A 576,716-nucleotide genomic window follows, 5' to 3' on the forward strand; every position below is an offset into this window, starting at 1 on the left:
AAATCCCTGCTGGTAAATGTTGTCTGTGATCAACATCCTTGGGAGTTCGTGTTTTGCAAAAGATACTTGAACCTTTTCAATCATTGTACCAATGTTTGATGAGTGAATTCAATGCACGTCCAACCACTTTGAATGCTTGTCCTCAATGACTAATAATGTAGTACCCATGAAAGGACCGATATAATTGATGTGTCACCAAGTCAAGAGTTTATCCAGCCATTTGCATGAATGTGGGGGAGCTGCTAGCAGTAATTTTTGTCTTTGTTGGCATTCTGGGCACCACCCTACCAATGCAACTATGTCCGCATCCAATCCTGGCCACTAGGCATAAGTTCTTGGCAACATCTTCATTTTGGAAACCCCCTGGATGACCCTGGTGGAGTTCTGCCAGTGTTTGCTGGCAAACTGTGCTTGGGATAAACACTCTTACTCCCCATAATGGTATGCCATCCTCTGCAGTGATCTAATCTCACTGGGTCCAGAAAGGTTTCAATTCCAGTTGTGATGATCCTTTTGTTTCCCCAATCACTACCAGCTGTTTTAGTTTTGCAAGGACTAGATCCTTTTGTGTCCACAGTCTGATATTGTTGGCATTGACAGGAAGTGTGTCCAGAAAGTTTAAAACCTGAATGGCTTCCTCCAGTGGCAGTACCATTGGTGGTGTATCCACCAGTGGGAGGCAGCTCAAGGCATCTGCAGTTGCTACTTGGCTTTACAAACAGGGTTCAAACTTGTTCAGCCTACCACTAGATTTGACGTGAAGCTACGGCAGCATGACCCTGTTCGTTTTGAGTAGACCAAGCAGATATTTATGGTCAGTTACCATAACAAATTTATGTCTGCAAAGGTATTGGTGGAACTTAGTCACACCAAAAATATCGTCAAACCTTCCTTCTCTGTCTGGGTATAATCGCAGAGTGCATCAGCCAAAGTCCAGGAAGCCCACACGATTGAGCGTTCCTGTCTATTGGCCAAATGTGAGCCAATACTACCCTGATATTGTACAGGGAGTCTACAACACACATTTTTCCTTTCGAAGGTATATCCTTGTCATGGAGAAATGTTTAAGTACTATGTTCATGTTCCCTAAATGCTCATTATTTGTCTTCCTGGTTATTAGCAAATCATCCAGATAAATTGCGATTTCTGTCTGTACTTTTGCTTACAAAGCAAAAAGCACTGGAATGTCTTTGCAGAATCGTGGAGTTGCTTCTTGGTCAATATGCAAGGTGGCCTTGGCGCCTTTGATAGTCTCTAGATCTTCCTGAAAATCCTGCAGCTATTCAATTAGAACTACACTCAGACAGCTATTTTCTAATCAAAAAATGCTGAGCCAATCAAATTGATTCTATCTCAATCAATTTTGCGCCATCAGGGTTGGGCCCAAGGCTTTTACTGCAATCAGTTGTAACTGAACTGGCTGCTTCTCATATGAGATCAGAACCAAAGTTGTACCCTTAATCTGAAGGGGTAGCCCCTGTATAGGTTCTCAGCCTGACTAAGGACTTATGCAAACTTAACAATTGGAGTCCACAGCGAATTTTGGTAAATACTGGCTCCCAATCACTGATACAGCCACGCTGGTATCATGGTCCATGAGAACTGGATAAACATTTAACCAGATATTTATTTTGATTGAGTTTACGGGTGTGAGGCTGGAAAAGTACAGAAAGTCAGACCCATCATCAGGGCTGACAAAGCATTTCAGCCTGAAATGTTGACTTCCCTGCTCCTAGGATGCTGCCTAACTTGCTGTTCTTTTCTAGTCTCACAGCCACAGATGCTTGTTTCCAGCAACTGCAGTCCTTATTGTCTCTGAGTTTATTTTGATTGGCTCTGATTTGGGTGTTGCTAAGTAATTTTACTGTTCCAAGCTGAATGTAGGTGGACTTTCCAAGGCGTGCACTCTGCTGGATACCAGCCTATGAGAGATAGTAGGAACTGCAGATGCTGGAGAATCTGAGATAACAAGGTGTAGAGCTGGATGAACACAGCAAGCCAAGCAGTATCAGAGGAGCAGGAAGGCTGATGTTTTGGGCCTAGACCCTTCTTCAGAAATGGTCCGAAACGTCAGCATTCCTGCTCCTCTGATGCTGCTTGGCCTGCAGTGTTCATCCAGCTCTGCACCTTGTTATACCAGCCAGTGAGTTCTGTTACTCATTTCAGGCCTAGTGGGACTTTTTGCAGTCTCAAGTCCACATACTGGCAGCAGCCACAGTATACAGCTACAGCTTGGCAAGCACATATTTGCAGTGTGACTAAAAACACCGATTTCTACTTATATAATACATCTCCCTATCTAGACTAATATATTGCTGAACTGCTCATCCATGCCTTTGCTATCTCTAGACTTTATGCTCTCCTGGATGATATCCTGTATGCAACAGTTTGTAAACTTGAGGTCATTTCATCTAAAGTCCTGATGTCTATGACTTAGCTTGATTCAAGACCCATTCACTTCATTCATATTCCTGTGTTTGCAGATCTGCAATGGATTGCAATCAAGCAACAACTTGATTTCAAAATTTGGATCTTTGTTCTCAGGTCACTTTATGGTTTCACTCTTGAGTACCTCCCTGTCTCTATTAGTCTCCTCCAATCTTACACCCAACCAAGGTGCCTATGCTTTTCTAATGCTCAGTTCTGATTACAATCACTCCACAATTGACGGCCACACACCTTCAGATGTCCAAACCTCAAGCTGGGGAATTCCCTCCAACATCTCTCTCCTTCTCTACCTTGCTTTCATCTTTTAAGACATTCTTTAGAACTCATGACTTTGACCAAACATTTGGTCACCTGAGCTCAACTCCATGTGGGCTGGTGTTATTCATTTGTTATATGATTATTCTGTGAAGTGCTTTGGGACAAGTTGTTGTTATAGTGTATATCAGTGAAACATTTGTTGACTTTGCACTACCATTCAAAAGATTCAAGTTCAGATCTTGACCCAGATTAATGTAATTACTGTTGATATGCTATTAATCTTTGGTTGCTAACTAAGCAGAGTTGCAATGATGGAATTAGACATCAGCATGTAAATTGGACACATCCCAATAAAAAAGATCAATATTGAACAAGCTTTCTGGCAACAGTTGGAAATATAAAGCTGAAAATGAGGAAAGGAGATTTTCTCCTCAATTTGACCCTTTACACAATACATATGTGATTATTTCAAGTCATGACATCAATCTTATTCCCTACGCAGAATCTTAAAAACTATTTTCTTAATTCTCATGAAAAATTGTCAGACCACACTTATTAACTATCCTACCGGAGAAAGAAATGAAGAAGCTCCAGTGTAGACCAGGGATTAATTACTAAACTGGAAAAACAAGACAATCAATAATTAAGTCAATAATCACTGAGTCAATGTTGATGCTTGGCAACAGCTAACCGAACTTGGGCTTAATTTACATCTCCCTGTCTCTTTCCGAACTCTGCCTGTTCTGTGCGGCCGTTGCCTGACCGTCCCGTGCGAGAAAAAGACACCCTGAAGAATGAGATTCGTGATCGGATTATCAGGCCACGTCCCCCACCTCTCCAGAGCTGTTATTGTTAAAGGACTGTGGAGCAGGAGGGAGCTTGCTCGGTGTGGGAACAGTACCACTCCCAGCACTGAGTTACAGCCCCCTACTGCACTCGGATCCCTCAGGTCGGTAAGCCACCTCCCGCATATAACAAGGTGTGGAGCTGGATGAACGCAGCAGGTTAAGCAGCATCGTAAGAGCAGGAAAGCTGACGTTTCGGGCCTAGACCCCTCATCCGAAATGTCAGCTTTCCTGCTTTTAAGATGCTGCTTGGCCTGCTGTGTTCATCCAGCTCCACACCTTATTATCTCGGATTCTCCAGCATCTGCACTTCCCATTATCTCTCGGCCAGCTCCCTCCGGATCTCCTTCCAGGCGCCCCTGGGGTCCCTGAACCCAGCCTGACTTATTTCCCTTTGACCTGCGCCCCCTGACCGACCTATGCCCCCTTGCCAGTCCCAGATCTGCCGCTCCCCCGATTCTGAGCTTGCGGCTTCTTTTCAGTTTCTTCAATACCTGAAGCCAAACTTGACACCTTGGTTTTATTTTATTATTTCAGTTGTCAGTATCAGTTTGTCCTTGTCTATCTTTTTGTGAAATCTCACTAAATTGGTAATTCGGTGAAACATGTTTCTTTCTTACATGTGACATGCAGGTTAGAGGGTATTCAATCCGTTGAAACTCGCTAATAAGTATGCAAGTATTTATATTTATTTCGTAATTTGCCCTGGTCGACTTCCTGCACCTGTTGTTTCTTTCCTACATTATTCATATTTTCGCTTTCCTGTCACATTATTTTCTTCTACGACACCAGTGAATCTTGATTGGGGATGAACTTTTTTCAGTGTCGAATGGGTTAAGCAAGTGTCAGCATTTCAAGGAAGTTAAGCATAATAGACTTTCTGCTTTTCTGGAAGTTGAGGTGCAGAAATGCACGAATTTGATCTTAAGTTGACTGAATGTTTACTCTGAATATCATATTTCATTTGTATGAAAATGGAAATACCTTGATGATTGGTTGAAAATATATCTCCTGTAGATGGGATATTTCGCAAAAAAGACATTTACTGGCATGTATATTACTCAGACAACTGCAGGTATACGCACTCTGATTGGATTAACTAGAACTCTTGTTCCGCCTCTAGTTGATGGCAATGCAGTATTACACTTTACTTCTGGGCAGAGATAACAGAATTTACAACTGCATAGATTGCAAACACACCAATTGCTTTGTCAGAAAAACTAATTCGTAGTTTCCAGTCAATTGACAGATGTGGAATGTAGTATACTGAAACGTCCAGAATAGGAAAATTATATAAAAGAACTATTTATGTGGAAAGACTTTAGGTTATACAGTTTGTTCACTGTCCTCAAACTGCTTTTTTAACTGCTGGACACTATTGTTTTGACACAATTAACAAAATGGACCAAGGAGTGGATAATCCTGCATTCATCACTGATGACACCCGCAATGTAGGACAAAACTCAAAACAAGAAAATATTGCAACAGTGGAAATATCGAAGCAAGAGATTGAGGAAGGGCCATGTGGCTGGGGAAGATTTACACCAAGTTGGATTCAGCACTGCAACAATCCAAAAGGATACTTGGTCTTTTACAGTCTGCTAGGTGTCATTCAAGGTAATTTTTACAAATAATTTTCTTTTTTGTCTTGTGTTAGATTTTTGATGAATCTAGTATGTCATTGAAAGGAAAACAAGTAGATAGATATTTTACTTCTCTCAAGCCAGTGCGTATAAATATCTGAAAATAGGGTCATAAAGTCATACAGTCAGCACATGCTATCTTTTGCAACTCTGTTTGGGCCGACAGGAGAGTTTGGATTATACATATTTCTACAACTGTGATGGATGATATTGCATAATTTAAGCAGAATGTATCGAAATAATTTAGTTTTCTTCACAATCATACTTACTTAACCAACTGAAAATATTGAAGTAACTTTAACCTGAATTTCCTTTTATTTAGCATGAATTAAGTAGGAGCCAACAGGTTAAATAAATTTGAGTGTAAAATTGGTTTTATGTTTCAATTATAGTCTGTTTATTACTACTTTTCATACAAATGGGCGGATTTTAAATATGAAACAAGGAGATAAAGACATTTGTTTTGGAAAGGTGTCATTCCTTCCCTCTGGCACTTGTTGTTGCAAATTAATCTCTGGAGACCATTTTAACATGGTTGCAAGTCTCACCGCAACCCCCAACCAGCCAGCTTCGAACCGTCCCACAAGTCAGTAGGATTGTACTGTCAACAGCATACAAGTTCATAGAACAGCAACTGTGTACACTCTTTCTGCAATACTGCTGGTCAGAATGTGTGGGTGATTGTACTTGGGACTATGGCTAGTTTCCACATATGTAAGAGCTTCGACTGCCTGCTGGGTCAAGAATTTCACAGGCTCACTACCCTCTGAGTTTAAAAAAAGTTTCTCAGCTTAGTCCTAAATAGTTTGTCTCTTAACTTCAGTGTATTCCTTAGTTTTAGACTTCTAACCAGGTGAATCATCCTTTCTACTGAACTTGAGCGTTATCAGCACAGTGTCCTCAATGTCTCCACATGGGACAGACACATGATCACAGGAATTAGCTGTTTACCTATTTCCTTTCTCAGGTAGGGCGAGCAAAACTGCACAGAATGGTCGGAATAAAGTCCGCCAAGCTTCTGTGTAATTCAAGAGAGATATCTTTACTCCTAGACTCAAATGGTCTTGTGATAAAGGTCATCGTACCAATTATTTTCTGAATTGCTACTTCCACTTGCCTGTTAGCTTTCAGAGACTTTTGGACATTAATACTTCCCAATCACTTACCACTTTAAAAATACTTTCCACTTCATTAGGAGAAATAGATGTTATAACCTCACTTATATCCACATCATATTTTATTTGGCATATTTTTACCCATTCACTCAGCCTGTCAAAATCCCCTTGAAATTTCTTTACATCTAAAATGTCCTATTGATTCCTCTTATTAACTAATCTTCAAACTATGCCGATATATTACTTTTCTATCACATAGTCTAGTTTGGTTTATTAACCTTCTGTGTGCGTCTTTATTGACAGCCTTCTGAAAATCCAAATACACTGTATCGGCTAGCTTCCCCTTAACTACTCTGCATCGTCAAAAAACTCTTAACTGGTTTGTCAAATCTCATTTCCTGTTCATAAATCCATATTGCCTCTGCAGAATTAGATCATTATTTTCTAATTGCTCAGCTTTTACATCCTTTGCAATTGACTTTTATTATAATGTATAACAGAAATGATAGCTTGATGTCAGTAGTAGCAAAAATACTAACAGGCCAGTAGTTCTGAGTTCTTCTGTCTCTCCATTGTTAAGTGATGGGGTTGCATGGTAACCTTCCAATTTGGAGACATCGTTCTATAATCTCTCGAATTTTGGAAGATGACCAACCAGTGGGTCCACTATAATAGCTACTTCTTTCAGCATCCTAGGGCGTGGGTCATTAGATGTGTCTCATAGATCTTTCAACACATAGATCATTGATTTCTCCAAACCACATTTTTCCTTACACTAATTTCTTTCAGTTCCTCATTCTCATCAGTTCCTTGGATTTGTATTACTTTTGGGAAATCTCCTCTGCCTTCCTCCATGCAACATGAGAGAAAATAGTTGTATAACACTTCTGCCATTTCCTTATCTCATTATAAATTCTCATGTATCTGCCTATAATGGACCCACATTTGTCAGACATAATTTCCCTTTCATGAAGCTCTACTGACTCTGCTTAATAAGAATATGCTTCTGAAAATGTTCTGCTATTACTTCCTCAATAATTAATTCTATTACTTTTCCAACAATATATGTTAGGGTGATTGGCCTCAGTTACCCAACTTTTTGATTCCCTCCCCTTTTGAATAGGGGTGTCAAAAGGGCAGTTTTCCAATCTTCTGATACTTAAGCAAAATCCAAAGATTTTTGGAAAATTACAACTCATGCATCCAGTATCTCTGTTGCTGCATCTTTTAGGATCCTAGCAACAGACCATCAGGGTTAGAGGACTTATTTGCCTTTAGCCCCACTGGTTTATCTAATACTGCTTCTGTAGTGAAGGTTATGGTACTTAATTCTCCCCTATATTCTTTCATATTAATGGGATATTTGAAGTATCTTCCAACATGATTTTTCACTTAAACACAAGGAATTAAGGCTGCAGGTTTGGCTTCAACAATAAAACAGAAATTTATTACACAGGCAAATTAACACATGGTTTGCCTAATTGAACTAAATGAATATAAACTTCTTTCTACTGAATATTGGGAATGCCAATATCAATATCATTGCATTTGTTCACCACCACAATCTACATTCCCAAAGCATCAGCTTCATCCCTTTTCTTTGCAATGGTGACGCTGAAACAGATCGTTCACAACCTTGGTGTCATTTGGTCCCAAGATGAGTCTTTAACCTCACTAAAATCATCTGTGTTCACCTAGACCCTCAGTGAAGTTAGGCAGTTCTAGCAATTTGGCACAGCTCCAGATGTCCACGTGGAATTAGGAATAATTGTGTGTAGACATGAATGTTCAGGAAATGCTCGGAGTCTTCCACATCCCTTGCTGCTTCTCTACTCCTTTTAGTCTTTTGCAGAACCACCAGTTCTTTTCTATATTTTATCATTAGAACTGTATTCCAAGCATTCAGAGCAGTTCTGAGAAGATTCATTTCACTAACCCCTGTGCTCCTGCTCCTATTTGTCTTGCTTCACCTGCTGATGAAACCCTTGTCCATGCTTTGCTGAACTCAATATTTGGCTTTCCGTGTCAGTCTTCTGACATTTACTATTTAAAAATTCAAGGAATTCCAATCCTTAGCAATTCCCTCGGTAAGGATATGGTGGGTCAAACTACAGCACGTGGACTACGGTGATTCAAAAAGGCAGCTCACTGCCACCTTCTCAAGGGCAACTACTCAAGGGCAACTAAAGATGGCAATAAGTGTTAGCCAGCCAGTGGTGCCCACATCTAATGAGCGAATGAAAGAAAGGCCATCTAAAACTGGTCTGTCTGTATCTTAAAGTACACCAAGTCACTCAGGATTACAGTTTGAATTGTTGGGAGTGCGGGTGCTGCTGGAATATTGTTGTTGTCAAGGGGTGTAAAGTAACACTATGACAACTTAACATCAGCTGTTACATTGCAAATGCTGTCGTAATAATAATGGAAACAAGTTGACAGGAAAATTTATATTTCAGAACACCTGACTTAGAAAGGTTGATTTATTGCAGTGCGTGTGCATTGTTGCAAACTGGGAGAAAAAATTCAATGAAGCTTAGGTTAAAGCCTGAGCCATTTCAAATCCTGACCTCATTTGAAAGCAGGACAATCTCTTACCAGAAGCTAGTGAATGTGACATTAGCATCAAAAGATTGAACTAAAGAAACTGGGGATGCCAGAGAATCATCTCCAGTGTGGTTAATGTTGGCCTCGAGTGAGAGCAGCAGCAGCCTTACCCATTTCTGTCTTTATGAGTTAAATCTCAGTTAAGTATGTAATGCAACCTTCACTTCCCATTGTGTAGCTGCCTCCTCTTACCTACCAGAGTTCACAGTGGGAATCTGTGTGACACTGGCAAAACTGCAGTCTGCTTACAAAATGCCAAATAACTACCTCATGAAATGGCTTAGCTCTCAGCCTGCCAATCCAGGTGCACTACTGTTGCCACTGCAATGGCACGTCCAGATAGAGCATGTGGCAGCAGGAACACAACAGCGAGCCATTATGACATTTTAATTTCTCAATCTCCAACCCAGCTTTTAAAGGTCTCCATAGGGATAGGAAAATGTCATTTATTCAGACATTTTTGGGAAGTGACGAGTTGTTAAAATACACACTTGAGGAAATGGCAACCTGCAGGTTGAGCACGGGCAGTCAGCAGCCATCTATCATGTTAGGAACATGAAGCAGGGACTGCCTGAGAGTGTTGAATAGTTAGAGGCATTGAATTATATGTAAATTTGACAGAAACAACTCAAAGAAGAACAAGAGAAACACAGTAGTAATGGAGGATTCTTTAGTTAAGAATAGATCAGCAATTTACAATGCAATTATAAGCCCAGACTGGTGTGCTACTTCAGTGCCAGGATAAGGATTTATCGTAGACTAGGTAGAAAATTTTCGACAGAGACATGAAAGATGTAGTTCCAGTTACAACTGATGACATTGGAAGAAATCGAGTTAAAAGTTTTGCATCTTGGGTCTCAGCAATTTGGAGTCAGGTCAAAAGGCGGGGATTTTAGACTCAGAAATAAGAACCATTTTTGGAGCCATGTGTCAGTGTAACAACAATAAGGTAAGTAACTGGAGAAATTATGTCAGAGGTATTGGTTCATAATATCACCTATATATATTTCCTACTGTTTGGATTCCACTATAGCTCCAAAAATATACTTGCCATTGTGATTTTAAACAAAGGTAGCTGGAGTGCATAATGTCTACAAAGTCACAAAATATTATAACAGGGAGATCTGTGACTTGTATTCAAATCAAACATAATTTGTTAACCAAAACTTGCAAAACCAGTCATTTCATTGGTTTTATGTAATCCTTCTTAACATGCCCAAAAACAAGTATTCTGTTACAGAGTTTCCAAACTCTATTTTTTCCAAAAAGAGTCTTAAAATAAATACCTTCTGGAAAGCAGAGAGAACCTTTCTATTGGCGACTCTCTTTTGTATTACGAAGGTTGAATATTTCTGAAACAAACACAGAGAATGCAAGAAAAACAAAGTTACATTTCAAGCCCAGTGTAACTCTTCTTTGGAACTGAGTTCTGTTTCTCTCTCCACAGAAGCTGTCAAACTGGCTAAGTTTTCCAGCATTTTCTGTGTTTGTTTCAGACTTGCAAAAACTGCAATATTTTGCTTTTATTTGATGTTTTTCCTGAGTTCCTGACCATTCCTTGACTGGATAGGCACAGCTCCAATAAAATTCAAGAAGCTCAACTGCATCTAAGTCAAAGCAGCCTGCTTAATTGACGCCACATTCACAACCAGCCACCCCCTCCACCTCTGATGCTCACTAGCATCAGTGTAAACCATCTAAGTGATGCCCTGCAGAAATTCACCAAAGGTCTGTAGATACAAAGAACAAAGAAACCTACAGCACAGGATCAGGCCCTTCGGCCCTCCAAGCCTGCACCGATCAAGATCCTCTTCCTAACCTGTCATCTATTTTCTAACGGTCTGTGTCCATTTGCTCCCTGCCCATCCATGTACCTGTCCAAATATATCTTAAAAGACGCTAACGTGTCTGCGTCTACCACCTCCGCTGGCACCCACCACCCTCTGTGTAAAGAGCTTTCCATGCATATCTCCCTTAAACTTTCCTCCTCTCACTTTGAACTCATGACCCCTAGTAATTGAGTACCCCACTCTGGGATAAAGCTTTTTGCTATCCACCCTGTCTATACCCCTCATGATTTTGTAGACCTCAATCAGGTCGCCCCTCAATCTCCGTCTTTCTAATGAAAATAATCCTAATCTACTCAACCTCTCATCATAGCTAGCACTCTCCATACCAGGCAACATCCTGGTGAACCTCCTCTGCACTCTCTCCAAAGCATCCACATCCTTTTGGTAATGTGGCGACCAGAACTGTACACAGTACTCCAAATGTGGCCTAACCAAAGTCCTATTCAACTGCAACATGACCTGCCAACTCTTGTACTCAATACCCTGCCCAATGAAGGAAAGCATGCCATATGCCTTTTCGACCACCCTATTGACCTGCATTGCCACCTTCAGGGAACAATGGACCTGAACACCCAGATCTCTCTGTTTATCAATTTTCCCTAGGACTTTTCCATTTACTGTATAGTTCGCCCTTGAATTTGATCTTCCAAAATGCATCACCTTGCATTTGCCCGGATTGAACTCCATCTGCCATTTATCTGCTGTAATCTCTGACAGTCCCCTTCACTATCAGCTGCTCCACCAATCTTAGTGTCATCAGCAAACTTGCTGATCAGACCACCTACACCTTCCTCCAGATCATTTGCATATATCACAAACAACAGTGATCCCAGCAGAGATCCCTGTGGAACACCACTGGTCACAAGTCTCCAATTTGAGAAACTCCCTTCTACTACTACCCTCTGTCTCCTGTTGCCTAGCCAGTTTTTTATCCATCTAGCTAGCACACCCTGGACCCTATGTGACTTCATTTTCTCCATCAGCCTGCCATGGGGAACCTTATCAAACACCTTACTGAAGTCCATGTTTATGACATCTACAGCCTTTCCCTCATCAATCAACTTTGTCACGTCCTCAAAGAATTCTATTAAGTTGGTAAGACATGACCTTCCCTGCACAAAACCATGTCACCTATCACTGATAAGCCCTTTTTCTTCCAAATGGGAATAGATCCTATCCCTCAGTATCTTCTCCAGTAGCTTCCCTACCACTGACGTCAGACTCACTGCTCGATAATTACCTGGATTATCCTTGCTACCCTTCTTAAACAAGGGGACAACATTAGCAAGTCTCCAGTCCTCCGGGACCTCACCTATGTCTAAGGACGCTGCAAAGATATCTGTTAAGGCCCCTCGCTTCCCTCAGAACCTGGGATAGATCCCATCCGGACCTGGGGACTTGTCTACCTTAACGTCTTTTAGGATACCTAACACTTCCTCCTTCCTTATGTCAAATGGACTTAGAGTAAGCAAACGTCTATCCCTAACCTCAACATCCGTCATGCCCCTCTCCTTGGTGAATACCAATGCAAAGTACTCGTTAAGAATGTCACCCATTTTCTCTGAATCAGCGCATAACTTACCTTCTTTGTCCTTAAGTGGGCCAATCCTTTCTCTAGTTACCCCCTTGCTCTTTATATATGAATAAAAGGCTTTGGGATTTTCCTTAACCATGTTTGCCAGCAATATCTCATGTCCTCTCTTAGCCCTCTTAATCCCTCGTTTCAGATTCGCTCTACATTCCCAATATTCTTGTAAAGCTTCATCTGTCTTTAGTCGCCTAGACCTCATGTATGCTTCCTTTTTTCTCTTGGCTAGTCTCACAATTTCACCTGCCATCCATGGTTCCCTAATCTTGCCAGTTCTATTCCTCGTTTTCACAGGAACATGTCTCTCCTGCACACTAATCAACTGCTCCTTAAAAGCCACCCACATATCAAATAGTACCTTCCAAACCCATGACCATTTCCAACTTGAACGACGAGGGCAGCAGATATATGGGAACGCCATCAAATACAAGCTCGTCTCCAAGCTACTGACCATCCTGACTCGGAAACATATCATCATTCCTTCAGTACCGTTATGTCAAAATCATGGAATTCCCTTCTAAAGGCATTATGGGTCAATATGCAAAGCATGGACTGCAGCTGTTCAAGAAGGCAGCTTATCACCACTTTCTCAAGGGCAGCTAGTGATATGTAATGAATGCTGGCCAGCCAGCAACACCCAAATCCCACAAGTGGAAAAAAAAGCCCTTATCATGGAGGTGGATCTCGAGCAGTGACCTAAAGGAAGAAAGAGAGATAGAAAGGCACTGAGATTCAGGGTGGAAATTTGGCTGCTACTGCCATGAACACTGTCAGATCTCGCTGAGTTTTTCATGATTTTATTTCATTCTTCTATCAGTTTTGTATTACAACCTGAAAGTAACAGATGGACTTTGGACAGCTCGGTTTGAAAAGAAAAGAACAGACGAGGCAAGCATTCTTTGTTTGTGAGGCCAGCCCTGGAGGCTAGTTGCAAGTTAAGCATTGATGGAAACAGATGTTGGCTATTAATAAAGTCAGTACTGGTAGCTTGTTCCAGCAGGTCTAAAGGAACTCCTATGTTCAAATGGATGACTGTGTTGAAAACGACTCTGGCCTCAGGGAGAGTCAGATTAATCTGTCAGGGCAAAGCGGAATTGTAGTTTTTTTGAACCATGTTTTCTGAGAGATGGTTCTGGAATGCTGCTGGGATGGCAGAAAGATTTGAAAACGTTCCACCTAATCAATATACCAGCTTCCAGAAACCAAAAGAAAGGAAATCTGAGTTAGAAGTATAGATGCCTTTGCCTGGGTGAGCAGAGAAGGTGATCCTGATCAACATTTCAGGAAAAATGGCTAAGCCTGTGAACAGTGAATTGTGAAGATCGTTTAAGTAATCTGGCCAGTCTTGTTTGTTTCTTTTATTAATTCCTTAACTGTATTTATTTGTCTATCTGCCTACAGAGTCATACAGCGTGGAAACAGACCGTAAAGTCCAACTTGTCTGCGCTGACCAGACATCCCAATGTGCCTTAGTCCTATTTGCCAGCATTTATGCAGTCATAGAGATGTACAGCATGGAAATAGACCCTTTGATCCAACTTGTCCATGCCAACTAGATATTCTACATTAATCTAGTCCTATTTGTCAGCATTTGGCCCATATCCATCCGAATCTTCCTATTCATGTACCCTTCCAGATGCTTTTTAAATGTTGTAATTGTACCAGCCTCCATCACTTCCAGTGGCAGCTCATTCCATGCACACACTACCCTCTGCATGAAAAAGTTGCCTCTTGGGTCCCTTTAAATCATTCCCCTCTCACCTTAAACATATGCCCTCTAGGTTTGGTCTCTACCACCCTGGGATAAAAACCTTGACTATCGATCCTATCCATGCACCCCCATGATTCTGTAGGGACACCCCTCAGCCTCCAGTGGTCCAAGAAAAATAGTCTATTCAGCCTCTCCTTATAGCTCAAGCCCTCCAACCCTGGCAAGATCCTTGTAAATCTTTTCTGAACCCTTTCTAGCTTCACAGTATCCTTTCTGTAGCAGGGAGACCAGAACTGCATACTGTATTCCAAAAGTGACCTAACCAATGTCCTGTACAGTGGCAACATGACCTCCCAATTCATATACTCCACCACTTCCTCTGGCAGCTCATTCCATACGTGGATCACCCACTGCACGAAAAAGTTAACGTTCAGGTCCTTTTCAAATCTTTGCCCTCTCACCTTAAATGTATGTACCCTAGCTTTGGACTGCAAGGAAAAAGACCTTAGTTATTCACTTCCCTCATGATTCTATAAATCTCTATAAGGTTCCCCTTACGACACACCAGTGGAAAAAAGCACCAGTCTATTTAGCCTCTCCCTGTAACTCAAACCGTCCAATCCTGGCAACATCCTGTAAATCTGTCCTGCAAGCTATCAAATTTAACAACATCCTTCCAAAAGGAAAGTTACCAGAATTGTGAATAAAAACCAAAAGAAGTGTGGATTCTGTAAATCAGAAACAAAAAACAGAACTTGCTGGAAAAGCTCAGCATGTCCAGCAGCATCTGTGGAGAGAAATCAGATTTAACACTTTGGGTAGATTTCTGAAGAAAGATCACTTGACCCAAAATGTAAACTCTGTGTTCTCTCCCAATACTGCCAGACCTGCTGAGCTTTTCCAACAATTTCTGTTTTTGTTTGTGGACCAGAATTGTATGCAGTATTCTAAAAGGGACTGGGAAAATATGCAGAAAATAGGGAGGTGTATGGGGTAGGGAGTAAACGATAGGATAGAGCTCAAAGAGAGAGGAAGACAGTTGGACAGATGAAGGAGTTGCTACCAATCAGGCTGCGAGGGTGAATAGTTGTTCATGGGGACTGTTAGTGACTAACAACAGGGGGTGTGTAGTGGCAGGCTATGTGCTAACAAGGCCTGGTGTGTGGGGTGGGGGGCTGGGACATGGGAGAGTTTAGGCCCTAAAATTATTGAACTCAGTATTGAGTCCAGAGGGCTGTAGGGTCCCCAAGTGGAAAATGAGGCATTGCTCTTCCAGCTTGCGTTGGGATTCACTGGAACACTGTAGCAAGCCGGACACAGAGATGTTGGCCAGGGAGCAAGGCGGTGCATTGAAGTAGCAGGCAACAGGTAGTTCAGGGTCTTTTTTGCGAGCGGAACGTAGATATTCGGTGAAGCGGTCGCCAAGTCTACGCTTCGTTTCCTCAATGTAGAGGAGATCACATTGTGAGCAGTGAATGCAGTAGACTAAATTCTTGGAAGTGTGGGTGAAGTGTTGCTTCACCTGGAAGGTATGTTTGGGCCCTTGGGTACTGGGGAGGAAGGATGTAAACGGCCAGGTGTTGCACCTTCGGTTAGGGAAAGGTGCCGTAGGGCTGTGGGGAAGTGTTGGGGGTGAAGGAAGTGTGGACCAGGGTGTCCCGGAGGGAATGGTCCCTGCGGAAGGCGGACAAGGGAGGGGAGAAGAATATGTGTCTGGTGGTGCCATCTTGCTGGAGGTGGTGGAAATGGTGTCTGTGATCAATCTCTTGAAAAAGGTGTTTGGAATGCTTGTCTTTATTGGTCAGTGCATTGAGTATAGCAGTTACAATGTCATGTTGTGCTGTACAGGATATTAGTTAGGCCACTTTTGGAATACTGCATTTAATTCTGGTTTCTTATTTGAAGGGGTGGCATGGCACAGTGGCTCAGTGGCTAGCATTGCTGCCTCACAGCACTAGGGACCCAGATTCAATTCCAGCCTTGGGCCACTGCTGATGTGGAGTTTGCACATTTTCCCTGCGTCTGTGGGGGTTTCCTCTGGGCACACCAGTTTCCTCCCACAGTCCAAAGATATGTAGGGTAGATGGATTGGCCCATTTTAAATTGCCCATAGTGCCCACGGATATTTAAGTTAGGTGGATTAGACATGGGGAAATGCAAGGATAGGGGAGTGGTCTGGGTGGAATACTCTTCAGAAGGGCAGTGTGGACTTGTTGACACAAATGGCCTGTTTCCACACTGTAAGGATTCTGTGATTCTCTGTGCTGAAAGAAGGAGATTGTTAAACTTGAAAGGGTTCTGAAAAGATTTAGAATGATCTTTGAGGAAATAAGGAAGGGCTGAATAGGCTAGGGCTCTTTTTCTCTAGAGCGTCATAGGCTGAGGGCTGACCTTTTAGAGGTTTATAAAATTATGAGGGGCATGGATAGGGTGAATAGCCAAGATCTTTCTCCCAGGATAGGGAGGCACATGGGATTAAGATGAGAGAGCAAAGATTTAAAAGGGACCTAAGGAGGCAATGTTTTCACGCAGACGGTGGTGCGTGCATAGGGGTGCCAGAGGAGGTACTGCTGGTACAGTTACAATGTTTAAAAGTCATCTGGATGGGCCCAGAACATTAACTCTAGCAGTGCCGGTGAAGGAGAAAATAGAGTTCATGTTTTGGGTCCGGTGACCCTTCCTCACAAGTTCTGAGGAAGGGTCACCGGACTCAAAACATTAACTCTGTTTTCTCCTTCATAGATGCTGCAGACCTGCTGAGGTTTCCCAGCAACTTTGTTTTAGATTAATGAGGATATCTGATTGGCATGGATGAGTTGGACTGAAGGGTCTGTTTCCATGCTGTACATCTGTGTGACTCTATGATCATCTACTTAATGCTTCACAACATTGCCCAGTAAAGGGAAGTGACCTTAGAAGTTACAAAGAGATGAAATGAGGTGAAAAATATAATCTCTGAGAGGATGAGGCAGTGGATGTGGGAGACGAGCTTTTTAGTGTTTCTGGATGACCATGGTGGTGGTCAGGTCCTGGTGTAATAAGTTTGGATCAGGAACCCAGTAGAATGAAGCATAAACCAACCCATCAAAAGTCCAGCTTTTAGACGAGACACTCTACTACCCTCACCTCCACCATCACACAAAATATGCTTGGTCTGTTCAAAAGCAGTGTGTACCTAAGATGGTGGCCTCACTGTCACCAACTTGCTCCTGCTGTGTGACCCTCGTTAATTGCCCTGATGGGTCTCAAACATTTATGTTCCAACTCTAGTCATCTCCTGGACCCTGTACATCCATTTCAGTTCGGTATTTAGAGAAAGGCAGCTCCTCCATTTGTATGGGGGCAGCATATTGGCATCATCACCTGTTCCCATAAGCACTGAGCTGCCAGAATTCTCTGAAGGTCATTTTAGTATTCTGTGTACACACTCCTCTAGGGGTGAGCAACCATATGTTTCCTATGACCCCTCAGCTTCAGAGCGTGTGGCAGAATATATTGCCAAGGGCCTATGGCAACCTCTTGGAAGTCGGCCTCAATCTCCTCTGTGACACTGACTGTATAAGTAATGCCAATCTATAGCCCTCACCATTGCAGGCAGTGAATTTCAATACTCACCAACCTTTACATAAGACACTTACCTTCATATCTCCTTGAATTCTTCAGCCTGTATCGTTAAATTTTTCCGCTTATTAATTGACCTCTCAGTTTGGCAACTGTAGCTTTTTCAAGAACAATGATGATTTCAGGCATCAGGTCTAACAATCTTTGTAAGATTTTCTGTTGACTAAACCATTCACATCAGCGTGGGGATAGGTTCATTGTAGACAGCATTGAATACCAGAGGGATCTTACTTGAAGCAAGTTTGGATTCTTAACAACAACATTCATTACAGGAGAAAAGTCCATAACTTTGCCGAATAATACTTGTTGGTGAATTATACATTGGTGTTTAAACAGAAGAGGGGAAATCAGGATTATTTCTGTAAAATGCAACAAATCCTGCATCTGCGCTAAGCATGACTAGTGTGCCATCAGTTGTGGTGGAAACCAATTTCTTAATTGGAATGGTTTTTTTCTCAAAGACAAATGATCTAAATTTCTTGTAGATTTCCTCAACTCTTGTTCTCTTTTTAAGAGGCAAAAGAGTGAGAAGGTCATCTTTAATGTTATATCCTGAAATGTAATCTGTACAAAAACAATCAGCTGAGCTGTGTTACGGATAATGGCAACTGCAGAAGCTGGAGAATCAGAGATAACAAAGTGTGAAGCTGGATGAATACAGCAGGCCAAGCAGCATCTTCGGAGCACAAAAGCTGATGTTTCGGGCCTAGACCCTTCATCAGAAAACTGTCTAGGCCCAAAACGTCAGCTTTTGTGCTCCTAAGATGCTGCTTGGCCTGCTGTGTTCATCCAGCTCCACACTTTATTACAGCTGAACTGTGTTAGCCATGTTGCTGGATTCATCAAACTGCAGTGAGAATTGCTCACAGTCCTTCAGGTCCTGCTGTAACTGCTGAAAGATGTTTTTGCACATAGATTCCATTGGTATTGCTATTGTGGAAACACCACGAGGCAGTGGATTGCTGTTATTATTTCTTCTTTGTTTTTGAAGTCTTTGAATAGAGAGTCAATCACCACTGTCCTTTCTTTACCAGCTTTGAATGATATTTTGTATTTTGCAAGAAGATGGCAAATGGGAAATAATGCTTCAGTGCCAGCCTTACCTTTTCTGCTTATTTAGATAAAAATGCCTTTCAAAATGGCATTCAGCTCATCAACTTTTTTTGTCTGAGGCATGCTGTTGAATGACTAACTAGCTTTGAATTTACTGTGCATGATTGTGTGGTCTAGTTCCAAATCCCCCCCTTTACTTGGCGAGGTAGTTTGCTGACATACAAGGGAAATTCTCTTATCAGTAATTTTTGTCTTATTTCCCGTTATTTAATTTACAGCTGAGAACAGAAATTCATTTTTCTCATTCTGTATTGAAGTTGTACATTTTTTGGTCTCTTTTATGTGGTATGGTTTCATCACTCATCATTATTGTGTCATCTTGTAGTTCATGGTATCACTCTGCCCCTGGTGATGCTGCGGGTCAGCCTCTGGAGCCATGTCTCTGGAACTTCTAAAATGTTGGTGGAGGCAAGGGGGCTCAGTTCTGTGGTTGCGATTTGTTTACACAGCTTCTTGTTGGCTTGCATAGCTCAGGTATTGAATACGGGACATGGCAGTGATCCCTAGAATTTTTCTTCATGCTGCAAGTACCTTTTCCTACTCACTCATGGGATAGAGATGTCATTGGCTAGGCCAGCATTTATTGTCCATCCGTAATTACCCAGAGAGGAGTTAAGAGTCAACTACAGTGCAGCCTACTTACTATTTGATCCATGGCCCTCTGGAACAGACGTGATGCCAAAAGGCAGTCACTTATAGAGGAAAAGTCTCCTTTGTGTCACTATCCTCAGCAGTAGCTATGACTTCTTTGTGACCCCACCTGCAAGTAGGCCTACGACAGATCCATTTTTGAAAAATCTTTTCCAGGGTGACTTTCTTTCCAAGCCAGGCAGCAACTTTGAACCTGGTAAGGACAAGTGTTGTGTCCACCTCTGCTGGTCCTGAGGAAGAGGTCTTCCTACCTCTGCATTACCTTGTCTACATGACCCCAAGATCCTTGACTGCAAAGTGAGACAGCAAATTTCACTCGTCAATGCTTGTCTGGCTGCACATTAGTAGTGTAGACTTAGTTCTACTAAGGCAATTTGATGAATGGGGCTAGAATCAAGTGAGACAGATCAGACTGCTACCATAGGATTGAATTTGATCAGTTGTAATGAGAATTCTCTCTAGTCCTCGTGGAGAAAAACCAACCATGAAACGACAAAACTGACAATTAGCCAAAAATAAGTAAGGTTCAGCCAACAGTCCCATATGATAGCAATCCTATAAACCAAACCACATAGACCCAAAATAAAACTGTCTGATAAACCACACACTTGTGAAATCTCCCCCGAAAGAGAATTAAAACTTGGCACTGTTCTATAAACGCAATCCAAAATATACCAACTTACACAGCCTTCTTTATACTTTAAGAACTAGCATATAATTAATTTGTTACATTTGTACAAGTATATTCTCCCCAAATGATGGTACATTGTCCATTCAATAGTGCATCTTAGCAGTATTATAAAGTTTTAGTATATGATTTCAATACATGTCATAATCAGTTTTTAAAATTTTCTTGCAATGATTCTTAATTTGTTTTCCTGTCAAATGACAGAGAAGTGGTTTTGTTCATAAATCCCTAGTCATGACAATTATAGTCTATTTTAATTCCATATTCTTGGTTAGAAGGTCGCAAATTTCATTCAATCTGGAAGCCTCTGTCCAGAACAATATTATTGACTTCTGATGTTTTTTTCTGATTTTTGCATTCTGGTAGTTGTAAATGTCAACTCAGAAGAAGTTTTCCATCAGAATGTCTTTAACCTGCTGGATTCAGTATTTCCTTTGTTTCTTCTTTAAAATTAGGTTTTCCATTGTCATTAGACTGTTGACTTTTTAACTCCATCTGTTCAGATTTTATCTTATGATCTCCATTCCCCTTCATAATTGTAAATTTTTTAATGTGAACGTCACAAAAGTAAGTTTCAGCCAAACAAATATCCAATTCATCTTTCTACAGTTAAATATGGGATTATGATCTTTCCTCTGAAGTTTCACTTTGTTTACAAAAACTTCAATTTGCCATTGCAGTTCGAAAATACAACATTTCCTTCAAACAAGTCCTTTTGCTACAAAGCATTGTCTTTCTTTGTTTGTTCATTAACCTGGAATTCTGTTGCTGCTTTCTTTTGACCTGTTTTGAGTTAACATTCACAGGCAAGTTCAAAGCAGATAGAATAAGTTTGTTTGCATTGAATTTTTGACTCTCAGAACAAATCTTCTATCGAAGCAGTCCTTTCTACGTCAGGAGTGCACCTAATCTCTGATTCTTTGAGTACACCCACCAATTTCAATTGATATGCTTCCGATTTTAAAAGAGGACAAAATTGTCTTCCCAGTGAACTCTTTTCCTAGTAATGAAATCAACATTTTGAATAGACAATAGATAGACCACTCCAAGAACAGACCGTTTAACTAAAGAATAGTTTAAATTCAAGTTTATACTTTGTAACGTATACACTGTTTCCATTAATGTCACATCAACTTTTTAAAACAAAAGAACTGCAGGTGTTGTAAATCAGAAACAAAAATAGAAGTTCCTGGAAAAATGCAGCAGATCTAGCAGCATCTGTGAAGAGAAATCAGAGTTAATGTTTTGTGTCTGGTTCTGAGGAAGGGTCACTGGACCCGAGCTGTTAACTCTGATTTCTCTTCACAGACGCTGCCAGACCTGCTGAGCTTTTCCAGGAACTTTTGTTTTTGTTTCAACGTTTTTTTGTCAAGCAATATCTCATTGAGAAAAATTTCTGGATTTTGCCTTGAAACGTAGAGTCAAATTTATGTCCCCAGTGTTGGGGCTGTCATCAGCTGGTAGGGATAGGGCCCATTTAACCCCTTCACCTACCAGCCAAGATAGTCATCTTTCAATGTTCCTCAGGCAGAAATGATTCAATTCACCCTCCAATGCGAAGTCCTCATTCTATTTAATCCATTGAAAATATGTTACAAGATATTGGTTTGTCACTAGTTCCTTCTACTGGTACATTTTCTGAAGCAACACCAGGCACATTTACTGATACGATCACTTTTAGTTTTAACCTCCAACAATCTAACCTGATGCTTCTAAATTTAATCACCAATATTTTCCATCCCTAGTTGCCCTCGAGAAGGTGATGATGAACTGCATTCTTTAACCACTAGTCCATTTGGTGTAGATACACTCACAATGGCATTAGGCAGGGTGCTCCAGCACTTCAATCTAGTGACACTAAAGGGGTAGCATGTATTTCGACGCCTGGATGATGAGGGATTTGACTTGCAGTTGTTGGTTTTCTGATGTACCTGCTAACTTTGTCCTTCAAAATAGTTGTGGATTTGGAAGGTGCTGAGTAAGGAACCTTAATGAATTTCTGAAGTATACCTTGTGAGTGCTGCACATTGGTAGTGGAGGGACTGAAGGTATGTTGATGGGGTCCAATCAAGCAGGTTGCTTGATCCTGGATGGTGTCAAGGTTCTTGAGTGTTGTAGGAGCAGCAGTCAGCGAAGCGAGTGGGGGATATTCCATCACACTCCTGACTTGTGTCTTGTGGATGGTGGACAATGTTCAGGAGTCAGGAGTTATTTACTCACTGCAAGATTCCTACCGTCCGACCTACTCTTGTAGCCACACTATTCATATGACTAGTCCAGTTCAGTTTCTGGTCAATGGTAACCCCCAGCATATTGGTAATGTGGGATTTGGTGATGATAATACCATTGAATGGAAAGGAGTGATATTTAGATTCTCTCTTGTTGGAAATGTTCATTGTCTGGTGCTTGTGTGGTATCACTATTGCATGGTACTACTTGCCACTTATCAGCCTAAGCCTGGATAAATTGCAGGCCTTGGGGCATTTGTTCATGGGAGCATTCAATACATGAGGACTAACAAATGGTCCTAAACATTGTGTAGTCATTAGCGTACATCCCCACGTCTGATGTACACTCGGTCAAACGCGACCCTGATGTCAAGGCAGCCACTCTCACCTCATCTCTGGAATTCAGCTCTTTTGTTCATCTTTGTCCTGATGACAGTAAGATCACTTTGGTTTGCAATTGAAATATTTTCACATAGGAAAACAGACTACTTTGAGGAGTATCAGTCTTTTCAGTTGTGTTACCCTCCTTCATTGTACTTAATATAATATTCACTATCTTTTTGCTTCTGTGTCCAACTCCTGTGTTGATGTGATCTGCAGTTTGCTGCCACCTTTTGTGTCTTTGGGTTAAATTGTAAAAATCAACCAAAGCAGCTGCTTTCCCTTTCAATTGGATGCTCTTCTTGACTACATCAAATAACTATGCATGATTCATCCTGCTCATCAAATCTTTTTATTTTGACCAGAATAATTTTTTGCTGAGCATTATAAAACATCTACTTAAGTATCTGCCTCTGCTCATCTACTGACCTTTCCCTTTGTTCTGTTTCCCAGCCTACTTCAGATAACTCTTTCTTCACCTTTCATCCTTGTAATTGCCCTATTTAAGTTGAGGACCCTGATTTCAGACATGATTGCTCTTCCTCAAATTGAATTTTAAACTCTAGCACGTTGCGATTACTAACTAGTAGAATATTTCTTAAGTATGAGATCTCTAATTAATTTAATAATTATACAACTATTATTTTCCAGCAAGATGGCAGCAGGGTAAGTCAGTCTATTTGCAGCTCCACTCTGCCAGCCAGTTCCCTTTCTCTGTCTTTGTTTACCCTTCCAAAATGCCCTCCTTTCTTCTCTCTGCCTCTGTAGTAATTCTAATTCCCCACTCCACCCCTTTTAATTACCTACCTAAGGAGTTGGGAAGGAGCTGGGTTGCAACTGGGAACCACGTGGCGGGAGCTAATCACGCGGGTTGTGACCTGCAGTGACAGCAGTTCAAGGGTGGGCCAGGGGGACGGTGGCAGATCAAGAATGAGACTGGGGCAGTGAGGCAACCTCGCATGGGACACTGGCTGTGGTGTAGCATGGGCTGGAAAGCCTAGAGACAGACTGTGGAGGAGGCATGGTAAGGGCTGGAAAGCCTGGAGTGGGCCTGCGGCAGTGGAAAGGAAAGGTAGTCTCTCTCAAGTTTTTTTTTCTTATCTTGTTCTAAGTTTAATGTGGATAGCACCATGTATGAATGATGAAGGTACACACTTTTCACTGTACTTTAACATTGAATACACGTGACAATAAATGCTTAATTCAATAATTCTACCTCATTACTCGATCAAAAACATCACATGCCCAGATAAGTTGTGCAACGTACTGCTCTGAGAAAAGGATCCTTGATACACTCTAAATATTTGTCTTCCTTTTTATCCTTGCTGACCTGATTTGTCCACTCAATATTCAGATTAAAATCATTCATTGTAATTATAGTGCTCTTCTTACAAACCTCCACTATTTCCAGATGTATACTTTCTCTTAAAGTGAGACAACTCTTTGAGTCCCCGAGATGACTTCCATCCTTGACCTCCCCTTGCTATTAATTATCTTCACCCAAACCAATTCCACATCACGACTAACAGCAGCTATATCACTACTCACCACTGCACTCATGTTTCCTTTGTTAACAGTGCTACCCCCATCTCCTTGTCATCTTGGCCAATTTCTGTGTAAGATCAAATGCACTTGAATGTTGAGTACCCAATCCTGGTCACTCTGAAAACATGTCAGTTATTTATTGTCAAGTCAAATTCATTTGGAGTCATACCTGACACATAGGAAGATGGTTGTGGTTGTGAGAGGTCAATTATCTCAGCTCCAGGACATCTCTGCAGGAGTTCTTAAGGGTAGTGTCCTAGGCCTAACCATCTTCAGCTGCTACATCAATGACCTTCCCTCCATCATAAGGTCAGAAGTGGGGATGTTTGCCAATGATTACACAATGTTCAGCACCATTCTTGACTCCTCAGACACTGAAGCAGTTCATATTCACATGTAACAAGATCTGGACAATATCCAGGCTTGGGCTCACAAGTGGCAAGTGACATTTGCACCACACAAATGCCAGGCTATGACCATCACCAAAAAGAGACAATCTAACCACCAACCCTTGACATTCAGTGGTGTTACCATCACTGAATCCCGCATTATCAGCATCTTGGGTGTTATCGTTGACCAGAAACTCAGCTGGACTCACCACATTAACAGAGTGGCCACAAGACCAGGCCAGAAGCTGGGAATACTGCGGCGAGTAGCTCATCTCCTGACTCCTCAAAACCTATCCACCATCTACAAGACACAAGTCAGGAGTGCAATGGAATACTCCCCACTTGCCTGGATTAGTGCAGCCCCAACAACACATTTAAAATGAGAGAAGAATGGTATCAAAGATAGCTGATTAGTAATTCTGCCTTGATGCAAGGCTAATAAATTTCATGTTGACATGGGGAAGAGTACGGGCAAAACCATTTTTGGATCCGGTTACAGGCTTCCGTATTATAAAAGAAGAATCTAGGCATATCAATTAGTACAAGCATCAATAGTTTGTTTGATGTGGCCTGCAGCCACCTGAAATACAAAAAGGAGAGAAAATGCTGACTTTATCGTCCAGCACATAGAACACAAATTAGAGTTTATGCTTAGAACAAAAACACCAAATTCCTGAGGAATTTAAGGCTGGAAATGTGCCTGGCTGTAGTAAAGGTAAGGGATCTCCAGTGTAAGTGTCACAATGAAAGCTAGTTCTGGGTACAGAAGTTACCCAGTTGGGCAAGTGAAAGGAAAGCAAGCCATTGATTTGATTTGATTTTGTTGTAGTCACATGTATCTAAGTGAAAAGTTTTGTTTTGCGAGCAGCACAGGCAGATCATATCAAACAAGGGCGTACAGATTGTAGAGTGCCTGGATAGAGCGAGGCATACAAGGTTAAGGCTGCATAGGAGCTGGCAAAGCAAGATCAACATTATTTGAGGTTAGAGGTGTCCATTCAGCTGTCCAATAACAGCAGGGAAAGAGCTGTTCTTGATTCTGTTAGTGTGTGTTCAAGTTTCTGTCGCTTCTGTCTGATGGAAGAGAGCATTACTGGGGTAATCGTCACAAATTGGAACTTGATGTTGTCTACTTCCTCAACCTCAGCTCCTTTGATGTAGATAAGGACATGTTGTCCTTCTTTCTTTCTGCAGTCATTGATTAGTTCTTTTGTTTTGCCAACATTGAGAGAGAGATTGTCACTGATAACAATTTTAGGCACCTGGAGGATAAAGTTCCCACCTAATGGAAAATGGAACATAATTTTCAATTTTACTAAAAGTTAAAGAAGAATCTGTAAAGTCTACTTTCATGCATAATTTCTGTGTATAAAGAAAACGATACTTACACAACAAAACTTTATAATAATTTTGTTATAGAATTGTTTCAACACATAAAATCATTCTTTCAGCTAATAACTGGAAGTGTGAATTCTTTTTAAAAGACAATCCGGCCTCTGCAGAGATTGTAACACAGCAATATCAAAAATTACTTGATTCGGGAAATTATAACCACAGTTCCACTGTTAGGCTAAGAGAAAGGGCATGGAACTGGGTCACGACACGGCTATGATTATAGGAGCTGCACTAAAATTTGAAAGATGAATTTACGAATTTACCAATCCGTTGCATGTATTCAACTGTTTATGTGCTGGTTGTACTGGATTATCCTAACAGATTTTCTTGAGTTTTTAACATGGTTCTGGAACATTAAAAAGTTAATAACTCCCAAAACAGAACACATGCATTTGAAATACACTCACATAGTTGCATATCTTGAAAGAGGTAAAATTGGCTAAAAACTAAGTCATAAAAAAGTAGTTTTAAGAATCAGCTGATATAATGGGAACTGCAGATGCTGGAGATTCCAAGATAATAAAATGTGAGGCTGGATGAACACAGCAGGCCAAGCAGCATCTCAGGAGCACAAAAGCTGACGTTTCGGGCCTAGACCCTTCATCAGAGAGGGGGATGGGGGGAGGGAACTGGAATAAATAGGGAGAGAGGGGGAGGCGGACCGAAGATGGAGAGTAAAGAAGATAGGTGGAGAGGGTGTAGGTGGGGAGGTAGGGAGGGGATAGGTCAGTCCAGGGAAGACGGACAGGTCAAGGAGGTGGGATGAGGTTAGTAGGTAGCTGGGGGTGCGGCTTGGGGTGGGAGGAAGGGATGGGTGAGAGGAAGAACCGGTTAGGGAGGCAGAGACAGGTTGGACTGGTTTTGGGATGCAGTGGGTGGGGGGGGAAGAGCTGGGCTGGTTGTGTGGTGCAGTGGGGGGAGGGGATGAACTGGGCTGGTTTAGGGATGCAGTGGGGGAAGGGGAGATTTTGAAACTGGTGAAGTCCACATTGATACCATATGGCTGCAGGGTTCTCAGGCGGAATATGAGTTGCTGTTCCTGCAACCTTCGGGTGGCATCATTGTGGCAGTGCAGGAGGCCCATGATGGACATGTCATCAAGAGAATGGGAGGGGGAGTGGAAATGGTTTGCGACTGGGAGGTGCAGTTGTTTGTTACGAACTGAGCGGAGGTGTTCTGCAAAGCGGTCCCCAAGCCTCCGCTTGGTTTCCCCAATGTAGAGGAAGCCGCACCGGGTACCAGGCCCTCCGCTTCTTCCTGTCCCGCAGGCCCGACCAGGCCCCCTCCACCGACACTCTCATCCGCCTAGCAGAACTCGTCCTCACACTCAACAACTTCTCTTTTGACTCCTCCCACTTCCTACAGACTAAGGGGGTGGCCATGGGCACCCGCATGGGCCCCAGCTATGCCTGCCTCTTTGTAGGTTACGTGGAACAGTCCATCTTCCGCACCTACACAGGCCCCAAACCCCACCTCTTCCTCCGGTACATTGATGACTGTATCGGCGCCGCCTCTTGCTCCCCAGAGGAGCTCGAACAGTTCATCCACTTCACCAACACCTTCCACCCCAACCTTCAGTTCACCTGGGCCATCTCCAGCACATCCCTCACCTTCCTGGACCTCTCAGTCTCCATCTCAGGCAACCAGCTTGTAACTGATGTCCATTTCAAGCCCACCGACTCCCACAGCTACCTAGAATACACCTCCTCCCACCCACCCTCCTGCAAAAATTCCATCCCCTATTCCCAATTCCTCCGCCTCCGCCGCATCTGCTCCCAGGATGAGGCATTCCACTCCCGCACATCCCAGATGTCCAAGTTCTTTAAGGACCGCAACTTTCCCCCCACGGTGATTGAGAACGCCCTTGACCGCGTCTCCCGCATCTCCCACGACACATCCCTCACACCCCGCCCCCGCCACAACCGCCCCAAGAGGATCCCCCTCGTTCTCACACACCACCCTACCAACCTCCGGATACAACGCATTATCCTCCGACACTTCCGCCATTTACAATCCGACCCCACCACCCAAGACATTTTTCCATCCCCTCCCCTGTCTGCTTTCCGGAGAGACCACTCTCTCCGTGACTCCCTTGTTCGCTCCACACTGCCCTCCAACCCCACCATACCCGGCACCTTCCCCTGCAACCGCAGGAAATGCTACACTTGTCCCCACACCTCCTCCCTCACCCCCATCCCAGGCCCCAAGATGACATTCCACATTAAGCAGAGGTTCACCTGCACATCTGCCAATGTGGTATACTGCATCCACTGTACCCGGTGCGGCTTCCTCTACATTGGGGAAACCAAGCGGAGGCTTGGGGACCGCTTTGCAGAACACCTCCGCTCAGTTCGTAACAAACAACTGCACCTCCCAGTCGCAAACCATTTCCACTCCCCCTCCCATTCTCTTGATGACATGTCCATCATGGGCCTCCTGCACTGCCACAATGATGCCACCCGAAGGTTGCAGGAACAGCAACTCATATTCCGCCTGGGAACCCTGCAGCCATATGGTATCAATGTGGACTTCACCAGTTTCAAAATCTCCCCTTCCCCCACTGCATCCCTAAACCAGCCCAGTTCATCCCCTCCCCCCACTGCACCACACAACCAGCCCAGCTCTTCCCCCCCCACCCACTGCATCCCAAAACCAGTCCAACCTGTCTCTGCCTCCCTAACCGGTTCTTCCTCTCACCCATCCCTTCCTCCCACCCCAAGCCGCACCCCCAGCTACCTACTAACCTCATCCCACCTCCTTGACCTGTCCGTCTTCCCTGGACTGACCTATCCCCTCCCTACCTCCCCACCTACACCCTCTCCACCTATCTTCTTTACTCTCCATCTTCGGTCCGCCTCCCCCTCTCTCCCTATTTATTCCAGTTCCCTCCCCCCATCCCCCTCTCTGATGAAGGGTCTAGGCCCGAAACGTCAGCTTTTGTGCTCCTGAGATGCTGCTTGGCCTGCTGTGTTCATCCAGCCTCACATTTTATTATCTTAAGAATCAGCTGATGTCTTGTTCCAGTTGTAGTTCATTCAGGACATGTGGATTTTGCTGGCAGCTTTTATTGCTCACCTGTGCTGGACCTGGAGGAGATGGTGGTCAGATGCTTTCTTGAATCACTGCAGCCGACTTAGTGAAGGTACACCCACAGCAAAATATTTCCAAGTCAGGCTGGTGAGTGGCTTGGAGGGGAATTGGTAGTTGGCGGTGTTCCCATGTATCTCCTGCCCTTGTTCTTCTAGATGGTAGTGTTCGTGGGTTTTAGTGTGCTTTTTGAGGAACCTTTGTGAATTTCTTGATGCTGATATTTTTATCATTCTCAATGGTATTATTGTTGGGACATATTTCTTATTTTATAATAAATGTTCTTTATGTTGCAGGTACTTTAGTGAATGGTCTGGTGAACATCATCATAACTACAATTGAGAAACGATATGACTTGAACAGTTTCACAACAGGACTGATTTCTACAGGCTACGATATGTCCTTCTGTGTTTTATGCCTTTTTGTCTCTTACTATGGACAAAAGGGGCACAAGCCACGATGGCTGGCTTTCTCATCTTTTATGCTGGGATTGGGATCCCTTGTGTTTTGTCTTCCTCATTTCACCAGTGACCTGTATAATTATGGTGCACAAATAAGAGGTATGTTTGTTTATACAGTACTGTGTTATTTAGTACTTGTTGAATACAGCTGTATGGTATTTTCAAAAAGATAATGTGACCTGATCTTAAACTTGGATCTAAGAGGAAAAAAGGGAAATCTTCTAACTTGTGCGATTTGACTTTAGAATATTATGCCAATTACCCTTATCATTACATCCTTAATAATTCAGTGGGTGAACATATCACATGCTGTGGTACTGAACTGTACAAATCAAGGTCTTCAGGATTTGATCCTGGGCAAATATTGGCCAAAACTTGTATAGAATAAACCAGACAACTTCTGATGACTTTCATTGTGTGATTAAATGCTGAATACACAACATCTTAGTTCCCATTGCTCTCCAGCACCTTTGCTCACAGAATATCATTGTGCATTCAAAGCTGAGTTTTGCAAAAGGGTGTGAAATCGGTGTGCTTATCCAATAATTAACTACTAAAAACACCATTTAGGTGTATGTGAAATTTTAGGGCGTGATTAGTTTTAAGTTTAGCCAACCAACCACTCTGGCACTGAAAATTATCTTTTAAAAGTGCATTCATTCCTTCAGCCTTTAACTATTGCTGGAGATTATTAAAATTTTATTTTCAATCTTTTTCCTGTCTCATTAATTCATCGTTATTAATCATGTATTTTCTTTCCCTTTTTCACTTTCCGTGAATGATTTGGTATTGATTAGCTGTTCTGATTTCTTGGTTTGGACCGCATAACTCACTCAGAATTTTTTAATTGAATAAAATAAGTACCCAGTCATTTATTCTGGTTACACAATTAGCAGAAGCTGTAGAGAAAACATTGATCAGAGAGAATGGGAACTGCAGATGCTGGAGAATCCAAGATAGCAAAGTGTGGAGCTGGATGAACAGCAGGCCAAGCAGCACCTTAGGAGCACAAAAGCTGAGGTTTTGGGCCTAGATCCTTTATCAGAAAAGGTTTTTCCGATGAAGGGTCTAGGCCCGAAATGTCAGCTTTTGTGCTGCTAAGGTGCTGCTTGACCTGCTGTGTCCATCCAGCTCCACACTTTGTTATCTCGAGAAAACATTGAAATTGATTTTGTGTCATAACAATTCCTCTGCAAAGCAGTATAGTCCATCTATTGGCAAGTGTGATTTACTAAACAGCAAGTACAGTCCATTGACAGTTCAATGAAAAATGTAATCATTTGACCAAAAGAGGTAGGAGCAGAAGTAGACCATTCAGCTAATTAAATCTGCTCTGCATTCAGTGATATTGTGGCTGATCTGATAAACCTCAACACACTTTCTTACCTTTTTCCTATAACCATTGATTCGCTTACTGATGAAAAATATGCCTATCTCAGTCTTGAATATACTTAATGACCTAGCCTTGACATCCCTCTGCAGTAAATAATTTCACAGATTCACTACCATTCAAGGGAAAAAGATTTGCTCCTCATTTAAATATTGTTGTAAGTAAACTGACCATAAGTTACCTTTAATTCGGCCACTTATTAAGAGAGCTCACAGACAATCAACAGTAAAACGATGATTTAAATTTTACTGCATGCAGCAACCAAAATTAGACCCTCAAGTAAGCAAGCTAAGCCTCAATCTAATTTGGCTTTTACCCATTGGATGGTGGAATCTAGCCAAGATTCCAACCAATGGTGGTCTGTATGTGGGAGTATCCAGGGTTCAATCCTTCTACAGTATTGTTCTTCACTGTTCTCCTAGGGGTGGAGTTCTGGTTTTTGAGTCTTGTACAGATTTTTGTCCATCAGGTTATTATTAGTGATTCCTATAAAGCCCTGTCAGCCAAGTTACTGCTAGCCAGCAGCTTGCCTTCTTACCAGAAGTACCTTTTTTGTTTTTTGTTCTTTGTTCCATTTGGCGTTAACTGTCTGTTGAAGACACAGCTGTCCTGTAGTTAACAACTTAAATTCTTCTGTAGGGCAATCCTTGTCCTTCATGGCAGTAATGCATCCAGTCCATTGAACAGGGGTCAAAGTATTTTTGCCTATGAAATCTTGACTCCCTCCTTTCCAAGGCATGGCTAATTGCTTTTATACCCGTGTAGGGTTGTCCTTGTCATAGAATCATACAATCCCTACAGCAGGCCATTCAGCCCATCAAGTCCACACAGACTGTCTGAAGAGTATCCCGACCAGACCCACCCGCCTACACTGTCCCTGTATCCCTGCATTTCCTGTGGCAAATCTACCTAGCCTGCACATCCCTGGATACTATGATCAATTTGGCATGGCCAATCCACTAACCAGCACATCTTTGGACTGTAGGAGGAATGCAGATCACCCAGAGTAAACCCACGCAGACATGGGAAGAATATACAAACTCAGTGCTAACCTCTGAGCCACCATGCCGCCTTTAATAGTTTATTCCAGGTAGAGTCATTACCGATTATTTCTCTACATTGATTTTTACAATCGACAAGCAGTTCTGAAGTTTTTAATTTCACAATATGCAACATGGTATTCTGAGATTATGCCCTCTGGTCCTCGACTCTGTCACAAGGGGAAGCAATCTCTCTGTATCTACCCTGCCAAGGTCCCAGGAATCTTGTATGTTTCAGTAAAGTCGCCACGAATTCTTCAAAAATCCAATAGGTACATGCCTAATCTACTGAACCTCTTCTCATAACACAGTCACTCCATACCCATGGTCAAATTAGTGAACCTTCTCTGGACTGTCTCCAATGCCATTATGTCTTTCCTCAGAAAATATGAAATGTCAAGTTGTCCATTTTGGAAAGGAGAAAGAAAGAACAACGTTTTATGTAAATTGAGGAAAAACTGCTGAAAGCTACAACACAAGACGGCTTGTGGATACTTGTGTGCAAAACACGGAAAGCTAGCACATAGATGTAGTAGGTAACTAGGAAGGTTAATGGAATATTGGCTTATTTAAGGGTTGGAGTATAAGGGTCTGGAAATCTTACTGCAACAGTTCAAGCTGATGGTGAAACCACAGCTGGAGTACTGAGAGTAGTTTTAGTCCTCTTATTTAAGGAAAGATATTGTTTAATTAAAGGAAGTTCACCAGGATGACCTCTGGTATGAAGGGATTGTCTTATAAGCAAAAACTGAATAGGTTGGAACTCTACTCACTTTCCTCACCCAAGTCTTTAATACATATTGCAAATAATTGTAGATCCAGCTCTGATCTCTGTGACACTCCAATAGTTACAGATTGCCATTCTAAAAATTCTTTATCTCATCTTTATTCCAACTATCTGCTTTCTATTAGTTAGCCAATCCTCTATGTATACTAGTATATTACATCCAGTACCATGGGCTGTTATCTTATTAAGTAGCCTAATATGTAGTACTATATCAATCAACTTCTGAAAATTAAAATATCTGTTGCCTCCACTTTATCTATCATTTTTTTTACCTCCGCAAAGAATCACGATAAATTTATGAGGCATGATTTCTCCTTTATGAAGCTATGATGATCCTTTTTGATTATATTATACACTTGTAAATGCTGTGCCATTATTTCCTTTATACTGGATTCCAGGATTTTCTCCATAACAGTTAACTGATTTATCGTTTACTTGCCTCCTTCCCATTTTAAATAATGGTGTTACATTCTGGGATTTTTCAAGAATCTAATGATTCTTGGAGGAATATTACCTGTTCTTCCACTACATCCCCTAATATCCTAACATGCATCCCATATTGTTCAGACGAAGTATTGGTTTTAAGCTCCATAAGTTTCCCTCAAGTTTTCTCCAGTGATAGTTATTATATCCATTTCCTCTCCTTGATTATGTAGTGCCTTTGGTATATGATTAACATCTTCTACTGTGAAGTCTGATGCAAAGTATACATTTAGCTCCTCTTCCATTTCCTGATTTCCTATTACTTTTTCCACACCTCATTCTTTAAGAAAACTGTGTTCACTTTGACCTGTCTGTTTTTTTATATATTTAAACAAACTCATCTTGATGTTACTTGTACGTTTACACTCAAAGTTTGTCTTCTCCCTCTTCATTTTTTTTTGGTCTTTTGTTGGTTTTAAAACTTTCTCAGTCTTCTATTTCACTGCTAATCTTGGCCACAATGTATGTTTTATTCTTTCACTTTGATCTTATCCTAACTTATCTTGTTAACCATGGTTTCTTTATCCCTTTCCTAGAATCCTCGTATCTCATTGGAGTATATACCTTGTTCTGAGTCATGAACTATTTTCTTAAAATGTTTCTTATTGTACCTCAACTGACTTTGCAGCTAAACTCCTTTCCTAGTCCACTACAGCTAGCTCTGTCCACAGTCCTTTGTAATTACCCTTATTTAACTTTGGCACAGTTTCTGACCGAGTTTCTCTTTCAAACTGAATGCTGAAATATAGCATGTTATCGTCACTATTTCTGAGGACATCTTTTATTCTGACATCCTGTACTATTATCTCCCACTCATATTTTGAGCTGGAAGTAAATTTTAGTTAAACCACTCCATTGCACTGAATGCTCACTTTAAACCAAATTTCCAGCACTTTGCTTGTTGAGCCTTTGTGTCACTCAGGCGAAGTCTCCATTCATGTTGACCATGCTCCTTGCTGACTGTATGGTGCAGAAATCCCTTAGTTAATACAGATTTGGTTTGAGTCATTTATTAGCTACAGTGATCAACATCCCATTTAGACAAAGGAATTTGCATACTTGAATTCTATTGCTACAATCAGGCAGCTGTCTCTTTTAATGCTATTGAACCGACTTAAAGACTATTGTCGGAATCTGACTTTAACTCTAAACTGAAGTTGGAAAGGATATACTAGTTAAATTCACACTTTGAAGTTGGTTTCCAGCAGTATACTCGCTCAATCTTTGTCCCACACTGTTGAAGTCTCCATGCTTCTTACTAATTTTTGATTTTAAAAACATCTCAGTTGGAATAATGTCGACACTGGTACAATTGGCATGAACATTTATGAGCTTTTAAAGCAGAAAATCACATAGCATTCCTTCTCCCACTCATTTTGTTGTATTTGAAAGACTCAGTGCATACTCTCATACAAAAAATGGAGTGAATTAATGGCTACCTCGTCAAACCCATAGAACGTGATGCCAGAATAAGTCAATGCCTTCATAAGAGCTGAAAGAATTGTGGATGCTGTAAGTCAGAAAAAGCTCAGCAGGACTGGCAGCATCTTTGAAGAGAAATCAGAACTTGTCCTGAGGAAGGGTCACCAGACCTGAAATGTTAACTGTAGTTTCTCTTCTTTGGTGTTGCCAGACCTGTTAAGCCTTTCCAGCAATTTCTGTTGTTGTGCCTTCATATGAGGAGTCAGAAGTAGGATTTAAATAGAACTTTAATAACTCCCACCCAATTGAAAATCTTTGGGGAAAATTCTTTATTGAAGCCTCCTCTCATTTGTATCATATTAGATATTTATACTAGGAGTTTTCTTTATGGACTTAAAGTGACAACCTGAGGATATTAGCATAATTTTATTTGAATGTCAATTTGAATATCTTCAGACCACACATATGCTTGTGCCTAAATAGCTAAACTTAAGTTGACCTTTCACAATTTCCAGTCACTGATTTCTTCAAATACTAATATTTGTGTTATTGCATGGTAATCTGTATTTGCTGTAAGAAAAATAGCATTATTTTGTTCTTAAAAAAAGTCCAAAGAAAGCCTGGAATAACTGAAAGCTGTATCTACTAACATAGAAACTAGGAGCAGGAGTAGAGTGTTTCCCGTTAAAGCCTGCTTTGCCATTCAATATGATCACGAATGATTCTTTGGCACAATGCCATGTACCTGCTTTCTTTCCATAACTTTTAGTGCCATTAAAATCTAAAAATTTATTAATTTTTCACTCGAATATACCCATCGATCCAGCCTCCCCAGCTGTCTGAGATAGCAAATTCCAGTTTGGCCACCTTATGAATGAAGAAATATTTCCTCATCTCAGTCCTAAATGCTCTATCCATATCCTTAGATTCCATGTCCCCTGGTTCTAGTCTCCCCAGTCAGGCGAAGCATCTTCCCTGAATCCAGTCTGTTCAGCCCCGTTCGAATTTTATACTTTTTAAATCAGATTCCCCCTCATTCCTGTATACTCTCCTGACTGCATGCTGAGTTGAACCAATCTCTTCTCATACAACATTCCCATCATCCCCAGTGTCAGTCAAGTGAACCTTCACTACACTTCCTCAATGGCAAGTATACCCTCTCATAAGTAGAGACCAAAACTGCACACAACACTGCGCTAAGACATCCCTCTTGTAATGAAAGCAAATGTACCATTTACCATCCTAATTGCTTGTTACACTTTCCCGTTTTCTTTCATTGACTGGTGACACCCAGATTCCATATCCACATTTCCAAATACATCACGATGGATATCAAGCACTATCTCCCTGTATTTCACATTATTGTGTACAAACTTCCATTTTACTTATTATTCTGCACCTGTAAATATTTCAAGTATATTGTTAAAGATGAGATTGAGAAGCCAGAAATTATTGTACACGTTGGTGGGAAAGACATTTTTAGGTAAACGATTAAAGCAGTTCAAAGTGAATTTAAGAGGTTAGGTAGAAGATCAACAAATGGAACCTTGAAAGTAGTAATTTCTGATTTACTCCCAATGCCAGACTCAAACAAGGAAAGTGGATGAAGAGCTGGTGTCTTGTTCAGGGATTCAGGTTTTTGGACATTTGGAATGTCTTTTGGGATAGTAAAAAAGGATGGGCCTAACCTAAATTGGAAAGGGACCAATATCTTAGCAGGGACACTTGCTCATTCCATTAAGGGATACTTATACTGATAGAGAGGGGGAATGGAGGAATTTTAAGTCGCAGTGTAAACAGAAAGATTGATGGAAAAGGTTCTGAATGTGAGGAAAGCACGTCAATTAGAAAAGAAAGACGAGAGATTCAGAGTATGTAGTAACTCTGAAGAACTAAATTGCATTTATTTCAATGCAAGGGGTCTTACAGGGCATGGTTTAAAACATGGGAATAGCATGTCACAGCTATTACAGAAAGTTTTCTGAGAGATAGACAAGACTGGCAGCGCAATGTTCTGGGTTTGAGATGCAATGAGAAGGATAGAAAAGGAGTCAAAAAAGAAGGGTGATGCAGAGTGGGTGGCATTTTTGATTAAGGAATATATTACTGCTTTATTTTGGGAAGTTATTTTTGAAAAATAGTCCAGAAAAAAATATACGGGGAGAAATTACAATAAAGAAACAAAAAATCACTGACAGGATTGTATTGTAGGTCCCCCAATAGTAAAAGAGAAATTGAGAAACAAACACATAGGGAGATATCAGATTTATGTGAGCGTAAAATTAAATCATGTAATCATGAGGAATTTTAATTTCCAAATATTGATTGGAGCTACCATAGTGTTAAATTTGTCACCTTGCAAATCTTTATCAAATGTGTTCAAGAAAATTTTCTTTATCAATATGTAGATGCCCCTGCTAGAACAGGAGCAAAGCTAGATCTTCCTTTGGGCAGTAAGGCAGGGCATGGTCTGAAGTAAAAGAGGGGAAATACTTTGGGTCTAGTGATTCTATTAGTTTCAAAATGGTTATGGAAAAGGATAAGCCTTCCATAAAAGTTGAAGGTTTTAATTGGAGTAAGGCAAATTTTAATAGTATGAGACAAGAACTTCAAGAAGTTAATTGGAGTAGACTATTCACAGGTAAAAGGACGCCTGACAAGTGGTAGGCTTTCAAGAGTGTGATGGCGAGAGTTCAGGGGTATTTTGTATCTGTTAGAGGGAAGGGTGAGGCTGGTAAGATTACGGAATAATAGATCAAGAAAGATATTGAGGCAGTAGTCAAGGATAAAAGAGAAACAACTTGGTTCAGTTGAATCTCTTAATCAATATAAGGAGTGTAGGGGCATTCATGAGAGAGAAATCAGAAAGGCAGATAAGGTTAAGGATAATCTAAAGAAAATCCACAAATACATTAAGAGCAAGCTTGTGTCTAGAGAGAGGGTAGGACCTCTTAAAGATCAAGGCGGTTGCCTTTGTGTTGAACCCCAGGAGATGGGAGAGATACTAAATGAATATTTTTCTTCAGTTTATACGACTGAGCAAGAATTAGATTCTAGAGAATGCAGAGGAATAAACTTTGATGTTTTAAAACAGTTCACATTACAGGAGAGGAAGTTGGGGAGGTCTTACAGAATATAAAGGTGGATAAATCTCTGAGACCTGATCTGATGTATCCCAGAATATTGTGGGAAGTTAGGGAGGAAATTACGAGACCTCTTGCAGCAATATTTACATTATCTATAATTAAGGGGTGAGTTGCTTGATGATTAGAGGGTAGCTAATGTTGTTCCTTTGTTTAAAAAAGGTTGTAAGGAGAAACCGCGGAACTACAAGCTTATGAGTCTGACTTTGGTAATGAGTGAATTGTTGGAGGTGATTATAAAAAACAGCATTTTTGGACATTTAGAGAGGCAAAAATTGATTAGAGATAGGCATGGTTTCGTGCAAGGAAAATCATGTCGCACAAACTTGGCCTACTCCTGCACCTATTGTCTATTGATTGAGTTTTTTGAAGAAGTTGCCAAGAAGGTGGATGATGGCAGAACAATAGACATTGTTTATTTGGATTTTAGTAAAGCCTTTGACAAGGTTCCACATGGTAGATCAATTAGTAAACTTAGATCACATGGGATTCAGGGTGAGTTTGCCAACTGGACTCATAATTGGCTTAATTGCACGAGACAGTGAATAATAGTGGAGATTTATTTTTCGGATTGGAGGCCTGTGTCCAGCAGTGTTCCACAGGCATCGGTATCTGGGTCCTCTTTTGCTTGTTATTTATATGAATGAATTTGGATGAGAACATAGAAAGCGTGGTTGGTAAGTTTGCAGATGACACCAAAATTGATGGCATAGTAGCCGGTGAGGGAGGTTTTCTAAAATTACAAAGAGATTTTGCTCAATTGGGTCAATGGGCTGAAAAATGGCAGATGGAGTTCAATCTGGATAAATGGGAGGTATTGCATTTTGGTACAACAAACAAGGGTAGTGCTTAGACAATTAATGGTAGGGCCTTGGGTAGTGTTGTAGAACAGACGTACCTGGGGTGCACGTATATATTTCTTAGAAGTTTGTGTCACACATAGACGGGGTGGTTTAAAAGGCGTTTGGCACGCTTTCCTTCATCACCCAGTTCTTTGAGTATAGGAGGTGGGAAGTCATGTTGAGGTTGTGTAGGACATTGGTGAGGCTTCTTCTGGAATACTGTGTCCAGTTCTGTTCGCACAGTTATAGGACGGTTATTAACAAGTTCGAGTTCAGAAGAGAGACATTTACCGGTAAGTGGCTGGATATGGAAGGTTTGAGCTATGATGAAAGGCTGAATAGGCTGGGATGTTTTTCACTGGAGCGTAGGAGTTTGAGAAATGACCTGATAGAAGTTTACAAAATAATGAGACGTATAGATAGAGTTAATGGTAGTTGTTTTTTCTGTGTTTGGGGGATTTCAAGACCAGGGGACACATTTGTAAGATGAGAGGAGAGAGTTTTAAAAAAGATATGAGACAGTTTGTTTATACAGAGGATGGTTTGCACATGGAATGAAATTTCTGATGAGGTTGTGGATGTGGGTACAATTACAATATTTAAGAGACATTTGGATAGATACATAAAGTTTGGAGGAATATCGGCCAGGAGCAGGCAAGTGTGACAAGTTTATTTGAGATTGCATTCAGCATGGACTAGTTGGACCGGAGAGTCTGTTTCTGGGCTTTATAACTCTAGACTTTAAGTCCTAAGTGTCTAGATCACTTTGAAGTCACAATTCCACTTCGTTTTTTTTGTCATCAGCGAATGTGGAAATATTATAACAGTCCTTCAACTATTTTATTGATATGGCGTGAATAGCTCGGGCCTAAGCACTGATCGTTGCCGTATGCCTCTAGTCACAACTTGCTATCTAAAAAAGACCCACTCTATAAAGTAGCATAATTTTCATGGAAAATTGCAACTTTTATCCAATTTTAGGACTTGGCTAGTTATTGTATCTATGTTAAAAATACTCCACCAGAAGCAGGGGGAGACAGATCTGACATGTAAGTGGTCAGCAAACAGCTCCAGCAGACTGGTTTTTAGGACTTATTTCATATATCCATTCTTGTAAGTTTATAGTATTTAAGTTCTTTATTGAGATATGCTATGGATGCCAAGCTAAATACTAAATTGGTATTATAATTCCAAAGGTTTTGATGGTTTTTTTTCAATGTTATGTAACATCTTCAGAGCTAGTTTACTGGCAGTAATCTGAAGCATCAATGTTTGGTGTTTGTACTAATTTGACTTGATTCATTGAAAATGAGAAAGCAGTGTAAGTGGTGAACTGTGCAAAATATCAAGGTTCATGTCGATAAGAGATTACAACGTACAGCTCAGCACACGACTAAGACTGCAAATCAAATGGACTGGCAAGAAACTAGAAGAGGTAATGTAAGGTTGGAGAAATGGAAGACAGAACACCAATTTATTTTTTTGGAAGTGAATCAAATGTTATCATCTATGAAATCTATATATGTGTGTATAAATGCCTCTGAGACAGCAACTGTTGAGTTATCTTAAAGTGTTATCTTAAAGGAGTGATAAATTGGAACAGTTATTGCATTTTGAGTGCAAGACAAGTAAGATTTCAGCTGACAATGACAAGAATATGATAATGCCAGGTTACAAGCTGGTACGCTTACCTGTTCCATGAATAAATGAGTTTTCAAAAATATAATCACAAGGACAAAGAGGTGCAATAAAACTGGGCTTATGAGCACTATAATGTTGGTAATCAGCAAATTTAGCGCTTTAATGTCATAGTAACTTGTTTTAACTAATAATTTCAAAAAAAAGCAAAACTAAAAGCTTCACAGTCAATTTATTTAAACAGATCTTACCTGTGTAAAGCCATAAGACAAGAAGCAGAAGTACGCAATTCAACCAATTAAATCCACTCAGCCATTCAGTGATGTCATGGCTGATCTCACGATCTTGAACTCCGTTTTTCAGTGGTGACTGAAAGGGTGTCGAGAAAGTTTACAACCAGAACAGACTGCCCTAGTGGTGTCATGATCAGTGATGAATCCACCAATGGGGAGGTGGCTCAAAGCATCTGCGTTTGCCTTTTGACCTCCAAGACTGTGTTCAGGCTTGTAATTGTATGCAGTTATAATGAGAGGTCACCACTGAATTCAACCTGAAGCGCTGGACAGCATGGCCTTGTCCACTTTGAGTCAACCTAGCAAGAGTTCGTGATCTATTGCTATTACAAATTTATATCCATAAAGGTATCAGTGGAGCATTCTCATCCCAAAGATTACCGCCAAACTTTCCTTCACTATCTGGGCGTGTTTGCACTCTGCATCAACATCCATTGGGCCATCTGTGAGCCAATACTGCCGTGATATTGTACGGGGATGCATTATGTGTTAGCACCACATCTTGCTTGGAATCATAGTGGACCAGGACCAGCACCTTAGATGATGATAGCTGCTTCTTCACTTCTCTAAACTCTATATCTTGGCTACAATACCAGTTTCAAGGCTAACCGTTTTTCTGTAGCAGATGTAATGGTGCCAGGATGGAAGGCCAAGTTACAAGTGAACTTTCTGTAATAATTCACCAACCCAAGGAAGGACCTAAGTTCAGGTACAGGAGAGACAGGGAACCTTTGATCTCCCTCACTTTATCATAGAATTATAGCTCATAGAATCCCTACAGTGTGGAAACAGGCCCCTCGGCCCAACAGGTCCATTCCAATCCCCAAAGCTTCCCACCCAGATCCCATCCCCTAATCCACACATCCCTGAACACTACGGGCAATTTAGCATGCCTAATCCACCTAGCCGGCACATCTTTGGACTGTGGGAGGAAACTGGAGCACCCCGAGGAAACCCATGCAGACACGGGGAGAATGTACAAACTCCACACAGACAGTTGCCTGAGGCTGGAATCGAACCTGGGTCTCTGGCACTGTGAGGCTGCAGTGGTAACCACTGATCCACTGTGCTGCCCCAACCCGTTATCTTCTAATGAGTGTAATCCAATCTTGTTGATTCTGTAGTCTTAGCAGGTCACCTGGGGTGCCTGCAACACACGTTTTTCTCTTCTAATGGGTAAGCTCACTATGGAGAAACATCTAAGGACTATGTCCAAGGTTGCTAAATGTTCTTGATTGGTCTCCCCTGTTATTAGCATGTCACCCAGATAAATGGGGACTAGGGTTGACTTTGTAAAACGTTGTCCAGTATCCAGTATAAAATAACACAGCTTGATGACACCCGAAGTGGCAGTCTTGTGTAACGGTACAAGCCTTTAAGGGCATTAATTGTAGCATACCTGTGAGAATCCTCATCTAACCGTAGCTGCAGGTAAGCGTGGCTCCTGGCCAGCTTTATGAAAGTATCACTACCACTGCACCCCGTCACCAGCTTTGCATATAAGTCCTCTATGTGAGGGACTAGATATTTATCCAGAAGTGGTTTACTGTTTGTTTAAAATCCACACAAAGGCGAAACTTTGCGCTTCACAAACAGTACAATTGATTGCCCATCTCTATTTGTCCTTGAGGAGGGGAGGTGAGCTGCAATCTTGAACTGCTGTTGTTGATGATGATGACAGCAATGGGGGGTTTGAATTATAAGGAGAGGCTAGAAAGACTGGCACATTTTTTCACGGGAGTGGATGAGATTGAGAGCCTTTTCCCTAGGGTGGAAGATTTATGACAAGGGGGCAAGGAGGAGAAAGCTTTAAAAAAGACACGAGGAGGAACATTTTTACAAGGAGTGGTTCGTGTGTGGAATGAACTTCCAGAAGAAGTGGTGGATGTGGGTATAGTTACAATGTTGAAAAATATCTAGATAAGTACATGAATAAGAAATGTTTGGAGGGATAAGAGCGAGGTGCAGGCAGGTGGAACTAATTTATTTTGGGATTATTTTTAGTGTGGATTGGTTGGACTGAAGGATGTCTTTCTATACTATATGATTCTATGCTGAAGTCCATTAGCTATAGCAAAGTCTCAATGAAAATGGTGAGGGAGTTCCAGGAATTTCGACGTCCAGTCCCTATACACCTGCATTCCACATGCAGATGGCCTAAAGGCCCTCCGCTTCTTCCTATCCCACAGGCCCGACCAGTTCCCCCTCCACTGATGCCCTCATCTGCCTAGCCGAACTCGTCCTCACCCTCAACAACTTCTCTTTCAATTCCTCCCACTTCCTACAGACAAAGTGGGTGACCATCGGTACCAGCATGTACCCAAGCTATGCCTGCCTCTGTGTCGGTTATGTGGAACAATCCCTCTCCCGCACCTACACTGGCCCTAAACCCCACCTCTTCCTCTGTTACATTGAGCCGCCTTGTGCTCCCACGAGGAGTTCGAACAGTTCATCCATTTCACCAACACCTTCTGCCCAAACCTCAAGTTCACCTGGACTATCTCTAACACATCCCTCGCCTTCCTGGACCTCTCTGTCTCCATCTCAGGCAACGACCTAGAAACCGATATCCATTTTAAGCGCACTGACTCCCACAGCTACAAGAATACACCTCCGCCCACCCATCTTCCTGTAAAAATGCCATCCCAGATTCCCAATTCCTTTGCCTCTGCTGCATCTGCTCCCAGGATGAGGCATTCCACTCCCGTACATCTCAGATGTCCTCGATTTTTCAAGGACCGCAACATTTCCACCCCCCCCCCCCCCCCCTCCGCAGTGGTCAAGAATGCCCTCGACTGTGTCTCCCGCATTTCCCGCAACTCATCCCTCACACCCCATCCCTGCAGTAACCGTAAAAGAGAATCCCGCTCATTCTTATGTACCACCCCACCAACCTCCGGATCCAATGCATCATCCTCTGACATTTCCACCATTTGCAATCCAACCCTACCACCAAAGACATTTTTCCCTCCGCACACTTGTCTGCTTTCCGGAGGGACCACTCTCTCCGTGACTGTCTTGTCAGCTCCACACTCCCCTCCAACCCCACCACACCTGACACTTTCCCTTGCAACTGCAGGAAGTGCTACACCTGCCCCATACCACCTCCCTCACCCCCATCCCAGACCCCAAGATGACTTTCCACATCAAGCAGATGTTCACTTGCAAATCTGCCAATGTGGTATACTGTATCCACTGTACCCATTGTGGCCTCACATACATTGGGGAAACCAAGTGGAGGCTTGGGGACCACTTTGCAGAACACCTATGCTCGCTTTGCAATAAACAACTGCACCTCCCAGTCGCGAATCATTTCAACTCCCCCTCCCATTCCTTAGATGGCATGTCCATCCTGGGCCTCCTGCAGTGGCATGACGATGCCACCCGAAGGTAGCAGGAACAGCAACTCATATTCCGCTTGGGAACCCTAAAGCCCAATGGTATCCATATGGATTTCACAAGCTTCAAAATCTCCCCTCCCCCAACTGCATCTCAAAACCAACCAGCTCGACCGCACCTCCCTAACCTGTTCTTCCTCTCACCTATCCCCTCCTCCCACCTCAAGCCGCACTTCCATTTCCTTCCTACTAACCTCATCCCGCCCCCTTGACCTGTCCATCCTCCCTGGACTGACCTATCCCCTCCCTACCTCCTCATCTCTACTGGCTCCATTGCCACCTCTTTAACCTGTCTGTCTCCACTCCATCTATCTTCTCCTCTATCCAGCTGCTATCCACCTCCCCCTCTCTCCCTCTTTATTTCAGAACCCTCTTCCCCCCCTCCTTTTCTGATGAAGGGTCTAGGCCCAAGATGTCAGCTTTTGTGCTCCTAAGATGCTGCTTGGCCTGCTGTGTTCATCCAGCTCTTCACTTTGTTATCCAGGAATTTAGCCCAGTGATACTGAAGGAACAGTAATATGCTAAATTCGGATGATGAATAGCTTGGAGGGGAACATTCAGGTGATGCTGTTCCCACATGGCTGTTGCACTCGTTCCTCAACATTTTTATCTGTTCAGCAACTTGCCCAGTCCACTTCAACTGACTCTGTCCTTCTCCCAATGTAAGTGTCCTTATTACGTTTGCACAGTTTCTCCAAACCAAATTTAAGTTAAACTGAATGCTAAATTCTATCAAGTTGTGATTATAGTTTTTTCAGGGATCTTTTAGCCTGATATCGTAGTATTCTCAGAAACTGACAAGAATACATCTGTGATTTCCTCCTCCTGGTTACTTTTGTCAATTGATTTTCCCCATTTTTGTGAAGATTAACGTCACCCAACCATCCATTTTTATATAAGCTTTCATTAACGCCTGATTTATTCTCTGTCCTATAAACCAAGTACTGTTAGGCAGCATACATAGTCCCACCGGCATTTTCTCCCATTTGTCATTTCTTACCCCGACCTGTATGGATTCTACATCTTCTGATCCAAGACCATTTCTTGCTATTGTACTTACTTCACCTCATGTTAACAAAGCTACCCCACCACCCTTTCCTTCCTTCCTTCCTGTCCTTCTGAAAATTCGCATACCCATGAGCATTTAGTTCCCAGCTTTGATCCCATTGTATCCATGACTCTGTAATGGACATATGATCATACCCATTAACTTCTATTTGTTTATTTTCTTCTGCTTACTATACAGGTCTAAGTAAAGAGCCATTAATGTTGGCTTTTTCCCATTGTTTTCCCCTTTGACCCTATTCGCAGATGTTTTTACAGATGCTTATACAATCTGTATCCTCTATCCCACTCCCAGTATAGTATTTAAACACCCGCCCTGCAATGCTGAAATATTTTATTCTAAGCTTCTCCCAAACCCTTCCCCTTCCTATATTTACTTTAAACCCTTCTCTATAGCCCTAGTTTATTGACTTGCTAGGATATTGGTCCAAGCCAATATTCTCTGTTGTTTCTCTGATGTCTATCCAAGACGGCAGCTTCTGGAGGAGGAAGCCCATTCATCAGCACACCGGTTGAAAGGCATAGAAGTTTCTCGTGGCTACATGACCCAGAAGAACTGTTGCATCCCAGCACACTCAAGTGAAGCCTATGCCACTAGAAAAGCCTGTTCTACCTTACTACTCTTCTACTGGTACTGGCACCCCTTGACCAAAACCCATTCTTCCACACCAATTGTTGAGCCTTTAACTCATTGACTTTATCCGTCCTGTCAGTTTCCCCATGGCACAATTAGTTATCCTGAAATTATTATTTGGATATTCTGCCTTTTAGTTTAGCTCCTACCTTTTTAAAATCTTTCAGTAGAACCTCTTTTTCTATTCCTGTATCTGGTGTTGGTATCAAAGTGGACAATGACAAGTGGATGCCTGCTCTTCCTTTCCCGATTCCCTCCATAGCACCAAGGAGGTGTCTTTAACCCTGGCAACAGGCAGGCAAAGTAGTGTCCAGAACTTGTGTTTAGGGCTACAGGGACCAGAATGTATAACCACTAATTATACTGTCCCCCTGTCACTACAATGTTCAGATGTTGTCTCCCCACTTAAATTGCTTTCTGTACCATGGTCTTATGACCGTTTCATTTATTCTGCCCGTAGTCCCTAATCCTGTCCATGCCGCTTTCAAGAATGCTCAAAACTGCCTGATGATTGTAGGGACTGAGGCTCATGGAGAACTGTCCTTTCAGCCACGGACCCTGCCTCACCTGTAATCACATCCTCTTGTCCTTGGCCACACACCAAATTTAAACGACCTAATCTAATGGCGTTGCATATAGTGTTTTTGGCCTTTGTTAACAGGGGGGTCGAGTTTAAGAGCCACGAGGTTATGCTGCAGCTCTACAAAACCTTGGTGAGACCACACTTGGAATATTGTGTCCAATTCTGGTCGCCCTATTGTAGGAAAGATGTCAAGGCTTTGGAGAGGGTGGAAAAGAGGTTTACCAGGATGCTGTCTGGACTGGAGGGCTTGTCTTATGAGGAGAGGTTGACTGAGCTCGGACTTTTCCCTCTGGAGAGAAGGAGGAAGAGAGGTGACCTGATCGAGGTGTACAAGGTAATGAGAAACATGGATAGAGTCGATAGCCAGAGACTTTTCCCCAGGGCAGGATTGACTGCCACAAGGGGGCATAGTTTTAAGGCGTTAGGAGGAAGGTACAGAGGAGATGTCAGAGGGAGATTCTTGACCCAGAGAATTGTGAGCGCATGGAATAGTTTGCCAGTGGAAGTCGTGGAAGCGGAGTCATTAGTGACATTTAAGCGACTGCTGGACATGCACATGGACAGCAGTGAATTGAGGGGAATGTAGGTTAGGTTACTTTATTTTTGGATTAGGATTATTCCACGGCACAACATTGTGGACCGAAGGGCCTGTACTGTGCTGTAGTCTTCTATGTTCTGTGTTCTATGTTCTAAGCGGTCTGATTGCCTCCTAGGTCAAAGTGTCCAGGTAATTTTACTGATCACTGTGCAATGTTTGTAGCCTGGACTCTAGCTCCTCAACTCCGATCCAAAGTTGCTCCAGCTGTAAACACTTGCTACAGATATGTTCACTGTGGATAATCTTGGTGTCTAGCAGTCCCACATTTTGCAGCTGTAACAGATCACTCAACCTGCCATCTCTATTGCATTTTATTTAAGTTATTTTTTAAACACTCTGGTATCTTTACTTGTTACACCTGAAGTATCCCCACTGTTTACACTTCATATGTATTTTGTTTTAATGACAAAATCAATGTTATACCTAACAAGAGTCTTTTTAAAAAAATAATAAAAAAAACTAGGGACAAATTTGGGATTATGGTTAGCATGGACTGAATGGACTACAAACATGAAGACCTTACTATCCTCAAAATACTAGAAAAACCCACCAATCCTATTCATGAATCAGCTGCTTTCTTTATTCAAAACCAACTAAATACCTTTCTCTTCACCTGCTGAACTCCTTACGGTGATCAACTACACTAACCACAGAGTCATACAGCACAGAACCCCTTGAAAATAAACATGCTCAAATCTTGTAACTGTAGAATTTAAACTTCCGATTTCATTTTAATGCCAGCTCCAAACTGAATTAGACTAAATTAGGTTTGTACACATTAAGGATTTAGACACTACCTTACCCAACAAATGCTCGCAGTCAATCCACACTCAGTTTGCTGTGTTCCTACAGATTTGTTCTCTTGATGTCTAGGTTCAAACCAAATCTTCCAAAATGTTTTGTTTCTGAACAATGTAAACCATGACGAAGGGGAAGCAGATTCTTTGATTGAGTCCTATATCTTATTCCTTCACCCCACCCCTTATTTCTGCCCTGGGATAGAAAATCTGTGCCAGTATCACTTTTTTCTTTTCCATGAGTCGATCTTCTACAGCAATTACCTTCTTATGATGTTTTTAAAATCAATTTACAGATGTTAAGGAATTTGGCAAAAGATGCAAACAAGATAGCATAACAGATCACACTGATCATAATAATTCAAAATATAAGGTGAAGTAGGTGGCATAATGGCAATATTAGCTGAAAGATTTTAGATTCAAAACTCTCCTTTAATCCTTTTTGTAATTTGTAGTTTCTTCTGTTCATGGAAATGAAGGTCCTCTGTGGTGCTGATTGCTTCCTGGAATCTTTGATATTCTTTGTTCATAAATTAATTGTAGCTGGTTAAAGTGATTAGCCTAGTGTCTGCATGCACACATCTTTGACTCACAACATACGTGTCAGTGCATGTGCAATTCCTTTGAACACTGACGTTATTGATATGCTTTTATCAAAAGTTACCAGTCGTTGCCTTCTCCTGTGTGGTACCCTCAGTACATACCTGTAATTTTCCACTGATCCCTCAAACTCTTCACCCTCAGCGCCTGGATAACATTGTCTTTGTCACTACTTCTGCCTTGAACTGCCTGCTGCTCAAGGAGCTTCACCATTTTGGGTTTGTTCCTTTCCAGCTGCAGTGGGTGGACACAGTGATATTCAGTCAGTTGGAAGTGACCTGGGGCATCCGGCAGCTTTGTCTCAGGACTCTGAGTAGTCTTATGTTTTTGGGTAAATGAGGGAGAAGCTATTTGGGAGCAAGATGAGGAGAAAGCATTTTAACTCAGAGGTGTGATTCTTTGGAATTCTTTGGAAGCTCAGTTATTTAGTGTTGCTGGGAACATTGGTTTAAATCCCATATGATAGCTGGTGAAATTTAAAATCAATTAGTTAATTAAAACCTTGAATGAAAAGAAACCTTAGAATTGAAAGCGTGTCTCAGTCACGGTGACCTTTAACCTATTATCAATTGTTGGAAAATTCAGTCTGGTTCATAATGATCCTTTATGATCTATCATCCCTACATGGTGTGGCCCGCATTCAACTACTTACTCAAAACAATGTGTCTAATTCTTAACTGCTAACAAAAGCAATTAAAGGTGACAACCAATGCTAGACTTAACAACAATGTGTGAAAGAATAACAAAAGCCCTCATCACTATTTGCATTTTTTTTCAAATCATCTGCAGCCTGAGAGGAAAGATTTATTTAGGCCAGTATTGACCTCCTTTCTTATGTTCTTATCCCCACGATTAAAGTTTCATTTGTGCTGACTTCTTGACCATGGTATTGTTCCACAGGTACATAGTTAATGGGGTGAAGTGAGAACTAATGGCAATATTAATTATATAGTACCATTTGTATTGGAATGGACAGGCCCTAAACAAAAATTGGTTAGACAGGTAAGGAATTTCTCCAGATACAGAGCTTTCAAGCTATTATGGTAGTTATACTATTTCTTTTTCTTTCAGATACTTGTGCAACCCTTCACAGTAATGCCAGCAGATTAACTTGCGACCCCTCCACGGCATCTAAGTCCTCCAATTTTCTATTTGTGTTTCTTCTGGGTCAACTGCTACATGGGGTGGGAGGAACCCCTTTGTACACACTGGGAACGGCCCACATTGATGACTCTGTCTCTACTGAAAAAAGTTCCCTTTATATTGGTATGTTTACCTATGGTTTGTCATTTTATGTGAAATTGTGTAAAGTTTTATTATCTAAGTTACTAGATTTTTAGAAAATTGTAATATTTGATAGGAAAATAGTTTTGACATTGTACTTAATATAAATTTTTCAATGACAAGGCGTAGATACATGGATTTGTCTTAGTCTGGTCAGCAAGGGGTACTTATCATCACATTCACAAGTAATACGATGGTGCATTGGTGTTTCTGTTCTGGTTAAAGGAATTTTTTTTCCATGTTGGAGAGAGATTTTAAAGAGGAGTCTGAGTTCCTTGTTCAGCTGCACAAATTGATCTTTATATGGACCTTGTTACCAACAGAGCCTGGGAGAGGTCACTTGGAACAGATTCCAAGACACTCCTTCCCCGTCCTTCAGCCCCCTCAGTAAAGTACTGGATATTTATATATTCCACATTACAATGACTACATGCAGCATTGACATCAGCACCTGCCACCTCCCCTCTGACAGTTATGACCCTCCCGAGACATTTGCCAACAGCATCATTCTGAGTAGGTGCTGTTCATTACTTTGTGAAGCTGCGATTGTCTATTTTCCCAATGTCTCAATAACTAGTTAATGTTTTTTCAATTGTTCCTTTACTTTGCTATCTGTTTTCTGGTGTCCTTTCATGAGGTTATCTGTTTATACCCTTTCTTATATGTTATTCAGTTCTTGGTGTTTCTACCCATCTGTCCTTCAATCTCACCGGCTGATGGGATGGGGGCTTCTTTCTACTATCTGCAGCCACTTGTCTAAAGAAATTTAGCTAAATTCCTTGACGTTAGTTTATTAGTTGCACGTATAATTTCGGTAAGCCTATTTGTACAATATGTAATGGCAATTACTCAAAAAGCTTAGATTATGGTGAGATCAGACTTTTATTCTTACACTTTACTAAATAAGAAGTTTTCTCCTTCCCACTAAGATTTCCATGAGACAATTCATTATCTTGTCTGGTAGCCATAAGCATGAAGGCTACGATTCTGGCTGCGAAAATTGCTGCCTCAATTAACACGTCTCTTCACCCATGGGCAACTCCAACAATACTCCATTTAGGCCCTTGGCCTGGGTGCCAAGCTGGCCTAAATCCTGCAGTTCTGATCTAGGCCACAATGCCTGTTTTCGAAAACTTTGCTGCCTAATTTTCCACTTTGTTTCAACTGCTGATTGTCACGTGAACTAACCTTTAATGATTAATGCTTAATAGTATGCTTTAAAGTTATTATTTTTGAAGTGTGTACATGATGTTCAATAATAGCAAGCTGATTATATATACTACAGAGTTTAAAATCGGCTCATGCTCAATTGGCAACAAGTTACACATGGATTTAAAAGTTCTCCAGCTCTTTCTTCATTTTTACCCATGTTCTGCATATTTCTTCAGTATTTTTCATCCTCTTTGTCTCCAATTGTAATTTTTACCTCCTCCTCACCAATACCAAAAGTCAGTTTCTGTATAGATTATGTGTCAGTGCCATAACATTTAAACTGTGTTTTTGTACTCTTCCAGGCCAGTGCTCTGAGATAACCTTCTTCATTATCCACTGCAGCACCAATTTTGGTGTCATCAGCAAACTCAGTAGCCTTGCCTCCTATATTCACATCTAAATCATTTATACTGGTAATCATTTTTACCTTGCTCCTTTTACCAATTTCCACAGCCATTTATTTTCTTTATCCAACTGTAAGCACAACGGACACAAATGGACAGTATGGACAGGTTAATTCAGCTGTTCCTTTCATAAGCTCTTTCAAAAGTCGATCAAGGACATGTTTATAATTTCCTGCCCATTTTTCTACAATTTCCAATTAAGCTCCCAGTGCCGATGATCCTAATTTTTCCATTAAACTATCAACAAGTTGCATTTTTGAATGTATCAGTGACATGATAACTGCAATTAAAGACTGCTGCTTCTAACAGCTTCCCAAACATAAAGCCAATTAAACAGTTACTATTGTGATATGTTAGCTAGGTAGATAAAGAAATTATACAACTGTGACCAATAGGAATGGTTCACTGATACAAGAGGTTAAACAGGCTGTTGGCATGGAATGTTTCGGTCTTGTTAAAGTGGCAGGGCAGCATCCTGCTCTCCAGCCAAGGTATTAAGGAATTTGTCCCTTGCTCTTCCTCCTCTCCTTTTTACTTCTTGAACATTTTACTTAGACACTGCTTCTGACTCATTAACTAGCTTTGGGGTAGTGTTTTGGGAGACTGCACTCTCCCCATCCACTGTGGGGCTCTTTACCATCCCCGGGGTGAACTAGGGTCACTGTCCTGCTGTAGGCTTTTTCCTGTATCCAGTGGTTTTACTCAATTTTACTGTCCCTGTTCAACTGTGGGCCTCTTTACTGTCTCTGGGATGAACTAGGGCCCAATCATTGTCTGCCTCACACGGCACAACTTTCTTAGTGATCTTAGTACCACAACTTACAGCTGGGACCAACTGTAGGGTTTGTAAAGACTGGTAATATTAAATGTACTCACCCAATTAGGACCCACATAGTCGGTCGTGAACCGGTGTGGTACCCTGCTCGCAACGACAATTGCTGGAGAGAGATTGAAAAGAGGAGTCTGCGCCCCGTGTTCAGCTGCACGTATTGAACTTTATTCGGAGTTCCTTACCAACGCAGCCTGGGAGAAGTCACTGACGGCAGACTGCAAATCACTCAACCCCCTCCCAATAAAGTACAGGATATTTATACATTCCACATTACACTGATTACGTGCAAAATTGACATCAGCGCTTATCACCTTCACTCCCCAGACATTTGCCAGCAGCATCATTCTGAGTGAGTGCTGTTTGTTATCTTGTGAAGCTGCATTTGTTTATTTTCCCGACATCATAATTACTACATAATATTTTGCAATTGCCCCTTGCAATGCTAACTTTTCTGGTTTTTGGTAATCTATTTATGCGCTTCATAGTACCTCATTCAGCTTTAGGTTTTTCTACCATTTGTCCTTCAATCCCCCATGCTGATGGGATGGAAACTTCTCTCTATTGCCTACAGCCATTTGTCTAAAGGAATTCAGCTCAGCTCCTCAAGTTTAGTTTGTTAGTTCTTATAATTTCATATTCCTGTATGCATATAATGTAATGGCAATTACTTAAAAAGCCTTTGATTATAGTGAGATCAAACTTTATTTTTGACACAATACTAAATAATTTTTATTTCTTTCCTACTGAAATTTCAATTAAGCACTTCATTATCTTACCTGGTTGCGATGTGTATGAAGGGCATAATTCTGACTGTGTAAACAACTGCCTGAACTACCATTTCTCTTCAGCCATGGGCACCTCTAACAGCCAAAATAACAAGTGGCAAAAAAAATTGTTTGCAAAGTATAGGACAAGTGTAATTGCAGTTAAAGAAATTACAGATGTTTCACATCAGACAGAAGAAGATTTCTTCAATGGTTAACCATTTATATATACTATACATTTAAATATGCAAAAATACTATTATCTGTCTGACAAATCATTCATTGGTAGTGAAGAGCAGTGATATATAAAAGCAAGTATGAGGTCTTTGTATTTCTTCCATGAAGCTTTAGCCATTTGTTTCCCTTTCTCCATTTGCTTGATTGGCACCAATCCACCATCTTGAATATCCAATCCTTTAACCACCAATTTATAGTGGAGTCAGCGTGTACCATCCACAATATACACTACTGCCAAGCTCTTTCACTGCACCTTCCAAACTAGCAACCTCTATCACCATGAAGGACAAGAACAGCAGATGCATGGGAACATTAGTATACAAAAAATAGCAGCAGGAGTAGGTTGTTTAGACCCTCAAGCCTGCCCCACCATTCTACAAAGTCATGACTGATCTGCCCCAGGCTTCATCTTCCCTTTTGAGTCAACTCCTAATAGCTCTGAACTCTTTAATATTTCAAAAGGCTATCTACCTTCAACATTTATCCTCTTAAACCCCTGAGAACTTTGTATATTTGAACAAGATCACCACTCATTCTCCAATGAACAGAATCAAAATTGAATCTATTCTCAATGAATCAACCCTTTCACTCCAGGAATCAGCCAAATGAATGTCTTTCGAACTGCCTCCAGTGCCAAAATATCTTTTCTTAAATAAAGGGACCAGAACTGCACACAATACACCAGATGTGGCTTCACCAACACTGTACACTTGTAACAAGACTTCTATTTTTAAAGTCTATTTGTCTTCTAAATTACTTGCTGCATCAACATACAGTATTCTTGGTTTCATTAATGAGGGCATAGAGTACAAGAACAAAGAGGCAGTATGAACCTGCACAAGTCACTTGTTTGACCTCAATTGGCATATTGTGTACAGTTGTGGGTGGCACATTATAAGGAAGATGCAAATATATCGAAGAGAATGCCGAAGCAATTTACAAGAATGATTCCAGCAATGAGAAACTTCAATTATGAAGATAGATTGAAGAAGTTGAGACTCTTCTCTTTGCAAAGAAGAAGGCTGAGAGGAGATTTGATAGAGGTTTTCAAAACCATGTTCAAGACAGGCATTGGCCTAACCAGTGATGCCCAAACTCCCTTGAACAAATAATAAAGAAGGGATAATGAGGGGACCTGGTAGCAAAAACAACATATTTACATCTAAAATTTTGGCATTGCTCATTTGCAAATTGTAGTCCACTGTCTGACACTACAATGCCTGGAATCTTAAGTAAGGAGTAAATTCTTTTAATAAATTAGATAACTATATTTGCGGCGATACTAGGCAAATGTTTAAATTCCATCCATTGTGAATATCAGTCAATAACTATAAGAAAGAATTTCATTTATGGAAAAGAAATCCATGCCCTGATGCTTGCATCGTTTGATAGAAAAGAAGACGTGCGATTATTTTTATTCTTGGCTATTTACAGCACACTTAATGCAGTTAACAATAATTTCTATACAGTGAGTTATCCAAAAATTTGAAGTCTTGAAAGAAAGCAAAGTCAAAGTGCTGTCCTTGAAATTAATCTCTTTTTGAAGATTATTAAGTCATCAATAACCGTGAGGTGGTTGTGCTGTTTAAAGAACTGACATAATATTAGATGTTTAGGTACATAGTTTGGCCATTCATCCAGACAATATTTTTAATCTCAAATACATTCTTTATCGCTTTTCTGGTATGTGTTAACTCCTGCAACTTTCTTTGAACAGTTATTAAGTTCCGAGTGATTGAGAATATGCAGGCTTCAATCCACTTGAGTAACTGTTCATTTCCAGTTGATGGTATCCTTGAGAGTGCATTTGCTATGGTTTGATACTTGCCTTGTACGTATTCGGTAATTGAACCATACTTCATAATCTGAACTGTTGAATTCTGAGTGTCACGTTGGCAATTTCTTTCATGTTCACTGCAGTGACCAGTGGTTTATGGTCAGTTTCAATTTTGAACTATAATCTGATAACATAATAAAAATCTTTTCACACGCTCATTTGACTGTTAAAACTTCTTTATCTATCATTATGTAATGCTGTTCTGTCTCTGTTAATAATCTAGATGCATAATAAAATTGATCTATACTTGCCATCTTCCTGTAGTTGAAACAATGCTGCCTCCTGCAGACAATACATTTGCCAACACTTTAATCAGTAATTCACAGAGTGCTAAGATTTCTGAAAATTCTAAAACTTGTTTAATCTTTTCAAAATTTTTTTCTGGTTCGTATTCTGGCACCTTCTTTCATCTTGATGCCTTTAGGGTCCAGAAATCATTTACTTCTTTCTTAAATATCTGCACTGATTTGGCTTCCACTCTGTTACTTGGTAAAGAGTTCCACTGGTTCACCATACTTGCAAGTAGTCTGTCCAGCTCTATCAGAATTGTATACATTTCAATGCGATCCTCACTCATTTTTCTAAACTTCAGTGAATACAGGCCCAGAGCCAGTCTCTCCTCATTTGACAAACTTGCCATTCTTAGAATCAAGCTGAGGACCCTTCATTATATTTCCTCCATGAGAAGTACATCTTCGGTAAGGAGACTAAAACTGCACATAGTACTTCAGATGCAATGACATTAAAAACATCAAGACATCCTTGTAGAAGCCTTCTTACAATTAGACCAACTTACCAGCTGCCTTCCAAACTGCTCACTGTGTTGCATGTTTGCCTTCACCACTGTACAAATACACCCACGTCCTTTTGTACATCATCATGTTTTAATTTACCACTATTTCATTAATATTTAACCATTCTATTTTATGTAAGTTCACATTTATCCACATAATACTGCGTCGACCATGCATTTACCAACTCACTCAATTTGTCTGAATCACCCTGAAGGAATTTCATCCATAAGCCCATTGGGTTGTTTTCGTAATCCACTGCTTTGTTTAATTGAGTTAAACCCATGCAGGCTACTAAGGAGATGTTTGAATTTAGAATCATAACCAGACCCAAACATCATCTTGTTGGTATGGTAACTGATGAAATTACTCCTTTTTAATGCATCTTTTCTATTTCAGCTTAACTTTGTTCAGAAATATACAGATAGGGAGTTGTCTTGGTATGAGTAAGCAAATTGGTTAGCAACATCTCACGGGGTAGTGTGACACGTGACCAATAGTTTTATCAACCCTGAGGACCATTTTGGAAATTTGCTTTGAAATTAATGCACTTGTCCAGGATCAGGCATCTCATCAAATCAATCTCAGTTTTAAGTATAGCTTTTTACTTAGTAATGGATGTTCTTGATTCTGATTTCTTGGTCATCATTTCTGAGTAGGCCATAGGACATAGGAGCAGAATTAGGCTGTCTGCTCTGCCATTCGATTATGACTGGTATGTTTCTCAATCCCATTCTCCCGCCTTTTCCTTGGAACCCACGATCCACTTATCAGTCAAGAACATATCTATCTCCGTCTTAAATACATGTAATAACTTGGCCTTCACAACTTCAGCGGCAATGAATTCTACAGATTAACTGTTTGAAAAAAAATCCTCATCATCTCTGTTCTAAAGGACCATGCCTTCACTCTGTGGCTGTGCCCTTGGGTCTCCTCCTTAAACTTACTCAGACATGCCCTGCACTCTGAACTAGTGAATTCCATTGATTCATGACCCTTTGAGAGTGACAATTCCTTCTCATCTCTAAAGTATAGCGCTTAATACTGGATGAATTAGGATTAATAGACTGGATGTGTTATTAACCATATGTTGGTCATGCCACTGTAGACCACAACTGCTGAGTATTTACCCCTCCCCCCAGAGTGCTCTGTAGCTATTCAGTGAAGACCTTGACCCTGGTACTAGAGAGACAGTAATCATTTTGACTTATTCATGCAGCTGCAGTAACATCTGTCTATTTGCCTTACTATCAAAACCACTCTTCACAGTAGGTTTGAGAATGGGATTCATTCAGGGTTTTCTGTACTAGATGCCTCCTCCTCTGATTTTTCATTAGTCAGTCATTCTCTCTCAACTGCATTCTCCCAAGTTGAGGGGTTATTCTATCAATAAAGCTTTCAATCACAAATTTACTATAGTGACACCAGCTCTTAATCACGCTACCAAAGTCAGAGTTCAAGTTGCTGCTCTTTTTCACAGATGGCTATTCAGGTCCTGCAAATCCCTCATTGCTCATGATGCCCACGTGTAAGGTTCGAAAATCCAGCCATTTCTTTATTTATGTACAATCTTTTCTGTTGTTCATAAGTCTTACTAATACTCATAAACCCTATGCTGTTAAGAACCTTTACCACTAGATCATTATAATACTTAACGCACTTTACTCATATTATTAAACTTATTCAGAATTTTAAGGTGAAAGGTAATACCCAGCAGTTACTCACTTGTTATTTCTTATCGTTACTGAATCTTTTCAGTTTCAATCTGCCTGCTGTTTAGATTGGACCTCCACCCTTTATGCATCAAATTTTGTTATTCACTCGAATTCCCAAGTTCATACAGAATGTGTTGTTACACTCAGTGACGAGCTGTTCTCTTTCTACTTAGTGACTTGGTATGCTTAGTAACACCTGTATTTATTCTAGCCGAAATTCAACTGCCATCCATCGATATTGCTGGCTAGAAAAATCTAGTTCAAACTAGCAACCTAATTAACTAATGTGACTGAAAGGAAATTGTAGTTAACAGCTACATATGCTAGATCAGATCTTAGAAAAAGATGAACACTTAAAAGTTTCCTTACTCAGAAAATTCTCAAGTTCACATAGTGTGTCTGGCTGTACTCTGACAAGTTGTTCTCTTCATGCTTCTAACTATAATAACAATTTGCCTTTTTATAGCGCCTTTAACATTATAAAAGGTTATGATGGTTCATAGAAGCTTATCAAATATGGAACCACATAGGGCAGATTTCTAGAAATTTTCAAGGTGTGTCGAACAGCAGTAGAGTACAATAATGAACAGAGGGCCTTGGGAAACAAATTCTAGAGCATATGGCCCAAGCAATTGAAGACACAGTTAATAGTGGTGGTGCAATTGAAATCTCAACAAAATTAGGTATTTTCAAATTATTATTGTGTTTATAACTTTATAATAAAACATACTTTCTGTCACAATCTACAGGCATTGGAACGGGTATGTCAGTTCTGGGCCCTGCATTTGGATATATCTTAGGTGGTCAGTTGCTGGACATTTACATTGATGTCAATAGAATTTCCAAGTAAGTGGATTTTTATTTTCTTGGATTTTTATGTTCTCTGCTTAATTGCTGATAATCAGAAGGTTGACAGGTTCGTGCTTAATAAGATAAATCTGCAGCCAAACCATTTCATGTGATATTGTTACAGGTATTCTTACAGGAGCTCTTTTGAAGTGAATTTTTTTTTGTGATATTTAGCAAAAAAAAATTTCCATTTCACTGTGCACCATAATGAAGCCTCTACTTGTCTCCCACTCTTGAATCCATTGTCTTCCTCTTGTTGTCTTCTATTTTATCATGTCCACCTTTTGCTTTGCCTTGGCTAGAGTTTTCAACTGTTTAGGGATGACAAAGTTAAAAATTTATCCTTCTTTCTTCATGTCTCTCTCACACATGAATTTCTCTTGTTATTATCTCTGCATTTCTTTTTCGGTTCCTTTCATCTGTTGTTTTTGCTTTCTTTTAATCTCCATTTCTGCATCTCTTCCATTTGTTATGTGTCCTCAAACATGTATTCTTTTAATAATAATCTTAATTTATAACCCTTCCTGCTTTCAAAATTGGCTCATGCATATAACCTGACCTCAAGCAAAACTGGGTTGGAGCTTGGTGCTGACACAAGCAGGAGGGAAGCATATTTTTGTTGTATAATTAATATCATTTATTTGTTATACTGATAGCTGATACAGGTTATATAAAATATTATATGTTATGCATTTTTTATGTAAGTAATGTGATTTTATTATTCTGAGTTCTGACGAAAGGTCACCGGACCCAAAACGTTGACTGATTTTTCTTTGCAGATGCTGCCAGACCTGGTGAGCTTATCCAGCAACTTCTGTTTTTGTTCCTGATTTTCATTATTAGTTGATTGAGTCAGTTCAGCAGAATTTATCTTTAATCTTCATGTTTTACATACATTCAATTTGATGTATAAAGTGAATATATGCATGCATTTAAAAATATATTGCTGGTAATTTGTTAATTAGATATTGATTGTGCATTTCTGAAAAAGATCTATTTTGTCAAAGCTTTTTGTCTTTCACTCATCAGCTCAGATAAAATGTACTATCAAGAAGGGTGAGGTGATGCCTGTTGGCCAAAGCAATATGAAGTGTTGGTGCAGCCCTGAAGGATGTATGGGAAATGTGTGGGAATAAAGGGATCTGCGCATGCATGTTATCAATTTTGAAGGTGGCAGGAAATATTTGGAAGATGATTAGCAAAATACATAGGATCTTATGTTTCATAAATAGAAACCGTGAGTACAAAAACAACGAAGATATATAGTGTTTATAAAACTCAAGTACGGCGCCAATTCTTATATCGTTGTTGATTTGTGGAAACCAGACTTAAGAAAGGATACGAGAGTCATTAAGAGTGTGCAGAGAAGATTGACTACAATGGTATGAGAATGGAGAGATTTTGTAACAACATTAGATTGAAAAAACTGGGATTGCTCTTCTCAAAGCAGAGGAGATTGAGTGGAAACTTTTCGAAGGCGTGTAGGATTTCAACAGGTTTGGATAAGGTAGACAAAGAACAATTGTTCTCATTGGCTGATAGCACAAGGACTAGGATTTCAAGGTTTTGGGCAAGAGGTGTAAGGGGATGTGAGGAGGAACTCTCTTATATAATGAGCATAATAACCTTGAATTTGCCAAATGGCGATAGTGATATCAATCCATGATTTCAAATTGGAGTTGGATGAGCATTTGAATGAAATTAACCTGCAAGGCTACAGGGATAGCAGGAGAAGTCGGATTAACTAGATTATTTCAAAGACAGCCAGCATAAAATCAACAGGCTGGATTGGCTCCTCCTATTACAACACTAACTCCAAAGGGATGATTTTACACCAGCAAATCGGATGCAATGTCCTCTGCACTCTTGGGTAAAATTTGGCAGATGATGTTAGGTCAGCAGTTTGATGTCGCGATTCCACTCTCCTACAACACAGATGGTGTGTGGATGCTGGATTTGGGATTGTACCTGTTTTTTATTAAACTAAAGATCACTGGAGCTTGTTAACTACTAACTGACTAATTTTAGGTTTATCACTAAAGTTTTTGTTAAGGAAAATATTGGAAGTGAGTCTCATCAGGTAAGAAGAGGTGGTTAAATCATCACGGTGGTTAAACTGTTGCACATTCAGCCATGGAATCTATTGGTGAAAGTGGCATCTTAATGTCTGTTTTTATTTTTGAATAAATGAAGTGATGCTTTCAGCCTGAGAAGGAAGAGTGGGGTGTCTCTGTATAGAGACATAGTAAAGTTTAATGACTCCTGTATTTCAATTGGAGCTCTTGGCCCCTCATCAGGTCTATGGTTTCTGGAAGAAGCTGTTCCTCCACTGTGAAGAAAAGAAGGAGAAAAGGAAAAGGAGACAGTGGAGAGCAGCTGTCCAGGGATGTTTGTAGCATGTAGCCCAGCAGGTGAGGGTCCGGTTGCTGCACATAAGCCAATAGAACACAGGCCACAACAGCAGGTTGGCAAAAATAGGGAGAAAATGCTATATTTGCCTGAACTCTATCTGGATAAGGGTGGCCTACCTTCAGCTGTCAGAACATTAGAACCTTCCCAGACTAGGTTTCTCCAGGAAGTCAGTGACATCCCTCTGTGAAATACTTGTTGGGGAGATTAATTTAAATTGCATTTGTGGCCTTTCTCTATTGCTGCTGCTGTCAAAATAACAATTCCCTTGAATTTTGATGCACCACATTGATTACAAGAAAAGAGAGCCCTTTGCAGAATTCTCAAAATACGGCAGATGATTGCATCAAGGTGGTGACAATTCCATTAATCATAGACACAGATCAGTGATCCTTATGTTCTTTAGCCTGGGATGATGTTGGCAGATGTCCTCTGATTGTGAGGTCCTTGCCAAAGTGGGGTGTCTCATCTGCTACAGTACACTGAGGCATTTGTGTTATTTACAGGAAAGTGGAGGAGATGTCCATTTCAGGATTGCCCCAAGAGTGCTCCATGATTGAGATAGCTGCTGCTCATTCAGGATCCTAAGGTTCATTTCACACTCACTCTGTAAGGATTTGAGTGTGAACTCTTTTGAGGTTCCCTCCTTCTCCTCAGAACTTAAAGTTGGTCCCTTAGGCTGGAGCCTGCAGTTCTGAGGTTTCTATTTTTTTAAATTCATTTATGGGATGTGGGCTCACTAGACAGGCATCCCAATTGCACTGGAGAAGGTGGTGATGAGTTATCTTCATGAGCTGTTGCAGTCCATGTGGCCTAGGGACATCACAGTGCTGTTAGAAAGTGAGTTCAAATATTTTGACCTAGTGATATGAAGGATAATTCATATATTTCCTCGTCAGGTTAGTGTTTGGTTTGGAAAGGAGGGCGCAGGTGATGTTCCAATGTATCCAATGCCTTTGTCCTTCTGGGTGGGAAAGGCACTGTCAGAGGACATTGGTGTGGAACTTGAGTTTATCTTATGGTGGTACGTACTGTGCCACTGTGTTCGTTGTTGAAGGCAGTGAATTTTGAAGACGGTGATGTGGTGCCAGTCAAGTGGCCTGCTTTGCCCTGGATGGTGTCAATCATTTTCAGTGTTGTTGGGGCTGTGCTCATCATGGCACGTGAGATTCCTAACCTGTGCCTTGTAGATAGTTGGTAGCCATTTGGATACAGGCGGTGAGCAATTTATTACCTTGATGGGCATTTGGAGACAAGCGGTAAGTTATTTATTGCCTGGATAGGCATTTGGAGACAGGTGGTGAGTTATTTATTACAAAATCCTTGGTCTCTGACCTGTTCTTGTACCCACAGTATTAATACAGATGGTTCAATTCAATTTCTGATCAATGGTACATGCCAACATGTTACATTTAATGTTAGAACTGCTAAATTGGGAATTTACTGATGGTAATGCTGTCGAATATCATGGGAAGATATTTAGGTTTTTGCTTGTTGGGGGATGGTCATTATCTGTTATTTGCCACTCATCAACGTAAGTCTGGATGTTGTCCAGGACTTGTTGCATAAAGATTCAAATAGTTTCAATATCTGAGGAGTCACGAATGGTGCGTAAACATGATATAATCATCAGCAAGCATCCCACTTCTGACCTTTTGATGAAAATGAGGTTATTGAAGCAGCTGAAGAATGAAGAAGTCTAGGACATTAGCCTGAGGAACTCTTGCAGCGATTTCCTGAGGCAGATGATTGGCCTCCAATAGCCGCAGCCATATTGCTTTGTTCCAAGCGTGACTCCAACCAGGGAGAGTTTTCTCCCTGATTCTTGTTAACTCTAAACAAAATAAAAATTGTAGATGGTTGAAATCAGAAACAAAAACAGAAATTGCAGAAATAATTTGCAGGTCTAGCATCTGTGGAGAGAAAGCAGAGTTAATGTTTCAAGTCCAGTATCTCTTCAGAACTTATGGTAACTAGGATAAAGTTGGCCAATATGCTGAAGATAGCAGGCAACCCAGATCTGGTTGTCTGCCACTTCAACACACCATTGGGTTCCCTGGCCAACATCTCTCTCTCAGGCTTGCTGCACTTCTCCAACAAATACAGACTCATTACAGAGCTCAATCATTTTGGGACCTGAATGCCTTCTCCCATGTCCTCACGCCAACACTGATGAATCACATCTTGACATCGCCATGGCTGTTGCCACAACCAACCCATTGTCAGCTACTAATAGTCCCCATTAGCAGCTATTGACTCTCCTAGGCTGACCATTACCCATTCTTTTGACTGACCAACCACTGTTCTCTTTCTCTGGCCTCCATCCTTACCTATTGTTTACTCCAATCCCTCCCACCACCCATCCTACCTTCAGCATATATATCTTTTCCTAGCTATAATCCTTCTTTATTTTCAACTAGAAAGTTAATTTTTATTTTTATCATCTACATATTTCTTAATCATACCCTTGCAGTCAAATTAAAATCATTACAAATGCCACAAAAACCAAGAGACAAAACTCTCCAGAAGCCTATAGATTGATTGATTTATTGATTGATTGATTTACTGTCGCATGTATTTTATTACAAACACAGTGAAAAGTGTTGTATAGTGTTGCCACTCTTCAGTGCCGTCATAAAACACAGAAAATAAACCAGAACACAAATATAAAGGAAATAAGAGCAGTAAAGTTCAACTTTACATTTTCTTCTTGTTAAACAGCATTCCAATCACAAAAGCATCCATCAGTTATCTGAACCATGTACATTCTTTCTCAAATAAGGCCAGAACTGTACATGGTTTTGGAGGTTGCTGTCGAAGGCTCCTTGGTAAGTTGCTTGGATTGTACCCAGGGTCCCCTATTGTAGACTCCTATTAATGAAATGCAACTTGTCAAATCGCGTTGAGTTGCAAATGGATGAACAAGTTATAATGAGGCTCTGCTGTCAACGTCTTCAGGATATCTACATCTATTGAGTGACACAACTGCAATTTGCTGCATTCTCCCTGCCTGCTGCTTCTTGCCAGTATCTTTTGTTTTCATTTCAATAACATATTGCTAAAGTAATTAAGTATTATAATGAAGGAAAGATTTAGTACCATGTTGTAATCTGATATGATGAGAAGGCCTTGATTGAATATTGCCACCAAACCTTTTTGCGTTCATCTAAGAGCTCCCTATAGACTGTGGTAAAGGATGAATCACAAATAGGTCTCAGCAGAAGAGGCTCATGTCCTTCACAATAGGATGCAGTTTACTCCATCTCAAAATATTGTCACGTTGACATATTAACTATTATGAACAGGAAGCAGGCAAGACATGTGAGTCTCCATGAGGAGATTTCAACTGCAGTCTACATGACCTGCCTAAGAGTATCCAAACTGTGCTGAATCCAAACTGGCTGATGCTGTACACAGTGCCTGTGTGATACATCAAACCAGATGGAGATTATTCAGATTAACCCTTTCATATTCATTCCTTTATACAACATGCCACACCTTTAAAATAGCCTTATGAGGATTCTGTGTTGAAAAAATTAAAATCCTGGCATTACATTTTAAATGAAAATTGCATACAGGTAGCTGGGAAAGATAGCCGGGCACATGTGGAGCAATGGTAGCTTACCTGCCTCTGAGTCAGGAGGCCTGACTTCAAATCCTACTTCCTGCAGAGGTGGATAATAACATCTCTGAACAGATTGATCAGGAAAATGTCTATAATTGATTGAGTGAACAAATGAGATAGCCAACAGAAGGAAAAAAGAACTCCCATTACACAGAACAAATGACATGCTGCATGCTGTCAGAGGGTCACCAGAGTGCTGGAAAATAGCAAGATTGAGAGCAATGATGCAATCACGTGGGGCAGCACGGTGGCTCAGTGGTAAGCACTGCTGCCTCACACCGCCAGGGACCCGGGTTCGATTCCAGCCTCAGGCGTCTGTCTGTGTGGAGTTTGCACATTCTCCCCGTGTCTGCGTGGGTTTCCTCCGGGTGCTCCGGTTTCCTCCCATAGTCCAAAGATGTGCAGGCTAAGTGGATTGGCCAAGCTAAATTGCCCATAGTGTTCAGGGGTGTGCGGGTTGTAGGGGGATGGGTCTGGTTAGGTTGCTCCAAGGGGTGGTGTGGACTTGTTGGGCCAAAGGGCCTGCTTCCACACTGTAGGGAATCTAATCTAATCTAATTATTCTCCCTGTGCCTGCGTGGGTTTCCTCTGGGTGCTCCGGTTTCCTCCCACAGCCCAAAGATGTACAGGCTCAGTGGATTGGCTGTGTTAAAATGCCCATAGTGTTCAGGTATGTGTAGATTAGGTGGGTTACAGGGGGATAGGTCTGGGTGGGATGCTTCAAGGGTCATTGTGGACTTGTTGGGCCGATGGGCCTGTTTCCACACTGTAGGGAATCTGAAAAAAAGTTAGGAGAAAATCAAAAGAAAAATAAAGCGTCACTGAATGAAATGAATGGACTGCATGTATTGCCAGTCTTAACTATTATGGTCCTGAAATAGCCATTGTTTGCCCAAAGGAAGGGGTCTACTGACTCTTACTTTGGAATCTCCAACATATGAAAGAACTATTATTTTTCTTCTCTTTTTCTGATCATATCTTCAAACACCACTCCTCTCTGAATCTGTAAAAATCACTCTCCACGAGCACAGTAGTAATCATTTCAATCAAAATTTGGATGTCCTTTTGATGATGCTACCCATTACAGTTTTTGAGAAGATTTGTAGCTTGGATTGTTTTTGCGGTTGCTCACTTGCTCACCAAGCTGATAAGCTTGTTTGCAAATATTTCACCATGCCGGGTAACATCATCAGTGCGCCTCCAGTGATGTGTCGGTGTTTTGTTCCTCGTGTTATTTAGGTGTCTTGGTTTGTTGGGGTGGGTGGTATCACTTCTAGATTTGTTTCTTAGTGGTTGGTATATGGGGTTCAACCCTACATGTTTGTCAATGGAGTTCTGGTTTGAGTGCCAGGCCTCCAGGAATTCTCATGCGTGTCTTTGCTTGGCTTGTCCTAGGATCGCTACGATAACAAAGTGTGAAGCTGGATGAACACAGCAGGCCAAGCAGCATCTCAGGAGCACAAAAGCTGATGTGTAGGCCCGAAACGTCAGCTTTTGTGCTCCTGAGATGCTGCTTGGCCTGCTGTGTTCATCCAGCTCCACACTTTGTTATCTTGGATTCTCCAGCATCTGCAGTTCCCATTATCTAAGATGGCTATGTTGTCCCAGTAGAATTGGTGTCTGTCTTTGTCCACGTGTATTGACACTAAGCCAAGGCCCCGTGTCCACAGCACTAAGTAAAACCTGGCAACCTTGTTGGCCACTTTTTGTTGTCACTTATTGTTGCCTCTTATTCAGGGCCCTGATTGCCCAATAGATGTTATCGGCCTTCCTGCATCTTCACTCAACTTTTCCTGTGATGAACTTGCCCTTTTCAATGGGCCCTGCAGGCCAGGGCCAGGCAAGATCCTGAACATGCCTTTAAGTCAGAGTTGATGGTTTTTCTTTTCAGAGACCCAGAGTGACTGCTATTCCCAATTACTCAGACTGGAGATGCAACACTGATTTGATTGGGGTGGAGTCTGAGAGGCTATACATCAGTCAGGTAGCAGGGACTGTGTCACCATGAAGGATTCAGGAATGAAATCCCTCAGCAGAACAAAAGAAAGAACCAACAGAATTGTTCAAAATTGATGAGAATTGAGCATTACGTTATATAATTCTTGTTTTATATGCTTCTATAATGTAAAATTGGGACATTATCAAAACATTCTGATGATAAAAGATTGAATTTAATTTTTAGAGTTCCTTTGATGCCAGATGACCCTCGATGGCTTGGTGCTTGGTGGATTGGGTTTCTTCTCTGCTGGATATTGGCATGGTGCCTAGTTCTACCTCTGACTTGTTTCCCAAAGCACTTACCAGGTAAATCTCATAATTAATTGATTTCAAGCACAAAAAATACCTGTTCATTGCAAGACAAAACTGTCTGAAACCAATCGTGAAGTGCTGCCCACCTATTCATTATTATGAAGTGTGCTTTAGATCGGGCATTGAAAAATATGGTAGAAAATGATGGGAAGAGTGAACAAACGGACTTGGATAACTGAATTTAAAGCCATATTATTCATTTATATTTCTGTTTGTGTAGATTCAGTTTATACAATTCAATGATGAAGGTTACCTCAGAGTACAATGGGACCTTGATCAGATGGTCCAATGAGCCAAGGAGTGGCAGATAGAGTTTAGATAACTATGAGGTGCTGCACTTCGGTAAGGCAAATTGGGGCAGGACCTATACACTTAATGGTAAGATCCTGGGAAATATTGCTGAATTAAGAGACCTTGGAGTGCAGGTTCATAGTTCCTTGAAAGTGGAGTCACAGGTAGTCAGGGTAGTAAAGAAGGCATGTTGTATGCTTGCCTTTATTGGTCATTACATTGAGTTATAGGAGTTGGGAGGTCATGCTATGGCTGTACAGGGCATTGGTTAGGCCACTTTTGGAATACTGTGTTCAATTCTAGGTTCCCTGCTATAGGAAAGATGTTGTCAAACTTAAAAGTGTTCAGAAATGATTTAGAATGACTTTGCCAGGGTTGGAGGGTTTGAGAAATAGGGAAAGGCTGAATAGGCAGGGGCTATTTTCCTTGGAGCATTGGAAGCTGAGGGGTGATGTTATAGAGGTTCATAAAACCATGGGCGGTATGGATAGGGCGAATGGTCAAGGTCTTTTTCTGAGGGCGATGGGGATCAAACCTAGAGGGCATAGTTTTAAGATGAGAGGGGAAAGATTTAAAAGGGATCTGGGGGTAACTTTCTCATGCAGAAGTGATGCGTGTATAGAATGAGCTGCTGGTGGGATTGGTGGAGGCTGGTATAATTACAACATTTTAAAAGGCATCTGGATGGGTATATGAATATGAAGGAGTTAGAAGGATATGGGCCAAATGCTGGCAAGTGGGACTAGATTACTGTAAAATATCTGGTCAGCATGGACAAGTTGGACCAAAGGGACTATGTACTTTGTCCAATAGGAAAATGACCTGTAATGATCCAATTGACTTCAAATTTTCCTGGGCTCCTTGATGTAAGTGATTATATTTTGGTGATGTGATCTGCATGGTTAAATTGTTGAAGCACATTCCAACTGTGATGTGTGGTGTTAGACGATCAGTTAAACAATTTGAATGAGAGAAGTAGGTTATAATTGACAAGGATTTTCAATAGATTAGTGATGGAGATGTAATGAAGTTATTAGTGGGTGAGACTATTACTACACCTGGTAGAAAGATATTTAATGATGAACTCTGACTTTGCTAACTCATGTGGATTATTCAGCCTCCTTCTACATTGCATTCAGGTTTTCCCGGCTGGCATTGACTTCTAATGATATCTCTTTAACATGTATCAGCAATTCCTCCTACGATCTGATGGTACAAGATGTCTTTCCTTTGCTTTAGTCTCCCACAAGACCTCTAGTGCAACATGAAGAAACTTGGTGCTAACTCTTTATCATGGTCAGGCTTTGTTGAATCTTCCACAGCACACTTGAAAAAACAGCCGCAAATTAACTCCTCTTTAAGGGTAGCAGAGTGACTTTAAACAACACTAGGCAATCATGCTAATAGGACTGTTGCTGACGCATGCAATCAATGAACAGTGCGCAAGGTATCAGTTGCTTGCAGCAATCAACTTCCTACACTGCAAACATCAAGCGCAGATTAATTGCACATGTTGGTCACTGTGCCTATTATCCCATTTAGCCCTCACTATCCTAAGTATGTGTTCAGCTTTCATTTTCTAAACTTGACCTTATCCTCTGCTGATTAGATAATTATTTCATCTAATATCTGCAATTGCTTATTACAATCACCCCAAAATATTTTTGTAACTGTGCTGTTGGGTAAATACAAGGCTCATCTTACATGCTAATTTAGTTACTTTACTGGCTGCCATGTTATAAGGAAGGATATTATTAAATTGGACAGAGTTTCAAAAAGATTTACCAGGTTGTTGCCAGGAATGAGGGTATGAGTTGTAAATTTAAGCTGAATGGATTGGACTTCTTTCACTGAAGCGTAGAAGGTTGAGGGTGACCTTATAGAGGTTTATAAAATCATGAGAGGCATAGATAAGGCAAATAGCAAGGGCCGTTAGCCTAGGATAGGGAGTTCAAAACTAGAGGATGTATTTTCAGGTGCGAGGAGAAATTGTTAAAAAGGACATGAGGGGCAACTTTTTTTTACACACAGAGAGTGGTTTGTGTGTGAAATGTACTACCAGAGGAAGTGGTAGATGCAGGTAGTTACGACGTCTAAAAGATTTGCAGGAATATGGGACAAATGGAGGCAAGTGGGACTAGTTTAGTGTGGGAACATGGTCACTGTGGACTAGTTGGACCGAAAAGCCTGTTTTCAGCCTAAGTCCATCCCTCATTGGATCTTTACATTAATAATGACGAATTGTATCCCTAATATTAATAATACATGACATTATGAAAGGTATTATAACAAAAATGCCTCAGGTGATATGAGAAATAAAATTTCTTCGGAGGATAATTATGTTTAAGTACTTGCTGTCTTGAACTTAACTAAACTTAACGCTTACATATTTAGCAGGGATATCAAGAATTGATTTCAAATTCACAATTAAACAGTTTAACATTAAGAGAACGATTGCTTAAAAAGGTAGGGTTTTGTGTGTAACTTATGAGCATATGTCTCAGTAACCAGAAATAAATGTAGCAGAGAGGATGCAATCTAACCAAACTACCATACAGTTGCATTATGACTTATTTCAATTATTGTTCTGTTTGTTTTGATTATTTAGTTAAGCGTTCTGCAGCCAATATGCAGCCTCATGGCTCAGCATATCTCACACTTTACCATTACCGCAAAGCCAGAGGATCTATCCTGGTTCAAAAAGCAGTCCAGGAGACCAGGCCAGATATGGTACCAGGTTTACCCATAAGTCATCCTGATGAAGCTACAAAACAAGACTACTTGCTTCCCAAACAGCATAAGCAGCAAGTGATAGGCAGGGCTAAGTGATTTCACAATCAACTGATCAGATCTAAGCTCTGCAGACCTGCCACATCTAGTTGTAAGTAGAGACGGGCAATTAAACAACTTGCTGGATGAGGAAGCACCACAGATAACCCCATAACCAAAGATGGTAACGTCCCATTCATCAATGGAAAAGGCAGAAGCATTCGTAACAATCAGCAGCTAGAAGGGCTGAGTGGATGATCTATCTTGGCCTCCTCCAGAGGCCCCCAGCATTACTATTCTTCATCCAATTCAATTCATTCCAAATGATATCCAGAAGTTCCTGGAATCTCAAGATTTGGCTACATTTCAACAATTGTACATAAGATGTGTGTTCCAGAATGTGCTGCATCCTTAGCCAAATTCCTCCAGTACTGCTATAACACTGACTGCTGACGGAGTGGACAATAGCCAGATATTCCATAAAGACAGAAAGCAGGATAAATTAAACCCAACCAATTACCATCCCATCAGTCTTCTCTCAATCATCAGTAAAATGATGGACGATATCATCAAGAAGCACTTGCTCAGCAATAATCTAGTCAGTGGCACTCACATTGGTTCCACCAGGACCACTCAGTTCCCGACTTCGTTACAGATTTGATTGAAACCTGGACAAAAAATGTTGAATTAAAGAGATAAGGTGACATTTGACTGTGATTGGTAACAAGGAGCCTGAGCAAAACTAGAGTCAATGGGACCTGGGAAGAAAACTCTGAACTGGGTGGAGTCATACCTAGCAGGAGGATGGGTATGGTTGTTGTACATCAGTTATCACAGCTGTAGAACATTTGTGCAGGAATTCATCAGTGTTGTGTTTTAGGTTCTACCATCTTCACTTGCTTCACCAATGACTTCCCCCCCATAAGGTCACAGCTGGGGATATCACTAATAATTACACAACACTTAGCCATTTGTTTCCTCTCAGGTACTGAGGCAATGCATGTCAAAATGTAGCAAGACCTGGTCAGTATCCCGGCTTGAGTTGAAAAATGAGAAGTGACTAAAGTGCCACATAAGTGCCAGACAATAACCATCTCCACCAAGAGAGAATCTAAACTTTCCTCCTTGATACTCAATAGTATTACCATCTCTTAATCCTCCAACATCAATATCTTTAAGTTTACCATTGCTCAGAAACGAACTGGACTAACCATATAAATATAGTGCATACAACAATAGTTCAGAGTGAGTAATTCACCTTCTCAAAGCTTATTCATCATCAATAAAGGACAAGTCAGGACTCTGATAGCATACTCGCTACTTGCCAACGGAGTGCAGCTCCAACAATACTGAAGGCATTTAACATCATCCAGGACAAAGAAGCCTGCTTGATTGGCACTAAATCCACAGACATTTACTCTCTTCACCACTGACACTCAGTAGCAGCAGTATTTTCCATCTACTAGATGCAAAGATTTTCTAAGGCTCCTTAGCACCTTCTAAACCCCAAACCACTACCATCCAGAAGAGCAAGAGTTTCAGATACATGGGAACATTGCAACTTGCAAGTTCCTCCAAGCCAGTCTCCATTCTCAAATTATATTATCTTCCTTCATTGTTCCTGGCTGAAAATCCTGGAACTCCCTTCCTAACAGCATTGTGGATCTACCTACAGCGCATGGACTGTAGTGATTCGAGAAGGCAGCTCACCACCCAAGTTCTCAAGGGATCAAGATTGGGCAATAAATCAAGCCAAGACAGCAATACCCATATCTAGTGAATGAATAACAAAATAAAGTTATGATGGCCTTGACAATCACTATACAGATTAGGCAAGCATATTGATTGTTAAAATCCGAAAGAACTGTGGATGCTGTGAATCAGGAACAAAAACAGAAGTTGCTGGAAACTCAGCAGGCCTGGCAGCATCTGCAAAGAGAGTAGTCAGAGTTAACATTTTGGGTCTGGTGACCCTTCCTCAGAGCTTGATTGTTAAATCTACTTTAGGAGCATCTTTCAGCTTTGTCCTCATCTATTTTCCATTCGCCCTCAACTGTGCTACTGTGTATAAAAAGAAGTATTTGCCACATGGCAACATATTAAAGTCTGTTTCAGTTATAGAGTCATAGAGTTATACAGCACAGAAACAGACGCTTCAATTCAACCCGTCCATGCCGACCAGATATCTTAAACTGATCTGGTCCCATTTGCCAGCATTTGGCCCACATCCCTCTTAGCCCTTCCTATTCATCTACCCTTCCAGGTGCCTTTTAAATGCTGAAATTGTACCCACCCTCTACCACCACCTCTGGCAGCGTGCTCCCTAAACACACCACCATCTGGTGAAAAGATTGCCCCTCAGGTCCCCTTTAAATCTCACCCTTAAACTATGCCCTCTAGTTTGGGATTCACGTACTCTGGGAAAAACTTAGGTTACTCACCCTGTTCATGTCCCTCATGATTTTATATATCTCTATGAGGTCTCCCCTCAGCCTCCCAAAATGTCAGGGAAAAAAGTCCCAGCCTATCCTTATAACTCAAACCCCTCAGTCACAGCACCATTTTCTTTCTGAACCTGAATCATCATTGCCTTCAAACCTGACTGCCCTATTGTCTCTGCCTGCTCCTGCCCCACTGAACTCCTCTCCACTTGCCTTGACTCTGTTTTCTCCCCCGGGTCCAGGAACTCCCCACCTACGTCCAGGACACCATCCATTCCTTCCACCTCCTCCAAGACATGCAATTCACTCGCACTGGTACACTTTTATCTCTCATTCAGATGGCCTAAAAGCCTTCCACTTCATCCTCTCCTTCAGGCCCAACCAATCCCCCTCCATTGACACCCTCATCGACTTGACAGAACTCATCCTTACCCTTAATAATGACTTCTGTAACTCCTCCCACTTCCTACAGATTAAGGGGGTGGCCCTGGGTACCCACATGGGCCCAAGCTATGCCAGCGTCATCACATACGTGGAACAGTCCCTCTTCCGCAGCTATACTGGTCCCATTCCCCACCTCTTCCTCCGCTACATCAGTAACTGTATCGGCGCTGCCTCGTGCTCCCACCAGGAGCTTGAACAGTTCATCAATTCTACAAACACCTTTCACCCCAACCTCAGATTCACCTGGACCATCTCCAATACCTCTGTCTCCTTCCTGGACCTCTCTATCTCCATCTCTTGTGACCGCCTCAAAACCGACATCTATTTCAAGCCCACCGATTCCCACAGCTACCTGGACTACACCTCCTCTCACCTGTCCTCCTATAAGAACGCGATCCCCTACTCCCAATTCTTCTGACTCCACCGCGTCTGCTCTCAAGATGGGGTGTTCCACTCCTGCAAATCCCAGATGTCCTCTTATTTCAAGGACCGTAAATTTTCCCCCTTCTCATGACTGAAAATGCCCTCAACTGCATCTCTTGCATTTCCCTCACTTCTGCCTTCACATCCCCTCCCCCCAACAAAAATAAAAGACAGAATCCCCTGTTCTGCTTTTTCTTTTATAAGTCTAGTGCTAATTACATCCAGAAGAAATGCACGTTAATGATGACAGTTGGGGTTTGCTTACACCGATATGTATTAACCAGAACTTTGTGTTAAGCTAGGGAAGAGTTTACTGGGCCCCTTGTTGAGATATTTGCATCATCAACAGCCACGGGTGAGGTGCTGGAAGACTGAAGTGTAGGTAATGTGGTGCCATTATTTAAGAAAGGTGATAAGGAAACGTCAGGGAACTATAGACTGGTGTGCCTGACATCAGTGGAGGCTAAGTTGTTTGAGGGGATTCTCAGGGACAGGATTTATATGCATTTGAATTTGAATTGATTTTGAATTAGTTTTGTTGTCACATGAGTAAGTGAAATGTTATAAGTTGCCACTTACAATGCCATCCTAGGTGCAGCATACTGAGGTACAATCCTTAGTTATAGCAAAGAGAAATGAAAAATAAAAAAGTTATGTTATAGCTATGCGCAGTACAACCATAGGTCAGAAAAATAAGAAGCAAAGTTAGAAAGACAGGCATCACAGTCTTTCTCCAAGGCCTCTCTGCAACAGACCAGTGCAGGTCTGAATGCTGGCTGCCATCTTGCACCACACTGGGTCGCTGCTGCTACACTCCACATTAGGTCACTGCCGCCACGCTCCTCACTGGGTTACTTTTCGCATGCTGAGTCCTGGGCTGCTGCTGCCACGCTCTACACTTGGCCATTGCCCCCACTTCGCACTGGGCTGCTGGCTGCTGGCCACTGGCATCCCTGCTCTAGATCACTGGTTGCTGGCACCCTGGCTTCGGCCCGTGAACCCTGCTTTGGATACCAGGAACTGGGGGCTGGGGCCAGGTGTCCAAGGCCAAGAGAAAGGTGAGAAGGGTGGAAAGAGGGAGAGAAAAGAAAAAGAATGGGTGGAAAGGCAACAACTGATTAGGGATAGTCAACGTGGCTTTGTCTGTGGAAAATCATGTCTCACTAACTTGATTGAGTTTTTTGAAGAGGTGAGAAAGAAGATTGATGAAAGCAGAGTGAAAGATGTTGTGTATATGGATTTCAGCGAGGCATTGGACAAAGTTCCGTATGTTAGACTGGATGGCAAGATTAGATCGCATGGAATCCAGGGAGAGCTAGGCAAGTGGATATGAAATTGGCTTGGTGGTAGGAGATAGAGGGTGATGATAGAGGGTTGTTTTTTGGACTGGAGGCCTGTGACCAGCAGTGTGCTGCAAGGATCGGTGGGTCCACTGCTTTTTGTCGTTTATATAAATGATTTGGATGTGAACATAGGAGGTACGGTTAGTAAGTTTGCAGATGACACCAAAATTGGCGGTGTAGTGGATAGTGAGGATAGTCAGAGAACAATGGGCCCTTGATCATACGGGAAAGTAGGCTGAAGAGTGGCAGATGGATTTTAATTTAGATAAATGTGAGGCATTGCATTCTGGTAAGGCAAACCAGGACAGGACTTACACAGTTAATGATAGGGCCCTGGGGAGTGTTTCCAAACATTTAGGGTGGCACGGTGGCTTAGTGGTTAGCACTGCAGTCTCACACCGCCAGGGACCCGGGTTCGATTCCTGCCTTGGGTAACTGTCTGTGTGGAGTTTGCACATTCTCCCTGTGTCTGTGTGGGTTTCCTCCGGGTGCCCCGGTTTCCTCCCACAGTCCAAAAATGTGCAGGTTAGGTGGATTGGCCACGCTAAATTGCCTGTAGTGTTCAGGAGTGTGTGGGTTATAGGGGGATGGGTCTGGGTGGGATGCTTCGAAAGTGGCAGGGTGGACATGTTGGGCCGAAGGGCCTGTTTCCACACTGTAGGGAATATAATCTAATCTAATCTTGTCAATTTCACATAGGGACCTTGGGATGCAGGTGCACAGCTCCTTAAAAGTGGAGTTACAGGTATACAGAGTTGTGAAGAAGGCATTTGGCGTGCATGCCTTTACTGGTCAGTGCTTTGAGTACAGGAGTTGGATGTCATGTTGTGGCTGTATAGGGCATTAATTTTTTAAATTCATTTTGAGATGTGGGCGTTCTCAGCTGGCCAGCATTTGTTGCCTGTCCCTCATTGCCTTTGAGAAGGTAGTGGTGAGCTATCTTCTTGAACCACTGCAGTTGACCTGTTGTCGGTTGACTTACAGTGGTGAAGCCACTTTTAGAATACTGTGTTCAATTCTGGTCTCCCTACTAATAGGAAATATGTCGTTAAATTTGAAAGGTTTCAGAAAGATTTACAAGGATGTTGCCAGGATTGGAGGGTTTGATCTGTAGCAAGAGGCTGAATACAGCCTGCAGAGAGCTACCAGTACATTATGTGCAGTTGAAGGCTGACCATGCAAAGTACATCAGATTGGTGAATTCCTGCTATCTTAGCAAGATGCATTTTAACGACTTCATACTGAGGCCATTTGCTGTTCCACCATCTTTGCGTCTGCAAGAAGAAATTGAAGGTGACACTCGGGAGCAAAGGTTACCCTTGTATATATGACTTGATGCCCTCTGCATGAGAACAACAGGTATGTAATAAGAGCCATCAAACTACTAGGAACATCAACTATAGTTTGTTGAAACAATCCTTTGGATACCTGGATGGGTTCATGGGAGCCCTTTAGGGCACATCAGAGCATGCTTCCAAAGTCACAATGATCTGCTGCATCCTCCAGAGTACTGTTGTCATGAGTGTATGGCTGTTGTCAACAGAGATCCAGAATCTGCCTAAATGAAGGAACAACAGACAAGGAGGAGGGGATATTTCACTAGAGATGATCTACACAAGAGTGCTCACTCAGACTCTTTGTCCCAGGAAGACAATTTCCCTTTACCATTATGACTTCACTATCCCCGACATTTGCATCAACATGACATTTTATTCAAATATAACCTGGTCAACATCCAGCGATGAATGTCACCTGTAAAAAATTTCTATTAATATCTTTATCCAAAAACTGATCCAGTTATCTATTTTACAAATATAACTACTTAACCATTCGTAAACCCTTGCTGCCTGTTGAGTAGATGTCATTGCCCGCCCTTGTGTTCCTGTACTGTGCAACCCCAGTGGCTGCAGCATGAAGCCGGAAGGCTGCTCACTTTCACTGCGGATACTGAAGGTGGTTTTGTAGGATGTCTTTGAATAACTCTGGACCCTGAGGGCTCTGCTTCCAACTTCACTGTCTTGCCATGTGTCGAAAGAATTTATATCAACTGACTAAAAGAGAACATCAAGGACACTGACAGTTTGGCACTGGCTGGAGTATGAATGTTGTCGTGCTGAGAGAAGATATAGGCTCATGCTCCACGGTGTCACTGCCACTTTCACAGGGTGGCACCTTAGCAATCCTAGTATTATGTTTGCTGGACTGAGATGAGGGGCTACAAGCTCCTTTGAGCATTGAGATCTGCAGCCACGATGCCAGCAGTCTGAAAATGAATGCCAGCAAGCTCATGTCTCGTGATCTCTGTTTGATCTCCCACTGCATGAATGTTGGTTGGTTCTGAGTGTTGGTTAGCTTTTGCCTGCACTGCAGTTGAAGATAATACAGCAGGTACCTTTTGCTGCCTCAAAGCCGTTAGTGCTTTGATGTAGATACAACATTTAAAAGGTATCAGGATGGGTACACGAAATAGAAGGGTTTAGACGGATATGACCAAATGCTGGCAAATGGAACTGAATCACTTTAGGATATCTGACTGGCATGAACAATTTAGACCGAAGGATCTGCTTCCGTGCTCTATAACTGTATGACAGTATGAGTCTATGACTACCACATTCTGGAAAATAGGATCTTCATGCTCTGAGTGATGCTCTGTGCCCTATTGAAATAGATTCTTCCATGCTCTTTCAGATCAACTAGAGATGATCTGGAACATCTGCCAGTGCTAAGATATTTCAGTTTACATCCTCATCAGCCTTCTCCTGTAAATTGCCACATTAAACTCCTCATCTGAGTCCCTTGTAGTAAACCTATGCAACATTGCTTTGCAATGAACTGACACATAAACTATCATATCTTCATGGCCTGACTGCAATACATCCAAATGCTTTGACTTACCATTGCAGAATCAACTCTGTGCCATTCTGTAAAGATTACAGAATGTCAACATTTGTGTTGGTATTATGTGCCTCAGTTACTTGCTAAGTGATCAGAGTGGACTCGAGTGACTTATCCTTTGATTTGTGTTTTACACCTGATGACTTCCGTGGTCTTTAACTACCATTTACAATCTAAGAAATAAATTTGAAATATCGCTAATCTCTGAGTTTGAGTAGAGATAAAGGAGCTGTCTGATTTAATATCAAAAAGCATGATACTTGATCAATCTCACTGTACGTAAACTATTTAGAATGGGTGAAAGCACAACTGGAAAGACTACAGAAGTTCAAACGGCAAATTTCTTCACATTCTTATCAAGACAATTTAAAGCATTCTGTTATGAAGTTAAGTCCAAATTTAACTCATGCTAAATTTGTGTACATCTGAACAGTTACTTGCATGACTAAATATAGGAAAATCACTGTCATACTATTTCTCCCCACATAAGAAATTGTGGAAAACAAAGTATTTTAGCTAGTTAGCATCCTTCACCACCTAGAGACTTGAGCTCTTGAGACAGTGTTTTTATAAGAAAGTTGGTATCCAAGACATGGTAGCTGTGGCTGGTCTATTATATCCAAGTTAGGATGCTAGGATGAAAATAACAACGCAGCATTTATCAGCCTGTTCTCACTGACACCATTTTCAGCCAGTAATGGAAATTGGTGTCTTCCCTATATTTTTCAGATGGAGACTGCTTTTAATTTTGTAATCAAAGCTTGAAGCCATTTGTAGAATTGCAATATAATTTTATATTTCTTTTATCTGTTGATTGTGGAATCACTTTGCATTATATGTGGCATATTTCTTCTGCTGTTTAACAAGCACATTGCCCTGTGTTGTGGTTTCATCAAATTGGCACCTCATTTTCAAGAGCACCTCACATTGCTTTCAGCATGTTTTTCTATTCTCTCCTTTCAACTAGTTAATCAAATGGCTTGGTGGCGATGGAGGAGTGAGAGATATGCCAGGCATTAAAACAACAAGTTACAGTGATTTAAAATTCTTTTGTTTCAGAAAGGCCATAGCAATTCATGGAGTTGCAGCTTTAACCTGCTAGATAAGTCCTAAAACTGTTTCATGTATGGTACACAGTGTTAACATCATAACACATGGATGAGAGTATTCTCAGTGTGAAGACAAAATGATCTCCACAAGGACAGTGTCATGGCTATTGCCACCAACACTATTATGGACTAACAAATCAATGATAGTGGACTGGCGAAGACAAGGTCAAGCAGTTTAGTACTTTGTGTTTCTTTTTCTCCAAATGTCCCAAGCCCTGCATTATCACAATATCCAATCTCAGTTTTTCTCCATGATCAAGCATTCAGAGCTCAGGAAAGTAACAATGTAAAGACATGATATTCGAAAATGTCATTAGTTTTGTAAGGCAACTTACTGCTTACTCAGTTCTGATGAAGAGTAACCGAGACCCAAAACTTTAGCTTGCTCTCTTTCCATTGATACTGTCTATCCTGCTGTGATCTCCAGCATGTGTTTTCATTACTTGGCTTTTACTGTGTTTCTTGATTATATTAATGGCTTTTCAAAAATAATGATTGGACAAGAACTGTACCTCTCAGTACAGCCAAACATGACTTCAGAAATCAAGAGTCAGATTTTTCAAGCGGTGACAATCTCACACAAATTGCTACTTCCCCCTTTATGTTTTATGAAAGGAGGGAGCTCAATATTTTTGAGAGGAGATGGTGATCAGGGCACCATCGGGAATGCAGAATTGTGCTTCCATCTGGCAGTTCTTTCATCGTGCAGAACTATCAGGGAAGGTAGACCACTTCACTTTTACACAGCAGTAAGCTGCCATATTCTAAGTTTTAAACATCCAGACAGAAATTGAAAGAGGCTGTCAAACTCTACATTCATAAGGATAGGGTGCGCTGAGTTTAGGGTGCCAAGTAAGTGGGATGCCAGTTGGGTAGGTGATAAGGTGTCAGGCATTCAGATGCCAGAGTATAGACTGCTATTAAGTAAGGTGCCAGATCAATAGGGACTAGGGTCCTGGAGATAGTGTGCCAGGTAAGTAGGATGCCAGTTGCATTGGTGGGGGACAGGGTGCCAGGGGATAGGGTATAGAGTGGATAGGATACCAAGGTGCAAATTGGCAAGGAGACCAGATAAGGATCCTGTGCAGGGCAGGTCAGGGTTGGTGGGAGAAATTAGGTGTGGCTGTGGGGTGGGGTATCACATGCGGAGCAGGAGAAGGGAGAAGCAGACCCAGCAGTAGAGGAAGGGGCAAGTGCGGAGTAGGAGAAGGATGGAGTTCATCCAGCCTTCAGGAAAGGGATGTTGAGGAATAGGTTAGAGTGTCCAGAAGTAAGGAGTTTGGTTGTGAACTGGAGGAGGGAAGAAAGGGGTCATTTGAGGAGCAGCTGAAAGGCAACGTGTATCCAGCAATTATGGAAGGTCAGTCGGGTGCAGAATAGGGGAAGAGGGAGAGCGTTGAGCACTGAGAGGAAGTGTAATTGAGTCCAGAACATGGAAAGGGGCTGAGTGTGTTTAGGAGCAGGGTAAGGGAATCCAGTTTGGGGAAAATGGGTTGAGCATCAAGCGAAGAGAGGAGTGTGCCGAGAGATGGGGCGAAAAAAGTTGCATCCAGAGCAGCTGATAGGAAGAGTGTGTCCAGCAGTGGGGGAGGGGAGTGGAGGGTGTGTGTGTATGAAGTGGAGTGGGTGGGTAATGGTGTTGGGTGATGGTTGAGGACAGGTGAAAGGGAGAGCCTGTCCAATGCTTGGGAGAAGGCAGTTGAGTGCAGAATCGGGGGCTGAATGGAGTACATCCAGTCTCTGGGAGAAACATGGTTTGGTGTGGAATGGCCGAAGCGGAAGATTGCTAATCATAAAGGTCAGGATGCTGAGTGCAGAACAAAGGGAAAAGAGTGTCAGGGTCTGACATTTTGATTTGTCTGGAGGATGTGTAATGGGACTTCTGTCAGGTAATTAAGGGGTCTCTTTAATCGTCACTCAGAATTGAGACAATGTATTTCTTAATCTAACTTTTACTGAGCACCTAGTTTACTCAATTTCTTTGGAACCTTCTGAATTCTCTGGTTTAAATGGAAACTTTTTCAGCGTTTCAAGAGTAGAATCTTCAATTTTCCTGGCAATTTCTTTGGAATCTGCTGAAATGGAGATTCCTCAGGATACCATGTACTATTCCTATTTATGCTGGGATAACGACTGACTAGCCATCGGAAAATCCAGCTGAATACTTCAACTACATTCAGTTTCATACTGCACAAACTCTCCTCTGCAGGTACCACAAAAATCAAACTTGAAAAGATTTCTCAGGCCCACAGTGGTGAAGCTTCAAAAGCCTTCGCACAGGCTAATTTTGGACACAGCTTTAAGGATTTCTTTGCAGTACTACAGGTAAGATTTTTGATTTTTTTTTGTTGGAGATGTCATCTGAAACAATGTGCTACCAGACATTGAGTCATTCAGCAAGGGAAAAGATCCTTTGGTCCAACTAGTCCATGCCAAAAATAATACACAAACTAAATCAGTCCCACCTGCCCGGTTCTGGCCCATATCCCTCCGAACCTTTCATATTCATGTATCTATCCAAATGGCTTTTAAACATGTCATGTAATTGCACCCACATCCACTAAATCACCTGGAAGTTCATTAAACACCCAAACTACCCTGTGTGTAAAACATTTGCCTCTCATGTCTTTTCTAAATCTCTCTCTTCTCACGTTAAAAATGTGCCTGCTGATCTTGAAATTCCCCAAACTAGGGGGGAGAAAAAACCACCATTAACTCTACCAATACCTCATTGTTTTATAAACTTCTATAACATCGCCTCTCAACTCCCTACACTTTCTTGATTTCAATCTCTGTAAAATGGTGTTTTTAGGAGATACATTGAAAACTTTGTTTTACTGTGAGTTTTAAGATTTTTCTAACTGTGTCCAATATTTAAAGAGCTTGGTTTTCATTTATTTCTTCTTTTGTGTTATTAACTTCTGTTCCACTGCGAAGGAAGCTCTGTAGCCACGTGTGACTGTGTTTCAGTGACTGAGTACCATTGTCCACCCATGGAGACGTATTTAAAATTTGCCTTAGGCTAAATTTCAGGGAAGCAAATTCTCTTACCTTGGAGCATCCTGTCAGTGAGGACATACCTCATCAATGATGAAATTCAGCAACATCTCCAGTGTTCCAGCACAGCTTTGACCTTCTGAAGAAGAGTGTTTGATGACATAGACCTCAAACCTGGTCCCAATCTCACGGTCTACCGGGCAGTTATGTTACATAACTGGAGAGGAGGACAATATACAGCAGATGCTTCAGATCCCTCAAGAAAACACCACCAAGGGATGCTTTTGCAAAATCCTTGAAATCTAATGGCAGAATAGATGCCCTAATGTTAGTATCCTCTCTCATGCCAACATCCTCAACATAGAGGCACTGATTACAGTTAATCACCTGTGCTGGGTAGGGCATATTGTCTGTATGCTTGACACAAGAGCTCCAAAGCAAATTTTCAACTCTGAGCTATGTCATGGAAAGCTGTAACATGGAGGGAAGATAAAATGTTTAAGATCCTCCCGGGAACAATGCAACATCCTCACTGTCTCATGGGATTCTCTCACTTAACATCGCCCAAACTGGAGAAAAAGTATTTGTGAGGGTGTTATCCATTTTGAGCATCTCCAACCAGCCCAGGTGGAGCCCAAGTTCAAACAGCAGAAGGACTGTGCGCAAATTCAAGCATCCAAGTCACCCACGTCATCAAACACTGCATGTCCCACCTATGACAGAGTGTGCGGATCATTTGTCTGTTTAGTCACCTCAGGATCCATAATTTTGGGGTGGGAGAAAGTCATCCTCAGTCTTGAATGATTGCCTAAGAAGGGGAAGACCATTTATAGTTAAAATGCCAGAAGTTCATGGCAAAATTCCACGGCTCCAACAAAAATATAATATGAAGTCTGAAAACCATTTACCATCCTTGACTTGTTGTAAAATGATGTTTCAGCCTGTGAGTTCCATTTCTGTTTTTGGCCTTGAAGACAGAAAACCAAAATATTCTGTCTATTTTGTCCTTCTACCATCTGTGTCTTCCTGTTTTGCTTCTTAATGCAGCCTTACAAATTGTATTAGTCAGTTATTTGATTTAAATTTCACATGTTATTCCTTCTCCTCATCCTCCTCCTCCTCCTCCTCCTGATGAGTCATTTCTTTTGCCAGTCCAGTCCCTTTAAGACAGTGAAATGATATGGTGCTATTGGGAAAAATGAGGCAAATGAAAGTCAGATTAATTTTGTAATAGTAGTTTCATTTTACCCATCTCCATTAATCTGGAAATTTAAAAGGCAAATAAGTTAAATATACATTGATAAGAGAAAACAGTGATAAATGAACAAAATATTAAAACTGTTTTTATATCAGATAATCCTGATGGTTCAGAAGCAAATGCATGGCCATATGTGGCACTGAACAGTCTGTGATTTTATTCTTTTCATGTGCTATGTTAGGTGATTTCACTTGAGCTAACAGCGGAGGCATTGCCCTGTGCACAAGAAGTAGGGGAAACAATCAGTCAGAGTTCCTGCTCACAATAAAATCTGTACTGGAACTTTTAAGTGCAGCATACATACTGTGAGGATAGGATAGAGCTCAGCTTTCAGTCTGCTAATGCTCACTATCAAGATTCAACACATGCAAACTTTGTCTTTTGAAATTATAACTTGGTTAGAGTTCGTACTTCCAGGAAAGGACTGAAAGATGAAGTTAAGTGAGTAGTTGAGAGAAAAAATTCTATATACTTCAGACCACGTAACAGGACAGGTTGTTTACTGGGAAAAAAAATTAACTTTTCATTCAGGATACCAATCAACACTAATTAGTAACAACATATTAGCTATTCTACACAGCAGTAGCAAAATTGAACAGGAACAAAGTGCAACGTTAAGAGAAAGACAGCTGATGTTGGCTTAACCCAAGAGTCACAATGCTTCAGGCAATGGGAGAAGTTGAGTCCTTCATGGTAACCTCAACTGGTGTAGGAATTGAACCCTCATTGTTGGCATTTCTCTACATCACAAACCAGCTTTCTAGGCAACTGAACTAACCACGAACTAAGGGGATAAATCAAATGGACAAGTGTGAATTGTGTCATATTTTTTGGAGGGATTCTTGCTGCAAGGTTAAGTGAAAAGTCTCCCCATATCTTTCTAAATTCACCTCATTTAATACCTAACCTGCCCATTAGGTGTCCCCTATATTAGATTCCATACCCATCTTACCATGTTTTGTCGCTGAAACAACTTGCCACAAATCAGAGATCTGCCAAAAGACCAGACTGTGTAGTGCCTTGCAAGTCTTACCAGCATGTCGTTCTCAGAGAAATAGGCTGCTCTTCCAGAAGTCACCTCTTCAACCTTGAGGTCAAGAGTATTGTGGAAAGCATCGGCCAGGCTGTCTTCTGAACCCCCGGACCAGCTCGGTTACCAACATTTCAGTGGGAACGTTAGCGTTAGAAAATGTGGAAGCATAATCTAGTGTGCACCTCACTGTGAGAGCTGCACAGCTGCCTGACGTAGACCAGCATTCAGAGGACAGCCAGAGACCAGGCACCTGCTCAGTTCCAGCAGGAGTGGACCCAGTGGTGCAGACAATAAGGAACTTTGCCTGAATGCACAGTGAGAACTGAAATGACTGGTATGTGGGAAGCAGTGTTCCTCATTGCCAAGAAGTTGCAGCAATCCAGCGACTCATGATCATCTGTCTATATCCATGGTTCGTAGCTACCATGGGGAGCCATGTCCAGTACACTCAGGACCCATTAGAGAGGCTCACACACCTGGACCCTAGTGCCTGTCCTCCCCCTCTTCCTCCTCCTCCTCCTCCATGCTGACTTCCATCTGTCACCCTTGGACATTGAAGCTGAGGAGGGTTCACTTGATTCTGGCAAGAAGTCCCTTGTCATGTCTGGGCTGTCCAGACTCAAACAGCTTTGAGAATGCCTGCCCAAATCTCTTGGACCAATGGGTCCACTGCTAAGCAGGTTTCCTCCAACCCAGCTGCGGAACCAGGGAGGATCCTAAGATTTACTAGGAGGAATAACGTGAAGAAAGCCTATTGAGAGCATGTTGATGGTATGGTGACAATGTAGTCTGCATGAATTTGCACATTTGTATCTATTTTGCAGTTTCACCTCGACATCTGTTTGTTTCAGTCTCTCTGTAGCCCTAAATACAACTGTGCCAGCATGGTGATGAGCTTCCACGATGTACCATGAATCGCTGTCAGTGTCAAGAGCTTGCTGCAGTATGTGAAAGCAAGATGAGCAAAGCATGTACAGGGCAATAGGTCCTACTGACACCTTTGTCCCTTTACCTACAACATGTCAATGAGGTTGTTCACAATGTCTGGTGTAGGGAGGTACAGGGCAAACAGAGAGCTAATGCTATAGAATGGAAGGGATTGGGGACCCCACAGTTTGTGTCCTGTATATGGCATGGGTCTGTGTGCACAGTTGTTTCCCCTAAAGGGCCTCACATCAGTGTATCCTGAAGATCCCTCCCTCACAGGTTGAGTCACTTACCTGCCCAATTCTTTTATGGTTACAGACATTTTATTTTCTATTGCATATTTTCAATTTTCAGCACGGTGGAAGGCAACAGTGACCGCTGTTTGGCCAGTGACTTCCACACTCTGATTCAACATGTTGGTGAGGCCCTGAACATCCAGATTCTCTTCCTAGTAGCCCTGCCTGTGGAATCCATAGGCTTTGCAGCTCCCCAGGATCCCACACGACATGTCTGCATGAGCCTGTGCCTGTTCACCATACCTTCCTAGCCCCTCGCACTTGAGGTGCAATGCTTGGACACTGTACTAACTGTCCCCCACCATTCTGAAGCCAGGGTGCTCCTGGGTTGGCCTGCTAAATTGCTCAAACCGTCTAGGGAAGTGCACGCAAGGTCTGTTAGCCATGGGAAATGCAGGGTTGCAGGGATAGGGTAGTGGGGTGGATCTGGATGGGATGCACTTCAGAGGGTCAGTGTGGACCCAGTTGGCTCAATGGCCTGCTTCCACGCTGTAGGGATTCTATAATTCTTAACATGTTCTATAATATCAACATACCCCTCCCTTATCTTACCAGAACTCTGAGGAAGGGTCACCAGACCTGGAATGTTAACTCTGATTTCTCTCCATTGGTGCTGCCAGACCTGCTGAGCTTTTCCAGCAATTTCTGTTTTTGTTTCTAAGTTACAGAATCTGCAGTTTTTTTAGTTTTTAATTAAGAGTTTGAGGGTTCTTCCACCCATATCATAGCCTTTGAGCCAGAATAAACCTTTCAATAAAAAATACTGATATTATAATGTATTCTTTTTTGTTTTGATCACTTTATACTGAATCATGCATTTCTTTTCTTAGCTTAGCAACCCCTCCACCCACACTTCTCTTCACACTTTCAGAATATGAAGGGATGCAGATGCACAGCCATCAACTGTCTTTCAGTCCCTTATCCAAATTGACTTTTCTCTTTGGTAAAACCAGACAATAAAAGTTCTGATGAAGAGTCACCAGGTTCGAAACATTAATTCTGTTTTCTGTCCAACCTATTCTGCTAGGCCCCTGCAGGAGCAGCATGGTGCTGGTAGAATGCAAACTTATTGAGTACATTAATGCTGAGCATTTGCCATTTGATAGCATCATTGACAACCTCTTCCATCATTAAGCTCAATTCTGTCCCTGCCTAAAGTCCATACAACACAATGACCAGCTGTATCAGATTTAGAATTTGGAATTCAGGCGAAGAGTTCACCCTCTCTAGCAAAAGACAACACCAATTGTAACGTTTCTAATAGCTAAGACTCTGGTTGAACTAGAGACGCATAGTTCGCTCTACATTGAAAATTATGTTAATCTATTGAACCATTAGAAGCCTGCTCTCACTAATTGCTAAGTATTTCCTTTCTTGCAGATGTTGTTGAAGAACCCTGTTTTCATGTCCTTAGTTATAGCAGGCACGACTGAAGCAATGGTCATCACTGGATTTGTCACATTTATGCCAAAATTCATTGAAAATCAATTTGGCCTAACTGCGAGCCTAGCAGCAATTCTGGGAGGTAAGCAGTTTCATTTATTTCCTTAACAGATAATATTTCAGTAATTTGTTAAAAGGGATAATTGATCAGAAGTTGCTGAAAATATATCGGCTGATGAATGACTGACGGACCCTCTTATTTATATGCAAATTGGCCAGTAGCTTCTCAAGAAAATGAGATACGCCAGAATTGTGTTAGTGATAATGGGAACTGCAGATGCTGAGAATCCGAGATAATAAAATGTGAGGCTGGATGAACACAGCAGGCCCAGCAGCATCTCAGGAGCACAAAAGCTGACGTTTCGGGCCTAGACCCTTCATCAGAAAGGGGAATGGGGTGAGGGTTCTGGAATAAATAGGGAGAGAGGGGGAGGCGGACCGAAGATGGAGAGTAAAGAAGATAGGTGGAGAGGAGAGTATAGGTGGGGAGGTAGGGAGGAGATAGGTCAGTCCAGGGAAGATGGACAGGTCAAGGAGGTGGGATGAGGTTAGTAGGTAGGAGATGGAGGTGCGGCTTGGGGTGGGAGGAAGGGATGGGTGAGAGGAAGAACAGGTTAGGGAGGCAGAGGCAGGTTGGACTGGTTTTGGGATGCAGTGGGTGGAGGGGAAGAGCTGGGCTGGTTGTGTGGTGCGGTGGGGGGAGGGAACGAACTGGGCTGGTTTTGGGATGCGGTGGGGGAAGGGGAGATTTTGAAGCTGGTGAAGTCCACATTGATACCATTGGGCTGCAGGGTTCCCAAGCGGAATATGAGTTGCTGTTCCTGCAACCTTCGGGTGGCGTCATTGTGGCACTGCAGGAGGTCCATGATGGACATGTCATCTAAAGAATGGGAGGGGGAGGGGAAATGGTTTGCGACTGGGAGGTGCAGTTGTTTATTGCAAACCGAGCGGAGGTGTTCTGCAAAGCGTCCCCAAGCCTCCACTTGGTTTCCCCAATGTAGAGGAAGCCACACCGGGTACAATGGATGCAGTATACCACATTGGCAGATGTGCAGGTGAACCTCTGCTTAATATGGAAAGTCATCTTGGGGCCTGGGATAGGCGTGAGGGAGAAGGTGTGGGGGCAAGTGTAGCATTTCCTGCGGTTGCAGGGGAAGGTGCCGGGTGTGTGGGGTTGGAGGGCAGTGTGGAGCGAACAAGGGAGTCACGGAGAGAGTGTTCTCTCCGGAAAGCAGACAAGGGTGGGGATGGAAAAATGTCTTGGGTGGTGGGGTCGGATTGTAGATGGCGGAAGTGTCGGAGGATGATGCGTTGTATCCAGAGGTTGGTGGGGTGGTGTGTAAGAACGAGGGGAATCCTCTTTGGACGGTTGCAGCGGGGGCGGGGTGTGAGGGATGTGTTGCGGGAAATGGGGGAGACGCGGTCAAGGGTGTTCTCGACCACTGTGGGGGAAAGTTGCGGTCCTTGAAGAACTTGGACATCTGGGATGTGCGGGAGTGGAATGCCTCATCCTGGGAGCAGATGCGGCGGAGGCGGAGGAATTGGGAATAGGGGATGGAATTTTTGCAGGAGGGTGGGTAGGAGGAGGTGTATTCTAGGTAGTTGTGGGAGTCGGTGGGCTTGAAATGGACATCAGTTACAAGCTGGTTGCCTGAGATGGAGACTGAGAGATCCAGGAAGGTGAGGGATGTGCTGGAGATGGCCCAGGTGAACTGAAGGTTGGGGTGGAAGGTGTTGGTGAAGTGGATGAACTGTTCGAGCTCCTCTGGGGAGCAAGAGGCGGCGCCGATACAGTCATCAATGTAACAGAGGAAGAGGTGGGGTTTGGGGCCTGTGTAGGTGCGGAAGAGGGACTGTTCCACGTAACCTACAAAGAGGCAGGCATAGCTGGGGCCCATGCGTGTGCCCATGGCCACCCCCTTAGTCTGTAGGAAGTGGGAAGAATCGAAAGAGAAGTTGTTGAGGGTGAGGACGAGTTCGGCTAGGCGGATAAGGGTGTCGGTGGAGGGGGACTGATCGGGCCTGCGGGACAGGAAGAAGCGGAGGGCCTTGAGGCCATCTGCATGCGGAATACAAGTGTATAGGGACTGCACGTCCATGGTGAAAATGAGGTGTTGGGGGCCGGGGAATTGGAAGTCCTGGAGGAGGTGGAGGGCGTGGGTGGTGTCACGGACGTAGGTAGGGAGTTCCTGGACCAAAGGGGAGAAAATGGAGTCCAGATAGCTGGAGATGAGTTCGGTGGGGCAGGAACAGGCTGAGACAATGGGTCAACCAGGGCAGACAGGTTTGTGGATTTTGGGAAGGAGATAGAAACGGGCCGTGCGTGTTTGGGGAACAATGAGGTTGGAGGCTGTGGGTGGGAGGTCCCCTGAGGTGATGAGGTCATGAATGGTGTTGGAGATGATGGTTTGGTGCTCGGGTGTGGGGTCATGATCGAGGGGGCAGTAGGAGGTGGTGTCGGAGAGTTTGCGTTTGGCCTTGGCGATGTAGAGGTCAGTGTGCCATACTACCACTGCGCCGCCCTTGTCTGCGGGTTTTTTCTCACATACCACCCCACCAACCTCTGGATACAACGCATCATCCAACGACACTTCTGCCATCTACAATTCGACCCCACCACCCAAGACATTTTTCCATCCCCACCCTTGTCTGCTTTCCGGAGAGACCACTCTCTCCGTGACTCCCTTGTTCGCTCCACACTGCCCTCCAACCCCACCACACCCGGCACCTTCCCCTGCAACCGCAGGAAATGCTACACTTGCCCCCACACCTCCTCCCTCACGCCTATCCCAGGCCCCAAGATGACTTTCCATATTAAGCAGAGGTTCACCTGCATATCTGCTAATGTGGTATACTGCATCCATTGTACCCGGTGTGGCTTCCTCTACATTGGGGAAACCAAGCAGAGGTTTGGGGACCGCTTTGCAGAACACCTCTGCTCGGTTTGCAATAAACAACTGCACCTCCCAGTCGCAAACCATTTCCCCTCCCCCTCTCATTCTTTAGATGACATGTCCATCTTGGGCCTCCTGCAGTGCCACAATGACGCCACCCGAAGGTTGCAGGAACAGCAACTCATATTCCGCTTGGGAACCCTGCAGCCATATGGTATCAATGTGGACTTCACCAGCTTCAAAATCTCCCCTTCCCCCACCGCATCCCAAAACCAGCCCAGTTCGCCCCCTCCCCCCACTGCACCACACAACCAGCCCAGCTCTTCCCCTCCACCCACTGCATCCCAAAACCAGTCCAACCTGTCTCTCCCTCCCTAACCTGTTCCTCCTCTCACCCATCACTTCCTCCCACGCCAAGCCGCACCTCCATTTCCTACCTACTAACCTCATCCCACCTCCTTGACCTGTCCGTCTTCCCTGGACTGACCTATCCCCTCCCTACCTCCCCACCTATACTCTCCTCTCCACCTATCTTCTTTTCTCTCCATCTTCGGTCCGCCTCCCCCTCTCTCCCTATTTATTCCAGAACCCTCACCCCATCCCCCTCTCTGATGAAGGGTCTAGGCCCGAAACATCAGCTTTTGTGCTCCTGAGATGCTGCTGGGCCTGCTGTGTTCATCCAACCTCACATTTTATTATTACGCCAGAATTGTAATTCACCAGAAGTTGTTGGTCAGATTTCACCAATAGCTTTGTGACTATTACCCTTAATTTTCATGAAATTACTTCTGAATTTTCAAAAGGCCTACAATAAGGTACCGCATTACTAATTAATCACAACTAATTTCAGAACAAGTGCAGTCTGGAGACGATTAACAAAATAGATAAACTGGCTACAAAAAAAAAAGTCGATGAGTTAAAGTGAGAGAAAGAGACAGAGAAAAGTTGGAAAGTGATATTCCTCAAGATACCATTCTGAACCCACTGTGTCCCATTTTAGAAAATGATTTGAACTGAAGGATCAGAGGATAAATAATAGGGAAAGGAGCAGGAATCTGCCATAAGGTTTTTGATTCAGCTGCACCATTCAGTACGATCACGGCGATTTTTGGCCTGAACTTCACGCATTCCCATTATCCCTTGATCATAAGTGTGTCCTTTTTTTTACCATCTGTCTTGGCTTTAAGTATAACTCTCTGGGCTAGAAATTTCTCCTCATGTCAATCCCAGATGATCAGCCGCATATACCGAATGTGGGGCCCGTGTTCTAGATACGTCCATGGGGGAAGTAACTCTGTGTCTAACTGCTCAAGCTCCTTCAGCATCTGATATTTTAAAAATTAGATACCTTTTCATTTTTCTGAACTCCAGAGAATATATAATTCAGTCAGTTTTTCATTGCCTGGATCAATCAAGTGCTAAATTTATGTTGCACTGCTTCCAGTGTGAGTAAATCCTGCAGTAAATGTGGAAATAAAAACTGCATATAGTGCTCCAAATGTGGTTTTGCTAAAGCCCTGTATAACTTTGGTAATGCTTTCTTATTCTTGAACTAAAGCCGCTTGAACTAAAGGCCAAAACGCCTTTTGGTTTCCTAGTTGTTTGCTTTATCTGCACACTAAATCTAGCGTTCCTTTTATATGTGCCCCAATGCTGCTTAGAATGAACACATTTAAAAGCTTCCTGCCTTTAAAAATATTCTGCTCTTCTGTTCTTACTGTCAATATGAATAACTTCAGACTTACACTTGTTATGCATTATCTACACCTTGTTATCCATTCACTTAATCTGTTTCTTTCTGTTTGTAGTGACCTCCTCACAATTAGCATTCCTATCTAACTTTGCATTATCAACAAACTTCTGTACATTGCATTTGATGTCTTAGAGAGCATCATTAACACTGATTGCAAGTAGCTGAAGCCCCACCCCTAACCCATGTGGCACAGCCTGACAACTTGAAAATGTTCCTTTCATTCTTCCTGTTTGTTTTCTGTCCATTAAGCAATCCTCTAACCATGCTAATTTATTACCTCCAGCTTCCAGATGAACCTTCTGTGTGGTGCCTTTTCAGATGCCTTTTGGAGATCCAAGTGCACTGCATCTAAAGGTTCCCCTTTTTCTAGCTGACTAGTTATATCCTCAAACAACTCTAATAAACTTGTCAAATATACTATTCTTTTTGGAAAACCATGTTGAATTGTCAGACCGCATTATGAATTTCCAAATGTGTTGTTAATACTTCCTTAGTAATAGATTTCAGCATCTTCTAGGATTTCAGAAATTGGAAGAATGAGTTAATATAGTGGAAGACTGACAAAATACAAGAAAACATTAATGTATTTGAAGAATGGATATATGATTGATAAATGAACTTCAGTAGAGGTAGGTATAGGATGCTAAATATTGGAGGAAGATTAAGAAGGCTACAAACTCCTTGGAAATTAAGCTTGTAACTTAACATAGGTGACATTGGAGAATGAGTGATGATTTGCAATCATATTTCTGTCGCAGATCTGAAGCTATTTAATTCCACATCAGGCACTTAACTGTTCAGTGCTAGGCCTAGAATTTATCCTTAAGTGTGATAGAAATCCCTTTCCTGGGAGCTGTCTGCACATTAGAGACCTACAGTTCTTCATTACCCAAAGCACCACTGGGTACAATGGCATTGGAAGGAGGATTTGGAAGGAAGTGGGATGGTTTTCTATGGCGGCAGCCCTGTATTTTGAAATAGTGCTACTAATGAGAGATAAGTAGCTGGTAATCTTGGTGCCATGTACACTGTCACCTTGCCCTAAAGAGGTATTACTGTCTGTTTTATGTACCTAAGGCTTCCTTTTTCAATTTGATTAATCCAATCAATATGAAGATTAAAACCATCATCGATTATTGCCATACCTTTCTTACAAGTCCACATTTTAATGTATACTCTGTCCTACAGGGTAGCAATTTTTAAAGGAATTGTGAATTATTTGCACAGGTGCTGCCTTCACTTGCTATTTCTTATCCTCAGTCAAACTGATTTTTACATCTTCCAGCACCAAATCAAATTCATTTCTTGCTTCTGTAATGGTCTCATCCTTATTGAACACAGCTTCTCCCCCATCTTCTTCCTTTCTAAACACTCTATTTTCTTAGTTAACCCTCAACTGTTCATTCTCCCATAGCAGACACAATTTCTTGACCCTACCTAAGTCATTATGTGGATTGTAGCAACTGGATCTTTCTCCTCTGAGTCCCATTTCCTATCCAGCCCCAAGATCATGTCTTTAATCCTGACACCAGGAAACTTCAAAACCTTCGTATATTCTCAATTGCAGAGAACAGTTTCCTGTACAGGGTGGCACGGTGGCTCAGTGGTTAGCACTGCAGCCTCACAGCGCCAGGGACCTGGGTTCAATTCCAGCCTCGGGCGACTGTGTGGAGTTTGCACATTCTCCTTTTGTCTGCGTGGGTTTCCTCCAGGTGCCCTGGCTTCTTCCCACAGTCCAAAGATGTGCAGGCTAGGTGGATCGGCCATGTTAAATTGCCCATAGTGTTCAGGGGTGTGTGGGTTATAAAAGGATGGATCTGGGTGGGATGCTCCAAGGGGTGGTGTGGACTTGTTTGTCCAAAGGGCCTATTTCTGCACTGTAGGGAATCTAATCTAATAACTGAAAACTTTAGTTGAAAGTAAAAATTTGTGGAAGAAATTAGAGGTCTTTGATCACCTAACTAAACAGTGCTCTATTCCTGTTAAATTTTTTAGATACTGTGCACATTTGGTGTGCTTACTGAAGGATGGATGTATTCACCTTGAAGATGATACAGCAAATGTGCACTAGATTGTTTCTTAATATAAATCTATAAAACCCCGAATCTACATGTGACCCTCCTCTTAACTGCATCTAATTTAAATGTATCCCTCCTAAAATAAGGAATATTTGGAGTCTAGAGAATTGTGGATGCTTCATTGTTGAGTTTATTTAAGGCTGAGCTACATGGAACTAATTTTAGACATAAAAGAGGATCAAGAAATGGACTATTTATGTAAGAGTAATCTTCAATCAATATCGATGTATAACAAAGCAAAATTATATATAATTGATAGAATAGGAAAACACATTAAATTGTATTGATCATCCAAAAATAATAAATAAGGTACTGTAATGTAACATTGACAGTAAAGCTATGTGTTTTATACACAGCCTTTTATGTGAACCAAATCACAAGCATCATGTGAAAAGAAGTACAAACAGGTATTTTTCAAATAAAGAAGGTAGTATAATCAGACTGTTTCCACTCATCTAAATTATTCAGTCCATACATATAAAAAAAATCCAAGAATCTGACATGCTTGTTATTTATACTAGGACTTTGAGACAAGAACATAACAAATATACCCTAAAAATATCAGAGATAAAGTAAAATCTAGAAGCTTAGAATTTTGGTCAGAGACAATGGGGACTGCAGATGCGGGAGAATCTGAGATAACAAAGTGTGGAGCTGGATGAACGTAGCAGGCCAAGCAGCATCTTAGGAGCACAAAAGCTGACATTTCAGGCCTAGATCCTTTAGGCCCTAAATGTCAACTTTTGTGCTCCTAAGATGCTGCTCGGCCTGCTGCGTTCATCCAGCTCCACACTTTGTTATCTTGGAATATGGATTAAGTATAAACTCCAAAAAGGCTGAAAACACTAGTAGTTAGAGGGAATACATCAGAAGATATCAGAGTGGATGGTGTCACATTGGAGATAGTACATAGAACATAGAAAATTACAGCACAGTACAGGCCCTTCGGCCCTCGATGTTGTGCCGACCTGTCATACCGATCTGAAGCCCATCTAACCTACACTATTCCATATACGCCCATATGCTTGTCCAATGATGACTTAAATGTACTTAAAGTTGGCGAATCTACTACCGTTGCAGGCAAAGCATTCCATTCCCTTACTACTCTCTGAGTAAAGAAACTACCTCTGACATCTGCTCTATATCTTTCACCCCTCAATTTAAAACTATGCCCCCTCGTGCTCGCCGTCACCATCCTAGGAAAAAGGCTCTCCCTATCTACCCTATCTAACCCTCTGATTATTTTATATGTCTTAATTAAGTCACCTCTCAACCTTCTTCTCTCTAATGAAAACAGCCTCAGTCCCTCAGTCTTTCGTCGTAAGGCCTTCCCTCCATACCAGGCAACATCCTAGTAAATCTCCTCTGCACCCTTTCAAAGCTTCCACATCCTTCTTATAATGCGGTGACCAGAACTGTACGCAATACTCCAAGTGCGGCCGCACCAGAGTTTTGTACAGCTGCAGCATAACCTCTTGGTTTTGGAACTCGATCCCTCTATTAATAAAAGCTAAAACACTGTATGCCTTCTGAACAGCCCTGTCAACCTGGGTGGCAACTTTCAAGGATCTGTGTACATGGACACCGAGATCTCTCTGCTCATCTACATAGAGATGTAGATATATTTTTCTGTTTAGCATGAATGATAACAGAAAATGGCAGATGTGTTGCAGGAGTTAGAAGGATGGAGTGGGCAAAATATAGTGTGGTGACGATGAAGGTTGTGTTAACGTTAACAAGGGAACATTCTATGGCGACATTCTGTTTTCATGTATAACTCAGAACTTTGGTTGACAGTAAAAATTTGTGGAAGAAAATAGAGGCCTTTGAAATTTGGTTGCTAAAAATTCTATATAATGGCTATAAATCAAACAAGGAGGCACTAGAAATTGCAAGACCAAAAATAACTCTTAATAATGTCATTCAGGAAAAGAACTATTAGTGTTTTGATCACTTGATCAGATCTGAAAAGCTACAGAGATATCTTCTAGAGGGCAAAGTAAATGACAACAATAAGATGGGTCAATTTAGGCATAGTTGGATGACAGAAATTAGAGTGTTTTCAAAAGAACAAAGGAGAAGTATGTTAAAGGAACAGGCCCCCCGGCCTTCCAAGTTTGTGCCGATCATCATGCACTGACTAAACTAAAAAACAAACCTTCTGCCCTTATTCGGTCCGTATCCCATTATTCCCTCCCTGTTCATGTAACCATTCAGACGCCTCTTAAATGTCGCCAACCTGCCTGCTTTCACCACATCCACTGGCAGTGCATTCCAGGCTCCTACCACCTTCTGCGTGAAAAACATTCCTCGCACATCTCCCTTAAATTTTTAATCGAGCTCTGAGGAAGGGTCACCAGACCGAAATGTTAACTTTGATTGTTTTCTTCACAGCTGCTGCCAGACCTGCTGAGCTTTTCCAGCAACGTCTGTTTTCATCTCTTAAACATGTGCCCTCCCACCTGGAACCTGTACCCCTTGTAACTGAGACTTCAACTCTGGGGAAAAAGCCTCTGGCTATTCACCCTGTGTATGACTCTCAAAATTTCGTAGGCCTCTATCAGGTTTCCTATCAGCCACTGCCTTTCAAGTGAAAACAATCTTAGTCTTTTTAACCTTTCCTTCTAGCCAATGCCCTTGAGATCAGGCAATATTCTGATGAACCTTCTTTGCACTGTCTCCAAAGCTTCCACATCCTCCTGGTAGTGTGGTGACCAAAATTGAACACAATACTCCAAATGCAGCCTAACAAGGGTTTTAAATAGCTGCGACATATTTTACCAACCCTTGTGCTCCATGCCCTGACTGACGAAGGCAAGCATGCCATATGCCTTCCTAATCACTTTTGGTCACCTGAGTTGCCACTTTTTGAGAACTGTGGACCTGCGCACCCAGATCCATCTGTATGTTAATGTTCCTAAAGATTCTGCCATTAACAATATAGTTCACATCCAAATTTGATCCTCCAAATGCATCTTCTCGCATTTGTCTAGATTAAATTCCATCTGCCATTTCTGTGCCCAAGTCACCAATCTATCTACATCCTGTTGTATCGTTTCACAATCGTTGACACTATCAGCAACTCTACCAATCTTCATGTTATCTGCAAACTTACTAATCAGACTATCCACATTTTCCTTGAGATCATTTATATATACTACAAACAACAGAGAACCTAAGCCTGACCCCTCTGGAACATCACTAGTTACCAGTCTCCATTCTGAGAATACACCCTTCCACCACTACCTTCTGTCTTCTATGACCAAGCCAGTTTTGTAGCCATCTAGCTAGCCCACCCCAAATCCCATGTGATTTTAAATGATGAGCCATGTTTTTAAATGATGATTTCAGATGAGCTATAGTCAATGTGCGAGATAAATGTTGGACCTGGACATTAGTGGCTGGTCAGCATTTACTACCAGTCCCTTGTTGCCCTTAAGGTGCCAGTGAGCTGACTTTTTGAACTGCTGCGGTGCACCTCCTGTAGTTTGGGAAGGACTTCCAGGATTTTGACCCAGCAACAATGAAGGAATTGTGATATGAAGAGTAGCTTGGAGAAGAATGTGCACTTGGTGCTGTTTCCGGGTATCTGTCCTTCTAGGTGGAAGCGGTCATGCATTTTCAAGATGCTGTCTAATTATCTTTGGTGAATTTCTACAGTGCATCTTGTAGATAGCACAGAATGCTGCTATTGAGCATTGGTGGTGGAGGGGATGGATGTGGTGCCAATCAAGTGGGCTGTTTTGTCCTGGATGGTATCAAACTTCTTGAGTCTTGTTTGAGCAGCACTCATCCAGGCATGTGGGGACTTTTCCATCATACACCTGACTTTGCCTTTTGATGGTGGTCAGGCTATGGGGAGCCAGAAGGAAAGTTACTCACCACAGTAGTCCCAGCCACTGACCTGATCTTGTAGCCACTGTTTTTATATGGTGAGCCCATTTGAGTTTCTGATGAACGGTAAATCCAAGGATGTTGATAGTGGTGGATTCTGTGATGGTAACATTATTGAATGTCAACAGGCGGTAGTTAGATAGTTTCTTGTTGGAGATAGTCATTGTCTGGCATTTGTGTAGCGTGAATGATACATGCTCCCTGTCAGGCCAAGCCTGAATTTTGTCCAGATCTTGTTGTGAATGTGGTATATCATGGCAGCAGATCTTCCAGTAGGAATAACTAAGAGCAACAATTGCATTTGGATATTTCATCTGTCAGGAAATTAGGGGAGATGGGGAGTGAGAAGCATGATGCAACTGAGTTTGAAGATCAGCTATAATCATCGTGAATGACTGACCAGGCTGAAGGAATCTACTCCTGCTGCTGTTGTAGGTTCTTATTTAACAAAAGCATGATTGATGATTTTAACAGCATATAATCTGTGGCATGGCTGAAGTCAGGTGATGTTAGAGATGTTGAAATTGACAGCCTTAGGAATGTCACAGATATGTATTTGGAAGCTCATCTCAGGGTCTAATTTGACCTCTGTTCCAATTAGTTCTGATGAAAGGTCACAATCATTAAATTAACATTAACAAAGTTAACCTTGTTTCTCCCTTCACAGATGCTACCAGCCCTGCTAAATATTTCTATCATTTTTGTGTCTGTTGAAAATAGTCTGCCTTGGTCTCAGATTGTCACGGGAGACAAATGGAGTCAGCAGTTAGAGAGCAGAATTTGGAGCAATGACTGAGGACAATGGCTGACAAATTTAGTTTCATAATTTAGCCATTGTGGTGGAATTGAAAGAGTTGGTGAGGTAGAGATGGGTGTTGTCAGTATTTCTGTGCTGTTCAATATTGTCACAGAGAGGCACCTGGTAGATGGGAGATAGTAGAGGGTCAAGTGGAGATCCTAGGGAGATACCAAAGATGTTGGTTTGAAAATGTAAGGAGAAGCCTTCAAGAACAATACTCAGATACGATTTAATAAATAAGAATAGAACCAGGGCGAGTGCAGTCTCACCCACCTAGTGACAGCAGAGTGGCATTACAAGAGTTTGATACAGTCAACTGTGTGAAAATACAGGGATCGAGTTGGAGATATGTCATTTGTGGCTTTGATAAGAATTGGTCATGTACTATGACAGAGTTTCAAATCTAATTTAAGAGATTCACATGTGAAGTTTGAGGAAAAAACAGGCATGGAATTGAGAGGCGATTATGTTCAAGGACTGAAAGTAAAGAGAGATTGGAGATGTGATGGTAATTTGCCAGGACAGTGCCTGTACTGCATGTAGACAAGCTTTTCACTGTATTTTGGTACATGTGACAATAAATCAATCAATCAGTGAGGCGAAGGGTTGGTTTATTAAGGGAAGTGGGAGTGGCACCAGATTTTAAGGTCAGAGTAACAACCACTCCTCAAAAAAAAGAGCAATGTTACCAAATGTGAAGACCTTGAAGAGAATTTGGATGATCAGCATTGCAGTGCGAATTAAGTTGTGGGGACAGGAGGAGGATCTCGTGCACAAAATGTGCTTTGAGAAGGCATGATGGGAGCTAGGATGGAAACTGTACAGTAATGTACAGAGACTTTTGCCCTGTTGAGCTAGGCCCTCATACTTATTGCCAGAAACAATCATACTTAAAACCTATGGTGGTTCCTGTTACGACTCCAAAATTTTGAATTAGATTACTTTTGGTGTGCACTCCTGACCACCTGTGGTCTTGCCCCATTCCATGAGTAGAATGTCTGACAGGGACTGACTTAATTTAGATCTTGTTGAGCTGAACATCCCTTACAACCAGTTTACGACTGCATCTGCCACTACAACTGTACTGGAGATTTGGAGAATTATCCAGATTGAATTAGGGTTAATGAAGATTCTAATTGATTAATCATTCAGAATGTTATTCTTTGCTTTCATCGTTGCAGAAATAATTTTACATTATCTGGTGATAGAAAAGACAAGGCACACTTAAGCATATAAATATTTCAAAGTGAAAAATTCTTTCTTTTAAATTCACAGCATCCTAATGCTTGTATGTAACAATTAATGTGACTTTTATTTAGAAATTGTTGATGTTGTACAGGGCAGCATGGTGGCTCAGTGGTTAGCACTGCAGCCTCACAGCACCAGGGACCTGGGTTCGATTCCAGCCTCGGGTAACTGTCTGTGCGGAGTTTGCACATTCTCCCCGTGTCTGCGAGGGTTTCCTCCAGGTGCCCTGGTTTCTTCCCACAGTCCAAAGATGTGCAGGCGAGGTGGATTGGCCATGTTAAGTTGCATATAGTGTTTAGGGGTGTGTGGGTTATAGGGGGATGGGTCTGGGTGGGATGCTCCGATGGGCGGTGTGGACTTGTTGGGCCGAAGGGCCTGTTTCCACACTGTAGAGAATCTAATCTAATCTAATCTAATCTATTTACCAAACTGATGTGAGCCAGACACACCATGAATGGCTTTGTGAACAAAGTTGTATCACTGTTATTAAGAGATATTTGTGGCAGTAGCAGATAAGTATTTCTGCAGAAAATACATAGGTATTTCCAGTGAACCATGTGGCCTGACAATGACATAATTATTTCTAATTTTTTTACTTTTAAGGAGCAGTACTTATCCCCGGAGCTTTTATTGGTCAAATTATTGGTGGGCTCATCATTACCAAACTGAAACTTCAGTGTCGAAATGTGATAAGAATGAGTGCAGCCACATGCATATTATCACTGCTTTGTGCTTTAGTTTTTGTTTTTGCTCAATGTTCGAATCAGCCATTTGCTGGAGCCAACCAGGACTATAATTTGTAAGTAAATATGAAATTATTTTAATTTTTCCATATTTACTATATGAAACGTCTTTTAAATCACCTATGTGATTATCACAATGTGTAAACTTCTGGTGCAAGTTGTGGGACTGGTTAATATTTTCATCATTTAATAGAAATAATTTAACAACTTGATCTTCCGTGGTCTTGCACATAATCAGGATCAGGCATAATGTTCGGGTGAAACATAACTGGAGAGGAATAACTGAATCATGATGCACAGAGATTTCTAGCATGGAAATTGGGGAGGGACAACTAATTGTGCACCCACTAAAAACAGCAACAGGGATTGACAGACGTATTTCAGTTATGCCCATTGCTTGCAATGCAGGCAGTACACCAACTTTGAGCTGACTAGATATTTGAATGAACTCTGCTGCCAAAGGTTACTGTCTGCATTGTTCATTGGCTAGATTCATCAGCAGAGGGCCACCATCATGAGTAACTAGCATCACTTTAAGGCTAGCCTGCAATTGTGAAATAGGATGTGCAGTGTAACAATCACAATAAGGCAGGTCAAAGAGAATCTGACCTGGGTAAAAGTAAAGAATGGCACAACAGGGATGAGCACAAGCTCCAAGGTTTTTAGACACTACACGTCTTGATGAAGGAGGTGCAAAGAATGATAGAAGTCCTGTTTACACAGTTGAGATGAAGACCAATTAGACAGATGGTCACAAACCAACAGGAACAGGTAGCTGTGGAGCTCAATGCCAGGTATCAAGTCCTTGGAGCCCCAGTGCTGTGCTTCAAGAAAACCAATGGCCTTAAATGAATAGTCACTGTTGGTGAAGGCATCTTCAAATTCAGTAATTCCTTATGTAAGGATGATGGTACATTTCATTATAATATCACAAATGCAACAGAGAACATCTCAAGAACACCTTGCACTTGTGATTTAGTAGTTCCAAGGTCTCCTGATCATTTCCATTAAACCAGTTCCTGTATTGGAAACTAAACCCAAAGGAACAAAAGCAGATTGATGGACACATGAAGGCTGAGGTCCAACAAGTAAGTTTCCTGAAAAGTAGATGGTGGACAGAAAGAGTGCATGAAATACATCGACTTGCCATGCATTCTTCAGCACCTTTAAGACCATTTATGACTAAGCAGCCTAACCCACTGAAAGCTAAGATTGGACTGGCTTTCATCAAAAGTGTAGATGCAGTGAGTGCTTTTCAGAAGGAGGATTTCACGAATCTCCTCAAAACGGAAACTCCGTCATCAACGTGAGTGCCTTTAACCAAATTACAGTATGCCACTTGCCAATATCACAGCATAATCCCAGCCCATCACGAAGAGGAAAGTCTACTCACCGGCTCAGAACCAACAGGACCGCTGATCATAGAAATAAAGAATCCCTACAGTGCAGAAAGGCCATTCGGCCCACTGAATCTGAAGCAACCTTCCAAAGAGCATCCCACCTAGCCTCGGCCCACCCCCTTAATGTTGTATGGCATTTTCACCATGGCTAATCCACCTAACCTGCACATCCTTGGATGTTACAGGGAAATTTTTAGCATGGCCAATCCACCTAACCTGCGCATCTTTGGACTGTGGGAGGAAACTGGAGCACCCAGAGGTGAGGCAGATGGAATCCCTGCTGAAATAATAAAATGGAGTTGAAAAGTACACTTGGCTCATGTACATGCCCTTATCTCTCCTTTGGATGGAGGAGAGATTTCCAGAGCATCTCCAAGATGCTGTTTTGTGATCACCCTCAACAATGGAGATAAAACAGGATACAGTAATCACAGAGAGATATTCTCTGCTATCAGCCACAGGGAAGATCACTGCACAAATCCTCCTCAGTTGTTCCCTCCCAGTGGCTGAAGATCTTCTGCCAGAGTCACAATATGTATTCTGTCCATCAAGAGGTATAGTGGTCATGGTCTCCATGCCAAAACAAGCCCAAGAAAAGTTCATAGAGCAGCAGCAATCTACACAAATGGCTTTTTTTATTCTCACAAAGACTTTTGACTCTGGGAGGGACTTGGAGTGTTCTGTCCAAATTTCTGTCCAAGTGTCTGTAGAAGTCCATTGACCATTTGTGCCTGCTACACAATGGATCCACCACAGATGCAATACATGTGCAAACTGAGGCCAAGTAAGATTCTGTCATTGTACCAGTCGTCGTCTTTTTTTTTGTGACACTCACCCCTTAACTATGAAGCCTCTTGCTGATATCAAGCTAATTTAGAGGATGAGTAGGAAACTATTCAAACTGTGTTGCCTCCAGTCCCAAACAAAGTTCGCCCCAGCCTCTATCATCATGTTGTAATATGCAAACTGCACTTGTCTGTACACATTCAAAAGACCAAGCTTCAAACTATCATTGATGCATTTACTGAGGCATATGAAGGAATGGACTTTGAACTGAACATGTGGAAGACAAAGGTCCTGTATTAGCCAGCTCCTGCTATCGCAACACTACCCAACAAATATCCAGAGTCACAGTCAGCCATTGAACAAAGTGAATCAATTCCCATACTTTGTGAGCTTCCTCTCAGCAAGGACAGATATCAAGTTCATCTCACAACATCGGAGTAGAAGAAAGTTTTCCTCCATATCAAGGGACAGTCTAAGAAGGTAGAAAGGGAACATGTACTCCTTTAACATGCTGGCATTATCTGTAGCATCAGTTGCCAATTAGTTGTAAATCTAATGTTGACGTCAGGCCCACTCTTAATCACTGAATTCAATAAAGACTGGGCCTTATATCAAAGGGATATTAAAGTACCATATTTAAAATACAAATTATCATCAGTGAAAAAATGTAGTCAATTGACTTAATATATTCAGTCTGCAATAAGACACAGAAACTTTTCCCAAAACAGACTGAAAAGGGTAACCACAGTCCCCAAGTCCAGCAGTAAATCTCACTTGAACCGGCAACAAATAACAATTTCAGCTGAGTTTCAATCACTAATTGTTCTACACATTTCAGCACTTTATCTTTGTGAATTATTCTTGCTTTGTGTACTCTATCTCTCTCACTCGCTCATACTGACTCGAAACATTAACTCTGTTCCTCTCCAGAGATGTTGCCGGAACTGCTAACTATTTCCTGCATTTTCTATATTTGTGTCGGTAAACAGGTCCTGATTAACGTTTTTGGGTCCAGAACTGTACTGAGGAAAGGTCACCAGACCTGAAATATTAACTCTGTTTTCTCCTCCACAGATGCTGCCAGACCTGCTGAGTCTTTCCAGCAGCTTTGTTTTTGTTAGCAACAACTTACATTTCAGCTGCCAATTTACTTTTTTCTGATCATTGCTCCATGAATACATCAATGATAGCTTGAAGCTCGGTCTCTCCAGTGTCTACATATACAAGCATCATTTGCATGCCACAAATCGACAACAGTGGTTGGACTGGACTTGGTTTGAGACAGCAGTCAACACAGTTTGCATAGTTCCCTACTCATTCTCTAAATTAGCTTGATATGAGCAGGAGGCCTCACGGTTATGGGGTGGATTGTTGCAACCAGGAAGAAAAAGAATACTGTTCTAAAGTATTTTGTTCTTTCTAAAGTTGCTTAAACTTTGCAAAATTCTACAGGGATTGCTTCAACAGATTCTGTAAGACTTTTAGCTGATTCTTACAGAAAACACTTCTCACCGACATGGGTATTCTATTTGGCAATTCCCCAGAAATACAGCATGACATGGAGAATGAATGGCGCATGACAGGTTGTTGAGAGAAGAAAGACCAAGAGTGGAGGAGTAGCGAGGCTGCAGGACCCACACCTAACAATCCAGGCAGTCACTGCAAAAAAAAACAATATGATTAGGTTTAGTGAGACATAAATAAACAAGAAATATGAAAGTGCAACTCGAGCAGCTGGCACAGAAGCCCTCTGCAGACTATTTTTAAAAATTTTCCTGTACCAATATGGTATTCAGTGCATACATCAATAGACATTTCCGTCATCACAATCTCTTCATCTCATCTGTGTGTTTCGGTTCTGAAATTCTGGTTATTCCCCGAATCTTTATCTGGCTTTCCAACCCCAAAATCGATCTTCCTCTCTCCTACGATACATATTTGTTTGCTCCTCCAGTCATTTGTTTTTGTAACCCTAGTGTTTGGCTACTCTAATGCTTTGATCTTCTGTTTGTTTCATAACCTCCCTTGTTCCATAACTTCCTCTTCCATGTTCCCTGATTTTTGTCTGATCCCATTGTGCTTATATTTCTGTGTTTCTATTGTAGCATTTTCTGGCCCATAGTAAGTTGATTGTCTTTCATTGACCTATGCTTCTAAACAGCTTGGAGCTCATAAAACATCACTGGTCAAACTATTGTTCACTTAAAAACATGGAGATTCTGGGACAGCTGGAGGCGACAAAACAGCACAACAACAAGTTGAGGGAAGACTAAACAGGGATGTTAGGGGTCGGGGTGATGATGAAACAGCTTTCATGGAGGAGGATACCCGGGCGAGTAGCCCAAGAACAGCATGTGCATTAGTGGACTGATGCTATATACAAAAAATACTAAGAAGCATTAATAGAAACAGTAGAATGAAGAAATGAAGGGTGAAGCAAGCTGGAGAAAGAAAACAAAGAATGTCTAAAGGTGCATTTAAGAATGTAATGAATGTAACTGTAAACCAATTCCTCAACAGCTTATAGCCGAGAAAACTGAAAACCAATATTTCTGCAAATTCTTTGCTTTAAAAATTCAACAGGAGCATCCAGTGACCACTCTCTGAACTGCAAACAGAATGAAAGCAGGTTTTTTAATCATTTGTTCACTATAAATTATAGCTATTATGTGGATCCAGCCATGCTTTGGAGCTGTAATGCCATTAGCATTGAAAAATATTGTTTACAACATTGTTTACATGCATAAGAGACATTGCAGTCAATTTAAAATATGACAGGCTATTAGTCATAGAATCATAAAGTCTTTAAATCACAAATGGAGGTCATTCAGCCAAATTAGTTCATACTGGTTCTCGAGAGAAAATGAAGGAGGGCCATTTTTCTGTTGTGTTATCATAACCCTTCAAATTTATTTGTTTTTTTTTAAATCATTAATCATCTCCACTTCCACCAACTTTACAGCTGGTGAGTTCCAGACATTACCATTTGCTGTGGAAGAAAATTGTTCGTCATATCCTCTTCAGCTTCAGTGTTCTCTTGTCTTTGAACCATCAGCTAAAAGAACATTTCATTGCTTTTCATTGTATTTGTTGTCTACACCTGTCATGGCTGTGTCTTCTTCTTCTTTGGTAGTCCCTTAGGGTTGAAGATGCCTTGCTTCCACTCTGGGGTGGAGGCTTGGAGGCTTTCAGTGGATTCTGCAGTGGCTGAATATTCTAATCTGGGAGCTGCACGTTTTGCCGCAGATGGGGGAGATTGTGTTTCAGGAGGGGCTGTGTGGGATACTCTGGATTCCATGTGTTCTTTCTGTTGCTTGTGCTTGGCCTCTAGGTACTCCACTCATTGACATTCAAAATAGTTAGTGCCTTTGCAGATGCTGTTTCTCCAGTTTGTGCATTCAAAGGCAAGCAATTCCTACATGTGGGTGGGGATGTTGATTTGTTTAGGGAGGATTTCGGGATGTCCTGGTAGCATTTCCTCTGCTCTCCCAATGATCTCTTACCATTACGGAATTCAGAGTCCTGCGTTGTGAATACGGACATTTCAGCCAGCCCATCGCAACCAATCATGTCACACATGATTGTACATCAATACTGGGGATATTGGCCTGGGAATGTTGTACACGTTAGGATACCTATCCTGCCAGTCAATTTGCTGGATTTTGTGAAGGCAGCCCTGATGATGATAACTTTTCTGGGATTTAAGGTGTCTGCTATGCATTGTCCATGTTTCTGATGCACACAAGAAAGTAGGGACTGTAGTGCTCTGCAAATCATGAGATTGGTGCTGGGTTTGAAGTCTTGGATTTCGAACACTGTGTTGCTCTGGCAGCACTGGCACATTGGAGTCCGTGTTGGATCTCATTGTCAATTTTTGTTTGCACTGAAAGGACACTCCCAGGGTATGGGGAATGATTCACCTTTTCCAGGGGCTTGCCATGGATTTTGAAGTTGGCGGCAGGTGTGGGCTGGTAGAGACCATTTGTTTTTCCCGATATTTAATCTGAGGCCCATCCTCTCATATGCCTCAGTGAATACGTTGACAATGGTTTGTAGTTCGGCCTTTGAGTGTGCGTACATGCGGACATTGTCTATATACTGCAGCTCGATAACAGGTTTGTGGGGCTCTTGGTTCTAAGCCTAGAGATAATGAAGGCTGAACAGTTTCTCTGCTTGACCTGAAGATGAGCTCTACTCCAGCAAGAAGCTTCATGGAGATGAGGTGGAGTGATGTGGTGCGGAAAACGGAGAGTAACATTGGTGCAGTGACACAGCCTGCTTGACCCCAGTTTGCACTCGTATTGGGTCTGTGGTGGATCCATTGGTGAGGATCATGGCTTGTATGTCATCGTGAAGCACCTCTATCAAATCTGCCCTCAATTTCTATTGTTTCAAACTGAACAATCCCCATTTCTCCAACCTAATCTTGTGGTTGAAGATCGTGATTCCTGGAACCATTCTGGTACATTGTCTCTTCTTATGCATCAGCTTACACTTACCTGTTAAATTCCATTTATTTCTTGCCCCATTCTGCTCACCCATAAATGTCATTTACTTGTTTGGTATCATCCTCAATGTCTTATTTCAAAATTTTTGCTCTGTACTGACTGTTGAAAAACACCATTATCTACCATCCTTCAGTCTGAGAAACAAACATTGACTACAATCTGCTAATATTTTTCTTCCTTATGCTAATTTTTATCCAGAATGACACTGACTCTCCTATTCCACAGTCTCATTGTTTTGAACAAACTTTAATATAGTATATTGTCAAACACTTCCTCAACATCCATAGGTAGCATTTCTTCCATCAACTTTTGTGACTTCATCAAGAATTTTACTTGGATAAGCCTAGCGCAAATTGATTTTTGGTCCTCTATGTTTTATGCAGATAATTAAATTCACAGAATAGTAATTTTCAAGTCCTTTTCTTAATTTTTTGTTACAGGTGGACCAGGAAAGGGGATTTTCTTACATGTGCTCAAGGATAATTTTGAATCATCTCACACAAAAATAAGACAGATGTTTATTGTTATTTAGGAGCAACCTATTAATCCTAAGCAATATTAATTGTTCATTTGGGTGCCATGCTTAAATTAATAGCAAAACCAACACCAATGGCATCCCAAAGACAATGGTTCTTATACAAAAGCCATCGCTGAAGGAACAGGACTTCATCCTTCAATGTTAATCTGTAACTTTATGTGAACTATGAAAAACATTATTTTTTTTTCTCCCCATATTGTCCCACAGAAACAGCACTGCAGAAAATATCGATTTGGTGGCACCTTGCAATAAGGACTGTAATTGCATTCGTTCTTACTTCAATCCTGTATGTGGTGCAAATCATGTCCAGTACTTTTCTGCTTGCTATGCAGGTTGTTCAAATGCATCAATAACAGATGGCATTCTGGTATGTTTTCTAATTTTAAGATAATTTACCAGTAATTCTGATTAGCTATTTTAACAAAGTTAAAATGTATCATGATTATATAAATGATCCATTGAAAAATACAGAGTGGTGAAATAATTATAGGAACTTTGATTTCTGCTCTTGAGCAATATTAGCTCGATGTGATGCCTTTGCTGTCTGGGCAAGGAGAGTTAACTTGCTTTCTGCTTTTGTGCAGTAGTTCACTTCTTATTTTCAGCCCTCACCACTGGCTACCAGCACTATGTAAAAGAGCGTACAACATTGGATGCTCCCTGACAACATGGAAAATTGCCCAAGAATGTCTTTTACACAAAAGCAGGACAGATCCAGTCGTGCCACTTACTACCACATTAGTCTTCACTTAAACATCAGGAAAGTGATGGACATTCTCATTGACAGTACTACCAAGCAGCCCTTGCACAGCAATACCTACTTACCAGTGCTCAACATGCCTTCATCTCCTGGCTTCATTAAACTTTATTCTAAACATAGGCAAAAAAAAAGCTGAACAAAAGACATGAAATTAAAGTGGTTGACATCAAGGCAGAATTAGACTCAGTCAGGCTAGAAGCCTCTGGCAAAATTGAAGTCAATAAAAATCACCAGGAACATTATTTAGCGATTGGAGTCACATCCAGCATTAAGGAAAATGGTTTTGCTTATTGGCGTCAATCCTCTCAACTCTGGACATTGCTGCAGAAGTTCGTTGGGGCAGTATCCCACCATCATCAGTTGCTTCATCACTGATCTTCCCAGAGATTGCAGGGCTCTGAGACGCAGAGAGATTGATGTATTTTGGTACATGAGTTGTTGAAGGTTATGTAGGTTAGGCAAGTAATTAGGGAAGCTAACAGTATGTTGGCATGTATCATAATAGGAATCGTGTACAAAAATAGGGAGTTTATGCTTCAGTTATTTCATGCACTGACCAAATCTGGAACACTGTGCACTATACCTGTTATCTTATTTGACAAAGGATATCAATATGTAGGAGTCAGTTCAGAGAAGTACGACAGTAGTATGGAATGAGTGGTTTGTCTTGTGAGGAAAGATTGGACAAGCTCAGTTTTTATCTGCTGGAATCATAGAATCATACAGTACAGAACAGGCCTTTGACCCACTGAATCTGCACTAAGAACAAACTTGTTCTGAATTTACAGTACTTTGCAGCACTTGGCCTATAACCTTGAATGTTATGAATTATAATGCTCAAGCAAATACTTTTTTTAAGTTTTGCGATGTTTCTCACCTCAGTTCTCCTCCCAGGCAGTGTATTCTAGATTTCCACCACCCTCTGAGTAAAAATGTTTTCCTGAAATCCCCTCTGCACCCCTTGCTGTTAACCTTAAAATTACATCCCCTTTGTTAGTTGAAGGTCAACAAGGTGAGCAGTTACTGTCTTGCCACCCTGCCCTGCATAATCATACACACCCCAATCGGGTCCACTCTCGGCTTGCTGGGCCTACTCTAAAGAAAACAACTTGAGTTTTTTCAGCCTCTCCTCTTATCTAAATGGCTGCATCTCAGACAATATCCTAATAAATACCCTCTGCACTCACTCTAGTGCAAATACATCCTTCTTACAATGCAGTGACCAGAACTGTATACAGTGCTCCACCTGTGGTTTAACCGAAGTCCTGCACAGCTCCAACATAGCCTCCATGCTTTTATAATCATGAGATTAGAAGAGTAAAATGGAACTTGATTGAAGCAGATAAGATCTGCTGCCTATTAACAGGGTCAATGTGGAGAGAATGTTTCCTTTTATGGTACAATCTCGAACTAGGTGTCACTTTAAAAATCAAAGATGACCCATTTAAAACAGATGAGGTGATTTTTTTTTCTCTTGAGTGCCATGAGTCTTTGTTCCTTAAAAGATGTTTGCAGCGGAGTTCTCGAGTATTTTTAAGGCAGAGGTGGATAAATCCTTGTTTAGCAAGGAAGGAAAGGTTATCTGTGGTATTTGGAAACATAGCTTTGACTTTGCAATCATTTCACTCTGCTGAGTGTTTGAGTTGCCTCATGTGTGTTCCTCTCATCATGATGTCAGACGTGGACGTTTGCTGGTGGTTGCATAGTATGCAGTCCCATTGACAACTCAAATAAAAGCAAACTACTGTAGATGTTGGCAATCTGAAATAAAAAGAGTAAATGCTGGAAAGAATACTCGCTGGTCTGGCAGCATCTGTGGAGAGAGAGACAAAGTTAGCATTTGAATGGAATATGACTACTTTCAGAATTGAAAGGGGGAGGAAAATGGGTTTTTTTGGTGTTGACAGAGAGGCAGGAGGATCAAGTGGAACAGGTGGTGAAAGTGTCCACAGTACCTGTACCACCCAGAGATGCAACAATATTACCACTTGCATTTTTCTAGCAAGCCCCGTACTGTTCTAACTTGGAACGATATCATCCTTTTTTCATGGTTGTTAGACCAAAAACCAGTAACCTCCTGTCTAACAGTTCTGTGATGTATCCTACACTAGATAGGCAGCAACACCTCAAGAATATGGCTTTCTGCCACTATTTCAAGACCGATCAATGATGGACAACAAACAAATGCCGTCTTTACCAGCACCACCTTTCCAGCGTGCCCTTTAAAGAACAAAAATTAAGTAATTACAACAAATACATTGCCGTAGTTTTGTCCTTAAATACATCATATCTTGTGATACTAAGCTGTACAGACCAGGTTATGTGAATACTCCCTTAAGGTGAGTTGGTATTTATCTCGTGAGGAATTCGATGATCTTTTCTGGCGCAGCTAGAACAACCTCTAGACTCTAAAAATGCATCATTGAACTTGGGAGAGAAAAATCAACCAAACATCCTGTTGATAATTGTTATCCGTGAGCTTCCTCTGAAAATGAAAGGGATCGATTGGACTCAAAATGTTGGGCTGAATCTTACTTTATTTTGCTAAATCCGAGCTGCATTGAGTTTTTTTTGTAGAGTTTTTCACTGTCAGTTTTTTTGCCCTGTCTTGCCAAACACACCTCATAAATTACCTACTGCACCTGATCACTTCTAATTACTGTTGCATCCTACCAAATACCATTCCAACAACAGCTCAGTAGATATCTGCTTAAACACCAGCATTGTTGTGCGCAATTTTTAAAAGCCTGTTGTGCTGCCAGCTATACTTTAAGTCGATATCTGCCCTGCATAGTTCCTAACATGTACACCAGACATAATAGATGGGAAAAATTGTTGCTTCACTTTGCAGGCAGGGTCCTGGAGCACCTACTGGATGGTGGTGCCGATGTGGGATGTTCCCCTCTCACAGAAGCAGCAGTGGAGGCCACTACACCATACCGTGCCAGTCCGATCTGAGGTTGCCCCTGATTAAAGCAGTCTCAGCCATCAGGAAGAATGGCTTGTAATGTAGGAAGAAGGCCTATGTACTTCTCCAGTCTTCCAGGGCAATCTTTTCTCTGCTACCTTAAACTCACTCTATCTCTGTTGCAGTAATCACCTCCCACCAAGGCTCATGCCCCAGCACTCATTATTACCTGCAACATTTTCTCCATGTGCTGTCACCAACCCAACCGCTGCCCTCTGTACTGCCTACTGAGCTGCTTGGGAGACCTCCCCACCTGTACCAACAATATTAGCTGTGCCACTGATGTTCTTCTCCCATAATAGCAGCCTGTGTTTCATTCCAGGGGGAGAACAGCTTACAATTGAGCAGCAAGAGTCAAGATGTGTGCTGCCCATCATTCATCTCCTCATTTCTTATGAGGAGAGAATCTTAATTATGACTTGCCCAATCAAGGCCCAGACTGGTATCTGAATGCTACCCTTGACTCACAGTGGCAGGATCCCCTGAGCAAAGGCTATGCCCCTTGACCTGATAGAGATCTGCTGATAACTATGACAAGCTTCCTGGCTTTGTGTCTAACCAGCTCTGCAGGACGGTGGCAATGAAATTGATATATCTGGGTGAGGAAGCAAAGCGCAAAATGGCTAAGTAAGGCAATGCAAAACGGGATGCTGAAAGGATCCAGTTATGTTCAGAGTGAGCACCATAAGAGCAAGCAAAGGAGACACAGCCTGGACCAGCCCATGAGCTGGGTGCACGTTCCTGAGCACATAGCATGACGATGACATTTGCCAGTACAGCACTGAGCTGCAGAAACATGTGTAAGTGGATTGGAGGTATATCATGAGGGCTGTTAGAGGCTGGCACATCTTAAATAACGATGTCCGTGTATGTAGGCATGTGTGCCTGTGGCCATGGAGTGTACCCTGAGACATTGGTGCCCAGTTTTCAATATGAAAATTGTTAAGAGAAAATGGTGAGCTAAATCCATCTGTATATACTCTGGTTTCCTTTCCGTCCTTTCCTGACATTGTTCACGTTTGATGAGTTTGGTAAGATAGGAGGCTAATAATTTATAATGGCAAATTGTGTCATTACTAATGTGTTTAATAAGCAACAAAGCCTTTTCAATTGGCAAGCAAGAATATTGCACACCATTTGTGAAAGCATAAAAGATGGAGCAGTTGATCTCAACATGATCCTAATTGAACTTGTCACCCAGCTCTGCCACACTTCACACCATGTCAGTCAGATCCCACAGGATTCCATGCATTACTTCTGTTTGTTTCTCCACATATGCTATCAGACCTGCTGAGTTTCTTCAGAAATTTCTTTTACTTCAGATCTCTAGCATCACAGTACTTCACTTTTATTCCAGTAACATCTTGATATATAAATATATCTGTATGACATGATACTGGAAGATGGGAATCAGGTGGTCATGCTGTTCTTATTACAGTAATTCTTTCCCAAATATCAACTTGCTGTTGCAATTGTGCTGTCAAGAAAGAGGAGGCATGGTGTGGTTTGATATTCTTTCACTGCTGTAGTTTAAAATGCACAGTAATGACACTATTATCACACATAAGGAGACAGATGGGATGAGTATATGATGTGGGATGGGATGGAGCGCAGACATCTGACATTGGAAAATTACAAATAAATGAGGATGAAGTAATAAAAATTACCATTCAGATTAAATGTTAAGGGCACTACTCAAATTGTTAAACTTGTTTTTCTCTCTCAAACAAGAACAAAGAAAATTACAGCACAGGAACAGGCCCTTCGGCCCTCCAAGCCTGTGCCAATCCAGATCCTCTAAACCTGTCACCTGTTTTCGAAGGATCTGTATCCCTCTGTTCCCTGCCCACTCATGTATCTGTTTAGATACATCTTAAATGACGCTATCGTGCCCACCTCTACCACCTCCGCTGGCAACGCATTCCAGGCACCCACCATCCTCTGTGTGAAGAACTTTACACACATATCTCCCTGAAACGTTTCCCCTCTCATCTTAAAATCATGACCCCTAGTAATTGAGTCTCCCGTTCTGGGAAAAAGCTTCTTGCTATTCACCCTGTCTATACCTCTCATGACTTTGTAGACCTCAGTCAGGTCCCCCCTCAACCTCCATCTTTCTAATGTAAATAATCCTAATCTACTCAACCTTGCTTTATAGCTAACACCCTTCATACTGGGCAACATCCTAGTTAACCTCCTCCGCACCCTGTCCAAAGCATCCACATCCTTTTGGTAATGTGGGGGCCAGAACTGTACGCAATATTCCAAATGTGGTCAAACCAAAATCCTGTACAACTGTAACATGACCTGCCAACCCTTGTTCTGAATACCCCATCCAGTGAATGAAAGCATGCCGTATGCCTTCTTGACCACTATATCGACCTGCTTTGCTACTTCAGGGTACAATGGATCTGAACACCCAGATCTCTCTGCGCGTCAATTGTCCCCAGGGCTTTTCCATTTACCGTATAGTTCGCTCTTGAATTGGATCTTCCAAAATGCATCACCTCACATTTGTCTGAATTGAACTCCATCTGCCATTTCTCTGCCCAACTTTCCAATTTATCTATATTCTGCTGCATTCTCTGACAGTCCCCTTCGAAATCTGCTACTCCACCAATCTTAGTGTCATCTGCAAACTTGCTAATCAGACCATCTATACCTTCTTCCAGATCATTTACATATGTCGCAAACAACAGTGGTCCCAACATGGGTCCCTGTGGAACACCACCGGTCACAGCTCTCCATTTTGCGGAACTCCCTTCCACTACAACACTCTGTCTCCTGTTGCCCAGGCAGTTCTCTATCCATCTAGCTAGTACACCCTGGACTCCATGCAACTTCACTTTCTCCATCAGCCTACCATGGGGAACCTTCTCAAAAGCCTTACTGAAGTCCACGTATATGACATCTACAGCCGTTCCCTCATCTATCAACTTTGTGACTTCCTCAAAGAATTCTATCAAGTTGGTAAGACATGACCTTCTCTGCACAAAACCATGCTTCCTATCACTAATAAGCCCATTTTCTTCCAAATGTAAATAGGTTCTATCCCTCAGTATTTTCTCCAGCAGCTTCCCCACCACTGACATCAGGCTCACTGGTTTATAATTATCTGGATTATCCTTGCTATCCTTCTTAAACAAGGGACAACATTAGCAATTTTCCAGGACCTCACCTGTGCTCAAGGATGCTGCAAAGATATCTGTTAAGGCCCCAGCTATTTCGTCTCTCATTTCCCTCAGAAACCTGGGATAGATCCCATCTGGACCTGGGAACTTGTCCACCCCAATGTCTTTTAGAATACCTAACACTTACCCCCCACCCCTTACACCGATTTGACCTAAAGTAATCAAACATCTATCCCTAACCTCAACATCCGTCATGTCCCTCTCCTCAGTGAATACTGATGCAAAGTACTCATTAGGAATCTCACTCGTTTTCTCTGACTCCTTGCATAACTTCCCTCCTTTGTCCTTGAGTGGGCCAACCCTTTCTCTTGTTACCCTCTTGCTCCTTATGTATGAATAAAAGGCTTTGGGATTTTCCTTAAACCTGTTTGCTAAAGATATTTCATGACCCCTTTTAGCCCTCTTAATTCCTAATTTCAGATTGGTCCTACTTTCCCAATATTCTTCCAAAGCTTCACCTATTTTCAGTCACCTAGACCTTATGTGTCCTTACTTTTTCCTCTTTGCTAGTCTCACAATTTCACCTGTCATCCATGATTCACTAATCTTGCCCTTTCTATCCCTCATTTTCGCAGGGACATGTCTGTCCTGTACTGTAATCAACCTCTCTTTAAAAGCCTCCCACATATCAAATGTGGATTTACCCTCAAATAGCTGCTCCCAATCCACATTCCATAGCTTCTGCCAAATTTTGCTATAGTTGGCCTTCCCCCAATTTAGCACTCTTCCTTTAGGACCACTCTTGTCTTTGCCCATCAGTATTCTAAAACTTACGGAATTGTGATGACTATTCCCAAAGTAATCCCCTACTGAAACGCCAACCACCTGGCTGGGCTCATTCCCCAACACCACGTCCAGTATGGCCCCTTCCCGAGTTGGACTATTTACATACTGCTCCATAAAACCCTCCTGGATGCTCCTTACAAATCCCGCTCCATCTAAACCCTTAACACTAAGTGAATCCCAGTCAATGTTGGGAAAATTAAATCTTCCGTCACCACCATTCTGTGCTCCTACATCTTTCCATAATCTATTTACATATTTGTACCTCTATCTCACGCTCGCCGTTAGGAGGCCTGTAGTACAGCCCCAACATTGTTCTTGCACCCTTCCTATTTCTGAGCTCTGACCATATTGCCTCACTGCTTGAGTCCTCCATAGTACCCTCCTTCAGCACAGCCGTGATATCCTCTTTGACCAGTAAATCAACTGCTCCACCCCTTTTACCTCCCTCTCTATCCTTCCTGAAGCATCTATATCCTGGGATATTTAGTTGACAATCTTGCCCTTCCCTCAAGAAAGTCTCAGTAATAACAATAACATCACACTCCCAGGTACTAATCCAAGCCCTAAGTTCATCTGCCTTACCTACTACACTTCTCACATTAAAACAAATGCACCTCAAACCACCTGTCCCTTTGCGTTCAATATCTGCTCTCTGTCTACTCTTCCCCTTAGTCACACTGACTTCATTATCTTGTTCCTTGCAGGCTTTAGTTACTTCCTCCTTACTGTCCACTAACCTCCTCATTTGGTTCCCATACCCCTGCTACATTAGTTTAAACCCTCCCCAACTGCGTTAGCAAAAGCACCCTCTAGGACATTGGTTCTAGTCTAGCCCAGGTGTAGACTGTCCGATTTGTAATAGTCTCACCTCCCCCAGAACTGGTCCCAATGTCCCAAAAATCTGAACTCCTCCCCCCTGCACCATCTCTCAAGCCACTCATTTATCCTGCCTATTCTTTCATTTCTACTCTGACTAGCATGTGGCACTGGTAGTGATCCTGAGATTACTACCTTTGAGGTCCTACTTTTTAACTTGGCTCCTAACTCCCTACATTCTGCTTCTAGGACCTCATCCCATTTTTTTTAACTATATCATTGGTGCCTATATGCACCACTACAGCTGGCTGTTCACCCTCCCCCTTCAGAATGTTCTGCAGTTGATCAGAGACATCCCTGACCTGTGCACCTGGGAAGCAACATACCATTCGGGAGTCTCGTTTTCAACCACAGAACTGCCTATCTCTTCCCCTTATAATCAAATTCCCATGACTATAACCCTGAACCCAAACACTGCTGACTATTTTCAGCTTTTGATTTTATTGTAGTGCAGACCATTGCTGTTTTCAAGACCTTTAGTTTCAGTCCAGAGTTGCAAATTTGGCTCCCAGATCTGTTCCATGAAAATGACCTTCCAGTTGTTCACAGCCCAAAAACAAGCTCTTCAAGAAATTAATAAGCAGTTCATTTCATTCTTTCATCAAATGCGTGCACTGCGTAAGGGAAGGGTCAGCATTGTTGCCCTTCCTAGTTACCCTTGTGAAAGCGAAAGGAACCTCCTGCTTGAACCAGTGAAATGCATTTAATATACAGATGTCCTTCATGTTGAACTTTACGGAAAATGAGGAAGTTGTTAGACCTCCCTTCCACACTTAGATATTTACAACATGTTTTGAAGCTGTCAAGATTGGTAAACCATATGACAAACTTGAGAATTCATTCCAAACCAGATGCACATTTTGGAATTTACCAGTATATGTGATATTGTCTTATCCCTGTTTTTGAAATGGTCATTTGATTGTCTCATGTGCTGAAATGTATTTAGTAACAATGTGAAAATATAACTGTCAGACATGTAGCAAAGTGTTACCGTATGGAGATATGAACCAAAAAGTATCAGTGTGACTTCATTGGGAATTGTGTTGCAAAAAGATTTTTGTTCAGCACCTCCATCAGAGTCGGAGCAGCCATGTGGGAACAGCTCTGATGAAAATTCTGGGCGCTTTAATTGTGTTTCCCTTTTGTAATATAGGTTTATCCAAACTGTTCATGTATCCAGCAAGATGGAAGTACTTTTGCTGCACAAGAAGGAAAATGTGGCTCTTCATGTGACAAGATGCCTTTATTTATGGGATTTTTTCTGGCTGCTGTCATTTTCACATTCATGACCAGCACACCAATTACAACATCTGTTCTCAGGTATGCTGTATATGCAATATCCAAAAAAAAAGCACCTATTTTGATAAGCTAATTATTTTTGCCAAACTTCAGGAAATACAATGGGATAAGGTATTTTTAAAAGTGTAAATATAATTTAAATATTTCACGATCTCTATATTTCTGATTATTCTAATCTGAATTGAACACACAGCAGTGCATAAAAGAACAGTTTACAATTTGATACTTTGCATGAACATATTTGGCCAATATTATGAGGCCTTTTAATGTATGATGTTATTAGTGAGCATTTTATTTGTCTTTGGTGTGTCCTCACTAATTACTTGGACATCTTCCAAATTTCTCAGTTTGTTCTATCCAAACTTGCCCAGCCTGTGAAATGTTTGGTGTCCTGTTTGATGTCAGTCTACTTGCATGTACTACTCTTGAAAACAAACTGGCAAGCTCTCCTTCTGCAATCACTTTTGCAGCTGAGTTGATTACATTGAGAGGGACCCTAAATTTTGTACAACTCAGTTGTATCATCTGAAGCTTGAAATGATCCAACATTGTGCTACCCAGATCTCCTCTTACTGAGCTACTTGGCTACAGCTGAAATGCCTGATGGTATTGTGGATCCATCCCTGGGGTTCATGTGCACACAGGTGGTTCTGTCGTTAGTTTCAGCCCTGCCACTTGCCCACCCAAATCCCTGCACTGAATAGCAGCAGATTTGCCCTTCACATAATAATAATCCATTACTGAACTGCCAGTTGTATTTTGAACTACACACCACTGCCTTTGGGGTGAATGTGAGAATTCAGTCCATTGGTATTGGCAGTAATCACTTTACTAAATGTCTCATGCATTCTGAGCTTCATAGATTTTTAAATTTTTCTTTCTGAGAGAGCAACAGTGATTGACCTTGTGATCTGCTTCACGACATCTGAAATACCTGGGCTCATTGCAGTCTGACTTTTGCCCATGTCTTATCTGTTCCTTTTGGTTTTGTCCTGGGAAAATTGGATTGTTGGCTTTCAAAATAGTTCATCTGTGAAATGTTCTGAGGCAGTAACTGCATAAAATGAGAGCATAAGTGCTGGGTAGCTCAAGAGTTTCAGTTCTGAGGAAGGGTCATTGGACCCAAAATATTAACTCTGACTTTCTTCTCCACAGATGTGCCAGACCTGCTGAGCTTTTCCAGCAACTTCTGTTTTTGTTCCTGATTTACACCATCCACAGTTCTTTCAGTTTTTATTCAAGAGTTTCCATTTCTGGTAAAGCATTTGAATTTGTAAATGATCTAGGACTATTGACAGAAATATAGGCCAGCAATTACTGTCCATCCCTATCATTGATGGTTGGCCTTCTTGAAATGTTGTAGTCCATTTGATGTACACCCACCATGCTGTTAAGGATGGAGTTTCAGAATTTTGACCCAGCCGCACTGAAGTAATGGCAATGTTCTTCCATGGCAGGATAGTGAGCAGCTTGGAGGGGATTTATGTCTGATGATGTTCACATGTACCTGTTGCCTTTGTCCTACTGGATTTAATGGTCATGGGTTTGGAGAATGCTGTTTAAGAAGCCTTGGTGAACTTTTGTAGTGCATGTTGTTGATAATACACATGCTGTTTCTGGACATCAATGGTGGAAGAAGTGGATGTTTGTGAATGTGGTGCCAATTAAATAGGCTGCTTTGTCTTGGATAGTGACAAACTTCTTGATTGTTGTTGGAGCGGCACTCTATCAGGCTAGTGGAGGGGGTGCGATCTTGATTCTGACTTAAATCTTGTCATATGGAATACTTGTAGTATTCCTAGCTCTGACCTGCTCTTCTGTCTTCAGTATCTATATGGCTGGTCCAGTTCAGATTATGGTCCATGATAATCTGCCCTCAGGATGTAGACAACGAGGGATTCAGTGATGGTAATGGCCATTGAATACCAAGAGGAGATGGCAGTATTCTGTTTTCTTGGAAATGGTCATTGCCTGGGGTTTTTGTAACATGCATTTTACTTGCTACTTGTTAGCTCAACCTGAATATTATCCAGGCTTTGCTACATTTGGAAGTGAACTGTTTTAGCATGTGAGGAGTCATGAATGGTGCTGAACATAGTGAAAACATTCTCAGTTCTAACTTTTTGATACAGCAGCTGAAGATCATTGGGCCAAGATTACTACCTTGAGGAACAGAGATGTCCTGGAACTGACCTTTAACAGTCACAACCATCTTCCTTTGCGCCACGTATGACTCCAGCTACGAGAGAGTTTTATCCTCTGATTCCTGTTCAATCTAGTTTTGCTCAGACTTCTTGATTCTAAACTCAGTCAATTGCTGCCTTCTGTCAAGACAGTCACTCTCACCTTACCTCTGGAATTCAACTATTCTGTCCATGTTTCAACAAAGGCTGACAAAGAGGTCAGAAGTAGAGTGGACCTGGCAGTATCTGAACTGAACATCAGTGAGAAGGTTATTGCTAAGCAAGTGCAACCTGATAGCACCTTCCATCACTTTACTGATGATTGAGAGTAGACTGATGGGTCAGTAATTGTTGGGTTGGGTTTGACCCAATTTTTGGATAACTTTCCACATTGTTGTGTAAATGCCAGTATTTTAGCTTCACTGGAACAGCTTAGCTGGGGGTCTGGCGAGTTCTGGAGCACCCTTATTCAATTATATTGTTTGAATGTTGTCAGGGCCCATAGCCTTTGCAGTATCCAGTGCCTCCAAGTTGTTTCTTAATTTCACATGGCGTGAATTGGATCGGTTGAACATCGGCATCTGTGATGCTAAGGTCCTCTAGAGGAGGCCAAGATGGATCATACAGTTGGCACTTCTGGTTGAAGGCTGTTGCAATAGCTTCCACCTTGTGTTTTTCACTGATGAGCAAGGCGCCCCCATCATTAAGAATGGGAATATTTGTACAGCCTCCTCCTCCAACGAGTTGTTTAATTTTCCACGACTATTAATGAAGGGATGTGCAGGACTGCAGAGTTGTAATCTGATCTATTGGTTGTGGAGTCCATTAGCCCAGTTTATCACTCGCTGCTTATGTTTGACACACAGTAAATCCTGTTTTGTAGCTGGTAATACGTTTTTATGTTTCCCTGCTGCTGGATCTGATACTTGCATTATCCAATTAACAGAACAGAGGTAGAAATCTAGCTGTTAAAATTATTCTCCTTTAAAATTTGGAAACTTACCTTGATTTAATAGAATTGTGATTTTGATTTATAAAACCCTGTTTACCAGACTTGCTGCTAAAATGTTGTTCTCAGTTTCAAGTTGAGTTCAGTTTGAACAAATATGATCTCAAACACTTTGAACCTAAGGACCATAAGTTTATGTGTATTTTCTGAGTGGTAGGGGACTAAGAACTGTCAAAGGTTAAAGATTTTTGGGAATGCGTAAACTATTTTTTGCTAAATGGCAGGTACTGAAGTAATAGATGGGCTGTTGTAAAATTAACCTTTAATGAAAGAAGGTTAGACTACAAAGGTCAGAGAATTTTACATCTTTTATATAGAGCTTTTGTTATCTCTCAGTAGTTTTTCTTTTATATTAAAATTCTGGATGTTTTTGGTCAAAATTGACATCCATCCCCTCTACCCAAGATAGGAGCCTTCTCGGCTACACTGACAATGAATCCCTGCTGATTTTGACAAATTTAGCTTTCATTATGTGGTGTTGAGCTCCTTCTCTGCCTGGACTTACTCAGGGTACACAGAGGTACATAACAAGTGGGCTAATTAGGTTGAAATTGTATCAATGATAATGGGAACTGCAGATGTTGGAGAATCCAAGATAACAAAGTGTGGAGCTGGATGAACACAGCAGGCCAAGCAGCATCCCAGGAGCACAAAAGCTGACATTTCGGGCCTAGACCCTTCATCAGAGAGGGAGATGGGGAGAGGGAATAAATAGAGAGAGAGGGGGAGGCGGACCGAAGATGGAGTCAAAACAAGATAGGTAGCGAGGAGAGTATAGGTGAGGAGGTAGGGAAGGGATAGGTCAGTCCAGGGAAGATGGACAGGTCAAGGAGCCGGGATGAGGTGGTAGGTAGGAAATGGAGGTGCGGCTTGTGGTGGGAGGAAGGGATGGGTGAGAGGAAGAACAGATTAGGGAAGCAGAGACAGGCTGGGCTGGTTTTGGGATGCAGTAGGGAAAGGGGAGATTTTGAAGCTTGTGAAGTCCACATTGATACCATTGGGCTGCAGGGTTCCCGAGCGGAATATGAGTTGCTGTTCCTGCAACCTTCAGGTGGCATCATTGTGGCACTGCAGGAGGCCCATGATGGACATGTCATCTGAGGAATGGGAGGGGGAAGTTGAAATATTTCGCAACTGGGAGGTGCAGTTGTTTGTTGCAAACCGAGCGGAGGTGTTCTGCAAAGCGGTCCCCAAGCCTCCGCTTGGTTTCCCAATGTAGAGGTAGCCACACTGGGTGCAATGGATACAATATATCACATTGGCAGATGTGGAGGTGAACATCAGCTTGATATGGAAGGTCATCTTGGGGCCTGGGATGGGGGTGAGGGAGGAGGTGTGGGGGCAAATGTAGCACTTCTTGCGGTTGCAGGGGAAGGTGCCGGGTGTGGTGGGGTTGGAGGGGAGTGTGGAGTGAACACGGGAGTCGCGGAGAGAGTGGGCGGCTAATTAGGTTGCTTTGCTGAGTTTTGCTATTCATTGCAGATATACTCTCAAGACCAGTGACTAGCCTTCCCAGGGGCAAAGGTCCATCCCTTGGTGGGTAGTCCACTGAAAAAGGCCTCTTTATGACTTCAATAGCTGACCAGACCACTCCTCCCTGATGATTGCATTACTTTCTTTTGCCTCTGAAATATTTTATACAAACACTTTGATCAGTTTATTCCTCCTAAAACAACTGCTCTTACTGTGTGAGACAGACTGAGGTTCAAACTTAATTTTATTCAGACACCTGCAAGTTAAAGAAAACAACTCTTAGACAAACTAAATTAACTTTTCCTAAAACTATGCTGACTGCCTGAAAAACACATATACTATCCACTCTGGTGAACTTGATTGGGCTGCTGCATTCAATTCACTGAGCTCCATCAATAGGCGATCTCAGGGTCTTCTTAGCCTGAAGGTGGATTTCACACAGTCTTCACTGGCTGCTTCTTATCCAGTCATCTCACCCCTTGAGCTCAGCTCTTTTAACACATGTTTGAACCAAGGCTCTGATGAGGTCAGGCGCTAAGTGGCCCGTGTGGGATCCGAAATATTGAATGAATGGCTGGGAATTTCTCAAAGGTGCTCCCACTCCATATCCACAAAGTTGGTGTGAGTGCACCACAGAACACAATATACCACAACTTACCACACAGTAATTTCACCAAACTGTTGTAAAAAGAAGATAAAATAACAAATTAACCAGTTATCTCATGTTCTTCCAACCAGTCAATGAAAGGGTGCTTACCTTCCTGAGCTGGGGAATAATCTTTAACATAGATTACTGTGTATGAAAGAAGAAAATGAATGACAATAAATATTCCTTACTATAACCTTATTTTTTGTTTTCATATTATTATTCAGGTTGCATAATTTTAACTAGATTTTTTTAAAATTACTTACAGGTGTGTTCCTGATAACCAACGCTCATTTTCATTGGGCATTCAGTGGCTTTTTGTAAGGATCCTAGGTAAGAAGCTAAAATGAAACCATTGGTATTGTAAATTATCAACCAAATGAGATACAAAATAAAAGACTGCAGATGCTGGAAATCTGAAATAGAAACAAGAAATTCTGGATACATTCAGCAGATCAAGCAGCGTATGCAGAATGGAGCAAATGACTTTTCATGTGATCACACATCAGAATAAAATGAAGGTTGAATGAAAATCCCATTTACAAATAAAGGAATGTCACACAGGTCCACAGATAGAATGACATTCATGTATTCAATTGGAACTAAGCACGTGGCAAAATGGCCACATGTGGCCTGGATTTCTGTTGGACTGAGACTGTTGTTCAAGTGGAATCCATCGTAAAGCAGCAGGGACTCAATTTCAAGCTCAAATTCAGAAATTGCTGGAGAAACCATGAGGTCTGCTGTATCTGCGTAGAGAAAACAGTGACCAGAAAACACAAGTCCAGTGACCCTTCTTCAGAACTGATAGCATCTAGAAAAGCTTGGTATTTATCCTGCTGGTGCAGCAGAGGGGGAAAAGGAAGAGTGGATAGGTGGAGGTTGAACCCAGAGAGCAAGAGAGGAGAAAAAGCTTCAGTTTCAGGCTGTCTCTTACATGGCTTAATGATAACAAGGATTGGAACTGTTGTCTTGGAGCAAGATTGACTCCTTTCTTATAACTTGCGATATTCCCAGTTTGTCCTCAAGGGCAATTAGGGACGGGCAATAAATGCTAGCCCGCCAGCAATGCCGGCATCTGCAAATTAATAAATAAATAAATAAACAAACCTGGCCTGGTTTGAAACTGAAAAGAAATTCATTGACCTCCATATGGTTACATCCAGACTAGACCAAGGAGACAACCTGAAGCTCTAGCTCTGCTGAATATTAAGTATTCTTGATCTCAGTACTGACACAGCTTGAGTTCGGGTTTCTCTCATGTCTAAGTCATACACCAACCCTTTTCCCCAAACAGAGAAAATAGAATCTGTTAAAAATGGGGTTGGGATTTCCTGCTGTGGGTTCTGCCCACTATTTTTAAAAGTATTCTGAGTCTCTGAAACTCTGTGGAAAGCTAGGACGAGAAATCTTCACAGTATGTTTTGGCAGGCTTTATTCAGTTTACAGTGAATATCAACAAAATTGGCCAGACTCAGTGCCAGCATCACATTTTAGCAATCACAGTAGCTGGCATTAGAAATGGAAAATGTTACGCAGATGGAGATAAGTCTAAAGCTGAGATTCATTGTTCTGACAAAAAAAGTAAAAGACTATTCTGGGAGTGCTTAGTGATTGAAGTCAACAACAAAAATATGGAAGAGTAGAGTGAGAAGGAAGAGTAAGTGAACAGACAAAATGTTTGAAGAAATATTACAGCTCACTGATCAGAGTCAATGTTAAAACAAAAACATTTTTTTTGAGTTCTTTGGCAGCCAGCAGGTATGGAAGAAATCCAGGCTCTGATTAGCCATTTTTTAAAAAAAAGTTTCCAATTGTACAATGTGTAACCAAAACTGACAGTGCAACAATTAAAATTTTCAAAGGTTGAGACTGACTTTAACTATTAATCCAGTTCTGTTGAGATAATTTTTTAAAACAATAAAAATTAAAACATTAATTTATTTGCCTTGTCCCATTCTCTGTTTCCTATTTCCTTTCACTTCTGTTACATTCTTTGATTTTTTTTAACTTCTAATATACTCTAGCAATAAATCTAAAGCAAGTTCACTTCCTTTTCCTCCAGCCTGTAACTTGCTATTTATTTTGTAGTGGCAGCAAATATTGGATTATTTATTTTTATTGTTGAATTATAGCTTAAAGATTATTTTGAATTAAATATAAAGAAAATGTACATTGTTACTGAATAAATTAGTTATGGCAAAAACCTCTAATTAATCCATTTTTAAACACAAAACCATGATAGAAGGTGGACATAGGATAGTATACAAGACAAAAAATGTCAATTTTGACGGAAAATATAATCAACTATTCAGTAGTATTCCTAGAACTGAAAAAAAAAGACATGCAAAGCAATTGCATTGCAGTCAGAGGACTAGCTGAGATGCTGCACTGATATTAAAACTATAGATTACTACCCAATAGCACAGTGGGTTAAGATTGTCAGCAGTTCTGCTATTTTGATTACAGAGATCCAAAGCTCTATATATGGACTAGGATACACTCAGTATACTCGCTAGGATAGTTGTGAGGTTGCTGCAAAAGACTTCAGTGTCTGGGTTAGACAAAGGCCAGGTGTCCATATTTGTGGGCATCTGATGCTGACAAAATAGGGCTGAGTTGTTTGGACAATCTATACATATTTTCTAATCAATCTATTCAGGGATGAAATGACACTCCTCTGGAGCAATTGGGACCTGAATCTGGGCCCCTTAGTCAAGAGGTATGGACACTACCACAAGACTGCAAGAGCCTTATTTTAGACGATCTGCACAGAAATAAGGACATATGTTACCAGCTGAACAGATTGTTTTTGTTTTCTTTCATTTGTTTCTCGAAAACCTAACAGTACTCCTAAAGTTCGATTTTTAACTTTTCATTTTCTGGCTTACAGGCACTATTCCAGGACCAATTCTGTTTGGTACAGTGATTGATATGTCTTGCATCCTGTGGAATAAGAATGAGTGTGGTGTTCAAGGTGCATGCTGGACATATGATAACCCAAAAATGGCCCATTTAATTACAGCCATTGGTAAGTTTTCCATTCAGTTTCATTGAAGAGAATATGAATATATGTAAATGAATTCTAACTTGAAAAGTAAACACATTCCTTAATGGCTCATTGAATTAAAGTGCTGGCATACTATGAGGAAGCTTCCAATATAATTCAGCTGAGGAGCAGCTGGAATTGTTACTCTGAACTTAGAGCGAATGCTAATTTCAGTTGTTTCAAATGATCAAGTGTGCCTGCAGACATCAGGCTGTGGTCAATCCAAGCTATTATTTTTTTTGCTGCAAACCCAGTGCATCAGCAGCACACAAGTAAACATTCATACTAAAGTGTGGAGCTGGATGAACACAGCAGGCCCAGCAGCATCCCAGGAGCACAAAAGCTGATGTTTCGGGCCTAGACCCTTCATCAGAAATCGGGGAGGGGAAGAGGGTTCTGCAATAAATAGGGAGAGAGAGTGAGGCAGATCGAAGATGGATAGGGGGGAAGATAGGTGGAGAGGAGAGTATAGGTGGGGAGGTGGGGAGGGGATAGGTCAGTCAGGGAAGACGGACAGGTCAAGGGGACGGGATGAGGTTAGTAGGTTGGAAATGGAGGTGCGGCTTGAGGTGGGAGGAGGGGATAGGTGAGAGGAAGAACAAGTTAGGGAAACGGGACAAGCTGGGCTGGTTTTGGGATGCGGTGGGGGAAGGGGAGATTTTGAAGCTTGTGAAATCCACATTGATACCACTGAGCTGCAGGGTTCCCAAGCAGAATATGAGTTGCTGTTCCTGCAACCTATGGCTGGCATCATTATGGCACTGCAGGAGGCCCACAGCTCGTCCCCGCCTCCCTAACCTGTTCTTCCTCTCACCTATCCCCTCCTCCCACCTCAAGCCACACCTCCATTTCCTACCAACTAACCTCATCCCCCTTGACCTGTCCGTCCTCCCCGGACTGACCTATTCCCTCCCTACCTCCCCACCTATACTGTCCTCTCCACCTATCTTCTCCTCCATCATTCTTCGGTCCACCTCCCCCTCTCCCTATTTATTTCAGAATCTTCTCCCCATCCCCCTTTTCTGATGAAGGGTCTAGGCCCAAAGCGTCAGCTTTTGTGCTCCTAAGATGCTGCTTGGCCTGCTGTGTTCATCGAGCTCCACACTTTGTTATCTCGGAATCTCCAGCATCTGCAGTTCCCATTATCTCTAAACATTCATACTCACAGCTTTTATACTTTGTATCAGAATGACAAAATATCATTTGTATTGGTATACGACTCACAATCCTGCATGACAGTGGAATTTATTTCACACAAAATTAACCTTTATTTACTAACTATGCCTCCAGTTACTTTCTCTTTTTGTCTGAAATGAAAATTTGTGAACAGTTATGTCCCTGCTATTTTGTTACAGTTCAATGGCCTGTTTGTATAAATATTTCGCAATTTAAGTCTGATTAATTTAGCTACTCAGAAACACTTGACAAACAAGTCATAATTGATTTTTATGATGTTGGTTGCAAGCTAAATATTATAGAGGACACCGAGGTGATTTTCCCCACCTGTCTTTGATGTAGTGCCATTTTACATCCACCTGAAAGGGTAGAAGTGGCCTCAGTTTTACGTCACATTTTAAGTACAGTACCTTCTGCAGTGCAGCACTTCCTCTGAGTATTGGCCGAACATTTTGCATTTAAATCTCTGGTGTAAGACACGTATCTCCAGTCTTCTAACTGAAAGTCAAGTGTGCCACCAACTGAGCCACAGCAAACACTGCACAGTATACAAAATTTTGAAGGGGTTGGATAGAGTGGATCGAGAGGGAATGTTTCCACTTGCATGATGGTCAGACAAGACAGATTTAAGATACTTAGCAAGAGTGTGGGGAGATAACCTTTTTGGCAATCTAGAATATATTGCCCGAAAGGATGGTGGAAATGGATTTTGTGGTAAATTTCAAAATGAAATTTCATACATTTTTAAAAAGAATAAATTTAAAGTTCTAATGGAATGATTACTTTATAGAACTCGCCTTTTTCTGTGCTGGAAGATTCCTTGTCAGTATAATTTAAATCTGCATGTCCTTTTTCTAGGCACAGTTGCCAAAGTGATCTCGATTGTTGCACTTGCTACAGCTTCTTTTCTGTATAGACCACCAAAGATTACTGAAGGTATAGAAAAAACAGCTGATCAGCCATTGCAACGGTGGAAATTCTGGGCCAAGACCAAGTCTTAACTGTGGCTTGGGAATATTGTGTTTACCAACCATTAAAGCAGTGCAATAACATACCGAGGAACAAAAATAAATACATTTTATATATACTTTTCTTTGCTAAATATGACAATGATTGGAAATTTCTGTCTTGGATGACTTCCACTTTAAAATGTATGTCTATCATATAAAGCAATTGGATTGATTTTGATGTAAATTTGCTCTATTATTCAGGTCTGATCAGAGTTCACCTTTTTCTAAACCGTTTCATTATTATGAATTTTTGGTAAACACAACAACTGGTGGAAATTGATTTGAAAAAGATGTCTATTACCATTATATGAAAACATGTGAAATAGACAAACTGCTTTAGTAGATATTGGAGGTGCCCTATCTATAATGTAGTGTTCTTGATGTTTCATGAGCGAAGTAAATGATATCTAGCCTTTATTTTGGCATATTCCAAAAGTAGTAATTAACTAAATGTGTATGCTAAATAAATTAACAATGAAATACTTTAGGAATCCTTTAACAAATTGATAATATAGAACTAAATATAGAAATAACATGTATAATAAATGTAAGTGCCCCTGAATTTCTGCCTCAGACTTGACTTCTATTTCTGCTATAATTCATGATTGTTTCCTGAAGCCCTTTTTGAAACCACATTAATTAATTCACTCCTGCAGCCAAAATACTTCTATAACTCAGGTCTGGTGCCATTTAATAACCACTTATAGGGCTTCCTTACCTCATCTTTGCTCATGTTCATTTGTTTCTTCATGTCCTAGCCTTCCACATAGTTATCTTGAGAATATTTTCCTTTCTGTGGCCAAACAGAATAAAACAGTCCCAAATTAGAATGTCAAGCTTTTCAACTGGCTTATAGTAGGGACATTATACTTTTCATTAAGATCCCTGGATTGTGAAAGAGGGGAAAACCCACTCATAACCTTAAACCCTATCCTTGTCAACTTGTGTGGTGCTTGTTGAAAGATTACTGCCACTTTGAAAATCATTGGCGATGGTATTGGCGACCAGCCTTTCTTCTGAAGCTGTACCTGGTATGAGCTGTATCCAACATAAAAAAGGGAATTAAAAATAACAAAAATAAGAAGATATAAGGAGAAATGTTTAAATCTGAATGACCACTAGGAACGTTGGGCTGCTCTTCAGGTTTAAAGTACCCATGGTTTGAACTTCTAGTCCCAGGTTATTTGCTTGTGGACAAAAACTAACATCTGTCAAGCAATTTTAAGCTGGAAAGGAGGTATAACTGGGGAAAAGCTGCCCCTTGTGTTCCCACTCACATCACCAAATAACTACAGAAGACCAAAAGCAAAGAACTGTCGATGCTGGAAATCTGGAACAGAAACAGAAATTGCTGGAGAAACCCAGCATGACTGGCAGCATCTGTGGAGAGAAAGCAGAGTCAATTTTTCGGATCCAGTAACCCTTCTACAGAACTGACTGTGGACAGAAAATGCTTGTATATATCCCGAAGATGGTTGGGGAGGGGGCAGAAAGGGTAAACATTAGTTCTTTGATTTCTCTCCACAGATGCTGCCAGAAATGCTGAGTTTCTCCAGCAATTTCTTGTTTTAGATTTTGGTAGCCACTGAAGACTGATATTAGTGGAAGGCTTGGGAGGAAATCAGCTTCTGATCATCTTAGTTATAGTTAGCTCAGAACTTGGAAGACCAAAATTAAAAGAGCCTAAATTATTATTAAACATAAGGATATTCCAACATTGGCAGTTTCCCTTCACTGAGAAGAACAATTTGTTTCATCCCATGAGAAATGAACAGAGTCCAATCTCAACCCAATAGCTCTTAATTGAAAGCTTACCTGTACCAGGCCGAAATGATCATTACAGCCATTTTCTCGTGCACATATTGATACACAACTATGCAACCATCAAACGTGCAACCATTTGTTCTTCTGGATCTGGTCATGACACTGTTTTCGCAATTCCATATTAAACCTCTCCATAGTATTGTCTGTTTAGATTAACTAGTTAAAAAGAAAAGGGAATGTCCAAGGCAACATCCCAAACACTCTAATGCCCAAGTGTTCTAAGCAAAATCTTTGAAAAGCCACAATTTGTCCCCGTTTAGGTGTTGGTTATTTCTGTTTCCACTTCATGTATCTTGAATCAATAAAAAAAATGTATATTATTGTAAATATAATTATTCTGGTAAAATGTAAATGAAAGACTTTTGAAATGTTTTCAATTGTTATTTTGTTGAAGATTTGCCAAAAAAGTTTTAAAACTTGTAATTTCATCATTTTGAGCAATAAAGAAAATTTATTGAAATACTAGCATTTTGGATTATTGATGTTACTAACATCCTGAAGGTTACCACTGACCAAAACCTAACTGGACCAATCAAATAAATACTGTGGATACAAGAGCAGACTAAATGCTGGGAAGTCTACAGAGACTCAGAAGACCCTGTCCTCCATCTCAAGGCAGAAGTCAGGAGGGTGATGGAATGTTCCACTTGCCTGGATGAATGCAGTTCCAATAGCTTTCAGAAGGTCAACAGTATTTGGTACAAAACTCATGCATCATATAGAGCTTCAGCCACAAGACGTATCTTTGAGAAATCACACGTGGGCTCCCACAATTTCCAGTCAACCAGGAAGATGATATCCAAATATTGCTGGAAATGTTTGTGCACAAATTCATATTGATTCCAAAATCAAGCTGAAAATATTAACCCAAGTGTGAAGCTGGATGAACACGGCAGGCCCAGCAGCATCTCAGGAGCACAAAAGCTGACGTTTCGGGCCTAGACCCTTCATCAGAGAGGGGGATGGGGTGAGGGTTCTGGAATAAATAGGGAGAGAGGGGGAGGCGGACCGAAGATGGAGAGAAAAGAAGATAGGTGGAGACGAGAGTATAGGTGGGGAGGTAGGGAGGGGATAGGTCAGTCCAGGGAAGACGGACAGGTCAAGGAGGTGGGATGAGGTTAGTAGGTAGGAGATGGGGGTGCGGCTTGGGGTGGGAGGAAGGGATGGGTGAGAGGAAGAACCGGTTAGGGAGGCAGAGACAGGTTGGACTGGTTTTGGGATGCAGTGGGGGGAGGTGACGAGCTGGGCTGGTTGTGTGGTGCAGTGGCGGGAGGGGAAGAACTGGGCTGGTTTTGGGATGCAGTAGGGAAAGGGGAGATTTTGAAGCTTGTGAAGTCCACATTGATACCATTGGACTGCAGGGTTCCCAAACGGAATAGGAGTTGCTGTTCCTGCAACCTTCGGGTGGCATCATTGTAGCAGTGCAGGAGGCTCATGATGGACATGTCATCTGAGGAATGGGAGGGGAGTTAAAATGGTTCGCGACTGGGAGGTTCAGTTGTTTATTGCGAACCGTGCAGAGGTGTTCTGCAAAGTGGTCCCCAAGCCTCCGCTTTGTTTCCCCAATGTAGAGGAAGCCACACAATGCACACAACTGCACCTCCCAATCGTGAACAGGTCTGGTTGGCCTGCTGTGTTCATCCAGCCCCACAATTTGTTATCTTGGATTCTCCAGCATCTGCAGTTCCCGTTATCACTGAAAGTATTAACCTGTCCACTTTGGTGTCAAAATGCATACACATCCATTGCACAAATGTCTGCTTGTAACTACGTGAAGCAATAGTACCCAACATACTCAAATCATTAAATGCACATAGATGGAGAACACCACTGAAAACAATCCTTGTAATCCTGTCAGCTGCTCAATGACTAGGTTCAGTCAAGTGGTGGTTTTCCAACATGTATTAAATCTCTGTTTCCACTAAATGAGGGAAGGACTGTAGATGTCATATTAGTGGACTTCAGTAAGGCATTTGATAGGGTTCCCCATAGTAGGCAGCTGGAGAAAGTGAAGTCACATGGGGTCCAGGGTGTGCTAGCTAGATGAATAGAGAACTGCCTGGGCAACAGGGGAGACAGAGAGTTGTAGTGGAAGGGAGTTTCTCAAAATGAAGACCTGTGACCAGTGGTGTTCCACAGGGATCCATGTTGGGACCACTGTTGTTTGTGATTTACATAAATGATCTGGAGGAAGGTACAGATGGTCTGATGAGCAAGTTTGCAGATGACACTAGGATTGGTGGATTACCAGATAGTGAAGGGAACTGTCAGAGAATGCAGCAGAATATAGATAGATTGGAGAGTTGGGCAGAGAAATGGCAGATGGAGTTCAATCCAGGCAAATGTGAAGTGATGCATTTTGGAAGATCCAATTCAAGAGCGAACTATACTGTAAATGGAAAAGTCCTGGGGAAAATCGATGAACAGAGAGATCTGGGTGTTCACGTCCATTGTACCCTGAAGGTGGCAACACAGGTTGATAGAGTGGTCAAGAAGCCATACGGCATGCTTTCATTCATCGGATGGGGTATTGAGTACAAGAGTTGGCAGGTCATGTTACAGTTGTATAGGACTTTAGTTCAACCACATTTGGAATACTGCATACAGTTCTGGTCACCACATTACCAAAAGGATGTGGATGGTTTGGAGAGGGTGCAGAAGAGGTTCACCCAGGATGTTGCCTGGTCTGGACGGCTCGAGCTATGAAGATAAGTTGAGTAGATTCAGGTTATTTACATTAGAAAGACAGAGGTTGAAGGGGGACCTGACTGAGGTCTACAAAGTCATGAGAGATATAGACAGGGTGAATACCAAGAAGCTTTTTCCCAGAGCGGGGGACTCAGTTACTAGGGGGTCATGATTTCAAAGTGAGAGGAGGAAAGTTTAAGGGAGATATGTGTGTAAAGTTCTTTACACAGAGGATGGTGGGTGCCTGGAATGCGTTGCCAGCGGAGGTGGTAGAGGCGGGCCCGATAGCATCATTTAATAGGTATCTAGACAGATACATGAATGGGCAGGGAGCAGAAGGATACAGATCCTTGGAAAATAGGCGACAGGTTTAGATAGAGGATCTGGATCAGCGCAGGCCTGGAGGGCCGAAGGGTCTGTTCCTGTGGTGTAATTTTCTTTGTTCTTTGTAAAGCCTGTTATAGATCAATGTTGTTTTATCAGTCCTGACTCCCCTACAGCCACATCATGCCCAGTTAATATAATACATCCAGGTATAGCTCTACAGATTAGTTCAGATGAATCATTGTCACACAAAGCAAGGAAAGGTGAAAGAAAAAGAGGGAAGGTTCAAGTGAGATAGGACAGAGGACAAGACGCTGAATGTCAAAGGGGTGATGGTGCAAGATGGAAGGAGAGTGTAACAGGAATTCCTTGTGATATCCATCCCATCCCTTGTTCAACTTTATGGAAATGTTTGACATATTCCTGTCTCCGCAATGTGGGTTTAATGGATAATCATGGCCTTTTGTGTTTTTCTGTTAAGATAACTCTGTCTGATATTCTGCTGTTGAACCTGAGAATTTATGTAGCTTCAGCAGGCTTCCTTGTGACTATTGTAAGAACAGATTAGCTTTATCTATAAAGTACATAATAGTATAACCACAAATTCATGACAGGACATGCATGAGGCAGATGAAGGGACAAGATATACTACAGTCATTTTTCTTGATGATGCAAAGAAAGGTGGGAAACAAGTTGTGAGCACATAAATAGAATCCTCAAAGAGATGTAAGCAAATTAACTAATTAGAGAAAAATTTGGAACTTGGAGTATAGTGTAGGAAAATGTGAAGTTGTTCACTTAAGTAGTAAAGTAAAAAAGAAGAATATTATATCCATTAAGTGAGACCAACAAATGTTGTAAAGGAGGACTTTGGTGCCATTGACTCATGAATCATTAATAGTCAGTGTGTGGTATGCAGAAAACAATTAGAAAGGCAAATGGTTGACCTTTATTGTAAGGGGGGGGCGCTGGAGTATAGAAGTTGAGAAGGCTTCTTACAATTGCGGAGGGCATCAGTGAGACCACACAGTTCCATGTCCTAATATAAGAAGGGATAAGCTTTCGTTAGAGGCTGTTCAGACCAGCTTCACTGGACCGATCTCTGTGATGAAGGCATTGTTATGAAGAAAGGTTTAACAGTTGAACCAATACTAAGGAGGTTAGAAGAATGAAAGGTGATTTTATTGTAACAAAACATTTTAAGTACTTTTTATTAGGCTTGATTTCAGAGTATGTTTCCGCTTATGGGGAAATACAGAACTGGAGGCACAGTTTCACAATATAGAGTTTTCCATTTAAGACAGAGATGAGACAAATTTCTTCCCTCAGAGGGTCATTTGTATTTAGGATTCTCTGCCCCAGACAGAAATGGAATTTGGGCCATTGAATCTATTTGACGATGAGTTAGTCAGAGTTTTGATTGACAAGCAAGTCAAATGTTATGAGGGCTGGTAAGAAAGTGAAATTAAAGCTATCAATGACCTTATTGTATGATGGAGAACATTCAAAGGGCTGAATGGGATAGTAAGAACTACCGATGCAGGAGTCTGAGATAACACAGTGTAGAGCTGGAGGAACACAGTAGGCCAGGCAGCATCAGAGGAGCAGGAAAACTGACATTTCAGGTTGGGACCCTTCTTCACAAATGGGGGAGGGCAGAGGGAAGAGGGCTCTGAAATAAATAGGGGGTAGGGCTGGGGAAGGTAGGTGGGATGGTGATAGGCGAGTGCTGGTAGGCAGTAGTGGGGATTGGTCAGTGAGATGGGAGGAGTGGATAAGTGGGAGAGAAGGCAGACAGGTTAAGGAGGCGGGATGAGAAGGAGGGCTGATCATGGGATAAGGTTGGGGGTGGGGACATTTTTAAACTAGTAAAGTCCAGATTGAGACCATTGGGTTGTAGGCTTCCCAGGTGGAACATGAGGTGCTGCTCTTCCAGTTTCCAGTTGGCATCGCTGTAACACTGGAGGAGGCCCAGAATGGACATGTCATCCAGGGCGTGGGAAGGGGAGTTGAAGTGGTTTGCAATGGGAAGATCGTCGCAAACCGAGACCGGTGCTCTACAAATCCCACCTACCTTCCCCAGCCCAACACCCCTCTCTCTATTTGTTTCAGAGCCTCCTTCCCTCTGTCCCATTTCTGAAGAAGAGTTCAGATCCAAAACATCAGCTTTCCTGCTCCTCTGATGCTGCCTGGCCTGCTGTGTTCATCCAGATCCATGTTGTGTTATTATCAAAGGGCTGAGTGGCCTACTCTTGGTCGTACTTCTTATGATCAGTGCAGCCTTACTATCCTCGCCATCTATTAAACATCAAATTCAGAAAAATGTGCAGATTTTTGAAGCAACTGAATTCATGTTTAATAATTAACTGATTTCACGGTGAATCAGGCTTTGCAGCTCCTTAAGTATCCATCTTCAGCAATCATGTTCTGATTCTACAAAGGATGATCCAAAAGCCAAGATTTTAGCCGTCCTCTGGAGATTTAAGTGCAGATGGCTGGGGAGGCAGAAGTCATGGCAAAATCGCAGTACAACCCTCAGTGAAAGCTCTGCCGTCATGTGGAAAGTCCCCCGGGTCAGTACCGTCAGTCTCACAGTATGTTACCAAAGTGGCTGCTTCATGACCCACAGAGGGGTCCTCAGGGGCTATCACAGCTAGACCTTGCACAGTGGCAAGGGCCAGTCTGCTGCTCAGAGAGTGGTACATTACAAAAAACTTGTCTTCAAGGGTGGTTCAACATGAATGCAATGCGATGCCTTTATTTTGTCTCTGCAAAGCTGCTCACCCTCCAATTTTGGAAAGAAAAATTTAAAAAAAGAAACTTTGGGAGCAGGCTGCCCTACTCAGGTTGATGATGGTCCTGGTGAGTGTCAATCGGCTGCAGCAGGTAAATTGTACCCAGCATCCCAGGTCAGCTCCCAGGTGTTGGTTCAGGTCAGGTTCCATTTCCATTCCCAGCAGCAGGGCTACTTACTGACTGAGAAAAGTCTGGCTAAGGCAACTGTCTATTCTGGAAATCTCAGTTAATCAGATTAGTACACTGTAAGAGATCCCAAATACCTCTTACTGCAATATATCATATAATCATGGGATAGTTGGAGTACAAAAGAAGGCCTGTAGACCCACCATGGTCGTATCAGCTCTCTGCAAGTATATCTGACTAAGTCCTAGTCTCCTGTCTTATCCCCACAATCCCTGCACTTCTTTTTCTCTCTGGATATTTAGCTAACGCAGGAAACAATTGGTCGGAATATTTTCAAGCCAGCAATTAAGATGAGAACATGAGAATTATTTAAGCACTAAAAATAGCGAAACTAAGTATTGTTGAAGTTTCAGAGATAGTAGGAACTGCAGATGTTGGAGAATCAGAGATAACAAGGCGTAGAGTTGGATGAACACAGCAGGCCAAGCAGCATCAGAGGAGCAGGAAAGCTGACGTTTCGGGCCTAGACCTTTCTTCAGAAATGTTGAAATTTTAAGTTTTTACGATTATAGGTTGTACCAACATTTATTAATTGGGCAACATACCATGCCCACTTTTGGGATGCAGTTATGCTGATATTCTTCATTAATTGTGTTCTGCTTCCTCTCCTGAAGGGATTGAATCCTTGCTGACTGCTAGTTACACAAGAGGTTTGATACTGAAGGATAATGGGGCATTTAGCCTGAGGGAGTATCACAGCTATTGCAATCCTATAACACTGTGTGGAGCTGGAAGAACACAGCAGGTCAGGCAGCATCAGAGGAGCAGGGAAGTTCAACTTCAACTTTCCTGCTCCCCTGATGCTGCCTGGCCTGCTGTGTTCCTCCAGCTCACCACTATGTTATCTCTGACTCCAGCATCTGCAGTTCTTACTTTCTCTCATTGCAATTCTATTCCGTCTTTGTGCACACACAGCTCTAGAATTGTGAGAAGAAAACCTGTGAAAAGAATCAGCAGTAGAAAAGTTAACTCCTATACCAGTAAGCACCAAGATTGATCACAGTTCCATTATTTGTTTCCTTGCTAAAATTTGCATCATGCACCAGAATTGAACATGTCTCTTCTCTGTAAAGGGTTTAGTTACTCACTGGATGAACTCACTGAGTAATCAAAGGAACAATGCCCAATCATTCTAAACATCCTACAAACCACTGTTAGTCAGTAAAGTTAAGCTATATAATGGCAAAATATCATACAGGTATTTTACACTTTATTTCAAAGCACTTTAAATTCGTTGGCTCATCACAGTCATTTTAAGATTCACAGTAACATTTCTGGAGCACATTCAAAAATAATTCAAGAGCTGCATTTTCCATTTTCTCAGCCTGTGCTATAAAAGGAGACACATTCCATTTGACTAAAGGGAGTGCTGTTGGTTTATTTGGTGTTGTACAGGAGCCAAAACATTTTTAAAGGATGAAATGTAACAGCAAACTTATGTGGCTGAAGAGCTGAGAAATATAAGTAATATAAGAAAGAACAGTGCAGATGGGTAAGTTATTAAACTGCAACAAAAAAGTATGTCAAAAGGAATATTCTTAACAGGATATATTGAGAGATACTTTCCAAGGACACTACAAATTGCTGTGTTCCAATGATAATGTGCTGCTGATGTATTCGCTGTTATAAATTCTATATTTTAATTTTAGTGTTTCTTAAACATTCACAATTCTGTCATTTTAGAATTTTTTTGAAGCACGCTATGAAGTAATAATGTCTTCAGAGGAACTTAGCTGTGATTATGTTCTCCAGAATATGGTGCTGAAATTCCCCATAGCCCACAACCAGTTCAAAGAAAAACATTATAAAATCAATCTGTTTGAATATGTTATGATGCACCTCCACGGCAGATGGGACTTGAACTCAGAACCCAACAGGGAACTACCACCGTGTGCAACATCCCTAACTATTACTGTTACATCATAACCTTGAATTAAAGCAATTAATACTTCATCTGAATTGCAACTGTTTGACAAACAATAGCACAAACTATTTCACTCAAAATTGAGCATTATAAAAACAACAATTAAACCAATGAAATCTGCCTGTATTTTTCCCTAATTAAAGACAAGAACATTGGTAAAGCTTTATTTTAAACATGCAATTTCTGATAAGCCTGTAAAATGCATTGAGATGTAAAATACATTGAGTCCAGAAAGGAGCTCACTAAAGTCTTTCTCCCCTTCATTTAAAACAATGACAGGATGATTTCATTATTGCCACCAGGTGTCACCTTTGGCTAATCCATTGCATTTGTAGGTCAAGCCTCGTTCCCATAGTTTAGACTGACTCATTATTGTTGCGCTGAAGCAATGTTGCAACATTAGAAGTGTAAATTTTTCTATGTGATAATAATCCAAAGCCTTGCCTCCCTCTGAGACAGCTGTAGAGTTTTTATGGATTATTTATAGAATCATAGATTCATACAACCTGGAAACAGACCCTTTGGTCTAACCAGTCCATGCTGAACATAATCCCAAACTAAACTGCCTGCCTGCTCCTGGCCCATATCCCTCCATACCATTCCTATTCATATAGCTATCCAAATGTCTTTTAAACGTTGTAATTATACCTGCATCCACTACTTCATCACGAAATTCATTCCATACGCGAAATCCCCGCTGTGTAAAAAAAATTGCCTCTTATGTCTTTTTAAAATCTCTCTCCTCTCACCTTTAAAATGTACCCCTAGTCCTGAAATTCCCTGTCTTAGGGAAAGGACAACTACCATTAACTCTGTCTATTCCTCTCATTATTTTATAAACTTCTGACAGGTCGCTTCTCAACCTCCTACGTTCCAGTGAAAATAGGTCCCAGCCTATCTGGCCTTTCCTTATAACTCAAACCTCCCATACCCAGCAACATCCTGGTAAATCTCTCTCTTCTGAACCCATTCCAGCTTGATCATAACCTTCCTTTAACTGTACAGGCAGAACTGGACACAGTATTCAAGAAGAGGTCCAACAAGTGTCCTGTATGACCTCAACATGACTTTTCAACTCCAACACTCAAAGAATTGAGCCAAATGCCTTTTTAATGATCTTGTCTATACGTGATACAACTTTAAAGAACTATGTATCTGCACCCCTTGATCCCTCTGGTCTATGACAGTACCCAAGGCCTTACCATTAATTGTATAAGCCCTACCCTTGTTTGTTCATCAAAATGCAATGCATCACATTTATCCAGATTGAACTCCATCTGCCATTTTCCAGCCCATTGACCCATTTGATCAAGGTAATCTTGGAAAACATCTTCAATGTCGACTGTGCCACAAATTTTGGTGTCATCTGCAAACTTACTAACCATGCTTTCTATATTCTCATACAAATTATTGATATAAATGACAAACAAAAGAAGACCCAAAACTGAACCCTGTGGAACACCGCAGGTCACAAGGCTCCAGTCTGTAAAGCAACCCTCCACTGTTTCTCACTGCCTCCTGCCGTTAAGCCAATTATGAGTCCAGTTGGCAAGCTCACCCTGTATCCCATGAGACCTGAATTTACTAATTCATCTACCATGTGGAACCTTGTCAAAGGCTTTACAGAAATTCAAATAACATCTGCTGCTCTGCCATCATCAACCTTTTCGGTAACTTCCTCAAAAAATGCTAGCGAGTTTGTGAGACACGATTTTCCTGGCACAAAACCATGCTGACGATCCCTAATCAATTGTTGTCCCTCTAAATGTCCATAAAACTTATCTTTATATTCACCTCCAACAATTTACCCATAATCGAAGTTAGATTCACAGGCCTATAATTCCACAGTTTCTCCTACAAATTTTCTTAAACGAAGGTACAACATGAGCCACACTGCAGCCATCAGGCATCTCACCTATAGTTATAGCTGATGCAGATATTTCTGCAAGGTGTCTCATAGTTCCATGGTTTCTCCTTACAACTTTTCGAAAACAAAGGTACAACATTAGCCACCTTCTCGTCATCAAGCAACTCACCTCATAATTATTAGATGATATAAATATTTCTGCAAGGGGTCTCGTAATTTCCTCCCTTACTTCCCACAACATTCTGGGATACATTAGATCAGGTCCTGGAGATTTATCTACCTTTATATTCTCCAGGATCTCTCGAACTACCTCTTCTGTCATGTGAACTTCTTTTTCCAACATCAAAGTTTATTCCCCTGCATTCTCTAGACTCCATTTCTTTCTCCACAACAAAAACTGATGGAAAATATTCATTCAATATCTCTCCCATCTCCTAGGATTCAACACAAAGACTTCCTCCTTGATCTTTAAGAGCCTCAACCCTCTCTCTAATTATCCTGTTGCTCTTAATTCTGTGGCAGATAGTGTAAATTTAGGATGGTTTGTTGCTTTCCTAGTGCTAGGATTAAGGACGTTTCTGTACATTTCAAGTATATTGTCAAAGGTGAGATTGAGAAGCTAGAAATTATTGTACACGTTGGTGGGAATGACTTTTCGGGAAAAAGATTAAAGCAGCACAGAGTAAATTTAAGAGGTTAAGTAGAAGATTAAAAAAAACCTTAAAAGTATAAATTTCTGGTTTACCCCAGTGCCAAACTCAAATGAAGGAAGGAACAAAAGGTTAAAGGAGATTAATCAATGGCTGAAGAGCTGGTGCATTGATCAGAGATTCAGGTTTTTAGACGATTGGAATATCTTTTGGGATAGAAAAAAGATGGGTCCAACCTAAACTGGAAGGAGACCAGTATCTTAGCAGGGAGACTTTATTCTGATAGAAAGGGGAAATGGAGGAATTCTAAGTAGCAGTGTAAATGGAAGGATTGATGAGGTTGGATCTGAATGCGAGGAAAGCACGTCAATTAGAAAAGAAAACTGAGAGACTCAGAGTATGTAGGAACTCTGAAAAGCTAAATTGCAATTTTTTCAGTGAAAGGTGTCTAATAGGTAAGGCTGATGAACTCCGGGTATGTTTAAGAACATTGGATTGGGACGTTATAACTATTGCAGAAACTTGGCCAAGAGATGGACAAGACTGGCAGCTAAATGTTCCATGCTTTAGAAAATATAGGAAAGATAGAAAAGGAAGCAAGAAAGGAGAGGTGGGGTGACATTTTTTAAATTAAGAAATACATTACTACTGTAACTAGGGAAGATATTTCTAAAAAATCATCCACTGAAAATACATGGCTAGAAATTACAAATAAGAAAGGAAAGATCACTCTGATCGGATTGTACTGTAGGCCCCCATTAGTAAGAGAGGAATTGAAAAACAAATATGTAGGGGGAATCTCAGATATATGTAAGCATAATAAGGTTGTAATAATGAGGAACTTTAATTTTCCAAACACTGAATGGGAATACCAGTGTTAAAGGTTTGGAAGGTAGAGAATTTGTTAAATGTGTTCAAGAAAATTTTATTCATCAATGTGTTTGCTTCTACTTGAGAAGGAGCAAAACTAGACCTTCTTATGGACAATTAGCAGAGCTGGTGCCTGAAGCAGAAGTGGGGGAATGCTTTGGGTCTACTGATCATAATTCTATTGGTTTCAAAATGGATATGGAAACGCTTAAGCCTTCCTTAAAAGTTAAAGTTTTTAGCTGGAGTGAGGCAGATTTTAATAGTATGAGGCAAGAACTTTCGATAGTTGCTTAGAGTAGACTGTTCGCAGGTAAAAGGATGTCTGACAAGTGGGAGGCTTTCATGGGTGTGATGACGAGAGTTCTGAGGCATTTTGTTCTTGTTAGAGTGAAGGGTAAGTCTGGTAAGATTAAGGAAAAATTGATTAATAAAGATGTTAAGGTTCTAGTCAAGTATAAAAGTTTTTTTAAATATAGACAACTTGGTTCAATTGTATTTCTTAATCAATATAAAGGGTGTTGGAACATTCTTAAGAGAGAAATCAGCAAGGCAAAGAGACTATATGAGATAGCTTTGGCAGATAAGGTTAACAATAATCAAATCTGAAGAGCAGAAATTGAGTTTATCCTATGCTCTAACCAACATTTATGCATTGTATCCATCAACACCATGGGAAAGCAAACTAGCTGTTGAAAAAGCTGATTGCTGGTTGCGAGATTTTATTGAATGCATATTGACAAAGTAATTCATTTCTAAAGTACTCCAGGAGGTCGTAACACACCTTAAGACATTCTGAGTTCATGAAAAGCCTAGTAAAATAACTATTTTATTTCTTTGTGAAAGAACTTTGAGTATAAATTGTTCTAATGTCATTACAAATCAACTTGCTTGTGATATACAGTGCTTTTTCATGAACAAGATTATTTTTAGCTTTTCATAGTTTATCATTTGACTATCGTATTGAATCAGATTATTACCATGAATACAATAGTGGAGACATGATAAAGTACACTGAAGTAAGTATATGATAGTTTTGGGATTGTTGTCTACTTATAAATCAATTATTGTTCATACCAATACTAACATATCATTATTTTTGTGTCAGCTTTTTGGATCGTTATGGGTGGCGTAGTGACTCAATGGTTAGCACTGCTGCCTCACAGCACCAGGGACCCGGGCTCAATTCCACCCTCGGGTGACTGTCTGTGTGGAGTTTGCACAATCACCCTGTGTCTGCATGGGTTTCCTCTGGGTGCTCCGGTTTCCTCCCACAGTCCAAAGATGTGCAGGTTAGGTGGATTGGCCATGCTAAATTGCCTGTAGTGTTCAGGGATGTGGAGCTTTTGTGGGCTATAGGGGGATGGGTTGGTGTGGACTTGTTAGGCTGAAGGGCCCCTTTCCACACTGTAGGGATTCTATGGAAACCAATTGACAATATAGAGCAATGAAGCATCTGTTGTCCTCCAGTAGCGTGGGAGGCAACATCTGAACCTGAAGAAAATATGATGAGGTACTGAAATTCTATGTTCAAACGAATTTTATATAACGAATGTGGATAAAATTTGTCTTCCCAATTTTTCTTTGTGTTTTGTGAGCACTGTGAAATGTTTGTTAGTTTGCTTTCCCATGGTGTTGATGGATACAATGGATAAATGTTGGTAAGAGCATAGGATAAACTCAATTTCTGCTCTTCAGATTTGACTATTGTTAACCTTATCTGCCAAAGCTATCTCATATAGTCTCTTTGCCTTGCTGATTTCTCTCTTAAGAATGTTCCTACACCCTTTATATTGATTAAGAGATGCAATTGAACCAAGTTGTTTATATTTAAAAAAACTTTTATACTTGACTAGAACCTTAACATCTTTATTAATCAATTTTTCCTTAATCTTACCAGACTCGTGGGAGTAAGTGGATCTAATTGTTTTGAAAGAAGAAAATAAAATTACTTATTTGATTACCTTACCAATAGGTATCAACTGTTTTCGGTGAAAAATTAAAACATCAAAGAGGATAATAGCAACTTTAGGTTAAGTAGTATCTTCAACACAATAAAACATTTCACGGTACTCACAAAAGACAAAGAAAAATTGGGAAGACAAATTTTATTCACATTCATTACATAAAATTTGCTGTTTGAACTTTCCACACAGCCCCTTTGTTTCTTTAGATCCGAGCTCAGATGCAGGGCAGATTTAAAATGGAATTCTCCTCTTCTTACTTAGTTTCACAGATATTAAGTGAAATTAATTTTGGCAGCCTAAATCCAACTGTTATAAAGCAAATTAATGCAGATGTGGAGTTCTGAAGTAGAAGCAAAATGTACTAGGGAAACTCTGCAGGTCTGGCAGCATTTGTCGAGACAGAAACGGAGTTAACATTTTGGGTCTAATATCACTCTTCTCCAGAAGTGAAGGCGGCTGTTAAAATGATGATTTTTATGCTGTTGATGAAGGGGGAGAAGAAGGGAGTGGAACAGGCGGTGACGGTGCTGACAGCAAAAGACAACGGAAGTGCTAATGGTAATAGAGGAAACATGAAGATTGCAAAACAGGCATAAATGCTTGTGTGAATTGTCTAAACTGTTTATTTCAGTTTAACTGTTCTTAGGTGAAATTAGATAGCACAAAAGTATCCAGAATATAATAGGAATTAATATAACGCAAATAATCCAGAGGTAAGTATGATCTTGACACAGTTGATCATGTTCATATGTTTGAGTCAGATGATTGTGAAATCCATGCCAATTTCAGCACTAAAACATTCTAGGGCTGACTCTCATCCTATTGCTGACCCAATAGGACGTGGGTTCTAAAGCATTTATATGAGCATATGTGGATTCTTGAAATAGATATTTGGAGGATATACCTGGAATATACATTTGTTCATCCATATAAGCAAAAAGATAAGACCTTGATTGAAGAAATCATTCAAGAACAATTGTGCTATAACACAGCATTCCCATTCCAACTTCATGGATGTACACAGTACATTCTTGGAGTATCACAAGAACTCCATCTGACATTCCCTCCCTAATTCAGTCAGAAGTGATGAAACATGTTCATGCCCCTCCATGAGAGAGCAGACAGGCTGGAATTCTTTTGGAGCCAAATTCAATCCTAAATTCTTGGATATGCCGATTACTTCGGCAGAACTCATGTACTCTTGGAGCTGAGGAATTTTGGGTCAGTAATCCAATCTGACACATCAGTACTATTGGGGTGATACAATGTGGGATTATTTTGATTATTTATGAAAGAAACAGATCAGGCAAGGTCCTCGGAAACAATGCTGTGTGTAAATCGCTTGCTATACTTTCCTAAGCATTGCACTTCTGAGGTTAATTCAATGGCTGCTTTAGGATATTATGAGGACATAATATAGCATTATCTAAGTACAAGCCTATTTTTACAAGGCTGTATTGTGTGGGAAATCACATTGGTGAACTGCCCTTTTGAGACCTGATTTTAGGTAGATTTTTCAGACACTATAATTTTATTTATTGCTTGGTGTAGCTATTAAATGCCAATGTGCAATGAAAATGAAAAATAAACTAAAAGACATTTCTCATTTTTATGAACATAAAATCTTACAAACAACATAAATAATCAAAGAAATAATTACTAACATTTTGATACATGCCATTTGTTTAAAAGATTAGGATTAATCATTTTAAGTGTGTGGTTCATAATGACACAATGTGTGTCTTAGATAACTTGTACATGCACCTGTTTTTGATCCATGTGGGGAAACAGTAAACCAAAACAACTAAATTTACCAAATGATCCACAGATGATGAAATTATCAGCAAGTTTCACATTTCTCAACTTTGACTTATCTCCAAGCAGAATCAACACAAATTAGGAAGGAGTCAACAGGCAAATGTAATTTAAAATATAAACGTAAATTTCACTTCAAGTTGGCGATATATTAACTACAAGCATTCCCTTTCAGCATGTATGCCATTATGTACCCAAACACTTCAACAGTATGCTGTTCTTTATTCAACCCGGGTGGATCAGGAACCCTCCTTGGCAATAGCTTTCACTACCAAGTTTCACTGGTTTTCTTAACCTCAGCAAGGCACACTTCCCTGGGTCCTGGAGTTCCAAGTATGTGGCTTTTTGGAGATTTTCTCATAGCTTGGTTCATCATCTGGTAACTTCTGGAAAAACAAATCCAGATTTTTACTTTTGCTGAGCTAGTCACATAGATTTCCAGATATTTTCAGCAAGGCACACACATTGCCTTCTTCTTATTTGCTGAGAAAGAATCCTGGATGGGTTCTTCAGGTCGTGTGTACAAGATGTACTTGAGAAATTTGCCAAAGCTCTTTAGATAGCACCTTAGAAGCCCGCAACCATTACCATCTAGAAGGGTAAGGACAGCAGATCCGTGGGAACATCACCACCTCCAAGCCAATCAATATCCTGGCTTGGAAATGTATAACTGATCCTTCGCTGTCACTGGCAATATCCTTGAATTCCTTTCCTAATGATATTGTGAGTCTACCTACAGCACATGGACTGCAGCAATTCGAGAAGACAACTCACCGCAATCTTCTCAAGGTCAACTGAGAAGGTCAATATAATGCTGGCCCAGCCAATGACAACCTCATCCCATGAGTAAATAAAAAAAACTTTATGTTTTGCAAATCTAAAAAGTCCTTCACAAATGTTCTTCAAAACAAATACAAAGTTTCTAAACAATTTAAAGAAATTTTCCTTACTATACTATTGCCAGGTTAAGCATCATTCACCAGTTTGAATTATAAACAGATTTGTCATTTCCTGGATTAGACAATGGAAAATACAAGATATAGTGGGTACTACCAGACTTTTAATGCGTATCCAGTGAAAAAGCCAATTAATCAGTTATGATCCACGTATTATCTGCCACAATGGGGAGAAAATCCCCATTGTGACTAAACAGGTTAAATCAGGTGGAGAAAAAAACTGATATTGATAAATAATCTGAAAAGATGTGCAATCCTTCTGAACATACCCAGGAACACAGGGATTAGAAGCCAGAGAAGGCCATTCATCGCCTTCAGCCTGTTCTGCCATTCAATAAAATCATGACTAATCTAATAAAATCCAAACTCACTCCTTCCCCTGATAATCCTTCAACCCCTCGTTTAACAATAATCTATCTTTGCCTTTAAAATATTGACGAACTCTGCTTCAATCACATTTTAAGGGAGAGGTTTCCAAGCCTCATGAACCTATGAACGAGAAAAAAAGTCTAAGGTCTCTTTGAAAAAGACGACCTTGATTTTTAAACAGTGACTTATATCTTTAGATTCTCCCAAAGCAGGATACATCTTCTCCATATCTAACCTGTATAGATCACTCAGGATTTTAGGTATTTCATACAAGTCACCTTTTACTCTTGGAAATTCCAGAGAATACAAGCCTAGCTTGTCCAACGTTTCCTCCTTAGACACCTACCTATCCCAGTATTAGTCTAATAAACCTTCTCTGGACTACCTGTAATGCATTTACATCCTTCATTAGATAAGTTGCCAAATACTGTGAAAATTATTCCAGATACTATCTCACCAGGGTCTGCATACGTGAACGGTGACCTTCCTAATTTTGTATTCAATTCCTATAACAACAATCTACTAATTTAACTAATTACAGGTGTTTTGGCTTTTGCCTTCTTTTTTAAAACAAACCTAAGTCTGCTGTGTCTGTTTTATTGCGAAACAAAGAACTGTGGATGCTGGAGAAACTCAGCAGGTCCAGCAGCATCTGTGGAGGGAAAGCAGAGTAAATGTTCTGAATTGGGTGATCCTTCTTCAGATGTGAAATACGTATTTTGTTTATTCCGCGCAAATGCTGCCAAACCAGCTGAGTTTTTCCAGCAATTTCTATTCCTTTTTTTGTATTGTTTGAGTGTGATTGTTGTTGGCAAAATGGAATATCGTTTTAATTCCAGGTTACAGCTCAGTCATTAGCAAGTGTTAGTCACTTATTTTTAAGAGTGAATGTTGTTTCATAATTAATAGATTAGTTTGATTTCTTTAAAGAGCCAAAAGAAAGTTTATTTTATTCTGAATAGTGGTACAAAGGATAAATAATTGGCCATTTTGGTGATAGAATCAAACCATCGATAGCAAAAGTGCGACTGGTAGAGTTACGGGGCTTCATAACCAGCACATCTTCCCATCACAATTGTAACACTACATCGATCACAACATAGTTTGAGGTTGTCTTTAAATCCTGCTCCAGTACTTGCCTCCACAATGTTGCACTTGTAATGTGTAAATTTTTTTTAAACATAGTGGACACGTCTTAGTGGCTGATCAATGTAATGTACAGGTCTGGGCTGTTCCTTCACATTGTAGACAAATCAGTTCATTCTTCCTCATCTTCAGTATAACTGCTGATTTAGAAACTCAGAGCTTCTGCACATTTAAACATTTTTCCAGAGTCAAATTCCCTTCTCTTAGCAGTTGTGCTGTCATGGTAAGATTACAAAAGATCTATCTTTAATTAGCTCATCTTTAAGTAGTGCATGTTTACAGGTTTTAGTAAGCTATGGACTTTTGTTCCCCCGTGTTGAATACTATTGTTCATACATAATGCTTGGAGCTAGAAACACACCTTAAAAGCTTTTACAATTTGTGCAGCATGACTTTCCTCTGCTCTTCAGTGACATTTACCTAGTCTTGGGAAATCATCCTGGCCAGGTGAGTGAAGTTTCAGTGGGGGACAATTTCAGGAGTAATAATACCATGAGTTTTAAGATACTCATGAATAGGAATAACAGCGGTCCTTGGGTGAAGGTGTTAAACTGGGGGAAGGCGAATTACAACAATATTAGGTATGAACTGGAGAACTTTGATTGGAGGCAGGTGTTTGAGGGTAAATCCACATTGGACATGCGGGAGTATGTCAAACGGCAGTTGAAAAGAACTCAGGTGTGGCACATTCCTGCGAGAATGAAGGATAGTAGGGCAAATGGCCTGAACCTTGGATGACCAGGAATGTTATGACCCTGGTCAAAAAGACAAAGGAAGCATATGTAAAGTCTAGAATGGTGGGAACTGACAAAGTGTGTAAGGAAAGTAGGAAAGAACTTAAACAAGGAATTAGAAGGGCTAAAAGGGGTAATCAAAACAGGAATAAGGAGTTTTCGACATCTGTCAATCTCAGATTTAAAATGAACAGCAAAGTGTGGAGCTGGATGAACACAGCAGGCCAAGCAGCATCTTAGGAGCACAAAAGCTGACGTTACGGGCCTAGACCCTTCATCAGAAACGGGGGAGGGGGAGAGGGTTCTGAAATAAATTGGGATAGAGGGGGAGGAGCATCGAAGCTAGACAGAGGAGAAGATAGATGGAGAGGAGACAGACAAGTTAAAGAGGTGGGGATGGAGCCAGTAGAGGTGAGTGTACGTGGGGAGGTAGGGAGGGGATAGGTCAGTCCGGGGAGGACGGACAGGTCAAGGGGGCGGGATGAGATTAGTAGGAAGGAAATGGGGGTATGACTTGAGGTGGGAGGAGGGGATAGGTGAGAGGAAGAACAGGTTAGGGAGGTGGGGACGAGCTGGGCTGGTTTAAGGATGTAGTAGGGGGAAGGGAGATTGTGAAGCTTGCGAAATCCACATTGATACCATTGGGCTGCAGGGTTCCCAAGCGGAATATGAGTTGCTGTTCCTGCAAACTTCGGGTGGCATCATTGTGGCACTGCAGGAGGCCCATGATGGACATATTGTCTAAGGAATGGGAGGGGGAGTTGAAATGGTTTGTGACTGGGAGGTGCAGTTGTTTATTGCGAAGAGAGCGTCGATGTTCTGCCAAGCGGTCCCCAATCTTCCGCTTGGTTTCCCCGATGTATGTGAGGCCACAACGGGTACAGCGGATGCAGTATACCACATTGGCGGATGTGCAGGTGAACATCTGCTTGATGTGGAAAGTCTTCTTGGGGCCTGGGATGGGGGTGAGGGAGGAAGTGTGGGGGCAGGTGTAGCACTTCCTGCGGTTGCAGGGGAAAGTGCCGGGTGAGGAGCGGATGGAGGAGAGTGTGGAGCGAACAAGGGAGTCACGGAGAGAGTGGTCTCTCTGGAAAGCAGACAAGGGTAGGGAGTGGAATGCCTCATCGTCAGCTGCTCCCAGGATGAGGCATGCCACTCCCGTACATCTCAGATGTCCACGTTTTTCAAAGACCGCAACATCTCCCCTGCAATGGTTGAGAACGCCCTCGACTGTGTCTCCTGCATTTCCCGCACCTCAACCCTCACAACCCACCCCCCCGAATAAGCACCAAAAGAGAAACCCCTCGTCCTCACATACCACCCTACCAACCTCCGGATACAACGCATCATCCTCCGACACTTCCACCATGTGAGATGTACAGGACCACCAAAGACATTTTTCCGTCCCCACCCATGTCAGCCTTCTGGAGGGACCACTCTCTCCGGGACTCCCTTGCCGCTCTACATTCCCCTCCAACCCCACCACACCCAGCATTTCCCCCTGCAGCCACAGGAAGGGCTACACTTGCCCCCACACCTCCACCCTCACCCCATCCCAGGCCCCAAGATGACTTTCCACATCAAGCAGATGTTCACCTGCACATCTGCCAATGTGATATACTGCATACGCTGTTCCCGTTGTGGCCTCCTCTACATCAGAGAAACCAAACGGAGGATTGGGGACTGCTTTGCAGAACACCTATGCTCAGTTTGCAATAAACAATTGCACCTCCCAGTCGCGAACCATTTCAACTCCCCCTCCCATTCCTTAGACGACATGTCCATCCTGGGCCTCCTGCAGTGCAACAGCGATGCCACCCGAAGGTTGTAGGAACAGCAACTCACATCCTGCTTGGGAACCCTGCAGCCCAATGTTATCAATGTGGATTTCGCAAGCTTCAAAATCTCCCTTCCCCCTACTACATCCTTAAACCAGCCCAGCTCGTCCCCACCTCCCTAACCTGTTCTTCCTTTCACCTATCCCCTCCTCCCACCTCAAGTCATACCTCCATTTCCTTCCTACTAACCTCATCCCACCCCCTTGACCTGTCCGTCCTCCCCAGACTGACCTCTCCCCTCCCTACCTCCCCACCTACACTCACCTCTACTGGCTCCATCCCTGCCTCTTTAACTTGTCTGTCTCCTCTCCACCTATCTTCTCCTCTATCCATCTGCGATTCACCTCCCCCTCTCTCCCTACTTATTTCAGAACCCTCTCCCCATTCCCCTTTACTGATTAAGGGTCTAGGCCTGAAATGTCAGCTTTTGTGCTCCTGAGATGCTGCTTGGCCTGCTGTGTTCATCCAGCTCTACACTTTGTTATCTCAGATTCTCCAGCATCTGCAGTTCCTATTATCTCTGAAGCAACCTAACATCAATACCCATTGCAAAAACGGGTTCCAAACTTCTGCCACCCTCTGCATATAGATGTGTTTCCTCACTTCATGACTGAAACTTTTAGAATTCAATTTTAGGCTCTAATTCTGGACCATCTGGACCTAGCACTAGACTCCATGCACAGAAGAAATAGTTTCTATTCAGTCTACCTGTTAGCTCTAATGTGTAAACACTTCAATCTCTTTAACTTTCAGAGACCAGAAATAAAATTCTAATTTGTGTAATCACTCATTATTTAACTTTTGGAGTCTAAGTATTATTCAAGTACATCCATGCTGCAGTCCTGCCCAAGCCAGTAGAATTTTCTAGGGTGCAAGAGCGAGAATTACTTACAGTAGCCCAGGTGAGACATGGCTTTGTACATCTAGAACATAGAACATAGAACAGTACAGCACAGAACAGGCCCTTCAGCCCACAATGTTGTGCCGACCATTGATCCTCATGGATGCACCCTCAAATTTCTGTGACCATATGCATGTCCAGCAGTCTCTTAAATGACCCCAATGACCTTGCTTCCACAACTGCTGCTGGCAACGCATTCCATGCTCTCACAACTCTCTGCGTAAAGAACCTGCCTCTGACATCCCCTCTATACTTTCCACCAACCAGCTAAAACATCTGAAACATCAGTTTGAATCGTTTGTTTTCTAGTCCCTAGCCATAAAGAGCAACATTCCATTTGACTTTCTGATCGCTTTATGCATCTGTTCATGACTTTTTGAGGATCTATGCACCTACTCTTTTCACTTCAATCAGTGCTTGTCAATTGTACAATTTTATTTAAATAAAATTTCCCCCTATAGTGATCGAGAACGCCCTTGACCGCGTCTCCCGTATTTCCCGCAACACATCCCTCACACCCCGCCCCCACCACAACCGCCCTAAGAGGATCCCCCTCGTTCTCACACACCACCCTACCAACCTCCGGATACAACGCATCATCCTCTGACACTTCCGCCATTTACAATCCGACCCCACCACCCAAGAAATTTTTCCATCCCCTCCCCTGTCTGCTTTCTGGAGAGACCACTCTCTCCATGACTCCCTTGTTCGCTCCACACTGCCCTCCAACCCCACCACACCCGGCACCTTCCCCTGCAACCGCAGGAAATGCTACACTTGTCCCCACACCTCCTCCCTCACCCCTATCCCAGGCCCCAAGATGACATTCCACATTAAGCAGTGGTTCACCTGCACATCTGCCAATGTGGTATACTGCATCCACTGTACCCGGTGCGGCTTCCTCTACATTGGGGAAACCAAGCAGAGGTTTGGGGACCGCTTTGCAGAACACCTCCGCTCAGTTCGCAACAAACAACTGCACCTCCCAGTCGCAAACCATTTCCACTCCCCCTCCCATTCTCTAGATGACATGTCCATCATGGGCCTCCTGCACTGCCACAATGATGCCACCCGAAGGTTGCAGGAACAGCAACTCATATTCCGCCTGGGAACCCTGCAGCCATATGGTATCAATGTGGACTTCACCAGTTTCAAAATCTCCCCTTCCCCTACTGCATCCCTAAACCAGCCCAGTTCATCCCCTCCCCGCACTGCACCACACAACCAGCCCAGCTCTTCCCCCCCACCCACTGCATCCCAAAATCAGTCCAACCTGTCTCTGCCTCCCTAACCGGTTCTTCCTCTCACCCATCCCTTCCTCCCACCTCAAGCCGCACCCCCAGCTACCTACTAACCTCATCCCACCTCCTTGACCTGTCCGTCTTCCCTGGACTGACCTATCCCCTCCCTACCTCCCCACCTATACTCTCTCCACCTATCTTCTTTACTCTCCATCTTCGGTCCGCCTCCCCCTCTCTCCCTATTTATTCCAGTTCCCTCTCCCCATCCCCCTTTTCTGATGAAGGGTCTAGGCCCGAAACGTCAGCTTTTGTGCTCCTGAGATGCTGCTTGGCCTGCTGTGTTCATCCAGCCTCACATTTTATTATCTTGGAATTCTCCAGCATCTGCAGTTCCCATTATCTCTGATATCTTGTGCTTCTACTTTCTGCGATTGATTTGTTAAATGTCAGGTTGACTGAAAATTATATAGGGCTGGATTGTCTTTTTTTTGAAGAAAATTATAAACTGTCAATAGTTTTTAAAGTTTGTTGAACAGGATTGAGTTCTGTGCATCCTTAATTTCTCTGTCACCTGCTTCTCCTTCCTTTGTATATCCTTGGTTAAACAATGCCTTTTCAGAAGTTGCACCTATCTATAAGATACTGCTTCTCACCACTGATGTACTGGATTGTTTCCAAAGGACTCTCTAGCTCATTGATTCTGAGATAGATACATCTCCTGTGAATGTGTTCACTCAGGCCAATCTCAATGTCCACAAGTTCACACACAATGCAATCCAAACTACATCTCAGTCTGGAAATTTATAACTTTTAAATTTACTTTATATGTATTTTAAAATTAGTTTTTATTTTTTCCTCTAACTTGCACGACTCACTATACTCTGGACAAGAAAAATTAAATGCATTTTGCTACAAACTAAAGTACATCAAGACATGGACTGAAGACAGAAAAGATGACAGTCAATTATGACTGCTCTTGTTCACATCTGCAGATATGCTTATTTTACAGATTTTTGTGAATCACACTTTGTTTTGGAAATCCTCACATCATTTTCTCCCTTAAAAGTGGTTTGGAATGGCAAAAAGATTTTGCAACACAAACTGAAAGTACTCGAGAAACTCAACAGATATGGTGGCCTCTGTGGAGACAGTTAATGTTTTGAGTTCTATGTGACTCTTCTTGGAACTCAGAAAACAAATCGCAGGCAGAGTGGCAAATGACTTTAACCCCACTGCCTTTAATGTTTTCATAAAATGGGATTTGAAACTAGGATTCCAGTCTACGTTATACAGCAGACATCTGTAAAAACAATTCAGTTAGTCCTTGTTTCATGGCAACTAAGTACCAGGGTAAAACCAACCAGATTATACAAGGATGTTCAGCAGTCCTGTCTCGTCTCAGCTATACGAAGAGATACCTGAAGAAGATAATTTACAGCACATGTCCTGCAATCCTGATATCAGCATAATTTAGGAGCATTCCTACATGGCTAGTATTCAGCAGTGGCTTAACATGGCCAATGCAGCAGGAAAATAAATCTAAGAGTAATAATCAGATTCATGAAGATAAAGAAGTCAAAAGTACATTCTTCTCCATTGTGGTACTCAAGGCCCATTTGCAGCAATCATAAATCCATTGTCAAGTGTTAAAAAAAGCCCCATCAGGTTTACTAATGCCCTTTGGGGAAGGGAACTGCCATCCCTACCTGTTCGGGCCTAGATGTGACTCCAGACCCACAGCAATGTGGTTGACTCTTAGCTGCCCACTAGGTGCTGGCCTAGCCAGTGACATCCTCATCCCATGAAAAAACAGAAAAAACATCATTGCATACAAAACTGAAACTAAGGTTGTCATTTTGGATCTGCATACTGGTTCTGAAACTCCAGGCTTGTTCTGGGGTTACTACATACTCCAGAATGGACAGAGCCTCTATTTGCCGTTTGTGCACTGCTTATATTCCAATTTTGATTGGGGAGTTTTTTTGTCACTTTCTTCAAAAATTATTCCATAAAAATGGCTCTTATGGGAAATGAATACATTCATATGGGCCAAGGAAATCAATTTGTTTGTAAGATCTTAAACTGAGGTCTTGTGCAGCCACCTGCGGCCCATCAGTACATTCATGAACATGGCTACCAAGAAGGCCCCATTAAATTTATCCAGCTGGGTAGGTTAACTGTTGGCCTGCAGGCTGCAATGTAAGACCAAAGTATCAGAGGCTGGAGCTACCTGTACATTGTGTAACATAAAAGCCAATTTTGATTTGAAGGAGTTTTAAATTGAAGCTGCTGGTGGAAGATGACATTCATTTTGATAAATGCATTATAGTTAATATATCTCATGAAAATACATGAAAAGTATCTTTCACCCAGCTTTAGCTTCAGGCAATTCACCAAAAGTTGGGACCTGACACTTTGATGTCTATTATTAGAAAGTAAATCACTCACTTTTCTCTCATGCATTTCTGTTAGACTGGAATGGCTTCCCTTACTTTTTTTATTTGTCAGATATACCAACATTTCAAGCAGACATTTAAGACCGATGGGGATACTGATACACAGCACAAAATCTTTCGTTAGTCTATGTTTGAAGGGAAAGTTTATATTTTCAGATCTTGGAAAAGCGTTCTTCTTTACATCAGGGAACAGAAAAAGATTATAAAAGTTAATAACGTATATACTGTACAAAAGTCAATTTTTAAACCAGTTCTGAGAACAGAATTTATGGTGTCAGCTATTACTTGCTATTTTGATTTGTTTCTGAGGGTTGGTTTGTGATCAAGTAATTTTTGTTTGAAAAGGTTCATGGTAGCAGAATGAAGCAAAACCCAACAATACAAAATATTTAAAAACTGAAAGAACTGTGGATGCTGTAAATCAGGAACAAAAGCAGAAGTTGCTAGAAAAGCTCAGCAGGTCTGGCAGCCTCTGTGAACAAAACATCAGAGTTAATATTTCGGACCCGGTGACCCTTCCTCAGAACCATTCTGAACTTTTCCAGCAACTTCTGCTTTTGAACACAAAATATTTCATATTTTTGAATACTTACTTAATTTAAACTATTACAGTCTGCAAGATGTCGTGTTAATATCCTGTGAAATTAGTCTGATCACCAAATGAATTACTGAACAATTTATCTAATCTCCAGATTATGTAACATTATCATTCATCGTGTTTTCTGCAAGGGTTCATTTGTATCTTCTTCTATAATAGAAACATATCTGCCCCTATTGTTTGGATAGCAAGCCAATTCATATCAACCTCACTGTCACTGGATTCATGCTACAGTGATCGTAAAACATTCATTGATCATCAAAATTGCTAATTCTCCTAACCAGACTTTACAAATAAGAAATCTTGGACACTGAGTTTATAACAAACAAAAATTAATAATATTAAAATGGAACTTTGACAGAACATGGATAAACAACAAGGCAATCTAATTAATATCTACAAACTAAGTTCCATCTTCTATGAGAATAAACTCTAACTCATTTACTGACCAACAAACAGACCGATACAGTTAAAGGATAAGTTATGGAAGAAAATAAAAGAACCTAAATTTGCCAGTTTGATAACCATTTCAATGATGAATACCATGCCTTCATGATATCCTTGGATGATGGGATCTATTACACATGTGTATGACTACATTTCTTGCTTGAATTTCAAAATCACCAGTGATACTAACAGCTTCTGCAGACCTCTGGAGTCTTTTACTTCATTCTTACAGAATGAGGTTCTTTTTCAGAACTTTCAACAAGTCAATAACTGGAGAATAACTAGACAGAGAAAAACAAAAACAAAAACATTCCCAATCCAGTAGCTACATGCCAGCAACCCCAAATAGAGTTAGTTCAGTTTTTGTTCTTTATTTTTCAACATTGTCTGTCATTGGCTGGCCAACATTTGGCTTTGATTGACCAATTCAACTTCCAGCCAGCTGACAGTTCCTGAGCAGAGCAACATATCAAAGCCAAAATGCCTGAGGTGTCCTTGTCAGTGTGATTAAACACATATTATCTTTCAAGGCTAGTTCCCAGAAGCAAACATCAGCCTTTTGTTCTCTCATTTTTATTATAAACAAGTTCCTGTTCAAAAGTTCAAAGTTCAATTCTCAACTGCAATTTACATTTCAAAACCAAAAATGACAAAAATAGAAGAAAGAATAGTGATGGTCACTCTTAACTCAGAAGTGAGGACAAATTTCTTCTGTTAGAGGGTAGTGAATCTGTGCAATATATTATCTCAAAGGACTATCTAGTCTGGGTAAAAAAGTATATTCAACACCAAGGTGGATAGATTTTTAATAAGTAGAACATCAAAGCCTACAATGAAAAGGCTGGAAAGTTGAGTTAAGGGTTATCAGATCAGCCATGATCTTGTTGAATGACAGAGAAAACTCGATGGGCTGCATAGCCTACTTCAAGTGCTTTTGTTTCACATTGAATAATATTTGGATATTTCTTCAGGTAATTAACTTGTAGCCTGTTCTTTAGTAGGAAGATTTTCCTCTATCTATGAGTGACTAAGATCTGACTCTGGTAGGTTTCCTCACAACTTCCCTTCTATACTCTACACTACAATCTACATTTCTGGGTATTACATCTCTCTCTCTCTGATACAGTACCTAGCTGATGTCACTGTTCCTCCATCATATGCATTACTACCTCATTATGGTATATCTCCCCCAAGTACAATCTTAATTTTTAAATAACATTCTGAAACCAATTTCTTACACTATTTCCTTGAATCAGTTGCATTCCCACCATCTTCCCCACAAGTGTCTGAAAGGTTAAGGCTTTGTAGCGCTATTACCACTCTCACTGATCTTGTTCTCATTGCTGTTTTTTGAAAGTGATGTTCTAACTACATACAAATATAAGGACTGGGAGAAGATTATTCAGCCCATCAAACCCACTTCATTATTCCTATAAATCATGGTTGATCTTATTGGGCCAATCAGCTAAGGATTGGCAAATGGAGTTTAATTTGGATAAATGCATTTTGGTAAAACAAATGAGACCAGGTTTTGTACAAGAATGGTAAGGCCCTAGGCAGATTTGAAGAACAGAGAGACCTAGGGGTTCAGGTACATAATTCTTTGAAATATGTGTCACAGACAGACTGGGTCTGGAAGGCACTTGCCTTCATTGCTCAGACGTTCAAGTATGGGAGTTGAGGCATCATGTTGAGGTTGTACTAATGTTGGTGAGGCCTTTTCTGGTGTACTGTGTGCAGTTCTCATCACCCTGTAATGGGAAGTATATTGTTAAACTGGACAGAATTCAAAGAGACTTATGAGGATATTGCCTGGAACAGAAGATTTGAGTAATATAAAAAAAACCAGGCTGGATAGGCTGTGGCCTTTTTTTACTGGAGAGTAGGAGATTGGGGCTGGTTGGGATTTATAAAATGACAAGGGGCTTAGATAAGGGGCACAGCAAAGATCTTTCCCCGAAGGTGGGGAGTTCAAAACAATGGAGCATATTTTAAGGTGAGAGGCAAAGATTTAGAAAGGACATGAAGGGTTATGTGTTTTTTCATTGAGAGTGGTAGGTGTGTACAACAATATGAGCCAAATGCAGGCAGTTCAGTTTGGGAACATGATTGTTGTGGATTGTTTGGGCCAAAGTGTCTGTTTCCATGTTGAACAACTCTATGACTGAGGCCATTCCTAAACTATCCTCACATCATTTCTTGTTTTAATATATAAAAATCTATCAATCTCATCGTCAACTGATTTCTTGAATTGATCACCACTGTGTGAGGTGATTTTGATGTAGTGTTTTGTTCTTACAGTCTCCAGTAATATTTGAAATTTTCTCCCGATTACTCAAAATGGAGTTTCACTGAGGTAGAAATATGGTTGTTAAGTTGTTTCATGTCTGCAGTTTTTTGATCTCTGATCCATAGCTTTTGACCTTGTACTAATGTTACAAAAGTATTCACTCTATGTTTAGAATTATACCAACATTTCTGTTTTGCTGTTTGTTAGTTTTCTACATTTTTTTGCCCTCTCATACGTATCTGAAGTAACGTTAGCTTCAGTTTCTGCTTCAACAATGGAATTTGAGTATTTAACCTTCAGATCATATGTTACACAGCTGGTGAAAAACCACCAACATTTAATTCAGCATGGTTAAGTCCCAATTATGATTCTTAGTCATTAGCATTTTAATAGATTTCCTTGCTCTCCCGGTCTCTCCATTGTGAGTGAAGTGGGGAATATAATTGAATCCATATCCTTCTTCAAATTTCTTAAAATATTTATTCACACATTCTCCAGAGATACTGTTGATCAAGCAGAAACGCAAGATGTGGTCCATATTATAGAAATTGAAGCATTTTCATTAGAACCTAACAGTTTCTGAGAAAAACAACAAGAAATCAAAAACAATTGGATGACGTTGTGTGTACCCAGATGCGAAGAACATTGGTCATGATATAGCTTAGCAAGTAGCTCTTACCATGGAAGTGCCATGAGCAGAAGAAACATGCAGCAGATGGTGGATAGTTTTCAAGTCTTGAACAAAAAATTAATATTATCTAAAGATATGTGGGAGAAAGTTCTTGGATTTCATGGTGGTCATTTGGGAATAGCTAAGCAGAGCAAATACTTGTGCAATAAATAGCCAAACATCAGCAGAACCTCTATTACCATGTACTTTTCCAGACAAGTCTTAGTAAACATTGAGACGAGATTACTTTAAATCTAGACGAGAAGCGTACTTGATCACAGTGGAATATTATTCAAGAAGGCTAGAAGCTTCCAGGCTCCACACAATAATAGGAGAAACAGTACAAAGAGAAGTAAATAAAATCTTTTCAACTCATCATTTTCTGGCAAAATTGTCAAGGAGAATTAGTTACATGAACCACCAGCAAAAGCTTTAGTTTAACATCTCATCCAAAAAACCCCCCTCACTGGTGCAACACTCATTCACTGCTGCACAGCAGTGGTGGTCGAGTACTCAAGTTTCTGGGAGAACTGGGTTGAATCTTTAAGTTTTGTACTTGGAGGCAGCAGTGCTATTACTGAGTCAAAACTGGCATCTCTGCTGACTTGCGCACATTGCGGATGGGGGAGGAGGAAAGCAATTTTTAATAGAAATTATACATATTACTCTTTATAAGCATGCTACGATTGAACTCCATGCACAGCAACAATGACAAAGTTTTAAAATGTTCTACTTTTTAGAAGTAATATACCATTTTTCCACTTCTATTTTGATATTTGTATGCCTGTACAGAAAGACAGTAGAAAATACATGAATCCACAGTATGGCAATGAATACTTGGTTTTATAAATTCTTATATGATGTCATGCACCTTCCTTCCTGTTGGTTAGCACTGTTGATTAAAGATTGCTTTATCTCAGGAAATATTACAGTCCACACTGATGTTAATGAGGCTAAAAATACTGAGGTTGGAGGGACAGAATAAAATGGAACATTATTAAGTATCTGGATTCACAATCTGCAGTAGTTTTGAAGCTAGCAGCTTCCTAACAGCATTGCTGATAAATTATTTATTGACAATGTCAACTCCCTTTTTGTTTGAAAATTGCGATGGTTTGAGTTACCTGGTGTCAGTTACTGCTTTTAATTAGTTAGGCTGCTGTAAATTTAAAACAAGGGCCACCACACCTGTTTTGATCAGTGCAGTTTGACGCTGTCAAATTTTCAAAATTAACTTCAGCTTGATTACCGCAGAAGCAAAACTAACTTTGACCTCATCTGAATTCTATTAAGTGACAGAGCAAATTCCTCCTTCAATACAGTCAATCTGCTGAAAACTTCTGAATTATATACGGTTCATAGCGGGGCATCTGTGTTCTTCTCCCACAGGGAGGACGTCGTAACAAGTCTTTGGTGAGCAGGCTCTCAAAGGCTGCACCTGATGTCACCTTCTGGAAAACAACAGTGGTGGCATCCCAAGGCTCTGCCAAGCTCCTGCTTGTGGTCAGTGATCCATCAAGTAAAGATCGCTGCTCTTAACAGGCCTCTCAGATATACAGTGTACCAATATTTAAACTGGTCTCAAGTGTGTGTATCTTTCTGAAGTAGAAGATACATCACCACATTTACAGCACCTGAAATGAAAGAGGGACAATAGCTGGCTCTGAAGGTAAATTAGAGGAAGAAGAAATGTTTGGTGAAAATATCTGCACTGTGGCTATGGATGGTGAGATAGAAGTAAGAAGATGAAATGTTAAAGGCCAGAGTGTAGTACGGCCCATGGTGGTGGGCAGGAAAGTGGAGGGAGGCAAGAAAGTAGTCCCCATCACCTTCCTGATTCAACACCCCCTCAACAAACACCACGTCCGCCCTTACCAATTAACCGAGGGCGATAAATTTCAAGGACAGCCTTCCCAATGAGAGGCTAATTGATGCCCTGAACTAGCCAAATTAAAGGCTACTTAAGAACTTCCTTCCCTGCAACTGGATTTCTATCAGTGGCGGACGTGGCAGTGTGACATGGGCTAGGGGTAAGGTTCATGTTGGAAGACATACAGTTAAAGCTAATGGCTTCCCTACGAGCTCAAAGGGCACGGGCACGCCTGATCAGGCACCCTCAGCCCAATCACCTTCAGTTGCCACACAGTTATCTCCCTCCATCATGAGGCCAGAAGTGGGGATATTTGCTGATGATTGCACATTGTTCAGCAGTATTCATGGCTCCTCAGATACTGATGAATTCATTGTCTGCGTGTAGCACCACCTGAATAACATTAAAATCCGGGCTGATAAGTGGCAAGTAACATTCATATGACACAAATGCCAGTGAATGACTGTTTCCAAGACAGAATATAACCATCTCCGCTTGACATTCAATAGCATTATCACCATTTAACCCCCAACATCAACAGCCTGGTATTGGCATTGACCAGAAACTTAACCAGCCTTCAAAGTAGTCTAACTATGACAGCAGGATCAGTGGCAATGCAATTCTGCAGCAAATAAATTACCTCCTCACTCTGCAAAGCTTGTGCATCATCTGGAAGGCACAAACAGTATGAACAAAGACTCTCTACTTGCCTGAATAAGTAAAGCTCTAGCAACATTCAAGAAGCTCAATATCGTCTAGAACAAAACAACCTGTTTGATCAGCCTTCAATATTCACTCCCTGCACACAATGGCAGCAGTGTGCACTGTCTATAAGATATGCTTCTGTAACTCAACAAGTGACCAAAACAGTGGGCAGTACCATATCTGCAATTTAATTAATGTTTTCTACAGTTCTAGCGTAACTCCCCACTCATGCCCTACACTTCAGCCAATAAAGTAAAGTATTCTACATCCTTCCTGGCCACCTTATCTACTGGCTTGCTAACTTTAGGGATTTAGGACATGCAAGTCATGGGCCCTTTGTTCCTAATTTTCCGTATCTTGTCATCTATTGTGAATTAGATTGCCTTCTGTGTTGTCTATAAATCTATTACATCTTTACATCTCTTTCCACAGATGACCATTCCATTGATAACTCCCTGCAGTCCACAGTTTATTTCCTAATCATCAACAATGTAACTAATTTTTGTACCCTCCCTCAAACTATTCAATCGAGTTATTCAAACAAAACATTTTAACTGTTCTTGATTGACTTGGGCCTTTCTAAACTGTGACTTATACCAATATCTAGAATTATTTCCAATGCTTTGAACACCACTGAAATGTGAGTGACTGGTCTGTAAATATTTGGGCTAATCCTTCCTTTTTAAACAGTGGTACAATGTTAGCAATACTCTGGCATGCTGCCAGAGACGGTTGAAAAATTATGATTTAGTATTCTATTTTTACCTTGTTTTCTTCAACATTTTGGGAACAATTTCAGTCTGGCCTGATGAATTATCATCTTTTAAATTGAGTAGACAATCTAATTGGATATTTCCTCCTTTGCTATGTTTATTGAGTCCAATTTTTCAAACACTTCCTTTTTAACTGCAATGTCTGTCTAATCCCTCTCTTTTGTGAAAATAACCTAAAGTATTCATTAATAGCCATTCCCATGACTTCCACCCCCAAATAGGCATTGCTTTTTGGATCTTTATTCGGCTGTACCCTTTCTTTAGTTATCCTCTGAATCCTTACGTGTTCATAAATGGTTGTTTGGTTTCTCCTTGATTTTACCTGTCAATATTTCTTCATGTACTCTCTTTGTTTTCCTAATTTCTTTTTTAATTTCAATCCCACAATTTTCTGAATCCTCATTATCTCTTTTTTTATGTGCCTCTCATATGCTAGTACTGCTTTATCCTCAAGTAACTGTCCACTTATATCATGCCACACCTCGATTTAGTCAAAAAGCCTTTCCCCAGTTTAAAACTTTTATTTTTGATTTATCTTTACAACAACTATTCTAAAACTAGCACTGAAATACTTTCTCCTTCAACTGTCCAGATTCCTTCCATAAAACTAATACTTCCCAGAACTGACCATTTCTTGGGCTTGCCACATGCTCAATGTAATGATGTCCTGAACGCATGGTAAGAGTTTTTCATTCAGTATACCTCTTGAGCTGATTTTATCTCAGCTAATATTAGGATGGTTGAAATGCCCTTTTACTGGTCCATTTTAATGCACTTATCAGCAATTTGCGAACATATTTGCACTTCTTTCTTCCTCTGACTGCTGAGGAGTCTTTCGCAGTCTTCTTGCAATACTATTGTGTGTCTTTTTCTTCCTCAGTTTAACCCACTTGGTATCATTTGATGCTCCACCTGACATATCAATCTTCCTCATAGCTGTCTGTGATTGTTCCTTCAACCATTGCAAATACCACACTCCTGTTTTATCCCACTCTCGATGCCCTGAAAACACTGTGAGCAGAAATGTTGACCAACTTGCCTGTTTTTAAGCCAGATTTCAATAATAGCTATATAATACGTCCAAGCTTCTATCTATACCCTTAGCTCCTCTGTGTTGTTCACTAGACTATTTGCATGGAAGCAAATTTCACTATTCATTGAACGACATTTTTGCTACCTATTTTCAAGCCTTTGTTTCCTTAGGCTTCTTCATTCATTTACATTCTGTGTGTCTTTTATTTCCTCCTTGCTTCTTTTCCCTCTAAATCTACATTCACAATCTTGTCACCTTGTCAAGTTGTTTAAACTCTCTTCAACAGTGCCAGCAAAGCTAACAGGTACAAGCTGACCCAAAACTAACCCCAATTCCCCCAGGAATCTCAAGCCTTTAAATGCCTCGTACAGCTTACACTGTTTCTCCAGCTGCACAATCCTATTATTTCTGTATTCATGCCTCTTTCTACGCATGTCATAGGTATCAAAACAAACCACAGTCTCTGCTTCCGCTACCTCAGAATGCTCTGTAGCTGTTCATGACAATCATGACACTGGCCCTTTGATTGAGAAAGATAGATTCGAAAAACAGGATGCACCATCTGTGGCTAATGAAGGAAGTTAAAGATATATCGAGCTGAAAGAAAAAGCATATAATTCTGCAAAAGTGTGAGGTGGATGACATTAAACACAGTATAGAGAACACTTGGCTATGAATGCAGAAGGTTTAATTAGTAAGTTTGCAGATGACATGAAATTTGCAGGTGTTATTGATAGCGAGGAGGATTGTCTCACACTACAGTCTGTTATTCATCACATGGTAAGTTGGGAAAAGCAATGGCAGATGGAATTCAATTCCAGTAAGTGTGAGGTGATGCATGTTGGAAGGTCTAATAGGGGAATGATAAATTTATTTCTGAAAGCATTGCTCGCATAACAAGGTAGGGTGGCACCCCATAAATCTTTAGTTTATACTTGTGGAAGGCCAGTTATCACTGTCGCACAGTTAAATGAGACCCAATTTCCAACACACATTGTTAAGGAGAGAGGAGAGAGATTTAAAAAAGACATGATGGGAAAAGATTTTAAACAAAGGGTGGTTCACATGTGGAATGAACTTTCTGAGGAAGTGGTGGACGTGGCACAGTTACAACATTTAAAAGACATTTAGATAAGTACATGAATAGGAAAGACTTGGAGGAATATGGGCCAGGAACAGGCAGGTTAGATTAGTTCAGTTTTGGATTATGTTTGACATGGAACTGTTGGACCGAAGGGTCTGTTTCTGTGCTGTATGACTCTACAAAACTTAAAGCAATTACAATCAGTGAAAGGGACCCTGCTGGGCACCTACCAGCAAGATGGCAGCAGAGTAGGATGCTCCACTCGGAGAAATTCTGTTCTGTCTGTTCTGTTTGTTTCTTTCTTTTTATTTTATCTTTTTAGGAGCCCTGGAGCAGTTTGCAGTCCCTGAGCAGTGCGATGGGGAACAAGTCCCAGAGTAGCGTGCAGAAAAACGTGTCCCACAGCAGCATAAGGGGAGTGAGTTCTGGAGCAGCATGCAGGGCAGCAGTGCCTAAGCAGTGCGAGGGGATACGAGTCCTGGAACAACACAAAGGGAAAGCGTGAAGGGAACGAATTCCGGAGCAGTGCGAGGGGATACGAGTCCTGGAGCAGTGCAAGGGGAAAGCGCAAGGGGATACGAGTCCTGGAGCTGCGTTTGGAGAAGCAGTGCCTGAGCAGTGTGAGGGGAACAAGGCCTGGGACAGAGCAAGGCGAAGTGAGTCCCAATGCAGCATTAGGGGAATGAGTCCTGGAGCAGTGCGAGACGAAGCAAGTCCCGGAGGAGCACTACCTACCTTGGTGCAGCTGAGAGCTGGTGCAGAGTGATCTTCAGGCTTGGCATGGGAGAGATAGCTGTTGGGCTGGGTCCTGGAGCAGGCAGTTAGAGCTGCTGCCATTTGAAATTCTTAACTGGGCTGCAATTTCAATTACGTAAGTATGTTAGAACTATCTTTTCATAACTTTTTTTAAGAACACTGTAAGTAATGCTACTGCTTTTCCTTTTGTTCCTCTCTTGTATCCAAGACTTGTACCTAGGCACTTGAGCCTACGATGGCATCATTAGAGGCAACCACTGTAAAACTTTTCTCCCTACTTCTGTACTGGAGTACATGTGGCAACAAAGGATATTCTTAGGAAGTTATTACAACTGAAATCTGACAAATCTCCTGGCCTTGATGGACTTCATTTAAGGAATTTATAAGAAATTGCTGAGACAGTAGATGCATTGGTTTTCATTTTCCAAAATTCCCAGATTCTGGGAAGGTCACATCAATTTGGAAAATAGCAAATGACTAATTATTCAAAAAGGAGGAAGACAGAAAGCAGGAAACTATGGCATTTTATCGTAACACCCCTCATTGGGAAAATGTTGCAATCCATTATAATGGAATTTTCAACAGGGCACTTCAAAAATGCAAACACAATTCAGCACAGTTGACATGGTTTGTGAAAAGAAAATTGTTTACCTAAACTATTAGAATTATTTGAGGAAGTAAGAAGTAACATAGGTAAAATGGAACTAGTGGCTGCGTGGAACTTGGATTTCCTGAAGACTTTTGATAAAAGAGCCACATAAAATATCACTGTACATAATAAGATCTCGTGGTTTACATGATAGCTAATTTTTTGACTAATAGAGAGCAGAGGTTGGGCATAAGTGTGTCATTTTTTGCATAGTACAATGTGACTGCGTTCAGTGTTGAGGCCACAATTATCTGTAAACACTATAAATGATGTTGATACAGGGACTGAGTATATGGTTGCTAAATTTGTTGATGATGCAAAGATAGACGATAATGTAAGTTGTGAAAAGTACGTAAGAAGTCTGCAAAGATATATAGATAAGTTAAGCAAGTGGGCAAAAAAATGTCAGATGGAGTATAACATGGGGAAATGTGAAATTTCTCCACGTTGGCTGGAAGAAAAGGCATAGCATTTAAATGGAGAGATTGTAGAACTCTAAGGCACTGAAAGATTTGGATGTCATGCTACATGAACCACTAAAAGTTATTATGCAGGCGCAGGAAGTGATTAGGAAGGCAAATGAGAAGTTATCAGCTATTGCAAGGGAAATGAAATATAAAAGCAAGCATGTTTTGCTATATTTGTTTAGAGAATTGGTGAGGTCACATCCGGAGTATAAAATACAGTTTGGAATCCTTTTTAAGAAAGGATGCAGATGTATTAAAAACAATTCAGAGAAGGTCCACTGATACTTAGGATGGAAGTGGGGGTTCATTGGCTGGCTCTGTGTCAATTGGAGTTTAGAAGACTGAGAGGTAGTCTTATTGAAAAATGTAAGACCTTAAGGGGATTTGATACGTTGGATGCTGAAAGGATATTTCACCTTGTAGGAGAAACTAGGACTAGGTGTTTACCATTTAGGACAGATGAGGGCTTTTTTCCTCTCATGAGGTCACGACGTTTTGGAATTCACTTCTCCAGAGAGCTGTGGGGCAGAGTAATTAAATATTTTCAAGACAGTGGTACCTAGCGAGTTTTGAGAAGATTTGTAGCTCAGGTTGAGGTTCTGGATGTGAGTTTGCTCGCTGAGCTGGAAGGTTAGTTTTCAGACGTTTCGTTACCATTCTAGGTAACATCATCAGTGAGCTTCCGACGAAGCGCTGGTGTTATGTCCCGCTTTCTATTTATCTGGTTAGGTTTCCTTGGGTTGGTGATGTCATTTCCTGTTCTTTTTCTCAGGGGATGATAGATTGGCTCCAAATCAAAGTGTTTGTTGATGGAGTTCCGGTTGGAATGCCATGCTTCTAGGAATTCTCGTGCATGTCTCTGTTTGGCTTGTCCTAGGATGGATGTGTTGTCCCAATCAAAGTGGTGTCCTTCCTTATCTGTATGTAAGGATACGAGTGATAGTGGGTCATGTCGTTTTGTGGCTAGTTGATGTTCATGTATCCTGGTGGCTAGCTTCTTGCCAGTTTGTCCAATGTAGTGTTTGTCACAGTCTTGCAAGGTATTTTGTAGATGACGTTCATTTTATTTGTTGTCTGTATAGGGTCTTTTAAGTTCATTAGCTGCTGTTTTAGTGTGTTGGTGGGTTTGTGGGCTACCCTGTTGCCAAGGGGTCCGAGTAGTAGTACCTAGAAAGGAGTCAAGGTTTATTGGCTATCTGAATAAGAATGGAATTGAAGCTACTATAAGGTAAGCCATAATTTCATTGAGTGGTAGAACAGGCTAACGGTCTAAAAGGCCCATTCTTGTTCTTAATTTATATGTTCAAAAAGCACCTAGAAGGTAACATCTCATTCTGACAGCATGTTTGCCTGTGGCCTTGCACTTACCTAACCGATTTTGTTTGACTGTTTGCTGATGATTCATTTTCTCTATGTCTCCACAGTCCTAGCTGTGGTGTGACTATCGGTAGAAATGCAGTTCTCAGCCTCACAATCGCACAGCAGTGACCCAGAGTTTGAGATTTTGAAGGTGGTGATACTTTCTGTATATGTGGTTGGCTGGCATCTAAGAAGTGGAGAAGGATATGGAGATAACAAAGTGTGGAGCTGGATGAACACAGCAGGCCAAGCAGCATCTTAGGAGCACAAAAGCTGACGTTTCAGGCCTAGAAGACCCCAGAACCTGCACCGTATATATTTCATGGATTGGGGGTGCCCTGTTGAGCTTTTCTTTATTAGGGTAGTTAAACTTGATAAAATTAAGTTAAAGCTTTATTTAAAAATTGCAACAAAATCCCTAGCTGCTCACCAATCAGTATTTTCCTGTTATGAAAACGAGTGTATTTTTTTATATCACATTACCTGATGCTTACACTTGGTCTGGATCCAGCTTTGCTTTTCTTGGAGATCCTTCCGATCCACATTCTATATCTCTATGCTCCCCCACTGAAAATGACTTTATTCTGAGGTAGCGATTATTTCATATTTGACAGGTCCATTCATGAGTGACCTCAATCTGACTCGTGTATTATTCCAATGTTGATGCCTCTGGCAATTAACATTACGGAAGTGCTGGGATTTAGCGCCACATTAGCGCTTTGTAGAAAATCAGCGCACAGTAGCATTTTGTGAATTATATGTATTTAGCACCAAACTTTCAAAACTGCTTCTTCTTTTCACCCACAATGAGTGTTAGGACATTGGCCTATCCTGTTCACGGATTCGAACAGACTCGGGCCCACAGGGTGGCGCTGTTTTACAGGCGGGCAATGGACGAGAACTAATCAAATGGTTGGCTGATGTTTCACTTTCAGTGAAGTCTCCGCCTCCACATAGCAGCCTAAGAGGAAGTTACAATGTTGTTCCATTGCCTTCTGCGGTTTCTGACTACAGCACACGCTAGGACGCACGTTAGCATGTCCCAGAATAGCCAAAAATAGCTGTTTGGGAGGGGGAAGGCAGTAACAGCAGCCTGCGAAACACCAACAGGGAGGGCGGAAGTTATTTAAATCCTGATATCCACCTTCGACTGTTTAACCAAGAGACCAGGAGGTGTGAATAAATCAATTTCAGTGCACCAGAGAGGTTGGTGCTGGCTGTGCAATCTTTACTTTTTGATACAATTTGATTCGCAATAATTCAGATAATTGATGCCCAGCTCATCGTCGAGCCGAACCCGAACAAAGTTAGTTGCTGCTGGTTTTATCTCGCACAGAGATAAGTTTAGAGCTACAGAGCGACTGGACTCATTCTAATAGAAGCGTATTTTCCCGATAGCCCCGCTTGCATTACACTGGATCGGAGTCGATGCTACGGAGGGGAATTTATTGGAGGCGATCAGGGCGGAAGGATTGCCCAGGGTCTGCTCGGGGAGCCACGATTGACAGCTGTTTGCACGAATGAACTGGATCGAGAACTGTCAATAAACAACACGCGTCATTTTTGGCGGCGGCTGCCGCTTTTGGAAGAAAATTAAAACTCTCCCTTTTTGGCTCAAGACCCTGCCACCCTTCTGGTGCGATCTGCAGTGCTCAAGAAAATCTGGAAGGACTGCAATTTTTATTTTTGCCGGCTCTCTATTGCTGACATTCTTGAAGGAGTGGACATGCTGTAACATTCTAACACTCTCAATGTTTCATATACAGCGTGACCCAAAGTTGGCACCGTTTTCTGCACAGTACGGTCTCACATTCTGTACAGTCTCTCCCAGTTTCAGTCACAATCTCGTTCTACTACAGTTCTGTCATATCTCTCGTACTGTACATAGGCAGTTGCCTCTACAATCTTCCCCTCTCTCACATACACATCTTAACTTTCTCGCATAACGTTAAAGCAAAATACTGCAGATGCTAGAAATCTGAATTAAGTTATCCAAGCTGTTTTTTTTCCTGTTCTGTCCCGGTCTCACCCAATCTCTTGCCGTCTCACAGTTTTATATGCAATATCTCTCATCCATTATCTCCCTCTTTCTCAGTGACCCTCTTAAACTCCGTCTATCACGCACGCCCTTTCGCCGCCTCATCCTTTCAGTTTCATCTTGTCCCAACCAGACTTGCCCCTCACAACCTCACACTTTTCTCTTACAAAATCTCTCTCACAATCTGCAAGAAACAGTCCCTCTTTCTCATCCAATCTCTCTCTGTCTCAAAGCCACAGTCTCTGCCGCAATCTCCCTTTCAGTTTTTGTCACGGTCTCTGTCTAGTGTCATTTCAAGCGCCTCTTTTTCTCGTATCCACCGTCCCCGTCTCTGTCTCTCTCTCATAGTCTCTATCTCCATCTTTCATATCCTCTGTCTCTGTAGTTCAGTCTCTTCACATTCGATATCAGTCTTCTCCAGTTCCCCTCTATTTCACCATCTATCGCCTTTGAACTATTTCTTTCCCACTCCAGTTTATTTAGACATAGAACCGACAAAGTGTCTCTCCTACATCCGTCTCTGTTGCAATCTCGCATCCTATCTCTTGGTTTCTCCCCCTGTAGGTACTCAATCCCGGTGTCCCTCCCTCACCCGTACATTCTCCACCCTCTGTGTCACTTACCCTCATATTCTCTGTCCCATTCTCACTTACCCCCACACTCTGTGCCCCCTCTGAGTAACCGCTACATTCTCTGTCCCCTTCTGTCATTCACACCCATATTCTCTGTCCCTCTTCCCTTCACTCACCCCCACATTCTCTGTCTCCTTCTGTTACACATTCACATTCTCTGTGCCTCCTCCGCTCACTCACCCGCACATTCTCTTTCCCCCCTCACTCACCCCCACATTGTCGCTCTCTCACCGAATCCCACAATCGGCTCCCTCTCTTTCAGTGGCTCCCGCATTTTTCTGTTCCCCCCCCCCGCCTTCAGTAACCCCCACACACTGTGTCCCTCCTCCTCTGTCACTCACACCCACATTCTCTGTCTCCTGTCCTCTCACTCCCACATTCTCTGTCCCCCTCACTCAGACCCACACTCTCTGTCCCCCTCTCTTGTCAGTGATTCACACCACCCCGCCTTCTCTCTCTCTCTGGATACAGAAGAGGTTTCCTCCCTGTCACACCAGCAGCCTGTCTATCTCTCTCTCTCTCTCTCTGTGCCACAGTCAGCGGTGGATCCCCACCCAGCGGGGCCGGTGGGTGGGGCATTCTCAAACAGACAAGGAGCCTTCTTCTAACGCATTGAAAACTCCCTCAACTCCCCGGGCCTTTCTGTTGAGTTGACACGGTCTTACAGCAGCTCTCCGGGATGGGCAGTCAGGAGGACAGCAGGCGTGCGGTGCCTGCGGCTCCCCGGGACTCCTACTTTTCGGATATCCGGACCTTTCTGATCGCCGAGTGTTTGCTGATGCTGACCCAGGGCATTAGCGGCGCTTACTTAGTAAGTAACGAGCGGCAGCATGTTCCCTTAGCCCGGCTGGACCCGGGGATGGCGTTCGCTTTAATCGTAAAATCAATCGGGGCCAACACGTCTCGTCTGCCTTTGCTTTCTTTTTGTGTGTGAAGCGTCTCCCACGAAATTGCTCCCGCGTAATGTTCATTCCTTTCCGTTAGCCAGCAGCTCCTCAAATATAGAGGGAACACTTTTTTCTTTAGTATTTAGACCGGCCGAACAAGAGTTGGAAGATGTCCTGAGCTAAGGCAGCAGCCTCTGTCCTGGCTCAGTAGATGGGTCAGCTGTTAGTACAGAGCAGGAACGTAAAAGGTGACTTTATACTCTCAGGGCTCCAACATTGACCGCATCTGGAGCAGTTTATGAAAGTCTGACAGTCGGACTGAGTTACTGCTTATTTCAGCCGTAACAAAGGTGCCACAAACGTTGTTTTCTAAGTATCCGTGCATGTTCCCTCCTGAGAATTTTCTTGAAGTCTAGTTTGTACAGCCTCGTTTCTGCTTCTCGGATGAAGTTAGCTCAGTTGAAGTGGCACTGGGGCATGTGGCTGTAGTATCTGTCCGTAACATTGTTTACTGAGAGTGAAGCATGCTGCTCTTGGAGGATAGTACCCGCAAAAAGCAGCGCCTACTTGTTGATGGCTCGGTTCTTCTGGCCCATCATCTTTCTTCACTTGTCAGCGACCTCGGTGCTGCTGAGCTGCCTGTCTGACAACATGTCATTTCGCCCCAGCTTTCTCCCAGTGAACACCCTTGCCATTGATTCCACCCCCTCCTTGTTGACTCGCTCAGATAGACTGAAATCTTGGCATTCTGAACTGAACTTCGAACCGCACATGCTATTCATCATCAAAACTGCCTACTTACATTTACAGAGTGCTGCTGTACGTCCCTACTCCGTCTCTACCTTTTCCTGCCGTTTTCGCCCCTATGCTTGATTTTATCATCACGCCATTGGTCTTCATTACAGGCCTATCCTCCAGCTGCAGAAAACATCCATCTGTCCAAAATGAAATGGCCTCAACCTGTACTTTGCCGATATCCGCTCAAACCCATCTTCAAAGTCGGATTTTCATCAACTGAGTTACACTCCTTTCCTATCACTCAATGACTTCAGTTTCTTGACTTTGCATTTATTTCTGACTTTTTCCTTTCCTAACTCTGTGACTTACAGCATCTTGATATCCCCCGAACATATTCTTTAGTTCAGTAATGCCAGATTTTTGTATATTCCCCATTCTTCCCCATCCAATTGTTTCACTATTGATGTCAAAGTATCCAGCCTCCACTAGAACTTCCCTTGTAAACTCTTACACCTCCATTTCTTCGTCTGTACACCTCAAACGCTGTTTTTCTGATTGCACTTTTCCATGTTAGTGTCTCCCACCAAGGATTGTAATTTATTTCCACAATACAAAATATTTTCATATAATAGGTATTGCATAAATGCAAAATATTATTGATGCTATTGAGTGGTTGGCATAGAATCTAAGATAAAACACTGGCCAGACATGTGAGCGCTATGTATGCTGCATGGCAAACTGCACATTGGCTGTTATTCCAAAATAATGATATTGAATCCTCATACCCTTGTCAATGGAAAAATAAAAAAAAACCATTTCATTCACGTGCCATTGGTGTGAACATGATACACCACTGCACTGCAGTGATGATATAATGGAGGATATACTTTGTCTTTTATTTTCTGTTGTTCAATTTTAATCCAGGAAGTTAAACATAAACCTTTACTTAAAGTACATGCAACTGGGTGTTGCAGACGTGCGCCCTATTTTGTACTTAGAACTGCTGTCCCAAACTATCTTGTGATGCTATCTCTGAAGGTAATGTTGATCTGCCTGTTTAATAAAGTTTTTTTGCTTATGGAGCATTATTAATTTGAAAATGTTTATGGTTTTAGAATAATCAGTTTGAGGAATCTGCGGGTAGCAGGCTCACGTCTCTGGTCTGCGACTTGCCAGCTTGGGTTTTTGTTTAGCAGTAACGTAGATCCCAGGAGATGATGGCTCAGCTGGTAAGTTCAATGTGCAGTATGGAATTGAACCATAAAAGCCAGAAAAGTCACATGCAGAATTTCTAGTCTGCAGTGATTCAGTTTATCTCAGCTGAGTGCTTCAGTTGACCTCAATTTTGTTGGCCAGCATTCCAGCATCTGATTGCTGACTAGTTAGGTCGATGGGACATTAAACTAAGGCCTTGCCTTGTTCTCTGAGGTGAATGCAAGATATCTTATGCACTATTTGAAAACGAACAGAGGAATTCTTTTGATGTCTGGCCAATATCACTTAAGCAACAAACACTAGCAAGATTATCTGGTTATTGAAAAGTGCTGTATGAATATTTTATCTGTTTTTCTTAGTGGTGGAAAATGATCGTGTGTTCATCTGGTTCCCCTGTTGTGTAGCTTTCCTTTGCCTTCCCCTCCCCCATGACTGAATTATTTAGTACATCCTACAGTAAGACTCACATAAAGAATTGCTCAGCTGGGCAAGTTATCAGGTATTTGGAGTTTTAGATGACAGGATGAGTCAACACCTTTAGACAAAGAAACGGAAGAAAATTGGATTTTTAAAAAGCCATCAGAGAAATGAGTGGAGATCAGCATAATGGATATGTATATAAGGCTGCAACTTTCTGATGTCAAGTGTTTTATTGTCTTTAGAATAAATAGTTGTAGCAGAAGGAAAGATCTATTTTGTCTGGTGGCTTTCAGCGAGCCCCTGTTAGAAATATAACTGAGAGATAGTACAGATTTGGTCTTAAGTTTGTGCTGTTTATAAATGATGACAGATACATTTTTATGACATGTGCTACTTATGGTCTACCACTAGAAAGTGGAAATTGAAGGCTTCAAATGAAAATGTTTTCCATCTTGATTGGTGTAATGTTCTGAATCACGCTAAACAGCAGGCAGATAACTTTTTCAATTTCGGTAAGGAAAGATATGGTCACCAGTGAGGTGACTCAAAATAGAACCAGTGAAGTAAAGAAAGCTTTGCCTGAATGGATTGGTTTTTCATTGTGGAATGCAAAAGTTATCTAACCCAATGGACACTATAACTGTGAGTAATGAGGCAATTATTTTGATAGTGCTCAATCTTCTCTCGTTTTGTGTATATGTATAAATAATTCTGTGCCTCTGTTTGTTGAATGGCTTATTCATAATTCATTTGAAAATAATATTAATTTTGCCCATTTCCATTCTACCATTTATCTAGTAGGCAATATGAAAGGAAATTCCAAGCTATAATCCATTCACAGGATACAGATGACTTGACATACTTGGATTATAACAGCAAAACTAGATGACTGATTTAAAAATAACAAGTTTCTAATTAGATTAAAGATTGCAAAGCTATTTTTCTCTCCAACATTACAGTAGATTAAGTGGAACAGACTCCCAGCAAAAGAAGTTGAGGCACAGCCAGTGAAGAACAGTAAAAAGGAGGGGGATAAAATTCTTGTCAACATGATTGGCAAGTTGTAGTACAGGATAGCTTAAGATGATCAAATATAGTGGAATTGGAGAAATAAATCCATCTGTGTCTGTTCTTGGATCACTGAGATTACCTATTGAATTGCTTAACCATGAACCTGAGGAACAACCCAGATTCAAGCCCCTAGTCTTTGCTAGGTGAGCTAGCTTTAATCAACTAGGCAGAAAACTATGATGGCCAGCGTTGTCAAATGATTTGGATGTTTTCTTGGAATACCATGACATTTGATTCTATGATACTTCCTAGTATTTTTAAATGCCGTCACATCCAGCATATAAGGTTTGAATATTCTGTGGTTGAGTAATTTTTCGTCATTGTGCAATTCAAAAAAATGCTTTTTGTTATTATCAGAGGTAAGCAAAGAATTGGAAAATTAGGGAAGTTTAAGGAAAGGAACATACAAGGAATGGACCCTCTGTGACGGCATTTAAAAATACTAGCAAGTGTTATAGAATCAAATGTCATGGTATTCCAAGAAAACATCCCAATCATTTGACAATGCTAGCCATCATAGCTTTCTGCCTAGTTGATTAAATGGACCCTCTGTCCCACATAACTGTGATGCCTTGTACTCCAAAACATACAACTCCCACCCCATCTGAATGAAATGGAAAAGCAAATAAAAATCCAGGCCAGTTGGGAAGAAAAATGTGGAAAATTTCTGTTTGACTCCCCATGTGTAATTAAAGGTAGACCAGGAGACCACTTTGGCCTTAAACAATATTATAAACATTATTAATGTTATACGAGGGATGATTGCTGCTCCAACTAGAGAATGGACAGACTCTTGCTTGAAATAACAAATCAGCCAGAGGACCTTCACCAGTCCACTATTATTTCAGAAAAGAAATACATCCTAACATCCAGCCTACTTTTGACCTTTAACTAATTTGAGATTGTGACCCCCTGGATCTTACTTGTGAGAATTTACTATTCTGAATCCTTCATGAATAGTTTCCACTGTCCAAGGAGAAATGGTCTCTTGATTGCCCACTATCAGAGAGGACTCAGAAATGATCAATTCATTATATCTGGGTAAAAAAAATGAAGGAACTACTTGATAAGAGTCAGCCTCAGATGAAGAGTTTTGCCTAATTTATTACCATGCTCTTTTCTTTTAAAATGCTATCTGACCTCCAGTTTTTTTAGAGTCATAGAGCTGTACAGCATTGAAACAAGTCCCTTTGGTCCACTCATCCATGCCGATCAGATATCCTAAATTAATCTAGTTCCATTTGCCAGCATTCTTTGTGAATATTTCCAAAATGCCTTCAGTTGAGGAGAAAGAAACTGGAAATAAAATCAAGCTAATTCAAAGAAAAATATCAACAGGATTTAGTCAAGCTATACCCATCCAACTCTTTTATAAAGCATTCAAAAACACATCAGGCTATATAAAACAGTAGGACCTGTTTTCAGTGTTCACCATCCGTAACAAAGCGATAGATGCATTGCTCACTTTTGAATTGTAAAATCCACTTTTTAGTTCAAAACTGTATTTGCATACCTGCACATAGTTCAGTCGATATTGCCTCCTTATGGTTCAGTGGAATCAATATTTCCAGGGTATTTTTTGGGTGAATTGTGAAAATTGCTTTTCTTTTAATCCTGGCAGTTATACAGCAAAGAAGGTTCAATTTTTGTTGGGACCTGGCTTAAGTGAAGCTGCTGAAATAGTTGGGTAGCTCAGAAACCTAAGACAGAAGCAATTTTTTAAAATAAAAATAAATTCTTTGCAGAAGTAATCAACATTCATCCGCTTCTATGTTGAAATCCAAATTCTGAAAATGATACACCTTTCATCATTACATTTTAAAAATAAAAGTTTTGGCTCTTGGAGAGGACTCAACCTGCCTTTGCCTCTACTATTAAGTATAATTTAGAATTACTAAATGACACAACATATAAAGAGGCTATTGGGATCGTCATTATTCTACTGGCTGTTGGGCTGAGCTATCCAGCCAGTCGCACCAACTTGCTCTTACCCAGTGGCACTGTAAATATTTTTGCTTCAAGTATTTATCCAATTACTTTTTGAAAGTTCTTTCTGAATGTGCTGCCTTACAGGCAGTGCATTTCAGATGATTATAACTTTCTGTATCAATTTTTGTTTTGCGTCTTGTTCTTTTACCAATGTTGTAAATTTGTATCCTCTTTGCTGGCCCTTCTGTCGCTGGAAGCAGTTCTTCCTTATTTACTCAAACAAAATAAATTATGATTTTGAGCATAAAACTCTATCCAATCTCCCCTTGACTGTCCCCAACACTAATTTTCATGGTCTCTTCAAATTATTGAAGACCTTCATCCTTAGTAGCATTTTAGTAAATTTTGGGCTCTCTCTCTGAAGCTTTGGCATTCTTCCTGAATTGTTGTGCCCGGAGGTGGCCTCAATACTACATTGGAGCCCAGCCAGTGTTTCTAACAATTTAGAATAATGTCCTTGCCTTTTTTGACTCTTTGCCTCTATTTATACATCTGAGCATCTGCCTTTTTAAATGCCTTCTTGTCTTGCCATCTGAAAAAGATTTGTGTGCATTCACCATCAGATATGCCTGTTCTTGCACCCATTTTAAAATTGTACCAGGCAATTTATATTCTTCTGAACAAACCATTAAAATTCATTTCCCATACATCTACTTATTTCATCAGACTGTCTGTCCTCTTGATGTCTGTTGCTTGATGTTTATTGCATTTCTAATTTTCGTACCATCTTAGTACTTGAAGTTATGCTTGCCATACTCGAGTACAGGTCATTCGCAAATATTTCAAAATGAACAGACCCCCCCCCCCCCCCCCCCCCCCCCCCCACCACCACCACCACCACTTCATCTACCTCTGTAAGTTGGTTGGTTTATGAGTCTGGAAAAGTTAACACTTGAGTGAGTATAGTAAGCCACACCAATTACAGTAATGTCATGGAGACTTGGTCACAATAAAGTGGGAGATAGACCTGGGGTTAGTATGCTGCCAACAGTAAAATATCTCATATTCATATAATCTGTCAGAAGCTGCAGTAATGCAATAAACTTCATGTTGTTTACTCAACAAGACTCTTGTAGTTAGACCAGAATGGTGAATATCCTAATCTACACCAACCATTTCAGACTTGAAGGAACTCGCACATAAAACATTGTCCTTCAGTCAATGGTAACTGCTCATCACCACTCTGCATTCTCCCTGAGCCATGTTCTTATTGGTGTAGACACTGCCTTTTCATTCCTGTGGATGTCAGTTTTATTTAACAAGTCTATTGTATGCTAATCTTTCAAACATTCTTGATAGCACCATTCTCAGAGTGGATTGTTGGAAATAAAATTTTGCAGGAGCTACTTAAAGCAATTTAGAAAATTTACTATACAGTTTCCATAGAATAACATTTCTGAGAATTAATATTTTCACTTGACATCTCATTTGTAAGAGGGAGAAGCAACTGGGGGCTACTTAATTTTATACATTGAATGTAGAGGGTAGGAGAAAGAAAGAGATACAAAGTGGCACTTACACCTATAGATCTGCACTGGGAACTGGTGAGTGAAAGTTTTAAGGGGTAATTTTTATCTGAAGTCAAGTATTTTTCTTTAACAATTAATGAAAAATTACTCTTTAAGCATGAGAAGTTAAGTTTTATTTCAGTCTTATATGCGGGTTAAAAAATCTCTGCAAGAAGCTGTATTTAGTTAGATAGTAACTGGCTTACACTTTTGTTGAACCTTGAGTCAATTGTTTTCAAGAACCTTAGATACAAGCTTTCCTCAGTGCTGCTTTGTCTGCACTGAGAGATGTTTTTTTTACAGCCTGTAATGTTGGATTTTAGTGAGTTGGAGGGAATTCAGTGGGTAGGGTGGCTGGTGTGGATAAGAAGTGCTCCTTTATTCTATTAGTTCCCTGTAGATGGCTTTAACTTCAGTACAGGGGAAGAAACTGGCTGGTGAGTAGAAGCAAATTATTCCAATCTTCAAATTGTAATGAATAGTTCTGAAGTTACTGATGGCTGATAAACTTAGCCAAGTGGAGTACGTATCCTTCAGTAAGTCATAGACGCATCATGTGCAGGATATACCAATGGCTGCATGAACTTTAGCTTCAAGTTTCACAACTTGAATGGTGACTGTAGTCTCTGTTATGCATCTACTATGTGGATAGTACATTTATCAAGGCAGTGACATTGCAAATTAGTGGCAGAGAGACAACTGATGAACACCAGTTTGTCTAAGGAAATCATAGTAATATTGCAGTTCCCAGAGTGTACCTTGTGTGCTAATCGATATACCATTTTGGATCCTGGTGGCAGTGATAGTTCCTCATAGGTGTGCAGCCAAGAATAAGTTGGTTGCACCAGAAGTGGCTCAGCTGCAGAGGCTTGGGGGAAGAAGAAAGCAAGATCAATGGTGGTAAGACAATCCATAGTTGGGAGATTTTATAGATGTTCCAATGGTTGTCAAACGTGAGTTCAGAATAGTTAGGATAAAGGATATTACAGAGCCTATAAATGACCTTCTTCTGGGGAAGGGTGATCACTTTGATACCAATTACTTAGGTATGACTGAGGATGAGATCCTGAAAGCAGATTTAAAGGAGCCAGGTAGGAGGTTTGAAGGCAGGAACTCTCAATAGTCTCAATCTTACTCCCAGTCCCACGTGAGCAAACAAAAAGGAGAGTTGAGTGATTGAACACTTGCTGCAAAGCTGATATAGATCATAGAACCCCTACAGTCTGGAAGCAGGCCATTCGGCCAGTCGAGTCCAGACCAAACATCTGAAGAGCATCCCATTCATATCCAACTACTACCCTATTGTCTAACCCCATATTTCCCCATTGCTAATCTACCTAGTCTGCACATCCCTGGACATTATAGACAATTTAATATGGCCAATCCACCTTACCTGCACATCTTTGTGCTGTGGGAGAAAACCGGAGCGCCTGGAGGAAACCCACACAGACACAGGGAGAATATGGAAACTCCGCACAGGCAGTCGTCTGAGGCTGGAGTCAAGCCCGGGTTTCTGGTGCTGTGAGGCAGCGGTGCTAAGCACTTAGCCACCATGCCACTCCTAGGAGGGTGGGCATCAGGTTTCAGGTGAATTGGGACCAGTTCTGGGGAAGGTGTGACTTATACAAGCTGGATTGTCTGCACCCAAATGAGACTAAGATAAATATCATTGTTAGGAGATTTGCTAGTGCTTTTAGAGAGACTTTAAACAAGATCGGCAGGAGAGTGGGAGCCTGAAAGCAAATTCAGAGCAAGGAGTAAGAGTCAGAAATTGAACAAGTGACTCTAAAAGGCAGAGGAAGCAGAGGTTAAGGAGCATACAGCACCAGAATTTGACATTATCAGAATTTTTGTATGAAATACTAGGGATATATTGAGTAGAGCCAATGAGCTGATGGCACAGATAGATGGATGACAGCATGATATCATTATAAAGGAGACTTGGCTTAAAGAAGGGCAAGGATGGGGCAAGATGGTTTCTAAAAAACTGAATGGAGTCATTATTTAACATTCTGATGGTATGTAAAACCTGCAGATCAAACCTGTGACCAAAAACTGAGGGTGATTAGAATTTGGTTTCTGTTTTCTTCATCCATATATGGATTTTAAATGTTCTCATCACTTTGAGCCGATGAATTTAGCTAAAAAGAAAATAACATTGCATTATGCTTTAAAAAAAAGTATAGATTCCACAAATATGCTGCTGTACCTTTCTATCTGAAGATACCCTAAAATTCAAAAGGAAAAAGTGTAAATCTGATATGCTAACATTAATCAAACATTCTAAGCAGTGAAAATGCTTGAGTGTATCTTTTGGAGTTCTATTAATACTGGTCTAAAAAACACAGTGACCAAAATGAGTGTTCAGCTCACAGGAGGTCATGCCCTGTATACCTACTGAAATTCTTTGTGAAGGCAACTCAGCTAGTTTACTATGCAGTTTATTATAACATATTTGATGAAGACCTACATGTAAATCCCACATATTAAAGAAGACAAATGATTGTGAAATTAATACAACATTAGATAATTAGAATCAAATCTAGCTTGAACATTGGAAGCAGAACATGGGTAAATGGAAATAGTCATGTCAAGGATAATTAATTCACAGCTTGGGTTCCCTCCCTATCTGTACTGTCTTGTATAATATGACAGCCATTTGCTGATTATACAAAGATATTCAGACAAGACAAAAGGACAACAAAAATATTCAAATGAATGATAAGAATAAGGAAAGGAAGTTGGGCTTTGGTGTAAGTTGGTGCATAGACTGTGATATTCATGTGTAAAAATGAAAGAAGACAATGATGTGGAGAGATATTTGTTTTTACTATCTGAGCATAGACTGAATGTTATTGTGCAGGTTAGCTCAAGCACACACACATTGAGCAGCTTTCAATTGTAGACATTCAGGTCTTCCTGCCCAATTATCCTGTCTGTACTCTGCTCAGGTAATGTTTATTGTACAGAAAATAAAGATATAAATCTACCTCCTGTTTGTAATTAGCAAGCACTCAATGAAAACCTTGTTTGCGTAGACAAATGAAAATGCTGATGGGATAAGAACTAGATCTCTGAAAATGCAATGTGGTTGCCACTAAGAATAACAGGGAACTTAAAGGAAGTGCATGAAACTCTTGTAACACTCATTTGTTGGACTTCTGTGAATTCACAGGTGCAGATACATCTGAGCCTTTTCCTCTTTTTTGTTATTTTAAATAACATCAGTTCAGTCTACATCAAAGCACACACACCTGCTAGGATCAATGCTGGTGTGCCCTTTGATCTGTGTTTTTTAATAGTACATTTCAGTATTACTTCAGTGATCTGAATATTTAGTTGCAAAAGTGAACGCGGTAGCACTACTAGTGTTGGTACAACAGGAAATGGAGTTCTGAAACTGATTTCTGGAATGTTTCTGGTCTCCCCCTTTGGCATTACCATGAAACATCATGATTGTAAAGAGACATCCAAGCGTGTGTTGTGCATGTGTTACAAGCATGCAGAGTAAATAGTTTGTAATTTTACTCAGCATCTAACACTAATTTGGCAGTGACTCTTAATTTAGATGTTGCAGATCCTGTTAGCAGCTTCTCTTAAAGACTAACAGCTGAAAATATGCTCAGCTATGTGAGGGACCTCCCCCTTTACTAGCACTGTTCTAAAGAACCACCATGAGAAATTAGGAAAGTTGCTTTTGATTTGCTTCTGAAAGTACTCTGCCCGCTGTTGTTGGACGAACTCTGAAAATTTTTTGGTGTGACCAGGGGCATGGTGTTGGACTTTTCCCAGGAGTTCAGTGGAGTTTGAAGGTAGAAAACCTGCTATCGCTAATGGAGGCTATAATTGCAATCCCTCAGCACAACAGAGATATGGAGCACAATCAGCTGTAAAGGGCAGCTGGACAGAGTAGGATAAGAGCCCTCAACTGAAGATTCTATCCACCTGGGTCTACAGGAAGCACTGCTCCAACTGCTGCGTCAGACAACAACAGCAACTGAGGCAACAGCTCACCAGGAGATGCTCACTAAACAATGCCACCTCCTCCATGCTGACCTACAACCATACTGCAGTACAAAGTTGGTGTTGCAGTCCCAATGAACAGCACAGTGACCCTCCGTTTCTATTCCAGTAAATCCTTCCAGACAATTAACATCTCACACTTTATCATGCATTACTGCATAGGGCCAATGTGCCAGAAGAGGGGTTTTCATGACCTGTATTTTTAAGCAGAGAGAAGCAGGAGGAGTGATTTTGACAGGTTAGCAGAATTCCCAGTGGTGCAGAAAGCTTTCACCTGCATGGAGTGGCTCCAAGGGTAGCACTTCACAATGGGAAGGTAGACCAGAACTGTAATCATGACATTCCCTTGGCATACAGTGGTTTGCATCTCTCCCTGAACTTTATGTGACAAAGACTACCTGCTAATTCATGACTCCTGGCTCCCTCTGAACATATGTGGATATCATGTGTTTGGTGGAAACCTAGCTGCCACCAAACATCAGCCACTAGAATTCCACAACAATGGTCCCATAATGTGAACTGTTTGGAGAAGGACCTTTACAGATTGTGTCCCTGCATTCATGGTGGTGTGAAGTGTGCTAAATGACCTAGCTCTCATGAAGGCGTAGCTCTTGTCAGCAGCTTTTTGGTGGACATCCCTGGAGCAAGAGGAGGAGAAAGTGAGGAAGTGTCCATGATCCTATTACTATGTGTGAAATTGATTAAGCTTCAGTTCACTGCTGCTCCACAGAGCCATAGAGTTGTACAGCACAGCAACAGAACCTTCGGCCCAATTCGTCCATACCAACCAGGTTTCCCAACCTAAACTAGCATTATTTGCATGCATTTGCCCCATATCCCTCTAAATCTTTCCTACTCATATACCTGTTCAAATATGTTGTAGTGCTGTTATGCTGTTATTATGTTATATACTGTTAAGTGTTGTAACTTTACCTGCATCTGCCACCTCCTCTGGCAATTCATTCCACACATAACGCTATAAAACCCTCTGTATGAAAATGTTGCCCCTTAGGGCTATTTTACATCTTTCTCCTCTCACTTTAAAATTATGCCGTCTAGTTTTGAACTCCCCTATGCTAAGGAAAAGATCTTTCCAATCACCTTATCTATAGCCTTCATGATTTTATAAACCTTTCTAAGGCCACCTTTCAACTTTGTGGTTAAGTTAAGCATTTAAGTGAACTTCCCTGTACTTAAGTGAGTAGCTGGTGTGTTTTTCATTCTTAGTAGCAAATTGTACTATCTGTATGACCAAATGTCGTTTTCAAATATCCATTTGTGTTTGTGTTTTGATGACAGCTGTGGAGGCAGAATTAGCTGCCACCTTTCCATCTCTCTGATATGGGCCGTGTGTCCTTGTCAAAACAAGGACAATTCTCCAAAAATGTCCCATGTCAGTTTAACTTAATTTCTAATATTAAGATCAAAACTGAACTATTCCATTTTTTAAAATTTCTTTACTGCCTGCTTTTGCCTGCATGCTGCTTGTTGCACTGCTACCTCAGTGGATGCAGCATGTTTGGTGGAAGGTGCTGGGGAAGCCATTGTGCAGCTCTGGGTCTGGGGATGAAGGGTTATTGAAATTAGTGTGTTGTTATATGGGCAATATCATTAATACAGACAATGTGACTGGATGCACGCCCTCTGCAGGTGTAGTATCATGATGTGTGCCCTAAATTAAACCATGCATAAAATTTTGCATTCCATTAAGTGCATTAGTTTCACTTAGTGGAGAAAAACAGGACAGGCCAATAGCTAAATCAGTCACTAAAACTAATATTGGGCTTGGATTAAACCACTTTATTTCATGGATGAAACTTAAAGCATGATTAATTTTACCCCCGCAACAAAACCATTCTTGTTGTTCTTTTTTAAGCAAGAGCTAATGAATTATCTATTTATCAGACTGTCATTACCTCCTTGATAGTGATCTATAGGGTGGTGGTATCTCAACAATATCCACATTATTTAGCATGTTGTGTATTATACACTCTGCCCTCTTACAAAGTATCAGGGAACTGAGTTAATAAGCACAATAGTGAAAACTATAAAACTGCACAACTCAAGTGATTTGTCATTAACATCTCGAAATATGTATATATATTGATGCATTATTATCAGACAAATTGAGGGAAATAAAAGCAAAATGTTAAATTCCTGCCTATCTGAACATCAGAATATTATTTATTTCAGACTATGGTTCTTATCTTTACACATACATACATATGGCTACATTCTTGACATAGTACAGGCCACACAGATGTTTCACTCCCATGCCTGTTATGGAGAGAGAGGATACATCATATTTCACTTAGCAGTGGTAGATGAACTAGTTGATTTGATGAGTGGGCATGCTGAGTTGGCAAAGACAAAATAAACATCTAGTCAAACATTTTTATCTTATATTACTTAGGTAGATAAAACCATTCAGAATTGAAAATGCAATTAATATTGTCAATGTAGGATAAGAAAGGAAGAATCACAACAATAAGCAAATATCGTTGGGAAGTATACAAGATATTTTATAACATTATAAGACATTGATAGGAATCAAATTGTATTTTGAGATTATATTGACATTTATTATGCTTCTGGAGAATGTCAGTGGAAACTAAAATTATATTTCTGGCGGTAACATTGGCAACAAACTGACAAAACAGCTTGGGCAAATGTTCTGAGCTTCAGATACTAAAACTGAAAATGCTTTCTTAAGTTCAGTTTTAAACCAATGAAATATTGAGAGTAATTATTCACCTCAGCAAGTAAACTGCAATTACAGGAAATACAGGTCAGAAATGGGACAAAAGCATTGTGGGCTGATTGTCAGAACCATCCTTCCTGAAAATGTGATTTCACACTAGGAGGAACACAGCAGGCCAGACAGCATTAGAGGGGCAGGGAAGTTGATGTTTCGGATCGTGACCCTTCTTTAGAACTGGGGAGGGTGAAGGGACTTGGGAAATAAATAGAGGGTGGAGGGGTGGGGTGGGGCAAGGTAGGTGGGATGGTGATAGGTGGATACAGGCAGGAGGTGGTGGTGATTGGTCAGTGGGAAGGGTGGGATGGGTAGGTGAGAAAGCAGATAGATGGGTTGTGTCAGGTCAAGGAGGTGAGAGGGAGAAGGGGTGAGGCTGGGGCAGGGAAGTGGGATGGTGATAGGCAGATGCAGGTTGGAGGGGGGAGCGCAGTAGGGATTGGTCAGTGAGAAGGGTGGGGCAGATGGTTGGGGAAAAAGATGGACAGGTTGTGTCAGGTCAAGGAAGCGGGGATGAGTGGGAGGGTTGGACATGGGATGAGGCCAGGGTGCAGAGATTTTAAAACTGGCGAATTCTATGTCAGGCCATTAGGCTATAGCCTCCTGAGGTGGAATCTGAGCTGCTACCCCTCCAGTTGTGTGGCAGTGAAGGAGACCCAGGATGGACGTGTCATCGAGGGAGTGGGAGGGGGAATTAAAATGGTTAGCGTCCAGAAGGTGTTGTCGATTATTGTGTGCAGAGCATAGATGCTCTATGTAACAGTCCCAGACTCTAGTTTTGGTCTCACTGATGTAGAAGAGGCCACATCGGGAGCAGCAGAAACAGTAGATCAGGTTGGAGGATGTACCGGTGAACCCTTTTCTGATATGGAAAGTTTGCTTTGGGCCTTGGATGGAGGTGAGGGGGAGGTGTAGGGGCAGGTGTAGCATTTCCTGCAATGTGGTGGAGTTAGTGGGGAGTGTGGAGTGGATGAAGGAGTCGCAGAGTGACCAGTCCCTGCAAAAGGTAGATATGCATGAGGAGGGAAGTATCTCTTTGGTTGTGGGGTTGGATTGTAAGTGGCAGAAGTGGTGGAAAATGATAGGCTGGCTGCTGTGGTTGGTGAGGTGATATGTGAGGACAAGGGAGATTCTGTCTTTATTTTTGTTGTGGGGGAGGAGATGCGTGGGTAGAATTGTGGGAGATTCAAGAGATGCAGTTGAGGGCATTTTGATCACCGGAGGGGGGAGGTTGTTTTGTATACTCTATCCAAATAAGGAAAGATACCAACATTGGAAATATTAAAGTAGAATGGAAAATATTGATAATACACAATAGGCCAGTGAGATGCAGAAATAAAAATTTCCAGTGTTGGACCTTTCATTAGAATATCCAGGATCTCATCTACAGCAACTTCTTTTCACCGACTGACCTGCATCGTATCTCCAGCATCTTGCGATACTGTGGCCAGAGTCATCAGTGTTGTGGTATTTCTTTGAATATTTTGACATTACCAAGAATTGTTATAATCATTTAGAAGTGGTGTTTCTCTGACATGACTTGCTTAGCAACATTGAATGATCTCTTGAGGAGAAACAAAGTATAATTGGAGAATTTGATAGAATCCAAACTTTAATGAGATTTGAGTAATGTTTTCTAAATAAGAGAAGTTTACAACTTCCACAATTCACTGACGGCACTAAAAAGAAAGCCCCACTGTTTCCAGGATCATCATAAAGTTAAAGATTTTAAAATATACACAATGATTCCCCAGTTACCTGAGTTTCAGACTGAGGTCAATAGAAAGCATGGACCAGGTCTCTGGAATGACTATTTCTTACAAGTGATTAGACTGTGGCTATAGATAAACACTTATAAACCATTGGTATATAACTCTAATTAAAACTTGATCCCTTTATAAACTCTCCCTTTCACACACATAGACAGTGGATGGAGATAAAGAAAAGCAGATGGACGGAAGGAAACTAGAAAAGTAGTTCAGTAGCCTTTGTTCACAAGATCTGCCTATTTGTTTCTTACTAATGAGGTTTCCTCTCCTACTTCCTTTTCTGCAAAGGCCTCTGAGTTGTCAAATAAAAATTATAGCTCACAACAACTGAAAGAAAGATAACCTGGATTTCTTCATGTTTAAAGTTGTTTTGACTGCAGAAAACAGAGAGAGAGAGACAGTTTCTGAGCTAGTGGATCAAAGCTTCATCTGCAAGTAACACTTTGGCTCCAGTTCATCTGCAAACACTTCTATAGCCCAGAGCTATGCATACATGTTCACAATGATTACAAATTACTGCTTTCAAACCAAACAGCAATCCAAGGAAGACACAGGTTTCAAACAGTACATCCTCATTTCAGTCCACAATTTTAAATCGCACAAAAATAATACATTGCTATAGGAAGGATATTATTAAATTGGAGAGGGTTCAGAAAAGATTTACCCAGATGTTGCAGGGATTACAGGGTTTGAGTTATAAGCATACACTGCATAGGTTGGGGCTTTTTTCACTGGAGATTGAGGGATGACCTTATAGAGGTTGAGAAATCATGAGGGGATAGATAAGGTGAACAGATAGGGTCTTTTACCTAGGCTACGGGAGTTCAAAACTCTGAAGCGTAGGTTTGAGGTAATTGGAGAAAGATTTAAAAGGCTTGAAGGGCAACCTTTCACATAGTGGGTAGTGCACGTAAGGAATGAACTGCCAGAGAAAGTGTTAGGTGCAGGCAGTTGGTGAGCCTGGAACGGGACCTGGAGGATGGCGGCAAGGTGGTTGATAAGTCCAGAGCAGGAGTGGACAACTGGCATTGGCTGCTACATTGGCATAAGATGGCAGTGGCTTTGGCATTGAGGTGGTTTCAGCTTGGCATCTGGCAGCCCTGTAATCCATTGGGCGGCTTTTGTGATGTCTTCCTTCCAGGGATTGGTGATGAGATGGTCCTTGGGGCGCTTTTATGGAGTCTTGCGGCCTGGTATTCCAGCGGGCTGCCATGGCGGTCTTGCAGCAATACTGTGTTTTCCTGAGCCCAGGAGCCTGGGAATTGAACTTAGATGGACTTTATCTTAATTTAAAAAGAAATTTTCTTATCTATGCCTTTGGTTTTTAATATTGGCACTGTGGTATGACGACTTAAACAGTTTTCACTGTTTTTTTGTAAAACATACAAGTGACAATAAATAACTATTCTACAGTTATAACACTTAAAAGACATTTGGACAGGTAGATGAATTGGACAGGTTTAGAAGGATTTGGGCCAGACGCAGGCAAATGGGACTTGTTTAGTTTGGGAAACCTGGTCAGCATGGATGAGTTGGATCGAAGGTCTGTTTCCATGCTGTATAACTGTATGATTCTACACAGGGCTTTACACAATGATATCAGAATTGAAATATTATGTCATGAAAGGTGACTGACATCACTGAAATTTCATTGTGTGGAAGGATAAGAGTGACTGAGAAGGGAGTCATCCAAACAATGTAACCTACTTTCAATGTAACCTCAACCCTGTAGTTAATTCTTAGGATACCAAAAGAGGCAGAAGCTGCTTTTCTAGCCCCTGATTCAGAATCACTGTCTGGAATAAAATGATATTGTTTATGTTCATACGAACTTGGATTCACTTATTCTCATTCAGGATAACATTTTAATTTAATCTTAAACTTAATTTTAATCATTTTAGTTACATTTGTGTTTGTTCCAAGTGATGCAAATGAATGAGCCCATTTCCTGTTGCCTGTAGAGAATGCTGTCCATAAAGGAATAGGTTTGTTTTTGGTCAGTAGTATGTGAATTTGTTTTTACAATGAACTCGATAGAGAAAAAGAGAAGAGGTACAGTTCCTGCTTTGGGCCTCCCCATACACTGTAACGTGTGAGGCAGTTCAGCACAGCAGGGTGAGCAGAAAGGCAAGAGCCAGGGCAATTATTCTATTGTACAGAGTTCCCCACCTTTAACAGGTTCTGTAATATACAGTTTATCGTAGAGTTGGCTGATTGATAACAATAACTGGTAACTCAGAATACGATAAAAGGGAGGCAGGGACTAACCTTGTAGGGGCTGTATCTGATGGGCTGAAGGCCCAATAAAGGAGGTGCAAAACTTCCACTGTTCTAGCATGATTGCTATGCTGTTATCTGTCACCCCAACTGTTAAGTGTCACAGGGTAAAGGTTGTTTAAAGTAGTTTGCTGGCACTTATTCTCCTTTGACTATGCTACATCTAGGACCTGTGTCATCATCATTGACAGAGGAGTGAGTTCTGATGAGTTTGAACAGAAGACCTCTTGTTTTAGTTAACAAGATGGCATTTTGTTTGATAGGTGGTTTATCTTGCTAGTCAGGTATAGTTACTAAAGACTGTTGGAAGCATTACAGAATACACCTTCTTCTTATGAAGCCTAATGTTGACGTCGTTGTCCTCATCTCAAAACTGTGCGACATCAACAAGTAGAGCCGAGTTAACAAAACTTCAATATCGACTCTTTCAGAACCATTATGTTATGTAACGTCTCCTGCTAATAATATTGTTAACAATAGTGATTCATTGCTGCTTGTATGTTTTTAAGGTTTTTCATTTTTATTTTTTACTACTTTTTCCCCATAACTTTGTCATTGTGAATTACACATGTAAATTATTATATTACTTTTATTGCTACTTCATCTCCCCCAGGTCTCTGATTTCACAAATGCAGATGGTTTGGGTTTTACCAAAAAATTTCCCAGGACATATTCTTTTCTGTTTTGTTGGTTTTTCAAGGAGCTTTCATCTCTTTGATATCCCCTGCAGAGGATGTTGTTCCTTGCCGACTATTATAGGCCAGTTTCCTTATCTGAAGAATCATGAATCTCTTGAATTTCCTTCCCAGGTTAAATCTTCTCTGCTTGCTCAGATAGTAGTCCCATAATGTTATCTGGGGAACCTTTAAACTCTTGAATGTCCATCATAGAAGATGGATGCTCTGTTGACCATGTGCCGACATTATGGACAATGTGAAAGAGCACTGTGATGCCAACTTCCTTTCTTGCAGATATTTCTTTTGTTTGACCATGTCTTGTATCTGAAGGCATTGGTCTGGTTTGCATGGAGTTGAATAGAACCCAACTCCCTCAATTTATTGATCAAGTGGCTATCTTCTGTTACCCTTTGTTGTTGATTGATTAGCGAAGTAGAATTTTCCAGACTTCATTCATTTTACTGCAAGATGGCTGCTCACTCAGCAGTTTCTCTGATACTGACATTAATCTTTCAGTTTAGATGACAGGGGATTGAACATTTCTGTCAGTCTGGTTTCAACATAAGTAATCTCAATGAATTCTTTCATCTGTTTCGGTTCTACCATGAGCCTAAGAAACCCAATTAAGTCTTTTCCTGGTTGTCCCTTAAATAGATCTTCAACAATGGTTTGTTCATGGATTAGTTCTTCTCTGGGAGATGATTGACTTCTACCGCATCACAGTGATGAGGTTACTAATGACATGCATGCAGACTCAGAAGTGAAGATTTTTGATTAGGAACAATATGTACATTTTCACTTCTCTTCTGTGCATTACATTTTGGTGTAACCTGTATCATTTCTATGCCATTATTACACTTCTGACATATAGCCTCATCTCAGGTAATAATTGAGCTTCTTAAGCCATGGTAACTGGTCTGATAGACCAGTAACAGTTGCTCATGTAACAAACTTAAAATTAATTGAAAGTCAATTGATATAGATAGGTTCGATGTCTTCTGGTTCATCTAGATCGGCAGGTTCTTCTGAGAATGGCTTCAAATGGACATACCTAATCTAATGTGGGTATCTTTACCAATGATGTATGGTTTCTTGACCTTTTTGCACATCTGATCACCAGTGTTTCTGCTATTCTGAAACTTTGCCTTCATTCTGCATGTCTCCTGGAAGTGACCTATAGCTTTGCAAATATGTCATTCTTTTGCCATAGTAAGTATTACCTGTGCTTGTGAGGCATTATTGTCCCATTGTACTGATACAGGTTCTTAGTATCTAGTGTTTGGCTTCTTTTCTGTCTTGGTTTGAAGTGTCATACTTTACAAAGTGAATAAACTTTGTTGTTCTCCTGAGCTAGGATTGGTCTTCTCCTCTAAGAATCAGCCCGTGAATCATTTGGTTTTTGCTTCCAGCGTGACCTGAAAAGCTTTATGCAAAGTTGAGTTTTCTTTGGACAGTAATAAACCTGACAAACCTCAGCAATGGTTCCAACAATAATTTTATCTTCTATTAGTTTTTATGTGAATCCCACAGCCACAATTTTCCACTGATCTTGGACGTGATTGATGACGTCCTCTTTGGATTCCTTTGAAAGCTGGTCATTCAAGAATTCACATCATTCTCAAATTGAAGTTATTATTGACGTAACATCTTCAAAAATATTTGTGCTGTCTTTTAATATTTTGACAAATAATAATACCATCCACAGTCAGATCACTGAACACGATGCTGGATTAACTTGATGAACTTCAGACACAATGTTAAACTTTGAAGCCATTCCATATCTTAGGAAAAAGCCTTTTCCAGGAAATCCAATCTTGTCCGCTATGTGGTCCATCTCTGACCTGTGATCTTTGAGGATGTGTTATGTCACTTTCTGTTTCTTCTCAGTGTGCTTATTAGTTATCTTAACTGTGAAACAATTTTGACCTGCATCATTTCCATGCTGCATTTAATCTGCTGTTCTTTAAGCTTATATTCTTGTATTCATCAATGCTGTTTTAAATCGAATTTCTGCTTAGCTTGTAAGGCATTCTATGATATTTTCATTGTTTGCCTGTGTGTTCCATTGATAAAATAATGGCAGTTGTGGGATTAGACCATTACCTGGCCATTAATTGATGAATTAACAGGTTCAATAATTGCAAAGCAGAGTGGGCCACCTGACTTTTCCCGCACACTCCATTCCCCATTATATTTTAGACAGAACAGTGTGGGTGAGTAGGCAATGAGAATATCTTCAGCTGGATTTTACTTGCCGTCACACATCAAAAGCTACCGGCAGGGGAATGACAGATATTCTCTAATAGTACCACAACCAATTCTTCGTACATTCAGTGTATGGCCAATGTCATGATCAGAAATAACAGACAGAAAAGACTGAACTGCGTACCCAAATAAAATGGCACAGTGTTAACCATTCATTCTATTTTCAGCAAAAATGTTTTTATACCACATATTTTACACTATATATATATATATTATGTGTGTGTACTGCAACATGTCTATGCTAACAAGCATTCAAGTCTTGCCATAATTAGCATTAAGTCAAATTGTTAGCTTAATTGTCTTTTCAGTTTTTAATTCTTACAGTTCTTTATTCATATTTTCTACAGGTCAGTATTCTAACAACTCTGGAGAGGCGCTTTGATCTACATAGCACTGAACTAGGAGTAATTGCAAGCAGCTTTGAGATTGGAAACCTCATGATAATTTTACTGGTGAGCTACTTTGGTGGCAAAGGACATCGACCACGCCTGATAGGATGTGGTGGGATCATAATGGCCATTGGTTCTTTGTTTTGTGCACTGCCAGAGTTTCTAAGTCATCAATATCAATACAAGCAGGTGGATACTTCAGTGTTGAAGGACACTTGCATGGCAAACCTTTCATTCGAGGAACAGCAATTAGCAAAGGAGAAAAATCTCAAGACTTGTGCAGAAACAGAAACAACAAACATGATGTATGTATTGGTTATTGTGGCTCAGGTTATCATTGGAGCTGGTGCAACCCCAATTCAGCCTCTTGGTGTCTCCTACATTGATGACCATGTAAGAAAGAGGGATTCATCACTTTATATCGGTAAGTACTTTCTTTGTCATTCTCAAACTCACTGAAGAATATGCATTCTTAACAGTTTATTTTATACTTGGATATTTCCAGTGCATATTTAATGTGTCAAGGCAATGGCTGCATTTAACTTAGCTCATATGTCGTTTGTCTGCCTTGTGCCAGGATAGTGGTTATAAACATGTTGGAGCTGACATACCCTTAAGTAGATCCAGACTGAATTTATTCAAGGGTAAGACCTTTATTAATGCCCAGAACTCAGTGTGCTGACTATGGGTCTAATGAAAAATTGCCAATTTCATCATAATAGGAGCTATTTTATGATGGAAATTTTAGACGTTCTAATGAAAAAGCTGTTACTTATATTGAATCCCATTAAAATCAGAGGATTACACGAGCAAATAAATGGCAGTGGCTGAAAGGAGACTAGAAATTGAAGCATTCTCTCTTGTAGTCATCAGAACTAGGACATAAGAAACAAACATGAGAAAAAGAGACACCCTTTTCCCAACAGGAGGGATGGTGCTGATTGGTTGGTCCATCACTGACATGGAGATGCAACAAAAGCAGTTAACTGCCAATCCTAGTTGTCAGATCAGGTGGGTCGATAGCTGATTCATCACTGCATTGTCATGGCAATGCAGCAGAGTTTGGCTGAAAAGGTGCTTTTGTTTTTACTAATTCTATTTATATACATAAACAGTATTTATATGTGTGGCTTTGAGCACACATGAATATATCACAATGTGAACCTGGCTGATTATCTTAAATTGGGTTCGTGGTGTAACTCTTGGCACAGTCTGGGTGATTTAATAAATAATTTCCAAAAGCAGGAACATTGTGCTCAATGAGAGTTCCAAATAACTATCGGCCCTGCCACTATCCATAACTGAGCAACCATGCTTCAGACCAAACAGCAGAGGTGCTTGTTAGACTTGCACAGAAGTGGTAACCTGCCTGGTGATGTATAACCTCATGACTCATTAGTTGAAAAGTCAAAAAAATTATTCTTAACTACTATCTACCGAAAGCTATGTTAGCCAGTCAATGTACAAACTGAGATTCCTCCAGTCCCACACGCAACTAAGTCAATCTTATTTTCTTCCAAAGGCCCGAGTCATCTGTTCAGCTGAATGAGATTGGGCAAGTCAAAATTATCCGACCTATTAATGAATATAGAGGGCAAATCATCACTTGTTGTACATATTAAAAACTCACGAAAGTGCCCATGCCCGCCACATTTGACCCCGAGTCATGTCCAGTGTACCTCAGTTTACCCTGGAAGGGGAAGGTGTCTCAGATGTTTGAACAACATGTGAAGCCAACTGCTACTTTGCGGAAAATCCAAGAGTGGTTTTCTGCACTATCAGGGTGTTGCTAAGCCAAAAACATGCTTTCCTTACCACACAAATGAATAACATGATAAAAGTTTCAGTGGCAGTGTGATGCCAGGTATGTAGGCTGACAGATGATATCAAACAACATGTCCCATTCATGGCAGATAATATGCTGTTCATACTCAACTAGCCTGTGCTTATAAGCATCAGAAAAGGGTATCCATCTTCAGATATGATTCTGCTATTGGAAATAATTTATTAAATAGTCAATAGTGTGCTAAGAGTTCCACCAGAAACCAGTACCAATTGGGCCCACAGTGTAATGTATTTGCCTTTGCTTAAAACTCCATACATAAATACTCGGCTCCTTGTTTTATGTAGCAAAAGAAATATGTACAAATATTACACCTTTTACAGGGGAAACGGGTAATTGAGACAGCTAACCTCTGCTGCATGATCATGGCAATGCTCTGACCAATCAGAATCCAGCTTCCTGGCCTGAGAATTAAGTTTGACCATTAACTGTTCTTGCTGCATGCCCATGTCAATGATTGCCCAACCAGTCAGCACTCTCTTCTCATGTTGTACAGCAAGATGTCTAAGTCTGTCTCTTATGTCCCAGTTCTGAGCAGTGTGAGATGAAAAGCTTCAACTTCTCCGTTAATCAAATCTTAAACTGTACTACCAAGTGTTCATTTAAATAGCAGTTCCACAGAATAGAGCTGCTGAAAGATCTCAGGAAGGAAATGATGCTTATCTGTGCAGAGAATGTGGTTTGTTTTGGTTTGAAAGAACTGGCGTTATGAAAAGGGAATGCGCAGGTAGCTGAGCAGATGGCCTCAATTTTAAAAACAAAGTATTGGTGAAATTCTTAGTTCTAGTTGTGAGGAAGGGGTGGAGTGTGTGAGGGAAGAAACCTAGGGGTGGTGGCTAATGGATTATTGTAAAGAGAAATTTTTTACGAATGAAGGCACTTATGGCTCATTGTGGACATTTACTGAAAGAGCATTCAAAATTGCCTTGCAGTACTAGAAAACTGCATTAAGATGTAGAAGTTTGGCAGTAGGGGTCATAATTTCAAGACTGTCAGCAAGAGATCTAGGAATGAGATGAGGAGAAACTTCTTGACTCAGAACTGTTAGTGTTAGGAATACGCTGCCTGGGAGAGTGGTGAAGGTGGATTCCATTTGATCTTTCAAAAGAGAGATGGATATATATTAAAAAGTGATGAATTTAGAGGGCTATGGAGATAGGGCTGGAGAATGGGACTAGCTGGGTAGTTCTCTCAGGAGCTGGTCCAGACATGATGGATTGAATGGCCTCCTGTGCTGTAAAATTTTATGATTCTGTGGTTCACATTTTTTTGATTACAATGCTTTTCAGAGGAAGACAAATTTTCTTGTGGAAAATAATCATTCCTTTTGAAATGAATTTTGTGCATCATCTGTAAGTGACCAGCATGAAACTTTTCTCAATTGAGGTCAAAATCAGCATGAACAAGTACTTTTCAATAGCCAGAGCTTCTAGTGTTTCAAAGGGATAGTACTTGAGGATCGCATAACGAGAAGAAACACGTTGCATTATGTCTTTGAAACTTAGGTCAGTGATATTGCAAATTGTGGCAAGCTGCAGTTTGCCCCATTACGAACTATCATCACCTCTCATAAGGTTTAAATGGAAAACATTTTCACCCGTAAATGACAAGCAAATAGCATTTTTACTGAAAATAATTAATGTTTAATTATAAGAGAATCTAATATTTTCCCTAGACATTGAATGGCATTACACTTGTTGAATTTTGTTACCATTCACCTGAAGCTGAACTGGATGTGTCATATACATACTGTAGATACAATATACAAGGTTAGAGTCTGAGAATTCTGAGTTGAATAACTCATCTCCTGACTTCCCAAAGCCTGTGCACCATCTCGAAGACACAAATCAGGAATGTGATAAGATTGAATGTGTGTGTGCTATCTACAACATGCACTTCACAAACTCATCACGGCCCCTTCAACTGTACCTGCCAAATCCACGACCTCTAACACCTAGTAGGACAATTATAGCAGACACTAGGAATGCGAACACCAGAACATTTCCTTCCAGGCCACATGCCATTTGAATCTATATCCCCATTCTTTCATGATCACTTGGTCAAAATGTTTGAACACCCTTCATAACAATATTGTCAGTATATCTACACCAGATAGACTGCAACAATTTAGAAGGCTTCAACCATCACCTTCTCTAGTGAAATTAGGGATGGTTAATAGGTACTGGCTTATTCAGTAATACCCATGTATCATGAAAGAATTTAAACAATTATTTCCCCACGTTTAATGACTAAATCATTTTCAGCTAATTAAAAACAAAATGGATTTTTTGACTGAGGACAAATGATATGAATGAATATGCAATAAAATCACCTTAAATATAGAACTGTGACTAATTAATACATCATACACCAAAACCGTGTCCTTAATTTTAATATCCTCTTCAGGGTTACAGTTGCTTTGTAAAGCCATATTTATTGCCCAAGAGCATACTACTAAATTCTCAACATCAACTAATGTCGTCCTTGTATTTATGGTGCTCCCACAATGAGGTTAGATGGTAATTCTAGGCTTTGAATCCTTTGAGTGCCAGAGGTACATATGAATAAGTATGTAGCTAACTGAACTACAAGTTTGAGGCAGAGGTAGTGCGAACTGCAGATGCTGGAGAACCTGAGATACCAAGGTGTACAGCTGGATGACAACAGCATTTCTGAAGGAGGGTCCGGGTGCGAAACGTCAGCCGTCCTGCTCCTCGGATGCTGCTTGGCCTGCTGTGTTCATCCAGCTCTACACCTTGCCATTACAATTTTGGGGCAATTTATTTTCTTTTTATTATTAGATAGCATGGAGTTTAAAAATATTGCCAAAGTAAAGCTTGATATATTTCTACAGAGTCTCCTGTTATTGAATATGCCTCTGTATTGTGTCCCTGTTTTGGAGGGGTTAGATATTGAGCCCAGTTGAAAAGCAACAAACAAGCTGATTGGTCTTGATTATAAAACTGAAAAACAGAAGACTTGTATTTATTTAGCACTTTTTCTGATGTGAAACATCTTGTATATTGTTTCTACTTTTCCAAGTGACTGGTACCTATTCCATCACCCTCCTTTTGATTCACATCTTATTAATGTCAAGAACTCCCTGGCCCTTCCTTAATTTTAATTGGTCTTCAATTACTAATTAAATACGAAGTTCAACTTTTTAACCTTTATGTGCAGTAAACGTTTTTATATGTGATAAACATGTCCAAAGTGTTTGGTTGCAGTCGGAATTTTGGGCTGCTAAACAGATAACAGATTAGCTGGGAATAACGTCAGGTCGGACAGAACTCCATTTCTTCAATCGATGGGTGAGATCCTCTCAATGTTATGTAAATTCCAACCCCCTAGCACTGTTTCATTCTCCATAAATGTCACCTAACCTGATGAGTATTTCCAACATTTTCTGTTTTCATTTTGGATTTCCAGCATTTGCAGGACAAAGACAGCAACTCAACTGTTAATACTTGAAGAATATTTACAACCTTACCCGAGACTTAAGTCTTTCATCAAGATTTTAACTTGTGTGGCTGATTAATGTTTACCTCTGCAAGTACTAATTCATTAATTGCTTGTTTAAGCACAACGTCAATGCTCTATTATCCATTGAAACTAAAGCCAGTTTAATGCAATTATCATTCTCTGAAGCTCCTAAATTTGTTTACTACTATGAGATCAAACCTTTTATTTGCAAACATTGAACTGAAGGGCTACGACATTCTGTGATGTCATAAAGATGAATGTTGGCGTGACTAAGAATTTGGAGAGAAGTAACCTTCCATCTAGGCAGTCATTTCAGGAATTTAACATTGCTTTCAGCATGGGCCGGTGCTTCAAATTGTTTCTAATGTTTTCATGGACATTTCCCATCACATTTGCTCCTTAATTCTCAGTGCTTCCATGCTTGTGTTTTCAACCTGTGATTTCTGTAATCAAGTTGCAATTGAAATATAATCTTATTTTTAACAGTCTTAGATACAACCCACTGGCACATTATTAGATTTTTATGTCTATACCAGTCATTATTTCAATCCCAACCAGTACATGAATTATGTTTATCAGTTTTGGCAGCTGTATTCCAGCCTAGAGTGCTTTTCTCACCCCTGTCTAAAATTATGTCTTCCTTCACTGCCATCTATTTAGAAACAGCAGAAATAATCTAAATAACATTTCTAAAGGAAACATCAATCACCAACAGGATTAATTAAAACAAATTGCAATTGTAATCTCACATATCCTAACAAACCTCATGGAGGTGGAAATTATACAAATATTAATTCCACTCGGTTAACAGTTTTATAGATTTAAAGAATGCACATTTTATCTAATTTATTTTTGTTCATCTCTTTCATTATGTGACTCCCAACTACTGTTGTTGAATAGATACACGTTCCACAAACTTTAACAATGTTCAGGAAGATGAGGCTATGATATTTAAGATGAAGGAACAGAAGCAGGCCATTCAGCCCATCAACATACTGCACGATGCAATGAGACCATGGCCTGACCTAAAAATCCTCAACTCTACTTTCCTGCATTTTCCCTTTTTCCTTTATTGATTAAAAATCTGTCTATCTCAGCCTTGGATATACTTAACGATCTGGCCTCTACAGACTTCTGCAGAATTCCACTGATTCACTGTCCTCTGAGAGAAGAAATTCCTCCTCATCTCTGTTTTATATTTCTATACTTGAGTATATGTGACAGTAAAGTCCAAATGGGCAATCTGTTACTCTAAGATTATGCCCTCTGGTCCTACACTCTCTCACCAGGGGAAACAACCTCTCCCTATCTACCCTTTCAAGTCCACTGAGAATTTTGTATGTTGCAATAAGGTTACTTTTCATTATTCTATAATAATGATAAGGTCTTGAATAATTTGATAATGGATTGTCCTGTTAAGTTTGCCTAAATACTGCTTTACAAATAATGAGTAATGAGATCTAGGTGTTCTTGTACATCAGTCAATGAAAGCAAGCATGCAGGTACAGCAGGCAGTGAAGAAAGCTAATAGCATGCTGGCCTTCATAACAAGAGGAATTGAGTATAGGAGCAAAGAGGTCCTTCTGCAGCTGTACAGGGCCCTGGTGAGACCGCACCTGGAGTATTGTGTGCAGTTTTGGTTTCCAAATTTGAGGAAGGGCATTCTTGCTATTGAGGGAGTGCAGCGTAGGTTCACGAAGTCAATTCCTGGAACGGCGGGACTATCATATGTTGAAAGATTGGAGCGACTGGGCTTGTATACACTTGAGTTTAGAAGGATGAGAGGGGATCTGATTGAGGCATATAAGATTATTAAGGGATTGGACACTGTGGAGGCAGGAAGCATGTTTCTGCTGATGAGTGAGTCCAGAACCAGAGGACACAGTTTAAAAATAAGGGGTAGGCCATTTAGAACAGAGTTGAGGAAAAACTTCTTCACCCAGAGAGTGGTGGATATATGGAATGCTCTGCCCCAGAAGGCAGTGGAGGCCAGCTCTCTGGATACTTTTAAGAAAGAGATAGATAGAGCTCTTAAAGATAGAGGAATCAAGGGTTATGGGATAAGGCAGGAACAGGATATTGATTGTGGATGATCAGCCATGATCATAATGATTGGTGGTGCTGGCTCGAAGGGCCGAATGGCCTACTCCAGCACCTATTGTCTATTGTCAATCTACTCAGCCCCCCTCATAGATCAGTCCCTGTGGACCTGGGAATTACTTTACAGACCCTCCAGTGGCGTACCTCCAATGCCAGTATATTTTTCTTTACATAAGGGGACCAAAACTGTTCACAGTATTCCAGGTGGCATTTTACTGGCCCCTCCTATATTTATTGCAACACTTTGATTTTTATGCTCCACTCTCTGAGAAACTAAGGCGAACAATCCAAACATGTAGTCTAATTTTCTGTGAATTATGCACAAGGATTTCCAAATCCTTCAGTGCTTTAGCTCCTGAAGTCTTTCTATATTTAAATTATATTCATCTCCTTTATTCTTCCTGCCAGTTTCCCCAAATTGTGTTCCATCTGCCAAATTTTTGCCCACTTCCTTCACCTGATTATATTCCTCTGCAAACTCTTTGTGTCATCCTTACCATTTACCTCCCCGTTTGCCTTGTGTCATCTAAAAACTAGGTGATAGTACATTCACTTGCCTCATCCAAGTCATTATCAAACTTTCTTTAAATTTTAAACCAGGCAGGTTGACTCTGATTGATTGACAATCATGGTGACGAAATAGGCACAATAAAGCCATTTTCAGGATAATGGCTACCGTAGTCAGATAATTTCTTGCTTTTTATCATGTTAATTTATGAATGAATCTGAGGGGATTGCTTTTCATCCTGCAAAGTGCCCAATCCACCGTGGACACCTGGGTAGGGTATTTGAAAAGTTTGCACAATAGTTGTTTCATACTGCTACAATGCAGTAGCAAAACAGTCGTCAGATATTCATCAGTCATCACCACACAAGTTGTTGACTATCGTTGGACTAATTATTTGCTTATTGTTTGAAATATGAAGTAATACATAAAAAGAAAAGAAGCCTTCATTATTTATTGGTAAAGCGGTGTCTAGGTGAACTCATCAGGACAGTCAAAGATAATTATTAAGGCCCCTGTGGCAATTATAGTTCAGACTTAAAAACCCATTGCAGATTGACTGGATTATTTCAGGACTGTTAGAGTAGATACTAGAAGCAGTTTGTACAATCATGCTTGGGCTCATTTTCAATTCTGAAATTGAGCATGGGTTGAAAATAGCAACATCTAAAAGCATAAGATGTGAGATATGTCAGGCATGTAGTAAAGCCCAGACTTACAATACTCAGCCACGTTTGTCAGCTTTGCCTGGAAAGTGGTGCAGTGAAGCTTGTTGAATATGTGTCAAGATTCATTTCAGAAATGTTAATAATTAAAATCTGGACAAAGGATCATTTTCTTTGAATGGTATTCAAACCAGAAAAGCATTCAAAATGATTTGAAATTAACTGCGGTTATAGAAATGGTTTTAGCCTTTTCACTCAACATTCCAATGTCACAGTTTTATTTCGGCTTCTTCCACAAAGCTGTTTGTGGATTTAGAAACACTCAGTGGCTTGACGATTTGCAGACATTTAATCTTGCGTTGTTTGGCATGAGAAATATACTGAAGTTGCTCTTCTTGACCTGTTATTTTTTTGAAACCGCTCTTACCTATGCTTAAAACTCAAAATTAAGAACCTTTCTCGAAAAGAGATGCTGTGAACTTCAAACCTGGAGTTCACCTGGTTCAGTCAGTTGCTCAGGATGAACTCATTCCACTTTCCACATTGCCGGCTGTCAACAGGTGCAGAGACAGTGAGGCTGTGCAGAGCTACTTCAGCCACACCCAAATAAAGTGCCCTACGGGCATGCTGTCCACGACTCCATGGATCTTTGTAGATCTGAATTCTCTCCCCTACCCTCAAGGGTAGGTAATCAGATCCACAATGACATGCATGTGTATCTGTGCAAACTTTTCAACCCTACATCGGCCAATCTGCATATCTCGCAGTTTTGATCTTTGTATATCCTAGAGAGAAGGCAACATTATTAAGAATTAAATCTTAGATGAAATTTACAGCTGTGGCCCACGATGCTTCCTATTTTGGTAAAATGGGGCATAATTCTCTTCAGTTGAAATGTAGTCATTGAATGATATTTAAACTAAATTTTCGCAGCTCATTGGAAAGTAAGCACATAAAAGGCTTTTGCAACAATGATGCAATGTCTTGAATTGTAGTGGAGGTTTAGGTACCAGCATCACTAGGCAGCCCCTATAATAACATCTTCAACAAGTTCTGGGCCACCCACATTTAGTGGGATGCTGTTTAGTCTAAGCTTGGCAATCATCTCTGAAAGTATGATTATCATACGTTATCAGCGGATAAGTTGGACTAGGCTCAAATAAACTGATGGAGATGGTGAGGTAGGCTGGGATAAGCAAACAAAGAAAGCTGGAAGTCTGAAACAAAAACAGAAATTGCAGGAGAAATTCAGCAGGTCTGGAAGTATCTGTGGAGAAAAAGCAATGTTCACGTTGAGTTCAGTGACCCTTCTTCACTTTGGAAATGGTGGTTGGTGGGACAACCTTTGGACTGTGAGTACAGCCCGGAGGTTACAAAATTAATTATCCATATTTCACAGAGACCAAAAAGTGCTAATTCAGGACATGAGGCAGTGACAGCAGATATTTTCACAGTCTAGGAAACGGATACCAAGGTACACCCCTCATGAGGAGTAATAACCCGCTCCCGTGACATTTACTGGTCCTTCTCTACTCTGTCGTCTAGTGATATCAACACTGGAGGAAAGAAGTGATTGTGATCCCCGTACATTCAGTTCCAGTGAATATTGGAAACATAAAAAATGGAATCAGCCAGCACCAAAAATGAAATGTGTATCAGGAGTGACCTTTCACAAAGCTCCTTTGAATCAATCCAGTAGATTCAGCTCCACAATTTGCCATTGCACTAGTTTGCATGACAGAAATGTGGGTATTCTAACAAATGTTTGTACTGAGCAGTTCAACAAAAGTTCTATTTTTTTTGTTTCTTTGTTGCTCCTCTGTCTTGCAAGTTGCTTTCTTCTCCCTTTAATGCCTTGCCCATCGCCATCCTATTTCATATTCCTTGACTGTGTATCTTAGCCTGATGTTTCCTCCACTAGTCCTCATATTATTTGAAATATGAGAGAGAATGGCGCAGCTTGATGTTCTCTTCAGATTTTTGCCTCCATTCTGTGCCATCTCGAATGCATAATTAACCAAGTTCAGTAAATGGGATAAGCCCATTTTCTAGCATGCTTGTGGTAATTCAACATTTTTTTTATTTTTTGGTCTTTCTCCTCGGACACGTATGATTGCCTGATGAGCCAAGATATTTATTTCTCTGAATACTGCATTCTTCATTCTTTGAAACCATCTGGCTTATAAAGAAACAGCAATTTGTGGTGTGGGTCTTAATTAAATGATGTATAATCCACTAAAATGATATCTACATCTTGTGATTGTTGCAAACAGTAAAATAAACAAACTATTGCTGAAGGATGATAAATAGAGACTTAGAGTTCTGTTGACTCCCTGTAAGCTCCTTTCTGTTCTCAAAGGAGAGGAATGAAGCATGTGATCCATTCTCTGAGATGATGACAGCAATTTAACTCCAAAGGGATTCATGAACGTTTATTTGTCTCACTACTGCACCTAAGGCAGGAGATTTCCTTTGTGCAGTACTTGTAGATAAATTCCGGAGACATTCTGGAGCAATATTTTGACAGATTTGATGCACAATTTGCACAAGGAAGAAATCTTCCACACCATCCCATAATATGATGTGGAGATGCTGGTGTTGGAGTGGGGTGGAGAAGATCAAAAATCGCACAACACTAGGTTATAGTCCAACAGGTTTATTTGAAAACGCAAACTTTCAGAGCTCAGTTTAGGACCAGTCATAATTTCTGATTGTTGGAATAATTTGATAATTGTTATCAAGCTTTGGAATTATGAGGACTGCATGTGACTGTAATTTCAACAATTCCAACTGATTGTGCAGGAAGTTAGGTATGTTACCACAAGACGAGGTTTGACTAGTACATGATCCTAATGTTTCTTCTTCTTGTTTGGAGGGAATGTTGGTCAGAATCACTAATGTGTACGGAAAGGTGCATTGTAAGGTAAGCATTGCAAAGTTAATCCTAATCTACGCTTCCAGGCTGTAGACGTCACTTATGCCCAAGTACAGCGGCACATTTTCAACATGGGGCTGAGCTGGTGCCCAGGCTATCATTGTCCATTTGAGTGTTAAAGATGTTGGGAATTTCTTCCTGAACTGGCTGCAGCCACATGTCAGTGATGTACTAGTCTAACCAGAGGCTCTACCAAGGTGACTGGCTCTGTGCTGGTGGAGGGTGCCAGTCGATCTTCTGAGGTCTAACTGATTTTGTCCTCAAGGATGCTGCTGGCACAGAGGAACTTGGGATGCAGCCTCCTTTCACCATGTGTGAACCTGTGTGGAGCAATTGCCTGCAGAAAAGAAAGGAGAATTAATTATTGAAGACGCAGGAAAGGTTATCCAGAACAATGTGTTTTCCTTTTCAGATGTCAAGAATTGAACAGCACAGCACAGTGTTATTTTACTGAGTTATTGACCAGTTGGTGTCTCCATGTTGCCACAAGAATGGTTCCGACTTCTCAGGTCAGCTGAATGGCCATTTCCTTAAAAGGAGCTGAGGGTCTTAATATCTATCCCTATTGTAGCCTTGGCCTCTTGGCCAGGCTTAGACCAACTTTTCTATGTTAAGAGAAGAGGAAAGATTTTGTGATTAGGGAGTAGGAGCCACTTTAAAAATCATTGGTTGCCCATTTAAAACGAATGAAACAAATTTTTTTTCCCTTTCAGTGTGTCATAAGCCTTTAGAACTCTCGTTTTGAAAAGTTTGTCGACGCAAAACACTGAAGTATTTTTAAGTGGATAGATTCTAGCTAAACAAGGGAGTAAAATATTATCAGGGTTAGGTGGAATGCAGATTTGAGGTTGAAATTAGATCAAGCATGATCTTGCTGAATGGCCGAACAGGGTCAAGGGGCTGAATGGCCTATTCCTGCTTTTAGGTGTGTAGTTATATGTGAGTAGGTGCATGACCAGTTTCAGAAAATGCATAACAATATGAGGTGGAGAGGCATCCCTGTAAATGGGTAGAAAATTTAATGGGCAGGAAGGGCTAATAGTTTGAGAAGATAAGGCCTGTGATTGTATCTGGTGCTGGGGTTTGCAGGCTATATGGCTTTATGCAATGCCCATTAAGTGACAGAGTCAGCCTGAGTGATGCCTCCTGAATACGAGGTAGCAGATGGCGCCACCTACCCTTGTGGAAGTCAGGAAAGATCATTAATTTATCTTTCTTGTCCATTGGCACTGACTGCAATCTTGGATCAACCTGGATAGATAGCCTCCTAGTGCAGTAACCCAGACAGTGGATGTTCCTTCTGTTGTTGATCCTGACCAGTAATACCTTGAGGACAGCATTGGACAGGCAACTTATACCTCTTAGGAGTCATCTCTGGATTCTAGGAGAGATCACCACAACTGAGTAGAAATTTCAGGCTTGCAGTAAATGAAGTGCTGCCCAGATGGCTTTTAAACATGGTGCCAGAATCTTTCACCTCACAAGTCCTGGGAGTGGTGAGAATTCTAGCTGCTGGCCATGTTTTTTGCTGATGAACTCATGAACATCTCAACTGCAGACAATGAGTTGAGAAGCACATGATCACATAAGATACATTGGCCTGGGTTTTGGCTCATTCAATGTGCTCAGTCACTTTAGCTTCTAAATGGAACAGCCCAGCACTAGACGTTTTGTACAACCATTCAAATAAATAATTTTCATATTTAATCATGCATGTATGCTTTCAGTCTCCTATTGGAGTGCTGAATCTACATGGTTAATCTTGCAAATAATTATGACTAATGTGGAAAATACAAAACAGTTTTTCAGTTTATATTATGGCCATTTTCCTAACTCTAATTATACCCAGAGTATCCAATGTTGGTTACTTCCTGCAACAGATGGTAGAAATTAAAATGTTCATTACATCTAAATTGGTTGAACTACTTTGAGGCTTTTCAACCACACCTCTCAAACTTGGACCCAATCAGTGAACAACCCACACCACAAAATCCAGTAGCTCATTACTTGAATATGAATTATAAAAGTGAAATGGAAAAATAGACATTAGTTGCCTTGAGCAAAATCATTTGAAGAGATGGCCTCCAACCATGATATGTATGAACTGTTGTTTGAAATAAGCCAAAGTCCTAACAACAATGATTAGCTTTCAAAGTTAAAACCAATATTCTATGATTCACTGTGGAACTATACGCATTGTAATGATTGTAGGTAGTTAACACTTTATCTCATTATTGCACTTGTGTGTGAAGTCAGTAAAAATGGCCTTTGCATGGTTTTTGAATGTCCTTTTATAAACTGAGTTTCTCTAATGTTGCACTTGTCTGGACAATCATTTAGACATTGGGCTGAATCTTACCAAAATTGGCCAAGTGTCAAATTCAGGGAGGTTCACGAAGGGTTTCTCTCTGTGAGCTTGAGCATATTATCTCATGCAATGCTCTATTGCTGATCTCTTAATTTATATCCCTGTCTTTAAGGCCCTGCATCATTGTACACATAGGGGGAGGTAATGCCTAGTAGTATTGTTGCTGGACTGTTAATCCAGAGACCCAGATAAACGTTCCAGGTTCGAATCCCACCACGGCTAATGGTAGAATTTGAATTCAATAAATACCTGGAATTAGGAGTCTAAAAATGACCGTGAATCCATTGTCGATTATTGGAAAACCCCAGCCGGATCATGAATGTCTGGCCTACATGTGACTCCAGACCCAAACATTTAATGATTCACTGAATCAGACCTTGCATGTTGACTGTTAGGGATGGGCAGTAAGTGCTGCCTAGCCAGCGATGCTCTCATCTCATTAATGAATTGAACAAAATCCCAGCTCATCACTCCCAGGACCTTCTGGGATTTCTGTCACTGGTGCTATATTTGACAATCAGCTGTTTACCATATGAATTGTTGCTGGCCACACACAGACCTCCACAGTACACTTTGTGGGAGGAAAGCAAAAAGTTTCTGAGGGCACATAAGTGGCACAGGTGACACCCCACTGGAAATAAATGAACTGGGGTGTTGGTATTGCTTTACATCATCGCCTGTCTTATTGGCCCTCATTGTAGCTGCAGCTATAGGAATGAAGCTACATAGGCTACCTGTCCTTTGCAGCATACCATGTTAGAACCCCTCTCAGAACGTGCTTAATGTGCAGCATAGCATAACATCTTGTAATTTCTCAATGAGGGTGCATCATCTGTTGGAAAATCTTTCAACTGGAAAATATTAACTTAAAATTCAACAACAGCTAAACAAGCAATATTCTGGAAATGAACAGGGGTTTCTTGCAATTGACTATAGGTTTATTGCTTTTCAATATGTGGTCACGTCACCCAACTCAGACCTATTGGCAACGGGTGTCAATTATATCCTGTCTGGCGTGTTGTACCCAATGCTACACCTCTCTATTGCGGTGAAGTTGTCATTTTAATATCCTCATCTTCTTCCCTGGAAAGGTCCTGCCACTCTCCCAGCTCTTGAGAGACCAGCACATCTGCTCTTTGCCTACTCTAGTTGTGCGGAACACTGCGTTCAAGAATTAGACAGGCCACTCTGTTTGAATCGTACTATAAGCCCCCCTCCCCATGCTGATCTGCACATCGAATATCATATTCTGGGGGCCTGTCATCTGCTCCATCATGGCCCTGATGGAAGAATATGCTTCATTGTCTCTGTCTCTGTACATGGCCTCAAGGGATTTTATAATGGAATCATTAGCCATGACTGTAGACCATGGCTGTGTCTTCCAGTAACTTCCTTATAAGCTATACACTCCTTTAAATGAAGCAGGAACCTGAAAGGCCTCAAGAATGTAGGCATTGTGGTAGCTTCCAGGGTATCTGATGCATGTGGTACTGATGCTCACAGATAAGTGGTGTATTGATGGAATAGAAGCATTTTCTATCGATGAACTTGGCTACATTATTACGTGGTGCTCTCAGTGAGGTATACACAGTCTATCACACCTTGCACCTAAGGAAATCAAATATATTGGCAAAGTCTCCTGCCCAGGATGCAGCACTTAGCTCATCAAGGGGAAACAAGATGAAGTGATGTGTTCTGGTAACAGCCTGGATTCATTTGTGGGGGAAGGGCTGTAAGATCCCACATGGGACTCCAGTTGGGAGAAGGGGAAGGAGCCAGTTTTTAGAAAGGATTTCTGCAACTGTCACCTTGAAGGCCCCCAGGATGGGGTGGCCACCCACTCCTTCAGGTTGCAAGCCCTTCTCCAGCAGATGGCACAGTTCTGTGAATGTGTTGGGATATGCTCAGCCTGTAGCGCCACTGTGCCTCACTCCTCTGGAGGAAATGGCATAGAGGATGATGGAAACTGGACCTCTTGTACCTCCCTCCACATTCTGAGGAGGTCCACCATTCTGATCTCTTCATGGCGAGGCTATTTGGCAGCTGCTGGTTCTGGGGCTAGTGTCACATCTTTCTTTCCACAATTTCTTTGCCTCTTTGTTTCACCAGGGCTACAGTGATAATGAGCCCTACTGTGGCTGAATCCATTGGTCATGGTTCCAGCGAACCTGTGTGGGGCATATCATTTGTAGACCAGGTGCTTAGTAATATGAGCAGTCAGCATTTGTATCTCATACATATGACAGCTTAACATTGTCCTTGATACAGTGGGAACTGGAGAAGTCTAGCAAAGGCAGCCTTGGAATGCCTGTACATGGATCTTTGATATGGGGACATTACTCTGATGTATGCAGCACATGGCATGTCACACAAATATAAGATTGTATGTATGGTGGGACTACTGAAATCTTGCCCACCCTTCCACCTCCAATACCTTCAACTCCCGCATCATCCAAAAATGATGACATTACATGGAAAAGCATGTTAGGAAATTTTTAAAGTTCAAGATGATCAGCCTAAGCAACCAAATAACCGTCTGAAAAGCCCTGATTGGTAGTGGATGATGACCTTGTCTTCTTGCACCAGGACTGCCTGACTAAAAACAATTCCCCTAGCCTTGACAAAAAACTAATCATCACTAGATTTTGAGATGTGGCCATTTAACTGAAGCATGTGCAGTATGTTTGCTACATTTGCTATAGGTGTGAGATTGATTTAGCACAGTGCCATGCAGCAACATGTCCATCCATTTGACTGATCGCTGCTGAGAACCATTGGTTGTGTGGCATTGTATTCACTGTTTTTAAAAAAAATAAGCTGAGACAGAAGGACTGTGAACCTTAATGTTCTGAATGAAATAGTAAAGTGTAAAAAATGCAAATCAAGGCAAAGGTGCTGTGAACATCCAAATAAGTGCAAAGTGAGCGACTGCTAAGGGAGCGAACTATGAGCCCTGAGATGCACCCTGCATACAAAACGGCCTGACAGCAGCATGACAGTGCAAGGTGTTAGTATGCTCCAAAATGCAGTACTGAAATGGATGCCTATTTTCTCAGTGGATCAGATACATGGCATGATGACATAGTAACGCTGGTGTGTGTCTGATACCAACCTCAATGGATGAAGAATGCATGTTGCTGCTGCCCGAAGAACGCGCCCTGAGATTCTGGTGACTTTTGGAGGTCAAAGGAGAAGCAAGATGTGAGTCAGATCTGCCACGTACCCGCTTTGAGTTTTACGATAGGAATTCTTGCCATCCAGTTTTTCTTCATTACATTGGAGAAACGTAAACTGCATGTATTCTTTTCAATTCATTTGTGGCAAATCGGCATCACTGTCTGGCCATTTTCTGCTCTAGTTGCCCTTGAAGATGGTGGTGAGACTAGGAAATGAAGAGATGTTAATGGACACCAATAGCCCTCTCGCCACTCTGTTGCAAGATTCTTGTCTCACTGTTCAAACCTTTAGTTCAAAATTGGATGGTTGTTTTCTTAATGTTAAGAATCTCATTTTCTTTTCAGCCTTTCCATATTTTCTCATCCACACTCATGTCTTTCAGGGCCTGGGTAATTCTGCCCATTATTTCTAATTTGCATTTCTGTCCAACCAACCTACCTGAAATTCAACCTGCAGTGCATTGTAAAGAAGATAGAATTGTGAGCGATCTATATTTTAGTTCTTTTTTCCTTCATTTCTTCATTGTCTTATCTGTTCCTAGCATTTTAATTCATTTTCCTTTTTCTGTCTGCCCTTTGTTGTTTTTTTGAAATGCCATGTGGTTGACTTTCTTCACAACCTGTCTGATGCCTTGTCTTTTTAACAGACAACATTGCTGCCTCAGAACATATTGCATATAATTGGTCAAAATAATATGGTTATTGTAAATTAACGTCTGTCTGATTTGCATTTCCGTCAACTTTTATTTCTCAAAGAGGATACCAAAGACCAGAGACACAAATTTAATCCCAACATGAGAGAGGGGTGGTTAAAATTTAATTAGTTCAATAAAGATAGAATTTAAAAGCTAGTATCTTTAATGAAAGCAATGGCTTGTCATATTAAGCAATTTGGTGCATGCATGCCTTTCCGGAGAAAAAAAAGAGATCTGCTATCCTTAATGCATCTGGTTGATGTGAATCCAGAACTGTAGCAATATGTTTCACTCTTAACTGCTTCCTGAAATGGCCAAACCACGTTTCCAGAGTTTCATCATCGCCTTTTCAAAGTCAAATAAGGTGTGTAGTAAAGCCTGATGTTGCCAGTGACGGCCACATGATTCAATCTTTCTTTCGTTTTAATTGATAATCATCAACCTGAAAAGTTCACTCTGTTGCTATCTATATATGCTGCCTGGTCTTCTGAGTATATCCAACGTTTCTTTAAAAATCAGACCTCCAAATTTTGCAGTGTTTTGCTTTTGTGACTAGGATATAACGTCAGGCCTGAATTGAATTCCTCCAAACCCGTTCTGATCGATTATATTATTTGCAAAGTTTTATAAATTATCACAGAAGAAATCAGATCTGAGCAATTAACATGTTACTCAGTTTGATTAGATCACTTCACTGTCATCAGACATCTTAATAATTCACTCAGTTTATACATAACACAACAAACCATGTGTAAACCCAGTTCCACTTTTTCTCACTTCCAGTTTGTTAAAGTTAACCTTTCATTCAACCCAAATTACACAATGAATCGCCCTGGAGGAAAAGAACCAATTAAGAGAATAAAATGGACCTTTGTTATCAAAGTTGAAATACAGTCTATTATTATTATTATATTTTGCAATGTACACTGAATAGGTCCATGATCCATTTAAGCTGTGCTAGTGCTGTTTGTAATTACTCATATGAGGAGAATTGCTGTCATGCTATGTCAAGCTTGCCTGTCATACACTATCCTCACATATTGACTGTAGCTTGTTTTCAACTACACTGTATTCATCATTCACCTGTGCCTAGGTCTAACCTTCTTTCTGTTGCTTTCCACTTCATACTCAAGACAACCCTCTGTAGCTTTTAACCACTGATCGAATAGGCATGCGCACATTGAGACAAATATTCTTCTTTGCAGTATTCTACAGCTTTGTAGCATGGAACATTCTATAAAAGATAAAAACAGAAAAATAATTGAAGGAGAAAAATTTGAGAATTTTCTTTTTCACTCCTAGAAGTGAGTTGCAGCTACGAGGTCCAGTAATATCTTCCCTATGTTAATAGAAGGAGATCAAGGATGGAAACTAATTATTCGGCGGTATGTGACTTTTCAAAAGGAGAGGCAGGAAGAAAAGGATGATGGAGTAGCGTTGTTATTATAGAAATAAATAAGTACAATAGCAAGAAATGATCTTGGATTAGAAGATGTAGAACCAATTTCAGTGAAGGTAAGGAATAAACATGGGAAATAGGCATTGCCTAAGTACCTTTACAGTAGCTATGGAGTGGGGTAGAGTATAAATCGCAAGGTAATGAGAATATGTAACAAAGACAGTATATTGATTGTGGCTGAGTGTAATCTTCACGTAGATTGGAATAGTCAGATTGACAGACAGAGCCACAAAGAAGAATTTATGGAGAGAATTGTTTCCTCAAACAATATGCTGTAGATCCAGTACAGGATCAGGAATTTTTGGATCTTGTGATATGTACTGAGGCTTGTTTAAAGATGTCAAGTAAAAGATCCACTAGGATATAATGACCAAAAATTATAGAATTTAGTATTCAGTCTGAGAGGGAACAACTTGGGTCAGAAACAAACGTGCTAGGCTTAAAGAAGAGGAGGTACAAAGGAATGAGGGCAGAGCTGGCTGGAGCGGACTGCAAAAGGAGTCTAGCAGCAAAGACAGATGAGGAACAATTGCAGACTCTAAGAAAATAGCTCATGCCTCACAGCAAAAGTATATCCCCGTGGAAAAGAAAGATTCTAGGAAGGGAGTTAGCCAATCATGGTTAACTGAAGAAGTTTGGAAAGCAACAAAATGAAAGAAAGAAAAAAGTAGAATTGGGAAAGCTTTAAAAATCAGAAAAACAAAGACAACAAAAAAAATCTGTTGCAGTCAGCAATGGCTTCTTCAAATCTATAAAAAGGAATAGAGACTCCAAAGTCAACATAGGCCCCTCCAGAGAATAAAAATGAGGAACCAGGAATGGCAGTGGAGTTGAATAAATGCTTTGCATCTATCTTCACTATTAGTCTTCCAAAAAACACTGAGTAATCAAAGGGAAAAATATGCAGAGGAAATGAATAACTTTCTTGAGGAAAAAGTGCGCAAGGGGAAAAAGTCGGCTGACGTCCTCTGGGCCTGTTGGGATGCAACCCAGGATGTTAAAGAAACTGTAGATGCAATAGTACTAACCTTGCAGGAATCCTCAGATACTGAAAAAAGTCCTCGGGGATTGGAAACCTGTCAATGTATCACCTTTACGTAAAAAGGGAGGGGCTTATGGTGTTGGAGGTAATATATTAGCATCATTAGAAGATTGGTTAACTAAGAGAAGACAGAGTTGAAATAAGGGGTACATTTTTCAGGATGTCAACCTGTAACTAGTGGAGTGCCACAGGGATCAATGCTAGACCCACAATTATTTATGATGTATATTTAAGACTTGGATGATTTAAGTGAATGTACTATAGCCAAGTTTGAAGGGTGATACAAAAATAGGTGGGAAGTCAAGTGATGTGGACTCTGATTCTGCAGAGGTATTAAAGCAAGACAGATTAAAGTGAATGGGCAAATATTTGGCTGTTGTAAGATAATGTGGGGAAAATCAGAGGTTATGCACTTTGGCAGAAAGAATGAAGGAGCTGGATATTATTTAAATGAAGGAAGACTGTAGAAAGCCACAGCATAGAGGGATTTGGGAGCCCTTGGACACAAATAACAAAAAGTTAGAATCCAAATTCAGTACATAATAAGGAAGGCAAATGGAATGTTGGCTTTTATTTCAAACAGAAAAGAATATAAAAATGGGGATATTTTGCTAAGACTACACAAAGTACCACTCAGACAACACCTAGAATACCTGAAGATAGAGTAAGAACTGTTGATGCTGAAGTATCTGAGATAACATGGTATGAAGTTGGATGAACACAGCAGGCTAAGCAGCATCAGAGGACTCGGAAAACTTGATGTTTTGGGTCGAGACCCTTCTTCTGAAGAAGGATCTTGAACCGAAACATCAACTTTCCTGCTCCTCTGATGCCGCTTGGCCTGCTGTGTTCATCTACCTTCATACCATGTTATCCTAGAATACTATGAATGGTATTGGGCCCCTGTGGAAGGAATGCTATACTGGAATTGGATGCAGTACAGAGAAGGTTCACAGTGCTGAAAACGTGATGTGGAAGTGCCAGTGTTGGAATGGGGTGGACAAAGTCAGAAATCACACGACACCAGGTCATAGTCCAACAGGTTTATTTGAAAACACAAGCTTTCAAAACTTCCCTCCTTCAGGTGTTAGATCAGGTACGGGTGCACTGTCTTGTTAGAGGTTGAACAGGTTGGAAGTTTATTCATTGGAGTTTAGAAGAATGGGAGGCAACCTCATTGATATGTATATGATTCTTAGGGGGCCTGACAGAGAATGCTTGTCTCCTGTTGTGGAAGAATCAAGGACCAGACAGCATAACCTCAGAATAAGCGTTGCTAATATAAAATAGAGATGAGGAGGAATTTCTTCTTTCGAGGGAGGTGAGAGGGTTACTGAATTTGTAGAATTCATTGCTACAAAAGACACTGTGTCACAAGTACACATGAGTCTGAGAGTTTTAATCCATGAGGAAATCAGGGATTATGGGGATAAAGCAGGAAAACTGAGTTGAGGATTAGCCTTGATTAACAAAAAGGACAGAAAATATTTTAAAGAAAAACTGAAGTTATTTCACCACAAAAGTAATCAATAGCAATAAAACAATAAGCAGATCAGCCATAATATCATTAAAGGCACTAAATAGCCCACCTTTTCTCCCATATCTTATGGGCTCACTATAATGTCAACTCTGGTAGCATGAACACTGAAATGGACTTCTTATTGAAAGCAAGAATCAGAATTTTTATTCACTGAGCAACTAAATACATCACAGTTCTACCAAAGACACCTGTACAGTCCAGGCTCAAGATATTGATTTATTTTCTGATACACAAGCATGTACATGGCATTATGTCAAACAAATACCATCACTTAACTCTCTTCAGCTGCCTCTATGCTTACCTGATCATAGATAGATACAACCTCTGACTGACTCCATTTCACATTCGAAAACATCTTTACAAACTGAGCTATCAGAGGAGGCCAATTGTTTTCATTTCATATATGGAAAGTAGAACTTTCCTGCATCTAGCCTATCCAGTTCTGTTAGAATTTTGTTAGATTTCGGTGGGATCCCTCCTCATTTTTCTAAACTTCAGTGAATACAATCCTCATCAACTCAATCTGACCTCGTATGTCAATCTTCCTATCCCAGGAATCAATCTGGTGAACCTTTGCTGGACTCCCTCTATAGCAAGAATATCCTCCCTCAGATAAACAGACCAAAACTTCACTCAATACTCCAGGTGTGGTCTCACCACGGCCCTGTATAATTGCAGCAAGACATCTCTGTTCCTAATCAAATCCTCTTGCTATGAAGGCCAACATGTTATTTGCTTTGAGATAACAAGGTGTAGAGCTGGATGAACACAGCAGGCCAAGCAGCATCAGAGGAGCAGGAAGGCTGACGTTTTGGGCCTAGACACTTCTTCAGAAAAGAAGGCTGTGAAGAAGTGTCTAGGCCCGAAACGTTAGCCTTCCTGTTCCTCTGATGCTGCTTGGCCTGCTATGTTCATCCAGCTCTATACCATGTTATCTCAGATCCTCCAGCATCTGCAGTTCCTACTGTCTCTGATGTTATTTGCTTTCTTGGCTGCCTAGTATACCTGCATGCTTACCTTCAGCTACTAGTGTATAGGACACCTAGGCCACGTCACTCATTTCCCTCTCTCAATTTATAGCCATTCTGATAACCTGTCTTTCTGTTTTTGCTGCCAAAGTGGATGGTCTCACATTATCTGCATTATGCTGCATATGTCATGCATATGTCCTCTCACTCACGTTGTCCAAATCACACTGATGCATTTCTACATCCTCACAGCTCACCCTCTCACTAGCTACAAATTTAGAGATATTGGCTATTGTTCCCTCATGTCTCATCAGTCTTGTGAAAATATTAATAATGATGCCATGGAAATGTGTGACAAAATGAGGGAATGAGGTACAACAAGCTGCTCAGGAAAAGGAGCAGCATAAGGAAGAATGAGAGATAGAGAAAGAGATGTACTGGAGTCACTTGAACAGGATGAGTGTTAGCTGTTTACTGAATCCTGAAAAGCACAATACTCATGATGAATTAGTAAGTCAAATTTACCAAGGTTGATATTGTTGTAACCAACACAAATGTCAACAGTATTGTAGTAGTCCAACACAATATGTTTTTACGTCTGAAATGTTTTCCCTAGTGTGTTCACTGGAATGCTTCAGTTAGTCTTTGGTGCATTTTATGTTCCTCTTTCTTGTATAGTTTGCTTATTGTTTTAATGCTATTGATTATTTTTGTGCTGAAATAACTTCAGTTTCTCTTTAAAATATTTTCTGTCCTTTTTGTTAATCAAGGCAGGCTAATAGAAGTGTGGAAAAATAGAAGATAGGAGCAGTAGGAGGCCATTTGGCCCTTTGAGACTACTCTACCATTTATCATGATCATGGCTGATCATCCAACTCAATAGCCTAATCCTGCTTTCTTTCCATAACCCTTGATCTCATTCAACCCAAGTTGTATATCTAGCCACCTCTTGAACACATTCAATGTTTTGGCATCAATTACATCATATAGTAATGAATTCCGCTCGCCACTCTTTGGGTGAAGAAATATCTCCTCATTTCCATCTGAAATGGTCTACCCTGAATCCTCAGGCTGTGACCCCTGGTTCTGGACACACCCACCATCAAGAACATCGTCCCTGCATCTACCATGTCTAGTCCTGTTTGAATTTTATAAATGCCTGAGACCGCCCCTCATTCGTGTGAACTCCAATGAAAACAATCCTAACTTAGTCAATCTCTCCTCATATGTCAGTCCTGCCATCTTTCTAATATATACCACATGGAATCTACATCATGAACTACACACTTCTATCTGTATCATTAAGAAAAAGTGCATTCTACTGCTGACCACAATGTAATCAAGCAGTGATTTGAGTTCAAAAACATGGGTTTTGCTGAAAGCTTTTGCCTTCTGAAGTATTTTAACTGGTTGCAGAAATGGTAATCTTAGTAGTCTTCTTATTTATGTGGGTATGGAAGTCAATTGTAGCAATTTCCTTTCCTCAATGATAAGTTCATTCATTGAATTGAGAGTTGTCCAATGAAAAACGGACACCAGATGTCTAGTATAACTATCACAGCATTTAAAAATATGATCCAATTGTGACTTGCAGCAGGTGTGAGCTCTCGTGCAAACACTAGATCTAAATAATTTCAAAACCCACTTCCTATTCATCTGCTTTGAATGTAAGTATAATGGAAAATAAAAATTATGACCATTTCTAAACTGAATTTTTTAAAAAAAATTTTTGATGGGATAAAGAAGTTGCTGGCAAGAATTATCCTTAATATGTGACTTGCTAGGCCGTTTCAGAGGGCAGTTAAGTGTCAGTAGGATGCAGTGGGTCTGGAATCCCATGTAGGCTAGACCAGCTAAGGGCAGCAGATTTCTTTCACTAAAAGATATCTGTGAACCTGATTTTTTTAATAGCAAAAAGATGACATTTTCATTTTCACCATTTCTGAAACTTCAAATTCCACCACGTGCCTTTGAACACAAGTTTCCAGAGCACTAACTGGGGTCTCTGGCTTATTAATTCAGCAATGTTACCTCCATATCACCATCTTCTCCCAAAGGGTGACTTTTGAACCAACCACAATAACTGATAATATTTCAGTGTTGTAATGGCTTTCCCCTGTGGTGCAATGAATGCCATAAAATCTGTTTAAAATGCTAAACATTGGACATTCAGTTTGAATACACACAATTTGAGATTTTGTGGTTGCATAATATCCAGTGATTGGTATTGTAATTACATCAGTGATTTATTTAATTAAAGTATTAGGTTAATGTTCAAGTAAATTCTATTACTGAATGGCACTGATTTTGATGAGATATCAATGTCTTTTTCCAAGCTTGAGAGCTTAAAATTACTACTACCATTACAAACACTCATAACCAATGTTTTATTTAAAAGCAAAGCCCATTATTACCAATGCAAGCCATCAAAAGGTGGGAGCGGGGGGAGAAGCACATGAAGGCACAAAATCAAATGGAGTTAGGGGGAAATAAAGCACTGTATCCCTCATGGTGCTCACCTCTCCCTAAAGGCATTGAGAGTATTGATGGGCACTGTGTGCTTCTTTTCCAAGGACACCTGGGCAAACGTAACCATGGAAGAGGGGCAGACAGGTGTCAGAGATGTCCTCTTTCTCTGCTTGCTGCCTGGACCCACTTATAGCCAGCCTGGCCAAGCTTGGGAGCAGACCCATGAGAAGTTCCTCTGGTCTGCCCACACCACTCTGTACCAGATGCCCAAAGATCAACAGTGTAGGGCTTAAGTGCAGCCTAATTCACAGCCAAAAAATTTTCAAATACCTAAACTCTGGACACTTCTTAAATGTTGCAAGAGCTTCTGCCTCTGTCACCCTCTCAGGCAGCATGTTTCATATATTTTGTCCAATGACTGAAATTTTCTTTTCTCAGATCTCCTCTAAACCACTTACTCCTCATCTTAAACTTGTGCGTCTGGTTTAGACATGCTTGTATGGGGAAAAGGTTCTCATGGTCTACCTGCATATGCCTGTCTTAATTTTATATACCTCAATCAGATGCCCCCTCAGCCTCCTCTGCTTCAAGGAAAACAAACCATGCCTATCCAGTCTCTCCTGATAACTGAGACTTACCATCCCAGGCCACATCCTGGTGAATCTCTTCTTCACCCTGTCCAACGCAGTCATGTGCTTCTGATAGTGTGATGACTGGAACTGCACACAGTATTTCATTAGTGGCCTAATCAATGTTTTAAAATGTTGGAAAAAGTCTTCCTTACTCCTATATTCTGTGTCCTGGCTTATGAAAGCAATGGGTGCGCTGAAGGAATTCACCAGGATGTTGTTTTGGCTGGACCGATTCAGCTATGACGAGAGATTGGATAGGCTGGAGTTATTTTGGATAGAGCAGAAAAGGCTCGAGGGGTGGGTGCGGGTGCATAGGGTGGAATGTGATTGAGCTGAGAACAAAATTCTGAGGGGCTCAGTATTGTAGTCAGTTACAGGGAGACACAATTCTGTGGCAAGGAACAGGAGGTTTAGAGGAATTTGAGGGAAAAATGTTATCACCCAGAGGATTGGGGTTATCTGAAACTCACTACCTAAAAGGGTAGTAGAGGCGGGATTCCTCAGAACATTGAAGAAATACTGAGATGATCTCTTGAAATGCCATAAGGCTATGGACCAAGTGCTGGAAAATGGGGTTAAAATAGATGGGGATGCTTGATGACTGCATGGACACAATGGGTAGAAAGGCCTTTTCTCTGCTGTAATAGCCCCATCCCTGTATGCTTTGAAAACATCATTGTTATTGGATGCATTGATGAATGACTTTTCCTTTGCTTGTGGCACTCAGCCTAGTTGTTTAACTTCAGGCTAGTGGTTGGGTTGAGATCAGGCCTGTTTGGTTTTGTGGCCACGGTCATGACATTGTCTATCAGTGACTTGCATTTTGGTTTTGGAATAGCCATGGACAACCTGGAGGTTGAACCAAAACCAGATTTTGAGAGCCACTCTTACACATATTACACACGAAGACAGACAGCTAAATCAAAGCAGCCTCCCTATCCCTATATGCACTACTTAGTAAATTTAAAACATTCAGTGACAGTCAAGATTGACACCAATGGTTCTCAGTGAGGCCTTTTGAATAACCAGTACCCTACTTTGATAATAAGCAATGCCCAACATAGAAAGTTTGCAGTTTAAACAAAAAAAAGTACAATTTATTAGTAAAACAGCTGCTTTAGCAGAGCAAAGTTAAGCAACAAGACAATCTAATTACTGTCTGTTTTTAAAACCGATCTTCTTTAATTCAAACCCTGACTCACACAAAGGTAGAAAGACAAGCAGAGCCAGAAAAAGTATAAATCAAAAGAAAAACAAAATGATATTCCATTATCCATAATTTCCCAGGCACATGAGATTGAATCTCGCTTGGCTTCTGAAGACACTGGTGCATGCAAATAGCTTCCTGTAGCTCAGAGAAATATTCACTCGATATTATAACAGATTCTAGTCCTTGGAGTTTCAGTATGTTGATAATGGGAAGACAAACAAGGAGCAATCAACCCCCCTGTCCTCTGGCTTTCACAGGCACAATCCTTCTGACTTCAACACAGTTTAAATTTGATTTTTGTTTTTATTTCAACTGGTTGTCTCCCTATGAGGCCACAGTTAACATATAACATCTACCATCTGTTGAAGCAAAAGGCTTCTCTGGAACCAAAATATCTAAAGTGTTTTTTGAACAAGAAATCACCTGCAGTTAAATTCCATGCCTGACATCATAAGCAAATATCAGGGTAACAAAGTGTGGGACTGGATGAACACAGCAGGCCAAGCAGTATCTCAGGAGCACAAAAGCTGACGTTTTGAGGATGAAGGGTCTAGGCCCGAAATGTCAGCTTTTGTCCTCCTGGGATGCTGCTTGGCCTGCTGTGTTCATCCAGCCCCACACTTTGTTATTTGGATTTTCCAGCATCTTCAGTTTCCATTATCTCTGATAAGCAGATATCAGTTTGCTATAAAAAGCTGCTGCTCACAGTCTAAAGGTCACCTTCAGCTCTCAACTCACACTTCATAGCTCAGAACCAAAAATGATAAAAAATTAAAAATCAGTGAGGATTCTAACACACAGTATTAACAAAGTGGAACACCTCTTGCCACAACTTCTCTCTCTCCCTTGCCCTCCTCCCCATTTCTTTTATCTTCCTCAGTTGCTGCTGTTTTTCCAATCAGGCCTACACTGTTTCTTCAATTGGAATTTAACTCGATCTTCCACATGTTTCATTCTTGGTATTGCTGTAATTGTTAGTATAAGAAATAAATATAATATGATACAGAAAACTATTTAGATTCTTTGTGCTTGGAAAAATACTTTCCTTTTTTTAGTATGTTTGCAAAGTCTGCAACATTTATCTGTGGGATAATGTCAGCTGTGTGTTAGAAGTATTAACTTCATATAAGATTAATGTAAAAGTAACTATTGATTCAACTATGGGTGTAAAGGGATCCTATCTGAATTCTCATTCTTAAACTGATAAATCATTTCTGTGTGCACTTGGAGACAACCTCAGAGTCCTCAACTGAGGTGTTTATACCTGGGCTGATGAATGTAACAGGGTAATAATGTGATAATGATTACTAGCTGATCTTCTGGAAAACTCAAATATATTCATTTTATTATGTATTTTGCATTTCTTCTTATATTTTGACCCTTGTTACAATGTATGATTGTCAGCTCACGACTTTACAGGACGGAACAACTTTGCATTTCGCAGCAGTGCATTTCGCACACCAAGAATGAATTGATCAGCTTCAAAATTTTAGGATATCATGTCTCTGAAAAATCAAAAAGGCTTTAACAATTCAGCTTTAATTAACTATCACTGTGAGGGTAAAGTGCCTGCTACTTCAGTGCTGCTGTTAAGAAAGTAAACATTTAGAAATATGTTCATGGACGAATTCATGCTGCTTTGGCTGAAGTAGGGTTGCTGGGGTGAGCTTTTTGAAGATCATGGTGGAATGTTAAACACACAAAGAGTAAAGTAATGATCTGATTTTTTTTATTGTTCACCATTCCGTGACTGCAGTCAGCTCTGTGGCTTCTCTTATTTCTAATTCATTGTGCTGAAGAAGGAAGTACTGTCTGAAGTGGCTGGGGGGAACGTTAATGTGTCAGCCAGATTAGTTAAGTCGGGCCAGCTAAGATAAATTCACAGGTGTTCAACAACAGATTTCTCGAAAAACAGAACCATAGTACAAGGGATGTGATAATGGGAACTGCGGATGCTGGAGAATCCAAGACAATAAAATGTGAGTCTGGATGAACACAGCAGGCCCAGCAGCATCTCAGGAGCACAAAAGCTGACGTTTCGGGCCTAGACCCATCTCTGATGAAGGGTCTAGGCCCGAAACATCAACTTTTGTGCTCCTGAGATGCTGCTGCGCCTGCTGTGTTCATCCAGCCTCACATTTTATTGTCATAGTACAAGGGAGTTTCTCATTTTATTACATTATACTTTTTCACATAACAATGATTTCCTATCTACCAATATTTCCTTTGTAGAATAATGAAACCTAATATAATTAACTTTGGTGTTCAGACTATGATTAATATTACAATTTTTGCTAGCTTGTGTGATAGTAACATAAGTGCCAAAATGAACCTTAATGACATATTTGGGAGATTAGCTTCTTTACTCATACTTGATATTCCTTCTTTTTTCAGACTCCATTTTGGACATGTTATTTTCATGCACTATTTATACCACTTCATCAAATTTGGACAATGTAATTTACTTGATTTTTGGACGGTTGTTTAAAAGAAATCCTTGGCCCCTGTCGGTTCTTCCACTCTTGAGATTTTCAGCAATTATTGACACGTATTTGTTGTAAAGCAATTTGATGGGGTGGAAATTTACTCTGTTATGCCCCCTTTTGGGTGAAAATTGAAAATGTAAAGCATGGTGTCGACTCTTGGACGAGAGATCTGAAATATGTTTTGTGTCACATTAAATTAAACTGTAAAGTCGTCCCTAGCAATTCCTCAAACATGGGAACATGGGAATTGGACGAGGCCATTCAGCCTGCTGAGCCTACTCTGCCATTCAATGCGACCATGGCTCATCGAATATTTCAATGCATTTTACTCACTCCTTCTCCGTAACTATGCATGCACTGGTGATCAGAAATTCATTGATCTCAACATTAACCATGAAAACTGAACTTCCATGGCCCTTTCTGGCTGAGAATTTCAAAGATTCACAATCATCTAAGTAAAAACCTCCTCATTTTGGGTCTACGTGCCATCACTCTCTTTTTAGATTGTGGGGTCTGATTCTAGATTTTCTGACCAGGGGTAACTGCTTATCTGCTTCTACCATGTCTACCCCATCACAGATTTTGCAAGTTTCAACGAGATTACCTCTCATTCTTTGAAACTCCAGTGAAAATAGGCCCATTTTGTCAAACCTCACTTCATTTAACAGCCCTGCCATGCCAGGAACAGGACTGTAGACCCTCCATTACACTGTCTCTAAGGCAATAAATAACCTTCCTGAGATAAGGAGACCAAAATTGTTCACAGATGCCAAGGTGTGGTCGAACCAAGCTCCCAACAAATTGACCCAAGATGTCGCTATTCCTGTGTTCAAGTCTTCATGAATTTAAGGCTAAGATTCTGTTAGTGTTCCTAATAGCTTGCCGAATGTGCATCCGCACTTAGATCCCTTGAACATCTACACTTTATAATTCTAACCATTTAAGACAAACTCTGTACATCTGTTTCTCCTTCTAAAGTAGATAATCTCACATTTTTCCACATTATATTCCTATCTTCAAGCCCTAAGTCTGTCCAAATTCCTGTGAAGCCGTTCACCTCTTCCTCAACACGCATTCTCACTTAGTTTTGTATCATATGCCAATTTTAAAATGTTACTTTTAGCCCCATGCCCAAATCATTGATATATATTGTGACCAGCAGGGACCCAATTCCTTGATCCTTGTAGAACCCCAGTAGTTACAGCCTATCAATCTGAAAATGACCCATTTATTTCTATTCTCCATTTTCTGTCAGTTAGGCAATCCACAATTCATGCCAGTAGATTACCTCCATGTGCCTTAATTTTTCTAACCAGCCTTCTGTGAGCCACTTCATAAAAAATCCAAGTAGACTAAAGTCCATCAGTTCTCCTTTATCAATTCTGTTCGTAACACCTTCAAAAACTCTAACAAGCCTGCCAAACATGATTTCCTGCTCTAAAATCCATGCTGGCCATATTCAATCTGATTATTATTAACCAGGCAATGTTCCCTCCTGGCTGCACATACACAGCTGCTGCAAGGGTCCTTGCACTGACTGGTGTGCTGACACCTTTTGCAGCATTGGCTTGCAGTTCCAGACATCGCTGCCATGCATGGACCTTGCAGGTCTGTGGAGAAGAAACAGAATTTAGCTTAAACACTGCAACCAGGTGTCACTTCATCCCATTCCTCATAATAGATTCAGCATTTTCCCTGCTACTGATGAAATACTAACAGCTCTCTCACTTTCTTCTTATATAATGGGGTGATATCTGCTAGAACAAGAATACCTTAACAAAGGTCCAAACATACACTTCAGAACAGCTCACAGAAATTTGTCAGTACTGACTTTGTGGTTAGTTCTGCAGTTGACCACCAGTTCTTAAAGGCTCAGGGCTGTCTTTAAGAAATAAATGATATCTTCTTTGTTAATGTTAGATTCTTGTTGAGCCAGTAGAAGTAAGAACATTCCTCCTATGCCAGAGCATCAATGTAATTCAGTGTCGGTTTTCTGTTCTTGCCTCTCGTCTGTCCTCAGAAGAATTTGTTGCAAGATGCTATTGTTCCAAAGTCCACCGTACAGCCTTTCAATGACATAAAGGCTGGTTAGTTCAATTGGCTGGATAGCTGACTTCTGTTGCAGAGTAATCCCAACTGTATGGGTTCAATTCATGCACTGGCTAAGGGTACCATGAAGGCCCATCTTTCTCAAACTGTCCCCTTTACTGAGATGTATTGACCTACAGTTAGACTACCATTGGTTGTATCAGCTCTTGTGAGCAAGCAGTCCTTTGGGACAAGGTGCATGAGGGGTTATACTACCGAGGGCTGAGATTCCAGTTTTGGTAAGCAGTCACACTGTGCCAATCATTCTTTAGAAAACGTGATGTAAGCAAGTTATAGGTTAAAGCTTTTATTTAAGTTTTAAAAGGTGATAATTTAATAAAATAGCACTCTTTCTTTTCATTTGTTACAGGCTGATGGACAGTGAGAATAATTTCTGGTAAATATCTTAGGATGAAATTTATTCCAGTACTAGTTATTATGTCAAAATAGATTTGATGCTATAATGTAGAACTAAGGAAATAGTATAATTTTGTGTGCTGGAGCTTACTGGACATTCAAATGGTTAATTGTAAACTGCACCAGTTTAAAAGATTCACCAAGTTCTAGTTGCAGATTCCATTCAGTCCTGGAACATTGCATCTGTGAAAGTTGAATAACCCGCAGCAAAGGATCGATTTTCAATGACGTGTTTTCATGTAGAGCACCTTTGCTGTTTGTTGTGATGAGGCCAATCATTGAATCATAGGTTCCACCTCAAGGGCTACACGTGGAACTACCATTTCCAGTGTAGGTATTTGGAGGTCGCCCACTGTAGTCACTGGCCTTGAGGAGGCATCATTAGTTTTCCCCTGTCAGCTCATGATTCCCAAGTGAAATAATTGATGTCTAGGGCCTTCATTTCAATCTTGCATGAATCTTTGAAGGGGAGTTTTGGGTGTGTGGTGGGTGGAGAAGGTTATTTCTACTGATTTGTCTGGCTGCAGATTAGAATCTATATAAATAGCTGCTGCTGCTACATGAAGAAACAAACATTAATTCGCTCTATTTCCCATTGTTAAGATGTGGGAAATGGCGTGTCATACATTTCTGCAATTAATGAGAGCATAGTCATAGACTATTCAGAGTAATTTCACTGCTTCTGACTGCTACAGTGTGTGAGTTTAGTGCTTTAGTTTCAAGAATAGCTACAGAAGTTACCCTTTCTAGATAAAGAACAATGAGAACCATTGAATAAACAGTAATACTTCATTTAAGCTACATTTATTTTAACATTGCACAAAAAAATGTTAGCACAAACCTCAAAAGGATATTGAAGAGTGGAAGTTAAAAATAATTGTAACAGGGGAATGTTTTTCATATTGTTGGGAAATTCCTGTCATGTTGTAGTTGATTTCATTAGACACTTTATGCGATTAGTACTGAGCGGTACAAATGAACTGCAGCTATTCGTTTCAGCTTCAGGCTTACAAGGAGACTGTCTGTGCATTTAGCTCTGATGACTCAGTAAGCAAGTCACGCCATGCCACGTCTCTCACACCCTTTCCTGGAAATGAACTGGTCCTGGTGTGTTATGAAAATCTGCTGGGCAAATTTTGTGGTGAGGTTTCCACATTCTCTGTTTAAGAACCACTAATATAACTGAGAGCAAACTTTATGACTTAACTAAGACTGAAAGACACTAACTTGATCTACAATTTTTCAATTTTTGTAACGGTACCTTCCCTTCATCAAAAGTTTGGAAATTTAAATATATTATTGGATTTAAAATACTTAGCTAGCCTCATGCAATATAAATTAGCATACAATATGCTGAAGATTATAATTTGAGAACAGTAATACATGCCCCATGATTATTTTTAGTAAATTTTAGAAAAAAGTATTTTCCACGTCTCTGTTTTAGACAGATTCTGAAATGATCAACTCTCTCCATGTCCTCTGATGCTTGATTTAGAAATTAGTTAGCTTTATTGTTTCCTTTCAGCATATTCTACACAAAACCAAGAAACCGACTATCAGACTATACCAAAGCAGTAATATTTGCCTGGTACGTGTAAGAGTGGCATGAATCACATCCCTGTTTTATATTGCATTCAGTGGTTCTTAACTAGTGATAATGTTTCTCATTTCTGGGAGAATTGCAACCAGATCCATATCTAACCATTGATCAAAAATGAATTAATATAGACCCAAGTTCAAGAATGCTCCCAGAACTTTTATTCAACTAATTTTAGAAGGCAGAGAAATGTAAACAAAAGTAGAAAATGCTGGAAATACACAGCAGGTTTGACTGCATTTTCAAAAAGAAAAATAAGACTGTATTTTCCAGGTTGGGTTGTGATCCACAGGTCAAACTAAATTCCGCATCAAGAATCTCAAAATTGCATGATGGAATGTTGGCAGTGATCTTTCCAGAGGTAGCAAATTAAGAAACTGCTTCTAAGTGACCCATTCACTTCAAGTCAACGCTTGGACCAGACAACTGGCAGATCCAGTTGGAGGGTTCTTAGTGGTTGCCTAAACAGAATTTCTCATAACCTAGTGCTTAAAACTGGGAAATATTGGTTTTGTTGAGGTGGGTAGGAGACTCCAAGAGTTACTTTAAAAATTAAGATGCTTCCGGAAAAAAGTGTGAAACTGTTAAAATTAAGTGTGACTTGCATTGTGCAGAGGAGATGAGAGGTGTTGATGATTCCCCATTCTGCCTTAGAGGTGGGAGCCTTTGTTTATTCATGGGGCTGTAGACTTTTAGAATTCTGTACCCTAGAGAGCTGCCTGCGTAAGCTCAGCCCTTCAGTATATTTAAAGTAGATTGATATTTAGAAACCAATGACGTAAATGGATATGGGGCGAAAAAGAAAAGCATTGAAGTGGAATATCAGCAACAATCATATTGAATGGCAGAGGAGGTTTATGGGTTGAATAACTTGCTCCTGCTCCAATGTTCCTATACAACACATTGCAGTAGTTCGAGAAGGCACGTCATTATCCCTTTCTCAAGGGCACTTAGTAATAGACAATAAATATCAGTCTTTACAGTGATATTCACATGTCATGGATGCATTTTAAGTCTACTCATGAGTATCCATGTTGGACCCCTATTGATGCATGGAGCCATGATGGTGCGCTATATTTATTACATCCTAACGGTGTGGGTTAATCGCACATTGTGATCTCTGCATCTCCTTCTATGTTTCAGCGCCGTGGTGTGTAGGAGCAAATCTCTCGCAGCTTGGCAGAAGGAACAGCCCTTTACTGGCTTTATGCTTTCACATTCTGTGTGTTGGAGCATATAATACAGAAATATGTTACAATGCCAGAGCAATCTCTTAAAATAACAAAGACAATACTTCAATTTTTGCAAGTAACAATCACTTTAGGCTGTACTTCGGGAGTAAGTGGATCAGTTTCTGAAGTATATAGAACTGTCTGATCATATGATCTTTACCATGACCTGAGCCTTGTTCAATAGAATGTTGTGTTAGATGTTCTCAGCAGTTAAAATAGAGATAATCAATCTGTAGGTGCATGTAGTAGGAAAACTGCATGGCAGTTTGAACAGTGGAAACCAGAAGCCTCTACTCTTTGTAAAATGTTGAAATGATTTAGCTGTGTCACTGGATCAGATTTTCTTTCCAGTGAATAGCTGACCCAGAGATAATCAGGATGGGAGGCTAGATTATTAGATTTTACTGAACCAGCTGATCCTGTGGAAGGCCTGCGGGGCTGTGGACAGAAATAGTTTGAGTACAATTCTCCCCGTGTCTGCGTGGGTTTCCTCTGGGTGCTCTGGTTTGCTCCCACAGTCCAAAGATGTGCAGGCTATGTGGATCGGCCATGCTAAATTGCCCATAGCGTTCAGGGGTGTGTAGGTTATAGGGGAATGGGTCTGGGTGGGATGCTCCAAGGGGCGGTGTGGACTTGTTGGGCTGAAAGGCCTGTTTCCACACTGTAGGGAATCTAAAAAAAACTCTGAATGGCTTACAACACTCATTGTCAAGGCTTATATGTGACTTGAGCACAATACTGGATGATATCTGGCACCTATGGAACCATACTTGAGGAAGAAGTCAGCAGCTTTTCCAAAAAAATGACACTGAAAACAGAATCCACAACAACTTTTACATTGAAGTGGATAAATATTTGATGCAGAAAGGGAACTATAAAACTGTCTAAGGAAAGGATAGCAGAATTAATTTTTTAATAGTCAGCTGTCACAGGTATAATGTGCCCTTTTGCTTCCCTTTTGAGTTGTAAAAATTGTGATTCTATGAAGTTTAAAAAAAAGTCTTGTATGAGTGGTGATACCAACCACTACCTCATGATTGAGGCATGTTGTTAGTCATCATCTTTCCTTGGTTGGATCTTAAGAGCCTACTTAGATTAGTGTGGTAGAGAAAAACAAGGAGTTAGTCTTAAGAAGAGGCTCTTTTCAGAAGCAGGATGTAGTTTATTACACGATAGTAATCACATATAAGCTCATTAGTACATTAGACATTGTCACTAAGATTGTGAGGATACCAAAGACATAGGTGTGCACTCTTTGAAATCCTAAGCTGTTCTGCCTTTGCTCCACCCATCTGGATGACATCATTAGATTTGATGAATTTTGAAACAGTGTCCAACATTATCCTTTTCAGAATTATTCTCATTCACAAAGAAAATATTTCTTTGGTTTTCAATTTCTTGTATATCTTTGAAAGATGTAGGGTGAAAGATGCATTCCATTCAGCAGCATTGTTTTTAAATACAGCTTCAGTTCATATTGTGCAAGACTTTTCACAAATTTCAAAAAATAGTGCTGGTCACTTTAACTTAAAGCAAATGAACAAATAATTCAAGGACCATATTGCCAACAGCAATACATGCTGTCAGTTTCCTTCAGTTTCCCATTAGATTTTAAAGTAAAACAAAACAAACATACATTTTGCTTGCATTTACAACTAAATTGCTGCAATGTAGCTAAGATATTTAAAGCAAAAGGAAAAAGAAGGCTCATCACTGAATTTTGAGGAAAGCCGAGGGACATGCATTTAGCCTGAGGCAATGGCTACCAGGGACACAAGCCAAGGCTACAGTAGCTGTGTAGATACTACCTTCAATCAATAATGATCTGATAAATCATATTTTAGGACAGAGCTCAACCTTATGCTGTTTACTTTGTTTGAATACACTTCAGACTTGAATGACTTTGGAACTTATAGGACTATGGATTATTACATCATGCTGTCTTATAACCCATCCTTAAGATGTAGGAACAGAAGTAGGCTGTTGAGCTTATTGAGTCTAATTCACACAGGAAACAGAAATGCAAGCCTAGAGTTACTTTTACCCATGTTATTATAGCTCTTTTGTTTTTCCAATTCTTTGCTAAGGAGAAAATAATTAGGTACAGGGAATGTACTTAATACATATGTCAGTGACCTATCCCAAGGGGGCTTTTTGGAAGATAAGGGATAGATGGAGCTTCAGACCAAATGATTTATGCTTTCCCATAGTTTCTAATAGTACTCCAGACATTCTTGGGTGAGACTTTAGGGGATCATTTGAGGATAGAAGAAATATTTGAAGACATAAGCTGTCTCAGAACACATAGGCTGTAAATTTGGTCAGAACTGTCTGAGCTCGCTTTTGTAACTTTTCCAAAAGTGCACTGAAAATCAAGGCTCCAGGTGAGCAGGGTTTCTGCTGCTGAAAGTGCTGGAAAAGTTCAGTAGGTCTGGGAGCATGTCAGAAACTGAGGTACTGTTTGAAGTTCAATCTGACTCTTCTTCAGAAGGATGCATTCCAACAGAGGCCATAAACTGCAATAGTAGGATCATATTTGCTGTTCAGAGCAACGTGTTCCTAGATCTCAAAGTTCCCAGTGTTACAGAAGTTGTTTTTCGTCAGTCAGGTTCTTCACGATGATATTTCATTTTCTTTTAAAAAGGAATGTCCTTGCCAAAATTCATTGAATTTTGAACTGTTTAGATGCTGTAAATGTGAAACTGTAAAAGGCACAAACAGCAAGTCTCTGAGTTAGGAAGGGAAAAAGCATTTTAAAAAAAAACCCTGTCTAAGAAAATCAATAAGAACATTCTTCGACCTCTCAAAGTTTATCATACTTAAATAGATACGGAGTGGGAAGATAAATTGAGAAATTTAAAATTTAGTAAAATAAAAGGGGATATGGTTCTTGAAGATTATATTCTTGACTAGCTTCAGTTTGAGTTCAATGGTTCTCGAGTTCAATTTTGAGGCCGTTTGAAGATACAAATGTGCAATTTATTTTTGCTGAAGATAGCAGCTGCTGTGTTGAATTTTATAAAAAGAATCTCAGAATCAATCTGCAGCACATTGAGAGTCAAGAAACAGAAGTCAGGGTTTTGAAGTTGTAGATCATCTGGAGAAAGACCATTTAAAGAATTAACTTTTTCAGAGTCTCATGCACCTGTACTGGTTTGGAGATGAAAACAGGTGCTCAGACACACGATGTGTCAGCTGGCTTGTCACATGACCCTCTCTCGCCATCTGCTCAGTTACCCCAAGTATGAATGTGATGTTTTGGATAACAGGTACATGGCTTGGACAATTCCTTCCATATCCAGAGTCCCTTTTTCCAAGTAATTATATCTTATGGTTTGTCTCCACACAGTTCGAGTGCCCAGCTGATTGGCTGGCTGCCTTGTTATTTGATAGGAGATTCATACTCCATTAAGACAGTTGATCTGGTGAGACTTTCCTGATAGGTAGACTCAATGTTTTGACCTTAGAACTTTGAAATTACAGAAAAACCTGTACTTTGGCATTTTAAATTCACTCTTTGTCATCACTGAATTATCTCATTCAGTTCAGTAAGGTCTCATTCTGATGTTATTTTGATTTCAATGAACTCTTTCCAAAGTCTTTTCCAGAATAAAATTTCAAGTTACCCAAATCTTCTGTGGTGAATAACAATCCTTTCAAATTAGGCATCAGTCTAGTGATCTTTCTTTGAAACTTTCCTGGGAACTTTACATTTTTCACAATGTCCGGGGCCCAAAACTGGATCCACTATTCCAGGTAAAGCCAAACTAAGGACTTATACACGAACAGGTTTTAGACAGGATTGTTCCCACATTGCATTCCTGCATTATGTTGGCCTTTACTGCAGTCTTATGCAAATCACCAGGTACTATAACTCCTATGTCTCTCTCCCACTAAACTATATTAGTTATAAAAATTATTCTGGCTAAGCTGAGCATCCTTAGCAGTCCCTTCTAAAAACTTTCCAATAGCTGAAGTCAAGTTAACTGGTTAATAATTTGATTGTTTTGATACATTGTCTACTTTAAAATACAGGTGAATTGGCCTCCCTAAGTTGATGGGAACAATCTCTGACTCTAGTGACCTTGAGAATATGAGCATGAGGCTAGTTGGCACAGCATTTATCAATGCAACCTCATATAAATGAATGCCATTAAGACTCGCAGCCCAATCAATAGTAAGGCACCTCGTTCCTTCCTGCGGTACCATTTTTATCACTCCTTGAAAATTCTCCTGTTCTGTCTCTCCCCAAACAGTACTCTGAGTTTCTAACAGATGTCCTTCCTTCTTTCCTCCCCCAGTCTTTGCACTGAGCTGCTCCCCTTGAGTCAATCTCTATCTCAATTCATACACTCTTCCTCCTCTGATTTTGTAGTTTTTCTGTGACCCTTTAACATAGATTTCAATGCGAACATTTATCTACTCAATCATGCCATTCTCTGTTCTTAATCTCTTTCTTAATTGGAGACAACCAAGCTATTTCCCAACACTTGCTTATATTTGTAACTCTCCTTGTTAATTTCCTCCCATCCATGTTTCCTTCCGCGCAACTGTTGGAAAATAACATTCCCCACATCATTGACACTTACACTTTCAAGGTTTTCCTCCATGTGCCAAAATATTACTGCAGCTGTTGATGTGTTCGATGACTGTCTCATCACCATGTGTGACATAGTGTCTCAGATAAAACCTTTATTCTCTGCCACGGTATTATGGCTCTCTGAAGTCAGCTGGTGCATATTTTCAAGTGTCTGATGCATAATAGTATTTAGCCATTAATTGCCAGATCAAGCTGGGTACAACTGAAAACTATTGGACTCGTCACCTGTGGCAAACTTGTTCATTGATTCAGAAACAATGCCAACTTTTTACCTCTACTATCAAATCTATTCTTATGCCAATCTCCTGCTACCATTGTCCATATTTCCAGCATTACTTGTGAGGAGTTCATGGAAATCTTTGTGAAATTGAGATCAGCCATTTACCTGAGATAACCAGGTGTGGAGCTGGATGAACACAGCATTCCAAGCAGCATCTTAGGAGCAGGAAAGCTGACATTTCGGGCCTAGACCCTTCATCAGATTTCTGATGAAGTGTCTAGGCCTGAAACGTCAGCTTTCCTGCTCCTAAGATGCTGCTTGGCGTGCTGTGTTCATCTAGCTCCAATACTTGTTATCTCGGATTCTCCAGCATCTGCAGTTCCTATTATCTCAGCCATTTACCTGCTTCTGCTTCATATCCCCAATCCCATGCCCAACAAACAAATCTCCCCACAGCTTCACCCTGTTCTAGCTCTGAATCTTAGCCATCTTTGATTTCTCTTCTAAGTGTGCTCAAGCGTTTAATGATACTAGTTTGTTGACATGACCAATTTTCCTGCTAAATAGCTTACCATCCTCGCTGTTGACTGTCGTTCCCCTCCTCCAGTATTCTCCACTGCCTTTCTAAACTACCGCCCCAGTGTTCAAAAAGCCCACTGTAAACTCCTGTCCTGACCAACAGCTGCCCATTTCTTTAACTGGTCTGTCAAGGGAGGACAAGGTTGTTGCCTTCTGGGTTTATGTCTATTTAACCCACAGTTAGATATTGAAACTTACCAACTACAACAGGTTTTTTGGCGTCTGCACTGAATCATCACTATTCCAAGTAACATCCTCAAGACAGTGACTATAGTACGTGACATGTTCTTATTTCCTTTGACCTTGTATAGGGTTTTACACCAACAACCATTTTATCTTTTTCTGACATCTTTGTTGTTTAATTGTACGGGATTTTAGTTTTATTATTGATTCATGGGAATGTAGGCATCACTGACTAAGGTGGCATTTACTGCCCATCCCTTTGTTTGAAGGGGCAGTTAAGAGCCTGGAGTCACATTTAGGCCAGTCCAGGTAAAGATCGCAGACTTTCTTCCACAAAGAGGATTAGTGAACCAGATGTGTTTTTACAACAAGCAATGTGATTGCCATTAGGCACGTTTTTATCCCCAGACGTTTTAAAGAAAAAAAAATTTTGAATTCAGATTTCATCATCATCTGCCATAGTGGGTTTCGAACCCGTGTCCCCTGAAGATTAGCCTAACGTTCTTGATTATTAAGCTAGTGACATTACCATGAAGCCAGAACTTCCATGTTCCATCACTCTCAGTGTAACCACAACTCAGACATCTGCGGAAATGATCCTTTCTTGTGGGCCAACCACTACTTGAGGAATCTTGAGAGAAGCCACCTTGCCTGTTTCTTCTTCCTCACTTGCAACAGTGTTTCCACCACCATGACTTACCATCAGTGACAGGGAGCTTGATGGCCTGGCCACTCACCAGGCAGCCGTTGAGTCAATTAAATCATCCATTAATAGCCATATCCTGTCTTCTGTGAGCATTTATCCTGTGGTGGAGTCTCCACTGAAGCAAGTGCACCTTTCATCATTGAGGACTGCCCTTTTGGCTTGAACTTGAGCCGGTTGGCGCCATACCTGGCACAAAGGAAGGCGGTTGTTGTTGGTCAGTCACCACCAGGACATCTCGGCATGATTTCCCCAGGGAGGGTTCATCCTGTCTTCAGCTGCTTCAATGACCTTCCCTCCATCATAATGTCAGAAGTGGGGATAATCACCAATGATTGTGCAATGTCAGCATGACCTGTCAGACACTGAAGCTGTCTATTTCCAAACCAGCAAGACCTGGACAGTATTCCGTTTGGGCTGATAATTGATAAGTAATATTTGTGCCAAAATGCCAGGCAATGACCAATTCCAATAAGAGACAATCAAACCACTGCCCTCAGTTACCATCACTGAATGCTCCATTGTTAAATTCCTGGGGATTGCCATTAACCAGGAACTGAACTCAGCTAGTCATCTAAATGCTGTAGCTACAAGAGCACATTAGAAGCTAGAAATATTGCACTGAATAGCTTACCTTCTGATTCCCTGAGCCCATCCGCTGTCTATAAGGCTCACCCAGGATTGTGAAGCAGTACGTCCCACTTGCCTGGATGGGCGCAGCTTGCCACTATTCAGGACGAAGCAGCCTGCTTGACTGGTAGGATATTAATAAACAACCACTCCATCCACCATCAGTGCTCAGTAACAGCAGTGTGTACCATCTGTGTGATGTACTGCAGAAATTCACCAAGGTTCCTTATATAGCATCTTCCAAGCCCATGACCACAAACATCTAGAAGGACAACGGCCACACCTGTACAGAACAGGTACATACACCAGGTACAAGTTCACCTCCAAGGCACAAGCCTTAACTTGTATATATATATTTTTTCTTGACTTTGCTGGACCAAAATCCTGGAAAAGCCTCCCTAATGACTTTGTGGGAGTAGCCATACCAAATGGATTGCAGCAATTCAAGAAGTCAGCTTATCGCCATCTTCTCAATCACAACTAAGACGAGAGCAAATGCTAGCCCAGCAGCGATTTACACAGACATAAACACATGTTTCCCACTTTTGGTCTCAGCAGCTGACCTTCAAGGTCCCCAGGAAAGTTCATCCTAATATACTTCCTGATGAATGGTTGAAAACCTATTATCTTTGAAATCCAATTTCAATTTGTGCTGTATCTGTAAAATTGATGTAAATCAATACTGATGGAAGAGCTAATATCATTTCTACCTATATGCCTTGATTGCCTATTTCAGAGGTACATACATTAAAGTTTTTGTTTATTTCCCAGTCTTTAAGTAATGGAAACTCTATTAAAAATAGTTGTTGTTAAAACCATATTTAGAATTGCATTATATTGTCACACTTCCAAAACTTAGAATGTGAATGCTTCCCTGTCCTCTCAGTCCAGCGCAAAATAAAACAATATGTTTCAGTCACTGGGAAGATGATGGCTGGATTTTCAGCTTTGTAGATAAGGGTAATTGACCATTTTTGTTCCCTTCTGCAGCTCAGTGTGTGCTAATTTGACTGTTAAGTTTACCGTGGGCAGTTCCTAGGAGATAGCAAGAACTGCAGATACTGGAATTCAGAATGGATACAATGTGGAGCTGAAGGAACACAGCAGAACAGGCAGCAGCAGAGGAGCATGAAAGCCAACATTCTGGGTCAGGACCCTTCATCAGGGCAATGATCCAAAGAGTCAACTTTTCTGCTCCTCTGCTGCTGCCTGACCTGCTGTATTCCTTCAGTTCCACATTGTATCGACTTGGGCAGTTCCTGCTGATTTCATCTTTAGAATCCTAAAATCCATGAATTCTTGCCTAATATAAGCATATGGTTTGTCATCCTGAAACTTGTAGTTCTAATGATTTACTGAGAATGCAAAAATATATGGCATGTCAATACTTTAAGTAAAATGAGCTTGTTAATATTAATATTGCGGACAATGGAGTTGCAAAACATTTATTCTCCTTATCGCAGTCTTTAAGCAGCATAATTTCAAGGCTGAGGTGTATTCCACGGAGTGAATGAACAACATCCTTTGAAATTCTTTTTGTTGTTAATTCTGCTGTTTTTCCACATAAAGCAAAGTAAGTAAAGATCTACTTTGAAATGAAAGAGCTAATTGTGACCATTTTGGTTATAAGGATTAAGTCAAGTTTGTGGCAAGTAGTACATCTGCAGTACATCTCAAAGAGCTACAGAGCCAGTTCTTACTTTTGAAGTATGGAAGTAAGCATAGAAAGCCAATCTGTGTAAAGCAAAGTCTGATAAACAACAACACCTTAGAAGTCAAATAGTTCTGGTGATCCTGGCTGAAGAACAAATGTTAGTGAGCATACTGGGAGAATTCCAGTTGCTGTTCAAACAATGCTGTGGGTTCTCTTACATCTGAGAAGGTCAAATGGAATTTTGGTTTAATGTCTCGACCAAAGCCGTTAAGTTTTTCTCACTTTGCTCCTAGGTTGTGGGCATCACTGGCTAGGCCAGCATTTACTGCCCATCCCTCACTGCTCAGGAGAAGCTGGTGGTATGCAGTCTTCTTGAACCACTGCTCTTTTTGGGGTATAGGCACACTCGATGAGTAGAAAATTCCAGATTGTTTTCCGCAACAACAGTGAAGAAACAGCGATTATAATTCCAAGTTGCCCTTTCAGTTCCTTTTCAATCTTTCCCCTCTCACCTTAAACCTTTGCCCTCTCATTTTGAATTCCCCTACCCTTGGGAAAAGACCTTGGCTATTTACTCTTTCCATGTCCCTCGTGATTTTATAAACTTCTCAAAGGTCACCCCTTGACATCTGATACTCCACGGAAAATGGACTCAGCCTGTTCAGTCTCTCTGTATCTCAAACCCTCTGAGAAAGCTTTACCGATCTCAAAGCTGTCCTGTAGAATGGAGGACTGGGGCTGGTGGTTTTGAGGTGGTGTCTTTTTCTTTGTACTTGTTCTTTCCTTGGGCTGATGTAGGGGGGTTTGTAGAAGATAAAGAGTTATTTGCCTGGATTCTCTTGCTCATGATTGTCTCTGTCCACCTGTTGATGTATCTTATTCTTGGGGCTGGCCATTTACATTGTGTCAATAAAAACCAAAAGAACTGCGGATGCTGTAAACCAGAAACAAAAACAAAGTTGCTGAAAAGCTCAGCAGGTCTGGCAGCATCTGTGGAGGAGAAAACAGAGTTAACGTTTCTGGTCTGGTGACCCATCCTCAGAACTACATGGTGTCAGTGACTGGTCTAAACCCTCTCAGTTAATGATCATGGGCAGCTGCTCATTATAGCAAGATGATCTTTGCCCCCTCTCCCACCTTCAATAGAAGGTTGGTTTTTGTGTTTCCTAAGAACAAAAGCGTCTTGTTTTTCAAAGCACTGCATTAATAATAGGGCAGTGTGGCACCTGATAAAGCTTTGGCACTAGTCAGGACCTCAGTTATTCTTAAAATCATTCCTTTGTTTTAGTGTACTAGGGATCTGTTTAGATTTCCATAAGGCTAGTACCTGCAAAAACACACAGGTTACACAGAAACTACTGAATATGAAAAAGGGGAAGGATTTCAGTTTTAAAATAGAACCAAAATTTCGCTCACCACCTGGAGGTAGGATAACTGAATTACACATTTGTCCCAGCACAGAAGGAGTCTGCTCAGCTCATTGTGTCTGCACTTTCTGTCTGAATGAATATTCTGACTCTGCCATGCTCTTGTCTTTTCGTCTAACCAGGTATATTGTCTCGATGTCAATAATCATCCAATGCCTTCTTGAATGCCTCAATCGAACCTGCTTCCACTACACTTCTAAGGAGTGAGTTCCAGACCCGAACTACTCACTGTATGAAACTCAAACTCGCACATACTACTTTTACAAATTACTTCTAAATTTGTGCTCTTTTGAGAGAGTTTAGAGAAGGAACAGTTTCTTTATTTCTATTTCATCCAGACCCTTGAAGTTTGAAAATTTCTGTCAAATCTCCATTTATCCTTCTTTTCTCCAAAGATATCAGTATCTTATCCACAAATACGATCAGGTTATTCTGCTCCTTCACACTCTAGGACAGTGCCCTTTATATTGTGTCTCTATATTCTCAATAAAATAATAACACCTCACTTCTCTGCTTTTAACATCACCTGCCAACTATCTGTAGGCTTCACCAACTTGTCAATGTTCTTTCGTAGTTCTAAACTGTCCTACCCACAGTTTATAAATGCTTCCAAGTTTTGTGTCATCACAAACTTGAAAATTGTTCCCTGCAGACCAGGGTCCAGATCGTTCACATCAGGAAAAGCAAGAGTCCCAATCCCAAAAGGCTGTACTTCTAGCCTACAAACTAAATTACTATTCTCTGTTTCCTCAGCTTAGTCACCCTCCAAAAAAATCTGTCGAATTTTCAGGTCAACAATGTTAAACAACTAACACCATTAATTCGAGGGCTAATGCTAAAGTGGCAGAATTATTCTTGTTTATTTCTCTCAAATCTGAACACTGAGTAACATAGCGAGGGAAGTAGTTATGGTGGAAATGCAGCAGACCATGAAGCTGTGACTCAAGTAGTAGCCTGTAGGGAATTCCTTGTGGGAGAAAAAAAAGAATTCTGTGCACTGTACAGAACAGTACAATGTTGCGCTGGTGGATTATTCTGAAGGAAAAATTGAACTGTGCCGGTGTAGTGTGCATATTTGCTGTGAGCTTTTGAGCCAAGACATTTTGTGCATTGGCATTTTACATGCACTTTCCAGATGATTGAGATGTTCTATTGTCATTAATTTGAAGTCAAAAGGGGCTTATTTTGGAATAGATGTTTGTAAACCCAAAGGATACATTTCTTAAAGGATATTTGCCTTGCATTCTTTCTCACAGTGAAGTGCTAACTTCATTCTAAATTGAATATTGTTGAGAGAGTTGAAAATCTGCCAAAATAATCAAGACATCTTTTTCCTTCAGATCAGACTTTGGGGAAAATCATATTTGGATTTTGCAATGTTTTGTACAGATCTGGTATTCATTCAGTTACAAAAATTGCATGCAAAGCTTTTCATTACAAAGGTTTTGAAAGATTTACAATATAGTCTGCAGTGGTGGAGGAGCTGCAGTTTGCAAATTCCTGAAATCATTACTATGTGAAGGGAAAAAAACTAAACAGTGAACTTTTGAATCTATTTGACCTTTATATTCAGAAATAGAGAACACTTTCACTAATGAGGTGACTGTTTTAGTGATTCCTGGATGTTAATTAAACACCTCACCTCATTAACTCACATTCTTGGAACTCACTTAGGTCACAGGTTTCAGCTTGATTGGTCATTCCAATCATTTCCCAAAAACCTTATTTAATCCAGGCTAAATAGATTAACCAGAAGGCTATTTTCAGACAAATAATCAAGAATTTTGTTTTCAAAAGTAGTTCATTTGTTTTAGGGGGCGAAAAGCATCAAGTCAAGTGATCAAAAGGCTCAAAATGTTTTAGTTGAAAATAGGGAGAAAACATGGGAAAATATAGTTTCTCTATTTTTTTTCCTGCCACAAGTTACCTGATGTAGTTTATTTGATTATAAACCCTATTTACTCAATATGACAATGATTACTCTTGCGCTAGAAATTCAGGGTTACAGATACTCAGTTTTTAATATTTTCCAGTTACATATTTCTTGCTGTTGTTTTGAATACTAACAGAGTAAAACTGCAGAATATAGAACTACGGGAGAACTAGATCAACTGAAAAAAGAAATGGAATATTCTGGAAGTACGCAGCAGTTCAGGCAGTATCTGTGGAGAGGAAAGCAGAGATAATGTGTACGGATTGATGACCTTTCATCAGAACTCAGTTTGGTGGCACACATTGAATATGCTATGGTACTATTCTTGAGTCTTAGTGGAAGTGTCCTGCTAAGTCAAAAGAAATGAAAAACCAATGTTTTTTTGATTATTTAAAAGGTTGTTGTCCACTAGAAATTGTGATTCACCTTGCACTTGGCTACAGTGTTACAGTTTCAATCACATGCATATCATATGGTGTACATTCACACAGTACAAGGAAGTGCTCTTCATCTGTGTAAATACAGTGCTATGTAATGAGCCAGACTTTATAAAAGACCTTAACACTTAGGAGGCAGCGATTATAATCTGGTAGAGTTCAGTCTGCAGTTTGAAAGAGAGATGGCAAAATTTTGTGTAATGGTGTTACAGTTAAGGTAATTACAGGGGCATGAGAGAGGAATTAACGAAAGTCGACTGGAAGCAGAGCCTAGCGGGGAAGACAGTAGAGCAACAATGGCAGGAGTTTCTGGGTGTAATTGAGGACACAGTACAGAGGTTCATCCCAAAGAAAAGAAAGATTATCCCGGATGGGATTAGACAGCCATGGCTGACAGAGGAAGTCAGGAAATATATCAAAGAAAAAGAAACAGTCTATAAAGTGGCCAAGAGCACTGGGAAATCAGAAGATTGGGAAGGCTACAAAAACAAACAGAGGATAACAAAGAGAGCAATAAGGAAGGAGAGGATCAAATATGAAGGTAGGCTAGCTAGTAATATTAGAAATGATAGTAAAAGCTTCTTTCAATACATAAGAAACAAACGAGAGGCAAAAGTAGATATTGGGCCGCTCCAAATTGATGCTGGAAGACTAGTGATGGGAGATAAGGAAATAGCTGAAGAACTTAATAAGTACTTTGCATCAGTCTTCACAGTGGAAGACATGAGTAGTATGCCAACAATTAGGGAGAGTCAGGGGGCAGAGTTGAGTACGGTAGGCATTACAAACGAGAAAGTGCCAGAAAAGCTAAAAGATCTAAAAATTGATAAATCTCCTGGCCCCGATGGGCTACATCCTAGAGTTCTGAGGGAAGTGGCTGAGGAAATAGCAGAGGCTTTCGTTGTGATCTTTCAAAAGTCACTGGAGTCTGGGAAAGTCCCAGATGATTGGAAAATTGCAGTTATAACCCCTTGTTTAAGAAAGGATCAAGGTAAAAGATGGAAAATTATAGGCCGATTAGCCTAACCTCGGTATTTGGTAAAATTCTAGAATCCTTTGTCAAGGATGAGATTTCTAAATTCCTGTAAGTGCAGGGTCAGATTAGAACAAGTCAGCATGGATTTAGTAAGGGGGGGTTGTGCCTGACAAACCTGTTAGAATTCTTTGAAGAGTAACAAGTATGTTAGACCAGGGAAGCCCAGTAGATGTTATCTATCTAGACTTCCAAAAGGCCTTTGATACGGTTTACCTTCTCTAAAGGCTAACTTGCAGGTAGAGCCCGTGATTAAGAAAGCGAATGTAATTTTGTCGTTTATCTCAAGAGGGTTGGAATATAAAAGCAGCGATGTGCTTTCTGAGGCTTTACAAAGCTCTAGTTAGGCCCCATTTAGAATACTGTGTCCGATTTTGGGCCCACACCTCAGGAAGGACATACTAGCCCCGGAGCATGTCCAGCGGAGATTCACATGGATGATCCCTGGAATGGTAGGTTTAACGTATGATGAGCGGCTAAGAATTCTGGGATTGTACTCATTAGAGTTTAGAAGGTTGGCGGGAGATCTAATAGAAACTTACAAGATAATGTCTGGTTTAGAAGGGGTGGACGCTAGGAAGTTGTTTCCATTAGGCGGGGAGACTAGGACCCGTGGGCACAGCCTTAAAATTAGAGGGGGTAAATTTAAAACTGAAATGAGATGACATTTCTTCAGCCAGAGAGTGGTGGGCTTGTGGAATTCATTGCCATGGAGTGCAGTGGAGGCCGGGACGTTGGATGCCTTCAAAGCAGAGATCGACAAATTCTTGATCTCAGAAGGAATCAAGGGCTACGGGGAGAGTGCACGGAAGTGGAGTTGAAATGCCCATCAGCTGTGATTTAAATGGCGGAGTGGACTTGATGGGCCGAATGGCCTTACTTCCACTCCTATGTCTTATGGCCTTATGGTCTTATATTCAACAAACATCTACCATTATTCGGTTAAAAGCCATAGTCTACAAAAGATGACAGAACCTTAATTTAAATATTAAGGGAGGGTTTAGAAGTTGTATTGAGAGAATTCCACAAGATTTTCTGCTCCGAATTTCACTGTGACAGAAGTTTGAAACAACCTTGCTGTAATAAAGTGTAAATCTGCTTTGCAGACAATAGAATGGCAGCAGTTACAGCAGAACAATTAAGTACATTTTATCAGCATTGGTTGAATAAACTATGCCCCATTCTCACCTCACTTCCTCTGCCTCTAAGTATCCTTCATTTACAGCATTTACCTTTTCTTTGTCCTCATCAAATGCATGACCTTATACTTTTCTAGATTTGAAGCAGAGGTAATGGGAGCTGCAGATGCTGGAGAATCCAGCATAACAAAATGTAAAGCTGGATGAACACAGCAGGCCAAGCAGCATCAGAGGAGCAGGAAGGCTGACGTTTCGGGCCTAGACTCTTCTTCAGAAATGTGGGAGGGGAAGAGCATTTTGAAATAAGTAGGGAGAGAGGGGGATGTGGATAGAAGATGGCTAGAGGAGAAGATAGGTGGAGAGGGGACAGACAAGTCAAAGAGGCAGGGGTGGGGCCAGTAAAGGTGAGTGTAGGTAGGGAGGAGATAGGTCAGCCCAGGGAGGACGGACCGGTCAAGGGGGAGGGATGAGGTTAGTAGGTAGGAAATGGAAGTGCGGCTTGTGGTGGGAGGAGGGGATAGGTGAGAGGAAGGACAGGTTAGGGAGGTGGGGACAAGCTGGGCTGGTTTTGGGATGCGGGAGAGGGAAGGGGAGATTTTGAAGCTTGTGAAATCCACATTGATACCATTGGGCTGCAGGGTTCCCAAGCGGAATATGAGTTGCTGTCCCTGCAACCTTCAGGTGGCATTGTTGTGGCACTGCAGTAGGCCCAGGATGGACGTGTCATCTGAGGAATGGGAGGAGGAGCTGAACTGGTTCGCCACTGGGAGGTGCAGTTGTTTATTGCGAACCGAGCAGAGGCGTTCTGCAAAGTAGTCCCCAAGCCTCCGCTTGGCTTCCCCGATGTAGAGGAGGCCACAGTAGGTACAGCGGATGCAGTATACCACATTGGTGGATGTGCAGGTGAACTCCTGCTTGATGTGGAAAGTCATCTTAGGACCTGGGATGGGGGTGGGGGAGGAGGGGTGGGGGCAGGTGTAGCACTTCCTGCGGTTGCAGGGGAAAGTGCCGGGTGTGGTGGGGTTGGAGGGAGTGTGGAGCGGACAAGGGAGTTACGGAGAGAGTGGTTTCTCTGGAAAGCAGACAAGGGTGGGGAGGGAAAAATGTCTTTGATGGTGAGTCAGATTGCAGATGGCGGAATTGTTGGAGGATGATGCGTCGGATCTGGACGTTGGTGGGGTGGCATGTGAGGACTAGACGCATTCTCTTTTGGCAGTTATTGCAGGGGCAGGGTGTGAGGGATGACTTGCGGGAAATGCAGAAGACACAGTCGAGGGCGTTTTCGACCACTGCGGGGCGGGGGCGGATGTTGCGGCCCTTGAAAAACGAAGACATCTGAGATGTATGGGAGTAGAATGCCTCATCCTGGGAGCAGATGCGGCAGAGGCGAAGGAATTGGGAATAGGGGATGGCATTTTTGCAGGAAGGTTGGGAGGAAGTGTATTCTCAGTACCTGTGGGAGTCGGTGCGCTTGAAATGGATATCGGTTTCTAGGTGGTTGCCCGAGATGGAGACAGAGGGGTCAACGAAGGAGAGAGAGGTATCAGAGATGGTCCAGGTGAACTTGAGGTTGGGGTGAAAGGCGTTGGTGAAGTGGATGAATTGTTTGACCTCCTCTTGGGAGCACGAGGCGGCCCCGAAACAATCTTCAATGTAACGGAGGAAGAGGTTGGTTTTAGGGCCAGTGTAGGTACAGAAGAGGGACTGTTCTAAGTAACCAACAAAGAGACAGGCGTAGCTTGGGCCCATGTTTGTACCCATGGACAACCCCCTTTGTATGTCGGAAGTGGGAGGAATTGTAAGAGAAGTTGTTGAGGGTGAGGATGAGTTTGGCAAAGCGGATGAGGGTGTTAGTTAATGGGGACTGGTCAGGCCTGTGGGACTGAAAGAAGCGAGGGCCTTTGGGCCATCTGCATGGGAAATGCAGGTGTTCGGGGACTGGACATCCATAGTAAAAATGAGATTTTGGGGACCAGGGAAACGGAAGTTCTGGAGGAGGTGGAGGACTTGGGTGGTGTCACGGACGTAGGTAGGCAGTTCCTGGACCAAGGGGGAGAAAATGGAATCGAGACAGGTGGGGATAGGTTCGATGGGGCAGGAGCTGGTGGAGATAATTGGTCAACCAGGGTAGTCAGGTTTGTGGATTTTGGGAATGAGATAGAAACAGGCTTGATGTGGTTTGGGAACAATGAGGTTGGAGGCTGTGGGTGGGAGGCCACCTGAGGTGATGAGGTTGTGGATGGTTTGGGAGATGATGGTTTGGTGCACGGGGGTGGGATCATGATTGAATCTATTTGTCACTGTTCCACCCACACATTTGCATCATGGATAGTTGTGGTTGATAGCCAATCTCTTCAGTGAACTGCTTGGCCAATTTTTGTATCGCCTTCAAATTTCCCAGTCGTGCGTCTCATATACAAGTGTAAATCATTAGTGTATACCTCAAAACAGCAAGGAACTCAACACCGAGCCCTGGAAAAGAGCACGGGAAACCATTTTCCATTTTCACCATTTGTTGACCAAGTACCCCTTGTTTCCTGTCGCTGAGCCAATTTTTGATCCAAGTCATCACATTTTCCGGGGCTTTTACTTTTCTGATCACAACGCCACGTGAGACCTTTTCAAATGTCTTGCCAAAATACATATAAACCACATGCACTACACAATCCTCATCAATCCTCCTTGTTATTTCCTTAAAAAATGTAAATTAAGTTAGTAATACATGACTTTCCCTTAACAAATCAATGCTGATTATCCTCGATTAAACTGTACCTTTGTATGTAACAGCTAGTCTCCATTCTCAGTACTGAATCAAATAATTTTCCTTCTGCCAAGGTAAGTCTATCCCTTATAAAATAAACTGTCATTAGCGAGTTTTGAGAAGATTTGTAGCTCAGGTTGAGGTTCTGGATGTGAGTTTGCTCGCTGAGCTGGACGGTTAGTTTTCAGACGTTTCGTCACAATTCTAGGTAACATCATCAGTGAGCCGCCGACGAAGCGCTGGTGTTATGTCCCACTTTCTATTTATCTGTTTAGGTTTCCTAATGACATCACCAATGCAGGAAATGACATCACCAACCCAAGGAAACCTAACCAGATAAATAGAAAGCGGGACATAACACCAGCGCTTCGTCGGAGGCTCACTGATGATGTTACCTAGAATGGTGACGAAACGTCTGGGAACAAACCGGCAAGGTCAGTGAACTAGCTTACATCTCGAACACAATAAAGACCCACTCTCTTGTGGACCGAGAGGAGGAGAGTGCTATCTTGGAGGTGAAAGGAGGACGTCGGGTTGGCTGTGCACCCTTGCGACCAGTGGATCTTAATGCTGGCTTCGGCCTAACGCTGGTTCAGGGGAGCAGCCAACCCGCAACGATGGCTGCGGCAAGTGCTCGTGCCCCAGGTCAGGGGGTCCGGAACACCATCCGTGTTTCTGTAAAGAAGGTGGATGAAGGTGCACCTGTGGACCGCACCTTCTTCGTGAAGAGGGTCCTGTTGGACTGTTGTGGGTTCGCTGCTGCGAACATTTACTGCCTGCAGGATTTCCCCGGAGGAGGATTTTACAATGTGACCTTCAGGAGTGCCAAGCTTTGCGAGCGCTTCCTGGAGGTTTTCAAGGAGAAAGGAGGTGAGGGCCCCGTCTCTGTACTGACTGCTGTCCTGCTGTTCGTGATGCCAGCACAGAGGAGCCGTATGGTGACTGTACACATGTACAACCCTCATGTGCCAGCAGTTGATGTCCTGACCTTCCTCGGAAGGTATGTGAAGGTGGAAGGGGACCTAACTGACATCGTGGACCCCTTTGGCATCTGGACGAGTAAGAGGCAGGTCAAGGTGACGCTGAGGATGGGCGCAGATGGGAATGTCGCACACCCACCATCCAGCTTCGTGATCGGCGGGAGCAGGGGCTACCTGACCTATGCAGGGCAACCTAAAGTCTGCCATGCCTGTGGTAGGTCAGGTCACATGGCGGCCGACTGCAAAGCCACCATCTGCAGGAACTGCAGGGAGGAGGGACACCTTGCAAAGGCTTGCCCACAAGAGAAAAGCTGCAACCTTTGCGGGGAAGCGGGCCACTTCTATAGGGCATGCCCACGGCGGGGTACCACCTACGCCCAGGTTGCCGGCAGGGGAAATGCGGGGCCAGCCCCCCCTGGAGGAGAGGAAGGCACCAGGGCCCAGCAAGGACCCCACTAATGTGCAGGAGGTCCAGACCGTGCAGGAGGGCCCAGCTCTGCAGGATGGGCCCGAGGCTAGCAAAGCACCCCTGCAGGCTCCGATCCCCCCCGACAACCCGGAGCCTATGGAGGCGGCGAAAGGCGACCCAGGGGAGTGGACAACAGTCTGGAAAGCGAGGAGGAAGGTGCGTCGACGGGCCCAGGAACCGCAACCATCAGGCGGGAAGAGGCAGCTACAGGGGGGCTATAAGAGCTCCTCTGATGAGGAGGATTCGGAGAAGGCCCACCCGAAGCAGAAGTTAAAGGTCTCGAGGGGGAAGGAAAACAGCACCCCGCTTCCAGGTGACGGGAGGCGTCCTGAGGCTCCCTCCGACACCCACCAAGTGCCGCTGGAGCACTGGAGGGCCCCCCGGAACTTGCAGGCGGGAAGGAGGAAACAGTGCGTCCCCAGACTGACCCGGAGCCGGACCTTCCTGCCTCCACACCCCTGACGGGGGGATGCCACCCGGAAGGCAGCACGGACGGTTTCCTGAGCCCGGAGAGCGTCCAGCAGTTAGCCCGGGCAATGGGCATGAAGGGACAGATGGAGGGGCTGGACCTTGGGCTTGGGGAGGGTACTGCGGTCACTGTCCACAATGGGGGTACAAGTTGCGAGCATTAATGTGCGCAGTGTCAAGTCAACCGCGAGATGTGTGTCCACATTGGCCTACCTGACCACCATCAAGGCGGACCTCCTGTTTCTGCAGGAGTGCGGGATACCACACCTCGACAGGTACGAGAAATGGTCCGGCGCCTGGACCTGTGGGCCTTCGATTGGGTCGGGGGTAACGACTGTCGCTCCTCAGGCCTGGCTATTCTGCTGCGGGGGCGTGACTTCACCATCTCTCAAGTTCAGGAGGTGGTGGGGGGGCGCCTCCTAGTGGCTGACATCACCTACAGGAATGCTCCCCTGAGGCTGATCAACGTGTACGCCCCAGCGGTACGGAGTGAGCGGTTGGCCGTCCTGCAGCGGCTTCCACCCCGGCTGGCTACGTCCAGGCCGGTCATCCTAGGCGGGGACTTCAACTGCATCATTGATGAAGATGGAAGATCCGGCGTGTGGACACCGGGTGGGGGGAGTCAACTGGACGTCACGTCCAGATTCCTGATGGGCACGGTGAAGGACGCCAAGCTGCTCGACGTCTTCAGCATCCCTGCAGACGGAGCGCAGCAGAGGTACACCTGGTCGCGGCCAGATGGGTCTATCCGCTCAAGGATAGACTTCCTGTTTGTGTCACGGACGTTCTCGGTCAGGTCCACCGGCGTCGAGCCGGTGTTCTTCTCTGACCACTGCCTCCTGCTGGCCGACTGTCACTTACAGGACGACCAGCCGGCCGGCAAGGGGACGTGGAAGCTCAACACGACTCTGTTGACCCCAGAGAACGTCGAGGAGCTTAAGAGGGAGTACGCCGGTTGGAGAACCGTGAAACCCCTCTTTGAGTCTCCAGGCGACTGGTGGGAGACGGTGAAGGAGAACATCAAGAGGTTCTTTGTCCTCAAGGGTGTTGAGAAGGCAAGAGAGAGGCGGGGAAAGCTGTCGCGACTCCAGAAAAGGATGGAGAGCCTGCTCCTTCTGCAGTTGATGGGGGCCGATGTCACGGAGGACCTCCGCAAGGTGAGGGGCCAGCAAGCCTCGCTCTTTGCCGCGGAGTCCTCCACGATAATCTTCCGGTCGAGCGTCCGCTCCGTGGAGCAGGACGAGACGTGCTCGCGTTTCTTCTTTCAGAAGGTGCACAAAGAGAGCTCTGTGCTTAGCCGGCTGAAGGAGGACGACGGCTCAGTGAAGTCGTCTCGGCCCGACATTTTGAGGATCAGCAGATCTTTCTATGCCGGACTGTACGACACAAAGCCCACGGACAGCACGGCCTCCGAGTCGTTCCTGTCGTCTATCATGGAGGTCTTAGACGACGGCACGAGGGAGAGGCTGGACCGGCCGATATCTCTGGACGAGCTGGCCAGACCCCTCAAGTCCTTGCAGAGGAATAGGACTCCTGGAAGTGACGGCTTACCGGTCGAGCTGTATTCCGCTCTGTGGGGCCTGGTCGGCCAGGACCTGCTGGAGGTGTACGATAGTGCGCTTCGGGCAGGGGAAATGTGCAAGTCCATGAGAAAGGGCATCATCGCCCTCATTTACAAGAGGAAGGGGGAGAGGGAAGAAATTAAGAATTGGCGTCCCATTTCACTTTTGAACGTGGACTACAAAATCCTGGCCAAGGTCATTGCCAACCGGGTCAAGTCTGTCCTGGAGTCAGTGATTCACCCTGACCAAACCTGTGCTGTGCCGGGCAGGAAGATCGCTGAGAGCCTCGCGCTCATCAGGGATACGATCGCCTAAGTACAGGACAGGCGGGTGGACACCTGCCTCGTCAGCCTGGACCAGGAGAAGGCCTTCGGCAGGGTCTCTCATGCTTAGATGAGGGACGTCCTCTCCAAATTGGGGTTCGGGGAGGGCATCCGCAATTGGATCCGGCTGCTCTACGCCAACATCGTTAGCGCAGTCTCAATCAACGGGTGGGAATCAGACAGTTTTCCTGTTAGATCTGGAGTCAGGCATGGCTGCCCACTCTCTCCTGCCTTGTTTGTGTGCTGTGTGGAGCCCTTCGCCACCTCCATCAGGAAGGACGTGAGCCTGAAGGGTGTGACTATCCCAGGCAGCGGAGGCCTTCAGGTCAAGACCTCCCTGTACATGGACGATGTCGCCGTCTTCTGCACCGATCGTCGGTCGGTGAGTAGACTATTGGACATCTGCGGCCAGTTTGAACTGGCCTCGGGTGCCAAAGTCAATCGGGGTAAGAGCGAGGTCATGTTCTTCGGGAACTGGGACGACCGCTCCTTCATCCCCTTCACCGTCAGGTCAGACTACCTGAAGGTGCTGGGTGTTTGGTTTGGTGGAGCTGGGGCATACACTAAGACTTGGGAGGAGTGTATCGCCAAATTGAAGCAGAAGCTGGGCAGGTGGACGCTCCAGTCCCTCTCCATCGCGGGTAAGAACCTGGTTCTCAGGTGTGAGGGGCTTTCGGTACTGTTGTATGTGGCGCAGGCCTGGCCTATTCCCTGGACCTGCGCCGCTGCGGTCACCCGGGCCATCTTCCACTTCATTTGGGGGTTGAGGATGGACCGGGTCCACAGAGACACCATGTACAAAGACCTGGGAAATGGGGGAAAGGGCGTACCGAACGCCACCCTCGCCCTGACGGCTACCTTTGTGTGTGGCTGCATCAAGCTGTGCGTAGATCCTCAGTACGCAAACACCAAGTGTCACTACTTACTGAGGTTCTACCTGTCCCCGGTGTTGCGAAGGATTGGCCTGGCCTCGTTGCCGCGAAATGCTCCGAGTAATTGGACCGTCCCGTACCACCTGTCCTTCGTGGAGAAATTTTTGACCACAAGGCCATCAGGCAGTGGTCAGCACGTAGTATCCTCGAGACCCTTTAGGAAAAGGAGAGGGTGGATCCCGTCGTGTGGTTCCCCACGCAGACTGCCAAAGTCGTTTGGCAGAATACCTCATCGCCAGAACTTTCAAACAAGCACAAGTTCATTGCTTGGCTGGCGGTGAGAGTGGCTCTGCCAGTGAGATCCTTTATGCATGCCCGGAATCTCTGCACCACCGCACGCTGCCCTCGAGGTGGCTGCGGGGGGGACGAGACTGTCGATCACCTCCTTCTGGAGTGTGCCTATGCGCAGGAGGTTTGGAGGGGGATGCAGTGGTATTTGTCGAGGTTCGTCCCGAGCAGCTCCATGACGCGGGACTCCGTGCTGTACGGGCTGTTTCCGGGGACGCACACCGAGACCAACATCAACTGCGGCTGGAGGACCATCAATGCGGTGAAAGACGCTCTTTGGTCTGCCCGCAACTTGCTGGTCTTGCCAGCTGAAAGAACTGACCCCGACCGAGTGTTGCAGACTGGCGCACTCTAAGGTCCAGGACTACGTGCTGAGGGACGCACTAAAGCTTGGGGCAGCCGCCGCCAAGGCGCGGAGGGGAAAGACCACCGTATGAGCCCCCTCGTCCAGAAAAGGGAAAAGAACCCTATCTGGTAACTGGGCCCAGCTAGCGCCTTCCCCAACTGGTCAGGGGGCCAACTGGGACTGTGCGGGGTGACGACTGCCGGGGCGGTTTCTTTGCTTTGTTTTTTTTTTCTCTGTTTTGTTTTTTTCCTTTAGTTGGTATACGTACCCCCGGGTAACCTGGCGTGGCTTGCATGACTGGGTAGGTGTATAAATGTTTTATTTTTTGTACATTCTCTGAATAAAGTATATTTTTTGAAATAAAAAAAAGTGACGAAACGTCTGAAAACTAAACGTCCAGCTCAGCGAGCAAACTCACATCCATAAACTGTCATTGACCATCCCATGGTAACTCATTCTAATAAGGTGAACATCTCTCTGTAATGTTGCTTGTCAATGCTAAAACTAAACCAGGTTGGGGGAGAAAAAGGCTGCTCTTTTCCTGCATACATCCATTTGCATAGTACTACTCCAGACATCAGAGATTGTTTTTTAGTTCTGTTTCTGTGGAGTAGATTCAGTTACATTATTCTAACCTCATAGGCTGAATTTTATTTTGGGAGTAGAACCATATTTCAGTACACAAAAGGTCACACTTTGACTCTTTGGAGGAAATCTGATTCCCCATGCTAGATGCGAATATATCATGTTCAAACACCCACTGCTGTTAACCTCAGGTTTCCAATTCTAAATGGGGGATGAAAGTCTGATTTCCTTTTGTGTACTATATTCACCAGACAGTGCTGGTTTTGGAAGCTCATTAAAAGCAGTCTTTTTTGAGATATTGTGAACAAACTGGAAGGTCTGCCATGGAGTTCGGAACATTTTGAAGTGAGAGTGTAAAATGCTTTCACGCCTTCAGTTGTCACTTTTTGCTGCTGTATTCTCTGTCAATGTGTTTATAATTCAGTGATTCATCAACGGGAGCTGTCCTGGAAAGGTATCTTGATTTTATATTGATCAGCATTGTCTAATTGTTCGCGCATATTGCAGTACTTTTCCAAGGGAGAAAGTACCCTAAGGTATTAAAAATGTAAGGTATGTCCTTTTGAGTAAGCTCGACTGGCAAATTTTGCTATTTGAAAAAAAACTGCTGTTGCAAGTTTTTAAAAAAGAGCTTGCACCTGACCCCCTCTTTTCTCTCTCAGCACGTGGCTTTGAAACGGGAATGGGTAACTGTTCAATCAGTGAGCTGAAAAGTTTTGTTATGGCAGTTATTCAAACATGAAAGCTTGTCAGGATTTCAAAAGCTTTAATCCGCAGCTAGTCTTCTTGACCCAAAAACTAAATGAAAACTCAGAAACCTATAATAGAATTTGCTGTTTGTTTGGTGTTCTGGTTATTTGCAAACTAATAGATATTTCAAGTATTGCACTTTTTTCTTTGGGTTTATGGGTTCAGTATTAATGATCATGTATTTGAATTCAGGGTTTTGTTTGGTTGTTAGAGGGTTTAATGATTTTTTAAAAATAATTTGATTGCCTTTGCATGGCTCATGAGATGGTTTGAGGGATCTGAACTAGCGTGATATGTATGGGCGAATAGAGGTGACATGGGCATGTGAAGGTGCGTGGAAGTGGATTGGAATGTAATAATGAGTATTTAGTTTTAGGGGACTTTATATAATATTGGGAGCTGGACTGCTGTGTTGAAACAGCAAGGTGGGCCTTGTAGCTGGCCCATCCTTGCACCTACACTCCTTACATTCTTCATTGTTGCTTGCAAAACATGATGCAAACCTGACACCTGTGTGGAAAACTGAAGAAGATCTCTTCTCCAATCCTACAAGGTCATTTTTTGACCTGCAAAAGCGCACGGCCAGGTACTACCAAACTGTGATAGAAATTTGGCTCTTTACATGTCAGTTAAACTTAATTTCTGGCTTAAACATGACTCTCCTCTATGAAGATCATAATTCCTAGCTTTGATAACAATATACTTAACAATAATTGGAATTCTCCTATTCATTAAATTTTTAATAAGTCTAGCTATTCATGTTTACAGATTGGTACAGCACACCACAACTCTACAGTTAAAATGAATGGCCCAATTTTTTTCAATTTCTTTTTTCCTTTTCATTTATTCGTCAAACTGAAAGCTTCTTTTCATTGACAGTGGAGACTAACATTGTTTTGGAATTAAATTTACAAATGACATATGGTAAACGTCCTGAATACATGCTCCTGAACATGATTTCTCTGAAACTGATACAGTTGTTAGCACTTTGTTTTTACTTCCTTTTTTTATAGACATCTGTCTGCAAATAGAGCTATTTAAGGGGTTTGACTTTGCAAATTATTGTGTTTATATCATTGAATTAATACACAAATCTGATTTATGCATACACACATTATCATCTTAATTGACTTCAGTGTCAAAATAATGGTAAGGCTATTGGTGCTTGATACATGACATATCATTAAATGCTAAACCCCAAAAGCTGTTTTCTGACTTCACAATGCGGAAACAATATTTTGCTGTCTGCATCATCACTGAAGTGTGTTGTATATTGTGCAGGTGCTATATTGCATAATAAGTTTGGACTAAACTCACCAAAGGAGGTTAAGTATCATTACAGGAGCTAATGCTCTTCTAACAAGGTGACAAGTGTAAATTAGTGCTGTACAATCTCTGGTACTGAAAACTAATGCCTACAACTAAGCAGTCTATTTCACCAGAAAAATTAGTGCTAGATATGTAAGCGAAGTCAACTTTATTTTGTTTTACTTTTCACCTCTGCCTTTTTTGACTAATTTTTTTAATCTAATTTTTTTTATCTTTCTTTTGTCTTTTTTTATCCGATCATTATTTTCCTCACTATTTATTTTCCTCTACCTGATTTGGTTTTAAATGCATCCAGCCTGATTTCCAACTCTTTCTCCATTCTTCATGTTAGTTTGTCAATTCATCAACCTAATTGGCTAAGGAGGAACACAGCTCCTTGCCTGACACTTTCAGGTCCCATTTCCCTTGCATCAAAGGATCATCATATACTGTCAGCAACTTGCTATATAAAGTGATGATACAGAAGACTAACTAGCAAAGTCTGGGCTGATAAGTACAACAGTTATAAACGAGGACCACGCCTTTCAATTGGATAGGAGTAGTTGAATTATAATGCCTGTACGTAAAAGAATACTGCAGTTGGCACTGATAATTGACGCTTATGTTGTCTCCAGAAAACATAATTGCAGCCAATACCTGATTAGTTGGCGAGTTTCAAAATTACTGTTGTCTACAGCCCTTCATTAGAACATTAGGAAGTCAAAGAAGACACAATAGAAATACAAATTATGCAGAACAAATGATTAAAAAAAATTAAAAATGTTTTTGAGTTATTCACTAAAGTAATGAAAAGAAATGAAATGGTAGGTCTTTAAATTCACTGAAGAGCATGCTGGTTTTTAAATCAGCTGATTCTTCCAGACATCAATTTTCCACTTTCTAGTCTTTAGTCAAGCTGAAAATCAGGAAAAACAAGAAACCAAGTTTTAATTAAAATATTTGCATGTTACGATTATATCTTCTGAATTGCATCACATCTACAAGACTCTCAAAAAGTTACCCAGAATCAGTGAGTTACTTTTGAAGTATAGAATCATAGAATCACGAAAGTTATGGTACAGAAAGAGGCCCTTTGGCCATCATCACTGTTCTGTTGGCAAAGATAACAATACTGCAGTGTTTACACTTCAAAAGTATCCAACTGACTGAAATGTTTGGAATGTCATGAAGTCATAAAAGACAGAGATGCAGATCCTTTTATTCCTTTCATTACTAATGAAGTATCTTCTTGTAATATTGCTCTTAAGATTATGTGTCCTCTTGGCATCTCAGAGACTTTACGTAGCTGTGGTCTTTCCAGGATTTAAATGGAATCTTTAAGGATGGAGAAGGAAATCAGATCATCTAATTGGATAGCTTTGACTTTCATGTTATAATATTTGGAGCATACAATCCAACTGTTTGTACACTTGTTTCTCTTCAGAAATGTTTAAATCTTGAACTGGGATTTTACTTTACTCTAGCAGCATATCAGACGCTATCAGTGTAAGTAGGATATTATAGTGACCAGTCACATTGCATATCAACAGTGACAACTCGGTGGGGAACGTTAGAATTAATTTTCTAAAAGAAAGCTGCTGCCCAAATATTCAAGATTATCCTGTCGAAGTAGCCAATACTTAGCACGTTAAGGAAATGTTCTCCAAATAATTAAATGCAAACAAAAACAGAAATTGCTGGCAAAGCTTAGCAGGTCTGGCAACATCTGGTCGGCCAAGGCAAAGTTAATGTTTCGAGTTTGGTGACTCTTTATCAGAACCATGATGGGACAGTTAGGAACTCTAGGCCCAAAGTTACCTGTTCTTCACAAGTTTATAAACATTTCATATATTGTACCTCTAATTGCTGAAATAATGTTTTCTAGAAAAGAAATATCTATCTAATTTACACTTGAATGACTAGACAATAATTCTGATGTTTCTCCTGCGACCCTGTTTCATTGATGGATGAAATAAAAGGGAAGTTTTTGCCCTTGAAAATGGATGTGCCTGATGAAGGTGGGATTATTTAGAGTTGGGCCACCCACTTTTGATTTATTTGGAAGGGAGATGCGTTTGGTAACCAAACAACGCAAAGGAGGCAGTTTGCTCACTTAAAAATTGTAATGAGGCAGCCTATCTCTGAATGAACCACCATTTAATAATTAAGTCTTAGCTGACTTGATTTCTACCACTTATCTCTTGGATCCAGTTTTCTTGTATCAAGTCTTTTACTGTAATTGTACAATGGCCTGAACCTTACAGTCTTTCCCTGACCCCTCTGTTGTGCACACCTATCTTGCCCCACATCCAACCTTGAGTCTTTTTTTGACGTGTAACTTTCCTTCCAGTCTTCTCCTCTTTGAACTGCAGCTATGCCCTGGTGGTGAATTTCTATACATCTGACAGTTCGGCTGCACCCAGGAAACATATATAAGAAACATTAAGGTGCTTCTGTCATTAAATTCAATAGTATTCAAAAACTGTCCTCCCTGCTCTTTCGTCACTGCTGAGATAAGATTGGTGTCAATGTCTAGTAGATTCCAGCAAAGTTCCCACGTGGGAAACTGATAGAAAGTAAAAGTTGGATTCAAAATTGGTTTGTTGACAGAAGACAGAGGATAGTGGTAGAAAGCTGTTTGTGTTAATAGAGCACAGTGTGCAGTGCTGTGCCACAGGTATCAGTGCTGGGTCCTTTACTGTTTGTTACATTCAAAAATGACATCGATTGGCATGTAGCAGGGGGAGATGATGGTGGGTAAATTGGCAGATGACACAAAGATTGGCCGGTAGTTGATAGTGAGGAGGAAGGTGTTCAGTTACAGGAGGATAGAATTCGATTGATCAAATGGGCAGATCAGTGGCAGATGGAATTTAACTCGGATAAGTGTGAGGTGTTGAACTTTAGAAGGTGGAACAAGACAAAGAAATACTTAATGAATGGCAGAACACTAGGAATCTCAGAGGAATAGAGGGAATTTGAGGCACTTGACTAAAGATCCCTGACAGAGGCAAGACAGCTTAATAGGGCAATTAAGATGATATACAGGGTTTTTGCCTTTATCAGTCATGGCATAGATTTTAAGAGCAGGGAGGTCATGTTAAAGCCATACAGAACTTTGCTTAGGCCACAGCTGGTGTACTGTGAGGAGTTCTGGTGACCATACTGTTGAAAGGATGTGATTGCACCAGAGGGGGTGCGAAAGAGATTCACCAAGATACCATATTTTCCTCGTTGTTGTCAGTACCGATAAAGATGCACCAGGCTCAAAATGTTACCTCTGCTTTCTCCCCACAAATGCTGCTGGAACTGCTGAGCTTTACCAGTAATTTCTGCTTTTGTTTTAGATCTCCACCATCTGCAGTTCTTTGTTTTATTCACCAGGATATTTCCGAGTATGGGGCATTTCATCTATGCAGAGAGTCTGGATAGCCTCAGATTGTTTTCTTCGGAGCTGAGCAGATCGAGGGGGAACCTGATGGAGGTGTGTGAAATTATTAGGGGCAGACACCTGGTGGATAGAAAGCAGCTGTTCTTCTTAGTCGAAGAGTCAGTCAGAAAGGGCAGCATTTTAAGGTGAAGGACAGGAGGTTTAGAGGGGATTTGAAGAAATATTTTCCCACCCAGAGGATGGTGGGTATCTGGAATGCACGTCTGGAAGGTTAATTGAGGCAGAAAATTCCACAATCTTTAAAAAGTACTTGGACGAACACTTGAAGTAACATAACATTCTCGGCTGTGGGCCTAGTGCTGGAAAGTGGGACTAGTGTAGGTAGTTGTGTATTTTTGGTGGCACGGATTCAAATCAAAAAGCCTCTTTTGTACTGTATGATTCTGTGACTCTATTGTTACTTCTACATTTTCCACCATTTTAATTGCAGGTTGTGTCCTCTGGTACTAGACAAGGCAAAATAGTTTGCCACACATCTGGGGAGTTAAAGGTCTAGTGGTATTATTGCTGGGCTGTTAATCCAGAGACCAGGATAAAAGCTCTCGTTCTCCTAAGATGCTGCTTGGCCTGCTCTGTTCATCCAGCTCTAGACTTTGTTATCTCGTGGCCAAGATAATGTTCTGGGTTCAAATCCCACTGTGGCAGATGGTGGGATTAGAATTCAATAAAAAATATCTAGAATTAAGAATTGAGAGATAACCATTTTGAGAAGATTTGTAGCTCAGGTTGAGGTGCTGGATGTGAGTTTACTCGCTGAGCTGGAAGGTTAGTTTTCAGACGTTTTGTCACTTTTTTTTAATTTGAAAAAATATACTTTATTCATAAGATGTACAAAAAAAAACATATTTACACACCTACCCAGTCATGCAAGCCGCTCCAGGTTACCCAGGGGGTGCGTACAGCAACTAAAAGAAAAAAACAAAACAAAGAAAGAAGAAACAAAAAGCAAAGAAAAGACCCCGGCAGTCATTTCCCCGCACAGTCCCCGTTGGCCCCCTGACCAGTTGGGGAAGGCGTCAGCTGGGCCCAGTTACCAGATAGGGCCCTTTTTCTATTCTGGACGAGGGGTTTCATACCGTGGTCTTTCCCCACCGCGCCTTGGCGGCGGCTGCCCCAAGCTTTACTGCGTCCCTCAGCACGTAGTCTTGGACCTTGGAGTGCGCCAGTCTGCAACACTCGGTCGGGGTCAGTTCTTTCAGCTGGCAGACCAGCAAGTTGCGGTCAGACCAAAGAGCATCTTTCACAGCATTGATGGCCCTCCAGGCGCAGTTGATATTGGTCTTGGTGTGCGTCCCAGGAAACAGCCCGTAGAGCACGGAGTCCCGCGTCACGGAGCTGCTCGGGACGAACCTCGACAAATACCACTGCATCCCCCTCCAGACCTCCTGCGCATAGGCACACTCCAGAAGGAGGTGATCGACAGCCTCGTACCCCCTGCAGCCACCTCGAGGGCAGCGTGCGGTGGCGCAGAGATTCCGGGCATGCATAAAGGATCTCACTGGCAGAGCCCCTCTCACCGCCAGCCAAGCAATGTCCTTGTGCTTGTTTGAAAGTTCTGGTGATGAGGCATTCTGCCAAACGACTTTGGCAATCTGCGTGGGGAACCACACGACGGGATCCACCCTCTCCTTTTCCTAAAGGGTCTCGAGGATACTACGTGCTGACCACTGCCTGATGGCCTTGTGGTCAAAAATTTCTCCACGAAGGACAGGTGGTACGGGACGGTCCAATTACTCGGAGCATTCCGCGGCAACGAGGCCAGGCCAATCCTTCGCAACACCGGGGACAGGTAGAACCTCAGTAAGTAGTGACACTTGGTGTTTGCGTACTGAGGATCTACGCACAGCTTGATGCAGCCGCACACAAAGGTAGCCGTCAGGGCGAGGGTGGCGTTCGGTATGCCCTTTCCCCCATTTCCCAGGTCTTTGTACATGGTGTCCCTGTGGACCCGGTCCATCCTTGACCCCCAAATGAAGTGGAAGATGGCCCGGGTGACCGCAGCGGCGCAGGTCCAGGGAATAGGCCAGGCCTGCGCCACCTACAACAGTACCGAAAGCCCCTCACACCTGAGAACCAGGTTCTTACCCGCGATGGAGAGGGACCGGAGCATCCACCTGCCCAGCTTCTGCTTCAGTTTGGTGATATGCTCCTCCCAAGTCTTAGTGCATGCCCCAGCTCCACCGAACCAAACACCCAGCAACTTCAGGTAGTCTGACCTGACGGTGAAGGGGATGAAGGAGCGGTCATCCCAGTTCCCGAAGAACATGGCCTCGCTCTTACCCCGATTGACTTTGGCACCCGAGGCCAGTTCAAACTGGCCACAGATGTCCAACAGCCTACTCACCGACCGACGATTGGTGAAGAAGATGGCGATGTCGTCCATGTACAGGGAGGTCTTGACCTGAAGGCCTCCGCTGCCTGGGATAGTCGTGCCCTTCAGGCTCATGTCCTTCCTGATGGAGGCGAAGGGCTCCACACAGCACACAGACAAGGCAGGAGAGAGCGGGCAGCCCTGCCTGACTCCACATCTGACAGGAAAACTGTCCGATTCCCACCCATTGATCGAGACTGCGCTAATGATGTTGGTGTAGAGCAGCCGGATCCAATTGCGGATGCCCTCCCCGAACCCCAATTTGGAGAGGACGTCCCTCATCTAAGCATGAGAGACCCTGCCGAAGGCCTTCTCCTGGTCCAGGCTGACGAGGCAGGTGTCCACCCGCCTGTCCTGTACTTAGGCGATCGTATCCCTGATGAGCGCGAGGCTCTCAGCGATCTTCCTGCCCGGCACAGCACAGGTTTGGTCAGCTTGAATCACCGACTCCAGGACAGACCTGACCCGGTTGGCTATGACCTTTGCCAGGATCTTGTAGTCCACGTTCAATAGTGAAATGGGACGCCAATTCTTAATTTCTTTCCTCTCCCCCTTTCTCTTGTAGATGAGGGTGATGATGCCCTTCCTCATGGACTTGCACATGTCCCCTGCCCAAAGCGCACTATCGTACACCTCCAGCAGGTCCTGGCCGACCAGGTCCCACAGAGCGGAATACAGCTCGACCGGTAACCCATTGCTCGTGGGAGTCCTATTCCTCTGCAAGGACTTGAGGGCTCTGTTCAGCTCGTCCAGGGACTTCGGCCGGTCCAGCCACTCCCACGTGCCGTCGACTAAGACCTCCGTGATAGACGACAGGAATGAGTCGGAGGCCGTGCTGTCCGTGGGCTTCGCGTTGTACAGTCCGGCATAGAAGGATCTGCTGATCCACAAAATGTCGGGCCGAGATGACGTAACCGAGCCATTGTCCTCCTTCAGCCGGCTAAGCACAGAGCTCTCTTCGTGCACCTTCTGAAAGAAGAAACGCGAGCATGTCTCGTCCTGCTCCACGGAGCGGACCGTGGACCGGAAGATTATCCTGGAGGCCTCCGCGGTGGACTTGATGCTGCGCACATTAATGCTCGCAACGCGTACCCCTATTGTGGGCAGTGAGCGCAGTACCCACCCCGAGTCCAAGGTCCAACCCCTCCATCTGTCCCTGCATGCCCATTGCCTGGGCTAACCGCTCTCTGGGCTCAGGAAACCATCCATGCTGCCTTCCGGGTGGCATCCCCCCGTCGGGGGTACGGAGGCAGGAGAGTCCGGCTCTGGGTCAGGCTGGGGACGCACTGTTTCCTCCTTCCCTCCTGGAAGTTCCGGGGGGCCCTCCAGGGCCCCAGCGGCACATGACTGGGTGTTGGAGGGAGCCTCAGGACGCCTCCCGTCACCTGGAAGTGTGGTGCTGCTTTCCTTCTCCCTTGAGATCTTTAGCCTCTGCTTTGGGCAGGCCCTCTCCGAATCCCCCTCGTCAAAGGAGCTCTTATAGCCCCCCTGTAGCTGCCTCTTCCCGCCTGATGGTTTCGGTTCCCGGGACCGCCGACGCGCCTTCCTCCTCGCTTTCCGGACCATCATCCACTCCCCTGGGTCGCCTGTCGCCACCTCTATCGACTCCGGGTTGTCAGGGGGGAGCGGAGCCCGGAGGGGCGCTTTGCTGGCCTCGGGCCCGTCCTGCGGGGCTGGGCCCTCCTGCACATTAGTGGGGCCCTTGCAGGGCCCTGGTGCCTTCCTGTCCTCCGGGGGGTATTGCCCCTGCCGGCGACCTGGGCGTAGGTGGTCCCCTGCCGCGGGCATGCCCTATAGAAGTGGCCTGCTTCCCCGCAAAGGTTGCAGCTTTTTTCTTGTGGGCAAGCCTTTGCAAGGTGTCCCTCCTCCCTGCAGATGGTGGCTTTGCAGTTGTCCGCCACGTGTCCTGACCTACCACAGGCATGGCAGACTTTAGGTTGCCCTGCATAGGTCAGGTTGCCCTTGCTCCCGCCAATCGTGAAGCTGGACGGTGGGTGTACAATGTTCCCGTCTGCGCACATCCTCAGCGTCACCTTGACCTGCCTCTCACTGGTCCAGATGTCAAAGGGGTCCATGATGTCAGTTAGGTCCCCTTCCACCTTCACGTACCTTCCAAGGAAGGTCAGGACATCAACTGCTGGCACATGCGGGTTGTACATGTGTACAGTCACCATACGGCTCCTCTGCGCTGGCATCACGAACAGCAGGACAGTGATTAATACAGGGAGGGGGCCCTCACCTCCTTTCTCCTTGAAAACCTCCAGGAAGCGCTCGCAAAGCTTGGCACTCCTGAAGGTCACATCGTAAAAACCTCCTCCGGGGAAATCCTGCAGGCAGTAAATGTCCGCAGCAGTGAACCCACAACAGTCCAACAGGACCCTCTTCACGAAGAAGGTGCGGTCCACCGGTGCACCTTCATCCACCTTCTGCACAGAAACACAGATGGTGTTCCAGACCCCCTGACCTGGGGCACGAGCACTTGCCGCAGCCATCGTTGCGGGTTGGCTGCTCCCCTGAACCAGCGTTAGGCCGAAGCCAGCACTAAGATCCACTGGTTGCAAGGGTGCACAGCCAACCCAACGTCTTCCTTCCACCTCCAACACAGCACTCTCCTCCTCTCGGTCCACAAGAGAGTGGGTCTTTATTTTGTTCCAGATGTAAGCTGGTTCACTGAGCTGGAAGGTTTGTTCCCAGATGTTTCGTCACCATTCGAGGTAACATCATCAGTGAGCCTCCGGTGAAGCACTGGTTATGTCCCGCTTTCTATTTATCTGTTTAGGTTTCCTTGGGTTGGTGATGTCATTTCCTGTGTTGGTGATATCATTTCCTGTTCTTTTTCTCAGAGGATGGTAGTTTGGCTCCAAATCAATGTGTTTGTTGATGGAGTTCCGGTTGGAATGCCATGCTTCTAGGAATTCTTGTGTGTGTCTCTGTTTGGCTTGTCCTAGGATAGATGTGTTGTCCCAGTCAAAGTGGTGTCCTTCCTTATCTGTATGTAAGGATACGAGTGATAGTGGGTCATGTCGTTTTGTGGCTAGTTGATGTTCATGTATCCTGGTGGCTACCTTTCTGCCTGTTTGTCCAATGTAGTGTTTGTCACAGTTCTTGCAAGGTATTTTGTAGATGACGTTCGTTTTATTTGTTGTCTGTATAGGGTCTTTTAAGTTCATTAGCTGCTGTTTTAGTGTGTTGGTGGGTTTGTGGGCTACCCTGATGCCAAGACGTCCGAGTAGTCTGGCAGTCATTTCAGAAATGTCGTTGATGTAGGGGAGAGTGGTTATGGTTTCTGAGCATGTTTTGTCTGTTTGTTTGGGTTTGTTGCTGAGGAATCGGCAGACTGTGCTCATAGGGTACCCATTCTTTTTGAATACGCTGTATAGGTGATTTTCCTCTGCTCTGCGTAGTTCCTCTGTGCTGCAGTGTGTGGTAGCTCGTTGGAATAATGTTCCAGTGCAGCTTCGTTTGTGGGTGTTGGGATGGTTGCTCCTGTGGTTCAGTATTTGGTCCGTACGTGTTGTTTTCCTGTAGACGCTGGTTTGAAGTTCCCCATTGACTGTTCGCTCTACTGTGACATCTAGGAATGGTAGTCTATTGTTGTTTTCCTCCTCTTTTGTCCCCTTCATCAAAGATATTTCCGAAATGACTGCCAGACTACTTTGACCTCTTGGCATCAGGGTAGCCCACAAACCCACCAACACACTAAAACAGCAGCTAATGAACTTAAAAGACCCTATACAGACAACAAGCAAAACGAACGTCATCTACAAAATACCTTGCAAGAACTGTGACAAACACTACATTGGACAAACAGGCAGAAAGCTAGCCACCAGAATGCATGAACATCAACTAGCCACAAAACGACATGACCCACTATCACTAGTATCCTTACATACAGATGAGGAAGGACACCACTTTGATTGGGACAACACGTCCATCCTAGGACAAGCCAAACAGAGACACGCACGAGAATTCCTAGAAGCATGGCATTCCAACCGGAACTCCATCAACAAAGACATTGGCTCCAAATCAATCTACCATTCTTTGAGAAAAAGAACAGGAAATGACATCACCAACACAGGAAATGACATCACTGACCCAAGGAAACCTAAACAGATAAATAGAAAGCGGGACATAAGACCAGCGCTTCTTCGGAGGCTCACTGATGTTACCTAGAATGGTGACAAAACGTCTGAAAACTAACCTTCCAGCTCAGCGAGCAAACTCACATCCAGAGATAACCATGCATCCATTGCTGATTGTCAGAAAATTAACCATCTGGTTCACTAATGTCCTTTAGGGAAGGAAACAGCCATCCTTACCTGGTTTGGCCGACATGTGACTCTAGAATCAGAGCAATGTTGTCGAATCTCAATTGTGAAGGGTGATAAATGTTGCCTAGCCAGCGACACCCTCATCCCATTAATGAATAGAGAAAAATGATCTGATCTGTTTGGAAAAACATCAATTACGTCAGCTTACAATCTTCTCTCTTCTAAAGAGAAGCTCTTCACAATCCAGAGTTTCATCCCACTTAATCATTTTGTTTCTATTCATCTTTTCGATAACTGCAACAACCTCTTTGCAGTGATGACCCGAACTGTGCAGTCTTTTTCTTGATTTAGAAATGAATTTTAATCAATATATTTGGACATGTTATTACATGTGTCTGGACCAGGTGGGATTTAACCTGCACCTTCTGGCTCAGAGTTAGCAAAACTCCCATTCCACTTGAAGACCTAAAGGGCAAAATTACCTCAATATTTTGGTTCTGTATTGGCCTTTTAAGATATATTTTGATGTCTAGTTTCAGTACCACATTACTTGCTGCCACTGAGCAAATATGATAAATTTCACATAATGTTAATCATAGAATCACAGAAACCCTACAGTGTGAAAGCAGGCCATTCAGCCCATCGAGTCTCATCGACCCTCTGAAGAGCATCCCACGCAGACTCACCCCTTATCCCATCCCTATAACCCTACATTTCTCATGGTCATTCCACCTAGCCTGGACATCCTTGGACCCTATGGACAATTTAACATGGCTATTCCACTTAACCTGCAAATCTTTGGACTGTGGGAAGAAACTGGAGTACCTGGAGGAAACGCAGGCTGACAGTCAGCCGAGGCTGGAATCAAACCAGGGTCCCTGTTGCTGTGAGGCATCAATGCTAACGTGCCATAATTAGGTTTACTAAGTAAACCAGCCATTGGCATAGGGCAGCCGTATTTATCAGTACTTGTCCCTAGCTGGATATATGGGGTGGGTGAAAAGCAGGAATATTATCCACCTGTTAAAAAAAAAACCTACTTGTCAATTGCAAAAGTGAGGGTTGACGCGAGGGTGATCAATCAGCGTGTGGAAAATACATATAACATAGCAAAAGCCCAAAGAGAAACCAAAAGAGGAACCAGGACCCTTAGATTCCTTTGATTTCTCATGCATTTTCTCACCATTTATGTTATTATCCTTTCTGGATCTTTTCCCTTGCAAAGCAATCTGTAATTCTGTTCATTACATTCGCTTTTTAACCAACCTGTCCAATTCCTAAGCATATTCAAATCCATTTATAGCATATACTGTTCACTTTTAGACACTTCTTCCTTTTCTAGCCTAGCCTCATTTACGATTTAACTTTTGTATTTGTGACTCTTACCTCCCTATCATTTATGATCATTTAAAACCGATTAGATGCCAAAACAGAACACTGTAGAATCCCACTAGCCATGTCAATTGCCAAAAATAATCATCTTCAACTTTCACATTCTGGGCTTTAATGGTCATCCAATTATATATCCTTGATCATTTATTTCCACTGCTTCCAGCTTTCTTTATTTCTAAAACCGGCCATTTGTATCAAAGGCTTTGCTGAAATCCAATGAAATTCCTCATTCACTTTATTCTTATCAGACTCCTTTGTTACACTTGTCATGAAAAGCTTTCAATTAAGAGGCTCTTTGATGATTTTATTGCTATCTATATGCTGCACAATCTTCTCTTTCAAGGATTTTTAGAAAATTTTAACCATTAAGAACATCAGATTGGTCTATAGGTTTTTCAGATGATAGAAAAAAGAGGCAACATCTGTATGTAACCAGTTGCAGAAAGCTCTTCAATAACCAGCAACTTTGACGATTTGTGCCAGATTTCTTGCCAGAAATGGAGAGCTTAATCATTGCTTTACCCTTGGCTTTTTCATTTTAACATTTCCTGTCTTTTTATCCACGCATTATTTTTAACCTCCATTGCATTAATATAAATTACTTTGTTCATTATTATTCTGCATGTGTTTTCAGTTTGTTTTCTCTCTCCATCCCAAACTGATGAACTGGAACAGTGGGATGGAGAGTATCTAAGAACTGAACCTGCTGATTCGTTCCAGCTGTCAACAGCTGAGTGTTTATGGATAACAGCCAAAGTTTGGCCCCGGCAGCACTTTGGTGCTTTTGCAGGAGACTTTTGTAGCATCAGTCATTAAAACTGTGTCAGTTTTCCACAGATAGGATCTCAGCACAATATCCCCAAAGCTAAAACCAAACAAATCTAAATCAAAGTAACAGTAAGATTAGTACCTGATATATTGCTGAATACTGTGTTGTTGTTTGTGGTGTAAAGAAGCCCAAGCCTGAGGTCAGCTCTTGACTTTGCCTTCTCTCTGACAGGCCTAGCTAGAGCCTTAAACTCAGGTGTGACATAAATATAAATGATTATAATTTGCTAATTATTTTGCATAGATGTCTTGTATCAGTTAGCCTGGATTGGCCTGGACATTCACCAAATCAAGGTGATTTGAGAGTTCTTTAAAATGGTGGGTTAGTCCCAATTTCAGGATTCCTGACCTCATTGCTGGGCTTTCTGACTTTTCTGGAGTGCCTGTAAGGATGTTGGTACAGATCATGAGCCTGTAACAGGCATTTGTGATTTGGCTGGCTGCAATACAGGGATAGCCATGCCCTGGTCTTCGACAATCTTCATAGAGTTGGGCCACTTTTTAAACAACATGTGGCGTGGTTGGCAAATTGGGAATATGGGACATAGATTGAAGAATACTGAAGAAATACAGGGGAATATCTGAAGTAATTCTTTAAACATCAGAATCGTTAGAGAGTGGAATATTTTACCACACAACTAATGAAGCAGCAACTTTATTTATATATATATAGTGGCTTGGTAGTATTAGTTTCATGGCTATAGTTCACAAGTTCAATAAATACAACTTTACTGTTTCTATTTATAAGTACAGATGCTGTAGTGGATATTTGAGATTGTGAATTGAAATCTATTAATCACTGGACTAGCACCAGAAAATGATTGAAAGTTGAAAAGTAGGTGTAGAAACTTAGCTAGTTCACTGATGTTCTTCAAAAGTCTTTTTGTGTGGTTTTGTACCACATCTGAGTTTAGGTTCAAATCAGACCTGTCAGTGAGAAGGCAAGTCAAGAACTGTTCTTCAGTTTGGCTGCTTTATGACTTTGTTTATTGAATAATAAAACTAAAAATACTATAAAACATGGTATTCAGTGATATACCATGTTCTAATTTTACTGGTACATTGTTCCATAAACCAACGTGCCAAATGTTACTCAGTCTATTCCTGTGATTTCTTGCATGGATTTCCAAAGTTCACATGGCTACTTCAGGCTACTTCGTCGCTCTCCACGTGTTTCTCGCTTCTGTCTTTACCCTGCCCACACTGTGCTATTTATGCTGAGTGAGAAGCAGCTCTGTAACAACGTTGCAAGATTGCTCCATGGTGCAAATAGCCTGTGTGGTATGGCCTAAAAGACTTCAGTTTATACTCACTTTTTTGGTTCCATGCAGTTCATTCGGCGGCAAGACTCTGTCTGCAGACCTAATCCTTCACAATCACTTTTATTCCAGCCCAGATAGTGACCACTGCTGAAGGCTGTTCTTAAGTATGTACTTCACCGAGTCTTCTTTGGCTAGCTGCATCTTATTCCAACTGTTTGTTCTGATTTTATCCGCACCCTGGTGGGCATAAGCCCAGGGGCAAAATATATGTTCTGCTGGTATCAGTCTTCTCTCTGTCACAATGTCCTGTAGACACTTCTGATCAGTTCTCTTGAGCACTACTTTATGAATGTTTTCTCCAAGTGGATCAGACAAAGGAAATGCCGGTAGAACATGTTCAACTTACATGTCATCTTTATTATTCTCTTCCATGTTGACCGTTCATAGGTAGTGGTAGGTACTATTGTGGAATTGTAGAATTGTAACTTGAATTGTTAAGTTGATGATTGTGGATGCGCCTAGTATTCCTCAACAGATTGAAAAGCAGAGTTAGACAGTACCCTTCCTGAAAAACGGTCAGTTTTCTGGTGTGGTAGATCATACTGCAGCAAATCCTTACTCTCAGAAATATAAAACAGAATTTACAGCATCAGAAGCCAATTGTTTGTAATTATTTTGATTTCTAGATTTACAATTACATCCATCAGCAGTTACTCTGATACATCACAAGACATCATTCAACCCAGGGCAGTATATTAACATCCTCAACTTTATGATTCTAGTTGCATCAAGACCAGCATAGGATCATAGATATAAACAGCAGTATAGGAGTACAGCAAAGTTGTGTACTTTCTTCATTCCTTTACCTCTTGGTTACTAATTTCATCATTAGGAAGGTGTTGAGTGAAAACCATTAATAAACCTGAATTTCATAGACTGCACTGCCTTGCCAGCTGAAAAATTGTGTGCTCCAAGACATTTCCTCCAGTCTTGACTGTAGTGGTTTCGCGGTTGGTCTATTTATCATCTGTGAGAAAACCAGGAGAATGCTGACTGGTCAGCAACAAGGCTCCTTATTAGCACATTGGGCAACAGAAGATCAAGGCTATCAATCACTTCCCCTGACTAGAGAGCAACATCTTAAAGAGGGTGAAGTAGAAATTGATGGCCACACAAGAATCAGCAAAGCAACATTGATTTTGAAGTGACTACATGTGACACTGGCTAATATCGCCCTTTGACGTGACTTAGTAAACCACCCTTTTTATATGAATCATTGAAATGTCTTTCATTAGGATAGGTATTAAAGGTGAATGTCACTGTCATTCCCATTCTGAGAAAATATATAAATACATTTGATAGAGAACTGGAGATTTTTTTGAAACTGGAGAATTTATACCTTCGAGACCGTGAGATAGTTGAAATGGAATAGGTAGCATCAGTTGAAAAATAATAGCCTCTACCACAAAGATTATGGACTAAATGGACATTCACATTTTCTATTATTCTACTGAATACAGAATGAAAAGACATTTATCTGATTTAAGTATGATTTTCAATAATATGATAAACTACAGTTTGGGGCAATATGCCTTATATATGTCATGTAGAAACCAAAAGAACTGCGGATGCTGTAAATCAGGAACAAAAATCAAGTTTCTGGAAAAGCTCAGCAGGTCTGGCAGCATCAGTGAAGGAGAAAACAGAGTTAATGTTTCGGGTCCAGTGAAGGGTCTGGTTTCTCCTTCACAGATGCTGCCACACCTGCTGAGCTTTTCCAGCAACTTTATTTTTATGCTTTATATGTTATGTTCCTTCACCTGCGATCTACATGCTTTTATTATTTAAACTAAAAGTAAAACAAAATGAATAATCGTGCCATCCGCACCCAATTATTTAGACTCTTCTAGCTTTGGTTTAGTAAGATGTATTTAACCAAAAACCAAATTTTATATTAAAAAATGACATGTACTAGGGCATTGAAAATTCCCAACATTTCACTGGAATCAGTCATGCAGCTAAACATTATAATTCAGCACATTAATGTGCTTTGGCTTTGCCTCATCACACAGGAAGTAATCAATGTATGAAATGCTGAAGAACAGCTGTCTAACCATTTATTCTAGTAAAAATGAATACATTGCTTCCATTTTTCCTTGATCTATTTTTTGATCAAAGGGCATCAGAGCCCAGAATACAAATAAAAACATTTTCAATGTGCTTTCACGGAAAAATAATTCAATCAAGCTAATGGTATGAAATCTTCTGACTGCACGATAGTGATTGTGATGGTATATGGCTGACATATGCAAAAAAAATAGTGGTACAACTGTTTGTGGTTTTTGATGAAATCTCTTCGGTAAAAAACATGTATTCAAGAGTCTAAACTTGTTACAGGTGGGAACAACAGAAGTGCAAGATGAGCATGGATAAGGAAAGACATATGTATTTAGTCAATTTACTTAGCATCTTATTACATCATTCAGAAGTATCTTAAAGCCATTCTGATCCTGCAGGCCTCTTGCAGTATTCTGTGGACTGTCAATTTAGTGTACGTATTCAAGTGCTGGCTTGGAGTTCAGAGATGAGAATGTTGCCAACTCAGCCAAACTGATACATTAGTATTTAAAAACTGTGCAGTAATATTCAAAATACTTGTATCTGGTAGGGCTCTGAAAGTGCTTCATTTCACTGATCCACCTAGCTGTGATTGAAAATTGTTAGTACAAACAAAACAGGGCAAGTCCCAAAACAAAGTTGCTGGAAAAGCTCAACAGGTCAGGCAGCATCTGTGGAGGAGAAACCAGACCCTTCACCGGACCCGAAACATTAACTCTGTTTTCTCCTCCACAGTTTCTGCCAGACCTGCTGAGCTTTTCCGGCAGCTTTGTTTTGCTTCCTGATTTACAGCATCCGCAGTTCTTTTGGTTCTTAAAATAGGGCAAGTCAATGGGCAGAATTTAATCTAGTTGATGAGGGTCTGACCCACTGGCTGGTTGGGGAAGGCCCACCCTTTAACTGTGTACCAGGCATTTAATTGGTCACTTATCTTTCCTGAGATTAAGGAAATAGGGGAAGGGGATATAGGAATGGAGCCTTGCTCCAATGAGAGCTGCTATCAGTTAGAGGCTAGCTGTACTCTATTACAGGCAGCACACACATCCCTTGTAGATATTGCAGTTCAGCCACCAAAGGCCCAGGGCCTACAAGGGACCTGAGGCCAAAGTTGAGTGAAGGCTGGATGAGAGGGAGGAGAGAGGGAAAGTTGTGTCAAAGGCAAGGGCAATGGGGACCTCCTGTTTCCGTTAATCAAGTACAGAGTGCCTTTGCATGATGGATCCCCCTCACACCAGCCCAACCTTCCACTATAACTTCTGGAAGCCCACAAGCAAATCTAACTAAAATCTGCTTTTGAGGCTCCTCGTGCAGCTCCTCCTCTGTCCTCCTGCAATGACATTCATTGCCCATTTAATAGCCTCAATTCATGTTTGGACAGGAAAGGTGTGTTCTAACCTTGCTGCTCCAGACTTCATTGGAGGTCAGTGAAGGGTGGTGAGGTCCCCATTTAGCACCCTCTGGCACAAGTGTTTTAGTGTACCTTCAACTTAGTACTGGGAGAGCGCGGTTATTAAATTCTCCCCAACATGGCACTGTTGCTTGAGATAACTGCTGGTTAGGATGAAATGAAAATTATAGATAATGGAAAATAGGTTTGCTGTGCTGGGAGCATCCCATATTAAACAGGAGCTAGGGGTGGGGGGATATAATCATGAAAGTAGAGGAGGTTGTGTATGTTTTGAAATTGCTAAACTCAATACTGAGTTCTGATCGCTGTTAAGTTACCTCGATGGAAGATGACGTGGTGTTCTTTCGGCTTGCATTGAGCCTTTCTCAAACACTTTAGTAGGCCTAAGACAGAAATGGCCACAAAACATGGTGGTATGTTGAAACAGAAGGTAACTGGAAGCTCAGGATCATTTTTACAAACAGAGAGTAGTTTTTCTGAAAGTGATCAGTTTGTTTTGTCTACCCAATGTTAAGGCAATCATATTGTGAGAAATAAATATGGTCGACTAGATTGTGCACGAAGTGCAAGTAGATCATTACTTCACCTGGAAGGTGTGTCGGGGGACTGTGAATGGTGAAGAGGGAGAAAATAAATGGCCAAGTTCCAGAGGGAACAGTCCCTGTTGGAATGCTGAGAGGAGATGGGGTATTTAGTCAATACAGTGTAGAACTGCAGGAACACAGCGCGTCATCCAGCATCAGTGAGCAGGAGAGTTGTCATTTTAGGTCAGGACATTTCATTGATCCTGATGCTGCCTGACTTCCTGTGGTCCCTCCAGCTTCACATTGCATTGCCTCTGACTCCAGCAATTGCAGCTCTTACTGTTTCTGAAAGGGATATTTATCCTGCTAAGGTGGCAGAAATCACAATTTATGATCCTTTGGATATGGAAGTTGGTGAGTTGGTAAGTGATCACCAGAAGGACCCTATAGTCATTGTGTGAGGGAAGAGAAGGAATGAAGGCAGAAGTTTAGGAAATGGGTCAGACATAGCCAAGAGCCCTGTCAACTATGGTGGTGGGGAATCCTTGGTTAAAGGAAAAGATGGACATTTCTCAAGCACCACCTCCCCCCAGCTTGGAAGGTGGTATCATCAGAGCAGATGCAATGGAGAAACTGGGAGAATGGAATGGAGTCTTTAAAGAGGCAGTTTGTAAGGATGTGTAGTTGAGGCAAGTGTGGGAGTTAGTGGATTTGTAGTGGATATTGGTGGCCAGCCTATACCCAGAAATGGAAACACAGATGTAGAGGAAGGACAAGGAGGAGTCATGGCCCATGGGGTATTCATGGCTACACCTTTAATCTGAAGCAAGTGAGAGGAGTTAAAGGCAAGTTAAAGTGACGACAAGCTCAGCCAGATGTAGGAGTGTGGTACTCCACGGGGATGGCTCAGGCCTTCTCTCAAGGAAGAAGCAGAGAACCCTCAGACCAACCTGATGGAAGATGGATATTAGTGGGATTACACTTCCATGGTGAAGAGGTGGTGGCCAGTGTTGACAAACTGGAAATTTTGAAACTGACAAAGTGTCAGATGAATCACAGATGTAAGTGGGAAGGGACTAGACAAATTGAGTCAAAATTGTGCCTGGATAGGGAAAACTAAATTCATTGGGGCAGGAACAGGCTGAAACCACAGATCTGCCTGTACAATCCTGTTTTTGGGTTTTCAGAAGAAGGTAGATTTAGCCAGAGATTTCTCCTCCCCACTGTATACCTCTATTCCCCACATTTAGGTAAAATTTGTGATTTAACCATATTATTTGATTAAAAATGAAATAATCAAAATAACATACAAAATAGGATCACGGTGTAAATCATTAAAATGAGTTGCCCTATATTTCCACCCCCGGCCCCATTAATCTCCCGCAATGAAACACTATTTTACCTGAAATTTGCGTTTGTTTTTGATTCCTAGTAAATAATTTGATGAAAGATTAGCTCAGAGCTGTAAATATTACTATGCAATAGCTTAATGTCTAAGTTTGAGAATGAAGATTTATCTTTGCCAAAAATATGTATTACTAGCTATGTTAATGGCAACAACTTCCTCAAGTTGCCAGTTGTTAGGGAAGATCTTGAGATGAATTGTTGGTTTAGTTGCAATAAGGCCACAATTTTAACAATCTAACGCACAACTAATCCAGGCATTCTGGCATTGAAGACATGTCAATGCAAGTTTTTCTGAATTGATGCTAACTAAGTGCTTCACAGAGAATGAGATAATATAATTTTTTTGCTCCAGGTTATTTGTATGTCTTAGGTATGCACTGGGTGCAGCCTTAATGACTGCTTTCAGTTTTACAAGCTGAGGTTGACCAAAGAGGCAATGGTCAGGTTCTGCCACCTGCTGTAATGAGATGTGTCACAGCAGCATCAGCATCATGCTGACCATCTTTCCCAACCTAAACTAGTCCCTTTTGCCTGCATTTGTCCCCTACCCCTGTAAACCTGTCATTCATATCGGGGTAGATGGGAATGTGGAGCTGAAGTTGCACCCAGGTCAGCCATGATCTAATTGAAAGGTAGAACAGGCGTGAGCGACTGAGTGGGCTACTCATGCAGTTTAGATGAGATTAGATTAGATTAGATTCCCTACAGTGTGGAAACAGGCCCTTCGGCCCAACAAGTCTACACCGCCCCTTGATGTATCCCACCCAGACCCATCCCCCTATAACCCACACACCCCTGAATACTACGGGCAATTTAGCATGACCAATCCACCTAACCTGCTCATTTTTGGACTGTGGGAGGAAACCGGAGCACCCGGAGGAAACCCACGCAGACACGGGGAGAATGTGCAAATTCCACACAGGCAGTCGCCCAAGGGTGGATTCGAACCCAGGTCCCTGGCGCTCTCAGACTGCAGTGCTAACCACTGAGCCACCGTACCGCCCTACAGGGTGTTTATATATTTGTAATGTGCCATGTAGACTAGCTTCGTCACTGACTGACAGAAACACATTTACCACTTTCATATTGGAGAAGCAATAGCAGATTGTGAGAAAATTTGAAGAGATTTTTCCTTGCTGTTGGGCAAGGAAAGAGCACTGCAGCCATAAAATAGCATGGTGAAGCTCACTATCCCATTCATGCTCCTAATTTAGCTGAAGCTGTACATGTGAAAATTTACCACTGGGTTTAAATTCAGCTTACAATGCAAGCTGATTGACATTCTGGGACACATTATGTCACAGTGTGTGCTGTATATACTCTCCTCCATTACACCACACAGTCCAGGCAACTCGAGATTGAAAAAATGTTTTCATTATTTTTGACACTCTGTTGCACCTAATAGCTTACCGATAACGCAGACACCTCTTGACTGTGAAATGTAATGTTTGTGTATAATTATTGGTTGTAATAAATTCCCATGGATGAATACCAAGATACCCATGATGCCCAGAGTATGTTACAAGAAATAACAGCATTACCACATCAGATAAAATATGAAATTGAATGCAACTTCATCTTAATTGATTTCCTATTAGATTCTAAATTTGTAACAGCCTGGATTTCTTGGAAATGAGATATTGAAAAATGGACAGTCATTTTGATGTTAGTAACTAAAGTACATTTTAGGGTGGAGGAGCCACTCTGTGTCTCAAATTTGTTCTGAAGTGCTGACTACATGTGTTTGATTTTTATCTCCTAAAATGGAGTCAGTGATCAAAATGCTAAGACGTGTCAATAATAGAGAAGCAAACAGGCTATAATCAACTCCTGAAACATCAGTAGAAGGCATGAGCACAAAAACAGGACACAACATGATTAGCAACTAGTTTATCACCACAGATTTATGAAGAGATTTCAGTTAATAATTTGCGCTAAACAAAATACTTTTAGATATTGATAAAGAAAAATAATCTGCATTAATATTGTCTCTTTCACTTTCTCATAATCCCAAGGTAATTTAGTATGAATTAAACTAATTATTTTATGTGGCAAAAGCAACAGTCATTTTGCGCCACTAAACATGCACATGTAACAAATGAATATAAACGTCAGCTTTTGTGCTCCTGAGATGCTGCTTGGCCTGCTGTGTTCATCCAGCCTCACATTTTATTGTCTTGGATTCTCCAGCATCTGCAGTTCCCATTATCTCTCATGTAACAAATGAGATAGGTGACCATTTAATCAGTTTTGCTGTTGGCTGTTGGCCTGGACATGAAGAATTTTCCAGTTGTTCTTTGAATAATGCCATGAGACTTTATTTGCATCACTGAACAGACATTTTTAACTAATAAAGATGGAACCTCAGGGAATATTAGCACACCTTCACTGAAGAGTTCATATCGAGTATGTACTCAGGTCAAAGAGTGAGGCTTGTCCAAGGTCAGTGTGATCCAACAAGCCATGTTGGCACTCAAGAGCAGGAGCAAATGTTATAATGATCAGTATTTAAACAGGAGAGGAAAATTATACATCTTTTGTGCTTGAACCATGGGAAAGCCATTTCTGGAATGTAATCTTACATTTGAATAACCTGGGTTCTGATGTCAATGTGATAAGCTGAAGCTTACAGAGGGTCAGAATGACATTTCACAGAGCGTTATCTATTTGGACATTTAACCACAAGGAAAGCTGCACAAATAGAAAGCTCTGGTATGATTCGTAAAGTTTACGTCATTTGGAAGTTTTCTGCAATGTATTTTGTGAAGAACGATACTTGAGAATTGGGAACTTCTGGATATTTTACATGAATTTACCACCCCCAACAATCATAATATCAGCATGTCCTTGCAACAATAACATGAGCTGGTTCCTCTGGGGAGAAAAAAGGAAAATCTGGCTGTCCTGAAAATCTGTTACAAATGCCTTAGTCAGCCATGTCAATGAGTAAACTATTACTGGTGGTTCAGTTATTAACTAGTCTGTTGAACAAGGCACTCCCTTTGGAAAAAAAGAAAAACAGATAATGCTGGAAATATCAGTGGAGATGTCAGAATTCATATTTCATATTTCAGAGTCCTAACTTCACAGCTGTTTTCCCCTGATGCATGTTCACTTGCTGAATGTTCCAATGATAAGACATAGGAGTGGAAGTAAGGTCATTTGGCCCATCGAGTCCACTCCGTCATTTAAATCATGGCTGATGGGCATTTCAACTCCACTTCCCTGCACTCTCCCCATAGATCTTGATTCCTCGTGAGATCAAGAATTCATCGATCTCTGCCTTGAAAGCATTCAACGTCCCGGCCTCCACTGCACTCCATGGCAATGAATTCCACAGGCCCACCACTCTCTGGATAAAAAAAGTCTCCCCATTTCCATTTTAAATCTACCCCCTCTAATTCTAAGGCTGTGCCCATGGGGCCTAGTCTCCCAGCCTACAGGAAACAACTTCCCAGCGTCCACCCTTTCTAAGCCATACATTATCTTGTAAGTTTCTATTAGATCTCCCCTCAACCTTCTAAACTCTAATGAGTACAATCCCAGGATCCTTAGCTGTTCATCGTACGTTAAACCTACCATTCCAGGGATCATCCATGTGAACCTCCGCTGGACACGCTCCAGCGCCAGTATGTCCTTCCTGAGGTGTGGGGCCCAAAATTGGACACAGTATTCTAAATGGGGCCTAACTAGAATTTTATGAAGTCTCAGAAACACATCACTGCTTTTATATTCCAATCCTCTTGAGATAACCAACAACATTACATTTGCTTTCTTAATCACGGACTTTACCTGCAAGTTAACTTTTAGAGAATCCTGGACCAACACTCCCAGATCCCTATGTACTTCTGCTTCACGCATTTTCTCACCATTTAGCAAATAGTCCATGCTTGTATTCTTTTTTCTAAAGTGCAAAACCTTGCATTTGCTCATGTTGAATTTCATCAGCCATTTCCTGGACCACTCTCCTAAACTGTCTAAATCTTTCTGCAGCCTCCCCACCTCCTCAGTACTACATACTACATTTACAGTAAGACTTGGACAAGATCCAGGCTGGGCTATTATTTGGCAAATAAAATTCATGCCAGCAACTACCACCTTAAACAAAAGAGAATCTTTTAACTATTAACCCTTGACATTCAACAGTGTTATCATTGCTGAATCCTCCACTATCAACACTCTCTGGAGGTCACTGTTAACTAAAAGCTGAACGGGACCAGACTTTTAAATACTGTAGTTACAAGAGCAGATTATAGTCCAGGAATTCTGTGGTGAGATACTCATCTCCTCTCTCCTCAATACTTGTCTACCTCTGCAAGACACAAGTCAGGAGTGTGATTAAAATACCCTCCACTTGTCTAGGTGAATACAACTCCAATTGTGCTGAAAAAAATGTACACCATTCATGACAAAGCAACAAGCTGATTTGCATTCTACCCACCACTTTTAACTCTCAGGTTATTCACCACTGCCTCATAGAGGCACCAATCTCTACCGTCTACAAAAAACACTATAGTAACTCAACAGCTCATCCAACAGTGTATTTCAAATCCATAACCACTGCCATCTGGGATGATGAGGGAAGCAGGTCAATGGGAGCACCGCCACCTGCAAGACCCTCCATGCCACACACTATCCTGACTTGGAAATGTTACTCTTCCTTAGCTGTTGCTGGGACAAAATCAAGACGGTGGCTCATCCCTACCTTAATCAGGATAATTCAAGACGTGCAACAAATACTTGCATAGACAGCAGTGCCTACATCCCATGAATGAGTTTTAAAAAGTGTGATGGCAATGGCTTGAAAGGCTGAATGGCCCATAATTTGTTAAGTGGTTTCACATTAGTTCCTAATAGACCATTTCAATGTTGATACAAACGAGTTCCATTTGGTGACTTATGAGAATAAGGAAACAATTAAGTAATTATGTATATTGGTGACATTAGTACCACAATCAGCAATACACAGTTGCTGATTTCTGTTTATAGCTAACAAAGCTTTGAAGGAGCTTGTTACTAAATGGCTTCTATCTGCTAAAAGACAAGAGCTCTTGAACATATCATACAGATTCGAACAAAAGGAATTTTGGAAGTAGGGTTACAATAACATTATTATTCTGATATAGCCGCTATTTCCTAATACTACAGTGGTAGTATTAGAATGCAAGTAATCTAAAATGTTATATTAAAATTGAAATATATGTGGCAAAAATATATGTGTAGCAGGATCTTGTTTCATATGACCATAAGTCCAAAAGAAAGGAGGAAAAGCAGGCCATTCAGCCTATTGAGTCTGCTCCCTAATTCAGTGAGATCATGACAGATCTGATAATCCTCAACTGCACTTTCCTGCCTTGTCCCCGTATCCCTTGATTCTCTTACTGTTTAAACATTTGTCTATCCTAGTCTTGAATGTACTTAACAACCCACACTCATCAGCCCTCTCTACAGGAAAGAATTCCTTAAATTCCCTACCTTCCTTACCTTCTGAGAAAAGAAATTCCTTCTCATCCCTGCCTTAAAAGGGTGACCCCTCATTCTGAGGTTATGCCCTGTGATCCTAGACTCTCCCAAAAGGAAAAAAAAACAGCTGTTCCACATCAACCCTATCAAATGCTCTCAGAATCTTGTATGTGTCCCATTCTTCTAAACTCCAATGAGTACAGGCTCAACCTACTCAACCCCTCCTCATAGAACAGTCCCTCCATATCCTGGATCAGCCTAGTGAAATTTTCTGAGTTTCCAATGTCAATATACTTTTTATAGAACATAGAACATAGAACATTACAGCACAGTACAGGCCCTTTGGCCCTCGATGTTGTGCCGACCTGTCATACCGATCTCAAGCCCATCTAACCTACACTATTCCATGTACGTCCATATGCTTATCCAATGACGACTTAAATGTACCTAAAGTTGGCGAATCTACTGCCGTTGCAGGCAAAACATTCCATTCCCTTACTACTCTCTGAGTAAAGAAACTACCTCTGACATCTGTCCTATATCTTTCACCCCTCAATTTAAAGCTATGCCCCCTCGTGCTTGCCGTCACCATCCTAGGAAAAAAGGCTCTCCCTATCCACCCTGTCTAACCCTCTGATTATTTTATATGTTTCAATTAAGTCACCTCTCAGCCTTCTTCTCTCTAATGAAAACAGCCTCAAGTCCCTCAGCCTTTCCTCGTAAGACCTTCCCTCCATACCAGGCAACATCCTAGTAAATCTCCTCTGCACCCTTTCCAAAGCTTCCACATCCTTCTTATAATGCGGTGACCAGAACTGTACACAATACTCCAAGTGCGGCCGCACCAGAGTTTTGTACAGCTTCACCATAACCTCTTGGTTCCGGAACTCGATCCCTCTATTAATAAAAGCTAAAACACTGTAAGCCTTCTTAACAGCCCTGTCAACCTGGGTGGCAACTTTCAAGGATCTGTGTACATGGACACCGAGATCTCTCTGCTCATCTACACTACTAAGAATCTTACCATTAGCCCAGTACTTTGCCTTCCGGTTACTCCTACCAAAGTGCATCACCTCACACTTGTCTGCATTAAACTCCATTTGCCACCTCTCAGCCCAGCTCTGCAGCTTATCTATGTCTCTCTGCAACCTACAGCATCCTTTGTCACTATCCACAACTCCACCGACCTTAGTGTCGTCTGCAAATTTACTAACCCATCCTTCTACGCACTCATCCAGGTCATTTATAAAAATGACAAACAGCAGTGGACCCAACACCGACCCTTGTGGTACACCACTAGTAACTGGTCTCCAGGATGAACATTTCCCATCAACTACCACCATCTGTCTTCTTTCAGCAAGCCAATTTCCGATCCAAATTGCTATATCTCCCACAATTCCATTCCTCCGCATTTTGTACAATAATTCCATTCCTCCGCATTTTGTACAATAAATCCTTAAACAAGAATCTAAAACTGTTCACAGTATTCAAGCTATGGTCTGACTAGTGTCTTGTTTAGATTCAGTAAGCCTTCCCTATTTTTATATTCCATTCACTTTGAAATAAAGGCTAGCAGTCCAATTTTCTTTTCTACTACATGCTTAAGTTTTGTGATATCTTTTTGTGATTTATGCGTGAGAACTCCCACATCTCTTTGTACTGTAGCTTTCTGCAGTCTTTCTCCATTTAAATATCACTGGATGGTACAGTGCCATAGTGTTGCCTCACGGTGCCAGGGACCTTGTTTGGATTCTAGCCTCAGGTTACTGTCTGTGTGAAGTTTGCATGATTTCCCTGTGTCTGTGTTGGCTTTTGCCACGTGCTTTGGTTTCCTCCCACAGTCCAAAGATATTCAGATTATGTGGATTGGTCATGCTAAATTGACCCATAGAGTTCAGGGATATGCAGGTAAGTGGATAAACCATCGGAAATGCAGGGGGTTCGGGTGGGTCTGGGTAGGAGGCTGTATGGAGGGTCGGTGCAGACTCTGTGGGCCAAATGGCCTCTTTCTGCACTGTACGGATTCAATGAATTCTTGCTGCCAAAGTGCAAAACCTAATTCCATCTCTGTATATTTTGCCCATTCGCCTAACATATCTATGTCCCACTGCAGACCCTTTGCCCACAAACTTGGCTGTAGTACATTAACTTTCTTCATCCAAGTCACTGAAATATATTGTAAATAATTGTGGCCCAAGCACAGATTCCTGTGGCAGTCAACGAGATAATACCTACTTATTCCAACTGTGCCGTCTATTAGTTAGCTGATTGTCCATCTGTGCGAATACACTACCTCCAACACCATGGTCTGTTACATTATTAACATGTGGTACCTTCTCAAATACCTTCTGAAAATCTAAATAAGTATGACATTCTTACATTGCATTTCTCTATCCTGCTTTTTACCCTTTCAAATAATTCCATTAAATTTTGTCTGGCATGGTTCACTCCTTTTAAAGCCATGCTGACTCTGCATGATCATCTTATATATTTCTAAATGTTCTGCTATTATATCTTTTATAATGAACGTTATGTATTTTTTCCTAATACCGGACAATATTCATTGAACGTAGCACCATTATAAATCGAAAGAGATTCAAATGAGCAAAACAAAATAAGATGTAGCAGAAAATTTACACATTATGTAATTGACTGCTTTGTAAAATTACTCTATTTTTGTTAGCTTTAACAGGAAATGCATTAGACATCTTTGTTTTATTTTAAACATGAGCTTTATTAAACTTAAAGAAATGAACAAGATATCATTTCAGGTACTGTTATCACTTGACTCAATTTCTCTTCTTGTTTACTGTGGAAGCCAGAGGAACAGCTTAGTTTTTTCGAAGGTAAGGCTTTTGTGAATCATCAGCAACCTTTTAGTAACTTGTTCTCCAACGTTGGCTTGATGAAGAACAAAGTGAAGCTAAGGTACAGATTAACATTAACATAACTGAAAGGTGAAATGGGTTTGATAATAATTTTGCCTAATTTAGTGAGGAAATTGTCTGCCTTTCTTTTGTTAAGGCGTAACAGTTGTCAGTTTTAATTAAAAGTTGCAATCAGAATTTCAGCTCAAAGGTTGTTTAACAGCAATGAAACAAGTGGAGGTTGTCAATTTGAAGCAATTTGACCATTTTTCAAGGAGTGAGTGGAGCCCAAAAAAAATACTGTCTGATGAAGGGTCTAGGCCTGAAACGTCAGCTTTTGTGCTCCTGAGATGCTGCTTGGCCTGCTGTGTTCATCCAGCTTCACACTTTGTTATCTAGCCCCAAAGAAGTCACATGCTTGACAGCAGTACTACTAGCAAGTAGATGCTACTTTTGCCCATTGTTTGTCAGGTACAAACCGAAGGCAGAAAATTTTAAATTGATTACAGTATAAGTGTACTCATTTACTATTTATTCCCAAATAAATTTTGTGTCTCACTATAAGTGTACTCATTTACTATTTATTCCCAAATAAATTTTGTGTGGCCAATAAACATTTTAAAACAAAACCTCAAAAATCATTTTATTTTCCTTACAAGGAATGTTCTCAAGGAGGAATAAAAAGATAACATTCTGACTGTACTCAGCAGATCTAGCAGCATCTGTGAAGAAACAGAATTATCAGTCATGATTACACGAGCAAGGTAAGAAGTGCAGCAGGCATATACAGTGTCCAGTTAAGGCGCATTTTATGTTACCATTGATATTTGTCTAGTGGCTGAGGGGCTTCCTGCAGTGTGACCGGCAGTCAGTTCAATGAAGGTGTCCTCCTTGCTGAGCCCAACAGGAAAGAGCTCATGGGCCAGAGAAGTGGAGAATGGAAGGGAAGACAGCACTACCCTCTGACCTTGGTCTTATGAAATTTCAAAACATTTTCTTCACTGACCTGCAGGACCTGTCCCAGGTCTCCTGCAATTCTTCAGCAGTGACCGCCATTCTCCATTTCATTGTTGAGTCTTCAGGACTGCCAGCCCTGTCATTGGGCATGAAGAGCCCAATCAGAAAACTATTGGTGGCAAATTTGTCAAGCAGGTTCTGCTTTTGGGAAGTGCAAGCTCGGGATTTGACTTTTCAACTGATATCATGACCTTGATGCCCGTTATGAAATTCAAAACAATGTTTCATATTAAGCCATTAGAATGAGAGCGTTCTGACAAGGATAATAATAGTTTCTGTTTAGTTTAGGGTTTCAGTATTTGCACTATTTTGTCTTTATACGTTCTGAAGCTTGCCTGTTGGCTGCCCTGTGTGGCAGTTTAATTGCTGCTTTGCAGCTGCTTTTTTGAGATAAGGCGATGTTCCCTGGTGCGTATGGTAACTGGCTTTGATTGTGACAATTCCTGATACTCTATATGTAGCAGTGCTAATCCATGGAAAAAATAAGAGTTGATAGCGCTGTGTTTTAATTAATCAAATAAACATACACAATCAGGATCTCAGATAACAAGGTGTGGCGCTGGATGAACACAGCAGGCCAAGCAGCGTCTCAGGAGCACAAAAGCTGACGTTTCGGGCCTAGACCCTTCATCAGAGAGGGGGATGGGGAGAGGGAACAGGAATAAAAAGGGAGAGAGGGGGAGGCGGACCGAAGATGGAGAGGAAAAAAGATAGGTGGAGAGGAGAGTATAGGTGAGGAGGTAGGGAGGGGATAGGTCAGTCCAGGGAAGACGGACAGGTCAAGGAGACGGGATGAAGTGGTATGTAGGAAATGGAGGTGCGGCTTGAGGTGGGAGGAAGGGATGGGTGAGAGGAAGCAACAGGTTAGGGAAGCAGAGACAGGCTGGGCTGGATTTGGGATGCAGTGGGAGGAGGGGACGAGCTGGGCTGGTTTTGGGAGGCAGTGGGAGAAGGGGAGATTTTGAAGCTGGTGAAGTCCATATTGATACCATTGGGCTGCAGGGTTCCCAAGCGGAATATGAGTTGCTGTTCCTGCAACCTTTGGGTGGCATCATTGTGGCACTGCAGGAGGCCCATGATGAACATGTCATCTAAAGAATGGGAGGGGGAATTGAAATGGTTCGCGACTGGGAGGTGCAGTGTTTGTTGCGAACCGAGCGGAGGTGTTCTGCAAAGCGGTCATCAAGCCTCCGCATGGTTTCCCCAATGGAGAGGAAGTCACACCGGGTACAATGGATACAGTATACCACATTGGCAGATGTGCAGGTGAACATCTGCTTGATATGGAAGGTCATTTGGGGCCGAGGATGGGGGTGAGGGAGAAGGTGTGGGGGCAAGTGTAGCACTTCTTGCGGTTGCAGGGGAAGGTGCGGGGTGTGGTGGGGTTGGAGGGAGTGTGGAGCGGACAAGGGAGTCGCGGAGAGAGTGGAGGATGATACGTTGTGTCTGGAGGTTGGTGGGGTGGTGTGTGAGAACGAGGGGGATCCTCTGGGGGCAGTTGTGGTGGGGGCGGGGTGTGAGGGATGTGTTGCGGGAAATGCGGGAGACACGGTCAAGGGCATTCTCGACCACTGCGGGGGGAAAGTTGTGGTCCTTCTTTCCCCCTTGTTCTCACACACCACCCCACCAACCTCCGGATACAACGTATCATCCTCCGACACTTCCACCATCTACAATCCGACCCCACCACCCAAGACATTTTTCCATCCCCACCCTTGTCTGCCTTCCGGAGAGACCACTCTCTCCGTGACTCCCTTGACCGCTCCACACTCCCCTCCAACCCCACCACACCCGGCACCTTCCCCTGTAACCGCAGGAAGTGCTACACTTGCCCCCACACTTCCTCCCTCACCCCTATCCCAGGCCCCAAGATGACCTTCCATGTCAAGCAGATGTTCACCTGCGCATCTGCCGATGTGGTATATTGTGTCCATTGCACCTGGTGTGGCTGCCTCTACATTGGGGAAACCAAGCGGAGGCTTGGGGACCGCTTTGCAGAACACCTCCGCTCGGTTCGCAACAAACAACTGCACCTCCCAGTCGCGAAACATTTCAACTCCCCCTCCCATTCCTCAGACGGCATGTCCATCATGGGCCTCCTGCAGTGCCACAGTGATGCCACCCAAAGGTTGCAGGAACAGCAACTCATATTCCGCTTGGGAACCCTGCAGCCCAATGGTGTCAATGTGGACTTCACCAGCTTCAAAATCTCCCCTTCTCCCACTGCATCCCAAAACCAGCCCAGCCTATCTCTGCTTCCCTAACCTGTTCTTCGTCTCACTCATCCCTTCCTCCCACCTCAAGCTGCACCTCCATTTCCTACCTACTACCTCATCCCGCCTCCTTGACCTGTCCGTCTTCCCTGGACTGACCTGTCCCCACCCTACCTCCTCACCTATACTCTCCTCTCTACCTATCTTCTTTTCTCTCCATCTTCGGTCCGCCTCCCCCTCTCTCCCTTTTTATTCCAGTTCCCTCTCCCCATCCCCCTCTCTGATGAAGGGTCTCGGCCCGAAATGTCAGCTTTTGTGCTCCTGAGATGCTGCTTGGCCTGCTGTGTTCATCCAGCTTCACAGTTTATTATCACACAAATAAAATTGACATGTTAGGTTGTCACAGAGCCTATACAATTACTTTTCAATTGATACAAATGCAGGGAAAGTTGGACAGGGATGGTAAATGTGCAATGCTTTCCTACCTGACTTTCTGTTCTGTGCAGGAAGTATTTTGTGTCCAGATGGTATAGATGAAAATCTGCTTCCTTGTGCACACTTGTTGTGAATTAGGAATCCAGACTGCTGTTGAGTTGTCACTATTTTGGAGGTTCTGTAAAGGTTACAATAAATGGGGCAGCATAGCGATTCACAGTGCCAGGGACCAGGGTTCAATTCCAGCCTTGGGCAACCATCTGTGTGGAGCTTGCATATTCTCCTTGTGTCTGCATAGGTTTCCTCCAGGTGCTCCAGTTTCCTCCCACAGTCCAAAGATGTACAGGTTAGGTGGACTGATTATACTAAATTGCCCATAGTCTCCAGGGATGTGCAGGCCAGATGGATTAGCCATGGAGAAATGTGGGGCTGGGGCAATAAGGTAGCGTGTGGGCTCTGAGAGGGATCCTGTTCAGAGGGTTGTTGTGGACTTGATGGACTGAATGGCCTGCTCCCACACTGAATAGGAGTTCTGTGATCTAAATGCAACATAGAACTTCAAAATTAATTCCTGTTGGTGTGAATGTATGAAAGTAGTTGATGTTAAGGTTGCAGACCTAGTGAACTATATGTAAATTAGAATTTGTTAATCATGGACTTTCCTAAAAACTCTAAGAATAATTACTTTTTATCAGTTGGATGACACGTTATGATGTATCTACAGGGCTGGTGGGACTTTAAATTAGACTTTTTGGCTCAAGCTTAGGGTGCTCCAACTGTGCCACAATACCCCTTCTCAGGCAACCTGTCTTTATTGCTATTATCAACAAGGAAGAATAATCAAATGTTAACCGCTAAAATCTACAGTGTTTTTAATAGAAATGACTACTCCTTCATGATGTGACTGTGTAAAACAACCTGGGAAAACTGGCCTAGGAGGTCTGATTCTCATTCCAGCTGACCCTAAAAGCCAGTGAATTGACCTTGGAACATAAGTAGCACATAAGATACTGCCATCTGTAGGTACGGACCAGGCACAAAGTCTGACTCTGTTTACGGTCTCTGTGTGGGAGATTAATTAAAAAAAGCTAATGAAAGTGGAAACTGTTCCCCAACTCTCACCTCTCACACCCCCTCCTATGCTCTGTCATGCTAAGCCATGTCACCTCATACTCATATGCTGCACTATTCCAACTGTCAATTCCCAGGATTCCGTTCTAATCTGAGAACCTGTTTTCTTCTACCCACCCATTCCACGCTGTATCTGCAGTGCTACTTATGTCCATCTCCCCATCCCTATAGACCCTGTGCCCATCTCCCACAACAACTCCAGACCTTCCATGCTGTCCAATGACCTTTACCCATACGCATAACTCCCCATATGCTCTATGAAACCCTGTGTCTCTATATTCGCCTACAGCCTCTCCCTGAATCCATGCTCCTCACACACCACCCTTTCCTCCTTACCTGCTCACCTAATGTTCAACATGGGCAAACTTTATGAGCGAAGCTGCTTTAAAGTAGTAATTTTCCATTCATGACATCACTGTTGATTTAAAAAAATCAGTGCAGTGAAATTCATTCAAAACCAAACATTCAAGTACTTCATATTTTATGATAAGAAACAAATGTGTTCAACAACTACTTGGAGCTATTAATCTCACTATTTACTTAACAGGCACTCCACTATGATAATGTTAGATAGCAAAATCAGCCATGCAGCACAAATCCAATAATGAAAACTGCAGAGTCATATCAAAACAGAGATAATTAGCAATAACTGATCATTTAAAAATCTCCACAGACATATCTTTGTAGATTTAAGGCTTAGAAGTATTAGCTCACTTGACAGTTTTGAGTTATTTGACAGTTTAACAATTCCAATAAGATAATGCTTGTTTCAGGCACAGTTTTTTTTCACGTATAGTATATTTTTAACAATCCTGAAGAGCACCAGAGCCTCACAGCCAGGGGCATCTTAACCTCCGAAGGGAAACTGACTCCTGACCCTCTTCCAAAGATATCCTGGCACTGTATGCAAAGGAAAACCTTAAATTTCCAAAAGGATTCTCTGGCTATACAAACAAATCCACACATCTATAAAATCTACTCTTAGCAGACCTATAACATATATACTTTGTATTTCCACTTCAGTAAAAGCTCATGATAACTTAAATGGCCAACTACCTCCATGCATATGCAAAACATGCCTGTGCAAAACTCAAGCTGACTGCATGCTCACCCTGCTGAAATGGGAAATGTTGGTTTGGGATCATACTTGCAATTTCAGACTACTTCTGCTATTTTCACCATGCCTGAGAAGGCTACAATGAAAATGTGATCTTGGCATAAGATGGAAACTTACTGACAGTAAAGTTGTGAACCAGAATTGAATACAATGAGAACATGAAGCATACACGTTAGGTGACACAATGATGTGACCTCCAACTGTTGAGTTCTTTGAGGTTCAGCTGATGAAATATGTGTGGCTAAAAGCCAGTCATGTTCCAGGCTTGTGGCTTATTGACAGCTCTGGCTACTTTAATTAAAATTCAGCTCTGACTCCTCTGTCACCCATAGTTCTTCACTATTTGAGTCCCTTGGTTAGATTATTCACTTTTCATGAGTTTTAGCACCAAAATAACTTTTTGATTTAATATAAATTTCTTTCACATAATATTTAATTCATTCAATCATTTAACTGTTTTTGTTTCAACTGGTTATGTAATATATATTTATCCTATATAATGTAGAGTTTCACTATTATTAACTTTATTCACTCTTTGCAATGATCTGTGAGAATGTCACTCAGATAGTAACACAGTCTCTTAACTGGTATAAATAAATTGTTGGGATTATTCTAGCAAAAGTAACTGCACAAGGCCAGGATAGTCTATTATCAGCGTTGTTGACAGATGGAGAAAGACAAAACCCATCGGGAACATTTGAAAATATTTGTGGACCTGCAGTTATTGTCCAATCTTGGTCATGTACCGTCACAGAGATAATTACTGTCAGAGTAAAGTGATTTGCATGGAGATCCACACACTGTCCTAAGAAATGTAAGTTTTTGTTCTGTTGCTAATGCTTTCACCTCTAAACCAGAACATCAAGGAGTCCAGTCCCAATCCAGAGGCTAGAATATATAACTTAAACTAAAAGTTCCCAAATTCTCAACCATTCAGGCTAAGATTTTTGGGTTGTGAGCACCAAAGCAGCAATAAGCCCATATGGCTACTCAGATGGAGGTGATAAATTGCATAGCTCTATTCAAAGAAGAGCAGAAGAGTTCAGTGTGATGTCCAACCTTAATTCCTCAACCAATGCCTAAAATAGATTGTTTAGTAATTTATATCACATCTATTTGTCCCATGTGCCCCATTACAAGTGTCAATACTATAAGACTATTTCACTGACTTTGAGGTAATTTGGGGTGTCCTGAGCTAATTTGAAGTTATAAAAACAAAGGCTTTCTTTCTGATAATATCTGATTTTTAAAGATTACAAAAATGGCAATAAGCCTCATCTATTTCAATGTTTCTAACTGCAGCTATTAAATGTGTAAGGTTGATGAAACTCGGCTCACCATGAAAGGTATAATGCATTGTTCCTGGTTCAAGATTTGCAGAGAAAACTTTTAAACAATTATACATAAATCACAACTTAACCAAACCCATCTTTTGGACCCTGTGAATCAGAACCTGTATAAATGTTAAATAAAACTGATGTAGATTCTAACAAAATCATTAATTCTTCAGTTCCTATGGGACAATATCAAAAGGTTGAAGCTTTCAATTATTGTCAGATCAACTAAATGCACACTTCTTTTTCTCTCCAATCCATGCTCAACTTCCCTCTAATCAGGCTTCCATCCCACAACGACATCTCAAAAAGCTGTTAAGAAGACACATCCTAAATTACTGCAGATGCTGGGGAACTTAAATAAAAACAAAATGCTGGAGAAACTCAGCAGGTCTGTCAGCATTTGCAGAGAGAGAAAAGCAAATTTAAAGTTTCGAATCTGATATGACTCTTCATTGAAACTGGTTGACAACTTTGGTGTTATATTTGACTCTGTGTTGAACTACCAATCACTTACATTGTGCTATGCTCACCTGCAAAAACATCACATGTCTCCATCCATGTTTCCATACTGATGGAACGGTCATCTGTGCATAGCCAACTTCCCATATTCTACCCATCATAATTCAATCTATAATTTCTATGTCCTTACTGTTTCTAAGACCCATAAAACACAAATCCTCTGAGGTTACTAACTTATAATTGATTATATTTCATGCAGCACCTTGCTTAAAATTCTCACCCTTGGCTTCAAACCCTCTATGGTCTTACCTTTCCCAATCTTTGTAATTTTTTCCAGCTCCACAACCTTCCTAGATATCTGTGCAGCTCTAATGTAGCCTCTTGAAATTACTTTTGTAATGATGGCTAAGCCTGCAGTCATCTGGCCCTGAGCTCTGGATTGTCCTTCCTAAACCTATCCAGCTTTTTACTTCTCTTGCCTCATGATAAACATTCCTGAAAACTTACCTATTGACAAACTTTTTAGTCACCGGTATGAAGATTTCTGTTCTAATGTGACCTCAAACTATTTCCTTATACAGCTTGATGTCAAATTTTGCTTCAAACTCATTTTTTAAACTGTATTGAGATTTTTATCATGTCAGAAGTATAATGTAAGTACAAATTGTTGTTGTTTACTCTTGTCTACTAAGTATTACTGGGTCTTCTTCTTATGCCTGGGTGGTAAAACCCTAAATACATGCCAAATGATTAAATTTTGCTTTGATTTAGCATATCTAATGAACATTTTACATCTTTTCTTGTCCTATCATACTTGCAAGATGATTAAAACTATAATCAGAAAAGTGAATAGAGTGACTGAATATTTTGGTAGAGCTAGGTGATACGATGAGCCAGATGGCTATCCCACAAAGGCTAGGTGGATTGGCCATGCTAAATTGCCCGTAGTGTTCAGGGGTGTGTGGGGTATAGAGGGATGGGTCTGGGTGGGATTCTTCAAGGGGCGGAGTGGACTTGTTGGGCCGAAGGGCCTGTTTCCACACTGTAGGTAATCTAATCTAATCTAATCAAAATCTGCTGATAAAATCTCTAAACCTGAAAATGAAAAGGCTGCATTCTGTCATAATTAGGGTCTAGGCCCGAAACGTCAGCTTTTGTGCTCCTGAGATGCTGCTTGGCCTGCTGTGTTCATCCAGCCTCACATTTTATTATGATGGAATGAAGCATCACTTTTATGTATGGAATTTAATGAAATTAATTGAGACAATTTCAAATCCTTTTATTAATAGGAAGGGACAATAGCACAAATCCATTTTTAATATAGCAATCTGGGACAAGACAAGTGGAAATGGACATACTGCAGTTTAAAGTTTAATCGAAATCGAAGTCAGAGGCAATGTCTGTGAAATAGTCAACAAATACTCTTTTCATGCACATAAGCATACAACGTTAAATCGTAAATCAGTTGAAAGTGTTTTATTATGTCTTTAGCAGGAAATCATTATGAAGAGAATGACTCTTGTTGAGTCTTTCTTGTAACCTTTCTTGTCTGGCAGGAACAATACAGATAGGTATTTAAAATAATGTTGAGCTGTGTCCTGCTGTTTTGTTCACAGCCAGAGGCAGGAAGGGCCTTCGATGCTTTCTAAACTCAGGGTCTGATGATGGCTTGCAGAATCTTCAAATTTTGCAACATCGATTTGTTCCTTTGAAGTAGAAAAAAACACACAAGGAGCTTCGCTGCAGCATAGTCGCAGAAAAATTGACATCAAACAAAATAAAGAACTTTAGATCTTGTTCATCAAAGAGATAGGTTTTGAGGAATGCCTTAAGTGTGAGTTGGAGGTTAGGGAGGAAATTAGAGAACTTTGGGCCTTAGTAGCCAAAGAGCCAGTGACAGCCATTGACAATTCAAAGTGGAGCAGTAGCAGTAGGTTAGAATTGGAGAAACACAGAGTTCTTAGATGGTTTTAGGACTGGACAAGCATAGAGACATAGGGTGAGTGAAGCAATGGATGGAACTGAACCCTTGTGTAGTATTAAATTAGAGGCTTTGGAGACCAAGGAGTCAAAGTTGGTCAAAAGCATGGGAACATTTTGAGGATTACGAATGGCAGAAGAGTTTTACAAAAGCCGTAATCATGAAAGCTAGGAAGCCCTTCAAAGTAGCACTAAAATATTTGAACGTAATTATGGCAAATAAATAAATGAGGCTTTAAACAGCAGACAGGCTTGGGCTGTCAAAGTAGTCTATTTTTTGAACAAAAGTGAGTTATGGGGTCAGAAGTTTAGTTCACTATTAAATAGGCTACTGGGACTGTGACTGGTGATCTTGTATAAAATAGCTGGGAGGAAATGGAATGAGGATGGACAGCTTTTACTTTGGACAAAGGTGATAGTTTTGGACTTCCTTTTGCATAATTGGCTGAATTATCTTGGGGATTGGACATCTGACAAAAAGCTGAAAGCAGAGAGGATGGAGGACTTGAGAAAGATAAGGGAGATAAAGAATCTAAGAATAATTTGCTTACATATGTAAGTTGATCATGCCATGCAATGATTTTGCCAAGGGACTGCATGTAAATAATGAAGAAGAGGAAGTGAAAGAGAGGTCCTTTTTGAAGTCAAGAGCCCTGGAAATATGAAAATAAGCCATTGCTGAACTCCTAGCTGAATAGGTAAGAAGAATATGTGGCAGTTCAAATGATCTGGACAATGAAGTAAAGTCTGTGGTGGTGAATATTAAGGTCAGTTGTGCCAAAGGTTGTAGAGATGTCAAGAAAGGTCATGTTGGATAGTGCACCGTATTCAGAAAGAATATCATTTTTGAAGTAGCACTGAAATTTTTAAGTGCCTTTCACTTTTGGAATATGTTAAATGTGGAGTTTGGAAGATTGGCACAGATTTGGAAAGCAACAACACACTCAAAGACTTTGAAGAGGGATAAGTTGGAGGTTGAGATCATAATTTGCAAATACAGAGGAATAAAGGTGAGCTTTGATTTGGAGGATGGAGTTTAGATGATAATGTCTGTTTCAAAGAAATGACAGTATTTGATTGAAATGACCTTTACAATGTCAAATAATATGGAATTTAGAAGGAAAGGTTGGATACCAAGTGGCTTAATGGGAATTGGGCTGAGAGGAAGAAGTTGGGACTCGTAAACAATGTGAGCTTATCAAGGCCATGAGGGGAGATAAGAGAGACTCCAGAGAAAGGCATGGATCATTCAAGCACTAAAACAGATTTAATTGAAGTGAAAGTCACTGGTGATCATTTATGTCTGAAAATATCATGATTTAAATCTTCCTGTTTTTACACAGAGGGTGGTTCATGCATGGAATGAACTCCCTGAGGAAATGGTAGATGTGGGCACAGTTTAGAAGACACTTAGATAGGAACATGAATCGGAAAGGTTTGGAGGGATATAGGCCAGGAGCAGGTAAATGGGACTATTTTAGTTTGGAATTATGTTCAGCATGGACTGGTTGGATTGAAAGGTCTGTTTCCGTGCTGTATGACTATTGTTATGACCAAGTGAGGAAGGGTAATTTGGGTACCCTCTTTCTAAATATCTCTCAGTGAATCTCAGAATATAATTTTATTTATTTTTCACATATAAGTTTATCATTCTTCAAGTAAAATTTGATTCTAGTCAAAATGAAAATGCCAGTTACAAGTTTTTCCTGAGTGAAAGAGAAGTTTTATTTCCTATCAATCCTGAGAAAAAATAATAAAATGTGACATCGAATGTACACACAAGCACAAGTAATGAGATTTACAAAAGAGAAAGCGTCTGTAAAGTTTAAAATCCTTACAGTCCGTGAGCTACTATCCTTTTAACATGAGTTCACGGTTATTTAATTGGTTATGCATATCCTCAGCAGCGACAAAGTTCATTGTTTTTCTTTCAATTCTTGGTGACTATTTGTTTTCCCAACTTGCTTTTTCACTAAGTGCTGTCTTATGAGATGATGAGCAGGTACTGAGGAGAGAGGATCATTTGGTTCTTGTTGTTGCAAATCTGTTATTTCTACCCCCTACTTGAAATATATTGCAGTATGTATTCCTGAGTCTGGCTATGCTGATTTTCATAGCTGGATAACTGTAAGCAATAGATAACAGTGTGGAACTGAAGAGGAACAGCAGGTCAGGCAGTATCAGAGGAGCAGGAAAGGGTCTGGACCTGAGATGTCAACTTTCCTGCTCATCTGATGCTGCCTGGTCTGCTGTGTTTCTCCAGCTCCACACTGTGTTATCTTTGACTCCAGCATCGGCAGTTCTTACTTTCTCTAACTGTAAATAAACCTTTAATCTTCCAAAATGTGAAAGTATCACATAAATGTGAATTAAAACAGGAGGTGCAAATTTCTTAACTCTGACTCAATGGCCTGGTTTAAATGACTTTAGATGAAATGGTAATTTCAATGGTAAAGAGATAATGGGAACTGCAGATGCTGGAGAATCCAAGATAACAAAGTGTGAAGCTGGATGAACACAGCAGGCCAAGCAGCATCTTAGGAGCACAAAAGCTGACGTTTCGGGCCTAGACCCTTCATCAGAGAGCTTTTTATCAGAGATAATGGGAACTGCAGATACTGGAGAATCTGAGATAACAAAGTGTGAAGCTGGATGAACACAGCAGGCCAAGCAGCATCTTAGGAGCACAAAAGCTGACGTTTCGGGCCTAGACCCTTCATCAGAGAGCTTTTTATCAGAGATAATGGGAACTGCAGATACTGGAGAATCTGAGATAACAAAGTGTGAAGCTGGATGAACACAGCAGGCCAAGCAGCATCTTAGGAGCACAAAAGCTGACATTTCGGGCCTAGACCCTTCATCAGAGAGCTTTTTATCAGAGATAATGGGAACTGCAGATGCTGGAGAATCCAAGATAACAAAGTGTGAAGCTGGATGAACACAGCAGGCCAAGCAGCATCTCAGGAGCACAAAAGCTGAAGTTTTGGGCCTAGACCCTTCATCACCTCTTTGATGAAGCGTCTAGGCCTGAAACATAAGCTTTTGTGCTCCTGAGATGCTGCTTGGACTGCTGTGTTCATCCAGCTTCACACTTTGTTATTTCAATGGTAAAGCCAGTTTCACTCATTCCTCATGGGTCTCCTGGACTTGCCTCTTCTGAGGACACAAAACGTTAACTCTGTTTTCTCCTTCACAGATGCTGTCAGACCTGCTGAGCTTTTCCAGCAACTTTGTTTTGCTCCTGATTTACAGCACCTGCAGTTCTTTGCTTTTTTGCCTCAATCTGTGGTCAGGTGATGATAGCAGCCATTTAGATATTTATGTGTCCTTTTGTTAAATTCCAGTTCAGTTGATGAAAGATCCCAGATATAACAATAAGATGAAGAAAATTAAAATTTGACAGTAAATACTAAAAACTACAGTAGCATGGTCATGATAAATTTGTTTCCCAAAAAAATCTTTGGTCATCTCAACTATTGATTGACCTCTGCCTGACTCCCATCAGTTTATCCCCAGTATATATAACATAAAACAAGGAATGCATGGCAAGGCAAAATTACATTTTCATTTTTAAAAATTCATTCAGAGATGGGATGAGAGTAGCTCTGACAAGGCCAGACTTTATTGTCTACCTACAATTGCACTTGTGGTTGTGATATAAATGAGGATTTATTTTTAAAGAATTACAAATGTGAGACTACAAATCACATTCTGTGTCAAGAAAGAAGAAAAGCAGGCATTAAGTTGTTTTTCAAATTATTGATAAAATAAGGTCTGAAAGGTTTGAAATGTACAAATTTAAAAGAAACTGAAATTTACAATAGTAAAAGCAGCCATTATGGATGAAGAATGTTGGTTTATCTAACGTCTAGAAAATTATGAATGTTGGTTTGAAGCAGCTGTTGTAATTAGAGCAACATGCTCAGGGCAGTCTACTGAGTAATTCCCTTGGCCAGCTTGCAGTGGAACTCAGCACACATGAAGCATTTACCCTTGGGTGTCTTTAGCCTGGAGCCTTTGACACAATAAAAGCACTGCATAATATTTTATCGGAAGTTTAATGGTACAGCATTTTAGCCAGTTTCCCTTCTGTTGATACAGATATGGGTTCACACAATGCAGTAGCGCACAGCAAAATGCAAAGTGATGATTGGTTTTTTAAAACAAGTTAATGTCACTGCTCTCTCAATAGTGTGCCTATTGAATGTTGCTTGAGGGTAACCAGTCAAAACAACAAGACATAATAATTTGCCATTCCTCACCCTTTCATTTTCTCCCTGTAGTGAGGCATCTCAGCGTTTAACTAAATCATTACTACTGCATAAAGTTGCTGGATAAGAAGTGTCAAAATCACTTGTGAGTTTAAAAGTGTTTGAGACAAGTTCATCATTAACTTTGTATAAACAGAAGATTGCAATACAATGTTATTAACTGTGCTTCCTTGCAAATATGGAACCTCCCATTCTATTAAATCTGATGCTTTGATAATACTTCAAGCATTAAGTTCTTGTTACATATAGTCGGTTACTGTTTTCAAATTGGGATTCCATTTGGTCAGATTTGAATAAAAGCCTCAAGTAAATGTTCAGTTAAGGTTTGTGTCAGAGGAGGGAATATTGGAAAACAGCTATAAATTTACATCCTAAACCACCCAATTCATCTTGCAATTTGATTAAACAAATCTCTCTGAGAGATTTGTAACTATTTAAAGTAGTTTTTACAGGTCAGGGCTGTAACTATTTGAACCTTGCTGTTAGTGAAAGGAAAAGTCAATAAAAAAATTTGTTTCCCTCCCAAGCTATAAATATAACTTCACTTATTTGGTGGATCCTCAAATTAGTTCTCACATACAAGATAAAGTGACAACTGTCACGTGGGCAATCAGAGAAGAAGGTTAGGAATTCAGTGCAGATTGATCATGATGGCAGACAACGTACAACCTGTTTTGACCAGATTTTGTCTCAGTATTGTAGTACTAGTATACATTTCAACCACGTATACAGGATGTGTGGTTTTTCAAGTCATGAACTGGAAAATGGCCTGTCCATTAGAATTAAGATCTTATATCTTCATTTCCAATTAAGGTAAAAAAGATGTAAGCCACAGCCATGTTGTTGAAAGAGTTACATTAACAGCTTCTGTAATCAGTCAGTATAGGACTACTCTAAACCTCAGTCTCTTTATAATCCAACCTGATTTCTCTAATGAAGCCTTGAAAGAGCCATAGATACACATCCTGGTAGTTGCCCTTGAATTGTGTCCACTGCTGTGACCATTATTATACTTTGCTGCTGGATATTTAGCTAGGTGCCTTCCCACCATTAGGGTTGGAGAGTGGAGGTGCAAGATGCACAGTTGTTGTAATGGCCTAGCTCCATTCCTGACCCTGTCACGCCCAGAATCAGTCCTGAGACATGCCAGGATTTTTAAGCAATCCTCCTTGTGGGTCTAGGCTGCAAGGTAGGCATGCACTTTGCTGGTAATCCATGCTTGCACACCTCACCTGTCTTAGCCATTGCTGGAACATTGGGTTGTGGTCGAATGAGGCCTCGTAATGACAGCTCTTAGCTCAACAGTTTCTGCTGTCCCAGGTCAGGCTTATATCCTGGCCAATTATTTGCCATGCAAGAGGTTAATGCAGGTTCCACACATTTCAAAGCAACAAGAAAGTGAAGAGCTAATGTAACCATTTTCATGTTTTTTAATCCACTTGTGGGATGTGAGTGTTGAAATAACTCCACAGAGGTTGATATCCTATCTGGAAGTCACCCTTTATTTGCATGTGGAGAGTCCTTGACGCTGATCCAGCTCCCTCAGCCAATTCTTAGAGTGAACAGAACTTTTGACACTCCCATTTATATCTGTCAGTCAGGGCTCCCTGTTGGAACCAGATTAACAGCCCTATCAGGGAATTCATATTCTATGAGGTCCACCTGGCTGACCTCGTGACAATCACTATAGGTGTCATTGGCTGGGTCAGTGTTTATGCTCATCCCTCGTTGTCGTTGGGAAGGTAGTGTTCTTCTTGAAGCCCTGCAGTCCTTTTGGTGTAGTGAGAGCCACAATGCCAAGAGGGAGGAAATTCCAGGATTTTGACCCAACAACACTGAAGGAACAGTGATACATTTTCTATTGTTTCCTATAAACACTATGTCAAGAAGCTGGTAAATCCCCAAGCTATTTTAGTGTCCATCCAAATTACAGGCACAGATGCATGAGTGTCGTTCTTTTTGCTTGTATATAGTTGTGAAGAAGTACAGAGACCGACTAAACAGTCCTTTTGAAGATGTGAAGTTGATATAAGCTTTTTATGAATTTTGATTGTGAGACAACAGACCAAGCATTTAATGGTTAAGTTCTGAAAATGTGTAAGTTGTAGTAAAAACCATGCATTTTCTTCAGAACTCCCATAAAGCTGGCTTTGAAATACATGTTTGTTCCAGAATTGAAGTGGTGTGATATCATAGACAGGAAGTTGTATCATAAAGAAACCATTACATGTGCCAGTAATAGTTTGTATGCAGTTCCTAGAATTGTTACGATATTGATGTCCTTTGTTCGAGGCAATAAATAGGTTGTAGCTTAGTTCCTAATTATAAAGGAGCCCAATATTAAATAGAAACTTTATTGTAAAGATGGAGAAAAATGATTGATAGATATGCTTTGTGCATGACTATGACTAAACAATTCATTGCCCCTTCATATCTACAGACACATATGCCTTTATTCCCCTTCTTTAAAAAGGCAGTGGAGAAAAAGACTGATACTTCAATCAGCAGAAACCTTATCTAAGAAAATGAACCTGGATTTGGCGGCTTGGCATTTTAATGTGCTGGCTGGACTTGGGGAAGTTCAGTTTTGATGGAAGACAGTGGCATAGTCACAGCGGTATTATCACTACGTATCACTGGTAACTTAAAGGGCTTGGGTTAAGTCCCAGAGGACACGGATTCAAATTCTACTACAGCAGCTGGTGGTATTTATATTCAGTCATCAAATTCTGGAATTGAAAGTTAGTTATGGTGGTCATGAAACCATCATCAATTGTTATAAAATGCATCTGGTTTGCTAATGTCTTTTAGGGAAGCAAACTTACCATCTTTATGCGGGCTGATTCACATATATCTCCAGATAAACGGTAATGTTGTTGAATTGTAGTTTCCCTAGCAAGCCACTGAGTTCAAGAGCAATTAATGATGAGCTACAAATGCAGGCCTTGCGAGTGACACCTATGTCCCAGGAAAGCATGAAAAAGGCAAGAACCCATACGGTCCAGAGATAATAGAAACTGCCGATGCTGGCGAATCTGAGATAACACGGTGTGAAGCTGGATGAACACAGCAGGCCAAGCAGCATCAGAGGAGCAGGATCAGCTCCCCTGATGCTGCTTGGCCTGCTGTGTTAATTAGATTAGATTCTCTACAGTGTGGAAACAGACCCTTTGGCCTAGCAAGTCCACACCACCCCTTGAAGCAACCCAGACCCATTCCCCTATAACCCTATAACCCACACACCCCCTGAACACTATGGGCAATTCAACATGGCCAATCCACCTCGCCTGCACATCTTTGGACTGTGGGAAGAAACCGGAGCACCTGGAGGAAACCCATGCAGACATGGGGGGAATGTGCAAACTCCACACAGACAGTTACCCGAGGCTGGAATCGAACCCGGTCTCTGGCGCTGTGAGGCTGCGATGCGAACCACTGAGCCACCGTGTCGCCCCATCCATATGGCCAACCTGTTTTGCTTACAATAAAACATAAAGTCTCTTTTTTTTGCTCATGTAACCTTCAGGAACTTGTTTGACACGTGCTTCTTTTCAAATAAGGAACTAAAATTTGGCACATAGACATCCCTTTATATCAGGAGAAAACAAAAACAATGTGCATGTATCTTACACAAAGGGAATCAGGTGAATATATTCTTCTCTTTTCCTGCTAACAACCATTAATGAATTAATGAATACACACCCTTAACTTCTACAATACATCTTAGTAGACTATCAGATAGCTGAATGTATTTAAGTTAGACTCCATTCATCAAAGAGAACAAACTCAGAACTTGGAAGCCTTATTTTAATGTTGGTGTTCTAACAATTTAGGTTAAGTGTATGATATTTTACAAGTTACTGCTCTGGCTGCAAAGTCTCACTCAACAGAAGAGGAGACTCTTTCATTGGGAACAGAATTTGATTGGCCTTCCCACGTTCCAGTTACTAATTTCATTGATTGCAGCTCTTGGATGATTTTACACCCAAAAGCTTCATCTACCTGTCTTTGACCTGGAGCACTATTGATTCCATGCTAGCATTTTTGCTTCTATGTTAGAAGGTCATGTTTTGAACACATTATTTAGACTGATGCATCAGCATTACAGTTTTGTAGTGCTGGACATACTTTCTTTTGAATGACAGTCAAAGATATTCACATCTGCCCATTAAGTGGGTTTAATGTGTCACAGGGCACAATTCAAAGAACAGAAAGGGAGTCCTGACTTTCTTCCCAATATTATTCTGTCAACCAGCATTAGAAAAGTAGTCATTATCTTGTTTATGGGATTTTTTTGTGCAATGCTTGCTTTTCGCATTTCCCTATGCTGTAATGGTAATTACACTTCAGAATTATGTCAACAACAACTTATGTTTATAAAGTACTGTCAGTGCATAAGATGCTGCCAGATGCTCCATACGGTCATTATTAAGCAAAATAAGACACTGAGAAATGTAAATAACATTAGGACACTTGGCCAAAATTTTGATTGGAGAGTTAACTTTAAAGGAGCATTTTAAAAGAAGAAAGAGAGGTAGATAGATGGCAAGCAGAGGGAATAAATTCCAGAGCCTAGGACCCAGACAACTGAACTCTCCATCACCAAATTCAAAATGATTAAAATCAGAAATACCCAACAATCCATAATTATTTGAGTGCTGATTTTTCAGACTGTTGTAGAACTGGATGAGATTATGGAGATAGGTAAGGGTGAGGGCATGGATGGTTTGAAAACAAGGGTGAGAATTTTAAAACTATGGCGTTGTTTGACCAGGAGCCAATGTAGGCCAGCGAGCAAAAAGATGGGAGATGAACAAGACTTATGATTAGCCAATAGAGCTTTGGGTGTCCTCAAATTTATATGGGATAGAACGTGGAAGGTAAATCAAGACAATGATGATGCCTGTGGAATAGTCAAGTCTGCGGTAACAAAGACACGATGGAGATTTCAGCAACAGGTTAGCTGAGGCAGAGTGAAAGTTACTGAGGTAGAAATAGGTGGCCTTAGTAATGGTGCAAATATGTAGTTGGAATGTCACCATCGATTCAAGTATGACACCAAATTTGTCAACATTGTCACAGCTCAGTGTCAGAACCTTACAAGGGAGAGGGATGGAGTCAGTAAGCAGGGAACGGGAGCCAGACACTCAAATCTTCCGAATATTTAATTGGAGAAAATTTCTGCTCATACACTACTGGAGGTTAAATAAGTGGCCTTTTTGTATTTATTAACGTTCTTTCATAGGATAAGCGGATCACTGGCAAGGCCAGTATTTTCTTGGCCATCGCTTAAACTAAGCAGCTTGCTAAGGCCATTTCAGAAGGAGGTGAAGAGTCAACCACATCACTGTGGATCTGGATTCACATGTAGGCCTGACCGAGTAAGAATGACAGATTTCCTTCCTTAAAGGACATTAGTGAACCAGATGTGTTTCACTGTCATCATTATTGAAACAAACATTCAGTTCCAGAAATTATTAACTGAATTTAGATTACAGCAGCTACAACGTGGAGATTTTAACCTGTGTCTCCAGAGGATTTGTAAGAGCCTCTGAATTCCTAGCCCAATTGCACTGCCATTACAACATCATCTTCCCAATCTTGCCTTTTAGTTACGATGGAGAACTTAGAGATAATTTGGAGGTAGAGCTGACTGGCGTTAATGTTGTTATGATCCCAGCTGATGTTATAACTGGGCAAATCAGATCCCATGCAGGATCCTGGCTTAATAGATCCTATTTTGATTTGTTTTAGTTGTAACAATGTGGCCTCTTGCTTAAATATGAGCACTGTTGCTGCAGATATTGCTTTCATGATAAAACAGGAGTTTATTAACAAAAGGAATGAAGAAAAAATACACTAAACTGAGTCATTTACTTATCATACAGATTCAAAGATTTGAAAACACTCAGTAACAGTATAACCCCATCCTTCACAGGGTTCCACCATTCAAAGCAAAAGTTAAAATCCAAAAGACTCCCTCTCTTACCTAGGGTGTTTTGCTAAACTTTTAAAAAAGGTTTCCGACACCTCCAGGGTGGATGTAGCTGTTACGAGGGGGCATAGTTTTAAAGTGAGTGGAGGTAGATATAGGGGAGATGTCAGAGGTGGGTTCTTTGCTCAGAGAGTGGTCAGGGCATGGAATGCATTGCCAGAGAGGGTAGCGGAGTCAGCGTCATTAGGGGCATTTAAGTGACTATTAGACAGGCATGTGGATGATAGTATGAGGTCGGGGTGGAGGTTAGATAGACCTTAGGATTACTGTAAAAGTTCAGCACAACATCATGGGCTGAAGGGCCTGTACTGTGCTGTACCGTGCTATCTTCTATGTTCTATGTTCTAAAAAACCTGCGATCTCATTATTTACCTTGCTGGGTCACAAACAATCTAAAATAAGCAAAAATCCATGAGAGGTACACAAAGCACATTCTCACTGAAGCCAGGCCTCAAAAATTGTTTTTTTAAAAGAAATCACCACAGCTACAGTAACACTTACAAGTTATACTTCAAACACACCAGAAAAACCACCAGTTGCTATAAAAACAGAAACATAAACTTACAATAAATAATATTTAAAACACAAATAAATCACAATGTTTACATCTCAACCTGCATATGGAAACTGTGCACATATAGATTTTGTTGCCATCAAAGCAACATTTGAATAAAAAAAGGAAGAATCAGAAACAAGATTCTTAGGGGATACTAAAGGTAATGGTGCAAATGTGAGATAAGACCCATTGTATGTAATACTCTGAGTATGATTAGATAGATAAAATGAAATCTGATTGGAGAGTTTCAAGCATGGAAAAAAATTGGGAAAAACAAGCTTGAGATTGGAAGGTGAAATATGTTCAAAGACTTTGGAAAAAGAATAGGAGCTAGGACAAAGGTTTGCAAGATTGTTGGGGTCAAAAATTGATTTTTGAGGAGAGGTTTTGGTGACAGCTATTAAAAAAGAGAGTGAAAACTTTCTGAAGAGTGAAAACCGTTAACATAGCAGCAAGCTTTGGGACCTGGAGGAGAATTTGTGTGGTCGTGAATGTAGTGCAAATAGAGTCAAGGGTGTAAGAGATGGATCCCCCAAACAAGTTGAGCTTGGAGAGGGACTGAGAGAAGACAGGTGAGAAAGTAGAAGATGGTGGGACCTCTGGGCTAAGACATTAAGGAATTTTAGTGAATCAAGATGATGTGTTGAAGACAAGGAAGTAGAAGTAACTGATCAAATTATTGTCATTTAACTGATAGCAAAAGGATTTGGGATATTCTGAGGTTATCTAAATTGCTTCACACATGTAGGCTATTTCTTGTGTCAAATTTACTCTAGGATTTTCCACAATTTGGAGACAGAACTGACCCTGATATCTTAAAAGAATTGCTTGGGTAAATTGACTGCATTAATGGATAGATCCAGAAACCTGCAAATACATGGCACTTCAAAACTATTTAAAATATATCAACAGCAATTTTTCCATGGCAACATGCCGACAGATTGGTAGACATGCTCAATGAAGCTTTAGTCACACAATTTACAGAGCTATTTGCTTTATTATTGCAGTGGCATCCACCTCTGCACTTGCACACTTCCCATAAGTATATCCACAGTCTAAATGCAAATATTCAGGATGGTATTAATTATATTTTGTCAGTATAATTTCTGTACGTTATTATTAATAAGGCAGATACATCTTATGTATAGATGATGCAATGGTCTTAGGTTCTCTTGGGTTACTGTGTAAAATTGTAATGAGAAATATTCCAGAGAAGATCAGCATTATAAAAAGTACCATGGCAGAGTAGGAGGATTATACATTTGTGCTTACTGAGTTCTAAAGAAATCTCCTGCATACTGATATCTTTTAGTAAAATGGATTCAATACAGAAAAAGCTCTGAAAATTACACATCAAAGATCTGCAAGAGTTTTTAGCGTGGTTAAAATTCATGACTATCTTTCAAAAGCTAATTATATATGGAGTTGAAAATGTGTAATAATATCAAGATCTTGATGCTTTCACTTGCTAGCTTCAGATTATTTTTTTGGTTGGTTAATTTATTCCATACTGAATGAGCAACTGAGAATTAGTGATTCTCATAATGATTGAATTACTATTGTTGTTTGCAAGATTGTGTTCTGCACTTTTGGTGGGTGGTGATGAGATAGATGGCCAATGTTGATGATTTTTCTGGGCAGTGGTGGGAATCAGTTTCCGGGAAGAAGAACATAGTTGATTGGGAGGACAAACCAATTAGAGTTAAGAGGAAAAGAACTACCCTTCTGGCTTCAAGAATACTTAAAAAAGCACTAGTGGAATATAAAATGGCTGTGTGTGTAATAGACTGCTGTACTTTCATTGCATTTTTCAATGCTCGTATTGAAGGAGAATTCAATTCCTATTCCTCCTCTACATCACCATTAGTCCTCTACATTTCCTTATATCCAGGCAATAATTTCATTTCTCTGAGGCTTCCTGTCTTCTTTAATGATTTCATGCTAGCCTGCTCTATGACTCCCTTTTAAGTGTCTTTTTAACCCCTGCTTCACAGAAAGAGATCAGAAGGTTTTCAGGAGAACTGGTAAAAGGATTTTTCTGGGTATCCTGACAAGCTAATTAATTGTTTACTGTTTAGACTCTAGGTGAAAAGAATACACCTTCCAGGTTCAAAATTTGCCATGATTTATCTGATTGTCTCTGTTTTCAAAATTCCTTGGAATTTATGCATTGATTTTTAAAAATCTAATTGTACATAACACTTCTCCAAAGCCTTTACTGTGGAAAAATGGTCAACAAAATCTGAACTAAGACACACACGTGCAAAAGACATAACACCTGGATTTAATTCATGCTTCACACTTTGAGTCAGTCAAGTTTGAAGTACCCTCATATTGCTACACTCTATTACCAACCGTAATTCTTGCATCCCCCAACAGATAGAATTTGAGTCATAGACTCATAGAGATGTGCAGCACAAAACCAGACCTTTGGGTCCAACTAATTCATGCCAGCCAGATATCTTAAATTAATCTACTCCCATTTGCCAGCATTTGGTGCATATCCCTCTAAACCTTTTCTATTATATACCCACCCAGATTCCTTTGAAATGTTGCAATTGTACCGTTCTCCACCACCTTCACTGACAGCTCAGTGCGTGAAAAAGTTGCTCCCTAGGTCCCTTTTAAATCTTTCTTCTTTTACCTTAAACCTCTGCCCTCTAGTTTTGGAATAGGAATGAAAACTCTGTCTCTTAAATTGCTTGGTTATCAGGGTGGGCAGAGAAAAATCACTCAGCATGTTTGAATGCGTTGTAAACAAACACTTGCATTAGGTAGAATCATTCAATTGGGTTAAAAATGACATGTGCTTTCGGGTTGACTAATTTGTGCAAATCAATTCGTTCCTGTACTGATAATCAGTAATTCTTTCTAAAGAAGAAAATCAGCTGTACAGCTGGATATTTACCACATTTCCCTATACATTGTGGTCTTTACTTCGGAATGACTAGTTGTTCATACATTGGATAGGAGAAGTTAGTTTGATGGCTTTAGATGGCATTAAGGGACATGTTCCAAACTGCCCCTACCTCCTCTGAGACCTAGTTTCAAACTCTGTTCATAATTACAAGGTGAAAGTCTCTTGTGTTTTACACTGCACTAATTTGGGCAGACCTCATTGGCTTTTAGGCGGGTGGCACATCACCAGAGGAATCTCTTCATGTGTATGTGTGCCGATAGATTCAGTTAGAGATTTTTTTTGTAGTGTGGCAGAGTTTTGGATTTTCCCCTTGCATACGAGTCATCCTACACCTCATTCAGGATTGTTTGATGAGGATGTTTCATGCAAAATCTGCTTGAGTTTCCAAACTGCAGCCTTAAATCTTTATGTTGATCTGCATGAAAATTTACCAATTCTCAGGTTGAACTTAAAGCATGTTGATTCTTTAAGAGCTAAATCATTCACTGCAGGGATGCAAAAGTCTGTGTGCTTGATGACTGATGGACTAATATAAGAATGCTAAATTTTTTGAACACAGATAAATAGCATATGGGATTAGTCATTTGTCAGTTTAATGTCTCTCAGCAAGATAGCATGATGTCTGACTGCAAGGAAGATGATTAACAACTTGTGGCTTAGTTTGGTGAGTTCAACAGAAAATGCAGTTATTTGCTCACAGTAAACGTGACCAATTAATAATCTTCTGAAAATCGGAGGATGTTGCAAAGATTCCTTTCTGATAAATTGGGAATACTGTAAGTTACTTTCTGCCACATGTCCATGCATTTTCAATGAAGACTCCTGAAAATGAGATATAGAGATGGTGGATATCAATGTATACAGCTAAGAGAAGGTGGGCTGGGACCTCTTGAGACTGACAATTTGAAAGAGATAGTGGAAGAGGCAAGGAAAAACAGAAAGCTCTGTTGGTTCAGGAAAGTGCCCAGATAAAACAGAGGGCAATGATCCTCCATTTTACACCCACTGCTTTCATCTGTAGCATTTACAGCAGAAATCGTCATCCCAAAGTAGGTCAGCTTAGCCACTTGTATCCAATGATGTTTATCATAAAGTTGATCACCAAGGTGCAAACTGTGGTCTCACAAGACAGAAGGCTACCAGACATGAAATTTAAAGATTAGCGTTGAGTCTGTTTGGGAAATGTTCACATTTATTCTTTTTTTTCTTTTTCGATCATTTCGATTTATTTCCTACGTATTCAAAATTGACATCAAATGAAAATTGGTCCAATGTTCTGTATATAATTGTGCAGCTATTTTACTTATAGACTTGACAATTTTGTACAAATTCACATATTTCCATCAATGCTCATAATTGAATGGCAGTGTACAATCTTTCACGGTATGGTGGGGAAGAAAGGAAATGTGAAACTGCTCTTTTCAGACATTTAAAGCATCTAAATTACTTAGACTTCCCTGCGTGTGTAGGAATTTTCAAAACATTTTTGCATGGAAACTTGCTGAAAATTTGAGCTGAATACAGTGCAGTGAGGAACAGAGGGCATTTGGAAATGTGCAAACAACTATTTCTATTTAACCAAAAGCTTGAAACTATGAAATCAACAGTGCAAGAATCAAGAAGGAAGCTTAAATGGATGAGTCTGATGACAGAGATGTTGGGAACTGCAGATGCTAGAGAATCCGAGATAACAAAGTGTGGAGCTGGATGAACACAGCAGGCCAAGCAGCATCTTAGGAGCACAAAAGCTGACGTTTCGGGCCTAGACCCTTCATCAGAAAAATTTTCTGCTTTTGTGCTCCTAAGAGGCAGTCTGATGACAGATCAGGTCTAGGAAGAGGGATAAGCAGAGGAAAGGACAGATTGGGCGGGGGGGGTGGGGGGGGAGGAGGGAGAAAAAGAAACCAAAAAGAAAAATAAAAAAACCTTAAATGCTACATGTATTATTTTTAAAATTTCCAACAATTGAAATTTGAGAAATTGAGACTCCACATTTGTAATAATTTTCTCTTAGTGGCAGAATAGTATAGCAAAGTCACCCCATCAGCTCATTTGATGGGCAGAGATAACAAGTGAATCTCTGTCAGGGCTGACTTTCTGAACTTTTCTGGCTAACAAGAAGGCTGAACTGCTGGTCACATATATCAGGAAACTTCCCCATTATTTAAAATTGGAGACAAAATGGGAAATCACATTGTTTGAAATATGAAGCAACAAAGCAAAAATAGTGGAACTACTGACTGGGTAAACAACATCTATGTGATTTTTTTTTGTCAGTATCTCCTTGAGATAATTTTAATTTCTGGTGTTGGCTCAGAACCAAAATCTTAAATCATCACTGTCTTTCAAATGCTGATTGACTTGCTGAGTTTTTAGCTCATTAGCAGGCGTTGCTCAGAATGCTGTGTAGCTCTGTGTGATATTGTGTCTTCTTTTGGTTAGCTATTTATCATTTTACTGGCTGGGTTCTTGTTTTGTTAGTGGTGTGGGTGATAGTGTTAAGACTATCTTTACTGCCAGTTAGAAATTACCCTGACAATCTGGTGATGAGCTTCTTTGTTGATCTGGTGCATGATGGCTGCCAGAATAGTATTGAGTAGGTATCCATGACATTTTAACCAGTGATGGTGAATGATTGGAAATACCAATTCAAGTCAAGATGGTGTGTGAGGTGGAAGAAAACATTACTGATCTTAATCTATAAATATTATGGTACCCTCTAATTCATGGCAGATAGGTGGACTCATTTATTTACCATTCATATAAAAACTAGAATGGTTTTGGGGATTCATGAGGGCAAGGATAAGGTGAATACCAAAGGTCTTTTCCTTAGGGTAGGGCAGTTCAAAACTACAGGGCATATTTTCAAGGTGAGAAGAAAAAGACTTAAAAGGGATCTGAGGGGCAACTTTTCATGACAGTGTGGTTCGTATGTAGAATAAACTGCTTGAGAAAGTAGTAGAGGCAGTTACAGTTACAAAAAGATCCAAAGACCTTTGGATGGGTACATGAATAGGAAAGGTTTCGAGGGATATGGACCAAGTGCAGGCAAGTGGGAATAGGTTACCTTGAGGAAACTTGATCAGCAAGAATAAGTTGGACTGAAGGGCTTGCTTCCGTGCTGCATGAGCCCTTGACTCTCTAACCCTATGGTGGATTTCAGGATCGGGAAAGAAGGAATGCGCAATACTTGTTATGGCATCTTACTGTGACCCAGTGTGATTTTTAACAAAAAAAAATTAAAAATGTGACTTTGAAATGAAAATGTGCAAGTTTACCATAATTAAACTTTGCCAATTTAACTCCTCCAGGATAATCCGATAAAGCCACCATGAGAGTTGCATCTTATTCTAAAATCTTATTCTAAAATGTGCGCACAGTTTACTTATTTCATTTCAGCTGACAAAGTGTTATTTTAATGCACTTCGGACCACCGATTGTACATGAAATTTCTGAAAGTGGGTATATGTGGATAGAACTTGTGTTAGAAAATAGAAGTAATGTGTAGGTACTCAAATTGACAGGATTAAAAAAGTTGTGCCCATAAGGATTTGTTTTAGGGTCTCAGTTATTTACATGATTTATTATATAGTCATATATCCACATTTGCTGATGACTCAAGGTTAGGTGGCATTGTAGACAGTGTAGGTAGCATAAAATTACAAAGGGATATTGATAACTTGGTTGAATGGGGAAAACTATGACAGATTGTGTTCAATGTAACCAAGTGTAAAGTTATCCATTTTGGACTAAAAGAAGGGTAAAACAGGGTACTTTATAGATGATGGATGTCCAAAGAGACTTGGGCGCTCAGGTGCAAGGTCTTTAAAATGTCACAAACAGGAGCAACAAATAATCAGGAAAGCTAAAGGAAGGAGAGCCTTTTTATCTCGAAGACTGGAGTACAAGGATGCAGAAGATAAGCTGCAGTTATACAAAACCCTAGTTAGACTCCACTTGGTGTTCTGTGAGCAGGTCTAGGCACCACACTTAAGAAAGGATATATTGGCCTTGAAGAGGTTGACAAGAATGATACCTGGACTTCAAGGGTTAAGAGATGAAGAGAGATTAGGTATGTTTTCTCTAGAATTTTGATAGTTAAAAGGTGATTTGTTTGAAATCTTCAAGATATTAACAGGAAAAGAAAGAGTCGATAAAGATAATCTATTTCTACTGTTAGGGATTCCAGAAATGGGGGAATAATTTGATTGGGATCAAAGGTTATGGGGACAAAGTGGGATTAGGCAATTGAGTTGGACGACTCAGGGATGTGTAGTTTAGGGGTGATGGGTCTGGGTGGTATGCTCCAAGGGTCGGCATGGACTTGTTGGGCCAAAGAGCCTGTTTCCACACTGGAGGGATTTTATGATATCTATGAAACTATGATTGCGATGAATGGTGGATCAGGATCGAAGGGCCGGATGGCCTCCTCCTGCTCCTATCTTCTATGTTTCAATGTCTCTGCTTTCCTGCCTTGATTCCCTTACTGATTAAATATCTGCCTTTCTCAGCCTTGAATACACTTAATCATCCGGCCTCATTAATCCACTGTGGTGAAGAATTCCATAGATTCACTACCTTTTAAGAGAAGAAATTCTTCCTCATCTCTGTCCTAAAGGAGTAACTCCACACTCTTGAGATTATGCCCTCTAATCCTAGACTCTCCCACAAGGGAAACAGCTTTTCTGCATCCACCCAGTCAAATCCTTTAAGAATCTTGCATATTTCAATAAAGTGGCTTCTCATTCTTATCAACCCTATTGACTACAGGCATAGCCTATTCAATGTCTCCTCATAAAACAGTCCTGTCATTCCTGGTATCTTTAGATAAAGGGACAAAAACTGTTGAGAAAATTCTGGCTGTGGTCTGATAAGGGGCTTTTATAGTGTTAGCAAAACTTCCCTACTTTTATTGCTGTACTCATTTTGAAATAAAGTTCAACATTTCATTTGCCATTCCTATTGCCTGCTGAACTTATGTGCTAGTTTTTTGTGAGTATGCATTTAGACTCCCAAATCCCTTTGTGCAATTGTCTTCTGCAGTCTTACTCCATATACCTAACAATCAGCCTGTCTTTCATGAATAACGCCCCATTTCTCCACATTATGTCCCATCTGACAAACCTTTGCCCACTCTCAAAACTAGTCTGTATCCCTCTTTATGTCATCCTCATGACTTGTCTTCCCACCTAATTTTGTGCCATTTGCTAACATTCACTTTCCTTATCCAATTTATTAATATATATTCTAAATAATAGTGGCCCCAGTACTGATCTTTAAGGCATTCTATTAGTTACAGTTTGCTATCCTGATAATGCCTCCTTTTATCCCATTTCAATGTCTTGTACTATTTAGCCAATCCCCTATTCATGTACTACCTCTGAAACTATGAGCTCTTACCTTATTAAGTATATGTGGTATCTTTATTACCATCTGGAAATCCAAATATATTACGCCCTCTGCTTCCCTTCATCTATCCTGCTTGTTACCTCTTCGGAGAGTTCTAATAAATTTGTCAGGCATCATTTCCCATTTGTGAAGCTGTGCTGACTCTGCTTGATCATATTATGTATTTCTAAATGCTTTGCAATAGCAACCTTTATAATAAACCCTTGTACTTTCCCAATAACAGACATTGGGTTAACTGGTGTATAATTACTTGTTGTTTGTCTCCTTTCTTTTCAAATAAAAGTGTTACATTGCAGTTTCCCAATACTCTGGGACTGTTCTGGGAATCTAAGGATTCTTGGAAGATTACTACCATTGCATCTCATATCTCTATAACTACTTCTCTTAATCTCTGAGGATTCATCCAATCAGGGGACTTATCAATCTTTAGCCCCAATTTCCTTGCACCTTTTCTCTGGTGATAGTTATTGTATTTACTTCCTCTCTTCGGTCTTCCCCATTTTCATTTAGTATTTTCAGGTGTGCTGTATCTTGAAGTGAGTTATAAAGGTCAGTCACATCAGCATCATTATTTTTATGCACAATGCATTTCCAGTACTGAATTTAATCCAGGTAGGAAGCAAACCTCTATTATTAGATGTTTCTGATCTGGTGCTTGAGAATGAGAAAGTGAAGGATGAAGTATGGTGCTCTAGTGTGGTAAGATGTAATGGGGCCTGACATGCATTCCTTTGGCACATTAGATAAAAGAGATGAAGAAAACCAGCAGAATTATTGTCAAGGTCAAATGCTTCAGGCTAATATTTTTTGAAAACAAATTAATTTAAGATTAGAAGGAGAAACCGTTTATAATTGACTCTCATTTCATGACAAACTCAGTACTTTCTGGTTGCTGGCATGTTCTATGATCACCGGGATCTCAAGTTTCTTCCATTGTATGCGGTTAGCTGACTAAGATTGGAAACCCATTTCCAAATTGTTCTCAGATAATAAAATGTGAGGCTGGATGAACACAGCAGGCCAAGCAGCATCTCAGGAGCACAAAAGCTGACGTTTTGGGCCTAGACCCTTCATCACCTGCACATCTGCCAATGTGGTATACTGCATCCATTGTACCCGGTGCGGCTTCCTCTACATTGGGGAAACCAAGCGGAGGCTTGGAGACCGCTTTGCAGAACACCTCCGCTCAGTTCGCAACAAACAACTGCACCTCCCAGTCGCAAACCATTTCCACTCCCCCTCCCATTCTCTAGATGACATGTCCATCATGGGCCTCCTGCACTGCCACAATGATGCCACCCGTAGGTTGCAGGAACAGCAACTCATATTCCGCCTGGGAACCCTGCTGCCATATGGTATCAATGTGGACTTCACCAGTTTCAAAATCTCCCCTTCCCCTACTGCATCCCTAAACCAGCCCAGTTCGTCCCCTCCCCCCACTGTACCACACAACCAGCCCAGCTCTTCCCCCCCACCCACTGCATCCCAAAACCAGTCCAACCTGTCTCTGCCTCCCTAACCGGTTCTTCCTCTCACCCATTCCTTCCTCCCACCCCAAGCCGCACCCCCAGCTACCTACTAACCTCATCCCACCTCCTTGACCTGTCTGTCTTCCCTGCACTGACCTATCCCCTCCCTACCTCCCCACCTATACTCTCTCCACCTATCTTCTTTACTCTCCATCTTCGGTCCGCCTCCCCCTCTCTCCCTATTTATTCCAGCTCCCTCTCCCCATCCCCCTCTCTGATGAAGGGTCTAGACTCTGCAGTTCCCATTATCTCCAAATTGTTCTCTTCTGGTTGTTATGGGCTGTTTCCTGCAGCAGAGTGAAAGAAGTGGAAAATTGTTAAGATGACATTATGACTGTACACTTTCCAAGGTGATGCCATACATGTGGTTTTTGGAGACTGTGGAGGCAGATTGGGCTGTAAACTGTCAGCATGGATTTCTGATTTTTATGTCTGTAGATTTAGAACACGAACATGGAGCTTAGAACTGAATAGCTCAGTAAAGGGCTCTTTGGCTCATGATGTTGTGCTCTACATGATGCCAAATTAAACTAATGCCTGCCCTTGGTCCATATCCCTCCATTCCTTGCATACTCATGTACTTGTCGAAAAGTCTCTTAAACACCTATCGTCTTTACCTCCACCACCACCCCTATCAGTGCATTCCACACTCTCACCACTTTCTGTGTAAAAAAAATGCCCCTCCCAAGTCCTTTGAGCTATCCCCCTTTCACCTTAAATGCATGCCCCCTAGTTTTAGACATTTCAACTCTGGAAAAAAGATTCTGACCATCAGCCCCATCTATGCATCTCATAATTTTATCGATTTCTATCAAGGCTCCCCTCAGCCTGTACTACTCAGGAGAAAACAACCTGAGTTTTTCTAGCCAGTCCTTGTAGTTCTGGTCAACCTCTTCTGTACCCTGTCCAAAGCCTCCACATCCTTCCTGTAATGTGGTGATGAGCATTGAACGCCATGCTCTAAGTGTGGCCTTACCAAAGTCTTATAAAACTGCAATACGACATCTTGACTCATGTACTCAATTCCCTGACCAATTAAAGCAAGCATATCAAATGTTTTCTTCACCACCCTATCTAATTGCCCTAAAAGATGTAAAACATCCCTTTGATTGAAAGAAACTGAAAGGTAAATGTTCTGTGGCTTTGACATTGGAAGTAACTTTGAAATTTTTGCACTTAGAAGTCAGATGTGTCTGATGTGGTATCTTTTTTGAGAATCTCACAACAACTTGCATTTGTAGTTGTTTTAATCAGCTTGTTTAGATATGTCATGACACATTCATTGTGAATGCTGGAGAAACTCGACAGGTCTTGCAATATCTACAGAGAGAGAAACACAGTTAATATTTCAGATGTGTCGTACAAGATGTAAAATGTTAACTCTGTTTCTGTCTTCACAAATGCTGCCAGATTTGCTGAGTTTCCCCATCATTGCCCGTGACTGGTTAGATTTCCAGTATCTGTAGTATTTTGTTTTTATTCACTATGTAATGACATGTCTGGAAAAGGTGGGATAAGACCATTGCACTACATGAGCCCGACAACATATATTTATTAAATTACTTTAATGTGGTAAAACTTAAGTGTTAACATAATTTTTCAACTTATTTATTGCAGTAACTGGAGGCTCATTAACAAGGACCAATGATGATCCTCGAACAAGAGGGCAATAGTAAATAATATTTGGACTTAGCACAGAAATGTACTTGCATTAAACAGATCGGAGGGATATTACAAAAATGGTCTGCGTAAACTTTGGATGTTCAATTTCTGAAGTGATTGGTTTCAACCATAATTGTCCTGCTGCATGGGAAAGCGAGTGGGTGTGACCAAAAATTAGCAGATTATTTCACTGGCAATGTGGCCACAACTGTGCCAAGGGCCCACTCCACCATGCAGCTACTCGTGGTGGAGGAGACTTGGGTGGTTTGCTTGTCCATATCTCAATTGTTGTATGTTTGCCCTACTGCTATGTGACAAATTTTTAGATGCCCTAAAAGATTTTAACAGCTGGTTGCAAACCCTGGATGAAAAAGAGTAGCTGATGACTTGTGCAAATAAATGTCAAGGGGTTAGATTGTTACAGAAAATGAGGAACTGTTGGCAGGTACCAATTTGTGGTAGCTTCAGCACAAATGCTTAATTCACTGTAAACCATTAACCCCATGTGAGTTCCCTACTAAGAAAAATAAACAAGAGCAATTGGATAATGTAAACTGAGTTGATAAGTTCCTCAAATTTTTTTTTGGGCTCTTGTGATTACAAGTAAGTGTACCTGCACAGATTGTGTGAATGAGAAAAGCTTATGATGTACAGTTAATGTCATGACAGCAGTCTGAAAGTTTTGAAAAATGTACATTTTCATTTCTCTAAAATTAAAGAGAAAATGAATGTGCTACAACCTGGAAAGAGGTGACTTACCGAGAAAAAAGAAGCCTCTTTCTTCTCCAATAAAGTTCAGTGAAGGAACAAATCGCCAAATGGAAATCATTGATGCAAGGCAAACATATGCCATGCAAACAAATTGTATCGTGACAAGTTAATCACATACACTTGTAAACTGGAAGCTGACAAAATGTCAAGTTGCGCTAGCCAATTAAAAATGTTAATTACGAGGCCTTGCCAACATATTCAGAAGCTTGCTCAAAACTAAATTTGAAGCAGTCCAGTATTCAGTATCTTTTAACATACACAGTGGGCTGCCAAGTTGTGTGGGTTCAAAACAAAACTTGAGAGAACTGAATCTTTCATAACACCCATTGATTACAAGGAATTGGAGTTCCTTGCTCCATGGATACACTTCGTATCCTTCCAAAACCCCTCCCAGAGGGTGAAGGGCTGCATACATTTTCTCTGCCAGCAAACACTCTGCACTTTGCATGTTCACACTGGGTGGGAAATGACATTTTAAGTTCAATCAGAAGGAAATTATTTAGGCATCTGAAGAGAAAAGCTTTGCAGGCTACGTGGTAATGCCAGGGTGTAGAGTTAAATAAACTTCTCTTAAGCACAGAGTTGCTCAGCTGAATGGCCTTGTCTGGTGGTGTAACCATTCTATGTTTCTAAATGAGATCCCCTAGCTTGAAATTTAGACCAGCGAATACATTTCAAATTTGATGCTACTTCCGCAAACCCAATTTGCATTCACACATTATGGGTGTTTCTGCAAGCCATGTACACCTTGGAAAATTAGATGCACTCAAAGTGAGGAGCTGGACTTTAAGGGCACAGCTTTAGGGGCAATCTACATGGGCAAAGCAGGCAGGTTTACCGATAAATTAACAGGCCATAAAATTGGTGATAATAAAATGTGAGGCTGGATGAACACAGCAGGCCAAGCAGCATCTCAGGAGCACAAAAACTGACGTTTCGGGCCTAGACCCTTCATCAGAGGGGTCTAGGCCCCACTGACTGAGGACGAACGGTCAGTCCTTAGTAAGGGGCTCACCTTTGTCCCCCTATAACCACACATCAACGAATACCAGTCACGGTTGGACATAGAGTGGCATGGCAGTTTTTCCGCCGTCTTCGCCTCCATGCCTACTTCTTCAACCGGGAACCTAACCCTCCTTCCACTGACCCCTTCACCCGCTTCCAACACAAGTCCTCCTCCTGGACACCACCCCCAGGCCTCCTACCCTCCCTCGACCCCTCTGATGAAGGGTCTAGGCCCGAAACGTCAGCTTTTGTGCTCCTGAGATGCAGCTTGGCCTGCTGTGTTCATCCAGCCTCACATTTTATTATCTTGGAATTCTCCAGCATCTGCAGTTCCCATTATCTCTCATAAAATTGGTGACATGCCCACAACTGACCAGCCTGCTGTACCCCAGTGCGATTTTGAAAGGTGGGGGAAATGTGAATGGTTTGCCTGCCTGTGTCTCAATTGACACGCTAACGTGGGCAATTAAATGTTCAAAAAAGGGCTACATCTCAATTTAACAGGAGAGGGGAGACGCCGGCACTCAGTGTGCTGCTTAGCCGATTTTATCCCTGGTAGCTACTTCCCAGTTAAGTGGAGGTGGACATCCTTGTTCCAGAGGATCAAGGATTCCAACGATACACATTGCAGAATGGAGAAATATACTAGCATCGTATAGGAGAGAGGGAAGAGAGAAAACTAATTACTCTAAAGACAGTGTAAAGAAGGAAGATGGTTTTGGAGGACATGAATAGATTAAGATTGCAGCATTTAAATATGAATATGCAAAGTGACATGATTGGAAATAATGTTATAAAGAGAAACATTTATAACTTTGAAAGGATGTAATGCTGTAGCCTTGTCAGAAATTGGTCTCAGCTAGAGCAAGATTCTGAACTAAGTATTCCCAAATGATAATATTTTAAGGAGAGACAGAGAAATTTATTGATAACAACCTGATTGCTGACGTAGTGCAATGTTTATTAACTTTGGAGAAAAGTCTACGTCATGAGTGGCACAGTGGCTCAGTGGTTAGCACTGTCACCTCACAACACCAAGGACCCGGGTTCAATTCCACCCTTGGGCTACTATCTGTATGGACTTTATACATTCTCCTTCTGTCTGCGTAAGCTTTGTCTGAGTGTTCAGCTGGGTTTCTTGCAGCAGTCCAAAAATGTGCTGGTGAGGTGGATTGGCTGTGTTAAATTGCCCATAGTGTCTGGGGATGTGCAGTCTAGGTGCGTTAGTCATAGGCAATGCAGGATTACCAGGAAAGGGAGGGTCCGGACAGGGTTCACTTTGGAGGCTCAGTGTGGACTGAATGGTCTACTTTGACGCTGTAGGGATTCTATAATTCTAAGTGACCATCTTCCCTTGACATTTAATGGCTTTACAATTGTTGAATCTCCAAACAGCAACATCCTTGACCTGACACTGAAGTGGACTAGCTATGTAAATACTGTGGCTAAAAGAGTGTGTCAGAGGTTAGGAATTGTATTGTGAGTAACTTATGTGCTGACCTTCAAAGCCTGTCCACTAAGTCGGGAGTACAATGGATGCCTGACTGCAGCTTCAACAACACTCAAGAAACTTGACACTATCCAGGACAAAGCAGCATGCTTCATTGGCATTACAGCAAAGAAAAGCTCTCTCCCGCCACCACCAACATTCAGTAGCTGCAATGTGTACCATATACATGATTCGAGTGTCCTTAGACACCACCTCCAAACCCATGACCACTATCATCTCAGAGAACAAGGATAGCAGATATATGGGTATTTACTATCTCCAGCTTCCCATTCCAGTTGTCACCACCCTGACTTGGGAATATATTCCTGTTCCTTTGTTGTTGTTGGGTTAGAGTCTTTGACCCACCTCCCTCATGGCATTTTCATTTCAGCTATATCAAACACATTGTGGTGGTTAAAGAAGGCGGGTCACCCCAACCTTCTCAAGGCCATTTAAGCATGGGCAATAAATAATGGCCCAGCTACATTCCATGAATGCGTCAACAAAAATTAGAAGATGTCTATTATCATATTGAGAAAATGTCATGAACAATCATACGCCTCAAAGGAAACTAAGGGTAAGATTTGTAGGACAATAGGGACTTTACCTTGAAGTAGAGTGTGGTGAGAAAATAACTGTAATCAAGATGGGGGGAGGAATGATATAAACTTATGTGAACCAAACAAGACTAGTGACAACGCTTAGGAAATCAATATGATAAATAGAATCCAAGGAATGATTTCAGAGCATAAATTAATGAATTGGTTGCAAAAACGTCAGATTAAATTGTAAATCTGCAGAGATATTTAAAAGTAGATGAATTATGGCACAGTTTTAAAGAAATTGACTTAAAGGCAATCACCTAGATTTAAACGAAAATGTAATAAAATAGTAAAAATAAGATTTAAAAATGCATGTGGTAAATATACAAAAGGAATAATAAAGAAGCATATTAAAAATTTTAACATGTAGAAGGGAAATAAATGGTTTCTTTTGTTTCTGTAAATTCTATGATTGCCTTTATCTTTATACTTTGTTTTGGTAGCAAAATTCTAATTTGTAAATTGTGCACTTCATGGAATGAACTTACCCAATAAGTGACAGAATTATTGCTGTGATTAATTGTCTCTGCCCTGGATGGTACTAATGCATGAATAATGAATGGATATATAATTACAGCAGTTTCAATGATGTGTGTTAAGTCACAGATGAATTGGTTGTATTTTCACCTGAATTCGTAAGAATAATGAGATCCTAATGTAATAGTGACTGCTAAATCTATTCTGTTGAAGTACAATTGCTACAGACCCAGAGGAACATAAGGCTGCTCTCTCTTTATGGAAAGATGACCAGTGGTGGTTTTAACCTGAGGGTCACCATGCCTCAGGTGAGAGGCAAGTTTGAGAAGTGGAACCTTCATAGTAACATCAACCAGCACAAGTTGCAAATGGCCATTCTGGTAACAGCTGATGGAAATAAGTACGTCAAACAAAGGCATGAGATCACAAGCTACAAGAATGGAAGTACAATTGAGAAATGTGAGCTGTTTACCATCCTCTTGAAAGTACCATAATAGGTGAAATTATATATATCTGTGGGGTGAACAAATGTATAGTTGACTGGGTCTAGTAGATATCTTCTTGTTAGCAGGTTGCCTAGAGTAACCATTCTAGAATTTTTAAGAGAATTGGATAAACACTTGAAAAGAGGAAAAATGTAGGTCTTCAGGGGAAATAGAAATGGCTAAACTACTCTTGCAGCGAGTCGGCATAGACTCATTGGTTTGAATGTCCGTTTGTGTCTTAAGCACTCAATGATTAAAGAAAAAAGATTACATGTAAATGTTCTTGCTTTCCAAGCATATATCATTGGTCTTTATAAAACTACCAGGAATGATTGCTTCAATATCTGCTCTCCTCCTTTTAATATGTTTGATCTTGAGGTAATGCTTTAGCTGATTTTCTCATTTTGTTGGGAAAGGATTGTTTTGCCAGTGGGAGGGGTGGAGGGAGGATGGTAACTGCCAGCTGCTCTCTGGTGGGAAGCTACTGATTTGAGTAAGTATCCTGTCTGCCTCTTACAATGTGAAACCATGCTGATTTTAACTGCTAACTCCATTAATGTGATGGTGGTCCTCTTCCTGCCCAGAATGAATGGGATTTGCACCTGTGTGAACAGCTTCTCATGACATGTACCTGGCTTTCTAATCTGCAAGAAAAAATTACAGGCTTCAACATTATTTACATTCACTAAATTATTGGCTTCCAGTGACAGAGTCCATGAGACACATATGCAGGTGGCCGGAGTAGAATTTTGCCAGGATTTCTAATGATATCCGGCAGTAAGTAAGGCTGGAAAAATATCAGCTGAAACCTTGGGGCATACAGTTATGGGTTTTTGAACCTGTGAACATTCTGCTGATTTAAAAAAAAATCGGGGATGTGGGAATGCTGGCTGGACCAGCATTTATTGTCCATTCTTGTTTGCTCTTGAGAAGGTGGTGGTGATGTGCCTTCTTTAATTGTTGTAATCTATTTGGTGTAGGAACACCCACAGTACCATTATGGAGGAAGTTTCAGGATTTTGACCCAGTGACAGTGAAGGCATAGCGATATACTTGAGTTAGGATGGTGAACGTCTTGCAAGTGTTGTTGTTCCCATGTGTCTACTGTGGTCATCCTCTAGTCATGGTTATGGGCTTGCAAGATGCGTCTAAGAAGCATTAGTGAATTCAAGTATATGTTGTGTTTTAGTGCATGTTCTCTTTAACTGCCTGTTTCAAAATCGATTTACATAGGCTTTTTTCATTGTATTTTTTATTTTAAAGATGCATACCTTCGTGCTTCTTCTTGAGATGACCTGCATGTAAGACATTTCCTGCTTTAGGGTATTTTTTCAAATACCTGACCAGCTGCATGAGATTCTACAGGCACAAGGAGAAACTCCTGCGGGATTAGTTCTTTGGCTGCTTGCCTGCAGTCTTATGTGGTTATATACTAGCACTGAACTGTCACTGACATGAGAGGCATTTGACTCCTCCTGTGTTTCAGCGTGTATGTCGTTGCTGGAAGGCAATCTTAGAAAACTCGAGAACACCATGAGGCTGAAATAGTGGGCAGCTGTGAGTTCTCTGACTCCCTCCCTTATGAATGCTTTTGTAGGTGCTTGAAGCAAATTGTAACTGGCCATGATTGTTTTGTACAAACCATCCACCACCAGTGCCAAGTGTGTTAATTCCATTGAGGAGAAAGGCTACTCATTGCAACAAGTGATGGCAAATATGTGCTTAAAGGCAGACGTGAGGAATTGCAGTCAGAGGTGACGTTAGTTTTGTGTGAGCAATATTTCACTGCCTGGCTCCCCATTTTAATCAGCAAAAAGCGTGAAGTTCACGTGTGCATAGTATGAAGTAAATTCACCACAGTATGCTGACATTTCAGGTTCAAACACACTTTTACCATGTGTTAAATGTTATTATCAAGCAAACTCTTGGGCACTATAAGAATTACACCTGTGAATTCTTAATCCTTCAAGTTTTAATTGTTGCAGATTTTGTAAAAAATGTGGTTTCATTTTTTTGTCCTTTGTTTTGAACAAATGAAAAAGTAGAGCACAGAAACAGGCCCTTTGTCCCTCCAAGTCTGTGCTGACCATCATGCCGTAATTAAGCTAAAAACAAACCTGCCATTTTTCGATCCATATCCTATCTATTCATGTACCCATCTGGGTGCCTCTTAACTGTCTTCAATGTGCTTCCACCACCTCTTCAGGTAATGTATTCCAGGCTGCTACCACTCTCTGCATGAAAAATTTCCGTCGCACATCTCCCTTAAACATTCCCCCTCTAGTCTTGAACATATGCCCCCTTGTAATTGAAACTTTTGCCCTGGGAAAAAGCCTCCGACTATCTTCCCAATCTATGTCTCTCATAATTTTGTGGACCTCTATCAGGTCTCCCCTCTGCTGCTGTCTTTCCAGTGAAAACAATCCTAATCTTTTTAACCTTTCCTCATAGTCAATGTCCTGGAGACCAGGCAACATCCTGGTGAGCCTTCTCTGTACTCTTTCCAAAACTTCCACATCCTCTGCCTTTACTGAAATTCTTGTGCGTACTTTGTTTCTCTTTTTGTACGGGATTTGACATTGGTTTTACTCTCATCCTGTTAATTTTAGAATTCTGTCTGATTTGGCATTCAGGCGTTATTTGCTTTGTTCAGTCAAGTCACACAAAATACTTTCGAGATTAAAAGGGTGTGGGCAAGTCTAACACCAGAGTTTTTAATTGACCAGTTGCAGCAAATTCTGGGCCATTTTTCTATGAAAGAAACCACAGAAGAAGAGGGTCCTTCCAGTACTCATCTTTTGTCCTCCCCTTTCAGGAACAGAGATTGGCTCAGTCCTTCAGCCCCTATTTCAGTGTGCCCGGTGCAGGCGTCACCCATCTCCCACACCCAGGAGCAGCCTTTGTCCCTTCCATGGAAGGGAAGCTCTGCTTTATCAACTCACGCCTCTGCTTCTGCCTCACCCCTAGCCTGTTTTGGTAGCTAGTCAGTGACACATGCATCAATGCTGCAAATACTTTGCACAGACTGTGGTAAAGCCAGGGACACATCCACCATGCACACATTACTGCGCACAGACTATGATAATGTCAGGGACACATCCACCATGCTCACATAACTGTGCATAGAGTGTGTTAATGTCAGAGACGTGCACTGATGCTCACATTAGTGTGCACAGAGTATGGTCATGTCAGGGACACATACATTGATGCTGACATTACTGTGCACTGAGCGTAGTATTGTCAGGGACATGTGCTCTGATGATTCTTCTGGCTTGAATTGCCATGGCCAGCTGACATCACAGCTTATGTTTGTTCTTGTGCCAGGGATATTTTGATGTCATGGGTAAGCATTCAGCGTACAGTGTTGTCATGATCTGTAAATTGACAAAAAGCCGTCAATGACATCTTTTATGGCTTAGGAGATCAATGACCTTATGTGTCTTATGAGTCGCATGAGTGATGTAGAATACTTCACACATTGGAGAAAGTAACTGAAATGAAGGTGAATCCCTGATGAGACATTGACAGCTGAAATATATTATTTGTTCCCTGAATGGATTTTACTGATGAAGAATTGTGCAGGAAGTGCTGGCCAGAAAATTACAGGCTTGCAGACCTTGGGATATTTAAACAAATTAACAGAAAACTAAAGATTTGGTCTTTTGATTTTCCAAACAACAATGCTGTACACCGGGAATCTCTAATTGAAGAATTAGCTGCATCAATGCCAACAGTTGTGTATTTGTTCACACAAAGATCGGACCAAATTTAACCATTAGCACTTTATTCCTTTAATAGCTCTTAGTTTTCTGTGGTACTGAAAACAAAGTACACCCACCTCATTTAGTTAACACAAAATTTAAATAAATATGTCTCACTTTGACTCTCAGTGCCAATGTAAGCCCTACTGTTACCATGACAACAAGCTGCACGTAATCATGCAACTCCTTGTCTGTATTAGCTTTGCAGTCCAGCGAAGAAGTAACATCTGCGTGGGAAATTGTTTGGGATGGCTCAGTACATAACTACATCAAGGTTTGTGAGTTGAAGAATCAATGAATCACTGGGTTTGTTGAGTTAACTGACCTCGGTCAGGGCAAGACTTCCAATACAATGGTTAGTCTTAGGGTGTTTACACAGCTGCTGCAGTTTGCATACATGCTCATTATTTTAACTGTTCCAACATTTTAACCCACATATTTGCTGTTTACCAGAAAGATCAATGTTTAGAGAGTCTTTATATCAGCCAAATAAAGCCATTGGGTGACTGATTCTAACATTTGGAGACAATAAGGACTGCAGATGCTGGAAGTCAGAGTTATAGGTGTGAAGCTGGAAAAGCACAGCAGGTTAGGCAGCATCTGAGAAGCAGGCGCAGGACCAATCTTGACGAAGGGTTTCAGTCCAAAGTGTTGACTTTCTGTTCCTCTGATGCTGTTTGACCTGCTGCGCTTTTCAAACTTCACACTTATAGATACGGATTCCAACATTTATTGGTCTATCAGATCCTACTTTCTTCCACTGTTGGCAGAAACTGAGGTGTACATCTTCTCAGATGAGCTATTACTTTTTAGGATTTTCAGATACAGATATACTTATTCAATATAGAGAGAGAAAGTGCTGGAAAAACTCAGCAGTTCTGGCAGCATCATTTGAGGCAGAAACAGAGTTAATTCTTCTTTGATATAAAACAGAGAACGGTGGATGTTGTAGATCTGAAACAAACAAAAACACAAAGTGCTGGTGAATCTTAACGGGTCCAGCAGCATCTGTGGGGAGAAAACCAAGTTAACATTTCAAGTTTTGAGGAAGGGTCACAGGCTTTCTCTCCACAGATACTGAGCTGCTGAGTTTCTCCAGCAATTTCTGTTTTAGCTCTCTTTTGGAAGGGGAGGTGGCTGATGAAGGATGGTTTTAGTTTGTTGACCAGGGTAGAAAGGGGAGCGGATGGAACAGATGGTGAAAGTGCCGAGTGCAAAAGACAAAGGGGATGTTAATGGTAGAAAAGAACAATTGAAATGCAAAATGACTGTGAATGATAGGTGTTAATTATGAAAATAGGCTAGTTCTGCTGATTACAAACCTCTGCAAACTACACACGGTGTGGGGGTTGTAGATGAAGAAGAGTCATTGTATGTAAACTATTAACTCTATTGCTGTCTCTGCAGAGGCTACTAGACCTGTCAGGTTTCTCCAGCACTTTTTGATTTTACAGTACTTCACATCTCTTGTATCAGCTGTATTATGCTTTTATTTGAATGTACTTAATGTTTGCCACCAAAAGAGATGGGCCTGAGATTTCATAATGGCACAGATGCTACTTCACTAGGAGTTCAGTGAATTTCTGTGAGGAAATTTCATGGCTGTTTTATAATAATGATGAACTACTTAAGTTATTGATCTCGGAGAAACGTTCTGGAATATGTCTGATAGTTGTCTGCTTTTCTTCAAGTCTAGTTTCAGAAGCATTAGTTGAAACAAGAAAATTGGCCCTTCTGTACTTATTTTAGCTGGCTTTATTTAGCATGATTGTCACTGCACTTCCAGTTGTGGCAAGGATGTAGAAATAGTGTGTTGGAATGTTGAAAGTTTTACTTCATTTAAAACATTCAGATCCCATGTTTTCACAGTTACTACTAAATGCTAATTCAATTTATATTGTTGACAATCGTCTTGCTAGTGAGTGTGCTATAGAATTGAGCTACGCCTATAATTTTGAAAATGATTTTCAGTCAGTTTATTAGTGCTGTTCATTACTGTGTAGTACCCAAAGAGAAAGCCATCATCCTATATATTCTGTCTCCAGGGAAATGTGAGGAGCGATATTAATAATTAAGAGGATCCAGAAGGTCTAGTCGTGCAGTTCTGCAAACTGTGGTTATGCAGAGTTTAGTTCTCATGTCATTGAAACTTCTGTGCAATAGGTTTAATTTCCAATATTAGGAAGTTATGTTTTTATTATGAGAAAAGCAACATATGCAAGCAATTACTTTTGAACATTATTGCAGGTTAACACATGACTTCCCTTTTCTTGAAATTTTAAAAGGGGTCTGCAATTAATCCAATTATTAAATTACTTTAACCCTGCAATCATCTGTTAAAATAACAGAGGACAGAATACTGAACAATCTTTTGCAGCATTCATGTGACATTATTACATGAGTAATTTCTCCTATTGTGTTAGCTTTGAAATTTATGATTGATTGGCCAGAGGAAAAGATAGCTTGTATTTATGTGTGTCTCAACAGAACTCCATTGCCAGGTATTGGCTCAGTAATATTCACTCTCCTTTACTTTTCTTGAAGCTATTGGTAACTGAAATGTTAATATCACTAAAGTTACTGTGGAGATGTTGCATTTTCATAAAAACCCAACTGGTTCATTAGTATTTATCAAGGAACGAAACATGCTGCTCCTATGCAACCTGGTGTATATGCTACATCAGTTCCAAATACAAAAAGAAAATGTTTTTTAAAAAGTGTCTGAAAATTATCAGCAAAGCTGTTAGTCAATGATAGATTGTTTACAGTAAATTCATATCAAACAGCATTCAATAATAGTGGGGAACACAAGAATGATTGACTCTACTCATACTGAGAATTCTGATTATTAGCTGGCAGTCTGTGTGTGCAAATGCTTGTTACAGTGAGAGGTAGGTAAGATAAGGAGCCATAATCCACAAATGACCATAGACGTCTCTCTCCATTGGAGAAAGCCAACCTGTTATGCATAGCTTGAGGGAAGCCACTCCATAAGCATTGATAAGGCAAGTCTTTATGGACAATGACAGCTAGTAGAGGGTTATGAACCTATGCTGTTGGCCGTGTACTGCCATCTAGCCAACTGAGCTAATCAAATCCCAAGTCAGCAATGACCAGCTAGTGAGAACAAGCATTATGTACAATGTACAGCACATTTTATGATTGATTGTACCTGACCTTAGCTGTAAATCATCAGACTACAATTGAATCCCTCATGTTCAATTAGATCTTGTAACAATTTTAACAGATAACCCTCAAAGAATGGAATGTCAATCTCAATTCTCGGGAGTGAGGCATTGTACTTATAATCCCTCATTACTGTAAAGTATGTCATTAATATTAAATGATTTTTGACACCTGAACCATCCAGACGCCCCTTCTTTTGAACTGGAGATAGCATGTTGGAGATAGGGAATGGGAAAAGGATAATTATATTGATTGATAGTAAATCACATTTATTAAGTTTGAATTATTTATTTTGACTTAATCACCATTTACAATGAAAGCATAAATGTCAAAATTATTACAGTTTGACTCTGTGATAATCTTGATTCTCCAACTCCATGTTCTGCATAACCAGTACCACCTACTAATTTGAGACATTTAATTCAGTCATTCAAAATATCAACCTGTCAAAATTGAGTTTTCTTCCATATTTATAGGCCCTACTGAGGCTGCAGAATCTTCCAGCAACAATTGCAATTGATACCTGAGGTCTTTTCTATTCTTCATACTTGAATGAGTTATATTCCTCACTCACATAAATGTCTGGGTTAGTTTTAAGCTGTTGGTTTATGAGAGAAAAACACGCTTCCAGTAGAGTATTGATGTCCAAGTGAACTGAGGTGAGGTGGAGTATGAAATCTTTATTTCCTTTAGGCACATGTGATGATACAATTATGATATCATATCTCTTAAAGATATACTGACACACTGATCATGAGATACAACTAAAAATTTACCAGGGAGCTGCACACAATTGCATCACATCTGATTGGCCCTTATCTTGTAGAGTAGGGTGTTTCATTTTCACTGATGTGAACACACACACACACACACACACACACACACACACGAACGAACACACGCACACACACGAACACCCACATACACACGAATGAACACTCGCACACACGAGCACACACACACATGAGCGAACACACACACACTCATATGAGCACACACACACACACAATGCAGTAAAATTTGCAGGATATTACATCTTAAAACTAGGCCAAGTAACAAGTAAAGTCGGGAAGAAGGATTCACAGATTGTCCAGAATTTTATTTTCAACTGAAGGGTACCTGCATTCATAACTGGTACTAGAATTTCTTACTGGAGCAGTCACTCAGCAGTTTTGGCAGAGTTGATTTTTAGTGTGGCAATGAAGACTTCTGATGGACCTCCAAATCAACAGCTCAGCATTAATGTGATTATTCCAGAGAAAAAGAGAGAGGGCGACAACTGTTTCTATTCTGGCCATTGGCATTTTTCTCCTTGTTGCTTAAAGGTCCAGTAGTTTATTTACCCTCAAGAGCTAAGTCTTGAGGTGTCTCTCTGAGCGGCCTTTAAACTGCCAAATAGCTTGTATTCTTCACAAATGCAGCATGTTAGCTATTATTGGCCTGTGTCATTTGCCTTGAAAAATGTTTTTTCAAGTAAATTATATTTTCAAGGAATCTTTTAAAAGAACACTCTAGAAATCCAGCTGATGTAATTATAAATTCATATTTTGAGTGACACATTTGAAGAGACAGATAATTTAAGCTCACTTAAAGTTTATGTATGGTCTTTTCCATTTTAACCAGAAATGACATTGCATGTGTTTGTGTTGTTGTAGAGTGAGAAACTTTTGCTATGTACATTCTGGTAATCCTGCTTTATATTTTAAGAAATAAACCAAACCTCCATTCAATGAACCTGTAATATAGAATAAAAGTGCACCTTGGTGAATTGATATTGAGAATCACTGTGCATCCATACGATAATTTACTCAATGGTGCCCGGTCAATGCTGTATTGTAAAATACAATTGCGAATAAATGTATTCCTTGAAACTCTAAATTTGTCATACTATTGTGCAGGCATTCGGTTGCTAAAATATCTTGATAACAATGAGTTATTAAGTAGTAAAAAATAATTTGAAAAAATTACAACCCATGTATTATGGCTTTCACATGACTTAGGGATTCAGTGGAAGCCTTTATGTTGGATGTTTCCTTGTGGCCTCTAATGGGGGTGATACCTCATGGCACAATACTTTCTGTCTGATCGATAGATAGGAATTGAGCAGGGGTGGTTGCTAAAAGCCACACCCTTATCCTTGCCACTGACCACCATCTCTCCCCATTATGGTCACTGTCCTATAATTGTTATCATCAGGAAACTTGGATTTTCAACTGTCTGTTACTCAACTGAGGTAATTTGATAAGCTATGATTTTAATACAGGTCCTGAGGGATTACCTCCAAGTACAAAACCAATGGGATTATGTACCTGTTAACCTTGCTATCTGTTAACTACCTCATAACTAACCCCTGTCAACTTCAATAAATTATTTTTAACTCCATTCACACTCATTTTAGTAACAATCAGGTGTAACATTGTTAAATGCTTCTGGAAGTTCATACCAATATATTCACAAAATCTAGTTTTCTATGTTAATTCTTCTTCACATTTGGCATAAAAACTCAGGATACAAAAAGTCATTTGTTGGCATACAACCCAAGTATTATTGAAAAAAAAATCAAACCCATTCATGTTTCACTCATCAATGTTTATAATGTGTAAAAGAAGAAGGCTGATTGTTTGACAATTGAAGTTTATAAAGTGTTGCCTTGAAGAATGTACCAGTTAATGATGACGGCCAGCTAACTGCCCAGCTTTGTTTTAACTGCCCATCTCCACGACAATGCCTCTATCAATCAGTGCTCTCCTTTTGACAAGTGGCATCTTCAGCCACTTCTTGTGAGTTGCCCAGATGTGTTCAAGATGAAAAGTTTTGCCAAATTATATCTATTTTTTAGCAATGTATATCTAGGTTTGTTAGACATGTCTTCTTCTTTACAAATCTCTACTGGTTCCCACTGGTCAGCTTACATTCTTTCAACTAGCCAGTCACTGTTCTGAACTGATTCTAGCAACTTCTCCACAACTGATGTTAGGCTAAATGGCTCTATAATCACTTAATTTATCTGTTGTAAGCTACTCAAGTATTAAGTATTAGATGAGCATTGGAAGATTTCAAATTCAAGGATGCAATTTCAGAATCCAAAGCTTGGAGTTTCTCATATTTGGCCAAGGGAGAGGTGGAGACTAACATACTTTTTGAAAAATTCTCTTGTGAGATATGGACATTGCAGATTGTCTCTCATCCTGAGAAAGTAGTAGTGAGATGCCTCCTTGAACCACTGCAGTCCATGTGCTGTAGGGAGATCTACGACAGGGAGGGATTTTCAGGATTTTGACTCACAGATGCTGAAGGAATTGGTGATGTATTTCCAAGCCAAGATGGTTAGTGACTTGGAGGGGAACTTACAGGTGGTAGTGTTCCCACTGCGCACACTGGTGAGATAGTTAACTGTTTTTTGTACATCTGTTTGTTTTTTAGAACTGTTAAGCAAGGCGTAGGCATGTTTCTTTTCCTATCAGTCACTTTGACACGAGTGTGTCAGATTACCAAAGGCTGGGGGCCAATCAGAGATGTGCTTTGAGCATCTCAGTAATGACCATGATAATTGTTCTTGATTGTTTTAGTAAACCTATCTAGTTCATTAATGCCCTTTAGAGAAGGCAATCTCCTATTTTTACTTGGTGTGGCTTACATATGACTGTGGACCCAAACAACATGGTTGATCCTTAACTGCCTTTTCAAAAGCAATTAGGGATGAGCACAAATGCTAGCCTTGTTAGTGATGCCCACATCCCATAACGTAGTTTTTAAAAGTTGCTAATTTGCAAATCTAGATTTTTTCTGATTTAAAATTAGAGTATTACCTGCATTAGTTATTAATGGTCTCAAATTACTCTCCTTCTCTTAATATATATGTAAAAAACCTTTAGTGCTGAACGTAAGCTAAATTGGGAAATCATATTCAAGTTAATGTATAAAAGACATAAATGTACAAAGACTTGCTGAGAATACTTAAATCAAGAGAGTTTGGAATATGTGAAAAGATCAGTACTTTGAAGGAAAGGTGTGCTTAATATTGAAACACAATATGATTCATACTTTTTAATGTATATATAAAAGTCCTACAGGAGGCCAGATAGCTCAGTTGGCTGAACAGCTGGTTCATGTGCTGCACGATACCAATAACATGAGTTCAATTCCTGCACTGGGTGAGGTTACAGTGAGGGGCTGGCCATCTCAATCTCTCCCCTCAGCTGAAAAATGGTGACTTCAGCTTACACTCCCACCAGATGTCTCACTGAAATGAGGAAACCTAATTGCCTGTTAAGACTATGGCTACTTTCCCTTTATCTTTTTATGTAAGTCCTGTTGTGTTCAACTCCGGTAATATACAACTTTACCCTCCATTCCAATCTATTACTGTCTTTCTCACAGTCTTTTCGACAGATAAGTCTTGTACCAGCAATCTTCAATTAAAAGTTAACTAGTCAGATGGCATGGTTCCCAATATAAACATGTAATATCATACGGTTGTGATCACCGTATGAAATTGTTATCGGTATCACATACTGCAGAGACTTGATACGATTGCAAGTTGTGTGTTAATTAACAGATCAGCAACTCCAATGGAATACTTATTAGGACAGGAGTGTTAGAACTGCTACAGAAGTTAATAATCTAACAAGGAGTTATATTTCTTCTTTAGCAGTTTATGTAAACATATCATCATTGCTGGAATGTGGTAAGTGTGTCCTGTTTCAGGTTTTGCAGCAACTGGATGCATGCTGCCTCAAGGCTGTAGGGTGAGTTGGTATTCTGTCTCTCCTGCCATCTCCTTTCACCTAATGGAGGGAGGTTGAATTGCAGAAATAGGAACTTCCAGCGGAGTTGTTGTTGCCAACTTCTACACACCTCATATTTCTAAAACCTGCCAACAACTGTCGTCCTCACCTTGATACCTGGCAATTCAGCAAGTGTTTATACAGTTGTCAACGTGTAATTCTACAACTGGTAGGCTTTTTCACAGGATACTAGATGATTCCAGCATATTAGAAGGCTTTTTGGATCATTGTGATTATGCCAGTTCTTTTCAAAAGCACCTCAGCTAGTCCCACTCCCCTGCCATCTTCCTTAGCTGTGGAAATTTTGACTCTTCATATGCTTATCAATATGCTTCTTGAAAGGCACTATTTGCCTACACCAGACTCTGAGGTCGTATATTCCAGATCCTGACCAATTGCTGCATAATGTCTTTTCATACCTAATAAGAAAATTAATTAAAACAATATTAAATTGGGAAATCAATAACAGTAACTTGCAATTACATTGTCCCTTTTAGAACAAAACATCCCAAGGCTCTTTAAGAAGGTGTTATAAAATAAAATATGACAACAGCTAAATTAGGAAGTATTAGAGCAAACAATCCAAGGAATTTTAAGGAGGGTCTTGAAGGTGAAAAGTTAATTAGAAAGACAGGGAGGTTTGTACAGGAAATTGCAGAACTTTAGAGGTCAGACAACTGATAATTTGCTGCCAGTATTGTAGTAATTAAAACTGGGGATTCTTGGGTTGGAGGTGATTCTCAAGATGGAGAGAAAGTAGGGTCAGAGAAATTTGAAAGTAAGGATGAGAATTTGAAAATTGAGTTGTTTTTTGAGGGTGGAAGCCAAGGTGGATCAGCAAGCTCAGAGGTGAATAGTGAATGGAATTGGTGAGAATAACAAAATAGACAGTAGAGATTTAAAAGGGCCTGATTTAAGGAGGATAGAGTGTGAGGGACTATCCAGAGTCAATCAGAATGTCAAATCTAAAGGTAAGAGAAGCATGAAGGAATGTTTAAGCAGCAGAATAATCAGTTCAGGGCAGAGTCAGGTGATGTTCCAGGATTGGAAATAGGTGGATGTCATGATGGCCCAAATATACAGTTGGAAGTTCATCAATATACCTGGTTTAGCCTCAGATTGATGTCTGGGGGAGGGATGAAGTCAGTAGCTATGGAATGAATTTTGAAGTCAGGCTCAAAAACAGAGGCTACAGTCTTCTCAGTCTTTAACTGGACAAATCTTCTGATCATGCTGTAGTCGAGAAGCAATCAGACAATTTCGGAGTAACTGGAGCCGGGAGAGATATTGTGAGGAGACATGAGACTTCTGCATGAAAGAAGCATTAATGTTCGCTTTCAAACTGTAGGCAGCTAGGGTATCTTTAGTATTGTGAATATTATCGCTAGAGATCAGGAAACAGGTGCACTTAAAAGTTGAGACCCAAGCTTGCCTGATGTTTTTCTCAGTTGGAGTATTATGTGTGGCATGAGAAATGTCAAAGAAAAACATTAAAAATAAATAAATTATGAGCTAACTAACAGTGAATTAGTGGAAAAGCCTGTTTAGTTCATCATGTAAATGGAATGTTGTGGGTTTGGTAACCATAGAATATAATCCTTACAGTGTGGAAACAGGGCCCTCAGCCCAACAAGTCCACGCTGGCCATCATAGCATTCCACCCAGACCCATCTCCATATAACCCACCTAATCTACACATCCCTGAACACCTCAGGCTATTTAGCATGGCCAATCCACCTAGCCCACATGTCTTTGGACTGTAGGAGGAAACCAGAGCACCTGGAGGAAACCCACACAGACATGGGGAGAATATCTGTGTGGAGTTTACACGGTCACCCAAGGGTGGAATTGAACCTGGGTCCCTGACACTGTGAGGTAGCAGTGCTAACTGCTAAGCCACTGTGCCACCCCATTTGATGCATTACAATAGCTGCTTTTGGACATGCACAATTGCTGTTTTACCATGTTTCATGGCATTCCATGTGATCAATATATTAAAGTACTAGAGTATTCAAGGTTTTTCTAAATGCTTTCTTTATTCAGATAAATCTTTAGGGAGCCTTCATTATCATTGGATTTTTCTGAAACATACCTCCTACGAATAGCAAAAGAATGAAGAATGGAGATTTATTTCTCATAATAATTCACAAATGAATTTTCAGTAACATGTCAAAGTAATGACAGATGTTCGAAACCGCTAAATGGATACCAAACGTCATTCGCTAATAAAATAGGAACTTATATGTGAAACAATGAATTTCAGGGCAATGAACAGTGCAACCTTGGAATTAGATTTTGCTCCTTTTCTGCGTGCTCTTGCATATTATCTGTTTAACCGAAACCTTTCCCATGTTCTTCAGGAATACTTTTTTCATTAGTTTCAGTTCATTCTTACACAAGGAGTTAGTGGACTATCAAAAGATTCTGGAATAAGTATCTACCTTAGGGAGGTAATTAATGTGCTAAAGAGATAGCAGTATACCTTCACATGTCTCCTGGAAGGTTTCCAATTTCAACTGAACTTAAATCAGCAGTTTCAAATATAGGATAATAAAATGTGAGGCTGGATGAACACAGCAGGCCCAGCAGCATCTCAGGAACACAAAAGCTGACGTTTCGGGCCTAGACCCTTCATCAGAGAGTGGGATGGGGTGAGGGTTCTGGAATAAATAGGGAGAGAGGGGGAGGCGGACCGAAGATGGAGAGAAAAGAAGATAGATGGAGAGGAGAGTATAGGTGGGGAGGTAGGGAGGAGATAGGTCAGTCCAGGGAAGATGGACAGGTCAAGGAGGTGGGATGAGGTTAGTAGGTAGGAGATGGAGGTGCGGCTTGGGGTGGGAGGAAGGGATGGGTGAGAGGAAGAACTGGTTAGGGAGGCAGAGACAGGTTGGACTGGTTTTGGGATGCCGTGGGTGGAGGGGAAGAGCTGGACTGGTTGTGTGGTGCAGTGGGGGGAGGGGACGAACTGGGCTGGTTTTGGGATGCGGTGGGGGAAGGGGAGATTTTGAAGCTGGTGAAGTCCACATTGATACCATTGGGCTGCAGGGTTCCCAAGCGGAATATGAGTTGCTGTTCCTGCAACCTTCGGGTGGCATCATTGTGGCACTGCAGGAGGCCCATGATGGACATGCCATCTAAAGAATGGGAGGGGGAATGGAAATGGTTTGCGACTGGGAGGTGCAGTTGTTTATTGTGAACCGAGCGGAGGTGTTCTGCAAAGCGGTCCCGAAGCCTCCGCTTGGTTTCCCCAATGTAGAGGAAGCCACACTGGGTACAATGGATGCAGTATACCACATTGGAGATGTGCAGGTGAACCTCTGCTTAATGTGGAATGTCATCTTGGGGCCTGGGATAGGGGTCTCCTGCAGTGCATGTCCGTCATGGACCTCCTGCAGTGCCACAATGATGCCACCCGAAGGTTGCAGGAACAGCAACTCATATTCTGCTTGGGAACCCTGCAGCCCAATGGTATCAATGTGGGCTTCACCAGCTTCAAAATCTCCCCTTCCCCCACCGCATCCCAAAACCAGCCCAGTTCGTCCCCTCCCCCCACTACACCACACAACCAGCCCAGCTCTTCTCCTCCACCCACTGCATCCCAAAACCAGTCCAACCTGTCTCTGCCTCCCTAACCTGTTCTTCCTCTCACCCATCCCTTCCTCCCACCCCAAGCCGCACCTCCATCTCCTACCTACTAACCTCATTCCACCTCCTTGACCTGTCCATCTTCCCTGGACTGACCTATCCCCTCCCTACCTCCCCACCTATAATCTCCTCTCCATCTATCTTCTTTTCTCTCCATCTTCGGTCCGCCTCCCCCTCTCTCCCTATTTATTCCAGAACCCTCACTCCATTCCCCTCTCTGATGAAGGGTCTAGGCCTGAAACATCAGCTTTTGTGCTCCTGAGATGCTGCTGGGCCTGCTGTGTTCATCCAGCCTCACATTTTATTATCTTGGATTCTCCAGCATCTGCAGTTCCCATTATCACAATTTCAAATATAGTTTTTGACGTCTGTTGTCAACTGTGCTGTAATGCTTTGTGATTACCCACCCCAGTTTGCCACATGTTTTGATGTAGCTCGTTGTACCATGAGCCTTTATTGAATCTATATCCCAGTGATACTTAGAGAAAAGGGAAAAGGTCCAATTCTCCTTGAAGAAACTTTGATTTACGTGTTTCCCTTTACATGTTTCAATTTAAGACCTGGTGTTCCTAGTCATCAAAAACATTTTTGTGGGGAAAATTTGTAAAGAAACCTTCTGGATTAAGGTTCAATGTGAAGTTATTTTGGGTCAAAACTTCAGCAGTTTATAATGCAGAAATCTAGATTTAAAACATATCCAGATCTGAAACTTTTAAGGTGAGTTTACCAAAATAAGCTATATGTGAATAATGTTTTGAATTTTGCAATTTCTTGTCATAACTTGCACAATTTCTAAAATAAACAAGAACCTTTTAAGATTTAATCACATAACCTCATCAGGACTCAGGTTCTGATTCTGAGACTGGAGTAGTGGCAGTTGGGAATGTAAAAAGCACACATAAGCAAGTGAGAGGGATTAAAGTCAATAATTGAGAAACTATCAAAGTATAAATGGAAATAAATCTTTCAACAGCCAAGTGTGATATCAATAACAAAGGGCAAACAGTCAATGACTTGCAATAATACTTCTCATTCTTCCTATTGACTGGCCTTTTAAATTATGGTCAACTCAACAATCTGACTCACCACTAACCATTTTAATCTGAGATATGATGAATTAAAATCACAATCTGATTTTAAAGAAAATTTGCATTGAAAAAATTTTGTATTGCTTTTAATAGCTATTGCATTGAGTGGCACAAAATTCATTTTAAAAATGGGGAAAGCAGAAAAGAAAAATACATGGTGGATATTTCCATCCTTTTCCTTGATCCCCTTAGCAAGGACTTCAAAATATTATAATGACAGCTGAAAAACTTCCAATTATTCTGAATCATAAAGTCAGGTCATGACAAATAGTAACATCATTCCCTGCTACTGTGTTTAAAAATAGCTCACCTGGTCTCATTTAATCTTTGCTTGCAATTATTTATGTAAAGATATCAATCTATCAAAGACGATTGTCTGATAAGGGAAAGTCTTTGCTTTTTTGTGTGGTGAGACATGTGGCGAAGCCTCAGCCTCTTTGCTGGTAACTTAAAGTGTAAGTAGTTTCAATGTGTGAATGTCTTTTTGAGGCAGTTGCATAATCTTGGCCTTTAAGTACCATCTGAAGTTTAGGATACTCATGGACGTACTTTGCATCCATGTATGTCATTATCGCAACTGGCCATTTTAATCTTGGTTGTGTATTTACATACGTTTCAACCTAAAAATCTGCCTTCTCCTGTTCCAAAGTTTTATTTTAAATTAGAATCTTTCTTCCACTGTCCTACTTCATGTTGAAGTAGATCCATTTCTCCCACTTATTCAACTTGAAACTCTTTTCCAGACCTCTATTCTCACAATATTAATTGTGTTCTTTGCTCTCAAACCAATCCCAGACCCTCGGTTACTTTCTGTTAACTCTGCTTTATCCATCCCATCTTCTCCACTTTCAATATAGCTTGACAATACTATTTGAGGTGTTCTTTTCTGGCTCGTGTTTTTTGTTATCAGTCAAGGGATAAGTAATGCAATTCCAACACGGAGAATCAAGATACAGAGCACTCTTTTGTGCAGATTTATCGTGGAAATCAATCATTGAAATAGTTGTGAAGTGCAGTTTTCAAAGCTTTTAATTGTATAATTTATGTCATTTTGCTACTCATTTTAACATTCGACAATATTATTGATTTTAGCTGTTGGCAGCTATGTTTGTCTCGGAGTGCGATCTCAACTTTAAAGGCAGAGAATATTTTTAAAATGCAAAAAGAGAACTTTGATGTTGTTCCCAATTGCAGAATAAAGTAAAACTCTTTGTTTGACGGGATGAAATTCAATTAATTTTTTTGGCCACTTGTTGAATTAGTTGGTGCTCCAGGCAATGGCTCATTCCAGCTGTTGACGTGGCCTTTGTCATTGTAAATACTAGCACTTACTTCTCACTAAATTGTCATGCTGTTTCAATCTGATTATTGTTAATGAAAAAATAAATAGTCAGGTTCTGGGTTTTGATGCTTTTTGTTATTGGCAATCTTGCTGATAAGTGATGTCTGAAAAGTTTGCCGATGGTAATTGGATGATCACAGATTCAATGGGTCTAAATTGTTGGCAAAGAATTTATGGCACATTTATGTTGGTGAAAGTTGAGGACAATAATTGGCAGGCCAATCAAATATAACTTTGAGGTTTCGTTCACATACCTCACATACTTGGATGTTGGCTGGAAGTTAAACTCAGAGTATTGTTATGAAAGGGCTGAATGCTTTCATTATAACCAGCAAGAGGATAGAAACAAAAAAAAACTTCCCTTATTGTGCCTGTCATCAGCCTTTTAGAGGAGGAACAGGAGGGTTAAGGAAAACTTGATTGGCATATGATTCACTTCCATTCAACAAGCGAGATTTGGTGGCATAAACAGATTCAATTATGTTGTTTTTCTTTATTCATTCATGGGATGAGGGTGTCACTGACTAGGCAGCATTTATTGCCCATCCCTAATTGCCCAGAGGGCAGTTCAGAGTCAACCACAATGCTATGGGTCTAGAGTCACATGTAGGCTAGACCAGGAAAGGATGACAGTTTCCTTCTCTAAAGGATATCAGTGAACCCGATAGTTTTTTCTGACAATCGACAACAAACTCATGGTTTTCATTAGATTCTGAATCCCAGATATTTATTGAATTCAAATTCCACCATCTGCCATGGCAGGATTTGAACCCACTCCCCAACTGGGTCTCTGGATTAACAGTCTGATAATAGCACAAGGCTATCGCCTCCCCCATCTGTGAAGGACCTGGGGACGTAGTAAAACTATTATTGTTTTGTGTCAAGTTTTCAAATTTAATTTAATAAACCCAGTAATGATAGGTTTGTGTAAGAAGTAAGTAAAGACAGGAACTTGTTCACTAATGTCATGCAGGAAAAGAAACTTTGGTCCTGTCTGGTTTGATCTACTTGTGACTCCACTCCCACACTACATCGTTGTTTTCTGAAGTTGTCTGAAGTGGAACAATAATGTAGCTTCGCTGGCAGTATCTACGTCCTGAGAATAAAGAATTTTTTAAAGGAAACATTATGTACACTTCTATCTTCTGTAGCCCAGTTGTGTGTCTGTAATTGTTGTAGAGACATTCAGTCCTATAGTAAAATGTAATGTATTGTCCACGCTTAGTGAGAAATGTATGCAATAGAGAAGATCAGAGCAAAGATGTTGAAATTATGATCAAAGATAATGGGAACTGCAGATGCTGGAGAATCCGAGATAACAAAGTGTGAAGGTGGATGAACACAGCAGGCCAAGCAGCATCTTAGGAGCATAAAAGCTGACGTTTTGGACCTAGACCCTTCATCAGAGAGCAGGGTCTGGGCCTGAAACATCAGCTTTTGTGCTCCTAAGATGCTGCTTGGCCTGCTGTGTTCATCCAGCTTCACATTTTGTTATCATAGAGCAAAGATGTTAACGTTTATGGTAATAACTGTGACATACAACAACACTGTGTAAATGATTGCCTTCCTTGTGAGACATATGCACTTCATCTCATCCTGTGTCAAAGTACCTGTGGAGTTTGCATCTGTTTTCATGTTTTTATTTTTCAGCGTCAATCTGAGAATCACGAGTGTTACCATTTAGATTTGCCATCTTTTTGCCGTCACATGTGCTAAGCTCAAGATTTTTTAACTCCAAGAAATAAAGAATGTTTTACTATCCAATAAAATAGTTTAATTCACTATTGTGATATTTTTAATTTGGAGACCATCCCAGTAATCCTCTTTTTTAAAAAAACTCAAAGTTAATTGAAGATTCTAAAACCTGAGGTACCTGACAGCTGAATTATCCTAAATGATATGAACAAATTCATCGGTGACTGATAAAACACTAACTTTTACATGGAATTGTGCTGACTTCCAATGTCCCGTATCCAGGTGTTCCTCCAATTTGTTTCGTCAAAATGTGTAAAATCAGTTCCTTCTGATTTGTCAGGACAAAACAAATGTTAGACTGCGGGCTCAACATAAAATCCTCAAACTGGGTTTTGTGTTGCAAGACTGTCTGTGTGACTTTTATGTGGTTGTGATTATGTCTTTGTTGGAGTTAATTAGAACTGATTTTAAGATGTAAGCGTAGGACGGTCCTAGCCCTTAGCTTGGGGAAGGCTATCAAGTCTAACTCCTTCTAATAGAAACCATTGTTATCTTGTCATCTTTCAGGTTAGGTCTGTTCCTTTCTTTTATGTATCATCTTATCATTATGTAAACCAAGTCATGATTTGATGTGTCAGCTGGAAGAAGCGCACAACCGTAACAACATGTCCAACTTGCACTTACACTATGGGTACCAGTATATGACTGCACCTTCAGCAGTGCAAAATTAACACAAGTAATTAGTAATGAAAGAGCTGATTAAGGAGGATTTGAGAGTCCCACTAGTACCTGCTACCAGGTTGACTGCAATACTTTATTGTGGCATATAAACTGGAATGACTTTCTGTTAAATCATAGGGGCCCAGCCTTTGAGCTTACTCTGCCTTTAGTTGGTATTCATCTATTGCATTGACTTTTATCATGGCAGCTTCGTTCAGGTGTACCTTGTGCATCTTTTACTACATCATGTGGTAGGGTCACACTTTAGTGAACTTATTTGTCGCCTCCTAATAGCCATATTGTCTAGTTGTTCACTGGGGAGATTACTCTTCAGGGGTTAACAAGATAACCCTTCTTGTACCTATCTCTTGCAGCAACACTTTGATTTTGCCAGCTATCAAGGAAGTGATTTAGACATTTATCCACTTTATGTTTCCTGTCACTGTATTTTTTTCTCTGCTCGCTCCTGCCCAATACATATTACATCCCATTCATGTTTTAAGCTGAAAAGTAGCTTTGTCTGCAGTATGACTGGTTTGAATTTGAATGTATCCCTTTAATTCTAGGTGCTGACTTTACCACAATCCAGTCTTCTTTGCCAGGGTTTTGCCTGCCAACCTCATTCAGTGTAGAACCTTGACTTGCTTGTTAAATGAATGTTAATGTGAAAATCTAGTGCTGTCAGCCTTATTTGGTTGATGCATGTGGAAGATAGGCCATGTTCTGGTTCATCTGCCTTAACACTGGGTAGGGAAATATGATCTTACATCCTGACTGTGTGAGGTTGACTCACTTTCATGCCACTTTGGGAATATCATTGAGCTATGGGACTGCAACCACTGTTGATTGAACTAAGACTGCCTAAACTCATGTTCATCCTTTGCAGCTGGCAGAGCCAAGAGCTTGTCATCTCACTGGCAAGATCATTTTGAGAGGTAAAAGTTGAGAATTGTAACCAACTGTGCCATCTCATTTTCCCTCTTGATTGATGTGGCATAGCAGTCATGCTTGATAATTAATAATTGAGGAAAGATTTATTAAGAAGGAATATCTAACAGAGTAGGATAAGTTTCTGTTGCTAGTGTTTATGGAAAGAAAAGGTTAACTTGTATGATAATGTAATTTGTTGTTGTGTGTGGAGCTGTTTACAACAAGGAGGATGCCAAGGGAAAACAGTAGCCTGGGGTGTTATTAATGCATCTGCCCAGCATCTGTTTGCAAGTTAATTTGCTATGGAATGGGTCAATGAGCCAATGTTAGTGTAATCCTTTACATTCTGCTTATCTTCTGCTTGCATTAATGCGTAAGGACACGCCATATGTTTGGTATTAATGTGCGTGCAGTTCCAGCAATATAAACAAAGTCTATCATCTTGCATTGATCGACGAGAACAACTTTCTCACTTTGAGGAAGGCAAATCACAATTGTTCCCATAAAATGGCACAGATTTATAAAAACTCACAAGAATGGGGCATGTGGCAAGTAGGGTCCCTTAATAAGGTGGGATGCAGAGATTAAGTTACCGGCATGTTCATGGCATATTGGGCCTCAGACTGGCCAGTTGAAGGCTCATCCTTGTAAAACACTGGTGTGCAATGGACACAAATGTCCTCAATTTCAAGATAAAGGCAACAATGCACATTGATTTTATGGTACACAATTCAAGTGCCCTAACCCTGCTTTGTGTAGTAGTGTTTAAGATCAACGGTTTCCCTTGTTGAACTCTGCAGGATAAGGGTACAGAGCAGGGTAATAGCAGTTTTCACAAATGCTCAGAACTGTAAAGGGTGAGACAGGTTATTTTGAGGTGAGATGGGCTGGTGAAAATTAAAAGATTGGTGTTGAGGTTTTTGATAGAGCACAGGAAGGATTCTAGGGAGGATAGAAGATCTGGGCAGGGTATGAGATGAAGTAGGAAAGACTTGGCATCCAGAGGATGATGGGGATGTTGCAGTCGAACAGTCAGTCGGTGTCAAAATTCAGTTGGGAAGAGCGTGCTGATAATCGAGCCCTGCTATTTCACGAACTGTGACAGATGTGTGTGAATCTAATTAAACCACTAAAATCAATTTATCTGACTGACTGCAGGCTAAAACCCAAAACTAATGCAGACCAGGTTTTGTCATGAACACGAAAAGCATCTTTAATTTTATTTGACAAAATAATAAAGAAGACAAGTTATTAATTACTAAATTACTACTACTAAATTTAATCTATACCACTTTTACCTCATTGCCCACTTATTCATGAATAACAAAAATGACAGACACTTTGACATAGATACTATGGTTTCAGAGAAGAAAATATGGTTGGTGAAAAAAGCTGTTCTGTATGACAAGTCCAGACCCCAAAAGTAGAATAAGATGGTGTCAATATCCTCTTGCTTCTTATCAATAATGAAACAATGTTGTCTGCAAAGTGATGGGCAGTGTTACGTTAGTGGTAGATCAGTTGGACCCAGGGTCTTTCCTTATCTTTTATATTTTATAATTCTTTCTTCAATGCCTCTGAATGTAGTTTCTCCTGCTCTTTTGACAGGGAGTGGGAGCACTGAGCTAAGACAGAGAAATGTTGCTGCAGCTCATGGAAGTTTCTGTCTGCATTTCAATCACAGGATCTGTTTTAAGCTATATCCAGAACAATCAGAAAGCTGTTACTATGTTGAGCTCCCTTTCACCCACAGCAAATGGTGCCAGTTTTCCTGGATATAGTGTGCCATAAAAAGTAACATTGTCTCATATGCATCACTTAAGTTCACTTGTTTTCACAAGTTGGAATCAAACTTTACACATTTACTTCCCATTTTTAAAGCAGTATCTATTTTTCCCATTTCAGTCCAAAACCCAAACTATAAAGCTGTGTTCTTTACACATGGTAAGATACTGAGGTGCCCAAAAGGTGGTTGGTATTCAGCACTGTCCATATGTGGCTGTTGGCTGACAGAGTCCTTCCAGGGTTTTCCATTCTTCTAGAATGTTTCAATTATCCTAGCTGAGAGTGATAATAGACAAACTCCTTTACAATGTATAGAAGGGAGACCTGTTGAACTGACAAGTTCAAGCATATCCTACAGAGTAGCAAGTACAACACTGGACACTAATATAAACATTCAATAAACTGTTAATGAAAAGAAACACATTGTTTCTTCCCCAGTAAAGGAAATATCCCTAATTCTCCCACAGCCATTAATGCCTGCCAACCGTAAGGCATGCCAGTACAATTAGATCTCTGATTAAGTTAGTTTCAACAAATAACAGTGATGCATATATGAATAAAGTGAAATCAATGTAATTTTTTCAAGTTAAATTTGAAAATGCACCTGTGCTGCCTTTATACACTCAATAAGCCTTATGTTAACTACAATGGAGTTGAACCAGAACATTTGGACCATGTTGCAGGGCCTAGCTGTTTGAACAGGAGGCGCTTTTCTAGCTCACTCTTAGATGCAATGTTGTCAGGTGTTGGCAGGTTGCCCACCTAGGAGCTTCTCCCATCACAGAATTGAATGTTATAAACACTTTAAATTTTAATTGCAGTTGATGACAAACAGGACAAAAGAAGCAGTGAGGTGGTACATATTTCTGGTTCCCATGGTCAAGATAGGTGTGTCATTGTTAAAATTGTGCTCAAGTTTAATTACCTCTGTGGGTCTCACGACGTAAATTGAACGTGAACAAAAGCAAGCCACAAAGATTCTAACTTAATTTCAGGTATTTCTCTTTTTTTAATTGAAATATCTTGCCTATTCTATAGTGGCAAAAACTGCAGTAAAGAACAACCCTTGCCAGATAAAGGTTTACATTTGCTAGCTGCACTTTCATAATTGAGTAGCTATAAAAAGCATCAATTAATAGCAGTCTTTTAATTATGTCAAGTAGATAGTGAACTGTTACATTATGGTAGAAATTATTTTAAATATGAACAGTGATGGAAAGCAATTATAGTCAACAACAATGGTTATGTAGATGAAATTTGCCAATTACTATGAGCTAGTGATCTTATGTTTTATGTTTCTAAATCAGTGAAGATCATCAGTTGATTTTCCACTTGAATTTAAACAGCTCACAAATGGTGGAGATTGAATTAGTTCACTTGGCTATATATGTTGGTAATTCTTGGCAGAGGATTCAATCATATGAAAACCACTCATGACCTGGTTGATGCCTCATTTATTGGTCAGGAAGATCCCAGACTTGAATCGTGTTGAACCATTAGATCTAGACTGTAATGGCAAGAGAGGCATGATAATCAGTTTTATTGCCTTTGGACTTGAGAGTGGGGAAACATCAGCTATTTCTGCTTTGATATTTTTATCTAGGTGATACTCCGTGCAAGTTACTTTCAGATGAAGACACAATCTGACATGGCTGTAATTTAATATGGCCCAGTAGCACACCAGCATTAGCACTCTAAATTCACCCAAACTGAGTGAGGTATGAGAAGCTGCCCATACCTTTGGGACTGTCCCCAAGGAAGAATCACCATGGCTCATTGACTCAAAACATTTACAGCACAGGATGAGGCAATTTGGCCCATCGTGACTGTGCTGACCAACAAGGATCTGTGGTATACTAATCCCATTTTCCAGCTCCTGACCCACAGCTGTGAAGTCTATAAGGCAACAGAAGTGAATATTGAAACACTGTTGTAATGTTATGAAAACTTCTGATTCAACCACTCTTTTAGGCAGTGAGTTCCAGATTCTCATCACCTTCTGAGTGAAACATTTTCTTCTCGACATTCTTCTTGGCTATTTACCTCTTAACTTCAATCCATGTCCCCTGGTTGTTGATCCCTCTGCTAATGGAAAAAGTGCCTTCCTATCCACCATATCTTTGACCATTCATTATCTTGTAGGTCTCCATCAGGTCCCCTCTAGTCAAGCTTTGCTGCTCCAGGGAAGATACCAAGTCTACCCAATGATTCCTCATAGCTCAGACCGCCCCAAACACTGGCAGCATCTTGGTAAATCTCTCCTGCACCTTGCCTAGCATGATCATATGCTGCCTACAATATGGCAACCCGAACTGCATTCCATTTTCCAGTTGTGGCCTTGTTGCATAATGTCCCTACTCTTGCACTCTGTGTCTGGGCTAATAACTCACGTATATCATGTAACCTCTTAACAAACTTATCTACCTGCCCTACTACCTTCAGGGACCTGTGGATGTGCCCACTAAGGACCCTCTTATCTTCAGTACTTCCAGCAGCCCTTCTCTTGTTAGCTTTCTCCGAATGCATTGCCTCACATTTTTATGAATGTGGACTCATTTTGCCTCTGCTTTAGCCAATTGACCAGCCACATGAAATCTCCTTGCATTTGTCTGTCCTCCTTTTTGTCTACCGTGCTACCAATTTTTGGTGATCCATAAACATCTTGATCATGCCCCATTTTATCAAATCAGTTCTCTACACCACAAATAGCAAAGACCCGATCATTGAGCTCTGCCTGCACCCCAATTGAAACAGATACCAAACATATAAACATCTCTCTGCTTGCTGACACTCAGCTAATATTGGATACATTGTGCCACAGTGCCTTGGTTTCCATTGGCCTGTCTTTCTTGACCAATTTGCCATGAGTGACCTTGTCAAAAGCCTTGCTTAACTCTGTGGTAGACCACATTTCTTTTGTTTTTATTCATTTTCTGGGATGTGGGCAATGCTGGCAGGCTAGCACTTATTGCCCATCCCTAGATGCCCTTGAAAAGATGCTGGTTGAGCTGCGTCTTGAACTGCTGCAGTTCACCAGCTGTAGGTTGACCTACAGTGCCATTAGGGAGATACCCCAGGATTTATACCCAGTGACAGTGAAGGAGAGGCAATATATTTCTAAGTCAGGATGGTGAGTGACTTGGAGGCTTGATGGTGGTGGTGTTCCCATATATCTGCAGCCATTGTCCTTTTAGATGGAAGTAGTTGGTGGGTTTGGAAGGTGCTGTCTGAGGATCTTGGTCCTGAGCATCTGCTATTGACCATCAGTGGTGGAGGGAATAGATCCTTGTAGATGTAGTGCAAATCAAACTGGCTGCTTTGTCTTGGTTTGTGTCAAGCTTCTTGAGTGTTGTTGGGTCTGCACTCATCCAGGCAAGTGGGGAGTATTCTATCACACTCCTGACTTGTACCGTGTAGATGGTGGGCAGGCTTTGAGCAATCGGGAGGTGAGTTACTCGCCGCAGCATTCCTAGCCTCTGACCTGCTGTTGTAGCCACTGTGTTTCTGTGGTGAATCCAGTTGAGTTTCTGATCAGCGATAACACCCAGGATGCTGATAGTTGAGGACTCAGTGATGGTAACATCTTGCAAGCCAAGGGACGTTGCTTAGATTGTCTCTTATTGGTGATGGTCACAGCCTGGCATTTGTGTGGCACAAATGTCACTTGCCACTTGTCAGCCCAAGTCTGGATATTGTCCAGATCTTCTTGCATTTGGACATGGACTGCTTCAGTATCTGAGGAATCACAAACAGAGCTAAACATTGGGCAATTATTGGCAAATGTACCCACTTCTGACCTTATGATGGAGGAAAGGTCATCGATGAAGCAGCTGAAGATGATTGGGCCTCGGACATTACCCTGATGAACTCCTGCAAAGATGTCCTGGAGTTGAGACGAATGACTTCCAACAGCCACAACCATCTTCCTATGTGCCATGTGTGACTCGACCTATGAGAGATTTTTCCCCTGACACCCATTGATTCCAGTTTTGCTAGGGCTCCTTGATGCTACACTCTGTCGCATGCAGTCTTGATGTCAAGAGCTGTCAATCTCACCTCATCTCTGGAATTGAGCTCTTTTGTCCATGTTTGAACCAAAGCTGTCATGAGGTCAGGAGCTGAGTGGCCCTGGAGGAACCCAAACTGAGCATCACTGAGCAAGCTATTGCTGAGCAAGTGCTGCTTGTTATCACTGTTTTTGACACCTTCCATCTCTTTATTGATATTTGAGAGTAGACTGATAGTCCAGTAATTGTCCGGGTTGGAATTGTCTAGCTTTTTATGTACAGGGCACAGTTGGGAAATTTTCCACAGTCTTGGAACTGTACTAGAACAGATTAGCTAGGGGAGCGGTAAGTGCTGGAGCACACAATTTCAGGACTATTACTGGAATGTATGAAAGTGGAAACTAAAATCTCGATGCTATAGGCAGAGCTGATTAAATGTTGTAAAACAGCTGGACATTAAGGACATTTTAATTTATTTATATTTTCCAACTTGCAGAACTTTTGCAATGTTGAATCCTAATGCACTTAGATTATACATATGCCAGTTTGTGTGTAAAGAAAAGGTAGAATACGGCAGGAGTAGAGTTACACTGTCAGAACTTTGACTTACATCACTTTTTTATTTGGAATTTGGCAATGACAGAATGAGCTATCTTAGACTGGATGTATCAATGTCAGTGTAATATGAGGAGTTTTAACAGTGGTTACAGAAGGTTCCACATAGGATTAAATCAATTAGGCACTTTGCTCAGCTTCAGCTAGCAACTAGATTCAAATTGACATAGCATTTAATTTTAATGTGCTTACTAGCCCACAGAGGTTCATTCACTTGATTACTTTTTTGAACCAGGTAGTCTGCTTTCCTGGTATAATATTCCCCAGTGTGATATAAATAATAAAAATAAACCTTGCTGTGGATCATTTTGTGGATAAATTCTTGTCTGTTTTTAACACATTTAAGCGAGAGATGTTTTCAAAAAATGAATAACTGTTGCAGACGTCAAAATCTATCTGTTGCAAAGTCCCAAAACAGTTTGAGTGAATTGGATGTTCTACAAACCACAAAGATTCTCCTTCCTGCTGGTAACTTTACCAGCATTTGTGCAGACCCTCTCCCCGAACAGAGACTGTAGGATTAATATGTGCTGCCTGTTGAAGAGGGGAAGAAAAAGACTTTGAAAATACAGGCCTTTGGGAGTTTTGTTGATCACACACCAGATTTGTGACAGGAGAACGCAAAATTGCCCATAGAAACTAAGAGCCATGATATCTTTTAATGTCTGGTAATCATTCTATAGTTGATTTAAATTTCAGTCACACTGATGGAAGATAAATTTTTCTTGTCTACTTGTCTTATGGAACTTGATGTAAAATAAAATTGAATGGTATCAACACAGTTTCTGCTAGGTGTGAATTTCCCATGAAACACCGCTTGCAAATTTTGAAATATTGCTGATAAGAACTAATAGTACAGAAAGAAACAAGAACCCAAGCAGACAGGAGTGACAGACCGTATAGTCTGCTGAGTTTGCTTCTCCATTTAATTTGATTGAGGCTGATATTTGACTTCAATGAAACTTAACTGACTGTAACACATTTCTCTTGATCCTCTGAGAGATCAAAAATCTGCTTTAAATTTATTCAACGATGGAACAAGAAGTTATGCTACAAAAGTTATGAAACTCCTGTTTTAATGAGCTGTGTTTTGCAACTCACATCTGCTTTCTGATTAGCAGCTTGCAACTGCTTCCTGGACAATGGGTGATTAAAACATAATGATTGTATCTTCTGTAGAGTCAGTTTACATGAGGCATACCTGACAAAGAGATTTTCCTCCATATAAATATTGGAAAGACTGATAGCATTGCGCAGACCCTATGGGGCTCTGTGCCACAAGGACTTTGGCAAGCTTTGTGGCTGAATCAGACAAGAAGACTGGCAAGTCCAGTTTGACATTGGGTGTATCTTTTATAATTTTGGCGACTGGTAGGGTGATTTTCACACTATGCAGTGGCAAGAAATTCAGTGACTTCAGCTCACTGCTGGCTGCGAGGAACCTTTATTTTGCACAGAACACAATCCATGGACCGTAGCCATGTGCACCCTTCATTAGTGGACATTGGCATCCTCTAAACTCTCAAGACCATCATGGTACTTCTCTGATCCGCATGAATGCCTCTAATGAAGCACAGACCTATACTGGCAGCTCGTGTTCAAATGCTGCAGCAGGCAAACATTGCCTGTAGGGGAATGCACCCAGTTCACAGACTGGACCAGACTGCATCTCAGGGTTGCTTGCATGCTGTCTCAGTGCTCACTCACTTAACACTTAGCTACACACTCGCAGCATCTATGATGGCAGCGCATTTGTGCTTCAGGTGGAGTCAAAGGCTGTCAGTACTGTTGTCTAGATGAAGAAGGGTCTAGGCCCGAAAAGTCAGCTTTCCTGCTCCTAAGATGCTGCTTGACCTGCTGTGTTCATCCTTCTACACCTTGTCATCTGCTACATTGATGTGCTGTTATGTGCAGACAGACAGGCAGGCTGCTTGTCAGTATGGATCTGTCTGGGAGTTGGGGGACATCTTTACGCACTGTACACTCCTACAGCAGTTCAGCATCTGCTTGCACAGCAAACACACTGCATGTATATTAATCACAATTGGCTGGGTGCTCATCTTCAAGTCTTCAAACCAGTCTGGGGTGGGCGAAGGGATTGCTGTCAGTCAGGGGGTCCTGGTACCATCAGTCAGAGGCACAGACGCACAGACAGTCCTGGGGCTTGGCTACATTCAGTCATCAGCCTGGAACACACATGGTCAGGGGGCCTGTCTGATTGTTATCTGAGGACGGTTCAGTGGTCTGTCCTGTGCGACAGCCAAGAGCCTGGGGAATCATGTACTATTAGTGAAGAAACTGCAAAGACAGTGGTCAGGCGTCTGGCCAGTACAGCTTCGGGATTGTTTGTCGAAGTCGGTCAATGGTATGGATCAAATTCAGTCCTGGGGTTCCATGTGGTGATCATTAAGGAGGGTGCAAAGGAGGCCTGCATATGTAGCAGCAGGGGGAATCACTGGGATTGGGTTTATGGTCGGTATGGACTGGTTGGACTGAAAGGTCTGTTTCTGTGCTGTATGGCTCTATGACTAGAAGTGCCTTAATATTGGCTAATTAGAAACACAATATAAATGAACTGTGTTGTATTTGTTATAAGTGGTAAAATAGAATATCTATGATTGTGAAATACATGATCTTTTGTTACATTTTTAGCATGTGACCTAGATGATTCTTTGAAATATTGTGCTTTCTATGTGTCTTTGGAAATCTGCTGAAGTTAGCTCCTTGTTTTAATTTGCGAACTAGTCAGACCCTAAACTGACATTGCCAAGATCCAAGTGTGTTCATTGTCTCCTTTGACAGTGTGGAAAATATGGGTATATCACTGGAGCAGACTTGAAGTGGAGATGGTGGGAGGAGAACACACAATGCAGATGACGTTAACACCTGTTATCTGGGTTGCCCTTTCATTTCAAGCTGTTCCATGCTCTTTTCAAGCACACAGTTACAACATCTTTGAAACATTTATTAGGCAAATGCACAAACACAGGGGTATTGGTACATGCGAAGCACTGGACTGAAGATGTGCCAGAATAAACAAGAGAGCTCTGAAGCTTGCATTGTCATACATGGCCAAGTGTACTAACAATTGAGCAATTCCTTCAATGTAAACTTATTTCAGTAAATGGTATACAGCCATGATTCTGAGCTCATTTTTACTTAAAAATTTTTAGTTACAAAGCAATTTTATGCATGCTGAAATAAACTCTAAAGGATTAATTCCTACTTTGTCTAAAAGCCCAAAATTGGCGATGGTGATGTTAATGGAAGTAAAAATGAGGAGCGATGTAGCACAGGTGCATGATTCACTGACATCTATTTTAACTGTCATAGCAAGTTAAAATTATATCCTTTTGTCTCTCCTTACTCCAAAATGTGATGCAATATGTAAATGCCCATCCAGTTAATGACAGTTAAGAAATTGGTTATTGGACTCACTACGTGATTCTGCCAGTGGGAGACAGGCCTGTTTTCAGGGCAAAAATCCTTTGCACCTAGTAAGCTGAAATGCCTGCCTGCAGCCTGGCAGTTCCGATCTAAATTCTAGGGCAGCTGGAATGCATTTTTAGTTCATAAAAATAATTCTATGTCAACTTGTATGCTTCTGTTTCTGCTTTATTCACTGGGCAGCGAGTGCATGGTATATGTTCAGTTCAGTTGTCCACCAGAATTGTGGTTAGGATGCTTTGTATGTTAACAGATAGGAATTCACACTATTTGTAAGTGTTGGGTATTCTAAACAGAAGATTCCTTTGATAATGGTGTCAAAGGAGGATGCAAGTAGCAAGCAAAAAATAATCTTAAAGGGATGGATATTCATTTTGAGGATTGAAGATGGGAGTGATCTGTTGCATTGTGGATTAAGTACTTAGTGGTCAATATACACTTAACTTGGGACAAGAGTGGTTGGACATTAGGGAGAAGATGTCCTTTGAATGTTTGTATCTCACTCCTTGGCTCTTTTTCTTCACCACTCTCTGCTACAAATGTATTTTAAGGCTTAGATCCTTTTCTGCCTTGAGGTTTGAAGTTGCAGGAAACAACACCACACCAATGACAAATGGGAAAGGAGGTACAGTTGAAGCTGATGCTGTCTGCAGCTAGAAAGGAAGTGAAAAGTTGGCTTTAGCAAAGGATAATTACATGAATGAGGTGAAGGATTTGGGGAGCAGTTGATAAAGAAGCTAAAATCTTGTTGTGTGGTAACCTTTCATGCAGGTTATACATGGTGTCACTTATTAGAAATAAGTCTGCAGGAATAGTGCTGTGTCTGTGACTGGAACTTCTGGTGGATAGCTGGAACATGGAATTAATAGATAGGTAGTGTTTCAATAGAGATTCGAGATATATTGAGACGTTAATTCTGAAGAAGAGTTTTACATTTTAATTTTTGCAGCGTATCTCCGATTGAAGCACATAGATAACCTTTGATTGTATGCTCAGACATTACTGTACTGGCACCCAGTGTCTTGACAGTGAAATTACATGCTGTCTTTGGCAACCACAATACCAGATGGCTGTTGAAGTTACTCTATTTGACAGGTATGTTAAACTTGCAACAGCCGGTCAGCATAACCTACCTCCCAACATGGAGACACGTAAAATGAGTCTTCCCACTGACTTCGTTTATAATGCACTTTGCAACAACAAGGTTTTGAGTGCCATAATATTATTTGACAAACATTGAGTACCAATGAAGCTTGCCAACGACTTAGAAAAATTGTGCAATAAATTCAATCTGTCATTACCACAATATCCTGTGCTTTACCATTCTAACATTACCCATATTTATTATACTGTATGTCCAAACCTAAAGAGGCAGAGCTTTTTGCAGCGCACAAACAGGCCATTCAGCCCAATGTGTCCATGCCAGTCATCAAACGTCGATCCTTTCTAATCCCATTTTTCAGCAATATTATTTTATTATTATTATTATTAGCTAATATCTCCTAAGGCACTGTATAAGCTGACAAAGTGCTTTTGAAGTGTAATAGAGAAATCACTGAGACCAATGTGTGGGCAGCACAATTTACAGAGCACATTGAAATAATGACAAGATAACATAATTGAATTGTTGGATGATTTTAACTCCCCTCCCATTCCTCAGATGACATGTCCATCATGGGCCTCCTGCAGTGCCACAATGATGCCACCCGAAGGTTGCAGGAACAGCAACTCATATTCTGCTTGGGAACCCTGCAGCCCAATGGTATCAATGTTGACCTCACGAGCTTCAAAATCTCCCCTTCCCCCACTGCATCCCAAAACCAGCCCAGTTCTTCCCCTCCCCCAATGCATCCCAAAACCAGCCCAGCTCATCCCCTCCCCCCACTGCATCGCAAAACCAGCCCAGCGTGTCTCCGCTTCCCTAACTTGTTCTTCCTCTTACCCATCCCTTCCTCCCATCTCAAGCCGCACCTCCATCTCCTACCTACTAACCTCATTCCACCTCCTTGATCTGTCCATCTTCCCTGGACTGACCTATCCCCTCCCTACCTCCCCACCTACACTCTCCTCTCCACCTATCTTCTTTTCTATCCATCTTCAGTCTGCCTCCCCCTCTCTCCCTATTTATTCCAGAACCCTCACCCCACCCCCCTCTCTGATGAAGGGTCTAGGCCCGAAACGTCAGCTTTTGTGCTCCTGAGATGCTGCTGGGCCTGCTGTGTTCATCCAGCTTCACACTTTGTTATCTTATAATTGAATTGTTGTTGGCAAATGTAAATATTGACCCATAGATTGTGTAAAATTCTTCTGCTTTTCTGTTAATAAGTGCCTTTACTTCTTAATTTATTTGATGTGTAACTTAGATGGTGTGCTTATGGGAGTTTTGTTTTTGTCTAAAAATGCAGATTTACTTCTACTGGTGCTCCTGAGTTCATACAGGGACAAGCCTGTTCTCCACCCTAACTCTGAACTAAGGTCTCAGTGTTTTTGCACTTTTTCCCAAATTTGTCATGTTCTGAAGAAACAGGAATATCAGACTGCATCAGTAAACACAGCTCTGAGCAGGTTAATAACCAAGTTGTAGAGATGCATTAGGTAAGAGGAACTTAACCAAGCTCACAAGGTTCTAGAGATTTCTCTGAAATTGAAAAATTGCCTAAGTGTACATATCATAACATCAGTTCGCAGGGTGAAAGCAAATCTACTGGACAACCAACTATTCCATCACTCTGGTAACAAACAGTGTGCTTGAAAAAGGAAAGTTTGATTGTGAAAATATTCAGCTACACTGTAAAGTCAGAAAGAATGCACCTGGCAGCAGAGAGAATAGTTGAAACATGTTATACAAGGTGATGGTCTTTGGCAGAGACCCTAGATAAATTCTATTAAACAAACATTGTCAAACATAAAAGCACTTCCATGGTTCTTTGTGGGTAGGAAACAGAATGTTGTCATCAAGACAGATGTATTAAGAAGTTTAATCTTCCAGGTCTCAATGTTGCTGCTGTTTAAATTCCCTGAGGTATTACAGATAGGCTGTCAGAAAGATGAGCATAGGTACTGTGGCAGCACAAATTTCTTTTCTGAAAATGTGAGCACCCAATTTGTGGTTCTGCATGGAGTTGATCAGAACATGGTAATATTGAGAGGTATAGCAATGTGCAGTGCCCATATTTGGGCATGCCACTGTGATGAGTTGAGTCTGTTTTCTCATTTGCAGCAACTGAATATTCTCCTGATCGCATACAATTTCATTAAATAAGTTTTCTGTACAACCTTACTGAAATACATTTTTCTGAAGAGGGGCCTTGACCCGAAACGTCAAAGTTTCCTGCTCCTCTGATGTTGCTTGGCCTGCTGTGTTCATCCAGCTTCACACCATGTTATCTCAGATTCTCCAGCATCAGCAGTTCCTACTATCTCTGAAAAATATTGAATTGGGTTTTGATACATAGAATAACTACATGATATCTAAATATGAATTAAATTTATGTCTAAGCACAATGTGTTAACTTTTACATAAAAACAATTATTCATTTATGTTTCATTCCTGACTTAAATGTTTGTTGATTTTGTTGTCTTCTGGAGAGATTTTAAGTTATGATGTCAACTAGCAAGGATACTGGTTAACTGCTTAATTTTTAAACAGTATTTGTATACTCCAAACATGATTTGCAGAAGAGGAGTATTATTTTTATTTTGCATGGTGTCTTGTGTATTGTTAACAAACACTTGTTGATGTGGTGTTAGGACAGAATTCTTTGTGTTTTCCATTGCTTTGTTGCACTATGTTATTGGTTTTATATGATGGCTGAATGTATTTAATATTAACAGATCTTTGAGGTAATTCAACTTGACTTTATTGCCTTTCAAACTGAAAAAGTTCTATCGCTAAACTCCAAATCTGAGTACAGTCCTGTTTATGAGGTGCTATAAAGAACAGCTTCTCTGCTACATTCATTCAATAAGATGTGAAAGTTTTTGCCCTGATTTTTGAACACAGGAGCCACAATTCATAATGTCACCTTGTCTAGTCAGATTGAGGTGGGCAGCACCCAAAGTAAATTCACCTGACTTGTTTTCATGATTGTAATACCAACTGTCGCACTTCTAGTTCTTCCTCTGCTCTGGCTGCCACAGATAACCCCTGCACACAGCAGGAAATCTAGCTTCGTTGTAGAGGAAAACCTTTTCTTTCTTAAAGAATCTAAATAATTACTGCAACATAAAGTTTAATGGAAGGAAAACTCGTGGCCTCTGGAGGACAGATGTAGTACTGGAGGCATTAGTGGTACAGGTAGGAAGAAATCAAAATACAAGGTCCTGCAGGGTGCAGGAGATCCTGAAGAAGTGCCCTTAGAAGAGAATGAAACCAGGAAAGCCTGGACCTTGGGAGCTGGCATCAGTGCTACAAAAGGTTTAATTAATATGTGCAGGTGCTTATGGTCAGCTCCCTATTATCTAGCCACTATCCCATTCCATGTCAATATGTTGCTTCCTACACTACAGACATTTCTGTGACGCAACATTTGACATGGCACCTTAACTCAAATACATTCTGCAAATCTAAGTACAGTGCATTCACCAGTTATCCTTTACCTTTGGCATTTGTTGCCTCTTCAAACAGCTCCAATAGATTGATTAAACATGATCTCTCTTTTGCAAAACTGTGTAGATGATTCTCTATCTGATCTCACTCTGTCATCTGCTGTAAGAAAATTTCAAATCCAATCGTCTTCTGATTCCATGGTAATCAAGTTTGGTCAGAAGATTTTATGAGGAACTTTATTAAAGGCTTTTGAGAAATCTAGTTCTGTTATGTGAGTAGATTCCTCTCTTGCACAGCTTGGAACTTAGTCATTGACAGTCTGAAAAAGCTTTGTTTTGGCCAAAAGCCAAGCTATTCACTTGGTTATCATGAGCTTTCAAATGCTTCATGAATTGAGAGTGAACAGTATATTCAAGAAATTTTCAAATGATGTTGGTGGGAATAATGGCCTGTAGTTTCTCAGACTTTTATCTCCTTTTTTGAATGCCAATGTTAGCTTGTCTTATTTGTCCTAATAAGTAGCTGGTGTTGATTGACTCATTAGAAGAGTTGATCAATATTGAAGCCAGTGATCGGGGATGCCTTCAACATGTTACTCACAATGTAGAAGGCCTGGGTTCTAGGGACCATGAGTTGTTGAAAGAAGTAACACACTGATTGCAAAGACAGCTGTTATGAATATCCTGAATCAGCATGAAAAAGTCATAGTAGAATCTCTACAGTGTGCAGAAGCAGGCCATTCAGCCTATTGAGTCCACATTGACCCTCTGAAGAGCATCCCACCCAGACACACTGCCCAACACTTTAACCTTGCATTGCTCATGGCTAATCCACCTAACCTGCACATCTTTGGACTGTGGGAGGAAACTGGAGCACCGGGAGGAAACCCATGCAGACACGGGGAGAATGAGCAAACTCCACACAGACCATTGCTGAGGCTGGAATCGAACCTGGTTCCCTGTTGCTTTCAGTCAGCAGTGCTAACCACTGTGCCCACCATGCCATCTAAAGTACTTGTTAGCTTTTATCTGCAATTTTTCATAGAGGACACTAGACAGCAATTATGTTTCAAATAACAAATCTAAAACTGATTAGAGGAACTGCTAATGTACTTACTTGTAGGTCAAAAGATTTGAGGGCATTTGCTATCTTTCATACTTAACCACAGACATTTTGCTAGTGGCTTATCTTACTGAAGAGTTATTTCCTGTTGAGTTCTTAATAAGCAATTCTGTTACAATTATGTTCATTTTGAATAGATCTTGACTCAACAGGCAGTAGAAGGGAGTGGCACTTGTGATAGATGTTAAAATGTTGATTATAACAATCTAGAAAGGTCTTCAGACATGATTTTATAAAGCTGTTGGTAATGCAAAAAATTGGTGAACTAATAATTTGAATGAAGGTAGGCATGAACTCAAAAAAATTACCTGTAGAGTTTGACCTTGGGGTCTTTTGCGCTGGCTAGAAGGAAAGGGTGGAAATGTTGTGCTCATTCAGTTCACTATTTTAGAGATGTGATGGTATTATGTCGGGGAGGGAAAACCGAAGAAACATATCCTCATATAAGGTGTGAGGAAGTTTGCTAGCTTCTGTTTTTTAGTATTTAAATGCTGAGTGCTTTGTGTCCCATTCAAGGGTTTGACTGAGTGTTTGTGGTTAAGTTTAGATTATCAACTATCTGGTTGATGTATCTTAACTGTGTCTGATATTTGGGCTTAGGGACTTAGAAATGAGCCCAAATATAACCTGGGTTCATCTTAACAACAGTCTTAGGTGGGGACTCCACATTCAGTAGATAACATGCAAACCAAACAGGGTTCTAGAATTTCTCAGGAAGAGTCTTTGATATCATATAATCCATCTGTTGCTTAGTATAAGAGGTAGGGACAGCAGCTGTACAAACAAAACTAAGCCCATCATCTAATGCTAATAACAGCATGAACATTATTAGACTCGAGGTGCTTACAGTAGAGTGATTTGTTCATTATGCAAAGGTATACAGCTTCCTGATAATCATGTCTGAAACACATCAGTGTTTGCATAATTCTGGCATTACATGGTTATATTTGCTTTCAGCAGAACAAAGAGACATCAGGAAAAGAGCAATAAAAACTCAGCAGGAAGTAAGTGAGTTCTCTTCACGGGCATTTATTTTTTCCACGCCAACACCTCAACCAAGCCAGGCCAGCCAAACAGCCCTTTCTCACACAATATATATTTTGATTCCCTTTGAAATTTAGTATTCTTGCATAATGTCCTAATTAGCGTATATTGAAAAGCTTTAATAGCATCATTGTTTTTATCAGCCATATTTATGTTTTGTGTTGGTTCCTAATCTTGTTTCTTTTATATCTACAAAATCTGGAACATTAAAACATCATAGCCCTTTTAAAGTTACATGATATAGGAAGTTACAAAAGTCTACCACTTGCATTTATTCTGTGATGTTTCTTTAATAGTTAGTAATAGTGCACTGTTCAATTGATATGGCTCTAATTTTCACAGTTCAGGCTGAGAAATATTTGTAAAAATTGGCCGTATAAAATTGAGCACATAATTTATTAATGTACAAAAGTTACAAGACAGAAACAGCTATTTGGCTTAGCCCATTTGTGTCAATATTTATCTGAAAATTGGATGCTGCAACCTTAAAATTTCCTGCTACTTTGCCTTTTTTTTTGTTTATTTAGCAATACCATGACTTGTTACATTTTCGATTTTCCTTCATTTGTTCCCAAATAGCATAAGCTTCCCCCAAGTCGCAAGTAGAGTGTGAGATGTTGTTTTTCTTGCCTGTTCAGAAATAATAACTTCTTGAGAAATAATCCATAAAAATGAGAGCGCTTTCAGTTGTGCTCTGCTGGTCTACAACATTTTTAGCAGCATCAAACGGGATCTTATAGCCCAGTAATGAAAGACTGATGTATAAGGAAAGGCATCATGTAAATACTAATGAGGGACAAACAAGTGTGTGCTTACATTCTAAAAGTAAGTGCAGACTTAAAATGAACCTCAATTATAGAATTAACTGGCCAGGCCTACTGTGAGAAGCTGTTTGAATCAAATTTGCAAATGTATATACGGATTTGAAATTAGTGTAATCTTGAAACAGAAAAACAAGTGATATTGAAAAGATTTAGATAGCAATTGGAGGACAATTGAAGCACAGCAACAGTGACAGTAGTTGCAATATAGATAAATGCCCAAGATAGTTTATTGACCTAGTGTTGTGAGTCAGAATCTTGACCCTGCACGCAGGATTTTTTGATTGGGTAAGTCTTCTTGCAATTAGGCGCTTCCTTCCATCTGTAAAAGGACTGCATGATTCAAGCCAAACACATCAGAGTTGTTGGAGGCAAATCTCAGCAGACAATCTTTTAAACAAGCTGAAGCATTTGTAAGTACATTAGAAATCTTAGCAGAGATTTGTATATTCCTTCAGTGTACAATTTGTGCCTCTTCTTCAGAGGTAATGAACCATGTATGGCAGAAAGCAAAGCAGGAGGGAAATCTACACAATGTGCATAGACAGGTATATAAGCATTATTCACGCTGGAATGATTATCTTTAATTGGTTACCAAACACTCACAACAAAATGCCAGCCCAACTACAAGGCCCCACAGGCAGATTTATTCCCAGAGGGTGTACATTTGCACCTGCTTCAAAATGGGTTCTGTGCTAAGTATGGTAGATGATGACCAGTGATTTATGGCTGTTTGCTATCTCCAATGACTTGCTACTCTCTATATTCTGAAATAACAAGGTGTAGAGCTGGGTGAACACAGCAGCTATTCAGCATCACAGGAACAGAAAAGCTGACTTTTCGGGCCTAGACCCTTCTTCAGAAATGGGGGAGGGGGAGAGGGTTCTGAAATAAATAGGGAGAGAAGGGGAGGCAAATCGAAGATGGATAGAGGAGAAGATAGGTGGGGAGGAGCCAGTAGAGGTGAGTGTAGGTGGGGAGGTAGGGAGGGGATAGGTCAGTCCGGGGAGGATGGACAGGTCAAGGAGGCGGGATGAAGTTAGTGGGTAGGAAATGGAGGTGTAGCTTGAGGTGAGAGGAGGGGATAGGTGAGAGGAAGAACAGTTTAGGGAGGCAGGGATGAGCTGGGCTGATTTTGGGATGCAATAGGGGAAGGGGAGATTTTGAAGCTTGTGAAATCCACATTGATACTATTGAGCTGCAGGGTTCCCAAGCGGAATATGAGTTGCTATTCCTGCAACCTTCGGGTGGCATCGTTGTGGCAGTGCAAGAGGCCCAGGATGGACAAGTCATCTAAGGAATGGGAGGAGGAGTTGTAATGGTTCGCGACTGGGAGGTGCAGTTGTTTATTGCGAAGTGAGCGTAGGTGTTCTGCAAAGCGGTCCCCAAGCCTCCACTTGGTTTCCTATCATGATGACATGATACCACATAGAATTCAAGCAGAAACAATAATGAAAGTAGTAAAGACCAAATTTAGGGAAGGCTTCCACCTATATTTGAGCAGTCTAAAAGCAAAATGCAACAGTTGCAGGAAATCTGAAAATAAAGTAGTAAAAGGCTGGAAATACACACCAGCTCAGCCAACATCTGTAGAATAATAGGACTTATTGAAGACAAGACTCTGGAGGAAAAGCCTACTAAGTTGGCTCAGAGCTTTTAGTTCCAACAGAGATCTGGCACAAGCAGGCTGGGGCAGATGGCCTTCTTCCACACTGTATTTTTCGATTTATTCTCATTACACTAAGAGAAAAAACTGTGTGCAGGAAATGCCAGCAGCCCTGAAATGTCACTTGAGATCTCCCTATCTCCTGTTGCAAAGTTTCTAGTAGATGAGTAGAATATTTAGTGAGTTGACCTCAGCAACTGTTAATGTTGTATGTCTGGGAGTTCATCAAAGTTGTGACAGGATGTGGGGGCACTCCTGGATCAGAAATTTCAAGGTCAATCATTTTAAATCATTGTGGGATTACAGAGGGTAAATGGTGCACAAGCAAAACGTTCAGCCCAACTGGTTGTTGTTGGCATTTTGGCTCCATTCAAGCCTCTAACTATCTTTTTGCATCTAAATGGATCATCACAACCTCTGTTATCCAAAGACCCCCCAAATAAGAGGGCTTCTCCATGAGTCCCCTGTGGAGGACATCATGTTTCAGCGGATGGTCTCTTCACAGGGCTAAGGGACACCTCACAATTGGGAAAGTGTTAGTGGGGGCAAGTGGAGACCCCTTAGCTGGGTACTTATGTAGTTCTGTTAAGCTTCGGTTGGTGAAGATATCCACCATCTTCCCTGCCGCTGTCGAGATGATATGTGGGAAAGTGATAGGTGTGCAATTCCCTGCTGTGACCTCATCATTTTATAGGCCTCCCAAAACATCTCTAAAAGGCTGGTCCATTTCAAAGCTATGATATATTGTTGGCAGGGATCCTTGCCTAGGGAGCACAGATCTATAAAATTTGTCTCTTTGTGTGGATTATGTACAGTTGATAATCTCATCCTTATATTTTAAAATCCCACTTTTCTCAATATATGTAAATATAATATAAATATACTATTTACATTCATCTCCTTGTATTATTTCTAGTTAAAAATATACTAATTTGTTAAGATCACATTGAGTTTCCAGATGTAGTGGTGGCAATCAGATTATTTCTACATCTTTTAACTATGTACACAAATGAATGGCATACATTAATAAGGTGACCTGACTATCCAAATATTTGCCTGAAAAGATTACTATTGCTCGGAGAGAATATATCCCACTTCAGAATCTAGAATTCAGAGTTGCAATGCACACATCTTTCTCATGTGAGCGACTGGAAATCTGAGGATAGAACAGAAGGTTAATAGAATTAACTGTCATTTCTATCCTTGCATCACCTTGCTAGCCATTATAGTCACTTTCAACTGTATTAAGGTGCCCCGTTGTAGCATAGGTTCTCTCTCCATTTCCATGGTGGGTTCTAATCCTCATCACAGATTAATCAAATATTGACTGGCTCATGCGCATCGTAGTTAGGGATGTATTTCTCATCAAACTATCAGTTTAAATGATGGTCTCTCTTTTATGTTAATTGATATTGCAAAGTCATAAAAGCCAGTGAACATATTGTCAGGGAAGGAAACCAATAATTTACAAACCAACAATACAGGATCACAATATATGAGTTGAAAACATTTAAAAACTCTTGACCCTTTATAATGTGTAATAGTTTAGGTAAACAGGAAGGTACTTGTTACATAGAAGCACGCAGTCTGAGAACAATTTAATTCTTGGAAACTAATTATACTTGCATTTTTTTAACCACAGTGCGTACTGAATAGTTCAGTTTACTGTTTCAGATTAACTTCAGATCATATTTTGATCATAACAGCATTGGTTGAATTCATATGCATTGCAGTTAATCACCTCAAATTAGTTATACATGAAAGGCAACTCAAACCAATTGAATTCTTGGGATTTCTTTGTTCTTGTATGGGATGTGGACTTTGCTGGCAGGGCCAGCATTTGTTGCCCATCTCTAGTTGCCCTTGAACTGATGCAGTCTAGTTCATTTCAGAGGTAAGAGTTTGCCATAGGGATTCATAGCCATACCTGCAGAACATAAGACCAAAAGAAAAGAACATTAGATAATAAAGTGTGAAGCTGGATGAACACAGCAGGCCAAGCAGCATCTCAGTATGCTGCTTGGCCTGCTGTGTTCGTCCAGCTTCACACTTTATTATCTTGGATTCTCCAGCATCTGCAGTTCCCATCATCTCAGAAAAGAACATTAGCCTGGAGCTCTAGATAACTAGAGTACTGACATGACCATTATGCTGCCGCCTCCCTTTGATTGCAGCATAAAATTATTGAAAAAAGTAAAGCTGTTAACAATGAATTTTAAGTTAAACTTACAAACTCTGATGGAAGCCAAATCCAATTTGGAAATGAAATACGTAAAGTCCAGAAACACAAAATAATCAGTGATTCCCAAGGTAAAAGAGCCTCCTTAGTGAGACATAGCATCTCAGATACGAAGTAACTCAAATGCACAGAAAATATTGACATTTGGAGGGAATAGATCAATACTAAGTTTATTTCTATGGCATATATTTTTGTTGTAGGCAATGGTAGCCACTCACACAATGTTGACTGGGATCAGAAAGAACGTTGGGATATGATATACAAATTGCCATGTTCAGAGCAATGCTTCATATCTCACCAACTGCTAGAATGTTGCAGGACTTAAACTTTGAACAGAATACATGCTGTTGAACTTAAGAGTGAAAATATTGTGCTACATTGTAAGGGTTCTAGACTTGCTTAGCTGATGGCACGTTTTCAGTTAAGGTTATGCCCATCTCTGATATTTAAGACATTGGTTCTCGAACAAGACTGATCTGATTGTAGGAAATCTTTGCTGTGCATTTGTAACAAGGCCTGTAAGACAATTGCATGCCTAGTATTTAACCAGCGATTTGCTCAGAATGTACTAGAGAGGGGCATGTCTCTGTATGTTCCTTTGGCAGTTTTTTGTCCTTTGACCTTCAGTTCATAAATGTCCTGCATCACAAAAATGCCAATAAATACAAACTACTGAAGGTGCAGTGAGATCAATGGGACATGGGTGAATGATGGAACTAGCAGGCCATCTCCTTAACAAGAGAAGAAGCAAAAGCTTGGATTAACTTAGAGACAGAGGAAAAAAAAGAAATAAATCTCTGAGAACAATTAACTATCTGCAAAAATGAGCCACCTTGGTTTGGAGTGTTGTCTTTCTAGGCCAAAGGTTAGGTTGTGTTGAAAGAAACTAAATGTCAACATGTAGTTGCATTGTTAAATAACAGTCCTAACATTTTTTGGGTGTTTAATTAGTTCGTAATGTGGAAATGCAGCAATTTCTTGCAACTCCTGGGAGGTTATGGGTGAGCTGCTGTTTTTACAAAGATAATTGGAATGTATGCAAATCATCTGGCACTTTGTGGCTTGTCAGACTTCAACATTAAGAGACTTTGTTCAAAGCATGCAGAGATAAAGGCAAGGCATTCAGGACAACGCACAAATCTCCAAACATCCAGTCTGCCCAACCCTTCAATCACTACCTGCCTGCAGTGCGACAGAGTCTGCAGATCACTCATTGAATTCGTCAACTACTTGAGAGCCTATGGGACCAGAGCTGGAACAAATAATTCTCTAACCTATCTGACTCCCTGATGAGACATCCAATGACTGTGATATAATACTTGTTGCACTAGTATTTACCAACACTCTTCCTCACCACAAGTACAGTGAAAGGCAGATCTTTACTGAAGAGAACTGGTGTTTCATACTCCATGACAACTGTAACTAACAGCTCAAATATGGAGCGAGAGATTTGAGGTGGAATGGAATCTGCTTTCATTCAAATCCTATCCACATATAAAGCTGGAGAAAACAAACTTGTTGACTCATAGTGCTTTGCAAACCGGATCAAATTATGGAGAATGCTTGAAGTGCCTTTCTTTTTGGGGTTAATTCAAGTTGTTACTCCTACAGAATTGACCTGGAGTATGTAGGAATTAAAAATTCATCTCCAGATGCTGCTGTAAGTAACCCAGGTGAAAATTCATGAGGTTGCTAAACAAAATATGTTGTTTCTTCTACACTTTACTACTTATAATTGTGATAGGAAAAAGAGGGTTCTTGGCCAATGGCCAAAGTTCACTCATTTGGGTAATGAGTAGTCTTTTCATTTTGCAGTTGGCAGGGGATGTGCTGTGAGCATGGACACGATGTACAACCAATGGTGTGAGTGTGCAGCCAGACTAGTAGAAGTTAGTAGGACATGTTGAAACCCCCAGGAATACATTCAACTCGAGTTGGCAGTCCCAAATTAATAATTTTAGTTGATGTTGGTCTCTTAAAAATCTAAAATTTTTGGATAAAAATTGAGCTGCAACTATGAATGTGCAGAGGGCCAAAGATAAACCGATTGCAGCTTTGTGTTGATTCGGAATATTTTGCTGTATGGTATCAAGTTAATGGGAAGTTCATAGCCTCTTATGACAGTACCACATGCTTCATTCTCCTGCCCTGTTGGTAGTTTATTTTTTAATGCAAGCACAAGCAAATATTTATGAATGTAAATTGGAAAACAAAAGTTATGTGCTATCTCTTTCATTTCTGTGCCAGTTTCATAGAACATAGAACATTACGGCGCAGAACAGGCCCTTCAACCCTCGATGTTGCGCCGTCCTGTGAACTAATCTAAGCCCATCCCCCTACACTATCCCATCATCATCCATTTGCTTACCCAAGGACTGTTTAAATGCCCATAATGTGGCTGAGTTAACTACATTGGCAGGCAGGGCGTTCTACGCCCTTACCACTCTCTGAGTAAAGAACCTGCCTCTGACATCTGTCTTAAATCTATCACCCCTCAATTTGTAGCAATGTCCCCTTGTACAAGTTGACGTCATCATCCGAGGAAAAAGACTCTCACTGTCCACCCTTTCTAATCCTCTGATCATCCTGTATGTTTCTATTAAATCCCCTCTTAGCCTTCTTCTCTCCAATGAGAACAGGCCCAAGTCCCTCAGCCTTTCTTCATAAGGCCTTCGCTCCAGATCAGGCAACATCCTGGTAAATCTCTTCTGCACCTTTTCCAATGCTTCCACATCCTTCCTGTAATGGGGTGACCAGAACTGCACGCAATATTCCAAGTGAGGCTGCACGTTCGTAACACTTTGCAGTAATGATGCCATGGTGAAGGAACAGTGCTATGAAAGCTTGTGATTTCAAATAAACCTGTTGGAATATAACCTGGTGTCATGTGACTTCTGACTTTGTAATAATGTATATTTCATATATACACCGAAAAAGAAATCACAGCTTCCTGATTGATTTACACTATTCATGAGCACGCTGGAAAAATTATTTATGCTTCACAACCTGTTGTTTGTAAATGCAATTTAGACACATTGAACAAAAGCTTAAAATACCACGCAATGCGGCAATCTGTGTTTGACGCCCATTATATCTTGCTTTGGAGTTGTAATTTATCAGTCAGTCACATCCAAGTAGGACTGCAGTATGTATGACACCAAACTCAATGATTTGTCATCATATTTGTGGCCTCTGAAAAATGTGTGTTTAATAGGTGTTTTCAGTGTAGATTCTTGTGCATAAACATATTAGAACTGAGAAAATGTTAGTCTGAAAGTGTATTTCATTTATCAATAAAATTGTGCATCAGGAGTCACCTCTCAACTTTCTTCTCTCCAATGAAAACAGCCTCAAGTCCCTCAGCCTTTCCTCATAAGATTAACTTCTTGATTAGCCTAGGTCTAATTTCTCACCAGAAAAGTCTCATCAAGTGCTCAATAGGAGCAATTGGCATTCTTATCACAGTCCCATATGATCAATCACTGTTGGTTAATTGTGTATATTAATGATAAACTGATTTCCAAAATGAGCAAACTCCATTTGCAGTAAACTGAAGAGTATAGTTATTACAGTTGCAGAATACAATGGCATATTTTATAGAGGCTGTGTTGTATTGTAATGAAAGACACATTCTGTTTACATTTTTGTCTATGCTTATCAGAACATTTTAAAAGAAATACCAGAGTAAAAAGTGAACAACATTTCTATTGTGTGAGAGGAAAGCAATACTCACTTTCTATTCTACTTTCTAGCTCGGTAGAGTATTTCTTAATCTGTAGGAGGTTAAGAAGTGTAGATTGTGGGTCTACCAATAACACATAGGATGCAGTAGTTCAAGAAGACTTGAATCTTTGCCACACATTGCCACCTTTTCAAGGACAATCAGGTTTGGGCAGTAATTGTGGGCCCAACAAGTGAACATGCCACGAGTGAATAAAAATATACAACTGAACCTAGGTATCCTGTCAATAAGCTGCTGAAGGTGAACATGTTAGCCTTTATCAAAGAGGATTTAAGCACAGGAGTAATGATGCCAAATTTTACTTGTTTAGGAGCTTGGTTGGTCCGTATCTGCAATTATGATCTCCCTATTTCAGGAAGGATATTATTGCCATAAAGCCATGGATTCCACTGGATGACACAGTGGCTCAGCAGTTTGCACCGATGTGCCAAAGCACCATTGGCCCAAGTTCAATTCCACCCTCGGACAAGTGTCTGGATGGAGTTTGAACATTCTCCCTGTGTCCATGTGGATTTCCTCTGTGTGCTTCAGTTTCCTCCCACAGTTCAAAGATGGGCAGGTTAGGTGGATAGGCCACGCTAAATTGCCCATGATATCCAGGGATGTGCAGTGTAGGTGTATTGGCCACGGGAACAGGTGGGTCTGGGTGGGATGCTCTTCAGAGGGTTGGTGTGGCCTCAGTGGGCTGAATGGTGTACTTCCACACTGAAGGGATTCTGTGAAGATGTGGCGCGTGTCAACTGTTGATTGCAGATTCTATGTAAGTTTATTTTACAATCCACCAGGACACTTTAACCATGTGCACATTGATTGTCATGCCAAGCATGACTTCCACTTTGGAAGCCATGCATCTAGAGGAATTTGCAAGCTCTTGGCATGTGTGCCATCTTGTTGCATCAAGTTTCAGTTTGGCCCAGTTGGACCACTATTATCAAAGGGTAAAGTAAGTTTTGTGGTGGCAATGAAAACAAATGAACAAAAATATACCGGGAGCTGATGTACACACCAATATATTACAGTGCTAGGAACATAGGAGGCCTTTCGGCTTATCATGTCCATGTGGATTGTCTGCGAGAGCAGCTCAGTAATCCTGCCCCTCTGGCTTGTTCTTTTTTTCATCAACCTGTACAGAGATGCTATTCCATACTTATGGAGCAGTTGCAACTTGAGCTAGGCCTCCCAGTCCAGAGGTAGAGGCACTATCACTGTGCCAGACTAGGAGCACTTCTTCAAAGTCAAGGAGTAGATGAAAGAATATTCACTTGATGACTGATCTGGTTGACAGCACAACCAGCATTGCAAGAGCAGCTCCATACTAGAACTGTAATGACAGAGATAGGAAAAAAAAAGTCCTTTGTTTGCAATGTAGTTTGGATTTTATAAGGCCCCACAATAAATTATAAAATGATTGAGTAAGAGGAGACAGAAATTCCACATTTAACCCATCATGTCTGTTCCAGCACTTTCAAAGAGCTTTGGAAGAGTTATAACTCCCACTCTCACATGTCATTCTTCCTGGACTTAACCAACTTTTCTCTCGAAGTAATTATTCAGTTCCCTTTTGAAAGTTTTTAGTAAAGCATGCTCTTCCTCTCAAAGTTGTGCATCAGCCTTGATAATATGCTACCATATTCTCAACTCACAACTTTCTCTGTGCTGTTAAATGGGTCAACCTGAAATGCAGGTTAATTAATCTTAATCAGAACATCCTGCCTGTTACATCTTTCGTACCTTTGATAGGTATTTGATACTATCCGCACATTTTGATGCAAGACACAAACCTTGGTGATTGACATATTGATAGTGACCAAGTAACTGTTGTCAAATTAGATTGTCAAAATAATCTTCCCATTTAAACTGTGGATATGATAAAGTAATTCAAGTGACTTGTTTCATGAAATCCTCCCGTTATATAAACTTGAAGGACCAGTTACAATCATTGTTTCTAGTTTAAACTACAGCTTGTAATATAAGTTATACTTATTTCTCGTGGATAAGTTTCTAAACTAGTACAAATGCAGTATTATTGGCTGATAGTGATGTCATGACCCACAATGGATGAAAAACATAACACACTGCATGTTTAATCTGTATGCATTGCAAAAAGCAGCTGAGTCACAGACAGAAAACCTTGATCAATTTGCCAGAAAATGTGTCTGCGTTTGACAAAAATGAGTGTTTGAGCTAAAATTGAACAGACATTTTGAGTTGGAGCTATACCCTGCTGCAGAAGGTTGATCTGTAGTTGATGTCCTTCAGTATAAAAGTCAATTGTTGTTATGATAAACGCTGACCACAGATATTATCTGCCATTTTAATCCTAAATACAGTATTTGTTCATTAGTTTTGCTTCAAAAATAGAATTTTAATAATCCTAAAGTTTATAGAGCATCTCCAATTGATTAGACTGTCAGATGTTTGTGTGCTCATATTCAGATAATGAGGAACATTTGAAAAATAGCATTTAGTTTGCCTCTTCGTTTGCAGGGGTGACAGCACTAGAAACTAGATATTATACTAACACCAGAACCTTGATGGTGGAAGCAAATAATTTCATTACAACGTTAGTCTGTTTTTTACATGAATTTAGGAATCCTGCGTATGTGCAGATAAGTAAGCTACAAACGTGTTCAAGAAATAGAAATTAAAATGGAAACACTAAATGATTTTAGATTTTAAGATAGCGAGCATCTACTAGATATAAAAATATTGCATTGAAAATTGTATCAATTTTGACTGGACAATGAGGGAATCCTAATACAAGGCAATTTTTTGAATGCCAATTACACTGGTTTTAGCACTGCCACTTGGTAATAGCAGTAAGGTATTAAGGCAGCGCCTGTGAAGGAGAAAACAGAGTTAATGTTTCGGGTCCAGTGACCCAGTTCTGTGGAAGGGTCACCAGACCCGAAACGTTAACTCTGTTTTCTCCTTCTCAAATGCTGCCAGACCCACTGAGCTTCTCCAGCAACTTTGTTTTTGCTTTTTTTTTTAATTACTTCTGTGGGAAATGCCATGATAACATTTTTGACAGCAGGTGAAAGACAATGAATTACAGAAACAAGAACTGAAACCTTATGGAGGTGATAAGGGTTTTGGCAACTGGCTGGAGAGATTGTAGCGGCCGGTATTGTCTCTTGGAAGGTCCACCACATCTTGCTCCACTCAGGCAGTTGACAGACCAGCAGTGGGTGTCCCCTGGGAACAAGGACCTTGGAAATGGATGCCAGTCCAGAGCTGCCGGCCAATCAGAGGTCTGCAGTTGTACTCAATGGCAGTGTCACCAGCGAGAAGGAGGCTACCGTCAGTACAGCTGTCACGCAAAGCTAAAAATTGTGTCTGGATCTCAGGTCAGAGATGAGTTATGGCAAGAGGGAGTTTTGGGGATGAAAGTCATGGAGATGAGTGTGTGTGCACAGGAGGGTTGGCAGTAAATGCAAGGTGGGGTAGCTGTAAGTAAACTTTCTCCTTCCCGATGCCAGTTCCTAAATCAGGAACCAAGTGCCCTTCCCACCTCCCAGGAGTGCATTAGCAACCGTGCTGCTGCCTGATTGTGGAACTCCCTGTTTGGTTATGCCTTGTGACCATTTGCAAATTAATACCAGTAGTAGTGGATGAAGTCTCTAAGTATGCATTAATTACAGGAAAGCATGGTCTTTTCTACATGGGTTTCCTCCAGGTGCTCTGGTTTCCTCCCACAGTCCAAAGATGCGCAGGCTGGGTGGATCAGCCATGCCAAAATGCCTGTAGTGTTCATGGGTGTGTGCATTATAGGGGGATGGGTCTGGGTGGGATGCTGCAAGGGGGTGTGTGCACTTGTTGGGCCGAAAGGCCTGCATCCACACTGTAGGGAATCTAATTTAATCTAATCTAATCTACAATGGACTTGATCATGTTAATGATGAGAATATGGCTGGGACCCATTCCTCATTCCTCACCTTCCCACCTGATTAAATGCCCTTGCCCCCTCCCTTTGCCTCCCATGCCCCCCCCCCCCCACCCCCCACACAGCACAAAAACATTTTGCTTCAGGACCATAAACAAGCTGTTGTGTCAGTAGAAAAATGACTATGTGCCATTTGTTACTGGTTTGACATTTTTATAAGTAACTAAGTGTGAAACCCAGGACTTTGAAATTAGTTTTACAATTCAGTTTAACATTGCTTCATAAGTATTTTTGTGACATTTACTTTCCAGCATTTCTCCATAAAATTTAACTTGTCTTCATCTTAATTTAAAGAGAAGCTAAGTGTTGAGTTTCCCATATCTCTCATCCTTTGTTTAACCTACCTAAGGTTTTGGAGTAGGCCTGTAGCTCGGGTTGTGGGTGTTGAGGTTGGTTGGCTCGCCGAGCTGGTTTGTTGTTCTGCAGACATTTCGTTACCGTGCTTGGTAACATCCTCAGTGCAGCCTCTGATGAAGGAAACCCAGAAGTGAGGAAATCCATCGCTACAGACCCCAGAGTTTAAAAGCCGGGTGGGAAAACACACCGACGCTTCATCAGAGGCTGCACTGAGGATGTTACCAAGCACGGTAACGAAACGACTGCGGAACAACAAACCAGCTCAGCGAGCCAACCAACCTCACCATTAACCTACATAGTTCAGTTTTAATGTTTCTTCCTTGATCAACCTTCTTAATACAATTCAAGTTGAAACACTGGCTGCCAAATTTCAGTCTGTTATCATATAATTAAAACTTGAGTCATACTAAAAAAACAGACACATTTTGACAAAGCTTTGTCTTGCACAGACAATTTTTTGGTATTACTCAATTTCTGCACTACTGATATTACAATTATAATTGAAAATGCGTCAAAAGTATTCTTGTATTCTCTAGATGTTGGATTGGTGTTCAAAGCCTGGCTGTTCGAGGTGTTCACCAGATCTGAGTCATTTCTGCCAGGATGAAGAGACAAAATTAGTGAAGTAGTAATTCTGTATCTGATTTGCTTTATTCTTCCATACCTTTTAGCAACTGGTTCAAACACAGAGCAAACAATAGATAAAGATGATGTTAGCGAACTAATCTGTCATATCTGGGGTGAAGTATGATACAAACAGACAAATAGAGATGTAGATCTGCAGCAATAAATCATGTATTTACTCACTAGTTTACTCACATATATATAATGAAGATTTCAGAAATAGTAGGAACTGTAGATGCTGGAGAATCTGAGATAACAAGGGGTAGAGCTGGATGAACACAGCAGGCCAAGCAGATCACAGGAGCAGGAGAGCTGACGTTTTGGGCCAAGACCCTTCTTGAGAAATTTCTGAAGAAGCGTCTAGGCCCAAAACGTCAGCTCTCCTGCTCCTGTGATGCTGCTTGGCCTGGTGTGTTCATCCAGCTCTACAACTTGTTATATAATGAAGGTAATCTTTTTATTATTTATTCATGAAATATTGACTTTGCTGCCTGGGCTAGCATTTTTGCCCATTCCCACTTGCCTTTGAGGAATGGCTTGCAGCGTTCAAGAAGCCAGGATGTTTTTACCAGGATGTTGCCTGGTCTGGAGCGAAGGCCTTATGAAGAAAGGCTGAGGGACTTGGGTCTGTTCTCATTGGAGAGAAGGAGGCTAAGAGGGGATTTAATAGACACAAACAAAATGATCAGAGGATTAGATAGGGTGGACAGTGAGAGTCTTTTTTCTAGGATGATGATATCAGCTTGTACAAGGGGGCATAGCTACAGATTGAGGGGTGATAGATTTAAGACAGATGTCAGAGGCAGTTTCTTTACGTAGAGAGTGGTAAGGGTGTGGAAGCCCTGCCTGCCAATGTAGTTAACTCAGCCACATTAGGGGCATTTAAACAGTCCTTGGATAAGCATATGGATAATGATGGGAGATAATGGGAACTGCAGATGCTGGAGAAGCCAAGATAATAAAGTGTGAAGCTGGATGAACACAGGAGGCCAAGCAGCATCTCAGGAGCACAAAAGCTGTCGTTTCGGGCCTAGACCCTTCATTAGCGCTGATGAAGGGTCTAGGCCTGAAACATCAGCTTTAGTGCTCCTGAGATGCTGCTTGGCCTCTTGTGTTCATCCAGCTTCACACTTTGTTATCTTGGATAATAATGGGATAGTGTAGGGGGAGGGGCTTAGATTAGTTCATAGGTCGGCGCAACATCGAGGGCCGAAGGGCCTGTTCTGTGCTGTATTGTTCTTTGTTCTATGTTATATGTTCTAAGCCAACTCACCACAAACCTCTCCAGGCCAACTGGGGGTAGACAACAAATTCTGGCAAGCAAAACTCATGAATTAATTAGGGAAATAATTAGATGCAAAAGGTATATAACTGAACTGCATTGTTTACCCTATACTGAATACTAGGTAAGTAACTCAAGTGGCATCAGAGTGTGAAAATAGTGCACTGCATTTATAGAATTGGGCTCAGGCAATGTCTTGTCAATACAGGCTATTTGTGTGCAATGTGGGACATCCAGTTCTGTAAACGTTTGAATAGGAAACTACATTTATCTGTTAATACTGCATTGAGTTGCAAAGGGTATGCTATATGGAAACAGATCTTTATGCCCAACTAGTCTATGCTGGTATTTATGTTCCGCTTGAACAACCTTTTTCTCATCTAAACACACATCATGCCTATTTATTCACGTCTCCATCACGTACTTGTCTAACACAAGTTGCTTCTCCATTCCATATTGGACTTCTTCCTGACTCGTTTATATCGATGACCTATCATTGTGCTACTCCTCACAGGTAGAAACATTTTTTCTGTATCAACTTTATCAAAACCTTTCATAATTTGAAAGACTGTGATAGGGCACAACTTTTTTTTACAAGAGATATGAGATATAGCTTGGTAATCCTTACCAGAAACACATAATCCATGCACGCCTGTGAATCTTCTGACATCCCCAGTACCTCTATGTTTTTTTCACAATATGATAGCCAGTACTGTATGTAATTGTCTAAATGTGGTCTAAACAAGAATCAAGGTTAAAAATCACACAACACCAGGTTTTGTCTAACCTGAAAAGAGAGATTTCCCAAACCATTACCATCTCCATAACACTTCCACGGAGCACGAGATTGGTCCAGGAGGATTCCTATATCAGTGGTTAATGAAACAACAGATGGAGGTAGAAGTGAATGACTGACTCTGAAAGGGATTAAGACAACAAAATGTGAGGCTGGATGAACACAGCAGGCCAAGCAGCATCTCAGGAGCACAAAAGCTGACGTTTCGGGCCTAGACCCTTCATCAGAGAGGGGGATGGGGTGAGGGTTCTGGAAAAAATAGGGAGAGAGGGGGAGGTGGACCGAAGGTGGAGAGAAAAGAAGATAGGTGGAGAGAGTATAGGTGGGGAGGTAAGGAGGGGATAGGTCAGTCCAGGGAAGACGGACAGGTCAAGGAGGTGGGATGAGGTTAGTAGGTAGATGGGGGTGCGGCTTGGGGTGGGAGGGAGGGATGGGTGAGAGGAAGAACAGGTTAGGGAGGCGGAGACAGGTTGGACTGGTTTTGGGATGCAGTGGGTGGAGTGGAAGAGCTGGGCTGGTTGTGTGGTGCATTGGGGGGAGGGGACGAACTGGGCTGGTTTAGGGATGCAGTTGGGGAAGGGGAGATTTTGAAACTGGTGAAGTCCACATTGATACCATTAGGCTGCAGGGTTCCCAGGCGGAACGTGAGTTGCTGTTCCTGCAACCTTCGGGTGGCATCATTGTAGCACTGCAGGAGGCCCATAATGGACATGTCATCTAAAGAATGGGAGGGGGAGTGGAAATAGTTTGCGACTGGGAGGTGAAGTAGTTTGTTGCGAACTGAGCGGAGGTGTTCTGCAAAGCGGTCTCCAAGCCTCCACTTGGTTTCCCCAATGTAGAGGAAGCCATACCGGGTACAGTGGATGCAGTATACCACATTGGCAGATGCGCAGGTGAACCTCTGCTTAATGTGGAATGTCATCTTGGGGCCTGCGATAGGGGTGAGGGAGGAGGTGTGGGGACAAGTGTAGCATTTCCTGCGGTTGCAGGGGAAGGCGCCGGGTGTGGTGGGGTTGGAGGGGAGTGTGGACTGAACAAGGGAGTCACGGAGAGAGTGGTCTCTCCGGAAAGCAGACAGGGGTGGGGATGGAAAAATGTCTTGGGTGGTGGGGTCGGATTGTAGATGGCGGAAGTGTCGGAGGATGATGCGTTGTATCCGGAGGTTGGTGGGGTGGTGTGTGAGAACGAGGGGGATCCTCTTTGGGCGGTTGTGGCGGGGGCGGGGTGTGAGGGATGTGTTGCGGGAAATACGGGAGACTCGGTCGAGGCCGTTCTCGATCACTGTGGGGGGAAAGTTGCAGTCCTTGAAGAATTTGGACATCTGGGATGTGCGGAAGTGGAATGTCTTGTCGTGGGAGCAGATGCGGCGGAGGCGGAGGAATTGGGAGTAGGGGATGGAATTTTTGCCTAATGGTATCAATGTGGACTTCACCAGTTTCAAAATCTCCCCTTCCCCAACTGCATCCCTAAACCAGTTCAGTTCGTCCCCTCCCCGCACTGTACCACACAACCAGCCCAGCTCTTCCACTCCACCCACTGCATCCCAAAACCAGTCCAACCTGTCTCCACCTCCCTAACCTGTTCTTCCTCTCACCCATCCCTTCCTCCCACCCCAAGCCGCACCCCCATCTACCTACTAACCTCATCCCACCTCCTTGACCTGTCCGTCTTCCCTGGACTGACCTATCCCCTCCCCACCTATACTCTCTCCACCTATCTTCTTTTCTCTCCATCTTCGGTCCGCCTCCCCCTCTCTCCCTATTTATTCCAGAACCCTCACCCCATCCCCCTCTCTGATGAAGGGTCTAGGCCCGAAACGTCAGCTTTTGTGCTCCTGAGATGCTGCTTGGCCTGCTGTGTTCATCCAGCCTCACATTTTGTTATCTTGGATTCTCCAGCATCTGCAGTTCCCGTTATCTCTGAAAGGGATTAGGTATTTTACAGTAATGACTAACAGCAGCAACAATGTTTAGTTCAGGCAGAATGAAGGGCAACAGTTAAAATGTTGTAAATAATTACTCTTATGTTTAGTAGGTGCAGAAAGAAAATCTATTGAGTCAAAATTGTGTTTATGAGCATTCAGGGTAAGTGGGAATCTGTTGGGAGAGGGAGAAAAAGAAGCAGCATACTACACGGGGATGGAGAAAAATTTGATTGTCGAACTTGGCATCTTTAGCTCTTATATAAATAGATGGGACTCTTTCTGTCAGAGCCTACTGGACACGTTATAACATGGTTTCTTCTCAATTCATTTCAGTAATGCCTTGAGGGCTAGTAAATGTATAATCTTGAAGTTTACTTTCACTGTGCAAGTGAGCTCTTGCAGTCCAATGTCAACTATCTTTTAATACAGACTTTTTTCTCTGAGTTCAGTCATGGAGGTGCCTATTGACATAAAACCTTGTCTGCCACATGTAGACCTGGTAAGCTTAGATTTTAATGTGTAATTTTCGTAATTTTGGTGGACAAATTAACGTGGTAAGTTTTAAATGATGCATTCAGGCTATGAATGCCATTACAAAAACCACGACCCTTGCACTGTACCATTAAAAAAACATGCTTAAACCAGAACACAGTAAGAATTAAAATATGTGCATACAACTAGAGTTGGAGTGTTGGAAATGCTGCCAGGATTGAAGAGTTGATTAACATGGCTGGGACTTATAATTGATTTTCCTCTCGAATGCATCATTGGGTAACATAGCAGACTAAAGAACAGCACCTGCTCATTAATATCCATGCATGCATGATTTGGGTTTCACAAGTACTTAACAATATAAAAAAGCTAAAATGGGAACCTATCTTTAGCTGTCACTTGAACATTGAAATGAATTAGTATCTAGCACATTCTTTCATGTAAATACTCATCAATAATTTCACACCAAACTTGTAGCTGTGACCAGGTTTTAAAACCAATATTGATCAAGAGATTCATGTCGCACATTGGCTTTGAAGAGACCAGTACAATTACTAAACTGTTATGTGGATGATGTACAATATACGGATCTTGGATTAAGTGGCCATGAATTGTATTCGCCGTATGGGTACTACTAAGTAAATCATTTTCTGCCTTGTTGAAAATATAGGTTTATGTTAAGTATTCCTCCAATAATAATAATATTTCAATATCTCACCAAAGTGGGTATTCTTGTGTGATTCTTAACAATTGATATTGGCAGGCCAGCTGAGGAGGATATGGCTTAGTCATATGCTTATTGATCAGTCTCCAAAAGCTTACATTTCTACAGCAGTCTCCACATATGGTGGTGTGTCTTTTGCCACAGTAGGGGTTAACATGGTATTTAAACATCAACAGATGTTTGTTACAGCTCACTAATACATAAACATATTATGTTTACAGGCATTTCAGTTCCTGGGTTAACAGCAAGCTATTTGGTTACAAGAGTAGCATGTATCTGTCAGTATATCATGTTTCAAATTTTTGAGTTAGGAGTGAATCTGAGACCTTTGAAATTTCACATCATGTGTTACGATATGATAATGATATCATGAGCATGTCGCTAGAAGTTATACTGACATATTAACTGTGAGAGGTAACACATCATACAAAATTTCCAATGTGGGGATTGAAAAAGTTGGTGTCATGCAGAAATAAAACAGAGAAGGAGCTGAGAAATTTCATCACATGCATTCTGGATGAGGAGGATCCTGTGGTTTCTTCTTAAAATGGTAAAGTCCGCATAACTTCTGATGTAATGTGCATCATTTTTCCATAATAGAGAACTAAGGTAGCATCCATATTAAAAGAAACGCTTCAAACTATATTCATTCTTTTCAGGGTTCCCAAGGAAAGTATAGCTAGGAATTTATTACTGTAAAAATTTAAAATGCATTTATGTGGCACCTTTAACAGATAAAGTAAATCAAAGAGGGATTTAGACAAAATGATACTATTAATAAATTGTAGATTAATGCATGTTGGAATGATACACAAACAGGACATTTTCAGGTGGAATCGAGAAAGGGATTTTAGATTATTTAATTGCTGAGGAGTGACAGGTGATAAATGGTGCATTTAAAAGTTCAAATAGGAGATCGCAAGATATGGATACAAATTCACTGTCTCCATACTGCTGTAGAGGTGGAGAGGAGAAACTTTGTCAAAGTCAGAAGTGGTAATGATGACAATTGTATAGAGTCAAAAACTAAGCTTATAGTCAAATATGAGAACAAGATTGAAATTAAACTCATTTCACCCGAAGCAATGGTTGTGTTAGGGGAAGGAGTCAGTGGCAAAGGTATGGAGTTTGCAGATAGGGCCAAAAGTGGTCTTCCTGATCATTAGTTATAGAATAGTGACTTATCCAAGTTGGGATGCTGCTAAAGCAGTCATAGCACAGATACATTATACAGATTGAGAAAGGTGATAGGCCTGGGACTAATCAAGTCATGACTTGAAGCTAACCCCTTGTTAGGCCAATGTTTGGATAAGGGAGAGTAAGAAAAATTACTACTGCCTCATTGTAGGGAAGATTGAGATTAGAAAGAAAGATAAGTCGGAAAGTCATACCTGGTATTAATAAGTGGATAACAAGAGTGGATGTCCACTCTCATTACTAGGAATTAGGAAATGACATCATATTCAACAAGTTTGCAAATAAAGGGAGGTTAAAGATGGAATCATGGAATCATAAAATCCCTACAGGTTGGAAACAAGCCCTTTGGCCCAACACGGCCCTCCAGAGCATCCCACCCAGACCTATCCCCCTTTAACCCCCCCGCAATCTAGGCATCCCTTGAACACTACGGGCAATTTAGCATGGCCAATCCACCTAACCTCGTATCTTTGGACTGTGGGAGGAAACTGGGGCACCTGTAGGAAACCCATGCAGACATGGGGAGAATGTGCAAACTCTACACAGACAATCGCCTGAGGGTGGAATCGAACACATGTCCCTTGAAATCTAATATAGTTGCGCTCCTATCCAGAATCATCTTTGCAATCCTTTCCTCTACATCTCTGAAACTTTTCGGAGGCCTATAGAAAACTCCCCACAAGGTGACCCCTCCTTTCCTGTTTCTAACCTCAGCCCATACTACCTCAGTAGACGAGTCCTCATCAAACGTCCTTTCTGCCACCGTAATACTGTCCCTGACTAACAATGCCACACCTCCGCCCCTTTTACCACCTTCCCTGATCTTATTGAAACATCTAAACCCCAGAACCTGCAACAACCATTCCTGTCCCTGGTCTATCCATGTCTCCGAAATGGCCACAACATCAAAGTCCCAGGTACTAACCCATGCTGCAAGTTCACCCACCTTATTCCGGATGCTCCTGGCATTGAAGTAAACACACTTCAAACACTTTCCTGCCTGCCGGTACATTGACCTTGAAACCTTATTCATGGCCTCACTAGTCTCAACCTCCTGTACACTGGGGCTACAATTCACCCTGCTGAATTAGTTTAAACCCTCCCCGAAGAGCATTAGCAAATTTCGCGCTCCCCCCACCCCCCAGGATATTGGTACCCCTCAAGTTCAGGTGTAGACCATCCCATTTGTAGAGGTCCCACCTACCCCAGAATGAGCCCCAATTATCCAGGTATCTGAATTCCTCCCTCCTGCACCATCCCTGTAGCCATGTGTTCAACTGCTCTCTCTCCCTATTCCTCACCTCGCTCGCATGTGACATGGGTAACAAACCAGAGATAACAACTCGGCTTGTTCTAGCTCTAATCTTCCACCCTAGCTCCTTGAATTTGTGCCTTACACCCCCATCCCTTTTCCTACCTATGTCATCGGTGCCTATGTGGACCACGACTTTTGCTGCTCCCTCTCCCCCTTAAGGATCCCAAAAACACGATCTGAGACATCACAGACCCTGGCACCTGGGAGGCAACACACCAACCGTGAGTCTGTCTCGTTCCCACAGAGTCTCCTATCTGTCCCCCAAACTATGGAGTCTCCAATGACTAATGCTGTCCTCCTCTCCCCCCTTTCCTTCTGAGCAACAGGGACAGACTGTGCCAGAGACCTGTACCCCATGGCTTACCCCTGGTAAATCGTCCCCCCAATAGTGTCCAAAACGGTATACTTGTTACTGAGGGGAAGGGCCACAGGGGATCCCTGCACTGTCTGCCTGTTCCCTTTCTGTCCCCTGACTGTAACCCATCTACCATTTTCCTGTACCTGAGGTGTGATTACCTCCCTGTAACTCCTCTCAATTACCCCCTCTGCCTCCCGAATGATCCAAAGTTCATCCAGCTCCAGTTCCCTAACGCGGTTTCCAAGGAGCTGGAGTTGGGTGCACTTCCCGCAGATGTAGTCAGCAGGGACACTAGTGGTGACCCTTACCTCCCACATTCTACAGGAGGAGCATGCAACTGCCCTAACATCCATTCCCACTGTTCTGAATTCCCAGACTATTGAGGGAAAAAAAACTAGCAACCTTACCAAATCAGCACTCAGATCCTTTTCTTTTGGTTAGTGGAGGAGGAGGATGGGTGGGAGACACCACCTAAGTAGTGTTTCGGGCAAAGTAACTGCCCAAATATATTACGTCACTTACTCAGCCGTCCTGTATTCACTGCTGCTCAGCACGCGTTCTGCCTATTCACAAGGTAAGGCTTTTATAAACGAAAAGCTTACCTTCCCAGGCTGCCCTCGCACTTCCTCCCGGACTCCCGCCACTGAAACGCCACAGTCATGCGAGGTAAGACTTTTATAATCGAAAAGGTTACCTTGTAACAATCTTGTAACAGAATGACATTGATTCTACAGTGCAATATTTTATGCAATATCAAATTCTTTACATATCATGACTTTTGCAGCAAATATTAGATACATTATCTTTTTCTAATGTACAAATAGTTCATAGCTTTTTAATACAAGGCATATGGTTTTATGTGAGATAATGGGAACTGCAGATGCTGGAGAATCCAAGATAACAAAAATGTGAGGCTGGATGAACACAGCAGGCCAAGCTCCTGGGGCGCTGCTTGGCCTGCTGTGTTCATCCAGCCTCACATTTTTGTTATATGGTTTTATGTGACCACTAAAGGAAAGCAGTGTATATAGCCTTGGTGATAACATTACATTTGTTGTTATTTTGTTCTCCTTAGAGAACTCCAAAAGGCCATTAATGAAATGGATTCTGCTGGAACTGAAAAACCATTTTCTTGAAATAAAACTAGCATAAGGACAACTAAAGTTACTTAAAACCCAAAACAGCAGATTAGCCTTTCCCAAAAATCACAGCGCCATGACATTAAGTAACACTAGAATAGCAGGAACCTGGTGCAGACCCCAGTACTGAACTGTGTGTAATTTATTACCCACAGATAAACTTTCTAGGATGATCAGTTCTCAGAATGTACCATCTTAATGTAGCTTCAACTATTAATTTTCCATTCTGGCTGGGTAGATTCAAACTGTACTTCAGTAACCCACGGCCTTACTTGTATCGCATACATATTCTCCATGTGACAAAAATGCCGTGTAACATGATGCACATTATTATTACCTTTATTTAAGCTATTTTCTGATTTGGACATCATTGTACTGCAGGTAACTTTTTGTTAGACCTTCAAGACTTCCAGGAGACACAAATGAGATCAGTATCAATTGGGACAAACTATATGCACATCCATATCCTGTTTCAGCCCCTAACCCACCATCTCCAGCTGGTTAAAACTTTTAACTCAGAGACAGTAAGAACTGGAGATGCTGGGGTCAAAAATAAAACAGTGTGGAGCTGGATGAACACAGCAGGCCAGGCAGCCTCAGAGGAGCAGGAAAGCTGACGTTTCAGCTTGGGACCTTTCTTCAAAAATGGGGAGGGGGAAAGGAGCTGAGAAATAAAGAGAGAGGAGGGTGGGGCTGGGTGAGGTAGATGGGATGGTGATAGGCGAGTGCAGATAGGTGGTGGTGGGGATTGTTCAGTGAGGTGGGAGGAGTGGTAGGTGGCAGAGAGGATGGACAGTTTGTGTCAGGTCGAGGAGGTGGGGATGAAAGGGAGCGTGGTCATGGGATGAGGCCGTGGGTGGGGAGATTTTGAAACTGGCAAAATCCAAATTTAGGCCATTGGGCTGTAGGCTCCTGAGGTGGAATAGGAGGCCTTGCCCCTCTAGTTTGCGGCTGGCGTCACTGTGAGACTGGAGGAGGCCCAGGATGGACATGTCACCCGGGGGATGAGTTCGTGATTGGAAGGTCGTGTTGTTGGTTGCGAACAACCCGCAGGTGCTCTACTAAATGGTCTCCAAGCTTCAGCTTGGTCCCACCAATGTAGAGGAGGCCACATAGGGAGCAGCGGATACAGTAGACCAAGTTGACAGATGTACACGTGAACCCCTTTCTGATGTGGAAGGTTTGTTTGGTGCCTTGAATGGAGGTGAGTGGGGAGGTGTAGGGGCAGGTGTAGCTCTTTCTGCGATTGCAGGGAAATGTGCTTGAGTTGGTGGGGCTAGTGGGGAGTGTGGAGTGAATGAAAGATTTGTGGAGAGCGCGATCCCTATGGAAGGCAGATAGGTGTGTGGAGGGAAATATATCTTTGATTGTAGGTTTGGATTGTAGGTGGCAAAAGTGGTGGAGAATGATACGTTGGATACAAAGGTTTGTGGGGTGATATGTGGGGACAATGGGGACTCTATCTTTATTTTTGTTGGTGGGAGGGGATGTGAGGGCAGAAGTGCGGGAAATGCAAGAGATGTGGTTGAGGGCATTTTCAATCACGGGAGGGGGTAATTACGGTCTTTGAAATAACAGGACATCTGAGACGTGTGGGAGTGGAATGCTGCATCTTGGGAGCAGACACAATGGTGGTGGAGGAATTGGGAGTACAGGATCGTATTCTTGCAGGAAGGTGAGTGAGAGGAGGTGTCGAGGTAGCTGTAGGAGTCAGTGGGCTTTAAATAGATGTCGGTTTCAAGGTGGTCACCAGAGATGGAGATAGAGAAGTCCAGGAAGGAGACGGAGGTATTGGAGATGGTCCAGGTGAATCTGAGATTGGGTAAACTGTGTTAGTAAAGTTGATTAATTATTCAAGCTCCTGTTTTTATTGAATTACCCTGCTTCCATTTTTATCCATTGTATCTGAGATCACCAGCATAAGGATCCTTTCTTTTGATCGTTCAGTTTATGCTGATTAAATATAATGTGAAAATTATTGCAGAATTTATATTGTAAATTTATGTGCAGGCTATTGAAAGGATGATCTACATTGTTAGTTTAATTTCTCCCGATGTAATTTGATGCACTGTGTTATCTATTTGATAGACTTTGAAAGTTGAAAGCTGATTTTCAAGTGATTAATTTGGACTTTAGTGTGTCCCGCCACATGTTGTATAAGCAACAGTTCCTGTTAATGTCATGTTACTCACACAAGGCTCAATTTCAGAGGAATAAAGAACATATTTTTAATGTTCCCAGAGGCACTTCTTCAATTCTTGGCCTCAGTTTTAAAGGAAATCTAATTCAGAGCTTAATGAATATCAGATCTTTTCATTAAAAGAAATCCACACAAAAGTTGTTGTTCTGGCTAACAAACTTTTAGAATTTTGGTATGCGACCAAGTCAGCATTTGGCAGACGGTGAAGTGTTGGGCACAGCATGAAACAGTGTGGCTGGCTTTGACTTCATCATATGAAGTTTTCAACTTTAAAAGTTGAACTAAAAACTCGTTGCAACTTTTTTTGATATTTATCAACTGAATTGCTGCAGCTGCTCACTGTAAATCAGGTGAATGTAAAAGATCCAATGGCACACTTTTGAAAAGGTGCAGGAAGAATGGGATATTTCACCCCGTGTCCTGGCCGATAATTATCTCTCAACCCACATTGCTAAAGACATAATACCTCATGGTTTTTCTTGCTATTTGTGATACCACCTTGTGTGGAACTTGACTGCTGTGTTTCCTAATCTTAAATCAATGGCTACACTTCAAAGACACTTACAAGGAAGAACTTTGGAAAGTCCTGTGGTCATGAATAGTGCTAGTTAAATGCAAGTTCCTTCTTTCTTTCTGCTACGTTTTGGTGAAGCAGTAGCAGGGTAGTTTGAACAGCTCTGGGCAAATTCCTTTCCGTGGGCCCTGCCTCAACAGCTACTCACTGTAAGACAGAAGATTTATTGAAATACTGAGCAGATATGGCAACTCTGTCAGTTTTTATTTTGGATTTCCAGCATCTACAGTGCATCGCTTTCATAACCTTTAACTTGAAAATATTTTTCTCTAATGCTCAGTCTGTGACCCTCATGAACAAGCAGAAAATATCTTTAATTCCTTAACCACTCAAAACCTTCCTAAACCTTAAACAATTCAACTAGCTTTTCTTAACCAAAATTATGCTATTTTCAAAAAGATCTGTAACTTGTCAACATGAGCTAATACAACATCAGTTTTTCAATAGTTTAAACTTGTCTTAATTTGTTTCATGCAAATCTGAAATAAAAGCTGGGAATTCATATTAGGACGACTAGCATTAAGTGATAACATGGAGATTTGAAAATATTCTCTGCAATTTGAGGGAAGGGCATTTTTGGAAAGGTGTATTTGATGCTACTTTATTGATGCACGTTGATAGAAAACAGAACTGGTTCAGCTCTGTGCTGTATCAAAAGTAGGCGCCACTGATGTTCTGAGTGAGCTGCAAGTAGAAATGTCAATTTGATATTACCTTCACCCTAGTTTTGCTAAGAATCCGGGAAGCAACCTCGCACAGCATTACCACATATGTACAGACATTACTAATGCAGAAGTACATGATTACTTTTGCTAATAATAACATTTCCATCAGATGTCTTTCCTGAAGTGATATATAGCAAAAACTTGATTTTGGCAATCACAGTAGACTTTCGTATTGAGCATTGTCATGTTCTTCTTGCTAACCTCTTTGCTACATGAATCTTCTGATACGTTCAAAAACATCCTAATTTTAAGTAACGAAAACCAACTGGAAGTACGCAATAGACTGGGCAACTGCAATAGTTAGTTAAAGTAATTAAGTTTCTGTTTTGCAGTTATTCATAGAAGTAGTAACAGATGTCATTTGAGACTTTATCTCAACTTGAGTTAACATCTCAACTTGTGTTTCACAGATTGGCTTCAACTAGCCCCATGCTTCACACATGTAGCTCATATTATACAATGAATAAATTACATACCAACTCGTTGACATATGCCAACAAATGTATAATATAAAGAATAAACAAATAAATTGATATCTGTGAAGGGTTATATACTATCGGAGTTTCAACTTTAGTTGAATGAAACAAATCTGATGGACAAATTGGGTGCTTCAAGTTAAATATAGAAATGAATAAGCTAGAAGCCAACATAAGCCAATTTGCACCTTGAAAATGCTCCTCCATTCAGTAAGATCACAGTTGATCTGTTTATGGCCTCAACCCACTTTTCTATCAGCAATATGCTTAGTAGTCAAGAAAGAACTGTTCGTACTAATTTTAATGAAGAAGTGGTCAGCATGAGTAAGATGTATTGCTGAGTTAACAGAAAGCACTAAAAAATTGGCATAATTATACGTTGTGATAAAATGGGCTGAGGGAAACAGCTTCCTCCAGTAGGGGAGCATTGAATACAGAAAAAGTGACCTTAAAGTTAGCGTGAGTCAGTACAATGATGATGTATCACACAATAGTGATCCTTCACACAAAGGAGAGTGAAAATCTGGAACTCGGTCCTTAAAAAAAAGCAGATGATGCCAGAAAATTATAACTGATTTTGAGCGATTTTTGTTAGCTAAAGGGTGCTATAGGATGTTGGAGGAAGAGTAGTAAACTGAGTTAAGCAGATCAACAATAATTTATTTAAATTCTGGAACAGGCTGAAAGGGCTGAATAGCCTATAATTGTTCCCATGTTTCTTCTTATGCCCTACCAGACTTCCTATCTCTGTTTGCTGCTTTTCAGGAGAATTCATGCTTTACAAAAAATCATAAACCTTTAGTGAAAAGTTGATTTTGTCAAAGTAATGCCAATTTTATCAACAATTAATTTAAGCGAATCTTACAACCACATGGTGCAATCAGCAAATTAATGTTTCATGCCAAGTCAGGCATAGAGTTAATGATCTTAATAAAATAGATTACTTTCTGGGCTCACTCTCCCATCTGCGCCACTGTTATTTCGGACAGTAAACCAGGTCTAGGCATTGTGGCTGGTTTTACATTGAAAATGATTTTGTAAAGCAGTTTCTGACAATTCTTCTATAAGTCAAAGACTGAGTGTTACTTATTCTGACTAAAATTAATCATATGGGTAATTTTGTCATCCATAATTATTATATAACGTTTTAAAGAACACATTAGAGACTCACCATCCAGGAAAGACTATAGAAAGTATTTGTTTACAAGATTTTGTCCTAATTAGCTTTAAGTCATACCGTAACAAATAACAATTATGGCCTGTTGACTTAGAGTGTACAAGAATCATATCTGGCTTCACAGCACAAGTTGTCAATGGGCCATTGTTTCCTACCCTTCAGAGATTTGCATTTATGCAATACCTTTCACCACCACAGTGCATCCTAAAGCCAGCAAATACTTTTTTTAAAATATAAGGCATAAGATTTAATGGGGGACTTCTCCATCCATTAACTCCCACCCTGCTCCTGTTACACACTGCAGGAAGCTCCATGGGGTTGCTGGCCAACCTGATTCATCAGTCACTTCAACATACTGGACACTGCCTGAGCTCAGCAGTGGGCACTGCTCTGACAAAAGGAAGATGCTGGAAGAGGAAAATGGCTGCTCAAGATTGTAGATCTCAGAGTTTTCAAGAGTGGGCAAAAATCTCAGAAGTCATAGAAGTGGGGACAGATTGCATGGAAGGATTGGGATGGCATCTTGGAAAGGGATGCCCTTGATGCATGCAGAGCACCCTTTGAATGAAATGCCTCCCTTCGATGTGACCTTAGTTCATGTATGCCTTTAAATATTGCCTACCCACTTCCATTGAGCTGCTGACTGACTTTGTTGATCCTGAATTATTTACTTTATTTATGATGGGCTGGTTCTGCATCTGCTCACCTTCTCCTATGGGGTTCAGTTCAGGGGTGAGTGGGAAAATGGGGCTGTAGCCAACTGACCTATTTAACATTCCTCACACCGAAAATACCCTGAAGTGGAAAATATGACATTCAATCTGTATGCAACTTGCTCCTTCAGACAGCAAGGAGATGACCTAATAATAGGGGTCAAATTTGATTCTTTGGGAACATAGAGCACAATAAAACCCAATCTATCTGGTGTCCTTCAGTGAAACTGGTCAACCTTCCCAGCCAAATCATCTGCACAATCTTATTAGGAGTGAGTCCTTGCAACTCTTGGCTTAGAGAAAGTAAATCTAGCTCTTGAAATTCACTTCAAGATTTTCATACATGTAAATAAATGCCAATTATTTTGTTGCTCCTATTTTTTCAATATAACAGAAGGATACTTGCTTTGCTTTTGGACTATCCTTGCATTGGTACACTGAGTTTGATTTTGCATAATGCACAATGCCATCACATCACGACTGTAACATTTCATCACGCATTTTAACACTCAATGATAATAGGCTTTACAGAAAACATTTACACGGGATGTGGGCTTCACCGGCTTTTATTGCTAAACCCTAAATGTTGTTGACACGTTGGTGGTGAGCTGTCCTGCTGAATTGCTGCAGTCCATGTGCTGTAGGTATATCTACTGTTAAGAAGGGAGTTCAAAGATTTTGACCTAGCGACACTGAAGAAATGGCACTATACTTCCAAATCAGCATCGGGTGTGACTTGGAGGGAACCTTGCAAACCAATATGGAATTGTACTGGGAGTTTGTTTATACTTTGGTTAATGACCTCAGAAAGGTGATAATAAGCTATTAGTTTAGTAGAATCTATAATGTCCAAGTTGTTTCTAATATAATTCAAATGATTTTGGTTCAGTTTGAAGGAGACCTGACTGGGGTCAGAAGCAAGTGTAGTATCTCTTAGAAAGAAGTTTGTTTAGAGCAGTTAAAGAAGTAAGTTACCTCTGAGAAAGGGTGTAATCTTTGAAAGTTCTAGACCAGAAATATTTGGTCATAACTCTGCAGATTATTAAAAGATCGAAGGAAATCTAAGTTCTGTTGTGTGAGTGGTCATGGGAAAAGCCATCATTGGTCACATGTTGGAACTGAGAAGATGTAGCTGTATCAAATCTACAGATTGGACAGAAAGGAAAAATATTGTTTGGATTTTGACTACCTGTAAAATTATGGTGTTGGAGAATAGACATGATGTTTTGAAATTTTTCAAACTGTAATGCATTTAGACAGCTCAGTTTCTTTTATTTATATTATTTCTGTGTAATAAACTTCTGCTTTACTGTTACAACCAAATCTGCAGCCGTGTGTGCATATGTTTCAGTAAAAGAATATTATGTATCGAGGCAGATTAATTCTGGGATCTGATTTGCCGAGTAGTAACATCAGCTGGCATCATCACAGTAGTTTGTGTTCCTTGATGCCACTCTTTTCCAAATGGTGTCCTAATGTCAAGGTTAGTCACCTGCACCATCACTTCTTGAGGTCAGCTCTTTCATGCATACTTGTGCCAAGGCTATAATGATCGGACCAAGGCTATAGTGAGCTCAGGAACTCAGTGGGCATGAAAAAACTTAAATTGAGCATCAGTGAGCAGTTTAAAGACTAAGGACCCCAATTGATGGCAGAGTAAGAAAGTCACCCATCGTATTTCTGCTCCAAACTAAGTTGGAATTGAGGCAGGAAGTTGTTGGATTCCTACCTAGACCTACCAGCCTGATTAAATGCGTCTCATTTTCCAAACTTTCCTTGGGGGGGGGTCGTTAAATTCCTGTCTTATTTACAGACGTTTTGACAGAATTGGAATAGAATTGCAAAAGTTGTTTTTGAAAATGTGTCCTAAGAACTCTCTCCAAAACTGTACTGTCTGTAATAGTACTTGTTGTTTTGATCCTTGATAACTTCTAATTTTTTTTATCCTTTTACAGGTGTCTTGTTCACTACCATGCTGTTTGGTCCTGCATTTGGATTTATGCTGGGTTCCTTGTTTACAACAATTTATGTGGACGCTATCTTCATTGACACAGGTCAGTCTTAAACATTGCAAAATGAACTGTGATGTAAAGAGTAAATCACACTGTTGTGCAAAGTATTGCTGCTGTATGAATTCATCAAAAAATAAACATGCATTTGTTAACTGCCAGGATGCTCCCTTCCCTGAACTTGTGGGAAATGTAGTGACATCTTATCTTTTGTCAGAATCTGCTAGACAGATTGTGCTGTGAAGAGAAAGCATCATCACAGAAAACACAGCAAATACTTTGTGTGAAATGGTTTGAAATATTCTTTAGATTTGACGAGATGTTATATAAAGATGCATTTTCCTTGCACTGATGTTATTACATGGTTCCAAGCCAGATTTTCACAGCTGGCGCCCTCAGTGGACATCTAAGGTGAAGGAATAACCTTTGGTGCTTAAGTTGGTACATGCTTCAATATCTCCTGAGAACTGGTTCAAAATAAGCTTTATTAGAGTTCTGAGAGAAAATTCGTGATCCGCATGACTTAGTAAGAGAGTCTGTTATTGCCTGTCATTTTGTCCTATAGGCAAAACGGGATGGCAAAGAAAAGAACTTCCATATATGCAGCACCTACCACAGCCTCAGAATGTGACAAACTCTTTATAATCAAACAATTATTCATTGAATTGTTGTTACTGGTGTAATTAGGAAACACTTGTAGCCAATTGGTGTAGAGCAAGATCCCACAAACAACAGTGATAAAGGAGCAGATCATATCTTTGGTTGATATTGGTTGAGGAGCAGAGATCGGCCAAGCTAACAGAAGAATTGTGATCAGAGATAATGGGAACTGCAGATGCTGGAGAATCCGAGATAACAAAGTGTGAAGCTGGATGAACACAGCAGGCCAAGCAGCATCTTAGGAGCACAAAAGCTGACGTTTCGGGCCTAGACCCTTCATCAGAAAAGGGGGATGGGGAGAGGGTTCTGGAATAAATAGGGACAGAGGAGAGGCGGACCGAGGATGGAGAGAAAAGAAGATAGGTGGACAGGAGAGTATAGGTGGGGAGGTAGGGAGGGGATAGGTCAGTCCAGGGAAGACGGACAGGTCAAGGAGGCGGGATGAGGTTAGCAGGTAGAAAATGGAGGTGCAGCTTGAGGTGGGAGGAGGGGATAGGTGAGAGGAAGAACAGGTTAGGGAGGCGGGGACAAGCTGGGCTGGTTTAGGGATGCAGTGGGGGAGCGGGAGATTTTGAAGCTTGTGAAGTCCACATTGATACCATTGAGATAGAGAGGTCCAGGAAGGTGAGGGATGTGTTGGAGATGGCCCAGGTGAACTTGAGGTTGGGGTGGAAGGTGTTGGTGAAGTGGATGAACTGTTCGAGCTCTGCTTGGAAACAAGAGGCGGCGCCGATACAGTCATCAATGTAACGGAGAAAGAGGTGGGGTTTGGAGGATTCTGAAATAAATAGGGAGAGGGGCTTTTGTGCTCCTAAGATGCTGCTTGGCCTACTGTGTTCATCCAGCTTCACACTTGGTTACCAACAGAAGAATTCCCTGGTTCTTATTTTAGCTTGTTCTATTTGATCTTTGCAGCCACCTGAGATGAAAAGCAGGGTCTCAATCTAACACCCCCTGTGAATACTGTTTCTTATTACAGCACTCACTGAAGTATGAAGCTGAATTATGGCCTCATGACTCTGGAGTGGGCCTTGACTTCCTGACAGATCCAACTTAGAAGTTAAAGAGTTCCTATTGCAAGAAGGCAGAGAAGAAAATAGATCAAGAAAAAATGACAACTAGAGAAAAAAATCATCAGAACATGCAGAACTTGAATAGTGCTGAGATAAGGCGCTTAAATTTTCTCATTTTTCACTCAGGCATTTGCAAACATACCAATAGAAAGAGACATAACATATTTAGACTGTATGAGAAGAGTGTTTTTTATAGATTAGCAAGTAGATTTGATTGGCAAACATATTGATAGGGAGAATACACCAATTGGATGATGACTGACAGTTAACTGCCAGGTTTTGGTTAGATTTAAACCAAGCAAGTTGATTCAGATTTGTTCTGCCATAACCCTTAGAAATGAGAGCTATATGTATTCTATAATCCTGACAAGTGAGGAAGAGAATGGGCTCAAAATATGTACTTGTGGATGTAGGAAGCTACATATATTTAAACATGGGAGCCTATTCCTTGCAGGCAGAAAAAACATGTATATACATTGAAGCTTTTTCAACTTAACATAATAGTTGAGAACCTATTTATTTCTCAGGGTAATGCCTTGACGAATCAGAGTCAACCTGCCTGTATTACATTTCAACAAAACTTGAGTTAATTGTCAGTCATTATCTAATGGGTGCATTCTATATTATGATGTCTCAACAAATCAGAGTCTACTTGCCAACTGATGAGCACTGTCTTTTCATACAGTATAAAAATGTTGTTCCTCTTATCAATGGTACTCTTGCGAGTACAAATGCAAATGAAAAACTTTGGTAGATGTGTCTTGTTCCAGCAGTGCTTGAGTAAGGGGTAAATGGTGGCCAGACATCATTGTATTTCTGTCAACTTGTTAGTGCATTAAATCATTTTTTGATTGCTTATTTAATTTTCAAAAGATTACTGAACTTTACTGAGCTTTCCATAGCAACTTAAAATTATATTATGTCAAGTCATATGTAGAAATTGCCAGTGTTTCCTTTTAGCCCTCAGATGGAGGAGTGACATTTACATGAATCACATACACACCAGTGTGATTTATAACATGGCTTATAGAGTAAATGAAATTTGTTCCGGCAGGGCCAACATCAGTTTCCAAAACAGTCCCTTGTTACGTCTGCCAAGGATCTAATTGATACTCCATGGTTGAGCAAAACAATAACCTGTAAAGTACATTGGCAAGTAATTGTAGTGACCCTGAAGGAGTTCTGCGCTGTCACTTAACTCAATCTGGGATTTGGTAATTATCGTAAATTAAGGCTGATTAATGGAATAGTTCTGACATAATTGGCACACCTGGAGAATTGTTTGGTTTCCATCCATTCACTCTATGGGCTTCAAAGGAGCTGTTTTTTCACCCGTAAAACAAGCTGCATGCTAATTTGCTGGCATAATCTCCTGTGCTAAATATTATCCTTCCTTTCTCTTTCAGCAAAATTGGACATTACACCAGATGACCCTCGGTGGATTGGTGCATGGTGGGCTGGTTTCCTCCTTTGTGCTGGACTACTGTTCTTCTCGTCTCTGTTTATGTTTGGCTTTCCCCAAGCAATGCCAAAGAAACATCACACATTGAGTAAGAGCTCCCAGCAGCCCATGCTCCCTAGTAAAGTGAACAAAGACCAGTCAAAGCTAACGACAGAGGAAAATAAGGAAGAATGTAAACAAACCAGCGAAGCCACGTGTACAGAATATCTGAGAGGTAAACGCCTTATAATGCATTTTTCTTTCTGCTGAAGGATCAGTGTCTTGTGGAAGCATGGGTCAGAGACTAAACAATTGTGGTAACAAGTTTCAGTTTTTAAATATTTTACATCATAATAATAGGTCTGTCAATTCATCACACTTATCTTCTGCAGAATATTTTTGGGGCTATTTTGTTTGCTCAATTTAATTGCAGGAGTTACTTTGAAGGAACCCTGGTAATTCGAGAATTCACTATGCAAGAAAGATCAATTGGGAATGCCTCAGTTACTCTTTGCCTTGGTGAAGTGTGCTTTCTTTGTTATCCTTTTCTAGTTCTGGGAGAGCTTTCATGGTGGGAACAGGATTGATGTCAACCTCACTGACAGTTATCATTGATAATGAGGGGCTGGTGGAATAGCTGGGGCAAGTCTGACATCTGAGGACAGGAAGTTGGGATGCATACTTCTAAACTGCCACTTGCAGGGTGAACATTGGCCGTAACTGGAAATGGAAGCAGGATGTCCTTAAGAAAGATGGAGGGTCCTGTCTGAAAATACCCATGTCCATGTTAATGATATGGGTACAACAGCCCTCCAGTGAGAGTGCCTGTGGTACAATTGGTAGTGAGCAAAGGGCAGGTCTGCACAGCAGCAAAGCAGTGGAAGAAACCACCACTGCTCCCACAACTGGACCTCTGTCTCCAGAAACTTTGAAGCTAAAACCTGTCGGCTTCATCTATTCCAGTCAGAAATTGTGCCAATCCACACTGCTTCCCACTACCCCTCCATCCCCTCACTCACATTCTAGCCAAAGTACACAGTTATTCCTGGTCAAAGTCTAAGTCCCAAAATATATTCTTCCTGAATAAGTTCCTTTTACTATTGTGATGCCATTTTGATATCATACACGATCAGGTCAAGGTCATTCAGAGAAAAGCAGCTGCTCTACGAATTCTAATGCTTACCTTGCAAGACTACGTGCAACCTCCAAATCTTAACTCTGAACATCTGCTCAGAAACTTGGTAATAGTTTTCTGTCAAGGAGGCAGGTCATGATACCTGAGCATTGAAGATAGAAAACCCATCCTGCCGGAGCTGCTCTGCAGTTGGTTAGCAATGGGCATCCTATCTCACGGGGTGCCGTCCTGACTTGCATTATTGGTTTCAAGGAGGGGTCTCTGTGTGATGTTTGACCATCCATACAAAGTATGCAGATTTCTGAAAGAAAATTTTCACTTGTTGCACAGAACAGCTGTTAACTTGAAACAGTAGGTAAGGAAACATTTTGTGATGTGCATTCCTCTTCTTTCAACTTGAAACAAGGTTGGGATGTTTTGGAGTGGAGGATTGTAGTCTTACCATACCTGGCTTCCTCTGGCCCTGACAACTTCTCAATATTGTGTCACATCCTCTGGTTAGTGGAAAATGCAATGAATCATTGTACTGCATTGCTGTGTCTCTGGAATGCTGCTGTTTTGTGGGCTGTCAGATGGGAAGCTTTCCTTTCATCCGTATGTTTTGCCATTCTTCACTTCTGCATCAGGAAATTGGGTGTTTTGGTTTTGTACTTCCCAGCTGGCAAAATAGAGAACTGTTCTGAATCTTTGGTTCCAATGAGTTCCTTTGTGGTAATAGTTAGCAGCCGAACAAATAGCTTCATTCTTATCAGATGCTGTGCCCTGATTCTGCACCCAGATTGGACACTGAGACCTTTCCCTAATGTCAAATTACAACCATCTCACAAGGTTTACTTGTGGATATATGACAATAAAAAATACTGGCCAAGAGCCAGACATGCAGTGAAAATTCTTTTGGCAGTGCAGCTGAGGTCATGTCGATGTTCTGCACCAACCTGCATGCTAATGCACTGACTCCTGATTCTGAAACTGACTGCAGCATTTTGTGCTCCTGAGATGCTGCTGGGCCTGCTGTGTTCATCCAGCCTCACATTTTATTATCATGCAGTATTTGGACCTCGTAGGTCTATACGAAACCTGGAACACTTTCAGAGAACATAGTACACAGCTCCTTGAGCCTGCTCTGCCATTCAATACAATCATGATTGTTATGATTGTAACCTCAATTTCACATTCTTGCTTACTCCCAATGATATTTCATCACTTCGATGCTTTCGCCACTCTCTTTGCCAGGAAGAGAGTTCCAAAGAGTCATTGACCTTTTGAGAAATTGTTTTGCTCCACATCTGTTAGAAATAGTCAACTTTATTTTTAAACATTGACTCCTAATTCCCTTATAAAAGGAAATGTCTCTCCAAAAACATCTTGTTGAGATACACTCAGGAACTAATTGTTTCAATCAATCACGTCTTTCTGTTCTGAACTCCAGTGGATACAGCCTCGTTTGCTCAGCCCTGCCTCGTAAGACAATCTGACCATACCAAGTATTGGACGAGTAAACCTTCCCTGAACTGCTTCCAACATATTTGCATCCTTCATTAAGTAATGTGACTGCTATTATACCACATGTTGTGTTACCAGTGCTGTGTAAAAGTGAAGAACAACTCCTCTTTTTGTACTCAATATCCCTCAGAATAAATGACAACTTTCAATTAGCTTTGCTAACTACTTGCTGAACCTGCGTGCCACTCTTTTGTGATTCATGCACCTGGACAACTAGATATCTTTGCACTTCAGAACTCTGTAATTGCTCACCACTTAAATAATATAATTATGTTTTATTCTTTCTCCCAAAACAGGGAATCTTACATTTTCCCACATAATGCTTCAGTTTCCAGATCTTTGTATACTCATTTTTCACATCTATTTTCTTTTGTAACCTTACGTACTCTTCACAATCTACTTTTCTACATACGCTTGTTTCATCAGCAAATTTGGCGAGCATAGTCTCTGTACCTTCATATCTTTGATATAAGTAGTAAATAGTTGAGGTCCTGGCATTGATCCCTGTGGCACACTTCTTGTTACATCTCACCAATCCGAAAAAGACTCATTTATGCTTGTCTCTCCTTCTGTTAATCAGCCATGCTTCTGTTCCTGTCAATTTGTTATCCCTTACACCATGAGCTTTTATTTTCTCAATAACCTCTGATATTGCACCTTATTAGCTTCTGATATTGCACCTTTTGAAACTGTTTGTTGAATTTGGCCTGTGCCTGCCAGAAACACAGCATTCCACCCTTATTGAAGTCAAAGAGAATAATTGCTCTATACTGATTCTTTCAGTTCAGTATTGCTTGGTATAGAATTTTACTAGTATTTGTTTATTAAGTAGTATGACGTGGTCGATGCTGCTAGGAATTACCGTTCCATGAAAATAATGCTGGGTGGGGGTAAAGGGTCAACAAGGGGAGTGGGCTTTTGGGCTTGCAAGGATTTGAAGCTGTGCTAAGAACATCACCGCAGGCCTAAACAGCCTGGCCAAAAGAATATTCACAAGAAAAGTCAGAAATTGAAATTACTGTAAAAGGCAGTTCTGTATCAAAGTGAAACTAACTTTTTGGAGCTCTTGTTACTGTTGACATACAAGAGCAGTGATATTTGCTTTGTTTTAGACTTACAGTACTACCTTGAGGGCTGTTTTGACATGAATGCATACTAAATTCCTCAGGTGATATACAGTGGTTTATCTTGGCTCCTAGATGATTTCCTGGTTAGCAATTTAACCAACGGAATGAACCACTTTAAGAAATTGGCACTTGCAGGAAACCAACGCAGGACAAATATCACCTTTTAAATTTTTGTTCAGATTCCTGCTGCAGTGCTTTTAATACAGCTTTCCCAGTTACTCAGGAAATCTTACAGCAAATTGCTTTGATGATTTTACATGTTCTAACAACTCAAACTGTGTCCTGCACCAGTCTTTAAGTTATGGTTTCATGTGGAGATCAGCTTTATAAACACTGTGTGGTATCACTAGGCCACTTTGGGAATTATTCCAAGCGTACACCCATAGTGAAAACAATGTCACACCTGTTTGCAGACATAATGGGTGTGATCCTAACAAGCTTAGGTGGATAACTAGAACTTTATTACCATTGGCTGGAATCTATCTGATATCTGACAGCTGTTAAAGAGTGAAATCAGGAAATCCTTTACTCTTTGCTCCCATAAATTGCTGGCTTAATTGAAATGTTCAAGTCTGAGAATCCTGTTAGAATATGAAGATATTGTAAAGTAAAAGCAGCTTCTTGAAGTTGAGGTACAGGATGACCATGAATTATGCTTTCCCACCGGTGTTGCAACAGACTCAAGGGGCTTCATGGCCCACTCTTATTCCTGCGAGACAAGCGACTAACTCAGTAGATCTGAGAATCTCAGTTCTGATGTCAGGTCACTGGACCCAAAATGTTAACTCAGCCTTCTTACCACAGATGCTGCCAGACCAGCTGAGTTTTTCTAGCAATTTCTGCTTTGGCTCTGATTTCCAGCATCCATAATTCTTTTTGTTTTGGTTAGGCAAGAGACTCAATAGAACTAACAAAAGTATTTTTAAAAAGTCTTCTTTATTTCTCTCCTTGCGAATGCAGTGACTCCTGTCTGACTTCCATTTTGGTCAATCACCAGCTATAAACCTGTAGACAGTGAATACCAACAGGCTCTTCATCACTTACAGAGGTCAAAAAATATTCAAAATACACAAAAATAGTCAAATCTTTCCCCATGTTTTAACTTCAGAGAGGAACATGAAGATCTAAAACTGACAATGCATCTTTACGCAGAGAGTGGGTGGGTGCGTAGAATGTGCTGCCGGCAGTGGTAGTGGAGTCAGATACATTAAAGACTTTTAAGCTGCTCATGGAGGATAGTAAAATGTAGGGTATGCAGGGTAGTTTGATCTTCATAGGATAATAGGTCGGCACGACATCGTGGATCGAGGGCCTGTTCTGTGCCATGTTCTATGCTTGCTGTTCAATGTTCTATGATTTTTAACAAGGATCTAATTTTACTATCAATGCTAAATTTACTTACCCAATGTGCAGTACAAATGTCCCCAGCAGAAACATTGTTTACTTTTTTGGTTGTTATATTTTACTCTACACAAGGTTCAGCTCAATGTTATAAGATCTCTATTTCCAAAGTTCTTGCTGCCAGATTCCCCGGAAATGGTCAATGGAGGAATATTTGAATCAACAATGTTTTGTTTTCTGAATAAATGTTGCAGACCCTATGGCACTGCCAAAGGACCTTGCTACATTTTATCCATCTGTACCATGTGGCATTTTGGATCACTTTCCTTTAAGAAATAAACAACAGGATTTAGGGCTCTATGCAGTAAGTTTTGTGGGGAGGTGACTTCAAGGCGATTGACTCCTTCCCCTCACCAATGGGAAAGCTTGCTGGGTCCAACACCAAATCAGTACTTCAGTGCCGTCCAGTGAGCTTCTTGTCCAAGCAGGAGTCTCACCATCCTCCTGTGACATCCCGCCAGAAGCTGCTTGTAGCCTTGGTAGCCTTGAGCAGCTGAAGGACATTGCTGGAGCCCCTGGCTGTGCAGCCGTGAAGAAGTCCACCGGCATCCAGACTGGTATGGAGGGGGCAGTCATGGGTGCATGTTGCATTGAGAGGTGGGTTGAAGCCCTTAAGTGGGCATTAATTGACCACTTAAGGGTCTTAGTCATGAAGGTTGCCTATGGACCTTCTTACCCAATATTGAATTGCTGAGGTGATGAGAAATGAGCGAGTACCTCCCCTGATTGAATTGATTTGATTCATTGTCACATGTACCTAAGCACAGTGAAAAGCTTTGTTTGCGAGCAGTACAGGCAGATCATAGTAAGCAAGGACATACAGACCATAGCGTTAAAAGCAATTTGGACAGAGTGAGGGTGACAGGTCACACTGCATAGGACATGAGCTAGACAAGATCAACATTAGCAAGGTCAGCATTATTTGAAGTTAGAGAGTCTATTCATTTGAACCATAGAGTCATATAGCATAGAAACAGAGCCTTCAGTCTAACAAGTCTATGCCAAACATAACCCCAAACTAAACTAGTCCCACCTTCCTGCTCCTGGCCCATATCCATTTAAAACTTCTCATATATCCATCCAAATGTCTTTTAAATGTTGTAATTGTGTACTCATCCACGACTTCATCAGGAAGTTCATTCCACACATGAACCACCCTCTGTGTAAAAGAATTGCCTCATATGCCTTTTTGAAATCTCTCTCCTCTCACGTTAAAAATGTGCCCCCTAGTCTTGAAATTCCCCATCTTAGGGAAAAGTCAACTACGATCAACTCTATCTGTTCCTTTCATTATTTCATAAACTTTTATCAGGTTATATCTCAACCTCCTACGCTATAGTGAAAGAAATCCCAGCCTATCCAGCCTTTTGTCATAACTCAAACCTTCCATACCTTGCAACATCCTGGTAAATCTCTTCTGAACCCGCTCCAACTTGATAATATCCTTCCTATAACTGGGCGACAAGAACTGGACACAGCATTCCAGAAAGTGCTTCGCCAATATCCTGTAAAAGCCCCAACATAGCATCCCAAATCCTATACTCAAAGGACTGAGCAATGAAGTCTAGTTTGCCAAATGCCTTTTCAATGGTCCTGTCTATATGTGACACTAACTTGAAAGAATTATATACCTACACCCCTAGGCCCCTCTGTTCTACAACACTACCCAAGGCCCTACCATTAATTGTAAAAGCCCTACCCTTATTTGTAGTACCAAAGTGCAATACATCACATTTATCCATTTTTCAGAGCACTGACCCATTTGATCAAGATCCTTTGTAATCTTAGAAAACCTTCTTCATCTAAAATGCCACCAATTTTGGTGTCATCAGCAAACTTATTAACCATGCTTTCTATATTCTCATCCAAATCATTTCTATAAATGACAAGCAAAAGAGGACCCAGAACCAATCCCTGTGGAACATGAGATAACAAAGTATGGAGCTGGATGAACACAGCAGGCCAAGCAGCATGTTAGGAGCACAAAAGCTGATGTTTCGGGCCTAGACCCTTCTTCAGAAAAAGAGGAGGGGGAGAGGGTTCTGAAATAAATAGGGAGAGAGGGGGAGGTGGATCGAGGGTGGATAGAGGAGAAGATAGGTGGAGAGGAGACAGACAATTCAAAGAGGCAGGGATGGAGCCTGTAGAGGAGAGTATAGGTGGGGAGGTAGGGAGGGGATAGGTCAGTCTGGGGAGGGCGGACAGGTCAAGGGGGCGGAATGAGGTTAGTAGGTAGGAAATGGAGGTGCGGCTTGAGGTGGGGATAGGTGAGAGGAAGAACAGGTTAGGGAAGCGGGGACGAGCTGGGCTGGTTTTGGAATGTAGTGGGGGGAGGGGAGATTTTGAAGCTTGTGAAATCCACATTGATACCATTGGGCTGCAGGGTTCCCAAGCGGAATATGAGTTGCTGTTCCTGCAACCTTCGGGTGCCATCATTGTGGCACTGCAGGTGGCCCAGGATGGACATGTCGTCTGAGGAATGCGAGGGGGCATTGAAATGGTTCACGACTGGGAGGTGCAGTTGTTTATTGCGAACCGAGCGGAGGTGTTCTGCAAAGTGGTCTCCAAGCCTCTGCTTGGTTTTTCTGCATTTTCTACCTACTAACCTCAACCCGCCCCCTTGACCTGTCTGTTCTGCCCGGACTGACCTATCCCCTCCCTACCGCCCCACCTACACTCACCTCTACTGGCTCCATCCCCGCCTCTTTGAATTGTCTGTCTCCTCTCCACCTATCTTCTCCTTTGTCTACCTTCGATCCACCTCCCCCTCTCTCTCTATTTATTTCAGAACCGTCTCCCCCTGCCCCTTTTCTGATGAAGGGTCTCGGCCCAAAATATCAGCTTTTGTGCTTCTAAGATGCTGCTTGGCCTGCTGTGTTCATCCAGCTCAACACTTTGTTATCTTGGATTCTCCAGCATCTGCAGTTCCCATTATCCCTGTGGAACACTGCTGGTCACAGGCCTCCAGTCCGAAAAGCAACAATCCACCGTTACTTTTTGTCTCTAGCTGTTAAGTCAGTTATGTATCCAATTGGTATGTTACCCTAAATCCCATCTCACCTAACATTAATAATTAGTCAGCCATGTGGAAACTTGTCAAAGATTTCCCTAAAATTCAAATAAACAATGTCTACTGGACTGCCATCATCAACCTTTTTGGTAACTTCCTCAAAAAATGCAGTCAAGTTTGTAAGACACGAATTTCCTCACACAAAACCATGCTGAATGTCCCTAATCAATGTTTGGCTCCCTAAATGTCCATAAATCCTATCTGTTATAATCACCTCCAACAATTCACTCACAAGCGAAGCCAGACTCACAGATCTATTGTTCCCTGGTTTCTTCTTACAACCTTTCTTCAACAAAAATTCAGCATTAGCCACCCTCCAGTCATCAGACACCTTACCCCATAATTATAGATAATGCCAATATTTCTGCAAAGGGTCTCAGAATTTCCTCCCTTCCTACAACATTCTGGGATACATTAGATCAAGTCCCGGAGATTTATTCACCTTTATATTCTCTAAGAGCTCCTGAACTTCCTCATCTGTAATATGAACTGTTTTTAAAATATTGAAGTTTATGTCTCTGCATTCTCTAGACTCCATTTCTTTCTCCTCAGTACAAACTGACATGAAATATTCATTCAGTATCCCTCCCATTTCCTTGGATTCAACACAAAAATAACCACCTTGCTCTTTCAGAGGCCCTATCCTTTCTCTAGTTACCCTCTTGCTCTTAATGTATTTGTGGAATTTCTTTAGATTATCCTTAACCTTACCTGCCAATACTATCTCATATCCCCTCTTTACCTTTCTGATTTCTCTCTTAAAAATGCCCCTACACTTGTATGATGAAGATCTTCAACTGAACCAAGTTGTCTATAACTAAAATATTCTCTTTTATTCTTGACTTGAAGCTCAATATATTTATTCATCCTTTGTTCTTTAGTCTTACCAGCCTCACCCTTTATTCTAACAGGAACAAAATGCCTCTGAACTCTCATCATCACACTCTTGAAAACCTCCCACTTGTCAGACATCCTTTTACCTGTGAACGGTCTACTCGAATCAACTTTTGAGCATTTTTGTCTCATACAGTTAAACTTTGCCTTACTCCAATTAAAAACTTTAACTTTTATGGAAGACTTATCCTTTTCCATATCCATTCTGAAACTAGTAAAATTATGATCACTAGATCCAAAATGTTACCCCACTTTTTTTTCAGTTACCTGCCCTATCTTATTGCCCAAAAGAAAGTCTAGTTTTGCATCTTCCCTAGTAGTAGCATTCACATATTGGTAAAGAAAATTTTCTTGAGCACTTTTGACAAATTTGTTACCATCCAAACCTTTAACACAATGGTAGCTCCAGTCAATGTTTGGAAAATCAAAACCCGCCCATTATTACAACCTTATGATGCTTACATGTCTCTGAGATCTCCCTACATATTTGTTTCTCAATTTCCCTCACTATTTGGGGAGGCCTGTAGTGCAATCCCTTCAAAGTGATCTTCCATTTCTTATTTGTAATTTCTGCCCGTATATTTTCACTGGACAATTTTTCTGAAATATCTTCCCTAGTTATAGCAGTAATGCATTCCTTAATCAAAAATGCCACCATTCCTCTCCCCCCTCCTCCATTTCATGCCTCCTTTCCTATCCTTCCGATAACATCTAAAACCGGGAACATTGAAATGCTCACCTTGTCTATCCCTCAGCCAAGTTTCCGTAATGGCTATTATTTCCCAATCCCATATTCTTAAACAGTCTAACAACGGCAGGGAAGAAGCTGTTTTGAAACTGCTGGTGCATGTATTCAAGCTTCAGTATTCTTCTGCCTGATGGAAGAGGTTTAGGGGCGCATTACTGGAGTGGGATGGGTCTTTGATGGTAACAAAGTGTGAAGCTGGATGAACACAGCAGGCCAAGCAGCATCTCAGGAGCACAAAAACTGACGTTTCGGGCCTAGACCCTTATCTCTGGGTCTTTGATGATGTTGGCAGCCTTCCTGCAGTGACAAGCCATGTAAATAGAGTCCATGGATGAAGGTTGGCTTCTGTGATAATCTGGGCTGTGCACACCACCATCTAGTTTCTCATGGCCCCGGGGCAGAGCAGTTGCTGCACTAGGCTGTTATGCAGCTGACCTTATGCTTTCTATGGTGCAGCTGTAAAATTTAGTGAGGGTCCTCATGGACATACCAAATTTCCTGAGCTGCATGAGGATGAAGAGGCATTATGCCTTCTTGACATCGCATTTATGTGGGAGGTCCAGGTCAGTTTGTCGGTTATTGTCGCTCCTAGGAACTTGACACTCTCAACCCTCTCACCTTCTGCTCCATTGATGTAGATGTAAGCGTGTTCTTCTCCTTTATTTCTAAAGTCAATGATCAGTTCTCAAGTTCTGCCAACATTGAAAGTGAGGTTTTTATCGTTGTACCACAACACCAAGCCCTGTATCCCTTTTCTGTGTTTTGATTCATGGTTGTTTGTTATTCAGCCTACCAGGGTGGTGTCATCAGCAAACTTGTAAATGGTGTTTGTTTGGAATTTGGCTACAGGGAATACAGTAGGGATCTGAGAATGTATCCTGGGCAGGGGTGGGGGGTGCTGCTCCAGTGTTGAATGTTATTGTGGGGGAGGTGTAGTTACCTATCCTCACTGATTGCAGTCTATGGGTCAGGAAGCTGAGGTTCCAGTTGCAGAGGGTAGAGCTGAGATCTAGGTCTGGGAGTTTTGAAATCAGGCTGGAGGAGGTAATGGTGTTGAAGGCGGAGCTGTAGTCAATGCGCAGGAGTCTGATGTAGGTGTCCTCATTGTCCAGGTGTTCCAGCGATGAGTACAGAGTGAGGTATATGGCATCCTCTGTGGATCTGGTACATTAGTAGGCAAATTGCAGGGGTTCAAGGCAGGCTAGGAGACTCGAGTCGATGTGGGCCATGACCAGCTTCTCAAAGCATTTCATGATTATGAAGGTCAGAGCCACTGAGCGGTAGTCATTAAGGCACACGGCGCGTGCTTTCTTAGGTACTGGGATGATGGGCCTGACCCTCCCAATCACTTGCACTTCCTGCCACTTTCTTCCACGCTGTGAGGAGTGGAAAATTGTGTCCACAATATTCTGGGCTATGCCTTTTTCAGTATTCTGTCAATCTAGTCTTTTAGTGGTTTACTGGAGTTACATTTCAGTTGGAGTCATGAATAGTTTGGGTAACCTCCAGCCCCTTTGAAATGATTGATGTCTTACTTCCATGTGTCAAACAATCTAACCAGAACTAAAACAAAATATCCATTTAAGTTTAGTAGTAAGCAGGCCAGAGATTTGAACTCTTAGCCTTTTGAATGCATATTGCTTCTGTTATCAAACCATTTGGGGAAAGTTGGTCAGCACAAAGTTATTTTACTGGAATTAGGTCAGTGCAGAAACATTCCGTTCGTGAATCTGATCTAACCACTAAACACATATTTAGACTTTTCATTTTCTAACAACATTGACAGACAAGTGTTAAAATAAAACCTTTTCCTGTTCCCCGTCAAACTTTTGCACTGGCATTTTTTGATATGGGCCAGACACCATAAGGCATGTGTGCATTTACTATCTGCATGAATATATTTGTTTAAACATGAAGTGCACTTATATTTCATATGTTTAAATATGGAGAAATCTGATAACATTAAGTTGTAGTTGCGTAAAAACTTAGGCAAATATGTATTCAAGAAATGGAAGATTGGTATAAACCTGATTGGATTGTTTGAATTTCACAAAATAGAATGATGTTGATGCAATGTTGGGTGGCAAGGTGTACAGTGAAGTTTCTCTTGTAGGCTAATGGGTCCTCAACATTCAGAATGCATGCCTGATTTCCCTAAAGCCAGATGATTGCTCACGGCTCAGACTGGTTGTTCTGGGGACACTGGGAATCTGCCAGCAAGCTCTCTGAGTCCTGCAGTTTCTATTGGTATTATTCTCCTGCTAGGATCATTTGTTTGACTGCGGCACATGGGTACTGATGGGTGAGGATTGGAGGGTATTCGCTGATCCATTATTTGTCCATTGTCCTTCTCGGAACAAGAGAAGAAAATAGTAGCAACAGTCGAAGTAGAAACAATCTGCTAACCAATCCTGCTGGATCTACCTGTGACGCCCCTGCTACAACGCTCAAGTCATCAGTGTTTCTCCTCCCACAGTCGGTAACAGAAAACTCTGCATCTGAATGGCAAAGGTCATCACAAACACATCTTGTTGACATGCAGTTGAATGCTATGATGCCCATCATAACTGAAACCCTCTGCTCAATATCCCTATCCTGCCTTCCTGTTCTTACAATCATCTCTCTACCACACATTGCCAACTGGCAACAACCCACAGCAATGTGTAGTAAATCATGGTAAAACTAAAAGGAAAGCAACTGTAGGTTTATTCTGAAATGAAAGGAAAATACTGTGGATGATGTAAATCTTAAATGAAAGTAAAATGCTGAAAGAGGTCAGAAGGTTTAGCAGCATATGTAGAAAGTAAAACAGAGTTAGTGTTTCAAATCCAATAAGGTTTCTTTGGATTGTTGTTCTGCAGAAGAGTCATATTGGACTCAAAATGTTAACTACGTTTCCCTCAATTCATGCATTCTGTTGAACCTGCTGAGTTTCTCCTGAACTTCCTAGTTTTGGTTTGATAATATTGTACCTTCATTGATTACTGTAATTATTTTACATTAGAGCATGAAATACAGTGGCCTGTACTGTCATCAGTAAACTGACTGCCTTAGCCCTTGTTAGTGATATATTTGGTATTTTACTCACTTTAGCTGCTTCCTTTCTTCAGACAATAGAGAAAATATGATCAGAAGTAAAGTCAAAACTGAAAGTTTAGGAAAAACAACAACTACTTTCATTTATTTTCTTGTTTTCACATAGTGGAACGTCCAGGAATACAAAGGGGCACTATCAGTCAAAAATTACACTGAGCTAATAAGAAAAATAATCCATATTTTTATTGTGGTTTTAACATAAAGAAACATCCCAAAGTGTCTCATAGCAGCAGCCTAAAGCCAAGTATGACACTGAGCAACTATGGCGTTGCTTGGTCCAATGACAAAATACTTAGTCACACAGATAGGTTTTAAGAAGGATTTTAAAGGAGTTAAGTGAGGTAGACAGGTTTAGGAAGTGAAGTCTGATTTTTGGGCCAGTGAACTGAAGTTGTGATCATCAACAGGGGACATCTTTTGTTAGGAAGGCTCAAGAACCCAGAGTTAGAAGAGGACCAGTCACGGTTGGACATAGAACAGTTTTTCCGCCGCCTTCACCTCCACGCCTACTTCTTCAACTGGGAACCTAACCCTCCCTCCACTGACCCCTTCTCCCGCTTCCAACACAAGTCCTCCTCCTGGACACCACCCCCCAGGCCTCCTACCTTCCCTCGACCTCTTCATCTCAAACTGCCGTCGAGACATTAGCCGCCTCAACCCCTCCACCCCTTCACCCACTCCAACCTCTCCCCTGCAGAACGGGCAGCCCTCCGCTCCCGCCGCTCCAACCCCAACCTCACCATCAAACCCGCAGACAAGGGCGGCGCAGTGGTAGTATGGCGCACTGACCTCTACATCGCCGAGGACAAACGCCAACTCTCCGACACCACCTCCTACCGCCCCCTCGATCATGACCCCACACCCGAGCACCAAACCATCATCTCCAACACCATTCATGACCTCATCACCTCAGGGGACCTCCCACCCACAGCCTCCAACCTCATTGTTCCCCAACCCCGCACGGCCCGTTTCTATCTCCTTCCCAAAATCCACAAACCTGCCTGCCCTGGTCGACCAATTGTCTCAGCCTGTTCCTGCCCCACCGAACTCATCTCCACCTGTCTGGACTCCATTTTCTCCCCTTTGGTCCAGGAACTCCCTACCTACGTCCGTGACACCACCCACGCCCTCCACCTCATCCAGGACTTCCAATTCCCTGGCTCCCAACACCTCATCTTCACCATGGACGTCCAGTCCCTATACACCTGTATTCCGCATGCAGATGGCCTCAAGGCCCTCCGCTTCTTCCTGTCCCGCAGGCCCGACCAGTCTCCCTCTACCGACACCCTCATCCGCCTAGCCAAACTCGTCCTCACCCTCAACAACTTATCTTGCGATTTCTCCCACTTCCTACAGACTAAGGGGTGGGCATGGGCACCCGCATGGGCCCCAGCTATGCCTGCCTCTTTGTAGGTTACGTGGAACAGTCCCTCTTCCACACCTACACAGGCCCCAAACCCCCCCTCTTCCTCCATTACATTGATGACTGTATCGGTGCTGCCTCTTGCTCCCCAGAGGAGCTCGAACAGTTCATCCACTTCACCAACACCTTCCACCCCCAACCTTCAGTTCACCTGGGCCACCTCCAGCACATCCCTCATGTTCCTGGACCTCTCAGTCTCCATCTCAGGCAACCAGCTTGTAACTGATGTCCATTTCAAGCCCACCGACTCCCACAGCTACCTAGAATACACCTCCTCCCACCCACCCTTCTGCAAAAATTCCATCCCCTATTCCCAAATCCTCCGCCTCCGCCGCATCTGCTCCCACGATGAGGCATTCCACTCCCGCACATCCCAGATGTCCAAGTTCTTCAAGGACCGCAAATTTCCCCCCACAGTGGTCGAGAATGCCTGTGACAGCGTCTCCCGCATTTCCCGCAACACATCCCTCACACCCTGCCCCCGCCACAACCGCCCAAAGAGGATCCCCCTCGTTCTCACACACCACCCCACCAACCTCCGGATACAACGCATCATCCTCCGACCCTTCCGCCATCTACAATCCGACCCCACCACCCAAGACATTTTTCCATCCCCACCCTTGTCTGCTTTCCGGAGAGACCACTCTCTCCGTGACTCCCTTGTTCGCTCCACACTGCCCTCCAACCCCACCACACCCGGCACCTTCCCCTGCAACCGCAGGAAATGCTACACTTGCCCCCACACCTCCTCCATCACCCGTATCCCAGGCCCCAAGATGACTTTCCACATTAAGCAGAGGTTCACCTGCAACATCTGCCAATGTGGTATACTGCATCCATTGTACCCGGTGTGGCTTCCTCTACATTGGGGAAACGAAGCGGAGGCTTGGTGACCGCTTTGCAGAACACCTCTGCTCGGTTCGCAACAAACTACTGCACCTCCCAGTCGCAAACTATTTCTACTCCCCCTCCCATTCTTTAGATGACATGTCCATCATGGGCCTCCTGCAGTGCCACAATGATGCCACCCGAAGGTTGCAGGAACAGCAACTCATATTCCGCTTGGGAACCCTGCAGCCCAATGGTATCAATGTGGACTTCACCAGCTTCAAAATCTCCCCTTTCCCCACCGCATCCCAAAACCAGCCCAGTTCGTCCCCTCCGCCCACTGCACCACACAACCAGCCCAGCTCTTCCCCTCCACCCACTGCATCCCAAAACCAGTCCAACCTGTCCCTGCCTCCCTAACCTGTTCTTCCTCTCACCCATCCCTTCGTCCCACCCCAAGCCGCACCTCCATCTCCTACCTACTAACCTCATCCCACGTCCTTGACCTGTCCGTCTTCCCTGGACTGACCTATCCCCTCCCTACCTCCCCACCTATACTCTCCTCTCCATCTATCTTCTTTTCTCTCCATCTTCGGTCCACCTCCCCCTCTCCCCCTATTTATTCCAGATCCCTCACCCCATTCCCCTCTCTGATGAAGGGTCTAGGCCCGAAACGTCAGCTTTTGTGCTCCTGAGATGCCGCTGGGCCTGCTGCGTTCATCCAGCCTCACATTTTATTATCTTAGAAGAGGTCGGATCACTTGGAGGGTTCTGGTGTTGAAGGAGATTATAGGGATTGGGAGGAAGTAGGCCATGGTAGAATTGGAAAACAAGGATGAGAATTTTTAAATCGAGCCATTGGTTGACTGGGAACCCGTTCAGGTCAGAAAGTACAGATGTAATGAGAGATGGGGGCTTGCTGTAAGGTAAGACACCAGTAACAGATCTTTGGATGACCTCAAGAGTTTAGATGGTGGAATGTGGGAGGCCACCCAGGATTGCATTGAATTAGCCAAGTCTAAAGTTAGCAAAGGCATAGATGAGAGTTGCAGCAGCAGATGTGTTGAGACAGGGTGACATTCATCAATGTCAGATAGGTGGGAAAAGGCAGATTTAGAAATTGTATGGATATGAGATTGAAAACTCAGCTCGGGTTAAGATGTGACACCAACATTGCAATTAGACTGGCTTAATCTCAGACGGTTGTTAGGAACCAATGTATGGCCCAGGACCCAAAACAATAGCTTCAGTTTCCTAATATTTAGATGGGGAAAACTGCAGCTCATCCAGTCTGGAATATCAGACAAGCAAACTGAGAGTTCAGCAATAATGAAGGAGTCAAAAGAAGTGGTGGTGAGGTAGAGCTGGGCGTCATCAGTGTATGTGTGAAAATTACCAATGTGTGTTCAATATGTAATCATATGTATATGAGAAATAGAAGGGACCCAAGGTTGTTCAAATTGAGGACAGTCATAGTGTAATACAGCATGGAAATAGGCCCTTCGACCCAAGCTGATTCGTGCTGACCATGGTGCCTAATCAGCTAGTTCCGTTTGCCCGCGTTTGGTCCATATCGCTCTAAACCTTTCTCGTCCATGTACCTATCCAAATATTTTCTAAATGTTGCTATTGGACCTACCTCAAACACTTTTTCAGGTCGCACATTCCATATATGCTCCTCTGTCTGCGTGACAAAGCTTTCCCTCCGGTCCTTCTTAAATCTTTCCCCTCTCAGATTAAACCTCTATGTCTAGTTTTCAATTCTCCATCCCTGGGAAAAAGACTGGATGCACTCATTCTATCTATGCTCCTCATGATTTTATACACCCCAATAAGGTCGCCCCTCATTTTCCTAAATTCCAAGGAATAAAGTCCTATCCTGGCCAACCTCTCCCTATAACCCAGGCCCACGAGTCCTGCCAACATCTTCGTAAATCTTCTTTGCACACTTTCCAGTTTAACTATGTCTTTCCTACAGCACGGTGACCAAAACTGTGCACAATACTCCAAGTGAGGCCTCAGCAACGACTTATACAACTGTAACATAACATCCTAACTCCTATATGCAGTGCCTTGACTGATGAAGGCCAGCGTGCTAAGTGCCTTCTTCACCACGTGGCTACCTATGAGATCGTTTTCAACTAACCATGTGCTTATACTCCTAGCTCCCTCTGCTCCACAACACTCCTCAGTACCTAGATAACGAAGTGTGGAGATGGAGAAACACAGCAGGCCAGGTAGCATCAGAGGAACAGGAATGTTGACATTTTGGGTTGGGACCACTCCTCAGGAACTTACCATTTACTGTATAAGTCCTACTTTGGTTTGACTTCCCAAAGTGCAACACCTCACACTTATCTGTACTGAATTACATTTGCCAATCTCAGCCCATTTCCCATCTGATCAAGATCCCTCTGTAATTTTTGATAACCTACCTCACTATCAACGATACCCCCTAATTTTGTATCATCCGTGAACTTACTAATCATGCCTTGTACAGTCACATACAGTCACTTATATAAATAACAAATATCAAAGGTCCCAGCATCAAGCCTTGAGACATACCACTAGTCACAGGCCTCCAGTCCAAGAAACAAGCTTCAACCATTGCCCTCTGCTTCCTACCATCGAGTCAATTATGAATCCAGTTAGCTAGCTCTCCCTGGATCCCCTGCAACCAAACGTTCATGACTAGCCTACCATGTGGGACCTTGTCTAGGGCCTTACTAAAGTCCAGAGAGACAACATTCAATGCCCTACCCTCATCTATCCTCTTGGTAACCTCTTTGAAAAACTCTGACAGATTTGTCAGACATGACTTCCCGTGTACAAACCCATGCTGATTATCCCTCAACTGTCCAAATGTTGGTTGATCCTGTCCCTCAGTATCCTCTCCAAAACATGCCTACCACTGATGTCAGGCTCACTGGCCTGTGAGGGGTACAATGGAATAAGTGAATTAAAGCTTTGCCAATGAGGCAGGTTTCAAAGAACATTTCAAAGGGACAAGAGAGAGTTAGAGGCAGAGCAGTTTTGGGAGGCAGACCCAGAGCTTAGAACCTAATTAGCAGATAGTAAAGATTCCAAGACTGAGACAAAGGATGTGAAGCTGCACAAGAGATCAGAGTTGAAGTTCCCCAGAAGGGCTGTAGGACCTTGTGAGGTTACAGTATTATGAAGCATGGGACCATGGAGGGAGATGAAGATGAGAATGAGAATTTTAAAACTGGGTTTGGAGCATTGATGGTGAAGTGCCAGTCACCAAACATGGGTAGTTATACAAGTTTGGAAATCGACAGCGGAGTTTTGGAACAGCTGAATTTTAGCAAAATATATTCATAATCTCAAGCCATTCTGATGTTAGGGAATGCAACATCAAATGAAAATTTGCAAGTTTTCAAAGTACTCAGACTTGTGGTTTCAGAAGTCTGATTTATAATTATGACTGGCTGGTGGTAATTAAGCAGTTTTTTAAAAGGGTCCTTACATCTCTTAAATTGAACATTTTTCATGCTCTGACAAAATTCCACATGACTGAGATTTGTGAATAAAAGAGAGCCAAAGAGGGGAACTGAAAATGACAGTAATACCTCTGAGCATTTTCCTTGGATACCTTAATATTCTAAAAATATAATTAGCCCTGTTTGTGTCTTCATAATTTCACTTTGAGATAAGCTATTTGCATAAGAGAATAGATCCAAAGCAGGAAATGCTTCCAAGATGACAAAGTGTGGGGCTGGATGAACACAGCAGGCCAAGCAGCATCTCAGGAGCACAAAAGCTGACGTTTCGGGCCTAGACCCTTCATCAGAGAGGGGGATGGGGAGAGGGTTCTGGAATAAATAGGGAGAGAGGGGGAGGCGGACCGAAGATGGAGAGAAAAGAAGATAGGTGGAGAGGAGAATATAGATGGGGAGGTAGGGTGGGGCTAGGTCAGTCCAGGGAAGACAGACAGGTCAAGGAGGCGGGATGAGGTTAGTAGGTAGGAAATGGAGGTGCGGCTTGAGGTAGGAGGAGGGGATAGGTGAGAGGAAGAACAGGTTAGGGAGGCAGAGACAGGCTGGGCTGGTTTTGGGATGCAGTGGGGGGAGGGGAAGAACTGGGCTGGTTTTGGGATGCAGTGGGGGAGAGGGAGATTTTTAAGCTTGTGAAGTCCACATTGATACCATTGGGCTGCAGGGTTCCCAAGCGGAATATGAGTTGCTGTTCCAGCAACCTTCGGGTGGCATCATTGTGGCACTACAGGAGGCCCATGACGGACATGTCGTCTAAGGAATGGGAGGGGGAGTTAAAATGGTTTGCGACTGGGAGGTGCAGTTGTTTATTGCGAACCGAGCTGACGTGTTCTGCAAAGTGGTCCCCAAGCCTCTGCTTGGTTTCCCCAATGTAGAGGAAGCCACACCGGGTACAGTGGATACAGGATACCACATTGGCAGATGTGCAGGTGAACATCTGCTTAATATGGAAGGTCATCATGCGGCCTGGTATGGGGGTGGGGGAGGAGCTGTGGGGGCAAGTGTAGCACTTCCTGTGGTTGCAGGGGAAGGTGCCGGGTGTGGTGGGGTTGGAGGGGAGTGTGGAGCGGACAAGGGAGTCACGGAGAGAGTGGTCTCTCCGGAAGGCAGACAAGGGTAGGGATGGAAAAATGTCTTGGGTGGTGGGGTCGGATTGTAGATGACGGAAGTGTCGGAGGATGATGCGTTGTTTCCGGAGGTTGGTGGGGTGGTATGTGAGGATGAAGGGGATCCTCTTAGGACAGTTATTGCGGGGGCGGGGTGTGAGGGATATGTTGCAGGAAATGCAGGAGACATGGCCAAGGGCGTTCTCGACCACTGCGGGGGGAAAGTTGCGGTCCTTGAAGAATGTGGACATCTTGGATGTGCGCGAGTGGAATGCCTCATCCTGGGTGCAGATGCGGCGGAGGCGAAGGAATTGGGAATAGGGGATGGAATTTTTCCAGGAGGGTAGCTATGGGAGTCGGTGGGCTTGAAATGGACATCAGTTTCTAGCTGGTTACCTGAGATGGAGACTGAGAGGTCCAGGAAGGTGAGGGATGTGCTGGAGATGGCCCAGGTGAACTGAAGGTTGTGGTGGTAGGTGTTGGTGAAGTGGATGAACTGTTCGAGCTCCTCTTGGGAGCAAGAGGCGGCACCGATACAGTCATCAATGTAACGGAGGAAGAGGTGGGGTTTAGGGCCTGTGCAGGTACGGAAACCTGCCTGCCCTGGACGACCTATTGTCTCAGCCTGTTCCTGCCCCATCAAATTCATCTCCACCTACCTGGACTCCATTTTCTCCCCCTTGGTCCAGGAACTCCCCACCTATGTCCGTGACGCCACCCACGCCCTCCACGTCCTCCAGAACCTCCAATTCCCCGGTCCCCAACACCTCATTTTCACATGGACGTCCAGTCCCTATACACCTGCATTCCCCATGCAGATGGCCTAAAGGCCCTCAGCTTCTTCCTGTCCTGCAGGCCCGACCAGTCACCTCCACCGACACCCTCATCTGCCTAGCCGAACACGTCCTCACCCTCAACAACTTCTCTTTTGCTTCCTCCCACTTCCTGCAGACAAAGGGGGTGGCCATGGGTACCCGCATGGGCCCAAGCTATGCCTGCCTCTTTGTAGGTTATGTGGAACAGTCCCTCTTCCGCACCTACACAGGCCCCAAACCCCACCTCTTTCTCCGTTACATTGATGACTGTATCGGCGCCGCCTCTTGTTCCCCAAAGGAGCTCGAACAGTTCATCCACTTCACCAACACCTTCCACCCCAACCTTCAGTTCACCTGGGCCATCTCCAACACATCCCTCACCTTCCTGGACCTCTCTATCTCAATGGTATCAATGTGGACTTCACAAGCTTCAAAATCTCCCCCTCCCCCACTGCATCCCTAAACCAGCCCAGCTTGTCCCCGCCTCCCTAACCTGTTCTTCCTCTCACCCATCCCTTCCTCCCACCTCAAGCTGCACCTCCATTTCCTACCTACTAACCTCATCCCACCTCCTTGACCTGTCCGTCTTCCCTGGACTGACCTATCCCCTCCCTACCTCCCCACCTATACTCTCCTCTCCACCTATCTTCTTTTCTCTCCATCCTCGGTCCGCCTCTCCCTCTCTCCCTATTTATTCCAGAGCCCTCACCCCATCCCCCTTTTCTGATGAAGGGTCTCGGCCCGAAATGTCAGCTTTTGTGCTCCTAAGATGCTGCTTGGCCTGCTGTGTTCATGCAGCTTCACACTTTGTTATCTCGGATTCTCCAGCATCTGCAGTTCCCGTTATCTCTAGGAAATGCTTCCAGTTGTTATTACTGGAGCGGTGGGATCTTTGGACATGGTCACTGCTGGACTCTCCCTGAATAAGCCACCAGCTGTGGTACCTAGCCAGTCATGGTGGAAAATTAACATGGCAGCTGGTGCTGCATCTGCTTGGAATGATTTGACAAGTTTTAATCTCATCTTGCTTCATTGTTGTTGCTTCAGAAATTGCACACCATTCATGATGAAATGCAATGCAATGAAAGCAACACTGCACTCATCTCAGTTTGTGAATGAGATAAATTTTCTTGCCACATATTGATCATCACTTTGATAAGATGTCACTTTGACTTAGCCATTCTAAATCTGTTACCTGTGGTAGCTGGGAGATAAGAGTGACTTCCTTGTGCTGCAAAAGAAAATTTACCTGTGAACAAAACAAGCAGCAGGGCACCATCTAATCTAGAAAGCGAGAAAACATAGAAAGTGAAGGGTCACGATAAACACTGATGATGTCTCATCTGGTGATGCACTGGTGATTTTTATTTATTCTAGCATTGATGGTATGTTTATGGTACAGCAGTGATTCTTTAGCAATCTTCCCTGTTTGTGGCAAAATTCTTGGCAGTAATATAAATGGAATGGGATTTCACTGTTTTTCACACACACAAGAACAGGTTAATTCTTTCAGGCCTCACTGGCAGTATGTCATACAGGAGATTTGACACATAATGCATATAAATAACTGGCTCTGTTAATATTGGCTGTTGGTGTCTTCGGCCCATGAATAATCAACAATACACTTTATCCAAAACTGGTCAATACGATTCTTTAAAAAGTAAGAGTAGAGTTTTCAACATTATCTCAATTGGAGCAGTCCATGTCCAAATGCAGCAAGACTCAGACAGCTTGCAGACTTTGGCTAATAAGTGGCAAGTAACATTCATGCCACAAAAGTGCCTTGCAATGACCATTTGCAACAAGAGAGAATCTAATCCTTGTCCTTTATATTTGGTGGAATTACTTTTACTGAATACCCCACTGTTGATCAGACACTGGACTGTCCAATTAAGTGTGCCTGCTGGTGTAGGTCAGAAACTGGGAATTCTGCAACAATTAATCACCCCTGGTTCCCCCAAGCTTATCAACTAGCTTCAAAGCGTAAGTTAGGAGTGTGGCCGAATACACTCCACTTGCCTGGATGACTGCAACATCAACAGCCGTCAAGAAATTCAGCACTATCCAGGACAAAGCACCCACTTAACACCCACAACATATATTCTCTTCACAACCAACGCACAGATGCAGGAGTGTACACCATCTTCAAGTTGCATGGCAGTAACTGACTAAGGTCCTTAAACAGCACCTTCTAAACTCACAAACTCTACCATCTCGAAGGACAAGGGCAGCAGGTACATGGGAGCACCACCACATGCAAGTTCCCCTCCAAGCCACTCATCATCCTGACTTGGAAATATATCACCATTCTTTCACTGTAACGGTGTCAAAATCCTGGAACCCCCCCAACAGCACTATGTGTGTATTTACACCCCAAAGACTGCAGCACTTCCAGCAAGTAACTACCCCTGCCCTACCTTCTCAAGGCTAATTGGTGATGGACAACAAATGCTAGCGAAGCCAGCCATGCCCACATCACATGAACAAACTACAAGTCAGGATATTGAGAGTACCACAAGTTGGGCAAGCTGATTTCTCTTCATATAAATCTCTGACCTAAATACCATCCAATGAAACTAATTTCCGGGAATAGATTCTCTGTAAATAAACACCACAGTTTGGAGTGACTTCAATTGCAGGCGATAAGTGCTAATTTACAAGCAACATTCTGGAGTAATGTTCTAGATCACACCTGCCATTATTTTGTTCCTGGGATAAATGATCTGTCAATATAATGTCATGTTGACCCATAAGGCTTAAGGTTAGGCATAAGGTTAAGGCTTCATAACATGTTTAATCTTCTTCTCTGTAACACTGTATTCCTGTAGCTTTCTGTTGTAAAAGAATACAGTTTAGTAATAATTCCAATTGTAAGTTTTAAATGCAATTTAACCTGAGTGAAACTTTAATGACAGTACTCAGGATATCACGTTATCCACAATAAAACTTATAAAATAATTTATAAACAGCAGAGAGAGATTGCAGCCACAGGCAACCAGGAGTTACCAGAGTTGTCATCATTTACATTTTTTGTCTTGATGTTGTAATTTCAAGAATGTTGCTATTGCACAAGTATCAATCAAATTAAATAAATAATTAACTTTAAATAGTAAATGAGTAATGTACTAAGAATGCTCCTGAAAATCTGATGGATTGTCCAATTGATGTTTTATAAGGCTATAGGACATAGAAGCAGAAGTAGGCCACTCAGCCATTGAGCATGCTCCACCTTTCAACGGATGGGTTGATAATTCTCATCTCCACTTTCCTGCCTTCTCCCATTGACCTTCAGTACACTTACTGATGAAAAATCTCCCAATGTCAGCCTTGAGTATACTTAACAACCCAGCCTCGATGGCCCTCTGTGATGAAGAATTCCACAGATTCATTACCCTATAACAGAAGCAAGTCCTCCTCATCTCCATTTTAAGGTTACAACCCTTCATTCTGAGGTTATGTCCTTTGGTCCAAGATTCTCCCATAAAGATAAATAATCCTTTTGCATCTACTTCGTCAAGTCACCTAAGAAACTTGTATGTTTCACTAAGGTTGCCTTTTATTCCACTAAGGCCCAAACTGCTCAACTTCTTCTTGTAAGCTAGTCTCTCCATAGCTGATGTGAACCTCATAAACCTGTTCTAGACTGCCGGTAGCGCCAGTATACCTTTCCTTAGACAAAAAAAAACGGAAAATGTTCCCTGTATTCTGGCTATGCTCTGACCGTTGATGACAACTCCCAAATTCCTCTGTGTTGTAGCTTCCTGCAGTCTTTATTCATTCAAATAACATCCAGCTGCTGTATTCCAACCTGCCAAGTGCATAACCTCACATTTCCCAACATTGTATCCCATCTGCCAAGATTTTTCCCACTCGCTTAATCTGCTTACATCTCTCTGTAGGCTGTTTGTGCTATCCTCATCACTTGTCATCCATCTATTTCTGTGCGATCAATTAATTTTTGCTACTTTTATAAAATGGTGTTGAATTACAAAACACTGTGAGGTTGCAGAGCATTCCTTAAAGCCACCACTTATAAAACTGAAGAGGCCTAATCCTTTCCATCTCAGCGCAAGTTCATGATCAAGAGGGGATATATGCTTTATGTTCTGGCGCCATCTGCTGTTCACACTTTTGCAATGTAATTTAACTGGGTTTGAAGTCATATTTTTCTTCTGCAAAACAAATTCTGATAATATTTTTCATGGACTTTACCAATAATATTTTTCAGCAATTCCACAAGTAACGAAGCAGCTCTTTATGAATCCAGTCTTCACCTGCGTTGTGCTAGCTGCCTGCATGGAGGTTGCGGCTATCAGTGGGTTTGCTGCTTTTCTGGGCAAGTATCTGGAAAGGCAGTTTGGTCTCAGTGCTTCGTACGCCAACCAGTTCATAGGTAAGACAAATACAGTGGCTTGTTTAATCTCTTATCTATATTGCCATTGCCTGGAGGCTGCGATTAGAGATACCTGCTGTCCTTTTGACTCAAGATTTCTGTGTGGTGTCTGCAGAGACATCGTTGTGTGCTTTCCTGAGTAAGGATTAAAATTATAACACACAGTGCATACCACACTTAGGCCCATGCAATGCAAATGATATATTGCACATGAAGTCAAATGTGCTCAGCTGCAGAGTGACATTACATAGATTTTAACTCAATTCCTCACATGGTGAATAACTAAATTTAAACAAAAGAGCACGCACATCTGAACTTGAAGGCTGTGGTTATTTGCATGGATCTACTGCATCTAGATAAACACAACTTATTCAGGTTGACCATTTCATAATGGTTTAAGGTAAAATACTCCTGTGATTAAAAGCACAGACCAGTAACACACAGATTTACTTATTTCATAAGAATTATTTGATGGAAATTATTCTTTGCTGACATTCTAAAGTAATTGCAAATCTGCTCCTAAAATTTGGAGACAATCTGGAACCCAACAAAGCTCATTGAGTTCAGAGATAATGGGAACTGCAGATGCTGGAGATTCCAAGATAATAAAATGTGAGGCTGGATGAACACAGCAGGCCAAGCAGCATCTCAGGAGCACAAAAGCTGACGTTTCGGGCCTAGACCCTTCATCAGAGAGGGGGATGGGGGGAGGGAACTGGAATAAATAGGGAGAGAGGGGGAGGCGGACCGAAGATGGAGAGCAAAGAAGATAGGTGGAGAGGGTGTAGGTGGGGAGGTAGGGAGGGGATAGGTCAGTCCAGGGAAGACGGACAGGTCAAGGAGGTGGGATGAGGTTAGTAGGTAGCTGGGGGTGCGGCTGGGGGTGGGAGGAAGGGATGGGTGAGAGGAAGAACCGGTTAGGGAGGCAGAGACAGGTTGGACTGGTTTTGGGATGCAGTGGGTGGGGGGGAAGAGCTGGGCTGGTTGTGTGGTGCAGTGGGGGGAGGGGATGAACTGGGCTGGTTTAGGGATGCAGTGGGGGAAGGGGAGATTTTGAAACTGGTGAAGTCCACATTGATACCATATGGCTGCAGGGTTCCCAGGCGGAATATGAGTTGCTGTTCCTGCAACCTTCGGGTGGCATCATTGTGGCAGTGCAGGAGGCCCATGATGGACATGTCATCAAGAGAATGGGAGGGGGAGTGGAAATGGTTTGCGACTGGGAGGTGCAGTTGTTTGTTGCGAACTGAGCGGAGGTGTTCTGCAAAGCGGTCCCCAAGCCTCCGCTTGGTTTCCCCAATGTAGAGAAAGCCGCACCGGGTACAGTGGATGCAGTATACCACATTGGCAGATGTGCGGGTGAACCTCTGCTTAATGTGGAATGTCATCTTGGGGCCTGGGATGGGGGTGAGGGAGGAGGTGTGGGGACAAGTGTAGCATTTCCTGCGGTTGCAGGGGAAGGTGCCGGGTGTGGTGGGGTTGGAGGGCAGTGTGGAGCGAACAAGGGAGTCACGGAGAGAGTGGTCTCTCCGGAAAGCAGACAGGGGTGGGGATGGAAAAATGTCTTGGGTGGTGGGGTCGGATTGTAAATGGCGGAAGTGTCGGAGGATAATGCGTTGTATCCGGAGGTTGGTAGGGTGGTGTGTGAGAACGAGGGGGATCCTCTTGGGGCGGTTGTGGCGGGGGCGGGGTGTGAGGGATGTGTCGCGGGAAATGCGGGAGACGCGGTCAAGGGCGTTCTCAATCACCGTGGGGGGGAAGTTGCGGTCCTTAAAGAACTTGGACATCTGGGATGTGCGGGAGTGGAATGTCTTATCGTGGGAGCAGATGCGGCGGAGGCGGAGGAATTGGGAATAGGGGATGGAGTTTTTGCAGGAGGGTGGGTGGGAGGAGGTGTATGCATTGAGTTGGCTGTGTTTCAGACCTCTTTAGATATTATCAAATTAGCCTATTCAGAGCTGTTGCTACACAATTCTGGAACAGGCAGATATGAACCCAGGCCTTCTGGCTCTGAGGTAAGGGCAATAACACTCCACCACAAGACCCCTTCTCATGATTTTGGGTGTATTTTTTATGCATATTTATAAGCAGTTTGTTCTGCTCTGTTATGACACACCTTTGAAACAGATCCGACATGAGCCCAGGCCTTCAGGCCCAGAGTTAGGGACACTACCTCTGTATCTCAAGGGCCCATATCATGAGTATATATGGTGTACCTTCTAATGGACTTCACGTGAGCTCCTGAATCACAGGGAGCATTGCTCACAAATAGGAAGCATTATATTGCACATTTGAGAGTGTGCATAAATTGCACATTTGACCATGTTGATGACAATGTTCTTCATCTGATGAACTTCGCTCTCTAGTTCAAAAGTACAGCTTGGATTTTGCCGTGGTAATGACAACAAATCTGTCAGTATTTTCACTATAAACGCAACACTGAAAATAGTATCAACTTCTTGAGTCCACAAGTTTGCAGAATAGCACAGAAAGCCAGAAGTTACTTTGAGTAACTCTTGTCCCTTTGAAAGAATGTTCTGTCTTTGACCGATGCCTCACTGCCCTAGATTACAGTTAATGAAATTGATGAGAATTTCCATTCGTGTGCTGTTAATCTTACTCCAAAAACATATGAATAAAAGCTGTAGTTTGTTGAATGAGGTGTAACTGGATGTTTAATAATGTACCAACGTTTATAATCACTGTTAAACAACGTCACTAGCGCTGAAAACTTAGGAATAGGATAGTTGGCCCCTTGAGCCTACTCAACCGTTCTATATCATGACTGGCCATCTGCCATTTTCACGTACTCTCCTCATACTCCTTGAAATCAATGCTATTTAGAATCTGTTAGTCTCTATCTTTAGCATGCTCAATGACTAAGCTTGTAAAGCCACTCAGGGTAGAGAATTCCAATGTTTCACTGTCCTCTGAGTGAAGAAATTCCTCTATCCCTGTGTAGGAAATGACTTATTCCCTGTTCTGAGACTGTTTCCCCAAGCGCTGAAGCCCCAGCCAAGGGAATACTTTTTCTGTATCCACCCTAAATACTCTTTGAGACATATACTTAAATAAGATCATCTCTCATCCTTCTAAACTCTACAGGCCCAGTTCTTTGTGTAGTTCTTCAGACAGGACAGTCCCACCGACCCAGGGAAGGCTCATGTTCTGTTTGTGGATTTTTAAAAAGTCATTCATTTATGGGATGAAGGCTTCACTGACTAGGTCAGCATTTATTTCCCATCCCTCGTTGCAATATGGAGGCCAGACCAGGTAAGGATAGCAGTTTCCTTTCCTAAAGGACATTAGTGAACCAGATAGGTTTTTCTCATAATCGACAATGGATTCATGGCTTTCATTAGGCTCTGTTTATTGAATTCAAATTCCACCATTTGCCATGACAGGATTTGAACCCAGGTCCCAGAACATTACCCGAGTGTCTGGTTTAACCAGTCCAACAATAACAACACTAGGCCATAGCCTCCCCAAAATGTCAAACTTTTCAGCACTAATAAAAAAAAGCAATTTTTTAAATATATATTTTAAATTATTATTTGAAATGTTTGTTTAGATTAGATTTGATTCCCTACAGTTTGGGATTCCCTACAGTTTGGAAACAGGCTCTCGGCCCAACAAGTCCGCACCGGTCCTTGGAGCCTCCCACCCACAACCATCCCCCTATAACCCACACACCCCTGAACACTACGGGCAATTTAGCATGGCCAATCCACCTAGCCTGCACATCTTTGGACTGTGGGAGGAAACCGGAGCACCTGGAGGAAACCCACGCAGACACGGGGAGAATGTGGAAACTCCACACAGACAGTTACCCGAGGCTGGAACCGAACCTGGGTCCCTGGTGCTGTGAGGCTGCAGTGCTAACCACTGAGCCACTGTGCCACCCCCTAACTTATTAACTTATTTTAGTTTCTTATTGAAACCATTGATCATTTAGGAATCTAGGAGCATCAGCCTGTCAAGCCTGCTCTGCTATTTAATACCATTGTGGCTGATTGAACAGTTCAATACCTTTTATTCACTCTGTCCCCATAACCTTTTCCACCAGTGGCTTCTAACCCTTTAAGCATAAGATTGTTTTATGAACCTAAGTGCAGCATAGTAAATAACCCTTAGAAAATATAGAATAAACAGTTTCTTTGTAGTGCAATATAAATTTAAAAGTTATAAGTCTTCTGGCCATTGACTCAGCAAGTCTCAGTGTAACTGACAGCTGTAACTATACATTATTTGCCAGGGCCTTGTGTTGAGACTGTTATTCTCACACAGTGCAACAAATGGCTATCTGTGGGGTGGGTGTGATACTTGGACGTGATAATCTTTATTTGCAAGAACACTGTCTCGCAGAAGTATATGGAGCCAAAGTAAGCTTTCTCTTTAAAAGCACAGGGTGATCAGAGGGTGTTTTTTCACTTATTTACAAGTCCCCAAAAGTCATTGTCTGGTGTTCTGCCTTTCAGCCTGATGGAATTTAGTAGCTAACCCACCAATGACTACTGAAGGGAATGGATTTGAGTAAAACGGTATAATTTGTTCCATCAGATCCAATTCCTGAAATTGCCCACTGAATTCCACTGCTAGCCGTCCTCAGATGTTTCTTGAGTGGAACAATTTATCTTTGTTTCTGGTTTTTGCTTCTAGTATGTTCTCTAGACTGGGTAATGTTGCAGTATTTTATTTTTGAATTTGGAGCACAGCAGATACCAGTTTCAGTCTGATTGCATTTGCAACACTGATCATAAGTGCTACATCTCTGTGCTTTCCATGCAGCTCACAGTTCAATATGTTCAGATTTGATGTTGTGTATGTAAGGAACTCAAAGTCCAGCAACCTGACATTGCCTGACAGCTCACTGCACGCTCCATTCCATGATTTAAGGAAAGTGACAACTTCAGGCATCAAATGTAAAAATCTTTGCAGGATTAGTTCACCATTGGCAGTATTGAGTGCTTTGTGTAAGGATTTAAACAAGTGCTGAAGGGCCACTGCTGGCTTTGAGTTTACAGTCTTAACAGCAACTTTCATTACGTGGGAAAAGTCCAAAATCTTACTCACTAATGCTTGTTTGTGAATTATATAGTGATAACTGAGAAACGAAGATCATTTCTACAAAATACAATGAATCCTGAGTTTGTACCAAGCATGGCTGGTGTTTTATCAGGTGGGATGGAAGCTAACTTCTTGATTGGAATGATTTTTTCAAGCACATATTTTTTGAATTCAACGTAGAAACTCTCATTCTTCATTCTCTCTTTAAAGGATGAGAAGGTCCATTCTGGTTGTTATGTCCTTAAAATCCATGCACATAAAATAATCTGCTGGACTGTGTCAATCATGTTACTGGATTAATTGAACTGTGAGAATCATTCACAGCTCTTCAGGCCTTGCTGTAGTTGCCGAAAAAGGTTCTTGCACACAGATTCCATTGGTATTGCTACTTGGAAGTACCAAAGGGACAGACTCTGAATAGCTGTTGTTATTTCTTCATTGTTCTTAAAACCACAGTCAGTGTGTCTTTAATTAAATTGGCATCAATGTTGGATGTTTTGTGTTAAACGTGAAATGATATTTCAACTCAAACCTTACCTTTTGAGACCATAAGACATAGGAGCAGAAACTAGGCCATTCAGCCAATTAGGTCTGCTCTGCCATTCAAACATGGCTGATAAGTTTCTCAGCCACTTTCTCCCACTTTCTCCCCATAACCCTTGATCCCCTTGACAATCAGGAACCTATCTATCTCTGTCTTAAATGTACTCTCTTGCTGAAGAAGTTTCTCCTTAACTCTGTTCTAAAAGGTCTTCCCTTTACTCTAAGTATGTGCCCTCGGTTCCTAGTCTCCTCTACCTGTCAGAACATCTTCTCAACATTCACTCTGTCCAGGCCATACAGTCTTCTGTGAGTTTCAATTAAATCCCTCCCCCCCCCACCCCATCCTTCTAAGCTCCATTAAGTATAGACCCAGAGTCCTCAAGCTTTTCTTATAGGACAAGCTTTCTTTTCACTTCTGGGACCATTCTCAAGAGCATTTCGTTTGCTGCTGGAATGAGAGAAGTTACTGTTGAGCTTCAGGTCATCAACTTTCTTCGTCTGAATCATGCTGTTCAAAGCAAAACTTTCCTTGACTTTCCTGTTCTCATTGTAGTGTTGTTTTAAACTCCCCACTTTTACTTATTGACATACCTTACTGACTTTTAAAGCAGACACTTTCATAGTTGTGAACAGAAATTCATCTTCTCAATTCTGTGTTGAAGATGTATACTTTCGGTTTCTTTTTAGATGGTCCAGGTCCCTCACTCATCATACTGCTTCACCTTGTAGCCTGTGATGTCACTGTGGCAATGGTCACACTGCAGGTTGTCCTCTGGACCCACACCTCTGGGACAACCACAATGTTACTGGCCGCTTTCAGGTGTAGAGGCACAGGAGCTCATTGCTGTGGTTATGATCTGTTCTCAGGGCCCCTGGTTGGCTTGTATTGTTTTCATATTGGATGCCGGGTGCAGCAGTATTTCCCTTAACTGTCCTTCCTTTCTTTATCTTGCATATATCTATTAGATATAATCCTCATATGGTCATATACTGGTGTCATGCATCTGATCCTAATATATATTTTATCCATTTGTTTGAATTGCCCTCATAAAATTTACTTTCCCTGCAATGACAGTTCATCTGGACCACACTCAGACATGATGTAAGAAGAAAAAATAACCTGTTAGGAGCATGCACTTTTCCCTGGGTGGTTTCTGGAAGCAGAGCTCCTGCAGTGACATGGTGACCAACATGCACAAGGCAGGGAATGTGGGTGAGAGGAAAAATTGACTGTCAGAGACTCTGTGATTAACCCAATTTATCAGTGTTTAATGTATTGGTGACCTTGGCTTTACCAGACATGTAGACTAATGAACATTCAGTAGTGTCTTCACCAAAATCGCCAGTTAATTAATTATAATGAGTGGAAGAAATTTGGAAAGAGCTGAAGACAGCCAACATCTCATGCTGTGAAGAAACCATTGGATAAAAGAGTAGGAAGCACTAAGACTGGCTTAATGAGAATGACCACATCATCCAAGACCTCATCGACATCTTCAGGCCTGGCAAAATGTTGTCAGTGAGGCAAAGAGAAGTAAGTGAACAGCAAAGATAGGGCTATAAAGAAAACGGGGGAAATCAAGAGCCAATGTTGGAGTGAGATAGCTCAGGAGCAGCAACGCTGTGCTGACAAGCATGGCACCTGGGGCTTCTTCAGTGCTCCCAAGACAATATATGAACCCAACACCCTTGGCCTCAAACTGGCAGTATAAGTATAGCACCCATTTGTTAGACAGAGAAATCATCAGTCTTTGATAGAAAGAACACTTCAAATAACTTCTAAACAATGATGGAATTGTAGATGAGGATGTGTTTGAGCAAATCCTTCAACTCCTCCTCAAAGATGATCTTTGACCCACACCTTGTGTTGAAGCCACTATTAGATACGAAAAAAATTGGTAAAGCTGCAAGAGTAGATGGGATTCCAGCAGAGATTTTCAAACTTGGAGGAGTATCATCTTTATTAGATTTTCCGGAAAATCTGGGCCAAAGAAGAAATGCCTACCAATCTCAAGGATGCTTCCATAGCTTCCTTCTTAAAGAAAGGAGATAAAGTGGACTGTGAGAACTACCGAGGAATCTCCCTACTCTCTATCGCTGTGAAGAATCCTTACACCTTCTCCCTGAGGAGAAGAAGGAACTTCTTCCTGAAAGTAAGTATAGCTCCTGACCAAGCCATGGAACTATGAACATGATCTTCACTGCTCAGCAACTCCAAGAAAAATGCCAAGAGTGACACGAACCACTCTATATGGCCTTCGTTGATCTAACGAAGGCTTTAACTCAGTTAATTGGGAAGTGCTATGGAAGACACTGTCAACAGCTGGCTGCCCAGTGAAATTTGTCAACATCGTCCATGACAAGATGTTGAAGAAGGTAATATGATAAGATGGTAATATGATAGAATCCTTTGAGGTCAGGCAGGGATATGTTATCACCCCCACCATTTTCTTCACCTTTATTGTCAACATTCTTTATCCCATCAAGATTAGGTTTCCTGGTGATGTCGACATTCCCTACAGGATGATTGGAAAAGTTTCCAACCTCAACCTGTTGAAATCCAAGGAGAAAATGACACTGACCTCACTGATGGAACTTCAGCATGTAGATGACTATGTCATCTCTACTCTCTTCAAATAGAATTTTCAAGCTTCATTTAATGCCAGCGCAGAAGTATACTGAAGAATTGGCCTCAGCCTCAACTTCAAGAAGACTCCAAGCCTTTACCAACCTGTTCCAGGTCAAGAACCATTCTGTCTGTCCATTAAGAACAATGGCGAAATCCTCCCAAACATAGAACATTTCCCTTCTGTGGGAAATTACCTCTCATCTAAGGCTGACATTGATGCACAGATTCAATGATTTGTGAGCACCTCCTTCAGACACCCAAGGATGATAGCCTTCAATAACTATGACATCAGCGTTGATTCCAAGATCTTTGTGTATAAGGCAGTCATCTCTCTGACTCTTCTATGACCCCGGGACTTGGATTACATTTAGACACCGCTTCAAGGCCCTTGAGAAGTACTATCAATGCTGTTTGAGACAGATTCTCTGCATCAGCTCAGAGAAAAGACATATATCAATCATCACAGTTTATCAATGCAAAAATAACTCATTTATTCCTGCTCTCTCTTTTCTGCCTGTTAACTAATCATTAACCTTTGTCAATATATTACTTCATATACCATGTGCTTTAAGTTTGCTAATCAGCCTTCTGTGGAGAGACCTTATCAAAAGCCTTCTGAATGTACAAATATATTACATCCATCAATACCCCTTTATTAATTTTATTAGTAATATCCTGAAAAACTCCCAAATTCACCAACATAAATTTTAATTTCTCATTCTCAAATTCATGTTGATTATTTATATTGAAGTATCTGATTATAACATGTTTTCTGGTAGATTCTAGCATTTTCCCTACCAGTGATGTAAGACTGATACTCTTTAGTTCCATGTTTGTCTTGTAATTTGAGTATGTAAGTTAAAATCAAAGGATATTAAGCAATTATAACTTCCCAATCTATTGTGCATGAATAGGACAATGTGATTAGCTTCTTATTCACTATCACTATTTGTGCTGATCAAGATATTGCATTGACTTGGCACAAGATTTGATTACAGCATGAGACATTAATCTGCGATGGAGGGGCCTTAAGGTCTTTGTGGGATGCTTTTTAATGCCAATTTTAAATGTTCATGCTCCTCTGCTGATTGCACTATTCCAGCCTGTACTTGTCCAGTTACATTTTGTTGGAGAAGTAACTACATTTCCTGATAATCTATTCATAATCCATGGGAAAATACAACTTTACACCAGTGTTATCTGGAAGTAAATTTTTTATTACTTAATGTTCATGTTAATTTTGTTGTGTTTAATTATTGTCTTCCACCCCCACCCCCCCCCAAAACCCAGCTGCTTTGCTTCAAAGTATCCTGGGGATGGCTTTGATGTCATGGTAATGTGAATTCTAGCACTCAGGGACATCAAATGCCTTAGGATCTGCCAAACAATTTGATTGGCCAGTAACTCTATCGTCCCAGCAGCACCACAACATAGTAGTGGCCTCTGCTGGAACTACAGTGAATCCTGAGAAGGATGACTGTTGTCTCTTGGATTTGAGATTTGTCCAAGGATTTTGACGAGGGAAGCCCTTGTGAAGACAGGTGGTGTAGTGGAGCGGTGGCAGGAAACATGTTTTTGAGGCCAAGAGGGGTCGCACATTCTGGATGGGGGTGCCCCCAATGTGTACATGGGACCCCATCGGCCTGCCCCTGCCCATTCCCAACAGCGAAATCTGTTGCACTGGTCACTTTTCCAAGATGCATTTATTGTGACACTGGAGGGGGATTGGGTTCCTGAAGTGATCATAACTTCATGAAATGTAGGAGCAGTAGTAGGCCAGCCAACCCATCAAGTCTACTTTGGCATTCAGTGAGATCATGACTGATCATGCTCGGCTGCCTTTTCTCTGCATATGTTGACTCCCTTACTGATTTATAAAACGATACAGCATCTACATCCTTCTGTGTTCCACAGGCTCACTATCCTCTGACAGAAGAAATTCTTCCTCATTTTTGCCTTAAGTGAATGACCCCTTGCTCTGAGATAATGCCCTCTGCACTTAGACTCTCTCACAAGGAAAACTAACCTGTTAGCATTGTTGTGGCCAAATCACCACAAGCTATCTTTAATTCATCTACTTATTAAGTAATCTCACAATCAAATACTGAAACAGCAATTTAAACTTTATTACATTATAGCAACCAAAATAAGATTCCTCAAGTGAGCAAATACAGCCTCACAACTCAGCTTGGCTCTTACTCAATTACTTGTGGAATTTAACTATGATTCCAGCTAATAGTGCCTTTCTCTAATGTCCAGCGTTTAATCCTCGTGCAGCGTTGTTCTTGAAGTTCTGCTGAAGAAGAATTCTGATGTTGAAGTCTTTCAGGTCTATGGCATGACACTATTGATGATCTTTTAGATTCTTTCTTCCAAAATATCGATTGCTTTTCTGGAGTCCTTGGGTCTGCAGCTTCTTGTCAGATGTAGCTTCCTTGTTCCTTATTACGTTTGACATTGACTATCTGAAGAAACAGCTTTCCTCTGATTAACTCCTTAAATTCCCCTGTAGGGCGATCATTTGTCCTTGCGGCATAAGGCAGCCAGTTATCAATCAGTTGTTCAAACAGTTTTGTCATGTAGCCTCCACTTCTTCTTTTCCCAAGCATGACTAATTGCTTTCATTTCCTGTGTAAGTTTGTCCTTGTCCTTTCATAATTTGTTACCGATGGCATTGTTGCTGCGTCTTTCAATTTATGAACGGTTTATAAGGTCCTGAAGTTTATAACGTCACAGCATCTAATTTGTCCAGTCCCCTCAGAATGGTATATATTTCAATAATGTCTGTTCTCATTTGTCTACACTCCAATGAATACAGGGTCTCCTTGTGAAAATATCCCTCCATATACAGGATCAACGTAGTGAACCTTCTTTGGGCTGCCTCCAATGACAGTATGTCTTTGGTTAAATAACGGGTCCAAAGTATTCTAGTATTCTAGGTGTTGTCTGACTTATGACTTTCATCGTTTTAGCCAGGCTTCCCCATTTTTATACTGCATTCCCTTTGTAATAAAGGCCAACATTCTATTTGCCTTCCCTATTACCTTCCGCACTTGGAAACTAGCTTTTTGTGATTCATGCATAATGACCCCCAAATCCCTCCATGCTGCAGCTTTCTGCACTCTTACTCCATTTAAGTAGTATTTAGTTCCTCCATTCTTCCTGCCAAAATGCCAACATCACATTTTCTCACATCTGTCCCATCTGCTAGGTTTTTGCTTTCTCGTTTAACCTGCCTAACACTCTCTGCAGGCATTTTGTGTCATTCTCACCATTTGCCTTCCCATCTATTTTTCTGTCATTTGGTCTATTTTTCACAGCTGCAGAGAACTGCATCTGTTACATCTAATTATATTGCCCGATACCACTATTACATTGCAAATCCTCCTCTGAGCAGAATGACTGTCTATACCATGGTGCTTATAACAGTTTGCGCATCCTGCCAGCAGTCCCTGCTGTAATCCATACAGCATGCAAGAACCTCATAACTGTCAGAGAATTGAGGATTCAAGGACCTTCCTCTGTTATTCCCCTGGATTCCTACATATGCCTCACCTGGTGTCACAGCCTCTTGTCCCTAATTGTGAGGAGGATGTTTTGAGAATGCAGGGTGACTTGGACAGGCTAGGTGAGTGGACGGATGCATGGCAGATGCAGTTTAATGTGGATAAGTATGCAGTTATACACTTTGGTGGCAAAAACAGGAGGCAGATTACTATCTGAATGGAGTCAAGTTAGGTAAAGGGGAAGCAAAACAAGATCTAGGTGTTCTTGTACATCAGTCAATGAAAGCAAGCATGCAGGTACAGCAGGCAGTGAAGAAAGCTAATAGCATGCTGGCCTTCATAACAAGAGGAATTGAATATAGGAGCAAAGAGGTCCTTCTGCAGCTGTACAGGGCCCTGGTGAGACCGCACCTGGAGTATTGTGTGCAGTTTTGGTCTCCCAATTTGAGGAAGGACATTCTTGCTATTGAGGGAGTGCAGCGTAAGTTCACAAGGTCAATTCCCGGAATGGCGGGACTATCATATGTTGAAAGATTGGAGCGACTGGGCTTGTATACACTTGAGTTTAGAAGGATGAGAGGGGATCTGATTGAGGCATATGAGATTATTAAGGGATTGGACACTGTGGAGGCAGAAAGCATGTTTCTGCTGATGGGTGAGTCCAGAACCAGAGGACACAGTTTAAAAATAAGGGGTAGGCCATTTAGAACAGAGTTGAGGAAAAACTTCTTCACCCAGAGAGTGGTGGATATTTGGAATGCTCTGCCCCAGAAGGCAGTGGAGGCCAACTCTCTGGATACTTTCAAGAAAGAGATGGATAGAGCTCTTAAAGATAGAGGAATCAAGGGTTATGGGGATAAGGCAGGAACAGGGTACTGATTGTGGATGATCAGCCATGATCATAATGAATGGTGGTGCTGGCTCAAAGGGCTGAATGGCCTACTCCAGCACCTATTGTCTATTGTCTGTAATCATAGACAAAGCTTGAGTTACATAATCTGAGTGGTGTGACCGCCTGCTGTGGCAAATTGTCCAGCTAACTTCTCCCCCTGTGGTGTGGCACACAGTCTGTGGTTCAGACTCCAGCTCCTTGATTCTGATCTAGATTTCTTTGAGCAATGGACGCTGTGTTCATTGTGGATTACTTTGGTGTCCAGCCGCTCCCATGTGCTGCAGTCGTGACACATCACCAATCCTGCAATTATTATTATTTACTTTGTTAATTAACTACTCCAGAATCACTGCTTTGCACACTTGGAGAATTATCTGCTGTTTACTCTTTAAGTCTTTTTCTAACGTCAGTATTAATCATACACTTAACAAGCAATCTTAAATAGAGAAAAATTACTGGAGACTTTACATTTACTCTGAAGAGCAGAGATACTCACCAGACCTATACAGTAAATCAGCTGTTTTCTCTGCAGTCACATTATGGTTTGTGATGTCACTCCATCACTGGTCTTACTGCAGACTTCTTGCTTGCTGCTTTTTATCCTCTCTTGCTCACCTTTTGCTCAAAATATTGAGTTGCCTTCGGAATAGAATAAACCTTAATTAGTTACCAGATATTCACTGATTAACCAGCTTCTTCTCCTGTATCAGTTTCTGGAGACTGAAAAATGTTTAGGCAAAAGCAACCAAACACTTCTTCCCCTTCCTCCTTTAAACTCTGTATGGCACTCAACTCCTCCATTCTACGTTAAGCCACCCTCAAGTGCTAATTCACAAGCTTGGCTATTCACATATACTTCTAAGGCATAACGGCTATCTGAATAATTTAATGAGGAACTATTTTCAACCAGTTCTTATTTAAGCTGTTTTTTCACTGGAACTATTTGAAACAAAACCAGCTTAAGGCTGGAAAGTCCTGAATATAAACTGTAGCATTGCGCATTATTGCACAACAGTCCTTTTCCTCAATCCTGGTTGCCATTAAATAAGCAGGCTGATGCCTTGTACCCCCTCTGTAATATGGAGGGCAGACGGTCAGGAAGGTGGTGGACTAATCACCTGATTTATTTTGTGTACTCCCTCCCATCTCCAACGACATCAGTGAGACCAAAGATTCTCCCTGCCAGTTAACATCTTGAAAATGTAGATCCTTTCATAAATAATACACTCAATCAATCGGATTCCATAATTTTAATTGTATCAACAGGTTTCGACTATTATTTTTTGTGAGCTATCTCTCCAAATGTTTACAGAAATGGTGCCCTGTCTTTAAACTGGTAAAAAAAAACTGTCATTTAGCTTCAACCACCTTCTCCCCAAGATATATGATACTGGAGCTTGCAAATGCAGGAAAGAGCTGAACCCAAAGCTGTGCTTATGCCTGGCAGTGTTCTAGTATCCCTACTGGTGAGATCAGTCCTGCAAGTCACTGCTACTTGAGTACGCTGCTGATTTTCACCATTTGTGTTTTTTTTTCCTTAAAGCAGGTAAAACATTTAAGTCTGATTTGCCAAAGCTTTGTTGGCAATACTAAACCTTCCTCATAATGATCAAGGGATGGGTTGGAAAGCCCCAGTCAGGGGCCACCTACTCCCTGATTGGCTGTGTGCCCAGTTGGCCCCTGATTGGCTGTGTGTCCAGTTTTTGAATCTGTGTCTTTTGATGTGAAGGTGGTGTCAGTTCATAAAAATGCCTTCTATCAGGAAAGCAACACTGACTCTGATCCTACAGAAATCCGTGGTTCTTGCATGCTGTAGTTGTCCTGAGGGAATAGTGTTCATGTTTTATAAGCTCTGAGAGAGTGGCAGTGCTGAAAGTACAGTACTCAGGCTACCACTCAGATTTCTTTGCTGTGCTGAGGGATTATAGAGCAACAATGCCTCCATATGAATCACTTAGACAAGATCTGTCCAAAATTCCAGCCAACAATCCCACATCCACTGTTGTCTGCTGCATGCCGGGAAATCTCACATGTCAAAGAGATCTGAGTATTTAGCAGAAGAAAGGTCTGTCAGCAAGAGTGGCAGAATAACATTGAGATGACATCGTGGCAGGGAAATTCCTTAAGCACCTTTTTTTCACTGGTTAAATCTGTATTTCTAACAAGCTTCCACATGGTGTCACTCCAATTACATATTCACATGTCCTTTACTCAGGTTGAATTGCAGCATTCAGTCTTTCAAATACATGTACCGTTTTCTGTTAGCACCATTATTGTTTCCTATGTTTGCAAAGTTCCAGTTTCCATAAAAAGTAAAATTATATTGCTGTGTCTCCTCATTTGAAATAGCCAACTCCTGCCTGGTAAGAGACCCTCAATAGGATTTGTTATTAAGAAAAAAAAGGTTTGCTGGCAATTACTGTGCTCACTATAACATAATTTCATGCTCTGCCTAGAAATTAAATAACCATCGAATCAGCTCAAGGATGTTGAATGAGGGAACTGATGTGTGTGGCAGTGTGGAGTTGGTGTTGCAATCAGATGCTGCATTGTTTATTAAATGGCAGAGCAGGCTTGAGGAGCCAAATAGCTCGCTTCTAACTTATATGTTCATATACATCACAGTTCATTGTACAAAACCTATGAAAAATTTTCTCCACGTGAATGATCATATCGACTTAGCATTTCTCCTTGTTAAAGCTGAGTGAATGACTCTGAGTTGTAGTAGTAACCTGTCACTGGCACCCCTTCCTCTTCTGAACCTTGTTGGGCTTAAGTTGAAGATGTCAATACCTGAGATAATGGGAACTGCAGATGCTGGGGAATCCGAGATAACGAAGTGTGGGGCTGGATGAACACAGCAGGCCAAGCAGTGTCTTAGGAGCACAAAAGCTGACGTTTCAGGCCTAAACCCTTCAACAGAAAAGGGGGATGGGGAGAGGGTTCTGAAATAAACAGGGAGAGAGGGGGAGGCGGATTGAAGATGGATAGAGGAGAAGATTATGAGTTATGGAATGGGTTATGAGTTGCTGTTCCTGCAACCTTCAGGTGACATCGTTGTGGCACTGCAGGAGGCCCAGGATGGACATGTCTTCCTGTTCCTTGGATGACATGTCCATCCTGGGCCTCCTGCAGTGCCACAACGATGCCACCCGAAGGTTGCAGGAACAGCAACTCATATTCCGCTTGGGAACCCTGAACCCAATGGTATCAATGTGGACTTCACAAGCTTCAAAATCTGCCCCCCCTCCCCCACTGCATCCCAAAACCAGCCCAGCTCGCCCCCTCCTCCCTAACCTGTTCTTCCTCTCACCTATTCCATCCTCCCACCTCAAGCCCCACCTCCATTTCCCACCTACTAACCTCATCCCGCCCCCTTGACCTGTCCATCCTCCCCGGACTGACCTATCCCCTCCCTACCTCCCCACCTACACTCACCTCTACAGGCTCCATCCCCTCCTTTAACTTGTCTGTCTCCTCTCCACCTATCTTCTCCTCTATCCATCTTCGATCCGCCTCCCCCCTTCCTATTTATTTCAGAACCCTCTCCCCCTCCCCCCTTTCTGATGAAGGGTCTAGTCCCAAAACGTCAGCTTTTGTGCTCCTAAGATGCTGCTTGGCCTGCCGTGTTCACCCAGCTCCACACTTTGTGATGTCAGTACCCATTGAGTAAATTTGGAAGTGACGTGTTGTGACTGTCTCCAGCAGTTTTCTCAGGAAAATCAATAGGCACATGGCTCAGTCATTACTTATCCTAGTGTAGACTCATCGCCTGATTTGCACACCATTTTGGCCTCTGCTGATTTCTACCGTGAGCACTTTCAAATCAAAGCTACTGTGGCTGACTGGTATTTTTTCCCCCTTTTAGAGTCATCGAATCATAAATGAAAGTGAGTGAAATGTTATTTGGGAAGTCGGGGGGTGGGGGGGATCATGAAGTAATTAGATCTGCCATATTGAATTATTGAAACATAGAGCAGACTCAAGGAGCTGAGTGTCATACTCCTCTCTTAATTCATGACTTTTTAAATTCACTCATGAGAGTTTTGGCATCATGGGCTGGCCAGCATTTCTTGCCCATCCCTGGTTGCCCTTGAAAAGATGATTGTGAGCTGCCTTGAACTGCTGCAGTCCCCCTGCTGTTGGTAGACCTACCATGCCATAATGGAGGAAACTCCAGGATTTTGTTCCAGTGATGGTGAAGTAACAGTGATGTAATTCCAAATCAGGATAGTGAGTAGCTTGGATGGGAATTGGTGTTTCTATATATCTGCTGCCTTTGTTCTTTCAGATGGAAGTGATCACGGGTTTGGAAGGTGCTGTCCGAAGATTTTTGGTGGATTTCTGCAGTGCACCTTGTAAATAGTACACACTGCTGCAAATGAGCATCAGTGATAGAGAGAATGGATACTTGTGAATTTGTGCCAGTCAAGCAGGCTGCTTTGTCCTGGATGGTATCAAGCTTCTGGAGTATTATTGGAGCTGCACCTATCCAGGCAGGTAGGGAATATTCCATCACACTCCTGAATTGTGCCTTGTAGGTGGTAGACAAGCTTTGGGGAGTTACTGCAGATTCTGACCTACTGTTGTTGTCACTGTGCTTATGTGGTGAGTCTAGTTAAGTTTCTAGTTAATGGTAACCCCAAGGATGTTGATAGTGTGATATTCAGTGAAGGTCACACCATTGAATGTGGAGGGTCAGTGATTGGATTGTTTCTTATTGTTGATGGCCATAGCCTGGCATTTGTCTGGCATGAATGTTGCTTACCAGTTGCCAGCCAAAGCCTGGATAATATCTAGATCTTGTTGCATTTGGACATGGGCCTCTTCAGTATCGGCGGTATCATGAATGGTACTGAACATTGTCTAATCATTGGTGAACATCCCCACTTCTGACCTTATGGTGAAGGGGATTTCATTGATGCTGAAGATGGTTGGGCATGGGATACGACCCTGAGGAACTCCTGCAGAGATGTCCTGGAGCTGAAATGCCTGAAATGACCTACCACAACCACAATCAACATCTTATGTGTCAGGTATGTCTCCAACCAAAGGAGAGTTTGCCCGCAACTCACCTCTGGAATTCAGCTCTATTGTCCATGTTTGAAGGCTGTAATGAGGTCTGGAGTTGAGTGGCCCTGGCAGAACCCAAACTGGGCATCACTGAGCAGGTTAAAGCTGAGCAGGTGCTGCTTTATAGTGCTGTTGATGACACCTTCCATAACCTTGCTGATGATTGAGAGTAGACTGATAGGGCAGTTATTGGCCATGTTGGATTTGTCCTGCTTTTTGAGTACAGGACATACTGGGCAATGTTCCACTCTGTCAGGTAAATGCCAATGTTATAGCTGTGTTGTAGGAGAGTAGCAAGCTCTGAAGCACAAGTCTTCAGTACTATTGTCAGAATGTTGTTCGGGCCCAGTAGTCTTTGCAGTATCCAATGCTTTCAACTGTTTCTTGATATTGCATAGAGTGAATCGAATTAGCTGAAGATTGGTATCTGTGATGGTGGGGACCTCAGGAGGAGGTCAAGATGGATCATCCACTTGGCATTTCTGGCTGAAGACTGCTGTGAATACTTCACCTATATTTTTTGCACTAATTTGTCAGGCTTTTCCATCATTGAGGATGAGGATAATTCAGGAGCCTCCTCCTGCTCCTCCAGTGAGTTTTTTAATTGCCCACCACCAGACATAACTGGATATGGTTGGACTGCATAGCTTAGATCTGATCTATTGAGTGTGGGATCACTTGGCTCTGTCTATCACTTGCGGTTATACTGTTTGGCTTGCAAGTAGTTCTGTTTGGTAGTTTCACCAGGTTGACACCTCACTTTTCGGTATGCCTGGTGCCACTCCAAATTCTTATGTATGTGCTATATAATGACCAGAATATTGCTGTACACCATATTTATTTTAATGTATATTAAGTGTTTTCAAATATTTTTGATATATATTGCATCAATACCTGAGGTCTGTTTCCTTGAATTGACTGTTCAATCCTCAGAGACTTTGATCTTATGCTGTTCTGGGTGAAAATGTCTCTAAAGCAGATGCTGTTGAGAATTCTCAACGTCTGATCTGTGATTCATTGAACACTGAGGTGCAAAAGAAAAGCTGTAGTCTCTTCTCCCAGAAGATGGGGAAAATCAGTTTGGGAGATGAAAGTAATGAATAATAGTCTACAATGCTCCTTAGCAACCAGCAATAAGGGGTGTTGGCAAGTAGCTGAGAGCACACAGTGGCACAGCCTCCTAGCTTCAGAGTTTTATATGAAGAAGTACAATTGGAGACACGATGATTGAGAACAATCTTTGAAAGTATCTTGAAAGAAAATGGAAAGATAAAGTCCCCTATATTTTTGATTAAATAGTTTGCAATCACTGTATTCATTGGATGCTTCTGACTCAATGTCACAAAAAGTTTGCTCATAAAACTGGATTTAATGATATACTCAAATAATTAAAATACTCCACATGCATCAGAGTATTTCTCTCCTAGCGCCTGGCTGTCTTTTCAGAGAAGTTAGGAGGCCAAGGTCTGGCTCCCCATTGGGGAGACATGATAATTCGGTTTGAAGAAAGAAAGTTTTGCATTTATGTAGAATTTGTTATGACCACATGGTGGGAGTGTTTTTGAAGTGTAGTCACTGTGAAATAACTACACAGAGGCTGGTATCCCATAACCAAGCCACCCTAGCTGTATATATTTTTTAGTACATAGGAGGAGATACGCAGTACAAAGTAAATAATAATATTGAATTGGGAATAAACATTTCCCATGGTTTAAAATAATGGACTTTTCATGAAATTACTGCACAGAGGCTAGTTTCCCATCACCAAGTCACGCTTCATGTACTAGTGCACAGTACTCTGGCTGTGGTCAGTCAGCTCGGATTCAATTTTCAACTGAGGAAGTTCTAATCTCCTGGTTGCTTTTTTTGTTAAACCACTGAGGAGGTTGTAATCTCCTGGTTATAGTTTTTTTTTCCAGAGATTCTACTCTCCTGGTTATATTATTTTCTTCATTTTGTTAACTTGTTTTTGCTGTTCCGGTACACTACTGCTATCCAGCAGAAGTGCTTATCTTCCCAAGCACCCATGTTGTCTGTGTGTGTGTGGGCGTGAGACACAATAAAAAAACACCAGATGTGCAAATAACTTTATTAACATACCATCACCAGAAATTCACCTACGTGACCAAAGCAACGGTATCAAGCAGAGCCCTTGTAGGGAAAATTTGGATGAATGCAAGGTACTACATTTTGGTAAAACAAACAAGGGCCGGACTTATACAACTGAAACTAGGGCCTTGGATAATGTTGTAAAACAGAGAGACCTGGAGTTTCAGGTACATATTTCTTTGAAGTTTGTGTTGCATCTAGACAGCGTGGTTAAGAAGACATTGAGCATGTATTTTTTTCATTGCTCAGACCTTTGAGCATAGGAGTTGGGACATCGTGTTGAGTTTGTACAGGATGTTGGTGAGGCCTCTTCTGGAGAACTGTGTCCAGTTCTGGCCTCCCTGTTTTGGGAAGGATATTGTTAAACTGGAGAGCGTTTAGAAAATATTTACCAGGATGTTGCCAGGAGTGGAGGGTTTGAGTTATAAGGAGAGGCTGGACAGGCTGAGACATTTTCATTAGCGCATAGGAGGTTGAAGGGTGACCAAACAGAAGTTTACAAAATCACGAGGGTTCTAGATAAGGTCATTGACAGGTGTCTTTTCACTAGGTTGGGGAATTTCAAAACTGGGGAGCATATTTTTAAAGTGAGAGGGGAAAGATTTAAAAAGGACATGATGGCCAACCTTTTTACAAAGACAGTGGTTCGTGTGTGGAATGAGCTTCTGGAGGACGTGGTGGGTGCTAGTAAAGTTACAATATTTAAAAGATGAGTACATGAATAATAAATCTCTAGAAGGTTGTGGGCCAAGTGCAGACAGTTGGGCCTAGTTTAGTTTGGGTTGGTGGTCGGCATGGACTGTTTGGTCTGAAGGGTCTGCTTCCATGCTGTATGACTGTGACTATGACAATTTTCACACAGCGAGCTCCTACAAACATCAATATGATAATGACCAAATAATTTGCTTTTGTGGGATAGATATTAGCCAGTGTGTCTGGGAATGACACCCTTGCTTTTCTGCTGCATCCATCTAGGAGAGAAAAGGACTTCAGTTTGACTTATTACCCAAGACAGCACCTCCAATAGAGCTGCACATCTTCAGTACTGCACTTGAGTGTTTCCCTTAATTTTAATGCATAACTTCCAGGAAGGGACTTGAAAGTCAGTATCAAGAACATTGTGATATTAGCCACCATATCTGTCTTTGTCTACGGCTGCATTAAATATCACTTTCTCTGTGTATTTGGGTTCCATGTGCCCATTTACACCATACTTTCCTTCAAGAGGCTGTAATGTGTTACTTCTCTGGGATATTTAGGGAATCAAGACTGACAGTAAATTCAGGGTAGCTCTTCAAAATAAACAGGGAGGACAAGGAATGTTATGCTAAATTAGTATGAGGTTAATTTATAAGTAGGTATTAAGAATATTTCCTTAATAAGTGTTAAGAGTGATTTGTTTGGTTGTGAAAAAATTATAAAGATACATTGGGGTAATTGAAAATGCGGCTGAATACTACACCGCAAGTTAGGACTGCAAGAGTTTCTAATCAGCTATGCTTTGCTGGGCTAGGGAAGGCTTTATTAATTTGTTAAATGTCTTCGTCATTGAGTAAGTCAGTTCTTTACACCATAAGAAATTCCTGCTAATTACAACCATGTAATCGTGTCCATTTCAATCAATGATGATATTTTAACGTTGTGGACAGAGAGATTTGCCGAGAGATAGAAGTCTACTCAGTGACCTGCAAAATCTGACTGTTTCCAATGCAGCTTTTGATGGTGATACACACTAGAAAGAATTCATGGATGATCTACAGAAATAAACACCAACATTAATAAGTCATCATAATGTACAGCAATATCCCAATTTGTCTGCATTTTTGAAAGTTCTGGCTCATCTTGTTGCATGAGTATTGGTATAAGGGATACTTGACTGAATTTGTTGAGTGAAGTTTGTGCTTGTGTAACTTGATCAACCCTCCCTTGTTACTTTCTCAGAAAAAATTAATGAGCAAGGCATGTCTGATTTCGTCAATACGGATGTTGGCAATTTGTGTAATTGGAAGATTCCAAGGTAGTGACAACCCAGGGTGTTCCAAATAAGCCAGCAGGAAATTTCTAAAGCCTTTAACCAATCACTTTTTTGGGTTTCCTGTGGCCAGGATCCTTTTTGACAAATTGGAAAACATCATCTGAATTTTCAGAACAATCTCACACAGAATACCATTCATGCCTTCTTTCTAACTCCATGAGGGAGCTCCTCTTTTCTCATACAATGTTCTGGACAATGCTTTTTCCGAAATACAGAACCATACTTTCACTCTGCCAGGTTCCTCAGAGTGCAGAGTAGTCAGGGGAAGGAAAACCACAACATGTTTCACACAGGACTCAGCTGTTGTATTCTAATATTTAAATGTAAACTTAATTTCTGAATCACAGCTACTTACTGCTACGAAACAGTAAGTTTTCAAGGGATATGTCTTGGGCGTCAGGAGAATAGGGATCCAGGAAATAAGGGGGCTAGGTAAGTGATAGAGTGTTTAGGGTAGATCAGTGTGGGGGGAGCTGTCAGGCCTGGAGACTGTGTGGCGGTGGGTGGTAGGGGTGGGCAGTGAGCAGGCATTGAGTCTAGAACACAAAAACGCTGTGGTGGGGTGGGGAGGTGGGGCTGTGGGATCAGGACTGAGACAGACGAAGAGCTTGCTCCCATGGCAGAATGGAATGTTGGATCCCAAGCAGGGAAAGGGAACATCAGCCATGGCTTGGAGAGTGAGGCATTCAGTCCAGCGCTGGGGGGGATGTGGTTGGGTTGAGTGGCTGGACAAGATGCATTCAGGTACTGGGCATAGATTAGTAATGTCAGGTCCTGAGGAAGAGGGCTTGTTGGGTCATTCTCTGGGGTTTGTAAGGCCGGTAGGGGAGTTGTACATGGTGTGTGAAGGGTAAGTTAGGGGTCAGCTTCATAGTTACTCAGGAGTTAGTCTATGTTTTTATTGTTTACTTTTTCCAAAGTAACTATTTAAGTTCAGCAGAACTCTCCGTACTTTCCATATTCTCCGTATTCTCTGATTTAAATAAGGCTCCAAGCAGTGGGGAGTTGCTTTGTGGAATCTTCAACCATCCAGACAATTCTCTAGGAGTCTGTTACAATCAAGGTTCCATGGATTCCTATTCTCAATTCACATTTACTTTTCAGTAACAATTGTCTGGCCATTCAAAAATCTGAGCCCATGTGCCGTAGATCGGCCCATGGTAATCCTGTCTTCACCATGTCTCCAGTTTTCCCATATAGAAACAAACATTGGAATTTTGTCCCAAATGGCACAAGGCTCCTTTTCACATTTAAATTGAACCAGTAATGCTTTCAGATGGCCATAAGGGATTCCTGAATACATTACCTCTGATAATGGAAGCAGCCACACATTGGATGCTGGAAATTGATGCGTGCTGTGTCCTGAAAATGAGTGATTTGCATATTAGTTTCTAACTCCACAAGTTTTAACTCAGAAAGTAATGTGCTTGTCTCTTAACTTCCCTCTGGTCAATTTGGGATGGGCAATGAATGCTGGCCTAGCCAGCAATACCAATATCCATTAAAAAAAAACCCTACTCAGAGAGATAATAAAATGTGAGGCTGGATGAACACAGCAGGCCAAGCAGCATCTCAGGAGCACAAAAGCTGACGTTTCGGGCCTAGACCAGCACCTCCCCTACTCAGAGAGAAACGGTCAATTACCCAAACACTGAGACTTTGTTAGACGTGGTCATTGTCTAGCACTTGTTAAACGTGAATGTTATTTGCTACTTGACATCCCAAGGTAGGATATTGTCCAGATTTTGCTACATTTGAATATCAACTGCTATAGTAAATTCACAAATAGAAGCAGCTGATTCAGTCAAATCCAGTCAAATGTGGCCATGATTTCAAGGGCAGTCACTTTCCCTTCACACCTGTAATGAGGTTAGGAGCTGAGTGGCCCTGCCTCAACTCAAACTGAGCATCAGCAAGCAACATCTTGCAAAATAGAACTTGAATATTCCTCCCTGATTTCCACGGGCATCAACATTGCTATGGCTCCATGATGCCATGCTCAGTCAAATGCTGCCTTCACATTAAGGGTGGTCATTCTTGCTCATCTCTCAAATTCAGCTCTTTATGCATGCTTTGGATTCATTTGGTAATTATTACAAACTGTGTGTAAAACATGTCCAGTATTTGTAACAGGTCACGGGTCCATTTAAGGCATGAGTGAAAATGCCAATCCATTTCCAAATGATCTCCCTATAAATTATACCCAATTCAGTTTAAGAAAAAGTCTTTAGAATCTGCCAGTTTAGGAACCTAGAACCTAGGCATCCAAGAATGTGATGTTAGACATTTACTTTCCGTATCTCATTTTCACTCTGATTAGTCTTTATTACAGCAAATCATATATTTGCATCTTTTTAAATTAGGAAACCCTTTTGCACTGCCATCCAAAACTAATTAGAATCCATTGCACATTAACTACCCTTTGGCTAGAAATGTCAAATGCAGTAGTTTAATTTTTGCAGGTAAGTCTGGAACGAGCAGCTATAATTTATTACAATGTCAAACGAAATGATTAGTGCCCGACTCTATCCCCTGAATGTTGAGTACCACACTATTTTAGCCAAAAGCTGCAACTGATATTGCAGTATTGTCATTCATTTGATTTCCTGCAGCAAGACTTCAGCGTCTTAAGCATACACTTCAGCATCTTAAGAGTGTGGGTTAAATTAGTTTAGATTTGTAGAGGAGCATTTTTTGAAAAGGTGATGTGCACCACTGGTGTGATTTTCCACCAGGCATATTTTCTGGAACAAATATTTTCAGCCAAAATGTTATCAAGGGGAGGGAAATATTGTCCTCCTCATCTCCATCTTAAGTGGGATTCTCTTATTCTCAAACTGTATTCCCTCATTCTTGATTATTCCAGAAGAGTGAAGCAGCCTTCCATCAGCCTGTACCTTGTCTAGTGTTATCAGATTCTTATATTTTTCATAACAATCACCTCTCATCTAAACATGTTTGATGATAGGCCCAATCTACTTAATTCTATAGATTTGTAAAATAGGAGTTCCCTTTCATAAAACAATGGTAAATTAATTAATTGTACTATGATGTTCTAAACGTCCTGCAACATTTTCCTTAATAATGGCTGTAGAATTATCTCAATGGCTGATCTTAGACTAACTATCCTATAGTTTCCTTTTCCCTCATTGTCTGAATGTAGTTATGACATCTTTCTGGAAATTTTGCAAAATTACCATTGCATCTTATGCAGCCATTTTTAAACACCTATCAAGTCTATGGGACTCATCAGCTCTGAGTCTCATGAGATTGTCTAGCACTTCTCTTGAATTATAGGGATTGTTTTAAGCTCCTCTTTCCTCTCCAATACTTGATTTCCTCCATTTAGACGGGTGCTTTTGCTTTTTTCTAATGTTAAAACAGGTTGAAAACAGATGAAAAATACTTGTTCAAAATCTCTTCTAGTTCATTGTTTCCCATCATTAAACCCTTGGGCTCGTCACATAGGATCCAATATTTACTTTTGATATTCGTAATAAAGACTTGTAGAAGCTCTTGCTCTGTGTGTTTTTTAAAAAAATTCTTACACGATTAATCTCATTTTAACTTCTGTCTCAGAATTACGAAGTTTCTCTTTGGGTTGAACAGTAATTGTTGTAGCATTGTACTCCTTTATTTTCATAAGATCTTCCCTAGATAGCCGTGAATAATGCACCCTTCTTGCAGAATGTTTCTTTTTGAATAGAATATATCTTGGAAGTTTTAAATACCTTCTTAAATGTCTGACACTGCTTTTCGATGGTCATCCATTTTATGCTATTTTCTCAGTCCATTATAATCAACTTTTCTTCTGTAATTTGTTAAGACCAATGTTGGAGGAGTGCACTCTTTGCCTTAGCCCAATTCTTCACTGGTCATTCCACATATTTAAATGTTTTACCAATTTACCAATATGTCCTGCATTCTCCTCTGTCTACATCAATCATTGATACGGCTGCACACTCTGCTTTGACCATACAGATCCCCATTAAATACTGTGAGCCCTTGTTAGGTCTCTTCATTGTTCTGGACCTGAATATGAAAGTATGACATCTAATTTCCCTACTGGGTAACCATGGGTAGAATTTTAATTTGTGAGTTGTTCAGGCCTTCTTCTGCCTTAACCTTATTACCCCTTTCATCCACCACTGTTCTAATTGCCTGACATTCTTCTGCTTGGTTATCCTCTTCCTGACCATAGTATTGTGTTGATGAGACGGTCAATTCTCTTTCTGCTTCTCTGGGGTGTCAGTCAAATTGATACCCAACCTTTTTGACTGCTCTCTATGGACAGTGCCTTCTGTGGTAATGGCAGTAATACTAAACACATTAACCCCAAGAGAAATACTTCTGCCTTGGCATGTATCCCTTAGCATTCTGGGATAGATTCCATCTTCTTCTGGGGACTTAAGGGTTTACCTTACTGCTTTTTACAACACCCAACACCACCTGCTTTTTCATATTGATATGCCCTAGACTATCCACAAACTCCTTCCAGGACTTACCATCAACCATGTCCTCCTTTGTGAAAACCAATGCAAAGGATTTGTGAGGACCACACCCACTTCCTCTAGCTCCACGCATAAATTCCCTCCTTGTATTTAGTGGACCTTACCCCTTTCCTAGCTACTCTCTTTCTCCTTATGTACATATGAAATGTTTTGGGATTTTCCTTAATCCTGGTTGCCAAAGATATTTCATGGCCCCTTCTAGCCCTTCTAATTCCTGTTTGAATGTTTCCCTGCTGTCTTTGCATTCTTCAAGGGCCCTGCCTATCTTCAGTTTCCTAAACCTTACATCTACCTCCTTTATCATTTTAACTAAGCTCTTAATTTTACTTGTCTTCCAAGGTTTCTGAATCTTACTATCCTTATCCTTCATTTTCACACAAACATGCTGGCCCTGAACTCTAATCAACTGGTCTTTAAAAAAAACCCCACATGCCGACGTGGATTTACCCTCAAACAACTTCCCACAACCTGTATTCCCCAGTTCCTGCCAAATATTGTTGTAATCAGATACCCCAAAATTTATTACTTTCACCCAAGGACTACTGTTATCATTTTTCATAAGTAACTTAAAACTTGCAGGATTATCGTCACTGCTCCTGAAATGCTCCCCCACTGAAAGAAACTTTGATCATCTGGCCAGTTTCCCAATACCAGCTCTAGTTTGGTCCCCCAAGTTGGATCAATTACATATTGTTTCAAAAAACCTTCCTGGACACATGTAACAAATTCTCCCACATCCTAGTCAGTGATAATAAGCAACTCCCAGTAAATGTAGGGAAAGTTAAAATCACCCAGCACAACAATCCTGTTCTAAAAACTTCTCTTTGATTAGTTTCTGAGGTCCTCTTAGCTCATGGTCATAAACTAAATCAAAAAGTTTAAAACCAGAAGACTCATTCGGTTAATCTTGGGTGGCAAAGAATCTTGGGGATACTCATGACAATAGTCTGCAATCAATAATCTGCATATAGACTGGACAAATGAGGTGGGCAAATGTAACATGAAAGACAAATTTATAGAATACATCAAAGATTGTTTCTTAGAGCAATATAATGCAAATCTACCTGGAAACAAGCTACTTTAGACATAGTAATATGCAATGATGTAGGATTAATAAGAGATCCCATAGTTAAGGATCCAGTAGTGTGTAGCAATCACAACATGGCAATATTCCAAATTAGTTTGAGGGAGATCAAGTTGCGTTTCACACCAATATTCTTAAATCAGGATGGTTACTGAAGCCTAAGAAGAACCATTGTAAGCTCCACCCTTTTTCTCTCTGATACCTCAGTCTATCACCCACCGAGGCTCATGCTGTATCACTGTCATTGTTGCTTACAACATATTCCCCATTTGCTCTCACCCACCGCCCCCCACACCGACCTCCTGTCACCACTAACCTCTGCGCTGCCTACTCATTCACTTGGGATACCTTCCCACCTTCACCAAAAGTATTGACTATGCCACCCATTTTCATATCCCATAATACCTGCCTGTCTCTCACATTCTGTGAGGAAAACAGCCCACAGAAAGGCAGCAAGAGTCAAGATGGGTGGTATGCTGTCCGTCATTGAGCCCCTCACTCCTTATGAGGAGAGATCCTGATTCTGACCATCCTGGAAAGACCTGGTATCAGAAGCTGTTCCTTTACTTTTTGTGCTGGGAGTTGTTGTGTGAATGCTGTCCCTTGACTGCTGACAACTATGACAAGTGCTCTGTGCTGGAGGGCACAGCAAGACATATGAAAAACCAAAAGAAATGTGGATGCTGGAATATCAGAAACAAAAACAGAAATTGCTGAAAAAACTCAGCAGATCTGGCAGCACCTGTGGACAGAAAGAAGAGTTAACATTTTGGGTCCAGTGATCCTTCCTTAGAACTGATGATTGCGAGGAAAAGGTTGGCATTTATACAGAAGATAGGGTCATTAAAGGGTGAAGTAAATGATTGGTGGAGATGGAGCCCAAAAAAAGAGAAAAGCAGTTGGATAGACAAAGGACTGGGTAAAGATCAGTTTGGGAGAATGAATAGCTGCGGACTATTAGCAGCTGACAATGGGTGGTGTGCAGTAGCAGCCCATGTGATTGTAAGGCCAGATATTTGGGGGCTGGGAATAAGGATATGGGAAAGGGTGCTCAAGCTCTAGAATTATTGAACTTGATATTGAGTCTCAAAGACTGCAGAATCCCCAAGTGGAAAATGAGGTGCTGTGCTTCCAGCTTGCCCTTTACTGGAGGACTGTAGCAAGCCTGAGACAGAGATGTTAGCCAGGGAACACAGTTTTGCATTGACGTGGCAGGCAACTACAAATTCAGGGTCATTTTTGTGGAAAGAATGTAGGTGTTCTGCAAAGCAGTTTCCCAGTTAGCGCTTCATCTCCCAAATGTAGAGGAGACCACACTGTGAATGGTGAATACAGTGTTGTCTTCCTTTGGGCTCTATCTCCAGTTTTTGCTTATTCCTCTCCCTCCCCCACTACATCTTCTACATAAATACTGACTTTCCTTGCTACCATCAGTTTGGAGGAAGGATCACAGGACCAGAAACATTAACTCTGATTAACATTAACCACAGATGCAGCCAGACCTGCTGAGTTTCTGTTTTTGCTTCTGAAGTGATATGGACCTGATATCTCTTGTTAAGGGCCCAAATGCAAAAAGACAAAGAAAAACAATGCAATGCAGGGATGTTGTGAGTATTCAAGTGGGCTCAGTGTGGGTGTGGGAGTCTCCCTTGACATGACTGAGCACCACACTCCACCACTTTTGAGTCATTGGTTAATGCACATACAGTGTGCCTGTTATGTCGGTTACAGGCACCTGATCCATGTGTAACCCTGACAAAGCATGGTGGCATGTAACAGCAGTCCAACCCCTGGACTCATTACTGCTAACAACCATGAAATGCTGCCTGGCTTTGTGTCTGCGCCAAAAGGCAAGACAGGGCCAGGCAAAGATGCTGAGAACATCTGGGTTGGTGCAGGGCGAGTGAGCGCTCAGATAACAAGTGAGCAGCCCTGAGATAAAATCTGGCCTAATCAATGCCCAAGCATACAAAATGCCCTCGCAGCATTGTTGCGATGAGAACTGCCAATGCACCCCAACATGCAGCGCTAAAGTGCAGCACCTTACTGTAAACAAATGGAGATGCGGCATGGAACGGTAGGCATATGTCTGCCAAGGTCTGTGGATGGAGGAGGGGGTACATGTGGCAGCCGCCCAAGGAGCCTTCCCTGAGACATTGGTGTGCAAGATGGTAGACCTGAGGGTCAAGAGGCGAGCTGGAGTTGTCAGATACCCACTCTGACTTTCATGTTGGAAATTCTTGCTGTCTAGTTTCAATCCAGGACATGGTAGAACGAGAAGCTGCCTGTTCGTGAGGTGACATTCAGTAAAAAGGAACAATAGTCTCCATTTATCGGCATATCACTGCTCCATAGTGACAATCTTATGTCAACACCTGGAACTCTGTTGGAAAATGCGACTTTTTCTCCTGACATCAAATACAGCCTGACTCAGGGCCTTATAAGTTTACCCCATAATTTTACCACATGACTGCATCTCACAATGAAAGAAATAGTGAGAATAAAAACATAGCCCCACCAAAATCAAAAAGTAGTCCTCAAGAATTCTCAAAAAAAGCCTTCAAAGAAAAAGAGATTGCTCTGTTGGAGTTGAGATATAATTGCTGTATAAATTCAGCATCAATGAACTGTAAATTGATCAGCAACTGGGGAAGGAAACAGTCATGAGTAAAACAAAATATAGGAGCGGAGTCTGTGATTAGAATGTCCAAGATATCAGAGCAGGTCATCTGTCAAGTGTTGATTTGCAGCTGGTGTGGTATAATGAGATTCATGCAAATCATGATGATTTTACTGATCACATGATCGCATCAGTAAGAGAGGATTAACCAATCTTGAATAAGCATGAGAAGAGAGCATTCTTAGACACTACAAGTGCTGAACCTTCCATATGCAGATGTAAGTAGAGGAGTTGCAGCACATAAGGAGTTACAGAGCCTTTACCAAAGATAAAGAACAAGCAGCCTCAGAGACAGCATATGAGCAGACATCCACTACTCGTAATACTTCTGACCAGTATCTCAATGTGCAGCTGGCTGTATTGGCTTAAAGCACAGGAAGAAAATCCATCAAAATAAATTAATGTGCTTGCAGTCGGCCTGTGATTTCCAAGCTTGCTTTCCCTGCAGTCACTCCTCCTTGTTTAGGTATTCCCATTGTTGAATGTCCAAGTACGCCAGATTAATTCATCACACATGTTCAGCTTTTTTTAAATCTCCTCCAGGGATGTAATCGTCACTGGGAAGGTAAGCATTTATTGCCCATCATAATTGCCAATGAGAAGGTTGTGGGCAGACTGCAGCCCATGTGATGTAAGTATATTCAAAGTGGAACAGACTTGTACAACTGAGTGCCTACAATCCGATCCCACAACCAAAGATATATTTCCCATCACACCCCTATCTGCTTTTTGCAGGGACTGTTCTCTCCGCGATTCCCTCATCGGCTCCACACTCCCCACTAGCCCCAGCACCCCCAGCATCTTTCCTTGCAACTGCAGGAAGTCCTACACCCACCCTTACACCTCCCCCTCCCCTCCATTCCAGTGGTTTTCCAGTCAACATTTGGGGCAAGTAATATATTCCAGATTGATCAATTGAATTAAAACTTCTTCCAACTGCCATGTTAGAATTTGAACTCATTTCTCCAAAGTATGAGCTTAGGTCTGTAGATTACTGGTCCAGTATGACTGTCAGTGTCCTTCCTAGATACTTTTTGCATATTTCAGTCAGTCACTGAATTGTTACTGTGCAGAAGGAGGCCATTAAGCCATTGTGTTTGTCTTGCCTCCCCAAATGCATCATTCATAGTGCCATTCTCTAACCTTCTCACTGTCACCCTGTGAACTTTCTCTTTTCAAAGTAGTGTCTAATGCTCTCTTGAAAGCCTGGATTGAACTTCCTTCCACATTTTCAGGCATCGCATCACTGACCATTACCATTTCCTCCTGGAAAAGAATATTTTGTAATTTTTTGCTTCTTCTGTCAATTCTAACAATTTTGTTAAATTTCTCTCATTCTAATTGCCTTCATAAGTGGGAACAATTTCTGCCTATCAACTTGTCAAGACCTGTTATGATTTTAAATACCTCAGTGAGCTGTCCTGTCAGCTTCCTCCAAGAAGAACAGTCTGAACTTCTCTAATTTATCTTTGCAACTGAAGATTCTCAGCCCTGGAAACATTCTTGTGAAACTTTCCTGCAGTCTTTCCAATACCTTCAAAGCCCTCTTAAAGAGCAGCACCCAGAACTGGACCCAGTACTTCAGCTGAGGCTAATCTAGTGTTTAATACATGTTTAACATAATCTCCTTGCTCTTGTACTCCATCCTTATTTTAATGAAACCGAGGAAACCGTATGTTTTATTAACTGCTCTTTGAGCCTATCCTGCCACTTCAAATGACTCATGCACATATATTCTCCAGCATCTGCAGTTCCCATTATCTCTGCACTCAGATCCCTCTTCTCCTGCACCCCATTTAGACTAGTACCCTTCATATTGTTTGTCTTCCCATGTTCTTTCAGCCCAAAATAAATCAATTCACATCTCCACGTTAAACTTCATCTACCACTTGTCCACTCATTCCACAAAATTCTCTATGTCCTTTTGATGTTCTTCATTATCCTTCTCACAGTTTTATCTTCAAGGATTCTATCATTTGCAGATTTTGAAATTGTACTTTGTACACCAGGGTCCCGGTCATTAATCATATTATTAGGAATAGCAAGGGTCCCAACACTGACCACTGGGAAACTCCAATTAAATCCTTTGTCCAGTTCAAGAAACATACATTAGCCATCCCTATTATTCAATCAATTTCATATCTATGTTGCTATTGACCCATTTACTCCATGAGTGATAGCTTTGTTCACATGTCTGTTTTTGGGCACGGTTTTTGTATCCAGGGCTTTTTTGGATCTTCATGTACACCACATCAACAGTATTACCCTCAACAATCAACAATATCGGGTGTCTATTTAAAAGATTCCAGCAAGTTACTTAAATATTTAGATCATCGGCTTACAGTTGGGAGAAAATTATTTACAACTTTGCGTCTGCACATTATGGTGCCTGTTGCTGATTACTTGTGCCTGAGATACAATATAAGGTCATATTTTATATAAATTTCAATTAAAATGTTATCACAGTTTTCTCTCTGTTAATGAGAGATTATGGGAACTGCAGATGCTGGAGAATTCCAAGATAATAAAATGTGAGGCTGGATGAACACAGCAGGCCAAGCAGCATCTCAGGAGCACAAAAGCTCGCAGAGAGGTTAAAATAGTATCAGAGATAATGGGAACTGCAGATGCTGGAGAATTCCAAGATAATAAAATGTGAGGCTGGATGAACACAGCAGGCCAAGCAGCATCTCAGGAGCACAAAAGCTCGCAGTGAGGTTAAAATAGTATCAGAGATAATGGGAACTGCAGATGCTGGAGAATTCCAAGATAATAAAATGTGAGGCTGGATGAACACAGCAGGCCAAGCAGCATCTCAGGAGCACAAAAGCTCGCAGTGAGGTTAAAATAGTATCAGAGATAATGGGAACTGCAGATGCTGGAGAATTCCAAGATAATAAAATGTGAGGCTGGATGAACACAGCAGGCCAAGCAGCATCTCAGGAGCACAAAAGCTCGCAGTGAGGTTAAAATAGATTCTGCATTGCCTAGAGGATGCTAGATTATTGAGGATATGTAGAGTTAGTATCAGATTTGCCATAATCTTAATAGGACTGCGTGATCTACTCTTGTTACATTTTCATGTCTTTCACTAGTGTTTGAAGGCAGTTGTAATAGATGGAAAATCTGCCCTTTGAAACATCCCTTTCCTGTTTAAATGGTATTATTAGAAGTATTTCAAAGCTGAGATGATAAATGTTTGATGTATTTTGCCCTTTCTAAGTTGGTTCAAGCCTGGAGTTTGCCTTTGGTCGAAAAGAAGTTGAAAACCAACCAATTCCATTTGAGAGATTATTTTGTTCTTTGCCTCCTCCTTTAGTCATTGAATTATTTCTGAAACTCTTCACATTGAATCTTGCTTTATAACTTCATACAAAGGGGTCTCTTTAATGATGACTGTGGTCTTTTTTTCTGTAAAGGTCAAGGGACAATGTCTGTCCATATCCTCAGCTTGAATATACACTTCTGTGTTGTCTTCTTGGTTAATGAATTTCAGAAATTTGTTCCAGAAAATGCCCTCAGCCACCAGCAACTGTGATTCTCTTTACCAGCATAAACAACAAATGATGCTGTGCTTCACTTTGTGTTATAATTAATACAGCATTTGCTTGAGGCTTTTGGACTTATAAATAATAAAAACATGTTTAATAAAAGTACAGACCAGAGTTTACTAAAATATTCATGTTCCCAGTTGTTTCTGCCTTGGCTCTCGATATTTGATGATCCAATCTGGGCATTGTGAGATTTGCATATCTGTCTTGAGTAGAAATGACAATTTGGCCCCAGCTCAGCCCTTGTAAATGGCTAGGCTGAGAAGATCCAACTCCCTCATTTCCACTTGCACCTGCATTTTCACTAAAACTAGTCAAAGGAGGGAAATATAGCTCCTCATCTCAATATAGCACGGTATCTTTCTCCTGGTTACCCTTCCAGTTTCCTGAAAATCAACTCATGAGGAGCAAACAGGGAGCAGCACAGCCTTCAATTTTAAGTGGGGCATAAACTGATGAATATTTGATTAACTTCAAAGGAAAGTGCCAGAAGATTGGAGAGAGGTAAACGTCATTCCCTTGTTCAAAAAAGGCAATAGGAATAACCCTGGAAATTTCAGGCCAGTTAGTCCTACGTCAGTGGTGGCCAATTATTGGAAGGGGTTTTGAGAGATAAGATTTATGATCACTCGGATAGGCATAGTTTGATTCGTGATAGTCAGCTTGTATTTGTGCGGGCTAGATCATGCCTCAGAAACCATAGTGAATTCTTTGAAGAGGTGACCAAACACATGGATGAAGGTAGAGCAGTGGATGCGATATACATGGATTTAAGTAAGGCGTTTGATAAGGTTCCCCATGGTAGGCTCATGCAAAAAGTAAGGAGACATGGTAGAGGGGGAAGTGTGGCAGACTGGATTCAGAATTGGCTGACCCTTGGAAGACAAAGGATGGTAGTGGACGGAAAATATTCAACATGGTGCTCAGTTAGGAGTGGTATACCACAGGGATCTGTTCTGGATCCTCTTCTATTTGTGATTTCTGTAAATGATTTGGATGAAGGAGTGGAAGGGTGGATTAGTAAGTTCGCAGACGATGCAAAGATGGGTTGAGTTGTGGACAATGCGGAGGGCTGTTCTAGGTTACAAAGGGACATTGTTAGGATGCAGCGCTGGGCTGAGAAGTGGCAGATGGAGTTTAACTCTGAAAAATATGAGCTGGTTCAGTTCGGAAGGGTAAATTTGAAGGCAGAACACAGGGTTAACGGCAATGTTCTTGGCAGTGTGGAGGAGCAGAGGGATCTTGGGATTCATGTTCGCAGTTCTCTAAAAGCTGCCACCCAGCTATTAAGAAGGCATATAGTGTGTTAGCTTTCATTAATAGAGGGATTGTGTTCAAACTATACAAAAGCCTGGTTTGGCCACATCTGGTATATTGTGCCCAGTTCTGGTCGCCTCATTATCAGAAAGATGTGGAGGCGTTGGAAAAGGTGCAAAGGAGATTTACCAGGATTTTGCCTGGAATGGAGGGATGGTCTTAGGGGAAAAAGTTGAGAGAGCTAGGGCGTTTCTCTTTAGAATGATGAAGGATAAGAGGTGACTTGATAGAGGTGTACAAAGTGATCAGAAGTATAGATAGAGTGGACAGCAAGAGACTTTTTTCCTAGGGTGGATGGAGCTATTACGAGGGGACATAGTTTTAAAGTGAGCGGAATTAGATATAGGGGAGATGTCAGAGGTAGGTTCTTTACTCAGAGTGGTCAGGGTGTGGAATACATTGCCAGAGAAGGCAGCGGAGCTGGTCTCACTCGGGGCATTTAACCGGCTATTAGATAAGCATATGGATAATAATACAAGGTAGGAGTGGAAGTTGGATAGACCTTAGGATTTGGGTAAAATTTCGGCACAACATCGTGGGCCGAAGGGCCTGTACTGTGCTGTACTGCTCCATGTTCTATCTCCTATGAAAGAAAAAATGGTCACGTATAAGTAGCAGCTGAAATTGGGCTGGAGATGACATAACTCTACAATGTGTTTAGGTTTCTCATCAGGTGTCTAGCTCAGCAATTTCCAATCCATCCCCAAACTCACCCAATATTACAGAGAATGGGCTATTGCCAAAATCTGTCCATCATATCTAGATTAATCAGTAAGGTACAAATGAGCTCTTAACAAGAACATTATGCTGCTCACGCAAGAAAGTGGTTAGGGTGAGCTGCCAGGAGGGGATGGACAGGCCACTTGTTTCTAAGCAGTGCATAAAGCAACAGGATGAAGGGGTGAGTAGGATGCTGTCATTGGAGGGTGCTCCATGCCCAATAATAACCTCTCAATCAATGTCAGCAAAACAGAAGAAGTTACCCTCCTCCCTCCGGACAAACCTCAGGGGATCTCTCTCCCACTGCAACTCGCTTGTAATAACTTGTCTGTCTCCTCTCTACCTATCTTCTCCTCTATCCATCTTCGATCTGCCTCCCCCTCTCTCCCTATTTATTTCAGAACCCTCTCCCCATCCCCTTTTTCTGATGAAGGATCTAAGCCCAAAATGAACAAGCTTTTGTGCTCCTGAGATGCTGCTTGGCCTGCTGTGTTCATCAAGTTTCACACTTTGTTACCTTGGATTCTCCAGCATTTGCAGTTCCCATTATCTCTGATATCAGAAGAACTGATCATTGACTTCAGAAAGAAGGAAGGAGGACATGCCCATATATACATCAATGGAGCTGAGGTGGAGAGGGTCGAGAGTGTCAAATTCCTAGGAGTGACGATAGCCAACAATCTGTCCTGGACTTCCCACTTAGATGTGATGGCCAAGAAGGCACAGCAACGTCCCTTCTTCCTCAGGCAGCTCAGGAAATTTGTCATGTCCATAAGGTCCCTCACCAACTTTTACTAATGCACCATTGAAAGCATTCTATCTAGTTGCATAATAGCTTGTATGCCTACCGTTCTACCCCAGGACAGCAAGAAAGTACAGAAAGTTTTGTGCACAGCTCAGATTATCACAGATGTCAACTTGCCATCCAAGGACTCCATTTACACTTCTCACTACCTTGGAAAAGCTGTCAACATCATCAAAGACCCCTCCCACCCCAATAATGCCCTCTCCCAACATCTTCCATAAAGCAGAAGATACAGAAATTTGACCACGCAAACCAACAGGTTCAAGAACAACTTCTTCCCTGCCGTTACTAGACTGATGAATGGGCCTCTCCAACATCAAATAATGTTGATCTTGTTAATGTTGATCTTGCTTTGTGCAGCTCCTGTGTAGCCGTAACCCTGTATGCCTTGCTTTGCCTAAGCACCCCATGATCTGTTGTCCTTGTTTGCTATAATCTGCCTGTACTGCTTGCAAAACTTTTCACTGTACTTAGCTACATGTGACTACAGGAAATCAAATCAAATCAATCAGATCACTTTATCTAAATGATGACAAGTTGCAGAGAGACATGCAAAGAGATCAGGGTGGCCTCATACATAACTCACAGATTGTTAGTATGTAGGTGCGGTAAATAAATAGAATAGCTAATAGAATGTTTTATTTCACCGTGAGCTCAATCAGCCTGCTACAGCAGATGACTGGGAGAAGTGGGCTTGTTCTGGGTCTGTCTGGGGGCTGATAGCTTGTATTCTTGTGTGGAGCCGGGAAAGCTATCCCTTCTCTGCAAAGTGAGAAGTTGCAGCTATTGTTCCTGGGGAGGAACTAAGAAAGTTAGCTAAAATGAAAGGGGGTAGAACCCTCAGAAGTGAACATATCTCTGTAGGTAAGTGATAGGGAACCTCCATTCTTGTCACTTCATTTTATGATTCTTGAAATGGAACTGCTGCTACATGAAATGTTTGTGAAGAGATTGATCCCTCCTATACCCTCAAAGGTCTGATATGCCTACAATGAATAGAAACCAGACTTAAGCCTGCATCTGACCATTACTCTCCCGGGATGTGCCAGCTCTGTGCAGCTGATGTCCCAACAGTAATCATGTGGCTGCACGTGTGCCTGTCTTTGGATCCAGACTCTATAATCTCCCCAAGATCATTCTCAGTTAAATGCCTGCTGATATGGTTGCTGCCAACTTGCTAGATGCAGTCAATTGGAATATGCTACTTATTGATTGTTCTAGGATATTGTCTTTCAAGCAGCACCATTGCAATTGTGCATTGTGAAGAGGCAACTCCCACCAAAGCATTCAACACCATGATTAGTCATTTATTCACAAAAATTTAGTGGTAGCTTTTGGTAACTTCCCAGATGTAGATGTAAGTCCTGCAGATGGCTTGGCCTGCTTGGTATGTCTGTGTAAGATCGCTGCTTTTTCCAAAGAGCTCAGATAGGGAAATTTGCATTGCAAAGCTGAATGGTGCTAGTAATGTTACTTGTTCAGAAAACAAAATTGTGCTAAAGTTCATGAAAGCTACTGCATTTTGATAAGACCATCCAGGTCAGGACTTACACAAGTAATGTTAGAGCCCTGGCCAGTGTTGATGAGCAGAGAGATCTCGGGGTGCAGGTACATAGTTCCTTGAAAGTGACATGACTGGTAGACAAGGTGGTGAAGAAGGCATTTGGCACACTTGCCATCATTGCTCAGACCACTGAGTCCAGGAGTTGGGACATGGTGTTACAGCTGTACAAGATATTGACAACGTGACATTTGCAGTTCTGCATACAATTCTGGTCACCCTGCTTATAAGAAGGATGTTATTAAGCTGGAAAGGGTTCAAAAAGGACTTACAAGGAAGTAACCAAAAATATTAGGTAAGGCTCAATAGGCCAGGGCCTTTTTCCCTGGAGTGCATGACTCTGTCGTGACCTTATAGAGGTTTATAAAATCATGAGGGGCCTAGATAATTTGAATAGTCAAGGTCTTTTCCCCAGAGTAGGGGAATCCAAAACTAGGTTTAAGATGAGAGGGGAAAGATTTAAAAGGGACCTAAGGGGCAACCTTTTCACACAGAGGGTGGTGCACGTATGGAATGAGCTGCCAGGAGAAGTTGTAGAGGCGAGTACGATTACAATATTTAAAACACATTTGGACAGGTACATGGATAGGAAGGGTTTAGAGGGATATTGGCCATCTGCAGGCAAATGCGATTGGTTCAGTTTAGGAAACCTGTTCGGCATGGACAAGTTGGGCCGACTGGTCTATTTCTGTGGTGAATAACCCTATGACTCTAAACTTTTCTAATCACAGTCAATTCTCTAGCCATGCTGAATCCCTAGTTCTATTTTGAAAAAAAAATGCATTATTTTCTATAATCACCTTTCACAACCTCACAATATCTCTACTTTTGCATTGTTATTAGGTAAACAAATCTGTCAGCTGCTTTGTGTACGGCAAAGTTTCACAAATGACAAATTAGACTAATTAATCTTTTTTTCAATTGTGTTGGGCAAAGTATGAATGTTGACCTGGGCAATTTGCCTGTTCTTCTTTAAATTATTTGATGGAATCTCTGTATCCATCGGAGCAGGTAAGGCTGAGTTGTAGCTTGTCACTACATCCAAAAGACAATGCATTTGACTATGTGACACTAGCTCAGTTTTGAAATGTCTGTCCAGATTATATGCCCACATCCATAGTGGAAACTGAAACATATGTTCTTTTGACTTAGAGAAAAAGTATTACTATTGATTCAAGTTAACGTTATAACCTCGTCCTTTGTTCTTTTGATGACGATCTAAATGTTGTCATTTAGTGACTGCCTCTCTGGCCAATTGAAATATTTTCCTCCTTGTCAACGTAGTAAAACCTTTAGTAACTTTGAGCAGTTCTGTCAGACCTCCTCATGATAGGAGCTTAGATTCTCTCACCACTCTTAATAACTAAAACCCATCAACCTTATAATGAATGCGTCTGAACTAATTGTTCCCCAAGTATTTATAATGATTATAGAGTCTCAGCAAGATTAAGATCTGTAAACTCAAAGCAGCCTGTGAGTGCAACTTAATACTTCTGTGGTCTCAAAAAGCAAAATGCTGCAGATGTTGGAAATCTGAAATAAAAAAGAGAAAATATTGAAATATTCAATAGGCTAGACAGTCTCTATGGCTAACGTGGTGCCATTCAATATCACACATTGGTTTTACCATTTAACATTAAAGCAAGTTGTTTTTTTAAAGAGTGGACAGTTTGAGATCAGGGAAGTGTCTCTGGAAGGCTTCCAAGCAGCAATCACCTCTGCATTATTTCCAGCGTTGTGAGTTTATGACCAGATGAGTACAGCCAATAAATGTTTCCTTGTTAGTTTGCTCGACTCACTCGTAATAATTGCCAATTGGTGCATCTTGGTGCTTGCATTAGAGGTTTAGGCATCATCACATCTTCAAGTTATCCAGTCTCTAAGCCAATCTAACAAACATGTTTCAGCATTGTTACTTAGATTAATGTGTAGTTTAGATCATTCACATGAGTTATTAATTGTCTTCACCATGTTTCTCTTATTAGGAGTAACTGCAGTTCCTTGTGTGTGCCTTGGAATTTTCCTGGGTGGCTTTGTGCTGAAGAAAATGAGCCTAACTCCACTGGGAGCAATTAAAATGACAATGACTGTAAACATGCTATCAACAGCTACATACGTTATGCTGCTGTTTCTGGGTTGCGAAACAGGACCGGTCGCTGGAGCAACAGTCAGCTACATGAATGGGTAAATAACACATGGTGATTTTCTTATTATAGACACATCAAGTCATACAGCATGGAAACAAACCCCTTCAGTCCATCTTGTCCATGCCGACCAGGTTTCCCAAACTAAACTAGTCCCACTTGCCTGCATTTGGCCCATGTTTATCTAACTGTTTCTTTATCGTGTGCCCATCCAAACACCCTTTAAGAGTTGTAACTGAACCTACATCTACTGCTTCCTGTGGCAGTTCATTCCACATTTGAACCACCATCTGTGTGAAAAAGCTGCCCCTCGGATCCCTTTAAAATTTTTCTCCTTTTACCTTAAAAATATGCTGTTTTATTTTAAATTCTTCTACAGGGCAAAAGACCCTTGCTATTCACCTTATATATGCCCCTCATGATTTTATAAACCCAAACAATATTACCCCTCAACCTCCTGTGCCTGTCCAGTTTCTGTCAATATCTCAAACCTGCCAGTCCCGGTAACATCCTTGTAAATCTTTCCTGAGCCCTGTCCGATTTAATAAAATCCTTCCTGCAGCAGGGTGACCCACAACTATACACAGTACTCCAAAAGTGGTTTCACTAACATTCTGTATGACCGCAACATGACGCCACAACTCCTACACTCAATGGTCTGAGCAATGAAAGCAAGCTTGCTAAATGCCTTATTAACCACCCTGTCTAACTGTGACACAAATTTCAAAGAAATATGTACCTGAACCCCCAGATCTTTCAGTTCAACAACACTACTCAGGAACCTACTGTTATCTATAGTCTTGCCCCTGTATGTCTCGTCAAAATGTAGAACTTTGCATTTATCAAAATTAAACCCCATCAGCCACTCCTCACAGCAAGAAAGCAGCAGAAACAATGACTTTTGTCGAATGAACAATGAGTTCATCTTAGAGTTTCTCTGGATGCCTAACTAACTGAGATCAATTAAGAGGAAAACAGTTCATAGTGTATGGAGTGTTCCACAAATATTTGTTTATAGCTGAAAATTGACCTTTTATTAAAGATTTTTGTCTTGCACTCATCATGACATTTCACAAAATACCAATTCAAGAAGAAAACCAACATTTCATGTGTATGTGTGGAGAGTGCTGATTGGTTGGCAAGTGGACTCTGAAGGATAGAAGCATTATCCCTCTCCTTTGATTTGGTGTCCTTGCAAATTATCCTGATGGGTGTAAGGTGAAAAGCTTCAACAAAATGCATCTTTTTTCAGCTATATTCAAGTTCTGCACTGCTAATCAACTATAAATATTTGTTACTAGCACTGATTTAGTTTTCAGATTTGCTTTAGCGAGAATGTTGAATCTCAAACTGGAAATTTCAATTTACCGGTACTACTTGATAATCAGTGGAAAGTAGCTTTCATCAAATCGACATTGCTCGTCTCTCATCAAGCTCAATTTTTAGGGATTGAAGTTCCTCAGGTTGCTGATATCACAATTGAATAGCAAAGGAAAATTAATGGGAAGTTGGATAGGAAATACAACTGACTGTCATCTCCTTGCACCTGTCAATCCAGGTCTTCATTTCTGAAGAAGGGTCACAGTCCAAAACGTCAACTTTCCTGTACCTCTGATACTGTCTGGCCTGCTGTGCTCCTCCAGCTCTGCACTGTGTTATCTCTGACTCCAGCATCTGCAGTTATTACTATCTCTTCATTTTGCAACCTGCCCCCACTCCTCTGGCCCAGCAAGGAAGATTTATAGCTGATCCTTCACCAGAGACAACCTGTACAATTTCTCTTCCTTGCACATAATGCACAGTAGAAAAAACTAATGCAACCTAAAAGACTGATTACTCAGAACAGCTTTGAAATGTGAACTCAGGCAGCTCCATTGGTTTTTCAGCTTAAGCAGAACCATTACTTCAGTTGTATTGCAGGAAAAATAAGTACAGTAAGACCTTCAAGGGAATTCCAAAAGTTAAATGACAGCAAAATACTATGGATACTGGAAATCTGAAACAAGCATGGAGAATGCTGAGGAATTCAGTAACTCTGGCAGCATCTGTGGAGAGAGAAAAACAGAGTTAACATTTTGAGTCCAATATAACACTTACAAACTCTGAAATGAACATGATTCACACATTTACAGAAATGTGGAAGAATATACTTGGAAATTTTGCATGAAGAATAATGCGTTTTAGTTCATTTCATTCCTCACGGTCAATTACCTTTTATGCTAAAAACAGGAAAATTGACGTCCCATGCACACTTTACACATCAGTTATTCGTTATCTGAAAGTTTATTCAACAATAACTCTCTTATATCTAACGTTACATCTCACGTCTAATGAAGCTCTACCATCTACAGATTCAGTTCAGATACTGTCACACAGCAAACTTTCTTCCTGTTTTCAGAAACTCCCCTGAATTTGTTACCATCCAAAACCAAAATAGCACACTGACATGGAGAATGCCAAGGATCAATCTAGATTTGCTCTCAGGCTTCAACAGAATAACTCAGGGAAGTGTCATCATTATACGTCTTATTGTTGTTTTCCCTTTGCAGGGCGGACAGACAAGTTTAGGGGATGGGAGTGACCAGAACGGGAGGGCTGGGTTGGATTACAAGATGGAGAGGGGAGACGAGAGTCGACTGGCAGCAGTAGATCATTGTTCTGTGAAGTTCAGAAATGTACGCCTGTTGACTGAGCACAACTATAGATCAAATCATGGATTCCTCCTCATCGGTATGGCTCAGGAGAAAAGCTGGGCTATTTTTTGGAAGACAGCTATAGCTTTGATTTGTGAGGTTGTGTAAGGGAGTAAAATAATAATCTTTGAGAAATATTGTGCTAAACATCCTTCTCTATTTTGGAGTTGCTTGAGGGCTGCTACAATTTATATTGCCTAGGCATTTTGATTTATTGCTGGAACAACCTATAATTCTCCTTGATGCAAATATTAAGGTCTCGACTACAATTGGACTATCAATCTACAGGTAGTTTCATGAAATTAAACAACACAATTTCTGAGTGCTGTGCTGAGAATTTGGGAATATAGGAAAGAGTTGTGCTGGAGAACCTTGCAAAAATAACAAACATACAAAATCAAAAACAAATCAGAACAGTGTCTAATTCAATTTTTGCTATCTTCCCTAAGTTAGGTTAGATTCAATTGCTCATTTGCCTTCTTATGGTATTAGAAGCAGCCTATGTTTTACATTGATACTGGGAGGCACTTTTGCCAGATGGTTTGCAACCGTGTCCATTCTTGTCACAAATATAGTTTATGTGGCTCTGACCTGGCAGTCTGGTATAGCTATTTAGCTTTGATTAAAAGGAAAGATAAAACAGCAAGTGTGGATTATTTTGCTGTATGTTGTAATTGTGTCACATCAGAGTCTCTTATGGCATAGTGGTAGTGTCCCGACCTCTGAACCAGGTAGGCCCAGGCTCATATCTCATCTGCTCCAGTAAAATCAGATCACTGTCTATACAGTTTGATTAGAAAAGATTTGCCCTAATTATATGACATTCCCACCAGGAAAAATGTGCTAGCACAGCATTGTTGCAGTATTGCCAATGCACATCTCATGAGTGCAAATGAAAGGCATTGTATTGAAGCATACCTCACATCCATTTCATAGAAACTTAGAGAAGTAGTGCAAAGAAATCCAAAATAGGACTAGCGTTCCACACATGAACAATATCCGAAAGACAGGCAATGCCATATTTATTCTGGCACTGCAGAGGTATCCTTGGAGACCTTCATGAAGCAGACATGTGGACCTGCGATGCATAATCATGTTGTAGAACATAAATCAGATTTTTTTTTACTGAATTTAGCAGACATGCTTTTGTATTTAAATACAGTTAAATGTGAGCCAAAAACGATAACTGAGTGTAATGTAAGTAGCTGACATATACATCTGTATCAATGCATTTTACTAGCAGGTATTGTGAAGTTATATCATTTGAAAACATACAGGTCTACTTGCTTCATTGTGAACTGATTGACGGTTAAACAGCAAAACAAAAACAGTGCTTATTTAAACCTTAACTCATCCCACTCATGGTGACTGAGAATAACTGAATTCTTGTCCTTCCCATCCATTTGCTGTAGCCTGAATAGAAAACAATAGGATTGTGGACTCATCCATAACACTTGTATGGTTAAGAGGGAGATTGAGTACTTTGTGGATGATAGATGGAGTGTAATACGCAAATATTACCTCCTGAACAAGTCTTGTTTAAGTTCATCAGCCAAGGAGAGTAAACAATGAATCCATGGCAATACCACTCTAAATCAAAATGTTCTGTGTACCGTAAGACTAGCAACTTAATAGTAAAGTGAAGATTTGGTGCAGTCTCCACTTTCTTCATTCTTGGGTGATATGTTTAAAGAAACTAGCTCCTTTCAATGTGTCCATTTCCAGATAGTTTATATAGCAGGCCTGATCTTGTTTTTGTCCCCCATTATTTACATGGGTATCAAGCTTCCTGCTAAAAATTGGACCTGTGTTAGACATCAGCCTTTCTTTTACAAGGCCATTTACAGATAATTGCTCACTTTAACAAATGAATTGCAGTTAGTGAAATCAGTGTAGATCAAGCGCACTGCCTCTGAATGTGACAGCTGTTATTAAATACAAAATGCAGTGAAGCTGAATACATGCAGTGAAGCTGAAATTGTATTAACCTCTAAGACTTCTGAGTACAACATCAACTTCATCACCCTGTTTAGTACACATCACCATTTTGCATAGAACATGTGGAAGCTGCGTGTTTGCAGCATCTCGCCTTGGACCTAGAATAACACATAAATAAATTGGCAGTCTTATGAAAGTTCTAAGGTTTCTGGATATGTTCTCACTGCAATTGACAGTGTTTTGTTTTTTATTTAGCTCTTTCAATGGGTTCCAAAGGAATCTTACTGTACCTTGTAATGAAGTTTGTGGCTGTACAAAAGAGACTTTCAACCCAGTCTGTGGGTCTGATGGCATCACCTACCTGTCCCCATGTTTTGCAGGATGCACTAACAAGGTGAGAATTTTTCTCTTTCATACTTCTATATAGCTATGTTTTAAAAATGGAATTAAAAATATCTGGTTGATAGTGCCAGCTATTAAGAGTGGAAGAAAGGGCAGATTCTATCAGTTAGACTGTAGAATGGATGTTTTGGCTTTTCTAGCACATAATTGTTGTGATTTGCGGTATAAGTCTGGGTGAGATCATGACTGCTTCCAGGATCTGCCTGAAAGACAGCAGGACAGAAATTGGCGTTGAAATGATTTAAATGAATTGAGTAATGTCAAGTCAGTAGGATGTCTTACATCACTCCTGATTTTTGTCTTCGACATCGTTTCACCCAATCCTACCAGCCATGCCTTGTTTAAACAAATGGACCTGAGCCTTTGAGATTGTTGCAAGTAGAGGAATTGGTGGCAGCTAAGGCCACAATCTGTTCATTCTGACCAAGGTAATGCTGAAACTGCTTAGCTACAATCTGCATTTCCAGGGTCTGTGACTGGGAAATGGGAAGGCATGTGGCTGGTCTGCTGAAAGACCAGTACTAGGAAGATTGTATGTGTCCCTGGAGTGTTGGGATGTGCATGAACTTGACCAAACGTTCATGCTTAAAAGCTACACCCAGATTTAAAATAAACAATCTTCACTGTCTCCAAAATAAGTAGAAAAAAAACGAAAAAAGTAAAATATTTCCAGTTTGAATAAAGAATAAAAAATTCTGTAATGAGTTTTCCAAAACAATAAGTTATTAAAAAAAAATAAAAATTCTCCCATTAGAAAATAAGAGGATGGATTGAGGATGTAGCAAAGTAAGTTGAGTTAAAATATTCCAATTATTAATTAAAATTGTATTTTACATTTTTATTGCTTGAGGTTAACATTACTGTATAAAATTGCTGTGAACATTTTAATTGCTTTTTCTTCTCCCCCTGTCATATTAATGTTGCTTTTAGCATCACTAAAAACTGTCAGACCTTAGAATGCAGTCATCTTCCTAGGTCTAACGGGGAAAAGAAATCTTCTTGTATCCCTTACTTTTGACTTCATACAGGGCCTTTAGATGTTGATGTTTCTCTCCCACTACCAACTTCATGTTCATGAGCAAGTTCATAGTTTTCTGGACCATAGCCTACATCTAAATTCTCTCAGACACAATGGAATTACGTTGGACTGATCATTGTTATATTTATTAGCTTGACCTCTCTGGGACCACAAGGATTATGTGAGTGGAAAACTGTAATTGTTTGTATACTTTAGTGAGCAAGTCCTTAAACAGAAAAAGAATGCCTGAAAGAGAATGTAGAAATAAAATTACCAAAAGTTCAGAGGGTGTAGCTATGCTCGCTGAGACAATGCGTTTGGTTGCAAACGTATCATCACCCTGCAAGGTAACATCATCAGTGTGTGTCCAGTGAAGCATTGGTGTTCTGTTCTGCTTGTTATGTATATGCCTCAGTTTGTTGTATTGTTTGGCGCCACTTCCAGTTCTGTTTCTCAGTAGTTTCTACACAGAGTCTATTTGAATGTGTTTGTTGATGGAGTTCTGGTTAGAATACTAGGCCTCCAGGAGTTCCCTGGCATATTTCTGTTTGGTTTGTGCTTTTGTGGATCTGTTGTCCCAGTCAAATTCATGACCTTCGTTGTCCGTGTGTAGTGAGACAAGTAAGAATCGGTTGTGTCTCTTGGTGGCTAGTTAGTGTTCGTGTATCCGGATTGTTACTTTTCTTCTGGTTTGGCCTATGTAGTGTTTATCACAGTACTTGTGCGGTATTTTGTATATTACTTCTGTTTTGCTGGTTTTAGAAATGGAATCCTTTATGCTCATCAGTAACTGTTGTAGGGTGATTGTTGGTTTAGTCTTGTGGTCATCTCTGAAATGTCCTTGATGTACAGTAGGGTGTTTGGTGAGTCTGGTTGTGTTGTGTCGTCCTGTTGTGGTCTGTCTTGGAGGTAACAGTGGATTGGGCTTTTCGGGTATCCATTCCTTTTGAAAACTCCATATAGGTGCCCCGATCTGCTTTGCCCAGTTCTGGGTTGGTTCACTTGTTGTGGCTGATTTAAGTAGTGTCCTGATGCAGCTCCGTTTGCGGGCATTGGGATGTTTGCTAGCGTAATTGAGTATTTGGTCCATACGTGTGGTCTTTCTATATGTGCTAGTCTGGAGTTTCCCGTTGTTTTTGAGTTCTACCATAATGGTACAGGAAGAGTAGTTTGTTGTCGTTCTCTTCTTCTTTCGTGTATTTAATCCCCGTGAGAATGTTGTTTATGTGTCTGTAGATTTCTTCTAGTTTTATGCATTTGATAATCACATAGGTGTATTCTACCCAAAGTTTGTGTTGTATAGTGGGGAATGCTGTCTGTTCTAACCTTTGCATTACTGTTTCTGCAATCAGTCCTGATATCTGGGATCCGATTGGCGTTTCATTGATTTTTTTGTATATGCTGTCTTTGAAGGTGAAATGGGTTGTGAGGCACAGAACCAGCAGTCTCAGGGTGGTGTCTTCATTTATGTTGGTGTCCTGGGTTGCCTGTCCACTTGATTCATGCAGCAGTATGGCAAATGTCTCTTTGGCTAGGTCAATGTTTACGGATGTAAATAGTGCTGTTACATTGAAGGATATCATCATCTCAACCTCTTCTATCCGGGTTTTTTTGATGATGTTGAGGAATTCTTGGGATGAGTGGATGGAGTGGGTAGTGTACAATCTCTGTTGTAGTTCTTTGGCACGTCTATATGTTGGTGTGCCAGGTACTGAGACAGTGGGTCTGAGTTTCTCCTGTATTTTCTATATCGGTTTCCACCCTACATGGGAACACAGGGGCAGAACCAGGAGGGAAGTCTGAGTTTGTGAGTGAAATGGGACAATGAGGTCTCAGAGAGGAACTGCAGATGCTGGAGAATCTGCGATAACAAGGTGTAGCGCTGGATGAACACAGCAGGCCAAGCAGCATCAGAGGAGCAGGAAAGCTGACGTTTCAGGCCTAGACCCTGAAGATGGATCTAGGCCCAAAATGTTTCCTGCTCCTCTGATGCTGGTTGGCTTGCCGTGTTGTTCCAACTCTACACCTTGTTATCTTAGACCTAATGGCCTGAATGGTTTCTTTCCATATTTTAAAATACTATGAGAACAAAAGAAAAGAAGGGGGCAATGGTGGTCCCTTGAATCGGTACCGGTATCCGATAAAATCAGGGCCAATATTCAATTTTACTTCTATTTCCTGCTTGCACTCTCCCCAATACCTTGATTAACGTAGTGCATAAAAAATCAATCTCAGTTACAGTGCACTCAATGTATAAGCAGCTATATCTTTCTGGGCTTAAAAAGCCCAAAGATTCACAATTTTATCAACAAAGAAATTTATTCCTATCTCAGTCCTAAATGCTTAAATCATATTCTGAAATTATGACCCTTAGTTCTGGACTCAACAGCCAGGAAACCAGCTTTTCAGTATTTGCCTTGTCAAGTACTCTTCAAATCTTGTATATTTCAGTGAGGTCACTTCTTCTCTTAAACACCAGAGAATGCAAACCTATTTTACTCAATCTTTCCGTCACCCTAGCATCCAAGAAAACAATCTAGTAGGCCTTTTTTGCATATGTTCTAAATTAAGTTAATCCTTCCTAGGGTAATGTGATCAAAAGAGTACAGGGTACACCAGATGTCATCTCTCCAACATGCCCTTACTCTATGCTGTAATATTGTTGGATAAATACTTTGTTTTGTTGAATGGAATGTAAGTATCACGAGAAAAATCAGTGTTTGTTGCTAATCCCTAATTGCTTTTGAGAAGGTTGTAATGAGCTGAATTCTTCAACTGCCACGGTTCATGTGACATACACCCATAGTCCACTTCGAAAGGCAGTTCCAAGATTTTGACTCAAAAGTAGTGAAAGGATGGTAATATAGTTCTAAGTCAGTGACTTGAAGGGAACTTGCAGGTGTTGCTAAAGGAATAAAATATAAAAGTGTTGTTGCGACTGCACGGCATTAGTGAGACTGTACAAAAACAAAGTTGCCGGAAAAGTTCAGCAGGTCTAGCAGCATCTATGAAGGATAAAACAGAGTTAATGTTTCGGGTCCAGTGACCCTTCCTCAGAACAGAGGAATTAGTGAGTTTATTAGTGAGACTGTACCTGGAGTACTGTGTACAATTTTGGTTCCCATTCCTGCAGAGGGATGTAATTGTATTGGAGGCAGTTCAGAAGAAGGTTCACTAGATTGATTCAGAGATGAAATGTTTGTCTTCTGAAGTCATATTATGATGATGTGGAGATATCAAACAGTCCATACTCTCTGGAATTTAGAAGAATGAGAGGAGATCTAATTGAGGTATATAAACTGCTGAAGGGGATTCATAAAGTAGATGTAGAAAGGATGTGGAGCTATCTAGAATGAGAGGTCACAGCTTTAGGATAAGGAACAGCAGATTTGAAACAGATCAAGAGAAATTACTTCCCTCAAAGGGTCGTGAATTTGTGGAATTCACTACCCCATACTATGGTGGATGCGCGGACATTGAGTAAATTTAAGGAGAAGATAGAACAGAGTTGAAGATTTATGGGGAGTGGGCAGGGAAGTGGTGTTGAGGCTGAGATGCTCAAAGAGCTGAATTGCCTACTCCTGCTCCTAGTTCTTATGATCGTGTTTCCATAGTACTCCTTCTTAACATTGTTTACTTTAGATTCGTTCAGGGGATGTTGGCATTACATTTATTGGCATCCTGAATTTTCTCAGAGAGCAGTTAAAATTCAACTACATTAGTGAGAGTCTGGAGTCACATACAGACCAGAACAAATAAGAATGGCAGATCTCCTTCCCTTAAGGCCGCTAGTGAATTGGATGGGTTTTTACAACAGTGGTTTTATGGCTATCATTGGACTTTTCTTTATTCCAGTTTTGTTTTTAATTGAATACACATTTCACCATCTGCCATTCCAGAAGGAGAAATCAGTAAAGTTTGTGAACGACACATACGTGGCTTAGAAGGGGTGGACGCTAGGAAGTTGTTTCCGTTAGGCAGGGAGACTAGGGCCCGTGGGCACAGCCTTAAAATTAGAGGGGGTAAATTTAAAATGGAAATGAGACGACATTTCTTCAACCAGAGAGTGGTGGGCTTGTCGAATTCATTGCCACGGAGTGCAGTGGAGGCCAGGACGTTAGATGCCTTCAAGGCAGAGATGGACAAATTCTTGATCTCACAAGGAATCAAGGGCTACGGGGAGAGTGCAGGGAAGTGAAGTTGAAATGCCCATCAGCCATGATTTAAATGGCGGAGTGGACTTGATGGGCCGAATGGCCTTGCTTCCACTCCTATGTCTTATGGTCTTATGGTCTTATACTGGTCCGATTTGTTTTCCATACTTTATAGCAGTATTCCAGTATGCCCATTTTCAAGTTTTGCTGCATTTTTTTAACCACTTAAGTGGTGGGATTTAAATCTTATTAGTCTGGTGTCTGAATTACTAGTCAAACAACACTACCGTTAGACTGCTGCCTCCCTGTTGCTAACCTGCATGTTAACTTTCTATACACGTACAAAGATAATCAAAACAAGCATTTGATAATTTCACATTTCATTAAAAAAACCACTTATTTTCCATCAAAGTGGATAATTTCACACAGTCAAGTTATATCATCTAGTAATTTCCAGCCCAGTCTCTGAATCAATTTTCATCACTTTGCAACTCTTATATGAAAAACACTTCTCAAATTTTATTTGCCAACCTCACTTTGTATTGTTGGCAGTCTTGGATATAATGCATTTGTTTCTGTCATTTTAGCCATCCATATAGATTGTAAATAGCTGGCCTCAAGCACTGATCCTTGATGTATCCTGAAAGTTAATTCTGCAATCCCAAAAATGAACATTTTGGTTTCCTTTGTTTTAACTGGCTGTTAATTTTTTACTGACCTAAGTTGGATTTCTGATCCTCAACGATAACATTAAATTTTCTTGTTTTTGTCTTAAATCTTCCCACAACATTGTCCTCACCCGATCTCTGAAGTCTGTTCCAACCTTCTCTTTCCCTCTATGATCCTTTTCCTTGACTTTGGCCTTTTGTGAATCTCTCTGTCCTTGTAGCCCTCTATTAAAAGCAGAATCTTCCATGATGTACATCCTAAGTTCTCAAGATCACTGACCAAGGCTTTGGCTCCTTGCTGTAAGGAAGGCCTCTCTCATAGGCTGGCAATTCTTCTTGTGCCAGTTTGTGAAAAATGCTGAGATATGCTATTAGATTCATGGCACAATATTGAAGCAAATTGATCATTTCTTCTCAAACTATGATTTCTGTCTGGGAAAAAGAATGTTATCACTCTTACATTTGTTTGTAACTCTTGTAACTCCCATTGGAACATGTGCACACATGGAGGCTGAGCAAGAATGGGATTGAGCTGCTTGTAGGATATACCCATGCAACTGGAGGGCACTAAGTGAGCAAAAGTAACTTTGTAATTCTAGATTAAATCGCCAAAACATCATGTAGAACAACAATCTACTTAGAAACCACTCAGGATTGTGTTTCTGAAAATCAATAAGTTATATCTTAAGGGAGTATTGTTGTGTTTCTTTATTCAAAAATCTTTTCAGTGTGATTTTCTGCCCAGATATTCAGTAAAATTAAAAGCATCCCTCATATTGATTTGCTTTTATCAGGCTTTATAATTAATTCATGTACTGAGAATGGATTGTTTGGTTTGTAATTTGTTAATTCTCTTGACAGTTTTCCTTTTCAAAATTGAATGAATAAATTTTGAGGTTAAAAACTCCAAAATGTGCTTGAGGGCACTGCCACATTTCTGGAATAAAAACATAAATAACTGGCACTGAACAGGCTGAAACATTTGTGAAGAGAGTGTTAATGATTTTGATTATCATTCCTACACGGACAGAGTTGAGGGTGGATTCTGAGGGTGGATGTAGGACAGGTCTGTGTTAGAGTTAGGTTCCTGGGAACAGTTTGGAAGCAGCCACAGCAGATGCTTATCGCCAAAGTAGGCTTGTAAAAGACCTCTTCCTGCTAGTGTTTGTATATTGGGCTATCTAGCCATAGCCTGTCATAGCTGCTCAGACACACACACCCCAAGCTCCATCCAGTCTAACCATACCCCTGTACTCACTCTAATGTCTATTCACGCCCTCCGTGGTAGCATATGCTCCGACACTCTATCCCATGGCCCCCAAATACTCAAAGTGAACATAATGTGAACGTGCCAACCCATGTCACCCAACTACCACCCTTCGTCCCTAAACCTCCATGTCAACTCAGCCAGTATCCACCTTAGGCAGATTTCAAGAGCCATATTAAGATCAAAGGTCAGATTGTCATTGACTCAGGAGTTATTTGAAAACAGTAGCCAGAACCCAACTCCAGCATCTCCGACTCCCATACCCAAACTCCCAATTTTTACTCGGGCCTTTTAAGTGTGCGGGCCATCAGCTGCTGAGGTAGGCATAATTTACATACCCACAGTTTTTATGATGCTGGGCAAGCTTTTTAAAGGGTTGTGGCTCGTGGCACATCAGAGATATGAGAGTGAAACTTTTTGATAAGTTCAAAACATCCTCCTTATGTCTCCATGCCAAGGTATATTCCATAAACATCCTCTTGGTCCATTATGCCTCCTATGCTAATATATGCCCGTGTCCCCAGCCCATAGCCCATCATGCTTGCTCAGCCAATATATGGCACTTACATGCCCATTCACCCATTGTACTCTCTGTAGAAGCAATGAACCCCATAGTGATCACGGATGGTGTAAAAAGTGAATGAATAAGTCATATCTTTTCAATTAAGAAATGGTAGTTACTGGTTCCAGATAAAAGTGTATCATTATAATTTCAGTATCTGAAACTGCAAGGCACTTCATACCATTTAAGTTTGTATGTGCAAATATTGTGAAATTGTGAAAGATAGCAGAGAGACAAGTTTATTTAGCATTGCTGTTGTAACAATTAGTTTGACCTGAAGGAAGATTGTTATAACCAGGCGGTGAGGGCTCGTGGCTTTCCTCTTCCTTTAACTTCCTCTCAATTAATCATAACAGATGTATTCTTTATTTTGACCTTTTTAAAGCAAGTAGCTATCATGGTTCAACTAAACCTAATTAACCAGATCAAACAATGAAGGAGAGCCAATTCAAAAGTTTCTTGAGTGAAAAAGAGGAGAGTTTTATTACCTTGAAAAGATAAATAAAATGTGACATCAAACCTAAACACAGCTTAACAACGAAAGTGGGAGGGATACCCAATGCAGACAAGAGGACAAAGGCAAATGTAGTACAGATCTTAGGAATCCCCTGTCCTGTGCGAGCAAGAAGATGCAAGTCCAACCATTAAGCTGTAATTCTGTTTCTTTAGCAGTGATGAACAGTGAATATCTTGCATTACCAGTGAATGGTGATTTTCCTAAGTCGCTTTTTAACCAGCACTGGTTTCTGTGATTGACAGTGACAGAGAAGAGTTTCCAATCTCCTCACATTCAGCCATCATTTCATCGCTCAAAAAATAAGGTCTATTTGTGAGTGGCAAAATTGTTTAGATGATCAAATGTTTCATGATGCAATAAGAATGGGAGAGGTAATGAATGCAGTAAAGAAACAGATGATTTCTCCACAGTAGGAATGGTTGGCAAAGAAACGAACAATTGTGGCTAAAAGCAAAAATATGAAAAACAAAAATAAGACTAGTGCATGTTATCAAAAATGGAATTGAGGGACACTGTTTATGATCTTAAATTATTAAACTCAATGTTGAATTAAAATGGCTTTTCAAAATATCCATGGTAAATGATGCACTGCTTCTTGAGTTTGCGTTGAGCTTCATTGCAACACAGTTACAGGCTGAGGATACAGATGTGAAAGAGTATTAAAATGGGAGGTTGTTGGAAGCCCAAGATAATGTTTATGCACCAAGCAAAGCGGGTATTCAATCCACATTTTGTTGCCCCAGTGTGGAGGAGGCTGCATTGTAACCAGCAAATATAATATATCTAGTTGAAAGAATCACATTTCTGCTTCAACTAGGAAAAATGTTCAAAGCTTCAGATGGTGAGAAGAAAAGAAATAAAATGGCAGGTGCTACATCTTGTCCATTTGCATCGAAGGGCATTGTGGGATGTGAACAAGATGTTGGGGGTGACTGAGGAGTGGGACTCCCCAGGGAGTGGTTTAGAACACTGACCAGGAAGGGGTAGAAGACCTGTTTGGTGGCACCCTTTTTCGGATGGCAGGAATTGTGAAAGGTGATCTGTTTGATACAGAATGGAAAGTGAGGAAAGGGAAAACCTAGCCACAGCGCTGAGAGGGTGGAGACAGGGTGGCAGTGTGAGAGGTAGGTTGGATAGCGATGAGGGCCCCGCCTTCGGCAGTTCTATCTTGGGGCCCTATGTCTCAGCAAAATAGTTAACTTGCCAGCCAAACGTTTTGACTCAAAATGTTTTGACTCTGGAATCTTCTTTGAAACAATTCAGTTTTGAAGAAAACTCATACTAGACTTGAAGCATTGACTCAGTTTCTCTCTCCACATATTGCCAGATGTGCTGAGTTCTTGTAACACTTCTTGCTTTTCTTCCAGATCTGCAGAATCCATCTTACTTTGTATTTATTTGGCAGTACACATGACATTAAGTAAAGGAAAAGCAACAGTGATACTGGTTGAAGACAAATAGACTGAAAATGTAGGATATCAAAAATGTTTTCTTCATACGAAAGAACAATACTTGCACAGAACAGAAATAGGATTTTTTAGAAGCAGTTAGAGACTGCTTCACAGGTGCTTAAAAGATTTTTGAGGATAGATTTACGTACTAAGATGGGCCACTCTACATGAATAAAGTCAATTACCTCATGTTTGTAAATACTTCAGAGAAAATATTTACAGTTCAACAAATTGATAAGAGTTTGGGAGATCTGCATGTACAGAAAAAATGGTAATCACAGAAGTTATTTTGAAAAATCTTCTAACATATTGTATCTTTGGCAATGATGGGGGTCTAGGCCCGAAACATCAGCTTTTGTGCTCCTGAGATGCTGCTGGGCCTGCTGTGTTCATCCAGCCTCACATTTCAGTATCTTTGGCAATGTTTGTTATGGTATTTAAAATGTCTTTGTAATGTTTTCTGCTTTCTTAGAATCTTACCAACTGTGCCTGTATCAATACTGAATTTGCCCAGAATGCTACAGCCATGTCTGGAGGATGTCCCAGGACAAATTGTGGAAATGCATTCCCGGCATTTTTTGCTGTTGTTTGTGTAGGAAGTCTAATAGGTGCAATGGCACAGACTCCCTCAGTTGTGATTCTGATCAGGTGAGTGACTCCTTCTCAGCAGTCCAATGTCAGTGTTGCTGGAAGAAATTCTGGGATTGTTCTATCTGCTTTAGTTAAGGTATAGAAAACATTTACATTTTCATTTAACAAATATGTGAAAAGATCACTTGGGAACAATAGTATTGGGGCTTTCAAATGCTGTAAGGTGCAATAGTCAATCTCCGATCCTTGCAGCTTCTTTGAGTTTCATTGTTTATGCCTGAGTCATGTCGGTGAAAAAGTGTGTGTGTGTGTGTGTGAGTGAGTGTGTCTGTGTGTATGTGAGAGAGCGAGAGAGAGATTGAGTAAGTGTGAGTATGTGTGCGTGTAAAGGAGTGTGTGTTAGTGAGGGAAAATGAGTGTGCATGTGCATGTGTGCATATGAGGGAGAGAGAATGCATGCGTGTGTGTGCGCGCACATGCGTGTATGGGTGTTTGTGTGTGTGACAGTGCACACCTGCACACACTGGTATGTGTGTGTGTGTGTGTGACAGGGAGAGTGAGTATGTATCAGGGAGAGTGAGTATGTATCAGGGAGTGTGAGTGTCTGTGTATATATAAGGGAGAGAGAGAGTGCATGTTTGATGAGGATGAGAAAGAGTGTGTTGTGTGTGTGTGTGTGTGTGTGTGTGTGTGTGTGTGTGTGTGTGTGTGTGTGTGTGTGTGTGTGTGTGTTGGACATAGGTCTATCCTTGGTGCTGTAGCATTTTATTATATCTGTGGAAACAAGAATTTTAAAATGCCTGCACTCTTAAGCCCTCTCATGCCCCTCACTGCCACACATGCTTCCCCATGCCCCATCAATGTGACTTCAAGATCCCATCAGGTCCCATGGAAAATCGATGAGACTTCATGTCACCATAGACCATCATACCCTCCATTTAAACCTATGCCCTTTGCCCGACTCTCACTGCCAAGTTAATAGCTCCCATTTCAATTCATATAAATTGATGCCCCCATCCCACCCATCAACCTTTCCCTTGCTTCACTGTAGCAACTCATCCAGGCTCCTTTGATAGCTGCTTTCAAATGCATGATTTCAGCCTCTGAGAAGGGCAAAGGCTGTATTGGATGGATATTTCACCGTTTGCAACATTCACTCCAAGCCTCACATCAGCCATATTTGGAACTATATTACTGTTCTTTGACTGTCTGTGGGTAAAAGCCCTGGAACTCTCTTCCTAACAGCACGCTGGCTCTGTAACAGAGGGCAGGGCAGGCAGCAGTTCAAGAAGGTGGCTCACCACCCAGTTCTCCAGCACAGTTAAGGATTGGTAATAAATGTTGCCAAGCCAGTTCACGAGAATAAAGAGAAACACTGCTTCTGTTCCCCACTGTCCTATGAAATGGCAGGGACTAGTTTCGAGGGTGGGACTTCTGAACTGTGCACCGAGCAATATTTTTTCTAAGGTGGAGAGCATCTCTGCACAAAAATAGTGGCTTCGGAGTTCACTCTCTAGTCTTAGTTATTCATTTTTAATAAGAGTAATCAACGCTTATTAGATCTTTCTGTGAATCTCACTGATCAACTTGGCCCCTGAAGTGAACTGATTAACACAACTCCTGAAAAAAACAACTCAAACAGAGTAATTGCAAATTTCTTTCATTGAATTAATCTGCAGCACGATGTTTCCATTGCTGCTGGTGTTGTGTGGTGCGTACTATGCAAGTTCCACTCCAGGGCAGTGTAAGTGTCTCAAAAATGTAACAGAAAAACATGTTCTTTTCCCTGGCAGCCAAATGAAATTGACTGAAAGTAAATTGTTTCTTTTTGTTGTTATTTTAATAGATGCTGCTAGCAATATACTACCAATTGTCTGAAAGCTCAGGATGTGTAAGGTTAATTAGATAGGTAGAGGTATGAGAATACTGCAATACAGGAGGCTCCAGATTGCTTAACCTAAGTGCGGATTGTACATGAAGACAAGGTTATCACTAGAATTACATCTGGTGTCCAGTCAGTGATGCCTGGTGAATAATAATTAGTTTTGTTTCTTCATCCCCACAGGTCTGTGAATCCTGAATATAAATCGTATGCTCTTGGTGTCCAGTTTCTCATGCTAAGACTACTTGGTGGGTATTACAATTCAGTTATTTACTCAGCTAGCGTTATATTTCAGTTTGCCCATACCTACAGAGGTGTTCTTAGAATTCTGGAGAATGTTCATCATGACTATTGAAAATTCAAGAAGGAGGCATTTCATGGCCATTTCTGTTGCAATTTGCCACTTTTGTTGCCATGAAACTCCATGCACTGAGTGTATCACAACGACATGCGACAGAAGATAAAGTTGCTACAGAGGGCCATGGGGCTGCTCTCTCATTGGATGTGGTGGTGGTGGGGGAGTGGGGGTTGTGGGGTGGGAATGGGGCCTGGGGGTGGGAGAGAAGACTGCTGGTGGTTTAACCTGAGGTTCCCCACACCTCAGGCAAAGGCCGAGGTTGAGAAAGTGGAACCTTCATGATGACCTTAACTGCACTTCATGATGAACTGCACTGTTGGTGTTGCTCTGCTTCACAAAACAGTAACTTACGTTGCTGCCCAATGGCTATAACCATATTAGTCATATTATTGGTACCCTATCCTGTTTAAAAAAAAGTAAATGCCTTGGTAGAACAGAAGCTAAATACTGCAGATTATGGAAAGCTTAAATAAAAACAGAAAATGCTAGAAAAGCTTGCCAACCTGACAACGTCTCTGGGGAGAGAAATTTAGTTCATGAATGGAATCTTAGAGGATTCTGAGCAACATGAGCTAAAGTGAGAATTGTGGCAGAATTGAGTGAAAACTCTGAGGCCTATCTTGATTCCAGATCAATTTCCTGCATTTTCTTATACCCCTGATAGTGAGGATCTTGCTAGGCAGAGGCAAGTTGCTAATCAAGAAGGATGAGATCTTGATGGACACCTTATTAATGCCAGCTTCCTGCCTTACCAAATGTGCCAAACAACATCGACGTTGAGAGTTCTCAAAGTTGGAGTCAAAATATGTATCTGGTGACTTCAGCTCACTGCTGGCTTCGAGAAGCCTCCAAAATACTCAGCACCAAACGGTATTTCAGGGCAGTGAACCATGGCCACCAGCCATATTCACCCTGCATTCACAGACGTTGGCGTCGAACATTTGACAACCCCTCACAATCTTCATGGCCTCTCTCTGATCCACTTGCAAGCCATTTAGAACGCAGGGGCTTACAATGAAAGGTTGCTGCAAGGTCACTTTGCATGCAAGGACAGGAACCCAGCACACAGATTGGACCAGGCTGCAGCTTGGGGCTTTTTGCTTGCTGTCTTAGCACTTGGCCCATTAGTGCCTACCTGAATCCTTGTTGCATCCATGCCTTGCCATTGCCACTGCCGTGCCATGCTGTTAGTGTGTTGACACAGCAGCCAGAACCTAGCAGTATTCCCATATTTGACAAACTCTTATGCGCATGCGACACAGACAGGCTACTTATCCAGATGTTGGTGTCGACTTTCTGAACCACATGGTGAGATGTTAATCTAACACCTTGGCATGCGCCAGCCGCCTGTGCACCAAACACACTTCCACATTTATTCAACCAAATGACTGTATGGAAACTTAATTTATTTGAAAAATAATTATGAGCAATGTAACAAATACTGAGTTTGAAAAGGAATGAAACAGATAAAAGAGAATATGAAACGAGGTAAGAAGATAATACAAAGGGAAATAATTAAGATTTCTATAACAACATAAAACTCAAAAGGCAAGAAAAGAAGGAGTTTACGTTAAGGCATATATATATTACATTTTTTTCTTTACAATTGATGAAAGTCCAAGAAATGTATGCCAAGAACAGCCTCAGTCAACTGGACAGCGAAGTTGATGGGCCCTGTACGCATTTCTGAAAAAGCATTGAAGATTTCTGCACCTAACCTATCTGTCATCCTTTCTGAGATCTTCCAATGCAAACATTGCCTGGCATCTACCTGACATGCATAAAATTCACCAGCTATCACTTGCCCACAGATAACAGCACAAACCTAACCCAAACAAAGCAGCCTCCTGTCAGTCACAGGCAACGCGGTGGGAGAAGAATTGTGAATTCAAGTAACATCTCCTCACTAATAACCTGCTTATCAGGTGGAGAGATGGCCATATAGAGGTCCAGTCTAATGTACTAGAGACATGAGTTCAAATCCCACCACAACTGGTGGAATTTAAGTTCAATTAATGAAATATAAAGCTTATCACATTAATGGTAACCATGACAACTATCTTCAATTGTTGTGACACCTGTTTGGTTCACTAATTTTTTTTAATGAAGAAACTTGATCTTACCTATCTGGCTACTTGTGACTCTGTATTCACTACAATGTGATTGACTCTTATTTGCTCTCTGCAAGCCACCTCAGTTCAAGGTCAATTCAGAATGGGCAACAAGTGCTGGCCTTACTAACAATGGTCACATCCCATGAAGAGATAAACAAAAATTAATATTTATTTTAGATCACCATTAACTGACTCCAGTCTTGAAAACTCCTAGCGTCCACAGCTTTTTAGATGAGAGTTCCAGATTTCTGTTACCCATGGATGTGAGTTTGCTCGCTGAGCTGGAAGGTTAGTTTTCAGACGTTTCGTCACCATTCTAGGTAACATCATCAGTGAGCCTCCGACGAAGCGCTGGTGTTATGTCCCGCTTTCTATTTATCTGGTTAGGGTTCTCTTACCCATTCTTGGAGGAAACATCCCAATTTCACTCTTAGATGGCCTATGTCTAAATTTATGGCTCCTATTTCTGGATTCGTCACCACAGCAAATAATTCTTCTGTAATTCGTTGATTAGGTCAAATTCAACCTAAAAGAAAATCACAATCTAAGTTTATCATAGAATCCCTACAGTATGGAAGCAGGCCATTCAGCCTATTCAGGCCTCCAAAAGGCACCCTACCCATGTGGCTAACCCACATAGCCATCACACCTATGGATGATTTAGCATGGCCAATCCACTTAATATACACATTTTTTGAACTGTGGGAGGGAACAACACAGACATAAGGAGAACGTGCAATGTCTGCACAGATAGTCAGCCGAGGGTGGAATTGAACTCAGGTCCCTAGTGCTGTGGGGCAGCAGTGCTAATCACTGAGCCACCATGTCACCCATTATGTACCCCATCCTCATAATATAAATTTAATCTACACTGCAACATCTTCCCAGCCAATCAATATATCTTACCAATGATTCCCTGAAATGAGAAATTAGAAGTATTATTAAATATTTATTCTGTTGTTAATTTATTCCACAATACTAATTTGTACTTGACTCTTCTGCAAATTCTCCTTTTCAACCAGGGTAACCAAACTGAACTCAATAAGGTTTTCCTTTCCCCGAAGGAATAAAACATTACACAAACTATTGATGAAATTCAACATTTCAGAAAGAGCCAGACATCTATTGTTTAATACTTTCGAGCTTCAGTGGGTTTGTAAAATTGAAAAGCTTGCAATACTGATACCCGTCAGTTTTGGATGTATCCACACTGTATTATGTTTTACACCCTTTACAGCTGTGGTGATCCTAGCCTGAGGTAAAGGTGTCAATTTAATGCGGACAAAAATCAAGCCAAGTTTTAGTCATACACCATTAAAATATTGGTGGTGACATTGTCTGTTGTAAACAAAGCAAAACAGATTAGACATCAGATTTCATTATTAATAGAAGCAATATGCAGCTGTGTGCTTTGAATGTGCAATGAAACTCTGGAAGTCTACTATTCAGAATAGGATAGAATTGGATTTTAACACAACGTAATCTTATTAATTCTTTGCCAGAGCAGAGGGACTACTGAGTTTTAACATAACTGAGCATCATAGACTTGCCACATGTAATTGCTGGGTGGTATGTGTTGAACAGGAAAATGAAGGCATCTTCTATGTTACTTTGGAGAAACAGCACTATGTTCATATGCTTACTTCACCTTGAAACAGAAAGCCCTTGTCTGTAATTCTGGTAGTCACCCTATGTTCAAAGCCTCCAGTGTTGAACTTGACATACTGATACTGCAGGACAGGTGGATGCAAGCACCAATTCAACACCAATGTCAGCCACTCCTGTTGGCTGAAAAATTTTAAGGGAATTGTTAGTATTTGATTTGATGTGATATCATGATATCATATCACTTCCTGACTTTTACTTACACACACAATAGCTATTTGTTATAACACGGTGTGAAGCTGGATGAACACAGCAGGCCAAGCAGCATCAGAGGAGCAGGAAAGTTTGACATTTCGGGTTGAGACCTGCAGCATCGGCGGTTCCTACTATCTCGATAGCTATTTGGTTTTATTTTCATGAATTGTTTCATTTTTGTTTTGTGTTACTTGAATGGAAACTTTCCAGAGACACACTGACTTCCAACATTGTAAGTCCTTGTTGTATGCTTTCTGTAAGAGTGATTTCTCATTTAAACCATATCACTCCTATTGTTTTAAATCTGAAAAGTAGATCAAAATCATCAACTTTTAATTAATTTGATGCCAAAGAAAATTAGGTGTTTATCTGTTTGACATTAGTTTATTGGATTGAGATTAACAGCAATTTCCTCCCTTTCCAGTGTTTTATATACCTTTCCATCTATTTGGCAAATCCTGATTTCTAGCTATAATGAATAAATATTTTTATTAAAGTATTAAGATTTTCACTATTATTCTACAGCTACATGCTAGATTATTATCTGTGTATCATGGAGAAAATAGCCTCACTAGGCTTCAGGAGTCTAAGGTGGCACGGTGGCTCAGCGGTTAGCACTGCTGCCTCACAGCACCAGGGACTTGGGTTCAATTCCACCCTCAGGCAATCATCTGTGTATTGTTTGCACATTCCCCCAGCATCGGTGTGGGTTTCCTCCCACAGTTTGAAGATGTGCAGGCTTGTTGGATTGGCCATACTAAATTGCCTGTAGTGTTTTGGGATGCCTAGATCAAGTGGGTCATGGTGGGATGCTCTGAGGGTCAGTGTGAACTTGTTGGGCTGAAAGGGCCTGTTTCGACACTGTAGGGATTCTACGGTCCTTCTATTGCTAATAATGTTGAAGCCATCTTTTCATTTGCTTTTTAAACGGCTCTGCATGTATTTTTACTGTCAGATATTTCCTACACTTACAACATACAAACCGATTGGTGTAAGAACCTTTTAGGACTTTAATGGAATTTCTGGCTTTGTATTTCTATGGAGCTATGAAAGGTAGATGTGACTCCACCTGAGTTGTTTGGTGTGAAGTTGTCGTCATCTTAAGAGCAGTGTGGCACACTACCTAAGTGTGAGAGAAGAGATCTTTTGTCGCCATGTATTCCTAAGGGAAGGGATTAGCAAATTACATGGCATTCTTAATACAGCAAGATCTATGTGTATCCTTGTCTTTATTTGTTTCTTAGACACGAGCATTGCTGGCAAGATTGGTATTTGTTGCCTATGCCTAACTGTACTTGAGAAGTCTGTTTGAGAACAGGGCAAAAAGTGCAATGTGTCCTGGAGTTTCGGAAAATTTGACAAGAATCATTATTATCTTTGGTACGAATCTAACAGATTGTGCAGATTAAATTCTCATAGTATTGGTGCCATTAAATATTTGCGCTGTGTGCAGTTTTTAAGAAAAGAGCTTTACTATAATTAAATATAAGAATATATAAATATAATATTCCCTTTAGAATTGCTACTTAGTGGAGGCAGTTAGATCATTCAAGAACTGAATTAATAAATGACTCTTTTTAAGATGCTACATGTTTCCAAATTTCATTGTGATCAAATTTATTGTCAGTTTCCTCAAGATGGCCTTAGAACTCAAAGAATATGCTCTTCTGCCATCTTTAATCATAGATTTATTACTAACGTGTAATACAAAGGACATTACATGAACATTTGGGTTGAAATCAAAAGTGTGTTTGAACTTCATAAATAAGCCTGAAGAACATACTAAATATTGACAGGTCTGGAAGCTTCTAGAAAAAAAAACAGGCTATTCTGTTGGTCAGGCCCTTTCATCAAGCTGCAAACAAAATCTACTTTCTCTCTTTTGGACCTGCCATGTAATTGCAGTATTTTTTTGTTGAAAATAAGATGTTAGCTTTGGATAATTGATTTTTTTTGTGTACTGCATCAGAATGTGAAGAAAATCATTTTCTGAATGTGTTCATTGCCTCACTGGCAGTAATTTTAAACATCTCATGATATTTGGGAGAGATGTGAAATGAGTTGTTGATTTGTTGTCACCTGTTTTACATTATTGCAACAGTAAAAATGACCCCAACTTTGTCTCCATTTGGCAGTCACTCGGAACTGAGAGTGATTTGCTTCCATTTCTGTTTGGTGGGTCTTGTGATGGCTGATTAGTCCAATATGCAGTCTGCAGACTCTTCCACATGTGGGGCAGGTGTTGTGTGAAGGGTCAGTGGTTGAGGTGTTTGGAGGTTTGTGCACTTTCTCTGACACCTCCACTTTGTCTTTGCATGTGCCTTAAGAAATTTGTGCTCAGTACATTTCTGAATGAACCTTTTCTATTTTGGTCAGTCACAAACCTGAAACTACCATGACTCTCACTTTGTTCCCCCCTTGGCAATTCCTCTGGAATGTGTGTCCTTCTGAGGGATGCTTTCAAGGGCATTCCTAAAGCCTTTCTGTGTTTATCCTAGAGCAATTGATTTGAGAGTCTGGTGTCTTCTTTATTTGGAATAAGAGCCATGGCAGAAGACTCTCCACTATGATTGCACTCGTACATTTGCAACATCGCCTGTTTTAAAGATCTAGTAACAAGTGCGTCTAGAAGCTCAAATTTTCATTGAGATGGAATGTCATTATACTTCTTCCTCTATAGTTAAGGATTACAGTGAACTCACTGGATCCAATATCATAATGTTCTTGAATAAATGTACAATTAAGGATTATTCACTCCAGTGCCCTTCAGATAAACTTAGATGTATTGAGCTTTCAATGTTGTAGTCTTGTTTTTGATTTTCAAGCTATATTTCCTGCTCAATTCCTAGATTTTGTTAATTTATTCTTATATTTAATATTGTACATATACATATATTAGAAATCAACCAAGTGATTGTTACACAAGTGATATACGTTTTTATGCTGAGCCGTTTTATTCATTCTGCTTATTTTCTGCTCTTGTCTAGGTTTTATCCCACCACCACTGATCTTTGGGGCTGCAATTGACTCTACTTGTCTCATCTGGTCAGAAACCTGCAGTAAAAGTGGAGCGTGCGCTTTATATAATAACGATTCCTACAGATATCTCTATGTCAGCATTGCCATAGGCTTGAAAACGATTGCCTTTATATTATACACAACTACATGGCATTATATAAAGAGTCATTCCAAGGAGTATATTCAGGGAGATGAAGACTCAGTTGGTCGAATGACCACTTCAGATTTGTTTGCTTCAACGTTAACATTAGATGCAGCTGCAGCGGATTCAAACAAATCATCTGGAAGGACAACCTTGATCTATCATTTGGGAGAGAATGAAATGTGTGAAAACATTGAGTCTGTTCTTTAGCATTTGTAAAGAGTGGCTGCACCATTTTGGAGATATACTTTTACGGGAAAAACATTTTTAAACAACTATTTTGAGGTTCTTAGGCATTACAAGGACACATTGAAAGGTGCTGGCCTTATGAAAAGATTTTTGTTATTATCTTTATAGTTTAAATTACAGCAATAGAAAAGGTTTTTCATGATACAGTATAGTTCACAACAAGTTAACAGTACAGATATAGAAATAGTGCCAAGATCTGGCAGATACCAGGTTAGAATAAACAGTAGGCCCAAGTGGTCAGTTTTTTTAAAAAAAAGATCATATTTGAATAACTTTTATGCTTTTATAAGTACTTCAGTTTACATTTTCTGAGGTGATATAATATAAGCTACACATTTTAATAATATATGCCATCCAGTATCATGTATACTATTTGAAAGGCATGCACAAGATTGAGATTGTGTTGCGATTATCCTATTCAGCCAAGTGCTTGCTTCAAAATTTGGATGAAAGAATGTCTCATTATCCACGATGCCCACATTAGCAAATAGCATAATGCTTCTGATTATATTTTCGCCTCTGATTTCCAAAGCTTATCAGATATTTTATTTGGTTTCATATTATAGCCATCTTGCATATTCACAATACCTGTGTTTCATATTGTCTGTCATGTGACAGAAACTGGAATATTTCTTCTTTCAGGTCTGTAGAGCTGATGCTCTCTATAGCATTATCATTGAAACAATTTGAGTTAGTTCACAAATAGAGACTTTGCCTGTCCCTAATGCATTTAGTACTGTCAAAAACCTTGGTGCTGCTAAGAAGCCAGAGTCAATGCCAAATGGTGCCTCAGGTCATAAAAACCAATCATGAAAGAAAGCAGGACATACCAATTATTTATTTAACTGATACTCATTTTACAGTGTGAAAATTAGTAAAAAATATACTGAAGTAAACAATGATGAATGCAATCAGCTTGGTTTCCTTAAAATGTAAGGGCAGGTTTGTGTTATGAGCAACACCAATTAGACACTGTTGGCATTTAAAACAACTTTGGTTATTTCAGACACTTCATTCTATTACTGAACCCCTGCCAGAGTGATATTATGCTTTTAAAACACAAGATATTTGCTTTGCAACAGCTTAAGGTTGTTGACTCACATCACTGTTACATCAAGCAATGTTACTTTTATCAGCTCTGTTGTGTATCAACAACAAGAACAAAGACAGCTTTGACAAGGACATTTTAATTGGGCTATGGTTGCACATTGGAGCCCACCAGGCTATCTTTCCTTCTCTTGTAGAATTCATATTCACACCACATGGTTGTCCAGTTTCAGGTGTTACTGAGTTAACTGCAGCTGATTTTACACAGTTTGCACCTACTTAAAAAAAAATACATTTAACATGGCCCAGTGATGCCGGTTAATTTTGTAATAGTTGTGAAAAGAAAAAAAAAGCCATGTGTATTATTCATGCCATTCTTTATCTTAGTAATTGTAAATTTTAATATTCCATTTTTCCTACAACTGGGACATTAAGAATACTGATGGATGTTATGTTGCATTCAATTGGTTTGTATTATTTATATTATGCTTTTTAACACAGAATTTTAAAAGAACAATTGCATTAGAACTTTGTAAAGTTGATAATTGATTCCAGTGTTGTTTCCTTTGCAGAATGTGTATTTTGTAGTCTGAAGTAGTATGGCAGAAAAGGACATATATATTGTGTATTATAAGTGTTAATGTCAAGAAGCCCATTCAAATGTAAATTTAATATCAAATGATAACTTATATTTAATATACACAATTTAATGATCATATATGCAATAATTATTGGTCAAATATCTTGTTTGTAGTTCACAAAGTACAATATTTAGCACTGCTGGCAAATATGTTTAACATTAAACTCAGCGAGTAATTGAGGGACCTGGTGTCAGTATGGGGGGAGGAATGTCAGCCAAGAGCTATCTCCCTCTCTTGTTATCAATCCACTCCCCGTTTCATACTGGCGCTGCAAATGGCGACATTGTAAACTTTTCACTGTACTCCTGTACCCCTATAATTCAGTACAATTCTAATTCTTTCCTTCTGTCACCACCCTTCCAACAGTGGTCACTTCCTCCTCTCCCCCACAATCATAGAATCCCTACAGTGTGGAAACAGGCCCTTTGGCCCAACAAGTCCGCACTAACCCTTGCAGCATCCCACCCAGACCCATCCCCCTATAACCCACACACCCCTGAACACTACAGGCAATTTAGTATAGCCAATCCACCCAGCCTACACATCTTTGGACTGTGGGAGGAAACCAACGCAGACATGGGGAGAATGTGCAAACTCCACACAGACAGTCACCTGAGACTGGAATGAAACCTGGGTCGCTTTGTGCTGTGAGGGTGCAGTGCTAACCACTGAGCCACCGTGCCGCCCAACTTAGGGTCTGACAGGACAATGACCTGTGTGCGATAAAATACAACCCTCCCTGCAGCTTTCGCTGAAACACTGTTCTTTCTGTCTCCCCACCTCTTCTGCTCCTTTTCACACACAGACAGAGGCAGGATTTTTTTTTGAGGGGAATGGAAGTGTGGCGAGCAGAATGGCATGTTGGAAATGAGTGCTCCCTTGGCCCTGTCCCTGACATTTCAGCTCCACAACTGAAGCATCAAACAGCCAATTAGAAGCTGCCTGGTGACAAACCTTGTAATCAATCAGGATTCTAGGCTGGGAAATGTGTAGCACAGGAGTTATTGAATCATTAGAATGTTGTTCATTGTTTAAAAAATTTAAAAGGCTCCTCATTCTCTCAGTCTTTATTTTTTAAAGTAGAAACAAAATGAGTTAAATGTATACAGGCACTGTCACCTTCCGGCAGATTCTGCTACATCATTTAGTCAAGGCCCTGGTGATGGGCCTTGAAATCTTGTGCTGCTTTGTCTGACATGCAAAAATGCAGCCGATAATAGAAAATTGTAAGCGACTGAGTCAAAGACAAGTTCAACAGCTTGCTAATTGGTCAATTCAAAATGGCAGGCAGGCTTCTGATTTTAGTACATCTTTCCATTCCAATTTCAGGAAACTGCTGTGTTGAAGTTGAATTGCTGACCCGATGCCATTATGCCTTGTTTTATGTTCACTATGGGTAGGGTGCCTTTTGGCCCATCTGATTTACAACAACTAAAATCAGCCCATTGCGATTTTTCCTCAGGAGGCCAATTAATGGTAAAAGGTGAACTTGTCATCCAAGCAATGTTTATATGTTGACTCTCAAAAGTGATGGGCTTATTCAAGATCTTCAAACTTGAAAAGAGCAGCAGCTTACAATGGAAGGTAAATGACCCCCAAGCAACTTCTATATCCAATTTCCCACTTTCCACTACATACCAAGCCAATAAGTCATTGGTAATCTGGCACGGGTCCTTGAAATGCTTCTAAAAGTGACATGGTAAGCAATGAAGCTTGAAAATCATCTTTGAAAATCAATTGCTCATCTTACAACCTTGTAGAAGTGAGAATCACAGCCACTCATATGATGAGTAAACCTTAAAATCATCTGAATAACTCTGAGAATGTCCATAGGGACAAAGCTACGAAAGAAAAAAATAATTTTGAACAGAATCCCTGTGTTGTCAAAAGCTTACAAGGAAGGCAAATGCTTTTCAGCTTTCACAGGAAAAGAAACCTGAATTGCAGAGTATTATTTAAATGGAAATCTCTGTTTTTATGATTCACTGGTTGACTTGTATCATCTATTCACATGATACCATAATTATGAATGCTTGTCCTGTTGATTAGGGAATAGCCTTGGTTGTGGAACAAGAGACCACGCAGACCGCAGAGTTGGAGCTGGTCCCCATATATGCTGGAAAGCCTTCTTTCATACGTTTGTTACATCTAGGCTTGATTTTTCCAGTAGTCTCACCTTTGACTTCCCAATGAACAGTGGGAGTTCAATCATTACTCTGTTGCCAACGTCTTAACTTGCCTGTAAGTCCCATTGAACCATGATGCCTATAACCACATACAGCCCTCCAGAATACCTTTGCTCTTTCAATTTTGTTCTATGTAAGTCTTTGATTTTAAATGTTTCTTCATTGGGAGCTATGCCTTCAGCTGCTTGGGTCCTCAGCTTAGGATTTCCTTCCCTCAGGCTCCTTGCCTCGATCTTACTCCCCTTCTTGAGATATTGTTTAAAACCTATTAAGGCAGATGACCGTGGTCAAACTCATATCACTGTCAAACATTGCTTTGTAACCCTCCTGTGAAGCACTTTGGGGCAACTTATTGCTTTAAAGGTGCTATGTTAATATAAGTTTTGTTAGACAGGGGCGCAAAGTAAGGTTATACTGCAGTTGAATGCAATCTCTGCTAGCAGAAAAACATGGTCATAAATTACCAAGCCAAGAAACACATTCAAAGTAACTGAGCTAACTGTCATTACAGCCTAGCTATTATAGCCTATAAATTTCATTGTCTTCGGTCCTTGCAGCACCTTCACAATGTGAATTTTCAAAGAACTGAATTGGTATCTCTGACATTGAGCACCTTGGAAGCAGGACAAGAAACACTCAGCAATTTTTCTTGAAGTCGCTCGAAACACATCAGCTTTTTCATGTATTTATATGCTGGGTTATTCCATTGATGAAAGATGAGAGCGTAACCCCATCATCTTTGCTGCATGGTTATACAATACCATTCTCAACTGAATGCAGAAGAGTTACAAAAATGTTCTCAGACCCATTGATGTTGAGGTGGCCTAGTTATTGCTTTTGGTATTGAACAAAAAGAACATGCTGTATCATCACTGAGTTTTGTAATTCATAGGTACATCCGCTATCGCTCCTTGGGGATATTTCTGTACTCCCCAATGAATCAAGTTTGACCTCCCAGCTTTCTCGAGATGGTGGAGTAACAATTATGCTGGCTAAAAGATTAAATATTGTGACCATTAGTATTGGGACCATTTTTGTTTCAAACTTTCATTAATCACTTAGATTCTGAAAGTCAATAGAATTCTTGATGGCAGTAAACTAGAAAGCACACTGGAATAGCAAGGAGCAGCCCAGAAAGTATCCGATGATCAAACTAAAACATATGTTTGGATCATACAATGTCAAATGAAAATTAATGCAGACAAATTGCGCTGGAGAAAGACCATAAGGTTCTGCTGACAAGGTAGAGAAGAGTCACATTGGTGAAACCCAGGGCTAAATTATTCATGCCCCACGATGGTGGGCTTGGAGCTAGTGATGCCAAGAAAATAGGAAGAAGCAAAGTTGGAATATTTCGCCAACACATTCCTGCTGTCAGGACCAGACTAGGAAACAGATTTGCTACCTGCTCCACAGAGGTGGGCATCCAATTAGAATAGTTAAGGAGCCCCTCTGTGATAGAGGGACTGGTGCACTGCCGGTCATTAAATATGGTGCAAGCGATGTGAATCCTGGAAGGCCTTGGCAGTGGTAAGCTTTTCACTGCCACTGATTGCAAGTTAGCAAAAACATGATGCCATTGAGGCATGGTGCATAAAAAAATGAGGTGAGCAGCATGCGATCACTTACACGAGCTCATGAAGAGAACATTTCTATCAAATTGCCTGCAATTTAGACTTGGCTGATTTTTAGTAAAATTCAGCCCATAGTTTTATATTTGAATTGGCTTATTGTTTAACTGAATTAGTTTACAACAGAAATAGTCATTTTTTAGTAAAATATTTAAAAGGCTTATATAAATACACTATTTAAGTCTTAAGTTGCAGCTCAATGCAGTGATCATTGGATGATTCTTGGTAATGTGATCCCTATTTCTCTGGAGAACAAAGAAAGTGACTTTTTAATTGTATTGTTATCAGCACTAGTAATCACTGTGAAGTCAACATTTAAAATCTAATTCTTAGAAATAAAATATATTGATAGGCTCTGAAACTCTCCAGAGTTCTAAGGTATAAAGAACAACGCTTTGAAACTCAGTTCATATGTGTGATTAACTTAAGTCTTACAACTAAAGTTAAATTGAATACTCCAGATCTCATACCAGTGCACAAATGTTGCTGATTTCTTGTTTGCATATCCAACCTTTGTTATATTCTTTTACTGTTTAATTTACAGTAATATATCATCTACCATCTGTCAGATGATTTTTCTTTCAAGTTGAAGCTAAGTGCTAAATTAAGAAAGAGAACCTCAAATATCATGAAGTCACCAGAGAACATAGAACATTACAGCACAGTTCAGGCTCTACAGCCCACAATGTTGTGCTGAACTTTTACCCTAATCCTAAGGCCTATCTAAACTCCACCGCTATCTTATACTATCATCCATATGCCTATCTAATAGATGCTTAAATGCCCCTAATGAGGCCGACTCCACTACCCTCCCCGGCAATGCATTCGACGTCCCGACATTATTAATTGAGCGACATGCAACTGTCGTAGGATAAATCAGATTAGAAAATGTGGCTGAAGGATTGGTACGAGAGAAGTGGCTTTGGTTCATGAGGCAGTGGCACAAGTACTGGGGAAGTGACATCTGTACCAATGGGATGGTACCACCTGAACCATACAGCAGACAGTGTTCTTAACAATTACATACCTAGGGAAGTAGAGAGAATTTTAAACTGAATGGTGGGGCAAGGGATAAAATCTGGTAAATTGTGTAAACGAAAGAGTACAGACCAAAAGACCCTAAGACAAAGGAGCAGAAGTAGGTCATTCGACCCATTGAGTCTGCTCCACCATTCAATGAGATCATGGCTGATTTAATAATCCTCAGCTCTACTTTCCTGCTTTTTCGCTAAAACCCTTACTAATTAAAATCTGTATATTACAACCTTGAACATACTTAACAACCCAGCCTCAACAGTCTTCTGTAGTAAAGAATTCCACGGATTCAATACCTCTGAGATTATGCCCTGTGATTTTAGGCTCTACAAGGGGAAATCAGCCTCTCAGCATTTACTTTGTCAAGCTCACTAAGAATTGGAAATGTTTCAATAAGATTTCCTCTCATGCTTCTAAACTCCTGTCAGCACATGCACAGCCTATTCAACTTCTCCTCATAAGAAAGTTGTCCAATACCTGGAGTTAACGTGGTGAACGTTCACTGAACAGCCTGAAATGCCAATATATTACTCCTTAGATAAAGGGCTCAAGGCTTCACAGCATTCAATGTGTGAGCTAACTATTGCTTCGTGTAATTTTAGCAAGACATCTCTATTTTTATACTCCACTTCCTTTGAAATAAAAGTGAATAGTCCATTTTCCTCTGTTATCCCTCAACCAGGATGCTAACTTTTTGAAATTCATGCGTGAGGCTCTTCAAAGCCCCCTGTGCAGTGGTTTTCTGGTTTGCTTTTATCTACCCAATACGTTACCAGTACTACATCACCAGCCTTATCATGGGGAAATGAGATGATGAGATGGTGTTTCAAATTGCAGCGATGACAAACTTAATACATTTGTAGGATGAGGATTGAAACATCCCACATAGGCTCCCATTGGCTCCTTGGAAACATCCAGTTGCACAAAACATTAGTGCAGCTGTCATATTAGTGGCCACTTGAATGGGGTGGCCACACACTCCATTAGATCATAGATCCCATTGCAGCCAATGGCACAGTTCTATCATGGTATCCCGGGACATCCTCAGTCTGTGATGGCATTGTGTCTTGCTCATCTGGAGGAAATAGTATTGAGGATGTTAAACTCTGGCCCTCCTGTTCCATCACTGCACATCAAGGGGAGATTTACTCATGAGTTTTTCAAGAGTTGGCTGTTCAGCTGCCACTGGAGCCACTGTTTGTGCTGTGCTTGCTAGTACGTCTGCTCCTCCTCCATTTCTCTACCTTTTGTTGTACAGTGGTCAGGAGCAGCAATAAGCGTTGCTGTGGCTAGATTCATTGGTCATCACTTCATTTCAGCCTTGTCTTCATATTAAAGTCAATTCAAGCCTACACTGCAGATTTTTCTTCATGCAGAGAGTAATCAACAACTGGAATGATTTTCTGGGAAGAGTGACAAAGGGAAAAGTTTGAACATATTTAAGAATCAATCAAACACACTACCTCATCATTGATAGTAGCTGGCCACAAAGTATGAACTTGACTGTTTGGTGGGTGAGAGCTCTTTAAGGGTTAATGTACAAAGCTCAACTTTCTGAAACTCTTATCTAGGTGGTGTCATTTAGTATTTAACTATAGTTTACTGTTAAAGTTAAAGTTTTGTTTGGTCTTAACCAGGGATAAATAAGTTTCACGTTGGAGAGGCAACTGAAGTTAGCTCATTCAGTGATAATGGGAACTGCCGATGCTGGAGAATCCAAGATAATAAAATGTGAAGCTGGATGAACACAGCAGGCCCAGCAGCATCTCAGGAGCACAAAAGCTGACGTTTCGGGCCTAGACCCTTCATCAGAGAGGGGGATGGGGAGAGGGTTCTGGAATAAATAGGGAGAGAGGGGGAGGCGGACCGAAGATGGAGAGAAAAGAAGATAGGTGGAGAGGAGAATATAGATGGAGAGGTAGGGTGGGGCTAGGTCAGTCCAGGGAAGACAGACAGGTCAAGGAGGCGGGATGAGGTTAGTAGGTAGGAAATGGAGGTGCGGCTTGAGGTAGGAGGAGGGGATAGGTGAGAGGGTGATGAAGGGTCTAGGCCCGAAACGTCAGCTTTTGTGCTCCTGAGATGCTGCTGGGCCTGCTGTGTTCATCCAGCCTCACATTTTATTATCTTAGTTCATTTTTTAGCTAGTTTGAAAAGTTTTTCTAGCCAGCGGTGCTGAATTATTTTTGCAGATCTTCAGCCTGTATTGGACTTCCTATGTGCACAAAGTAAGCAAGCAAGCAAGAAAGAAGCTTTGTTGAATGCAACTTAAAACAGTGTAAGCCTGGATATCTGTAATTGGAGGATTACTTAAATATTCAGAGTCAAGGGGAAATGGCAGGAAATTGGCTCTCTTCTATGTTGTAACTGCTTTGTGATTCTGTAACTAGTAGAGAGCCTCAAGGCTCAGTTCTGTGCTTCAACTATTTAAAATCTACGTTATGACTTGGGTGAAAAAACAGAGAGTAGTGAATCTTGGTTTGCTGATGATACAAAGCTAGCTGAAAAGATAAGCTGTGGGTGGGCACTGAAGCTGTATAGAAATATAAACAAGAGATAACGAACCCGAAACGTCAGCTTTTGTGCTCCCGGGATGCTGCTTGGCCTGCTGTGTTCATCCAGCTTCACACTTTATTATCTTGGATTCGCCAGCATCTGCAGTTCCCATTATGTCTAACAAAGTGTGGAGCTGGATGAACACAGCGGGCCAAGCAGCATCTTAAGAGTACAGATGCTGCTTGGCCTATTGTGTTCATCCAGCTCCACACTTTGCTATCTAGGATTTTCCAGCATCTGCAGTTCCATTATCTCTAGAGATGTAAACAAGTTAACTGAGTGGCACGAAATGCTCTATAATGTAGGGAAATGGGAAATTATGCATTTTGGTTCTAAGAAGAGAAAAATCCCTCTGGCTGTTGTGCTGTCTGTCTTTGATTGACTGACAGATTGTTTGTGGCTGGTGTGGACTGAGATGAAATTCTCTAACCCATAGGGTTGTGAATGCACAGATTTTTTGGAATAATAACATAGTTATATGTGATCTTCTGCTGATCCTATTTCGCATGTTTCCTGCATTTGTAGACACAGCAATATTAGGATATTTTTGCCAAGTTTGTTCTTTGACTGAGGTCGGTAAATAGTTTCAAGTCTGGTATGACTTCTTCAAAACGCTAATAAAATGCATTCTGAAGAAGTCATATCAAACCTGAAACATTAACTTTTTTCCTCTCTCCACCAAGGTTGCTCAACTTGTTGAATTTGTCCAGCACTGCTTTTTTTTTTAATTTCAGATTTCCAGCATTCACAGATTATTGCTTTTACTTGAATTTTGGTCTCTAGGAATCAAGGATATGGAAACAGGGAGGACAATAGAGTTGGAGCCCAGATCAGCCGTGATCAGCTTTGATCACATTAAGCGTCTGAATAGGCTCAATGTGCTGTGCTGCATATTCTACATCTGCTCCTTATTTCTCGTATTTCTTGCGTATACAGCAGTCTGGCTATGACAGTATATTTTTCTTATGTTTGTTTTTTGATAGAAAAAGCACCACCTGGAAGGATAGTTGCACCAGGAAACCCCTCAAACTTTAAAAAATGCATGAATAAGCACTTGAAATATCATAACATTCAAGGCTATGTGAAAAACACTGGAAAGAAGGTTTAGTGTTGTTTGTGTCCATGCTGAACTATGTGCTGAAAGGCATTTTCTGTGCTGTATGACAATGACTCTGAAGTAAACAGTCAAAAGCTTTGTGCTATCCCATTTATAATCATGGTTGGAGCATGTATTGTAATAGTATAGAGTTATAGAGGTCTATGCCAGTCAAAAGCAACCATCTAACTTCTTAATTCCATTTTCTGGCACCTAATCTGTAGCCTTGTTTGCCATGCATCGGAAGTGTTCATCTAAATATTATTTAAATATTATGAGTATTTCCGCCTCTACCATTGTTACAGGCAGTGAGTTCTAGATTGTCACCATTCTTTGGGTGGAAAAAAAATTCATACCCCCTCTAATCCTCCTGCTGCTTACCTTAAATTTATGGCCCGTGGTCATTGATCCCTCTATCAAGGGGAAAAGCTTCTTCCTGTCTATCCTATCTATGCTCCTCATACTTTTGTACATGTCAGTCGTGACCCCTTCAGTCTCCTCTGCTCCAGGGTGACATTCTGGTAAATCTCCTCTGCACCGTCCCCATTGGAATCATATCCCTCCTATAATATGGATTCCAGAATAGCTCAGAATGTTTTCACATAACTTCTGGCAAATCATACTTTTGCACACAAACAAAAATGATTGCCCAACCGTTTCTTCAACATGATTTTGAACCTTTTGACACTTTCTCTCTGTCTATTATATTACCTTTATCTGATTGACAAACAGTATTATATAATCTTTGTTTCATGTAGATGGTACTATAGTTATGGGTTAGACTGTATCAGATCACTCATCACTGTAGGGAACATACCTTGCCTATGGCAAAACGGACAGCAGAGGGCCTTGTTTGATAGGATACTGAGATTTGCTATTATCCCAGCATTTCATTATTAACTGAGGTACACGTAGCTTGATGTAAATTGAATATTTAGAATAATTAGTGAATTATCAAAACAGCAAAATTTCTCAGAACTGAGTTGAAAAATACTGATTAAACTGTCCCTAGGTGAGAGACACATACACATAATTTACAGTGGATTTCTTAAGTTCATTTTGTTGACTGTATCAAATTATCCACTGATCTGTACATTCTTGCATATTTTATCTGCTTTGACAACATTTGCAAGTGCCTTTTTACTTTTAAAATAAAATCTATTTTTGAAATTTGGTTTAATTGCAAAATTTCAAAAAACACCTAGTAAAAACATCATGACTGAAATCCCAAATGTCTAATTACTCAAAATTATTCAATCTACATCTCAGGATAAAAGTTTCAGTAGATGATTTGACTTATATTAAAACCTTGCACAGGCATTTTGTCAGGTTTTTCCATTGTTGAATTCTTCCCCCACCAAAGTAGGCCCTTCTAAGATAGGGATACTGCGCTCTCCAGTTTAATAACTTAAGTGTGTAATGACTTGTGACATGTATTCTGTTATCACCCCTGTATATATTAAAACACTTTATTTTCTGGTGGCTTCCTTATGACCACTTGTCTTGTAATTTAAAAAAGAGCCTCTGATTTTATTGGGGCAGTTGGAAATGGTGCATGTAACACCACAAAGAAAGTGGAACACTTCAAAAATAAAGTCAGCAATTTTACCGTATCCTTATCGCCAGATTCATGATCAGAATAATTTACATGAGGTAAGGCAATTACATATGATTAACAGGAATATTTAGAGGAGACCCATGATTTCACCCTGGGGTTATTTTTGCCTCTTTAGCTGCTCAAAGAAAACTCAAACTGTTCAGGAAAATTTACGGATCAACGTTCCCTCAGGATCCTGATTATAATCCCACAGATATGAAACATTCTTGTTAACAAGTGGGCTAAATACTGGTATGGTGGTAACATGACTGGGCTATTAATCCAGAGCTCAATCTATTGTTCTGGGAACAGGAGTTCAAAACCCCACCACTACAGTTGGGGTTTAACTTAAATTCAATCAAGAATTATGGAATTGAAAGTGAAGCGTCAGGCATCATAAAAGTGTCAGGCACTTTTTTTGGTGGAAACAAAACCCCATCTTGTTTGCTTGTTTTTTTGAGAAAAAAATCCACCATCCTCACTTGGTCTGGACCATATGTGACTCCAAACCCAGAGCAACATAGCTAAATCTTAATGGCTGCCTCAAATAATCTAACAAGCCACTCAATTCAAAGACAGTTATGGGCTGGCAACAATGGCAAGCCGGGAGAAATGGTGTGTGATGGCAGGTAGCATGAGCATAAGAATCATAGATTCTCTACAGTATGGAAGCAGGCCTTTCAGCCCATTGAGTCCACACAGACCCACCCCCCTTCCCTTACCCTATCCATGTAACCCTGCATTTCTAACCAACCTAGCCTGCACATCACTGGACGCAAAGTTAGTGACAGAAGAGTTAGCAAGAGGATTTTAGAGGAGACTATAGCCTAAGTGGTACAATCACTCGACTGTTAATCCAGAGACCGGGGTAATGTTTGGGGGGGCTGAGTTTGATTGCACCTTAGCAGATAGTGGTATTTGAATTCAGTTAAAAAGCTGGAATTAAGAGTCTAATGATGACCATGAAATCATTGTCAATTGCTGGAAAATGTCATCTGGTTCACTAATGTCCTTTAGAGAAGGAAACTGCCATCCACAGCAGAGGCTGATTATTTTATAGCGAGAACTACAGATGCTGGAGTCAGACTCAGTATAGTATGGAGCTGGATGAATACAGCACGTCAGGCAGCATGAAAGGAGAGGAGAGGTTGACTCCTAACTGCCTTCTTGGATGGGCAATAAATACTGGCCCTAGCCAGTGATGCCCTTATCCTGTAAATTCATTTAAAAAAAGCATTTTTTGGGCCAAATATATCAGGAACATAACTCTCCATCAAAACATAAAAATTTCTTTTCATTTAACATAGAAGAATTTAGGAGCACATTAGGAATTCCAGACGATGCATAGCTGCACTTGATGCAAAACACCATTGGGCATCTCCTTTCTTATCTTTTTCTTTTTTTTCCCCTTTTCATGTTTTGACTTTGTAGGGGTAGCTGGAGTGGTGCTTAGCTGGTCAGCGATGGCTCAGCCTGGAGCGAGGAATCTGGGCCTCGAAAGGCCAGTAGCATGGATTCAGTGGACCATCAGCTGCAGCAATGGTGGTCCCCAGAGAGGGGTATCCTGACTGCTGTAGGCCTGATGCAAGGGGACAGCTTGAGGTCCAGGACACCTTGCAGAGACCTTGCAGAAATTCTGGAGCAGTGTTTGAAGACCCCTTCTATAGAGGATGAACAGTCTTTATGTAATTTTTTATTTATAACTCAAAATGGCACCAAATTCTGGTGACAAAACATGTTTCTCTGGATCTTCCTAGATATATTTCACAATAAATAATACAATCTTAATCATTTGAAGGTTTTATAAATATTGTTTCTGTAAGTGTTAACATTATATGCTGCAGCAAATTGTCAATTACTATATTGAAGCTAATTAGTAAATTTTGAATTCAATTCTTTTGAATGTGTTTCAATGAACAATGCAGAAGACCTAAATATGAGATGTCAACCTGGAGAAGCAACCAACAGGACTACTTGCACACCAAGAAGCATAATCAGCAAGCGACAGCCCAGAGTTAAGCCACCCCACAAACAACAGATCAGATCAAAGCTATGAAATGTTATCATATCCAGAAAGAAATGGTGTTCAATTAAGTAAGACACTGCATGAGGAGGTCCACAAATCTTCAATGATGGGAGAGTCCAGTCTTTAGCCAATTCGATTAATTCCACATGACATCAAGAAAAAGTTGGAGGCACTGGACACTACAAAATGTGATGGGCCCTGGCAACATTACAGCAACAGTACTGAAGATTTGTGTCCCTGAACTAACCATGCCTCTAGCCAAACTGTTCCACCACAGTTACAAAACTGGCATCTACTGACAATGTGGAAAATTGCCCATGAATGTCCTGCACACAAAAAAACAGGACAAGTCTAACCCAGCTAATTACTGCCCATCAGTCTCTTTTCAATCATCAATAAAGAGATGGAAGGTGTTATTAATAGTGCTATCCAGGAGCATCTGCTCAGCAGTAACCTGCTCACTGACGCCCAGTTTAGGTTCTCCCAGCGCCACCAACTCCTTACAGCCTTGATTCAAACATGGATGAAAGAACCAAAGTCCAGAGGTAAGATCAAAGTGACAGCCCTTGACATCAAGGCTGCATTTGACTAAGTGTGGCATCAAAAAGCCGTAGCAAAACTGGAGTCAATGGGAATCAGGGGGAAAGGTCTCCACTGGTTACAGTAATACCTGGTACATAGGAAGATGATTACAGGTGTTGGAGTCAGTCATTTCAGCTCCAGGATATCTCTGCAGGAATTCCTTAGGGTAGTGACCTCGACCAACTACCTCCCGCTGCTACACCATTGACTCTCCCTCCTCTCGGTCAGAAAGTGGATATTTGCCAATGATTGCACAAAGTACAGCACCATTCACAACTTCTTTAGACACTGCATTCAGTACCAGACTGCAGCAATAAGATAATATTCAGTGTTTGGCTGAAAAGCGTAAAGTAACATTTGCACTGCATAAATGCCAGAGACAATCTGTCCATCACCCATTCGCATTCAATGACATTACCATCACTGAATCCTCACTATCAACATTCTGGGAGTTACCATTGACCAGTGACTGAACTGAACTTTCCATATAAATAATGTTGCTACATGCACATGTCAGAGGCTCGGAACACTGCCACAAATAACTCATACCTGGCTCCCCAAAGCCTGTCAATCATCCACAAAGCACAAATCAGGAGTGTAATAGAATATTCCCTGCTTGCCTGGATGTGTGCAGCTCCAACATCACTCAAGAAGCTTGACGCCATTCTAGTCAAGGCAGCCTTGTCCAAATAAGTAAGACACTGCATGAGGAGGTCCACAAATCCTCAATGATGGGAGAGTCCAGTCTTTATCCAATTCGATTAATTCCACATGACATCAAGAAATTTGCCAATCAAGTGATTGGCAAATTTCTGCAGTGGATGTGGTGCAAAGGATCTTTATACAGCACCTTTCAAACCCACTACCATTTCCACCTAGAACAGCAAGGTCAACAGAGAGTTGGTACCACCACAGAACAAGTTCCCTCCAAGCTACTCACCATCTTGACTTGGAAAGATATCACTTCATGAAAAAAAATGTAATTAAATGAAAATGTTTGGTTTAAAAGTGAAAAATCCACCTTATCTTCCATTTTTCTACAAACTTGTCTTGCTTAATTTATATCTAAGAGGCTGTGTAGAAGTTACAACTACGGTGAATCTTGCAAAAGTACTGACTTTATTATTCTGCTTTGACCCCCCCCCCCCCCCCCCCCCCCCAACCCCGGGCAAATAATTCTAAACAAGAGACTTGAATTCCCAGTGGCCAAGTTAAAAGACTTGACTGCAAAGATTTTAAGATTTTTACTGTAACAAACAGCCTAAAATAAACATCGACGAACCGTTATCTATTATGTCAACACTATGGCTTTAAGACATTATTTTGCTAAGTTTCTTTTTTAAAAAAGAACTTTTAAGACAGAGGTGTCAAGCAATCTATTTGGAAAACCAATAAAGCAAGCAGCTTGTGAGGCCTTGGGTCTTTTTTAAAGTTGGAACAATAGAAGCAGCCTGAATGAGTATGTTCAAGCTCCCAGAGAACCGGGACTTTTAGTTTCTTAGTATTTCAGTAGCAGTTATTGCTGGGTCTGTTGCTGTAGTATATCTTACCCTGCTACACTTACTGAGTTCTCTTGATGTTTCTCTTCCTGTGCTACTGGAGTTGCATGTGAGACAATTTGTTTTCTGAATTTGTCTTCTGCCTACAGTATGTTTATGGAATGTTACCATATTGGAATAGTTAATTAATAATAGTTACTGTATCTATTATTTTGTTAAGCAGATCAACAGAGTTACAGCTAAGCCAATTCTGTTCTTTTTTCCATTTGTTGTAATTTACCTGTAGTGTATGAATAAATTGTGTTTTGCTTTACATCGAGTAGTTTGGCCAATTGAATTGCATGTGGAATACAATACCTTACACTTAACATTTTCTTATTTTAAAGGGTAACATCTAGGCTACTTTCTTTTTTTTGGAGTTTGGTCAGGTTCATAACACTAGCAACTCCAAGATATTCAAAACTACAGAAAAAAAAGCATTAACATGATCAATAATGCTGTTTTGCATATATTTACAGCATGCTCTCCAGAAGATTACAGTCCTTATGGGAACAGTGTACAATCACTCCCAGCTTCTACAGGTTCATTTTGCTGGATTGTAATATTCAATAAGAATCAAAAGGTGCTTCTGTCTTGATCTGGATCCATTTGTGTGAGAATCTCTGGAAGGGGCTAGCAGCAAGCTGTGAAGGCTTACAGGCTCTGTTAGAAGTTTGAGGAAACTTTTGGAGTATTGTGTGCAATTCTGGTGTCCCTCCCAAAGGAAGGATGTTGTGAAACTGGAAAGGGTTGTTTCAAGGATGTTGGATGGTTTGAGCTATAGGGAGAGGCTGAATAGGCTGGGGATATTTTCTCTGGAGTGTCAGGGGCTGAAGGGCAACCTGGGACTTCAATGTTGTGGCCATTTCAGAGACATGGATAGACCAGGGACAGGAATGGTTGTCGCAGGATTTAGATGTTTCAGTAAGAGCAGAGAAGACGGTAAAAGAGGGGGAGGTGTGGCATTGTTGGTCAAGGACAGTATTACAGTTGCAGAAAAGATGTATGGGGACTTGTCAACTGAGGTAGTATGGGCTGAGGTTAGAAACAGGGAAGGAGAGGTCACCCTGTTGGTAGTTTTCTATAGGCCTCCGAATAGTCCCAGATATGTAGAGGAAAGGATAGCAAAGATGATTCTCGATAGGAGTGAGAGAGACAGGGTAGTTGTCATGGGGGACTTCAACTTTCCAAATATTGACTGGGAACACGATAGTTCGAATACTATAGATGGGTCAGTTTTGTCCAATGTGTGCAGGAGGGCTTCCTGACACAGTATGTAGATAGGCCAACAAGGGGCGAAGCCACATTAGATTTGGCACTAGGTAATGAGCCCGGTCAGATGTTAGATTTGGAAGTAGGTGAGCACTTTGGTGATAGCGATCACAATTCTGTTAAGTTTACTTAGTGATGGAAAGGGATAGGTGTATACCACTGGGCAAGAGTTATAGCTGGGGGAAAGGCAATTATGATGAGATTAGGCAAGATTTAGGGAGCATAGGATGGGCACATTAGAAATGTGGAGCTTATTCAAGGAAAATCTCCTGTGTGTCTTAGATAAGTATGTACCTGTCAGGCAGGGAGGAAGCTGTAGAGTGCGGGAGCCGTGGCTTACAAAGGAAGTGGAATCTCTGGTCAAGAGGAAGAAGAAGGCTTATTTTGGATGAGATGTGAAGGCTCAGTTAGGGCGGTTGAGGGTTACAAGGCAGCCAGGAAAAACCTAAAGAGAGAGCTCAGAAGAGCCAGGAGGAGACATGAGAAGTTGTTGGCGGATAGGATCAGGGTAAACCCTAAGGCTTTCTATAGGTATTTAAGGAATAAAAGAATGACGAGAGTAAGATTAGGGCCAATCAAGGATAGTAGTGGGAAGCTGTGTGTGGAGTCAGACGAGATAGGGGAAGCACTAAATGAATATTTTTCAACAGTATTCACTCTAGAAAATGACAATGTTGTCGAGGAGAATACTGAGGTACTGGCTACTAGACTAGGTGGGATTGAGGTTCACAAGGAAGAGGTATTAGAAATCCTACAGTGTGAAGATAGATAAGTCCCTGGGCCAGATAGGATTTATCCTAGGACCGTCAGGGATCCAGGGAGGAGATTGCTGAGCCTTTGGCATTGATCTTTAACTCGTCATTGTCTACAGGAATAGTGCCAGATGACTGGAGGATAGCAAATGTGGTTCCCCTGTTCAAGAACAGGAGTAGAGACAACCCTGGTAATTATAGACCAGTGAGCCTTACTTCAGTTGTTGGTAAAGTGTTGGAAAAGGTTATAAGAGATAGGATTTATAATCATCTTGAAAAGAATAATTTGATGAGGGATAGTCTGCACAGTTTTGTGAAGGGTAGGTCGTGCCTTGCAAACCTTATTGAGTTCTTTGAGAAGGTGACCAAACAGGTAGATGAGAGTAAACTTGTTGATGTGGTGTATATGGATTTCAGCAAGGCGTTCAATAAGCTTCCCCACAAGAGGCTATTGTACAAAATGCGGAGGAATGGAATTGTGGGAGATATAGCAGTTTGGATCGGAAATTGGCTTGCTGAAAGAAGACAGAGGGTGGTAGTTGATGGGAAATGTTCATCCTGGAGACCAGTTACTAGTGGTGTACCGCAAGGTTCGGTGTAGGGTCCACTGCTGTTTGTCATTTTTATAAATGACCTGGATGAGTGCGTAGAAGGATGGGTTAGTAAATTTGCAGACGACACCAAGGTCGGTGGAGTTGTGGATAGTGACGAAGGATGCTGTAGGTTGCAGAGAGACATAGATAAGCTGCAGAGCTGGGCTGAGAGGTGGCAAATGGAGTTTAATACGGACAAGTGTGAGGTGATGCACTTTGGTAGGAGTAACCGGAATGCAAAGTACACGGCTAATGGTAAGATTCTTAGTAGTGTAGATGAGCAGAGAGATCTCGGTGTCCATGCACACAGACCCTTGAAAGTTGCCACCCAGGTTGACAGGGTTGTTAAGAAGGCATACAGTGTTTTAGGTTTTATTAATAGAGGGATCGAGTTCTGGAACCAAGAGGTTATGCTGCAGCTGTACAAAACTCTGGTGCGGCCGCACTTGGAGTATTGTGTGCAGTTCTGGTCACCACATTATAAGAAGGATGTGGAAGCTTTGGAAAGGGTGCAGAGGAGATTTACTAGGATGTTGCCTGGTATGGAGGGAAGGTCTTACGAGGAAAGGCTGAGGGACTTGAGGCTGTTTTCATTAGCGAGAAGGCTAAGAGGTGACTTAATTGAGACATATAAAATAATCAGAAGGTTAGATAGGGTGGATAGGGAGAGCCTTTTTCCTAGGATGGTGATGGCGAGCATGAGGGGGCATAGCTTTAAATTGAGGGGTGAAAGAAATAGGACAGATGTCAGAAGTAGTTTCTTTACTCAGAGAGTAGTAAGGGAATGGAACGCTTTGCCTACAACGGTAGTAGATTCGCCAACTTTAAGTACATTTAAGTTGTCATTGAATAAACATATGGATGTACATGGAATAGTGTTGGTTAGATGGGCTTCAGATTGGTATGACAGCTCGGCAGAACATCGAAGGCCGAAGGGCCTGTACTGTGCTGTAATGTTCTATGTGTTATGTTCTTATAGAGGTTATGAGATCATGAAGGACATGGATAGGGTAAATAGGCAAGGTCTTTTGCCCAGGATTGGGCATTCCAAAACCAGACGGCACAGGTTTAAAGTGAGAGGATAAACATATGAAAGGGACCTAAGGGGCAACCTTTTCACACAGAGGGTGGTGGAATGAATTGCCAGAGGAAATGACGGAGGCTAGTACAATTACAATTTACACGGCATCTGGATGGGTACATGAATAGGAAGAGTTTAGAGGGATGTCGGCCAAATACTCGCAAATGGGACTAGATTTGTATAGCTATCTTGTTGACATGGACAAGTTGAATTGAGGGGTTTGTTTTGTGCTGTATATCAATATGACTCTGTGAATATCTCCAGTGGAGATGAAGTCAGTGATGATTTTGGAAACAATGACTTGATGCTTGAGATTATGATCTAGATGTGGTAAGAGGGCACGCCAGAGTGTCGACATTTAGCATCTGCAAGCCTGAGGTGAGCTGTTTAAAAAAACAACAGCAACATCCTTGTCAATAGGTTTCTTGAAAAATCTTGGAGTAGATTATTGGACAACAGTGGGAGAAGAGGCTAGCATTTATGTAACACCTTTCATGAATTTGGGACAATGCGGAATATTTAACAGATTTTTAGTGAAATTTCTAAGTTACATGAATCATAGTGGCAAGTGTGTAAGATGATGAAGATGAGGTGGGAAAAAGCAAGAAAGGTAGAAAACATGGCAAAGGATGAGTTGTTGTTCAGGAGTCAAAGTAACGTGGGAGGAGAGAGCCATCTAGAAAAGTATTGGCATCGGAGAGCTGCGATTTTATCTTTGACAGTAGAAGTGTAAACAAAATTACTCGTGTTAAAATTCCAAGAGAGCTGGAAAGTGAAGTGTGGACATCTTTGAGATAGGATCAGTCAGTTCTGTTGAAGAGAGAGAAGTAGATCAAGCATGTCATTGCATGTGACATGAAGCATGGATCTCAAGATGCATGGATAGCAATGGTTCAACAAACGCTAAAATTCTTGAGGTTTTCTGAAGAAGTGTCCCAACCCAAAACGTCAACTTTCCTGCTCCTCTGATGCAGCCTGGCCTGCTGTGTTCCTCCAGCTCCACACTGCGTTATCTCTGACTCCAACATCAGCAGTTCTTACCACCTAAAAATCTTGAAGATTTTTTAAACAAAGTGACAGTGATTTAAACCATGTATTTGGATTAAATTTAATTTTTGGATTAAATCTTTAGGTTAACTCCAGCAAATGCAGAAAATTGGAAGTTGTAAAACAGGAAATGCTGGTTATACTCCCCAGGCCAAGAAACACTAGCGGGGAAAGAAACAAAATGTTAATATTTCAGGTCCATAACCTGTTTAGCTGTATTTGTGATTACATGTTTACAACATCAGCCATATCGCAAACCCTTCCTTTTGCTTCCTCCTCTCTTTCCTCCCTTTCACTGTTTCTGTGGTTGCTTAAACATATGACATTTCTTACCTTCTTTGGGTTCCAATGATGGATCATCAATCTGAAACATTAAGATGAAACAAGTAACTGCATGTGCTGAAAATCTGAAACAATATTCCTGAGAGATCGTCCAGTGAAGTTATATAGATGGAATTGAGAAATAGGAAAGGAATAATCACCTTATTGGGATTATGTTATAGTCTGCCCAATAGTCAGAGGGAAATTGAGAAGCAAATTTGTAAGGAGATCTCAGGTAGCTATAAGAACACTAGGGTTGCAATAGTAGAGGATTTTAACTTTCCACATATAGACTGGGACTGTCAAAGTGTTAAGGGGTTTGATGGGAACGAATTTGTTATGTGTGTACAAGAACACTTTCTTATTCAGCATGTGGATGTGCTTACTGGAGAAGGAGCACTGCTTGACCTTCTTATGGGAAATAAGGCAGGGCAAATTCCGAAGGTGTTAGTGGGGGCGCACTTGTGATCATAATTCTACTAATTTTAAAATAGTTATGGAAGAAGATAGGACTGACCAAAAGTTGAAATTCTAAACTGGAGTAGGGCCGATTATGACAGTAACATCAGAAACTTTCAAAAGTTGATTGGCAGAGGGTATTCACAGGTAAAAGGGACGGTTGGGATGTGGAAGCCTTTAAAAAAAAGATAATGAGAATTCAGAGAAGATATGTTCCTGTTAGTGTGAAGGGCAAAGCTGGTAGGTACAGGGAGTGCTGGATGACTCAAGATATTGAGGCTCTGGTCAAGAAAAATAAGAAGGCATATGTTGGGTATTATAGGCAGCTGGGATTAAATGCATCCCTAGAGGAATATTAGGGCAAAATGGGGCATGAGATGGCTTTGGCATATAGAGATAAGGAGCATCCAAAAAGATTCTACAAGTACATTAAGGGCAAAAGAGTAAGTAGGGACAGAACAGCACCCCTTAAAGATCAATGTGATTGTTCATTTGGAACCACAGGAGATGGGTGAGACTCAATATAAATTAATATTTCATGTCAGTAGTGGAGAAGGACATGGAAGCTAGGCAACACGGGGAAATAAATAGTGATGTCTTGAGAGGAGTTCATATTACAGAAGAGGAGGTGCTGGAGGACTTAAAAAAATGTATAAAGGTAGATAAATCTGATCAGGTGTTTCCCAGAACTTTGTGGGAATCTAGGGAAGTGGTTGCTGGGCCCTATGTTGAGATATTTGTGTCATCAACAGCAATGGGTGAGATGATGGAAGACTGGAGGTTGTCTAATATGGTGCTATTATTCAAGAAAGATAGTAAGGAAAAGCCAGGGAACAACAGATCGGTGAGCCTGATGTCAGTGGTGGGTAAGTTATCGGAAGGAATTCTGAGGGACAGGATGTGGAATCATTTGGAAAGGAAAGAACTGATTAGGGATGGTCAACGTGGCTTTGTGTGTGGGAAGTCATGTCTCACTAACTTGATCAAGTTTTTCAAAGTGATGACAAAGTAAATTGAAGGCAGATCAGCAGTCGTTGTCTATATAGACTTCAGCAAAGCATTTGACAAGGTCCTGCATGGTGGATCATGTGGGGTCCCAGAGGAGCTAGCCAATTGGATACAACGTTGACTTGATGTTAGGGGACAGAGGGTGAAAGTAGAGGGTTGCTTTTTGGACTGGAGACCTTGGACCAGCAGTGCACTACAAGGATCGATGCCAGATCCACCGATTTTCATCATTTATATAAATGATTTGGATGTGAATAGGAGGCGTGGTTGGTAAGTTTGTACATGACACCAAAATAGATGGTATAGTGGGCAGTGAAGAAGATTATCTCAGGGTACAATGGGGCATTCATCAGATGGACTAAAGGGTCAGGGAGCGGCAGATCAAGTTTTGTTTAATTAAGTGTGAGGTCTTGCATTTTGATAAGGCAAACCAGGATAGGGCTTATAGAGTTAATGGTGGGACCTTGAGGAGTATTGCAGAACAAAGAGACCTAGAGGTGCAGTTGCATAATTCCTTGAGTTGCAGGAGGACAGGGTGGTGGAGAAGGCATTTGGCACACTTGTCTTCATTGGTCAGCACATTGAGTATAACTGTTGAGATGTAATGTTGCGGCTGTATGGGACATTGGTGAGGCCACTTTTGGAATACTGTGCACAATTCTGGTTGCCCTTCTATTTGGAAAGATTTTGTGAAACTTGAGGGAATGCAGAAAAGATTTACAAGGACGTTGCTGGGACTGCAGGATTTGAAGTATAGGGAGACGCTGAATAGATTTTCTTTTCCCTGGAGTGTCAGAGGCTGAGGGATGACCTTTATAGAGGTTTATTAAATCATGTGGGGCATAGGTAGAATGAATAGCCAAGGATTTTTTCCCAGGGTGGGGGAGTCCAAACCAGAGAACATAGGATTAAGGTATGAGGGGAAAGATGACAAAGGAGCTGAGGGGTAACTTTTTCATGCAGTGCATGTGTGGAACAAGCTGTCAGAGGAAGGTGAGCAAAATTACAGCATTTAAAAAGCATCTAGATGAATATATGAATAGGAAGGGTTGAGAGTGATTTGGGCTAAATGCTGGCAAATGTGACTGGGTCAGATTGAGATGTCCGGTCAATGTTGGACCAGAGGGTTTGTTTCCATGCTGTATGACTCGATGACTGTATGTGTTTAGAGTCAGAAATTACTGGAGAATCTCAGTCAGTCTGGCAGGATATGTGGAAAGAAACAAAGAGAGATAATATTTTAAGTCCAGCACCCTTCTTTGCAAGGGTCACTGGAAGTAAAATGTTAACTCTGTTTCTCTCTCCACAGATTCTGCCAGATCTACAGAGTTCCTCCAGTAATTTCTGATTTTGAACCGGAAACATTAACTCTTTTTTGCTATCATTCCTAACATTCTTTTAGCTATGTTTCTTTAATAGTAATAATATTTCTTCAAAAGTTCAATCAATATTCTCATTCACTATACTTTTTGACTGAAATGTATACCACTAAATACTGCCAAAATCCTTTGTCTATTTTCTTTGTTCTTTGACTGCTGCAGCGGATTTACAAATATTCTGGCTTCCATTTCCAGCTTTGGCTCTCTCTATTTTTGAATTTATACTAAAGTTCACATTCATGTGCTAAACTAGTTGAAAGCCTGATAATATGAATAATATCCTATTCCAGGATAATCAATATCATATTGGTCACTATTTTTGTGATAATTTTCTAAATGGAAGTTAGTTGACCAAATTGATGCATACTCCCTCCTATGTCTAAAATGAACACATTGTGTAAAAATTAACAATCATGGTAACTATTCATTGCTATTATCATTGAAAATCAGTGCAACATGTTAGGAGTTTATAGGGAGTGCAGAAGATGAAAATGATTAGAGAGTTGATCTAGATATAGAAGCTCTTTTTTCTTCAGATTTCTTGTCCAATCTGACATTAGGAAGAGATTTTGGAGGTGAGACTGGAGTTTCTGCTCCACTTACCATCCCACTGATTCTACGTGTTTGCTGCAGCTTGCTGCATACTACATAGTATGGAGAATGAATGAATGAGTCTAAAAATAGATGGTGAAAATGAGCAGCAGGGACTGGAGCATGACGAAGCCCTTCTAGAGGAAGACCACATACACAACAACAGATTTTAATCAGCTGCCGGTCAGATAAGGGACAATGCAGATAAAAGAAAACCCTGCCTACCCAATCATTAGTTATATCTTCAGAGGAACACATCATTACTGTCTCCTCTGATCAAAATAAGCATGAGGCACTTCTACAAACATCCAGATAGCAAACTTCAAGATAAGCATGACAGCGCAATCCCACGCAGTGAAACAAACTTGGATACTATATCCTGTTATCATTGTGTTTAACATGAATTGTGCCGTTATTTCTTTCACTGTGCCCTGTCCTTGTGACTGCTTGTGATGTGCTTCTCACGTAGCTCATTGCAATAGAAGTAACCATAGCCCCAGAAAGTGCTTTCTCATGAGAGAGAGAGGGGGAACACTAGTGGTGGGTTTAACCTGAGAATTACTACACCTCAGGTGAGGGGCATGATCAAGAGGGTGACACCTTCATGGTGGCCTTAGCTCTTTTGGGAATTGAATCTATGCTGTTGGTGTCACTCTGCATTGCAAGTTAGCCATCCAACCAACTGAGCTAATTGACTGTCCTGTGCCCCTGTCCACACACAAAATGCAGATCATATAGCCCACTCAGCCTGCTCCACCATTTAATATCATGGCAAATCGTCAGTTGAACTTTATTTTCCTGCCTGCTCCATATCCCTCTTTATTCCCTCAACCACTTCGCTTTTAACTCCACTCTTTTCCTTCAGGTAAGAGGGGTGGCCATGGGTACCCGTATGGGCCCTAGTTATGCCTGTTTCTTCATGGGGTACATTGAACATTCCTTGTTCCAGTCTTATTCCGGCCCCCACTCACAACTCTTTCTCTGATACATCGATGATATCATCGGTGCAGCTTCCCTCTCTTGTCTAGAATTGGAAAACTTCATCAATTCAGCCTCCAATTTCTATTTTGCCCTCACTTTCTATCTCTGACACTTCTTTCCCTTCCTTGACATTTCTGTTTCCATTTCCGGGGATAGACTGGCCATGAGTATCCACTACAAACCCACTGACTCCCACTGCTACCTGGACTATACATCCTTACATCCCACATCCTGTAAAGACTCCATCCCATTCTCTCAGTTCCTCCGTCTCCATCGTATATGTCCAGATGAGGCCAACTTTGACAAGGGAGCCTCCGAAATGTCCACCTTCTTCCTCAACTGAGAGTTCTCCAGCTCCGTTGTCAATGGGGCCCTCAACCCGGTCCGATCCATCTCTTGCACTTCTGCCTCACCTCTTCTCTTCCCTACCGCAAAAAGGATAGGGTTCCCCTTGTCCCTACCTACCATCCCACCAGCTTCCACATCCAGAAGATCTATTTCTCCCACCTCCAGCAAGATGCCACCACCAGACACATATTCCCCTCCCCTCCCTTGTCCGCTTTCCACTGGGACCATTCCCTCCGGGACACCCTGGTCCACACCTCCATCACCTCAACACCTCCCCAAAACCCCTACGGCACCTTCCCCTGTAACTGGTGAAGGTGCAACATGTGCCCATTTACCTCCTCCCTCCCCAGTATCCAAGGTCCCAAACATACCTTCCAGGTGAAGCAACACTTCACCTGCACTTCCAAGAATCTAGTCTACTGCATTCGCTGCTCACAATGTGGTCTCCTCTATACTGGGGAAATGAAGTGTAGGCCGGGTGACTGCTTTGCAGAACATCTATCTTCTGCTCACAAAAAAGGCCCTGAATGACCTGTTGCCTGCCACTATAATGTACCACTCTGTTCTCTGGCTAATATCGTTGTCTCTGGCTTGCTGCAGTGTTCCAGCAAACCTCAGCACAAGTTGGAAGAGCAACACCTTATTTACTGCTTGGGGACCCTGCAGCCCTTTGGATTCAATATTGCGTTCAACAATTTTAGGGCCTAAACTCTCCCATGTCCCAGCCCCCCACCCCACACACCAGATCTTGTTACCACACAGCCTGCCATCACATCTCATCTGTTGTTAGTCACTAACAGTCCCCATTAACAACTATTCACCCTCCCAGCCTGATCATTAGCAACTCCTTTGTCTGTCCAACTGTCTTTCTCTCTCTTCAGGCTCTATCCCATTGTTTACTCCCTACCCCATCCCCTCCCTTTTTTCTGCATATAAACTGATGTTTTCCCAACCACCATCAGTTCTGAGGAAGAGTCACTGGAGCCAAAGCATTAACTCTGCTTTTTTCCTTCACAGATGCTGCCAGACCTGCTGAGCTTTTCCAGCAACTTTGTTTTTGTTCCAGATTCATGGTACCCACATATCCCTCTCGTTTATTATTTCATGGGACATGGGCTTTGCTGGCTGGACAATTGAGGTCCTGTGGCTCAAGACTGTGGTACTCCATCAGTTACATTTCTCCCAACATGAAAATGATGCATTAATCTTTACTCTGGCTTCTGAGTGTCAACCAATCCTCATTCCATGCTAAAACATTATCCCCAATACCATAAGCTCCTATCTTGTGCAATAACCTGTTATGTGGCACCTTATCAAATGCCTTATGGAAATACATTTAATCTTCTGTTACTCCTTTACCAACTCTGCTTGCTATATCCTCAAGGATCCTAGCAAATTTTTCAAACATGATTTCTCTTTCACTATGATTAATGATGGCACAGACATCCGGCGACTCCTTGTGAGCCCCCTACTGCAGGTCTAACTCTTATATTTCTTAAAACATTCAATACTTTTAACAAATAATGCTGATCTTGTTAATCTTGATCTCGTCTAGCGCACATCCTGTACAGTGTAACCTGTATACTTTACTCTGTCCAAGTTTCTTTTCACCCTGTGACCTTGTTATGTCTGCCTGTACTGCTTGCAAACAAAGGTTTTCACTGTACTTAGGTACCATGTGACAATAAATGAATAGATCAAATCAAAAATTATATAGGCTCTATTTGATTGCATTAACCTTTTCATAATGCCTTGCCTTTTCATACTTAATCATAGACTCTAACATTTTTTCAACATTAGATGTAATGCTACAGTTTCCTGCTTTCTTTTTCTCCCCTTTCTTGAATGGGGGCATCACATTAGCAGTATTTCAATCCACTAGAAACCTCTTGAAATCCAATAAATTTTTTGAAAGTATTGCCAACTACTTTCTGTAAAGCATTTTGATGTAAACTGGTGACTTATTTGCCTTTAGTCCCATTCGGTTGTCAAAAATGTTGTCTCTTGTGATAGAGACTTTTACAAGTTCTTGCTTCCCATTAGTACTTTTCTTATCTGATATCTTTGGAATGGTTATTCTGTCCTCCACCATGGAGACTAATGCAAGATATTTGTTTGAATTACCTGCTTTCTCCCTGTTTCCTGTTATTAATTCACCAGTCTTATCCTGCGTACTACACAAGCTACTCCTTCTTTTTTGCACATGACTGTAGAAGATCTACCTATCTTCACTATCAATTTACTTTCATAATTAATTTTCTCCCTTTGTTATCTTTTTATTAGCTAGTTGCTAACAAAATACCCAATCCACTGGCCTATTGCTAGTTGTTGCTGGGCTATTGGCTTAGGTTTTGACTGGGCAGCCTCCTTTTAAAGGCTTTCCTTAACCATAGATGGGTCATACTTCCCAATGAGTCCTTCTTTTTGATCAGAATAATATTTTGCTGACCATCATGAAATATCTGCTGAAATGATGCTACTGCTCATACACTGACCTTTCCCTTAGTATATTTTCCGAGCTCCTTTTAGACCATTCTTTCTTCATACAACTGAAATAGCCCTTATTAAGTTAAGAACACTGGTTTGAGACCCAAGCTGTTCTCTCAAATTGAACTTGAAATTTTATCATGTTACCTCATAGAGGCACCTTAATTTATCCTACTTATCGATAAGATATTCTACCCCATTAATCCTAACTCATTACACCTCACAAAATCTAAAAGAGCCAGTTCTAGAGTAGGTTCTGCAATATACTCCCGAGAGGAACAATCCCTGACATAATCTAGAAATTTGTCTTCCGTGTTACCCTTGCCAATTTGATTGAAATCGTCCACGATGATTATAGTTAGTATATCACCCCAACTCCATGAGCCCCTTACACTGTTTATCATCCTCTTTAGATGGAATGTTATTGAATGTCTTTTTGGAAATCCCGGCATTCTGTATCTCCTGATTTCCTTTACCCATGCAATTACATCTTCAAAAACATACATAGGTTTGTCGGATAGGATTTCCCTTTTGTTACATCATGTTAACTGGTCTTAATCACATAAGTACAACTTCAAAACATCATTAAAATAGATTCCAATATTTTCCTGATGACTGATGTCAGATTAACTGTCCTACAGTTCCCTACTTCCTCTATCGTCCCTTGCTGGAATAACCGCGTAATATTTGCTAATTTCCAATCTGCTGGCTCCATGCCAGAGCTAAGCAAATTTTGGAATATCAGAGCATCCATTATTTAGAACAAAGTACAGTGCAGCATAGGAACAGGCCCTTTGGCTCAGCATGTCTGCATGACACTTGGCACCTTTCTAAACTAAAAATCTTTACCTCTATGTATTCCACATACCTCTATTCCCTGCTTATTTACGTAGCTGTCAAGATACCTCTTATACTTTGCTATTGTATCTGTTTTTACCAGCTCAAGACACTTACCATCCTTTGTGTGAAAAAAATTGCCTCTCAGATCTCATTTAAACTTACCACCTTCTACCTTAAACCTATGTCCCGTAGCAATTGACATTTCCATCCTGAGAAAAAGACCGACCTTCCTTTCTTTACATGCCTCTCGTAATTTTGTAAACTTCGATCAGCTCACCCCCTCAGCTTCTGACATTCAAGTTTGTCCAATCTCTCCCCAAAGCTAATACAATCCAAATCAGGTGATTTCCTGGTAAAACTTTTTTCTAAATACTCCACATCCTTCTGGTCATGTGGTGACCAAAACTGTACACAATATTCCAAGTCTAGGCCTTACTAAAGTTCTATAAAGCTGCAAAATGATTTGCCATTTTTTATGGTCTATGCCACCACTGATGAGTGCAAGCATGCAAGTATGTCTTATGACTTCTTGACCATCTTATCCACTCGTGTTGCCACTTTCAGGCAACTGTGGACCTGTACATCTAGATCCCTCAGTATGTTAATGCTCCAGTGTTATACCATTTACTTCAACTTCCTTCCTGCAATAGATCTTCCAAAAAGAATCACTTTGCATATCCCCCATTAAACTCCATCTGCCATCTCTTTGCCCAAGTCTCCAGCCTTTCTAAATCCTGCTGTATCCTCTGGCAATCCTCCTCGCCATCTGCAGCTCTGCTTATCTTTGTATCAGCTATGTACTTTCTGATCAGAACACCTACTCTCCTCCAAGTCATTTATATATGTTGCAAACAATAGTGGGGGGAGGTTCCAGCTCTGATTCCTGTGGAAAATCACGGGTCACATATCTCCAATCAGAAAAATACCCTCCCACTACTGCACTGTCCTCTATGACTAAGCCAGTTCTATATCCGTCTTGCCAGCTCACCAAGGATCCCATGTAATTTCACCTTCTGTATCAACCTGCCATGAGGGTGCTCACGTCAAAAGTCTTGCTAAAGTCCATATAGACAACATCTACTGCCCTGCCCTACTCAATCACCTTGGTCACTTCCACAAAAAAACTCTGTCAAGTTTGTGAGACACAACCTTCCCCACTCAAAACCATACTGCCTGTTGTTAATAAATTGAGATCTTTCCAAATGTCAGTAAATCCTGTTCCTAAAAAACTTCTCCAATAATTTCTCTACCACTGACATAAGGCTCACCAGCCTGTTAATTTCCTGTATTATCCCTGTTGAACTTCTTAAACAAAAGAACAATGTTGACTGTTCTCCGGCCCTCTGAGACCTCTGCTGTGACAAAAGGATACAAAGATATTGTACAAGACTCTAGCAATTTCCTCACTTGCCCCTGTCAGCAAACCGGAATAGATCACATCAGGTCCTGGGGACTTGTATATAGTAATGCTTTTCAAAATACTGCAACACCACCTCCTTTTTTAAATTGACATGGCCTAGATTACCAACATACCCCTCTCCAGGCTCACCATTCACCGTGTCTTTCTCCTTTGTGAATACCGATGCAAAATATTCATCAAAGACCTCACCCATTTCCTTAGGCTCCACCCATAAATTCCCTCCTTTGTCCTTGAATGTAACTACCTTTTCCTGAGTTATCCTGTTGCTCCTTTATGTGCATATAAAATGCCTGAGGGTTTTCCTCATGCTGCTTGCCAAGTACATTTCATGGCCCCTTTCAGGCCTTCTAATCCTTGTTTAAGTGCTTTTCTGCTTTCTTTATATATCTTCACTTTCCTAAACCTTATGTATGTTCCCTTGGAGATAACAAGAACTGCAGATGCTGGAAGTCAGAGTCAATAAATTGTGCAGCTTGAGGAATGCAGCAGGACAGACAGTATCAGAGGGGCAGAAAAGTTGACCTTTTGGGTCAGGACCCTTTATCAGGACTGGGGAGAGGGAAGGGAGCTCAGAAATAAATAGAGGGAGGGGCATGGGGCTGGGGGAAGGTAGTTGGGATGGTGATAGGTGGATGCAGGTAGGGTATTGTAGTGATTGGTCAATGGGAACAAAGGGGTGGATAGGTGAGAAGGAAGATGGACAGGTTGTGTTGGGTAAAGGAGGCAGGGATGAGAGAGAGGGCTGGACATGGGATGAGACTGGGCATGCGGAGACTGTGAAGCTGATTTCCCCAGTCTTGACGAAGGGTCCCAACCTGAAAGGTCAACTTTCCTGCTCTTCTGATGCTGCCTGACCTGCTGTGTTCCTCCAGCTTCACATTGTACCAACTCTGTTTGCAACCTTTTTCTTTTTGACTAAGCTCTCAAATTATCTTGCCATCTAAGGTTTCCAAATCTTGCCATCCTTATCCTTCATTTTCACAGGAACATGATTGTCCTGAACTCTAATTAACTGGCTTTTGGAAGATTCCCACATATCAAATATAGATTTACCCTCAAACAATTTACATTCCCCAGTTCTTGTCTGATACTTTGTTAGTTAGCCTTTCCCCAGCTAAGTACTATCACCTAAGAACTACACTTTTCCTTATCCATACGTAACGTAAAACCTATAGAATTATTGTCATTACTTTCCCCTACTGACCTGTCAATCCCCTGCCCGGACTCATTTCCCAATACCAGCTCTAGAATGGGCCCTTCCCTAGTTGGGCTATTTACATATTGTTTCAAAATGCCCTCCTGGATGCACCTAATGAATCCCCCAAGCCCATCCAAGCTCCCGGCCATATGGGAGTTCCAGTCTATATGGGAGAGGTTAAAATTACCCACCACAACAACCTGCTGTTTTTCCATTTTCCATAATCTATCCACATACCTGTTCTGCTATCACATGCTTACTGTTGGGAAGTCTGCAATACAATCCTATCAAATTGATTGCATTCTTTCTATTTGTGAGCTGTACCATATGGCCTTGCTGGATAAGCCCCCCAAGGTGTCCTCCTGCTGTACAGCTGGGATATTCTCCATAGTAATGCAACTCTGCCACCTCTAACATCCCTCTGTATCTCACCTGAAACATCTAAATCCTGGAATGTTAAGCTTCCAGTCTTGTCCCTCGCTCAACCAAGTCACTGTAGTTGCTACAACATCATAGCTACATGTACTAATCCAAACTCTAAATTCATCTGCTTTAACTGTCATGCTCCTTGCATCAAAAAAATTACACTTGAGACCATTAGTCCCACATATCAGTTACCTCTTCCTGTCTGTTTTTCCCTTAGCCTTACTGGATTTAATTTCAAACTCCTCAGTCATTTCACTTGCTGACCTTTCACTCTGGTTCTCACCCCCGTGCCAACTTTCTCTGCAACTTTCTCTGTTAAAACCTTAAATGTAGGCTGGTACCGACAGTTCAGAAGTCAGTGACTTGTATGCTATGGGCCTGAGGGGTGCTCCCTCTTGTAACAACAAATGCCGAAAAGTTCCATGTCCCATGCTGTTGAAGGATTATCCTTTTCCTGTACTTACAATAGTATGTGGGGGTGAAAGAAGGTTGTTTGACAGATTTACATAACAACTGCATTCTTGTCCTAGGCCTTTACACCCTGATATTTCAATTGAATTTTTGATGCGGACAATTGTACTAAGGCCTCAGTTAATACCTAATATTTTGTTGCCTGATAGGGAAGGGATCTCTAAAGAATATTGGTTTTATCAATTATTGGCAGAGGACATAAATTCAGTTGGGATTAAATTTCTAATAATATCAATTTTAAATTAAGTAGTGGTAGCCTGCAAATTGTGCTCATTACTTTCATATCCAGCATGGAGGCACTTTCCTCAAATCTACAATGTTTATTGAAAGTGTTTTTGTAAAAAAAAACAGAACAGGAAGAACATAAAAGGATTAGGGTGAAATGCCAGAAAATAGAATGAGATAAAATAGTTCTATCTGAAAAGCTACTGCAAACAAGATTGACCGAATGGCTTTAGTTTGTTCAGTGAATTTTATGGGATGGAAATTTGTATGCCTCCAGACTGATTATATAAATGCAGCAAGAAGGATCTTATGGCCTCTGTGATAAAGGTGTGTAATTTATGTAGATTAATATAATTTTTGGAAACTGCATTTCAAAATTGATGCAGGTACATGTTTCTTATTCATGTGGACAAGAATGAGACTTTTCTCAAAAAACGTCAGTCCTTCTGATACAAATATTAAATCCAACATTTGACAGAGATCAGGTAACTACAGATGTCTATGATGTTAATGGAAACGTGTTTATACTGTTAAGTTTATGACAGGTAGAGTAAGTATGTCATTCTCAACATTCTTTTCAGTTCATAAGAATTTAGGGCTAGTACGCTTTTGTTTTAATAATCAGTTCAAAAGTAAGATTTTTAATTTTGTCCTCATATTCCAGCTCTAAGAAACTGCCAGAAGCCAGTTAAATAGAGCTTTAAAGTTAAGACATAGGGTGTTATTTCTTTTGACTTGAATCTCAGTAATGGATAGCGTTGGAAAATAAGGTTAAACTTTGATCTGTTTTAGATCATGTTTACTTTCTTCAATATTTAGATGAGTCAGTTTGCTCATTTCTAAATCTTCTTTGGTGTAATAAATTCTGTTTGGTTGTTAAAGAAAGTTTGTAGCCTCATGTGAAGGTGTCTCAGTGGCTAAACAATGCATTCGGTGACTGAAAAAAAAAGATCTATTAAAACAGGATTCATTTTTGGTTCTGACTTGCCCAATAGTACCGTCAACTCGGACCATAACATCTGGGATAGGAAGACCCTGACCCCCATACTTCATAAATTCAGCGTCAGTTAATTTAAATAATCCGAAGGGCATGAGTCCCTTTAGTGTGGGATGCATAACATTGGGTGCACGGGGATTGAAGGGGAGGGAGCTGGGGGAGACATGTTTGGCAAGATTTTCAGATAGATACAAAAATTATTTCTTTTTCTTGCATTTAAGGTCTCCATGTGATTACAGGGCTAAGCGGCCTTTAGAAAATGGTTGCATAATTGAAGGGAAAAGATGAAATCCTCATCTCTGACTTTGATGAGCAAGTTCTTCTGTTCCTCTTGAGAAAAATTTGGGGCTGCAATACTTGGGATACCAGGAATGAAAGTAACACATCTACTGTAATGGCACTATCCAGGTGAGCTGATTCCAGCTATAAAAGTTGGGTAACCTTAATACCACTTTACAGTCTTATAAGAAATAAATTTCCTAATTTTTCCTACCATGTGGAAATAATGTCAGTGAACGATATTAACAGCTTTTTAAAATCTCTTTTTAATATCCACTTCTCCAGAAAGCATTAAAATGGACAATTCAATCATCAATCACTTCACAGATGGAAAAACGAGATGGCAAATAAAATCAAAGATGTAGCAACACAAAACAAATGAATTGAATTAATTATATTGATTTTAACAATGCTAATTTTATGTCCAACCTTAACAAAATACAGATCAGGGTTAGTCACCTGACACCCATGTAAATTATTTATTGAGAAATTGAAAAACAAGTTGAAAATTCTGTTCATTTTATTTTATGTCTAAAAATACAATGTCTGAAAAATGAGGAAACAACTTGTGGAGATATAATTCATCTACTTCAGGATAATAATTAAGGTAACTGTCATGGGTACGTGCTTTTAATTTATTCCTTGTCTTCTGGGTTGATCCCTTTCTCCTCCTCATTAGCCAAATCACAAATACGAAGAACCTGTTAGTGTATGATATTAACAAATCATTAACATTACACCAGCCACTGAACCAATGTACCAGAATTCATGATGGAACCTGACCTTTAAGCAATTTTATTTAATTTGTTTTGTGTAGGCTTATTGGTGAAGAAGTGAATGGAACATGATTCTGTTCTGCATCTAGTGAAAGAAACACATGGTGTTTTCTCTGTTTGATTTGACTTGGGCCAGAGGAAATGCAAGTTCCTTCTAAATTGTCTCAAAAATACATCTTAATAAATCCTTAAAGAATACCTCTTATTGTGTCACTTTACCATATTGACAAGCCCTGGTGTTGGAATAAAAGTATTGAATTAGTACGAATACTAATTAATTCTGATTTTCTGACACAAGCTACTGTGAGACAGGAAAGGTTGAGGGCCATAACAACTAGTTCCTTGTGCCATTTCATTCTGAATGAATTATTTTTAAACAAACATTTTAATCCTTTAGGCAGTTTTCCATGAAATACAAATTTGGCTCATATATTCAGGACCAAGCTGAAGATTTGTTTTCCTGATTCAAACTACTGTGACTGCTTTGTAAATAAACTTGATCGACCATTTACTGATTTTATTGATGACATAAAGCAATAGATTTTCTTCTCCAATGCCCCCGACAGGGAGCTTTATAAACCACAGAGGATTAAGCCGTTCATTTTAATGGTTTGAAAACGATGGTGGCATTTAGCCAAAATACTGACCTGGCACATGAAGGATAGCAACAGAAAATATTCAGCAGGTCAGACAGTATTTTGACAGTGAGTCAAATAGGAGTTGGCATTGCATTTGGTCGGTCAAACCAGGCAGGACTTACGTAGTCAATGGTAAGTTCCTGGGGAGTATTATAGAACAAAGTGATCTAGAGGTAAAGGTTCTTAGTTCCTTGAAATTGGAGCCACAGGTAGACAGGGTGGTGAAGCAGGCTTTCAGCATGCTTGCTTTCATCAGTCATCAGTCAGAGCACTGAAATTAGGAGTTGAGATGTCTTGTAGTTGTACAAGATGTTGGGAATGCGTGCAGTTCTAGTTGGCTGCTATAGAAATGATATTAATAAATTGGGAAGGTAGTAGAAAAGATTTACTAGGACGCTACCTGAACTGAAGATTTGAGCTATAAGGAGAGGTTGGATAGCCTGGGAGTTTTTTTCCCTGAAATGTACACGATCGAGGAGTGACATTATAGAAGCCTACAATATCATGAGATGAGTTAGGTAGCCATAAGCTTTTCCTCATGATAAGGGAGTCTAAAGCTAGAGGGCATTGGCAAGTTGGGCTGAAGGTCATGTTTCTGTGCTGCAAATCTCTATGACTCTAGGAGATAGAATTGTGTATATATCACAGGGATCCCATCACTATGACCTAAATGGGGAGAAAGGGGGCAAAGCGATGGGAAATACAGCTACCACTTACTGTCAACAGAGTTATGTTTGCTAGAAATACTGACCCCATTGAGGGATAGCTGCTCACGCCAGCATTTAGTGGTGGCCGCTGCTGGGACGGCACTTGGATGATGAAGAAGCATCAAATGACATGCACTGCTGGAGAAAGGCAAGAAGCCTAGCATGTCAAGGACAGGAGGTCAGACCCAAGGTATGGGTTATGGATACATGGAACAGTCCATAGTTCTGAACAGTATTCTGAAAGGAAGCTGATGACCTATTTGCTGCTGCCTTAAAAATATTCAACGATTCTGCTTCCACCTCCTTAGACAAAGAGAGTTTCCAATGTTCATGACTTTAAAAGCTGTCTATTCCAGATGTTGGTGTAATAAGCCCTCTCTGAGCTACTTCTAATGCGTTGCATTCTTTCCTTAAAGAAGGAAACTGATATTGTACACTTTATTCCAATTGCAGTCTCACCAATGCTCTGTGGAACTGAAAGAAGCCTTCATGGCTTTATACTTATTTGTCTTGCAAGAAATCACAACATTCTATTAGATTTCCTAATAACTTGAAGTATCTGCATGCTTGTTCTTTGGTGATTCATACGCAATGACACCCAGATCCTTCTGCATCTCACAGCTTTGCAATCTTTCACCATTAAAATAATATGCTTTATTATTGTTAATAAAATGTGAGGCTGGATGAACACAGCAGGCCAAGCAGCATCTCAGGAGCACAAAAGCTGATGTTTTGGGCCTAGACCCTTCATCAGAGAGGGGGATGGGGGGAGGGAACTGGAATAAATAGGGAGAGAGGGGGAGGCAGACCGAAGATGGAGAATAAAGAAGATAGGTGGAGAGAGTATAGGTGGGGAGGTAGGGAGGGGATAGGTCAGTCCAGGGAAGACGGACAGGTCAAGGAGTTGGGATGAGGTTAGTAGGTAGATGGGGGTGCGGCTTGGGGTGGGAGGAAGGGATGGGTGAGAGGAAGAACCGGTTAGGGAGGCAGAGACAGGTTGGACTGGTTTTGGGATGCAGTGGGTGGGGGGGAAGAGCTGGGCTGGTTGTGTGGTGCAGTGGGGGGAGGGGACGAACTGGGCTGGCTTAGGGATGCAGTAGGGGAAGGGGAGATTTTGAAACTGGTGAAGTCCACATTGATACCATTAGGCTGCAGGGTTCCCTGGCGCAATATGAGTTGCTGTTCCTGCAACCTTCGGGTGGCATCATTGTGGCAGTGCAGGAGGCCCATGATGGACATGTCATCAAGAGAATGGGAGAGGGAGTGGAAATGGTTTGCGACTGGGAGGTGCAGTTGTTTGTTGCGAACTGAGCGGAGGTGTTCTGCAAAGCGGTCTCCAAGCCTCCGCTTGGTTTCCCCAATGTAGAGGAAGCCGCACCGGGTACAATGGATGCAGTATACCACATTGGCAGATGTGCAGGTGAACCTCTGCTTAATGTGGAATGTCATCTTGGGGCCTGGGATAGGGGTGAGGGAGTTGGTGTGGGGGCAAGTGTAGCATTTCCTGCGGTTGCAGGGGAAGGTGCCGGGTGTGGTGGGGTTGGAGGGCAGTGTGGAGCGAACAAGGGAGTCACGGAGAGAGTGGTCTCTCCTCGGAAAGCAGACAGGGGTGGGGATGGAAAAATGTCTTGGGTGGTGGGGTTGGATTGTAAATGGCGAAAGTGTCGGAGGATGATGCGTTGTATCTGGAGTTTGGTAGGGTGGTGTGTGAGAACGAGGGGGATCCTCTTAGGGCGGTTGTGGCGGGGGCGGGGTGTGAGGGATGTGTTGCCGGAAATACGGGAGACGCGGTCAAGGGCGTTCTTGATCACTGTGGGGGGAAAGTTGCGGTCCTTAAAGAACTTGGACACCTGGGATGTGCGGGAGTGGAATGTCTTATCGTGGGAGCAGATGCGGCGGAGGCGGAAGCGGAGGAATTGGGAATAGGGGATGGAATTTTTGCAGGAGGGTGGGTGGGAGGAGGTGTATTCTAGGTAGCTGTGGGAGTTGGTGGGCTTGAAATGGACATCAGTTACAAGCTGGTTGCCTGAGGTGGAGACTGAGAGGTCCGGGAAGATGAGGGATGTGCTGGAGATGGCCCAGGTGAACTGAAGGTTGGGGTGGAAGGTGCTGGTGAAGTGGATGAACTGTTCGAGCTCCTCTGGGGAGCAAGAGGCGGCGCCGATACAGTCATCAATGTACCGGAGGAAGAGGTGGGGTTTGGGGCCTGTGTAGGTGCGGAAGAGGGACGTCCCTTCCTCATACCTAAAGGCAGAGCAGACCTATAACCCTTTGTAGGTTCATCCTGTGCTCTTCACAACTTAATTTCCTTCCTATCATTGTGTCATCAGCAGATTTACGAACCATAACTTCAGTCTTTTCATCTCAGTCATTTGTATAAATTGTTGGATTTTGCCAGATGAGTAATTCATTTTCTTGATTTCTGCTTGATTGTCAAACTTAGTCGTCACCTCAGTTTTGCCGGAGGATTTGGAATATCGGTCGGTTTGTTGTTATCTTGGATTTTGTCAGATTTAGTTTCTTCTTGGCGTGATTAGTTGCACTGTCTCTTGAGGTTCTCTGTCTTTCCTTTCTCCATAGTCTCTCCAAAACCCTTGGATATAAGATCGGAGCTTATTATTATAACAGTTGCAAGGGATCACAGATCTTCATGCCAATCTCTAGGCCCACCGTCTTGTTGATCTTTCCTTGTGGGCTTGATTATTTTAACTGAACTTCTGATGATTAGAAGAGGTGTTAACAGTTTTGGATGGTTGTGAATACTGGGTGAATGATACTGCAGTTGCGTTGGCTGCACTGTCTCTCTGTGAGTCAGGATCTTCGATAGGTTGTGTAACCAGAGATGTGAAACAGGCTTGGAGCTTGATTCCTTTTGATGTTGGCTTAATTGTCTCAGATGCAAAGTTTTAATTGCAGTCATTTTCCTGTAACTGCTTTCAGAATACCTAAACTCTGGTGTGCAGGTTCATCCCACCATTTGCTTGGGGTCTATTTCTTGTGCATACACTGCACAGTTTTATAGATTTTAAAAATCCAAACCTCCGTCCACATATTCTCAACACTGAAGATTTTTGAGAAATATTACACCAGAATCATAATAAAACTACAAGATTTTAAAATGTATTCAACAATTCTCCAATTTGTTTTCTAGACCCAAGTTTCCAGAAAGCGTGAACCATGTTTCTGGACTTAAGAATTACAATTTATTGCAAGTGATTACATTTTAGCTACAGATAAATAGTTATGAACTATTGATTTATAAACTTCACTAATTTAAACATCCATCTCTTATAAAGTCCCCTGTACACACACAGGTGGATAGACAGATTTAGACAGGGAGATAAAATAAAAGACTGTTACGGAAAGAGGGAATACTGGGAAAGTTGTTCAGTGGTCATTGTCCAAAGGATTGATGAGATGATTCTTATGAGCCTTGTGCTGGTCAGGACACTACTTCTCGGTAGTGCCCATCCATTGGTTTGGAAGGAACGTTGGGTGGTTGTTCACTGATTAAAGTTTTCTGATTTATCAACTAATTGCCACAGCATATAGCAACTGCTGAAGGAAGATGATCTGGGTTTCTTCAGGCTTAAAATGGTTTAGTACAGAGAACAGAAAGGGAGAGGCCCTAAGCTGGTGGTCGTCCAAATATTCTCTGTCTCTTATTTTCAGCCCAAGATGTTTTACTACCTGCGAACTAATCATTTAGTTGATGGCATGGAGTAAGTCTTTGTCATCAATAGCTGGTCACGAATTCACAAATCAGCTACTTGTTGCCAACCAAAGTTCCATTTGTATATAACCCAGTCTCCAGTTTGTCTGCAAACTACACTTCAATTATTGCTCAATCAAGCAATTGTATAAACCATGCTCACAATATTACTTAAGTTCAAAACATGTAGCAACCCTAAATATTTAAAACAGTTCTTTTCTCATTTCAATCCACAATTAGAAATATAGGAAAGTATTTAAAAAAAAACATAACTGGGTTAACAAGTTAGTCCTATCTGTAAACATTGGGAAGGAGGTAGAGTAGGGGTCTGCAGGATTAGAAGACTTTTGAGTGGTAGGTTATGGAAAGATGATCAGAGGAAATCTTGGAAATTGTGGGTTAATGGTTAATCGTGGCATCTTGGTTCAGACAAGATGAAAGTCGGATTTCAGAATTCAAGAGTAAAGGTTGTGTTGCCAAAGCACAACGGCAATACCCTGCTGACAGGGTAAATGACAATGCTTGGGGTATACCTGAGAAAATGAACGATTTCAAATTCAGAGGGAGGTAGGTTAAAATGAATTAAAGGAACAGAAATTAAGACAGCTGTCCTAATAGCTGTTCCTAACAAAAAGTTCTGGAGAGGGTAAAAGCAGGGTAAAGGGTAAAGAGGGAATAATTCAGGTAGAACATGTAGCTCTGAGAATGCTGGATGTGAAAGTTTACCTAACTTACAGAAATGGGAAATGGCTTAATTATTCAAATGTACTTGTTACATTTGATCACCCAGAAATTAACGGAGTGAGATATTCAGAAAATGGAACCTAATGAGAGCAGGCTGAAAATGATTCTTTACAGAAAATAGATTGACTTTTGTGATCCGTGATAAGTTAATTCTTTAAAAGATATAAGTTGCTGTTAGTGATGTTGGCAGATGATTGCTTAATGCATGCATATCACATTCCACCCTACATTAGTGGAGGTAGACACCCATTTAAAATAAATCAATTATCCTCTTTATTAAAATTTCACATGCATACTTTAAATGCCATTTAGTACTATTGCCAACACTCATTTCTAGGCATAATGTACCTCTATATTCACCTGCACTAAAATAAAGAGGATGAATTTAATGTTGCTGTGAGAGTGTGGTAGTAGTAGGGTCATTTGATAAGAAAACATAAGGAGGTGCTAAATAGTTTGGACAAGTACAAATTCATTGAGTCTCTTGATTCAGATTCAAGGAGCTAGGATGGAGAGAACAGAAGCTTTGTTTATAATCTTCTAATTTTTCATTGGTATGGAAGCAGGACCCAAGGGCTTGAAATCTGCATTGTGTAAGCCCCTGTTTCAGAAGTGGAGAGAGATCAATCTGGTAACTATAGCTCAGTAAGTCTCGCATCAGTGGTGCTAAAACTGCTAAGGGTTATTATCAAGCATAAAATTAATTTCTAAAATTCTTGAGGAGATTTGTAGCTTGGGTTGTGGATGCTATGGTGGGTTCATTCGCTGAGCTGGTTCGTTAGTTCAGAGACGTTTCATTACCCTGCAGGGTAACATCATCAGTGCAGCCTCCAGTGAAGAGCTGCTATATTTTCCCCACCAGATATTTAAACTCTAGAGGCCGTTGGAATTGGTTACCTCGTTTCTGGTTTTTCTTTGCTGTGGTCTATATATTGGGTCTAATTCCATGTGTTTATTGATGGCTTTCTTGGTGGAGAACCAAGCCTCTAGGAATTCCCGTGCTTGTCTCTGTTTGGCCTGTCCTAGGATCCTGATGTTGGTCCATTTGAACTGGTGGTTCTCCTTATCAGTATGAATGAAGATGAGTGAGTATTGGTCATGGCTTTTTGTTGCTAGTTGGTGTTCATGTATTCCTATGGCCAGCTTCCTTCCTTTCTGTCTAATGTCATGTTAGTCGGAGTTTTTGTATGGGATCTTATATCCTAGATGTCATGGTAGAATGCAGGACCAATGGGGAATCAAAGGCACACAGAAAGGCCACACGTGGATCAAGTCCTGAATTTCAACAGTAGCCACCCCAACACCCACAAACAAAATTGTGTGAAAACACTATTTAAATGACTCACAACACACTGCAGCAACCCGGAACTGCACCAAAATGAAGCAGAATATCTCCACCAAGTATTTAAGGACAATGGATACACAAACAGCTAGATCCAATGATGCCTGGATCACACAAAAAACAGTAGGAAGGTACCGTACACCCTGACACACTCGTCATGTTACTATACATCAAGAACATATCCAAACTAACCACAAGACTCCTATGACCATTGGGCATTAGAGTGGCACACAAACCTATGTTAACCTACGCCAACTGCTAACTTGAACCCAAGACCCCTTACCAACTATGGGCAGAACCAATGTGCTATACAAGATCCCATACAAAGACTGGGACAAGCATTACATTGGACAGACAGGAAGAAAACTGGCTACAAGAATGCATGACCACCAGCTAGCAATAAAAAAAAACACAACCTATACTCACTCATCTTCATTCAGACGGATTGGGAGAACCACCAATTCAATTGGGACAATATCAGGGTCCTAGGCTGGGCCTAACAAGAGACAAACACGGGAATTCCTAGAGGCTTCGTTCTCCATCAAGAAGGCCATCAATACACATGTATAATAAGACCCAATATACACACCACGGTGAAGTAAAACCAGAAATGAGGAAACTAATTCCAATGGACCCCAGAGTTTAAAGACCAGGCAGGAAAACACAACAGCACTTCATTGGAGGCTGCACTGATGATGTTACCTATCAAGGTAATCAAACATCGGCGATCTAATGAATCAGCTCGGTGAGCGAACCAACTACAGTAAAATTAATTTCTAAAAGGCAAAACGTAGGTTGTTATCAAAACTTTGGATTTGTTAATTTGACTGGCTTCTTTGATACAGTAACCGGGTTGATGAGGGTTCTGCAGTAAATATATGTATATATTTTGAATTGGAACTTGATCACAAAGCCTTGTGTAAAATAGAAGTTTTATAATAAAGAAATAAAGGATTACTTTCAGAAGGACAGAGGCACCAGATACAAAGGAACACCACCCCCTCTACATTCCCCTCTAAGCTACTCACCATCCTGACTTGGAAATATATTGCTGTTCCTTCACTGTCACTGAGTTAAAATCCTGGAATTCCTTCCCAAAAAGCACTATCTAACCTTGATCCCAACAAAATCCACATCTGATGAGTGAAATAATTCAAAATATTTTCCATACATGATCCTTTAATATAGTAACCTAGTGACATGGCTGGTGGAGAGATGCTGATTTTCAGTGAAGCAGACTACAGGTGACCATTAAGAATGACCCCTGGCATCACTGGGTTGAGAGAACCTGGCCTCTGACTACGTCATTTGCAGAATGGAAGGCAGTAGGCATGTCAGCAGCACCAGTTTTTACTGTGCTCTAAGCTATCTGATTTGATAGGAGACAGCTAAATCAGGTGTTAATCCCCTTTGTGCATGAAAGAGATTTAAAACTAGTTTTAGGTGGCTTCCATGAACACCAGTGAAAATAATATGGACTGGAATTCTAAAATAATCTTTGAGGTTTCTTCAATGTTCCTTTTTATTGTTGAAAATGATGCAAAAATAATTCAAAATATTATTCTATACATTATGCAGTCTCTACTGCATCATATTTAAATATTATGATAATTGATGGCCCAAATCTCAATAGTGCTGGTATCTTTGCTGAAACGGCAGAAATGCCTTTTATCATAAGCTAGCTAATGCAATTATCTAACGAGTTTCCTTCTCATTCCCTTTCCCTCACATGTGCAAGTCAAATCAGTCCCTTTTGGAGTCAGTGGAATCATTTCCCATAACTGGCAAATAACATTTGAAACTAATTCTATTTCCAGGTGATATCTGATGCCACTTTTGTATAGATGTAAAAGCAATTAAGAAGGTGTACTTTTCCATCCCCAATCAGATTCTCTCATCCGCAGCATTTCGAATTATGTACCATTAGGAACTGAACTTACAGAAAGAAAAAAGAACAAAGTGCTTAACTAGATCTTTTATTGCACTGGGCTATTAATCGCGAAGCACAAGAAGTTGCAAAATATGCGGTTCTGAAGAGAAGCAATGCAGGGAAATCGAGTTCAACTGTGTACATGGCAGTGTTATTTAAACAGTCTTGTCTAACATATTTCACCAACAAGCAAAGTAATACATCTTCAAATCCCCTTTGTGAGCTTAATGTTTAATTTACTGTTGTTCTTAAACAATAAAAACTGCCCCAAGTTCAGTCAAGAAACCCTATGTGAATTGCTAATCTTAGCACAACCGTAACAGTCATGCATCACCAGCATAACAAACTATTGCACAATATGCAGTAAAGCAAGAATGATGAAGTTCATTAAGCTCATAATGAGATAAATTAGATGTATCACGTGAATCTGCAGGAACATCAGCAGATATGCAAGAAAGTTGTCTTCTTCATTATTTTATGAAGTGCACAAATTTAGACATTATTTCCTTCCTTATTAATCACCCAAATGCTTTAATGTCATATATTTAACCATTTCCTGTAAAGATCTGATGCCACGATTCAAAAAATATTTTGATTGATTATATTTGGTAACTTCCAAAAGGCTTGATAATGAACCTGCTCGGTTTGAGACAGCACAGACCAGTTTGTTCTAATAAATGGTCATCAACCTGAAATGTTAACAAAGTGGAGAAAGTTGTGACAGGGAGTTGTGGCCTTCAAACCTGTGAGCAGGCTATATTAGAGCAGAGGGCAACTTGCTCTCCATTGAGGATTTGTAGTTTCACCTTTTCCTGCAGTGACACAGCTCAATACTGAGTTCTGCAAGCTGGTCTACAAATCTCTAAGTATCCCAGGGTCATTGGTGAGGAGGTCTTGCCACCTACGCAAAGAGCGAGGGTGGAGGAAGGTGGCACACAATATTCTCATAGGGGTAACTCCAATGGGAAAACATGCTTCAAAGATTGTACTCCCCTCATTTCTGCCATTTGTGTTTAGAAATGGGTTGTCAATTCCTGCATGCCTGCACATTCCAATCATCTTTTGGCATTGGGCAGGGTACTTGTTGTGTCAGATGCTCAATCAATTCTTAATGATGTATCTAAATACACTGGGAAGATTGCTAATGTTGGTGGCTGGCCACCATTATACTATGGGGATGAGCTTGGGTTGGGCATTAGGGTTTGGGAATGCAATAAGATAGACACCTCCCTACTTACATAATACTTCACCAAAGAAATGCCTGGCAGGACATGTAGTATCCAACCCTATGTTCTTTCTACTGATCCTGCCCACTACTTCATGAATTTACTCGTTTAATTTCAGGTTTTCAAAATCTGCGGTATTTTGATTTTGTAAAATAGAATTTACAGTTGGGTTTCTGACTAATCTGCTTAAACTGGAGTTCAAAGAATGACATGGGAATATTAATAACAAGATTAAGACAAATATGGACATCACTAATTGATGTTTAGCTAAAGAAAATTGAAGGAAATGGCCTGGGACACGATAGTTACAAAGTAATTTCAAATACCTGACTCCTTTATCTATCAGTGTTGGAGGAAATAATACAGAAATAGAAAAGATTAACAGTGTCCTAAGACCACACTACGAAGAGAATGTACAGTTTCTGATAATTTAAAATCAAGTGCTTTGCATTTCAAGTAATTTCAAGTAAAATACTTGATCAATCAGTGCAAGGCTTTCAACAGTCCTTTTCTCATTTAAAATTATTAAAACTTGATGAGGTGATATTCTGATATATTTGTTTTGAAACTGTTTAAACAATGTTCTCCTTTAAATAGCTTTACCTGGTATCCAAAAGAACTTACGGTAATTGAAAACCCACATCTGAATTTACTGCTTCCAATTAAAATTTAATAGGGCAAGAAACAAAACTGATTGAAGGTCAAAAGCACATTACCTTTAGAATCACAGAAGGGTTATGGTGCATGTGGAAACTGGCTCTCCAATTGAGCATTGTGGCTTATTGTTATTCTTCTGCTTTCTTCCTGTAATCCTGCCCCTTGTTGTGATTGAAAGAATCATTTATGCCCTCTTGAAAACCCTAATTGGACCTGCCTTCACTACACTGTCAGGCAGTACATTCTAGATCCAAACTATTTCCACCACATTTATTTCTTTTGCAAATTAGTCTGCTCGTTCTAGATCCAATTCAACTACATAAGTCCAATTACACTACATAAATGACATTAACTCTTATCACTCCAGGGATATCTATCAGTACGGGAAAACAATCCAATTGATTTAAAACCTTTACATCTGATTGGGTTTATGGATTGGTAGATTGGCAATCGATTATTAAGGTCCATTCAAAATGATCATAGCTGTCCTCTGCATCTACTTTGTTTTCCCATCTATCGAGGTGCTTTCATTCTATCAACTAGCCTTGACTATGTAGGATGAATGAACATACATAGTACTGTGGGATAGTGAATTCCGTGAGCTTGTCAATTAGGAACTTTCTCCACTTAATCCTAAATGGTTGAACCTTTACCTTGATATTCTTTACACAGTTACTAGATTTAACAGTCACAGGAAACCACCTCGTGTTACCCCTTTCTGATTCACTGGGCAGTATTTTATGCTCTCCCCAATGACAAATTTAATTAGGCAAGATAGTAGTAGGTGCGTCCTGCTTCCGCAATAATTACTTAGGCCTTAAGTCCATAGGATTAGGAGCAGAAATTAGGTCATTCAGCCCATTGAGTCTGCTCTGCTGTTCAATCATGGCTGACAAGTTTCTTAACTCCATTCTTCCTCTTTCTCCCCATAACCGTTGCTCTCCTGGCAATCAAGAACCTAACTTTCTCTGCTTTAAATATACTTAGTGACCTGGCCTCCACAGCGTTCTTTGGCAATGAAATCCAAAGATTCATCACTCTGTGGCTAAAGAGGTTTCTCCATATCTCCATTCTAAAACGTCTTCCCTTTACTCTAAGGCTCCACCCTTGGATCCTAGTGTCTCCTACCAATGGACACATCTTCCCAACATCTACTCTGTCCAGGCCATTCAGTATTCTGTAAGTTTCAATTAAATCCCCTTCATCCATCTAAACTCCATTGACTATAGACCCAGAGTCCTCAAATGTTCCTTATGTGTTAAGCTTTTCATTCCTGAGACCATTGTTGTGAACCTCCTCTTAATATGCTGCAGGGCCAATACATGTTTCCTGAGATTTGGCTCCAAAACTGCTCTCAATACTCCAAATGTGGCCTGACCAGAGCCTTACAGAGACTCAGAAGTACACCCCTGCTTCTATATTTGAGTTGTCTCAAAATAAATGCCAAAGTTGCTTTTACCTTCCGAACTGGTGACTCAACTCCATATGAGAAGGCATGGGACTATTAATTGAGTTTCTTAAGTGGTAATAAATATCTGATAAGCACTCTTTCACATCTGTGGGTGGGCCTGTTACCACTTGAGGAGCACAACTGTGAGCATTATTTGTGGACTCCTGGTGTGCAGTCTTTCCTTCAAAGGCAAGGAAGCCAGCATGAGATGGAGAAAACTGCTGGGGGAAAGACCTACTTTTGTTGCTGATTGATTCTCCTTTGCCCCCTCCCTCTGACCTTTCATCTCACAAAACTGCACCATTTCAGCTCTGGCCCAAGTTGACCTGCAATCCTGGACCTCTTTTGCATGTTGTTCCTGAAGTAGCCACCACCAACCAATTGGCACTGCTGAGCAAGAGCTGCTGGCCGATGCTCTGAGTGGGAACGGGAGTAGATTCCCCATTCCAGGGTCTGACATCACAGAACGCCTGCCCGTCGACCTCTTAAATGTTTGATTATCTTGCAATTGAGTTGGGCCTCCTCCAAAAAACGAAATGAAATAACTCTAGCCGCTCACTGCAACACACACTGCCTTTACCAGGTACAGTAAATGTTTTAGAAATAGTAGGAACTGCAGATGCTGGAGAATCTGAGATAACAAGGTGTAGAGCTGGATAAACACAGCAGGCCGAGCAGGAAAGCTGATGTTTCGGGCCTAGACCCTTCTTCAGAAATGGGGGAGGAGAAGGGGAATCTGAAATAAATAGGGAGAAAGGTGGATAAAGGAGAAGATAGGTGGAGAGGAGACAGACAGGTCAAGGAGGTGGGGCTGGAGCTAGTAAATGTGTGTTAGGGATGGGATAGGCTGGTCCAAGGAGGATGGACAGATAAAGGGGGCGGGGTGAGGTTAGTGGTTAGGAGATGGGGGCAGGGCTTGGGGTGGGATAAGGGGATAGGTCGGAGGAAGGACAGTTTAGGGAGGTAGGGACAAACTGGGTTGGTTTTGGGATGCAGTAGGGGGAGTGGAAATTTTGAAGCTTGTGAAATCCACATTGATACAATTGGGCTGCAGGGTTCCCAAGCAGAATATGAGTTGCTGTTCCTGCAACCTTTGGGTGGCATTGTTGTGGCAGTGCAGGAGGCCCAGGATGGACAGGTTGTCTGCGGAAAGGGGGGGATAAGTTGAAATGGTTCACGACTGGGAGGTGCAGTTATTTAGTGCGAACCGAGTGTAGGTGTTGTGCAAAGTGGTCCCCAAGCGTCTGCTTGGTTTCCCTGATGCAGAGGAGGGCACAACGGGAACAGCGGATGCAGTATACCACATCAGGAGAAGTGCAGGGAAACATCTGCTTGATGTGGAAAGCCTTCTTGGGGCCTGGGGTGGGGGTGAGGAAGGAGATGTAGGAGCACTTCCTGCGGATGCAGGGAAAAGTGCCGGGTGTTGTGGGGCTGGAGTGGAGTGTGGAGCGGACAAGGGAGTCATGGAGAGAGTGGTCCCTCTGGAAAGCAGACAAGGGTAGGGAGGGAAAATTTTCTTTGGTAGTGGGGTCGGATTGCAGATGGCAGAAGTGTCGGAGGATGGTGCATTGGATCCGGAGGTTGGTGGGGTGGTATGTGAGGAGGAGGGGGATTCTGTCTTGGTTGTTATTGTGAGGGCGGGGTGTGAGGGGTGAGTTGCAGGAAATGTGGGAGATACGTTCGAGGACATTTTCGACCACTGACGGGGAGGATTTGTGGCCCTTGAAAAACAAGGACGTCTGAGCTGTATGGGAATGGAATGTCTCATCCTGGGAGCAGATGTTGCGGAGGCGAAGCAATTGGGAACAGGGGATGGCATTTTTGCAGAAAGGTGGGTGGGAGTGGGGGTCTTGAAATGGATATCAGTTTCTAGGTGGTTGCCCGAAATGGAGACAGGGAAGTCCAGGAAGGAGAGAAAGGCATTAGAGATGGTCCAGGTGAACTTAAAGTTGGGGTGGAAGATATTGGTGAAGTGGATGAACTGTTCAAGCTCCTCGTGGGAGCACGAGGCTGCGCCAATACAGCATCAATGTAACAGAGGAAAAAGTGAGGTTTAGGGCCAGTCTAGCTATGGAAGAGGGACTGTTCCACGTAACCTACAAAGTGGCAGGAATAGCTTGGGCCCATGTGGGTACCCATGGCCAGCCCCTTTGTCTGTAGGAAGTGGGAAGAATCAAAAGAGAAGTGAGGAAGACTTCGTCTAAGGGGATGAGGATGTCAGTGGAGGGGACTGGTCGGGTCTGTGGGACAGGAAGTAGAGGAGGCCTTTAGGCCATCTGCATGGTGAATGCAGGTGTATCGGGACTAGACGTCCATAGTGAAAATGAGGCGTTGGGAACTGGTGAATTGGAATTTCTGGAGGAGGTGGAGGGCGTGGGTGGTGTCAGGATGCAGGTTATAGTTCCTGGACCAGGGAGGAGAAAATGGAGCCTAGATAGGTAGAGGTAAGTTCGGTGGGGCAGGAGCAGGTGGAGACAATGGGTCGACCAGGGCAGGCAGGTTTGTGGATTTTGGGAAGGAGGTAGAAGCGGGCAGTGTGGGGTTGGGGAACGATGAGGTTGGAGGCTGTGGGTGGGAGGTCACCTGAGGTGATGAGGTTGTGGATGGTTTGGGAGATGATGCTTTGGTGGTCGGGGTGGGGTCATGATCAAGGGGGCAATGGTGAAGTAGAGGTCAGTGCGCCATACTAAAACTGTGCCTCCCTTGCAAGTTTTATGGTGAGGTTGGAATTGGAGTGGAGGAAGCAGAGGGCTGCACGTTCTGTGGTGGTGAGGTTGGAGTGGGTGAGGGGGTGGAGAGGTTGAGGTGATTGATGTCTCAATGGCAGTTGGAGATGAAGAGGTCGAGGGAGGGAAGGAGGCCTTGGGTTGGTGTCCAGGAGGAGGGTTTGTGTTGGAGGCAGGAGAAGGGTTCAGTAGCGGGAGGGCTCGGCTCACTTAAAGAAGTAAGCGCGGATGCGGAGGCGGCAGAAAAACTATTCAACGTCCAACTGTGGTCGATATTTTGTTGATGAGTGGGTGGAGGGGGATAAATGTGAGCCCCTTACTGAGGACTGACTATTCGTCCTCTGTAAGGGGGAGGTCAGGGGGAGATGGTGAAGACTTGGCAGGACTGGGTGCTACTGTCTCCTCTGGAGGTGCTGCTTGTGGAGGTGATAGGTGGCGCGACGTCGGCATCGGTGGTAGGCCATACGGCGTTGGCTATGGGCGGAGTTACGTCGGTGTCAGTGGTGGGCAGAATGGCGTCAGTGGTGGGCAGCTTGGGGTAGGCAGTAGGAGCAGCAGTGATGGTAGGTGCATTTTCAGTGTCTGTGGGTGTTGGCATCGGAAATGGAGGCGGTGGAATCAGCAGCGGTGTTGATGGTATTTGCTATCCTGGAAGTGGTGTACCCAGCGGCAGATGGTGTGATACATGGCACACGGCCAATGATGGCGGGCACGTTGTGGGGAAGATCCTGGGTAGGATTCGGGATTTCGGAGGTGGAGGAAGCCCGTTTTGGGTGGTGGGCACCAGTAAGTTTACTGTACTTACGGTTTTTAGTACCTACGCTCAGTTCGCAATAAACAACTGCACCTCCCAGTCACGAACCATTTCAACTCCCCCTCCCATTCCTTAGACGACATGTCCATCCTGGGCCTCCTGCAGTGCCACAACGATGCCACCCGAAGGTTACAGGAAGAGCGACTCATATTCTGCTTGGGTACCCTGTCGCCCAATGGTCTCAATATGGACTTCACAAGCTTCAAAATCTCCCATTCCCCCTACCACATCACAAAACCAGCCCAGTTCGTCCCTGCCTCCCTAACCTGTCCTTCCTCCCACCTATCCCCTCCTCCCACCTCAAGCCCCACTCCCATCTCCTACCTACTAACCTCATCCCGCCCCCTTGATCTGCCCGTCCTCCCTGGGCTGACCTACCCCCTCTCTAAACTCTACACTCACCTTTACTGGCTCTATCCCCGCCTCTTTGACCTGTCTGTCTCCCCTCCACCTATCTTCTCCTCTATCCATCTTCTATCCACCTCCCCCTCTCTCCCTATTTATTTTCAGAACCCCCTACCCGTCCCCTATTTCAGAAGAAGGGTCTAGGCCTGAAACGTCAGCCTTCCTGCTCCTCTGATGCTGCTTGGACTGCTGTGTTCATCCAGCTCTACACTTAGTTATCACAGTAAATGTTTTATTACCTGGCAATAATGGGTAACGGGATGTGCAGGTTGATCAAATATTCTGGATAATCAAGAGATTCACAGAATCAGTATAAAAGCATGCACTAAGTAATAGAATCGTAATGTTGATCACTATTACATTTTACTTACAGTATAAAACACTTAAATAATAAAGCAACTTTGCCTTAAATAAAACTTATCAGCAGAGAGCTTTCTCACACGTACCCTCAATTGACTACTTGGACATCACAGTAGATCAAGGTATTTGAGGAGAAATTGAACATAGAACATAGAACAGTACAGCACAGAACAGGCTCTGCAGCCCACGATGTTGTGCCGACCATTGATCTTCATGTATGCACCCCCAAATTTCTGTGACCATATGCATGTCCAGCAGTCTCTTAAATGTCCCCAATGACCTTCCTTCCACAACTGCTGCTGGCAACACATTCCACGCTCTCACAACTCTCTATGTAAAGAACCCGCCTCTGACATCCCCTCTATACTTTCCTCCAACCAGCTTAAAACTATGACCCCTCGTGTTAGCCTTTTCTGCCCTGGGAAATAGTCTCTGGCTATCAACTCTATCTATGCCTCTCATTATCTTGTATATCTCAATTAGGTCCCCTCTCCTCCTCCTTTTCTCCAATGAAAAAAGTCCGAGCTCAGTCAACCTCCCTTCATAAGATAAGCCCCCCAGTCTAGGCAGCATCCTGGTAAACCTCCTCTGAACCCTCTCCAAAGCATCCACATCTTTCCTATAATAGGGCGCCCAGAAGTGGACACAGTATTCCAAGTGCGGTCTAACCAAAGCTTTATAGAGCTGCAACAAGATCGCACGACTCTTAAACTCAATCCCCCTGTTAATGAAAGCCAAAACACCATATGCTTTCTTAACAACCCTGGCCACTTGGGTGGCCATTTTAAGGGATCTATGTATCTGCACACCAAGATCCCTCTGTTCCTCCACACTGCCAAGAATCCTATCCTTATTCCTGTACTCAGCTTTCAAATTCGACCTTCCAAAATGCATCACCTCGCATTTATCCAGGTTGAACTCCATCTGCCACCTCTCAGCCCATCTCTGCATCCTGTCAATATCCCACTGCAGCCTACAACAGCCCTCTATACTGTCAACGACACCTCCAACCTTCATGTCGTCTGCAAACTTGCTGACCCATCCTTCCATCCCCTCGTCCAAGTCATTAATAAAAATTACAAACAGTAGAGGCCCAAGGACAGAGCCCTGTGGAACCCCACTCACCACTGACTTCCAGGCAGAATATTTTCCTTCTACTACCACTCGCTGTCTTCTGTTGACCAGCCAATTCTGTATCCAGACAGCTAAGTTCCCCTGTATCCCATTCCTCCTGACTTTCTGAATGAGCCTACCATGGGGAACCTTATCAAATGCCTTGCTGAAGTCCATATACACCACATCCACAGCTCGACCCTCATCAATTTTTCTAGTCACATCTTCAAAGAACTCGATAAGGTTTGTGAGGCATGCCCTGCCCCTCACAAAGCCGTGTTGACTGCATTTAATCAAACCATGCTCTTCCAGATGGTCATAAGTCCTGTCCCTCAGAATCCTTTCTAACACCTTGCAGACGACAGACGTGAGACTTACTGGTCTGTAATTGCTGGGGATTTCCCTATTTCCTTTCTTGAAGAGAGGAATTACATTTGCCTCTCTCTAGTCCTCAGGTACGATTCCAGTGGAGGGCGAGTATGCAAAGGTCTTCGCGAGTGGCGAAGCAATTGCATTTCTTGTTACCCAAAGCAGCCGAGGACAAATCTGGTCCGGGCCTGGCGACTTGTCAATCTTAATGTTTGACAAAATTTTCAGCACATCAGCTTCCTCTATGTCTATCCATTCAAGCATGCACACCTGCTCTTCAAAGGTTTCATTCACTACAAAGTTCATTTCTTTCGTAAAGACAGAAGCAAAAAACTCATTTAGGGCTTCCCCTACCTCCTCAGACTCCACACACAAGTTCCCTATGCTATCCCTGATCGGCCCTACTCTTTCTTTGACCATTCTCTTATCCCTCACATAAGTGTAAAATGCCTTTGTGTTCTCCCTAATCCATTCTGCCAAGCCTTTCTCGTGCCCCCTCCTGGCTCTCCTCAGACCATTTTTGAGCTCTTTCCTCGCCTGCCTGTAATCCTCTCTAGCTGAACTTGATCCTAGCTTCCTCCACCTTATGTAAGCTACCTTCTTCCTTTTGACGAGAAGCTCCACCGCTCTCGTCATCCAAGGTTCCTTTATCTTACCCCTTCTTGCCTGTCTCAGAGGGACATATTTATTCATCAGTCACAACAACTGTTCCTTAAACAGTCTCCACATGTCTATAGTGCCATTACCATGGAACAATTGCTCCCAGTCCATGCTTCCTAATTCATGTCTAATCGCGTCATAGTTTCCTCTACCCCAATTAAATATCCTCCCATTTTGCCTAATCCTCTCCTTCTCCATAGCTATGTAGAATGTGAGGCAGTTATGGTCACTATCACCAAAATGCTCTCCCACCACAAGATCTGATACCTGCCCTGGCTCGTTTCCGAGCACCAAGTCTAGAATGGCCTCTCCCCTCGTCGGCCTGTCAATATACTGAGTTAGGAAACCCTCCTGAACACACCTTACAAAAACAGCTCCATACAAATCTTCTGCTCGAAGGAGGTTCCAATCAATATTGGGAAAGTTAAAGTCACCCATTACAACAACCCTACTGCGACCACACTTTTCCAAAATCTGCCGACCTATGCTTTCTTCAATCTCCCTGCTGCTATTGGGGGGCCTGTAGTAAACCCCTAACGAGGTGACTACTCCCTTGCTGTTCCTAATTTCCACCCACACTGACTCAGTAGGCAGATCTTCCTCGACAATGGAAGCTTCTGTAGCTGTGATACCCTCTCTGATTAGTAGTGCTACACCCCCTCCTCTTTTTCCCCCCTCCCTATTCTTTTTAAATGCTGTAAACCCTGGAAGATCCAGCAACCATTCCTGCCCCTGAGAAACCCATGTCTCTGTTATGGCCACAACATCATAGCACCAGGTACTGATCCATGCTCTAAGTTCATCACTTTTATTCCTGATACTCCTTGCATTAAAGCAAACACACTTTAACTGATCCCTTGGTTCCTTCCCAGGAAAATCCTTCCCACTAGCTGGTCTACCTCTTACTATTGCCTCACCTGCATCAACTCTCACCTCCGGTATACAGCTCAGGTTCCCACGCCCCCTGCCATACTAGTTTAAACCCTCTCGAACTACTCGAGCAAACCTTCCACCCAGGACATTGGTCCCCTTCCAGTTCAGATGCAACCCGTCCTTCTTGTACAGGTCCCACCTTCCCCAGAAGGCATCCCAATTATCGACATATCTGAAGCCCTCCCTCCTACACCAGCTGCGCAGCCACGTGTTAAGCTGCGCCCGCTCCCTGTTCCTCACCTCGCTATCTCGTGGCTCCGGTAGTAAACCAGAGAACACTACTCTGTTCGTCCTGCTTTGCAGCTTCCATCCTAACTTCCTGAAATCACTTTTTATATCCTCAATCCTTTTTCTGGCTATATCATTAGTGCCAAAATGTAACACGATTTCTGGCTGTTCGCCCTCCCCTTTTAGAACCTTATACACCCGATTGGAGACGTCCCGGACCCTGGCACCAGGGAGGCAACATACCTTCCAGGAATCCCGATCCTGACCACAAAATCTCCTGTCGATTCCCCTAACTATCGAGTCCCCTACAACGGGTACTTTTCTATTCTGCCCCCTTCCCTTCTTTGCCACAGTATCAGGCTCAGTGCCAGAGAACTGACTACTATGGCTTTCCTCTGGTAAGTCATCCCCCCCCCCCCAGCAGTGTCCAAAACGGTATACTTATTGACTCGAAATTGAATCAACTTGTGATGTTTATGGGACCATTCAATAGAATGACAAACATATTTACACTTAGTTAAATAAATTTTAAAAGCTATAATAGTTAGACAGAATAATACTTGCAGTGTTTGAGGTATATAATTTTTGTCTATTTATCGGGAATGATGGTTCATAAAGCCCTGGTCAAAACAAAGTTTGCTGTACACCCTATATTTCTCAGTAACATCTCCTCTCATTCTGCTATACTTCAGAAAGTATACAAGCAGTTACTCAGCCTCTCACTGTAGGGCAGCCCTCTTATCTCAAGGACTCTTCTAATGAACTTTCACTGTAACCCCCCCCCCCCCGCCTCAAATGTAAGTGTACCTTTCCTGAAATCAGAGATCAAAACTGCATACAGTTTCAATGTTAACTCATCAAAGCTCTAAATAAAGGCACTAAGATATCTATATTTTTGTACTCCAATTCACTTGTAATAAAGCAACTTGTTTACCTAATTACTTGTCGGACCTGCACACTAATGCTTTGTGTTCCTTACAAGAATATACCCGATTCTGTGTGTAAATCAGCATTTACAAGTTTCATCCCTTTCAAGTGCTGTTATGTTTTTCTGCTCGTGCTATCAAATGGAAAAATTTATAATTTTCCCTCATTATGTGCTATCTGCCACTTTGTTTTCTGCTTATTTAACCTGTTCATATTCCTTTGCAGTCTGTTTTTGCCCTCACATTTTGTATCTCCACCTAGCTTTGCATCATCAGCAAAGTTGGATAAGTTAATCTTGGTCTCTACATCTGAGCTATTAATATTGATTGTAAAAATCTGAGACAACAGCATTGATCCTTGCAGCACTCCATGAAATACAGCCTGCCAACTTGAAAGTTTAAAAATCCCATTTATTGTCCTTGCTGCTCCCTGCCTGTTAACAAATTCTGTGTTCATACTTAAATATTGCCCCCAAATCTGAGCCCAAATAACATGTTAACTTTTTCATTTGACTTCTTTTTGGAAATTAAATTAAACTCCACATGTTAACTCTATTTATCTGCCCTACCAGTTACATCCTCAAAATTTCTAGTAAATTTCTCAAACACTATTTGTGTTTTGCTAGTTCCCATACTCCCTCCATTAATTTTATGAGAAAACCAATGTGGCTCTCCAAAATAAGTAAATTTCTCATATATAAATAAATATTGGGGCCTGATGAAGAAACCAATAGCACAAGACTTAAGTGCATTAAGTTACAGACATGCCAGCAAAACCGAAATGGAGGTGAAAAAATGGAGGTCCTAAGAAATGGAGATAGAAGGATGGTAATCTTCAAGAATTGCTGTTCCAATTGACATGGTGGTTCCTAGTGATTATGGAGATGGCTGGCATCATGGTAGCTAATGGTTTCGGAAAGCATGATGAAATTTGGGAGAGTCTTTTTAAAGGCACACTGTGTTTAGAAGCAACTTCCATGCAGTTTTTATTTGCTGATAAATTTTCTATGCCCTGTGTATGCCATTAATGCATTGAAAATGGTAAGGAAATTCACTCTATTTGTCTGCTTTGCCCCTCCTTTCACTAAGTTCCCAGATGTCCAGTTGCCCTCACTGTGCCATTATCAGTTCACACATTCAGAAAATTATGACTTTCCAGCTGAAGGTGCAGTCAGAAGTTCAGGGTGATCTGACTAAATTGAATTAATAATTATTATGACCGTTGTATCTTGTTGTGGTGTTAAAAGAAATTTTACTTGCATGCAGTCACAAGGTCCAAAGTCAGGCCCACTGTATGTTGCACCTGTGTAATGGCATCAAGGGGGTGACACTGTGGCTCAGTGGTTAGCACTGCTGCCTCACAGCATCAGGGATGCAGGTTCGATTCCATTCTTGGGTGACTACCTGTGTGGAATTTGCATGTTGTCCCTATGTGTCTGTAGGTTTCCTCTATATGCTCCAGTTTCCTCCCACAGTCCAAAAAGGTACTGATTAGTTGGATCAGTTACCCATAGTGACCAAGGATGTGTAGGCTAGGTGGGTTAGCCATGGTGAATGAGGGATTACAGGGATAGGGTGGAAGGCTGGATCTGGATGGGATACTCTTCAGAGGGTCAGTTGGACTTGATGGACTTCCTTCCACTCAGTAGGGTTTCTATGAATATGGAGAACATGTGAAAGTGCCACTGAGCTAAATGATCAGCCATGGTCTAACTGAATGGCTGAGCAGACTCAATGATCAGAATGGTCTAATCCTGCTTTTTTTTTTATGTTCGTGCCTCAGTTGAGGGGGCAATGAACTATCTTATCCAGCTGCAGAATTAGTGTAGGAGAATTATTGCTGCAAAAGCAAATTTCAGGTTGGGTCAGTATAATTCTTATTCAACGCCAGCAAGACAGTATATCATGGGCATTAAAAGTGTGCATGTGTGTCTGTGTATGATTGAATATATTGATATCTATTATATAATAATATGTATGGCTGAGACAATCATTTTCATATATTGTCCCAAAAATGGCTTATTCAAGTAAACAAATACCAGCACTCGGGATTCTTTTTGAGAACAGCGATGCAAGACCATTTCACGCCTCTCAAAGCCCCTGGGCAGTAATATATTTGCACTGATTCAACAAATCTTTGTATGAAACTATATCAACATGTTTCTTTTTCACTTATTTCATCAGACTTGAGGCTATAGTCATTCTTGCTGTTGTTCAACAGTCACTGGCATAGATCTTGTTTACAGTTAAATAAAGTTAACACTGCAAACCAATAGCAAAATGTACTATTTTGATTTAATTCAGCAATATTACATGAACCACGGCAGTAGAACATTGATTATTTTCATACATCAGTTGTGGTTGTACAACTGATTTCTGATACATAGTTGAAATGCAGAGTGCGTACATTTTTGTACAACATATAAAGGAACAATGCTGCATTAAGCTAAAATATATACAATTATACCTTCTCTGTCCCAAGTATACGGAGGCCAATTGCACTGACAACCAATTTAAGATTGCCAGTTCAGTTAGCAAACCATTGCATTTCTGCATTCTGGAAATTATATATATTAATACACAAGAGCTTTGTTCTCAGGAGACAGACAGAGCATGTACAAATCCTATGCCTTTTTATTAGAAAAAAAATGATACCCATTCTCGGTTTCATTTCTCAGGGCAATACCCCGACCAGTGAGCATCCACCTAGCCAGTTTAATGTTTAAACAAATTTTGACAGTTAAACGTCATTAATCATAAAACTATACTTTTGCTTTCTATGTACACGGTTTTCTTGCAAATTGCCATGATGAGTATAAGCTTTCACAGGCTGTGTCATTTCCTAGCCATATTTAATGATGGACATTCGTAAGACCATAAGACCAAAAGACATTAGACAGAAGTAGGGCATTCAGCCCAGTAAGTCTGGTTCACCATTCAGTGAGATCATGGCTGACCTGATAATCCTCAACTCAACTTTCCTACATTTTCCCCATAATGCTCAATTCCAATACTGATTAAAAATGCATCCATCTCAGCTTTGAATATTCTTACTACACAGACAGCCAAGACTGGGCTATTAAATAATTCCACAGATATACCACCCTCTGAGTGATGAGGTTCCTCCTCAACTCTGTCTTAGTTGAATGACCTGAGGAAGGGTCACCAGACCCCGAAAAGTTAACTCTGATTTTTTTTCTTCACAAATGCTACCAGACCGTTTGAGCTTTTCCAACAACTTCTGCTTTTGCTCTCAATTTTTATACTCCATTTCCTTTGAAATAAAGGCCAACATTCCATTTGTTTTCCCCAGTATCTGTTGACCGTGGATGCTAGCTTTTTGTGATTCATTCTTCACTCTGTTCTGTAGCTTTCTGCAGGTCTTCTCCATTGAAATAATATTCAGCTCCTCTATTCTTCCTGCAAAAGTATATAGACTCATATTTTCCCATGTTACATTCCATCTATCAAGGCTTGCCCACTCACTTAACCTGCCTATATTCCCTGCAGATTCTATGTCATACTTACCATTTATCTTGCACCTAGTTTTGTGCCTCCTGCAAAATTAATTCTAGTTCATTCACTTGCCTCATCTGAATCATTAAAATATGTTATAAAAGATGATGTCCCTGACACTGATTTATGTGCCACTCCACTAGTAACAGGTTTCCATCCTAAAAATGCTTTCCTATCTGAACTCTCTGTCAACAGTTAGTTAGCCAATCCTCCATCCATGCTCAAATGCTGCCAACAACGCAATGGTCTGTCCTCTTATTAAGTAGCCCAATGTATGGCACCTTATCATGCATCTTCTGTAAATTGAAATGCATTACATCCACCGGTCCTCTTTTATATATCCTGCTTGTTACCTCCTCAAAGAATTCTTATAAATTTGTCAGGCATCATTCACTATTCATGAAGATTTTAAAACTATAATTAGATGCACCAATGAAAGCAATAAATTACTTTCTCTGTGCAATGTAGTGAAATTGTAACATGTCAAAATTAGATGAGATGTAAACCGATTTGTATTAAAGACATAAACCACTCCAAGTGATGGAATAGCCATTACTAATGAATGATGTTGTCACAAGCAAATATTCCACATTATTGATCTTGGATTAGTTAAGGTTGTCCAAACTTGTTATGTGACCATCCCGACCAATCAGAGTGGAGTTGGACATGATATAAATGCACAAAATCATGGATTGCTGGACAAGCCATTAGTTGACATTGAGATGTCCCTGTGAATGCACATTCAAAACCTGTGAGTGTGGCACTTTTAGCTTTTATAGCATTGTCAATTGAAGACAAGGTTAAATTGATAAAGCAGCTCAAAAACCCTGGCATCATGCACAATTGCTAACCATTTCCACTAATGTTGAATTCAAACAGGACTACGAGACTGAGGTGGAACAGTGTGAGGCCAACAGACCCTATGAGAAAGCAATTTTTGCTTTGTTACAGGAGGCTGGCATGGAAATTCCAGCAGAGAAATCATGGCAAATTATGCCCTGATGGCCAATACTCTGCGATATACAATGGAGCTGACAGATGACGCCATCATAAACAAAATATGTTCTTCAAATGAGGAACCAGAGGAGACTGATGACTCTGAAAGGTTTGATGAATATTATTTCTTGCCTTCCTGCTTCTCTGGTCAATGCTTTAAAGACTGTAGAAATGAACCAAGATTTCACCAGTTACTTGATAACACTGAAAACATATTTGACTACAATATCAATTTGATGGGTGTTATGGTGCACGTCCAAAAACAGCACACAAAGCGGGAAAAAGTTTTACAACTTTTCTTGGGCCAACTCCCAGCCTTATCAATGCATTGTCCCAACTTTTGACAAGGTCAGATCATTGCAAAGTGTGAACAAATTGATTAAAGCCTTTCTCATGCATCTACTGCGTAATATAAATTGAATGCTGTTCCCTGGGCATTCGAAGTCATAAATCACGCCAGGTTATATTCCAACAGGGTTTATTTGGAATCACAGAAGCTTTCGGAGTGCAGCCCCTTTGTCAGGTGCAGTGAGGTCCAGTCCAACATCGGTAGCTCCACCTCCAACTCCTGGTATTCAATTCATCAAGGTTTTACTGTAATTTCAAAATCATCAGGATACTTTATCACTTAAATTTCAGTTAGCACACAATTTTCAAAAATTAAGAAAAATGATGATTCAAAATACACAACTGCTGTCTCAATGTGAGAGATAATGGGAACTGCAGATGCTGGAGAATTCCAAGATAATAAAATGTGAGGCTGGATGAACACAGCAGGCCAAGCAGCATCTCAGGAGCACAATGTGATTGTGTACAACCTCCTAATTATCTTTTATTGTCTAACTGATACTGGAAGAAATGCACCAATTCAGATGTACTTCCCAAGATATTTGAAAGGAACAGTCATATTATAGAACATGCAGCAGTACAGTACAGGCCCTTTGACCCGCGATGTTGCGCCGAACTTTCACACTAAACCTCCAACCCCACCATATACTATCATCTATTTGCCTATCTAATAGCCACTTAAATGCTCCTAATGAGGTCGACTCCACTACCCTCTCCGGCAATGCATTCCGCACCCCTACCACACTCTGAATAAAGAACCTCCCTCTGACGTCTCCCCTCTATCTACCTCCACTCACCTTAAAACTTTGCCCCCTCATAATAGCTACGTCCACTGTAGGAAAAAGTCTCTGGCTGTCCACTCTGTCTATACTTCTGGTCATTTAGTACATCTCTATCAAGTCACCTCTCATCCTTTATCATTCTGAAGAGAAAAGCCCTCGCTCTCTCAACCTTTCCTTGTAAGACCTTCCCTCCATTCCAGGCAACATCGTGGTAAACCTCCTCTGCACCTTTTCAAATGCTTCCATACCTTTCCTGTAATGAGGTGACCTGAGCTGGCCAAAATACTTCAGATGTGGCTAAACCAGGCTTTTGTATAGCTGGAGCATAACTTCACGGCCCTTGAATTAATCCTTCTATTAATGAAAGCTAACACATCATATACCTTCTTAACAACTCTCTCCATCTGAGTGGCAGCTTTCAGGGAACTGTGGACATGAATCCCAAGATCCCTCTGTTCCTCCACACTGCCAAGAATCTTTCCGTTAACCCTATATTCTGCTTTCAAGTTTGTCCTTCCAAAATGAATCACCTTACACTTTTCAGGGTTAAACTCCATCTGCCACTTCTCAGCCCAGCACTGCATCCTATCAATGTTCCTTTGTAACCTAGAACAGCCCTCTGCACTATCCACAACTTGACCCACCTTCGTATCTTCCTCGGACTTACTAATCCATGCTTCCATTCCAATATCCAAATCAGATTTTAAAAAATCACAAACAGAAGAGCATCCAGAAGAGATCCTTGTGGTACTTTGCTTGTAACTGAGCACCATGTTGAATATTTTCCAAACACTACCACCCTTTGTCTTCAAAGGGTCAGCCAATTCTGAATTCAATCTGCCACATTTCCCCCTATCCCAAGCCTCCTTACCTTCTGCATGAGCCTACCATGGGGAACCTTATCAAATGCCTTACTTAAGTCCATGTTTACTACATCCACTGCTCTACCTTCATCCACCATATATTGAATAACTTGAGGGGAAGAAGGTCCAATAATAATTTTAGCACCCTTCTAACATTTGTAGGATCTTACAAAATGAAGACATTAAAAGAACACTGAATGACAGAACTGATATAGTGCACAAGGAGGCCATTTTGCATGTTGGCCTGCATCAATTCTTTCATTTTAACTTAATGTGAATTTCCTGCCTTTTCTCTGTAATGCCGCATATTGGTCTGAACCTTACTTTCTTTTGCTAAATATCATTTTCATTGAGCTTCTTAGAGGGTTGCTTGTTGTGAGGCTGAGTGGGATCTCTCACCATATCTCACTAAACTCTCCTCATTAACCACAAGCCTTGACACTATACTGTTGCTCTTGCCCGATTCTAGCTCTATGGTACTATTTGCTGTATCAGGAAGAACTCACCATTCACCAGACATCCACTGAAAGACCAGCACCCATGCTCCTCTCACCAAACTTAAAAGGTATTAGGCATTCCAAAATTGCTCTGCTTGATGGCAGACAGTTATACAGAACATGTCAGAGAAAGGGTAAAAGGCACTACGATTCTTTGACAAGGAGCTGGAGGTGCTTTTTCATAGAATTTCATAGAATCCCTACAGTGTGGAAACAGGCCCTTCAGCCCAACTAGTCCACACCAACCCTCAAATATCCCACCCAGACACATCCCCCAAAACCCTACTAATCTACACATCCCTGAACCCTACAGGAAATTTAGCACTGCCAATCCACTTAACCTGCGCATCTTTGAACTATGGGTGGAAATTGGAAAGAGGAGACCCACACAGACAAGGGGAGAATGTGCAAACCCCTCACAGCTAGTTGCCTGAGAGTGGAATTGAACCTGGGACCCTGGTGCTGTGAGGCAGCAGTGCTAACCACTGAGCCACCATGCAGGGGAGAGGAGTCCTTTCCTAGGAGGACCAGCAGACATACCAGTACACCCTACAGCCTGATTGGAGCTGTCACTAGAATGAGGGCAGTCTCCCAGGACTGGAGGAATAGCCAGCAGTGCCACAAGAAGGTCAATGACCTTTTCTGCTCTCCAGAGTAAGTGCCACAATCTGCTTTCTGCTTCTACACTCACTCTATCTCTACTACTGCATCACCTCTTACTCATATTTAACTCCACCATTTTCCTTATTACCTGTCACACCGCACTGACTCTTGTCACCCCACAAACTCCCACAACACTAACCTTATAAGGCATCTGCATTGCAGACTTACTCTCTCTGAACACCTCACCACTTTTTGACAACTTGTGCCTTTCATCTCACTCAATTGCTCCCTTTCTCTCATTTCAGGAGAAGACGCTTTACAAAAGGGCAGAAATGGCTCAGATGGATGGAAGGTTGACTGACATCTATGTCCTCACTCACCAAGATGAGAAAATGCTGGCACTTGCAGGAGAAGATGGGGTCGGCTCCTGTGGGTAATGAACAACCATATTCTACTAACCAAGTAAATCCCGTTCTTCATTCCAGCGTAACTCTCATATTAACTCCAGCGTCAGTATCATTCATTGCACACAACGTTTAACCAATGGGTCCGACTCCTTCTCTCCTCTGTGTCTTGCAGATGCAAGTGGAATGTCCACCTCCTTGGAGCAGACACAGGCTGTTCTATCAGAAGCTGCCTCCTCAAGCAAGTGAATTCTGAGGCTCAGATGAGGTATCAGCAAGGCTGCCTCTGCACATTACATCAGTTCAGGTATTGACACTCAATGGAAACTTCACACTAAAAGGTTTGGGATCACAATCTGGTGAGTGCCTCATTGGAACAGCTCCACAGCTGGCTGAGACAGATATTCCTCAGGGCCTGGCACTCAGGAGACAGTCAGGAATCTGGCACCTGCTCAGGTCTGGGCAGGAGAAGACCCTGTGTTGTCAGCAATCAGAGATTTAGTCCAGATGCACAAGATGGAGCAAGAGTGGCTGACAAGTACATGGGAGGCAATGGCCCTCATCTTCCAGAAGGGGACATAGCGGCCTCAAGTGCTGATTTCCTGGCTGCCTCTGTGAATAGGTTGGTGGCTGTCATGCAAAGTCATTTCTAAGACCCTCAGTGTCTGCTGGGAAAATGCATACACCAGCATGCCAAGCCCCAAGCCATTGTTTCTCATAACCACTGGCATGACAGCAGGAGACCTGGCAAGCACTTCTAGACACCTTCACAAGATTGCAGAGTAGTGCTAGGAGACAGCAGCCACAGAAGGAACTGCACATAGGCCCCTCAGAAGTCTCCTCTCTGAACCCTCCAGAGGTGGCCGGGTCCTCCAACTTCACCGCACTTAGCCACGCCCCCAATCGTTGAAAGTTCAAGCCAAGAAGGGAATGTTTGCCTTTGACAAGAAAACCCTCAGCACGTCCAGACCATCTAAGCTAAACAGCCTTGTGTTTGCCTAAACAAATCTCCAAGGCCACTGGGCTCCCCTGCCCTGCAGGCTCCCTCCATCTCAGCTGCAGAATCCTGGACAACATCAAGACTTTGTAGGAGAGAAGGAATGAATAAAATAGCTTCAGAGGGCACATTGGCAGCACGGATGTCAATGCACTGTATGAAAATGTATTGCGTATTCATAAATATTCTTGATTTTGCAACACACTTGTTTCTTTGAGTGTTTAGCATGCTGGCTCTGTGTTTTGAATTACTGAATCACAGCATCAGGCTCAATTCTAGCTGTGGGTGATCATCTGTGTGGAGTTTTCATGGGTTTTCTTTGGGTGGTCCAGTTTCCTACAATAGATCTGCAGATTGGAGCAATTTAGCATGGTCAATCCACATATAGTGTCCAGGAATATGTAGGCTAGGTGGATTAACCATGGGAAATGTGGGGTTATGGAGGTATGGTAGGGGGCTGGGTTTGGATGGGATTCTCTTTGGAAGGTCAATGCAGAATTTACCCTTGTAGCCCTGAAATTAAATGTGCCAGCATGATGCCTGATTTCGCCCCATACAGGAGGTACCATGAATTAAGCTTCACATTAACAGCCTGCTATGGCATGTAGTGGCATGATGAACAACACGTATATAGGATAATGGGATCTCCTTGCACCATTGACAATTATGGTCAAACACTATTAGTCTTAACCTGGTTTCAGTGTGCAACCATGACAGTGTGAATGACATAGTCAATGATGTACAGGGCAGGGGTGTATACAGCACACAGGGAAGTGTAGAGCACACAGGGAGCCAATGCATTTGAATCACCAAGGATTAAAGGGCCTGCAAGTCTGTGCCATGCACAGAAAATGGATCTGAGTGTCATGTTCTTGCCCCTAAATGCTCTCACATTGGCGGATATAGCAACCGCCTCCCTCACAAGTCAATGCACTTACACTTCCCTCTTCCCATTGTATCATTTTGATTTTCAGTATTATGGAAGATAGTAGCAAATGTAGTTTGTGCAGTGATTTCCAGCAACCTCTCTACTTATTGATGATGCCCCAAGATTTCCTTCTTGATAAGCCCTTCCCGTGAGACCCATTGGCTTCACACCTCCTCAGATCGCCACCCAACCCATCTACATGAGCCTTCAACTTCCCACCTTTTCAGTCCCAGCCCCTGTCATAGGTGACCATACCAGGTGTATTCAATACAGTTCTCCCCTTGAAGCCAGGGTACTACTGATGGTGGAAGAATGCATTCCCATATCACCCCATTCGCATCCATACTTTACCATACCCCCTTACAGATACAGTTGCCTCCCTTCAGAATCATCATCACCTAAACTGCAGCTACAAATCCCTACAGATAGGTACGCCCCTGCCACCACCCACCTCCTCCCATCACCTTACCCCTGGTTTCTCTGGACTATCCCAATGTACCCTATGAGTGACCCAAACAAAGTTGCTGGAAAAGCTCAGCAGGTCTGGCAGCATCTGTGAAGGAGAAAACAGAGTTAATGGTGACCCTTCCTCAGAACTGACAATTGTGAAGGGAGGCATCTGTATCTGTAAGGGGGTATGGTAAAGTATGGATGTTAATGGGGTAATATGGGAATGCGTTCTTCCATGATCAATAGCACCCTGGCTTCAAGGGGAGAACTGTATTGCATACCCTATGAGTGACCTGACAGGACTGCTCTGGATGAGAAGTGCCCAGGGCCCTGACTGGTGGCTATACAGCTCCCTGACTGCAGTAGCTCTACCCCTGAACTGGCAGCTATGGATCCCCTTGACTGACCGTGACCCATTATGTGGACAGCAGAGGTAAAACCACCTGGTTGAGAACACCATGACTGGGCATCTGATCATGGTCAATCCTCTGGGCTGGTATTAAAGGCTAACCTTGACTTACTGTGCCTCCACTGACAACTCCCCAATGACCTCGAGACATGGCTGCTGGCTTGCTACACATGCAGTGAGTTCGCTGTACTGCATGCAGGTATGGGATTGATACAGCATACTGCAAAATATATGCACTCTTGATGAGGGCTGATGACCAGCAAGGCAAAGCTGCCTAGTTGTGTGCCTGCACTAATAGGCTTGACATGTCAATGCAAGGTAGGATTTGGTGAGGAAAGGCAAGGCAGGAATGCAGTCAGCAGCCAGGTGGTTGCTAAGTCTTAATAGAGCAAGCAGCAAAGAGCTCTGAGATGGTGCCATTTCCAATGTATAGCTTGGGTCCCTGTCGCTGCATGCAAGGTGTTCTTGTGACAGTTGTTTCGATACTAATTGTAGCATGGCATTTGTCTTTGAGCTGGATTACTTTTCATGCTTTCAGATGTGGATTTCTCCATTCGAGGATTGCCTTGTACATTTAGATGGATTTGCTTGATCTCTTTCTGATCGCTTAGCTCATTGCTGTGTTATATTTCCTAATTCTTTAGGAAGTGGCTGAGTCCTTCACTTGTGAATTGAGGGTCAGTACATTGTCTTGCATGCTGTAATTAATGAGGTGTGATTTCAACATACCTACATTGTCATTAACGGTCATTGACGTCAGTTTGTAAAACTCCCTGATGTTAGAATTATAGCAGACAGTGACACGATAGTCACCTCTTGTGAGAATGAATAGATCGATTTCAACCTTCATCCATGGCCTATTTAGGATGCCATGCAACATAATCAATTCTTTAGCTTGCTGTGCTTGGTGTTTTTTACAAGCTGTCCTCTGGCTAATGTGGTCCTTAATCTCATTGCTCACTTTTGACCAGTGGAGCACTTCTTTTGCCTTTCTCAACCTAGACTCAAGTCAGCTTTGGTTTGCATGGATGCACTTCAGTTTTTCTTTTCACATCCTCTTGAGAATAATGAATCTATTTTCTTCACACGATGCTCATCTATTACTTCATTTCTGTACGTTGAAAACTCTCATAGAGTGACCGTTTGTGTTCCTGATATTTTCAGGGAATCCTTTCATCACTACAGCACTTGGAGAGTTGTATCTTGTTGTTGAGTAGTTTATTTGATTTGAGCAATATCCTAATTTTTTACATTCAATGCCTCTGGTGTATTGATGACTTCGAAAGCATGTTGAGCTCTTATTCCTCATTGAATCTGGAAGAGTTTGCACTTTTAGTGTCCTTCACTTTCTTTATGTTCTGCCTCAACAGCAGTTTGACTAAGTACATCTGTTTCCTTTGCTTGTAATTCGCATGCAGATGATAGGTTTGCAAATGAAGTGACATTTTTGGAGAAGATAATGCTTTGAGGATGGTGCTTTAAAGTGGCTTTCAAGTTGCCACATTCCATCACCATTTTGTCTCTCAAAAACAAGTATTGATTAAATTTTCACAAGGAAAAACTATAACAAGACAGCCTTTCACTTAAGATTATAAAATGTGAGGCTGGATGAACACAGCAGGCCCAGCAGCATCTCAGGAGCACAAAAGCTGACGTTTCGGGCCTGGACCCTTCATCAGAGAGGGGGGGATAGGAAAACTTTAGCAAATGATCACAAAGTTTCTTCATGGGATAGTGAAATCTCTTCAAAATGTTGCTGAGAACCTTTGGGTACTCACAGTGCATACTGTCAGTTTTCAAGCAGGCCAAGCAAGACGCTGCTTGGCCTGGTGTGTTTATCCAGCTCCACACTTTGTTATCTCGGATTTTCCAGCATCTGCAGTTCCCATTATCTCTGATTCAGTTTTCCAGGTTTTGTCACTGCTACCAAGCTACTTCACCCAGTCTGCAGGAACTGTCATTTGATCACTCCCTGCTTTTCCAGCTCTTCTATTTTGTCTTTCAGGCTGAACTTGAGGGTAGCCTGAACTAATCTTGGCAGATGCTGAGATGGTTTCTCATTTTCATTCACTTCACCAGCAAGACATCTAACAGGTATCAAGACATCTTTGTAACCTTCCAGGATATGTATGGCAGTCATAGCCTGTGAAATTCTTTAGATTAACTTCAGCTGTGATGAGTGTACTTTACTTAACAGCTACTTTCTGGATCTCCAGATCTTCACTCTTCCTATTGCACTTGTCTCTCCATTTGTTTGTCTGCTTGGCATGAATACCATTCCATCGTACAGCCTCATCCTACCTTTTGCAAGTTTATGACCCACCACTTTTAAAAATTTACTCATAGGATGTGGGCGTCCCTGGCTAGGCCAGCATTTATTGCCCAGAGGGAAGTTAACAGTCAACAACATTGCTGTCATATGGAGGTCCAACCAGGTAGGGATTGCAGATTTCCTTTCCTAAATGGTCTGAGTACAGGAACAAGGATGTCTTACTGCAGCTGGAACTACATTGAAACTATGCTAGAAGCATTGTGTGCCATTTTGGTCTCCTTACCAAAGAAAAGATTTACTTGCTACGGAGAGAGGTCAGCAAATATTCACCGATAATAAAATGTGAGGCTGGATGAACACAGCAGGCCAAGCAGCATCTCAGGAGCACAAAAGCTGACGTTTCGGGCCTAGACCCTTCATCAGAGAGGGGGATGGGGGGAGGGAACTGGAATAAATAGGGAGAGAGGGGGAGGCGGACCGAAGATGGAGAGTAAAGAAGATAGGTGGAGATTACAAGAGAGTTGCAATGGGAGAGAGATTCCCTGAGGTTGGTCCGGAGGAAGTTACCCTCCTCCCTCCGGACCAACCTCAGGGAATCTCTCTCCCATTGCAACTCTCTTGTAATCTCCACCTATCTTCTTTACTCTCCATCTTCGGTCCGCCTCCCCCTCTCTCCCTATTTATTCCAGTTCCCTCCCCCCATCTCCCACTCTGATGAAGGGTCTAGGCCCGAAACGTCAGCTTTTGTGCTCCTGAGATGCTGCTTGGCCTGCTGTGTTCATCCAGCCTCACATTTTATTATCTTGGAATCTCCAGCATCTGCAGTTCCCATTATCGCAAATATTCACCAGCTGGTTCCTTGGGGTGGCAAACTTAAAGTATGAGGTGCCATATGGTACACTGGGCCTGAATTCTCTGGAGTTCAGAAAGGAGTGAGGGGATTTCCTGAGAAGTATAAACTTCTGACAGAGCTGAATAGATTGGATGCAGAGATGATGCTTCTCCAGCCAGGACCTATAGAACAAGGCATCACCATTGCAAGATAATTGGTGGGCCATTTTGGATTGAGGTGTGGAGAAATGCCTTCACTCTGAGGATGGTGAAAATGTGTGATTCTGTCTGTTAGAACACTGTGGAGGCGAAATCATTGAATATAGCTAAGACAGAAATGAATTTCTAGAGGCTACAGGTGTGAACTCAGACAGAAGATGAGAAATGACTATTAAATTTCCATTACGGCTATCACCCTTCCAACGTTTGGTTCTGACTAGCTGCCACTAACTAGATTTTAGTGCCTGCTTGGTATCACCCTAATGTAGCCTCTTGGGTGAAACACCAATGCCAGTATAATATGGTTTGAATGCTGTTCTGTGTGTTAGCTCATGTAACACATGTGAAATTGGTTTCTTGTTGGAACAAGATGCCTAGATGTTTATTAACAACTACTTACATTTCTAACAGTACCACAGTGTGAACTATTGTCTCACAAGGCTGATGGTTGCCAATTACAAAGAGCTTGAAGGTAATAGATAGCATTTTTCCAGAAGTTAATTGAATGAATATTGCTTTGACTTTACTGAGGATTTCATGGAAGGAAAAGCTACTTTGTAATTTTTTAAAATGTCTGGAATTCTGCAGTGAAAGTTTGTATGCCTGGTGTAATCTTGAAAATTTCTAGAATTGGTTCTGCGGCTAAATTAGGCCTTGCTTCATGAATTTCATGCTATATGGTTGAGCTTTACAAGTATTGCAGTGGACATTACTTTTGCAAATCATTTTAGTCACTGAGCCTTTTCAGACTACCTTTGGTTATTTAACCGAGTTCTGGACTTTCATTACTAATTTATGTTCTTATCGCTATTCCCCATCTGTCTCATGTTGGTGTCAATTTAGGCTAAGAATGCAAGTTTCCTTCTGGATTTAATTTTGTGGCATTGTCATCATCAGCTCACTATGGTAATTTTATTTATCTATAATATAAACATGAGAAGGATGACTGAGACAGTAGTTATGAATAATGGCAGCCAGCTTTTGACTATTTTCTTAACATATTATTTCTGGAAACTTTATGCATGTGGTTGTATGAATTGCTGCCTTCATGCTTGAGAAATGGCAATGACTGCTACCACCAGCTCCCGAAAAACATAAATGCCTCTAATTTGAATTATTATCCCTAAAAGGCCTTGCAATATTAAAATTTTCTGTGTTCATCAATTCCATTACATGAAATCAAAAGATAAAATACATTGCTAGCTCCAAGACTATCCAGTGGGGTTTCTTGAAGAAATGAACTTCTCTTTTTTTATATTCTAATTGGTGCACAATGTATAACTTAGAATATTCTTTATTACAGAACAGCTTGCCAATGATTGTGTCCTGCTAATTATTTGCTCAAGAAAGCTTTTGATCATCCTATTTTCAAAACAGTCTGCAGAATTACTACAGATATATTTATTCCGTCTGACGAAATGTAGACTAATACTAAATCATCTCCTCTGGCTGCAAATATCCATGGTATTTATTTAAATATCGGTAAAAGAGAAAGTGAGTTTCTTCAGAAGTGTGCGTTAAAATTAGAGCTTAGTCTGGACTCAGGTAAATGTTGAATTACATTCATCTGAAAATGATACTGAAATGCATCACTACTTTAATACAAATTCAATTTGATACCATTCCTGAGTTATTATTTACAATTTCAATCTGACTTACTTCTTCCAGAGAGAATAAAGAATAAGCACCCGGTTTCTGTGGAAGGTAATTCCATGGGAACAAAATTAAATGAAGCAAATTGTCTGCTTTCCGATTACAGCAAATGAACTCAGACAGCAATTAGAAATATATTCTCTTAAAAAAAAGTTATGAAATCTTTCAATCTGGATGTAGTTTCTTTAAAGGTTTATTGTAATAACCTTAATTGATTAGCCTCCCATGCTTTGGAGTGTGCATTGGTAATGACAGGGAGAGCTTGACAGTAAACTGTAAATGCGCAGCCTTTGACTTCTTTTGTGAAGCTGTGTGCAAGAATGCCCTGTCCAATGCTCTCTGCAACCACTGATGTCACCTGAGAGCACAGAATTGGCCATTACGTTTTCATCTAAATTGAATGTCTCAATCAGTAAACTGGTACGCAAGGCTAGTAAAAAGTGACAATAGGCCTCTTACCCACCACTACTGGGAGACAATTCCATAAAAATGAAAGCAAATGTGGGTAAATGGAATGGATGTAGAGATTGATGATGATCTAACTGAAAGAAAAAAACATTCTTGAATTCTGAATATGCTACTTGTTTATATGTTTCCATGTGCAAAATATGCTATTCAGTTCACAAAGCACGATAGACACAGGCAACCATTCACATTTTACTGACTATAGTAATGTTGTTTGTCACTTATCTCACTTTTTATATCAGTGGTATCCTTGAGATAACACAGTGAACATCTCAGAATTCACAAGAACCCAAGGGATAGGAGGAGCAGGAGTAGATCATATGGTTCTTCGAATGAACTCCAGCAGTTTGATGCCATTTGATCTGCAGCAAGTAAATTAAGGAAAACCTATTTTTCAGGGGTACCTACAGATTTACATTTCTGAAGTAACTAGCATCGACTGAAACAGAGGCAACAAAGACTTATCAAACCTCATGGTTTCTCCAACATATAAGCATTAGAGTTTATAAAATCATGAGGGGTGTGGAGTGGGTGAGTAGTCAAAGCTCTTTTCCTCAGGGTAGTGGTGTCCAAAATTAGAGGGCATTGGTTTAAGGAGAGAGGGGAAAGGTTTAAAAGGGACCTAGAGGACAACTTTTTCATTCAGAGGGTGTTGTGTGTGTGCAATAAGCTGCTAAAGGAAGTGTTGGAGGCTGCTACAATTGCAACATATAAAAAACATCTGTACAGGTATATGAATAGGAAAGGTTTAGAGGGATATGGGCCAAATGCTGGAAAATGGGACTAGATTAATGTGGAATATCTGATCGTCATGAATGAGTTGGACAAAAGGGTCTGTTTCCGTGCTGTACATCTCTATGACTCTATGACTGTATGACTTAGTAGCCTGCATCCAACTAATTTATGATGATTGAATGACAGGGTAAAGGAATGTTAATTGAGGAGATTGGATCAACTTGAAAACAAACAGAAGTAAATTAGATGAACGCTCTTTCCCAGCTGTATCTACGACAGCTGTTGGGCTTCTCAACATCTGCTTTGCAAAACAATCATAAATAATAAAGAAGCCATTGCTAACTTAGCATAAAGCACCAAAGCTGTATCAAATTTGACTTATTATGCAGATTTTGTAGTTACATACAGTCTATCATGACCAGAATGTTGGGATATTGTACAACAAATCCCTTGCATTGTTTCTGGTTTATGTTGGATTGTTTGGATAAACTGGATGAATATCAAAAGGTACAAATGTTAAAGGTCGCAAAATTCAATAAAGTAGCACCTGTAGTTTCAACACTATAGACGCTGTTTCAGGTTCAAAATGGCAGCCCATGTGTACACACAGTATTGGAGCTTGGCCTTCTGGATATTATTTTAGGAAAGGTGGTGGCCATAAAATGATAAGGCATGGGAGCAGATGGAAGCCAGTTGGCCCATTGAGTTCTCTCAGTCATTCAATCATGAATGCTCTGATAATCCACAATTCAACTTTCCTGCCTTATCTCCATAAGCCCCAATTGTTTGATTAAAAAATTGTCCATCTCAGCCTTGAATATATGTAATGACTGTAGCTTCTAGAACCGTCTGCAGTATTCTACAGATTCACTACACTCTGAGAGAAAAAAAAATCCTGCACATTTCTATCTGAAGTGGGTGAACCCATACTGTGAGGCCATGCTCTCTGGCCTTTCACAATGTGAAAGAATCTCCAGGAATTAATCCGTGATGGTATGGTTGCTAAGTGTTTTGTTCAATCTATGCCATTAAAAGTCACTCATGATTACTCTGTCATCTTCATTCCATGCATCTCCAATCTCCTATTTAATGCTATCCCTTATCTCTAGATTGGAGCCTGTAGACAATTCCTACTGATGTTTTCCACCCTTTAGTGCTCTTGAGCTCTACTCAGACTAACTTTACATCCAGATTCCCTACACTGATATCCTTTCTCCTAATTCACTGGTTTCATCTTTGATGAACAATGCCAACACACCTCCTTTTCTGTGTTGCCTGTCCTTCTGAAATACTCTTGTATGTTCAGTTCCCAGCTTGAGTCACCGCCAGCCATAGTTCCTATATCGCAATCATATTGTACAACTGTTTGCAATGATAATTCACCTACCTGATTGCAAATGCTCCGAGTTTAAACTTACCCTATAATATAAATGGGCAAGTTATTGTATGTCAACTTTATCTAATAATTGCCAACATTTTCTTTACTTTATTACTTCCAGCTATCATTCTGTAATAAACAAACCTTTGGTTTGATAAAACCTAAAAATTTGCTGCTGTTTGTTTTTAAATCAGATACTTAAACAATTTAAAAGATGCCTAGATTAGCCATATTCACAAAACAGATGTGCTAATGACAAATGTTATATTCTGTGAGAGGTGTAGCCTAAAAGATAAGAAGCTAGAAATTCCTTCAACAATGAAGATGACACCCAACACCAGAAAATGTAGGGATAGCAAGAACTGCAGATGTTGGAATCAGAGATAACAAGGCGTAGAGCTGGATGAACACAACAGGTCAGGCAGCATCAGAAGAGCAGGAGAGTTAATGCTTTGGGTCGGGAGCATTCTTCAGAAAATGTGTTGCTTTGCATGAGGGTCCTTCTACTGCAAAATTACTCCAAAATGTGCCTGTTTTTGATTCAAAGCACACCCCAGTGACTTGAGCAGAAAATATCTGAAATAGAGGTTTTGATTTTGATGGCCAATATTTATCAGCTTTTAGTCCTTGCAAGAGATCTGAAATTAGAATATGGGTATTTGAGTTTAATGAAAGTATGGAAACTACTGAAGATACATGGGTTACTCAATCTTCTCAGAATGTATAATTGTGGCTGTGTTTGGGATTTGGACTGCATTTCACATCCATCATGCAGTTACTGAGTTGCCATTGGACCCTCTATCTCTTTAGGAGATGTAAACATGTCTCAAAGAACTGCTGGCTAATCGGACAAACAGTGGCTCTTCAGACCAAGTGCAGCCAAAGATCACAGCTGGAATTGCACCTTTGCAGCATGCTGCGTGGGGTCAGAGATTGCTGTGTATCATAAAAGACAGGAAGGGATTTTTTTTTGGTTTGAGAGGATGGGAAGGTGGTGTATTGCTGCAGGAGAGATATTTGTGTTCTTGATCAGGAAAGTTCCCTTTCCAATCCCACCTGGTTACTCCGGTTACCTGATTGTCTTGCCATGCAGTGGAAGGTGACGCCCTTGTAAAATGTCTGTAACAGCAGCATGTTGCCCTTAGTTGGCTTTTACGTAGCACAATTAACTTCTGGCCTGCAGCAACAACTACCACCTTTCTTGCTGCTGGTAAAATGTCACAAGGGTGAGAAAGTGACAGGCAGTCCCTCCTTCCACTATTTTCTCTGCCTTCTCTCCCCAGTGTGCTAGCTGCATAAAAATTAACTCTTAGGTCCCATCGCATCTCAATAGTATTGCTGTAACAGGCACATCACATGCTTTTCTAAAACCTAAGCATGATTAGCACCTGCGAAGGCTCTTTAACTGCAGATGACATATGTTAGAGGCTTGGAGCCTCTTCAGAAAGACTGGTACAACCTCATGAATTCTTTATGATTAGGTAGAAAGATGTAGAAAGCGTGAAAGTATAGTATCAAGTTGAAAGATAAAATAAAAGAAAGAAAAAGAACAGAAAGTGCAAGAGAGACTAAGCAGATCTGGCAACTTCAATCAAGGCAGAAACAGAGTTTTGAGTCTGATCTGAATCTTTTTCAGAACTTTTCTCGTTGAAGCTTCATATTAGTGTGGAAGCAGGTCATTTGGCTCATCGCGTTCAAGCCAACCTTCTAAAGAGCATCCTACCAAGAGCCACTCCCCTCCCTATAGCCCTGCATTTCCTATGGCTAATCCACATAGTCTGTACATTCTTGGACACAATAGAGCAATTTACCATGGCCCATCCACCTAACCCGTTCTTCTATGGACTCTTAGGAAACCAGAACACCCAGAGGAATGCAACACATGGAGAACATATAAATCCAACATTGACAGACACCTGAGGCTGGAATTGAACTCAGGTCCCTGGCACTGTGAACAGCAGTGCTAACTATTGAGCTTCTGTGCTGCCATGCTGCCCCTTAAGAAGATAACAAATGAGTTGGAATGGGGAACCAGAAATTGTGTGAGGCAGAATAAGGTGGTGCTAATGGAGAGAGAAGTTGAGAGCATACATGACACTGAGTGTGGGTCTCAGAATGCAACGGGAATAGTTGTCTCAGAGACTCCTGTGAACCCGGTTGGGTTTGAAGAGTGGAACATTATTTGGGGTAAGGTGGAGCCAGAGACAGTCACTGTGGAAGGAGATATGGCTGTGAAAGCAGGTTTTAGCAAACGCTTTATCAGAAAACCAGGAAGGAGACAGAAAATACTGAATGTGAGAAAATTGAAAGATTAAAGCCGAAATTCTGTCAGAGAGAACATAGAAGAGTACAGCACAGTACAGGCCCTTCGGCCCAGGATGTTGAATCGATAAATTATCCTACTCTAAGATCAAACTACCCTGCATACTTTACACTTTACTATCATGCCTATCCAAGAGTCACTTAAATGTTCCAAATGTATCTGACTCCATTACTACTGCCAGCAAGCATTCCATACACCTACCACTCTCTGTGTAAAGAACCTACCACTGGCATCTCCCCTATACCTTCATCCAATCCCGCTGCATAACAGTCATTTCCTCCTAGGGAGAAAATCTCTGGCTGTCCACTCTATCTATGCCTTTCATTATCTTGTACACCTCTATCAAGTCACCTCTCATCCTTATTTCAGAGATAATAGGAACTGCAGATGCTGGAGAATCCGAGATAACAAGGTGTAGAGCTGAATGAACACAGCAGGCCACCTCCTAAGATGCTGCTTGGCCTGCTGTGTTCAACCAGCTCTTCACCTTGTTATCTCACCTCTCATCCTTCTTTGCTCCAATGAGAAAAGCCCTAGCTCCCTCAACCTTTCCTCATAAGACCTGCCCTCCATTCCAGGCAGCTTCCTGGTAAATCTCCTCTGCATCCTCTCTAAAACTTCCACATCCTTCCTATAATGAGGTAACCAGAACTGAACACAATATTCCAAGTGTGATCTAGCCAGGGTTTTGCAGAGCTGCAGCAAAACCTCGTGGCTCTTGAACTCAATTCCCCTGCCAATGAAAGCCAGCTGACAATATGCCTTCTTAATAGCCCGATCAATTGGATAGCAACTTTGAGGCATCTATGGACGTTCACGCCAAGATCCCTCTGTTCCTCCACACTGCCAAGAATCCTGCCATTAACCCTGTATTCTGCATTCAAATTCGATCTTCCAAAATGAATCACTTCACACTCTTCTGGCTTGAACTCCATCTGCCACTTCTTTGCCCAGCTCTGCAGCCTGTCAATGTCCCTTTGCAACCTACAACAGCCCTCTACACTATCTACACTCCACGAACTTTCACATCATTGGCAAAGTTACTAAACCAGCCTTCTACTTCCTCATCCAAGTCATTTATAAAGATCACAAACAGCAGATGTCCCAGAACAGATCCCTGCGGAACACCACTGGTCGCTGAGTTCCAGGCTGAAAACTTTCTATCCACTACCACTCTCTGTCTTGTATTGAACAGCCAATTCTGTATCCAGACACCCGAACTTCCCTTAATCCTATGCCTCCTTACTTTCTGAATGACCCTACCATGGGGAACCTTATCAAATGCCTTGCTAAAATCCATACACACCACACCCACTGCTCTACCTTCATCAAAGCATTTTGTCACATCCTCAAACAATTCAATAAGGCTTGTGAGGCATGACCTGCCCCTCACAAAGCCATGCTGACTATTTCTAACCAAACTGTCCTTTTCCAAATAAACCTAAATACTATCTCCCAGAATCCTCTCCAATAATTTGCTCACCACACATGTAAGACTGACTGGTCAATAAGTCCCAGGATTATCCCTATTCCTTTTCTTGAACAATGGAATAACATTTGCCACCCTCCTATCATCTGGCACTACTCCAGTGGACAGTGAGGATGCAAAGATTATTGCCAAAGGGGCAGCAATCTCTTCCCTCGCTTCCCGTTGTAACCTTGGGTATATGCGGTCAGGCCCAGGGGACTTATCTATCCTCAGGTTTCACAAAACTTCTCACACATCCTCCTTCCGAACACAACCTGTTTGAGCATATCAGCCTGTTTCACACTGTCCTCACAAATGTCAAGGTCCCTCTCACTGGTGAATACCGAAGCAAAGTATTCATTAAGGACCTCCCCTACCTCTTCCGATTTCACTCATAAGTTCCCTCCACTATCCCTGATTGGCCCTACCCTCACTCTGGCCATCCACTTTTTCCTAGCATAAACATAGAACGCCTTGAGGTTTTCCTTAATTCTACCTGCCAAGGCTTTTCCATATCCCCTTCTAGCTCACCTAAATCCATTATTCAGTTCCTTCCAGTCTACCTTGTAACCCTCCAGAGCCATATCCGATTCTTGCTTCCTCAATCTTAAGTAAGCTTCCTTCTTCCTCTTGGCTAGATGTTCCACATGACTTGTCATCCAAGGTTCCTTCACTTTACCATCCACTCCTTGCCTCAGTGGGACAAACCTCTCCAGCAGTTGTAGCAAGTGCTCCCAAAACAAAGCAGGCCAAGCAGCATCTTAGGAGCACAAAAGCTGACATTTCGGGCCTAGACCCTACATCAGAAAAGGGGGATGGGTAGAAGGCTCTGAAATAAATAGGGAGAGAGGGGGAGGCGGACTGAAGATCGATAGAGGAGAAGATAGGTGGAGAGGAGAGTATGGGTGGGGAGGTAGGGAGGGTTAGTGTAAGTGCGGAAGAGGGACTGTTCCACCCCACCACCAAGCACCAAACCATCATCTCCCAAACCATTCACAACCTCATCACCTCAGGTGACCTCCCATCCACAGCCTCCAACCTCATTTTTCCCCAACACCGCACTGCCCGCTTCTATCTCCTTCCCAAAATCCACAAACCCGCCTGCCCTGGTCAACCCATTGTTCCCGCCTGGTCCTGCCCCACCGAACTCATCTTCACCTATCCGGACTCCAGTTTCTCCTCCTTGGTCCAGGAATTCCCCACCTACATCCGTGACACCACCCACGCCCTCCATCTCCTCCAGAACTTCCAATTATCCGGTCCCCAACACCTCATTTTCACCATGGACGTCCAGTCCCTACACACTTGCATTTGCCATGCAGATGGCCTAAAGGCCCTCTGCTTCTTTCTGTCCCACAGGCCTGACCAGTCCCCATCCACCAACACCCTCATCCGCATGGCCGAACTCGTCCTCACCCTCAACAACTTCTCTTTCAATTCCTCCCACTTCCTACAGACAAAGGGGGTGACCATGGTAACCCACATGGGCCCAAGCTATGCCTGCCTCTTTGTAGGTTACGTGGAACAGTCCCTCTTCCGCACCGACGCTAGCCCTTAACCCCACTCCATTACATTGATGACTGTATCAACGCTGCCTCGTGCTCCCAAGAGGAGCTTGAACAGTTTATCCACTTCAGCAAACCTTCCACCCCAACCTCAAGTTCACCTGGACCATCTCCAACACATCCCTCACCTTCCTGGACCTCTCTGTCTCCATCTCAGGCAACCCCATAGAAACAGATATCTATTTCAAGCCCACCGACTCGGACAGCTACCTAGAATACACCTCCTCCCACCCACCTTCCTGCAAATATTCCATCCCCTATTCCCAATTCCTTGGTGTCCGCCGCATCTGCTCCCAGGATGAGGCATTCCACTCCCGTACATCCCAGATGTCCTCGTTCTTCAAGGACCGCAATACCCCGCCGTGGTTTTCGAGAACGCCCTCGACCGTGTCTCCCGCATTTCCCGCAACTCATCCCTCACACCCCGCCCCTGCAATAACCGCTAAAAGAGAATCCCCCTAGCCCTCACATACCACCCCACCAACCTCCGGATACAACGCATCATCCTCCGACACTTCCACCTTCTACAATCCGACTCCACCACTAAAGACATTTTTCCATCCGTACCCTTGTCTGCCTTCCAGAGAGACCACTCTCTCTGCCACTCCCTTGTCCGCTCCACACTCCCCTCCAACCCCACCACATCCGGCACTTTCCCTGCAACCGCAGGAAGTGCTATGCTTGCCCACACACCTCCTCCCTCACCCCCATCCCAGGCCCCAAGATGACTTTCCACATCAAGCAGATGTTCACCTGCTCATCTGCCAATGTGGTATACTATATCCGCCGTACACGGTGTGGCTTCCTCTACATTGGGGAAACCAAGCAGAGGCTTGGAGACTGCTTTGCAGAACACGCCAGCTCGGTTCGCAATAAACAACGGCACCTCGCAGTCACGAACAATTTTAACTCCCCCTCCCATTCCTTAGACGACATGTCCATCCTGGGCCTCCTGCAATGCCATAGCGATGCCACCTGTAGATTGCAGGAACAGCAACTCATATTCTGCTTGGGAACCCTGCAGCCCAATGGTATCAATGTGGATTTCACAAGCTTCAAAATCTCCCCTCCCCTCACTGCATCCCAAAACCACCCAGTTCGTCCCCGCATCCCTAACCTGTTCTTCCTCTCAGCTATCCCCTCCTCCCACATCAAGCTGCACCTCCATTTCCTACCTACTAACCTCATCCACCTCCTTGACCGGTCCGTCCTCTCCGGACTGACCTATCCCCTCCCTACTTCCCCACCTATACTCTCCTCTCCACCTATCTCCTCCTCTATCCATCTTCGGTCCGCCTTCCCCTCTCTCCCTATTTATTTCAGAACCCTCTCCCCATCCACCTTTTCTGATGAAGGGTCTAGGCCCGAAACATCAGCTTTTGTGCTCCTGAGATGCTGCTTGGCCTGCTGTGTTCATCCAGCTCCACATTTTGTTATCTTGGATTCTCCAGCATCTGCAGTTCCCATTATCTCTGATCTCCCTAAACAAACCCAACATTTCAGTTGTGCATTTTCTGTGAATATCTGTTCCCAGTTTATGCTCCACCATTCCTGCCTAATAGCATTGTAATTCCCCATTCCCCAATTAAATACTTTCCCATACTGTCTGCTCCCATCCCTATCCATGACTATAGTAAAGGTCAGGAAGTTGTGATCACTATCACTGAAATGGTCTCCCACCAAGAGATCAGACACCTGGCCTGGTTCGTTGCCAAGCACCAAATCCAATGTGGCCTCCCCTCTATTCAGCGTATCTACATATTGAATCAGAAATCCTTCCTGGACACACCTGGAAAAACCTGCTCCATCCAAACTGCTTGCACTGGGGTGTTCCAGTCGATATTAGGGAAGTTGAAGTCACCCATGACAATAACCCTATTACTTCTGCACCTTTCCAAAATCTGCTCCCAATCTGTTTTTCAGCGTCTCTGTCACTATTGGGGTTGGTCTATAGAAAGCTCCCAATAAAGTGACTGCTCCTTTCCTGTTTCTGACTTCCACCCAGACTGACTCAGCAGATAAACCATCCTTGAGGACGTCCCTTTCTGCAGCTGTGATACTATGCCTGATTAGCAATGCCACTCCCCCACCTCCTTTACCTCCTTTTCTATTTCTTTTGAAACTTCTATACCCCGGAACATCCAACAACCATGACCTGCCCATGAGGTAACTTCCGTAATGGCTACAACATTGTTGCTCCAAGTGCTGAACCATGCTCGAAGTTCATCACGCTTATTCCTGACACTCCTTGCGTTAAATTAGACACGCATCAACCCATCACACTGACTCCAACTTTGTCCTATCGTTGTCTATCATTCCTCACAGGCTCTCTGCATGCTGTATCTGCCTGTATACCAACTACCCCATCCTTTGATCCATAGCTCTGGTTCCCATCCCCTGTCAAACTAGTTTCAACCCACCCAAACAGCTCTAGCAAACCTCCCACCCAGGATATTGGTGCCCCTCCAGTACAGGTGCAATCCATCCTTCTTGTACAGATCCCAAGAAGGTTTCCTAATGATCCACATATCTGAAGCCCTCCCTCCTACACCAGCTCTGTAGCCACATATTCAGCTGCACTCACTCTCTATGCCTAGCCTCACTAGCCTGTAGCACCAGTAGTAATCCTGAGTTGACTACTCCGCTCGTCCAGCCTTTTAGCTTCCAACCTAACTCCCTCTGTTCACTTTTCAGGTCCTCATTCCTTTCCCTAGTTATGTCATTGGTATTGATGTGTACCAAAACTTCTGGCTGCTCACCGTCCCTCTTAAGAATCCTGTGGACTTGATCTGAAGAAGGGCCTCTACCTGAAATGTCAACTTTCTTGCTCCTCTGATGCTGCCTAACCTGTTGTGTTCCTCCAGCTCCGTACTGTGCTACCTGTGTTCTGCAGTGCTAGTTCTAAGAATGGAACAAAAACAAAGTTGCTGGAAAAGCTCAGCAGGTCTGGCAGCATCTGTGGAGGAGAAAACAGAGTTAATGTTTTGGGTCCAGTGACCCTTCCTCAGAACTGATGGTGGCTGGGAAAACGTCAGTTTACTTGCAGAAATTGGGGAGGTGGGTGGAGTGGGGAGTAAATGATTGGATAGAGACCAAAGAGAGAGAGAGAAAGACAGTTGGACAGACAAAGGAGTTGCTGCTAATGATCAGGCTGGGAGGGTGAATAGTTGTTAATGGGGACTGTTAGTGACTAACAACAGAGGGTGCGTAATGGCAGACTATGTGGTAACAAGGCTTGGTGTGAGGGGTGGGGGTGCTGGGACATGGGGGAGATTAGCCCCTAAAATTATTGAACTCAGTATTGAGTCCAGAGGGCTGTAGGGTCCCCAAGTGGAAAATGAGGCATTTTTCCTCCAGCTTGCGTTGGGATTCACTGGAACACTGTAGCAAGCAAGAGACAGAGCTATTGGCCAGGGAGCAAGGCGGTGCATTGAAGTGGCAGGCAACAGGTAGTTCAGGCTCTTTTCTGCGAGCAGAGCATAGATGTTCTGCAAAGCGGTCATCAAGTCTGCGCTTTGTTTCCCCGATGTAGAGTAGACCACATTGTGAGCAGCGAATGCAATAGACTAGATTCTTGGAAGTGCAGGTGAACTGTTGCTCATCTGGAAGGTATGTCTGGGCCCTTGGATACTGTGTGGGAGGAGGTAAATGGGCAGGTGTTGCACCTTCACCGGTTACAGGGGAAGGTGCAGTAGGGCTGTGGGGAGGTGTTGGGGGTGAAGGAAGTGTGGAGCAGGGTGTCCTGGAAGGAACAGTCTCTGCGGAAGGTGGACAAGGGAGAGGAGAGGAATATGTGTCTGGTGGTGGCATCTTGCTGGAGGTGGTGGAAATGGCATCTGATGATCTTCTGGATGTGGATGCTGGTGGGATGGCAGGTGAGGATAAGAGGAACCCTTTGGCTGTTGTTGGGGGGAAGAGAAGGGGTGAGGGGAGAAGTGCAGGGGATGGGTCGGACCCAATTGAGGGCCCTGTCGACAACGGAGCTGGAGTAACCTCGGTTGAGAAAGAATGTGGACATTTTGGAGTCTCCCTTGTCAAATTTGGCCTCATCTGAACATATGTGATGGAGACAGAGGAAATGACAGAATGGGATGGAGTCTTTACAGGACGTGGAGTGTGAGGATGTATAGTCCAGGTAGCAGTGGGAGTTAATGGGTTTGTAATGGATATTAGTGGCCAGTCCATCCCCAGAAATGGAAACAGAAATATCAAGGAAGGGAAGGGAAAAGTCAGAGATAGGCCAGGTGAAAGTGAGGGCAGGGTGGAAATTGGAGGTGAAATTGATTAAGTTTTCCAATTCTAGACGAGAGAGGGAAGCAGCACCGATGATATCATTGATGTATCGGAGAAAGAGTTGTGGGTGGGGGCCGGAAGAGGACTGGTACAAGTAATGTTCCACATACCCCACAAAGAGACGGACATAACTAGGCTGCATGCGGGTACCCATGGCAACCCCTCTTACCTGAAGAAAATGAGAGGAGTTGAAAGAGAAGTTGTTGAGGGTGAGGACAAGCTCGGCCAAGTGGAGGAGGGTGGTGGTGGGTGTGGATGGCTCAGGTCTTTGCTCCAGGAAGAAGCGGAGAGCCCTAAGACCCTCCTGGTGGGGAATGAATGCGTAAAGGGATTGCACACACATAGTAAAGAGGAGGTGGCTGGAAGCTTTGAAACTGTCATAAGGTGTCAGATGAATCATGGATGTTATGTGGGTAGGGATTGAACTGGGGGGGAGAAGACCTAGTCAAGGTAGGAAGAGATGAGTTCTGTGGGACATGAGCAGCTGAAACAATGGGTGTACCTGGACAAGATTTTTGGCAGGAGGTAGAAACGAGCTGTGCAGGGTTGGGGGGGCTATTAGCTTGGAAGCAGATGGGGGGGCGATCACCAGATGAAATGAGATCTCTAACCATAGTGGATACAATAGCCTGATGTGCTATGGTGTGGTCATGGTCCAGGGGAAGGTAGAAGGAGATATCTGAGAGCTGGCACTCAGCCTCTGCAAGGTAGAGGTCAGTACGCCAGACAATAACAGCACCCCCCTTATAGGCAAGCTTGATGACAAAGTTAGGGTTAGATCTGAGTGCACGGAGTGCAGTCAGTTTGGAGGGGGATAGGTTGGATTGGTTGAGAGGGCAGTGAAAATGAGGCGATTGATGTCACCTCAACAGTTCTCAATGAAAAGATCGAGTGCAGGTAAAAGGCATATAAACTGATGTTTTCCCAGCCACCATCAGTTCTGAGGAAGGGTCACCAGACCCAAAACGTTAACTCTTTTTTCTCCGCCACAGATGCTGCCAGTCCTGCTGAGCTTTTCCAGCAACTTTGTTTTTGTTCCTGATTTACAACATTTACAGTTCTTTTTCTTCTTATTTAGTATTTAACTCACTGCCACATCACTTCCAGGCATGCCCACCTTGAAGAAGTTCTGCTCCTCTCTCTGATGGGATTCCTGTTCCAATCTCTCTTCTTGCCCACCAAGTTGTAAGAATATTCACTTAACTCTTAATGAATATTTCAGTGTTTATATCCCATATCGGGAAGCTATTGCTGGAATCCAAACAGGGATCTATCCCTATAGCTACCTTGAGGAAAGTAGTTAAGAGTATTTTGTGTAATTTCATTTGATATTCCATTCTTCAAGGAGATGGCATTAATAATGATGTAGAATTGCAGCATTTGAAATTAACTGCTAATAATTTCTTGACTGCACTTAATGTGCTTATGTATTATATTGTAATCTCAGCACAAACACTTGAGATTTAATACTGTACTTTAATCTAATGGAGCGAATGGTATGACGTTTGCAAATGTAATGCTAATATGACTTTGGGCATAAGCAGATGCTGAAACAGATGCTGAGCATGGTGCCAGGAAGGGCTAAGTGTGGATAATAATTAGTACTTACATAGGCATTAACCTTTTTAACATGTCTAAGTAAAAATCACAGTTGAAAATAATACTTTGTTAAGATGTGGTTTTGAAGTTTTCATCTTCATACAGGGGAGCTGGAGGTGTGTTATCACTGGGGAGAGGAGAGCTGTCATCTTTCCTAAGAGTGAAAGAGTAAGAGACCTTATCATGCAACAGGGGTACCTCTGTGTTCAGAGTCATTTCCCCTGGACTCTAATTCCTCCCCCCTTACATTCTGCACCAACCAAATGAGCCATCTTCTCAGGTCTCACCATTCTCAAAGAAAGAGTCCAAACAGTTGCTGAGTCATACTTTTAACATATTCTTCCAAATTTAATTTTATTGACCTCAGGTCCTCATTTTGCCAGGTCACCTGCCTCTGTTCCTGCCCAAACCAGGCCATAAAAATCCAGTGTCATGCATATGGGCAACGTTTCCTTGCCTCAAAGTGGTTGCTCTCAAATTATTACAGAATGGCAGTGACCAATTGAAAGCATCTAGAAAATTTAATAGCTCCTTCATGAATTCATATGTGCCCACTTTGCATAATCTGTGCGCACATGTGTGTGACAGATGCAGGAGGGATACACATTGGCCATATGAATGGCAATGGCTCCGAAATTCAGTTGCACTTGGCCAATTTTTCAGGCACAATGTAGACAGCTAAAAGCATATGGTGGAGGGAATGTGTGTTGCCTGACATGTTTGCAAAGGAAGGAAACTCTGGGTCTGGTTATGTATTTGAAATAGGCATTAGGTTTTTTGCAAACACAAATAGAAGGCCCAGTGCCTGCTTAGATCTGAGATAATGGGAACTGCAGATGCTGGAGAATCCAAGATAATAAAATGTGAGGCTGGATGAACACAGCAGGCCGAGCAGCATCTCAGGAGCACAAAAACTTACATTTTGGGCCTAGACCCTTCATCAGAGAGGGGGATGGGGTGAGGGTTCTGGAATAAATAGGGAGAAAGGGGGAGGCGGACCGAAGATGGAGAGAAGAAAAGATAGGTGGAGAGCGTATAGGTGGGGAGGTAGGGAGGGGATAGGTCAGTCCAGGGAAGACGGACAGGTCAAGGAGGTGGGATGAGGTTAGTAGGTAAATGGGGGTGCGGCTTGGGGTGGGAGGAAGGGATGGGTGAGAGGAAGAACAGGTTAGGGAGGCAGAGACAGGTTGGACTGGTTTTGGGATGCAGTGGTGGAGGGGAAGAGCTGGGCTGGTTGTGTGGTGGAGTGGGGGGAGGGGACGAACTGGGCTGATTTAGGGATGCAGTTGGGGAAAGGGAGATTTTGAAACTGGTGAAGTCCACATTGATACCATTAGGCTGCAGGGTTCCCAGGCGGAATATGAGTTGCTGTTCCTGCAACCTACGGGTGGCATCATTGTGGCACTGCAGGAGGCCCATGATGGACATGTCATCTAAAGAATGGGAGGTGGAGTGGAAATGGTTTGCGACTGGGAGATGCAGTTGTTTGTTGCGAACTGAGCGGAGGTGTTCTGCAAAGCGGTCTCCAACCCTCCGCTTGGTTTCCCCAATGTAGAGAAAGCCACACCGGGTACAGTGGATGCAGTATACCACATTGACAGATGTGCAGGTGAAACTCTGCTTAATGTGGAATGTCATCTTGGGGCCTGGGATAGGGGTGAGGGAGGAGGTGTGGGGGCAAGTGTAGCACTTCCTGCGGTTGCAGGGGAAGGTGCCGGGTGTGGTGGGGTTGGAGGGCAGTGTGGAGTGAACAAGGGAGTCACGGAGAGAGTGGTCTCTCCGGAAAGCACCCCTATCCCAGAACCTAAGATGACTTTCCATATTAAGCAGAGGTTCACCTGCACATCTGCCAATGTGGTATACTGTATCCATTGTACCCGGTGTGGCTTCCTCTACATTGGGGGAACCCAGCGGAGGCTTGGAGACCGCTTTGCAGAACACCTCCGCTCAGTTCGCAACAAACAACTGCATCTCCCAGTCGCAAACCATTTCCACTCCCCCTCCCATTCTTTAGATGACATGTCCATCATGGGCCTCCTGCAGTGCCACAATGATGCCACCCGTAGGTTGCAGGAACAGCAACTCATATTCCACCTGGGAACCCTGCAGCCTAATGGTATCAATGTGGACTTCACCAGTTTCAAAATCTCCCCTTCCCCAACTGCATCCCTAAACCAGCCCAGTTCGTCCCCTCCCCCCACGGCACCACACAACCAGCCCAGCTCTTCCCCTCCACCCACTGCATCCCAAAACCAGTCCAACCTGTCTCTGCCTCCTTAACCTGTTCTTCCTCTCACCCATCCCTTCCTCCCACCCCAAGCCGCACCCCCATCTACCTACTAACCTCATCCCACCTCCTTGACCTGTCCGTCTTCCCTGGACTGACCTATCCCCTCCCTACCTCCCCACCTATACGCTCTCCACCTATCTTTTCTTCTCTCCATCTTCGGTCCGCCTCCCCCTTTCTCCCTATTTATTCCAGAACCCTCACCCCATCCCCCTCTCTGATGAAGGGTCTAGGCCCGAAATGTAAGTTTTTGTGCTCCTGAGATGCTGCTTGGCCTGCTGTGTTCATCCAGCCTCACATTTTATTAGCCTGCTTAGATCTTTTTTTGCAAAATTAGCCTGCCCTGAATGCAGCTATATTCAGGAAAATATCATATAGGTCAATGCTAATTACCTCTCTTAGAATAAACTGTTACAGGCTCTTGGTGTGCCATGGTAATGTTCCTACTTCTGGGTCAGAACATCTGGCTTCCCAAGTCCCACCTTTCATAGCAGTGTGTCATAACATTTCCAGAAGACTGGATTAAAATTGCTCAAAAACCATTGGAGACTGCCACCAAACACTTTTCAACATTGGTACGAGGCAGATTGTGGAGCTCAGAGAAGTGGGAGGGTATCTCCTGAGTCTACTACAGGCTCAAAGCCAATTGCCAGCCACCCTTTAGTGACTTCCTGATCACCTTTCCTGCTACCCATACTTTTCCACTAATTGTGTGTAATAGATTTAATGTCCCTTATGTTCAGCAAATTGCTGTGTGCTTCATGGATTTTTCCTTCTAGAGAAAACAATTCTGAACGCACACCTGAAGGGAGAAACCAGTGATATTTCCCAGGGCAGCCAATTAATGGCCAGAAGGCTGGCTCTTTTTCCAACATGGAAGGTGGCTAGCCTCTTGAAGTTGGAAGACAAATCAGAAGCTTTAAAATACGAGAACTGCAGACAACTTCAATGGAAGGTAATGAAGAGAAAAGGTGCCCCAAATCCAAATACTTTGAAACTTTAATTTAACATAGATTCAGTAGTTAGGTTAAAGCAGTCCGTTTATTCCTTCCAATTTAGTTCACGATCCAAAGCAAAGAAAACATAAAATGAAGTAGCCTTTATGAAAGGGATTTGATGTTTGCTTATAGTTCAGCACCTTATAAACATTAGTGCATCCCCAAAGAGATGGAACATAAATATGCAGACAACACTGATTTTTTTTTCCCTCTTTCCCTTCTAATAATAACATTTTTTGCAATAACACGATCATTGATTATACATCATCCTGACAATGTGAAATCTGTGGATTTTGCAGATTAGACATTGAGCAAAAAGCTCAGTGTCATTTAATTTTTGCAACGCCTAATCCCTCATTAATCACATCTCTCCTGATTGCACTCTGCCTCTCAATCACTCCTCCATTTCCACTGATCATTCCCTTCCCTCTCAAATCATTTTACCTCTTCTCAAGATTCTTGACCACTGCACACCTGCTCAATTTCCCCATCTCCTCTGAGCACCTGCCTGAGGGCTGTTGCATTGAAATTCTAATCGTCTTCCTCAGCAAGCTACCTTGGGATGCCTAATAGGCTTCTGCCGTGCTTGGACTCATATAAATGAAGCTAGGGGCTAAGTATCAAGTGCCTCAAGCCTAACTGTTCTATTTCACTGATAGTGCCATGCTGGCTAATGTGAGTTTGCTTTCAGCTTACTATATACATCCGATATCTTCCAAAATCCCAACATTTCTTTACAGATTTCAGAACGAAGTGAATATGACAAAATAAAGCAAAGGCTGGAGTCTTCCCACAGCTTAGGGCTAGCACCATCTGTTCTTTTGTTATTTATTTCTGTACTCACTCAGTCAACCCACTACTGACATTTAAACAAGGGATGTTGAACACAGTTTGCATTCTAATGTATGTTCTATTTTATTTCTGCAGACCTGAAGAAACCACTGAAAATCACACAGCATATGATTCGGCTGTCCATTGCAAACACAAGTCTGTAAACTTCTATCCTACAGATATAAATGCTATAAGTGACACACAGATACCGAGCGAATGTGCTGCTCATAATAAATTAAACCAAACATGTTGGCTACAATAACTATTTATCCATGTTCTCAGCTCAGAATTCTCATCTTGTAACACCTTCATATAAAATAAAGCTAACTTCTGTTTAATTCAGAGATAATAGGAACTGCAGATGCTGGAGAATCCGAGATCACAAAGTTTGGAGCTGGATGAACACAGCAGGCTAAGCAGCATCTTAGGAGCAGAAAAGTTGATGTTTCAGGGCCTGGGCCCGAAACGTCAGCTTTTCTGCTCCTAAGATGCTGCTTGGCCTTCTGTTTAATTCAATTAGTTCAGTATGTGCAATACACTCTGATGGTCAATTGGTAAATGTGCATGATATGCAACTTCTGTCTGTGCAGGTGCAAACAAAAGTTTATTGGAATTGCATTCCAAGCTCAAAATCTTTTGCCATGAAGTTCCTTATGATAGATATCCTGCAAACTAAGTGGGATAATATATAATGAGATGGATACCGTGGGGATATTTTCAATTTTGAACACCATTATAAAATAGGATATGATGAAACAGCTAGGCATTTCATATTCTGACATTGGGAGTGGTGTATAACTTCTCACAGTCAGGCTGTCAGGATACCTTCAAGAGACATGCTCATGATATGATCATGAATATTCATTAGCACCCCAACTCCCTGGAAGTATGTTCACAGACAGAATTTTATTAGACTAAAACTATGTTCACAAACATTACTGTATATCGTTAAGAGGGACTATCCATATTTACCTGAACAGGGTAGGTTTCTTCCTCCAAACTCAAGTGAGCACAAGTTCCATCTCAAACCTGCTTATTCAGAACCAAACCTTTTCTTTGAGCTGACTCTTACAAATGTAAGAGATATAGTCTGACAGTCAACCAGCTCATAAGAAGTCTTTGTCATTTGCAGTCTTGCTTGTAGTTCTGAAACATTTGCAGTTACATAGCCTCACCTGGTCAATTAGTCTGCCAATGCAAGGCAACCATAATTGCTGATGTTAGACAACTTAATCAGAACTGGCAAGCAAAAGGGGCTTCAAATCAAAAGATTGAGAAAAAACTGGGCTTGATGCAAAAGAACAGTAGGGAATGGAATTTTAAAGAGTGTGTGCACTGGGGACACTTGGAGGATCCTTGGCAATGGAGGGCTGAAACTGAGATACAAAGGGAAGAATCACAACAAAAAGGGCAAGGAGGCAAGGAAGGGCAGGAGCTGCACATTTAAGGTGATCAACACAATGGGGTGATTAGATTTGCTGAGGAAGTGGTGGAGAATTGAAAAAGGAAGGGGATGTCTAAAGATCAGGCTGGGCATGGAGATGTAGATGGGAATGGGATCGGGGGAAGAGCAGGAACATCAAGGGAGATAATTAAACAGCTGATTGTCATGGGAAGATTGAAGAAAGACAGAGGAAATGTCAAAGGAACTTAGAAAGCCATTGACAGTGATGGGGGAAAGATATAGAGGAGGAGGGCAGAGAATGAATAACTCAAATAAAAAATGTACAACCAGCAACTCTTTCCCAAATTGTTTCCCAAAAGAATGCTTCACAGAGAATGTGCAGTACAAATACAGACAGCCTAAAATCTGTAGATATTTTTGCATAGCACAAACACACCCAACAGAGGGAACTGAAGCAGAATCAGAAAAATGTTATTGCATAAGCACACAATAAAAGGCTTAGTATGGACGAGGCACACTCACTGCAGAACAAAACGACAATGGTCTCCGTCAACTCCTACTGTCTCTTGTCGTTAACGTAGCAGGAAGAAGTGCACCAAAGACTTACCATGGGTTATTTGTAGTTGGTTAATGCACATGCTGCCACGCACACACATTCACAGGCACATGTATCTTAATGTTAAGGACAAGGGAATGCAGGCTGTTGATTACGGGTGGTGCTTCTATATGGTCGGGGATAATGAAGACCATCAAGAATCATTGAACCATTTTCGGCATGCAAAGAAAGGGATGAAAACAATCAAGGCTGCAAATATCTTGCAGTTGGCATAATGAGGAATATGAGGAAGAAAATAAAACAGTTACAACGATTGAGAATTTACCTCATCACGCAGAAGTGGCAGGAGGGCAGGCTTTCACCCATTACAGGAGCCGCCTGCTAATCACTAAATGATAACGACAATGTCAAGATTTCAAGTAGACAAAAAAAACTCATTCAGATCTCCAACCGGGGAGCTTGGGAGGCAGCACTATGTTTGTGCTGCTGAAAATCCCAGAGACATTGAACTTTCTAGCCATTGGTTCCTTGGTGATATATAGTCTCAAAATGGCAGCCTACAAGTACATTCAGAGTTCACTGATGGCCCAGGCAGTGTAGCTGTCAAATTGCAGCCATCACTGAGTTCCCTTAGCTACAAGGGGCCATTGAATGCATGCATTAGTGCTCAAAGCTTCATTGCATCATCCAGCTAGATTCCTGAATAGAAAAGTATTTGACTCCTTCACGAGTGTCCAGCTCATTTGTGTCCTTTAGCAATAATTCCTGCAGATATATACCTGTTAACCAAGGCGCAATCAAAACATTTACATTCCACATAATGCTTAGGCCCTCAAATGTTCTCACTCATCATCACCAGGGCTGGCTCATGGGTGACAAGGGAATGTCACAAGAAGGCATAGCTAACGATCCTAGTATGCAAACCTTAGACTGTTACTGAACAGTGCTACAATGCTGCTCTTGCATCTACAAGAGCCACCAAAAAGCATACAGGCGGTCTTCTGAAGACTGAGTTCTGAGGAAGGGTCACCGGTCCCGAAACGTTAACTGCTTTTTCCTTCACAGATGCTGCCAGACCTGCTGAGCTTTTTCAGCAATTTTATTTTTGTTCCTGATTTACAGCATTTGCAGTTCTTTCAGTTTTTATTTGGTCTTCTGAAGATGTGCATCTAATGTCTGGACTCAGGAGGAATGCTCCAGTAATCACTATACAGGGCCCTCAAAGTGGTGATTGCTTACTGTGGCCTACATCTCTCGCTGTGTGACAGGGTGATTTCCATAGCCACCAGGTGTCCTTTATACTGTCTTGGTGCTGTTGATAAGGAAAAGAATTTGTTTTATCTTCTGGATAGCCATCTGAAGAGGTGTCATTAAAGAGTGGCACCACTTTTTGCTTTGTCTGCGAGATCTCAGGGGTGGGTGGGAGCAGAGGTTTAATGATACTTGTGAACTGTAGACTGTGAAGTACCATCCAGATGCCTTTTAAATATTACACCCAGAGGTATCCCGGAAGGTCCTGGCCGGGTTCAGAAACACCTACTCGTGAAATTTACCATTTTAACATGCGTGCACACACAATGATCAAGGGAGACTCTAACTGCATACGAAACTCGGTCCTGGTCTGATGCCACACTTAGACTAAAAAAAAATCGAGAATTATACTCCTACAACATCACTCACCAATTCTTAATACATTTTAGGATTTCTGTGATACTGCTAACTTAAGGGTATTGCATTTATTTGAAATAACGTTGCAACTTTTTCTTAACTGTATTTTAAAGAAGATTATTCTAACTTACAATTACCAGAGCAGCTTCAGACTTAATGGCCTAATATTGACAAATTGTGTGGGTTAAGCAATTGTATTCTTTTAAGTAAACTGTGTGCAGATCAGGGTTTTTTTGTCAGCTTTAAGGGAATAAGGAAAATATTTTAATGTAGCTTTTGGAGCTGAATACGACCTGTATTTTTAAACAAGAATCACATATTTTATAAAAGTTCTTGTTTGCTAATTGTTTTGATCAACTAATTAAGAATACCAGACAAAGCAGCTATATTTTTGAAGGACATCCTGACAACTTGTTGAAAATATTTATTCTTAATTGTTTTAGTACCACTGGGCTTGTCAAGTGAATGATTTATGTTAGCTGAACTTATTAAGAAGGTGTAGCTTTGTATGTACAACATCTCTTTCTCTCTCTCTACAAACATAAGTATTTTGTTTGCTCGTAAAAAGTTAGCTCCTCAGGCCTAAGGAATAATAGATGGACATTTATTTATCGTATAGAACTATTTTTATAGAATTGAGATGACATCAGATGATCCTCATCTGGAAAGGATTTATTTGAACCTTATTCTGATAAGGAACACAATTCCCTTGGTCTTCTAGAGCCGAGATTTGAAACTAAGGGAATTTTTGTGGTGCAGTATCAACATGCCTTCTGTGGCATAATTATACTGAGATACAATTTAAAACAAAATTGCCTCAGGGACAGGAGAAGAAAGGCATTGCTTTCCTAACACTGTCAAGGAATCTTTAGTCTTGCAGGATAAGCTTTCATTGTTTGTCTGTTAAGATATAAAATCTCACTTAACAAACTCCACTTAATTCATGAATACTATTTATTTGCACCTTGGGCAACAAGGTCTCCATTGTTACAACTAAAGAATTTGGAACTTAGAGTTTGAAATGAAAGGGTTCCATACCTCGAAACTGTCAAAACTTACAATAACATAGAAAAAGATGATGTTCTCAGTTGATCATTTCTTAATTATTTTGGGAGCCGCTCAGTACACTTACAGCTCTATGAGATGTTTCTCATTTCTGTTAATTTATCAGTTTAATGGCTCAGAATTACTGTAGCAGTGATATTGGTGCCAAATGTTTTGTTAGGCCAATATGCTAAATTTACAGCAAGATTTGCTGAAGAAATCATTGCTTTAAGCTGCAGAACCATCATATTGGATCAGCAGTAACACAGCTAATGTCCAAAGATGCCTGAGATTGTGTTCGCTTTCAAAAATAATTTGGTTAAGAAAACAAGCAGGCAGATGTAGTATTTTAGGAGTAGTAGATAAGAATGCATGTGTTAATGACTTGAGGAAACAAAACTGACATCAGCAACTACATGCTATTGAGATTTGGAGAAATGAGATGGAAAAATCTGTACTGGAAACTTTGAGTGCAATTAAAAGAGTATGATACATCTATGAAAAGTCAGACAATAGTTAGTTGAGGTAAGATCACTAAGAAAGTGAAGTCAGTACAGACTCAGGGAGCAGTCTTTCAGGAATGCAATATAGAAACCTGGGTCCCAAACCTCATACCAGCATGGCCAGATTACCTAGGGAACTTCATCAGTAAAGACAGAACAAACAGTGGTTGCAGCAATGGGAGCTCAAATTTAGTCACAGGTTGGAGCTATCCAATGAAACATAAATAATCAACACAGACTTCAGTGGAAAACAAAAACTCAGAGGACATACCTCATTCAGAGTATGCTGAAACTGGGTCACTGCTTCGGTTGCAGCAGTTCAAAAATGCAGAAGACCCTCGGAAAGGTTAACATTAAGTGTCATGGAAGAAACAATTCCAGTCATATCAAACTGCATCTGTTTTGCAAGCCAATGAGCAAGGGTACCAGGTTAGGACATTCCTGTATGTAGTCAGACCTGATGTTAACAACATCTTTGTGAAACACTGGTCAGAAGAGATCACAGCAGATTTTGATTCTATCCTCAAGACATTTGATGCACTCTCAGTTCAAAATCAAAATTGATCAAGCACAATTTAATCAAAGATCCCATAGACAAGGGAAATCTATTGAATCATTTCTTACTATGCTTTCCCAATGAGGTATTTATATTGGATGTGAGATATTATGAATAAAGTGATTCATGAATGATGCATCGCAGGTACGTGCAATGAGAAGTTGTTAGTGTCTTTTTACAGACAACAGAGGATTCGATCATGAAACAGGCAATTCACAGTGTGACACAGACTGAGGCCAGAACTCAGAATCAGGTAATTTGCTAGGCCACAAAATGTTAGCTTCACCTTCTCAAAAGTTTAAAAATATGGGGAAACTACAGGAAATTAGTACAGCAGCCATATTAAGGTGTACATGTAGTCAAGCAAACCCACACAACTGACACCAAGAATATCTAATGGCGGGAGTAGTGTATTTCCAATGGGGCAAGATTGGACAATTCAAGCAGTTTGGCTGATTTACACACATATCATCACCACAAATCAACCAAACTCTCCCAACTGAAGAACACTCCTAAGAAGAAAGGAATTCCTTAAAAGTAGATCATTCAAGAAGTTGCAAAGGATGCACAACAACAAAAATATTCATAGCTGAAGTCAAGGAGGGTAAACACAGAGTCTAGAGATACTGTCATATTGAGAGTGAAAGGCTCCATGAGGCATATTTCAGTCAGACATCAGCAGAGCAGAAAATTTGCCATGGCTAACATGAGTAAAGATCCAGCCAACAGACATTAGACTACAAGGTCCAATAGTACAGATCCTCAACTGCAAGATCAGTTTACTTTCACACTTGGCTGTAAGGGGTGAGACTCCCCATGTCTTAAAGAAAAAAGCACATCTTGTTTTCGCTAGGATTGTAAGCATACAATTAAATCTTCTGGAAAGAGTGAATGCAACATTTCAAAGATGAAAATGGATGTATTTTTTGTCAAGAATTCCCACATCTCTTTCAAAATCTCGAAATGTTCAAGGAAGGATATTGCATCAGATTATGTTAGAATGCCAAGCTAACATGTTTTTATACTCCTATGGTATTACACATATTGCTGGAGAAAGTTAATGTAAAGCTTGACAATATGAAACACACCGTGGAGTGTTGTCACCTGACCACCGAACGAATAAGGTTTGCAACTGTTCCCAAACTGAATGATAAGCTCATGTTATGTGTAGGACTTACAGAATTGCATAATGCAGTCCAAAGCGAAGGCCATCCACAGTCTTCAATGGGTGATAGTGTGACAAGATTAGTTAATAACTTGCTCTACCTGACATCAGTCACCAAAAGCAATTTTTACCAATACTCCTAGGATGAGGACAAAATTATTCAGTATCTTCATTATTCCCTTTTGTGTGAATATTGTTATGCTTTAATTGTCCACACTTTGGAATTTCAAGAGAGACACAAATATTTCAACACATGATCTCTTCAACCTAGAAGGAAAATAGGAAGTAATTTGTCATGTAGACGACATAAATACTCATGGCATTTCAAAGCAAATACATTATCGGAGTTCATGAAGTTCTGAAAGCATTACAGCATGTAAGGCCTCACTTTGAAAGAGAATTGTGAATATGTTAGAGCAAGAATTAGATTCTTGGGTCATAATATCTAAAAGAGATGGTGAATGACAGATCCTAATGAAATGAAGCCAAAGAGAGAATTTCCGCTGCAAAAGATTGGTCAATGATGTCCAGCAATTTCTAGCAATGGTCAACCAGGCAGCGAAATACATTCCAAATTTAGCTAAAATCTCATAATCTTGAAGAGATCATTACAGAAAAAAATCAACAGCATCTTTGGAGTCTGGAACAAACCATAGTTTTACCGAAGGTTTGGCAGCATGGTAGCTCACTTAGCAAGTTTTGAGAAGATTTGTAGCTCAGGTTGAGGTTCTGGATGTGAGTTTGCTCACTGAGCTGGAAGGTTAGTTTTCAGACGTTTCGTCGCCATTCTAGGTAACATCATCAGTGAGCCTCCGACGAAGCGCTGGTGTTATGTCCCGCTTTCTATTTATCTGGGTAGGTTTCCTTGGGTTGGTGATGTCATTTCCAGCGTTGGTAATGTCATTTCCTGTTCTTTTTCTCAGGGGATGGTAGATTGGCTCCAAATCAATGTGTTTGTTGATGGAGTTCCGATGGAATGCCATGCCTCTAGGAATTCTCGTGCGTGTCTCTGTTTGGCTTGTCCTAGGATGCCATGCTTCTAGGAATTCTCGTGCGTGTCTCTGTTTGGCTTGTCCTAGGATGTCATGCTTCTAGGAATTCTAATGCGTGATTCCTGGAAGCATGGCATCCTAGGACAAGCCAAACAGAGACACGCACGAGAATTCCTAGAAGCATGGCATTCCAACCAGAACTCCATCAACAAACACATTGATTTGGAGCCAATCTACCATCCCCTGAGAAAAAGAACATGAAATGACATTACCAACACAGGAAATGACATCACCAACCCAAGGAAACCTAACCAGATAAATAGAAAGCGGGACATAAGACCAGCGCTTCGTCGGAGGCTCAGTGATGATGTTACCTAGAATGGTGATGAAACGTCTGAAAACAAACCTTCCAGCTCAGCGAGCAAACTCACATCCATGGTAGCTCAGGGTTTAGCACTGCTGCCTCACAGCTCCAGGAACCCAGGTTCAATCCTGCCCTCAGGCAACTGTGTGTGGAGTTTGCATAATCTCCGTGTGCCTGTGTGGATTACCTGTGGGTTAGCCATGGTACATCCAGGAATAGAATGAGGACAGGTCTGATTGGAATGCTCTTTGGTGGTTTGGTGTGGACTCGATGGACTGAATGAACTGCTTCCACACTGTAGGGATTCTATGATTCTAAGAAAGGAATTACTTTCTTCTGACGTAATCCCAGTTTCCCAGGGTAGTGATGCATCTTCAATAGGATTAGACACAGCCAGTCTCAGATAATGATTGAATGAAGTTAGTCTGTCCAGTGTGTTGACAGAAAAGAACAATATTATAAACCCATTTGGGAAGAGGCCTCTAAGGTTCAGACTCAGGCTAATGTGCTACTACTATGCAACAGTGTATGCATCAGGGAAATCTCAAGACAACAGCTTATATTGAACTACAGTGGGTTAAGCAGAAGCATGTTATTCCAGTCTTACTGAGGAAGTACAGATATTTCCTTAAGTCATTGTAAATTATTTTCCAGTTCTTGAGAAGAATCCACACGATGTTCAAGAAGCAAAAACAAAATGCATTTTTAGAAGGTTAGTCAAAATTCGGTCCAAAAAAATCAGCTCTTACATAAATATCATGAATGAGAGAAACATTTGTCTGTACTAAATGATCTGGTATTCAATCACCCAGCTTTAATACCGTAAGCTCTGAGAGTAGAATTTCTTTGGAGGAAGGTGTGGGTGGTCTGATTATCAAGTTTGCAGATGAGATGAAGATTGGTGGTGTTAGCAGATAGTGAAGGGGACTGTCAGAGATTACAGCAGAATATAGATAGACTGGAGAGTTGGACAGATAAACGGCAGATGGATTTCAATCTGGGCAAATGCGAGGTGATGCATTTTGGAAGATCAAATTCAAGAGCGAACTATGCAGTAAATGGAAAAGTCCTAGGGAAAATTGATAAACAGAGAGATCTGAGTGTTCAGGTCCATTGTTCCCTGAAGGTGGCAATGCAGGTCAATAGGGTGGTCAAGAAGGTGTATGGCATGCTTTCCTTCACTGGACGGGGTATTGAGTACAATAGTTGGCAGGTCATGTTGCAGTTGTATAGGACTTTGGTTCGACCACATTTGCAATATTGCATTTAGTTCTGGTCACCACATTACCAAAAGGCTGTGGATGCTTTGGAGAGAGTGTAGAGGAGGTTCACCAGGATGTTGCCTGGTATGGAGGGTGCTAGCTATGAAGAAAGATTGAGTAGATTAGGATTATTTTCACTAGAAAGACGGAGATTGACGGAGGACCTGATTGACATCTACAAAATCATGATGGATATAGCCAAGGTGGGAGAGCAAGAAGTTTTTTCCCAGAGTTGGGGGATTCAATTACTAGGGGTCATGAGTTCAAAGTGACAGAAGGAAACTTTAAGGGAGATATGCATGGAACGTTCTTTACACAGAGGGTGGTGGGTGCCTGGAATGCGTTGCCGGCGGAGGTGGTAGACGCAGACGCATTAGTGTCTTTTAAGGTGTATCTGGACAGGTACATGGATGGGTAGGGAACAAA

General features: G+C 41.5%; 2 protein-coding genes and 1 long non-coding RNA gene across 7 annotated transcripts; 2 read left to right on the forward strand and 1 right to left on the reverse strand.

Moving 5' to 3' along the window:
* Positions 1 to 4,675: 4,675 nt before the first annotated feature.
* Positions 4,676 to 129,528, forward strand: LOC125451337 (solute carrier organic anion transporter family member 4C1-like). 2 transcript variants are annotated; one of them, XM_048528357.2, is made up of 13 exons: positions 4,676 to 5,168; positions 29,457 to 29,720; positions 49,406 to 49,600; positions 58,160 to 58,256; positions 66,476 to 66,597; positions 80,528 to 80,643; positions 86,210 to 86,354; positions 99,542 to 99,737; positions 107,121 to 107,280; positions 116,648 to 116,814; positions 122,373 to 122,437; positions 124,998 to 125,135; positions 127,188 to 129,528. In XM_048528357.2, the coding sequence occupies exons 1-13, from the start codon at positions 4,952 to 4,954 to the stop codon at positions 127,328 to 127,330; spliced, it is 2,025 nt and encodes a 674-aa protein (XP_048384314.2). In that variant the 5' UTR covers positions 4,676 to 4,951; the 3' UTR covers positions 127,331 to 129,528. The 2 variants fall into 2 exon arrangements, with proteins under 2 accessions (XP_048384314.2, XP_059500706.1); XM_059644723.1 differs by lacking the exons at positions 4,676 to 5,168; positions 29,457 to 29,720 and adding an exon at positions 38,463 to 38,563.
* A 14,589-nt stretch (positions 129,529 to 144,117) lies between these two features.
* LOC125451254 (uncharacterized) lies at positions 144,118 to 170,848 on the reverse strand. 2 transcript variants are annotated; one of them, XR_009445574.1, is made up of 3 exons: positions 170,068 to 170,848; positions 164,094 to 164,213; positions 144,118 to 144,633 (listed from the first exon to the last, which is right to left on the reverse strand). It is a non-coding gene; the product is annotated as an uncharacterized LOC125451254 (long non-coding RNA). The 2 variants fall into 2 exon arrangements; XR_007247255.1 differs by lacking the exon at positions 170,068 to 170,848 and adding an exon at positions 169,469 to 169,521.
* LOC125451253 (solute carrier organic anion transporter family member 3A1-like) lies at positions 167,647 to 479,913 on the forward strand. 3 transcript variants are annotated; one of them, XM_048528183.2, is made up of 11 exons: positions 167,647 to 167,795; positions 167,988 to 170,070; positions 191,201 to 191,666; positions 383,850 to 383,948; positions 387,043 to 387,312; positions 411,967 to 412,131; positions 452,200 to 452,398; positions 457,245 to 457,383; positions 467,501 to 467,676; positions 469,685 to 469,749; positions 476,821 to 479,913. In XM_048528183.2, exons 2-11 carry the CDS (start codon positions 169,939 to 169,941, stop codon positions 477,201 to 477,203), a joined length of 2,094 nt encoding a protein of 697 aa, XP_048384140.2. In that variant the 5' UTR covers positions 167,647 to 167,795; positions 167,988 to 169,938; the 3' UTR covers positions 477,204 to 479,913. The 3 variants fall into 3 exon arrangements, with proteins under 3 accessions (XP_048384140.2, XP_059500707.1, XP_059500708.1); XM_059644724.1 differs by having other exon boundaries at positions 167,647 to 170,070; XM_059644725.1 differs by lacking the exons at positions 167,647 to 167,795; positions 167,988 to 170,070 and adding an exon at positions 177,487 to 177,524.
* The last annotated feature ends 96,803 nt before the right edge of the window (positions 479,914 to 576,716 follow it).

Source organism: Stegostoma tigrinum, chromosome 3 (assembly GCF_030684315.1).
Source record: "Stegostoma tigrinum isolate sSteTig4 chromosome 3, sSteTig4.hap1, whole genome shotgun sequence".
Lineage (NCBI taxonomy): Eukaryota > Metazoa > Chordata > Chondrichthyes > Orectolobiformes > Stegostomatidae > Stegostoma > Stegostoma tigrinum.

What these genes read in the sequence shown, in the direction of transcription:
- LOC125451337 (XM_048528357.2), top strand. Translation starts at nt 4,952, where the DNA reads ATGGACCAAGGAGTGGATAATCCTGCATTCATCACTGATGACACCCGC. An exon ending in TTATGGTGCACAAATAAGAG is followed by an intron (nt 29,721 to 49,405) that starts GTATGTTTGTTT and finishes TTTTTCTTTCAG; the next exon opens with ATACTTGTGCAACCCTTCAC. An exon ending in CCATTTAATTACAGCCATTG is followed by an intron (nt 125,136 to 127,187) that starts GTAAGTTTTCCA and finishes TCCTTTTTCTAG; the next exon opens with GCACAGTTGCCAAAGTGATC.
- LOC125451253 (XM_059644724.1), top strand. Translation starts at nt 169,939, where the DNA reads ATGGGCAGTCAGGAGGACAGCAGGCGTGCGGTGCCTGCGGCTCCCCGG. An exon ending in GGATTCATCACTTTATATCG is followed by an intron (nt 191,667 to 383,849) that starts GTAAGTACTTTC and finishes ATCCTTTTACAG; the next exon opens with GTGTCTTGTTCACTACCATG. An exon ending in TCTCATGCTAAGACTACTTG is followed by an intron (nt 469,750 to 476,820) that starts GTGGGTATTACA and finishes GCTCTTGTCTAG; the next exon opens with GTTTTATCCCACCACCACTG.